At 42.4% G+C, this 576,716-nt stretch overlaps 3 protein-coding genes and 5 long non-coding RNA genes across 17 annotated transcripts; 4 read left to right on the top strand and 4 right to left on the bottom strand.

Moving 5' to 3' along the window:
- Positions 1–100,444: 100,444 nt before the first annotated feature.
- LOC116441030 lies at positions 100,445–106,100 on the bottom strand. Its single transcript, XR_004238847.1, has 2 exons — positions 106,012–106,100; positions 100,445–101,918 (listed from the first exon to the last, which is right to left on the bottom strand). It is a non-coding gene; the product is annotated as an uncharacterized LOC116441030 (long non-coding RNA).
- Positions 106,101–106,312: 212 nt separating this feature from the next.
- Positions 106,313–124,078, top strand: PPP1R17 (protein phosphatase 1 regulatory subunit 17). The gene is given in 6 exon segments (XM_032102490.1): positions 106,313–106,396; positions 112,982–113,094; positions 115,995–116,032; positions 116,034–116,148; positions 117,569–117,730; positions 122,642–124,078. Coding segments are annotated over 5 exon segments (477 nt in total). The 5' UTR covers positions 106,313–106,396; positions 112,982–113,012; the 3' UTR covers positions 122,722–124,078.
- LOC116441024 lies at positions 122,921–131,685 on the bottom strand. The gene is made up of 3 exons (XR_004238844.1): positions 131,553–131,685; positions 131,043–131,326; positions 122,921–125,537 (listed from the first exon to the last, which is right to left on the bottom strand). It is a non-coding gene; the product is annotated as an uncharacterized LOC116441024 (long non-coding RNA).
- Positions 131,686–133,316: 1,631 nt separating this feature from the next.
- On the top strand, positions 133,317–139,079 carry LOC116441034. Its single transcript, XR_004238850.1, has 2 exons — positions 133,317–136,328; positions 137,358–139,079. It is a non-coding gene; the product is annotated as an uncharacterized LOC116441034 (long non-coding RNA).
- A 22,328-nt stretch (positions 139,080–161,407) lies between these two features.
- On the bottom strand, positions 161,408–529,166 carry PDE1C (phosphodiesterase 1C). 8 transcript variants are annotated; one of them, XM_032102389.1, is made up of 19 exons: positions 480,056–480,279; positions 479,626–479,663; positions 475,736–475,786; positions 465,351–465,522; positions 259,475–259,588; positions 258,570–258,752; positions 256,298–256,364; positions 252,990–253,106; positions 250,953–251,093; positions 221,675–221,775; positions 219,875–220,003; positions 206,444–206,545; positions 205,016–205,136; positions 192,582–192,663; positions 186,323–186,443; positions 184,954–185,129; positions 181,797–181,955; positions 178,283–178,357; positions 161,408–163,595 (listed from the first exon to the last, which is right to left on the bottom strand). In XM_032102389.1, exons 2-19 carry the CDS (start codon positions 479,660–479,662, stop codon positions 163,582–163,584), a joined length of 1,962 nt encoding a protein of 653 aa, XP_031958280.1. In that variant the 5' UTR covers position 479,663; positions 480,056–480,279; the 3' UTR covers positions 161,408–163,581. The 8 variants fall into 8 exon arrangements, with proteins under 8 accessions (XP_031958280.1, XP_031958324.1, XP_031958270.1 ...); XM_032102433.1 differs by lacking the exons at positions 479,626–479,663; positions 480,056–480,279 and adding an exon at positions 529,148–529,166; XM_032102379.1 differs by lacking the exons at positions 479,626–479,663; positions 480,056–480,279 and adding an exon at positions 510,164–510,484.
- LOC116441014 lies at positions 347,817–349,804 on the top strand. Its single transcript, XR_004238842.1, has 2 exons — positions 347,817–347,902; positions 348,673–349,804. It is a non-coding gene; the product is annotated as an uncharacterized LOC116441014 (long non-coding RNA).
- LOC116440999 lies at positions 350,467–356,042 on the top strand. Of its 3 annotated transcripts, none has more exons than XM_032102460.1 (2): positions 350,467–353,287; positions 355,193–356,042. In XM_032102460.1, exon 1 carries the CDS (start codon positions 350,662–350,664, stop codon positions 351,622–351,624), a length of 963 nt encoding a protein of 320 aa, XP_031958351.1. In that variant the 5' UTR covers positions 350,467–350,661; the 3' UTR covers positions 351,625–353,287; positions 355,193–356,042. The 3 variants fall into 3 exon arrangements, with proteins under 3 accessions (XP_031958351.1, XP_031958345.1, XP_031958362.1); XM_032102454.1 differs by having other exon boundaries at positions 355,190–356,042; XM_032102471.1 differs by lacking the exon at positions 355,193–356,042 and adding an exon at positions 354,091–354,176.
- Positions 529,167–547,442: 18,276 nt separating the features above from the next.
- LOC116440969 lies at positions 547,443–555,247 on the bottom strand. Its single transcript, XR_004238821.1, has 5 exons — positions 554,969–555,247; positions 554,078–554,235; positions 551,754–551,843; positions 551,096–551,190; positions 547,443–550,445 (listed from the first exon to the last, which is right to left on the bottom strand). It is a non-coding gene; the product is annotated as an uncharacterized LOC116440969 (long non-coding RNA).
- Between the last annotated feature and the right edge of the window lie 21,469 nt (positions 555,248–576,716).

The following is a 576,716-nucleotide window of genomic DNA, read 5'->3' as shown; positions in this document are numbered from 1 at the left end:
TCCAGGGTTGCACGATTCTTTGGGCTGACCGCGGGTAGACTGATTAAGGGAACAGCAGTGGGAGTTCCTGGACTCGGCGGGGAAGGAAGTTACCCCTCCGAAGTCTGAGGGAGAAATGGCTGCAAAGGCGGAACTGCAGGCTCCCGACCCTGGGAGCAGGGCACAGGCGAGCAGAGGAGAAATGAGTGGTCCTAGCTCCCGGCCGAAAGCAGCGGTGCACCACCCCCCTCTTCCGGACAGCAGATCATCATCCGACAGCGAAGCAGCCTCTATGGTTTTGTCACCCACAGAAACAGAGCCGGCCAGGGCTGCCGGGAGTCAGCTCCAAGAGGAAGAGAACCACCGAGAGATGATGCATGAAGTAATGAACTTGCTGAATTGTCTACGTCAGGACGTGCTGGTATCTAAGGCTTGTGAAACCACACCATCAGCACTGTGGCATCCCGTGGACCACCGGTCAAGATAGCCACCAGGACTCCTATGTTCCCATCAGGAGAACCGGGCACAGTGCCTACGGCCCCTCCCTTCCCGCGAGAGGAGGTGCAGCCATCGCCTCCATCAGCCCCGACGGGGAGGACTGATCCATTGCCAGATGTCCTGTGTCCTAATGATTGCATCAGCATCACACAGTTGTTGTTAACCCCTTCGAAGTTCCTGTTCTGGGAGCTAACGTTAGAAAGCGGGTGGTATACATGCCCGCCTTGTGCGGACCGTGATCAAAGGCAGAACCAAGAAGGGGAGTTGCGTAAATTCTTGTGTATAGCACCAGACACAGAGGTAGAGTGGGGAATTGTTTTGACTGTCTTGAGACAAGGGCATTGGCGGACATCTTCGATCTGCTGTCCGCCCATTTAGATCGAGTGAAGGCAGTACAGAGTGTGGCAATGTTAGGGTGAGAGAGTAGCACACAGGTTCATGTCCCACGGCAGCATGTGGTGGCCCCCGAGAGCTGGAAAGTGACCAAGCAGCACTGGGCCTGCAAACATTCTGAGAGGTTTGCTTCTCGTAAGCAGCCTAACAGGGTCCCACGCAATGTTGACAGCAATCCAAAAGAGACAAAACATGTGGGTCACCCTAGCTGAACTAATGGGGCAAGACTCCATGTGTCTGAGCCTAGCCACACCAGGGGACCCATTTCGTACCTGTTTAATCGGGGTCCCATATTTTAACCCACAAGACTTCCGAGGGATGATAGACAACAGCTATAGGGAACAGCTAATAGGGAACGCCACAAACAATGGCAATTGTTCAGGGCTGATCTGACTCAAGCCTGCACAGCAGTACGCCTGCTGGCAAGGTGCATTCTTGAAAAGCATCAATGTCGCCATGGGAACACCAGAAGAGTTAGATCTACTGGGTTCCACAAACCAAACTGGGAATGGTTACATAACATTCGAACCGCCGACTACGAGTCAATTAAGTGTTAATAAGCACCTTTGGGCCACTGTTGACCCTCTTTCAGACCAGTTTCTGAGAAATTACAAGTCCGAAGCAATGTACCACCGAATCAACCTCACAGATCAAGCCCCAAAACACCTCCCCAGTGGTACGTTCTTAATATGTGGGGACTGCGTGTGGAATGGGGTTCTTGCCAGCCCACATGGGGGACCGTGCTACTTAGGGAAACTCACCCTGTTCCATCCAAGCCTGCATCAACTCTTAAATATCACCCACCGCACTAAAACCAGGGTGCGGCATTCAATCCATGAGCTCAAATGTAAAAGAAATGAGGAGCCCGTCTTTTGGAGTCGTGGTATAATTTGGCTAGCATCTATGTTTGTACCTGGTGCTTCAGCAGCCAGGGCTCACGCGATTTTGCATAAACTTGCTTGCTGGGCGAGGGATGAGCTAAATGTAACTTTGCAGATGCTTGACGAGCTAAGCGCAGATGTTACTAGTGTTAGACATGCAGTATTACAAAATCGGGCAGCCATTGATTTTCTACTACTAGCCCACGGCCACGGCTGTGAAGATTTCCAGGGCATGTGCTGTATGAATCTTTCTGACCACTCTGTCTCAATTCACAAGCACCTCTCTGACCTCCAGAGGGGTCTGCACAACCTTCGGGAGACAGATGACCCTATTGGAGATCAGCTTAAGGGTCTGGGTATCATCGGATGGGTGCGTACCTTGGTAGTAGAAGGCTGCCGATTGCTATTTGTAGTTATATTAGGCTTAATAGTATTTGGGTGTATTTTTTCTTGCCTTAAAGCAGGGCTGCGAAAGATCATTGACCAGGCCTGGGTTGCCCAAAAAGAAAATGGGGGATGTGTAGAGGGATTCCTTGTGGAACAGGGACATATGATACCCCAGGACAGTCTGGGCAGTCTGAGCACCCCAGGCCTGCTAGGGAAGAGCCCCTGAAGGGGCCTCAGGCTGCAGACAGGCTTGAAAAGACACCTGGCAGCAGGCAGCCTTGAAAATCCTTGACAAAGTTACACACTGGTCGGCTCCCCCGCTGTTTAGAGGTTGTCCCATGGGAATAGGGCGTGAATCTTTGTAAAGTAGATATAAGTTGGTGTAAGGAAACAATAAAGCGGAGCATGATGCTCAAATCGTATCGGTGTCCGTGTCGTGACCCTGGCTGGTTTCCCTGCACTCGGAACCACCCCCACTGCTAAACTGGAGCATGTTCAAAGAAGGGCAATGTCTCAGTTTTGAGACATATTTAAGAGGGGACGCTCTGTAATGAGTAGTCTCCTCTAAAGGGCTTCAACAATCCCCCTCCACAAATCGAAAATGAATACTAACAGAGGAAAGTGAAAAACTCCCAAACCAACAGTTAATTAACAACAGAATGCCCACAAGGCAAGGAAGAAAAGTAAATAACTACTAAACACCAAATTAACTGAATGCACACCCCCCCAAACACACAGAGGAACAAAGACCCAAAAATGCCTGGAAAATGGGGCAAATGTTGGAGAAATGGTGCAAGGTGGCCCCAGGTTTCACTCTGAGGAAAGTGGAACTTCCACAAGGGAGGTCCAGCAGTAGGTGAAAACCTGGTGTCTCTCTGGCATCCACCTCCTCTCCACAGCAGTCACAGCGAGTGAAGCGTCTGGGCTGGAGCCTCTTGGTGTGCTTTGTCTCCGTGGCTTGTCTCCCCAAGGCTTGGGGTTGGAATGGGGTGGCCCACTCCGGCCAGTCCCACTTCCCTGTTCTTGGACCAGCAGCTGTTCAGTTCACCCCAAGGCAACTGAAAGACTGCTCCTGCATGTCCTCCAAGAGACAGAAGGGAAAAACTTTTTGCCTGGGCCGAGAAACCCAAGCTAGCCAAGCAAAACCTAACTGCACAGTGCCACAGAACACGCGGGCAGGGAGGCTTCAAAAATGCCCACCAAAGAGCCCAAAGCTCCCCTCTTCCCTGACCCTGCACATATCCAGTCCTAGGCCTTAAAGATAGCGCAACCTTTTTTGGGCATAAAGCAGAGGATCATGGAAAAGACTATCATCATAAATCACTCCAAGACAGGCAACAAAGCTGGTGAACAGTCTGGAAAATATGTCCTATGAAAAGCAGCTGAGGTAACTGGGGTTGTTTATCCTGGAGAAGAAGCAGCTCCGGGGGACTTCATTTCTCCTTACAATTACCTGAAAGATAAGTTGTAGTGAGGTACGGGTCAGTCTCCTCTGCCATGGCTCAAGTGAAAGTATGAGAGGAAATGGCCTTAAGTTGCACTAGGGGAGGTTCTTATTAGATATTAGGAAAAAAAATTTACTGAAAGAGTGATTAGGCATTGAAATAAGCTGCCCATGGGGGTGGCATAGTTACCATCTCTGGAAGTGTTCTTGGGGGTATGGTTTAGGGGTGATTATGGTGGTTCTACACTGTTGGTTGCACTGGGTGATGTTGAAGGTTTCTTCCAACCTTGGTATTCTGTGATTCTGTAACAGGAAAGCATTTTTTTCCACCTCAAAAAATGGTAGCATCTTTGCAACATATTTTGTCTCTGGTGTTACATCTGAGCTGTTGTACATGACTATGGCAGACCTAGACACTGATTTTTTGTGTTTCACACCAGGAAAAGTCATAAAATCACTTCTCTTAGATGCAGTTCATGTCATGGATGGGATTTCCTCAAGAAGTGGTGGCATTGTCCCAGGTGATGCAGATCAAGCGTCTCAGCAAAGAGACATTTCTCCTGTGGCAGCTGAACTGTGCCTTGAACCAAAACCCCCAAAGTCAGACAAGAAGCTTCCCAAGTTCATAGAATAAACTAGCATTTTATAAGTCTTCCCTTTCAACACTATGTCCACTGATACCAAACCATTTAAAATGTGCTTTTGCAATGCTTAATCCATTTTTCTCTCTGAATGTCTTTAACACAAGCTGGTTTCTATCTCTTGTTGTATAGAACCCTTTCTCCCTACCCTTCTCACCATCTCAGGAACCTTGATGTGATTAATAATTGCATTGAAGGAACACTGCTTTTGTGGTTTGATGGAGCAGTTTGCGTGGTCTGCGGGCTAGCAGCTGGAGAGCTATGTCAGTGCCATCACCCTAAACTCACATTTGGTTGCAAAGGCATCTGAGCATTTGGGAAAGGGTTGATTTCTGAAAGATGTGAGAACTGATAAAAAACAAGGTGCCCCAGCACTTGCTGTTTCAGAGGGCTTCAAAATTTCTGTTACAGTGATATTAAAAAGTAAAAAAAGAGCACTGATTAGAGTACAAGAACAGAAACCTTACAATTTAAAAGGATATTATTGGCAAGAAAAAGTATCATTATATTTGCATCGCACACAGGAAACTGATGTGCAACAGAAAGAGGAGATTTGTCCGTTTGGAGCATATGTTTCCAGAGTACCATCCCAAAGATTCATCCTCAAAAAATAACTTCCCACAATATCATCAGCAACAGAGCTCTCTGTTGACTGATAGGCTCTAAAAACACTGCTGATGTTTCACAATAAATAAGTGCAGGGAATTTTTTCTTTAGTTTCCAGACTTGCTTTTTGAGATGGCATCAGATCAAGGCCAATGGATTGTACTGATGACAAGCATTTGTGCTTTGCTCTTAGTCACTAACTCCATCTTCATTTCTGTTATCAATGTTTTTTCCTTGTCACAGAGGTTCTGGTGGAATCTTTGCACCTGTTTGTATTTCCTATTGAAATGCTTAAAAAGCACAACTTTCTTGTTTCCCAAGTGAGTTTTAAGTACCAGATACTTACATTGATACTTGGTGTCACAGTAGTGATTGTGGTTTGCCTCCTTTTTTCTTCATTGGATAGGGAAAACATCACCAGTGTTGCAAAATCAAATCTTTATTTCACCAAAACTTCACCAGTGTTCTACTGTTTTCATTTCTGTCTGGGTGAATGTGCCACTTGCCAGGGAATATCATCTCACAGTTCTGTGTTTAGCCCAAAGCTAGGCTGCCTCTTTGATCAATAGAGAAAACAACCTCTTTGTGTCTTCCTCTTAACATGGGTGAACTCAACTGAAAAGATTGGTTGGGAGAAAACATGCTGGCTTACAGGAAGATTCTAATCTTCAGTGAACCAGTAATGAGCTTTCAGGGTTACAGCTAGGCAGACATTGACAGTCTTAAAGCAACTCTGTTGCTCTGTAGTTTAACAAAAAGAATAGAGTAACTTTGTAAATTCATATTCCACATGTCAAAATTAGGTGTCTAGAGACTTCAATGTAAAGACTTCTGATTGTTGCAATCTTTCCATGTCTCTTCCCCGTGCTAATGAGAGTTGCAGCATTGAATCCAGGAGGCAATAATGCAATGAAGCCACCTCCCACTTTATCTTATGTCTAACTCAGCCGTGTTGCAGATCAGTCTTTCCCTCCCTCCTCTGTAATGGAAAGCAAGGCAGCTCCTTAAACTAATAGTCTCAGTGGCTTTGGTTGAACCTGCAGGGAAAGAAGCCTGCCTTTGGCATTTTTCAGCAACGACTTAAATATCTGTGAGCCATGTTTGTTTATCTTTGGGTTAAACAAACAGAAAGGTAGGAGAGCTGGGATCAATTTCTGGCTGTGCTGGAGGCTTCCTTTGTGCTTGGTAAAAAGGAGATAATCCTCCCTTTACACAAGAGTGGACAGTCTCCCCAGTTCAAGGTATGCAGGAACCGTGTATTGGGATGCATTAATGCAAAATCAGAAAAGATAGTTTTCAATTTTCATTAGGACTGCTAGATACTTTCAGAATAAAGGAATGCTTTGCAATTTTATTTTGCTTTCCAAATTTAGTTATAAAAAGCCCTAAGACCACTAAAGGAAATTACTAGACACTTCTCCTAGTATTTCCTATCCATTCTAAGATTCACCAAAAATTAAGTCATACAATAGGGTGGTTAATTGTTACAAGCTGATTTGGCAATGGTCTTCCAGAGAGCTCTACTTTTATTTTTAGAAGACTATATAGAAGAAAATATCCATCACTGGTTGCATTCTTGTGTTCTATAAGGTTTTTTTACTTCATTATGTAATTATTTGTTATCTGTTTTCTCCAGTAAGAAATAGAATATCTTCAGTACTGAAGATTCTGGTAGGAAAGTTGTGACCCCTGAAAATTCAGAACAAAATGTTCTACTTCGGTTGATTTGAACCAAAGATTGAGGTTTTTATTTTGTTGAACTACATCAAAATGCTTTTTTCACAACTATTTGTTCTGAAACAACCTGTCTTGCTTATGACACAGTGCGTCATGAGAAATGTATCTCAATGCTCTATTAATTTCCAGGCTATTCTTTGAAGGATAGAGTTTCCCATCACGTGTCTTGATCTCTTTCTGATCAAATAATCTGCTTTGTCATGGGAATTTCACAAGACTGTGTGCCCCAGAGTAGATGTAGCATGCTGTACAAGGATGATTTATAGCACAAACTGTGGTTACGCATACAACCCCATAGGCAAAGTACCACTATAGAGAAATACAGTTTAACATTAAACTTACTTAAAATTAATTGTATTTTGATCACCAAAATTGAGATTTTTTTTAAACTTTTGTCCAACTTCGGGGTAAAAACAAAGCCTGAAAGACTTTAGTTCCCATGAATTCTTCAGTAGGACTTCATGCATTCATTGTTTTTAAAGTGTAAAAAAAAGAATATATGCAGACTTAGGAATGATATTTGGAAGTGAGATGAGGAGCAAAAAAAATGCAGTAGCCTTATGTTACAGTCTAGCAACATTTTTCAATATTAGGGTAAAGCCAAGTCAGCCACATTCTAGAGAGGAGAGCTAGCTATTACTGCAGGTGCCATTACTAATTACCATGTCACTATGCAGACATGGAACAGTTGAGAGCTATCATACAGCTTCCTCTTACATGATACACTGAAAAGGCTTTTGCTTCCCTTCTATTCACTTCTGGCCCAGATAAGCTGATTTAATTAGATTCTTTGTAATATTTAAGTTCAGAAATGACAGACTTTATTCATGCAGAATGATAAAATTTCATGAGTTTTGCCTTAAGTATAAACTCAATATTTGAATCTCAACACTTAACAGAGATCAATATATATTGAGGGGAAAGTTGGTGATACATACAGGAAAGATGAGCCTATGGCTCTGTTTTTCTACAAGCTATCGCCATCCATGTCCTGAATGACCTGTGTTGTGCCTGCCCATTGGACTGCCTCCCTGACCTTGTCTCTTCTTACGACAGAGCAGATGTTCTTTTGGGGAATTTAATTAATTTTTTTGTCTTTCTCCAGTGGTTTTTATCTTACAGTCTGCCAACAAGGAGGAATAAGCTGCAAGGCCAAAAGCAGGCAGGTAAGACAGAAGAACATTGTAACATCATTCATCATGTCTAATAAGGACTGCTTAACTATAAAATATCAAGAACCACAGATCTTGGTCTGGGCTGAGGGGAGCTATTGGGAGAATGTGATATCCATGGTGTATATTTTATTATATAAGGTGTATATTTTTTTCTCTCATGAGGCCTTCATTTGAAAAGTCCTAGGCTCACCTTCTTCACTGGCATGATTTAATTTTCTTTTGCTGAAGGAGTAGAGGTTTCTAGGATGGGTTTGCAGTGTACTCTGGAAGTTATGGTATAAGATTATTGTATTAGGTGACTGTAATTCTGCTTGACCTAAATGCAAAACTTCTCCCTTGTTCTCACCTACTTTCCTGATCTGTTGAACGCAGGGAATCCAGAGAAAAAAAAATTTTAATAGGAAAGGAACCAGAAGCCCAAGTCACCTCACAGCTCTTCATGTCCACAGAAGAATATTTTGGAAGCCCAAAATATTATTTAGCAGTGTTTCCATATCTACACTTTCTATTTATTGGGTCCACAAGCAGAAGATGCAGTTCAACAATTTGTGATTTCATCTTGTCTCCTGTTAGTAAGAGATTGCTAAGGCTAAAATGTCCTATCTTCCCTCAAGTATATGAGGCCACATTTTGCTTAGCAAAGGTACACTTAGATGTTTAGTGAAGAGTCCCAATTAGCACCATAGTTGGTTTACAAAGCATTTTTTATTTGTTTGTTTATATTCATTAGGTTTTCTGACAGATTTCTAAAGGACATTATTTCCCCCACTGTTTGGTAATGAGATTCAGTGTTTCTAATGTTGGGAACAAAATAATTGCACAGATCAGGAAACATAAATACCATGCCCCCCTGTTACTATTTCTGTGAGGTCTTGAATATGGAGGAAAAAAACTCAAATAAATGTCAACCTCTCTAATGAGAAACTTGTCATGTGGGTCTTATAATTAGAAAAAAAAGTGGAGACCGTAACTGTGAGTGAAATGACCTGTGTTGCACTACCCAGAGATGTAAAATTTGTCCAAGTCATGAGGTGGACATGGGGTCCTGAGCAGTTTATTACCACTTAACAGGTTAGATGGCTTAGTCTTGGTAGCAGTTCATTGGCATGCTCTTGCCCCACAGAAATACAGGACAATTCAACTTTCTTTGGCCTACAACAAAAGCTAGTTAAGGTGTCACAGCCTGTGTTTGCCTGGTTTTAGAGTACAGCCACACCAGCTACTGCCTCTTACCCAACTTGCAATAACCTACCATGTTCTGCCCATTCAATTTTTTGGTGACCTGCTCCTGCCTATATCGCCTATAAACACAGCACCATTAAATTCATAGTTAAGTTCTTTACTTAACACCCTAGCCACTGCTTCACAGTGCTAAGTTTTTGTTTTGCAGCATTTGTATTCACCGAGTCCTGGAAATCACATCAGCAGCCAGTTTGTGGTATAACGTTCTATTACGTATGTGCTGCTAGGGGAAATACTGTATTAAGTCTCACTTTCTAATCTTATTTTTTACATTTTTAAGGATTTTATAGAGAATCTACAACTTCTGTTGGCTCATGAGTAGGAAATAGTATACAACTAGTAGCTGATTCTAATTCAAATTATGCTCAGTTTGCTACTAGGAAGTCTGTTTTATGTTACTACACAAATTACAGGATGTCAGTAACCTCTATGTTCTCAATTTGGATGGATATCCTTTTACTGAATAAGCCAGAAGAAACTCATGTTAGAATTTAAGAGCAGAAGAATAATCTTCTGAAAGAATGTTTTCTCCTTCTTTACTGACACAATTTTAAGTAGAACAGAAAACAGTAAAAGTTTTTCTTCTCTATTTATTTTTATAGATAAAAAAGCCCCTAGCATTTATCTTACGGAATTCAGGCATCTTCTGCTGCTTGTAGGCATATGTTGCCCTAGCTTTCAGAAGATCAGCAAATGTGTTATTTCAGTGTTAGAAGAGGAAGTGACAACTACAGGCGCTGTGTATTTTCATCTGATTTATTCCTATCTCATCCTCATGAAATGATCAAATAGATACCTTACAGCTCACAGGTATAGCACACTTGGAGTCCAGTAAACAGTGTCATAAGTTCTTGGACATATATTTCCTCCTGCAGAAACTCTTGCAAGTATTCAGCATCTGTCACTACTCTCAAACGCATTTAGTGTATGATGCCAAGCCCAGAGAAATCAATATTCACAAATATTCACAAAATTTTGAATACGCTTGAAAAACTATTATGTACCCAAAATTCATACCTGTATATGTTGGAATGAGAATATAAAGTAATATATTAAAATTGTGGCTTTTTTAATTAAAAAAACAGGGATTAAAATTTATTTTAATCAGATTTGCTCTATCTGTATCTTCGGTGGTTCTGCAGCAGATGGTGGAACCCAATTCATAGTGCCTACTTTTTAATACAGGGGCTTAGAGGGTACTGCTATTGATTTATGAAATGTAAAGGCACTTATTTTCCATTTCCTGTTGACATGTATTGCCTTATTCTATGACTACACTACACTTTGAGCTTCCCACAGTGACATGGTTTGGCAACTTTCTCACTCAGGCTAAAGTTTTTCCTTATTTAATGAAATCAATCTTTTGGTCTTTTCTCTAGTTTGACAGATTTCTCTTTTGAGGGGGGAAAATATAAGAAAAATAAATTATTTTTAGTTCTTCTTTGCAATTTCCGTCTGTCAAACTGATATCAACAGTTTAGTTCAAAAATCTGCATATCCCTATAGGCCTGTTTAATATGTGAGCGGATGGATAACCTGCAATGATAAAACAAAATTATCAATGCAATGCTTTCACTCTATATAAACATTTGCTACTGATCTTGATAGGTGTGTGTGTAAGGTAAAGTTCATTTTGGGCATAACAAAACCTGTTGACAAAGACTACCATGGTGTGTGATATTCCTTTTACAGTGTGAGGGCTCTGAAAAGCAGTCATTTCTCTACAGATTAGCAAATACAGACACAATAAAGTGAAGAACAGAATCATTCTCAGGTGCCACTCCTGGTGCTGCAATTCATTGTGCCTTGTGTCTCCAAAACTTTGTTATGAGCAATTATATCTTTTGAAGTAGGTGGCTAGAGAAACCATACTTCCTAAAGGTTCCCCAAAGATTCGCCATCTGTCCAAAGTGATCCACTCTGCCACCTTTATAATTAGCTGGTACCTTACACCTACATTCTCACACCTACTGTAACGTACTGTTCTTGAGAATAAGTGTATTGCCACACTCATATCAACTCCTCTTCTAAGACATTGCTATTATGTACCTTTATAAACCAAGACAAAACACAAATGTTTACTCTAGGAAAAAATGATAATGACATCCCAGAGGAGAACCTAAGTAAACACCTTTCATGGTTGCTTTTTTACCAACCAGGTCTCTGCTAGAGTTTTCAGAAAGTCCAGTAATGTCAAGCTGCAAGAATCTCAGCTTTTCCCACATGCTCACGCTCACTGGTCCACCCCAAAGGTTAGTTACATCCATGTATTACCAGCAAGGAATACAAGTTATTAGTCTGTCAAGAGATCAACAAATGTGAGTACAATTTTAAATAAGCAGTCAGGCTCTTAATTTGTAAAAGCCATGTACTGATTTATTTGAACAAGATCAAAATAATCTTCTCAATAATAGTTATCTGATCTCAAACAAATTTCTACAAAATCAAAACTTACCTGAAGCTGCAGTGGGCTTTAGATCCCCTGGAACGTAAAATGCTCTGAGTCCTTATGGCAGCTGCAGCATGCCTTGTCTGTGTTGTGTCTAGAGCGAAGGGAGCCTGCAGAACTGTGAACCTACACCTTTTATTAATGTTCTACCTGCTAAGCTATCTAGATGTAATGCCACCAGATTATTCTGAGGAGAGGAACATATATTAATCTTTTAGCAACATGACCCAAAATGCAATGTGACTACTTCCACTTCAGTAATAGTCCCCACAAGAGGGGAAAAGAAGGGAAGATAATTATTAAAAACAAGATCATATGATAGCTACTACAAGATAAAAGTGGTAACAAGACAGTGATGTAAATAATTTTGATGTTTCCACCACAGCATCACTGAATGGCTGGTGTTCTGGGAAAAGGATCCAGTGGAGATTCTGCTTAATTTGGGGTTTGGTACAGAAGAACCTGATGTCTGCACAAAAATCCCTCCTCGGTTCCTCAGTGGTGTTTCTATAGCAAAAGGATTTGATGTCCAAGCCTTTTTGAAAGCTCAGAAGAAGCAGATGGACATTGGGAAGCCAAACCTATATGGTAAGGAGAAACATTTTGGCAAAAGGGGAAATTTTAGCCATAAATAGTGTGGGAACTGAGATGGTAGAGAAGAAGAGGCTTATAAAAGAAAATTCATGAAAAAGATATGTATTTAGGAGACATTGTAGAACCTTACGTAGCCCTTTGTGGCAATGATACTTCCTGATGTGACTGAAGTACTGTTTAGTTCTACTCAGCTGTGGACTCTGATTTATATGCTGAAGCTACCAACTTGTGGCATTTAAAAACAAAGCTTCACGTCCTCGGTAAGACCTACCCCACAACCAGAGATAGTCCTTGGTGTTGCAGAGGCTGCAGAATTAAACGCATCCATTGACTCAGCCACTTCACTGGCAGTACATTAATATGTACCAACCACCACTGGTGATATAAGTCAATAGAGAAGATACGGAATTCAGCCAGGCCAGACATGGGCCTACATTCCTTTTTACCCTTGGTGGATCCCTCTCGTAGGGCAATGTGCAGAGCAGATAACACAATATTAACTTCCCACGACTAGAGGTGCCAGAGCTTGTGCATTAGACCCTAACTAGACGCTAACAGTTTTGAGGTTCAAATATGCACTAAGGGTAGATGAGGATCATATTTTAAGTACAAAAAATTGCACCATTTAAAGCACACAGTCTTGAATTTTATTCATTTAGATGGTTTAGTTATTGTTTCATGTATTTTGCTCTTGAGAAATGAATACAAGGTCTTCACCCTAAAGATATTTCTGTATTAAAATAGAATTGTTAATCCGCTGGTATATCATCCATCTAAAAAGTCCCTTTTCGACATCATATTCCCATAAGCTGCAGCACAGGATAGCCAGATGGCTCTTGAAATCTTCTGTTTACCGAAGATGCTGAGTGAAACAGGATCTCTCACATAGCCCATGTATTGTTGTTTAGAAATGCACCAAGCAAGAAGTAAGGATGGAATGAGAATTGAAAGGGAAATCTCAAAGCATTGTGGAAAATGTGTTCCCCCCTGCTCCCCCACCCAGCCCTTCTCTTTCTATAGCAAGTCCCGTGTGCACATTTCAATATTCATAGCAAACTGATATACTCTTTCCTTAGAGAGAGGGAAGACAGCGATCAGACCTAACAGGTACGAGTGGATGGAGATGTATTTGATGAGAGGACTCTTAAATAGATAAGAAATTGGTTGGATGGATGCCTCCAGAGGGTAGTAGCCAATGGCTCAGTCCCGATAGACTCTGGGATCCAGTGCACCTTCAGCAAATTTGCAGATGACACCAAGCTAGGTGGTGCAGTTGACACACCTGAAGAACAGGATGTCATCCAGGGGGACCCGGACAAATTCAAGAAGTGGTCCTATGGGAATCTCATGAAGTTTAATAAAACCAAGTGCAAGATGCTGGCCCTGGGTCAGGCTGGGGGATGAACAGATCGAGAGGAGCCCTGCCAGGAAAGAATAGGGGGTGTTGATGGATGAGAGGCTGGACAGGACCCAGGAATGTGTGCGTTCAGCCCAGAGAGCCAAAGGTGTCTTCGACTGCATCAAATGAAGTGTGGCCAGCAGGGTGAGGGAGGTGATTCTGCTCCTCTGCTTTGCTCTAGTGAGATCTCATCTGGAGTGCTGCATCCAGCTCTGGGGTCCCCAAGCCAGAAAGGACCTGTTAGCCCAGAGAAGGGCTACCAAGATGATGAGAGGGATGGAGCTTTTAGGAAGAAAAGAGAAAATGCTATGATGAAAAGCTAAGAGAGTTGGGATTGTTCAGCCTGAAGAAGAGAAGGCTTCAGAATGACCTAATTGCTGTCTTCCCTTCAGTACCTCAAGGTAGTGACAAAAAGGATGGAGAGGGACTTTTTATAAGAGCATGTAGTGACGAGATAAGGGAGAATTGCTTCAAACTAAAAGAGAGCAGATTTAGATTAGATGTTAGGAAGAAACCCCTTACTGTGGCATTGGTGGGGCACTGGAACAGGTTGCCTAGGGAACTTGTGGATGCCCCATCCCTGGAAGTGTTCCAGGCCAGGTTATATGGAGCTCTGAGAAACCTGCTGTGCTGCACTGAAAGATGTCCCTGCCCAGGGCAGGAGGGTTGGAATTAGAGAGTCTTTAAGGCTTCTTCCAACCCAAGGCATTCTATGATCCTCTGATGGTGAATGGAGACTTAGAAGGTAGAGAACTAGAAGGGAATGAGAGCAGAGAAAAAGCCTTTGAGGGAAGGAGTTTGCATAGTGTAGGTAGACACTCAGTTACCAAGGTGTAATTTAGTGACTTGTCCTGTAGTCATCCTCAATGTACGGAATTTTACAATCGTAAATCTTCTGTACAGTCTTCTACAGTCCCTGCAATGTCAATGAAAAGAATCGGTGCTTTTGAAGGTCTCCAGAAAAATACTGTTCTGTGTCAATTAAGTAGAAGTTTCAGGTCCAGAGATGTTCCACAGCATTTACTTCTCCATGAACAATTTAGGGAATTCCAGACTCCTTACTGTTGGAGAAATGCTTCACCAAAGCATTAGAAAGAAAGTAACAGAATAAGGCAGACCATGTGCCACTTCTGGAGATTTAAGACTGTATTGAAACACTGATTCCAGAGATGGTGGTGTTGGATGAATTCAGTTATTGTCATCTTGTTTGGTTTACTATCACAGAACTATTTCAATGCTAATGCACTCTGAATCCTTCTCATTTGCCTCTAGGAAGAAAAAGAAGAAATTTCTTAATTTGATTTAGTGAATGCTTGAGAGGTTTTCTCATTGTCAGTTTACTTCTTCATATTCTCTGAGTCAGCAGAGAAAGTTAGTTGATTTATTATATGTGTTACCCTGAAAAGGGAAGAGAAAGGTTAAAAGTAAAAGATGGAATTCAAGAAACCTGGAGGAAAAAGGGAGAGGGAGGTGAGAGAGACTAAGGACTTCCATAGTGAAGTGATGCCTCTCCATTTTTATATTTAATTCATTTCCTATTGCAGTCCTTTTCCGTTTCTGTCTGGCTCTTCCAGGAATATAGTTTTCTAGGCCTCCTTCACGTCTGATTAGATGTTTTAAAAAACGAAGCATGGATTGCTGTAGAGTTATTAATTTTAGCCTCACTTGGTGCTGTTTCCTCAGCATTGTCAGTTTTCAAGAGATTCGGTTCACAAAAAAAAAGGGTGTATTTTCAGAAACATCAGTCACCCTTTTAATTTCTCAGCCAGATCCAAAAGAAAAGTTTATCCCCATCATTTGACATTGGTGAAAATTTTACTGACCTCATTAGAAGTGATACTGGTGACTTCCTAATTGAAGAAATAGTCACTTAGCAATCAGACATTTTACGTGAAAAGCAGTTATATTTCTAAATATGTTTATCCCCAAATTATTTGAAAACATCAAGTTTCTGAACATCTCAGTTCAGAAATGTTGAAATGTTTCAATCTGATGCTTAATAATAAAAAACCCCCGACCCACCATATTTCAGTATCACCTTTCTATAATGCTGTATATAAATTTACTTGAGGTGTGGTGTCTTGTTTCTGTGGATTTTTCACACTCATTTCTGTTTGTCTTGGCTGCTGCAAGCCCCTCACTGGAACTGTAGTTCAAGTCTCACCACTGTCTGTGACATGAGTATATTAGGTATTGTGTTGGTTTAACGCAGCCTGGTTTTTTGGTGGGGGGGCAGGGGGAAGCCACAGAGGTGGCTTCTGTGAGAAGCTGCTAGAAACTTCTGCTAGGTCTGGCAGAGCCAATCTCTGATGGCTCTGAAGATGGACATGCTGCTAGCCCAGTTAGGCTGGTAACACCTCTGTGATGACATATTTAAGAAGGAAATTGAAACAGCACACGCGCAGGTGTTTTCCCAGGGGTGACGAGGCACTGCGGCTGGGACCATCCCAGTACCGGGCCCAGCCATGCAGCCACTGCAGCTGTGTGGCCACCGTGATCTCGGCACGGCCAGCAGCGAACTTTGCCTGCCTGGCTGCTTCTAGCCAGCCACGCTGTGGGCAGAAAGGCAAGGGTGGTGGCAGCGACTTCTCCTTTTCAGAGCCCCACATGAAGAGAAGTGTTGAATGATGCTGACACAGCACCGCCCGTGGTGGTGGTGGCAGGGGCCACGTGGCCGGTGGCAAAAACATGGCGAGCAATTCCCCGACACAGAATCTAGACAAGATCAACCCCTCAGCACTGCGGGATCTTACAAAATTTTTGAACTGGGGGAATTTGTTGGCAATGGTACTTACAAGCAGCAATTTTTTCCTCTTAGTCAGAGGAAGAGGAGGAAATGAGAACATTTGACAGAAGACAACACGGCGACACCAAGATCAGTGGGAAGGAAGAAGAGGAGGAGTGCTCCAAGCATCAGAGTCAAGATCTCTCTGCAAACTGTGGTGAGGACTATAATACAACAGTCTCCCTATAATCCATGAAGTCCATGGGGGAATGCAGAGATCCACTTGCAGTCCGTGAATAAAGGAGCTCACGCCGGAGCGGGTGAATGCTAAAAAGCTGTAATCTAGTGAGGAACTCAAACAGAGAGAGAGGGTCCTTGCTTCCAAACTAGAACAGCTTATCCTTAAAAGATTACACCCCATGAACTAATGACCCACACAAAACAGTTTTGGGAAAACTGTTTTGCCCATGGGACGGACTCATGTTACAGCAGGTTGGGCAGGATTGTTACGTGTGAAATTAAAACCATGTTGGAGAAATTAATGGAGAACTGTCTCCCATAAGAAAGACCCCATGGCACAACAGAAGACAGTCCTCTCCCTAAGCAAACTGAAGAAAGATTTTGAGTGAAGAATTGACCAGAACTCCCCCACCCTGTCTCCCTGCGCTGTCGGTGGGAAGGAGGGAGTGACTGGGGTGGAAAAAAGTGTTTTAAAGGCTTATTTTGTTTCTCATTATCCTCCTTGGACTCTGTTAATAATAAATTTACTTTATACCTTTAAATTAAGCCTGTTTTGCCCTTAGAGTGTTTTTTCCTAATCCTTAACTCATAAGCCCTTCGTTTTTTTTCCCCTCCTCTGCTCAGCAATAGCAGAGGAAAATGAGTGGATGTTTTTTTGCATGTGCCTGGAGTTTGGCCAGGGTCAAACCACATTCCCCATGATACGTTGTTGCCCTGTGACTACCACAGGTCAGTTAGAACAGAGCAAATACATGTCATCTACTCCTAAAAGAGGAAGGAATTGTAAACTGCTAAACGCAGTCTCTGAAGCACAGCTTTTATACAAGCAAAGGCAGTATTGCCAAGACTTGAGTTGAAACAATCTAGGAAATATATTTTAATTTATGACAAAGTAGAGAATGCTGAAATTTCATTTTTACTTCTCCTGAGAAAAACTGAGCAATTTCAGACATCTTGATTTTCCCACTGAAAAGTTAGATTTTTCAAAATTATTTTTTTCAAATTCTGCCATTTGCTGTGAAAAAAGCTAGTTGATTGAAAATTTTTTGCTTGCTCTGGAAGTGTTCTTTGTTTCTTCAACTCATTGTGGGCCTACTGAAGACTTTCCAAATCTTTCACATAGATAACTACATTGGCCTGTGTAATACCAGATCTAAGGAAGGAGGAAAAACACTGTAAGTTTCCCTCCTGAATTATAAAATAATTGATCATAAAGTCATTAGAAATCCTGTAAAAGATACAGATGTTATTGAAGATTGATTGATCCTGTTTACAGCATGACCATTTGCTGTTTTGGCTGAAATTTCTAGTGAAAATGAATCCATGTTTATGTCGTTTAATATGGTATCTGTGTTACCATTTTAGACTATTTTTCAGGGATTAAAGAGACTTTTTCAGCCTCTTGCTCATTTGAGATGCAATACTTGGGGAACATACCTAGAAACGGAAAGGACTGCTTGCTTGGAGAGAAATAGGCATGAAACGAGGCTATCCTGACATAATTTCTTCATGAACTGAGTATTTATTACATTGCACATGAGTGAGATGTTTATGTTGTTTATTTATAATTTATCTTCTCCAGTTTCCTCTTTAGGTGTCTCAAGCTCTTTGAAAAAATTTATAAAATCTAAGCAGTGGGTAAAAAGAATTTAAATCACAGCAAGTTTTGTTCTAGTTCAAATCAAATAATAACTGGACTGCTGTGCCACTGTCAGTCAAAGGAGATTAGTACTTGTCATGTTTATGGTGTGATGTAGTGGGACCCAGATGTAATACTGAGGATAAAATATTATTTATATGGAGAGCATGTGGTAGTACAATGGATGTACAAACCAAAAAATTTACTCTTGAGACTGTAACACAAATGGAAAGTATACAATACTGTGTAACATGTAGTGATAGATCAGATAACTCTGTTAAACAGTATCAAGTGAAACCTTTTTTTAAAAAGTGGCCAAGTTTTCCTCCAGCGTTAAAATATAGGCAAGGGCAAAGACAGAAAGGAGTGTTCTTGAAATATAGTAACTATCAGGAAAGACATTTCTTGGTATTTGTCCTCGATGCTAAGGACCAACCCATATCCATGTTAAATATCCCCTTCTTCTATAATTGTCAGTGAAGCAGCTTTATCAACAGCCTGCATGCCAACTGCATAGAGAAAATGTGGCTGCTCTCTAAGTGAAACAACAGCCGAGAAAGTTAGCATTTTGCCATCTACTGTTCTCAGGAGGAGCTCTGGTGACATATTCATTGCCTCAGGAGATAGGTACTGACACAACGTGCAAGCAAATGTGTTGTGTTCTTTTGTATAAATAGCTTCATAGAACTGTAGTTCTATAGTAGGAAATCTCCAAGATGCCTTAGATAAAACATTATTGGTTCATCTATATTATATATTGTATCATGGAAAAAAATGCCCCAGAAATGACAGGAGGTTAGTACAACGTAAAAATATTGGGAACTTCTATAGAATATCAGCTATGAGTTTCTGGGGGAAAAGTGGTTTCTTTGAACTCCTATGAAAATGAGAACATAGTTATAGTCATCAATTTTTATCAGTTAATGACTATATGCATTTTACAGCTATCCTAGACAGCTGGCAGCTGTAAACTTTTGAGGTCAGACTTAAACAACTTTATTCACATGATTTTTAATATGTCCTGAAATATGGCATCCAAGCCTGGCCACGCCAACTGGAGAATTTCAGGCTGGATTCTGTAACCTTTTTTTACAGAGCAGTATTTAGCTGCACTTGACTGGATGAATTCAACATTGTGTGACTTTCTAATATAAAGAACTACACACTGACATGTCTATGTAATCTGAACCTGTCCTTTGGAAGCAAATGGAAAAATGTAGCCATTTTTTAATGAAGTAAGTAGTATGTTTCTTGGCAATGACAAGTTTGAAAAATCATTGTACCTGGTTATTTAAAATTATGAGTTTTAATAACCATGTTGCCTCCCATTCTGCCAAACTTATGAAGTACTTGACTGTGTAGCCACTGGCCTCTCGTCTTTGCTGACCCATGTCAATACCAAACAGACCAAAGCACAGGACACATGCTCAAAAAAGTGGCTGACCTAAACTGCAAGCTGCCAGATTCATTTGAAATCTAAAAGGTAAGGTGGATTTTGTACTGTATCTCCATTCTATTTACAGTAGAAGTTTGGATTCCCTTTTTTAGGATGGAAGCTAGAGTAAATATTTTCAACAAACACCATGCAGCAGCATTATGGAGAAAACCAGTAGAATTCACACTACTCACTGGGGGTATTTTAAATTGTCTTTGTGTTAAAATATTGTCGAAGTTACCACTGAAGTTACTGAGATAGGATTCATTCAACCAGTATAATAGTGTAAGATACCCATGTTTTTATGCAGCACTAGGTGTTGTGGTTTTTAATAGAAGGAAGTTGCAGGAACACTGATGCATATGGTAAAGAATATTTTTATGCCTCTGCGTCCCCTTGGAGCGAATCCCACTCAGCCCGGTCAGCTCAGGACGCAGTCGGCTGCGGGGGCCAGCCTCCGGACTCCGGGAGACCAGAGGTCTGGCTCGTGGGTCCTTCCACAGGACCGCGGTGATGGAGGCAGGTGGTGGAAGGAGGAAGCAGGCTCAGATCTGGGTTAAATCTGGGAAGTTTATTGTGCCCTTGAGGACAACGTCCTACCCCCCAGGGGTGCCCAGCTCAGAGCGAGCTTGGAAAGCTCTTACAGGAGGTTTTATGGGAGGGCGGTAACAAGGGAGGGACCATAGGAACAACCAATCGGAAGAGGGGAGGGTGTGGTGAACAGGATAAAGGGCGCATAAGGGAACCAATCATGGGAGAAGAAGGGAGGGACCCTTTTCCCCTGGCCAATCACCCGACGCTCCGGCCAGAACCTTCTAGAAGCCTGGGAGGGGTGCCAGAGTGATTGGCAGGGGCCAGGGAGGAGACAAAGAGGGAAGGTAAGACAATTAACATAAAACTGGGAGGGTACAAAACTGGACAGTCACAACAATTCAAAACCCAAAGGGGAGACCTGGACCGAACCAAACAAACACACTCCCACATTTTTACAGATCCAGTCATTAACCAGGGTTGATCCTTTTTTCCTTCTTTTTTTTTTCCCCTCAAGCTCATTTCTAGTGTTCCCCTAGTTCCCCTTTTTCAGAAGGTTGCATGGCAAAATTAGCCTTACTTTATAGCAGTGTTTGAAATAATCTATCACTCTGTAAACTGAGCATACTAAAACACAAATAAAGCATTGGGAAAGTTTAGGCTAAGGTGGTAGCATTCTTCTCATGGAAAAGATATTTATCTTTTCAAGTCCTTCCAAATGTGTACTTGTCCTGGGTTGCAGTGTATTCTATTACCATCCCCATGAGCTGTTGAAAGCAGGTGGGGCAGTGTTTCCTTGCCTCCTCCCCCCAGACTATCTTGCTGTTAATGGCCCATCATTGTCCTGCCGCATGACTCACAGATAACTCCCTCCGAACTATCTTCTGTTAATGAGCCTAATCAACACTTGGCCTCATGACTCATTACCCCATTGTGAGATGCTCCACCCAGAGGGAGGAACCAAGCATCCCATCGTGGATATAAGCTGAGGCTGAACACCAGAGACACCGGCTTCCCACTGGATTTCCAGAGGACAGGAGCTACACAGCCACCACTGGACTTCCAGAGGAAGAGCAGACTGTTTCACTACAGGATCACTGCTTCAGAGGACTGCAGCCACCATTCTACCAGACTGCTACCACCACCCTGCCTAACAGGGTGTCAGGTTGTACCTTGACTCTGTCAGTTTGATAGTGTTTTCTTTTACCTTTTTTTTTCTCCTTTTCTTTAATTTCCATTAAATTGTTATTCTGACTTGGTGCCTCCCACTGGTTTGTTTTCAAACTAGCACATAATTTGGCGCCCAACGTGGGGCAGCTCTGAGAGAAAGTCAGAATTACAATTTTGTGTTAACGGAAACCTATTCACCATGGTGCTCAGCTTGTCTACGTGGGTACTGTATCTTGCTCTCTATATTTTTCCTCACATGGGGAACTACCTGCCTGTAGTATTACTCCTGTTAAAACCAGGGAATGGTATGAGAATTGCTTTAATGGTTTATTATGTCTACAGCATAATAACCTGTGAGGCGATGAATACCATTCGGAGTATATACTCAGTTTTGTTTGGCTGTCCTAGTCTGGGCTCCTATGTCTGGGATCTCCTCAACAATCGCACCCAGCCCCTGGTGGGAGGAGTAGAGAGTGGTTTCTTCCAGCCTTTCAGGCCAGGCACAGCAGTTTTTGAAAATATTGAATTCCCTCTGGATGTCAAAGACGGCATAAACTTGCTGTCAGTTCTGCTTTGTCTTCTCTGTACAGCCTGCACCATGTACACCATGCTTAGAATCAGAGCTATGGCACAGCATCCTCAGGATGAGGGAGGGAAAAAGAGCAGAGCAACAAACACCATGCCTACGCAGACTGACACAGAGGAGAAAGAAACCAAATGCAAAACAACAGCGTCCATGTCCACGCAGACTGACACAGAGGAGAAAGAACCCAGACACAAGACAACAGCGTCCATGTCCACGCAGACTGACACAGAGGAGAAGGGAACCAAAAGCACTGTCAGCGTCCCCATGCAAACCATCACTGAACCAGAACAGCCTAAACCGATTGCAGTTGCCCCCGTGCAGAAGAAGAAATCAAAAAGCAAATCAGTCCGCATAGTGACTGACGAGGATGCAGCAGGACCTTCGCACCCAGCAGAAGAGGCAGAGCCAGAGATCATCACTCGGTCGCTATCCCTGGGTGAGCTGCGAGACCTGCGGAGGGAATTCACCCGCCAGACGAACGAGTCTATCCTGACCTGGCTGCTCCGCATCTGGGACGCTGCAGCCAATGACACCATTCTGGACGGAAGTGAGGCCAGGCAACTGGGATCTCTGTCCCGGGATGTGGTCATTGACCAGGGGATCGGGAGAACCCAAGAAACCCTCAGCCTCTGGCGGCGACTGCTTACAAGTGTAAGGGACAGGTACCTTTGTAAAGAAGACCTCCAGGTGCACCAAGGAAAATGGAGCACAATGGAACAAGGTATCCGGTGCCTGAGGGAATTGGCTGTGCTGGAGATCATTTTCTCAGAAGATGAGAGATTTCCTAAGAGCCCAGATGGTGTCCAGTGCACGTCACAGATGTGGCTGAGGTTCGCACGCCTTGGACCAGAGATATACTCCCGTTACCTGGCAACACTGCAATGGAGGGAAGGCGAGGACAGGGTGGGCGTCTTGGTGAACAAACTGAGGATTTACGAGGACACCGTCACAGCCCCGTTTCGCACCCATGTCTCATCCGTGGAAACAAGTCTTTTGGCTGAGCAAGTCCGGAGCTTGATTGAAGAAGGCCATCAGAAACTGAAAAAGGAACTTAAGGAAGAGATTTACCACATCCCACCAGAACCAACAAGAGTCTCTGCCATTAGGAGCCGGCGACCCCCAACCAGGGAGAGAGGATACACCCCACGAGGTAATCTCTGGTTTTTCCTTCGGGAACATGGAGAAGACATGAGTAAGTGGGATGGAAAACCCACCTCCTCCTTAGCAGCTCGGGTACGTGAACTAAAAAGAGGGACAACTACCACAAGAAGCGCATCTAGAGTCAACATTGCTCCGGTCTCCCGCACACAGAACTCCAGACGGTACCAGAATGATACTATGACCGATCCTCTTGAAGGGACCTCAGGAACGTATTCACCGGAAGGGAGCAACATGCAACATGACCAGGAATAGAGGGGCCCTGCCTCTAGCCAGGTAGAGGAAAGGGAGAATCGGGTCTTTTGGACTGTGTGGGTCCGATGGCCTGGCACATCTGACCCACAAAGATACACGGCTTTGGTTGACACCGGTGCTCAATGTACTCTGATGCCATCAAGGTATGTGGGAGCAGAACCCATTTCTATTTCTGGGGTGACAGGAGGATCCCAGCAGCTGACTGTACTGGAAGCTGAAGTGAGTTTAACTGGGAACGAGTGGCAGAAACACCCCATCGTGACTGGCCCGGAGGCCCCGTGCATTCTCGGCATAGACTATCTCAGAAATGGATATTTCAAGGACCCAAAAGGACATCGTTGGGCTTTTGGGATAGCTGCTGTGGAGACAGAAGATATCAGACAACTGAGTACATTGCCTGGCCTCTCTGATGACCCCTCTGCCGTGGGACTGCTAAGAGTTGCAGAACAACAGGTGCCAATCGCCACAGCAACAGTGCACCGTCGGCAATACCGCACCGACAGAGACTCTATGGTTCCCATCCATGAGATGATTCGCAAACTGGAGAGCCAAGGGGTGGTCAGCAAGGCCCATTCACCTTTCAACAGCCCTATATGGCCAGTGCGTAAGTCCAGTGGAGAATGGAGGCTGACGGTGGACTACCGTGGCCTGAATGAGGTCACGCCACCACTGAGCGCCGCTGTGCCAGACATGTTGGAACTTCAGTACGAGCTGGAGTCCAAAGCAGCGAAGTGGTACGCCACTATTGACATTGCCAATGCCTTCTTCTCCATTCCTTTGGCAGCAGAATGCAGGCCCCAGTTTGCTTTTACCTGGAAGGGTGTGCAATACACCTGGAACCGACTGCCCCAGGGGTGGAAGCACAGTCCCACCATTTGCCACGGACTGATCCAGACTGCATTGGAAAAGGGTGAGGCTCCAGAACATCTGCAATACATCGATGACATCATCGTGTGGGGAAACACAGCAAAGGAAGTGTTTGAGAAAGGAGAGAAAATCATCCAGATTCTCCTGGAAGCTGGCTTTGCCATCAAAAGGAGCAAAGTCAAGGGACCTGCCCAAGAGATCCAGTTCCTGGGAGTAAAGTGGCAAGATGGACGACGTCAGATTCCCACCGAGGTCATCAATAAGATCACTACGATGTCTCCACCGACCAGCAAGAAGGAAACACAAGCCTTCCTAGGCGCCATAGGTTTCTGGAGGATGCACATTCCCGAGTACAGCCAGATCGTGAGCCCTCTCTACCTGGTTACCCGCAAGAAGAATGATTTCCACTGGGGCCCTGAACAGCAGCAAGCCTTCGCCCAGATCAAACAGGAAATCGCTCATGCGGTAGCCCTTGGCCCAGTCAGGACAGGACCAGAGGTGAAGAACGTGCTCTACTCTGCAGCCGGGAACAATGGTCTGTCCTGGAGCCTCTGGCAGAAGGTGCCTGGTGAGACTCGGGGCCGACCACTGGGATTCTGGAGCCGAAGCTACAGAGGGTCTGAAGCCAACTACACTCCCACAGAGAAGGAAATCTTGGCAGCTTATGAAGGAGTCCAGGCTGCCTCAGAGGTAATCGGCACTGAAGCACAGTTGCTTCTGGCACCCCGACTACCGGTGCTGGGTTGGATGTTCAAGGGAAAGGTTCCTTCCACGCATCATGCCACCGACACCACATGGAGCAAGTGGATCGCCCTCATCACACAGCGTGCCCGTATTGGAAACCCGAATCGCCCTGGGATTCTAGAAATTATAACAAACTGGCCTGAAGGTGAGACTTTTGGATTATCTTCTGAAGAAGAGGAAGAGCAAGTGACTCGTGCTGAGGAAGCCCCACCATATAATGAGCTACCAGAGACTGAAAGACGTTATGCCCTCTTCACTGATGGTTCCTGCCGAATTGTAGGCGCTAACCGGAAGTGGAAAGCTGCAGTATGGAGCCCCACACGACGAGTTGCACAAGCTACCGAGGGACAAGGTGGATCGAGTCAGGTTGCAGAGCTTAAAGCCGTCCAGCTGGCTTTGGATATTGCTGAACGAGAGAAGTGGCCGAGGCTCTATCTCTACACCGACTCATGGATGGTAGCTAATGCTCTGTGGGGATGGCTGGATCGCTGGAGAAAGGCCAACTGGCAGCGCAGAGGGAAGCCCATCTGGGCCGCTGAGATTTGGCAGGACATCGCCGCCCGAGTAGAGAAGCTGACCGTGAAGGTTCGACACGTGGATGCGCACGTGCCCAAGAGTCGGGCTAATGAAGAACATCGCAACAACGAGCAGGTGGACCGAGCTGCCAAGGTGAAAGTATCACAGGTGGATCTGGACTGGCAGCACAAGGGAGAATTATTCCTAGCTCGTTGGGCCCATGATGCCTCTGGTCATCAGGGGAGAGATGCAACATACCGATGGGCCCGTGACCGAGGGGTGGACCTTTCCATGGACAGCATCTCACAGGTCATCCACAGTTGTGAGACCTGTGCTGCAATCAAACAGGCCAAGCGGGTGAAGCCTCTGTGGTATGGTGGACGATGGTCAAAGTACAGGTATGGTGAAGCCTGGCAAGTTGACTACATCACCCTTCCCCAAACCCGCCAAGGCAAGCACTACGTGTTGACCATGGTTGAAGCAACCACTGGATGGCTGGAGACCTACCCTGTGCCTCATGCTACAGCCCGGAACACCATCCTGGGCCTGGAAAAGCAAGTCCTGTGGAGACATGGCACCCCTGATAGGATCGAGTCAGACAACGGGACTCATTTCAAGAACAGCCTCATCAACACCTGGGCCAGAGAACACGGTATCGAATGGATATATCATATTCCTTATCATGCACCAGCTGCTGGAAAAGTTGAACGCTGCAATGGACTACTTAAAACTACCCTAAAGGCACTTGGTGGGGGGACCTTCAAAAATTGGGAAGTGAACTTAGCAAAGGCCACCTGGATAGTCAATACCCGAGGGTCCATCAATCGAGCTGGTCCGGCCGAGTCTGAACCCTTGCACACAGTGGATGGAGATAGAGTCCCTGTGGTACACCTGAGAGGTATTTTAGGAAAGACTGTTTGGATTAATCCCACCTCAGGCAAAGGCAAACCCATCCGTGGGATTGTCTTTGCTCAAGGACCTGGTTGCACTTGGTGGGTAATGCAGAAAGATGGGGAAACCCGTTGTGTACCACAAGGAGACCTAATCTTAGGTGAGAACAGTGTGTAGGTTTCACTGTGTATATATATATATATATATATATGTATGTGTGTTTTAGAGTTTAAGAAGGTATTGATTTGGGATAATGTAGATGGTAATAGAATAAGGGGTGGATAATGTCCTGGGTTGCAGTGTATTCTATTACCATCCCCATGAGCTGTTGAAAGCAGGTGGGGCAGTGTTTCCTTGCCTCCTCCCCCCAGACTATCTTGCTGTTAATGGCCCATCATTGTCCTGCCGCATGACTCACAGATAACTCCCTCCGAACTATCTTCTGTTAATGAGCCTAATCAACACTTGGCCTCATGACTCATTACCCCATTGTGAGATGCTCCACCCAGAGGGAGGAACCAAGCATCCCATCGTGGATATAAGCTGAGGCTGAACACCAGAGACACCGGCTTCCCACTGGATTTCCAGAGGACAGGAGCTACACAGCCACCACTGGACTTCCAGAGGAAGAGCAGACTGTTTCACTACAGGATCACTGCTTCAGAGGACTGCAGCCACCATTCTACCAGACTGCTACCACCACCCTGCCTAACAGGGTGTCAGGTTGTACCTTGACTCTGTCAGTTTGATAGTGTTTTCTTTTACCTTTTTTTTTTCTCCTTTTCTTTAATTTCCATTAAATTGTTATTCTGACTTGGTGCCTCCCACTGGTTTGTTTTCAAACTAGCACAGTACTTTTCTGTGATTGGGTTCGTGCAGCTTTTCTCTCAGTAGCGCTGATTCAAGAGCTGGAGGACAGACCTAATTATCAGGCTAGGTGGGAAATAAAAGTGTCTTTTACAGATCTGCAGCACTGCAAATTTATAGCCCTGAAGTAACCTGTATGTCTTTCTAAAGCACTTAGCATGTTGAACTTGCAGCTCTGTGACTAGAAGTTCACACAAAAGTGAGGGCACTGACCAAGCAGTAAACACATGCAATCATAAACTCCCCAGTTTGATCTCTAAGACAATTTGGCAAATGCTGTATTCTCAAATTGGATAGGGTATATATTGTTTAACTTCAGAGTATTCTCTACCACATGATTAAATTAAGACCATATACTTGATTTTGGATTGAAATTGTGAGGCCACCTAAATTTTTAGTCTGGCAATGGCCACTAGCAAATGCGTGGGGAACAGAATAACAGGCACATATAGAGTGATCCTTCTCTTTTATTCTAGCCTTTAAAAATGAGAATTAGAGACTCCCTTTGTTAAAAACGGGAGTGCGCTCCTGGTTCTAAAGTGATTATGTGGCCTAAAGCATAGGAGTCCCTGGGTAGAGTGCACGCCAATGGTCCGGGGAAGTAGAGCAGGAGGGCTTCCAGTCAGAGATGAGCATGGATGCTGCAGAGCTGGCGCTGGATCTTCTTCTTCAGAGCAGAGATGTTCCCAATGTTCACAGTTGAGCAGCACACCTCACTGACCTGGCTGCCCCCTTTTTATACTGTTTTTTGTCCCTTTGGATTGGTCTCTGTTTGGATCCTTCTTTTGCATGAAGGTTAAGGCGCTGATTGGTTTCGTCCAGGCTGGCTTGTTGCCTTAGGGGGGTGCACTTTACTTACGTGTAACACAGTACCCCTTTTATAATGTGATAACCAAACCTTTTAACAGTACATGCATTATTAACATAACAATTATTAACTATTTAACAATATTACTATTAACAGTATAACAGTTTCTAACCTATTTTTGACACCTTCAGCTACAGACTGCATGGAGAACACACCCAACATCAATGGTCATGTGTTACTTGTATCTAACAGATCCCCTCCTCTCTGAAGTTTTTTTCTGAAAGAGTTTATGCAGCACCATGACATGATGTACTCATTTATATTATGAAAAAGTCAAATGGGTCTAGAGTAAAAAAATTCTGACCTTATATATACTCTTTGTCAAGAATATTTTCTTGGATTTCTTCTGCTAAGTAATTTTTTTTTTTCTTAGAGACATTTCTCTGAGGTTGTTCAAACAAGATTATTATTGTATTATAACCTTTATGAATTGATTAGTTTGACCAAGGCTTGGAAAGGTTCTGAGATTATTTTAAAGATAAAATTACCAAAAGGGAACAATCTGAAAGATGTTATGTTTTCACCTTGAAACATCCAGAATTTTTTTTTGCTTGTTTTTTGCTTCTGCTCCTAACTTTCCCAACATTAAAAATCATTACCATCAGTAAGAAATCTTCCTCCTCTCTTTTCAGGTTCAGAGTTTTGAGGATGAAACTCTATGTGGAAATGCTCCTGACACCACTTCAGCTGAGTGTTAAGAAATAATTTGGCTATTTTAATTTTTAAAACACTTCCCAAGTAGGTGCTTTTAAAGTTTAGCCAAACAATACATTGTCCCTCTCTGCCCCCATCATCTCTGGCATTTGAATGCATCATTCTAGACATGATAGTTTAGATGATATGACTTGATAAATCATACAGCTGTAAAACATACTTAGCTTGTCAAGGAGACTCAAGGAGTGCACATGAAACTGGTATATCTCACATGCACAGCTTTGAGTGTGTAGGGTCCCAGTCTGATGCTTTAAGCAGACCTCTCTACTTTTCCAAGCAACATGAAAGCTGTACTTCTGCTTAGTGAATTTTTTGTCAGACTTTGATGATGCTTTATACACCAACTCTCAGATCCTTGTAAGTATAGGAGACTGAAGATAGTAGCTCTGCAGCTATTCTGTACCCAACTCAAACAGGACCATTCAACCAGAACTCTCTGGTGGCAGCATGGCCTCTACCCAGTCATCTGCATCTACTATATCACATAGACTATCACCACATGAACTGACATAGCATGAATCATATGTTAAAAAAATAAGTTTTTTGAGGAGCCTATTAAAGGATTAAAGGCAATGCTGTTGGACCAGATGTTACATGATCATTTGGGGTAATCTGAGTTCAGATTCTGAGAAGCGTTTGCTGTCGGGGGTGGTGGTACTGGGGAAATGGCTGTTCAGTCTCCAAATCTGGAAGTACCTGTCATTACTTTCTGGACACCCTTCCTATTCAGTGTTTAGAGAAGGACTGATAGGTCTTAGGTTTTTTAAATGGGATATAAATTTCATGTGAAAGAACTAATAAGTAGCAAGGGACAAAGGTGGGCTACATAATATTACTTTTGTGGAGCCTGCACAATTAATATAGCAACCCAAGTTCCTACACAGGTATCTGTCCTAGTTTAAAAGACAGGTGTCTGCCAAGGAAGGCAGGAACCTTCCTGGAACAGAAAAGATGATCCCCTCCCACCAAATTATTATAACTTTGAAATTATGGTGCTTTCAGGCAAAGATTTGAGAAAATGAGTTCTTTACTAGTTCTTTATTAGGAGATATATATATACAAGTACGTATATATATACATATATATATAAATATAAAAAATATATATATACACAAGACAGGCAAACAACAACAGCAACGACAAAAAAAAAAACCCCAGAGAAACCCAGTAACAGCATTTTCCTGCCTGTCAAGCAATTTCCTCTTTGATATAGTTATGACCATAACCACCTCCCCTCCAAGTCAGGCAAAGACTGAACCACAGCCAGCTAAGAAACTGCCAAAAACACACCGCTTCCCCCCTCAGCAAGCCAGTGCCCAACCCACACCCTCCCTCCTTGGAAACTTTTCAGTGGAATGCAAGGGTCATTGGACTGTTCTTTGGTATTTTAATTGCCCATCATTCATTCCCCCCCCCTGCCCCCATTCCCCAGCTTCAGCTCACCTTTCTTTGCAGAGTCCTCTTTTTTCAGGTAAAAAATGGGAGAAGATTCACTGGAAAAACCAAACCCACAACAGTATCTAAAAAAATTTCAGGTATCCACTGGCGCTCAGGCATTCACAGGTGCCATTAGCTAGAGTGGCAGCTGTGTTTGCAGGAGTGAAATCATGAGCCTGTTGAAGGCAGTGTCCTACTGACTTCAGTGGGGCGAGAGTTTTTATCAAAATGTGTGGGGTTTTCTTGATTAATGCTACAGCTAAGTAAGGGTGATGGAATAGAATAATGAATTATTCAGTTCTGAAGTATTTATTTGCGCTTTCAAATCATCTGTAAACATACTTGCTGTTTTCCTGACGAGTTGGTGGTGCTGGTTCGATGTTTATCTGTATACGAGATTGCATATCTATGACATTCCACTGCTCTTGCCACGTCTTTTATCTTTTAGTAGGTGTCCAGTTTGTCAACATGTGGTTTCAGCAACCTTTGGGGCTTAATGTCAAGTCCTTGTTGCTATTCAGATTTGTCACCTGAGTTACATGAGGTTAGTTTGGTTTTGTTTTCTGATTAATGTCTTGATGGTCATGAACAAAGATGTGAACCCGTACCAGTAGTCTTGCTCATAGAAGTATCTACAGAAATAATAGCAATTCCCTGGACTGGTGCAATGAAAAACACCATTTGGATAAACCTTCAGTGATAAATTAAAAAAAGAGAACATGGACATAGCCCAATGGGTAAAAAAAAATCAAAATGTAACATTACCCACACAAATCCTTTTACGCGTTCTTCATCAATCTCTACAAGATGACTGTGTGTCATAGGTTAGCAAGCATAGTCCTGGAAAGGATGTCCTTGCTAAGGGGTGCTTACAGCTTCCTCTGGGACCTGATAGAACCTATCAGCTGGCCAGTCCGAATATGGACAATTCTTTAAGCCACTTAGAGTTGTGACCGCCTCTGTTATCCACACGTAAGAATAGACAAACTTCCCCCCAGGCTCTCTGTCGTTTCCTGCGCTGGGACAGGTGGCTGCGGGGCCTGAGCGGGGCCCAGTGGGCCCGGCCCCTGCTCGGGCCAGGCTGGGCCGGGCCACGGCTCCAGGATGACCCCCCCAGCAGCGCTGTAGGCAGCCAGAGCGGCTCGGAACCGCCCCTCCTCTCCACTGCGGCCAAGATTTCAGCTAAAGTGGCACCTCTGTCTGGCAGAGGTCGGGTGACCAGCACCAATAAGCCACAAAGCTGCAAGGCCGAGGTGAGATTAATCCTTTTAGTGCTGTGAAGAGCTGAAAACCTGAGGGAAGAGAAAGAGGAGATGCTTAAAGCTGAAAGTCTGTTGTGAAGCTATGATATATCAGAGTATCCTGTTGTAATTTCATGAAGATATGGGGGGTGGAGTGTTCAACTCGTAAGCAAAAGCACCTGCGCTGAGATAGGCAGATGCTGACGCAGCTGTAATTTCATGAGAAGTTTGGACAGGGAGAGATGGAAGCAATGAAGACTTTGGCTCCAAATGGGAAAGGAGAAAACCTCAGTTCCTAGAGATGCTCCCAGAGATAGTCCTAAAGATGAAGATGATGAAGACCCTTTGCTCCCAGGGAAGGAGAAGGGCCTCTGTTTTTTGTTTCTGAACGGCTCAACCTTAAAATTGTACCCCAAAAAACTTCAAGAGTGGACCCTCGAAAGCAGTTGTGGGAAAAGCTGCAAGTCGGGGGAAGGGACTCGCATGCAAGCAGAGAGACCTCTTCCTAAATGGACTGGACAATATTTGGAAGTGGGCGGCTGTCTCATTGTGATAATGTTTTCATAGCACGAGCAAGAAGAGACTTCTCTTTCTAAATGGACTGAACAAGGTTATTATGGAAGTGGTAAACAGACTGAACATCTCAAGGGTTGTCTTTTTACATTGTCAGTGGGAGAAGGGAAGAAGGTGGGGGGAGGAGGAGAGTTCTGAAGGTATGGTACAATTTTTTTCTCCTCTTTTAGGTCTGTTAATAAACTTCTTTATATTCTTTCAAGTTTGGTGCCTGCTTTGCATTTCTCCTAATTCTTATCTCACAGAAGATAAACAGTAATGAGTATTTTGGACCAAATTGCTACACTAAATTAGTGTTTCCTCCCAGTTTCCAACCCAACCCGCTACACTGTGCTATTTAATGAAAGGATTTAACAGGTAGTATAGGTATAGTAATCACAAGATAAGGGGGGAAAAAATAACAGTATATCTGGAATACTCTTTCAAGACATATGAATAAGCACGTGTTTAATAGTAATTTCATGGCAGAAAACACAGACAGCAATTATTTCTTTTTAATTCAGGTAAGACTGTCATCCAATTAAGTGATCAACCAAAGTTATACAAGTAAACTGAACTTAGGTAAGATTTATGCTTTGGTAAAGCCGTATTACTATTTAGACTTTTTTAAAAACAGCATTATTTTTCTCTCTCTCTTTCTCTGTTGTTTTAGAGTTTTTGATGTTTGGCCTAAATTTAAAGTGGAGATTTCCAGCTTTTTTTAACAGGTTTTTTTCATATTCTTTGTCTTTTTCTCACTGCTACTAAATGGCATATTCTTCCATACTCAAGGAAGTCTTTCTGTGACTCCAACTTGCTGTGCATCATGGAAATAGTCTAAAAATTTTCAGTTGTGAATGTAATATTGTTAGTGAATAATAGCTAGCTTTTAAGAAGGTTCCTACTAAATTCAGCAGGATGTGGCTCACACCCATAAGAGGGATCCTCAAAATAGGAACAAGTGGGAAATAGAGTCCATAAGGAGCCTACTGAAAGAAAATCTCGGCTCCTGCAAGCCTGAATTTATATTTGGCCTCCAAATCCCCTAGGGCACAGGCTGCCTATTTTTCAAGTCTCGTGCAGTGCCTGATACCATAAGGGTCCACTCTCATTTGGCTGTGGGCTCTCTTGGAAAGGGTGTGAGTAATGAGGAAGATGTGAGAGCCTGACATGACCCTGCTGAAATGAGAGCTTACCTGAGTGAAAGTGTGAAGTGCCCAACATGAGAAGAAATAGACAGGAACAGACTGCTTTGCCTAGATGAAGCATGTTAGAGATGGGTGACTTTTAGAAGTACTTCTCCCAGTGGTATTATTCCTTGGCTTTGTAGCCTGGCTTCAATTTTAGTCCAATTGCTTAATTTTCTACATTCCCCATGAAAGCCAATTCCCTGACTGCTGTGTGTCTTCTTTATATTTCTCCATAATGTAGATTCTGGCTCTTTAACTGCAGTAGACTTTATGATAAGGCTTTTTTCCCCTCTCTCTTGGCAGAATACCGAAACTTAATTTTAAAAGACACTCAAACCTTCAAACACCCCTGAATGACTTACAGGAAAAGCAGAATGTTTACTGGTCTGTTTTTAAAAATATGACAGTTTTTTTTATTAGGCAATTTTATCATTGTTATAAATAAGTAATTGTACTGGGGAGAAGGGATAATCCTTATTTAATTAAATTCATCTATACTCCCAGGTTGGCAGCAACCAGACATATGTGAGACTAATACCCACAGCCTGCCAGTATGCATGTGCAATTAAAAATTCACTCTACAGTAGCACTGGCAGTTTAGTGTTGCTTTTGGCATTTACAAATTCTTTTATTTTGTGGCGCTTTTTTTTACCATACACATATGCTGGAGCAGATGTTGCTTATTTGTTGTTTATTCAAATCTGTAGGCTCTGGCAGCTAACTCCATTGTTCTGTAATGAAGCTTTATTCACTGTCCTGTATTAGGACCCAGCAAATGCATGATGGGCAGAGTTAGCTCTCAGCATGAGCTACAGTTATTGTCCTTATTTATTGGCTGTTTATGCGCTAAAGCTCACAGTTGAGAAAGCTGGCTGGGCAAGGTATGGGGCTAGATGCTATGTGCAGGGGAGAAATACTTGACTCCACTCACTGTATCTTTACCCTGATGAGGTGTGGGCTTGCATGTAAACTCAGCTGTTGCAGAGGTTTTGTATTCAGCACCTGACAAATAGAGCTGTTCTCCCCATCCACACCCTCTCCCGACTTGTTCTCCCCCTCCCACAACTGCTGCTTCTTCCTTTTTTCAATTAGCCTTTGCAAAGTACTGAGTGTAACTAAACAATGTTTCAATGTTGCTCACCCCATTACCTCAGTGTGTGCCTGAAAATTCATTAACAGCAGCACTTATCAGGGAGGCATGGGAAGTTACTGTTACTTGGGTGCGTGTTGTAGTCGCCCAATCCCTCTTACTCCTTGCTTACTTGCCATTTGCTCTGCAGGGTAGCCATGCACTGGAAAGGCAGCAATTCCTGTACAGTGCTGACCCAAGCGGACATATTGCTCCCAGGCACTCCAGTGCCAGTAGAAACTCATTCGCTTGCTGGAAGAGCCCTTGGTAGCCCAAGAGGTTATCAATCAGGCAAGTAACCGCCTACGTCTGGTTTACTGTGACTTGGTATCTTGGGATTCATCTTGTCCCAACTAGTGGTGCTGGGGATCACATACATAGGGTTTTTGCAGCAGCTGGGAATGTCCCAGCTTCCCCACATTCTGAGCTAACACGTTAGCTCCTGTGACTTATCAAGTAGCAATTTTTTCAATTATCACACCTTCACTCTTCCTACTCGCCAGGTCCTCTGATGGTTTGGTACCATGTCAATATTCACAGAAGTCAATTGGTATTTCTTTTAATTGACTGAGTACCAAGAATGTGAATTCTATTTCTTATCCACTATCAATTGTAAATTCTGCCTGTAGTTGAAGGAGCAATGTCTTCAAAAGTACAAGAAGAAAAGGTATGTATGTATATTTCCTATACTTTAAAGAGTACAGGATTTTCCATGTGCCTTTCTCTGGTTTCAATACTAAGAAGTGAACAGCTGTTTCATATTTCATATTTGCTGTAGTGCCAACATAACACTGTTTTTCTTCATGTATAACACAGTGACGTTTAGTGTTGAGTATATATTAAAGAAAAGGGAAAGGCAAAGAGACAGACAAAGGGAAGACTTGCTAAATCCGCAGTCAAAATTTGGGAGCCTTAATTTTAAAATGTTTTACAGCTATTCTTGTGTTGATACCACCGACATTTACATTAAAATTTGTCATTGGTTAATAAAAACAGTCTCCAAATATAAATTCTCCCTTCATAAAACATGATGAATAATAGATTCATGATAGATAAATCCCTCTTTGCAACACTTTTATCTCCTGTAGGTGACCTAGCACAAAGGAGACATACACCTTCTTTAGCTGCTTTTTGTTGCCTCCGCTTGTTTTATGATGCCACAGCCTGTATTTTTGCCCTCTTATACACATGAAGCATGTAAAAGCCTTCTTATTCTTTCCTGTTTCTTACATAAGGGATCTGTAAATGAGATTAAGAGGAAGCTGCTGCATTTCAATGCATTTAATGTACTGAATAAGTCTGGGTGGGAAATCTTGTGGTCCCAGAAAGAAGCAGAGAGAAAAGGGCAAAGTGAAAAGCAAAGTTGTGTAATGATGAGTCTTCAAAGTTTCCTGTACTTTTTTCCCCTCCAGAAACATCTTGAGTTGCTGGTTTTCCTCACGGTAGTCCTGCTGGAAAAACAATTTACTTTTGCAGCTCTTAGTAATACCTTGCCTGCTTCACTTTACCATGGTCCTCCTTGATGTATCTCACACACTTGTATATGTCTAAGTCCAGCAATGGATATAAAGATGGAAACTCAGGATGTGGTGATGTCACCTTCACCAGTACAGAAACTAGATGGGCAGCAAAGAAAGGAAGATTACTAGATTCTTGAAATGGTTACTGTAAGGCCATGCCACCCAGCAGTGGTGCGAGGACACCCTGTCTGCAGTCTTTGAGTCTAGTAGCATCGCAAGGCCTTTAGAAGGTTGTACAATTCTTAGTGAGAACATTCCTAAAAGTCATTGCACATTTATGTCATTTTGTTGCATATGTGTGTCATATTTTAGGTTCTACTTCAGCAGGCTGATTCATCCTAGTGGAAAAGGATATGCACACACTGCATGCTTAAGGCAGATGGCCCAGAGAAGCTTATAGAACCTGCTGTTGTTTAAATCATAGGGGGAAAAAATCATAAAATATCTTAGGTATCCAAGAGGACGACCAAATACTTAAAAAATCAGAGATTGGTCTAGATCAAATGGTAGCCTTTAACACAAGAAAACTTTTGAAATGAAATCTAGTTGTTTTGGAGTTGTACTGAGTCCTTGAAAGGCCTTTTCTATTATTTCCGTCTCTGGCTTTTCTTCTCATACCCTCAAGAGAGCACAGGAGTACCAAAGACTGTGCAGTCACAGACCTCTGTGTTGCTATACCAGTTGTTCCAGTTGACATCCGATCTTTTGAACCTTGCTGCGACATTCAAAATCCAAACCCCACGTGCAGCTCAAGCTTTGAGGCAGCTTTTTGAGAACATACATACTTTTTCTGATGGTACCACATTGCTTTGAGAGAATTGGTTCACCTCACTGTTGGTGACACCTCTGAGAAGAGGACCTTTAGTGTTACGCTGAATGTATTTTTATGCTCTGGAAAACTCTACATGATTCCTGTTACATAGATCTTCTACATACTTGTTTTAGTGTTCAACTACTTGTTAAAACTTAGCATTTCTCCTTGTGAAAATATCACTGGCAAGAAAGAGGCAAACTTACTAAGCCAAACAACCTTAGACCCCCTGAACAGAGTTCAATGGCTATTATCATTGAAATAGAGCTATTGTAATTGATTTTTGATCTCTAGAAAGTAGCACCCAAAAGTCAGTACCTGTTCTAGCCTTTCAACAGCTTTGGGCACTGATGACCAGGTAGAAGTAGCTGGTTCTAGCAAAAATACACAGATTTGTTCTGGTTCCGGCCAGGACAGGGTTAATTTTTTCAGCAGCCAGGAGGGACACAGCCAGGACCCTGGGGTTGTTTGGATACCACCTCAAGACACACACAGAGGGCATGGAGAGGGGTAGGGTTTTTCCAGTGTTGTTAGGGTGTGCAGGGTGTTCCGTTGGGTGGCATCAAGGTCCACAGTTCTGCATGGTGAGCAATCGCATATCAATCTTTTGCCCATTTTGTACACTCTGTGTGCTGGTTTGTAGGTAAACCAATGGGAGGAATTAACCCCACACAAATGCCTTGCGAGAGATTTCAAGTCAGAGTTACAATTTAATAGGAAAGTTACAATGAAGGCAATAGTACAGAAACACTGGCTTAAACTGACAAAGTCGGGGTACAACCTGTTGGCCAGGGTGGTGGTAGCAGTCCAACTGAATGGTGGTAACAGTCCTGTTGAAGTGATGGATGTGGTCTTGTCAAAAATGGTGGTCCTATGAAAAGGCCTGGTCCTTCTCTGGAGGTCCAGTGGTGGTGGTCGAGAGCTCCTCTGGTGTTTCCAGTGGTGGTCGTGGTATCCCAAGCCCCAGATTATACACAAGCAGGAATGTGTGGTACCTCCCAAAATTGGGAATAGGATGATGTAATTCCATGAGTTATTCTGGGGAGCTCTTGATGGCCCATTAGCAGATACGACCCACTCAGGGTGGGTGGTGCTGCTACCTCCCCGGAGGGAGGAGGGAGTTATCATGGTTGAGTCATGGTGAAGATACACAAACACTGCTCCACCCATCTTAACAGTTCATTAGAAGGTAATGTAGATGGTGGTAGAACACATACTTTGGTTACACCCCATATTGTAACCCAGGACACTCTGCTATTAGTATTGCTGTTGTCATTGATGGTTTTCTTATTTCATTGCTGTTTCTAGTAAGTTATGCTTTATCGCAACCCATGATCTTTACCTTTTTGTGCCTCCAATTCTCCTCTCCATCCAGCTCCAAGAGGTCTGGGGGTAAATGAGTGAGCAGCACATGGTCAGGGATGTTTCAGTTGGGAACATTAAATTGGGGAATATTATTCATAAACCATGGCAGGATCTTTTACTCGTTTTTGTCAAAAGTCTCTGTAAAGGTTGCTGGAAGCCATCCTCCCTTTTTTGAGGTGGTTTCAGTTGCAGAGAGACCTATGAGGCTCCCTGTGATCACTTATTTTTTATTCATTATCTCTGTGCAGGTGCTACTGGAAGAAGTTGTGTGTAAAGTGCTTACAGTGTAGGATGATGACATTTCAGCTCTACCTCTCATTTTCATCAGAAGCAGGTACAACCATCACACAACTCTCAACATTTGGCAGTGGTACAAATCTGAATTAAAAACTGCTGGCTGAAGCTCAGTGGAAATAAGACAGAAGTGATACTGACTCTCAAGGAAAAGTAGGAGGAGGACCTGGCAAAGTTTGAAGCTGCTTCATTAGCTGAGGGAAGATAAAAGGCTACTGTCAAAGTGACCGCAGTTTGAAGTTTTGACTAGATTCCTCACTACTCCCAACCTCCCAGACTGCAGAAACATTATTTATCACAGAGAACTGACTACAGTGTTCTCTCTTTTCCTGTCAAATTCAGATCATAGATTACTCAGTGTCTTGGTTTGAAAGACAGGTGCCTGCCAAGGAAGGAGGGAACCTCCCTTGGAATGGAAAATATGACCCCCTACCCTCCAAATTATTATAACTTGGAATTATGGGGCTTTCAGGCAAAGATATGGGAAAAGGAATAACAGTTCTTTACTAGGAAAAAAAAAATATATATATATAAAACAAGGCAAACAACAACAGCAGCAGCAACAAAAAACCCAGAAATGTAATAACAACCTTCTCTCAGCCAACAAGCCTTCCCCTTTTGCTGTAGTTCCGGCCACAGCCGGCAGGGGCGCTGGTGGCTCCCGGCCGGGCAGGGCAGGTGCGATGATTCCCCCGCGGCTGCAGGGGGCGCTGTGGCGCGAGCTCAGCCACCTCTCCACACGGGTAATGGCGGCGCAGCCGGCACGAGAGATTGAAAATGGGTTTCCTTTGCAAACTCATGGGGGGCAGCCGGTCCAGTTCCCCTCTGGGTCATGAAATGGACCGTAGCAGGAACCTTGGAGCAGCAGGCTGGTATAGCAGAGGCGAGCACACCTGGGGTGGCAAACAAAGTGTAGCAAAACTCCAAAGCCATGCCAGGAGCTGCCGGGTGTCCTGGTGGACATGGGGTGTTGGGTTAAAGTGCAGCAAAAAGCTCAAGGCAGCAACAGAAAACAGCGGGGCTGGGCAGTAGCAGCCAGGCTCCCACAAGCAGCGGGGGAGACATGCCTTCCAGAGCACAGGGGGCCAGGGTCCCGGGGGGCCAGGGTCCCAGGTTTTTCCCTGAGGCACCCAAGTAGATGGTGAAGGTCCTTTCCAGTGAGATCGGGTGTTGGAGAAGTCCCAGTTCAACAGCCAGTCTTAAGAGCAAGGGCTCACCCACAGTAAGGGGAAACAGTGCAGAACAGTGCTGCTGTGTGGTGGCAGCAAATTCTCCCTGGAGCAGCAGCCCAGCAACATGGCCATGGCCATCTCCCCTCCGCTCCTGAGAGCAGGAGAGCAAGTGAGGGCTGAGCCCAGCCCCTCACCCTCCAGCCAAAATCTCATGGTATCTCTGCGCTTCCCAAGAGAAAGACCCCAGCTAAGAGACAGTAGCGTACATATCCCTCTACATATCCTCCCAACCACATCTTGTGTCTCTTAAGTGTTGTAGTTATCATTTCTTAAGCAACAAATGGGAGAAAATTTCCTTAGGGAAAGGGAAAAAAAAGGAAAAATCCTAACCTCCAACACTCATTTACACTTTTACCATTTCGAGGGCAATGTTTTCCTGTGTAGGACAGGCAGAAGATTATGGGAAACTGATTTGCAGAATAGGCTGACACCTTGCTCCTGAGCTTAGCAGTTTGAAGCCGCAGTGTAGGAGATTCACAGTGTCAGTTTGTATTGCCAAATCTGACATGACCTCTTTCTGTAGCTCCAGCCAACCTGCTAATAAATTTTTCAATTATGGACCAAACTGTAGTGGGGATATACTTGAAAGAGGCAAAGGACGAATCTTCTGAATGGTGAACCTTTTCCACCAATGCCCATAGACAGGAGATCTTACCCTCTCTAGAGAGGCACAGGATGGTTCACTAGTGGTGGAAATTACATCCTTTTTGGTGATGTACATGGCAGAGAACATGCTTCCCTTCCCCATACTCATCTATGATTTGGGTAGGGAGGAAGGCAAACAAACATGATTTTTTTTTTTAATTTTTCTTTACTGAGTAGCCTTACAGCTTGTTATCAGCTAGTTCAGTTCTTCTCCAAGGCTTACTTCTACACACTAGCTCGGGACAACCTTTAATGCAGAAGAAATGAAATGAAAGAGAGCAAACCAATCCATCCACCAGTCCCAGGCACTTCATGAAGAAGTATATTTATACCTGCTGTTGAGACACTGACTGAAGTGCGCAGCTGGTTTTTAACCTGTAAACATGTTCACCAGCTTTAAATATGCTAGCACACAATGCAGGTGCCAGTGGCAGACTAGCCACTGCATTGGGGAGCTCTTATGCTGCTTTTCACACACAGTTTTTGCAACCTGGGCAGCACTCCACACTGCTATGCTATGGCTGCTGGCTGTGCTGTGGCATGAGCATGCTAGACATAACTGTAATATAAACTGAATCTTAAGCCAAAAGTTTGCCTGGAATTTGGTGCAAAACTTGTTCAGGAGGAAGAGTCAAGCTGAATTCTCTGGTGATAGACATAGACTTGCTACACAGTTATTTCTGTTATGGGCTGAGCTAGTGCAATTTTTTTCTTTAATGTTCCATGACCTGGTTCTCTGAACAGCTTATGGCTAATATCTGGAAACCATCTAGACAAATTACTTTCTTGGGGTATGTGGGCACCTAGAGCTCTTAAGGCAGATGGGCACTGGATGAGGAACCTAAAGCTGCACAGGAGGACATGAAGCACAGTGTGTGCACTCCTAGTGCCCTTGGAAGTATGCATGTGTCTCCTGCTAGTGATGATTGTGACAAGTAGACCCCAATGATAATCCCATAAAGAACTGCAGTCTGAACAAGGAGATGAAGCAAAATATCAGTGGCAGTCACATGACATATGTGCCTTCTGGCCCTTTCTCACATCCTTGGGGTGCAGCATATGTTCCCTTGTGTCCCACCTGGGGTGGTTACAGTCATGGGAACTGCAGGGCTTTCCCCTCTTTTTCACAATGAGTCTGGCATCACAAAAAGAAAAGTATACCTGAAGTCCTGCATAGGTCAGTGGTACCCAAAGAGAGGGGAGAAGAACATTGCAGACTATGTGAGAGCTGTAGTTCTTACAAGCAGAAGAAAATACTTCAGAGGAACCAGATTTTATTCACTTTGTAATCTTGTATTCTGGGCATAGACCATTCTTTTGTTGAATTCATACTGCATCCACCAGCACAGTGGGGCACAATTAATAATAGAAATTACATTTACTAGAGACTTTTGGCATATATTTTAACCCAGTCACACTGTGTAAGATGATTGACATAAAATTCCTCTTCAATTCAAAGGGAACAGGGGATTGACAAATATCATAGCTCATTGAATAAGAGTAGGAGCTTTTGCTGCATCTGGTGCATTTTGGAGTGTATTATTTCCCTTAAAATAATATAACTATTCTAATAAGATGGTTTATTTAGCTATTGTCTGCTAAAATATAATTGAAAAATGGAATTTACAGAAGGACATGGATAAAAACTTGACTGTGCCAGCCTTTGGAAGTAGTGGTTTGTGTGCTGCTGCCATCTGATGGTTATTCTCTTGAAATGCTGCACAACGCCAGCATTTCAAGAGATGCACAGGAATGGGTCAGTACTGCAGCCCTGAGCTAGGGACGAGCATTCTGGACTGGGCTCTCCTACAAGCAAGTTGTGGAAATGTGTATTGCATTTGGCTAGAAAACAAGTATAAACGAGATCTTTCTCACCTCAGTTTTCTTGTTCATTGCCATTTCTACAATGCGTAAAGTGAATAAGTGCTGCAGGAGTTTAGAGGTGTATTTAAAAAATACTTTTCCTTTGAAATTTAAATGGCGCTAGTTGAAATGTTTACATTTATAGTCAATGATCAGTAATCTAAGCAGATGCCAATGGGGCAGCTATGTCTTAGAGAAAGGAAAGACAATGCATTATGCTGGGAACAATTAGATTTTATGGAACATTTACATAGGATCAAGGCTTTTCACACACATGGGAACACATATTCACATATGAATAATAAGATTTATTTTCCCCAAATGTTGAAAGTTGCACAGAATAATTACTTCTGGTGTACCAAGGTTGAGTGAGCTTCAGAAATTCCCCTGTTCTGGATAACATCAATAAAAAACAGATGTGTTTTGTGGCTGTCTCGGTTTTGAAAGACAGGTGTCTGCTAAGGAAGGCAGAGGCCCCCCTTGAAGTGGCAGATATAACCCCTTTTCCCTCCAAGTTATTATATTTTGAAATCAAGGGCCTTTAGGCAAAGATGTGGGAAATAGGAATAACGGTTCTTTACTCTATATATATATATGTATATAACCAGTCAAACAAAACAACAATAACTATGGCAGTAACAGCAAACAATCACAAACCCAGTCCCAGCCTTCTCGGCTGTCGGGCCCTTTCCCCTCGGGTGCAGTTCCGCTCGCAGCCGGCAGGGGCGCTGGCGGCTCCCGGTGAGCAGGGCAGGTGCGATGGTTCCCCCGCGGCTGCAGGGGGCGCTCCGGAGCGAGCTCGGGAAACACGCGGCACCGGTGCCCTGGGATCCCGGGAAGGGATGGGACAAAGGCTTCACAAACCCCTGGGCAGCCGATCCCGGACTCTCAGGAACAGCAGGGACGAACGGCAGGGACGAACGCAAATCCCGGGTGGCAGACGAGATGTATCCAGATGGGAAAAACCCACGGAGGCCCAGGCAGGCAGGGCGAGCAGGGCTACAGCGTAGCGAGAGCTCGAAGCAGCAGCAGAGCAGGGCAGCCACAGCTCGGTCTCCAGCAGGGCAGGGAAAGCGGCTTTTGGGGTCCCGGCATTGTTTCCAGCAGGAAGAAAGAACGGCCAAAAAGAAAGAAGCAGCAGCTCCTTTCTCTGCAGCTTCTCTCTCCGGACGCTCAGAGCGAACTGCCCCCATACCCAGGTGTAGACAAAGGAGTAGCCAGGCCCGCCCCACTCCCCTTTTTGTCTTTCTTAAGTACAGCTATTTGTCCCCTAGCAACATGCATATGGGAGAAAATTCCTTTAACAGGAAAAAAAAACTAAGACTAAACTAAAACCCCAACAGTGGCTTATGCAGAACGCATATTTTCAGTGAAGTTTTGCTAGCTCTTAAACATAGAATTGTAGAATGGTTTGGGTTGGAAGAAACCTTAAAGACCATCTAGTTCCAACCCCTCTTCCATGGACAGGGACACCTTTCAGTACAGTAGGCTGCTCAGAGCTCTGTCCAGCCTGGTCTGGAACACTTCAAGGATGGGGCATCCACAACTTCCCTAGGCAACCTGTTCCAGTGCCTCACCAACCTCACAGTTAAAGAATAATATCTAATCTAACCTACTCTCTTTCAGTTTGAAGCCATTCTCCCTTATCCTGTCACTACATGCTCTTATAAAAAGGTCCCTCTCCATCTTTCTTGTAGGCTCCCTTCAAGTACTGGAAGCCACAATTAAGTCACTTTGAAGCCTTCTTTTCTTCAGACTGAACAAACCAAATTCTCTCAGCTTTTCCTCATAGGAGAGGTGCTCCATCCCTCTAATGATCTTAATGTCTCTGGACTTACTCCAGCAGATTGATGTCCTTCCTGTACTGGGGACCCAGAGCTGGATGCAGCACTACAGATAGGGTCTCACCAGAGCAGAGCAGAGGGGCAGAATCACCTCCCTCACTCTGTTGGCCACATTTCATTTGATGCAGCCCAAGACACATTTGGCTTTCTAGGCTGCAAGCGCACTTTGCTGGATCATGTCCAGCCTCTCATCCACCAGCACCCCCTTCTTGGCAGGGCTGCTCTCAATCTGTTTATCCCCTGGCCCACATTGATACCAGGGGTTGCCTCAACCCAGATGCAGGACCTTGCATTTGGTCTTGTTAAACCTTATGAGATTCCTATTGGCCAAATTCTTGAGCTTGTCCAGGTCCCTCTGGATGGCATCCCATCCTTCAGGTATGGCAACCGCACCACTCAGCTTGGTGTCATTGGTAAATTTGTTGAGGGTGCGCTTGATCCCTTTGTCTGTGTCATTAATGAAGATATCAAATAACACAGGTCCCAATACCTACTAAAGGACACCACTTGTCACTGATGTCCATTGGGACTCTGAGCCATTGACCACTACCCTCTGGATGTGATCATCCAAGCAATTTCTTATTCATATAATAGTCCATTCATCAAACCACCTTTCTCCAGTTTAGAGAAAAGGATGTTGTGGCAGTGTCAGAGGCTTTACACAAGTCCAGATAGATGACATCTGTAACCCTTCCCTTGTCCACTGATGCAGTCACTCCATCATAGAAGGTCACTAAGTTGGTGAGGCAGAACTTTGCCTTGGTGAAGCCCTATTGGTTGTCTCAAATCACCTCCCTGTCTTCCATGTGCCTTAGCATGGCTTCTACAAGGATCTGTTCCACGATCTTCCCAGGCACAGAGGTGAGGCTGACAGGTCAGTAGTTACCAGTGTTACCCTTTCTATGCTTTTTAAAGATGGGTGCAATGTTTCCCTTTTTCTAGTCACCTGGGATTTCACCTGACTGACATGACTTTTCAAATATCATGAAGAGTGCCTTGGCAACTACATCAACCAATTTTCTCAGGCGTCTGGGATGCATCTCTTCATGAATGAGTGTTTCAAATCTCTTAAAGAGTCACTGGCAAAGGTATCAGTAAAAACAGGTTTAATACAAAAGTGACAGCATGGGAAAGTTTGTTGGCAAGGTTCACTGTACTGCTTAATAGATGGTTAAGGCATACAAAGGAAAAGCAAACAAAAATCCAAAGTCAATTAATCTACACCAAAATAATCCCAAAATAATCTATGTGGAGACATGGGCGGGGAGGGAGGGGAGGGCGGGGCAGAAGAGACAAAACAATAGAAAGGGTAAGGATAAAAAGGAATACAGCCTAAAGGCCCAACAGCACTTAATTCAACTTAACAGTACTTAAACCTAACAGCATTTAACTTAAGCTTAACAGCACTTTAAGAGCATTTAACTTGTCAGGAAAATTAATCCACAAACACCAGAGGTTTACCAAAAAGGAGACAGAGTAGTCGTGGTGCTTTATTCGAATAAAGGGAGAGGCCATTGGGCATTCTGCTGAGGTCTCTCTTATTTTTGGAGGACGCAGCCTCCTATCAATCCAAATTTCCCAACCTCATTTCCCTCTCTCTTTCCCCATTGGCTGAGGTACTCAAGAGGTACAGACTTCCCAAAGTGCCTAATATCTAAGACTCCCTTCTAATGTATAACCACCCCCCTTTTTTTAAATTCGTATGGAATTTATACTTCTTCCCATTGTTCCTTTCATTTCTCAATACCCAGTTTCATTTATCAGCAGACCTACAGTTTGTTTGTAAAGACAAATCTTTCTCTTTCCATTCATCAATCAGTGGAATCCTTCCCATTGTTTCTTTTATCTCAGTGTCAGTTTTATCTACCAGCAGGCCCATAGCTTGTTTGTAAAGGTAAGCCCCCTGTTACTGTGAAGATACTGCAACACGCGTATCAGACGAGGAGGCCTGTGGAAAATAAATATATATGGACTGATTCTTGAGAGGTGTTTCAGAGAGATGTTTATTTCTCCAGCTGCATGGCCAGAGCTCTGCCGAGGAACTGTTGCAATCATGGGACCTGAGGGTCCTTGTGCGCACAGGGGAACACAAAACAACCAATGAGGAATGAGGCTGACCAGGGGCTAGGGAAACCCCGTGTCTCCCCCCCCAGGGCCCCTCTCCCAGGACTACATGGCAGGGGGAGGGCCCCAACATTTCACCCATTTGTTTTTAACAAAAAGAGATTTAAAACTTAACATTGAAAACAACTGGATAAACGTAACAAGGACAGTTTCAAAACAATACAAGCCACCCTCCTGAGTCTTTAAATGTCCAAACAGATTCTCTGGAACATCTTAAGGCTGACAGAAGGGAGACAGGACTCTCGGGGCATGCTTTGTGGGGAAACTGAGGCAGGAGAGGGTTTAAGTTCTTCCCTCCCCCTTTTCATCCCCCCCTCGGCATCGGAGAGGAGTTGTAGGGAAAGGGAATTGTATAGGGAAGCCATGGGGTGAAAAACGGATTAGGAATAAACTGGGGATGGGGTAAATTTAGGAAAGGGTTCATATTGGGTATAGTGTAAAAGGGGAAAGTAGGTTGTGGGTAGGGAAGTTGCTGGGATGGATATTGTTTATAATTTTGTGCATAACAGCTGCCTTTGACTGGAATACCTCCGCTTTATCAAATTGTACAACTTCCCCATCTCCTACACTTTGCAGGTAATTTTTAGGGTTATTCCTTTTAATAGCAGTTCTATGAACGAATATGTCTTCTTGGTTGTCACATCTCGTTATAAAACTGTTGGGGAAGATGAAACAGGAAAGCCTTATAAATATGATTGCCTGACAAAAGATTTTGGGAATATGAAAACTACAGGCAACATTGAAATGAAAGCCACTTTTGAAATACCAAGTCTTAGTTACTGAACAACTGGAAAACAATGGTATGGCCGACTGAAGGTAATCCCCTCTTGATGGAACAATACCCTCTGCTTGCAGGCAGGTCCAAGGGTCAGAGCAGACCCTACTAGCTCAGCAGAAGGGGTCCAAAGAGTAGTTTTTAGAAGTTAAGATGTAACACTCTATGGTAATATAAGAACTCTTATAGGCTGTATGTAAATGCTATAGGATTTGTATCTTGTATTAGATTGGTTAGTGACAATTAGAATATTCAGTACAGAAGATGATTTATTGTATTGTAACCAGAACTTCAGTCACTCTCACTCTCTCTCTTACTCTTACACACTCTTACTCTCTCTTCACACACACTTCTTCACTCTCATTCCTCTCGCTCTCTCTCTCTCTTACCCGCTTACTCTCTTGCTCTCTTGGGCCTGCTCAGAGCTGCCAGCTGCAGCTCTAAGCAGTGCCCCTATACCCACGCCCTTTGCAATAAACCGCATGTTCCAAGATCTGACTATAGAGATCTCTCGTCTCCATCTGTCACCGTCTCGTCTACGCCCGGTCCAGACCGAGCCCACACCCAGAACCCACATAAAACCATAATTTTGTTTAACATTATACCATTTTACTATTCCTAAAACCTTAGTTATGGTGATTTTTTCCTTTTTCCAAGTGGCTGCTGTTTTCTGTGTCACTGCATTCCTGGTTTCACTTTCATTTTCGCTCGCTCCCGCATTGGAGCCGTTGGGGCTGCTTGTGCCTGCGCGCTCTTCCCGGGGTCGCATTTGGGGCCGCACGGGCCAGGCCAGGCCACGCCGCTCAGCTCCCCGTGCCCCGCTGCCGCCTCTGCTCTCAGCTGTGCTGCCACTGCCTGGGGCCACACCCACGTCTCAGCCAGGCCCCCGAACAGCTGCCCCCCCACACCCTGGTCCAGCGCGCGTTTCAGCTAGGCACGGCTCCGCCCCACCGCCACTGCCACCAGCCGCTGCCCGCGCCACCCCTCTCGGTTGGGCATTCACGGGGCTCGCTCCACCATGCACTGCACGGGGCCGGGCTGGCACCACCGGCTAGTCCCGCTCCTGCCACACCTCTCTCCGCTGCCGACACTGCAGCTCGTGTTGCTCCGCCCATATGCGGGAACTGCCTCACTGCTGCTCGGAGAGGGCTCGCTCCACGTGGCCTGGGTCACATGGACTCTGAGGCAGGCTCCCCTTCACCAAGACACAGCTGACATTGCTCAACAGTCTCGGTAATTAAATAATATTCATGAAAATATTCTTCCATCGGCATATATTTTGACTCAGAAATTAACTGTCTCCAAACGGGGCTCCAAAAGTCTTTGGTAAGAATCAGATCCCAAGAAACATAGAAAAAATTCTTAAACAACTGTGCCAGGAAGTGTTTCAGTTCCTTTTGAGCTTGAATTAAGCTAAAATTTACAATTCATTGTTCAAGAATCTTTTCAGATTTAAGATAAATGTCCATATGTGGCTCTGAGAGCCAAGAGTCTTCCATAATTTAGAGAGACTATCCAAACCAGGGCGAAAAGAGGGAGATCTAGAGTGGTTTTTACTCACGAATTTTCTGTCTTTAGGGATCGGTGTCTTGCCCACATTATCCACCATTTGTTACAGTGAAGATACTGCAACACGATGTATCAGACAATGAGGCCCGTGGAAAAGAAATATATATGGACTGATTCTTGAGAGATGTTTCAGAGAGATGTTTATTTTCCCAGCTGCATGGCCGGAGCTCTGCTGAGGAACTGAGGCAATCATGGGACCCGAGGGTCCTTGCCCGCGCAGGGGAACACAAAACAACCAATGAGGAATGAGGCTGACCAGGGGCTAGGGAAACCCCGTGTCTCTCCCCCACGGCCCCTCTCCCAGGACTACATGGCAGGGGGAGGGCCCCAACAGTCCCTCATTCCTTTCAAACTTAACTTATAACTTCAGTTAAACCATTTAGCAAAGGATTCATATAGGGTTTATTGTATCACAACAGAAACTGACTTAAGGCCTAATTTATAAACCTGAAGTACTTAAGAATCTTGGAAAGCAGCATTTCTCCCACATTTGATATAGCATATGCACACTTTTGTGCACACAGACATGAAGAGTTTGTACAAGGTACCTGTTAAAAATTTCCCTTTAGGGTAGTGAAATACTTAAGATGTCTTTTCATCTTCTCAACAGGCAAAAGGTTGAGCCTCAAGGAGTGGGAGTATCAGCCCAGGATCAGCCATCATTTGGCGATCCTCCAAGTACAGCAAACTTGAGAGTTTGCTGGCTCTGAGAGGCTTTCAGAGGGACTTTGCTGGTCACAGCTGCTGCAGTCCAGGAGAGCTCAAAGGGTCTCATTTTGGACCACTGTTTATAGGGCTGGAAGAGATTGGGCTTTAGTCATAACAATGTTTCACCCTGGCCACATTCAGGTCAGAAACTTTCTTTGAAAGACTGAGAACAAAAATATTATTCCACTTAGGTTGTTATTCAGGCAAAAAGTTTCCAAGGCTGTTGATTAAAACAAAAGCAGGAGCTCATTAGATGGCACAAGTTCCTGAGAGCAGACAGTGCTTCTATTAAGCTCAAGAAGAGCTCAGCCCATGTACTGTTCAAAGCCAAGGCCTAGCAAGCATTTTTCAAAACATAGTGAGGCCTAGGGGGAAACAGATACACCACCACATTCCCATAGACTTATGTACGTTCAGGTCCCTTGGGTGGTCATGAAGACGATCTTTATTTATAGTGAGAGGGACTTTGCTCCCCCAGATCCCAACCTACTGTCCGTCCACTTGGGAGGTGTGGGAAGAGAGGTTGCCATTAAAGACTGAGGCAAAAATGTTGATTATCTCAGCCTTCTAATCTATTGTTACCAGTTTTCCAGCATTGTTTATCAGGGAGGAGGGACTGGGGTGTATACCTTCACTGTTCTTCCTTTTCTAATTAACATTCCTGTAGAAGCTCGTCCTGTTACTCATTGCATCCCTTGACAGATTCAGTTACAGCTTAGCCTTGGCCTTCTTCACCTCATCATTACTCAGTTGTGCTTCATCTCTATACTCTTCCCAGGTCATCTGTCCTAGCTTCAGTTGTATGCATTTGCTTCTTTCCCTTTATTTCGGACTCTGGATGAGCAGTACAGATTTTAATTTGTGAATTTAAAGTTCAAATTTGTTCTTGCATTTGTAGTGTTTGTTCCTATTCTTCCCCATATACTCAAATGATGTAGAAAACAAATATCGTTATTGATATACATTCATCGGTGTTAATGTGATTCAAGAGACATGCAAAAAATGTGCTAATATTTAGAAACAGTGTAGCAGCTCTCATGGCATCTTTTGCAGTTTGCAAGTATTTTCCAGACTGGAGACTGGAAAGAGGTTGTGTTGTTTGCATCCAGCTCCCCAGAAAACCAGCTGTGGAGTCTTCAGGAGAAAGCAGAAATTAACTTCAACACTTAGTACTAATTAGGAAATATTCTTTCATTAATGGTGAACCTAGAAGCCCTATAATTTCATAAAGTTACTGAAGGCTTGTGAAAATAGGAGCCACTGTAACTGCATGCGAATATGGAGAGAGGAAAAGTTTCTTAAGGAATTTGGATTGTTCAAGTAAAGGGCTATAAAGTTGGGGCACCTTTGATTTGGAAGGTATGTACTTACTCATATGATATTATCTGAAGCAGAAACCTGATTAGCAAGTCCCTTTAAACTATTTTTATTTAAAATTCAGGCAGAAGAGAAATGGGATGCAGGAGCTAAATTATCCCAGTTCAATTAGCACTGAAAGGTGAAGAGCCAAGGTTGACCTCACCAAGATCTTCAGGGGCAATTCTCAGGTTTCCCCTTTCCAACATAGCCATATGTATTCTCCACACAAGACCCAAAGTTACAGTTTTTAATTCACAGTTGAATATTGGACTGTGTATCTACTTCTTCTCCAAACATACTTAGTCTTTCCTTGGTGCAATGCTCTACATGTGTTTGCAGAATCTCTACAGATTTGGGTGTCTCCACACATTATTAGGAGAACTCAGTAGAACTACACTAATAATGGATGTTTTGGTTTGGTGGCTGAACCAAATGTTCAGGGAAAAAGTGCGGTTTGGGCAGACTAGAAACGAAAACACATTTTTCTTAATGTTAGTGATTTAACCCCCTCCCTTTTCTTTTTCGTACTGTTCCCAAAATGATTTTTGCTTTTATATTTCCTTCATCTATTCGTAGCTCTGTAGACTATAGTTGTATAGTTATATAGTTCCTAGCTAACTCCAATACTTTTCCTACCCTCATAGGCAGAAAGACAAAACACATTGCAAAGGCTCCAAGCCCCAGGGGGTCCAAGGCCCCTATCCTATCTTGGTTCTTCCTGGAAGCCAAGATTGAAACCAGCTCTTTGAGACACATTTTCATAAACCAAGTTTAGTTCCTATCTAAAGGAGGGTTACAGAAGAGCAATTCCCCCAAAAGGGGGGAACGACTTCATCACCTGTGCTTCTAATTGGGGATTCTTGTCAATTATGCTAATTTGATAAACTTATAAAACTGTATTTACCCTGTGTGGGTTGGGTATTTTTCCATATCTGCCCCTTGGAGGCCTCCAATAAAGACCAGCCTTTATATTACCTCCTATACTAATATTGTCTTGAAAGTGTGCTGTTTCATTTCTAGGTCTTTAAGGCATCAACATCAGTCTTCAAATTTAAAAATGGTTTAAAAAAAAAAAAAATTTAAAAAACCTCATTTAAAAGAGAAAGGTGAGATAATTTAAAAATGTCAAAATAAATTATGCTGATTTGGCTGACTTCCCCCTCCCCCCCCCCTTTTTTTCTTTGCCCAACTTACATCCCTTCTAAAGACAGTATTTCAATTGCTAGAAGGTTTTAATTCATTTAAACATGAGTAATGGTTGCTGTGAATAAGTGGTGTCCCTAAAGGTGGCCTTGGCCTTGCTGAAAGGGCTTTAGATACTAGTCCATTCAAGGAAAAACCACTACCAGCATCCATTCTGGACATTTTCAGAAACTTGTGAGACCTAGCAAAACACCTCTTTGGGCCCCTGAAGAGTCAATCTCCTAGTAGAAACCTGGGCTATAGGTATGCTTGTTGGTTATTAGAAACTGCCAAGAAAAACTGGACTATTACTATTGGTGAGCTATTAACATTACTGAAAATTTCACAAGGAGGGAAACTTTATTCCTCCTCAGGACAGCATCAGGCATGGTCTAATCGACAATCTCATTTAATTGAAGTTTGGGACATGTGAGAAACAAAGCCCACTCCTCTTTTGAGGTTTTAAAATTTTATTAGGGGACAAAGTCAATAAAGCAAAAACAACAGCACTGGGCACGTGACTGTAGTCAGAGGCGCACCATCACATGCAAAACTCCAAGTATTGCATCAGCCACACACATAAGTCAGGATATATATTCAGAACTTTTCAGAAACTATTTAACATTTTCTTAGAACTGATTAACATGTTCCCTTCTCCATCCCGCCTTTTTAGAGCATGCATAGTTTAACTTGAGGGTCTTTGAGGGTCATTTCAGGGGTGAAGTCAGAAGTTCTCCTCACAGTAACCTCTTGACTTGTGGTTTCAGGTGGTGGTTTCCCCTTACACTTGCTCATTAGATGTCATCCAATCAGGCTAGCAGGTTCCTTTTGTTCCTGTTATTGCAAGCTAAACACAGCTCTATCCTCACAGCAACATCAACTTTTAATATTTACGAAAGCCAACATGTTAAAGCACATTTATCACAGGATACTAAGAGGCAATGAAGTGATAGCTCAGTCCACTGCTCAACTAAAGCACAGTTTCCAGGTATGCAAATGCTGCCGGCCATTATGAAAACTTTACTTGGCTCTGGTATACAGACATTAAACCAAACTACATTTACATAGGTTTAGAGTTAACTGCGTCGAGTTGAGAAGGCTGTCATGTTTAATCTAGTTTCATCACAGCCCCAGCCTGCCTTCACAATGCAGCCCTCAACCTTGTTTTTCCTGGAAACATGTTGTTAAGTTTGAAGTCCTTGCGAAAGCACTTTAGATATGTCTCTGTAACTTTTTACCTCACCTTGATTTGGAGGCACATATTAATTTTGACTATGTATTTTTTTTAATTCAGACTTCACTGAAATCAAGGCAATACTGCTTGGCTTTTGTTGGGGCCCTCCTCCCTGCCATGTAGTCCTGGGAGAGGGGCCCTGGGGGGGAGACATGGGGTTCCCCTAGCCCCTGGTCAGCCTCATTCCCCATTGGTTGTTTTGTGTTCCCCTGCGCAGGCAAGGACCCTCGGGTCCCATGATTGCCTCAGTTCCTCAGCAGTTCCTCAGCAATGCGGCTGGAGAAATAAACATCTCTCTGAAACATCTATCAAGAATCGGTCCATATATATTTATTTTCCACAGGCCTCATTGTTTAATACGCGTGTTGCAGTATCCGCATTGTAACAAATAGTAGATAATGTAGGCAGAACGATCCCCGATCCCTATAGCGACTGATTTGTGAGTAAACACTGGATTTCTCTTCTTGTTTTCGTTTTGCTGTTCCATCTCTAAATTATGGAGGAACCGTGGAAAGACTCTTAGCTCTCAGAGCCACATATGGACACTTGTCTTAAAGTTGAAAAGATTCTTGAACAACGATTCGTAAATTTTAGCTTAATTCAAGCTCAAAAGGAACTGAAACACTTCCTGGCATGGTTGTTTAAGAACTTTTTCTATGTTTCTTGGGATTTAATTCTTACCAAAGACTTTTGGAGCACCGTTTGGAGACAGTTAATTTCTGAGTCAAAATATATGCCGATGGAAGAATATTTTCATGAATATTATTTAATTACCGAGACTGTTGAGCAATGTCAGCTGTGTCTTGGTGAAGGGGAGCCTGGCTCAGGGACTGTGCGGCCCCGCCCATGTGGACCAAGCGCTCTCCGAGTAGCAGCGAGGCAGTTTCCATGCATGCATGGAGCGGCACGAGCTGCAGTGTCAGCAGCGGAGCGAGGTGTGGCGGGAGCGGGACGAGCCGGTGGTGCCAGCCCGGCCCCGTGCAGTGCATGGTGGAGCGAGCCCCGTGAATGCCCGACTGAGAGCGGTGGCTGGCGGCAGTGGCGGTGGAGCAGAGCTGCGCCTAGCTGAAATGTGCGCTGGAGCAGGGCATGGGGAGATCGTCGCTCGGGGGCCCGGCCGAGATGTGGGCGCGGCCCCAGGCAGTGGCAGCGCAGCTGAGAGCAGAAGTGGCGGCACGCAGGGAGCTGAGCGGCGTGGCCCAGCCCGGCCCACATGGCCCCAAATGCGACCCCGGGAACAGCACGCAGGCATGAGCAGCCCCGACAGCCCCGGCAGCACTAGCAGCCCCGACAATTCCAACACGGGAGAGAGCGAAAGAGAAAGCAAAAATGCAGCGAGACACAAAATAGCAGCCACTCGGAAAAAGGAAAAAATCATTGTAGCCAAGGATTTAGGAATAGTAAAATGGTATAATGTTAAACAAAATTATGGGTTTATAACAAGATGTGATAACCAAGAAGACATATTTGTTCATAGAACTGCTATTAAAAAGAATAACCCTGAAAAATGCATCCCAAGCTTGGGAGATTGAGAAGTGGTGGAGTTCAAAATTGTGCAAGGTAGAAAAGAGTTACAAGCAGCAGAGGTCACTGGGCCTGATGGTGTTTCTGTAAGTATATATGATAAAAACTGTAGTCATGTTAGACAATATCTCCATTATAAGCCCCTTCTACAGTCTCCCTTTCCTAATCCCACCTTTCCCTTTTACCCTATATCCTATTACTGCCAGTGTATTCCCAATCCGTTTTTTCACCCATGGTTTCCCTCACAAAACCATGCCTTTGCCAATTGTTTCCCCAAAAATCCCTTTCCAATGCCGAGTGGGGGATGAAGAGGGGGAGGGAAGAAATTAATTATTGTTGTTTAGAGTTCCAACAGATACAAATGGAAGAAACCCTCTCCTGCCTCAGTTTCCCCACAAAGCATGCCCCGAGAGTCCTGTCTCCCTTCTGTCAGCCTTAAGATGTTCCAGAGAATCTGTTTGGACATTTAAAGACTCAGGAGGGTGGCTTGTATTGTTTTGAAACTGTCCTTGTTACGTTTATCCAGTTGTTTTCAATGTTAAGTTTTAAATCTCTTTTTTGTTAAAAATAAACGGGTGAAATGTTGGGGCCCTCCCCCTGCCATGTAGTCCTGGGAGAGGGGCCCTGGGGGGGGAGACACGGGGTTTCCCTAGCCCCTGGTCAGCCTCATTCCCATTGGTTGTTTTGTGTTCCCCTGCGCAGGCAAGGACCCTCAGGTCCTGTGATTGCAACAGTTCCTCGGCAGATCCTCAGCAATGCGGCTGAAGAAATAAACATCTCTCTGAAACATCTATCAAGAATCAGTCCATATATATTTCTTTTCCACAGGCCTCGTTGTTTGATACGCGTGTTGCAATATCTGCATTGTAACAGGCTTTGAATAAAATGTTACAGAGTCAGAGCAACGCATAACTTTTTAAAGAGCCCTTACTTTCATGGAATCACAGAATCAGTGAGATTGGAAGGGACCATCAGTGCAGTCATCTGGTCCAACCTCCCTGCTCAAGCAGGGTCATCCTAGAGCACATTACACAGAATTGCATCTAGACAGTTCCTGAATATCTCCAAAGAGGGAGACTCCACATCCTCTCTGGGCAATCTGGTGACCAGGGTTTGGTCACCTGCACAGTAAAGAAGTTCTTCCTCATATTCAGGTGGAACTTCTCGTGCATCAGTTTTTGACTGTTGCCTTTGGTCTTACTGTTTGGCACTACTGAGAAGAGCCTAGCTTCCTCCTCTTGACACCCTCCCTTCCAATACTTATATACATTGATGAAGTCCCTCCTCAGTCATCTTCTCAAGGCTGAAGAGTCCCAACTCTTTGTTGCCCTCTGCTGAACCTGCTCCAGGAACTCCATGTCACTCTTTTGCAGAGAAGCTCAGAACCAGACACAGCACTCCAGATGTGGCCTCATCAGGGCTGAGTAGAGGGGCAGGATCATCTCTCTCCACGTGTGGGCAATGCTCTTCCTAAAGCACCTAAGGATACCATTGGCCTTTTTGGCCACAAGGGCTCACCACTGGCTCATGGACAGCTTGTTGTCTGCCAAGACCCACAGGTCCTTCTCCACAGAGCTGCCTTCCAGCAGTTTGACCCCCAGCCTGTACTGGTGCAGGACTCCGCATTTGTCTTTGTTGAACTTCAGACAGTTCTTTCTGCCCGTCTCTCCAACCTGCTGAGGTCCTTCTGAAGGGCTGCACAGCCCTCTGTGGTATCAGCCACTCCTCCCAGCTTTGTGCCGTCAGTGAACTTGCTGAGGAGGCATCTGCCCCTCCCCACAAGTCACTGGTGAACGAGTTAAACAATACTGGATCCAATATTGACCCTTGGCAGGCACCACTAGTGACAGGCCTCCAGCTAGACCCTGATCTACTGGATGACATCCCTCTGGGATGTGCCATTCAGCCAGGTCTCAGTCCACCTTGCTGTCCACTTATCCAGTCCACGCTTCCTGACTTTGCCTATGAGGCTATTGTGAGAGGCAGTGTCAAAAGTCTTGTTGAAGTTGAGGTAGGCAAAACACACTGCTCTCCCCTCATCCATCCAGGTAGTTGTCTCATCATGGAAGGCCATCAGGTTGGTCAAGCATGATTTGCAATTTGTGAATCCATGCTGACTACTCCTGATCCCCTTCTTGTCATCCATGTCATCCATGTGGATAGAGATGGCCTCCAGAATGAGGCACTCCATCACCTTTCCGGGGATTTTGTTGTCATCAGTGCTTTCCAGGAACGTTTGTGCCTTCACTCTGTTTCTTCTCCAGAAAACATCAGACTAATTAAAGTCCCCCAGAAGGATCGGTGCTTGTGACTTTGAGGCTGATTCAAGCTGTCTGTAGATGACCTCATACACTTTGTTCTCCTGATCAGGCAGCCTGTAGCAAACACCTGCAACAGTGTCACCCTTGCTAGTCTGCAACTTCACCACCATGCCTTTCTGGTCTGTCTTTCCTAAGCACTGTGTAGCCCTTCATGACAACGGCCCCTCATTCTAGTCATTTGAGGTATGTACCGAACAGAGGAGTAGAAACTTCTGCAATTAAGGGAGGTTTTGATTTAGAACCCTGGTAGAGATTAGGTCTGGCATAATTGACAGAGATTTATAGACCTTAAGCAAGAGAACTACAAACCTATGTTTTTATAGTTTATAAGTAAAAATATGCATTGGGTGTTATGGTGAAGGGTTTTAAGTATAAAAATGTGATTTTATAGTTTAAGTTAAGAATTTAAATGTTACAATAGAAGTATCTGTGTGTATGTGACATAACAAGTTATTGGTCAAGACAGCTGCATTGCAGTGACAAAGTATTACAAATGATAGGTTATAAAGTCAAAACAAAGTTCGTTTTAAGTGCCTATTGGATTAGAAAGTTATAAATTACGATGTAACCTCGGATCTTGTGACTATTCCTTGTTATGATGACTTATTACTAAATCTCATGCCTCTGGGACTGATGCTTGTTTGTTACTTTAAGTAATAAGTCATGTATAACTGCGATAGTCCCACCTCTCTTTAATAAGAACTCTGACAACGATGAAGCGGCACCAAATTAGGCACTAATAGAGGTATCCCACCACATTTCCAGAATCACAGTGAGATCAAAGCCCTGTGACTTCACACAGATCTCTAGTTTTTCCTATGTGTTCTCTACACTGCATGCATTGGTGTGCAGGCACTTGGTAGTATTTCATTGTGTCAATATCCCAGTAGGGGTGCACAGGGATGCAACAGAGTTCTGTCTTGTGGTTATGTCTTTGGCTGCTTGTTCTTAATTGAGGTATTCCCCCTTAGGCCTGCTTTTGCTACTAGCGTCCTTACTATTTTTCTCCCCGTACCACACCTTATTTCTGTCAAGCCTGTCCCTGTCTCCCTTCCCTCTTCAAATCCAGTTTAAAGCTCTCTCAATGAGCCCTGATAACTCCTGAGCTAAGACCCCTTATCCCCTTTGAGACAGGTAGACCCTGTTAGTTGCCAGCAGGCTCAGTGTTGTATAAATTGACTCATGATCAAAAAACCCCAAAATTCTGTTCATAACACCTGTCTCAAAGACAGGTGTTCATCTTCATGATTTTCCTGTTTCTTGCCCCATCATTCCCTGTAACTTGTTGTCCCTGATCAGTTGACCCAAGGCCCTGGACGTCCACCTTGATTCTCCACAGCCTTCTTGTTGGGACCTCGTCGGTACCTACCTGAAAAACCAGTAGGGGGTAGAATGGGCTGTGCTAGGCTGGGAAGTTTCTTGATGGTTTCCCTTACCCAGGCACCAGGGAGGCCACATACCCCCCTATGGATTGGGTCTGGTTGGCATAGCGGGCCCTCTCAAGAAGGTTTCACCAATGACTATTACTCTCTTTTTTTCTTAATTGCGGAGGTCATAATGCAGAAGGTAGGCTGCTCTGCTTTGGTCAATGTCTCCATCCCAAAAGAACCTTCAACCACATTCTCATTTCCCTGGTCCTGAGATTCCAGGGCCTTGTACCTGGGGTGAGGTACATCTCAAGGGGATTCACCTGCCACCCCAAGCAGAAACCTTTTTCCACTCCTCTCTGTCTCCAAGATCACTTCCTTCTACCTGGTGGTGAGAGGGTAGGGGATCCATTGCTTCTTGTGAAGTGAATAGTGGTTATTATTTGTCTAAGGCATGGTAGAGTGCAGCTCCATCAGTCAATCTCTTCCTCAGTCTCTAATACCTCTTAGATTTTCTCCTTCATCTCTGTAGCTCAGGTTGTTTTGTACTGACCATATGGGAAATTCAAGGCTTTACTCTAGGACGTGTAATTATTTCATTATACATCTAATAAGTATGTAGGTGCAAATTAGATGTCTAACTCAGATGAAGGTGACTACTTGGTCTGAGGACAGAAAGTCACAGTAACAAGCAGAGGTGAACTGTGCTTAACATGGTTCTCCTACTATACTTTTCTGTTTTATAAGTTTCTATTCTCTTACTATAAAAATCATAGAATCTGGATTTATGCTCAAAAGGGTTATTTGGTCCTGTAGTATTAGCATTTTTAAATACATATGCAGATGGTCTTTCAGAGCTCATTCAGCCTTTACCTACCCACCTTGCATGTTTAATCAATGAAAGCCATTATAGCAGAGCACACATCACACCTCCTTCCAGGGCAAATCCAGGGAGATACATGGAAGACTTTCTGTAGCCTAGTAACTGATATTAACTTGGTCTGCAGACATTTCATCCAGTTTTTGATGTCTCAGCTTGTGCCTAAAGTTCAGCCCAGATTACACTGTTACATATTTTGTGTTGTTCTCTAGCTAGTGCATTAATGTAAAACTGGATGGGACATAACTGACTGTTGTTGGAACAGATGCTTCACATTTACCTTACCAAATAGGTGAAACTTGCCTACATCCACCTGGTTTTGACCAGTTCAGCAGATTAATTCTGACTTCCCTTATGCTTGCATTAGAAGTTAGAGGGGTTTTCCCTATAGTTAATTTGTAATAACATTTGTTGACAGCTGCTTTGGTATCCTGCATGTCTCAGGACAGAAAGAGGCACCTTAGAACACTGCATAAGCAGATAGTGTAGTCTTTCAACTCTGCAAACTTTAAAACCTGGAAGTCAGTTGTTATGATTGTAGGATACAGCTGAGTATTTGAGAACTACAGCAGCTGAAACGTTTCAGCTTTTTGAAAATTTTCTTAGGTTTTTTTTGTTCATTTTCATATATGAAAAACTGTAAACCAGACTAACACACTGGAAGAAACATCTGGGAAAAGTACAAAGGGTAATTAAATATCTTTTAAAAAAGTTTAGAGAATCTGTAAAGCAGTCTCCATAGGGAAGAAGCTGAACCATGATGCTATTTGTGGGAAGCTGCAAGCATGAGTTTTGAGACAACCTAAAAGACAGGCAATCTTCAGCCATACCAACTTGTGGATACAATATTGCTGCCAGCAAGAATTTTCTTGCTTCTTTCTAAGCCCGTGGGATACTTTTCTCTCTCACTAAGAGATTAGCAGAAGTTCTATAAACTATGAACACCTGTGACCTTGTAGAACTATGTTTATGGTACAGTAGAAAAATATTTTGACAATGGATGTTTTGGATTTCTAGCCAATCCACCCAGGGGATGGCTGATCCTTTGTCCAATTAGACTATGAAGAAAAAAGTCTATAAAAGAGTTTGTAAAATAATTAAATAAATCAATCTTGCTGCACAATTCCTGCCTGTTGGATCTTCTCTCCTACGGCTGCAGGATACAGTAATACCAACTCACAGTTGCTGTCTACAAATGGATTGTGTGATTTTCCCTGATTGACATCCAAAATACATTTTAAAAGCTTGTTAATGTATTGTCCTAGTTTTGGCTGGGACAAATTTTCTCATATTTGCCATGAGGGAGGTGAAGCCTAGATAGTGCGGGCATGTCTAGGTTGTTTATTCTACACCATTTCACATCATGTCTGGGAGGCATGGCTTCATGTGGAAGGAAAGGCCAACATGCAGTGGAAGTGTGACCATTTATTTGTTCCCTTTTTATCCTGAGGGAGAAAAGTGACAGAGTAGTGCAGTCAGTGTGGTCCAGGTGTGGTCAGTGTAGTCCAGGCAAAGCAGAGCAGTCAGTGCAACACAGAAAGTCCAGCCTGAAGGTTTGTTCGTCATTATTTTTCATTGTCTTGGGCTCAGGGGAAAGGAGGCAGTGGCTGCAGTGGTGTCTGCCATTTTCTCCTTTATTTCAGAAGGCTGCATGTTGCCACTGAGCTGCGGCAATGTCTGCCATTTTCTCTCTTGTCTCAGGGAAAGCCACATGACCATTGGGCGGCAGGTGACTGTCAGGACTACAGTAACAACCTACCATCTTCTCCTTTGTCTCAGCAGATGGTAGTGGAACCAAGTAACTGAGATCCCTGTTCTGGGATGTGGGCACTGGCAAGAGGTTTGGGAAGAGGACAGGAACTCTCAGCCTCTAGAGATGACTCCTGTCAAGCATGAAGGAAAGGTATTCTCTTAAAGATGATCTAATAGTACACCCAAGCAGGTGGAAGGCCATGGAGAGAGGTGTCTAGTACCTGAGAGAATTAGCTGTGCTGGAGGAAATCTGTAGGGATTCAAATAATGAGCAGTCCACTGTAGATTCAGATCAGGTCCAGCTTACACAATCCATGTGGTGGAAGTTTGTATGGAGTGCACCACTGTCATACATTGATGTCACTGAAATAAGGAGAAGAAACATTGCTTTGCGTGATTACCCAACTTTGACAGTATGAAGATCATCTCTTTTGCTCCCTACGAACCTGCATCTTGGCTGTGAAAAGACTGTCCAAGACTGTGGACAGATTTGAAAGACTCAAAAAAACTAGAGAGGAAATGTCCCGTGCCTCTGCCGGTATGGACCAGAATTTCTGCTACTGGAAGCATGTATCTCCCTGCTTGAGAGAGGGGTACACACCATGAGGTAACCTTCAGTTTTACCTGCGTCACCACAGAGAAGACATAAGGAAGTGGGATGGAATACCCACTTCTGCCCTAGGTATGTGAGTTTAAAGGATAGCCACCACAGGAAATTCTTCAAGGATAAATGCCACTCAGTTTTCCGGTGGGCAAGTTCTCAGACAGAATGGAAGAACTGAATGTTATTTCTGATCCTCTTAAAGGGATCTCCAGTTCATATTTACAAGAAATGAGCAATGAGTACTATGACAAGAACTACAGGGGCCCTGCCTCCAGCCAGCTAGGTGAAAGGGACAATTGGATCTATTGGACTGTGTGCATCCAATGGCCTGGCACATGAGACCCACAAGAGTATGAGGCTTTAGTTAACACTGGTACACAATGTACCCTAATGCCATCAAGATCTGTAGGGACAGAATCTATTTCTGGGAGATCCCAACAGCTGACAGTACTGGAAGCTGTAATGAGCCTGACTGGGAGTGAATGGCAAAATCACCCCTTTCTGATCAGCCCAGAGGCCCTGTGTGTCCTTGGCACAGATTACCTCAGGAGAGGGTACTTCATGGACCCAAGAGGGTATCGCTGAGCTTTTGGGATAGCTGCTGTGGAGACAGAGGAAATTAGACACCTCAACACCTTGCCTGGTCTCTCAGAGGACCCTTCTGCTGTGGGACTGATGAAGGCTGAAGAACAACAGGTACCAATCACTACCACAACGGCACATTGTCAATAATACCGCACCAACCAGGACTCTGTGACCCCCGTTCATGAGATGATTTGTGAACTGGAGAGCCAGGGAGTGGTCAGTAAGACTTCCTCACCCTTTAATAGCCCCATATCCAGTGTGTAAGTCCAATGGAGAGTGGAGACTGACAATGCACTATCATGTCCTGAATGAAGTCATACCACCACTGAGTGCTGCTGTGACGGACATGCTGGAACTGCAGTATGAACTGGAGTCCAAGGCAGCAAAGGGGTGCCACCATGGACATTGCTTATGCATTTTTCTCGATTCCTTTAGCAGCACAGTGCAGGCCACTGTTTGCTTTCACAATGAAAAGGCATCCCATACACCAGGAGCTGACTACCTCAGGGGTAGAAACAGTCCCCCCTATTTGCCATGGACTGATCCAGACTGTACTGGAAAAGGGTGAAGCTCCAGAACACTTGCAATACATTGATGACATCATCCATCATTGTGTGGGGCAGTTTTTGCTGAGGAAGTTTTAGAGAAAGGGGAGAAGATAATCCAGATCCTTCTGCAGGCTGATTTTGCCATAAAGCAAAGTAAGGCCAAGGAACTTGCCCAGGAAATTCTGCTTTTAGCAGTAAAATGCAAAATGAACGTTGTCAGATTATAATGCATGTGGTCAGCAAAATAGCAGTTTTGTTCCCCACCAACTTTCCAAGAAGGAAACATAAACTTTCCTTGGCCCTTGGCACTGTGGATTTTTGAAGGATGCATACTCCAGATTACAGTCAGATTGTAAACCATCTCTATTAAGTGACCTGGAAGAAGAGTTTCAAGTGCAGTTTTGAACAACAACAAAGTTTTTAACAAATTAAACAGGAGATTGTTCATGCAGTAGCCCTTGGGCCAGTCAGGACAGGACAAAATGTGAAAGATGTGCTCTACACTGTAGCTGGGGAGAATGGTCCTTCCTGCCATCTCTGGCAAAAAGGTATCCTGGGAGACTTGAGGACGAGCCCTGGGGTTCTAGAGTCAGGAATAAAAAGGATCCAAGGGCTGTAACAACCCAATTGAAAAAGAGATACTGGTGGCTTATGAAAGGGTTTGAGCTGCCTCAGAAGCGATTGGCATTGAAGCTCAGCTTCTTCTGGCACCCCAACTGCCAGTGCTGGGCTGGCGGTTCAAAGGCAAAGTCCCTTCCACACATCATGCCTACTGATGCTACATAGACTAACTGGATCACACTGATCACACAGCGAGCTTGCATAGGAAACTCTAGTTGTCCAGGGATCTTGGAATTCATCATGAACTGGCCCCAAAGTGAAAATGTCAGACTATCATCATCATTAGAGGAGGAAAAGGTGACATATACTGAGGAGGCCCCACCATATAATCAGCTACCAGAAGGTGAAAAGCAATACGCACTCTTTATTGATGGCTCTTGCCATACTGTAGAGATACATCAAAAATTGAAAGCTGCAGTATGGAGTCCTACACAACAAAGCACAGGAGATATTGAGGGACAAGACGGATCAAGTAGGGTTGCAGAGCTGAAAGCCATCAGGTTGGCTTTAAGTACCACTGAACGAGAGAAATGGCCAGCTCTACCTCTGCACTGACTCATGAATGCTCCTTGAATATGGCTAAACCAATGGAAAAAAGACCAATTGCCAGCACAGAGGTAAACCCACCTGGGCTGCTGAATTGTGGCAAGACATCACTGCCTGGGTAGAAACCTTGACTGTCAAAGTATGTCATGTAGATGCACACGTACCCAAGAGCCGGGCTACCAAAGACCACAACAACAGACACATGGATTGAGCTGCCAAGATGAAAGTGTCTCAGTTCGATCTGGACTGCCAACATAAGGGTGAATTATTTCTGACTTGGTGAGCCCATGACATCTCTGGTCATCAGGGAAGAGATGCAACTTACAAATGGGCTTGTGATTGAGAGATGGACTTAACCATGAATACTATCTCTAAGGTTATCCATAACTGTGAAATATGTGCTGCATTCAAGCAGGCCAAGTGGTGGTATGGTGGACAGTGGTTGAAATATAAATATGGGGAGGCCGGGCAGACTGATTACATTACACTCCTGCAAACCCACCAAGTGCTATGTACTTAAAATGATGAAAGCAACAACCAGCTGGCTGGAGATGTACCCTCTGCCTCATGCCACTGCCCAGACCACCATCTTTGGCCTTGAAAAGCAAGTCCTGTGGCAACATGGCATCCCAGAAAGAACTGAGTTAGACAACAGGACTCATTTCAAAAATCAACTCACAGACACCTGGCCCAGAGAGCACAGTATCGAGTGGGTGTATCATATTCCCTCACATGCACTAGCCTGTGGGAAAATTGAATGGTACAGTGGACTGTTCAAAAATCACATTCAAAGCAGTAGGTGGTGGGACCTTCATATATTGGGATCTCCATTTAACAAGAACCACCTCGTTAGTCAACACTAGGGGCTTCAATAATCAAGCTGGCCTTTGCCAATTAAAACTTCCATGTAGAACACAAGGGGATAAAGTCCCCATGGTGCATATGAGAAATAAGTGTTAGGGAACACGGTTTAGATTAGTTCTTCCACAGGCAAAGGCAAATCCATATCTGGCATTGCTTTTGCTCAAGGATCTGGGTGCACTTGGTGGGTAATGCAGAGGGACAGGGAAACATGATGCGTACTTCAAGGGGATTTGCTTTTTGGGTAAGAACAGTCTATAATGTTGTATTGTATAATATTGGTTGCTTGTTGTGGTGACCCATGGCTCTTGCCAGGGTGTCCCAGGCCCCACTGGACAAAAGGTCCAGTGGTTTAATTCTCATCAGGTCCAGGTATCCTAAGATAGCTGCCCGCCACAACATAGACACCCTCAGGCTGTCTGGCAAGAAAGTTCGTTGGCCAAGGCGGGAAAGATGTGACACCCTGCACGTTTGCAATGACCACGCTCTCCCCTTCCTTGGTTTCCACATCACTCTGTCATTGGCCCGTGCTCACCCTCTCCGCCTACCTCTCTCCCCATTGGTATGTATCCCCGCCTATGTAACTCCCCTTGTCTGTTCTGTTATTGGATGTTTTATGATTGCTCTGCCCTGAACAGTGGGGTAGAAAACCCCCTGTCAGAGACTTTTCTTTGCGCTTCTCGACCCTTCTCTCCCGGGCTTCAATAAACCCGTTCCTGTTCCCCTGAGAAGAGTCCCTCATTGCTTCATCTCTCCTTGCGCCTTTTTCATCAGTGGCTCAAGCGAGCCTTGCTTGGACCTCGCTTAACCTCCCACTCTCCCTTGGCACCTGTCCTCTGCTACTGTAGCAGGCAAGGCTATTGCCCAGTGCTCGGCCTCTGAGCTGGCCACCCAGTGGGCATTGCAGCAGTTGCTGAATGACACTGCCACTGTATGGCATAACCACCACAGACCATGGATATGGACTGCTCCAGATACACCAGGTGTGAGGTCCTGATAGAACTTGCAACCACACAACAGCAAACCAGCCCTCCTGCCCTGGAAGATACCTAGGATGGATAGAACCCACAGTCATGGACTAAATGAACTCAAGAGACATCTTGGAGGGACATCCACTGACTTCAGAAATTATACTTGTGCATGTGTAAATATATAAATGTATATAGATGTATATATGTATGTATGTATGTAAAAACATATATAGTTGGAAGGTGTAGGATCTGGGCATGATGCAGACGGTATAGAATAAGGGGTGGATAATGTCCTGGCTCTGGCCAGGATAAGATTAATTTTTGCAGTAGCCAGGAGCGTTGAGCTTTTGATGGGATACCCTTCCTTTTCGGATGAGGGTGAAAGAGCAGAGGAGGCTGCTGTCCTGCTAAGTTCTTTATTTCATAGTCTCATAGTTTTCTGAAGGTAGAGTTCCAAGGGGTTACATGATAAGGCCAAGCAGTAGCAGCAGCAGCAGGCAAGCAGCAAGTAGAAAACAGCTTCTTCTTCTTCTCTAAATTTACAGAAGTGTTGATTATATTTAATTAATTAATTAATTTAATTAATTGACCAATAAAATTGACACACAATTCTAGTTTTTCTTTTCTTAACCTATCCTGGTCTAATTCTAATAGTCATAAATCTTACACAAGTATTACATAGGTATCACACAGGTTTGTGTATATAGTTTCTATCAGCTCTTTTTGTTTATATGAACACTCTACCTAAAAAATGTGAACAGTCAAGTTCCATCTGTGTTTTGTCTAAAGTAAAGAAATTCTGTGAAAGGTAACACTGCTGCAGTAAGAACTGTGTTTAAGATTTCTTTGCTGCAGCTTTTCGATATTTAAAGTACTTAGCACATATTTCTACTAAAAGTTAAAAATCTATATTTTTATTTCACTTTGGTGTGACTTCATGTATCTCAGCTAATCCAAAGGTTTGAATTCAACCCCTGTGCTTTGGCTTTCCTCTGGGCCTGGGTCCAGAGGAGCTTTCACTCCAACACAGAAGGAAGCATGGCTGGGACCTCGAGGTTATTTTATACTACCTCACATAATTGCCTGAGGGCAGGGAAAGGGAGTCTCTTCCAAGGAGAAGGGCTTCCTTCTAGTAGAGCAAATGTGGTGGACTGAGTGACGGGGTACTGCCAATTCTTAGCCAGAGGGATTGCTTTGGGTAATTGTACTAGTTTGAAAACAAACCAGTGGGAAATTGCAAGTCAAAATCATAATTTAATAGGAAAATTAAAATAAATGCAATAGTACGAGAACACTGACAAAGTCAGGATACAACCTGGTACCTTGTTAGTCAGGGTGGTGGTAGCAGTCCAGATGAAGTGGTTTTGTTGAAGTGGTGATCCTGTAGAAGGGTCTGGTCATCTCCTGAAGGTTCAGTGGTAGCTCTTCCTCTGGGAATCCGGTAGGTAGGGTTGCTTGTGCTGTTCCAAACCCCAGATTATATCCAGGGGGGAATGCTTGGCTCCTCCCTGTTGCTACCTGCCCGAGGTGCAGCCTGGCCTTGGGACTGCCCAGGCGTGTCCAGACTTGTCTCTGCCATGTGCTCTGAATCCCCTTTGTTCCAAGCGCGGGTAGAACTTGAAAGTAGCACAGACTCCCCCGAAACAGAGTCCAATTGGCTGGTTACCATGGGTCCACCCCCTGCTCTCCCTGTTCCCCTCCCCCAAATAAAGGCGGCTGATCACAGCTGCCCCATCCCATCTGCTCCTGCTTCCCCTTCCGTAGACTGGTTCTCTCGTCCCTCTCGGGACAGGAAGAATAAAGAAAACAGGAATACAGGCACAGTCAGGGCTATATTTCTACCTCTTTGCTTCTGCTTGTTATGATAGCCAAACAACTATCACTTGCCGCATATCGGAGCCGCTGAGCTGCTGGATTGCCCGTGCTGTCTCTCCGGGCAGCTCGAGGCATTCCTGAGCATAGAACAGTGAGTCTGCCGACTGAGTGAACAGTGAACTTCGTCACCTCCCCCTGGGCGGAGCATCTCAGAGTGGGATGATGTAATTCTATGAGTCATGCAGTGGGTCCTTGATGGCCCATTAACAGAGATAGCGCCCAGAGGGAGTTATTAGGGATGAAACATGTTAGGAAATAATGACCACTGCCCCCCATGCTTTAACAGCTTGTGAAGATGATAACAGAATATATGCTTTTGGTTACATCTTAACCTAGGACAGTAACGCTAGTTCCAAGCCAGAAGGAGCAGTGGGGATAGTGTGGCAGAGGGGGCAGTTGGGTATTTTCTATTGTTTGGGGTTTTGAAGGTGGGCAATAGTGTTTCTTTTCTTTGTACCCTCTCTCATTAGTATTTGTACTCTTACTGTTTGTTTTCTTATCTTACTGCTGTTTCCAGTAAATTGTTAGTATGTCAACCAGCAATCTTTACTATTTCTGCCTCCAATTGTTTCCAGCCCACCACAGGAGGGAGCAGGGGGAAAGATGGGGAGCAAGCGAGCGGCAGTATGGCTTGAGAGTGTCAGTGGAAGCACTAAACTTGGGACTACCATTCCACGACAACAGGCGTGAAGAGCCACTTTAGTTTTGATTTGTCTCAATACTGGTTGTCAGAGGTATGTGGAGGAGGGGTGAACATGTGCCACGTGCAGGAGGCAACTAGAAGAAGCCTTGTCTCTGGGGTGACTGGCAACACTTCACATTGGACAGGCAGTCAGCAGGACCCTCCAGAGAGGCTTCTCCAATCACAGTGAAAGGTCTCCACCAATGGACTGCAGTGGGACATTGGACTGGGCCAATGGTCTCATGCCAGCAGGCAGACTTTGGGAGGAGCCAGAGGGCATAAAAGATAACTCCACCACAAGCTGTGAGGGCTTTTGGGTCTTATGCTTTTTGTTTTTTGGGGCTAGGTGAGTTGGGGTTTTTGAGACTTGCTTTTTTTGGGGCTCACTGCTGCTTGCTTGCTGGCTCACTTGCTGGCTCACCTGCTCACTGGCTCGCTCGGTCCTTTGCCCTGGCCTCAGGCTGCCTTTTGGCTCTCCCGCCCTTGCTGGCTCTTGCTCGCCCTCGCGCCTGTCCCGCCTCCCTGTGTCCCTGACCGCCGCCCTGCCGCTTCGCCCCACATCCCCACCTGAGCTACTTGTGTTCAACCTTGCTTCTCCAATCCAGCCCACCCTGCCGCCTCAATCCAGCCTGTTGCTGTGGTCTTCGCTGCTATCCTGTCCAGGGTCCTGGACCTCTGGTCTGAGCGCCCACTCACTGTGTGTCTGGCCGCCCGTCGGCATGGGAACTGCACCTGTGAAGCCATGCCTCTTTGAGAGCTGCGCAGGCTTGTTAGTAGGCAGCCTGTCCACCCCACCCTGTTGCATGGATGTCAATGGCACTCCCTAATCCGCTGGTGGTAATGCTCTCCTATTTTTCTCTCTGTCTCCACTCTCTGTCTCTCTCTCTCCCCCATTTCCCCCATTCTTTTTTCATTTTCCTTCCTTCTTTCTTATTTTTTCTAGCCCTCTTTCATTTGGGCAACTCCTTTTTTTGTTTTTCGTTACCAGTAAACAGTTCTCAGATGCAAAGTTTGCCTCGTTTGGCTTAATTTCATTCCTGACCATCTAATTCTAAAAGAACTCCTTGCAGTTTCCCTCAGTGGAACATGAAAACAGGAAATGTTAAAGAACAGTGCTGTGATATGGAAATGGGAAGCAAAAATTACTCACAAACAGGCAGAGGTTCTGCCAAATGGATGGCGATACAAAAAATACAAGATTCTCCTCCAGAATGGAGTGGGGCTCAGCACAAAATAGGAGGAATTATGCTTCAAGCTCCCTCTGTGCAAGCATCTTGGAGGTCTCCCTCCTGCCCAGTGGAAAGGCCTGGATTAAGTTCATCTGAAGATCAAGAGGCTGGTATCATAGGGGAGATGTTAGGTGCAAAAATATCCAATCACGAAGACACTGTCCAAGATGACAAAATGGCTTCTTGTCCTCTGAAATGTGTTACTGTTTGGCTGTCTTTAGGGCTGGAGTTTATATCTAGAGTAAAGAGCAGAGGACAAAGAACTCCTCTCAGTGGAACTTTTTCTAGAGATTATCCTGTGGTCTTCTCCAACATTTTAGCAGAATGTTCTGAGTGTGGTCTTCTCATACAGTCAGATCCAGGGGTTTCAAAGGATGGTGTGAAGCAGACCACTAAAGCTTTCAACCAAATTGATATCCCTGCCAGGAAACTCAGGTGGCCTCTATTGCTTTGTCCACCCCATAAACACCTGACAAAATCAGCCTCTGTTGGCAAAATGCTTGGGGGAAAATACAGGTCACACTACTAGGGTGAGGCATCTGGCACCAAGGCTATCCCTGCTGTCGCTGCTGCTGCTGCTGCCATGACTGCTGCCTGTGGAACTTCCCCATGGCAGTCTCTCCTCAATGCCCTGTGGACTGCTGCTCCAGCCATACCACCACTGTGCTGTAGCTGTTGAAAATGCTGGTGCTCCTAAAGGATACCACAATGCATAATCTTACATCCATGAGGTTTCTTCATATATGTGGACAGTTGACACACGTATGAGCTGCCTTTTCCTTTCTTCTCTCCCAGTGCTTGCTTCCTTAGTGATACATATCTTCAGAAAGTAACCAAGAAAACGGATAGAGAAAGAAGCATTCCCTTCTGGGAAAAAACAGCAAACATAACTGTGTACCTGCAGTTTTGTTAGGCTGCTTCTTTTAGTAATTTATATACATCAGTTCAGTGTTAAAATGGTTAACTGCCAACTGGGAGGTAAAGTTTACAGTCAAATGAAGAGCTGAGAAATGAGAATGAGTTTCAGTGAATCAGCTGAGCTAATAAGCAACTTACTGGCTTGCAGAAAATGCAAGGTTACATGATCTAGTGTAATCCTTTTAATAAAATTCATTTAGATTATATTACTTACTGCTTATTCAAGACTAACTGTGAACATTCAAATACATACCATAAGCCAAACTGCTATAAATCAAAATTAATTGTGATTTCTCAGAGCTTCAAGCTATTTTACTGTGGTAGAATAAGAAGCTTGCATAAAATCTAAAGTCCCAGTAAGATTAATTATTCCAATAAAAATACCAATAGTAAAAAGCCATCAGATATTTTATGTTGGGGTGACCCAGCCCACTGAGGGGCTGGGGCTGCGTAATGCCAATCAATCCCAGCCCCTCCCCTGGATCGAATTCCCCGAAGAGGCAGACTCAGAGGTCGATGGGAGGCTCAGAAGCCTAAGCCGCACGCCCGGGTACAAGCTGCCTCCCCCAGTTCGGGAAAATTCTTGGTTACTCGGTTGTTCATTGGTTTTCTGTTATAACTCCCGCCTCTCTGTTTCCCTCCCTCAGTGGTTCTTGTTACATTGTATCCTCCCCCTGGCTTGTAACTCATTGGTTGTTTTTCTCTTTCACCGGGGTTTTCAAATTCCCTGTAAAACTGAGGACAAGGCTCCAAGGAGCCATCCCATCGCATTCCATCCCACACATCGGATTCCAGCCTTCTGAGCTTGTTCGGGTTGCAAAACTTCTAACAATAAACCTGTTACAAGCCAGACCCGAACAGCCTCTCTCTTCGTCTCCGAGCTAACGTGAGCTGACGTTATCGGTTCCTGCCATGTTCCCTCTGCCGAGAAGCCAGCTAGCTAGTCCAGCAAGCAGCTCTTTTCCTGATGCCGAAGTCGTTTCAGCAACCCGCAGAAGTAGCGCAGCTGGACTCCCTCTGACCTGGGGCACTCCAGAGTTGGTGCCTCGAACATCTAAACGCTGCGTTAATTTTATTTCTTTGTTCAGAAATGCTGAGTGTGGGAACCCAGAACACAGAGAATATTCCCCAAAGTTGTGAAAGACTCAGGGTGTGATGGAGAAGAAAGCAAGGGAGTCAGGAGTGACTTTTAATCCTGAGAAGAGTGGAAGGAGCAGCATTACCACCTGCTAGTTTTCAGGCATTTCCATTTTTCCTCTTCTATTTTCTCTTCATAAGAAACTGAAACTTCAACTGTTGTAGAAGAAAATTATTAGATAAAAGTTCCAGAAAGTGAAACTGGTGAATTTTAAGCTGCTATGTCACTGAATATATAAATCTGCAATGTCTTTTCTTTGAACAGTATATTAGAAAATATGCTTTTTGTTGACTATGTTGCAGTTTCCAGAAGATGGTGAAGTCCGTCCTTAAGCAGGACTGAGAAGACCTTTCTCACTGATTCATACTATTTTATCACCCTTCTAATGGGGGGTGATGAGATATTTCTTCTCTAGTCTGTGGACAGGAAATGTGAGAGGAACAGACTTTGCAGTGTTCCATTATCCAAAATCTGTTCTTAGGGATATAGCTTCACACCCAAGTCACTGTGAAAGAAGTGAGTGAATTTACTGAGTATTAGTCATTGTACAGAGATTACAGCCGTGCCTACTTTGTATTGCAGGTGATGTAGTGTCTGTAACTTTTACTGTGAGAATTTTGCTCAGGTTACATCCCATTTACCAAGGGCATGCATGGAGCATGCAACCACCATGAAGCAACTGTAAGTCAGGAAATTTATCCTGTTTACCAGCACCTTACCTTGAACAAGGTCTTGGATGAGAGTAGTCCTGGGACAGTTAGTCCCTGTCTCCATCTCTGCTGAGCATGAGCACTGAATTAATCTGTGGGAAGTTGTGCTATGTGATATGCTCAAAGAGCCAGTGCCAGGGGAGCTGCCTGTACCTCAGCCATTAGGACTGGTACAACTTTTTACCAAACCTACTGTACTAGTTTGAAAACAAACCAGTGGGAGGCACCAAGTCAGAATAGCAATTTAATGGAAATTAAAGAAAAGGAAAAAAAAAAAGTAAAAGAAAACACTGGTTCAAACTGACAGAGTCAAAATACAGCCTGAGTCCCTGTTAGGCAGGGTGGTGGTAGCAGTCTGGTAGAATGGTGGCTGCAGTCCTCTGAAGCGGTGATCCTGTAGTAAAGGTGTCTGCTCTTCCTCAGAAAGTCCAGTGGTGGCTGTGTAGCTCCTGCCCTCTGGAAATCCAGTGGGAAGGGCTGTCTCTGGTGTTCAGCATCCCAGATTATATCCACGATGGGATGCTTGGTTCCTCCCTCTGGGTGGAGCATCTCACAATGGGGTAATGAGTCATGAGGCCAAGTGTTGATTAGGCTCATTAACAGAAGATGGTCTGGAGGGAGTTATCTCTGAGTCATGCGGCAGGACAATGATGGGCAATTAACAAAAAGATAGTCTGGGGGGAGGAGGCAAGGAAACACTGCCCCACCTGATTTCAACAGCTCATGAGTACCGTGGAAAGGAAATATCTTTGGACAGACAGATTCTTGCTAGATGTTTCAGAGATGTTTATTTCTCCAGCCGCATGGCCGGGGCTCTGCTGAGGAACTGTTCCAGTCACGGGACCAAGGGTCCTTCTGCCCGCGCAGGGAACACAAACCAACCAATGGGAACGAGGCTGAGCAGGGGCAGGGAAACCCCGTGTCTGTCCCCTCAGGGCCCCTCTCCCAGGGCTCCATGGCAGGGGAGGGACCCCAACAGGGAAGCTCTGCAGGAGTGGCGAGGGGCAAAGGCCAATGGGGGGAACCTGGAGTGGAGAACTTTCCATGGCATGAAACATATAAGGTAGCAAGACGGTGGGGCAGCCAGCAGCCAACCAGGAACGAAAAACTGGGATACATTACCATAACAGAACAAAGCATTCTGGGAGAGGCTTCTCTTCTCACCCTAACTGGACAGAAGTCTCTGGTACTAGGGACTGTCTTACCCGAGAACTCTGTTTGTCCCTTGTACCACAGGCTAACCAGCCACCACACAAGTAGATGACAAGTTATATTAGATACCTTCTTGCAATGAAGAGTAGTTGTGACATTTATGGCATGGATCCTCTCACCTATCACAAATGTCTACTTCTGGATCAAAGCACCTGCTGTGTTGCAACACTTGCATGTGTATCTGTTGTGGTAAGTGTCTGTCCTTGGCTAGATAAATCCAATTCTAGGCTTCTAACTGGTGATAGATGAGAAATTATCAATCTAACACTTAGCAGAACTCATCACGAAAGATACTTTTCCTTTCCATAGTTCTTATTTATCTTTCCTCTCTTCCCTCTCTCCCTCTTTCTCATTTTAAAAACAGTTTTCAACTTCCAGTGGACAGAAATTTAACCTATCTTTAATCTGTAGCAACTCATCCTGCTCAAGTATGTCTGACAATAGCACAGTAATGTCAGAATTCAGTATGTTGTGTCAGATCTTTGATCAAAACCTTTTTCCCCTTCAAGTGCAAAAATTACATTCTCATTGGCCCAAATAGTGCCAGGATTTAAACCTACATGCTTTAGGGTGACTGGGATGTGAGTGATGCAACCCAGAGCAAACTCCCTTGAGGTGTCATCTAAATTTTCACAGCAGCTGCTCACAGAGATTTTCTCGTAAGAGGACACATTCCATTCAGGCTGTCAGCTTTAAATGCATTCAGCATGGAAGTGCTCAAACAAACATGGTAAAGCGGGGTGTCTTCTTGGTTTTCTGTGTAGTATATCCTTCATGAAATAGAAGTGATGAAGAGCTCCTGCCAGCACTTCCAGGAGAAACTGAATGAGATTGAACAGCACCTGACCTAACAGCAGGCACTGTTTTCTGCTGTTTTGTCAGATGAAGAAAGATAATGACATCCAAACACACTTATCTAAATCCAAAGATACCATTCTGTTACTGCGTGAGTTCTGGTCAGTGAGGTACAGCTGAGGATGTCCCACAAGCGGAGGAGAAATGAATTGTGATGTGATTTTTTTGTCCAGCTTCTCTCCACGTTGTTAAAGGCTCTTGAACACGAGCATTTTGAAGGGGAAGATTGCTACATAGATTTGGGCTAGATTTTTAGCATGTAAATGCTATATTCTATTAGCATTAAGAATGCAGCAACAGATATCTGTCAGCTGGACCTTTGTGTCCCAGGTCAGTGCTGGGTTCAGGCCATGTAATCAGTGTTCATGATCAATGCAGTAACAAGGCAGGAAAATTTAAACTAGCTCTTCACGGATTCAGCAAAAGTTCACAGCGATTACCAAGAAGTCTCAGGTTCATAAAAAGTTACTAGGTGTTTCCAGCCTGGAGTTGTCTGAAAGTAGGGCATTTGTGCAGTCTTTGTGTTTGTGATAAATCAGAACTGATAAACCTACCCATAATCAGAATCACAGAATCACAGAATGAAATAGGTTGGAAAAGACCTTTGAGGTCATCAAGTCCAACCTATGACCTAACACCTCCTCATCAACTAAACTAATGCCACGTCCAGGGACGGTGACTCCACCACCTCCCTGGGCAGAAAATTCCAGTGCCCAATCTCTCTTTCAGCGAATTATTTTTTCTTGATGTCTAACCTAAACTTCCCCTGGTGCAGATTAAGACTCTGTCCTCTCGTTCTCTCAGTGGCTGCCTGGGAGAAGAGACTGACCCCCACCTGGCTACAACCATCTTTCAGGTAGTTGTAGAGAGTGAAAAGGTCTCCCCTGAGCCTCCTTTTCTCCAGGCTAAACAACCCCAGCTCCCTCAGACATTCTTCATAGGGCTTGGGTTCCAGACCCTTCACCAGCCTTGTTGCCCTTCTCTGGACATGCTCCAGCATCCCAACATCCTTCCTAAATTGAGGGGCCCAGAACTGGACACAGTACTCAAGGTGTGGCGTCACCAGTGCTGAGTACAGGGGAAGAATCACTTCCCTGGTCCTGCTGGCCACGCTATTCCTGATCCAAGCCAGGATGCCATTGGCCTTCTTGGCCATGTGGGCACACTGCTGGCTTGTGGTCAATTTGCCATCAGTCAGCATCCCCAGGTCCCTTTCTGCCTGGCCACTGTCCAGCCATACTGTCCCCAGCTTGTAGTGCTGCAGGGGGTTGTTGTGGTGGAAGTGCAGGACCCGGCACTTGGACTTGTTAAACTTCATATCATTGGACTTGGCCCATGGATCCAGCCTGTCCAGGTCCCTTTGCAGAGCCCTCCTACCTCCAACAGATCGACGCATGCTCCCAGCTTGGTGCCATCTGCAAATTTACTGATTGTGGACTCAATCCCCTTGTCCAGATCATCAGTGAAGATATTAAATAGGACTGGCCCCAGCACTGAGCCCTGGGGAATACCACTGGTGACTGGCCACCAACTGGAGGCAGCACCATTCACCATCACTCTCTGGGCCCGGCCATCCAGCCAGTTCTTAACCCAGTGAAGGGTGCACCTGTCCAAGCCATGGACTGCCAGTTTTTCCAGGATTATTCTATGGGAGATGGTGTCAAAGGCTTTGCTGAAGTCCAGGTAGACAACATCCACAGCCTTCCCCTCATCCAGCAGGCAGGTCACCTGGTCATAAAAGGAGATCAGGTTGGTCAGGCACAACCTGCCCCTCCTAAATCCATGCTGGCTGGATCTGATCCCCTGGCCATCTTGTAGGTGCCATGTGATGGCACTCAAGATGATCTGTTCCATAATCTTGCTGGGCACTGAGGTCAGGCTGACAGGCCTGTAGTTTCCTGGATACATAAAGATTTTAGTTATAGGCTAGCTGTGTTGAAATTAGTTATAATAGGAAGGAATTTGGGCCCAGCTAGAGTTAATTAGTTAAGAGAGCTGGACCTGAAATGGGTTTTAAGATGTTAGTAACTGATTACCAAATAACTGATGATCTGTCATTTGTATGTTTGCTTAGCTGTGCTTAGAATGAGGAGTAGAAACATTGGTAAGTTGGTGTAGGGAACAAGGACAATTACCAATTTCCTCCCTTGGTGGGAACCCGTTCAAAAGACACAGAAGAGGAAACTTAGAGGTCACTAAAGTAATTCGGATTGTTAAAGTTCGAAAGGCAAAAAGCTCAAAATGAGGAAGATTGAGTTACTTCATCTTTTTGGGACCACTGACCCAATTCAAGACCACCGACTCAATTCAGGACACACACTACGCATGCTTAATGACATTTAAGCTCATTTCCATACGAAGTGGAGAATGGGAGGTGTTAATGTCATGAATATGCATTTGTATTTTGGATATTCATGATATTTGGAAATAAAAAGCTTTGTGTTTGCTTGTATCGGGGCCCTGCGTCTTAGGGAGCTATCCCATGCAGTGCCTGGCACCAAATAAAACATACACTTTCTAACTCTAAACTTTGTCCGTCTCAGTTGGATATCGATATTAGATCGATATTCATATTTTGGTAAATCACCTCCTTCCGGCTGTTCTTGTGGATGGCCATCACACTGGGCAGCTTCCAGTCACCTGGGACCTCCCCGCTGAGCCAGGACTGATGGTAAATGATGGAGAGCAGCTTCTGAAGCTCATCTGCCATCTCCCTCATCACTCTAGGATGGATCCCAACTGGTCCCATAGATTTGTGAGCATCTAAGTGGCTCAGCAAGTCTCTGACTGCTTCCTCCTGAATAACAGGGGGGCTATTCTGCTCCCTGACACCATCTACCAGCCCAGGACAGTTGTCCCGAAGACAACCTGTCTTTCTGTTGAAAATTGAGGCAAAGAAGGTGTTAAACACCTCTGCCTTTTCCTCATCTTTAGTTACTAAACTCCCTCCCACATCTAATAGAGAATAGAGGTTGTCCTTGCCCCTCCTTTTGCCATTAATGTATTTATAAAAATATTTTTATTGTCCTTTACAGAAGTGGCCAGATTGAGTTCTAACTGGGCTTTTGACTCTCTAATTTTTTTCCTACATGACCTAGAAACTACCTTGAGTATTTCCTGAGATACCTGACCCTCCTTCCAAAAGTGATACACCCTCTTTTTTTCCCTTAGTTCCTTCAAAAGCTTGTTGCCCATCCAGGCCAGTCGTTTTCCTCATTGGCTCATCTTTCAGCACATAGAGATAGTCTGTTCCTGTGCCTTCAAGATTTCAGTTTTGAAGCACACCCATCCTTCCCAGACTCCTGTGTTTTTAAGGGCTGCTTCCCAAGGCACTCTCCGAATAAATCTCTTGAATAGGCCAAAGTCTGCCCTCTGGAAGTCTAGTGTGGAAATTTTATTGATGTCCCTCCTTGTTTCACCAAATATTGAAAACGCTGTAATTTCATGATCACTGTGCCCCAGACAGGCTCCAACCGCCATGTCTCCCACCAGCCCTTCTCTGTTTGCAAGCAGTAGGTCTAGCATACTCAATATGTCTCTGCAACTATATTTTTAATTTTTCAACTGGGATAATCAAACACATAAGAATCCATCAGACAAGGACTCTTATCCCTTATTTTGTAAGGTATCCTGTCATCGTTAATAAAAACAAGACTGCAACAGAGGGAGACACTGGCATTATGCTGGGGCTGAGAAAAAGGAGGGTGTTCGCCGCTTACTCTAATGTGCTTTCACTGCTGTCCCTACAGGAAGGAAAGCAGACATCTACAACTCTTACAGCAAGCCATTGGTCAGGAGGTTGCAGAGCTGGAATTCTGGCTGAACGATTGAGCTTTTCAGGTCAGAGAGAGCACCCCTATGGTATGTTGCACAACCACTGCTTTCGGCCATATGGAAAGAATTGAATGTCCTGTTATTTGGTGTTCGAATTGCTAATTCTGGAGGTACATCTGAAAACCCTTTCAGAGCCAAGAAAAGGATTTTCAAATATGAGTTACAGTTTACATAGTTGACCTTTCTCCTGGGCTATGCTACTTGAAATCAACTACCCAGGAAGAGTGACAATATTAATAAAAGGATCTGTATCCTACCCGGTTCTTGATTTCCAGAAGAAGGTGACATGCAGCCTACATAATTATTGGGAAATGGTTCTTTTCTGGTTCTTTTCTGGATCACCTCTCAATTTGGTAAGGAAGGGTAAAGAAATGATGACTAGGGGACTTGTCTTTTGATTCTTTCCAGACAAGCTTGGGTTAGAGGGTCTCAGAATTGCAGAATAGCTAGGGTTTCCTCATATTGAGGTGGAATTCCTTGTGTTTTACTCTATGGCCTTTCCTCCTTGTCCTGTTGCTGAGCTCCACTGAAGAGTCTGGCACCATCCTCTTGACACCCTCCTACGAGATACCTGTATGTATTGTTTAGATCCCCTCTCAGTCTTGTCTAGGCTAAACAGGTCCAGCTCCCACAGTCTCTCATTGTAAGAGACATACTCCAGACAAGATTGCATTGGCCACAGATTTAAGTCTGTTTGCAGATGATCCCTTAGGCAATTAGATCTGTTGGAATAAAATGTCGTTAGGGTTTTCTCCTCCTTTTTATGACAGCATCTCAGTAGCCAAATATTGCATGTCTTCTTCAGACTAAGCAGAAGCAGGCATGCTTCATGTAGTCTTGTGTATCTTGTTTGATTCCTTTTATTATATTTTTTATTATTGCAATATGATTTTCCTTCAGTTTTCTTTTCAGCAGCTGGACCAATTACTGGCAGAACAATCCCATCTGTTTTCTGAGCTCAAACTCTTTGACTGGAAAAAAGAAAAGCCCAGAATAAACAAGTGTTTCCAGATGCTGCTGACACTGTGCATCCTTGAATTGGGTGCTCAAAAATGATGCACAAAAGAGCTCCTAGCAAAAACATGACAGCAACAGGCTTTCTCTCTGCCCAACAGCCAGTGACATCCTCAATGCAGTTTCCCACTAGGACAGTAGTTGAGCCAAATTCAGCTGAGCCTGCCCACTAGAAGCTCTCCACCAGTAATAAGGAAATAAAGGGACATCCACAAAGCAAAAATGAAGTTTAAGACATTCATATACAATGTAAGGAGAAGTTTCAGTCTCAGCCTCAAGGTTTTAAGTGGAAGAGATTGTTGACCTGCAATACAATTTTACTATTCTCTGTCTCATTGCCACAGTCTACCTCAGGACCATTTCCTTCTAAGCCATGCACTTATCTGAAGGGATGAAGTCTGTGTTTCAGTGCACTTTCAGTCTTCATAGACAACACAGGCAGAACTGAGACCGGACCCACCTTGATATTTCTCAGTAAGCTCTGGCAATGATCTAGATGTTCCAGACAGAAGAACATAATACATGGATTTTATTTGGCTTGATTGAACTTTGAATGCAACTGTTTGACTAATTAGTATATTCAATGCTCTCTCTCCTGATGAAATTAGTAATTTATGACTTCAAATTTTAGACTTACTAACCAATTTTACAAGGGCAGTAAAAGCAGTAAAATGAAAGGTTTGTTGTTTTTCTGAAGCAATTCCAAGTAAGCATATATCTCACAATGTAACCATAAAAAACTTGCCTGCTTTTTAAAATATAATTTAAACCTAGAAAATATCTTAAATAGCTGCCTTATGAATTAGTGGCGTCTTCCATCTAAACAAGTGTCCCAATTTTTAAAGGATTTATCATTTTCTTAAATGAAAAATTAGGGTTAAATTATGCCCTTTATTGTAGTCTTATACTAATATACTGATTTATGTTGATATTACCACTGACGTTATCAAGCAGAATCAAGTTCCTCAGCCATAGACAGTGAGGAACAAGGAACTGAAGTATTTGAGATAATGTTTTGTTATCTTTTGCACCCATTTCTTTCTAAGTCCAGTCTTGGTTGTTCTTTCAACATACAAAGAGGGTAGCATATTTTTCTTTCTTTTTTTCCCAGGTGAAGAAATCTTTCCAGAATTTTTTAGATAATGATTCAGCAGAAGGAAAAGACTGATGGATGTCAGACTTATGGATTTTGTTTTTAATAGCTGTGCCCTTTTTCTTAAAATGCATGATATATGACAGAAGTAAATGAATGAAACTTCGCATTATAGAAAGTTCTGATCACAGCAGTTTCATTTGCCACAAGATGAGTGACTAGAAAAGCAGGCATTTTTAAAGGATGTTTTCAAGAGAGCTGCTGTGTATTTTGCTATTCTGTGATTACTTAATTTATTATGCTCCTATTAGCAATTACATGGGATAGGGCTGTCTTTTGCAAAAACATTTAAAAAGAAGAGGGGAAGGCTTATTTTTTCTGAAGAAACTTAAGAACTTGCAGACAGCCCAGGAAATACTACTAGAAGGTATTCTCCTTATAGTCAGTTATTTTAATAGTCGTTCAACCAATACTGATCTCAGGTCCAAAGTACCTCATATAATCCTAGTCACGCTCTAAATTTTAACTTGCTACTAACTGCCTCTGACTATTTGTTACTGTAAGAATCAGATTAGAAGCTCACTGACAGTGCATAGAAAGTTAAATTGTCCAACTATTACTGTGTTGGGGTTTTAGGAGTTCTCCTAGTTTTTTTCTGTTAAAGGAATTTTCCCCTTATGTGTTGCTAGGGGGACAAATTGCTGGGTACTTAAGAAAAACAAAGAGCTACCCACTAAGGTTGGGATGCATCTGGCTACTCCTTTGTTTCACCTGGGTGTGCAGTTGGTCGGTCCGGAATGCCAGAGAGGGAGGCTGTTTTTCGTAGGCTGCTTTTCCTTCTGCCAGAGAAAAACCCCAGGATCCCAAGCCCACCTTCCCTGCCCCGCTGGAGGCCGGGCCGTGGCCGCCCTGCCCTGCCGTTGCTTTGAGCCTTCGCTACATTGTAGCCGTGCCCACCCTGCCTGCCCAGACCTCCAGGGGTTCCCACCGCAGCTCTGCAGTTTGGATACATTTCGTCTGCCACCCGAGATTTGTGCTTGTCCCTGCCGTTCCAGCCTGCCGTTCCAGCCTGCTGTTCCAGCCTGCTGTTCCCAAGGGTCCAGCCAGACACCAGGATCGGCTGCCCAGGGGTTTGTGAAGCTTCTTTGTTCCATCCCTTCCCGGGATCCCAGGGCACCGGAGCCGTGTGCTCCACGAGCTCACTCTGGAGCGCCCCCTGCAGCCGCGGGGGAACCATCGCACCTGCCCTGCTCACCGGGAGCCGCCAGCGCCCCTGCCGGCTGCGAGCGGAACTGCACCCGAGGGGAAAGGGCCTGACAGCCGAGAAGGCTGGGACTGGGTTTGTGATTGTTTGCTGTTACTGCCATAGTTATTGTTGTTTGTTTGACTGGTTATACACATAGAGATATATGATAGTAAAGAACTGTTATTCCTATTTTCCACATCTTTGCCTAAAAGCCCCTTGATTTCAAAATTATAATAGCTCGGAGGGAAGGGGGGTTGCATCTGCCAATCCAAGGGAGGCTCCTGCCTTCCTTAGCAGACACCTGTCTTTCAAACCAAGACACTGTGCAAAGTCACCTGGCTGTCCTCTGCCTTTTCATGTTTGTTTCGTATAAATCCAACTAAAACCAAAATGAAATAAGACACACAGGATTTTCTACACAATAAGCCTGGAATCAGAATCCTGGTTAAGTTTTCTGGGAAGCAAATAGAGCCTGGATTCATGCAGAAAAGCCTCTCAAGTTTGGATCACAGTAAAGAAATGCAACTGGTTCATTTTCAAAGCAGTACAGTTTTCAATTTAGAGCTTCCCAGACTGTGTGATGTCCTACTGTCTTGTTTGTTTAATGTTCTAAAGGGATCTTAGGTATCATTTAGGCTTCGGTGTTGCAAATCACAGCTTTGCTAAGGTGCAAATAGAAGTAGCATTTGCACATGTTTAAGGAGAAAATGCAATCAAACGTTGAGCAGCCTTGAGGCTCCTTGCACCTCCATGTTTCCACAGATGTTCAGGGTAATAAAGTGATTAGAAGGGAGAGGTACATAACATAGGAACTAACAAGATCCTCCACAGCCTGCTGGGCCATGAATTTTACTGGTTGAAATTTTCCTCTTTCTTGAGCCCCCACACGGGATTTGTACACTACTTTCACACTATTAAGTTTTTAAGAGTTTATACATCAAGGTTTGTGATTATGACAGTATATTTAGTCAGCATGAAAACAGGACCAAAACATCTTCCATGGAAATCCTTTGTGAAATAAACAATAAATATGACATAGTTTTTTCTCTCTCCACTGTCTTAGAAACTGCACTTGCAGATGTTGTGTCTCAGCTTGTGGAGGAAAGCAAATGAAGAGCATGGTGAAGGACAAACAACAATGCCAGTGCTGAAGATCTCCTGGAAGAAAGGATGTCTAAGAAACTTCCTTGCCTCAGTGATACCAGTGATTCCTCCCATGAAACAGGATGATTTTTGCAAGAGTCACTGCAACCCAATGCATAAAAGCATTGTAGGTATGTGATGCTGCAATTACTATATATTATGTCTATGTGTACAGAAGATGGTATTGGCAGGTGGCATCTGTTCTTGACTAAAAAGGTCATGCAAGACCTCTTGTGCCATTTGAATTCTACCATTTATATTGATGATGAAAGGAGTTGATCAATAGTTAACTCATGTACGCAAGAGTTAACTATTAGGAGTCAGCAAATATTGATCACAAGCCTAAGAAGTAGGATGCGCCTTAGCCTTCTCAAGATAAGAGAAATAGAATGCACCTTGTCAGGATAAGAAGAACAGAACCTGTTGAAGCCAGCACAGAAAACACTGAATCAACCAACGAAGGACTGCACATGATTCAGAAAGAAAGGTGAAAAGTGCATTGTGAGGAAGACCAGTAGCCTTCATAAGAACGACTCCTGAGGGACACGTGGAGCCTTCCTCAGTTCGACCACCAGAGTACACTGCGCCTGCGCATCATGTATGCTAATGATATTAATTACTTCCGAGAAGTAATTTGTATAACCACTCCTACCCCAAGGAATGTAATAAATATTCATGAAATGTAACCATGTACTGTGCTGTGTAGAGTGCTGGGTATGTGTGTGAGGAGGAGCGATCCCCCACGCACCCAGCGCTGAATAAAGCAAATACCCGCTTCTCTGACTCTCTTTCTGAAGTGTCTCTAGGCTCAGTTTGGAATGATTCAATGATGACTGAATCTGACTCCTGTTAATAAAACTTTCCTGGTTGAATGATCTTTAGATCAGTATGTGCAGTCCAGCTCCTCCTTTCAATTCAATTATAAAATAATTTCATGCAAGATATGAATGGTATAGGGTTCCCCCATATGCAACACTTAGACACTCACAAATATTGTTAATGTGAATGTGTTTGCATGCATAGCTAGAACATCTTTCAAACCCTCAACACTGTTTTAATTGTTAAGCTGTAATCTTACAGCAATTAAAAAAAAAACATACTAAGCAACGGGAAAGTATTTCTTTCTGAATAATCCTAGAGCACAAGTGTCTCGGTTTTGAAAGACAGGTGTCTGCTAAGGAAGGCAGAGGCCTCCCTTGAAGTGGCAGATATAACCCCTTTCCCTCCAAGTTATTATATTTTGAAATCAAGGGCCTTTAGGCAAAGATGTGGGAAATAGGAATAACAGTTCTTTACTCTATATATATATATGTGTATAACCAGTCAAACAAAACAACAACAACTATGGCAGTAACAGCAAACACAAACCCAGTCCCAGCCTTCTCGGCTGTCAGGCTATTTCCCCTCGGGTGCAGTTCCGCTCGCAGCCGGCAGGGGCGCTGGCGGCTCCCGGTGAGCAGGGCAGGTGCGATGGTTCCCCCGCGGCTGCAGGGGGCGCTCCGGAGCGAGCTCGGGAAACCCGCGGCTCTGGTGCCCCGGGATCCCGGGAAGGGATGGGACAAAGGCTTCACAAACCCCTGGGCAGCTGACCCCGGGCTCTCAGGAACAGCAGGCTGAAACGGCAGGGACGGACGCAAATCCCGGGTGGCAGACGAGATGTATCCAGATGAGAAAACCCCACGGAGGCCCAGGCAGGCAGGGCAAGCAGGGCTACAGCGTAGCGAAAGCTCGAAGCAGCAGTGGGGCAGGGCAGCCACAGCCCGGTCTCCAGCAGGGCAGGGAAAGCGGCTTTTGGGGTCCCGGCGTTGTTCCCAGCAGGAAGAAAGAACGGCCAAAAAGAAAGAAGCAGCAGCTCCTTTCTCTGCAGCTTCTCTCTCCGGACGCTCAGAGCGAACTGACCCCACACCCAGGTGTAGACAAAGGAGTAGCCAGGTCCGCCCCACTCCCCTTTTGTCTTTCTTAAGTACAGCTATTTGTCCCCTAGCAACATGCATATGGGAGAAAATTCCTTTAACAGGGAAAAAAAAAAAAAGACTAAACTAAAACCCCAACAACAAGTGGTGTTTTACTTCATAACTCCTTCAAGCATGTTACAAGGATGACTGGGCTATGCCTCATAATGCTGTTGTTGAAGATTGGAGAGAAAAGAAAACAAGCAGTAATTTTGGGATCAGGAAAGTCCGGGGGTAGCACTGGTGAATGTGACAGCCGGCTGTGTACCTACTTAAACTCACAGTGTTACTAACATTCTAAAATCCATCATTTATTTCCCTTTGGGGTAGTCTTATGCAAATACGGTGACAATCTTAATGACAACTCAACAGAATTGATTAAATAATAATATATCTGATTGAGTATCACAATTGCTCTAGCTAGCTAAAATACAAATTAGCTTGCAGGCTCATACCTTGGAGGGATGGGGAAGCTACATTACTTGTGAAAAGCATTAGCATTAAGCAGTTCGCGAATTTGAAATCTGAAGACAACTGACCTTGTGACACTGTAGGACTTCTGACAGAAAAATAAAACCAAAAAAAAAAAAAAAGGAAAGAAATTGAAGTATTTCAATAAAATTATGCTTTCTTCCCCATTTTACCTCTCCAAAACTAAAGTAGGTAGAACCATTGGCTCTTTCCACAGGACTGATGAGGCTCCACAAAGGTCCATGCGATATATATAGGACCAGGTATGGAAAAGGGTAAGACATCTAGGGTTACAGCAGTGTTCTTCTCCTTGCTCTCTGGTGCTCTTTCAGTATCTTTTGTCTCTACTAGCACCTGAAACAAACACCTAAAATCCTTGTAACTCTCTATTAAAGAGAGAGCTTAGCATTTTCTTTGTTCTGGTTACAGTATCTGGAGTGCAAGGGCAACATGCAGCCTCAGCAAAGCAGGAGGGAGGAAAGGAAAGATGGGAAGGGAGAGGTAAATTCTAAAATTATTCCCTAACAAAGACAGAAAATTCAAAACCTAATGATTGATTTTACCTGCCCTAGTTCAGTAGCAATTTGTGTCACTTGGATTTTACTTCTTTTGTCATCGTCTTTTGCCTTCACTGGTTTTCCCTGATGCCCCCATAAATCTTTAAACCCTGAAGCTAAAAGAGGCTGCTTTGTGCACCAGCTTCAATATTGATTTTGCTAGAGAGTATAATAAAATCTAGTCAGATAACAAGGAAATTAATCTAAGGTACCCTGCCAAGAGCTCCCATTAGTTGCTGTATCAGGCATCAATTCAATCAACCCTTGAGAGCATCACATGAATAAACATCAAAACCTCTCTGGCATGTTAATGCATCAGTTGCCTTATTGTCAATGCTGCTGTGATATTCCAAAAAAAGTACTATCTTGGGAATTCAGCCCCTTCCAACTTCAAGTCCAAAGATAATTTGACATAGGCTTAGGAGAAGTCAGGTTTCAGGAGAGGGGATATGACAGCCAAAAAATGTGGGCACAGCTGCTTTAAACATAGCGTTGACCTCCTGCTAGATGCACAGTCCAGCCCTACCCAATCTGGGCATACTGCCTCTCTCTTGCATCCCAGTGCATGGTGATGCAGTGCCCCAGGTCAGGCCCAGGGCTTCCCCTGTGCAGGACTGGAAATTGTAGTTGAAAAAACCAAAAAGTCTCAAGTCTTGGCCTCAAAGCAATACAAATAAACTGGTTCTGAGTTGCTAGATATGAACCGCTTTCTGCTCTAGGGCTACCAGGGAGCCTGGTGACAAGAACCCCACATCTTATTCCAGGCTATACCATATGTTTTTACAGTGACCAGGGTCATCTTCTTCACCCCAGGGACCCTTATCCCTGGCACAGTTTCTTTCTGTCTTATCTAACAAGGTTTTAAATTCATTGCAGAGAAGTTATTCTCTCCTAATATGTTCATAGAGTGCCTGGCACAATAGGGACCTAGTATCAGTTGGGATCTCTACTTTCTGCTGTGATAATAATTTTATAAGCAGACTTTCATTAAGATCCATTGCTACTTAAGAAACAGCTGCACTGTCACTTTATAAGGCTGTTGACTGTTTTAACTCTCTTCTCCAGAAACAAGGTTTTAGTCTTCCCTGTAGAAATGGATATGGGTAAAAGAGGCTGAAGCATGAACAAAGGCAATTTTGCTATCAGATGGGAAAATTCAGACTCTCCATATCTGAGACTTCCAGGAATTAAAGGATCTCACCTCTCTAGAGAGGTGCATTTGAATTCATACATCTTCATTTCATTGCTTTTCACTGTCTTTCGATGGATGAAGCACTCTCTCAACTAGCCCAGATCACAGCTAGTAAGTGGGACACAGGTGTGGTCCATTGAAGCTATTTAACATTGATATGGGAAACATTTATTACCATGACAAGTAACAAAACACAGGCAGCCTTTTCCTGACTTCCTTCTCCCCCACCCCTTAAAACACAAAAGTCTGTAAGAACAGTCACAGAAATAGTGAGAAGGCAAGATCAAAAGTTGGAAGCTAAGTTGTCTGTTCCATTCCCCCACCCCTTATCCTAAGGTAGTGTGAGGGCTCTCTGGGACCTCACCTGAAGGTTTGCCACAAATATCCCTTGCATGTCACTGTCAGTCTCTGGCCTTGTCACCTGCAAAAGACTTCTGCAAATACAGATAGCTAAAACATTCCAGTTCCTCTGTATTCTCCGATTAACCACCTGCCTCCAGGAATGACTGCAGTCAGTATTTATCAGAGGGATTTTAGATAATGCAAGAATTTGTCAAGGGTGACAGGCTGCTAGAAGTCATGAAAAGGAGCAGAATGATAGTCCCAGGTGGTGAAGAAAACTGCGGTACTCATTCCAGTATTATGGTACACTACCATTTTCGTTATCTTGTGCACATTTTTGGGAAATTACTTTAGGTCAGTTCCCAGTCTGTGAAGATACAGTGACGTGCGCCTTCCCCAACAAATACAGTTTCCTTTACAACAGACAAGTCAAGCTATTGTAAACCTAGGGTGAAACAAGGGGGGTGGGGTGGGGGTGGGTGTGGGTGTGTGTGAAAGTCTGTAGTCAAGTATTGTCTTGCTGGTAAATTAGCTTTTTAAAGGTTGCCTGGACTTTACAGAGCTTTTTTTAAGCTACTGGCAGAGAAGAAATTATGGAGAGTAGTAAATAGTGCTAATCACTTGGGGGATAAAATGAAAAACCTAATTACTTGAAAGCTAGAGTCAATTGTATTAGTGACATGTTAGTAATGTCCTGCATAAGGGCTTCACTGTCCTTAATTTTTCATCTACAAGGAATAGCAATAATGATCTCATTACATCAGGAGAGTTGTTCCAGATCTAGGGTTTCTCTAACCAGAGCAAAGCATGTTGGAAGCACGGTAGCCTGGATTCCTCACATCCTTGTCCCATTTAACAAACAGAGAAGTGGAAGCAAGGGCAACTGAGTCATCCCAAATCAAGCCAGACAGACGTGACAAGCTCCCTTCTCAGAACTGGGTTTCCTGCTGAGCTAATCCACAGAGGAGTGTGTGTGCACATGTCTGTGCAGCTGAGGGTAGCTGGAGTGAGATGTCCAAGGAACCTTGGAGCAGTTAGTGCCAAAGAAATCTCATTCTGGGAGCTGATAGCCTTGTATCCAGCTATTGCCTGGTGAGCCCATCCTGATACTGGTTAGCAATTGCTGCCAAAGCATGCAGCAGCTGGTCTGACTATCATCCAGATGGGAAGTGAAGAAAAGGACTTGTGGGCAGCATAGAGGAAATGTAGCTGTGGATGGGACAGAGGAATCTTAAAAAAAGAGGCAGATACGGGAAGAAAAGCAGAAAGAGAACAACAGTTGAGCAGGTGTAATGGACGTAAGAGGCCTGAAACTTGACAAAGAGGGATGAAGTTGTTCTTCTATGTGTGGATTCGTCAGTTTAAAGGTAGCCTAAAGATATCAGTCCATAGAGTTTCTTCAATGAAATATGTAACCTGATGTAGACCTTGCTCAGAAATCCAGGGAAACAAATTCACTTTTTCATCTTTCCAAGGACAGTTACGATCATGTCAGGATCATAGATGAGCAAAGGGGTTAAGGACCATAGTCAGATTAAGTAAAAGCTCAAGAGAACAGTCAGTTTAAGACTATCCTAAACCTTGATCTAGCATCCAGTGATTAAGACCATAAGAAAGGGATTACAGGGCCAGCCCACCTGTGACAGGACAAGGAGAAATCAGGAGATGTTTGTCCCTGACAAGAGAAACTAGGAAAGGTGGTGGTTTTTTTTAGGGAGAGCCCAACTATTTTTTTGCAGCCTGCTCTCTTCATGTTGTTCCCAGCAGGCACAATGGTTGGATAAGGAAAATTTGAGTGTATGTTTCTGTCTCATTTAGTCTGCCTCATTTAGTATCTCTTAATGTTACAAAATCACAGGAAGACAGGTTGACAAGGAAATCTTGAGTCATTCAGTGAAGTGATCTTCAACAGCAGCGGTGGCTACAGCAAGCCCTGAGGGCTGAGCACCAAAATGGGCTGGGTAGGAGGCTCCCAGAGTCAGAGAAACATGAGCAAAAGCTGAGGTACCCGCAGGAACCCACAGCACTCAAGAGCGAGGCTTGAGCCTTGGGTGGGGGTTGCCAGGAGCAACCGTGACAGATCTAAACAGCTCCTGGGAGCACAAGTGAGAGGGGTGTGTGGTGTGGTAGTTTGTGAGGAAAGGTTCCTCTCCTTAAGAAAGTCAACATCATTGCAGACCCAGAGAGCAATGTATAAGAGCAGCAGTTAATACTGAGGGGAATAAGTAGTCTGAGTTCCAAACATTATGATTATGGCATGCTGTAGTGCTTGTTCCCCAGCGGCTGTTGGAGCTGCTGCACCAGTGATGTTGGAGGCTTCTCCCCACACAGTAGATGTAGCTATGCAGCTCTCTGGTTGTAAAGAGTGCCTGTCTGGGAAGCTGGGACTAAGAGTCTTCTCTGCAGAAAGTGTGTCTGTGTTGAGGAGCTATATCACCAGGTCAAGGAGTTAAATGAGAAAGTGAGTAGGCTGTATAGCTTTCATGAGGATGAGAAAGAGATAGATAGGGTATTTTCAGAGACCCTACAGAATCAGGAACCTCAACCCTTCTTTACATTGGAGATGTGGGTGGTCTCTGCACCATCTCACAAGAAGTCAATAGGAGGGAAGGCTGGCTAGAATGCTGCTGTTCTCCAATCTCCCTGCATACAAGGAGAAATTCATCAATGTATATAAGTATTGGAAGGGAGGGTGTCAAGAGGAGGAAGCCAGGCTCTTCTCAGTAGTGCCAAACAATAAGACCAAAGGCAACAGTCAAAAACTGATGCACGAGAAGTTCCACCTGAATATGAGGAAGAACTTCTTTACTGTGCAGGTGACCAAACCCTGGTCACCAGATTGCCCAGAGAGAATGTGGAGTCTCCCTCTTTAGAGATATTCAGGAACTGTCTAACGTGTAACATGTTCTAGGATGACCCTGCTTGAGCAGGGAGGTTGGACCAGATGACTGCACTGATGGTCCCTCCCAACCTTACCCATTCTGTGATTTTGAGCTAATCCAACATCTCACTCAAGAGAGGGACTAGCTTGCTTTCTCCTAATATGTCAGTACCTTTTTTTATTGTCTTACCATAAACTTCCACTGCTTCCTGTGTAAAGTAAATCCAGAAATTTGCTACTTGGTATGTGAACTCTTTTTTTTATCAGTTGTAAACTGATGTCCTACTTCTAATGTATAGTCTAGTTCTCTAACTCTAGAACTGCAGGATTTCATAAAAAAGTAGTATGCATTCATTTTCTCCATCTCTTTTCTGATTTGGCAAACCTGAGGAGTCTAGCATGTCCAAACTGAAGAGCCTTAGTCTCTTTAGTCTTTCCTCTCCAGGCAGTTCCTCCATCTCTTTAAACTTTTTCACCCAAATGTAGCTGGATGCCAACAAAAGGGGTTTGTCCTGGGTTGCAGTGTATTCTATCACCATCCTCATGAGCTGTTGAAATCAGGTGGGGCAGTGTTTCCTTGCCTCCTCCCCCAGACTATCTTTCTGTTAATTGCCCATCATTGTCCTGCCGCATGACTCAGAGATAACTCCCTCCAGACTATCTTCTGTTAATGAGCCTAATCAACACCTGGCCTCATGACTCATTACCCCATTGTGAGATGCTCCACCCAGAGGGAGGAACCAAGCATCCCATCGTGGATATAATCTGGGATGCTGAACACCAGAGACAGCCCTTCCCACTGGATTTCCAGAGGGCAGGAGCTACACAGCCACCACTGGACTTTCTGAGGAAGAGCAGACACCTTTACTACAGGATCACCGCTTCAGAGGACTGCAGCCACCATTCTACCAGACTGCTACCACCACCCTGCCTAACAGGGACTCAGGCTGTATTTTGACTCTGTCAGTTTGAACCAGTGTTTTCTTTTACTTTTTTTTTTCCTTTTCTTTAATTTCCATTAAATTGTTATTCTGACTTGGTGCCTCCCACTGGTTTGTTTTCAAATTAGTACAGGGTTTTTTTCAGATTTCCAGCTATCTGCATTTCTTTCCAAAGTTATTGGAAATTCCAAGAATTTTTCTCCTCTGGTCTAATTTACAAAGTCACCTTTATTATAGCTACTTCTTTCTGCTGCCATTCTCCAATCTCACCGTAAAGAGCTGAGTCTGAAGTTGTTGCCCTCTTCTATAAGAAATATCCCAGAAGAGAGTCAATGGTCCTTATGAATTTTGAACACAACCACCATAGCCTGCAAACAAATGCTCAGCCTCAAGCTCCTCTCTCTGATTCTTTTCTCAGAGTTCATTTCTCCCCAAATCCAAGTCTTAATTGTAAATATTTCTCTATTGTCACTGGAAATGTTATGCAAAACATACAGTTTCTTCTTATGGAAATAAAAAAAATTACATGGAAGAAGGAGGAGACATAGAGTTGCCAAAAAGTATGGATCTAGAATGAAGGCAGGAGGTAGAGAGAAGCACAGTGAGAAACAGAGAGGACTGAGGAGGAAATAAAAGAAAGGGGAACTCAGACACACAGGTGGCTGCAAACATGAAAAACAGGAAGCCTGGGTCCCTTTGCTTGGGGCCACATTTCTGTGCCAGAATGGCTATTGGGAACAGGAATCCTGTCTGTCTTGGGAATTCACAAAGAAGGCAGAGAGGGTCACACATGGTACTTGCCTACCTGATGCTTCTCCTGGACAGTAGGCACCTATCTGTAGTGAAGAAAATCCAGGGATGGACATCAGCAAAGCATCTAGTTGGAATGAGTTTGCAGATTCCTTTTAGGACTGGCAGATAGATAAATTATTCTCCCCATGTGCTGTATGACTGTGCAGACACTTTTCTGTTACTATTTTCCCCTTGGTTTATAGTTTTACTCCTTCTTTACTTCTCCTATGGGAACTCCACTGCGTTGTTTTTGTAGTTTGGGATTTTTTGTTGGTTGGGTTGTGGTTTTTTATATTATAGACTCTCAGATTCAGTCCTTTTCTGTGTTGTAACGTAGTGAACTTGTCAGGTAAAGCTTCAGACTCAACAAAGAGAAGATCAGGGAATCTTGGTGGGACTATTTAGGCAAGAGGATGTCTTGGTCTTCTGCTAGGCAGAAGTGAGCTAGCACAGTGAGGTAGCAACACATTCAATACAACAGCTCAGAATGAATTAGACATGTCACTGCTAATCCCTAGATAAACAAGATGGAAGGAAATGTGTCAAAACAATAAAATATATATTAAAACATCTGTAAAGATAAACACTCATCCATATTTAGCACTGATAGATGATGGAATGTTGTCAGTGAAGCATGTGCTGTCATATACAGTGCAAAAACCAGATGCGTTGGAGATTTAAGTCAGATTTGCTGGGGATTTCCAGACTTTGAAAGAAATAAATAAGGAAAGCAAATCTAGAAGAAAAATATAATAAAAAAATATTTATTTTTAAATCCTAACCTTAATTTGGGGTTTTTAGTAACTTATACTTTTCTTCTCTGGATCCACAGGGGGAAAGTGACAATTCAGCAGGGTGTTCATTAATTGTGTGAAACTGTTGTCACAGTCACTGAAGACCTTTGGAGGAATAAGCTAATTACTCTCTTAAGAACATACATGGAAAGAAGATAAAGGTCTAAGAGGAAGCGAGGTAGGAACCTAAAACGTCTAAGACAGCTGGAGGTCTCGAAGGCACTGTGAAACACAGGGATTCTCATGCTCTCTAAGCCTATGATGCTGATACTTTATCAGCTAACAAGACATAAGTGAGACTCTGGCTAATAATGTTTTCATTATGTTCTCTAGTATTATGCTTTCCAGAAGGGAAAGAGGAGTCTATAAGCTGTTCTGTAAAGATGTCCTGGGGTAGCCCACCATGTCCTCTGGGATAGTTGTGGGAGAGATGTGCTACAGACCAGGGCAGCTGAAGGCAGATGGTGGTTGGGACAAGAACCCTGGCTTTGCCTGACTTCTGAATGATATGTTTGGCAACAGCAACAGCTCAAAATCACAGAATGGGTGAGGTTAGAAGAGACCATCTGTGTAGTCATCTGGTCCAACCTCCCTGCTCAAGCAGGGTCATCCTAGAGCACATTACACAGAATTGCATCTAGACAGTTCCTGAATATCTCCAAAGAGGGAGACTCCACATCCTCTCTGGGCAATCTGGTGACCAGGGTTTGGTCACCTGCACAGTAAAGAAGTTCTTCCTCATATTCAGGTGGAACTTCTCGTGCATCAGTTTTTGACTGTTGCCTTTGGTCTTATTGTTTGGCACTACTGAGAAGAGCCTGGCTTCCTCCTCTTGACACCCTCCCTTCCAATACTTATATACATTGATGAAGTCCCTCCTCAGTCATCTTCTCAAGGCTGAAGAGTCCCAACTCTTTGTTGCCCTCTGCTGAACCTGCTCCAGGAACTCCATGTCACTCTTTTGCAGAGAAGCTCAGAACCAGACACAGCACTCCAGATGTGGCCTCATCAGGGCTGAGTAGAGGGGCAGGATCATCTCTCTCCACGTGTGGGCAATGCTCTTCCTAAAGCACCCAAGGATACCATTGGCCTTTTTGGCCACAAGGGCTCACCACTGGCTCATGGACAGCTTGTTGTCTGCCAAGACCCACAGGTCCTTCTCCACAGAGCTGCCTTCCAGCAGTTTGACCCCCAGCCTGTACTGGTGCAGGACTCCGCATTTGTCTTTGTTGAACTTCAGACAGTTCTTTCTGCCCGTCTCTCCAAGCTGCTGAGGTCCTTCTGAAGGGCTGCACAGCCCTCTGTGGTATCAGCCACTCCTCCCAGCTTTGTGCCGTCAGTGAACTTGCTGAGGAGGCATCTGCCCCTCCCCACAAGTCACTGGTGAATGAGTTAAACAATACTGGACCCAATATTGACCCTTGGCAGGCACCACTAGTGACAGGCCTCCAGCTAGACCCTGATCTACTGGATGACATCCCTCTGGGATGTGCCATTCAGCCAGGTCTCAGTCCACCTTGCTGTCCACTTATCCAGTCCACGCTTCCTGACTTTGCCTATGAGGCTATTGTGAGAGGCAGTGTCAAAAGTCTTGTTGAAGTTGAGGCAGGCAAAACACACTGCTCTCCCCTCATCCATCCAGGTAGTTGTCTCATCATGGAAGGCCATCAGGTTGGTCAAGCATGATTTGCAATTTGTGAATCCATGCTGACTACTCCTGATCCCCTTCTTGTCATCCATGTCATCCATGTGGATAGAGATGGCCTCCAGAATGAGGCACTCCATCACCTTTCCAGGGATTGAGTTAGGCTGACTGGCTGGTATTTCTCTAGGTCCTCCTTGCCCCTTTTGAAGACTGAGGTGACATTTACTCTCTTCCAGTTCTCAGGCACCTCTCCTGATCTCTGCAACATTTCAAAGATGACCATTAATGGCCCTGCTGTGGTGTCCATCAGCCCTCTCAGCACTCATGGGTGCATCCCATCAGGACCCATGGACCTGCAGACATCAAAGCTGCCTATGTGTTCTCTAAAGCAATCCTTGAGCAGGGGAAGGTCTTCCTTCCAAAGTTCCTTTACCCTTGTCCCCTGGGTCAAAGATTCCTGAGGGTTGGCCACGTCAGTGAAGACTGATGCAATGAAGGCATCCAGTTACTCTGCCTTCTCTGCATCCTTTTTTTAACAGGGTCCCTCTTCCATTTAGTAATGTGCCCACATTTTCCTTAGTTTTCCTTTTGTTATTGATGTACTTGAAGAAGCCCTTCTTGTTGTCCATGACATCCTTGGCCGTATTTAGTTGCAGATGGGCCTTGGCCTTTCTTGTCTCATTTCTAGTTACTCTGGCAACCTCTTTATATTCATTCCATGTGGCCTGTCCCTGCTTCCACCTCCTGTGTATTTCCTCTTTATGCTTGAGTAATGACAGTAATTCTTTATTCATCCACACAGAGCACTTGCTCCCTTTGCTGGTGCATCAGGATGCATCATTCTTGAACCTGGAGGATGGGATCCTCGAATATCAACCAACTCTCTTAGATTCCTCTTCCCTGCAGAGCCTGTTTCTGTGGGATTCTTCCCAGGAGATCCCTGAAGAGTTTAAAGTTAGCTGTCTTGAAGTCCATGTTCATAATCTTGCTTGCTGCCCTGTTTCTTCCTTGCTTGTACTGAACTCCACAGTCTCATGGTCACTATAGCCACGGCTGCCCCCAGCCTTTACATCTGATAGAATCAATTAGGTTGAAAAAGACGTCTGAGATCATCAAGTCAAATCTATGACTGAACACCATGTCGACTAAATCATGTCTTTCCTTAAACACCTCCACCACCTCCCTCATTCCAACTCATTCCAATATTTCATCACTCCTTCTGTGAAAAAATTCTTCCTAATGTTTGACCTAAACCTCCCCTTGCACAGCTTAAGACTATGATCTCTTGTCCTATTGCTAGCTGCCTGGGAGAAGAGGCTGACCACCACATGCCTACAACTTCCAGCAAGGCCTTTCCTGTTTGTTAGTATAAGGTCAAGCAGCACACCATTCCTTCTGGGGTCTTCGGTACGTCTGTCAGGAAGTTGTCATCAGTGCTTGCCAGGAATGTCCTAGACTGTGCTTCTCTGTATTTCTTCTCCAGCAGATGTCAGGGTAGTTAAAGTCCCCCACAAAGTTCAGTAATTGGAAAAAGGGTGGCGGACAGGGGAGTAGGGAATGTATGTCTGGTATTTTTTTAATTGCCTTATGGTTTTGAGCCTTGTTCAAGATCTTCCCAGTAAGTAGGAAGTCTAGGAACTTACTTAGTTGTGTTGCTCTACATCTTATTAGGAATGTAAGTGATATACAGGTTTATATGTTCTTGGGCAAAAGGTCCATCAAAGATGAACATCTCTCTCCTTGTTATAGCTTAAGAAATACCTGTTAGCAATCCTCTGAAGCTGTTTCTTCCCAGCATTCATTAACAGAGCATTCATTAACAGAGCATCAGTTTTCAGGGAAAGAAAAGGTTTTTCTGCAATCTCCTATGAAGTTTTCTAGATGTCTTACTTGTTCTTGTGCCTGTTCAAATCTGCCTGTACTGTTCAAAAGAAGGTTATGCATCTATTGGGGTTTTAAAGTATAAACTTGGTGTCTGATTATTTTTATAGCTTGGGTTCTTAATAATACCATTCCAAAAGAAACATTTCAAGGATAAATATTAATTACTTTCAATGTTACTTCATATTTGATATGCTGCAGATAGTGCTTGTTTTAGATAAGTGGAAACAGGTGTGCAACAATTGATTTAATTAAATTAAACAAGCAAGTAGGGAATGAAATACACATGGCTATTTTCAAGGAGAGATACTGTAAACACTAATTAAGCAGCTGCAATTAAACAACTAACAAAACTATTCCCTCTTCCTAATTTTATGAGATAGAAGAAGTCCTGGTGTTCTCAATCATGAGACTTTGTTATTTATACTTTGCTAAGGCATAAAGAAGAGGTGCCCATAACCAGACCAGCCATGACATAGATGTGGCCAGATGAATTTTCATATCTGGCCCCTTCTGAATCCTGTGAAGATTTAAGAAGAATGATGTAGCATTGCTTTCACACTGCCCGTTAAGTCCCAAAAGAGTCAGTGATTGTATAAGTGAACGATTTTCAGAACTAATTAGCAAAATTAATCCTCCATTCCCCTTCTGGCTAAAATCAAGTCCTTTTACGTAAAATAAGGGATTGCTAGTATCTTTCCAGTGCTGATGCACCATGTAAGACTCCTGTAAATTTTATGTGTAATGAATAAAAAATACTTAGAAAGGAGGGAAATGGATTTGCAAATTTTTACAAATTCTGAGTATTTATTTCTGGTATTAGAGAGTCCTCTTTAGCATTTATCTTAATCAATACATATGCTCCCTGTAGAAGTACAGAAAAGCTCTTAGCTTTTACAACTAAAATAATTTCGTTGGCTTTTTCTACTACTGCTGGCAGAAATCAGCCCAGCTAAGTTAGAGCAAGAAGCTACTTTGAAGTCTGTTTTGTGCATTCCTGTGTGCAGGTTATAGCAACTACCTGTGGGGTATGCCCAGCCCCTGCCCTGGAGGGAAAGCCTGCTGAGAAAAGGAGATTGCTTAACCTCCCAGCAGGACTCCCTGGAAAGGCAACCACTTTTCAGCTACAGCGAGAAAAAGACAGACCCAGAATCCTCTGGGAGACCCTATGCATATCCTTTGTAACCCATTGGCCTTTACCCTCTGACACCCACTCCCTGTATCCCTATAAAAGCTAGCCCTCTACCCCTGTGAGGGCAGAGAGAAGCCCATCAGTGTCCTCCCCTTTGCTGGCTATGGACTAATAAAGCTACCTCGTGCAGAACTGCTATACGGGTCTCTCGTCTCTCTCCCTGGTCTGGCCTGGAGACTGCTCAGCAGAGCAAGAGGTGGAATCACAAGCTGAAAATCACTAAGAGCTGATAGCTTCTCTGCACGGGCACTCTGGCTAGCAGCTGAGGGAAGACACCGGGACCTGGGAAGAAGATCCTCCATGGGACCATCTCTCTGGACCAGTCACAGCTTCCTGGGTCAGAGCTACTGACCCCACACCAGCTGCCTTAACTACCCATGTGCTATCCCACAAGAGGCAATAAATTACTCAAGTCAGATGCACAGAGTCAAATTCACAGCAGACGACTTACCTCATGGGGTTGATTTCCTGTATCTCCCCATGCTGATTAAGGAAATGGATTGCCTGTACCAAATGGAGAAATGCCTGTGCATTGGCTGAAGAGGGGGAACAAATGTTGCTGCTCAGAAAATAGCGGTCAGCCCTGCCTGCTTAGCATTTGTGTTCACAAAGCCTGGCTCTGAAGTAGGTTGTAGATCATTAGAAATAATAAAAATAAAAATTAAAAAAAAAAAAAAAAAGGTGTGAAATGGAGAGAGACATTCTTATTTTTTTTGCTCCTAGGGGCCCCAGGAAATGGAGTTCCATCTCCATTCTATGCATACCATCTCCAGCAAATCCCAAACCAAATCTGTGTATATTTTACAGACAGGATTGTGTAGTGTCACAGGATGAATGCAAGCTGTCTAAATGGATGAAGCTGTTTCACTTTACATAAATAATTTAATATTAAGTGGAACACACACTGGCATATGTCCACCCTTCCCCACTGCATCTTTTTAACAACACCATCCTCTCCTCTTCTTGTGCTGCTGTAATGGAGAAGCCATAGAAGTACTATTCCAGAGGAGGGCAGCAGATGGAGCAAGGAGGACAACAGGCTCTTCTCCTCCCTCCTTGCTTTACAGAAATGCACCTGCAGCATTTATTTGCAGTTTTTAAGTGCATCCAGATCTTTAACTGAACAGCTGGATTTACTTTCACCAGAGCATCTTCAGCAGGGACCCACACTGCTGCTTTCACAATGTCTTTGGTCCCCCTTCTGCATATATAAGAGCATTTGTGACAGTGGCTGTAGAAAGTGGGTACCCCGCTATTACTCTTCTACACGATCCTCACTGAGGTTTGCTTGTGGCTGAAATTCATCATGTTTGGTTTTAACAGGAATCATACTTTTGATGAATAAGACTTTATGTAATGAAGAGAGGGTTCAGTTCCACTTGTTACCAGATGATAAATGGCCTACACCTGGTGAGCTAACCCAACACTTGTTCTCCAAAACCACTGGCCTTTGGAACTGCACAATGCCCATGGTGTAACAAAGAGAACTGGAAGTTCACCAGCCCAACTGCCCTGCCATCTCAGTGAGATGAGTCAACCAGAACACTGGGGCCCCCAACCACCAGAGACCACCAGAGAGACCCCCAGGACAGAAGAATGCATGCGTAAAGGGGAAGGGAAGTAAGTTAATGATTTTGGGGAAATATTATCATATGTATATTTAGTCCAGGACAATCAACAAATATGTATGTAAAATTCAGTGTATAAAGAGAAACTTTCCTGTACCCAGCATGCATCGCTTTTGGGAGGAGCTATCCCGCTGTGCATCTGGCTGAATAAAGAATGCCTGCTTCTTAATGCTACATTAGTGTTTAAGGAGTTTTTAATTTTACCGAATTTTTGGTAACAAACTTGCTTTCAAAACCAACTTGTTGAAAGATATGTCTGCCTTTTCTTTCATGTTTCATATTAATAACTTCCTGGCCTTGGCAAAGAAAAGTAAATCCACTGTGGTCTCACTGGACCATTAGAAAAGAGAGGCAGATCTCATTTGCCTCTTCAAAATTTCCTGATATCAGCAGTTATTGTTCTGCTGTTTCATCATAGATTAGGTATTCAAATAACCTAACCAAAGAACAAGCATTTAATTAAACGACAGTCAAAGAGGCACTTTATGGTTGGGCACCGCTTGAATTGAAGCAGTCTTTATTAATGTAACTGAAATAGATACCAACACCTGCATATCAGCTTCATGAACGTTCCTCTCTATGACATTACCCTGGCCCCGTTCCCTCCACATCACCCAAATAGTCACTTTTGACTATGATACTACTTCAGAGAAGATATTTCCTCAATGCCGTGTGGGTCAGAATAGTACTGCTGAAGTTGAAAATGTATGTGACTGCCTTTAGAGAAAGAAAAGTTACCTGGTTTATCCTGGTGATGTCCAAACTCTATGTGTACAACAGGAAAAGTATCACATTAGCTGGTTAATCAAGCACATTTTCTATGTATCGTGGCAATGTTTCTTATTCTAATGACTGTGTCATTAGATCTGTCTGCTAAGGCACAAGATTTGCCTGTCTGAACCAACTGAGAATTTAAATTCCTGAAGTCCAGACTCCATTGAAGTCACTGTTCTGGGACAGTTTCCGGTTTTTATGCTGTGTTAGGGAATTAACTTTGTGACATCTTGGCCCTATTAAACCAGTAGAAGTTTTGTCTTAAACTGCAGTAGATTTAGTATGTTGTGCACTCTATAATAATTGAAATGAAAATTGTAGAACAATTTTCTGTCTGCTATTTTAATGAGCTTTACAACTTCCTAGGAGCAAGCTTCTGCAGATAAGGAATCTGTGCAAGTATTTACACAAACCCCACATGAAGCAGAGCTTGTATGTCTTGAATGAATGAAGTGTAATGTGCCCATGCTGGGCTCAACAGCTTGCTGTCAAACCTCCAGTGGGCCCAGTTCTATTGAAATTGTAGGAAAAAAAGATAAAATGCTAAAGACTAATACAGCTTTTTGCTATTACAAGTGCAAGCTTGAAATGAAGGCAGTGAAATTAGGGGCATTTTAGACTTGGTTTCAAATTCCACCCAATGGAGGGGTTCTTCTTCCCCTTAGAAATACTTTGCATTATCTACTTTGCACCATCACCTGTAATGGAAGAGATGGTCTGAGACAGAGGACACCATCCTGCTCTGAATAGCAGGCAGTAATCTGCTTAGCAATAGGAACCAAGCAAGGACCACTAGTACTATAGGAGAAAGTTTCACGAAGGATGTCTGGACTTCAGGCGGCTCTCTTGAAAGCTGTTTATTGCATAGGCAAAGTTACAGCATTTCAGGGAGTGGGTATCCAGAGCCAGCCCTACAGCTGCCAGCTCCAGCTGTAGGCATACCTGAAGCCACTTTCTGTTCAAGTTACAAAGCATTAGACACTTTTCTTTGCAGAGTATCTTAACACATAACAACCAATAAGCACCATACACAATACCTTTACATTTGCCTATAGCCTATCATAACTACTACCATCACCATATTATAGTCATTATTATCCAATCACAAGAGTAAGTAAGTTACAATTTAAGCTTACAGTGGAAAATTCTCAGACCTTTCTTCTTCTTGCTACATCAACATTTCTTGTTTGCCTGCCATATCTTTGTTTTTGGTAAAGACACGTTTTCTATTTACTTATGCTCTTCTTGAGGCTTATTTACTTGGTGAAAAACATGTCTTTGTTTGTAATCACATACCTTTGTCCTGCTCCTAAAATCTCCTTCCAACTCATCTCCAACCTTTGCCTTCTCAGTTACTCAGCGATCACTGTTTCAGCAAAACATCTTTTATTCTATATCAAAACTTGCTTTCATTTCTACCTCATCCCCAGCTTCTACATTCACAGACCTTTCTGCCAAGCCTACATACTTTACCAAACTTTCATGCTCCCCAACAAGTACACTTCCTCCTTCTCTCAATTTTGCTGTATGGGCTGGAGCATCAGTCTGAAATCTAGGGATGTAGGATGAAGACAAGGGCAAAAGCCCTGTATGACTGCCACCACTGTTGAATCCACCAGTGCTGTCCTCTGGGCTAGCTAAGATTTCTCAGGATCCAGCACAGGTTGCAATATCCCCTTGTTTTCCCCTCAGTTCTTCACACAGCTTTCTGAGGAGCTACTCTCCTCAGAAATCAGGGCTGCATGATGGCTATCATGGCTCTGATTGGCCAGCCAGTTGACAACAGTAGTCAATGATGATACTCAGAATGAAGTAACAAGGCCATGACATGTAGAAGACTGCTCCCTTGGACTCTCATCCTCTATATTCTCTAGCCAGCAGCAATTAACCTATTACAGTTTTTCATCTACTGAATTTTTCAGACCGTAATTCTTTTTCTCAAGCTGTAAGGAAAAAACCAAACACCTCAGGGGATGGAAAGGTATGCTCTTGTCCCTTCCTACAGAGGGCAAGTGCTGAAAAATGCAAAGCTTACAGCTTGCCACTAACTGAGCAATGCTGAAAAAATCAGCCATATTCTCTTCTCAAGACCCGAGTCACCCACAAACTGGAATTTTGTTAGCACAGCAATGCAGTTTCATTGCATGGCAGGGCAGTAACTGCCAAAATGTTTGTGGTGCTGCTGTAATGTGAAGAACAGAGAGTGAGTAAGGATTTTTCAAGATGCTTGCAGTAAACTGGAAACTCAGGGAAGTTGAGAGGAGCCAGTATTCACCTTCCCTGAGTTTCTTTGAAAACCCTCTTATGTGGATCACTCTGCTCCTTGCTTCTTTGTTTCATGCCCTGTGTCGATAGACTTTTGGTGTGGTTTCAAGCAAGTCTAGTTTATTCCTCTTTTAATAGTTTATTGGATTACACATGCAGAAATATTCTTTGCCAGGGAAGTTCATAGGCTGTGTCAGACATCTACAATTCTCGCCATCCTGCTGCAAGGCACAAAAAGGCTGAGGGACAGCCCAAGCTTACCAATGAGTCTCTGTCTCTAATCTGTGGGATAGGCTTATGTTGTAGGCACTGATGTTTCTCACAGTCATATGTGTAATTTCCAGTCAGAGAAGTTGTTTTCTTTCCAGGTTCTCAGTCTAATAAAATAAAGCAGACATTGTGGAGGGTGTTAAAAAGGGGAGTGAACACAGTAGTGTTTTAGAAGCTGTCTAATAATATAAGCTCCAAGTGCAGGAGGACTGTAATACTATTTTAAAAGATCCTTGAACGTAGAGTTGGAAATTATGTAATCTTGACAAGTCTACAGTGCTTTAGCAGGAAAACTCCTTTGTATCCATACACAGAAAAGACACTGGTTCAGCACATAATTAACCAGAGCAAGAATTTTGAGTGAGAAACTTCAACTCCAGGAAAAGGAGCAATTCTACAGATCTAATGACCCTGGAAAGGGAGGGAGAGAGACTTATCTAGGAGGTAAAGGCCAGCTTTAACCTCATCCCAGTTCCCACCTTGCTCCATGCTGCATAAGAGTGATGGATATAAGGAGAAGCACAAATTACATGGGTCAGAGGTCATCTTCTACTGCTTTGTTCTGAGTCTCCCTGGAATATAATTTTTCACTACCATCTGCCATTTGCTGGATTTTACATCTGTCTTTCCCTAAAATTAACTCTCCCAAAGCCCTCTGACATAAAGAGTAATGAAAATTGTGCACTGGAGTCTTTACAAGCACGAATCTTGAAAATCTTTCTCCCTCATGAAAAGCCACATCTTTTTCCTTCCATGTTTTCTCCTGGGTTGCTTCTACTGAAATAAGAAGGAAGACTTTGTTATAAACTAGATATACCAGAAAATGTTAATTTTTTAATCTAAATTTAAAGCACAAGTTAACCTATAATAATTTTCATGTCAACTGAGTGATAGTTTTTCTCCTTGGCTTTGCACAAGGAATCTGGGCATGACCCTGATTCTTGACATAGAAATTTCCTTTGCCACTCTAAATGGGGCTATTGTCTTCCAGACTTTTAGGTTTCCTTTGTAATGCCCCTAAACCTTTGTAGGGGCAGCAGGAAAGACATTTGCATGGGAGTCATCTTTGAAGGTAGATACAAATCCCAGACTCCTCTGAGCCTTAGAGTGTTCCAGCCTTAAAGGCTTTACTCAACAGTACAATAAACACAAATTATTTCCCTCTTGGACCTGGGACAAATATGCTGTTTTTCAGGATGTGGCACTGATTTTCATCAAGCCTTCTGTTTCAAAAATATGACATATATTTATGTTTGTGTCTGTGATAAACGCAACTTATGTCCCTATATGCATATACAATTTCATATAGGGGGAAATGTAAATGTTTATAATAGTAAGTCTGAAAAGTGAGGTGCATTGAGGGCAGGTTTAGGTCTTCTGCACTTTTAACCTCCACAACTTAAAGGGAAACTACCAAAGACAAATGTTGACTGTACAATCAGGCAATCTGTTTGATTAAAAATCCAGCACAGCCCATTGACCTATTGATCAAACTGTTGTGGCTGCAAAGTATTTAATCAACTGCAGTCTGTTTTATATCTATGACAACATTTATAAAGGGACTAAATTAATAAATTGGTCCTTACAAGGTACAATTCCCTTATTTTCCACATATAAATTTACTCTAGGCATGAACATGCATGCAGCAGCTTAGGAGTTAGAATAAACCTGGAACAAACTTTATTCATGGCACAGTACACTTTCACACACAATAAGAGCACAGGCTGAGGGTGGGCTTAAGCCTATTAGGAGAGTGTGAGCCCTGAGTTTTCTTACCTGAAGTGAGTATTATATTGGATGTAACCACATGCTACTGCAAAGAGAGGTGACTTGAGGCTGAATCATTAAGAGTTTTTGTTTGCCTAAGATCAGTTAAAATAAAATAACACTTCACTTTCACCTTGTCAGCACCTCTTATTTAATTTGAAAGCAGTGCCAGGGTTGAAAGTAAAATCTGAAGAAACCTTAATGTAAACTTAATGTAACAAACCCCCACAGAACCACAGTGGTACGTGTGTTTTGGCTTGTATACAAGGTTACTAGTATACTAGTTTTATAAGATTTTCATAGTCATCTGCAGTAGATATGGAACATACAGAGGTGACAGCTATGTCATCTTTAAGGCAACAGGCCTTCCTGGTACTGATAATCATGCTCACCTTTACCTCTTTAAAGACAGGGCTTTGTATGGGAAGCTACTGTGATATGACTTACCTGGTGATCTCTAGTGTTCTTGGTTCTTTCCTTTCCAGCAGACTCATTCTAGCCTCTGCAGGCAGCATCAGCTGCTCTGTTCCACACCCATGACCAATAACAAATGCACAGTAAGGTAATAGTTATATATACATACATGCATGCATATATGTACATATGTGCATGTGTGTGTGTGTATATATGTGTATGTATTGTATTTACCTGAATTTTTTGTTAGATCTTCTCCTACTTTCCTATCTGTCAAAGCTGCATCACTTGTCTTCTAAAGCACTAGCATGGAAACTTTTAGACTTGTTCTTATCTTTAATCACATGAGTAGTTCTCCAAGAACTGCTTTTCCCAGGATGGGAGTACTTGTGTATGTGTGAAGAGGACTATTTTTCAGCTTGTGTTTGTGAAATAACTGAACAGAAAAGATTAGAAAGCTGGCAGGAGTTCCAACCCTCTCACAAACAGGACAACTGTAAACATTTTAAAGACCACATCTGACAGTAAATCCTCCATCACACTGATAACGTGACAGACATCCTGCAGAGACTGGGATAAATCTGCTCCTGCAGTTAAATGCTTCATGGCATCATGACAGCTAAAAAATCTAAAAGGTGACCAGGGTTGGATGTGTAATCTTGCTGAGATAGCTGATAGGCTGCTTTCCTTTTGAGTAAACCTATCTTTTAATATTCCCAAAGCAACCTTGGGATCTGGTGGCTAGAATAGGAAATTGTTTTCTTGTCCTCAGGGAATTCTTTAGTGCTATAAATGGGTCACTGACTTTTTCAATCAGGACAATAAAAAGGCAATCTTCAGCTGAGTTTCAAAACATATTTCTGATTTGACCACTTCATTTCATTCACCTCATTCTGATTTTCTGACTTCAAAGAAAAATATGAAATAATTGTGTTTCTAAGTAAAAGACATTTCAGTGAAGATTAGAGGGTTTTTAATTGAAAATTCACTGCAACAGAGAGGTCTGGACAATGATGGAGGTGGGCAACTCATAAAAAGTTAGGCTGGGGTTTGTGTGGTTTGAGGAGTTTAGAGGTTTGGGGGGGTTGGGGGTTTTTGGTTTGTTTTGGGGTTTTTTTTAATTGAGAAATATTAGTCTTCAGAAAAAATTCTTAGGAGCCTCTGCTCCATTTTTTCAGGAATAATTTAAGCGTTTATGAACTTGCTTTTAAAGGTGGGCCACTAAGACACATAAGCACAGGTGACTTACACTTTGCGAAGTAATGAATGTACTTGTCTCTCCCAGGCATCAATGAAGAAAGCTCACAGTTCTTTCAGGTGGTGCCTTTAGAGCATTTAACATGCTTGGAATTTTGTAGAACCATATAGGATACATAAAGGATCCAAGGGTGTAGCACAGTTTGCAGGGCTGGCAATTAGCACTTTGCCCCTTTGGGCTTTCTGTCCAATATACCGTTTATGAAAGAAAGTATGCCGTGCACACTGGTGCTTTTGAATTGCAGTCACTGAGTGGGGGAAAAGAAAAGATAACTGCAACTATGAGCCCTCAGAGTTTTAGACAAAGGCATTTTTGTTGCAAATGAGTACTAAGAGAGGGGCAGTTCACAGTCCCACCACTGAGTGGAGTATTTCTTCCTGAGCTTTTCCAATGTCAGACAAGTTTTTATTTCTTTCCCTCAGCTGAAGCAACAGTTCCATCCAAAGGCATGGGCTAAAATAAGAGAGACTGGTCTCTGCTGGCAAACAACTGGAAGACTCCCTGCCTGGCCCCATAAACACCATGCTTGTATAATCGGTTGTGGCTAGATATATACACAAAAAAATGCAGTAATCACTGAACCTCAGTGCTGGAGACAGTGTCCATCAGTTTCTATGCTTATGGTGCTGCTCCTGGATGTGTGCCCTGCCTTCTTGCTTCACTTTTATTCTCAACTCTCCCCTGGGTCCCTGATGGTATCAGCCTTACTCCCTCCCCTTGTGATTTTCTTTGCAGCTCTAAACACAGCAGCTGCAGCTCACCTTTTGGCTCTCTGTGACAAAGCTTTCACATCCTCCCTTGCTCCTTTGAGAGCATCAGCATCTGTGGCTCTTGGTCATCTGGCAGGAATGATGCCTCAGCCTTGAGGTACTTCTGGTCTCCCTTGCATCTTGTTGCCTCTCCTTCGGCCTCCGCAACTTATGGAAGAGGAAGGAAACAGGATTAGAATCTGCTGGTGAGGCAGAGAGTGATGGTGCTGTTCCCTAGCCTCCAGGAGGACGCCTGAGTGCAGCGTTGCCATAGTGACAGCTCCCACTTATCCCTGGGTAAAACAGGCAAGAGCATCAGCTGCAGACCCAGTCCAGAAAGATCCTCCAGTGAGCCCTGACGACAAACTGCACCTTCCCTACTACCTCACATCACTCAGTAAGTACTGCAGCCACACGTTTTCCTCCTGACTGGTGGCTTCTGTATTGGATTTACTTTTTCTTTTTCTTTTTTTTTTTTTATTTATTTTTTTTTATTTGAGGGGGCATGTGGATTTGTTTGTTTGTTTTGGGTTTTTTTTTAGCAGCCACCACCAGCAAGTTGCCTTATCACCTCTGGGGACAAGCAGGAAAGCACAGAGTCCCTGCTGCATAGGGAATGGGCTGGGAATGATTCCATATGGGGAAAGTTGGGGTGTGACCAAACTGAGTCTGGAATTTATGGCTAGGGCAATGGGTAGGAGAGTGTTTTAGAGAAAAGTAAAGCACTAACTTCAACTGCTGGGACAGTTCACCACCAGAAAATGAAAGTCAGCAAAGTGGGAACTGGTATAGAGGCTTCTTATCTCATTACTAAGTCTGGCATGTGCAAGGGGTTAATTTGTACCTCAAGGAAAATTTCGGGAAGACTTTTTATTTTTTATTATCTCCAAAGACAAAAACTTTGTGACCAGAACCTGTGCAAAGGTATCTCACATTTTTTCAATGAAACAAATAAATATTTTTATTTATTTTACAAGTTTATGGCTAGAAGTGGGAATCAGTCCACAAACCAGCCAGGGTTTTTGAAATAGCATCCAGAAGCACACTGTCTGTGAGAAGAAACTGCTCCCAGACAATTCTGTGGTACTTCTCCATCCATGCTATTATTAGTAGCAAAAGTTTTGGGTAGAAGGAGGCACTCAGATCAGGTTTTCAAATATCTAAGTATTTGCTAAGAAGATTTAAATATGCTTTATAAAAGTAAAAATCAGAGTAATCTGAATATATGCCTGTGGAGAGCAGCCTAGTGCCTAAATAACTGAAGAAGAAACTCTGTGCATTAGCATGAAGCTGTCTTCTGTACCCTGGAAGGCATCACTCCAACAGAGTAGTGTTAAACAGATAGTAAAACTTGTAATTAAAGGTTTGGATTGCAGAGCAGTAACAGTGAGAATTTATACTTGCAGGACTTTCTACTCTGACCACTGTAATCTTGCTTTATTCACATGATTTGCCAGGAAGCAGTTGTAATGGGGCTGGGATAGGATGGGGTATGGGTGAAGGTGCATATTTTCTGATAAAGGTACCAAGGCTGCCTGCTGAGTGAAGATAGAAGAAGCCAAATGCAGCCAGATGTTGTACCATTCTCCTTGACTCCTGTTTCACATGATTTCTGTATAGGGCAGGTGTGTGCAAGATGGCTTCATCCAATATCTTATTCCTTCTTTATGCATTTGTAAATGACTTCAAGCAAATAAGGGGCCTACTCACACTACAGAGCCCTCCACAGAGGGCATGCTACAGCAGGAATGACAGGTCTCTCTGCCTCCCTTATAGGTTTAGGGATGCAGGGAAGAAGGAGCAGGTAAGGATGCTGGAAGCCTGCCTGTCCCTGCTTGCTCATGTGCTCATTGCAACAAGACAGGAAGGGGCAAACCAACTGAAAATAATTTAATAATCAAAACCCCCCAGGAAACTGTAAGTGCATGCTTGGTGGGAAAAAAGGCACCAGTCTTAAAGAGCAAACCCTCATGGCCAGAGCAGCTCTTTGGGCAGGGCAGCAAAATGCTGCTTTTTGTCCAGGCTGGACTGTAACTAATGAAGTCCAGACTCTGCCTTGTGTCTGCATTTGGCAGCAGCCTGTAAGATACTCTTACATACTTCCATTTCCAGCTATTGAGCACACTAGCAGCAGCAAGACCAGGCCCTGCCTATGAGAATGCGGACGAACAAGTGTGCACACAGTACTACCCCAGGACCCTAGCTGCCTCTGTTTCTGCCTCTGCTTCTCTCTATGTTCTTAGAAATTACTGTGGCTTCAGAAGATAAGTAGACAGGGCCAAACAGGCTTCTGTGGCAACATTATTGCCAACTATCAAAATGAACTTATTAAATTCAGATTGACTGCTGTCACTCAACAAGGATGCTCTCAAAAGTACTTTTATTTTTGTAGCATCCCTGTCAACATGCCAGTGGTTTTTTTAAATAATTATGCATACTCTGTAAATTAGCATGCTTTTCTTCAGAATTTTGTCAATGGTGGAAACAAAATACTCTCCTGAACAAGGAAAAACATCCACATACAATACCACATGCGCCAGATGGTCTACTGAAGTCTTCAGAAGCACAGATTGTGGATACCTTATAAAGGGCCAGATCAGAAATTCTAAATATTCAATATACAAAGAAATCACAAGCCTTAATGTACAATGGTGAGGAGTATTGACACTGATGCCGACATAACCCCTGTAAACTTCTATAAGAATTGCGTATCAGAACTTCATTTCTCCATCTTATAGGTAAGAATGATCACCTATGGGTGACTCACTTGAGAACTGTATTGCCCCTTCAGACTACATACAACTATCCATAGGTATGTAATTCCATGTAGTTGCATAGCCCCTACAACCCTTCAAACCCTAAGAGAAGACAAGAAATGGAGATTTTCCCCCCAAGCCATTTCCGTGCCTAGTTCAAGATCAAATGAAAAATAAGTCCAGCCCATTAGTTTTGTTCTCAAAGCTTTAGTTTTCTATCTTACAAGGTAGGTTTTTCTCGTGAGATTTCATTTTAAGTTGGTTTAAATGTCACATTATCGGATGGCCTTGAAAGATTTACATCATGTTATGTGAGAGTAGGTGTACTGAGTATTCCCTAAACTCTAGGCTGATTACTTGTGACAAACATCTACATTAAGCCAATTGTGCATTAAAATAGTAAACCAAAACACGTTTCTTTATCTGTCTCTAGTGAAATATTTTTACCTAATTGAAGCCTGGAACTGTCTGCATTGGTGAACTTTGCTATGGAAACCAAAAATTTAAGGAAAGGGAGTAGTCCTATTATTTGCAAGTGTTTGTGTGTTTTAGGACTATGTTAGTGAGTAATAGGATAGCTTTGTTTGGGCACTTCAATCAAGCAGGTACAGCAACTGAGAATTTTGAAAAAATTTTAGTATGTGCTTTAAGCTATATAAAAATCCAAAACTGATACCCAGAAAGTGAAAAGTTCAGATAGTTTTCATCTGAATCACCATGTCTTATAAGTGTGTATGCCCAAAGGAGTCATGCTGTTATATGACAGTGATTCAGCATGAGACCTCATTCACAGGAGGCTGAAGTAGCTTTTAGTAATACCTGCACTTTTCAGTCTGCCTTATCATTCATTGCCCTCCTCTGTCTGTAAGTAGAGCCAATCTGATCTAATGCCAAAAGTTCTAACAAGGAGCAACTCAGAACTATGTAGGCAAAGCTAGAACTTGCCTCAACTTTCAGGAAAGCATTCCAGGCGTCTATCAGCTCTCTCTTTTCCCAGAAATAAGAGACTTGAGGTGACTCATTTAGGCACATATCTCTGCAGAGGGCAGTACAGCCTAGCTGCATTGTACCAAGGTCTCTGGCCAAATGACAACTAAATCCTAAATCATATAGAAAAATCTATATCATCTCAGGAAGTATCTTCTACTGAGTGTGAATTAGACCTCCGATGTAACCATTGCAGATGCACAAAGGATGAATGTGGATCATTATGTCAAGAGACATAACAGAGTGCAAGAAAAAAAACACCTGAATTCATCACATGAGTAGCAAGCATTTGCTACCAAGGTGACTGATGGCAAGCAGAGAGTGCAAACTGTGCTAATGTGAACACTAGGAAAAGTGTTGCACTTAATGCATGAAAATCTGAGAACTTGCTTCAATTTGTAAAGCCATGTTAATGACTTCATACAGTCCCCATAGCAGGCTACCTTCCCACATAAAATGTTACTGGGGAATCTGTTTCCTTAGTGGCAGGAATTGATTTTAGTGGTTTGGGAAAGCACCATTACAATGCTCATACAGCAACTTTCCTTTGAAGGAGAGCTCTGTGTGTAATCCATGGTGACAGGATGTAACAGCACTCACAGATTCATACGTCGTACACAATGTATATACACCCAAGATACCAAAATCCATTATATATTTTGGTAATTTTTATCTTTTTATTCTTTTGTCACACAGACTGTCACAAAGTGCATTGCAGAAACACTTTTGTAAGCAAGACAATGCTGCCTTCAGGGTAGACTTAGAAAAGAAAAGGAAGAGGAGTGTCAGAAGTTAGCCTGTAAAACATTTTAAAGCACCGAAGATGCCAAGGGTTTGGCATGTGTGACTATGAAAATATGAACACAGATCTAAGAGATGTATTTTAGAATAATATTTTTCAAACTACCATATTAAGAAGAAATAATGAAGCAATTCTCTCAATAATCTGCATATACCAATCCTATATTGTCTCTTTACAAAGCTTAATCTCTATTAAGTGAAATAATTCAATGAGCAACTAATTGAAATATAACCAAATTTAACTATATTTTATAAGCCATTTCCAGCAAATATAACTTACTCCCAATTTTACATTTAAATTTTGCTATCTATCCTCAGCCTTTTTTTGCCTCAAACCTGTTAAAAACCAAAATGTCCACAGTGTCTGAAATGATATCCCTGGTTTTACTGAAAACCTTGTAAATAGGGTATTCTTCAGAAAAGAACATTTTACATACAGTCGTAATACTTAGCCAGCATGTCCTAATCAAATCTAATAAAATCAAATGGAATTGAAGAATAAAACTTCCTCAAATCAAAAAATGTAGTGCAGGCCTTCATATGGCCAGATAATAAGTTCTGTATTAAATAAAATTATGTCTGCTTCATTTTAAACCTTAGCTATAGCTTATTTATACAGTGAATAAACAGAACAACCATACCATGTTAAGGTGCCTTCAAAGATTTCTTTCTGTAGGGTCTTCCCAAGTGGAGGATTTTTCTTCCAGTGAAGGCAAATGAGCCTTCAGACAGTATAACACTTCAGCACAGATGTGAGGCTGGACTGGGACAGTTCTACAGTGAACATCTGGAGGTCAAATCCTTTATCTAGGCCTGATTCTGTAAGGTTTTAATAATTTGCAGAATATTACAAATTTTTGTTAATTTTAAATAGTGAAACATAAGGGAATTAATCCCATGTGTACAGTATCAGTCAACGTCAACTTTTGATGTTGACGAGTTGAGTCAAATTTGACGCTGCCAGGCAGTGTTACTCCCTTTATTTTTAAGTCACTGGCATTTAAGACACATGTTTCCATCCTCTGAAGAACTACATCAGTGCAACCTTTCCGACTTTCTTGTACAAATATTTCTGTGACTGGATTTTGCTCAAGGGTTAATTGTTCTATACATAGATGCAAGTTTAGTCATGGAAATGAGACTAACTCTCCTACTGTTCTGTTTCTTGTCAGCAAAAAACCATTGCAATTTACAGAGAAATAATAAGGTAATTTCTTTTCCTGCAGCAAGATAAAACCAAACTCCCATAGTTTAGTCTTCGATTTGCCCATCCTCCTTTTCACTGTTATTCTCCAGCTGCCTTTTTTTTACCTTTCTCTCTTATTTGCCTTTCCTTCTCTCCCTCCCCTTCCTTTATTTTTTCCCAATTACTTGTCTTTCATCTACTAGTCATAATGTCTCCAGTTTTTTTCTTTTCCTCATTGCTTTTCTCCTCCTTACAAGCAAGTCACTGTCTGCTCTTATTCCCTGAAAATGGAGAACAGAGGTTGTGAATAAGAAACTACCACAGCTGTTGCTGGATGAAGGCAGATACTGAGATCACTTGAACTGCACCTTCAGGTTGAAGGTTGTTTCCCTTCAACATTGCTTTTGTCATTCTGATGAGTTTCTGCTAAGCAACCTTAGAAATGATCAGCAGTGAAAAATGGTCTAATTTTCTTCTTTCTGTGGTGGCATCTGTGGCAGCCCCAGGATCAAATCTCAGCTTGCAAGGTGCTGGGGAAGCTCAGGTGTTAAGGATGGATGAGGATGGGCTTCAACACCCACTGCAGCTATAAGTAAAGGGGAACAAAATAGCCCAAACAGAAATCCAGTGAGACTTACAGAGTATGGACACTTAAACAGCTGTGTGAAATGGGTTCCCATGCTCTTACCAAAGTGATGATTAAGTTTATTTCATGAGTAAGTTTATTTCATGATGGCTTTGGGGTCTGTGGGCACTGGCCACCTTTCTGAGGCAGCACTTTACACCTGGTTCTTCTGGGGTATGCGAGGTCTCTTAGTGGAGCTGGACTTATAAGACTAAATCAACAGAATTCATAATTAAAGTTGGTTCATATAATAAACACCAAATATAATCCTTAGTTTACAGTTGAGAAAAAATGGAGAAGAAAACCAGAACAAAACATCCTATTCCCTAGCATTTACTTCGTGTATGAGATAGCACTTTCTGTATGAGATATTACTTTCTGTATGCTCAAAGTCAGTATTCTTCTGTAGCACAAATCCATGCTAGTGTGGGTTGCTTACAGCAAGGTAGGTGGAAAAACAGGTTACTGTGTGTGTAAGCAAGGCAGTGAATAAATGCATCACAGCATGTGTGAGTGAAAAATCAGGTCCGCAGATTGCTGGAAGACAAGAGCTCCTCATCAGTTGTTAGGTAACACCAATATGTCCGTTTTATGTCTTGCTGCTTTCTTTTTTTTTATGTGATGTGGTATCTTTAAAGGAGGAAAAAAGCCTGTTTCAATGATGTCAACAGAATGTGTTCAGCCACTTGATATCCCAGACGACAGACTGGACAAGCAAGATTCTCAGTGTAACCATTTAGGTAAGTGTTATTTGATGATGTCATTGCACTAATGAGGGGTGGTGCCTTCACATCATAAAGTCCTGTCCAGTGTCCATTTTTCCCCTCCAGCAATACAACTAAGCCCCCATGAAAACAGATAGATTACACCTTCTGCTGACACTTCTAGTGCCAGATGGAAAGACAAAGAGCATTTTTCCTGCATATAAATATCAGCTGAAGCACTAGAGTGAAGCTAATTAAAGAGGAGAATGGAAAAAGTCATTGATCTTTTCCCTGGTAGAAAAAGTAGAGCAGTTTCTTATTTATACCACAGTAAATTGAAAGCTAGGATATAGCTGAGCTTTCCCTGACCATATTTTCCATATGCAATTTAAGTAAAAGGTTTCAAGCATTCCATTTGCCATCATTGGGACAGCTTTCTAAAAATGTTTTCTCCTTCATCATCAGTTTCCTTTTGAAGCTACTTCACACAACTTTTACACTTTACAGGGTTGTCTTTGCTCTGCCACACTCCTGAATACCAGACTTCATGCTTGATAGATATGCTTTTTGCATATTCATGGTCTTTACCTGTGCTTCAAGTGCTATGATTTCACTCTTATCTTGCAAAATTATCCTGAAGATTTAGAAACCCAGAAACAAAAATCTGTTTGCTCGTTGTTACTTTTGTGGTGACAATAATGCAACACAAATGCAATTTCACTTCCTTGTAAAAAATTGTCTCACCACAGGTTTTATGAATTTTGTTTATTTGTACTGCAAGGAAGATATCCTAGTTCTGTCTCAGCTACATGGCATTTCTAGCCACAGACACCATTTTTACAACTGCTGGTATGCCAAACATAATTGGTCCATAAAATTGCTTATTTAAGTACATACAGAAGGAGTTTCATTCTCCTGTTGGGAAACTGAAACAGTGGGAGGGCAAATGACCTCATTAGGACTATGAAGAAAGCCTATGAAGGCCAGAAAAAGAACCCACATCTCCAGGGCCTTAACCCAGAGGCCATCCTTCCCACATCTACCTGCAGGCTCACAGACATAACAGCTGCCTTAAATAGTGTGAGAGTCTGGAACAAAGTTGTGCTTGCATCCAAGTCTGCAGTCAGGGGTTGGGTAAGGGTGTGGGGAGCCCAGCTGAAGGCAAACAAGTAGCTTTTAAGAATTTGAAGCATTGGTTTCTGTGATGATACTAATGAGAGGTTCACAAATGAGTGGTTAAAATGCTTAAAGAACCATCATCAAGGTTATTGGCAAAAAGCAGGTTTTAATATGAATTTATGAGAATTCAGCTTTAACAAAGGTAAGTGGCAAGGTTCATTCTATTACTTACTGTGTAGACAAAGCATACATAATTAAATTGGTTTAGAAGCAATTTGGAATTATTTACATGGAGACTGGGGATGCAAGAGGGTAAGGGTGCAGAGCATATGGATATAAGAAAAGGGTGCAAAAGCACTTAATCATTGACTAATTTATTATTTTTTTAAAGTAATTCTATAGGATTTGCTTCAATTATAGCAGTGAGTTAATTATATACTCAAAATAACAACATTCATACCATAATCTGTTCGCTTGCATGAACACATGAAAAAAAATGTATACATCTATATCTATTAGTGTAAAGGTACTCATCAAAAATTCCCCTCAGGCTCAGTGCAATACTCATATCAAATCCCTTAGGTGTTTCTCAACAGGCATGGACTGCACCTCAAGGAGTATGTATGTGTGGCAGTGGTATCTGCCTAGACCTCGTTGTCAGCGACGGTCTTTCAAGAATTGCAAACTTGAGGGTTCACAAGCTCCAAGAGGCATCCCACTCAGAGGCCCCACTGTGTTCCAGGAGAGCTCAAACAGCCTTACTTAGTGCTGCTGTTTGTAGCGTCACAAGATGATTTTTCCCAAAAAGTCCAGTAACAATAGTACTATTACACTCAGGCAACAATTCATTTTTTTCAAAAGGTCTCTTAACAATAGTACCATTTCAGTTGGGCTACAACTGAGGTAAATTACTTACCAAGGCTAATAAGAATGACTGCTTATCCTTTGTTCCTCACCTTGGTCGGACTGCTGATGTTCCTGATATTGTCAGAATAGTTCCTACCTTTACCATACAGGAGCACCCAGTATGGTCATGGATGCTTCACCACCCAACTGGCACAGTTAAGGGGCACTTCACCACTCAGCTGATTCAACTAAGGCTTGTCAGAAGCTGCTCAGAGATTGCAGAGCAGGCCTGAAGAGGAGTGGAGGGAGGGGGATGTACTACCACAACAAGCTATCTTCGGTATTTTTAGCTTGCATAAACACCCAGAAATACAGACCCTTGTAGAAAAAGTCATGTTGACCCTCTGAGTGATCTGAGTAAAGGATTGTTTCAAAGGAAAAACAAAAATCCAGCATAATGTTACATAAATAAAGAGCAAATACCAATTGCTCAGTACCTCTGGAAATAAAGCTAACTCTTGAAGGGAACAATATACTGGCTAACTGGCTCATTTTAGCAGTACCTCAGACTGACCCTATATAAGTAAAACTTTCCTTCACAAAACTGCCCTTGTAACTCTTGAAGACACAATCCACACAGTTGCCACTGGATGAAACAGGGGTGGCCATGGAACCTCTGCACACAATAATGCAGACTTCCCTCTGACATGTAAACACACAAGCTGCCCACAACTCTCTCTTTCAGTTTTATGTCTACTGCCAACAACACAGAAGGCCCACCTAAGTCACCTGACTCCAATGTAGCGTGGCACAGAGGCCCCTTTTGTTGGCTTTCTAAATATTTAAGAGATTTTTCTTCCTGGGCATTTTAATTTACTTGGATTAAAGTACTATTATCAAAGTGTTTATTTTCACCATTTGGTTTATTACTTCCCCTAAGTTTCAATTTCCATTATATTTTTTCCCTTCAGAAGATCTTTCAGAGCAGCTGATTAAGAGCTGTGACCTCAAAAAAAAAACCAAGAAAAGGTAAAACCCTCACAGCTTCCCAGAAGACTGAACAGGAGCAAAAAAAGCCAAAGAGAAAAGATACACCAGCATGGCACACTCCACCACCTCTAACAGGTGAGCAGTAAATCTTTTGACTTTGAAATCCCAATTCATCTTTGGGGACTGAAGCTGGGTGAAAGTCCATAGAATATTCATTCAGTTATGTCCCCTTGGATGCAGACAGGAACACAGCTGCATGCATGTGCACCTGGGAAGGCAGGTGAACAGAGTCTGACTTTCTCAAAGACACTGCGTGTTAGCTGAAGGGTTTGCTTTCACTTCTGGAAATATCAAGGTGGGTAGGTTTATGCTCTGAAAAACATGCTCCTGTGGAGCTCATAGTTTTGCTGCTAAACGATGTTACATTTATGTGTGAAATGATGTGTATTTATTAGCAGCTGCTGAGCCATGCTAGATGTCCCAATTGGATATGGTCCAAATTCCGAAAGGATCAAGTCCAGCCCCTGCACTTTCTCGTGAAACTAACATCCAGTGCACAGCGGGAGGCTGAATGGGAATGAGACTGGGAGTAGACCAGTGAAGCACACAAACCACTGCAGGATGCTTCTCCTGGAAATCACAGGGCTCATGTGATATGGGGACTCTGGCAAAGGGTAGGTGCTTCAGGAAGACAGAAACATCGCAGCAACAAAGGGGCGCCTTGTAGGATGCTGCCTGCTGTGGCACAAATATAGATGTTCGAGAGCCAAATGCCACCAACCTGGAGAAAGGAAGAATAAGCAGGAGACTGCCACTGAAACCTAATGATCCAAGAACAGCAGTGGGAATAAATGTTTGTCACTCTAAGCTAACAAGCACTCCTTTTTATACTCTCCAGGGAGAGAGCTGTGCTCTTGTATTACTGAGTTCTTCTTCCCATGTTGCACATACATGGAGGAGTTAGCTAGTAACTGTTTGTATGCTTCTCTGTATATCTACAACAATTCAAGTCAAAACCAAGCAACTGGGATTTTCCAGTATTTGTAATCCAGATATTGAATTTGACTCTGTTCAGTTTTCACTGTATCTTCCATCAGCAATTCTCTCTTAGAAAGAGCAGCTCAGAGGCTGGAGAGCTGCATTTTCTTCCTGCAATTGTCATATCATAAAGAAAACATTGTTTCACTAGTTAAAATAGCCGCTTCTGTATGGTCACATTGTTCCCAACTAACGTCTTGATCATCTGTGTAATTAAGCTACTGTGGTAAGATGTCTAAGGTTCTGGAATAGGAGATTACACTCATCTGTTCCACAATTTCTGATGGGCTGTAATTTAGTGCATTTTGTACAATCAGAAGCCAGCTGGCCAATGATAGCATCATTTTCTAGAGCCTATGGGATATAATTAATTTGAAAGAAATGGAGGGTAGGTACATCATGCAGCAGATCAGTTGTGCTATTGTACTTTAGAGTAGTCTTTGGGAAAGTTACATAGGCGAAAGTTTCTTCAATGTAAATAGGCTAAAGTAGCATTTTCTTTATTTCTTGCTTGCAGGCATACTTTCAGACTCATCTGATAATCTGCTGAAAAGGTACAGTATCACAGAGAAGTCACAGAGAGAGAGAGTGAGTCCAGTCTCTCAAATCACTGAACTGGAGCAGAAAAAGCCCAGGAGAAAAGATACACCTGCAATACACATTCCACCTTTGATAATAGGTAAGAAACTTAGGTAAAGATCCTCCTAAAGCAAAAAGTGGCTAGTGTCAGAGATATACTTGGAAGGCTGAAAGGAGGTTGCTCTCTGCTCAGTGTACTTAGCAGATCTTGAATTGGACCTATTTGGTCTAAATATATAATAGCAGTGGGGGTTCATGAAAAATCTATTACATAACCCATGTTCAAGCCCTGGAGATAGAAAGGACAGGGAGAAAGAAAAGGCATTTGGTCACTCGATGGTCTTTTGAAAACTGCAATCCTACTTTTTTGAAATCCAGCTACTACCCTGCTTTTCAAACCTAAGCACATAGAAATTTTTAGGCCACCAGCACTAAAATGCCTCAAACAACGTGGAGCAAAGCTGTATTGATTAATACCCTCTTCACTCCACAATCCCTAACATGCACTGAGGAAGGCAAGTGAACTTCTCATTAGCAGCACCTTAAAGATAATTCTGTGCTTCTAGCATAACATGCAATACATACACACTACATACATAACATGCCAATAGGGAAGGGAAGGGGAAGGGGAAGAAGAAGGGGAAGGGGAAAGGGAGGGGGAAGGGGAAGGGGAAGGGGAAAGGGAAGGGAACCCCTACAATGGATCATTTGAATAGAGCTAACCTGTTTTTTGGGTAAACTCAGGAGTAAGAGTTCAGGAATGTACGCTAAATAAAGCTGCACTGTGCTTTATGATCATGCCCGCTCTCTTATTTAAATTAAGAAGTAATGAAGGAAAGTATATTTATGTAATTCTGATTATCTAGTTATAGCCTTTTTAGAGCAGATGCTAGAGACAACAGAAATGTAAGACCCAAACAGAGGTCCCCAGCTCTCAGATGGACCCATGCTAGTCGTGGGTCAGATGCTTACCACAATCAATAGCAAGATCATTACCAAACCGGAACACCAATGAATCACTTTGCTAACTGATGAACTCCAAAGGTTCCCAGTAGAGTTCAGGATTCAAAGCTCAGAGAGGGATGTAACCCAGAGATGCAGGTTATAAACTTTCCGTGGACCACCAGCGATTTCAAGGGCAAATCATCATTTTAATGCAAAACAATGGAAAGGGAATACAAATGGGAAGTCAAAACAGTAGTGATTTGTATAACACTAGGAAAGTATTTTTTTCTTTTATATGATGCCTCTGATCACTTGTGAAGAAAATGTGCTTTACTGAATGCAGTTTGGAAGATCTGGGTTTAAAGGAGTGAGAAGCATGTTTGATTTGGGAAACATTTTTAAGTTAGTCTTTCTCTGTTTGCTGTTTAAATAAATCACTTACCCTCCCTACTTCTGTTTTCCTAGCTGTCTGTAATATGAAATGCAGAATTATATCTGCATCCTGCAGATATATTTTAAGGATTGGTAGTTTGTTCTGTTAATATCTGCCGAGGGATCTGACTAAAGAAAGCAGAGGGTAAATACAATGTAATCATAATTTCCAACAGAACTTTCAAGTACTTGCAATTTTTGGCTAGACTCTAGAACAACGGCTCACAGAAACATGACTGTTTCTGTTAGAAAGCTAGAAACTAGGCAGAAGAAGTTGTCTTAAATCATCTATTTGTCAGGTGCCACCTAGATCTAAGCCACTCCTCCTGGGCTACAAATCAGAAAAACAAGATAGCACGTGTCTACAGACTGCCTACGGACAACTGCTGCAGCTGAGTTGGGAGAGGCAAGAGGTGAATGGTTAAACGTCCATTCTTCTCACCCAGAGGTTTTCAATGGGGGTGTGGTATTTTCCTAAAGGAACCACCTTAACTGGTTTTCTAGGCTATGAGAACGAGGCTTTGAAACTGGTTTTACTAGTTATATCTGATTAGAAAACCTCAGGCAGCCACACTTCAGGAACTGCTTTCCCATATTTACACATGTATTTACATTCTAGCTCAAACCCACAGGCCTGAAGACCATTAATTTAGTTAATGGACTATATATTGCTAAGTGGGGATGACAATAGAGTGTTCCAGAGTTGACTACAGGCTTGGATCAGATTCAAGCCATTTACTGTCAAGTGATATGGAAAAAAAGACCACTAGAATTCTGATTATATTTTGTCTTTGAGTCTAATCCCTTCAGAAGGACAATTTGTTGGCTGACTGAAGGAAAACTTTCCACTGAAGGAGACATCTGCTCGTTACTTATTTGTATGGATATGGCATAATATTAACTGTGCCACTTCAGTAGAAGTTTGAAGGCTGAATACATTTAGAAGCCTGAACCTTGCAGAGGAGATTTCAGATAACTAATTTAGTAGCCCCCTCTCTTTATCTGCATTTCCCAACTGGATTGGGTGTTTGCAAGGTGCAAAATTGATTCTGCTTCTCACTTGGACCACATGTCACCCAGTAGAGAAATTAATTTTCTTCATTTTATATGGTATATTTCACTTGCTTCTATTTGTGACAGAAAATCTCTCTGACCACCCAAAAGGCTAAGGGATTGTCCTAGGAGTGCTGGTCAAAACAAAGAGGGATAACATATATGCTATTTTAGCTGCATTTACAACAAACTATTTGCATGGACAGCTGTTCAAGTGGATACTCAATTAAGCTCTTTTACTAGAATTAAGTGGAGTTTCTTGAATTGGTATCTAAAAGGGGTTTTCAGGGGATCTGAAGGGGATCTATTAGAAATGGTGACAGTCCTCATTAGCAAGTCACAGGAGACACCATGTAGCACTGAGTGCTGCTTACTGCAGCAACACTAATAACAAGGAGACAGGACAGAAAGGTCTGTCTATATTTATTTAGCTCACATAGTCCTGCTGGGTCTTCTCAGGTCTCCAAGACTATAATTCAGGTTCTGTTTCACACAGCAGTTCCACAAGAGCTTAGCTTCTTTGTGCTACCTGATGGAATAAATCTGAAAGTAAGCAAATATTGGACCAGCCTTCAACCAAAACAAGTAACTTTTTCATAGCAAATCATGGAGCCATCACTGGTGAATTTCAACCAGCAGAATGATGTATGTTGGTATGTATCTTGAAAAGTAAATACGCATCCTTAGAATAGGAAGAGAATGGAATTCAGGCATTTAAATACATAGGTTACTTTGCCCGATACAGGCACAAGTCTGCCACAGGCAGTTAATCCCTGGAAAACAGATCCAGAATATAGGATCTGAAAAGCCCTCTACAGAGAGGCAGCATCTTAGCAGGCTGCTTTGATTCCATGCCAAGTGCTCGAAAGTGGCTTCACCAGTAGGCAACCAAGTGTCATTGGAGGTATAATTGAAAAGAACTGAAAATTGCATTCATTTCTGTCATTCTCTCAATAGCAAATGCGCATAGTTTGAATTTTGTCACACATTTGAAGGTACATTTTAACCATATATTAGTTATATTTTCGCTGTTCCTCAAATGGTCCAGGATGTAAAAACCAACAACAAATAACCCCCACTCCCCTTTGGAGAACACATAAGCCAAACCCCAAAGACAACAGGAAAAAACCATATCTGTGTTTGTCTAGGTTGCCTGTAGGGATAGAAGTCTGTGTGGGGAATATTTACATCCATCTCCATAAAATGACATCATTCTTTGATGTTAACAACAATGGTTACTCAATTGCTGCTTGAACAAATGAAGTCCTTTGTGTTTCAAATTAACATTAATTTATGCCTTTCAGTTTATCTTATAGTGCTAGTGAAACCAGCTAGTTCACAAGAACAGCATATAAATGAAGCAGGAGCTAACTTAAATGAATGGCAGTATAGGTCAATATTTCCATTAATTCGTCATCTCTGAAAAGACTCTCAATTTGAAGAAAATCTTCCTCTGCGGTATTATCTTATTTTCGGACCTTGTCAAGACTGAAAGCCTTCTCTGTGAAAGTACTTTTGATGCAGAAAGAAGCAAAACAATTTGGTTTGACAAAACAGCTTGGCTGGCTAGCAAACAGTAGGAGATCAAATTAAAAAGGAGAGATTTCATTGGTCTCAAAGCAATGGTATCCCTCATCCTGTTTGTAGACTGTTAACATCCACACGAAGGCATGTGGGCATAAAATCCATCACAGAGGTCACTTGCTTTTTACTGGAAACAGGCAAACCCAGCACAATATGTTAAAATAAGTTTCAAAAACATATTGTACCTAATGCATTGTTCTCACATCACTCTTACTTATTTTCTAATGAGGAGAGCAGTTACAATATTTGTTATACCTTGGTATCATATAAAAGCCTCCAGATCACCAAAGGGTGGACTTACTGATTTAACAGAGAAAAAGAGAAAGAGAGACACAGAGACACAGAGAAAGGAGAAGAGACAGATTTGTGGGAGGTGTGATCTACAACCCAAGTCTATTTTCACATTGTTCTTAATTCAGAAGCTTTTGCAATTTATTGATACTATATAATTTCAGTGGAGATGGCACTTGTCATGTGGGTATTTTAACATTTGTCTCTTTTGCCACCTGCACTTGAAAAATCTAAGTAGTATGGCTATATACATAGAAGAAACACATACATGTCCACAGAAGCTGTTTCAATCACAAAGATTAATTACGGTATTTGCTTCATCATGCAAGCTCTTTCCCTTATTTAGCTACCCAAACCCTTCTAACAAACAGGTTCCCAAATGAAATTTCAGAGTCTCTTTTTACAGGTAGCAAAAATATGCTGGATTTAAGAGTGCTTAATAATTTTAGCTAAAAATGCAGTGACTCAATTCTAGTTCCCTAAATATTAGGAGACTGAAATTCCAAAAATAAATGAGGAGTAACTCACATGATGCTGGAAAATGACATTAAAATCAAGAAATAAGAGAAAACTGAAAAATTCTCTTTAGCCTGATATTTTCTAAAAAGTAGTATATTAAATCAACTCCTTTTTTCATCTTTATTTTTTGTTTGTTTATTGCTTGTTTGTTTGATTTGGTTGGTTTTTGTGGTCTTCTCTTTTTAAGGCACCAGGCTGTTTACAGAAGAAGAACAAACAGTGATTATGGAAGATGAAGAAAAGGATGGAGACACAATCCACAGTTAGATTACAACAATATTTCTATAATACAGTGTAAATAATCAAGGGTCATTCAAAGTGGCAGCACATACAAAAAAGTTCTTTCATCTTTATAAATAATTTTCTCAATTTAACACTTGAATTTAAACTATCATCAATGTTTATCTGCTTATCTCCGTCTCATAATTCCCAGCAAGCATCAATGGAGATGATGGCAGAAATTTCAGTTACACTTAGGGTTTGAAGGATTCTGTCAGTTTACTACAAGTGGCTTCCTAGCATTTTTGTCAATGAGGAATCCACCTCAGGTCAGATCTAGCTTTGTGCAGTGTGGTACTCATACAGTACCTGGCACTAGATACTAGAGAAGTGGTAGTGCAGAGCAGTAAAACATCAACTAATGATTCAGACTGCTTTTTTTGCCTGACACTTTACCTCATTTGTCAGCTTTCCTTTGCTGGAATAACACTGACCACAGTGAAAATTCCCATATGCAGAGCTGATGGGATAGATGAAGAAGGTGAGAGGGCAGGAGTCAACTCTATAGTCCCTGAAATGTAAAGCAAAAATTTCTTCTGCCTGCTCATGAATTGTGTCTGTAAGGAGGAAAAGGTGAATTTACTGTGGAATGAAAATTTATACCTAAGGGCTCTCAGCATTGACAGACACATCAAACAGGATAGAGGGCAGAGATCTCAGTGGAGAAATGCTAGGGAAGTGCAACGCCTGCCTTTTACCCCTGTGTTACACAATTATCTTCACTGGGTTGATGAAAGATAAAATAATTGGATAGTTGATGCTTTTGCTCCAAATAATTTCTTTTGACATCTTCTTTTTAGATTGAGTCCTAGGTCATAAGTTAGGAGAGGTTGTAAAGATTCAAAATCACAGCAGGAAGGTAAAAATAGAGTAAAAGCAATAATGTTACTCAATGACAAATGCTTACTGCAAGGTAGAACAGCATTATGTGACTTTTTTAATAGTTTACCTCAATGATTCAAACAAGATCTGTTTACACAGCCAGCTACAGCCTTCAGCATTTGTAGAGAGATGGGTATTTGTAGAATATTTTACAAAAAAAAGATAGAACTGGACACTTTGTGCTTGCCTTAATAACTCTGGGCTAGATGGAGTAGCATGGCCAGCTGAAACCTTAGGGAACTGAGCAGAGGTTGAAGATTATCTAGCTTGGTGGACTGAATTTAGTTATCTTTTTAACTCACTTGGGCAGACAGCTGAGGACCATAGTAGCTTGGACTTCATTTGCCACTGTGACTGACCCAGCATCTTTCATGAGAATGCAATCCATTCACAAATATATGTCAATGTATACTCTCAAGATGTAATCAATGAGCTTACAATAAATAATTGCATATTAAATTGTGCAAGAGGTCCACTATATTATTAATGAGATGCCTGTTATTTAGAAAGTGTATTTGTTTTTATCCTATTAATCTATCAGTGAGACAAGATAGTATTTAAAATATAAACAATCAATAGTTAAAATCACAACATTAATGTAAGATCCACAGTAAAGTATGTCACAAGTACATGACAAGAAATACGTATGATTCAGGTCTAGCTTTACCGGTGAAGTTGGTGAATATTTTCAGTACACACGTAGTGAGTTGACCTTGGCTGGATGCCAGGTACCCACCAGGCTGCTCTATCACTCCCCTTTACAGCACCACAGTGGAGAGAAAATAAACAAAAGAAAAACAAAAGCGAAAGCTTACACATACATAAGCAAAGGGGAAAACAATTATTATCTACTTCTTGTCGCTGTTGGGGTGGTCACGACACACACAGACAGTGCCTCTTTCAAGGGCCAAAAAGCCGTTTCTTAAACAAAGCAGCCTCTTTTATACACCTTTTGTATGTTATCATTTGTGTCACAGATTCATTGGCTGCTAAACTACTACAATAGACTCATTGGCTATTATTAACTTCAATATACTACCATTGGCTACCTATAGCATAAGCATTCAAGCATTCAGAAAAATAACAGGTGCAGATATGTTGCTGGTTTTCTCCTTCTACTGTTTAGCTTTCTTGCTTCTCTTGATACTACATTCTCATGGGCAAAAACTAATTCTTTTTCTTCTCACGGACTTTTCTCACAGTCCTTCTTTGTTAAAAGTAGCAGGCCTGAGCCATAATTTTACAAAGGCAACAAGGCCTTCATTTTATAAGGTTTTACTTAAATGCCACATCTCCCCCTTTTTTGTTTTTAAGCAAAGGGCTCATGTATTCTAATGTTAAAACAGTCTGCACCTGTAAAGCCCACCCCACTAAGACCGCCATGGCCACTTGCTGGCCACAGGACAAAACACATGCAATACAGATCACAACCAACAAAACCCACCAAGAACAACCATACCACTGACAAGAAGATTTATAACATAGGAAAACAAAAATAGTATCCCATTTTCCCAGAGAGAGAGAGCTGCTGCTTCTTCTGCACTTGGCAGAAAAAGGCCACAGTTCCAAAGCTCCTACGGCTGGAGCTCAGGGGCCACACTGCCCAGACAGGAGGGAGTCCACCAGCCAGAAACACAGACCCCAACACCACCGAATGTCTCTCTGGAGGCATGGAACAGGGAACAACTGAAGAAGGTCAGCAGGAACACAACAACATGACGGTAGATGCAGTAGGATACAAGGCAGTTGGCAGGCTGCCTCCACAAGCCCTCAGGTCACAGCCATGTTCCTGGCAGTCCTACTCCTGCTCCTGCCTTGGCCACGAGGGCTGGATGGTGGCTGGGTCATTTTTCCTCTCACTAGGCCTCATTTTCTCAGAGGCAATTGATGCTTGTCAGGTCAGGCAGGTATCCATGCTAGACCTGTTGGCAATAAAACACATATGTACCTTCTCCCCTAGGTTAGTGTTGGAACCCAAAGTGCAGGGAATGTTTCTCTGCCTGTCCTGAGGGATCCATCCCCCCAGGGAAACACTGTTTTTAACCTTTGTCCCTGGAGAAACCTGCCAAGGCTTTGGGATGAATTAGAATCTACAAGGGTGTGAGTTAGGTGGTAGCATAATACATAGTTTGTTACAGGGTGAAAAATTTAGAGTTTAGGTTTATTAATATGGTAAGTAGATGAAGGCAAGATGGAGGATGCCTGTCGTTTTTCAGGTCTCTTCCCTCTTCTTCACCTACTCCATTTTCTGCAGTGTTGGTAGTACAGAATGATTGGTTAGAAAATGCCGCAGTACAGGCTACGTGAACAGATAGTTCATTAGGCATTGGTAGAAAAGTAAAAATAATGTACGTACTTAGTAACTATTGGGTAATTTAACTTTAAAAGGGCCTTGAGTTTTCCTGCATTTTGTCTTTTGGTACTTGCTCTGCTTCATGCTATGTTGGCGGCATGTAAATTACTGATAAGATATAATAAACAACCTGAAGACCAAGAAGATCCAAAAGTCTTGTTCGTCTCTTATTCCTGGCAAGGACTTTCTCCCCCATCTGGGGAGGACATGTGGGGATCGAGAACCACCACAGGTTAGTAGATCATCTAAGCCTTGCCATTGCACATACAGTTGTGGATCCTTATGTAAAACCTTTTAGAAATCGGTTCCCCATATGCAAATCTTCAGACTGGTATCGCTCTGCTGGGGATCAACTTTAGTGAAAATATTGCATTATCTAGATATTCCTGAGAGGTCATATTCCCCCTTTTTGTTTTTATGATAACGTGTGTCTGTCACTATGAATGTGAAGACGACATAAAAGCAAGGAAATACATGTAATGAAACAATAAACCTACACCCAGCAAAAAAGCAAAGTAAGACGTATAATCAATATCACACAACAAAAGGATAGCGCCTTAGAACAATACACTTTCAATTGCCTAAACACTGGACCATCACCCAGAGTCTGCTGTAGCTGGTGAACCCTGTTTCACAAAGAGGACCTGGAGGACCTTCCCGGACAAGGCCTCCAAGTGTACCTCAAAAAGGGGTCCAGCTTCTATACATCCAAATGAGCAAGTCAAAGTGACTCAATTGGGTCTGTTGGCATGCTTCCCAACCAGGTAGGGCCAGGGCTTGGCCAGAGCCAAGGCCTTAACTGGAAGGGTTCCCCTAACATATCCTAGAATCAAGCCTGTATTAATAACACTTGGAAAAGTTTCTTAAAATGATACATGTCTTGCAGATAGCTACATAACAGTATGTGAAAGTCTGTATAACAGCCAGCTTTATCATCCATCCTTAGCTAAATAGTCAACGGTACCATAAACAAACTGCAAACAATCAAAGAAATGCATATGCATAACATCAAATAACATCTTATAGATAATGCCCTTTATAAAAGTCAGTGAATTCATGCTATGATATTAAGAATACGTTCAGAATTAATAATACATCTACAGTAACTTATTTTTAAAAATTGAGAGTATACTTCTTCATATATCTATGCATATAAGACAATAAAACAAAATAAAAGCAAGCAAGAAAGGACTGAACAGCTTACAATCAATAATATCCATAACTTAGAACTGTTAGTCATTCTCCTTTGTTACCTGTGAAAGATGGAACAGCAAAAATTGTTATGCATAACCATCCCAATTGGCCAATGCAGAACATTCATACCCATGGAGTTTCCAATGAATTTAAGGATTTAGCATACTGAATCTTCACATATTTTTACAACTTATTTCATGTTCTTAAACAGCTGCTTATCAATTCTTTATCATAATTGTTTCAGTCGGTTCAATCTTATCTCTATAACAAAAGAACTGCATCTTTCAGTTTAAACAAGCATATTACAGCAGAAGCTAAACTTCACTTAAACTTGTTACTTAAACATAGCAGAGAGTAAACCAGACAGAACTTAAAGTTAACGTCACTGAAACTGAACATAAATCAAGCTGACCATGACTTCGACTTAACAGAAGTTAAAATAACAGAACTTAAGACTGAACAGCAGTTAAACTTGTCAGAAATTAACTTCAGCGGAACTTAAGCCTAACAGAACTTAAATGTAACAGAATATCAAATTAACAGAATTTAAATTTGACATCCCATAAATTAACAACAATTAAACTCAACAAAACATAGCCTTAGCCTCATATAAACTTACAACACTTACATTTAGCAGAACTTAAAATTAACATCACTCAAATTTTGACAGAACTAGATTCAGAGTTGAGAGTGTTCTTATAAAATTTCTGATACACCAGAATGTAACTCATCTTGACTTCATCAGTGCAAGAAAGCTACCAAAAATTTCTCATATAGCAGTTAATATCAATGAATGATATACAAGCAAACAACTGATATAAAACTATAACTGAAATAGCAGCAACATGGATTTACTAAGAAATTATAAAGTGTGGCAAATCTGGACATTTACAAGAACCCTGTGTCCCTGGGCTGCAGCCACACCTCTGCAGGGACTGCACCAAGCAGGCACTCCGGTGCCAGCAGAGTCCTGCCTGGTGCCCCCTTTGCCAGTCACCCGTCAGGGAACTGCAGCCCAACTCCTACCTCCACAACATAGTGCAGAAGTTTATGGATGTTCCTGCACACCAAGAGGAGGAAAAGCAGGAAGCACAATGCACGCGGAAGGGGGAAAACTCGGGCCAGCCAGAGAAGGTGATCCTGTGTCATTCCCGCCTCCAGGAGCTGCAGCGCAGCAGTCTTGGGAGGACTGTGTGCCCGTGGGAGGGATCCCACGGCCATGAGATTAAGAGTCCCATGCTATACCAAGTGAGCCAGCTGGGCTGTCCCAAGCACGGCAGACTGCCGGAGTGTCTCTGCAAGAACACCATCAGCCTGGAGGAAGCCTTTCATGAAGTCCAGATATCTTTTCCTGGAACTTTGGAAACACTGAAAAACCACAAAGCTATACTGGATCAAGCCATAGCAAAACTGCTGAAACAGGAAGAAGCACCAAATGCTGAGGAAAGCCTGCAGAGGGAATGGCCAGAGGGCCATACTATTCAGGTGTTGTAGGAACCCAGAGTGCCAAGAATATTTCTCTGCCTGTTTTTAAGGGTTCTTACCCCTCTGAACAACACTGGTTTAACCTCCAACCTTGGAAAAAATTACAAACGATCAGACAGGAACTAGAAAATACAGTGGTGTGAATTAGGTGATAGATTACTATGTAAGATTGTCACAGGGTGAAAAATTTAGAGGTTTTGGGCTTCTCTTTGTAGTAAATAGGTAAGAGTAAAAAATATCAAAATGGAGGATTGTTGTTGTTCTCTAAACCTTCTTCTCCTTCTTCTACTACTCCATGTTCTGCAGTAAAAGTAGTTTGGGATGATTGGATAGAGAATTCCGCAGTTCCTGCCCGTGTTACTGAATAATTGGTAGGAAAGTGAAAATAATACACGTTTTTAGTAACTATTGGTTAAATTATCTTTTAAAGGCCGTGTAAATCTTGATAATGAGACTTCACTCCTGCTTTCTGTGCTCTATGCTGTACCTGGGTCACGCTAGTGGCTCTGTTCCTCTGATAAGACTTAATAAACAACTATCCGGCAGCATTGAAAGTCAAGGAAAAGTCTTGCTTTATCTTTGAAACTCCTTGCAAGGACTTTTAGAAAATTCTCTCCCATCAGGAGGGATTTGATTTATGGCACGGTTCAGTGTCAAGGTGTGATGTTACATAATTCAGTTGTGAGAATAGGTCCTGGTAACTATAAACATGATTGAAAATATTCGTTCACAGTCAGGACTCCTCTGGCACAAGTTCGCATGATTTTCCAAGCAGCAGGCATACTCAAAAAAATGACAATATCATACATACCTCAGTACTTTCCTGGTATAAGCATAATTTTGCTAGAGTTTTTTAAGATACAGCTTTACAAGGCTTATTACAATCATTAAATCTCTGGCAATCTTCAAGATGTGCCGAAGAATACCATTAATGTTTTTAGTCAGAAAAGTAACAACAGTGTATATATCGGCAAATCACACTTAAAACCTGCTCAGTTTGCAGATGGCAAGACAGTCTTTTGTGATTATAGTACAATAGAATTGACCTTGGACTATTAAAGGCAATGATAAATACCAAGGGCCTAGTCACATAATACTGCCCTGAGTTTTGCACATGTAACTCTGGTAGGTCATTGGGTGCATAGAACTGACAAGTGCATATAAACAGCTACAAAGCCATGGTTTCAGATGATTCCAAAGGAGTATACTACTGTTCACTGTTTTCCTGTCTGCATAAGAATAGCAAATATTAGAAACTCAGCCACTGAGCAGATAACACATACTCAGAGAGCAAGTCTGTTTTGTAAGGTGGTGTCACTTTTAGTCACTATTCTGGTCCATCACAGCACTTAAACTTTTTTGATATCAAGTACAATTTTAATTTTGAAGTGGCAAGGAAAAATTTTACACTTGAACCACTAAATAGCTGTACCAATTTGAAAAGCTGTTGCATATTTATTCATGGCAAAATATTCATGGTATAATTACCTAAGTAAATCTGTGGGATAAAAGAGCAAGTAAAATGACAAAGCTGGCACAGGTCCCTCCACTTCTGCAGTGGAGAATCGTGAGCCAATTATATGTAAACCTTGCATAGTTTCCGCAGATAATGTTAATAAGGGAGTAAAGAAAGGAATTCAGTCAGCTAATTGCTCTCAGCAACCCTATAAATCATTCAAGGTTTCAACATCAGACCTTAAAGTTGATTGCTCTTTTCAAGGAAGGATCTGAGGGTACCAATACAGATAATCTTGAACCTCTCTAGTAAACAATCCCATCAGAATCCACAGCTTACTGAAAATACAAGTTACTTTTAAAAGAAGCCACAAATGCTCTTGAGATGCATAGTAAAATGCATTCCTTAACACGAGCAACATGCACCTGCAAGGGCACTACGGTTGGGACAAAGCGAGCATTTCTCAGAAGCTCTTCCAGTGGTAACCTTTCCATATCACGAACACAGGAAGGGAGAGGAAGAGCAGGGCAGAAGCTGGAAGCTGGTCTTTCCCTTTCTTCGAGTTGAACAAATTCCCTGCAACTCCGTTTCATTAATTAAAAAACACCTTGAAAAAACATGCAGGAATGGAGCTGCGCAGCTCTGAATGAGCCCCCCCCGGGCCCCTCCCACAGGTGTCTGGGTCCTCCGAGCAGAGCGTGGGGAGGATGCCAGGGCTCGCCTGCCCGCCCCTCGCTGCCCTCTTCAGCTCGGTGATACACAGCGAAAACGCAGCAGCGGGGGAAGAAGGGGGGGAAAGAAGCTTGCTGCTGTTCCTGGGCGCTCTGCCAGGGCCTCAGACGGAGCCACTGCAGCCGCCACTGGAGCCACCCCGTCTCAAAGAGAGTACCGGAGGATTCCAAAGACGGTACCAAGGGTTGTTCTAATTGCTCCACTCACCTGCAGGCAAGTGTGGATAAAGTGGTTTCACGGGAATGGGGGACGTAGGGCAGTCTGTCCTAGGGCCTGTAGGTGGCACACAGCCAGGTGGTTCAACACAAGGCTCACAAGCAGGCTCGGTCGGCGCTCCGTCATGCGGCTCTTCACCAGTTTTACCCGCCTGCGCCCTCACCCCCCGCATCCACAGAGGTTTGCAGTTCTAAGTCCAGTTCCTTTTTCACCACTTTTAAGGTCTCCAGCACCACCCTTCAGGTAGGCAGCAAAGATTTACCAGTCTCATCACCCTGGGAAGTGAAATCAAGAATTTGCAGCCCAGCTTTTTCCCAGGTTATCACCTTAAAAGCACCCGAACAAGTGGCTTCAAATCCGTGGCTCTTACACCACAGCAATAAACTTTTTAAAGAAGGTTTGTTATACTTAATATCACGCCTTTTTTAGCATAAGCATCCATATTTACTATAGCCTTCTCTTCTTAGGATATGTGATTTCCCATGGTCCCCTGTAACCTACCTTTAATATTTTGTCATCCCACGACTTTTGGCACCTCTCCCGGGTGCTCCTCTGGCTACAGGGCTCTGCCCCCTCCGCTCTCTCCCGGCGGTCAATTATCTTGCAGTTCCTTACACAGGGCACCAGATGTCGCTGTTGGGGCGGTCACGACCTCTTTCAAGGGCCAAAAAGCCGTTTCTTAAACAAAGCAGCCTCTTTTATACACCTTTTGTATGTTATCATTCGTGTTACAGATTCATTGGCTGCTAAACTACTACAATAGACTCATTGGCTATTATTAACTTCAATATACTACCACTGGCTACCTATAGCATAAGCATTCAAGCATTCAGAAAAATAACAGGTGCAGATATGTTGCTGGTTTTCTCCTTCTACTGTTTAGTTTCCTTGCTTCTCTTGATACTGCGTTCTCATGGGTAAAAACTAATTGTTTTTCTCCTCACAGACTTTTCTCACAGTCCTTCTACTGAAAAGAAGCAGGCCTGAGCTATAATTTTACAAAGGCAACAAGGCCTTCATTTTATAAGGTTTTACTTAAATGCCACAATCAGTGAGCAATATTCAGCCACGTGCCAGAAAGCAGGATTTCAGCACACGCTTCTGGAGCAGTCACTCCAGAAGGCAAACATGGTAAAATAAATGAATGTCCCCCATTCCTCCTCTCTCCCTTAGCTTTTATATCTGAGCTGATGTCATGTGGTATGGAATATCCCTTTGGTTTATTTGGGTCAGCCATTCTGGCCTAGTTGTGTCCCCTCCCAGGATCTTGCCCACTCCCAGCCCCTTGATCAGAGGTATGGGAGAGAATGTTAAAGAGACAGTGCTGATGCTGTGCCAGTGCTGCTCAGCAGTAGCAAAAACACTGATGTGTTACCAGTGCCTTTCCAGCTACCAATGCACAAAGCACAGCACTGTGAGGGCTGCTAAGGGAAAATGAACTCTATCTCTGTCACCCCCAATACCCCTTACTCCATACCATTTATGTCCTACTCAGATCCCACATAATTTATATATCTTCCAACTGTTCCATTCTATTTCTCATTACTGGAATCCCTTCTTACCCACACATACAACTTAAACTACATCCTTAAACCATCTCTATACCCAATATACACTTTCATTAACTACTATCCCCCGTCCTTTCACAGACTGATTTTACTTTCCCTTTTCACGGGCTTCCTCCATCCCTCCAGATCCATGACTTGGATTCCATCAGCATGGGTGGTCAAGACAGGAGAATTGGCGTACTTGATCATTGGGCACCAACACCAGCCCAGCTTGAGTCATCCTTGCATCCTCCTTGCCCCTCACAAAATTCATTCTTCATCAGTTCTAGTCATTCCTGCTACTTTACTTCCTGCAACATACAATTTACACCACAGATTATTTTCCCACCAAGGTTAAATTTCCTTGAGTCATACACCAGGTCTCCCCATTCTTCCACACCACCCAACAAATACACCCTGGTCCTTGGGCAAAGACAATCCCATGAATTTGGTCCCACAGAAAGAGAAATCCATACTGACTTCCTCAGCCACTTCTTTACATGTAGTGAGGGGACCTTATCTCCTCCCTTGTGGAGGGGTTTTATTTGGGCAGGACCAGGTGGTTAGCAGACCTGCTCTTGTTAACCAGCTTAGGCTTCTGCTAAATTTGCATCCCAATACTTCCATGCCCTGTTACCTTAACACCATTAACATTGTCTTCAGTAGTCCACTATAACTCTCGATCTTTCCAGAGGCTTGTGGGTGATAAAGGATGTGATATATCCTCTCAGTGGCGTGTTTCATCGCTCAAGAGTTTACAAGCTTATTTTAAAAATGAGTCCCATTGTCTGGTTTGATTGTCTCTGGGGTACCATGTCACCACAAAATGGGTCTCTCAAGGCCTAAGATAGTGTTTCGAGCAGTGGCATGGTTAATAGGGTATGTTTCTAGCCAGCCAGTTGTGGCCTCTACAATGGTGAGTACAGAGCTCTTGCCTTGGCATGTTCATGCCAGTGGTCCAATGTAGTCAATTTGCCAGGCTTCACCATACTGGAAGCCCAGCTACCACCCTCAATTCCAAGGAGATTTTACTCGCATGGCTTGCTTGATTGCAGAATATATTTCATATTCATGAATAACCTATGTGATAGCCTCCATGGTTAGGTCCACCCCTCAATCACAAGCCCACCTACATATTGCATCCCTTCCTAGATATCCTGATGTTTTGCAGGCCCATTGGGCAATAAATAGCTCACTCTTTCTCTCCCAGTCTAGATCCAGCTGAGCTATTCCAATTTTGGAAGCCTTATCTACTCATTCATTATTTTGATGTTCTTCAGCGGCATGACTTTTGGGCATGTGTCTACTTGACATTCTTTCAGAGTCATGTTTTCTACCCATGCAGCAATGTCCTGCCACAATGCAGCAGCCCAGATGGGTTTACCCCTTCATCGTCAATTGGTCTTCTTCCACTGCTGCAGCTACCCCCATAGGGTATGAGGCACCATCCAGGAGTCAGTAAAGAGATAGAGTACAGGCCACTTTTCTCGTTCACCGATCTCAAGGGCTAGTAGAATGGCTTTCACTTCTGCAAATTGGCTCGACTCACCTTCCCCTTCAGCAGCATCAATGACTCACTGTGTGGGACTCCAGACAGCAGCTTTCTACCTCTGATGGTTTCCTAACACACAGCAGGATCCATCAGCAAATAGAACACAGCCTCTTTCATTTTCTGGTAGCTTGTTATATGTGATGTTTCTTGGGCACAAGTCACCACTCAGGCAATGCTCAAAAATCTCTGTCTTCTGGCCAGTCCATAATCTCTTCCAGTATTCCTGGGAAACTGGCTTTTCCCATTCAGGCTCATTGTGCAATCACTGCTACCCACTGACTCCATGTAGTGCTGGTTGCATGATATATTAAAGGGATATTTCCTTTGAACATCCATCATAGCACAGGCAATCACAGTGCCAAAAGGAGACATGTTTCTGTTCCAAAAATTTCTGAGGTGGCTCAAACCTCCTCAGAGGCTGCTAATACCTCTTTTTCAGTTGGAATACAGTCAGCTTCTGATCCTCTATAACCTTGCTCTAAAACCTTGACCTTGGGTTTCTCCTGATGTTCGTTGCCAGAGGCTACAGGTGACCTGATGTTCTTTGCCAGAGGCTCCAGGTGAGACCATGCTTCCCAGCTGCAGTGTAGAGTACATTTTGCATGGCTGGTCCTGTCCAAACAGGCCCAAGAGCTACCACACAAGCTTTTCCCTGTCTGATCTGCTCAAAGGCCTGTTGATGCTTGAGGACCCACTTGAATTGGCTCTTCTTCCAGGTCACTTGATAGAGGGGGCTAACAAGCTGGCTATAACCTGAGAAGTGCATTCTCCATAACCTCACAACGCCTAGAAAAGCTTGTATTTCCTCCTTGTTAGCTGGTGGAGACATTCTTGCTACATTGTTAACCACATCCAGAGGCACACGACAGCGTCCATCCTGCCATTTTATTCCCAAGAACTGGATCTGCTGTGCAGTTTCCTTTACTTTGTTTTATGGCAAGACCAGCTTTCAGAAGGATTTGGATTATTTTCTTTCCTTTTTCAAAAACTTCTGCTGTACTGCCCCACAAAGTGATATCATCAAGACATTGCAGGTGTTCTGGAGCTCAGCCCTGCTCCAGTGCAGTCTGGATCAGTCCATGGAAAATAACTGGGTTGTGTTTCTACCCCTGGGGCAGTTGATTCCAGGTATACTGGCCACCCCTCCAAGTGAAAGCAAACTGTGGTCCGTACTCTGCTGTCAGAGAGATTGAGAAAAATGCTTTAGCAATATCAACTGTGGCATACCACTTGGCTGCCTTTGACTCCAGCTCATATTGAAGTTCCAATATGTCCAGTACGGCAGCACTCAGGTGGTGTAACTTCATTCAGGCCACAATAGTCTACCATCAGCCTCCATTTCTCATTAGACTTCAGCACTGGCCATATGTTAAAGGGTGACTGTATACTGCTGATCACTCCTTGGCTCTCCAGTAGACAAATTAGTCCATGGATGGGAGTTACAGAGTTTCTGTTGGCGCTATATTGCTGCTGGTGCACTGTCCTGATAGCAATTGACACTTGCTGGTCTTTAACTTGCAGCAATCCAACAATGAAGGGATCTTATAGCAGGTCAGGCATTGTGGATAACTCTTTGATCTTCTCTGCATTCACAGTAGCTACACCAAAAGGCCATCAATACCCTTTTGAATCCTTGAAGTACCCTCTCCTCAGGTAGTCGATGCCAAGGATACAAGGGGCCTCTGCGCCAGTCACAATGGAGTGCTTTTCCCACTTGTCCCCATCAATTAAGTAAATAGGAGGTTTTGTAGTGTTCCTTGCAAGCAGTTGTAAGGCCCTGATGCAAAAATAATGCCTCCAAAACTGCTTTGTCATTCTTGTAATCTCTTTGAACATCTTAATACTAAGAGCAGCTTGCCTTGACGTCCATAAAAAGGAAGGCAAAACCTGTGCAAAACTGGGGAGGAGGAAGAGAATGACAGAAACCCGGGCCTTCACCTTCTCCCCCTGCCACTGCTGCCTGCCAAGTTTTTCACAGCTGCGTAAACAACCTAAAGCCTCCAAAAGCTGACATGCCACCAAGCCTTGGATGCCTCCAGCCTGGGGAAAATAGCAACCTACTGTGACATGCATGTGACCTGTGGAAACCCTCCTCTGCTCCTGCATGCTCTGGTGTGAGCAACAAGAGTGGACCTAAGTCAGCTGCAGGGACCACATGCTGCACCTACATTTCAGAAGGTAAGTGACTGCATTCCAGCTAAGCTGCTAACGCTCAAGACTGGAAAAGCAGACAAGCTATTCCAAGTAGCAGAGAAAAAAAAAGGCAAAACTCCTTTGCCCCCAGCCCCCTCAGTGAAAAGGTAGCAAGTGTGGTTGGTAAACTATCCTATGCTTGTAAAGTAATCTTAGCCTTTTTCCAACTTTTCTCTACTTTCCCCTTTCTTTCTCTTTGCGTCTTTTACAGTTAATAAAGTGAAATTTTTTGTTCTCTCTGCAATTCACAGAGATGAATGATCCTCCATAATTAAGTGGATTGCAACATTTAATCACGGGATATTAATCCCTTAAAACTGGAGTGCTGATTCCAAAAAATCAATAAATTGCTAATTCTTATGATCGATCATTTTGTTTTAGAGAAACAAAGCAAGATACCCTTATGACTTTTCTCTTTTTTCCTTTTCTTTTTTTTTTTTTTGGTAAGTAAAGTGCACATTGTAGCTGTTTGCTTTTTGATGAAATTAATGCAAGGCACCCCTCAAAACTGAGGCATATTACTACAGTTAAGTGTTTAAAATAAGATGCTCCTCAGGCATAAGGAGTGGGACATTGGAAAATATTTTAAACAAGGTGCCCCTCAGGAAAGATCCCCTCAGTGTGTGTGTTTTTCATGAAATGTATACAAGGTGCCTTTCTAGGGTGAAGGAATGAAATTTGAAAATCAGCTGTCATTTGTAATTGGAAACAATCACTTCACCCTCATGATGTAACTTTGTAAAATATTTTTCTGGAGGTGAGGGGTTAATTTAGAAATTACACAAGGTACCCTCCAGAAAAATCTACCACATTTTTGTGGTAACATGAAACATAATGCACAAACTCTGGTCAATTTGTTGGATGAATGTGGTGGCAAACAGTCACCTCCAGGAACGGTGTGGGCACGAAATTACTGGTGTAATATCCAAGCAATTGTTTATCTAATCTCTACCCTTCGTGCAGGGGTGAAAGTCAGAAAAGGTAAAGGAAAACCTATTGTTTGTTCTGTCTTAGGTGCGGTTGTGTTAGCTGCAGTTGAACACAAAGAGCACGAACAAAAAGCTGATATGGAAATTATTTCTCCGTTACAAGATTTGGTTAAAGCGTTGCAACTGCAGCTGAGGAAGAAAAGGCTAACACCTACCTCCTCCAGGAAGACATAAGAAATCAGAGGGCCACCACCCATGTGCTCCGAGAGGAGCTGCATGCGAGATTAGCAAACAAAGCAAAAAAAAGGAGTTAGATCTGGAGCTATCTAAAGAAACATATCCCCTCTCTGACTTAAAATCTTTGCATAATCAATCAGAGAAGCTGCCAGTCTTGCTTTGTCCCTTAATTAAAACAGAATACATATATGAGGGCTCAGATGATGACACACCTTACATAACCATGAAAGAAATTCCATATATGGCCAGTGAATTGGTTAAATTAAAAAAGGAATATAGCCAAACCCCTAAAGAATCTGAGACTGTTTGGAAAGTCTCTCTTACTGGGGGTGACCAAATTCTGTTATCAGAAAAAGACACAGAAGGGTTCTGGGGGGCAGAGGACGACCCTGATCTCTTACCCAAAGAGCAGCTTTTTGGGCTGGTGGACTCAACCCCCTGGAGAGAGGAGATCCTCTGGCTATAGTGAGAAACATAAATCAGATTGTAGAAAGTGTGAAAAAGCTGCTTGTTTACAAATGATGCATGATAGGGAGTTAACACCATGATATGAATCTCCTATGATGACGACTGTAGACCCTGAAATAATGATTATGTTTCATCAGATGCTGCCCTGAAGCTATGAAAGCCATAGGCATCCAGCTAAAAGGACAAATAGAAAGCCTCATGAAAGGACAAAAAGCTGTAGCCACCTTGGAGGCAGCTATTACTCCCAACCATAACTGAGAAAAAAGAATATTTGGACCTGGGGCTAGGTGGAAAAAGAATTAATTCATTATGGAAGAAAATATGGCCCAATACCTTCAAGTATAACTGATTTTAAATAAATTCAGCACATAAAGTGCAAAACAACTGCCTCCAGTAAGACTCCGAAAGATAATGTCCTCTCCTGGGCAAGGAGGACAAGCTAACACAGGGGAAGAACACAAGGGAAAAAGAAGTACCCTATGGAATGTGGGCTTACAAAAAGGGATCCCAAAAACCCTAATGGATGGCCAACCCACTAATAAATTAGAAATATTAATTCAAGAATGGCCAGCAAAGGACGGATCATTAAAATCTATCCCTGTGTGGGGAAACATAAGGTGAAAAAGCTCTTAGGTGTGAGAAAAAAGCAGGTTTCAGAAATAAAGCAAAAAGGAATCAGCTTTAGCTGCAAAAATTTGAAGATAAAAGAGGATACAATTATATAGCAAGCAAGGACATTAAAACAATGGTTAGAGTTTCTAGGTTTGGCTGAGATAGGTTTTGAAGTTGCAAAAAATATGCTTAGCAAGATAGGTAAGTTTAAGCTTAATAAGGGAATATTGTGCATTGTTATATAAAGGCATAACAAGCAAGTATTGTATACAACAGATGTATGTGCGCTACTGAGGATTGGTTAAAACAGTTGTCTGTAATTTTTAGAAGCTTGCTAATTGGCTAAGAAGCTTTTAAGAATGCCCTGTAACCAGGAAGTCTCTGGATGCCTGTGATGGCGTGAGCTTTGTACTGTCTCTGTCTCAACTCTGTATGTGAGACTGATAATGGAATAAAGTAATAAAAAGGCTCCTGAAGCATCTGTCCAGGCTCCCTGTCCCATTTGTCGATGAAAACGCCGACATCCCTGCTACAGCCCCTTCCCTCAAGGGGTCACAGAAAGGGGACATGACAGGAAACTCCTATCTTCATCCCCAGTAGGTAGGCTAGGGGACAAAGGGTGGATTTACAATATACGGCTTACCAAAAACTCCAGAGAAGACTTCTTAGTAACCTGTCCTATTGGTCCCCACAAAATCCCTGTAACTTTTCTAGTAGATACTGGTGCTCAAGTGTCCACCCTTAAAATTGAAGACGCCTCTTCATGTGAAATCACTCCCTCATGTAAAGGTATGTTTGTTGTAGATAATTTTGGAAACACACAACCCCAGGCAACAGCAAAGGTAAGATGCCAAGAGAGGAGAAAGCAGATGAAACCCTGATGGTTTTGGGTAAATTTCCTACAGATTTACTGGGGCTAGACCTCCTAAAGGGAAGGTCTTGGACTGATGAAGATGGAAAAATAAGGGCTTTTGGAAAGGAAACCCACCATCTGTGTTTATTACATTCTGCCCCTGCTCTTCCCCCCTCCCTAGTAACCAATGTCAAACCTTATCCCTTACCTTTGGGAGCCAGTGACGGAATCACCCCAGGTATGGGAGATTTGAAAGAAAGAAGCATAATGATTGCAACACATTCTCCTTACAATCCTCCTGTCTGACCAGTTCACAAGCCAAATGGCAATTGGAGACTGATGGTGGACTATTAAAGTCTTAACTCAAATTTGGAGCTTCTCACCACAGCAGTCCCAAATATTTCTTAGCTGATAGCTACTATACAAGAACAGGCTCATCAAATTATGGCCGCTATTGATGTCAAGGATATGTTTTTTACGGTTTCCCTGCAGGAACAGGATCAGGACCATTTTGCTTTCATGTAGGAGGGCCAGCAATACACCTTCACCCGCCTCCCACAAGGATCTAAACACTCACCCACTCTAGCACATCGTGCACTGGCACAAGAATTGTGACTCATTCCTCCTCCACCGGGAGTAAAAGTATACCAATACAATGATGACATTTAGGTAGCAGAAGATGAAATTGCACCTGTACAATCAACGCAAACAGACATTATTAAGCATCTAGAGTCCCTGGACTTAGATATTCCTCCTGAAAAAGTACAACCCCCTTCACAAGAAGTAAAATTCCTGGGAATACGGTGGAAAGGAGGAATTGTCTGTATTCCCCCTGATATCCTCACCCACCTAGACCAAATTAAAATGCCAGAGACTAAGAAAGACCTGCAGCATGCGTTAGGCCTGCTGATTTTTTGGAGGAAACACATTCCTGATTTTTCAATAATTGCAAGGCCCTCATATGATTTGCTATGGAAAAAGGTAAAGTGGGATTGGACCCCTCTCCATGATGAGGCCCTACAACTCCTAATTTTTGAAGCCAATACATACCAATCACTAGCCCCTATACACCTTACTGATCCAGTACAAATTGAGTGGGGATTTGCAAGCTCTGGACTGTACATACACTTATGGCAGGAAGGACCTAATAGTCTTAACCAGACCCATAGGATTTTATTCATGCAGTTCTAAAGATGCAGAAAAACAATATTCTACCTGGGAAAAGGGCTTATTCATGGTTAATACTGCTTTTCAAGAAGCAGAGAAAACTATCCACCAACAATTACTAATTTTAAGAGGACCTTTTAAAGTCATCAAACCAGTTTTGGCAGGATCACCATCCCCTGAGGGGGTGGCCGAACAAGCCTCTGTTCAAAAATGGTACGCTCAAATTGAACATTGAACAACCACTTCAAGCCTTCAGACAGGAATAAAGTGCTTCAATCAGTGAATGAAAGACTGATTGCAGTCAGGATATTGTTAGCGGCTAGTAGTTTTGAAGCAAATTACCAATTAACCTCTACCTAGAATCTAAGATACAGGTCTCCATTTACAATAAAGTTGGGACTAAGGGATTTAATGGCCTTACGCTTTAACAACTTTCAACTAAGGATTACAGAAAGCCCATCACCCATCTTAAGGGGTTGTGAAGAGCATTTTTGTAGGGCTAAATATTAGGTTCATAAGTTATGTGAAACAAATTCAAAGCAGTATTTATGATGTTTGTAAACTCACACTATATTCACAGGTAAAGCAGAATTTGCATGCATTGAGTTTAGCAAAACTTACATTGAATTTTTGTCTGTTTGAAATTTTGTCTTACTGGTTAATAAATTGATAATTATATAATGCTTTGACCACCAAAATTAATTTATATGTTTAGATATTATAACAGATTCTCTTCCTGTATGTTATATGCAATTCCCACCTTTTGAGATTACACTTTTTAGACACAGACTTACAGTATTCTTGTATGCAGAAAGACTGCCGAGCAATAGCATCTACAAGCAAAAATCAAAAATTCAAGTCAGTGAAGCACATTAAAAATTCTGGCTCTCACTTGTATTTAGATAAGTTCCTAAACAGATATTTTTCTGTTCCTTACATCCTCCCACCAAAAAAGTGAGGTGGTGCATTTGCACAGAAATACCAAAATTTTGGTAATATAGATCTATAAATAGAAAGAGTGAATATTTAAAGCCAGTTTCTACTCCATGATATTGGTTTTTGGTCCTACATGAGAGAGGTTGTAGAGTGTCCATCCTTGGAGATTTTCACAACCAAACTGGACACAGAGCTTTATAACCTGCTTCAGTGGACCATATATGAACATGCAAACTCCAGAGCCACAATCCAGCCTTAGTGATTCTGTGACTGTAGCCCAGGATCCATACTAAGGGAGCTGCCCAGTGATGCTCAGCAGGTCTGTGAGGGATAAAGAAAAAAGTTAGTGGTAAAGCGAGTGATGTCATATGAAATTAAAAATTCACAAAAAGTTCACAGTAAATATAAGTTAGTTTTAAAACCATGACAGTAGGGTGCCAGAGCAACGGAGCAATGAGAAGTTCCCAGGAAATACCCAAAATATAAGGAGTGAATACTCAAGAGTCCCTCTATGCCTCATTCACTGTGGATTTTAACATTCAGATTTTAATTCAGGCTTTAGCCCTTTCCTAAAAAAATAAAGGAAGAACTCTTCAAATAACAAAGCACCAAACTTTTTTTCCATAGCAAAGCAACCCAGTGATTACAGCAAAGACTCGGTTCAAGAATGGACTAAAGAAAAAAAAGATTAAACTTTCAAGTGTTGATAGTTGCAATGACTTATTGATAACAAGTTTAAACAGCACCATAAGCTTCTGACAGTAAAATTTGCTAAGAGGGACAGACTTATTTCTGTGCTGGGAGCAAGAGTTAATCTCAGAAATAATAAATACAGAAGAAAGCTGAGTGCACTGCAAAGCTGGTCCTCCTCCAAATAACACAGATTTTATTTGTGGAAAATTTCCCTTTTGTATACACTAGATGTCAGGGTTGGACTGAGTGGATGAGCCCATCCATTTCATCACATATTTCTATACCTCAGTCTGGATGCCATCAACACAACTAGGTGGTAAGCTTAGGAATTATTTTTGTGAAGCATCTGATACTTACTAGGAGCGGTCTGCACCAATATACTCTCTCCTCCACTTGACAGTGTTTTATTTCAGCCAAAAGCCCCAGGCTTTGGAAGAGGGAAGAAACATTCTGAGATATCTTTCCAATACCAGTGAGTGTCTGGCAGCATTATTCACCTCTTCCAGCTCCAGGAAAAAAAAAAAACAAGCCAAAAAACTCCTCTAAAACCCTTGGGTGAACAGCCACCTTCTAGAGGCGACTCGGTTAGACAGCAGTTCAGCACAGCATGGATTTAGCTGGAAGAAAGTGAAAGCAAAGGAACTTGATCAGAACTCCACTAAATTTTAGAAGCCATAGGCACTTCCCATGACACAACAAGCTGAGTGGTGCAGCTGACACTCCTGGAGGATGGAATGCCACCCAGAGGCACCTGGAGAAGCTCGAGAAGTGGACTCACATGAACCTCATGACGTTCAACAAAACCAAGTGTAAGGTGCTGCATCAGTATCAATACAAGCTGGGTGATGAACAGATCACTTCAGTCCTGATGAGAAGGAATAGGGGGTGCTGATGGATGAGAGGCTGGATATGCAGCCCAGAAAGCCAACCATATTGTAGGGCTGCATCAAAAGCTGCGTGGCCAGCAGGTCGACAGAAGGTGATTCTACCCTTCTGTTCTGCTCTGGTAAGATCCCACCTACAGTGCTGAGTCCAGCTCTGGGGTGCCCAGAACAGGAAGAACATGGACCTGTTAGAGCAGGTCCAGAGGATGGCCACAAAGATGTTCAGAGGGCTGGAGAACTTCTCCTATGAAGACAGGCTGAGAGAGCTGTGATTGCTTGTCATGGAGAAGTGAAAGCTCCAGGATGACCTTTTAGCACCTTCCAGTATCTAAAGTAGACCTACAAGAAAGCTGGAGATGGACTTTCTACAAAGGCATGCAGTGATAGGACAAGGGTGAAGAGATTTAAACTGAGAGAGAATAGGTTCAGGTTGGATATTAGGAAGAAATTCTTTACTTTGAGTGGTGAGGCACTGGAACAGTTTGTCCAGAGAGGCTGTGGATGCTCCATCCCTGAAAGTGTTCAAGGCCAGGCTGGATGGAGTCCTGCCCATGCCGAAGATGTCCCTGCTCATGTCAGAGGGGTTGGAATGAGATGATATTTAAGGTCCCTTTCAACCCAAACCATTCTCTGATTCTGTGATGATACCTCAGGCAGGTAATTTCATTACCCTTTGTCTTGACTACATAGCAGTACGTTCAAGATGACACCTTATCTCTGTCTCATGGCAACGGAGAGAGTGTGGACCAGGAGAGAAAAGACAAAAATATCTCCCTTTGTAAGACACTAGTGACAGAAGAACAATAACACAAATAAACTATTAATAATAATGAAAGAAAGAAAAAAAAAAAAGAGGTTTCTCTTTCAACATATACAAGTGACCTAGTGCTGTCCACTTGCTGTTCACAGGCAGAATGCTGCTAGGTAAAGTCTCCTACAGGGAGAAAATGACACAGACAGAAAATGTGTTTGGAAAGACCATGTAATTTTGCACATACATATATATATGGATGCAATATATGCAATATACAGTCAATTTGTGTAACACATTTTACGGTACTCTACAAGCAAAATGCAGCTCTTAGAAAATTCCTAGAGATAAATCACATTTCATAAGCAGGAAGCTTTAAAGTGCATTCCTTTTAGCATTATGTTTAGGCACTGACCCAGCCCTGCTGCTGGAGTCACAAGTTCTGGTGGTGGTGAAGGTCAACATCACAAACCTAAAACACAGAATACAAAGCATGAATATAACTGAAACATGATGACATCAGAGTACTTGGGCAGTGAAGATGTCTAGCAAAATATTGTAAAAACGTGTGGGATCCTGAGGCGAGTGCACCCGGAATTGTACTGGTCCTTTTTTAAGGGTATAAAGGGCATCTCTAGCACTGAAAAAACACCTTGGCTTTTTTCATGTGACAACCAGCCTTGATTTTAATGTGACTGTCACACAGCAGTGCAGTTTTAACACTGGACATGATTACAAGCTTGTAGAGTATACCAATGCTAATTAACAGTGAGCAAACTTCAAGGAATAGAAATAATAGAATTGGTAGGTGGCAGGGATACTTCTAACAAGAATACTTAAAACAATGAGTGTTTCTGTACAAGAAATTTTGCTTCACAAACCTTGACACTCCTTGGAGGAGCAAACAATGGTTTGCAGTTCTCCATTTTTCCAAGGTCCTCATCCAAAGAATGTCAAAGCTACTGAGTTGTCATGGATTAAAAGAGGATTGCAACATATGATCTTAAGATGGGTAAATAACTAGTTAACAATGGGGAGAAAAATAAAAATGCATAAATAAATTAAAGGTGTGATGAAATGATCAGGATTCATAGTAAAGGATTGTTGTTTCTGCTATTCAATGTGCTTCTCCAGAATATGTGATTTCTTAGAAAATTTGTTAGTGGAAGAAGAAAGCAAGTGGGGAACAGAAATGAAGAAAAAGTGAAGAAGAAGTAGAAAAGAAGAAGAAGGAGCAGCTCACTTCAGTGTAGTTGGCAAATCCACCAATTCAGTGTTGGCTAGTGCAGAAAGATGCATACAGAGAGAGGCAACCCTAACTCCACAGCTCCACATACGTATTTGGGCTAAAAATTAATTAGGATTTTTTATAGATAATTCTACAGAAACTACTGTTCAGTCCTCAAGGAGGTTCAAAAATGAACGTACAACTTTAAAATCTGTTTAGAAAAGCCATAGAAGGTAAAACAAAAAGTGTAATTACATTATTGTGAACATTTCTGGTATACCTGCAACTTGAGCAGTATGCAGTGCTTGTTCTCGCCTTTCAAAATGAGATTAAAACCTATTACTGTATCCCGCAGCTGTAGGGAGGAGAGGAGAGAAGATCCAGCAGGCAGGAATTGTGCAGCAAGATTGATTTATTTAATTATTTTACAAACTCTTTTATAGACTTTTTCTTCATAGTCTAATTAGACAAAGGATCAGCCACCCACTGGGTTGATTGGCTAGAAATCCTAAACACTCATTATCAAAATATTTTTCTACTGTACCATAAACAAAGCTCTGCAAGGTTGCAGGTGTTCATAGTTTATAGAACTCTACTACTATCTTCTGTGAGAGAGAAAAGTATCCCACGGCTTAGAAAGAAGCAGGAAAATTCCTTGCTAACAGCATTTTTGTATCCACAAAAACCAAGAAGGATATAGAGAAGAGCAGCAAGGAAAATAAAAAGTAGACTAGGTTTACCTGTGAGTAAAGTAAAAAGAGGACTGCAAAGGGACAGTTGAGGTAGTATGTAAACCACCAGGGGCTCGGGGAAAGAGGACAGAGAGCTATTTGCCACTGTTTCTCAAAGTGCAAAATCTGGGGGCAAGAGGAACTTTTTCACAAGAGACATGTTCAACTGTGAAACTCAGGCCCATGGGACACTGTGTACTGAAATAAAGCATGGGATCAAATTCAACTAAATTAATGCCATAAAAGACAATCAGTGTTATTTAACATTCAACAGAATCTGAGCAAAGAACAATTTTAATGCTGTGCTGTATGTTCTTTTTGCAGTGAGTGAAGTGACAGGACCCTTTGTACTCCAGCCTCCTACCTGCATCCTCCTGGATACCTATCACACTATGACAGGAGGACAGTTATTCTCAGTACTGCTAGGCAAGAAAAAAATTTCCCATGCTGTCTGAAATAGGAGTTGCTGTTTTACCTATGGTAGGCAGAGGTCACATTGAGAACGCCATAAGGAAACCAACAATCTAGGAAAGCATTGGCTTAATTTGACAGGAGGTAAGTCACATACAATTACTTCTTTTTAGATACCAGACCAATATTTTAGTACTAAGTGCAGGTATGCTGCAATTATAAGGCTATAGAAAACATTTCTAACAAAATGTCCATTATATTGTATAGTTGAATCATACACTTGGTTCTAGTTAGAACTGCAACTGCTGCAAATGTAGTGTGGCCTGTGCAATGATTCCACAATGTTCTCTGTCTGCTATTCCAGAAGAAGCCTCTTTATCTCTTTTGCTATTTCCTATTCCAGCTCTGGGAAATATGTTGAATTTTCTTCATTCTTCTCCTCTCGTCAAACACCTTACCTCTCACCGGATGTTCCTCCAATTTCTTGTGTAAGGCAGGGAAATAGTCTCCTGGGTTGTGAGTAGGCCTCCTGAGGTGATGCAGTTGAGGTTTGATGGCTGGTGGTGACAAAGGAAGAACAACGATGGTTACTATGCCTTTCACTCACTTGTGGGGAAGAAATGGATTCCTCAGAAGCTGTATCCATCCCACTTAGCACAGCCTGTCTGTGCAAAGGAGGGTTTCTCAGCCTGCAAGCCAGGATTCTTTTGGGTTAATGGGTAGTTACAGACAGTTAGGAAAAAGTTCACAGAAAAAACATTTTGAAAATATATATCATAAATATAGATGTAAAACTCTAAAATGAAACATAGGCATCTCCAAAATTGAAATTAGGCAATTAAGCACTACAGAATACTGGATCTTGAAATCATGCCCTTATTCCAACATCTCAGCAGACAACATCAACATAGGAAGAAACATTCTCATGGCTAGAAATTAACAGTTTAGACAGTAGATGAAACTGCAAAAACTAAAGGAAGAAGCAACTTTATACTTACCTATCTATATACATACAGCAAAACACCTAATTGTTTTCAAATATTGTTGACCAAGGTAATTTTAAGGTAATAAATCTGAATTTTGGTCATGTTTCCCAGAATTCAGGAATAGGTGGATAGGCATTTGTCTGATTTTCCAATAAACTACAGTCCATTGTGAAAGCTGGAAGTGGCCTACATGTATTAATCTGACCATTCTCAACTTCTTGACTCTGTTTATTTGAACCTACGTCTTGCTTTCTTACCTCTTTACATAGATAGACTAAAAAATTAAACATGACTATGATCAAAATATTTTCATTTTATGCTTAGTTATTATTTGCAAAATAACCAACTGAATAATTAGTATGACAAAGATTTAAAAAGAAAAGTCATTGCTCTTAGCAGGAATCCTAAGAAGCAAAAAAGATTCCACTGCGGGAGCTAGCTAACATCACTGATTCAAATGCTACAACAGTCATGCTCCCAATCTTCCTAAACTCCTCAAGTGATTAATCATACCCTAAAATGTCTTGGGAAACAAAAAGCTATGGATTTTCTAAACTTTTTAAATGCTCATCCAGATTTCTGCATAGTCATAATCCTTCCTGTTCTCAACTAGATTAGTTTCACATTCATTAAAAGGTTGAAAAATAACCAGGAGAATTACTGTTCTTTGAGGCACATTCACTTTTCATATTAATTCAATTTTCTGTACTCAGCATGGATTCAGCCAAACTGTTATTGAATTTTCCATTGCTCAGTGTGGGGAAATATTTATTGTTACCAGCAATTTTATTGGAGATTTTGCCAGAAGAGATGACTTTGTTAATAGATTTAAGGGGATTTATCCAGAACAGTGATAGTGCTCTTTATCATCTTCATAGAGAAGTAGATAAAGGCGATTCATGACATTTAACTTCTTAAGACTTTAGTGCATCAAAGTGATGGGCAGAAGACTCTGTCAGGGCTCTAGAATTCAGTTCCCAGATTTCTCACTGACTTCTTGTGTTAACTGGACTATAACTTTCAGTCCAGTTTCTCTGCATGTAAAATGGGAATAAAAATGACAATACTTACCTCACAGGGTTTTTATAAGGGCCTTCAATAGGTTATGATTCTCAGGACCTTCATACATGGAGTGATGTAAGTATTTTTCTTTTCTTTTCTTTTCTTAATTTAGGAAAAGTAATTTTTTTTTTCAAGACCATGTCTATCATCAAGGCAATGAAAGCAGAGAAAACACATTTGGTAGCACACTGTTGGTAGTGCCACTGTACTACCAACAGTGCCAGTGTAGACTAGATAGTTACACAAGTAGCATCATGCGGATAGACTGCGTGTTGTCCAGACACTAACTCAGCAAGGAGGCTGAGTGCATTAGCCACTCTGTTTGCTTTGACTGGTGGGAAGTGCAACCCACCATCTTATAGATCAAACCTCAGATTTGGCTAGGGTTGCATGCGCACAGTATTTCCTCTTAACCCTTTTTGATACAACTCTGATTCTTGAAGAGATGTCACTGGAGATAAACACCTAGGCCTATGTCTACATCATGCCTTGATTTGTGTAACAGACGAAAGAATGAATGTCAGAGCTGATGCTTAGTAGATAACTGCACATGAAAAATGAGCCTAGACTGCAGGGAAAAATCTTCTTTCTCCCTTTTGCAGCCTTTGTCAAGAAAGGAGGTTTTCTGGTGTAATTATCAGAAAGATCTGCAGGACAAAGGAGCAGGAGAACGAAGCCTGTGTTTCATTAGAGTCATTCAAGAAACGGTCTAAACTTGGAGAGACTCAGTCTCCTAAGAGTGTTAAGAAAATCTGTGGTCATACAAAATTCACTTTCATCCAATGAGACACCTCAAGGAAAGTTCAAAGATAGCTACTTCTTGGTCAGTCACTATGTCACATCATCTCCTGTGGAGCCAGGAGCAGAAGCTTTAAGAAATGGGATGCAGAGGTGTTACCAGGGTTCCAAGTGCTTTGGAGCACCCACTGGTCTGTGGGAAGAGATAAGATAGAATTGGGTTGCAAGCTGTGGGATGTGCCTGCAGAGGCACATGGCAGCACAAAGAAGCACGTGGCAGCACAAAGGAGCACATGGCAGCACAGAGAGGCTTGTCTCCACCAGACCCTGGGGGGAGGAGCTGTCACACGGCAGACCCCTATGGAGAGGAGGCTGCCGGGAGCTGACAGAAGGACGAACAGCAAGTTATCACCCCATAGAAGGACATTTAGAAACATTACATGTTGCTGATGTGGCAACATGGGATAGGTTACATAGTGAGGACTGCCATATAAGGAAATACTGTGTGTTACAGTGCAGATACTGCAACATGCATATCAGACAATGAGGTCTGCGGAAAAGAAATATATATATGGACCGATTCTTGATAGATGTTTCAGAGAGATGTTTATTTCTCCAGCCACATGGCTGGAGCTCTGCCGAGGAACTGAGGCAATCATGGGACCCGAAGGTCCTTGCCCGCGCAAGGGAACACAAAACAACCAATGGGTAATGAGGCTGACCAGGGGCTAGGGAAACCCTGCGTCTCCACCCCAGGGCCCCTCTCCCAGGGCTACATGGCAGGGGGGAAGAGACCCTGACATTTCACCCGTTTATTTTTAACAAAAAGAGATTTAAAACTTAACATTGAAAACAACTGGATAAACATAACAAGGACAGTTTCAAAACAATACAAGCCACCCTCCTGAGTCTTTAAATGTCCAAACAGATTCTCTGGAACATCTTAAGGCTGACAGAAGGGAGACATGACTCTCTGAGCATGCTTTGTGGGGAAACTGAGGCAGGAGAGGGTTTCTTCTATTTGTACCTGTTGGAACGCTAAACAAAAATCGTTAATTTCTTCCCTCCCTCTCTTCATCCCCCACTCGGCATTGGAAAGGGATTTTTGGGGAAACAATTGGCAAAGGCATGGTTTTGTGAGGGAAACCACGGGTGGAAAAACGGATTGGAAATACACTGAGGGGAATAGGATATAGGGTAAAAGGGAAAGGTGGGATTAGGAAAGGGAGACCATAGAGGGGGCTTATAATGGAGTTATTGTCTAACATGACTACAATTTTTAACATATATACTGCCTTTTACAGAAACACCATCAGGCCCAGTGACCTCTGCTGCTTGTAACTCTTTTCTACCTTGCACAATTTTGAACTCCACCACCTCTCTATCTCCCAGGCTTGGGATGCATTTTTCAGGGTTATTCTTTTTAATAGCAGTTCTATGAACTAATCTGTCTTCTTGGTTGTCACATCTTGTTATAAACCCATAATTTTGTTTAACATTATACCATTTTACTCTTCCTAAAACCTTAGCTACGATGATCTTTTCCTTTTTCTGAGTGGCTGCTGTTTTCTGTCTCGCTGCGTTTTTGCTTTCTCTTTCGCTTTTGCTCGCTCCCACGTTGGAATTGCCAGGGCTGTTGGTGCTGCCGGGGCTGCTTGTGCCTGCGCACTTTTACTGGGGTCGCATTTGGGGCCGTGCAGGCCAGGCCGGGCCGTGCCGCTCAGCAACCTGCACACTGCCTCCTCTGCTCTCAGCTGCGCTGCCACTGCCTGGGGCTGTGCCCACGTCTCGGCCAGGCCCCCAAGCGACAACTCCCCCGCGCCCTGCTCCAGCACGTGTTTTGGCAGGGCGCAGCTCCGCTCCACTGCCACCACCGCCAGTGGCCGCCTGCGCACCGCCCCTCTCAGTCGGGTGTTCACAGGGTTCACTCCACCACGCGCTGCGCGGGGCTGGGCGGGCTCCAGCCACGCCTCGCTCCACTGCCGACACTGCAGCTCACATAGCTCCGCCTGCGTGGGGGAACCGCCTCGCTGATGCTCGGAGAGGGCTCGCTCCACGTGGCCTGGGTCACACGGACTCTGAGGCAGGCTTCCTTTCGCCAAGACACAGCTGACATTGCTCAACAGTCTCGGTAATTAAATAATATTCACAAAAATATTCTTCCATCGGCATATATTTTGACTCAGAAATTAACTGTCTCCAAACGGTATTCCAAAGTCTTTGGTAAGGATTAAATCCCAAGAAACATAGAAAAAGTTCTTAAATAACCATGCCAGGAAGCGTTTCAGTTCCTTTTGAGCTTGAATTAAGCTAAAATTTACAAATCGTTGTTCAAGAATCTTTTCAACTTTAAGATAAATGTCCATATGCAGCTCTGAGAGCCAAGAGTCTTTCCACGGTTCCTCCATAGTATAGTGATGGGATAGCAAAACAAAAACAAGAAGAGAAATCCAGCGTTTACTCACAAATCAGTCGCTGTAGGGATTGGGGATCGTTCTGCCCGCATTATCTGCCATTTGTCACAGTGCGGATACTGCAACACGTGTATCAGACAACAAGGTCCGTGGAAAAGAAATATATATATGGACCGATTCTTGATAGATGTTTCAGAGAGATGTTTATTTCTCCAGCCGCATGGCCAGAGCTCTGCCGAGGAACGGAGGCAATCACGGGACCCGAGGGTCCTTGCCTGCACAGGAGAACACAAAACAACCAATGGGGAACAAAGTTGACATGGGGCTAGGGAAACCCCGCGTCTCCCCCCCAGGGCCCCTCTCCCAGGGCTACATGGCAGGGGGGAAGGGACCCCGACAACTGTGCCTTGGAAAAGTGTATAAAACCAGCTCGTTTCTTTGAATAAACGATTCAGATTCGCTGCTGGTCTGGGTCCATGCCTCAATCACTGACACTGGTCTCCTGCCAGGCATGGGAAGAATTCTTCCCCCCAGGGGCATGTGGCCCCTGAGATAGCTCCAGACTGAGGGAGAATAGGGTTTGGACATCTTCTGAGAGGTTTGACCAACCTGTGGGATGATGTGGAAATGGATTTTTCTCACATGCTCAGGGAATACTCAATCCTAATGCTGGGGTCAGGAAGCAATTTTCCCCCAGGGCAGATTTGTACTCATCCCTGGGGTGTTTTTGCCTTCCTCTGCAGTATCAAACATGACCACTGGTCAGGCTCCTCCAGTCCCTTTTGGCCAGGTTGCTGCCTGCTGCTCATGCACCATGAAGATAGCCACACATGCAATCTTCTTTTGTCTTCTTCCTTTGTGTGATTGCTACTGAACCTAATTATTCACATTCTCTTCAGGAAACAGGGTTTGCTTGGCCTGTATTCCTTCTGCTGCTTTCTGTAGCTCTGTTAGACTGACAGACTACAAAAGATGTTTTTTCAAACTAAAATGAGATGCAACACCCAGCTCCTGGCTACACATGGGCATTATGTTAACACTTGTGAGCAGGGACTCTGAAATGGTTTAAGAAAAATAACAATAAGTAAACCCAAAAATAAAATCCTGGTTCCAGTTGTAGCCTTTGTGTTATATGTCCTTGAAAGCATTTTTGGTGCTGAAAAACTCATGGCATTTCAGGCAAATGAAATTGCTATTCATCATGTAAATCACGGTGTTCAGGAAATAGAAATAGAAATAAGCATGTTACTCCCAGAATTCTGTATGACAAGCTAAGATCCCGGTCTGAGGGCTCCATCCTAGAGTACAGCTCTTTGCAGTGCAGGTCCCAATCCCACCCAGAGGACAGGGACACCCACCCAGAGATGGGCACACCTACATCAGGGCTCAGGCAGAGACTGAAAGTCCCAGGCTGAGCTAGGATCAGCCCTGGATCCTTGGCAGGAGATAGTGGGGGTCTTAGGCAAGGCTGGTCCCAGACACTGAGGCCTATGTGCACTCCAATGACCCTGACAGAAGTACACTTCCAAATGTTTCCAAGCCACAGAAATGAAAATATGGTCACTCAGTGACTGCAAATCATAGTAACCTGGGTTATCAATAACTCTACTGTGCTTTCTCATCATACTTAGTCCAGGTACCTTGGAGAAATATTTAGTTCAAGTTCTTTGCACTGAGAAAAAGGAGTCATTCCAAGAGGCAGCAGATGTGCCCATGGCATCTGGGCTCCCTGTGGTGCTGTGATATGCTGTTGGGTTGCCAGTAGACTCTGGTTTCACCAATGCTGAAGTCAAGGCAGGAACACTGTCAGGGCTCTCTCCTGTACACAGCTACCTCACCTCATAAAACTTGACCAGCTGTGTGACCTCTTGGGTGATTTGTCCTCTCTCACACTTAAAATTGACAAGGTACAGATTCAAAAGACAGCAGTGAGGAAGACTGACCAACCTGCTGGCAAAGAGATGGATGGGATCATAAACACACATGCCTTTTTTGGTCAGCCTCGCTCCTTTAGAAGTGATTTTAAACACAATGTGATAAAGCTTCCCCTTTTTATTCAAGATGCTGAGTGCAATTTGCACAAAAACCAACAAGATAATAACATTTACTCAATTAGAAAATTGTGTGTGTGTGTGTGTGTGTGCGTCCGTTTACAGCAGACTGTTTCTTAAGTACATTAGTGGTTGCTTCCAGCAAACCAACCCTCCCAAAACAAGATCTATACAGAGCATAGAGAAACAACACAATAATGGCTGTAAACAAAATATGTCACCAGCTCTGGACTATATGCATGGAAAACATTGAAAACATTGTACTAATACCTACTCCCCTGCACACACTGTAAAGAACTACACAGAAGCGACTGATTTGCAAACCATATCAGAGCAAACAGATTGCTGTATAAGCCACAGTAACAGTGCATGGGTAGGAAGTTACCAGTGTTAAAATAGCCAAATCAAAAAACCTCCGCTCTGTCCCTAATCTGATTGGTGCCAAAACATACACTGAGGTAGTAGGTTTCTAACAAAGAGAGAGATAAAACACAGGCTAGTAATTTCTGGAAGTGCCAGACAGAAGGCATCTTCCTTTAATTTAACATGATATTGTCACAACGAGTGTTGCTATTGGAAGCAAGGCCTGACTGGCAACAAATCCACAGTGTCTTTATGCAAAAAAGGAACACTATTAGGTTGACTGCTCCCCTCTTTTGAAGGTGGATCCTTCCTATTGCTATTTTTCTAATCAAAACAGTTAACAGATCCCTATGTATGTAGGGATTTAAAGGGGATTAAATGTTATCATTCCCAAACAAATGAAGAAACTGGGCACACAATAAGAATTTGAGCAAGGTCATTTAGCAAGTCATAATGACAGGACTGTACTTGGTAGCTGTGAGAGACTGGAAAGGTTAATGTCTCAAGACACTTTGCATGTGTGTGGGGAAAGGGGCAGGTCGAGCCTTGCCCTGGTGAGGCAATACACTACCCTGTACACCCTACCCCCTTAGAGCTGTATCCCAGCCTGGCAGAACCTGCCAATCCCTGGAGGCAATGCTCCACACCCACCTCTGGAGCCCCTAATCAAGGTCCCAACTGGCCAAATGACCAGAAGTCCCACCTGGGGGAATGGCCCAGGAAGGCCAAGGGGTATTTAAGGCCAAACACGAGGCAATCTCATGTCTTCACCCTACCACCTCTTAGAATTTCTATCTAAACACCACTGGAACCCAGAAGTTGGTAGCTATGTGTGTGCTTTTCTATATCTTTTCTATTTTCTCTCTTTCTAATTCCTTCTTCTTGGAACTTTTGGGTAACTTAAAATAGAACGGGATTAGAGTTTGCTAAATTGAAGGGCCAAGTTAATCCTTTGAGAAGTGTTTTATGCTGATTGAATGTTGTACTAAACCTTTTGCCAAATTTCACTGATTTTCCAAAGTTGCCAGTAAAGTCTTTCTTGTTGTTTTGACCTCTTGAGAATATCTTGTCAGTATTTCTCCCATGCATCTAACTTAGAGTACACGAACAACCCTAAGCCCCGTTCAAAACCCCGTTGAGCAAGTTGTCTGGGGCCTTACAGCCCTAGGCCAAAACCTTCTCTTCTGCATTTATACCCTGACCTGCTTATTATAATGGTGGTCTGCAGGCTCAGAAGTATCGCACATAAAGGATGTGCAATTTGTTGTTTGTAGGTTGTCATTAACAGATCAATGGGTTAAAGGTGGGAAAGAGTTGGAGAAATGGATGAGAAGTCCTGTGTAAGCACTGCTTATTAAAAATAAACAAGAGACCAATGCAAATATGGGTATAAAAATGAGTTAGTTTTAAGATTAGATCTCTTACGTTACATGAGAATTATAGGTGTAGTGAGACATGAATGTTTAGTTCCTCAATTTTTCCTTAAAACAATGTTTTTCTTCAAAAAGCAAGACCTCTCCAAGATCTCTCCAAAAAGCAAGACCTCTAAATGCCACTGCAAGAAAATCCTGAGTGAAAACATCCAAAGTAGTAGCCTCTTTAGAAGGATGCTCTGCCTAAGTGGGCAGGTTTATCTTTACCATCAGTGGTGGATGTAGAAGGGGGATCAAGCTGCTTTCGGTGTTGAAGAATGCTGAGACTAGTCTGACTCAACAATCCTGAAGTTAAACACCCAGTGGTTCCTGACAGGAACTGGCACCAGTGAGGACAGACAAAGGTCCTGATAAAGGAACTTTGGATAAACCAACAAGTTATAGTACTGATAACTTGTCTAAAGCTGCTGAGCTAATTGCTGCTGAGCTGTGGCATGCTGTTCTTGGTTTAGATACTCTCACAGATTGTGATTTCAGTCAAGAGAAAAGTAGAAAGGTGAGATTTACCCTGGAGTCCTTAAATAAGCTAGTTGAATTCTCTACCTCAGTTTCCCTGTCTTTAGAAATTACATTAGTAATGACACTAACTTCTCCCAGGGAGTGAAGTCCAAGCAATATTCCCCCTATGCTTAAAAAAACCCCTTGATTATTACTAGGGACTCTCTGGGGAGCCAGATGATGAAAAGTAAACAGCAAGCACCATGCCCGCATCAGATGTAAAAAGCACAAAAAAAGAAAAAAATTAACCCTTCTACGACTTGAATGCAATGCAGAGGAGATCTCATTGTTTATATTTGGTAATAGGATAAACATACACGAACTCAGTTAAAGAAAAACGGAAAACGTTGAAAAATATTTTTGAGACCACAAGCCTCTTTTTTCAAATCAAGAACTAAAAAGAAGTACATATAGTTAGAAATTAGTTTCAGAGCAATTGAGAATATTTGCCACTACTTGGTGTCATTCATTTCGGTTTTCCATTTTTTTTCCTTATTAGTCTTAACAAACCAAATAGGTTTTTTCATTACCCTGCCCACCCAATCCCAGGAGCAAACTTACGCTGAGTTTTGTTTCCAGCATGCATTTTAACTTGTTTTCTATTTCCTGAATATAACATAGCATAACAACCTTTTTTCTTCCTTGAAAAATGTTAGAGAACAGATGCCTGTTGTTCATTTTAATTCAGCTCAAGAAAGACATCTCTATTATCAGTTCTGCTTACATAAACATACTCTAAAGTTTATTATCAACTGTGGAAGGTATCTTTTCAGCTTTATACCGGCTAAGCTAGTACTTTGATGCCTTAGAAAGCCTCGAGCAGCCTAGAGAGGTAGCACGGGTGATCTAGCACTTTAGTAGCTCTAAAATCAGTACCTGTATCAGCTGCAAAGCAAATACCATCAGCAGAAGCAAAGAGGGAGAAATATAGCTCCCTGCTCGCTCAATTCCCTGCAGTTAGAAGCTTTCAAATGAGACAGACAACAAGAGGCATTCACAGGAAGATAGCTGAGCCAAGAGAGGGCGGGGCCTCCCTCGAGGATCTCTTTTATTAGGAGAAGGGGAAAGGGGAGGACTGGGGGCGGACCCGGGGTGACCGGCCAATCAGACACTGCTAAAGAGTTTGAGTTACATTTGGTTTTGCCCGCGCTTGGAACAAAGGAGCTCAGAGCACATGGCAGGAGCAAGTGTCTTTGGGAGGGGGAGGGGAAGTTCAGAACAGCCAGCAACAATCAACCTCATACACATGATTCCCTGCAAAATGCCAGTTGAGAAAAGGTTGTTTTGTAAGACTAAGATCCTTGAATTTGATTGATTTCCTCTCATTGCTCCTACAAAGAGGTTTAATGTTTCTTAACTTTATTTAGAACCTGTCACTGTAGGGTTAACCACAAGAACAGTGAAATCTACTGTCACAGATAAGCCACAGTGTTCACCCTTCAGCCCTGCTGAAGGTAGACAGTGTACTAGGGTATGACTCTGAAGTGTAACATCAGAACAAAGAGAGAGATAGTCTCTCATTTATAAAACTCATGCTGGTGTAATCAGCTCCTACCACAACAAAAGAAGGTGGCCCCACCCTGATGCACTGGCTTTACACAGAATGCCCTGTGTTTCGTGAGCTGTATATGTTTTTGTTGTTTATTCTTTGTCCCCAGATGCTGGCCTGGGACTAGCAGAACTTTGCATGTAATGTCCTTTGATTTCAGTGCAACTAAAAGACTGGTCTGGCTCTAGGTGTTATTCTGCACTAAGCTGATTTGCAAATGCAATGACTTTTGTCTGTCAAGTAAGAATAGGGAGGAGAAAAGGGTAGTGAAATATTACTGTGAGAATCTGGGCCTGTAGAAAACCAGTAGACCTGGTAAAAATCTAACAAGAACACTACAATAAAAACAGTAAATATTTTTTAATTGCATATAAAAATGTATAAAAATATCACCCAAGCAAGAAGAAAAGCCAAATGCTTCACTCTGTCATTCTACTGCTAGATTTTATCTCTAGAAAACCCCAATGGCCATAAGTAATTTAGTCTGATAGGTGCACTCCTACAACCACCAGCAAAGACAACAGAATTATGTATATTGCTCCTGCCACTGGATAGCATCTAAACTCAGGGTGTTATAAGTACCCAACAGCCAATACATATGTGCTTGGAAGAGACCAAAATAATACAAAATGCCAGGAGTGTGCTATGAAGCTAGTGAGTGTGTGCTGTCTTGCACTTAAGTATAAGGGTAAATAAATTCGCTAAAACTGAGTTTCAGGTCTTCAGCCAGCTTGCTTGGAAGTAGTTCTGTTTTATTCTACCTGATGGTCAAGTCCGCAGAGCAGGGTGAGCTGATGCCTCAAAGACAGGCCTGTGTCCTGGTCCTGCTTGGGTGCAGACCAGAATCCTCCGTGCTTACCAGTGATCAAAAGAGCTATTTCAGCAACAGGAAAGCAGTCTCAGCAAGCGGAAATGCACAGAGAGCATTTAATTTTAACAGAAATTAATGGCATGGGCAGTGGTCACCTGTGCTGTTTCCATGCTGATCTTGCTTTTACACAGTAGTCAGACATGAAAAGGGATATCTGGGATCACAAAACTTGTCTACTCATGGGAGCAGGAGAAGCCCCATGTTAGGATGCTCAACTGACACTAAACTGAGACTGAGAAGACCTACTCATGTTGTGGGTAACATAAATGGGAAAACCCTCCCTCCACTTCAGAGGGAGATGAATTATGAAAAGTGAAAGCACAAAGTTTTTTCCTCCTTTCTATCTGGCCAGCATTGATGCCGGGTCCCTGGAGTAATTTGCATGCAGTCAGTGCTAGAGGGCTCTTTCCTCAGACAGCATGTTCCTGCTTTTGAGTGATGATGTTCAGACACCATGCCAGTAAAGCTCTGAGATCAGCACTGGTTCAACACATGAAAGCAAAGTATAATTCATTTTTAATTATTAAGTGAGGTGATGGATTTAAAAAGTTTAAAAGAAAAGGACTTGATTCTGCTCTCATTTTTTAGTATAAATGGCTAACCTGTAGTATAAATCATCAAAGGATGAGAAATTTCATTATTTTAAAACGAAATGTGAGGAAAAAGGAGAAAATAAATATTTAAGACCATCTCACAAGCTCCTGGAAATATACTATTTTATTCTAATTAAAGGAAAATAAGTACTATACTTGTCAGTTTCCATCTTTCCTAATTTGAATGGGTGATTGTGCTTTTCAAGTAAAAGACAGATTTGGGAGCCATTGCAGAAATTGCAAGGACTAACAGCAAAGTCAGGTAACATTTACCTTTAGCTAGGTGAGCTTATGGACCTTCTGATTACAAAGCAGCATAGCACTATCAGCTATCTAATTTGAAATATATTTGCTTCCAGACTGAGCTTGTAGGACTTTGTAAGTAAACATGGAAACATTTTCATACTCAAAGGATAGTTTGCAAAAACACCATCATATACCATTCTTCTCTAGCACAACCAACTACATTTTGGAAATTTTCTGTCCAACCACAGAATTTATGCTTGAAGAAACACCTAGAAAAATGAATTTGCTTCCTTAATTCATCCATCAGGAATGTCAGATTCATTCTGATGCTAAACACTCTACTGTATAAAGAGGAGTGGATGGATACCAGGATTAGGGTTAGGGTTAGGGTTAGGGTTAGGGTTAGGGTTAGGATTTGGTTTTGGGTTAGGGTTAGGGCTACGGTTGGGTTAGTGTTACAGTTAGTGTTAGGGTTAAGGTCAGGATCAGGGTTAGGGTTGAGCTATACAAAAGGCTGCAGTTTTAGATGAGCTTCCATCTACTTAGATTGATTTATCTGAATTTTTTTAATTGTATCTAAAACCTCACAATTTTTTTTTGTTTACTCCCTATTTTATTTCCAGGTAAAAATAAAATTTTGGCTTCCTTCATCAGTTTTTTTTCTCAAACATAGAATATACTCATGACATCCCTAATCTGTTATTCTTTGAGCCATTTCAATAATTAACAGGATACAAAGAAACACTAAGATCCTGATGAGACACTTTTGTAGGTGTCCCACGAGATGCAGTAGATGCCCCATCCCTTGAAGCACTCAAGACCATTTTGGATGAGGGTCTGAGCAACCAGACTTAGTTGGAGATGTCCCTGCACATTGCAGGGGGTGTTGGAATAGATGGCTTTTATATATCCTCTGTGTCCCTTTCAACCCAAACTATTCTAATACTATGATTCTCTGAAAACATGTTGACACTTTTTTTCTTTAGTGTCTACACGAATCCAAGCACTATGTCACCATGAGTCCAAGATCTGCTAGTTCCCTGAACACCAGTCCCAGATAAAGAATAAAACACTGATAGGGATACTTACAATGGTATCCTCTCTATTTTAAGAAGGGAAAGTGCCTGGAAGACACGTGGTGCTCTTTCAACTAGGCAGAGCTTTCTGAGAGCACCAGTAGTCTCTGTGCAGAAGAGGAAGAGTTTAATATTTATCACATAGCTTCCTAGCCTGGGCTGCCCTCTGCAAACAGCACTCTGGCACCAGAAGACTCCTTTGGGCCTACAGATAGGTGCTTCCATATAATTCTGTAAATTTTCAACATAAGGCAAATGGTGTGGACCCAATATTTGCAGAATTTCAGGCTTATTCATTGCTTGTGTAGTCCTACTGAGGATGGAAAAGAAAGGCATGTGAAAACATAATTTCTAGACACCTGGGGAAAGTTAGGTAAAGATGTCAAAACAGAAACCCTTTCTCACACGATAAACACAGCCCATTAGCTGATGAACACCTAATCCTTTTCCAGTTTTTGATTGATTCTTTTTGTGGAATAAAATAAGAGAAAGCAGCTATGTGTTTTTTTATCATTACTTTTTATTTTTTTTTTTACACATTTGCACAGTGGCTGATCTCTAGTTTAACTGGGAGCTGTCTAAACATACCATACTTTGGCTCATGATGCACCAGCACAAGGCTGCAGAGTATTTCAGGAAGGTGAGGAGGCAAAGTAAGGAGGTAACCCCACAATAGATGCTTTCACCTGGCCCAGCCTCTTTTTTGATTTCTAGATTTCACTTTCACTTTATATATTTTCCCAGATAATAGATTCCACTTCTTTTTTAAAAAGACAACCAAAAAAATCTAAAAAATGCTAATAATCCACTGTAGCTTACACAAATAAGTTAAAGGGAGGAGACTGTTAGGTCTATCTCTGACTGACTGTGTATTAAAAAGCATTTTGCCGTACACCTGTGTGATGAGTAACTTTGCCTATAGCATCTCTTCTAGAATGGCAGCTCTGATTTGCAGCCCCCAAGAGGCATCAAATCTACCACTTCCTTTATTAGCTCCTCCCAATAGTGAATAACCCTAATAATTGAGGAAAAACATTTTCCATCCTGGTTTCACACCTTTGTGCCAGTGCATGATAAACCAGGACTGACCAGATATGAATTGAGCAGTTTGGAAAGAATGACAAAGAACAAAAGAAAGAACAAAAGGAAAGAAAAAGAAAGAAAGAAAGAAAGAAAGAAAGAAAGAAAGAAAGAAAGAAAGAAAGAAAGAAAGAAAGAAAGAAAGAAAGAAAGAAAGAAAGAAAGAAAGAAAGAAAGAAAGAAAGAAAGAAAGAAAGAAAGAAAGAAAGAAAGAAAATATATATCATAAACAGGTGAAGAAAAATGTATAGTTTTCTTAAAAAATGTTATTTTTCTATTGTGCATAAACTAAGGCATCTTTAGTCACTGTAAAAGGTAAGAGTAACTTTAAAAATATTGACTAAATCACTGTGCACCTCTGACCAAACACTGTTAGAGTACATTTTCCCTGACTGCAGGAAGAAGTCTAACTAAGCACAGACTGTCACCACAGTGGTACTTAGCTCAGCATTATAGTTATTTTGTCAGTGTGCCTTCAAAGAACCTGCTCAGGGCTGGAATTCATATTCTACTACTCTTATTGGGGCTGAATGCTGATGGAGGAGGGGAAAGAGGAGTCAAAAAATGCTAAGCAGTGACACAGCCTGTCACAACATGGAATGTGCTCAGTGCTGATGGTGGAGCCACTGTCCTCCCAGCACTTCACTTTCCTCAGAAATTTACATCAGAGCTACTATTGAACCACAAACTCACAAATGGGAACACTATGTCCCCTATATTTAATTTAAATGATCTGGTCCAGTGAAGCCTATTGAGAGTTCTGAAAACTTCAAGAATTATTTTTGTACTTCTTCCTAAAAACACGTGATTGAATTGACATCTTTTCACTTCATGAACATAATCTAAATCTCTGGCTTTGAACGAATTCAAACTGGAGGACAAAAACAACCCTTAAAATATCTCTAGCCTCAATAATGAAAATTCCAGATACTAAACACTCTTAATTAAGAATGTGTTCACTTTTAAAATGGATTTAGTCTGAGTTTACTGTTGTAATTTTTGGTAGTGCCACAGGATGCTCCTCCCTATATAGGCAGAGTTTAAGTAGGAATGGAGACCCAAAATCAGTTGTAAAGTTGTGTGCTTTTGAACATGAAAAGGAAATACTAAAGATTTACCTTCCTAAGCCAATATTTTGCATGTTCTCTACATAGAAAAGATCCATGACAGGAGTATGATTCTTTAAAACATATGAGTAACACAGCAAGACCTCATCCTGAACAGCAAGCTGTTCAGCAAAAATAGTTGTATGTATATGCACATATCTTGACTTCCACATAAACAGGCAAAATTGCTTACAATTAGCTGGATTCCTATTAAGATCCCAAGCCAGAAACACATATGTGCTTGATGTTCCTCATACATTCTTATTTTGTTTTTTTCTGTCCATACTTATCGAATATGCTTTTCCTTTTCTTTGGCCTGCCCATTTAGTCAGTGATGAAAGATCAAACTGAGATGAAAGTTAGAATTGATCCATGTGATTCCCTGATGCCCCTCTTCTCCTAAATATTCAGGTCAGACAAACAGTTTTTACTAGTGGCCCATGAAAAAATGTGGGAAACAGATAATTTTCTGCAGTATCAGGTTAAGCAGGCACATCACGCAATACATTAATCCATGTTCTCAGAGCCTGACAACAAAATTTGCCCCAAGATAATATTGCTTTCATTGGTTATTCCTTTCCTAACTGCAAAAAAAAAGAACAAAATCAAGGGTTGAGTGAGTCTGACTGCTGTTTCGAAAGAAAAACATTTTTCTGTCATTGTGTTATCTGTGAAAGATATCAAATCCTAAGAAATAGTCAAATGGCTCTACAATTTCACCATGCTTATTAATAAAATCTTCTATAGCAGGGGTAAAACTGATACCAAAATCTGTCTATTAGTAATTGGAAAATGCTTGCAGTGAAAAGAAAGAAGAAAAGTGAATTATGATCAAAGAATTTTTGTTTTTGTTTTTTTTTTTCTTTTATATCCTTTTCCATCATCCTAGTGTAGGTTTCACAAGCTGAGGCATACCAAAGGGCAAAACCAGCTTTTGAAGAATACTTTCTTCTATTAGCTCGACCTGTCCAGAAAAACGGAACCATTTGCATCATGAAATCACAATTTGACCTTTTAACAAAAAAACTTTCCAAAACACCAACAATAAAAAAACATACGTACATGGACAAACAAACACAATTAACCAAAAACATAAGGCCCCCACCCTTGAACCCAGAGTGGTTAGCTGTGAAGTAGCCAGTGAGAGGAGGAGTGTTTCAGAAGTTGTTTAATGCCTTTCCCAGAAACTGTCTTTGCAGGAGTAGGACAACAGGAATGAAGAAGGTCAGATAAAATGATGAAAGAGATTTGCAGTCCTTTTTAAGTATCTTTTTACTCTTCTGTATCTGGAAAAAAAAAAAAAAAGAAATAGAAAAGTGTCAAATGCTGCCTTTCTCCTCTTTGCCCAAGGGGTAGGTAATCTGGGAAAGTAAAATAAGGGTATCAGTTTAGAGTGCCTCATTTTCTGCAAGCACTGAAGCTTTGCTTAACTGTTGAAAGGGTGCAAGATGAGGCACACCAAGGCAATACCTCTTACAGGCTCAACTGGAAATATCCTTCTGTCCTAAACAAATTGAAATCTATTATGATCAGACTAATCCAGCTGGAATTCAAACTTAGGCATCAAGAAGATTACATAACGGAGTCCTGCATTCTTAGATCAAGAGATTTTAATAGGTTTCTTTGCTGTAGGGCTCTCTGATCATCCTTGATCAACAGCTTTCCCAATACCTTTTTGGTTATGAAGGCAAGAACGTTGTATATGTGGTTTGAAACGAAGAAAAGAAAATGCTCCAAACAGAAAAGAACACTACATTTTAAAAGCTCTTTTCTTCAAACGAGCTTTCAGTGAAAAACACAACCTTAAGAATGGAGAGGAGCCAAAGATACAACAAAATATGTGCATTTTACAATCTGCTTGACTCCTCTGTCAATATTTATAATCCCTTGGCCTCATAATTAGGCTATGTTTGACTAACATTACCCTGAATGTACAAACATAGCTGTTTTCTATGTAGTTATACTACAAGTGCATCTTCACAATAAACAGATGTCCTTGAGAAAGAAGTATAGACAAGAAAACTTTTTTGTTATTTCTAGTGACAATGGACAGCTTCTAATGAAAGAGGACAGTCTATCCAATTTGACTCATAACCATCTCTAGAAATCCTCTGGAAAAGCTTCAAACAGGAACATGAATATTTTACTCTTTATTGGCTGTTCTAACCAGTTACCTGAGTACACCTGGCACCCTGTTTAGTTACTGTTATTCTAACACTGCTTATATCAGCAGAGTTTGAAAGCACATTTGAAAGAGTCTCTCAACAAAGGAGATTCAGCCCAAGGAGAGATTAATTTATCTGTAGGGCTGGGCATGCCTTGGAAGACATTATTGCATCAAAACATCTTTTGGTCCCTTTCAGGAAACCAATTTCTTTTGCATTCAGTAACATATTGCCTTTTCTTTTTCTTTCTTTCTTTTTTTTTTTTTTTAATGGTACTTGGGCAAAAGAGAAAAAGTACTGCCAAAACAAAGATCTTTGCTGCTGGATTGCATTGTCTGTGCTGAATGTATACAGTGGCTGCACAGATCTACTAGTGAGTTGGTATCTTCTACCATACAGATAGCAGGGGAACCTTTCCTTTCAGGATAGTCCCCTGTGAATTGCTACCACAAAATCTTGTTCACTGATGGAATTCTAAGACACTGTTTTAAAGAATTAGGCTTTCAGCATTTTATTGGATTTATTTAGACTGAGTAGTCACATTTCCAGCATAATCTACAATAGGCAATCCTAACAGCCATAACAACAGTACTACATTTCCTTGATGTTTCCCAACTAAAACATTCAGCCTGATTTACTGTCATATCCTGTGACATGTATCATTAGCCACATTTTAAAGAGAAAAGACTGACCCAGAAGGAAGGGTAATCATTTGGGGCAGGTGGACTAAATGACATATTTGAGCAGTAAGTATTTCTGAACTTCTTAAAGGTTTTGCTGAATCACACCAGGGATCTGAAACAGAGCTCAGAGTACCACCTAACACATGCTTCCCTTCCTATGCCATCCACACTCACAAGAACTTTAACCCTTCCCGTCCCTGCTAATGAAGCAAGGGAAAACGCAAAGTTTTCTCTGAACTTCTCTGGAAGTTCCCTGTGGAGAGCTGAGTCAACCCAGAAAGTCTGTGGATGTTCCAATCCTGGCAGTGTTCAAAGCCAGATTGGCTAAGACCTTGAGCAACCTGGTCTAGTGGTAGGTGTCCCTGTCCATGGCAGGGGAGGTTAGGACTAGATGATTTTGAAGTCCATTCCAATCCCTTAACTTTCTATGATTCTGTGATAGCTTTTTACTTTTGTTAGCTACATCATCAGCTCCAGTAAGAACATACCAGCATAGAGTTTGCTTTGAATTGTTTGTCTGCTTGGAGGAGCAGATGTTCTGGTTTCCTAGCCAAATTTCCCATTGGATATAATAGAATTTCCCTACAACTACCCTAGCTTTGGATATGATTCAGCATCTTTCTCATCTAAATACAATAGTTCTAGTGCAAATACTAGCATTTATCAACAGAGGTAATTGAAAGAGGAAAAAGAATGAATATGCAGTGCTCTGAACACCTAAGACTTTAAGTAGTCCACTCAGCATATACTGAATGTCATTTTCTGAAATAGCCTTGCCTGAATACCCATCTCAGTCCTTCAGCATCTCTGATGAACTTACATTGTTTGTCAAGGTTGAGTACTGGCCTTCACTTTGATCACTAATATAAATGCCAGTGACTTCTACAACTTTTCATGCGATACCAGCACCCACTGTGAGTCCATTTCTGCTATCAGTTTCTAGATTATACCAAGGGATTTTTAACTTTTGCCTGCTGGACTATGAAGCTATGTATCTATACAGACTGACATGCTGAAATGGAAATACACTGCAGTTCATCTTTTTCTTCACATAGAATTACTAAGTGTATGAGTATACCCACACAGCAAGGAAGCTGACTGTCAGTTTTGCACAGTAATTAATCTCTTTTAATGATGTTTTGGAGTCCAAAGTCTTAGAAGAGCTATCAATTTTAACAGTTGGCATTTATTATGCCTGTCTAATGCAAACTTTCGAAATCTCCTCCAGATCAAACTTTCAAAATCTGCTCTCTCAACACAGTTGGAGGACACCCAGAAGCATTTAGACTGAGGTGAGAGTTTAGACTAACTCAGAAACATCTGTTCTGTATTTACACATGCTCCTCACCAAGCATAAATCACAGGCATGATGCTGGTTGCACCAACTGGAAGTGGAGAGCTGACCTCTCCCAGCACTGCTTCTGATGGCGGCCAGCTCTACTGCTCCAGATAAATGCCTGCCCTTTACCTCCATCCCTTCCTCTCCAGCTGCCAAAAACACAGTGCTGCTCAGAGAGGGCTTAGGATACTGCTGAAGGTTAGGAATTTTCTTTTTTTTTTTTTTTTTTTCTTTCTCTCCGGGAGTTTTTCTCCCATTTTTTGCCTAAGAGATGGGAATGATGGGTACTTAAGAGACAAAAGATATGGCCCGGATGGGGAGGAGGGGGGAAGGGATGCAGCTTGCTGCAGTCTTGCTGCAGCTGGGGGAGTGAGCTTCGTGGCTGGAGGTGTGAGAAATAAGTTAGTAAAATTGGCTTTTGCTGAATATTACATGAATTGATGTTGAATATTGTAATGTTGATTTTGGAAAATGTTAAGATAATGGTACATGTTGAAAACTGGTTGTTCCAGCAGTATGGTTGTGAGGTTGGTTTTTGCAGGGATGTATGATTTGTGTGTTCTGATGTTAGCCCTGCAAGTTTGCATGGGACGGGCTGTTGCTAGCCAAACTTCGAAGACATAACCATAAAAGGAGTGGGATTCCATCCAGTGAGAACCCGATGACCACAGTGACTGAACGGTGCCTAAAAGAGTGACATGGGGTGAGACTATGCAAAACTGTAAATAAATATGGATAAGGTTGATGCAATCACAGGGGTATAAAAGGCAAGACCACCATTTTGTGATCGAGCCTCTGGCACCTGGCCATGCTCCCAGCACTGTCCCTTTTGCTTTTCTCATTTTTATAGTTCTCAATAAAATTCTCAATAACTCATTTCCACTCGGGATCTGAGTCGTTTATAACAGGAGGGAAGCTCTGCACTCTTGGGAAGCACACAGATATTGTGACCCTTGGCTGGGGGGTCAGGGGCTGGGCTGAGCCCTCTCTCTCTCTCTCTGGGGGATCAGAGGGCCAAGGGCTATGGTTTTGGTGCGGGACTGCTGCTGCATGAAGGATATGCTGCCACTGCAGAGTTTTGTCCTTCACTACTTCTCCTTACCGTGGGTGAGCCTCTGCTAGCAAGAGTGGTTGTTGAACTGGGACCTTTTCAACAGCGGAACACACTGGGAGGGACCCTCACCATCGGCTTGGGTGCCTCAGGGGAAGCTCAGGGCCCCTCCCCCCTCCCTGTCTCTGGAGGGACCACTTCCCAGCTGCTTGTGGGAGCCTGGCTGCCAGGGACATCCCCAGGACATCACAGGGGAGATGTGAGAGTCAGGGGAAAACCCGAAACAACCCCCTCCCTCCGCCTTCTCTCTCTTCCCAGGGCCGCCCAGCCCCCGCTGTTTTCTGCCGCTGCTTCAGTGGTTTTGCTACACTTTAACTCGACACTCTGCATCGACCTGGATCCTCACTGCTCCTGCCATGGCTTCCTGGTCTTTGCTACACTTTGTTTGCCACCTGGGGTGTACTGGTCTCTGCTGTTCCAGCCTGCTGCTCCGAGATTCCTGCTACAGTCCAGATCGCCCCTCAAGAGGCACTCATGGCTGCTCCCCATAAGCTCTGCACGGGGAGCCCCTTTTCCCTCCCTCTCACCACCCGAGCCGCCATTACCCGTGTGGAGAGGTGGCTGAGCTCGTGCCACAGCGCCCCCTGCAGCCGCGGGGGAATCATCGCACCTGCCCTGCCCGGCCGGGAGCCACCAGCGCCCCTGCCGGCTGTGGCCGTGACTGCAGCAAAGGGGAAAGGGCCTGACAGCCGAGAGAAGGCTGGTACTGGGTTTCTGGTTTCGTTTGTTGTTGCTGCCGTTGTTGTTGTTTGTTTATCTTGTTACATATATATATATATGTTAGTAAAGAACTGTTATTCATTTTTCTATATCTTTGCCTGAAAACACCGTAATCTCAAAGTTATAATAATTTGGAGGGAAGGGGGTCATATTTTCCATCTCAGGAAGATTCCCTCCTTCCTTGGCAGACACTTGTCTTTTAAACCAAGACAGACACCTCCCAATGGCACCTAGTACCAGGCCAGGCTATCAGGACAAGACCAAGCCCTATGGTTTTCAAATTGCATTTAAAAGAAAAACCTCTTTTCTCTCCTAAAAAAATAGATGCTGAATGTGGACTGCGGGACAGTGTGATGTGGATTAAGGACTCTGTGGGCAGGGGTTTTGGGGTTTTTTTCGCAAACTATTTAGCCTGCTTGAATCCTGGTGAATGAAAGTGTTAGTCAGGTTCTTGCATGGTCCTTGTTTTCTCTGCTCAAATTTCTGAAGCATTATAACCATACTTAATTCTAAAGGAAGCACAAGATAGCAGCACTATGCAATCCATGCAGCACAACATCCATGACTATACTACTGAAAATACAGGGTGAAAAATGAGAAGTTATCTCATTTTTATTAAAATCAGATTCTCTTGTCACATTGCAATAAACATGTGTGTAACACAGACCATCAGCTTTACATGCTAACATAGCAGATAGCAAAAGGGTTGCACTTGAAGGAAAGTTCAATACACAAACTTCACGTGCTATGACTCTTTAGCCTAGAAACAGAGTTCCAGGGAGAGTCTAATAAAAAGTAAATTAAATTATTAATGGCACCAAGAATGTGAAAGGGAACAATTACTCACTGTTTCTCACAATTCAAGAAGGGAATTAACAAACAAACTTATCAAACAGTAAATTTGAGAAGAATAAAAATATGTGATCTATCACATAATGCCTAAGTAAATTTTTAATTGTGTTGCCTCAGTGCCCTGTACACAAAAGTATCAGGGCTCTAAAGATAATTAGAGAAAATAATGGAAGAAAAATCCATCAGAGTGTATCTAAGTCAGAGATTTGACCTCTACCTTGGCCCTCTGGAACGCAGAAAATTGTAGTGGGGTACACCCATTGCTCTGATTTTGGTTTTTGTTCATTAAGATCTCTGTTGTGAAATGTTGTCACACAGGTGATGGAGAACTAAAGGGACTTTTAGTCTAACCCAGTAAGGTTGTTCAAGTGTTCATAGCAAAGCTGACATGGTGTTTGAAAGTAGCTTCTACCTTTACTAATTAAAAGCATAGGTTTTTCAAAATGAGATTCTTTATTGCAAGCTCTGCTCTTCCCCAGAACCCAGCTCCCTCCAAGCGCTGTGAAATGACAAAACAAATTGCTAATTCTTGCATGGCCTTTGATATCATAAAACAATTACTACTGATGCAGTGCACAATGAGGTGAAATAGTAGTCTCAGAAATTGCATCTCACGTAATCTATAATCCAGTCTTTCCCACTACAAATGACAGAGGTATTTGCAGTTGCTGAGACAGATCACCAAATCTGCCACTTTTAATTCCTTTTTAACTCCTTTGTGGACTCACTCAGCATCTTACAGGATGTAAAGGAGTGATGTTTTAATTTTGTAAGCTTTTTTTCCCAAAACCTGGGTATTTCTTGTCTTCGTAAGTGCTAAAGTGGGCTCAGTCATAATCTGTAGCTTTTCCACCCGGAAAGCACCATTGAAGCTATTCCTAGTGCTCAAAATAAAATGAAGATGTTGAAAATCTAAGTACTCAGTTCTCAGCACTGGATGATCCTGTCTCCTACTTTTTGAAAGCGTTTTCAAACTAACATAACTCTGCATAGTTATGGTATTTTCTTTCTTCCATTGCACCAGAGATGTATGAGGCCTAAGAAGCAAAGTTCAGAAGATCAGTGAAATAAAGAAGAAATATGCATCATAAGTTAATTCATCTCTGTCATCAGTATGTCTAATGGATGAGAAATTTTAGAGTGATTCTTTGTTTCAAAGAAAACAAAATGCTATTTGAAGGTGCTTACATTCTCCTTAAAGTAAGAGAAACCAAGAATAAATGCTCTTGAGAAAAAGTTTTGAATACTTGTTTAGTAAGTGAATTTAAATAACATGACTCCAGTTTAGCACATGACCCAAGTGCATAACATTAATTTTGCTATTAGGAGAAATAGCACTAGCATAGAAGGTATCCTGGTTTTGGCGCTTTGGCACATAATTGTGCCTAAACCACTCATGATGCCAAACAATTTCTAGTCCTTTTCACACTGACGTTGAGTTTTATGTTTGCTTGACAGCTTGCATTCCACTTGCCTAGGATAACATCAGTGATGAAAGAGATTAGTTTTGGTTTAATATATGTTATTTGCCTACCAGCATATTATGGAAATATATAAAAGCAGATAAAAATATAATGAATACACTGGCAAAGGTTTGATTACACTAAGTAATGACTGAGTTTCCTGAATAAAGCATGTGTGAAAGATACTTACTATGTAAAGCCACCTAGAAGATTAGGTGCAAAAGTTTATTCTGTATTTGATAATCAAACATAATTCAAATCTCTGCATATATTTGGGGTAAAAGCTAGATCATTGTTTTCATAAAAAGATGTTCCATTGTGGATGGAAAGGAAAACCCCAGTCCTTTTCAAGGAGCAAGGGGATGAGCTGTGTGCTGGGTTGACCCTCGCTAGACACCACGTGCTACTCTTATCACTCCTAAGCTGGACATAGGGAGAGAATATATAAGGAAAGGATCATGTTTTGAGGTAAGGGCAGGGAGAGATCATTCACCAATTACTGTCACAGGTAAAACATATTTGACTTGGGAAAACTACTTTAATCTATTAATGAAATCAGAGTAGGCTAATGTGAAGTAAAACCAAAACTTAAAACACCTTTCTCACGCCCCTCTCTCCTTTCTGGGCTTAACTCTATTCCTGATTCTCAACCTATTCCTCCACAGGACATGGGAGGACAGAGAATGGGAATTACAGTCAGTTCCTCACATATTGCCTCTGCTGCTCCTTCCTCCTCATGGGGAGGACTTCTCATACACTGCTGATGGGCTTGGCTTTGGTGAGTGGATCCCTTTTGGAGCTGGCTGGGAGTGCCTCTGTCAGACATGAGGGAAGCTTCTAGCAGGTTCTGAGAGAAGCCACCCTTCCAACCCTCCCCACTACCAAAACCTTACCATGCAAATCAAATACAATCTTCCACAGAAAGAAGGATAATCAAAGCCAACAAAGTTTTTAGCCAAATAAGTGAATTAGAATTTTGTAATAAGCACTGGGCTTCTTTGGCTGAGTGACTAAAACAAAAAATTAGGATAATGCTTAGCTCTGGGTCAGACACAAGGACTTGGTGTCTTTCTCGCATGGCAAAATGTCTGTTGGAGATTAGGGTTTTTTGGGGGGAGTGGGGTGGATAGAGAGAAAAAAGATCAACCCAGGCTTTTCATCTAAATAAAACAAAACTTTATGTTTACCATTTACTTAATGCTGGATAAAAATGTGAAACACTGTTTCAAAGCAAAAATTCTCATTTGGATTTTTTCAATATCTCTTCAGTTTTTGACAACCACTTGTATTGAATTAAACTCCTAAACATTTTAGCCTGACTCAAAAAAACACTTTTCAACTAGTAACACTTGTTGATTTTCTTCTATATTAGTTATTTCTTGCAAGTACCAGGTTTTAAAGTTAAGAAAAGGAAAGAAGTGGTTTAGAAGGAGAGAAAAAAATGAATTGCCTAGTGATGGATCAATTAATGATTAGAAGTAATAAAGATTACATTTTTCGATCATGAATATCTGGCTACCCATGTGTTGCTTTGTCTTTTGGGGTGGGATGCTACACCTTATAAGAGTCCTATCTGGTTCCTGTAGCTGGTATGCTCAAATTGGAACCTAGTTGTTCTGTGGGGAAGGAATAAGATACAATCTAAATGTCACCAATGCATTTGAGGAGCCACTTCATATTCTTCCTTCTTCTCATGAGAATACATGATCTTGTTTCTCTTTCAGGACTGAGTGTTGCATCAAGAAAAAGAACACTGATTGTCACTGTATCAAACATAATTCTTGCAACTGGGAGCAAGGAGGACTCTCCTCTTGCTGAAGTGGAAAATTTCTATACATCACCACACAGGCAGATTTTCCTAAATGGGATAAGGACTATAATAGAAGCAAGGTCACAGCTGTAGTCCCTGACTGGTGCAATAAATTAGTTGATGGTGCAAAATCAAGGAAGAATTTCTGCAATGCACTGTGTAAGTCACATTCCTTCATGTCTCTAGGACCATGAATGTTATCCCTGAGGAACAATGCAACCATATGCCATCTCTGAGCAGAACTATATGTAATGGACCAGAGGTAACATGGAAAAATGTTCCTCATAAAGGTAACTACTCAAAAAACATTAGTTAAGTTGCCTTCAGTGATGATTTTTTTTGTACCATGCACCTGAATATTCCAAATATTCACTTAAATCAAGACAAATGGAATTCCCAATTTTTCAGCTTGTCACATATATCTGTGACTTCATGTAAAGGAGAATCAAAAAACAATCTAGCATCCTAAAGACCATGTATCTAGGCTCCTATGGCCTGAACAATAAAAAGCAGGCTAAAAAAGGAGACACATGAAAGTCTCAAAGGAAAACCAGGTGCTTTCCATAAGATTTACAAACACACACAAAACTGACAAGTTGCAAAATCATCTGCATAATTATAAAAGGTACCTTTCTACATATTCCCTATATTCTCACCAAGCATGCATACCATGGTGATGTACCATTTGCCCTGTCTAGATACTAACAATGTATTTTGCACTTAGCTTCAAAGATCATATCACATCATGTTCATCTGCTATTAAAACTGAATAAAACCTTCTTCATAATGCATTCTTCTATGCAAATTCCAGCTTGCCTCAGGTGCCAGTTGCTAAATTAGGCAAAATCATTTTTTCAAAAGAGCACAAAAAGGATTTTTAAAAGCACAGAAGCTATTCCAGCCCCCAGTTATCCTATACTGCAGTACTATGGAACAATTGTTCAGCAGAGATAAATTACAGTGAAATATGTCTTTCCAGCAGGCAAAATGCCTTCATGTTTCAATCAAGTTTTCCCAGAAGCTAACGAGTCTTTCTGATTTGTAACTTGAGGCAATAGCCGTTAATGTAATTCAAGTAACAGGCCGTAAAAAAGAAGTGACAAAACGAAGGAAACTGTCTTTAGTAAGTAGTCTTAGACTACTGTCATTCCAATTTGCCTGTGCTGCTGGATTATGACACATACTATCAAGAGCACTATCAAGCAGCAAGGAGAAATACAATGTGTTTGCCTTACAAACTGAAATGGACTTTTTGCATCTCATAATAATGGAGAGATCAGTTTATCTTTCTAAACAGAATTAGAAATGGCACCATTATTTATATGATCTGAAATTTGCCTTTTTACTTCTCTCTAGGAGACAGAGACAAATGCTGTTCATTTACACACTTAAGTAACCTGTTTTAAAACAACATCAGAATTATGCATATTAAATAAGCAGGATTTCATCAGAAGTCTACTTAGTGTTCATTGCTATGCAGTGGTCTTGGCTAGATTGACACATATAAGAATTGTATCTTGCAGAAGGCTGCAAAGACAGGCAATTCTTAAATGGTTGAGAAGTTTTGACAAATGAAGCTGGGAAGAATCCTGTTAATTCAACTCTCTCTGGATAATTGTGGAGCCCTCATCATGGTGTCTTCTCACCACCATGTTCCTATACCAAAGGCATTGTCAGATAACAACATTCTGTGCCAGCTACTCTGCCACTTGATTTTTGGGACAAATGGGACAGAAAGAAATGAAGGCTTTAACTTAATAATCAGGGAATTTTTCACTTTCTGATCAAGAAATCATTATCAAGAAAAATTAAGACTGAAAGGCAGCTCTACATGTTGGCATGGGCAATGTACAGAACTCAAAGGAAAAGCTTTTAACTACTGATAAGCAACATTATATCTTAACAAAATCAAAATAAAGAAAGCTAACACCTCAATCTCTGGTAAGCCTGAAATATAGTCCGTATATTTAAAAGGCTACATATAGTATTATATTACATTATATTATAGTGACTATATTCTATTCTATTGTGTTGCACTGCATAGAAGAATGTAGTACTGAAACAATGACCCGTCAAAAAACAGGTTTTGATTTGACCATGAGGTGGCAGCACTGCTCATGACATAGCCAGAGCACATTAGGCTTTCGCTGTATGTACTATGTCTTGAAGAAGCAAATACCTTGTGTATTTCTGTACTAAAACATGCATGTTTCCACTAGAGGAATACGTTCCTAGGACAAACACAAAAAAGGAACCTTTTATTTGTCTACAATTGATAGCTAGAGAGTACATTTGATTGAATGAACTGTGCTTGGTCCCCAAAACAAGAAGTTACACTGAAAACTTTGAATTAACATTGCAGAACCTTTTCCCAGTGAGGGGAAAAAAAAAAAAAAAAGAGGATGTGGTAGAAATAACGTGTGAATCATAGGATCATACATTCAGAATAGTTGGGTTGAAAAGGGACCTTTAAAGCTCATCTAGTCCAACTCCACAGCAATGAGCAACTAGATCAGATTGCTCAGAGCCCTGTTCAACCTGACCTTGAATGTTTCCAGCAATGAGGTTTCTACCACCTCAATGGACATAATGTTCCAGTGTTACACCACCATTACTGTAAAAAATTTCTTCTGATATCAAGTCTGTAATGGGGAAGAATAATTTTCTCATTTGCTGTTAGTTTTATTAGAAAAAAAAATGTATTTCAAAAAAAGAAAGGTTGGAATGTAAAGAAAAATTATGTCCATGGGACTGCCTATAATTTTCCATTCAAAGAGTTGCTGAGCAATGATTTCACATGGGAAAATTCGGTTTTCCAAAATGGTTTAACAATGCTCTATCCCACAGGAAGCACTTGATGAACTACTTGTGCTGATGACATCTCTGACAGGACTGTATCTTTATTTGGGAAATGGCATCCCCATATTTATTTTCTGGAAACTGAGGAAAAGGGCAGTACTGAATAACAAGCAGTATCTCCCACAGGAAAAAAAACCCTATAATATGAAGATCAGATTAACATGAGAAGACTAGTCTATATTCAAGAGACTTGCACAGGATTTTAAAGCGGTTAAGTCTGAAATCCAAAGTATGACTGCAACTTACACAGCCATCCTCAAACTAGCTTTACTGCAGTTGGTTTTGGTATGGATAGACTTAGTCATACAAATCTCTGGCTAGATACGTAGTTCCTCACACTCTGAATGAGCTTGATCCTTGTTCCTGGAGGCATGCCCACTTAAGTATTATTTTGTACCTTCAAGGTAACTGACACAGAAACTACATTTCACACCTATGACTACAGGGTATACATGTCGTTTCAACATCTTTGTGTCAACATGACTAGCTATTCTATATCTCTCTAGTCACTAGGTTCCCCATGTAGTAGAAGGACAAACATATTAGAATTATTTTGGCATGTATGTATGTCTGTAAGAAGATACTACAATAGCTTCCTTTGTATATAATTACAAAAACAACTTGGATACATATCCTACAAAGATTTATGCAAAATATACTCTGCAGCTTTCTTTTCTGAGTGCAGGATGCCTGCACAGTAGGACAGACTGTTGTCAGTTGAGTTCAAGACTTCAGCTGATGCAGAAGGGTACTGGTGAGAAAGCTGAAGCTCTTATGTTAAACACACATAAATGGGCCTGTTTAACACAAATATTCCCCAGCTGCACACTGAATAGAGGTTGTAAAACCCAAGAACAGAACAGAGGTTGTAAAACCCAAGTACCCTTGCCCCTGAAAAAAGTCCAGGCTGAGTTTCACCCACCAGCAAATTACATGTGGTGAGCACATTATAGCCATAATCTCAATCTTTCTAATTGTTAAATCTTTTTTCCAGCATGTGACATGTGAAAGACCATGCACTGGCACAAGAGAAAGCATATGTTTGAGTAAACATTTCAGTAGTCTGCAAACAGCTGTGTATTATCCATGGATAATGTTCCTTTCTCCACACCCCTCACGTGGCTGGTAAGGAGATTTGCTCTGGAGTGGGTAATGGACAGAACAGGTTGTGCAGTATTTGGCAAAGCAGAAGCTCCGTTCTAGCATTTTTCTTTTTTCTTTCGAAGGTACATAATTCACAATATTTTTTCTGATTTTTATCAATTAGACAATTAACTATAATCTGCCTCCACACTGAATGAGAAATGGCCTACAAATTGTTTTTGCATGGTTAGAGTTGCTTATTCACTGTAATCAATTGGTCCCATGGTACTGGTCTTTTCCCTAAAGAGATGGACTTAGCTATCTCTTACAAGACAATAAATAACAAATACAAAAACACCAAAGATAAGCGACTTGCAAAGCACCAAATTCACATCCTCAATCTTCAATCTTCAAGTTAGTATGAAACATTCACTTCTTGGTCCTCCAGCCCAAATAAACAGGTGGCTCTAATCTTTCTAAGACCTTGAGAATGAAGGCCTTCAAATGTAACCTTTTCCTCAAAGTTAGAGACTCATGGGTCTACTCTCTTGGCTCAGCTGGTGCTCCTGAGTCATCCTAAAAAAGCCCCAGTGTTTCTGCATTCACCTGGTCCTGCAAGGACTGCAGCCTTCCGGCACAATGGTTGCTCAGCCAGCACCCATCAGAGTAGGGAGAGCAGTCATTCTGCCCATTAATCTTTCTGGAGTCTCGATAGTTACATATAGAACTGCACATACTCATGAAAATCTGAAAAGTCATATGTTATTTGAGTATTTATGCTTAGTTTCTGCATGACTGCAGTAAGAGCTATGATTGGTACTTGTTCAAGACTGTTTTCCTTACAGACATTTAACTGAACTATATAAGTAACATGACCTCTTAACAAAAGAACTGAAGTTTTCTAAACAGTTGTTACTAAGGGGCCTCTTAAGAAAAAGTACATAATAATTTGTCTGAAATTAATACATGCTTCTAGATTGAATTTTCTACATGTTTAGTTGAGGTATAGTATTTTCTTCTTATTTACCACTTTGCTAGAGAAGTAGGAATTTAAATAATTTTGATGGTTTTGACCATCAAAACAAAGCACTATATTGTTTATATTTAGGAATAGTTACATTTCAGTGAATTTCACTGATATATACAGAAAGAAAATGCTAGAAAATTTGGTCCCATTTATTTTGCTACCTAATAATTCAGCAATTGTCTTTGAGGCAACGTGGTTCAGATACTATCTCAGAGGCCTGTGGTACACAGGTGAAGAAGTGCAAAAGTGTAAACACACTGTAGAACTTAGACGTTTTTCCAAACTGCTGAGGCTGCTAAAATGTCTGCGGACCTCTACACTAGGCTCAGACTCATTTGAAATTATTCCCAGGTGCCCTTGAAACCATCCTATGTCTTGGGATTGCTACAGTTAAAAAATGTTTCAGCAGCCTCCCATTTCAATTGCATCCTTAATAGGACCTCTTGTGAGAATTTTTCTTAGGTCTGTTTTTTTCATGTCCAGTGCAGCCTGTCCTTACAGACAGAAGAATACAGCCCAAAGAAAGTCAGAAGGATATCATCTCACAAATCTCCATTTCCTATTAAGCAACTCTAATAATCCAGGATTTTTCTTTCAGACACTGTACAAAAATTGATGGATAAGGCTTACCAGCGGAACTAAGTGGTACTAGGCATTATGTCAAAGGAATGATTTTCCCTCAGAATGCTTCAATGGCTTTTTTCAAATCTAATGACTGTTTCTGGTAAGTTTGTTTCTGGTAAGTCTGTTTCTGGTTACCACACAATTTTTTTTGGATTTAGAATAAACTGGAGATGTTTAGGAAACAATAGATTGCATATAAAAATGGGTGTCAAAAATGCAATAAAATGCTGTCCTTACCATCTGTTTTCTTTGATTCATCCCCCACACTAAATTTATCTTTTCTGTCCAATTTATTGTCTTCCTTTAATTCACCTAGAAATAAGCAATAAGAAGCAATAAGAAACACTATAAGCATTTTAATGCAGAGTGCATTTTAATGCTTGTAGCTCAGCGAAATTGCAACACCCAAAGGAGATGTTCCTTAGGAGGAGAGGTCTGAATTCAAAAGGAACTGAATTAACACATTTTCATAGAACAGCACCAGAAAAAATTCATCCAACTCCTACAGATAAGCAAGCTTTACAATCTACTTATACATTTCTTCTAATTATGAAAACCTTTTAAAGTTCGTATGCAAGCTCACAATTCCTCTGATTGTATGTAGGCCAGTAAAAACCTGATCATAAGCTTCATTTCAGAATCAGGAGTCTGAAACATTTATGCTTTCCAAAGAAATAAGATCCTTCAAGGCTTCATCATAAGTGTCTGTTTTAAAGAACCATCTTAGATACCCTGAACAGGCCTGTGTAATTTTGCCTTACTTTCTCTTACTAGATTCCTTTATCTACAGATTCATTTGTTTTGATATCAGGGAACAATCCTCCTAGCACTGATCATTGCCTTTAGAGTCTCTGTAGCAAACCAGAAAATCAAGGCCTTTGGCAGAGAAATGGTTCATGCAGAATGAAAATAGCAACTTAAGATGGGGTGTATTTTATGAAGCCAGGAACGTCAACCAAGAGTCATTCTTTTTTTGGTCCTCTATTAGTCATACAGCAAAGCACATCAGACCTTACCAGACCATCCCTTCACTGAATGAGAATGCCAAATGCTAGATCAAATAAAAAATAACTTAAAGGGAAAGCTGTAGCAGAACAGAATTATTTCAGCTGCAGTGTCCAAACAGTATGAAAGGTCTTCTTCCTTTTGTGATGCACACCTCAACACAAAAAGCTGTAAAAGTCTCACTTCAGAATTTTGTAAATGTGAGGCTGTATTACAGTGATGCTTTTTCCATCTGTATTACTATTTTTGGTACTATAACTACTTCCCAGCCTTTGGATCAAGATTAAAGGTATTAAGTGTTAAAGAGGATGTGATCTGCCTTCAAAATACTCATGGGCAGTGGATATTTATTTTTGGAACAGCTTAAAAAAAGAAAAATTCTAGAGAAACAAGGTCTCCCTCTTCCACAATGTGCCTTAATCATTAGCATATTTATTGTTCTTGGATGGTAGTGGATCAATCTCTCTCTCCAATTAAGCTTCATCATAGTATAAAAGAGGAATGGTTTTCAAACCCAAAAATATTTAACAAGATAGAACCAAAGCGTGCTCTGTTCAGCTTTTATTCAAAACTTTTCATGTTTATCTTCCTAAACTCACTGTGTGGGTGAAAAAAAAAATGAATGCAAGATGATACAGGACTAGCAGCACCCTCCTCATCTGATCACACTGCCACTGAGTTGGGGTCTTTGTACAGAGAGGTTGTGAGCAGATCCAACAGGGTTTAGGTGTCTGTTTGATGAAGGCGGTCTTAAAAAAAAAAGGGGAACTGAAACAAAAATGCACCTAGCAAAGCACAAAAGTCTTCTTGCATTTCCTCCACTTTCATACAGCTGATGGTAGTGATGAGCTAACAGTGCTTTTTTGACCATTGCATAAACAAGTTGCTTGACCCTAAGTGTGTGCAGGAAAAATGCCAAACATCTACACATGCACTATTTCAGAGTTCAATCTCTCGGAGAAAGCACAGGGCAGTGAATGACAGAGACACTTTAAACTCACCTGATAACACAATTTCTGAACTTACAGGGAATATTATGAAAAGGGGACTTTTGAGTAATGTTGTATCTACCATGTCATACTGCCAGCAGCAGAGCAGAATAATGATCATGTTGATCTTTTTGAAAGGGATTACAGAGGCAGAGAAATAATAAGACAAATACATTAGATGAGATATTAACATGCAGGCATAAAGGAAGCTGTGGCGAATCCACAGATATGAATGTTTTCATCAGTCCCCAGAGACTCTGTAGTGATTGTACCTCATAAAGGCCTTATCCCATAAACAAAGGAGTAGAATTTCTTTTCCTGAGGAAGACACTAGTTTTCAAAAATTATAATTCCTTTCAAAGCACTTTTGACAACTGCAGCAGAGACACATTGCTGAAAAAGGTACAAGCAAAATCACTACAGTAGTATTAATCCCCATATTGTTAGAAGCATGCAACACAAAGGATTTTGGAAGAAAAGTCTGGTGCAGTCTAACTGGGATTTCATGTGCCCCTGACCTTTTTGTCTTCCTGAGGAGCCCATTCCATTCACACATGTAGCACTGTCTGAAGAAAAATCCCATACATTAGAGTGAATGACAGCTTTGATTCCCACAGTCCTTCCAATCTAAAAAACCCCTAAGAATGAAGGAATTACTGGGAAAGGCCAGCAACCCTGAGAATGATATCAGGAATTTTTTAAACACAATTTCTGCATCTCCTGCCATCTAAACTCACTGCTTGAACCTGGACTTTCAAAGCCTAAATGCTCATTCTGTCTTTTTCTAAGAGGAGGCTTCTAAGTGGTTTTTTTGCTACTTTTGGACTGCATGACACTAGCCAAGTTTGTGATAAGTCACATGTGACTGTACTGCCAGTTTTTGATATTGGCTCCAGGGAGCAGGAAGTGTGCTGGGAAGGACAGTGAAATAGCCAAGAGACAAGTGATCTCTTCTATTGGGTTTAATAAGTGTTTTTAATGTTTAATGGAATTTTCAAACTTTTTTTCCACTTTTTTTGGGTGCAGAATGGGATTCTTATTTTAACTCAGTTCTACAGCAAGTTAAAAACACCGGAATAAAATTTCTGTAAAAAAAAAACCCTCAAAAAATAAAGGCTCATGACTGTCCTTGTAAAAAAATAAATGGGGTAAAGGAAGTATAGATGAAATAAATCCTAAAAAATTAGTTGAGAAAAATTCTCTGTTCCAAAACATATTTGGATCTGAGGTTCAAATCAAAGATGTCTTTAATTTGCTTTAAAACGAGTTTGTAAGCCAACTTTGGCTTCTCCTCTGTCGTTTACTCAAGCAATGAAGATGTTCTTTGAAGCAGGAATATTTGTTTCAGCTTTCCATGCTGTGAATCATAAGAGGCAACTTCAGTTCCATGACAAAAATAATTTTTCCTTTTTTTCCAAGCAGGTATGATGAACCCCATCTACAGAAGAACACTACTTTTAATTTAGTTTCTGATTCCCATATGTAGGTGACTATGCCTATGTTCAGGAAGAGATTCTGGGCCCGGGAATGCTTTTTCAGGACATCAGGTTCCCCCATCACTAAGGTGAGATACTGGTTTTAGGGCTGGATTTATGTTTCAGTGGAAGGAGAGAACTCACCATTCCGGACATACTATTTCTCTCCTCCCACAATGTGATGAGGATCCATTTTCTTATCTGTCCTAGGTGCATTTTTCCCTTGATAGGCCTCGTGTTTGCTCATACCACTTTGCCAAGTGCCCTTTACAGGATTCTTACCAGAATCTGCACTTTCGCTTTCCCCAGGATTTGGATCTTTTTTCTTTTCTGTCTTTGCTTCTTTGACATCTTCACCTGGCTTCCCATCCTGTTTGTCTCTTTCCTTTTCATCTGTTCCCTGATAAGCATTTTCCTCTGCTTCTTTCTTAGCTTTATCTTCTGCATCCTCAGCAAAGACAGAAGCCAAACAAGGAAAGAAATCACAACTATCAGTCAATTTGACAAGAACAACTCACGTGTCTAAATCTACTTCAGCTTTTCACACGCAAACAAATTTTCTAAGATAAATGTAGAAACTGATTTGACAATGGAAAAAGAATGTAGGAGGACATTTAACAAAATATTCTGAAAATAACCCCCCTGGTTGTCCTAAATGTATATTATGCACATGTCCTATTTTTACCATAAAAAGTTCACCTTTGAAAAAGTGGTTCCTCATAATTCTTAAAAGGCAAAAAGAGATACTAGCTACTAAATGCTGTAGGGATGTCTCATAGATTTCACAGAACATTCTCAGTTGAAAAGGGACCCATAAAGTGCAACTTTTATATGAATGGGCCATACAGAGGTCAAGGCCATGCTCTAACCATCTGAGCTAATCTCAGGGTCTCATGGCATACAGAATGATTCCTCTCATTTGGGGATCTGAAAAAAAAGCTTTATTTTGCGCCTGGACCACAGGACAGAACTTTGCATCAAGAGAATCAGGCTTGCTACAACACCATTGGATGAGTGTCTCTTGCCAAAAGTAGTGTCAGAAGATACTATATCCAAATGGTGCTTTGTACGTTAGAGTGTTTGTTTAGTCAGTTCTTTTGTTTGTAGCTCTTTAATGACGATCATTTAGGCAAAAAAAAATCAGTAATAAACTCACTTTTCTCATCCAGTATAAGAAATTTTCTATAAATATCATAGGATAAAAATAGCTCACTGAGGCTTCTAGGGACAATGCCATTACCAAAGGGAATACAGTATTGTACAAATAATTTAATAATAATATTAGCTACAAAAATAGCAATAATAGGTTCCTTCCTTTCTGATCCCCAATTTCTATTTGCTGTCAACAAACAGTAAATGCTTCTGTATTCTCTTAATAATAATTGTTTGCACTGGTTATGCATCTTGAGTGCAAGACACCAGTTTGACAAGGATCAGCAGTTTAAGCCCCTGCTATGTGGCAGGCCTTGCTGCAAGACAGGTAAGGAGGGTGCTGAAGAAACTTGCTGCAAGTCAGGAGAAAACAGCAGCCGAACAAAGATACTGATGCAAGTGGGCTGGAGTCCAAAACCAGTTCCTTAGTCCTTAGCCCATACAAAGATATGCTGAGCCATGTGTTTGTATAACTCTTTCAGGATTCAAAAAATATGCATGCTTGTACTGCTAAATGTACCTCGAAACACAGAAATTATGTAAAAGTCCCCCACAGTTCTGTCTTTCGCATAGGATTTTTATATAGTAAATGCTTAGTCAAGAAAATATATATGGTACATGTTGAAATTAAATTCTTAAAACTAGTTACCTGTATTGTAACTTCATTCACTCAACGCTCCTATACTGTGAGACATTGAACATGTTAAATGCTTTGCTTGTTTGGTTAGCTTTAATTTGGTCCATAAGGAACTGATAGATATTAAACAAACAAACAAAAACAAACAAAGAAACCCATAACAAAACAAAAATAAACAAACAAACAAACAAACAAAAACCAACAAAAACCACACCAAAAAAAACCCACCAAAAAATAAAGTCCCTGGAAAATAAATAGATTTTGAATTATGTTTTGTTTTCACTTTCATGGAATGCCTAGGAAATGTTTTTCATTAATGGCAAGTTTTAATCACAAAGGAAAGTTTGGTTTGAATAAAACATGATTTCCTGAACCTTTAGACAGGTCTTTCAGTTGAAGAGGAAAAATCTGCTCTGACACTTTGGAGAACTATGCCAAATCCCTAAAGTCACAGCCACATAATACATTAAAATCAAACTCCTTCCATTTATATGAAATAAAACAACTCCATTAAATAAGGGATTGAGCAACAACTATTCAGATCAGAGAATAAATTGTATCATTATACCTAAATGATTCTCAAAATGTGGGTCTCAGTATTTCCAAAAGAACTCCAATAATAGAGATTTGCTAATGTCTAACTTATTAGACATTATAATAATGTTTATAATAACCTGCCAATTTTTTCTCCTCTTAATGGTCCAGGGTATTTGAATTAAAAATAGTTTCCTTTTTTGCAATAGTCTTCAAAAAACTGCTTTCAGCTATACACTTTCTTATCTATAAACAAGTTACAACTTTCATTGCTGTACTCTGCATTGTCTACAACTGGTTCATATGTTTTATCAACGGCAGTGGCCAAAACTGGACACAGAAACAGCACTGAGGGCTTTTTTACTGCTGAAAAGATGAGAAGAATGCCAGACAGATCTTAGAAGCAAAGTCTTTTGGGGTTTTTTGGTTGGTTTTTTTTTGGGGGGTGGTGGGGGTGGTGGGTTGCTTTGTTTTGTTTTGCTTTGTTGGGTTTTTTCAGTGGTGGTGGGTTGATGGCTGGGATTTTTTTTCAGTTTCATGACAGTATTGAACCCTGGTAAACTTTCAACCAACATATATTCTCATATTCTTCTGAAATGTTTGCAGTCCTTCCCAGACTGATGAACACACACACAATTGCAGCTTCGTTCCTAATTAATTTTCCAAGTTATCACCAGAAATATGAAACCAGCTGTGAATACAGAATATCCTGTCCTCCTCCCCTGAACTATCCCCCAATTACCATCCATCTCTTAAACTACCACCTTGTTTCAAATTGAACAATGAACAATTGTAAACCTGTACCTACAAGTACTGTTCCAACTATTTTTCCACCCACTGTGAGTGTGATTTGTGATTTCAGGGGAACTCCCTTTCAATTTTTTTCCTCCCATTGTTCACATCCTCTTCGTTATGTACACTTACACCACGTAAGAAGAATATAAGGCACAGAGGAGTCACAATGTCCCTATCTTTCTGAATTCAAAGTGAGTTGTTGAACTCAAAAAGCAGATTCTTTCAAACTATCAGTGCTTACTTTGAGAATGGTTAGATTGAAGATGAAGAAGAAGAGGTCAGCAGAATTTTTACTCTTTCACTAAGAAGCCTGGCTGTTACCTTTGGTGGCTTGCACCTTCCATTTCTCCCTGTTCTGCTGCACCACCTCAGTCCAGGTGGTTTTAAAACATTTGAAGTCTACAGTGAGTATGGAGCAGTTGAGTGAGGCACTTCCTTCGGATCCAGTGCTCTTGACACTTGATCTTTTAACTTCAGAGGGACTAATGCTATTCAGACTGGGACACAATATCACAAAACACAGAAGAAATCAGTATTCCATACACTCAAATACAGCTAAGAAAAAATAATGGTTGAAAGTCAGATAACAGAGCCACCCTGTAAAAATAAGCTTGAATACCTTATCCTTACCCTCTCTCCCACCCCAGGCCAACCAATGTTAAAGCAAAGAGTACAAGTAATTAGAAATAAAGGGCTGCTTTTCCCTTTCTATATTTTGGCATTCTTAGTCACTAAGAAATAGAATCAGTCGAAGTGCTGTCACTACTTTTTTTGTGTATCTCCTCTCCCTAAATCTTACTGGAGAGTCAGACAATTCTAGAAATCAAATATATCAAAGGAGGAGGCTCCTAAAATTCACCAATGGGAGGTATTAAGCACAGGTCAATCAATCTCTGTGAAGGGCTTGATGACCTCAGCTGAGGCTCAGGCACTTGTTTCTGTTACAGATCCTACAGCTGACTTTTGAGGATAGATGCTTTTATTGTGAACATTTTAATAAAGGCAACAAGCTTACTGACATAGAAAGATATTAGTGTTTGGTCTTTGCTCAAGAGCAAAGAAGTCAGCTGGGAGAGCGAATCCTGACTTGGTACCCCTACTCTAGGGAGCACCACCCATGTGGCATTTGAATTCCAAGATATGCCTTGTCAATTAAACTATTAAAAGAGTAGTATCTCTAAAACAGCAGTGCAGGTTCAATTGGCCAAGACTTCCTACACCTAAATTCCAGGTAAATTCTGGTGGTTCTTCGTGCATTTGCATAACCCTAAATACTATCTAGCCCTAAAAGTGGGCTTATTCTTTCCAGCCATCATTTGTGTTTCAATCCCATTTATACTTCTAGACACGAAGAAACAAGTGCCTCCCAATTACTCTCATCACCTTCTCTCTGACATTAGTGACTGAGAGAGCATTGAGAGTATATCTGAGAGTGCATCTGATTGCATGGCTGTAACCATTTGTGCTCCTTGTCTTAGAAGGCTGATGCCACCCTGCTCCCTCTTGGACCTCCTCCAGGCTGGACTTCCCTGCACGAAGTCACCTCACAAGGTGAGCTGCAATGTTGACAATGCAGATATGGGTCTTTAAGCCACAAGAAGGACATACACTGTAGGAGGGGGGAAATCAGGGCAGTTGATTGCAATGGCAGCTTGTGCAGAGTGAAGGGAGAGGGTGCAAGGCTATTCACCTGGAACGCCTAAATCCAGACATGCCAGAGTGGGAAGCTTCATCAATTAGCGGAGTCACAATTTTCTCTGTCATGTCGGTCAACACAGTAAAGGTGGGTTCCACAATGAAATCAATGAAACCTGAGAAGAAATACAAGCAGAGTCAAGCAGGCAAGAGAAGGATTTATGTGGAGTCCCTGCTTCAGTGAATACAGATGACCACACTGTAAATAACAGAGTAAAAAATTATACCTTGAAAGAGGGATAGGCAAATACTAGAAAGGGAAAACTGAGTTATACATTAATCCCTGACCCAAGACCCTCAATATAGCATGCAATAAAAGGTACCTACTTAAACACTGGAAAGAAACTGTGTCAAATCAGAACATAAACAGACTCATCAAGACTTGTTTTGTATGAGGAGTAGTGTGATATTGAAATCAAATTCCTAGTAGATTTTGATAAAAATAAAGTTCACCTTGAATGAAGAATTGTCTCAAAGAAGAAAATTAATGTAACAGTAATAATAGCAGTAAGCTTAAACCTCCCTTACTGCATATCAGTATGTTGTTGTGAATTCTCTCTCCTCGGTGTTTGGCCAGATTTTTCTTGTTGATAATAAAACAGATCTAGATGCTTTTCCCACATTTTTTTAATATTAAAAAAGGGGAAAAAATAAATAATTTTTACTTCAGTATACAGTTTGACAGAGATGAATATGGCTCTGATCTGAACGTTGGGAAGTGCAGACTGAAGAGTCCTATGGCCATAAGATCATGAGATGAAGGAAAATCCAAATTGCATGAATACAGTGTGGAAGTGAGTAGCTTACAGTAGCTTATACATTTCCCTAATTCTTTTAGCACTTCACTTATGAAATTTCTTAGTGCCACAGGTAGTTAAGGAAACCACAAAGTCCTTAATCCCTCCTAAGGCACACTGAGATCCAGTTTACAATTACTACTGTTACAAATCCCTGCTATTACAATTTTTAGATATGTGTTAATTATCAACAGTTAATTATTCATTAATAATATTGTAATTTCTCTGACCAGGTGCGTTGGTTTTGTACAGCCTGGTTTTTGGTAACAGGGGGGCCACAGAGGTGGCTTCTGTGAGAAGCTGCTAGAAGCTTCCACCATGGCCAGCAGAGCCAATCCCTGATGGCTCTGAGCATGGACATGCCACTCGCCTAGTCTAGGCCCATTAGAAAGGTTGGTAATGCCTCTGTGATAACATATTAAAGAAAAAATCAAAACAAAGTGGGCACACACATTTTTTTCTTCTAGTCAGAGAAGAGGAGGAGGTGAGAACATGTGAGGGAAAACAACATGGAGACACCAAGGTCAGTGAAGAAGGAGGGGAAGGAGGTGCTCCAGGCACTGGAGCCAAGATTCCTGTGCAGGCCATGGTGATGACCATGGTGAAGCAGGCTGTCCCCCTGCAGCCCATGGAGGTCCACGGGGGATGAAGAGATCTACCCACAGCCTGTGGGGGAGGTGCTCACACAGGAGCAGGTGGATGCCTGGAGGAGGCTGTGATCCAGTGGAAGACCCAGTGGAGAGAGGGGGCCCTGCTTCCAGGCTGGAGCAGCCTGTCCCTGGAGGACTGCACCCCATGGAAGTGCACACCTACACCCATGCCACAGCAGTTTTGGGAGGACTGTCTGCTTGTGGGTGGAACTCACATTGCAGCAGTTTTGGGAGGACTTCCGCTCATGAGGGTGGACACACGCTGGAGAAGTTCATAGAGAACTGTCTCTGTGGGAGGGACCCCATGGTCTCACAGGGGAAGGACTCCTCTCCTGGAGCAGCAGAAGAAAACCTCAGGTGATGAACTGACAAAAACCCCCATGCCCTGTCTTCCTGCACTGTTGTGGGAAGGAGGGAGGGGCTGGGAGAAAAAAGGTGTTTTAAGGACTTCTTTAATTTCTCATTATCGTCCTTTGACTCTGTTAGTAATACATTCACTTTGAAACATGAAGTTGAGTCTGTTTTGCCCTTGGAATGTTTTCTCCCTATCCTTATCTCAACTCATGAACCCTTCGTTAAATTTTTCTCTCCTCTGCCCAGCTGTGGCAAGGGAGGGTGAGCAAGTGGCTTTCATGGGTGCCTGGTGTTGGGCTAGTGTCAAACCACGACTCCAGGTCACGATGTGTTTCTACAGCACTGGTGATTCTGGGTGATAACTGAACAACAAAAGAAGAAGAGACCATGTGGTTCAGGCACTTGAATTCACATATGCTTCAATCCACATCTTGAGTGCAAAGCAGTGGAGCATTCTCCTAGTTCCATTTCCCTCCCCCATATTTTTGCTAAATTTCTAAAAGGATGGATTATTATGTGTATTTTCATGCCAATCAAATTAAAAATGTTACTTTCAAGTAACATTCTGTAAATCTGGAGACACATTCAGTCTTATCTGAACATGTGAGTCATGTGCCTCCATAACACTGAGTCAGTCCTATCTATTAAAATTTAGGAAAAAAAGAATTCTCAGGTAGTTAATCAGAAATGCATGCAGTATACAGCTTGAACAGGAAATTGTACGCTAGATCATAACCCAGATAGTCCCAGTAAACTTCATATAATTTTTTTAAGCACTGGGAATTTTACTGACTGAGAACAGTGGTCAGTGTGCCACAGGAATCCTAAGGATAATGAGAACTTGATTTACATGTTTGTGTGTCTGTCTGTCTATATGTCTCTTCTATTCCCCTTCACTCAAAAACTTATTTGCCTTTTAATGACCGAAGAAACCCAAGTCATAGTACCTTGTCATTCTGCTCAGCAAGTAATACCACTGCCATTTGCTCCATCACCACTAAGAACCCTGAGGCATGCAAGTCTCTGATATCAGACACATGAGTATGTCACAACTTCAGCAGCAAGACAGTGGCATCTGTTTTGTGAGATACTGAACAGTTGCACGTAAACACATTAAACAGTTGTGTTTAATAAACAAGTTTTCCCTGTGAGAGGTCTTGCATCTCATCAACAAGGACAAGCAGAGGTGCCATAGGTAAACAAACTCAAATACATAGGAAAACTTTTCTTTGATAAGTGGTGTTTTTTCCTCTATTCCCTGTAACATGAGTAAGTTACTCAACTATGTTACCTTACAATGGGGATTATAATAAAGTTGGAATTTCTGCTATTGTAGGAAAAAAAATTAGGACTTTATTAAAAATTGTGTAACTTTTGCCATATTCTCACATGCCTCCCCCCCTTGTGTGTTCTCACCCTTTACCTGAAGACATTGAGATTTAAACATGGTGATTTAGTTTGCTAATTAAAACCCTGAATATCAAACAATGAGCCTGAGTTTTAAAACCTATTAATACTAATGACCAGTTTATCATCCTTTTTCTCCTTCAATAGAATGAGCAGGATAAACATTTCTGTATCCTAGACACCAAGATGATTTTACTAGTTAATGCTGCATGCTAGGAGTGAATTCCAGGCATATGCCTACTGTTCATTCATTATACCTGTGAACATCAACACAGGAAAAATTGGGTAGATAGTTTCTCTAAAGTCCACCATAAAAAAAATCAGCAGCATGCACTTATCAGCCTTTATCCAATGTTTTCTGAAAGTGCATTTTTATTTCTTGACAGTAAAAGGACAAAAATAAAAGCCCGCTGTTGCATTTATCAGCTGCAAAAGAGGACAATGACAATAAAGGCTGATCTTCAATAACACAAGCTTCCTAGAGATTGAGCCAGAGAAGTTTTAGCTCTAGATATTCTTGTTGAGAAATAGGAAAGTCTTGGTCTGGTTTTCTTTGTAGTTTTTTTCTCTGACAAGCAGCTTGACTTCCCAACAAAAATTTCTCCCAATTTCTGTACTACACTATGGTACAGAAATATTTGCCATACTCATTCTATTGAATTAGGAAAAGGATAATAAATTGGTCATTATAATTAACATTAATAGGTTTTCAAAATAAAGCTCATTAATTTATATTCATGGGGTTTTTATTTATCTGTTTAAACTGAACAATTTTTTCATAACCTGATGCAACAGGAGAGACACATTCTTTCCTTTGAGGAGATTTTTTTTGTTGGGTTGCTTAATTTCATGCAAAAAGTCCATACTGCCAAAACCTTCAGTCTGCATTTGTGAAAAACTTTCATTAATGAAAATGTGTGCCCACTGTTGTTGCATCTACAGTGACCTTACAGCAGCAAACCAGCAACTACAAACAAGTCGAGCCACCAGAACAGGATTTCTAGGCTGTGTCCTTGATAGAACCAAAAGTACAATTTTATTTCACAAAAAACAAAGGTTTTTTATTTGTGAGGATTGATGGCTTCTTGGTGCAGATAACAATTATAGAATCCCTAAGGTTGGAAAGGATCTTTAAAATCATCAAGTCCAACCATATAATAGTACAATTTGGAATTCAGTAAGAACTTACTTTGGCAAAGAAATGTAATTACTAGTCCAAGAAACAATTTGTTGAGGCTATTAATTAGATAAATGAATGAATGAAAAGACATTATTTGTCTGAGAATCTAGCCTACAACTTTGGAAGTCTTATCTCAGTGACAGCCAGAAAAAATAGGTGGTTTCAATTTAACAAAAGGGACATTAGAAAAAGACACTGTCAAAATGTGCAGCAGACTGAGAAATTAATAATTTTATAATGGTAGAAGGCAAAAATAAAGAGTAGTCTATTAATGTCAATGGATTATTAAAGTGCACAAATGAAATAGTATATGACTAAATAAGCCTGCCTTTGTCTACTGACAAGGGCCTCTAAGGTAAATTTTATTTGTGATGGTTTAATATAGCATTAATTTTGCAGTGGCTTGACACAAGGGGTATTGGAACAGAAGTTTCTTTCCTCTCCTGGTCTTTCTGAGCAAAGGAGCACAATAGGAGAGGACCAGGAAAACTGGTTCCCAAGCACAGACAACCCTATGTAGAGGGACCCCGGGGGAGGTACAACCCCTCTTCCCTGTAAGGAGTGAGGAACATATCTAAAAGCTGATAAAACAGATGTGTAAGAGAAGTATCCATCTGTACTTTCTCTCAAAGCAACCAGAGAGGGAGAGTTTATCTTCTCCCACAGCACAACAATAAACCTATGTCCTGGAGTCATCAGCATGAGTTTTAGCTGAAACTGTAGCACTTCAAGTTTGTTGCTGCTTTCCTCCAGGGAGCTACTGGCGGAACACACAGTTGTATGGTGGGTTATTGTTGCAGAGGAGTAAATGCCACAAGCCTGGTAAACCAAGCCAGGCTTGTATAGGGCCTTCTAACTCAGATTCTGAGGTGAATTGTCTAAACTTACAAAGCCAGAAAAATTTGGGATGCTGTCTCTGAGATAATGGCTTGCCTACCAGGAGCAATGAAATAATTTTAAACAGGAGCAGCTCTTAGCCAAATATATGAATCTCTACTTTCCTAGATTCAGGGAAATTTTTGTTTCATTCTTCGAGAGAAATTTCTTGCTTCAAATATTTTGTTTGGTTTTTATAATGTGTCTTCTGTCTTTCTGCAATTTTAGCGTCCAGGTTATCTTTCCTTCTTTATTCCATTTGGCTACCTATTCTCCAGTTGAGGCTGGAACATGCTCTTCTATATACTTCACTTACTTCCAAGGTATAAAAATCCACCCAGAAATCCACCTTTTCCATGTTCTCTTCATTGCACCAAGTCCCCTAAGCAGTTTCACTTAGCCCTTCTTGTTCTTTCATTAAATGTCAGGCTTGTTGCTTCATCCTTGCCCTAATTTTTCACTCAGTAACTGAAGGAGCGGTAGAGAAAGTCTGTTGGTGAGTCTGTAAAAAGATCTCTTTTTCTGAATGGGTGGCTCAGAAAAAGGTTTGCTAGTTGCTTGGCTTCAGTGAAAAATAATGGTTGGTTTAAAGCATTGGGAGGGAAAGGGTGAAAGGAATAAATTGTTTTGCCCAGGTCATCAAAGGAACTGACATTACATTTTCATATACACCAATGACACTCATTCACATGATATTCCCATGTGTGCCTTGTCTTCACAGCTCACAAAACCATGGAGTAAGTGTCATAACCAGGTACTGTAGTTATTTCTGCAGACACATCAGAGGTAACTTGGTTACTGTATGGAACCATCTCCATAAATTTAATGTCTCCTCTTTGAATTGTCAATCTGGAGGAAATAAAGCCATTGTGCCTTATTTCCTCTCTTTAAGATAGTTCCAAATGATGAGATCACTAGGATCTCAGCACTATTGGGAAGACAAAGTTTTTCTTTTAAGATGTTACTTTGCATGCACCAAAAGGGACATACCTATTTGAGATTGAGCAACCATAGTAGATTTCCGATCACACAGAGGAGAGAAGGGCAGCCCTAGTTCTGCTTCTTTGTCACCCTGGAGAAAAAAATTGACAAGAAATTTTAAAAGGAAAAGACACATTGTACTTTAATATCTTATATCACGACTGTAAAAGCCTCTCATTTTACTTTCTTTAATTAAGTTTGGACTTCATTTAGACAGCTTGTTTTTAACAGAAATTGTGGAGAATTTGAGTCTGGCTGGAAAAGTTGTAGTCCAAGGAGAAGTCGGTGAATTAAGCATCTTGATTCCAGTAACGTTTCATCAGAACTTTCCCTGCTTGCTTTCTACTTCTATGCACCAACTAAAAACCCACTTGAGCACAAGAATGCTTCTCACTGCAGTTCTCCAGAGAACTCAGAGCAAATCTTTCATGACAAAACATCAGTGTCAGGACTGATTTTTCAAGGCTTGCACTTCTTTGCATGTCTTTTTTAGTGCTTCAGATAAGGCTGGCCAGATGCAGATTAGTAATTTTTTCCAAAGAAAACACTAACAGTTTTCTATGAGAAAGTGACCTGCTTGGTTGATGTGGGACAAGCTGTGGACATTGTCTACCTGGATTTCTCCAAGGCTTTTGATATGGTTTCCAATAGCCTCCTCCTAAAGACACTGATGCATTATAGTATAAACAAGTGGTACATGCAGTAGGTGGGGAACTGGCTGACAGGCCCCAGCCTGTCAGCAAGTGGTAGTAAATAGCTTCTTTTCAAATTAGCAACCTGTCACAAGCAGGATACTCCAGACATCAACACTGGACCCAATGCTGTTTAATATCTTTGTAAGTGATCTGGATGTTGGGATCAAGCATACCCTGGTGAAGTTTGCTGGTGATACCAAACCAAGTGGGAAACAGGACACTTCTAAAGGGAGAGTCATCCTGCACGCAGACCTGGATAGGCTGGAAGAGTGGGCTCACAAGAACATTATGAAGTTCAACAAGGACAAATGTTAGGTCTTGAACCTGGGAAAACATAATCCAGGACCACAACACAATCTTGCAACAACCCAGCTGGGGAGCAGCTCTGTGGAAAAGGACCTGAGGGTCCTGTTGGACAACAATCTAATATGAGTAAACACTGTGGTGCTCTGGTGAAGAAAACAACTGGATGGTGGGCTGAGTCAACAAGGGTGTCACCAGCAGAGATAAAGAAATCATTATCCCACTCTAGTCAGTGCCTGCCAGGCCACAGCTGCAATACGGTGTTGGGGTTTTAGTTTAGTCCTAGTTTTTTTCCTGTTAAAGGAATTTTTTCCCATATGCATGTTGCTAGGGGACAAATGGCTGTACTTAAGAAAGACAAAAGAGGGGGATGGGACGGGCCTGGCTACTGCTTTGTTTTCACCTGGATGTGGGGGCAGTTCGCTCTCTGCGTTCTCGGGGGAGAGGAGCCTGGTTCCTTTCGGCCATTTTTCTTTCTGTGGAGAAAGATCCCAGGACCCCCGGCCCACCTTCCTTGCCCCGCTGGAGGCCAGGCTGTGGCCGCCCTGCCCCACCGCTGATTCAAGCCTTCGCTGCATTGTAGCTTCTGCTCGCCCTGCCTGCCTGGACCTCTGGGGGGTTCCCCGCTTGGATACATCGCGTCTGCCACCCGGGATTTGGGCTCATCCCTGCCGCTCCAGCCTGCCATTCCAGCCTGCTGTTCCCGAAGCTCCAGCCGGACACCAGGGCCAGCTGCCCAGGGGTTGGTGAAGCCTTTGTTCCATCCCTTCCCGGGATCCCAGGGCACCGGAGCCGTGTGCTCCCCGAGCTCGCTCCGGAGCGCCCCCTGCAGCCGCGGGGGAACCATCGCACCTGCCCTGCTCACAGGGAGCCGCCAGCGCCCCTGCCGGCTGCGAGCGGAACTGCACCCAAGGGGAAAAGGGCCTGACAGCCGAGAAGGCTGGGACTGGGTTTGTGATTGTTTGCTGTTACTGCCATAGTTATTGTTGTTTTGTTTGACTGGCTAGATAGATATATATATATATAGAGAGAGAGAGAGAGAGAGAGAGAGAGTAAAGAACTGTTATTCCTATTTCCCACATCTTTTCCTAAAGGCCTTTGATTTCAAAATTATAATAACTCAGAGGGAAAGGGGTTACATCTGCCACTTCAAGGGAGGCTTCTGCCTTCCTTAGCAGACACCTGTCTTTCAAAACCAAGACATACGGTGTTCAGTTTTGGTCCCCCCATGAAAAAAAAGAAGTGGATAAGCTGGAGAGGATTAAGAGAAGGGCTGCAGGGATGATAAAAGAACTGGGAAGCCTGCCATGTAAGTAAGGCCTGAGTGAACTGCGTTTGTTAAGCCTTGAGAAGAGAAACCTTAGGAGAGACCTTATCACCATGTTCCAGTATTTAAAGGCTGGAAAAGAAGATGGATTTTACAAGGAGATACATGAAAAGATGAGAGGTAATGGATACAAGTTATTCCTGAAGAGATTCTGATTAGATGCAAAATAAAAAATTTTCACAATGAGATCAGCCATTAAAATAATCTCCCCAGGGGAGTGGTGGATTCCCCAGTGTTGGACACTTTTAAGATTCAGCTGGATAGGGTGCTGGACCATCTTATTTAAATTGTGCTTTTGCCAAGAAAGGTTGGACCAGATGATCCTTCAGCTTCCTTCCAACCTGGTATTCTATGATGCTATGAATACGACATTTCACATTACCTTTAGATTACATTTACATTTTAATTATATAAGTCAAAACATGCCTACTGGCCCTCAGAACAGAAAGTCCTTTTGTAGCATCACAACATGGTAGAAGATCAAGTGCTATAACCTCATATTTCCCAGTTTTCCAGTTTTTCAAGTCACATGTTTCCAAAGGCCCTTTAATATAATTCAGTCACTCTGTAACATTGGTTTATGCTGAGAAGATATGTATAGGATGACACAGCTGCACTATTCCCCATAGAGCATTCAAATTTATATAGCCTGTTAAATATACTGTAAAAACATTCCCTTAAATTAGCAGCTCACTATAATTGTGCTGAACTTCTTGCCAGTGTTCTGACTAATGTCAAATAGAAGCTAAAATATTCAGGAAACTAACTAGAGAAAAGCTTCTATGGGTATAAGAAGAGCTGAATTCTTCTTATTTTTGTTGATAAAACATACATAAAATGGGGGCACAAGTTCTGTTAGGATTTTGTGTGGAACAACAAGCAATAGTTTCCTTCTACTGCAGAACAATTCTGCTTTATGTTAGGAGCCTGATATACAAATATCAGAGTAAAACACAAATTAAACACAGAAATATTTCCAAGTAACATTCCTTTACTGTGTCAGCTGTGTCACCCAGAAAAACCATCTCTCGATGCCTGCTCATTCTTCTCTTACTCCTTAGGCCTCCTAAAGACCCCAGTGGCTAACTGTCTTGGAAAGGAACACCTGCCTGCCTTTGTGACTGCTCAGAGAGACACTTGATTTCTAAGCTGTTTGAGCAGCTCCCTAATAGCTAGCTAAAACACATTAGTAGAACTAATTAATAAAGGGAAGATGTTTGCTTTAAGAGATGCTCATAGATGTTGAGTATAAAAAACCAGTATTGTACTTAGACTCTTTCACCCCTACAGCATGGTCACTTGGTGTATGAAGACCTGTGTCATGTCACATCTCAAAATACTGGGAAACCAACAGGGTTGGGGATCTTTTCCAATATAGGTTAAGTCAGGCTTTATGTCTCTGCAGAGTACTTAACAGAAAGGAGAGGAAAGGGTCTGCAATTAAAGACCATAAGGAAATACATGTCTAATCTTAGGTCAAGAAAATTCAACCATAGTCTCCTTGGCTAGTAGTAGTTCTCAATATTGTGGTTTAGGGATGGTATTCTCCAGTTTAGTGCTCCCACTAAAAACCTCAAAACCATGCATTACTCACTCACTCCCCATTCCCCTCCCCCTGCAGTGGGTTGGAAAGGAAAATTGAAGGCACAAAAAAGTTACAGATCATAACTTAAGAACAATCTCCTGGAAACAGCAATGAGAAAAGAGAACAAACAGTAATAGCAACAATATGAATAGCAAAATTGTACAAGAGAACAGCAAGTGATTCACATGCAGATGCACCCCATGGAGCCCAACCTGACTGCCACCACACTACACTGCCCCAGAAGAAAGCCCTTCCCCCATCCCAGGAAAATGATGTGAAGTGGTATAGAACAACCTCCGGGTCCTAGCCATGCCTCTTCTGCCTGCTGTTAAAATTAATCCTGTCCCATTCGGAACCAGGACAGTACCCACCCCTTATTCTATACCATTTGCATCATGCCCAGATCCTACACTTTCCAACTATATACATATATATAGACAAATATATATATATATATATATATATGCATTTAAAAGCACTGTTATCATTTCTGTAGTCAATGGCCGTCCCTCCAAGATGCCTGTTGAGCTCATTTAGACCATGACTGTGGGTTCTATCCATCCTAGGTGTCTTCCAGGGCAGAAGGGCTGGTGTGCTGTTGGGTGGCTGCAAGCTGCACCAGGAGCTCACAACTGGTGTATCTGGAGCAGTCCATAGTTCTTGTCCATGGTTGGTTATGGCATACAGTGGCAGTGTCATTCAGCAACCAATATTATACAATTCAACATTACAGACTGTTCTCACCCAAAAATCAAATCCCTTTGAGGTATACATAACGTTTTCCCATCACTCTGCATTACACACCAAGTGCACCCAAGTCCTTGAGCAAAACAATCCCACATTTGCTTGTGGCAGGACTAAACCAAACTGTCTTTCCAAACATATTCCTCATATGCACCTGTCTTAGGGCGACTTTATGGTGTGTATCCCATATCTCTGCTGTATGCCCAGAAATTAATTCTTGTGCCTTTCTGTGCCTTTAAACTGAGCCTGAGAGGGGGAAGGAAAAACTAAGCAAAACTTTTTCAAAGCAGTTTGCAGCTTGTTCAAGGTCACACAGAGATAGCGACTTTGTTTTCAGCTGCGGCAGGGGAGCGAGGAAGCACCCGGCTTGCTGTTTTCCAGTCAGCTTTTGGCCAGTTTTTCAGTTTCTTTTCTCTGGAGAGAGACTGAGAGTTGAACTTTTTTTCCTTCTCTGGAATTTCAGGTTTTCTCCCTTTTCTGCTGGACTGCTTCAATATCAGAACACATCGGGAGGACTTTCCACCGAGCACAGAGGGCCTGGCCATGGGCCAAGCCCCAGCTCCGAGGAGACCAAAGGGAGGACTCTGACACTTTCCCAGATTTTTTCTCCACAGCGAGAGATTTCATTATTTAGCATTATCATCTTTTTCCCATGTGTTTGTTAAATAAATAGTTTTTATCTCCTTCACTGACCTTCGAGGAAAATTTATTTTTCCCAAACCTGGTGGGGGGATGGCTGGTTGTGACCTGCCATCTCTCAGAGGATATATTTCTAAATTTGGCCAAACCGGAACAGCACCACAGGGACTTTGTCCCCTTCTATGGTACGAGGAGGTTTTAATTGGGTGGGGGGAGCTTGATTAGCAGAGCCTCTAGTCTGGACTAACCAGATGGCCTCCACAAAATGTAGATCCCAATGCTTGAACATCCCACCACCTATGGCTCTCAATACGGTTTTTTAACAGCCCATTGTACCGTTCAATATTCCCAGAGGTTGGTGCATGATAATGAGTATGATACACCCACTCAATAGCATGTTCTCTTGGCCAGGTGTCTATGAGGTGATTTTTAAAATGAATCCCATTGTCTGATTCGATTCTTTCTGGGGTGCCATGTTGCCACAGGACTTGTTTTTCAAGGCCCAAGATGGCATTACAGGTAGTGGTGTGAGAGCACATCTCCAGTGGTTGTTTCCACCACTGTAAGTACATAGTACATAAGTACACTTTCTTGGTGGGTTTGCCCGAGTGTGATGCAATCAATCTCCCAGGCCTCCCCATATTTATATTTCAACAATTGTCCTCCATACCATAGAGGCTTTATCTGCTTGGCCTGCTTGATTACAGTGCATATTTCACAGTTGTGGATAACCTGAGAGATAGAACCCATGGGTAAGTCCACTTTCAATCAGAAGCCCATCTCCTCCCTGTTGCATCTCTTCCTTGATGACCTGAGGCATCATGGGCCCACCGAGCCAGACATAATTCACCCTTATTCTGCCAATCCAGATCCACCTGAGACACTTTAACCTTGGCAGCTTAATCCATCTATCCATTGTTGTGTTGCTCTTCAGTAGCTTGATTCTTAGGTACACTTGCATCTACATGACTTAGTTTTACAACCCACGCAGCAATGTCTTGCTACATATCAGCAGTCCAGATGGGTTTACTCCACACAGCCAACTGGTCTTTTTCCATTGGTCTGAAGGCCATCCCCACAGAGCATTTGTTACCATCCACAAGTCAGTGTAGAGGTTAAACACTGGCCATTTCTCTCATTCAGCAATATCTAAAGCCAGCTGGATGTCTTACAGCTCTGAAGCCTAGATCTACTTTGTCTGATTTCTGCAACTCGTCACACAGAACTCCATAGAGCAGCTTTTGATTTTTGGTATATTCCTACAGTACAGCAGAACCATCAGTAAAGAGTGCATATCACTTTTCATTTTCTGGTAGCTGATTATATTTGGTGGGACTTCCTCAGCACATGCTATCTTTTCCTCCTCCAATGATGATAGTCCAAAATTTTTGCCTTGAGGCCAAGTCGTGATTTGTGATTTTTGCCTTCAGGCCAATATCCCTGGGCAATTAGGGGTTTCTATCTGAGCTTTCTGAGTGATCAGTGCAAACCACTTACTCCACGTTGCATCTGAAGCATGATGTGTGAAAAGGACTTTCCTTTTAAGCATCCAGTCCATCACTGGCTATCAGGGTGCCAGGAGGAGCTGCGCTTCAGTGACAATCACTTCTGAAGCAGCTAGAACACCTTCATAAACTGCCAGTACCTCTTTTTCAGAGGTGTAACAGCCTTGGATCCTTTGCATTCCAGACTCCAGAATCCCAGGGATTACCTTCAAGTCTCCCAGGGTACCTTTTGCCAGAGACTCCAGGAAGGACCATTCTCCCTGATTGCAGTGTACAGCACATTTTTCACATTTTGTCCTGTCCTAACTGGGCCTACAGCTCCCAAGGAATCTCCTGTTTAATTTGTTACAAAGCTGGTTGATGTTCAGGACCCCACTTAAAATATTTCTTCTTCTGTGTCATTTAATAGAGAGGGTTTACAATATGACTGTAATCTGGAATATACATCCTTCAAAAACCCACAGTACTGAAGAAAGTTAGTGTTTCCTTCTTGCTGGCTGGTGGGGACATAACTGCTATTTTGTTGACCATGTCCATTGGAATCTAATGATATCCATCTTGCTATTTTACTCCTAAAAACTGATATTCCTGGGCAGGTGCCTTGACTTGACTTTGCTTTATGGCAAAATCGACCTTCAGGAGGATGTGGATTACCTTCTTTCTTCAAAAAACCGTCTCTGTTGTGTTGCGCCACACAATAATGTCATCAACATGTTGCAAGTGTTCTGGAGCCTCACCGTCTTCAAGTTCAGTCTGGATCAGTCCATGGCAAATAGTGAGGCTGTGCTTCCACTCCTGGGCCCATCAGTTCCAGGTGTATGGAACGCCCCTCCAGATAAAAGCAAACTGTGGCCTGCACTCTCTTGACAAAGAAATGGAGAAAAATGCATTACCAATGTACATGGTGGCGCCACTTTGCTGCCTTGGACTCCACATTGTCCTCAAGTTCCAACATGTCCATCACAGCAGCTCTCAGTCGTGGTATGACTTTGTCCAGGATACACTAGTCCACTGTCAGTCTCCACTGGATTTATGCACTGGCCATATGGGGCTATTAAAGAGTGAGTGAATCTTGTTGACCACTCCCTGGCTCTCCAGTTCATGAATCATCTCATGGATGGGAGTCACAGAGTCCCGGTTGGTGTGGTATTGTTGATGATGTACTGTTGTGGTAGTGATCGGTACCTGTTGATCTTCAACCCTCAGCAGTCCCACAGCAGAACAGTCCTCTGAGAGACCAGGCAAGGTGTTGAGGTGTCTAATTTCCTCTGTCTCCACAGCAGCTATCCCAAAAGCCCAACAATGCTCTCTTGGGTTCTTGAAATACCCTCTCCAGAGTTAGCCTATGCCAAGGACACACAGGGCCTCTGGGCCAATCAGAATGGGGGATTTTTGCCTTTTGTTCCCAGTCAGGCTCACTGTAACTTCCAGTACAGTCAGCTGTTGGGATCTCCCTGTCACCACAGAAATAGAGTTAGATTCTGCCCCTACAGATCTTGATGGCATCAGGGTACACTGTGTGCCAGTGTCAGCTAAAGCATTATACTCTTGCAGGTCTGATGCACCAGGCCATCAATAGATCCAGTTGTCCCTTTCCTCCTGCTGGAGGCAGGCCCCCTCTAGTTCTAGTCTTAGTAGTCATTGTTCACGTCTTGTAAATATGAAGTGGATATCCTTTCAAGAGGATCAGAAGTAACATCAGCCCTTCCATTCTGTCTGAGGACTTGCCCACTGGAAACCGAAGCGGCATTTATCCCTGAAGAATTTCCTGTGGTGGTTGTCCTTCCTCTCAACTCACACACCTGTGCTGCTAGGGGAGAGGTAGGTTTTCCATCCCACTTTCTCATGTCTTCTCTGTGGTAAAGTAAAACTGCATGTTATCTCATGGTGTGTGCCCTTTATCTCAAGCCAGCGAGTGCATGCTTCCAGTACCAGAGACTGTGGTCCATACTGGAGGGGCATAAGACATTTCCTCTCTAACATGCTTGAATCTTTTGAGTCTGTCTGCAGTCTTGGACAGTCTTTCCACAGGCAAGGCACAGTTTGGTAAGGAGGAAAAAATTATTCCATTGCTGTGTAGTCACTTGAAGCCCTCTCTGTTCTCTTTCTTTCATTGAGATCAGTGCTAATGAGTTGGTGTACAACAACGGTGCACTCCATACAAACTTCTGCCACATGGGTTGTTGTGGATACAAATATTGCTGAAAGCAAGAATTTTTCTTGCTTCTTTCCAGTCCCATGAGATACTTTTCTCTCTCACAGAAGATATTAGCAGAGTTCTATAAATTATGAATACCTGCGACCTTGCAGAGCTTTGTTTATGGTACAGTAGAAAAATACTTTGACAATGGATGTTTTAGGATTTTAGCCAATCATCCCAGGGGTTGGCTGATCCTTTGACCAATTAGACTATGAAGGAAAAAGTCTATAAAAGAGTCTGTAAAATAATTAAATGAATCAATCTTGCTGCACAATTCCTGCCTGCTGGATCTCTCTTCTCCTCTCTACCACTGCGGGACGCTGTAATAGGTTGTGTCAGCTGGACCTGATCTGAACCCATTTTTTGAATCTTTATACGTTACCTCCAGCACGGCTAATTCTCTCAGGTACCGGATACATTTCTCCACAGCTTTCCCTCTGCTTGAGCATGCAACTAGAACATACTTGTGAGAATGAATACTTTTCTCTCACACTTGATGGGAGCTGCTCCAGAGGCTGAGTTTCTGTCCTCTTCCCTATCCCTTTGTCAATGCCCACATCCCGGGACAGGGATCCCAGTTGCATGGCTTCACTACCATCTATCTAGTTTCATAATATGGGCCGCAACATCCCAGCACCGGACCAGGCAAGTCACCAGGGGCTTGCCCAACTGGCAGCTGAAGACTTTTCACATATCTTGCAGCTCACCTGGGAATAGGAATCAGGCAGCTATCTCTGGCTGAGAAAGGGGTTATCAATAGTTAACTCAGGTAAGCATGAGCTAACTATTAAGAGAGAGCAAATGTTAATCACAAAACCTAAGAATCAGGATTCATCTTAATCTTGTCAAGATGAGAGGAAGAGAACCTGTTTGAAACCAGCACAAAAACTGCTGAATCATCCAACAAAGGACTGCACATGCTCCAGAAAGAAAGGTAAAAAGTGCATTGTGATGAAGACTACTAATCTTCATCAGAAAGACCCCCAGGGAAGAAGAGGAGCCTTCCTCAGTGCAACCACCAGGATACACAGTGAATGTGTGGCACGTATGTTAATGATATTAGTGACTTCCAAGAAGTAATTTGTATGACCACTCCTATCCCAAGGAATGTGATGAATATTCATAATTTTTACCCATAATACTGGACTGTATGCAGAGCTGTGTGTGTATGTTAGGAGCAGCGATCCCCCACACATCTGGCACCGAATAAAGCAAATGCCCGCTTCTCTGACTCTGTCTCTGAACTGTCTCTTGGCCCAGTTTGGGGTGATTCATGGTCCTGCCTCGTCCTCCCGTTGGGAGAACCTTCACTATGCAAAGCCGATACCACATAGTACAGGAACAAAGCAATTCTGATCCCTCTCCCTACTCATGGTGGACACTTAGTGTACATATGAAGTATATACAGGGTTAGGTACCACAGCCTTGTGAGAAGATCAAGCAACACTGTGACCAGTGGCTCCATACCTAAATTTATTAGTAAAACTAATGCTTAGATCAAATTTGTTTCCAACACTCTGTGGCCACATCTGTTGTTATCTCAACTCTCTGAGTCCCACATTGGGTGCCAAACTAGGCTGCTTTGGTTTAGGAATGGTATTCTTCAATTTAGTTCTCCCACCAAAAAACTCCAAACCATGTTCTGCTCCCTTACTCCTCTCTTCCCCTTTCCCTCCCCCTCCCCCTGCAGCGGGATGAAGAGGACAACTGGAGGCACAAAAGATAAAGATCTGCAGTTGAGATAACAATAATCTACTGGAAACAGCAATGAGATAAGAAAAGGACAGTAACAGCAACAATGTGAATTAAAAAAGCTTTCAAGAGAGAAGTGGTGATTCACATACAAATGATAACAAAACGCTAACCTAACCCAGAAGACAGCCCTTCCTCCACCCCTGGAAAACGAAGTGAGATGGAGTAGAACAACCTCCACATCCTAGCCATGCCACCTCCTGTCTACTGCAAAAATTAACCCTGTCCTGGCCAGAACTAGGATATCAATTTGTGAGAAGTATGTGTGTTTTTCTTCTAATGTTTAGTAGGAATGTCCTCATTGATCTAGTACTAAATAACTTCAATGAACACAAATCTTTGCTTCATGGTAAGCTTAATGGTTTTCCTGAAGAGGAAATAAACACTGCATCTGAATTTGGAACTAGAATATGAGTTTTATATATATCTTCATCTAAGAGTGTTGTCATCTGTCATACAAAATTAAAGCAGAATTTGTTGGCTGAAATTAAAATATATAAAATGGTAGTTTTGTCTTCACTACGTGTGTAAAATAAATCAAAATGTGGAGGTTTTGTGGTCTCACATCTTAGTGTGAGGCAATCTTAATTGCCTCACAAGTCTTTGGCAGTCACGTATTTTAAAACATTTGGTACAACTTTGACCTAGAAAAGGCTAAATATGCAGATTTTCCCCTAAAATTCATGTTAAAATCATCCTACTTGTCTGAGCCTCCTGTGTGATAAGACAGAATCAGTTACAGCTATGATCTATCTGCATCCACCCAGTAAAACGGTTCTTGGTTTGAAAAACAAACCAAAGGATTAATTTCAAAACAAATTTTTGTAATAAACTTGTAAAAAAAAAAAGGGATTACTGCAGTGCCTTTAAAAACAGATACCATTTTTAGAAATTGTCAGAACTTTTAAAGAATTGTCATATTTTCCCTTTTGCATTTAGATTTACTATAGAACAAGAAGTTATTGGACTTCGGAAGGAAAATAAGCACTTAACTGCTTAGGTTAGTAATTCATATTGGAGAAAAGCATCCTGTACACTCCTTAAGTGATCTGTTTGCTTTTACTTTTTTTTTGTTTGTTTGGTTGGTTTTTTAATTCTTTAATTGCTTTTTATTAATCACTTGGGGACCTTGTAGCCATTACACAGAGCTCAGTGATTTGTCTAGATCTGTGGGTCTGTCAACAGGTGGTCCACTATGAACTATAATTTTGATCAGTTCACTTTTTTAATAAGGGCAAAGTAAGACTTTTTCACATCCATCACAACAATGTAAGTAGAATTCCATAAAGTACAGCTACACAAATCTGGTTTTATGGTTCTAGAGCTAAGGAGAGTGACATATATTCCATGTTTTTCTAACCTGAAAGACATGCTAGCTTCCCAAATTAGGATTTCTACTATGTAGGTAATGTTTATATCTATAGGGAGTGTATCAGACACTACCTTCCTAAGAGGCATAATAGCCAGTGCTAATGGTGCTAGAGGAGAAACCTTCATACCATTTAGGAGGTTCTTACAAATATCAGAGAAAAAGGAAAATACCTGTGTTCGTATTTTCCTACTTCCTTCCTTTCCTATACACTCCCTCTCAGCTGCAGAAAAGAAAAGAAAAGAAAAGAAAAGAAAAGAAAAGAAAAGAAAAGAAAAGAAAAGAAAAGAAAAGAAAAGAAAAGGAGAGCTTCCTTAGCTTTACCTGTCTGAAGAACTCCTCTAGCAGAGACATGGTCCAGCGATGATGGAGATCCCAGGCCTTGGCTGGATGACTGATATCTGCTGTATGTAATAACAGTGATAAGGCTTTCGGCTTGTCAATTCTGAAAACCCAAAGGATCAAAAAAATTAATTGTCTGCTCTTGCAGCGAAGAACAACAAAAATCTTACCTACAGGAAAATAAGGTAATTAGAATCTTTGGCCAGGGTATTGGTCAAGTGGTTTCTCTGATCATAAAATCAGACATCTCTGAAAGACAGTCTTATTTCTCCAACATACACAATTCCTGTTTTAAAAGAGACACTAAGAAATGCAAAAGGAAATGTTGCTCAGCCTTGCTCAGCAACTTTCCAGGCTTGCTTGTCCTCGCTAGCAGTCTTGAAGAGCTGCTCTGTTCCCCATTTCATCTGTGCTGCACTTTATGCAAGCTTAGAAGAGAAGATGGTTCCTGTCATCCCACTGTAATGAATAGTGGGGATGTCTTGGGATATGACAAGTCTACACAGTAACTGATAAATGTTTCACTGATACTCTACACACACTAGTGTGAGAACAGAAGGGAGTTCTGATTTCACAGAAAAAAAGGCTGGTGATTTCTTACGACCATAACCTAGGAGGCTAGCCCAAGAAACCAGTAATGCTTTCTTTGAATGGGTGGTCTCATTTTTTAATTCCACTTTTTGGCTATCCAAAATGGTTGAAATGGTTGAAACACTTGTAGATTCTGAGAGGATCAGGTGGCTAGCCACACCCTGCTCTGATACAGGTGTAATTCTGATATAGGCATAATTCTGATACAGGTATAATTCTGGGAGGCTCTGGATATAACTGTGTCCAGGGTGAAAAACTGACCATCACTCAGACCAATATAGAAGAAATTCTTAGGGGAAGAGCTGTGGGCAAAATATTACAGCTCCCAGTGACATACTGGGAAGAAGAAAAGGCTTCCCCCATACTGCTCCATCTGATATTTTCCAGTTCTTTCCTCAGTGCATCTCAAGTTTTCATCTGTTCTCTGGTTATGAAGCAGGCCCCTTCCAGGGGTGACAACTGATACCATCTGCATAAGGGCAAAGTGCAAGTTGTGTTCCACAGGTGTTAAAATGTTAAGTCATACCCAATTGTAGAGGTCACTCAAATGAATCATGTCCTTGATGTTACCCACCAGGGAAATGCCCAGTGAGGCTGGTCCCAACAATGGTGACATTTGAAAGAGTATAGATGTTCATGTAGGCATGGGCCCATCTCTTCCTAAGTGAATTCATTCAAAATTCAACAGCAGAAGGAAAATTGTGGTGGATATCAAAGAAAAAGAGGGCTTCTGGAGAGATGCTTTTGAAGTTAAACCCATTGGCAAAGCACCAGCTGAAATGCAGCCCCCTCATTGCACTATGTTGTGAAGTGACTCACCCTTCTGGTTGCTGCAAAGCATTCTTCATAGCTTTGATTTGCTGGAAGTGACAGGACATGTCGGTGGCCAACACCATCTCAATCACTAGAGCTCTCAATTCCCTTTTGGATAGCATCACAATGAGAGCAGCAAGGAAAGAGAAGCACAAAAACCAGCATCAGAGACACTCCAGTTTCTTTTCTTGTTTATCTGCAAATTACTGACAGCAATGCCTTTGTATGTAAATCTTTACATTATTCCTCTTTCAGGAATGGGGAAGAGGATGAAGGATTTTCTGCACAAACACAGGAATGGGAGGGATGCAAATGAAGCCAGGTGGCTGATCCCTGGTAAGACAAATATTACATGTTTTCTGAAGAGCACATTGGTATTAGTACTCCTTTTTCAATTAAGCACAAGCTTCTTAAATTTTTTCTTTCATAGGGAATTCTTAGAAGGAAGGGAAAAGACTGTTTGAAGCCTCAGAATTAGGTAAGTTGATTCAACTGGTCAATATGCATGTTTAAAGTTGAGTCATATGGTAGAAAATCACCATGTTAAAAGAAATTGCCTAGTATATATGATGCATATATGAAATAAAGACCTTTGAGAACCTGCACTACTTCCCTGCTATTATTAATTCAAACTATTCCTGTATGAGTTTTTGTTAAGCAAACTTGGTATCCTGTTTTTTGTCTGGAATAGAGTTAATTTTCTTCTTAGCTGGTACAGTGCTGTGTTTTGGGTTTAATTTGAGAATAATGTTGATAACACACTGATTATTTCATTGTTGATAAGTAGTACTTACTACAAATCACAGATTTTTGAGTTTCCCATACTCTGACAGTGAGCAGGTGCACAAGAAGCTGGGAGGAGCATAGCCAGGACAGTTGACCCAAACTGGCATACTCTATACCATAGAACGTAATGCCCAATATATAAACTGGAGCCAGCGATCACTACTTTGTGACAGACTAGGCATCAGTCAGCAGGTGGTGAACAGTGGTATTGTTCATCACTTGATTCTCTTGGGTGTTATTTCTCTCTCTCTCATGTTTTCATTACTCTTATTATAATTATCATCACCATCATCATTAGTAGTAGTATTACAACACTTGCTTAGACTTTCTCTGAAGATGACACGGATGTCCTAAACAGTTTAAAATACCAGAATGTTCTGATCTAGCACACAATACAAATTTCTTTTATCTCAGTTCAGGTCTCTGCAGATTAACAGGGGAAGAACAGCTCAAGGTTAGCATACCAGCTCAGGATTTAGAAGATTCAGAAATGGGTCAGTGTTAGAGACTGAAATATTATCGTTTATGACTTAAACATTTTCTTAAAGGACTTTTAAAACTGTACTACAAAAGCTGCAAAGAAGACTACTGCACCCTGAATGGGGCCCTGACTGAAGCCTTACACGGCTCGCTGATGAAGATAAGATAAAGTAACAACTCCGGGCTGGGGACATTCACAAAGCACAAGCTTAACACCTCCAAGGTGGAGACCACAGCCTCAGGGCTATCAGCTGCCAGGCTTGCACAGACTCCCTGCACCAGAGGGTGGAGGGAGGAGAAGCTTTGGGTGTGTGTTGGAAATGTCTCTGGTCAGAGGCCCAGTCACTGCCCATCCTCCACTGTGCAGAGGAACCCAGCTGAGGGCTCCTCACGGGAGGAAGGGGGGTGAAGGAGGGGGGAGAAGTTTATCCACAGCAGAAGGGGATAACATGGCCCATCACAGGGGCCCCTCTCAAAGGGGTCCCCAGACCCTGCACCAGAAATGATGCAACAGACCCTGAGTGTTGCAAGGGACAGTGTGTCAAGCTAGCCCCTGCAAGAGGAGGCACGTGGGCGTTCCCACGTGGCCCAAAGTGTATATTAATCCATGGGATTCTGTACTCCTCAGCATGGCGTGGCATGGCGTGTGGTGGCGCGTGGCGGCGTGTGGCGGCATGGCCACGGCAGCGACCGGGGACCCTCACCACCAGAAGACCAGATGGAAGGGAGCAACGAGATGCTGTTGGGACCCTCGGATGGGTGATATGCTTCCATCTAACCCTGTCACCTCTCCCTGTTCCCCCACCCCCCACGCACACTTCTTTTTTCTCTTTCTTTCTTTCTTTTTCTTTCTTTCTTTCTTTCTTTCTTTCTTTCTTTCTTTCTTTCTTTCTTTCTTTCTTTCTTTCTTTCTTTCTTTCTTTCTTTCTTTCTTTCTTTCTTTCTTTCTTTCTTTCTTTCTTTCTTTCTTTCTTTCTTTCTTTCTTTCTTTCTTTTCTCTTCCCTTCTCTTTGCCTCTTTTACTATTAAATAAGATACATCCATTTTTTGGCATCAATATTTAATCTCATTTGGTTTTAATCTCGTTTCTGGGAATATTTTGAACCTTCTAAGTTCTTTCCGGTTTATGCACAGAGACTTAGCTTTCTTTGCTTCTCTGGGTTTAAACCGGATCGTAACAGTCAGCATTCATTTAAAAATAAGTTACTATTCTCCTTTTCATGAATGTCTCATTAAGTCTATTTTGATCATTCCTCTCTTGCCTCTAGTAGCTGTGCTCAAATTCCAGTCCCAGGCCATCACTGTGAGACCCAAGACTGCTGTGCTTACCTGGTCCCATGGATGGCACATAATGATGCCTCTCCACCACCGGAGTTCTGCAACACTGATAGTATCAGTTGGCCTTGGTTTTCACCCCCTATAACCACCTCCTCCTCCCAACCCATAAGTACAATCAGTTGCATAGTCAACATTGCAGCATTCCAAATAATTATATGATGGATGAAAAGTAATTAATTTTAAATTATTTCACTTTTTTTTTTTGGCAGTTCTGGTCAGTTCCCAGCAGCACAAATGTCTCTGTCTACACAACCAAGAGACAAGAACCTGAACACACAGAAATTTACTTTTATAAGTAAAGAGTGTGATAATGCTGTGGGAACAGCAGACTTCACTACATCCTCTGGACTAAAACTCCATCATACTGCTCTGCATGGGCTACTTTGTGTGTAGGTTATTGCAGTAGGAATACAAAAGCAAAGGGCTCAGTTCAGGCAAATGAGTCAGTGATTGCAATGCAAGAATGTACATATGCTTACAAATACACAGATACTACTTTCCCTTTTATAGGTGTAAATCTGGAATATGCACATCCTCTGACCTCTGCACATATTTCAGATCATCATTTTCTCTGAAACAGAGATGAGAAATATTTCAGAGATGGTAAAAAATAAAGGATTTCACTGCTGAAAAATTCTTATTTGTCACTTCAAACAACAGGCATCACAACAGCATGTGACTTTGAAAATTCATAGGTAAAAGTTATAGCTAATGCATGAGATTTCAAAATATGTAACATTAGAGGATTATAAGTTTGTGCATTTGTTGCTAGGCTGATATAATGCTGAAATTCATTACAGAGAGAATTGAAGATAGATATTTATGACAGCTGGTTAGGGGTCAGTAGCTCTGACCAAGGAAGCTGTGACTGGTCCAGAGAGATGGTCCCAAAAGGAATTGCCTTCCTGAGGTCCAGTGTCTTCCCTCAGCTGCTAGCTAGGAGGGCCCGTGCAGAAGCGCTCGTGATTTCAGCTCAGCTCTGCAGGGCAGCCTCCAGGCCAGACCAGAGAGAGAGACGAGAGGCTCGTGTAGCTGGTTCCGCATGAAGTAGCTTTATTGTTAGTCCATACTGCGGCGAAGGGGAGGCTAGGGACAAGCGCACTCTCTGTCTCTCTGTCTGTCTCTCTGTCTCTCTCTGTCTGTCTCTCTGTCTCTCTCTGTCTGTCTCTCTGTCTCTCTCTGTCTGTCTCTCTGTCTCTCTCTGTCTCTCTCTGTCTCTGTCTCTGTCTCTGTCTCTGTCTCTGTCTCTCTCTCTCTCTCTCTCTCTCTCTCTCTCTCTCTCTCTCTCTCTCTCTCTCTCTCTCTCTCTCTCTCTCTCTCTCTCTCTCTCTCTCTCTCTCTCTCGCAGGGGCAGAGGACTGACTTTATAGGGATACAGGGGGTGGGTGTCAGAGGCTAAAGGCCAATGGGTTACAAAAGATCTGCATAGGGTCTCCCAGAGGATTCTGGGTCTGTCTTCTTCTCACCATAACTGAGAGTAGCTGCCTTTCCAGGGAGTCCTGCTGGGAGATTGCTCAATCTCCTTATCTCAGCAGACGTCCCTCCAGGGCAGTGGTTGGGCATACCCTACAGATATTTATCCATTTCTTGGTTTTGCATCTGAGTCAGATTAGAGCCTGGGATACACACAGCTGTTATTTTTGCTCTGACCATCTTGAGCACTTTGTTTCTGCATCATCTTCAAAGTCTGCCCTACACATTATCATGCTGCACTCTGCATGCTGCCTAGCAGCTCTGGCTAAATAGAGCTGTCTATATAGTCTTGTAATATTTTACAAGATCTGTTTCCACTGAAGTGTCTCTTGACTATATTTAATTATTCTAATAATACACAAAAGCCTGCTAATATTTTACATTACATACTTTCAGAGTGATCTGGTTTTCATCTTTCTATTAGAGAAGCACAGTATATAAAAGTAGAGGAAAAGCAAGTCAGCTGAAACAGTTTCCAATTCTTTTCTTTTTAGAAAATATATTTGACAATCTCAAAGAAGAAATGAGGTAAGATAAGAGGCTGCACTACTTTTAAATACCAATACATTGCTATGAAACTGTCCAAACCATAGGACTGAATACTTGGGCTTCATAAATATTATTATTGACATATAGTGAACAGGCAGGCAGATTCAGCTCTCTCTTCATGTTACCAGTCAGACTATAAAGTCCGATATCCCCCAAGTATTTGTGCAATATCTTGTTCTCCTTTATTCTATAGTATTCAAACACAGTTTTGTATTCAGGAAGAAGTTCATGAAGAGTAAAAGTTAATTCACTCAAATACTAATTCTTCTGTGTAATTTCTTACATAACTTGACTTCAGAAAAATTGTCCAAGTCTTTAAAACATAGGTAACTTAAAACTGTATCCAAGAAAAGAAGAAATAGTGCAAGCTGATGAAAAAGGAAAGATGATTATACCCCTATAATCTACCCACTATATCAAACTGATAAGTTCAGACACATCCTTCAGTTAATCTCTTTATGAGAGTCACAGATGCACCAGGTTAAGTATTCACAAATGTGGTCATATCAGAACATTTTCCAGTAAAGATATCTTGCCTATCAACTCAGGCATAGGAAATGCCTTGTACACAAGCTTCCATCTGCATATTAAGAGCTAAATCAATCTCCTATTTTACTCCTGGTCATGTGGCATCATGGCAACAAGTATGGTAGGAATAGAGGAGAGATATCCTGAGATCTTCATAACCCACAAAGGGTTTCATTAAATGAAAATAACAGCGGTCTTCAGTACCTCCTCCCCAACTGCCTCTTCTCTCTCTTTCTCTTTCGTAAAAGCTAGTAAAAATCTAACTCAAAGAAAAGTCAATCCTCTAAAGATTCAGTCTGCATAGTGGCCTTAACAAAAAAAGCATGAGCCAAAGGGAGAAAGGAAACTAGGAAACAGCAGAGAGGTGACACCTTCCTCATGTCACCAGTGGACATTTCCGAAGCCTGTATTGCCTTCCGTCTCTTGATATGCCCTGAAAACAAGGGACTGGAGTGATACAGGTTAGATAGGGGCATGCTGGGATCTGCTGTCACCACAGCAGCACAGACACAGCAAACCATCGCCAGAAGCACCTTCATGACCAGCTCCATTTTCCTTTCAACAACAGCATGATTTCTGTTTGCAGACTGTTTGTCGTTTACTTACTGTACTGGAAATAAAAATGCCTCCTTTCCTTCTTCACAGCTCTCAACAACTTTTACACAGCTCCAGTTACATGGGCATCAGCTGACGGGGGAGAAGTACCTACACAACCTTCATCCTAATCACTCCCCTCAAGAGCATGTAGCCAGTATCAAATCAGTCCTGCTTTGACTAGAGTCACAACTGATCTGCAACAATTCTTTGTGCAATGCCAGGGCGGCCCTGTCTTCATCTTCAACCACCCATTTGGTAGCTGACGCAAGAACATGCCAGGGACAGCAATGCCCTAGAGGCCTTCCTGTTTTCAGACTAAAAACCTCCCCTCCAAGCCCCAAGGACCTCCAATCCAATAGACTCCTCTTATCACCCCTGCGCAGGAGCTCAGAGGATGCCAGGCCCTGTCCTTCCCTTTGCCCCTCTTGGCTACTTTTGGGTGTTTTGGCAAGACTAGCCAATAAGCAATTAAAAAACAATAGTAAAAAATAGCACAAATTTTAAAAAAAGATCTAGTAAAAAGCTAACTAAAAAAACCCTATTTAAGAAACCAAAAAACCACTCTCCCTCCTTATTTGGCATTTTTGAGACTGCATGTGGACTCTTGTGTCTCATCCTGGACTCCCCAGAATAAGAAAGACACTGCTATACTTGGTGAGGGACCATTCCAGCACCTTTGAGATGGCGAGTAGCTGGGGCACATGACACATGAGGGCAGGCAGAGGGACCTGCTGCTGCACTGTGCATTTGGGAGAAGAGAAGGCTTACGGTTGGGCCTGACTGGTGAGCTTCCAGTACATTTAAATCATTTCCCTGACCCAATACCACATAGGAAAACCTCACATTTAGCTCCCACATGTACTTCACTATTGTTAATTTTGCTATCTAGAAGAGCAAAGGCCTTGTAAAAAAAATAAATGTAGAGAAAACTTAATTTCCCCTGGTTGCATCCCCACTCTTTGTGGTAGGACACAAGGTATGGGTACAATCTCTCCTTCCTTCTTCCTGAGTCTTAGTGATCAAAGTGTAAGCACATTCGGATGCAAGCATTCTTTGCCAATGTGCAGAGTAGATGCACTGCATCTTTAGTTAATGAGACATGGGAGGAAAAATGCTTCATCTAAAAGGTAGAAATCAAACATAGAAGCAGAGCTTTGCTGTGAACACTGTCTCTATGGAAAAATAGTGCTTCTGTGAACTCCATAGCTCCTCTGGTTTTAAGTTCTTTAACCTCACAGCCAGTAGGTAGCAGGCCATGCTGTCAACTATCTTTTTACACCTTGGTTTCTAATCGACAGATTTATTTGGTTTGTTCCCTAATGGAGCCATGGAGTTGACTGGCAGGTATCCAGCACAGCTTACAGGAACCCACACTTGCAGCAAACCATGGAACACACTAAACTGATAGGCCTGGTGCACCTCAAGGAATTCATTATCAACTTTGCTGAACATAAATAAAAGCATTGGGACTTTTTCATATACTTTGCTTTGGTTTGGTTTATGGGGTTATTTTCGGTTTGGGGTTTCTTTTTTCCTTTTTAGCCTGCTATATTCTCCCTCTCAGAGTAAAAGAAGACCAAATCACTCCAACGCTTACTCATGTATTTTCATGTCCTTCCAGGTGTCTGTTTTTTAACACTTGCCTTGCTTCATTGTGCACTGAGACAGAATAAAAAACCCCATTTATTCCTGGTGCATCACAGGCTAAAATTAAATAGCAGTCACCCATACAGGTGCTCTTTTTCAGATCAGGAATACAAACCAAGATTGCTTTGTTTATACACTCCATTATGTCAGTTTATGGAAAGATAAAATCAGAGGTAATAAAGATCATTTCAGATGTGTATGCATTGTTGTTTGTTTGTCCTGGTCTGGGCTGCTACTTCTGGAGGCTTATTAATAATCTCACCCAACCTGTTGGGGGGACAGGATGGGATGATATTTCCCAGCCTTTCACCTCCTTCTACCTCTTCAGGGCTAGCACATCACTTTTTGAGACTGTTGAATTCCTTCTGGATGTTAAGACATTATATTCTTGTTGCTAATTCTGCTATGTCTCCTGTGTACAGCTCTACAACATGTTTAGAACCAGGGCTGAGATTGCTAGGGAGGTTGCCCAGAGATCTATCCTGGGGGTGAAAAATCCTGAGTGGCATGGAATGTGGAAGGATATAGGCCAGATTTTGAAGAAATTCCCTAGTCCAGTGGTTTGGAAATTTCCCCCTGAACAAATACAGAACTCAGAAAAGGTAGCAGAATATTTAAAGGAAAATTACAGTGGCAGTTTCAAAGAGGGGCAACTGATTGCACTGTGCTGGGCCCTGGATAATGCTTATTCCATGCTGCTCATTACTGCACAGCAGCACCTACAGCTGGAGGGGAAGGGGAACAAATCAGCAGACACTCCTGTCACTCAAGCTACAGTTAAACCAGAAGGGCAACCTAAACCAGTAGTAGTCACCTGTTGGGGTTTTAGTTAATCTTAGTTTTTTCCTGTTAAACGAATTTTCTCCCATATGCATGTTGCTAGGGGACAAATAGCTGTACTTAAGAAAGACAAAAAGGGGGGTGGGGCGGGCCTGGCTACTCCTTTGTTTACACCTGGGTGTGGGGTTCAGTTCGCTCTCAGCGTCTGGAGAGAGAAGCTGCAGAGAAAGGAGCTGCTGGTTCTTCTTTTTTTTTTTTGGCCGTTTTTCTTTCTGCTGGAAACAACGCCGGGATCCCAAAAGCCGCTTTCCCTGCCTTGCTGGAGGCCAGGCTGTGGCCGCCCTGCCCCGCTGCTGCTTCGAGCTTTCGCTGCGTTGTAGCCGTGCTGTCCCTGCCTGCGTGGGCCTCCGGGGGGATCCCCTTTTGGATACATCTCGTCTGCCACCCGGGATTTGTGTTTGTGCCTGCCGCTCCAGCCTGCTGCTCTAGCCTGCCACTCCAGCCTGCTGTCCCAGCCTGCTGTTCCCGAGAGCCCGGGATCGGCTGCCCAGCAGTTTGTGAAGCCTTTGTCCCATCCCTTCCCTGGGATCCCAGGGCACCAGTGCCGCGTGCTCCCCGAGCTCACTCTGGAGCGCCCCCTGCAGCCGCGGGGGAACCATCGCACCTGCCCTGCTCACCGGGAGCCGCCAGCGCCCCTGCCGGCTGCGAGCGGAACTGCACCCGAGGGGAAAGGGCCCGACAGCCGAGAAGGCTGGGACTGGGTTTGTGATTGTTTGCTGTTACTGCCATAGTTATTGTTGTTTTGTTTGACTGGTTATATACATATATATATATATATATATATATAGTAAAGAAGTGTTATTCCTATTTCCCACATCTTTGCCTAAAGGCCCTTGATTTCAAAATATAATAACTCAGAGGGAAAGGGGTTATATCTGCCACTTCAAGGGAGGCTTCTGCCTTCCTTAGCAGACACCTGTCTTTCAAAACCGAGACACCACCCCTGTCCAGAGGAGGAAATACAAGACCAAATGCATTTGCCTGGTAGATGATGACGGGGAGGCAGAACCCTCACAGCTAGCAGAGGAATCAGAACTGGAAGTAATCATCAAATCCCTATCCTTAGAAAGTCTATGCAGTCTGCAGAATAACCTCACCTGATGAACGGGCGAGTGTATATTGAGCTGGGTGATACAAGTCTGGGACACTGCAGGTCATGCTACAATTTTGGACGGCACTTGGGATTTCTGTCGTGTGATGTGGGTATCTGTTGGAGCCCTGGGTTTAGAGAATTTAGGCTTCTGGGATATAATTATATATATGTGTAACAGTATGGAGGATTTGGGGTGTAGATTAGCTCTTTTTCATTTCTCCTTCTTCTTCACAAATCTGAGTGCTCTGTTACTGGGTCAAAAAACCCGCACTGCAGATCATGAATAGATAGTTAAAATAAAGTAAAAACATATACATTATAAGTAAAAACATATTACTTGGTATTTCATAATTGGTCGATTTGGACTTTAAAAGGCCTTGAAAGTTAGAACTCATGGCTGTTTTCTACCCTGTTACCTTGGAGGCACATCCCTGTGCAGCTCTGCTACAGATAAGAAATAATAAACATCAATTAGAAGAAAAGCCTGGCATCTCCTGTGTTTTAATCCAAACTCTGAGTAAAAGAACTCTCAATTTCAGAGAGACAGAAATGGCAAAAAAGAGACAGAAACAAGAAACAGAAAAAATTAATAGGTATCAACCAGGAGATCACAAGAAGGCCCAAACTCTCAGCCTCTGGATGCGACTCTTAGCAATTGTGAAGGAGAGATACCTTTGCCAAGAACACCCCCAGCTGCATCAAGGCCCGTGGAAAACCACCAAGCAAGGAATCCAAAGCTTGAGAGAACTGGCTGTGATAGAGGTAATTTTCTCAAATAATGACCAACACACAAGAATTCCACACCCTGTAGAACATTTACACAGCTTGGAACACAAGTGTACTCGCACTTCCTAGTGATGCTGCAATGGAATGAGGAAAATAAGACAGCAAGTACTATGGCAAGAAGGCTACAAACATATGAAGACACTGTCCACATCCCAACCTGAGCCCAAGTCTCAGCCTTGGAAAGAGACCTGACCGAGTATATGTGGAAATTGGAAGAGAACTGAAGAGAGGTATCAGAGAGCCATCAGAAAGCCATCAGAAACTCAGAAAGGAGCTTAGGGAGGGCCTTTTCCATGTTTCACCAGTACAGACCAGAATCCCTGCTATCTGAAGTAGGTGTTCCCCAGCTAGGGAGAGGGAGTACACCACACGAGGCAACCTTTTGTCCTTTGTGAGCATGGACAAGACATGAGAAGATGGGATGAAAGACCCACTTCCGTCTTAGCAGCACGGGTACATAAACTAAAAGAAGAAAATACTAATAAAGGAAACTTGGCAAGAATGAATTTAGCTCCAGTTTCCTGTGAGTGTCTTCCTAGGCAGAACAGAAGTGAAGATGACATGTCTGATCCCCTTGAAGGGACCTCCAGAATGTATGCCCAGGGAGTAAATGATAGCCAGAGCTAGAGGGGCTCTGCCTCTAGCCTGATAGAGACATGGGAAAATTCTGTCTATTGGATTGTGTGGATCCAATGTCCTGGCACATCAGAACCACAAAAACACAAAGCTTTGGCTGACACTGGCACGCAATGTACTCTGATACCATCATGACATGGTGGGGACAGAACCTGTTTCCATTGCTGGGGTGAGAGGGGGGCTCAGCAGCTGACTGTTGGAAGCTGAGGTGACCTTGACTGGGAAGGAATGGAAAAACTCTCTATTTTGACTGGTCCAGAGGGTCCGTGTATTCTTGGTATAGATTACCTCAGGAGTGGTTATTTCAAAGACCCAAAAGGACTTCGTTGGGCTTTTGGGATAGCTGCTGTGAAGACAGAAGACATTAAACAATTGAATACCTTGCCTGGTCTTTCAGAGGACTCTTCTGCAGTAGGACACCTGAGGGTTGAAGAACAGCAGGTACCAATTGCTGCCACAACAACGTACCATCGACAATACCACACCGACCGAGACTCTATGATTGACATCTATAAGATGATCTATGGAGATCCAGGGAGTGGTCAGCAATACTTGCTCACCATTCAATAGCCCCATCTATCCTGTGCAAAAGTCTAAAGGAGAGTGGAGACTGACAGTATACTAATCATGACCTGAATGAAGCCAGATTGTAAGCCCTCTCTACCTTGTGACATAAGAAAAATTATTTCATGTGGGGCCTTGAACAACAACAAGACTTTTAACAGATCAGACAAGAGATTGCCCATGCAGTAGCCCTTGGGTCAGTCAGGATGGGACAGGATGAGAAGAATGTGCTCTACACTGCAGCCAGGGAGAATGGTCCTTCCTGGATCCTCTGGCAGAAGGTACCTGGAGAAACTCAAGGATGACCTTTGGTTTCAGGGATACAAACGATCTGAGGCCAACTACACCCCAACAGGAAAAGGGATCTTAGCAGCTTATGAAGGGGTTTGAGCCAACTTAGAAGTAATTACTACCAAAGCACAGTTCATTCTCACACCCTGACTACCAGTGCAGGGCTCAATGTTTAAAGGAAAAGTGTCTTCCACATATCTGACGCTACATGGAGTAAGTGGATGGCTCTCATCACACAGCAAGCTTGGATAGGAAATCCTAATCACCCTGGGTTCTTGGAAATCATCCTGAACTGGCCGGAAGGTGAGAATTTTTTACTATCATCTAAAGAGGAACATGAGTAGGTGACACAATGCTGAGGAGGCCCCACCATATAACCAGCTATCAGAGAGTGAGAGGCGATACACTCTTTCCACTAATGATTCTTGCTGTATCACAGGGTCTAATAGGGAATGGAAAGCAGATGTACATTGCTGACCAGATAGAGAAAATGATCATGGAAGTTCATCATGTGCCTAAGAGCCAAGATGATGATGAGAATCACAGCAATTAACACATAGATCGGGCTGCCAAAATTAAAGTGGCTCAGGTAGATAAAGACTGGCAACACAAGGGTGAATTTTTTCTGGTTTAGTGGGCCCATCAAGTCATCAGGGAAAAGGAGATGCAACACACCAATGGGCTCGTGACCAAAGGGTGGATTTGACCACGGACACTATATCCCAGGTAATCCATGACTGTGAGACATGGGCTGCAATCAAGCAGGCCAAGCAGGTAAAGTCCCTGTGGTATGGGGGGCATTGGTCTGAACATAAGTATGAGGAGGCCTGGCAGATTGACTATATTACACTGCCACAAACCCACCAAGGCAAATAGTACGTGCTCACAATGGTAGAAACTACCACGGAATGGCTGGAGATGTACTCCATGCTTCATGTCGCTGCCCAGAACACTATGCTGGGCCTTGAAAAACAAGCCCTACGGCAACATGGCACCCCTGAGAGAATTAAGCAGACAATGGGACTCATTTCAAAAATAGCCTTAAACACCTGGTGCTAGAGATCAATGGTGTTGAGACCATTGAGCGGGTATATCATATTCCATCATGTACCAGCTGCTGGGAAAGTCACATTTAAGAATATGTAGAAGGCACTGTGCATCACATAGGATTTCACAAATTGCTTCCTCTCCCATGAAAAAGACCATGGGGCTGGAGTGTTCTTGTCTAGCACACTAGGCTATTTTTAAATTATCACCCCTTGAAATTCACTAATCCAGTAAAAACAGAAAACTGTCATCCTTTAAACTGTCTGCTATTAGAAAGTTAATCATGGGCTCATTTTGGCAGATAAATCATATATTTCATGAGGCTTATTTTAAATTGCAGCTTCTTAAATCTCCTTGGCATATATAGTAGACTGATCTATGCCCCCTGGACTGAATTATGTTTTGCATTAAGTCCCATTTATAATTTCCAGACAGGAAGTGTTAAAAGTAGATAAAGGTTATATTTATGCTTTAGGATAAAGAAACAGCAGGCTAGCTCTCACTCAACTACATGTATACAAACTGTGTCACTGTGATACTTAGTAACTATATGGGAGTCAATATGTATACTATAACCCAATGTCACAAAGTAGAGTCTCACTATCAGAAGTGAAAACTGAAAACAGGAATAAACAAGACAAACACCTTTTAACATTCTTTATCTTGTAGCATAGAAATACTAATATGTAATATACAATAATGCATATTGCTATTAAAACAATGTAATACCAGTCTGTGGTGATGCTTTAATATTCCTAGGCAGCTGCCATGCTCATTTTTACCTCCAATCATCCTTTGAGAGATTACATAAAATATTCATCTCTTCATCATCTTGCAAAAGACGATACGCCGCACTAACATGGTGATTTTCAAGCACAGACCGGTCATTATATAGAATGGCTGAGTCTGACCTAGCATTTAAAAGAAAACATAGGAAAGGTTGTTTCTTCCCTGTCTAAAGACATTCAGAAGTTTTCCTTTGATCAGCTACAGCAATTAAGTCCATAGAACAGATATGAGCATTTTAAGTGTACTTGTAATACTTTCTTAATTGCTGTTACTCAGTAAAAGAAACCTAAAGATCAAAGCACTGCAAAATCTATTTCACTAGATGAGACTCATGCAACTTCCTTTTTAAATACTTGAAAACAAGTGCTGAAAGCTGTGAGAGATACGTAAACTTGGAGTAGAACCATGAAGCTTTTTCCCAGTTCTTATGTATGTCTCTCTGATATTAAAGTCTGACTGTACCCAAGTAAGCAATTGCAAGATGTGACTAAATACTGTTTCCAGAACTGGCTGTAAGCAAGATATAACTGAACTGATTTCTGACATCTGTGCGCTAGACTATGCTATTTGGAAAGGCAATTGCCAGTGGAACAGAGTAAGACCAAAGGTACTTCATGCCTGATCTTAAGCCCTAGAGAAGAGATTTGTGATTGATGACTGGATAAACTGGTCTGTAGATCAAGAAGTTAACAGCAACAGAGGGTGAATAAGTTTTGTTACAGTCCTCACTAAGAGCTGCTTCCCAGAGAGCACTGTATATTTTCATCCTCTGACACTTTACACCCTCTGATGTCCAATGTTAGAAAAATTGAATTATGACTGTCCTTCCTTGAATATTTTTATAAGTATTTGGAAAATACAGCAGATCCCTAATTCCTGTATGCATGAAGTTGTAAGAAGAGTAGTGTGGCTTCACCCAGAATAGAGATAGAGAGATTCTTTCTCCATTCCCAGTCTTTATTGTGCATATGTGTGCTTTATCCTATAAACCATTGTTGATGCACAGCATGATTCAGCTAACACACTACAGACATCTGTTTTAATTACAGACATAATCTAATTTAGTTACAATGTTAGAAATGCCCAAGTGTGCCGTGTCAGCCGAGGACATTTAGACATTTTGTCATTGCTACCAGTACCTTACTATTGTCAAAATAATACACAGATATTAGATGCCCAATTATCACTGAAACTAGAGACTTCATAATCTTTGCACAGTTCTAAACTTTGATGCCATCTTCATCTTATTTTCCTCTCTTCCACCAACACCAGTCCAGTCTAGTTTGTGATCAGTTAATTACTCTCTAGCAATTTATGATGCTTTAAAAAATATTTCCCCACTCAAGTAAAAATAGTATGTGTAGTGTTTGTATCCACTGATGAATGCAACAAACATGGTTGAATGCCTGATTTATTTTGTTAATGTTTAATTCTTCAAATTCAACAAGGAGAAAAAACTGTAAAATTATAGTATCTCCTTCAAAACTTTATCTTCATCGAAATACATCACTCTATACAGCCATTTGTCTTGAAAACTTTACATGGAAATATTTTTGGACCTTTCTTTTTCCTGGTTATTGATATGAAACAATGCTCAGGAATCTAGAATACATGCATTCTATTATGAATGGTTGAGCAAGAGAAAATTAAATGTAACCTGAGGAATTGAACTTTCCTCCTGTAACACTTGAAAGCATAAGTTCCTGCACTTTTCTAAGGTGGCTATGCTGTTATTCTCCAAAGGTTTCCCTCTCCATTTCCCAACCCTTCATCACGATTTACAGTGGCCTCACCGTGTCTGGATGTGAAAATTGTTGGTGGTTCCAGTGTGCTCATAGTCATGTACTGCAGCTGCAAAAATCATAGCGAAGATCTCCAGCTCTGTCAGCCAGTGCTGAAAAGAGATTACAGTACAATCAGATAAATTGTAATTTTCTCAGGTTTTTGTCTTCTAAGATAAGTCATTTATCCTCTGTTGACAGTCAGTCTTGCATGCATACCTTTCCCCTGCAGCCTGTCAATTGTTTTAAAGCAAACTTCTCTGGTTGATACATAAAAGCCAAACCAGTGTTCATCCTGGACCTTCATCTAAATAAATTGAACTCAGCAAAATTGTTTCAGGAGCTAATTAGGCTTAAGGCATAGCAAGGGGAAACATATGCCCTTCTGAAAGAGCAATGTTTGAAGAAGTCAAACAAGGAAAACTCAAGAAAATCAAGGTTCATCAAGGGGAACTTGATGATATATGTGCAGGTAACCACATACCCCCAGGGTATGTATTTTCAGTTCAGTTTACCTGAGTAGCAGAGACTCAGGTACAGAAGAATGACACTATTTTCCAGTAGACTAAAAGTCTTTGTCACTCACTGAATCATGAGGAGAACAAGGAAGATACCCTCAAAAGATGTACATCTTGTTATTTATTTATTACTTTTAAAAACACTTGAGAAAGCCCTGAAGTTTGTGGGGTTTTTCCTAATTCCCTAGTCAATGCCTTTTTACAATGCTTAAGTCCCTTTTGCCTTAAATTTATAAATTATTCAGATGGTTTTAATAATTTTTATCTGAGTCAATAAATCATTTTATTGTCTGGTTTTCCACTGGTAGGCCACAAGGGAGTGTTGTTAACATCAAGCACTTTGGAGTCAAAGGTTTTAGACACTGTAGAAGCTGTAAATATTTGTATGAAGTGCTTAAATGTACTGCATTTAGAAAAAGCCTTTACCACAGTGATTGTCAAATACTTCTGTAACACCTCACTGTCAACCTGAAAACATTTTGACAGGCATTCATATACAAACTGGCTTTTAAGTCAAAGTCTGGCAAAGGCACTAAGGCTTCCAAAATCTATTCTAGACATCTACTATAGCTCAGGGACCACCACTGGTGTGTCAAGCATGTGCAGGGAAGCACAGGCAATAACAATGGGACTCTGCACACAGAAATCTGTCCAGCTCTTCATCTGCATTTCATAGTCATCTCTGCAAAACCAGTGAAGAATGGAGCAAGTCTGAGTATTAAAGATCCCCTTACATTAAAGATGTAGTTTGAAAATATAGCAGAGAGATATTTTGCACAATGTTACTGACTATAATCAAGGTAGTTCTTGGTTTGGGTTTTTTTCTTTTTATTTGTTTTTTTTTGTTTTAGAGTAAGAGAGCAAGGAGGGTGAAAAGTACAAGAAACTATCAGAAACAGAAACTACACTGTTTTCTCATATCTACACAATTGATCCAGGACATAACTAGAGAGCACTGATGGTAGAGAAGTCTGTCCAATTTTGTGTCCAGGTGTGACTTGTGAATAAGGAATGATTTCCAAATGATTAAGAACATTAATTCAACTTTCAAGCAACAATTTCTGGCAACTGCAATGGGGGGAACAAATGGAACTAGGGTTTCCAGGCTACATGTCTAGATCTGGACTTTCATTGCTAACTGTGGTCTGCCATTTCTATAAAGGAGAGACTGCAAATGATAGAAAAGAATCAGGGCACAAGTGCTCAGTAATAGCCAGAGCAAGCCTGTATTATGCATGCAGAACTCATCCAGGACACATTGAGCTAGTCCAACACATCCATTTCAGACCTCCTGGACAGCATCTGACAAGTCCCACACTAACAAGATCTCATGACCCAAGTCTTAAAATATCACTAAGGCAATGAGTCTTAGTGTTTGAGGTCTCCTACCTTGTTTCTTAAGACACATACAGGAGAAGTGCTGACTTGCATACCTTATCAAAGCATTACTTGTTGAACAATTTTGGGTAATGTAGGTTTTCAAATAGGGTGTATTAGATCTTATTATTAGCAGTATCTTGTATTAGCAGTATTAAGTATCATAACAGCATTTGAGGAAGATCACTCAATAAAACTGGAATTACAGCTGTGAACTGTTGGTAATACATAAAGCAGTGTAAGTAGAAAAAAGTCAAAATAGGCCTGTGAGTAACAGGAGGGAAGTAATTGGAACCTATCATTCTCTTTTTTCCTGCCACCAACCTTGCAAGAGAAAGCAAACAAGACAGCAAAGAGACTACAGAGAATGGATGCAATCTCCATCAAAGTGCTGACTTTACATTTCACTGCTTTGTGGTGGATTTCATCTTGGAAACAGCTAATTTTTAAAGAACAAAACCATCAAGAACATCAGGGAACTGCCACAAAAGATGAAAAGAGCAAGGAAATGTGAATGGTTTTGATTTCTAAAGGGCTGACAAAACCAATCCAGAATAAAACCCTATCAAACTTGATGTGATGGTAGAAGGTCAGAAATGGCCGGGGGTAAAAGGCATGAAATACCAAGTATTGGTTTCCAGACTGAAAAAAAAGAGGGCAAGGAAGCATGACTGTCTTTAAAAAATATACAATAAATGTGAAGCATTAGCTACTAGGGTGGCTCATTCGCATGTAAACAAAAGGATTGATATATATAAAAAGAAGAAGGAAGAGGAAAGAGTAATGTTTCCAAATCTAACAAAAAAAAAGAATGGATTTCCAAATTGCTACAATGTAAGTAATTAACTAGTTTCCTTCCCAAGAGTTTCTGAACTTTTATTCCAAGGTAGATATTATTTTCAAAGCTTATGATAATCTGCTTATTAATAACAATAGAGTAGTGGAGAAGATGATCTCACTTCCCTTTAGTACTAAAAGATGTGACAGAAGTCCTGTACTTTCACAGTTTTCAGGTCTGCTACAGGAAATAGTCTCCTGTAATTCTTGTCAGTATCAGAGAAAAACTTCTTAAGCTTTACAATTTTCCCATCATTGTCCAGGTTAAAAAAGAAATAATGGTATTTAAAAACAGTTATAAAGATTAATCAGAAAACAAACCCAAAGAAAGTAATAATCAGAGCTGAATTACAGAGTTTAATAAAGGAAGAAATGAAATGAGCAAAAAGTGTGTCAGCTCTTGGAAGCTGTTCCTGCACATCATGCTTATATGCCAATCCTCTATGAGATAAACATGAGATTAATTCCAAATCCTCTTTCAACATTTGGTCTATGAAAGAGCCAAAAACATTGTAGTTCATACAGTGAAGTATAACAAACTAACTCCAAAGCATCATTCTGAGGGAAAAAATAACAGGAAAACTAATGAAATTTCAGGAGATGAGAGGGAAGAAAGATTTAATTGAAAATAAAATAAAACAAAAATGAGGGATGAAACAAAACTCTTCAGAGAGTTAATAAATAAAGGGGGCATGACAAAGGCAAATGAACCTTTGTCATGTGTTGTTTCTGAATGTGTAAAGACAAACCAGAAACATGTTTCTTACATTTAGGACCAGAATAAATTTTAACTATATAGACTATTTTTTTAAAAAAAGCATTTTTTCCACATTACAAATAACTAGTTAGCAAGAAAAATGAGGGGTTTTTTTCCTACTTTTGTATATAATTTTTTCACAAGTAGTTTTCATCCCATTAGTGAAGAATTAAACCAATGGCCCTAACACACTTCTCAAAGCAATGTCTTGTGTTCCAGCATGCCCAGGTTGCTTGCATAATTATTGTAGAAGTGATTAACTAAAGAACTATATATACTACAGTAATGATAACATACTGATGTGAGCAAATCCTGGAAAGAGGAAAATGCCCCCTACATTTCTTTACTGTGTATGAACATACTATGCATGTAAGAAGCAAGCCCTGCTGTGAGCAGGACATTAGGACTGATGACTGTATGTAGATACAAAAATGCTGCTAGCAAGGATTTTCTTGCTAGTTTCTAAGTCCGTGAGAGATTTTTCTCTCTCACAGAAGAGGTAGCAGAGTTATGTAAACAACCAAGCCACCTGCAACCTTGAAAAGTCTTGTTTATGGTATAGTAGAAAAATATTTTGACAATGGATGTTTTAGGATTTTAGCCAATCACCCCAGGGGGTGGCTGATCCTTTGTCCAATTAGACTATGAAGAAAAAAGTCTATAAGAGTTTGTAAAATAATTCAATCAATCAATCTCGCTGCACAGCTCCTGCCTGCTGGATCTTCTCTCCTCCTCCTCCCTATGGCTGCGGGACACGGTGATATACCCTAGGGCCCAGGCCTGTGGTAATATTTGGTGCTGCCCGACGTGATCTGCACTCTCTGATGTGTCCTGCTGCTGCGAGCCAAGCCGAATTTCTCTAGAGGTACGCTGTTCCCCTTCCCCCCCAGGACCAGGAAGTCCGACAGGACTGAGAAATGGCGAACAGCAGCTCACAAAACCACGCTGTGGTAATGGCCTGGAAAGGTGTGTTTAGTATAATGCACACCTCCATTCCTGAAACTCAGTTCGGGAATTATTAGACTGGGCTACCTTAAAAGGGATTTCCATGGACAGAGATACTGCCCTGGACTTTGCCTTATGGCAGGAACTTGGCTGCGCTGTCTGACACGAGCTCCCGACAGGGGAGCCGGCAGCGTTAGAATTATACAAAACCTGGCGTTCGTTATTTATCCTGCTGACAGACCTTGACTGTGACAGCAGGGCTGGATCGCCTATCTCGATGATGAGTGACGGAGGAATGTCCGAGGGGGGCCCCGCTGACTGGGCTTCCAGGGTAAATGATGGTGGATTTGGAAAACCCCCCCCGGCTCCACAGGCAGAGCCTGTGCCGCCTCACCCTGCACAGTTGCAGGACTCTGCGGCCCCCAGGGACCCCGCGCCGGCAGAGGCGGGGGGGTCGGGGCAGCAAGAGGGTGCACAGCCTGCCTTACCGCTCAGCTCGGCGGCGGCCACGGCTTATCCAGGGCCGCGAATCAGCGGTTTAGCAACTTGGATGGCCAGAGCGGCTCCTAGCTCAGTTGCGTATGCACCTGGATCTAACTTCTTAGCCGGCCTAGTGCCGGGCAAGACTGCGCCGAGACTGCCTGGGTGTGGTCCGCTGCCCTCCCTGGTGCTGGACTGTTCTGCGCAGTCACAGAACCGAGCCATTGACCTTTTAATACAGCATCTGCCGTTGCTAACAGAGTTACCGAACATATCCTGAAGGATGGAGGACCTGTTCAGCTTGCTGCTGCAGTGGATGCCAGAGCCACCCTGCCATGCGGGGCGCACTGAGCCCGTGCCGCCCGCGCCGCCAGCAACGCCCGCGCCGCCCACGGGAGACGCGGCTCCGAGCCAGGAAACGGTGCAGCCAGCGGCGAACCCGGAAGCAGTGCTGCCGTGGGAGAACCCGGAAGCGGCGGTGGCTGCGGAGACACGGCCAGGGGTGGCGGCGCTGAAAGTGGCTGGGGAGCGCGAAACAGCAGTGGAAGCGGTGACCGCGCTGAACGCAGCCACGGTGCAAGAGACAAGCGCGGCGCCGAGTGTAGCTGTAGCCCCAGAGACAGCGGCAGCAGCTTCAGTACTGGCTCGGTCGGGACTGCCCGAGACGGCACCCTGTAAAGAAGCTGCTGTTCAAACTGCAGCACAGCCAACTGCAGTCTGTACTGTCTGTTCTGCCTCTAGCGAACTTAGCCAAAGTGCCCCTCTCCGTCCATTTCTGTTCACTCCCAGCACCTCAGAGTTGCCTTTGCCTGATGATTCATCGTCAGACAGCGAGGCAGATGAGGCTCTGGCCCCAGGTCGTCAGGCGGCTGTAGCCGCGCAGCGAAGAAAAAGGCTGCACCAGTCTCGCCCCTGGACCTTTCAGGACTGCATGGTAACAGTGCGTCCGACCCATTACAGTCGCTTCTTAGAGTCAGTTAAAATGCGAGCATTGGAGGAGGGTGACTGGAGGTTATTGGAAACACTTGGAATGCCAAATAGATTTGAGGATTCTGGGGGCAACCGGGGAGCTGTTACACTTCATCCACAGGCTGTGCCAGAAGTTCAGGATGGTAGTGGTTCCCCAAAAGAGATCCAAGCTTTCCCGGTGTATAAGGCTCTCCCAGATTCAGGGGAGCGTGATAAGCATGAGGTAATTGCTTGGAAGGTTGCCAAGGACCTCCAATCCAAGGTGGCACAATATGGGCTAGGTTCTGCTGAGGTTATGCAGATAATAAGGGTGATAAATACAGATTTGCTTTCTCCATTTGATATCAGACACTTAGGTCAAATTCTATTTCAACCTGTACAATTTACAGTTTTTGAGAAAACCTGGAGAAAGCTGGCCAACAAGGCTGCATTAGCGAATATGCAGCTCCCTGCTGCTGATCCTAGATGGACAGTGGGAACAGATGCTTTGATGGGGACTGGTCCCTTCTCTGATCCCAGTCTACAGGGTACCTTGTCCTCTAGCATCCTGCAGCAAGCTCAACAGGTCAGCATGGCTGCCCTGTTGAAAACCATAGAGATATCTGCACCCAGAAAGCGATATACTGAAATAGTTCAAGGCAAATCAGAGTCATTCCTTTCTTTTGTAGAGAAAGTCGCTGCTTCTCTTGAGAAGCAGGTTGAGGATGACAGGTTAAGACAGATGTTGTTAAGGCAGTTACTGAGAGATAATGCAAATGAAGAGTGCAGAAAAATCATAGATGCCTTACCAGGGGATCCTGAGGTAACAGACATGGTCGAAGCCTGCGCTAAGGTGGGATCTGGGAACCAGAAAAGGTCTGCTTTGGCTGCGTTCCTGAAGCCTGTTCACACATCTTCTGAACCAAAGCAACCAAAACAGGCGAAAAAACAGAAGCGGCCTAAGCCAAACCAAAAAGAGAACACACCGATCCCCCAGTGCAAGAGGTGTGGCAGATCAGGGCATTGCTCGGACTATTGTAGATCCCAGACTCATGCCGATGGTCGGCCGTTGCTGGGAAACTTCTGCCAGGGTGCAAGGAGGGGGAATTGCTTTCCGATGCAGTCTCTCCCCCAGAGAGTGGCACAGGCCTACCCAGCCACCCTAGAGAGGGCACCCAGGGATCAGACGGATTTGACGGCCACACCAATTTACCAGGTTTTTGAACAGAAGGCAATGCCAGGGCTGACATGCTGGCCAACCCTGCGAGGGTAGGGCCCCAGCCTGACAAAATTGCACAAGCCAAGGCATCGCACGGTTTCTTCCATCAAAGTGCACGTACCCTGCAGAAGCGTTTCATTTAACGCCAACCGAGGCGCGCGACATTGTCAGTGCTTGTGCTGACTGTCACGGACTCGCTGCACCTTTGCCAGCGGGGGTAAACCCCAGAGGGCTAAAAGCCTTGCAGCTTTGGCAAACGGATGTAACTCACATCCCAGAATTTGGTCAGCTGAAATATGTGCACGTGTCTATTGACACTTTCTCCTCAGCTATGTGGGCTACTGCTCACACTGGAGAGAAGGGCCGTGATGTCATTGCCCATTGGAAATTGGCTTTCTCAGTCCCGGGCATGCCAGCTTCTGTGAAAACCGATAATGGTCCTGCCTACGCCTCGGAGAAGACGCGGCAGTTTTTACACCTATGGGGTGTAGACCATACCTTTGGTATCCCACATTCTCCTACTGGCCAAGCCATTATTGAACGTGTTCATGGTACCTCGAAGCGTGTTTTGGACAAACAGAAAAGGGGAATGCATGGAGAAACCCCACAGAGTCGACTAGCAAAAGCTTTGTATACAATTAATCATTTTACAGTACCACAAAATTCAAATAATCCTGTTATTCTGAATCATTTTCTTTCATTGCAGTCTGCAGGTGAGACACAACTGCTCCGGGCAAAAGTCTGGGTACAGCATTTACTCACTAACCAGTGGGAAGGCCCTCATGAGCTTATCGTTTGGGGTCGTGGGTATGCTTGCGTTTCCACAGATACTGGGGTACGGTGGCTACCTTCAAAATGCGTTCGCCCTGACCTACGGCACCAGAGGCAGAACAGGCAACCTCCAAATGATGACCAGAACGCCAACCATCCAAATGGCGACCAGAATGTAGATCATCAGCCTAATGACTCTTCTGATGATGATCAAGATGTCGACCATCAGGCAGATGGTCCTTCTACAAGCAGAGACTGGGACGGTCCTTCCACAAGCAGAGACTGAACTTTAAATTTCTTGTTATGGAGTCAGATAGTTAAAGCCTTAAGGACATATTTAGAATTAATAACTGGTGTAGATTTCTCTTTAGGATTAATAGTAGAGTTGTTATCTTATAAAACAAAAAGGGGGAATTGTAGATACAAAAATGCTGCTAGCAAGGATTTTCTTGCTAGTTTCTAAGTCCGTGAGAGATTTTTCTCTCTCACAGAAGAGGTAGCAGAGTTATGTAAACAACCAAGCCACCTGCAACCTTGAAAAGTCTTGTTTATGGTATAGTAGAAAAATATTTTGACAATGGATGTTTTAGGATTTTAGCCAATCACCCCAAGGGGTGGCTGATCCTTTGTCCAATTAGACTATGAAGAAAAAAGTCTATAAAAGAGTTTGTAAAATAATTCAATCAATCAATCTTGCTGCACAATTCCTGCCTGCTGGATCTTCTCTCCTCCTCCTCCCTATGGCTGCGGGACACGGTGATATACCCTAGGGCCCAGGCCTGCAGTAATAGATGACCTCTAGGGTCATCATTTCTCATTTTCAAACTACATTAATCTTTGCACTTTGAGATTGGCTGTATAGTTCAGGGAAGGTGAAGTGAAAACAGAGAAAAAGAAAAAAAACTAAAACTAAAGTTTAAAAAAATATTAAAATAAGAAAAGCATAGCTGAAATGTCACTGTTGGCATGCTGCGAGTTTGTGGGGTGATTTCCTATTGTGCTATATTAGATCCTAAACCAAATTACAGCTAGAATTTGGGTGTGGGAATGATTAGTCCTTGGCAATATTCCTGGGAAACAGACAACGCTCCTCTGGACTACAACTCCATCATACTGCTCTGCATGGGCTACTATGTGTGTAGCTTATTGCAGTAGGAATACATGGGCACGGGCTCAGTTCAGGCACTGACTGCAGTGCAAGCATGTACATATGCTTACAAGCACACACATTCTAGTTCCTCTTTTCTAGATAGAAGTCTGGTATGTGTACATTCTCTGACCTCTGCACATATTTATACATATTGCACATATTCATTTCTGTAAAGGATAATAAAAAATGTTTTTATAAATATGTTAATGGCAAAAAAAGGAGAGTGGCAAGGAAAACCTCTGTTCTTTATTGGACATGGTGGGCAATATAAGTTACCAAAGGTGAGGAAAGCTGAGGTACTTAACACCTCTTTGCATCAGTTTTCACCAAATAACACACGATCAGGACAACTGGTCTCCTGAGCTAGTTGATGGGGACAGGGGGCAGAACAGATCCCCTGTAACCCAGGAGGAAGCAGTTAGTGACCAGTGGAGCCACTTCCATGCTCACAAATCTTTGACACCAGGTGGGATCCATCCTAGAGTGATGAGGGAGCTGGCAGAAGAGCTCACTAAAGTGCTCTCCATCATTTATCATCAGTCTTGGCTAACCAGGGAAGTCCCAGATGACTGGAAGCTGGCCAGTGTTGACGCCCATCTGTAAGAAGGGCCAAAAGGAGGATCCAGGAAACTACAGGCCTGTCAGCCTGACCTCAGTGCCCAGCAACATTATGAAACAGTTCATCTTGAGTGATCACATGGCACATACAAGGTAGCCTGGGGATCAGACCCAGCCAGCATGGATTTAGGACTAGCCAACCTGACCTCCTTCTATGATCAGGTGACCTGCCTGGTAGATGAGGGGAAGGCTGTGGATGTTGTCTACCTGGACTTCAGCAAAGCCTTTGACACCATCTCACACAGAATAATCCTGGAAAAGCTGGCAGCCCATGGCTTGGACAGGTGCACATTTTTCTGGGTTAAGAACTGGTTGGATGGCTGGGCCCAGACAGTGGTGGTGAATGGTGCTGCCTCCAGTTGGTGGCCAGTCACTAGTGGGGTCCCCCAGGGATCTGTGTCAGGTCCAGTCCTGTTTAAAATCGTTATCACTGATCTGGATGAAGGGATCAAGCCTACCATTAGCAAATTTGCAGATGACACCAAGTTGGGTGTGAATGTCAGTCTGCTGGAGGGTAGGAGAGCTCTGCAGAGAGACCTGGACAGGCTGGATCCATGGGCCAAGTCCAATGATATGAAGTTTAACAAAACCAAGTGCTGGGTCCTGCACTTTGGTCACAACAACCCCCTGCAGCACTACAAGCTGGGGACAGAGTGGCTGGACAGTGGCCAGGCAGAAAGGGGATGCTGACTGATGGCAGACTGACCATGAGCCAGCAGTGTGCCCACGTGGCCAAGAAGGCAAATGGCATCCTGGCCTGGATCAGGAATAGTGTGGCCAGCAGGACCAGGGAAGTGATTCTTCCCCTGTACTCAGCACTGGTGACGCCACACCTTGAGTACTGTGTCCAGTTCTGGGCCCCTCAATTTAGGAAGGATGTTGAGATGCTGGAGCATGTCCAGAGAAGGGCAACAAGGCTGGTGAAGGGTATGGAACACAACTCCTATGAGGAGTGGCTGAGGGAGCTGGGGTTGTATAGCCTGGAGAAAAGGAGGCACAGGGGAGAGGCCTTAGCACTTTCTACAACTACCTGAAAGGCAGGTGGGGGTGTGTCTCTTCTCCCAGGCAACCAGTGACAGGACAAGAACAGTCTTAAGCTGCACCAGCAGAGGTGTAGGCTGGATATTAAGAAGTTCTTTACAGAAGGAGTGACCTGGTACTAGAATGGGCTGCCAAGGGAGGTGTTGGAGTCACCATCCCTGGAAGTGTTTAAGAAAAGACTGGATGTAGCACTTAGTGCCATGGTCTATTTGATAAGGTGGTGTTAGGTCATAGGTTGGACTCGATCATCTCAAAGGTCTTTTCCAATCTAGTTGATTCTGTGATTTCAGAACACAATTTCCTCTGAAACAGAGGTTTGGTTTAGTTTGTTTTTGGTGGGGTTATTTTGGGTTTGTTTTTTACTTTCTTTCTAGTTCGCTGCATTCTCTCAGAGGAAAAAAAGTCCAAATTTCTCCATCATACTCATGTATTTTCATGTCCTTCCAGTTCTCTCTTTTTTAACACTTTCCTTGCTTTATTGCACTCAGACACAGGACAGGAAACCCCATTCAGCACTGGGGCATCACAGGCTAGAATGAAATAGTAGTCATTCACTCATATCTGAGTTGCTGCTAAATGACTACCAGATCAAAAAGCAGCAAGATGGAAAAAAAAGAGTTCCGAACATACATAGAGTGAAAGTCAGTGTCCTGGGTTGCAGTGTATTCTATTACCATCCTCATGAGCTGTTGAAATCAGGTGGGGCAGTGTTTCCTTGCCTCCTCCCTCCAGACTATCTTTCTGTTAATGGCCCATCATTGTCCTGCTGCATGACTCAGAGATAACTCCCTCCAGACCATCTTCTGTTAATGAGCCTAATCAACACTTGGCCTCATGACTCATTACCCCATTGTGAGATGCTCCACCCAGAGGGAGGAACCAAGCATTCCATCCTGGATATAATCTGAGATTCTGAACATCACAGACAACCTTTCCACTGGATTTCCAGAGGACAGGAGCTACATAGCCACCACTGGACCTTCTGAGGAAGAGCAGACCCTCTTTCTACAGGATCACCATGTCAGGAGGACTGCAGCCACCATTCTACCGCATTGCTACCACCACCCTGACTAACAGGGTGCCAGGTTGTATCCTGACTGTCAGTTTAGCCCAGTGTTATCCGCCTTTTTTTTTTTTTTTTCCCCTCCTTTTATTTCCGTATTAAATTGTTATTCTGACTTGGTGTCTCCCACTAGTTTGTTTTCAAACTAGCACAGTTGGCTATACTTGGGTAGCTGTTTTGATCCAGTAACCTTTTGGAGCAGAGTGGCCCCAAGTGAAAACTGTCCTTCTTCCATGGTTTGAGGAGAAAAAGGGAATCCATTTCCTCACCACTGGAGTACAATTCACATTACTCAACATTGCACCTGTTCCTACCGAATACAACTTGCAGTGCATTTTCATTAACAAATGGTCCTAAAAACAACAGTGACCAATTAGTATCTCACAGGAGGTTTTGAGTAGGTAACTGCACTGAGTGTATTAGCTGCAATTCTGATCTAAATCCTTTTTACTTCAGGTGCAATCAGAAGCAAGTGACACAACTTCCATCAGGATCAGGCTGTCTGAATCAGCTGTTGAGACAGACAGCACCTGACTCCTTCCAAATCTGCTTCTCATAAACAGCAGTGTTTACTGCTCTAGTTGCAGTATGACTGCAATTCACATGTGCAATCTACATTCAACAGAGGAGACTCTGGATGTTTACAGGAGGCAGGGGAGCATGTGATTCCTCAGGGAAGAGTATCCAGTTCTGTTTTCAGAACTGAAAACAATAACTGTGTGGCAATCAAGGAACTGCAGAAAGGCAGATCATGTGCACAAAACATAGTTCCCAAGTGTGAGCAGCTCTACAGTTGTTGAAACTGGTCTAAAAGACATAGCAAGCGGTGCACGATGCCTTGTTAGCTTGTACCTACCTCTCTGTCCTATACTCCATCACCCAATATACACTGGTGGCAGCATTTTTTCAGGTTTCTTACTGAGCTGCACAAAAAAAGGTAGCATCAGCATACAATGATCACCACAAGTGACAGACAATTTGTATCGTGGTTTTCTATAGCCTACCAAAGGCGCTCATTGCATGAAAAAGAGTGTTGGAATTTTGTTGGGCTGAGACACATGATTTTTCCTTATCTCTTTTTCCAATGTCTCCAAATACAGAGTTTGCAGCAACTGGGGAGTGTTTAAGAAGGCCTGAGCTGCAGTAAGAGCCTCAACATCTGCTGACCTTGGTTCATGTGTCTGCTCTGCACTACAAAGACTCCATGACCTTGGAACTGCACACTGGTTAGTGAAAGGACTTCAGCAAAATGAAGTGCAGTAGAACAGAATTACATGTATTCAAGTACCAGCCACAAACTGAGCAATCACTGAATGGCCATGGTATAACAGGAGACAACTGCAAAACATTGACTAGATGAACCTCCCTTTCACTGTCACCTTTGCCTCTACACTTCTACCAATGCAAGGGCAAATTAGATGCATGGAAAAAGTGAGGCAAATAATGTGTGGAAAAGATCTGCTCCACGGAATCTGACTAAAAGTAATTTAATTCCTTTTTCTGGCTGCAGCAGTAACCAGGAGAAAGAAGAGAATGAACACATATGTATCGGGTACACTTTGAGCATTCCCTGCTATTTATTCTCCCCAGCTGTGTGGGCCAGCAACTTTCTGAGCCTCCAGCTGAATCCAAACTGCAATGGTTGATCACCACTCTGGAATCTATCTTCCTTCAATTTCTCTGGCCGATTTTCAAATGTATTTCTTTTGTTTGTCTTGAGAACCACAGTGGTTCTCAAGACATAGTGCACATATTGTGCACTAAGTATTGTTTTAAGCCCTCTATCCATTCCTGGTATTGTTGTCAGACTTCAGCTGTCTGTAGGTTTCTGTCCAAGCCAGTTCAGATGTTTTTGCTGTAGAGAACTGGATAGACATCAGCATTTCCAGATCCCAGCACTTGTTATGCTCAGATAAGGGGAATGAATTATCCTTTGAATGTACTATCTCCCTACCTTAAGATAAGAAGAAAGCTTAGACAATACAATTCTTCATATTAGGTGAAATGAATTCCAGCAAATATGTGTTGGCAGATTGTGTATGCTGAAAAGCTTGATGCAGAGAAATTTTCCAGCTTTCTGCCAGCATCGTGTGAAAGTCTTATTTTCACACACACGCTAGCTGAGAGGTTTTTGTAAACCAATCCTTTATCTCGCAGGTGCAAGATTGTTTTCAGTACTGTTATGATACTGACTGGATAAATATTTTGAAATGGATGCTGTAGGGTTTAGCGAATCATTCTAAGAGGTGGATGGTCAAAGGACCAATAACCTTATGCCATTCAAGTGAACCAGGTTATATAAATGAGTTTGGAAATGAATAAATAATTCAATTTCCTCCTGGATCGAGGTCTGTGTCGTTTTCTTGCCATCTCTGGTACAACAGCGACATCTGGTGACCTGCGATGTATACTACAACCGCACCCGAACTTAGAACCCCAAAGACGAATCGAATCGACACGCGTCTTTCTAGGAGGTACGTGCCCTGCCCGGGGATACGGGGAAGGGACCAGCCAAGGCGATAGCGCTGGCTGCAAAGACCAACCCTAGTCAAGGCACCAGGGTATTAGACAAAATCTGAAAAGATGGGAATCAAATCCAGTAAAGAAAGCACAGTACTTTCTGCTTGGAAAACTGTATTAACGCTCACAGGAGCTACCATATCTGAGGACGCTCTGTGTGATTTGTTACACTGGGCAGCAGACCACGAGTTTTCAGCAGACCCTGACACTGTGTTCAGCCTAGAAGCTTGGCAACGGTTGGGGGATAGGTTAATTTACAAGATCGTGTACAGAGACAAGAACGTAGTCGATTTGGTCCGTACCTGGCGTTCCTCATTTGACATACTACAGCAGAGGACAGCAGGAGGAGAAGGAAAAGACTTACCCGGCTCTGAGGGTAGGGGTTCTGAGGGGGACGAAGGGAACTGAGCTATCAGAAAGTGGAGAGACTCAGGGCAGCATAGCTGCCGCATCTCCAGCACCGCCAGAACTAGCAGGAATTGTAGAGACGGTTCAGAGATCCTATCTCTCGCCACGTGCCTATGTGCCCTCTATCTACCCCTCTCCCCGTGATTTCCTCATGCCAAAATATCCCTCACCTGCGGAACAACTTGCAAAAATACCCGAACAACAGAAAGGACTTGCCGAGCGCCCCCCACCCTTTGCTCCTGCGGCCTCTCCCTCCTCCGCGTTGCAGATGTCCGCGCTGCCTTCAGCTAGCGCTTGCAGGAACTGTCATCCCTACAGCCCCTCCAGCTGAGATCCTACCACATACAGCTGCGTCGCTTCTCTCGCAGGGGCCAGTGGTGGCACCGCCGCTTGAAACGCCCGCGCCCCTCACCGTTCTCGCCGCCACTCGCCCCCTGCAACCATCCCTGGCAGCGCCACTCAAAACCCCCGTGCTGCTTCCGCCGCAGCCATCTCTGACAGCCGCTATAGCAGCGCGGCCAGCCCCGCCGGCACATGTCTTTTTCCAGTATCAGCGCACCTGGTGCATGGTTTTATTCTGCGCGGGTGCCCGCAGTGCCCAGTTGTTCTGGGCATGTGCCCGCAGTGCCCAGCTGTTCTGCACACGCGCCCGCACCCGCATGGCCTCCTGCGCATGCACTCGCATCCAGGTATCTTTCTGCACATGCATCTGCATCCGGGTGGCCTCCTGCACAGAGGCAGACAGCACAGCTGCCACAAATGACGGAGCCATTCCTTTTGGCGCGGCAACTGAGAGTGCTGCAGGAGGCAGCAATGCTGCTGTTACAGGTGACGGCTGCTGTGCCCGCACCCCCGGCACGACCCGGGAAGGCTATGCCAACTGGCGCACCGCCGCCCGGGTTGCACCGGCGTCGTCCACAGCGCCAGCTATGATGCTCATGCCAACGGCGGTGCCTGCACGGACAGCAGTGCTGCCACAAGCGACAACACCCCAAATAGCACTGCTGCAAGTAGCTACATCACGACCCCCCACACAACCGTCTACAGCCTCCGCCTTTACGTCTCCTCTGGCCCGGCACCCATACCCTGCCCACCTCCCTCATCTGCATTGGAGCCATCAGAAGTCCCCCTGCCTGACGAAGCAAGCAGTGATACAGAGCAAACACCTGCTCCACAGTGGAAGACTGAGGCATTAACTGGACGCCGGCAGCCAGTAAGATGACTGCTCCAGAACCACCCTTGGACACTTCCAACATGTCAGGTGACCGTGCGTCCAAGAAACTCAAGGCATTTTTGGGAGTCAGTTAGACTGTGAGCTCTGGAGGTGGGAGACTGGGATTTAATAGAGAAAGTAGGGATGCCTGAAGATGCAGGACGAGCTGTGCAGGATCAGATGGTTGTTACAGCACCTCAAGAAGGTGTACCAGTAGATCACGGTGATAGTGAACCCTCGCAGGGGGTTATCCAAGCCTAACCTGTGTCTAAGGCTATTCTAAATATGGGTCAACCGGACAGGCATGACGTTATTGCCTGGAGATTAGTGCAGGATTTGCAATCCAAGGTAGCACAATATGGGCTCGGTTCTCCTGAAGTCATGCAAGTTATTAGAGTGTTGAATACTGATCTGTGGGAGTGTGTCTTGTTTGGTTCAGTCCAGGTCTCCCCTTTGGGTTTCGTATTACTGTACCATCCCAGTTTATACCCTCCTGGTTTCGTGTTCACAACCCTGTTTTCTCTATTTGTCTCCTCCCAGACCCCTGCCAATCGCCCCGGCACCCCTCCCAAGCTTCTAGAAAGTTCTGGCAGGGGCGTCGAGTGATTGGTCTTGGGGGGAGGATCCCTCCCTTCCTTTCCCGAGATAGGTTCCCTTGTGTGTCCCTCATCCCACAGACCCGTCCTTCTCCTTCCCTGATTCAATGCCGTTGTCATCCCTCCCCTGTCACCACCCCCCATAAAACCCCTGGCAGGCACGTTCAGGGTTGCTCATTGCTGGACACCCCCGGGGGGCGAGGTCCCCTGTTCGGAGACACAACAAACCTTCCAGATTTCATCCACAACTGAGCCTGCCTCCTTCTTCCACCACCTGCCTCTATTGCCGCGGTCCTGTGGAAGGACCCACGAGCCAGACCTCTGGTCTCCCGGATTCCGGAGGCTGGTCCCCGCAGCCTCCTGCGTCCAGAGCTGACCGGGCAAAGTGGGAACTGCTCCAAAAAGGACACAGAGGCACTGATCTGCTTGCTCCATTCAATATTAAGCATCTAGGTCAGGTGTTATTTCAACCTGTGCAATTTACAGTTTTTGAGAGCAACTGGAGAAGGATGGCTGAAGAGACTGCAGTAGGGAATATGCAACTGCCTCCCAATGATCCCAGACATGCAGTTGGAGTAGATGCCCTTATGGGAACTAATTACTTTGCTTGCTTGGGCCAGGCTGGGCCGGGCCACGGCTCCAGGATGACCCCCCCCAGCAGGGCTGTAGGCAGCCAGAGTGGCTCAGACCCCCCCCCCCCTCCCCCCCCCCTCCACTGCGGCCAAGATTTCAGCGAAATCGGCACCTCTGTCTGGCAGAGGTCAGGTGACCAACACCAATAAGCCACACAGCTGCAAGGCCGAGGTGAGATTAACTCTTTTATTGCTGTGAAGAGCTGAAAACCCTAAGGAAGAGAGAGAGGAGATGCTTAAAGCTGAAAGTCTGTTGTGAAGCTATGATATATCAGAGTATCCCGTTGTAATTTCATGAAGATATGGGGGGTGGAGTGTTCAACTCGTAAGCAAAAGCACCTGCGCTGAGATAGGCAGATGCTGACGCAGCTGTAACATGAGAAGTTTGGACAGGGAGAGATGGACCAGATGAGGACTTTGGCTCCAAATGGGAAAGGAGAAAACCTCAGTTCCTAGAGATGGACCAGATGAGGACTTTTGCTCCAAATGGGAAAGGAGAAAACCTCAGTTCCTAGAGATGCTCCCAGAGATAGTCCTAACGATGAAGATGAGGAAGACCCTTTGCTCCCAGGGAAGGAGAAGGGCCTCTGTTTTTGTTTCTGAACGGCTCAACCTTAAAATTGTACCCCAAAAAACCTTCAAGAGTGGACCCTCGAAAGCAGTTGCGGGAAAAGCTGCAAGTCAGGGGAAGGGACTCACATGCGAGCAGAGAGACTCCTCTTCCTAAATGGATTGAACAATATTTGGAAGTGGGCAGCTGTCTCGTTGTGATAATGTTTTCATAGCATGAGCAAGAAGAGACTTCTCTTTCTAAATGGACTGAACAAGGTTATTATGGAAGTGGTAAACAGACTGAACATCTCAAGGGCTGTCTTTTTACATTGTCAGTGGGAGAAGGGAAGAAGGTGGGGGGAGGAGGAGAGTTCTGAAGGTGGTATAATTTTTTTTCCCTTCTTTTAGGTCTGTTAATAAACTTCTTTATATTTCTTTCAAGTTTGGTGCCTGCTTTGCGTTTCTCCTAATTCTTATCTCACAGAAGATAAACAGTAATGAGTATTTTGGACCAAACCACTACACTAAATTGGTGTTTCCGCCCGGTTACGAACTCAACCTGCTACAGCCTCCTACATGGCCTTTAGCCCCTGTGAGGTCGACCATCGCAGTGTTGGGAGGAACCACACAGAGCTGTGTGTTTAAGCAAACGACCTGTAGTGGTAAAAAACGCAGAGGGACAAAGAGCTACAGTTCAGCCCTATGTCACTGCAGCTCTGCTTAACCTCTGGGGGTGGGTTGCGTTGGCAGCTTGGGGGGTACGGATTGGAACAAATTTTTGATGGGGGTCACTGTGCTAAAGGGAGCACAGTATCCTACACTGCCTTTGCAGTGGCTAGTAAGCAAACCCATCTGGGAATCACAGTGGCCCCTACTAAAAGAGTATTAGTTGCCCTTTGTAAGTTGGTTCAAGAACAATTACAACAGGGACATCTTGAACCTTCTACTAGTCCCTGGAATACCCCTGTTTTCATAATTAAGAAAAAATCAGGGAAATGGAGACTGTTGCAGGATCTCCAAAAAACCAAGGCAGTGATGGAAAGTATGGGGTCATTGCAGCCTGGTATGCCCTCACCCACCATGATCCCAACATTGATTTGAAGGACTGCTTTTTCACAATTCCTTTGCACCCTAATGACAAACCAAAATTTGCTTTTACTGTGCCTGCAGTTAACAAGGCTGAACCTGTGAAGAGATATCAATGGAAGGTTCTACCTCAGGGCATGAAGAACAGCCCGACTATCTGCCAATGGTATGTCGCTCAGGCTTTGTCCAGAGTCCGTGAGCAGTTTCCTGAGGCATACTGCTACCATTACATGGATGATATCCTGGTGGCAGCATCCACCCAGGACGAGCGGCTGAGGATACAGCCTCAGCTGCTCGCTGCTCTGCATTCTTATGGATTTCAAGTGGCTCCGGAGAAAGTTCAGCAGCATCTTCCTTGGAAATACTTAGGAGTCAAAATTTTGGATCAAACTATACAACAGTGCAATTCTCAGATTGTATTAAGACCCAGAATGATGCTCAGAAATTGCTGGGTATCATCACCTTACTTAGGGCTAACCACGACACAACTTTCCCCGCTTTTTAATATTTTAAAGGGGGACACCAAGTCGAATTCACCTCAGAAACTGACTCCTGAAGCACAACGAGTGCTGGAGGAGGTTCAACAGGCTGTTTCTGCTCGTCAGGTTTATCGACTGGATCCCTCCATTGATATCACTGTTTTCATTACCACTCCAGATTTTCATCCTACAGGTATCATTGGCCAGTGGAATAAACAGTGCCCCGACCCTTTCCATATCCTGGAATGGGTCTTCTTGCCTCATCAGATGAAAAAGACAGAACCCATGTTGTTTGAATTGATCACTTGTTTGATAATCAAATGCCGCCGACTTTGTTTGCAATTAATGGCAGCAGATCCTGCAACAATTGTTCTTCCAGTACAGCAGGAACACTTTGAGTGGAGCCTTACTAACAGTGCTCCTTTGCAAAGTGCACTGCAGATCTTTTTGGGGCAGATTGCTTATCATCTGCCCAGCCACAAATTACTGCAGTTGGCAAAATCGACCAGCTTCACCTTACAACCAAAAAATAGTTGGGTGCCAGTGCAAGGGCCCACCATCTTCACTGATGGCTCCAGAAAACAGGGAAAGCCACTGTTACCTGGAAGGAGGATTCTGACTGGCAGGTGCTGGGAGGCTACGAGTCAGGCTCTGCCCAGATGGTTGAATTGAGGGCTGTTGCCATGGCTTTTCAGCGGTTCTCTCAGTTACCTTTGAATCTGGTCACTGATTCTGCTTACATAGCAGATATAACCCAACACTTAGATTGTTCACTTTTGAAAGAAGTCAATAATGCAGCTCTGTTTTCACTATTGAAAACTTTGTGGAGTGCAATTCAAGCTCAAGTTCACCCATATTACATTCTGCATATTGCAAGTCACACCAATTTGCTAGGTTTCATAATAGAAGGTAATGCCAGGGCTGACATGCTGGCCAACCCTGTGTAGGTAGCGCCTCAGCCTGACAAAATTGCACAAGCCAAGGAATCGCATGGTTTTTCCCACCAAAGCGCGCATACCCTGCAGAAGCAGTTTCACTTAATGCCAACTGAGGCTCGTGACATCGTCAGCGCTTGTGCTGACTGTCACGGACTCGCTGCACCTTTACCACAGGGGATAAACCCCAGAGGCCTCAAAGCCTTGCAGCTTTGGCAAATGGATGTAACGCATATTCCTGATTTTGGCAGATTTAAGTATGTGCATATGTCTATTGACACTTTCTTCTCAGCTATGTGGGCATCTGCTCATACTGGAGAGACAGGCTGCGATATTGTTGCCCATTGGAAACTGACTTTCGCGATCTTGGGCGTGCCTTCTTCTGTGAAAACCGATAACGGCCCTGCCTACGCCTCACAGAAGATGTGGCAGTTTTTATGCCTATGGGGTGTGAACCATACTTCTGGTATTCCGCATTCTCCAACTGGCCAAGCCATTGTTGAATGCACTCATGGCACCTTGAAGCGTGTTTTGGAGAAACAAAAAGGGGAATACATGGAGAAACCCATAGAGTCGACTAGAAAAAGCTCTATATACAATTAATCATCTTACAGTGTCACCAAATTCTGTTACAATCCTGTTACTTTGAATCATTTTCTTTCATTGCAGTCTTCAGGCGAGACGCACCTGCCTCAAGCGAAAGTCTGGGTATGGGATCTACTTACTAACAAGTGGGAAGGCTGGTGTGAGCTCATTGCTTGGGGTTGTGGGTATGCTTGTGTTTCCACAGATACTGGGGTACGGTGGCTACCTGCAAGATGCGTTCGCCCTGACCTGCGGCACCAGAAGCAGAATGGGACCAACAGACAACCTCCAAATGATGACCAGACAAATGCAGATCATCAGCCGAATGATCCTTCGAATGATGACCAAGATGTCGACCATCAGTGTTCCAGTTTGGGCAAATTTAGAAATATATCCTCTGAGAGAAGGCACAACCACCCCTCCCCCACCAGGTTCGGGAAAAAATAAATTTTCCTCGAAGGAAAGTGAAGAAGATAAAACTATTTATTTAACAAACACATGGGAAGGAAAACAATGTTAGATGGTAAAATCTTTCGCGGTAGAGGAAAAAACCTGGGAAAGTGTTCGAGTCCTCCCTTTGGTCTCCTCGGAGCTGGGGCTTGGGCCAGGGCCAGGCCCTCTGTGCCCGGTGGAAAGTCCTCCCGATGTGCTCTGATGTTACAGCAATCAAGCAGTCCAGTAGAAAAGGGGAAAAATCCGGAATTCCAGAGAAGGAAATCCAAAGTCCAACTCTCAGTCTCTCTCCAGAGAACAAGAAGAAGAAAAAACTGGCCAAAAACTGACTGGAAAAAAAACAAGCCGGGTGCTTCCTCCCTCCCCTGCCCCAGCTAGGGAAAAAAAAAAAAAACCTGCTATCTTTTTGTAACCTTGAACGAGCTGCAAACTGCTTTGAGAAAGTTTTGCTCAGTTTTTTCCTTCCCCCTTTCAGGCTCAGTTTAGAGGCATAGAAAGGCACAAAAATTAATTTCTGGGCATAGGCAGCGATATGGGATACACATCATAAGGTCACCCCAAGACATTCCACCCCTTATCCCATATTGTTGGCTCAATGCCCAAACTAAGATATTCCAATTTTACACACACATTAATACATATATATATATATATATATACACAGCTATATATGAACAGTGACAGTGATAATCAGCAAGCAGGGGTATACTGGCATTTCACACTACAGGTGGTTTTCACATAACAATCAGATCTCCCTGTGGTACACAACGTGTTGTTCCATCTTTCTGCATTACCCACCATGTGCAACCAGGTCCCTGAGCAAAGACAACCCCACGGATGGGTTTGTCTGTACTCGAGGCAGAATTTATCCACACAGTCTTTCCTAATAGACCTCTGACATGCACTACTGGGACCTTATCTCCATCTGTTGTATGCAGGGATTCAGATTGGGCTGGACCAGCTCTATTGGTGGAACCTCGGGTGTTAACTAACCAGGTGGCTTTTGCTACATTCTGTTCCCAATTTTTGAAAGTTCCCCCACCCAGTGCCTTCAAAGTGGTTTTCAACAATCCATTGCACCGTTCCACTTTGCCTGCAGCTGGTGCATGGTAAGGGATGTGGTACACCCACTCAATGCCATGTTCTCTAGCCCAGGTGTTAATAAGGCTATTCTTAAAATGAGTCCCATTGTCAGACTCGATTCTCTCAGGGGTGCCATGCCTCCAAAGGACTTGCTTTTCCAGGCCCAGGATGGTGTTCCGGGCAGTAGCATGAGGCACAGGGTAGGTCTCCAGCCATCCAGTGGTGGCTTCTACCATTGTGAGCACATAGCGCTTGCCTTGGCGGGTTTGAGGCAGTGTGATGTAATCAATCTGCCAGGCCTCCCCGTACTTGTATTTGGACCATCGCCCACCGTACCACAGGGGCTTCACCCGCTTGGCCTGCTTGATCGCAGCGCATGTCTCACAATCATGGATAACCTGGGAGATACTGTCCATGGTTAGATCCACCCCTCGGTCTCGTGCCCACTTATAGGTGGCATCTCTGCCCTGATGGCCTGAGGCATCATGGGCCCATCGAGCTAGAAACAACTCTCCCTTGTGTTTCCAGTCCAAGTCTACCTGTGACACTTCTATCTTTGCAGCCTGATCTACCTGCTTGTTGTTTTGGTGTTCTTCATTAGCCCTACTCTTGGGGACATGGGCATCTACGTGGCGGACTTTCACAACCAGCTTTCTTACTCGGGCAGCGATGTCTTTCCACTCTTCAGCAGCCCAGATTGGTTTTCCCCTACGCTGCCAATTAGCTTTTTCCCACTTTTCTAACCATCCCCACAGAGCATTGGCTACCATCCATGAATCAGTGTAGAGGTAGAGCTTTGGCCACTTCTCCCTTTCAGCAATGTCCAGGGCTAGTTGAACAGCTTTGAGTTCAGCGAGTTGGCTTGATCCCCCTTCTCCTTCAGTAGCTTCTGCAACCCGTCGTGTGGGACTCCATACGGCTGCTTTCCACTTTCGTTTCATCCCTACGATGCGACAAGAACCATCGGTGAAAAGAGCGTAGCGTGTGTCTTCTGATGGCAGTTGGTTGTACGGTGGAGCTTCTTCAGCACGTGTCACTTGTTCTTCTTCATCAGTGAGACCAAAGTTTTCACCTTCAGGCCAGTTTGTAATTATTTCCAAAATCCCAGGGCGATTCAGTTTTCCGATACGGGCGCGCTGTGTGATGAGAGCAATCCATTTGCTCCATGTGGCATTGGTGGCATGGTGGGTAGAGGGAACCTCTGCTTTGAACATCCACCCTAGCACTGGTAGTCGGGGTGCCAGGAGGAGTTGTGCCTCAGTGCCAATTACCTCTGAGACGGCTTGGATTCCTTCATAGGCTGCCAAGATTTCCTTCTCTGTTGGGGTGTAGTTGGCCTCAGACCCTCTGTAGCTTCGGCTCCAAAATCCCAGTGGTCGACCTCGAGTCTCACCAGGCACCTTCTGCCAGAGGCTCCAGGACAGACCATTGTTCCCGGCTGCAGAGTAGAGCAGGTTCTTCACTTCGGGTCCTGTCCTAACGGGGCCAAGGGCTACCGCATGAGCGATTTCCTGCTTGATCTGGGCAAAAGCTTGTTGCTGTTCAGGGCCCCAATGGAAATCGTTCTTCTTGCGGGTAACCAGGTAAAGAGGACTCACAATCTGGCTGTACTCAGGAATGTGCATCCTCCAGAAACCTATAGCGCCTAGGAAAGCTTGTGTTTCCTTCTTGTTGGTTGGTGGAGACATTGCTGTGATCTTATTGATGACCTCAGTGGGAATCTGACGCCGTCCATCTTGCCATTTCACTCCCAGGAACTGGATCTCTCGGGCAGGTCCCTTGACTTTGCTCTTCTTGATGGCGAAACCAGCTTCCAGGAGAATCCTGATAACTTTCTCTCCTTTCTCAAACACTTCTGTTGCGGTGTTCCCCCACACAATGATGTCATCAATGTACTGCAAATGTTCTGGAGCCTCACCTTTTTCTAGTGCAGTCTGGATCAGTCCATGACAGATGGTGGGACTGTGCTTCCACCCCTGGGGCAGTCGGTTCCAGGTGTACTGCACGCCCCTCCAGGTGAAGGCAAACTGAGGCCTGCACTCTGCTGCCAGAGGAATGGAGAAAAATGCATTAGCAATGTCAATAGTGGCATACCACTTCGCTGCTTTGGACTCCAGCTCGTACTGGAGCTCCAACATGTCTGGCACGGCAGCGCTCAGCGGTGGAGTCACTTCATTCAGGGCACGATAGTCCACAGTCAATCTCCATTCCCCGTCAGACTTGCGCACAGGCCAAATGGGGCTGTTGAAGGGTGAGTGGGTCTTGCTGACCACCCCTTGACTCTCCAGCTCACGGATCATCTTGTGGATGGGAATCACAGCATCTCGAGTTGTCCGGTACTGTCGGCGATGCACTGTCGAGGTAGCAATTGGTACTCTTTGTTCTTCCACTTTCAGAAGGCCGACTGCAGACGGGTTCTCTGATAGCCCAGGCAAAGCGTTCAATTGCTTAATGCCCTCTGTCTCCACAGCAGCTATTCCAAAAGCCCACCTGAGTCCCTTTGGGTCTCTAAAATACCCGTTCCGGAGGAAGTCTATGCCCAAAATGCACGGGGCCTCTGGGCCAGTCACAATGAGATGTCTCTTCCACTCATTTCCAGTCAGGCTCACCTCGGCTTCCACCAAGGTCAAATCTTGTGATCCACCTGTTACACCAGAGATAGAAACAGATTCTACCCCCACATGCTGCGATGGAATTATTGTACACTGCGCACCAGTGTCAACCAAGGCATCATATTTTTGTGGTTCTGATGTACCAGGCCAACGAATCCACACAGTCCAAAAAACACGGTTTTCCCTGGCCTCTACCTGGCTAGAGGCAGGGCCCCTCTATGCCTGGTTATCCTTCTTTCCCTGGGCCTGCACCTTAGAGGTTCCTTCATGGGAATTGGACATGCCATCGTCTTTTCCATCATTTCCAGCAGTTTGGCTACAGGCAACTGGAGCTACTTCCTTTTTGGTAGATCCTCCTTTCTGAGACTTGCGCTCCTTCAATTCACTCACTCGTGCTGCCAGAGCAGACGTGGGTTGTCCACCCCACTTCCTCATGTTTTCCCCACTGTCACACAGGAAATTCCACAGCTCACTTCGTGGGATGTACCTTCTCTCTGGGGAACGTCCGCGGAGAAGGCACTCTTTAATCTCCTGGTGATTCTTCTTCATTTCATCTTCAATTTTCTGCATACGTGTTTCCACAGCTGCAATTCTTGCATGTGTTGGGCCATGCACAGAGTCTGCATATGCTCTGAGCTTCACTGCCATATCCCGCACGGTCTCATTCGCACCGTAGTCCGGTTTCATTATTGCTAAAGCAGAAGCATATTCTGGTGGCCCAAGATGTATGAGTTTTCGCCACATGTATGGAATAACTCTGGCCCGGTCTGGACTTCTCAATCCTGGGTCATTTGTGAAGACAACCTCTACCACCCCTAGTTCTCTCAGGCGCTGGATCCCTTGTTCTATGGTCTTCCACTGGGTTTGCTGCATGTAGAGATCATCTCCGCACATATATCTTTCAGCCACGCCTGTCAAAATCCGTCTCCAGAGACTGGTAGAGTTAGCCTCCCTTTTCATCTCTTGGTCGATCACTGGATCATGTGACAGGGATCCCAAATGCCTCGCTTCAGCACCGTCCAGCATCACATCATCACCTGCAGCATCCCAAATACGGACCATCCAACTTATTATGGATTCATCGGACCGTCGGGTGTAATCCTTTCTTAGGCTGTGAAGGTCCTTTATGGACATGGACTCAGTAATGGTTTCTGTGCCTGAGTCCGTTGGTGGTTTTGAGGTTCCTTCCCCTGCATCATCATCATCTTTCACTGGGCGATCAGTTTTGGTTGTGTGCTTTTTCCTCGTGACAGGAGCCACTGTCAGTGGCTTAGACTCTCCATCTGGTTTGGGCTTGCTGTCTGGTTTATCTGCAGCCTGAGTGACTGGGGTATCTGCAGGCTTTGCTGATTTATCTTCCTGCCTCTCTACCTTTACTTGCTGCTGCAGTGTGCGATAGGCATATGCCAAAGCCCAACATATTGCAAGGAGCTTGTTCTCATTAGAATTGTCATTGTATTTCTCTTTCAGATATTTTCCCACCTCAGCTGGTTTCTGAATTTGTTCAGATGGGAAATCCCAAACTATCGGGTCAGAGAATTTCTTTAGGGTTTGGCCGATGTCCTCCCATTCCCCACACCACTCAAGATGTTCCACCTCTGGGTCAGGTGTCTCAGCAGTCACCCTGGAAATCTGAGCTCTCATTCTAGACAAGCTATGAATTACATGGAGGAAGATTACCAGATTAAATACCAGGAGGGTGGTCTCTTTAACATCAAGGGGATACTGAACATTCTCAAAAGATAACCTATCAAATTTAAAGGGAAGGGAAACCCCATCTCCTCCTCCTCTAACAATCTGGGTACAATTACTAATAAATTCCCAAAACAGGCTACTGAAGCTAGGACTGGGGTTAGGACGGAGAAACCACTTATCATACACACCTCGAACAGCTGCTTGTACCTCTATCAACTTCTTATAAATCATTATCACCGAGCACAGCAAAATAGAAATCCTGGTTCGTCTCCCTTCTCTGTAAAATTTACATACCAGGGACAAGATTGGAGCAAGTTGTGGATAGGTAAACAACCCTAGGGACCAAAAAAGCACTAGTACCTCAATGAAGCCTAAGGACCAGAAAGACATGAGTACATCGAGCCAGAGAGACATTATGAACTCAACCAGCATGGTGACTACTTTACTCCAACACAGAATAAGTAAATTCAACCCAAAATGTAATTAGCACAAGTTTTTTCACTTTCCTTCGAGCCCCACGTTGGGCGCCACTAAATTTGTTCCAGTTTGGGCAAATTTAGAAATATATCCTCTGAGAGAAGGCACAACCACCCCTCCCCCACCAGGTTCGGGAAAAAATAAATTTTCCTCGAAGGAAAGTGAAGAAGATAAAACTATTTATTTAACAAACACATGGGAAGGAAAACAATGTTAGATGGTAAAATCTTTCGCGGTAGAGGAAAAAACCTGGGAAAGTGTTCGAGTCCTCCCTTTGGTCTCCTCGGAGCTGGGGCTTGGGCCAGGGCCAGGCCCTCTGTGCCCGGTGGAAAGTCCTCCCGATGTGCTCTGATGTTACAGCAATCAAGCAGTCCAGTAGAAAAGGGGAAAAATCCGGAATTCCAGAGAAGGAAATCCAAAGTCCAACTCTCAGTCTCTCTCCAGAGAACAAGAAGAAGAAAAAACTGGCCAAAAACTGACTGGAAAAAAAACAAGCCGGGTGCTTCCTCCCTCCCCTGCCCCAGCTAGGGAAAAAAAAAAAAAACCTGCTATCTTTTTGTAACCTTGAACGAGCTGCAAACTGCTTTGAGAAAGTTTTGCTCAGTTTTTTCCTTCCCCCTTTCAGGCTCAGTTTAGAGGCATAGAAAGGCACAAAAATTAATTTCTGGGCATAGGCAGCGATATGGGATACACATCATAAGGTCACCCCAAGACAATCAGTCAGATGATCCTTCTACAAGCAAAGAATTAACTTTAAGTTTTCTTTTGCTACGGAGTCAGAATGTTAAAGCCCTTAAGGCTATCTAGAATTAGCAACTGATGTAAAGCCCTTAAGGCTATTTAGAATTAATAACTGATGTAGAATTGGGTTCACTAGATGTATCTCCCATGGCACTGCTGGAGAATCTCTCTGCCCACTTTAAATCAGTGTCTGATTTGGATTCAGTTTGGTAACAGCCATTACCAAACTGATCCCTTATGCTGTGTTTGTTCTCCTTTCTGCAAGGGACCCTGCAGAGGATTATAAATGCTACCTTTTTGGTCTTAAAACAAAAAGGGGGAATTGTGTATGCTGAAAAGCTTGATGCAGAGAAATTTTCCAGCTTTCTGCCAGCATCGTGTGAAAGTCTTACTTTCACACACACGCTAGCTGAGAGGTTTTTGTAAACCAATCCTTTATCTCGCAGGTGCAAGATTGTTTTGCAGTATTGTTATGATACTGACTGGAGAAATATTTTGAAATGGATGTTGTAGGGTTTAACGAATCATTCTAAGAGGTGGAAGGTCAAAGGACCAATAACCTGAACCAGGTTATATAAACGAGTTTGGAAATTAATAAATAATTCAATTTCCTCCTGGATCGAGGTCTGTGTCGTTTTCTTGCCATCCCACAGCGATAGCAGATTCACACAAAATATCTGTGGCAGAGAGAAAACCAAGGTTGGGTTTCTCATTCACCCTCTTTCGACCACTGTTAAAAGAGTTATCAACAACTTCACTTACATTCTCTTTCTAAATAACCCGAAGTCTTTACCTTTATTAGCCCAGCCATATCAGATTAAGTGTGTCTACAGTGTAAACAGGTTCTACTGTGTGTCCTGGGTTGCAGTGTGTTCTATTACCATCCTCATGAGCTGTTGAAATCAGGTGGGGCAGTGTTTCCTTGCCTCCTCCCTCCAGACTATCTTTCTGTTAATGGCCCATCATTGTCCTGCTGCATGACTCAGAGATAACTCCCTCCAGACCATCTTCTGTTAATGAGCCTAATCAACACCTGGCCTCATGACTCATTACCCCATTGTGAGATGCTCCACCCAGAGGGAGGAACCAAGCATTCCATCCTGGATATAATCTGAGATTCTGAACACCACAGACAACCTTTCCACTGGATTTCCAGAGGACAGGAACTACATAGCCACCACTGGACCTTCTGAGGAAGAGCAGACCCTTTCTACAGGATTACCGCCTCAGGAGGACTGCAGCCACCATTCTACCAGACTGCTACCACCACCCTGACTAACAGGGTGCCAGGTTGTATCCTGACTCTGTCAGTTTAACCCAGTGTTTCCTGCCTTTTTGGTTTTTTTTCCTTTTATTTCCCTATTAAATTGTTATTCTGACTTGGTGTCTCCCACTAGCTTGTTTTCAAACCAATACACTGTGGATAATCATAATCTCACTATTAAGCAAAAACTGTAGTAAACTCACTATATATTCAGGATGCCAAGTCTTTTACTTACCACCATGCCTGTCTTGAAAAGGAGGTGATGGACTGTCTGTGTGACATCTGCAGCATGCATTAGGTTGTGATACGGATTTTTGTGTTTACTGTAGCCAACCTCCAGAGCTTCCACAAAAGACACCAAGGCAGAAATGGGAATCTAAGTAAAGCAGAACAGAATTGAAGAGAAAAAAAACCAAAACCCAAAAAACCCCAGCTTTGATGGATAGTATTCAGATGGGAGTATTTTGATAAGAGGTTCTCAAAGAGCCATGTGTACTTCACAAATAAACAAAATGCTAGAACATCTGAAACAGTCACTCAAGAGAGTGAATTCAGGTTACTACTTCAAACTATTTTTTTCATCCATAATTACATTACAGGTGAATCATTTCCACAGATAAATACACAGAAATAAGTATACTATGAAATGTTGTCTGAAACACACATAGAGTACGAAAAGTAAGAGCAACCACTTGATAGATTGCCCATGGAGAAATACTTCTAAATAGATTGCAGGCAACTGCCTGTTAGCTTCACAATCTAGCTGAATAGATCCCTGTTTACTATTCACATTCAAGATTTTCTAATGAAACATATCATATAGCAAATCTTAGATACTCTAAGAGGACTATCGTTTATCAGACCTCTGGGTTTTCACAGCAAAATTCAGCTTGCCTGTCCTGTGGGATTGCCATGTTTTTCTAACTCCAAGAGTAACTGAAATTACCTAAGAAAATGCAATTCAGGGGATTTGTAGAAAGGAGACTATGCAGGTGGTAACATATGCAACTGGCAAGATGGGTTCTTGAGTTTCATCTGCTCAGACAGGAAATACATTAAATGCTAAGGTTTCCACCGAAAAGATCACTGCTTTTCTCCTCTTAGGTACAAATAAGCAGAGGATGCAGTTATGACCAGACATCTTGATATCTCATCAGGCATAGGCAGTTCCTGAAGAACTATGGGATCTAGACATCTGTAAACTCTTTCCAGTAAAAGTGAGTGGGAACCCCTGGGAAATGGAAATGTCAACAGTAGAAGGGATGACAGAGTATCTGCGTGGGGAGAGTGGTCAAGAACTGGATGGCAGTGTTTCCTGTTCAAAGTTGGAGGACACCTCTGTAACAGTTACAAAATTATAGAATAGTTTTGGCTGGAAGGGACTTTTAAAAGTCACCTAGTCAACCTGGCCCTGCAATGAACAGGGACATGTTCAACTAGACCAGGTTTCTCAGAGTCCAATCTGATCTTGAATGCTTCCAGGGATGGGGCACCTACCACCTCTCTGGGCATCCTCTTCCAGTGTTTCACCACTCTCACCATAAGAAAATCTTCCATATATCTAGTCTAAATCTATCCTCTTTTAGTTTAAAATCATTAGCCCTTGTCCTACTGCAACAAGCCCTGCTAGAAGGTTTTTCCCCACCTTTCTTATAGATCCCCTTCAAGTACCAGAAGGCTGCAATAAACAATCCCCACAACTTTCTCTTCTGCAGGCTTAACAACACTAACTCTCTTGGCCTTTCCTCACAGGAAAGGTGCTCCAGTCCTCTGATAATTTTTGTGACTCTCCTCTAAACCGGCTCTAACAGGTCCATGTCTTTCCCATGCTGAGAACTCCAGACATGGATGACCTGGATGCAATATTCCAAATGGGGTCTCATGAGAGCAGAGTTGGGAGCAGAATCACCTCCTTTGACCTGCTGGCCAATCTAATTGGAATGAATTTGAATTTGCTTTCATATTCTCTTGTTCTCTTTTGGGCCTGCATGCTTGAGGGTCCTATAAAGCTCATGATGATACCATCATTCTCAGAGAATTAAATGCAGTATTTCCCATGGATTTCATTTGGAACCCCACCTAGTTTATGGTGCCCCATTGCAACTGAAAGTACTACTTAAATCATATCTGGTCTTTCTTATTAGGGAAAGTGCAATGTTCACAAATTCTTCAAAGATGACTAAAATTGCATTTTTAATTGGAAAAACCAGGATGAGAGAGAAGTTGAACAAAATTCAAGATGAATGAAGATAGCCATCTTCTAACTACTGACCTTGAAACGGTTGATCAGATCGTAGCGTGTGAGAAGTTCATAGAAAATGAATTTCAGTGCATGATCCCCACTGGCATCATTTAGTGCAAATACATCAAAGGACCACTTGTCTACATTCTGCAAGAGCAGATAGAAAAGACAGTTAATATGGTCATCCCTTTTACCATGATAATTCAATTTCCTCACTTTCTCTTACAATTTGAGAATTACAGTAGTAATATAAGTGTATAGTTTCTTTTTTAATAAATTCTTCAAATCCATTTAACCAATGCAGAATCATCTGTGTTCTTACAGTATCAGTATTGTGTGATTTGTGTTTAAGAAGCTTCCATTAAGAAAAAATATGCTGTTTGTTTATTCTAAATATGGCAATTCTCTACACCAGAATTTAATCACCAAAGGATGAATCCTAAAAGACAAAAATCCTGTTTTGCTTTAGTACCTGAGACCCCTATTTGGGCTGACATGCTACATTAAGTGCTAACAATTATATAAAAATCCAACAGAATTTATAACAGAAGAAAAAATATCTAATTCCAGTTGGGAAAGTTACAGTCAGTTGTAAATGACATACTAGTGCTGCAGGCTGGTCAGTCAAGAGATCAAGGAGACGAGGTTCACTTCTCAGCTCATACAGTTAGAGTTTAAGGTCTAACCTTCTTGCAGAAGTTTGAGTTCAAAACTCAAATTTTAGGGAAGTCTGTGGGAGGTGACAGCACTTGTTATCTAGCAAGAGATGAAGAGAAACACTAATTCTTTCTAAATGCTCAGTTTCCTAGCTTTCTGTCTCTTCTTAACCTTGCGGACTTCTTAGAGAAGTCAACAAGCAAATTCAGGGAGAGATGTTATCCTGCTCAACATTAGTGGAAGGCATGACATTTCTGTAGACACGGGTAAGCAGAAGTCTATACTGCAGGCACTGTAAGTGACTACCGGTTCTATGTTCATTACCTGTGTATTAGCAGGCCTAGAAAATATTCCTGTGACGGCATGGGCATCAGAAAAGGCTGAAAAATTAAATTCTAAAGCATGTAACTCCTTTGGCATTAATGTGAAGTTCTGTCTCTAGCACTAGACTGATGAATGGCAGATCACCACAGCATACTCTGTAAATTAACATACTTCCTTATTCAAACATGTCTGTATGAATGGTTTGTTTAGCCACTATTCAAATGAAAGACAAGGCTGATTGTCCCTTTTGTGGCAGTCAGTCTTATATCGTCACACCCATGTCATACAGAAAGGCAACAGACTACTGCAGTAGAAAAATTAATATAAAATATATATAAAAAGAGACACTCTACGCAACCAATTTAAAAAAATGCCAAACTTCTCATTCACTGAAAAAGTGAGACAGATCTAGGATTTGCACTAAAGTCTGCATTTTTTTGCAGAAGCTGCAGTATTTCATTGTTTTATTAAAACCTACCTCTGTCACAAAGCTGTGATTCCACAGCTTTGGTTTATTAAGTGAAGATGTCCTCTTGACCACAGCAGCAAAAATGAGAATGTGTAGTTAAAAAATAAGCTTTTTTTGACTTCATTTCATCTCAATCCTTGTCCTTATTAGCATGACTCTGAGGGGAATATTGATTATGGCAATCCAGAACAGCTGAAGATGTGTGTATGGTACACTCTCACACCCTTTTGCATGCTTAAATCATCAGGTCATTTTACAGAGCACACTAAGCAGTCAGGTAGCTGTAAGGGATTTTTACTTGACCTTACTGGACTGAAGCAAGCAACAAAATACATCATTTTCAATGGAGGAGATGGGACTGAGAAATTTAAGATGAAATACTCTTTTTAAGACAGAAGACTTGACAGAATCATACAACTTCCTGTGTTGGAAAGGACCCACAAGGATCATCAAGTCCACCTCCTAGTCCTTTACACGACATCCCCAAGAGTAACACCATGTGCCCAAGAGCATCGTCCAAATGCTTCTTGAACTCCGTCAGGCTTGGTGCTGTGACCACTTTGCTAGGGACCCTGTTTTGACTTCTTCAAAGTAACTCCCATTTCAACCAAATCCATTACCAAACCCAAAAACATCCCAGCAAAGACATGTTCTCAAAAGAGGTTTGGAAAAAAAATATATTCTAGAGCGTAGAGTGACCAGGTAGGTGCTATTTCACTCTAAGCAAAATTAGTCAGTTACTTTGTTGTTATTGGTTTGTTTTAACTTAATCTAACATGATCGCTTCTTTTTACAACTTAATCATTTGAAAACATAGAAAGAAGGGAGGAATTCTATAAGGCTTAAGTCAACTGAGAGTAGGTGATGAGCCTTCAACTGTCTTGTTACTGCAGAGGAACTCAGGAGAAGAGGTACCATTATAGATGCGTTCCCTCATAAGCTGGCTATGGAGTGTAGTTGCAAAAGAACACATAATTTAGAATTTTCAGGAGTGAAGCTAGCACTTGTCAATATGCAGTTGGAAAAAGGTGTGGGTGGACACTTCGATCCTGTATATGAAAGGCATGTTTGATCATTCTTCTTGCAATTCCTCCATATCTTTTGATGAGTTCTACTATCCAAAATGAAAAGGATACCCTAACTGTAAATCTTTCCAATGTGGAGAAATGCTGCAAGATGTCTTAATGAATTTTACACTTAATATCCCTGTATATTGCCCTACGGTATCACCTTTTTTCACCATTGCATGGCATGGTTGAACCACATGCAACATGTAGTCTGCAAAGCTGCTGTATAGGCAGCTGGTTGCTAACTTCTGTTTGTAGGCTTGATAATTCCTGCCTAAGTCAAGAATCTTGCAATTGTCCTGCCTAAGTCAAGAATTGTCTTGCAAGGATCAAAGCTTTGTTTATTTTTCAGACTACTTCTGACTAATTGTTTTCACTCTGAAACCTCAAAACTCACAGAAGGGTCCACATTCATAAACTGATTGTCACTTTGAAGACCTGAAGCTGAAAAATGCAAGAAATTCCCTTCTCTCACAGCAACGGATCCTTTTCCTTCTCCATCTCTCTCAATCTGTGTTTTCTTTCTTCCCTGTGGGATGTTGTGATTGATTCCTAAATCCTCCTTTTAATCACTGTAATCTAGAACAGAATTGAAACCTTCACACCTGAAAATTGCCACAGTCTTGAACTCTATTATTTCTTTTATTGCAAGGATAATCCCTTAGGCCAGTTAAATGATTAATGTATGTGAACTAACTAAATGTCAGAGAGAAGGAAAGGCCAAGTACTAAGATCCCCCTTATCATGTCAAATATCACAGTATTATTTTGATGCTTTGTACAGACACCCTCCTCCCTTCAATACCTTTTTATTGGGATTACCTTTAGCACTCCAATTACAGCTGGTGGGTAGCTCAAGCCGACCATATTTGAAGTACGCCTGTACATTCTACCAAGATGAAATAAAGCAACACATAAATAGAATTAAATGAAACAAAACAGACAATCAACAAAACTCATAAAGTAACAGACCATTACAGGAGACCTTATTTAGCCCAGAAAACTCTTAATGGAATATGGACCTTCTTTCCTTCCATTTTGTTGCTAACTTGCCCAATATTCTCTGTACTATTCTTATTGTATAGCCTAATTTGAGACTATACACTCCCCAGTATCTCATAGCTTGGTTACCCAGCCAAACATGACAAAGAATTTGCCAATATCAGGTCTTCATCAGATGGAAAGGCTACACTCAACTAAATAAAATGTTCTCCATTTTCCACTGCACATAACTGTACTGACTTTTCAGTTCCCCATGTCCTTGCTGGCCCACATGCAAGCTAATTCTGAGCGTAACAGAAACCATTTGTATGCAGTGAATCAACTTCAGTGTGATACAGCTGTTACTTTTGTCTGCATGTTTTCAAGATTAGTATAAAACCTTTTGGGTGCTTGCCATATGTGTGTTTCAGGAAGTGAGAGAGAAAGAACAAGGCAATAATCAACATCTGTAACCATATTAATCAAAGTATGTCTGTACCAGATTTTAAACTTGATTAGAAAGTATATTTTAAACAGATTATAAAGTATGTACAAGTTTTTAAACTTGTTTTCAGGACACGCTGTGTTTGGATTTGGTGAATGCAGAAACACTGTCATAGCCAGAATGTCTTTCCACAGGTCACCCTTTTTTGCCCTAAAGCAAAAGGAGATGATGGAAAGCCCTCTTCTCCCATCTGAAATGATCCTGTGCAAAGTCTTCCTTCACTGCCATTTTAATTTGTCATCTTCTGCACTCAGACCTGAAAAAAATCATTCCCCTGTGGAGACTTTACATTAATCCATTCCCCAAATCACAGAATTTCTTATCCCTTTCTTTCTCCAGTCAGAAGCTCCACAGCATTCTCTTAAGAGACAATTGAAGCAGAACCCCTTTCCCCTAGCTCAGGAGAGTCACAACCTTCTTCCGATGTTACATTATATCTGAACACTTCCTTCCACTTCCTTCTTTGGGTCACAGTGATCCAGGTCAGCTGGAAAACAGCCTACTGAGCCAGCTTTCTGCATTTACTTCCTTGTTGAGCAAGTCCCCCACTGAGAGTGAGGGTTAATTCAAAAGTAGCCTGTCAAGAAGAGAAACCAGTCCCAAGGAGAAATGAGAAGTTTAGTCTTATTACAGTTTGCTGCCACTCTTAACACATGTACAGTAACTTTGGTGCACAGATAAAAATATTGGCTATAGTCATGATGAAGGAGACTTCTGTGTGGCTTGTGGTCCACTGTCTGATACGCACAACCTCCTGCACGGAGGGTTGTTAGGCTGTGAGTGCAATTCTGATGAACAGTGAAAGGTGCTCTGCTCTTCCATTCCTGACTTGAATTTTGCTGTTACAAAATTACCCCAGAGATCTGAGAGCTGGTGTCCAATGACTGCTGACAGTTTCATATGCGCCAGCCCTCCTTCAGGCTTGAACAAAGGTCAGTGAAGAGTGGTTACTTGATAAGAAAAGGTAAGATTGGAAGTGAGTCCAAATTGAAATGAATAAATGTTTTAAAGAGTTCAAAAAGTAAAATCAGTTTTAGCAACAGGTTGTGATGAAAATCACAAGAGGGAAGGCTGAGAGGACTCAATGGCTTTTTGGAAATCCTCACTGAGCTCCAAAATGTTCACATCACTTTTGATCTAGAATTCATTCCAATAATGCTATGGTAAAGGGTTTTCTGTATCTTAGCACTTCTTCATAAGAAAGACTAGATCACAGAGATAAACAGAAGCAAGGGAGAGTTTGATCTGTCCAAATTTTAAATGCTGTCACTCCTGACCTAGGACTATGCAGAAGCGCATATTGTCTGTCAAAATTATGCCAACTGTGCCACTAGATCTGTACTATAGTAAGAACAGAGGACTAGGTATTGTTTCAGTTTGCAATCTTTTAATGAATCCCGGGTTTTGAGGTGTCACCCAGATCTGTGTAGAAACATTAACAGAAGCACATTGAAGTGCTCTTCATTCAGTAGTCTTCTACTAGTGCTCTGAGGTCTTCTGACCTAAGGTACTGCCCTCCACCTCCTGTCATTGTGCCATCACACACTACAGATGCAATCTGCAGTACCTGGGCAGTTACTAGAACAAAGTAATTACATGATACTTTACCTTTCCACAAATATCCCAGCTTGCACTGCATGGACGATACTCCTGAACCGGGGTTTTTCCTCAGTCCTTCTGAGCATCATCCCCATTTGCCGTGTGAAGGTAGAAGCCAACCAGTCACGGACCTCTGAGGGCACAGAGTCAGACTGGATATCACTGAGCTCATCTTCCGTGTCCAGTAAGCGCCTAGAAGGATGAGGAAACAGAAGGGTAAATAGACTTCCTTTGAGAGCACTACAACATTATTAACAAAAAAGAAACTCACATATATTCTAATTAAAGCAGCTGTTAAAAGTCTGATTCATCAGCCCTAATAAAACACAATAGTACAAATCTTCAACTGTTTGTTTATTCTTTTACATGCTTACATTTCACATTGTAAAACTCACTACTAGGCTGAGAAACAAGAAGTGTCAGCCTTCTGAAGCACAACTATATAATCATCTACTGACATCACATCTTCAGCTCATCAATATTTCTGAACCTTCTGCTTTCAAAGGTAATTTATGGTCATTTCTAGGAATTTCTGTTTTCTGGGTTAGTAGCATACAGTCATCTACATTATCTACTATCTAACATTATTCAGAAGAAATAGATGAGTAGAACTTTAGAAACTGTCAGAAGAAGTGGAACACAATTACTATGAATACATTTATCTGAGAAAAAGTATATTACATTTATGATTGGTCTTGATCTCCTTCCTTGTCCCAGGAAACTTAAAGAATCTTTTAAATGAAGGATTGAAGAATACAATACATACATACATACACAAGAATACAATACAATATTCTAATGATTTAAACCATATTGCCTCTCAGTAATAAATCTTGGCTCAAACAACTTTAACAGTTGACATGTAAATTACAACTGGTGCTAGATATGAGTGCTGATGTCTGTAGTTAGCTCACCTAGTTTCATCAATGTATACTGACTCAAGAACAGTCGCTGCATATTCCAAATTCTTCTTTAGATCCACAACTGAAGCTTCGCCTCTCTCTAATTGCTTTACCAAAGACCGCAATCTAAAGAAAAGGAAAACAAAAATCTGATTAGTATAAATCAAAATAGGTTGAGAGTGAGCGTCAGTTCCCAGCATGAGACCTAGTACACACCTTGACAGGTGAAAACTTTTGGAAGTCTACAAGTTTTTTGAAGCTACATACGTGAAATCAACAAAAATTACTTTTCAAAGATCAGTTACAATGATGGCAGGCAAATATGTGTAAGTCCATGAGTTATCACAGAATCATACAATCACAGAATGATAGAATATGCTGAGTTGGAAGGGACCCATCAGTATCATTGAGTCCAGCTCCTGACTCCACCCAAGATACTCCAAGAATCACACCATATGCCTGAGAGCATTCCCCAAAGGCTTCTGAACTCAGACTCGAGTCCTGTCACTAATCATGAGAGTGAAGACATCAGTATTTGCCCCTCCATTTCCCCTCATGAGATTGTTGAAGACTGCAATGAGGTCTCCTCTTAGTTTCCTCTTCTCCAATTTGAACAGATCACATGGTCTCAATCACTCCTTATAAGGCTTCCCCTCCAGACCTTTCACTGTACTTGTGGCCCTCCTATGGACACTTTCTAATAATTTAATATTTTTCTTATATAGTGGTGCGCAAAAATGCACATGGTACTCAAGGTGAGGCCATACCAATGCAAAGCAGAGCAGGACAATCACTTCCATTAAACAGCTGTCCCTCCCCTACTCACAACTGAAATAAGTGGAAATAGAAATCACTTGAAATTTAACACAGGAGCTAAGAGAGGACAATTTCAATCCAGACATAAGAAGGAATTTGTTGAATAGTATCTGTTAACAAATGACTGTTATTCCTAATGATTGATGTACACATATGCAAAATTGTATTGGAGTATATTTAGAAACTCTGCTGTAGAAATACTATACAAGGGTAGGAAATGCTATGATTTTCATTAGATCAAGCAGCCACCCTTAGACTATCCCATCTATATTAAACAGAATTCACTACTTTTGCATCCAAACAGTAAGTATTACTTCATATGCCTCCTCGTTTATTCTCCTCATTTCTTTCATATGCCTCCTCTACAGACTATGGGGAGTCTGCAGATATGACCCTGTAATTAGCTACCAGAAACACTGTACACAAGCCACAGGAGTCAATATTACAGAAAGAACATGACCTTTGGCTCTTCCTGACTTTTATTTAATTGATATAAATATCTGGTAGCTTCATGTTGCAACTCATTCAAAATTCATGTTCAATAACAGCACAGTGAGTAATGGTTGCTTCATGGCACCAACATTCTTCATCAAGAAGATTATGCAATGTACCACGTGCATCAATCGTTTAGAAACAGAAGTACAGCTGCTTCTCACACCATCAGCCATTCTCATGTGAAAAAAAATTACACTATCCATTATCTCTAACTATGCTGATTTATTGAGTCACAGCAGCTGCTCCCAATTAACTGTACTCTAAGAGCCTGGTGATCATTTGCCTTTAATGTATTCCAAGTATATGGGTTTTTTTAATAATCCTAAATGGATTGAAGGGAATCCAGGCAAATTTATTAGTTGAATAATTCTGTTTCAAGGTGGCTGAAATAATCTTGAAATTCAGTCAATTTCACCTCTAGCACTCAGGAACATGATTTAGCAAGAGCTTGGCAGTGCTGGGTTAATGGTTGGACTTCATGATCTTAGTGGTCATCTCTAAGATCAACTCATTTGTGATAACATTCCTTTGATAGCCAGCTCAAATAGCTTTAAAAAAATATTAAAAAACAACCACAAACTTTAGAAATTAACAAAATAGTAATCAGAAGTAGGTCTGACTGCATAAAAACTGGCTTCAGTATACACACACAAAAACATCAAGAGTTGCTCCCAAAGTTTGGAAGATAAACATCTGCTGAACTGAAAGACAAAACCCTGCCTTCTAATCTTCCGCATGTTCCTCACTCTTCTCTGGAAAACCACCATAATTATGGGTAAGAAATTCTTACTAAGTTTGAGAAATAGATGTTCATTGTGCAGTGAACTGTATCAAAGAATTCCTACACAGAAATAGATGTGCATCTGTCATCTCACTATAATGTACAAATTTGATAAATCTGATATTCTGGAGTCATATCAGAGTTAGACAGCATGTGCAGACTATCTAAGCATGAGCACATAGAAGGTCTGACAGACACCCCACAACAGTATCTGCCTGCCTGTTGGGGTGTAAAAAAACTGTAAAGTAAATACACAGGCTACTTAACACTGTCCAAAAGCATCAGAGCAGACTACATGTGGTTATATGTGTAATGGATATATGCAGTAGTTTCAGTCATCTGGGTGGACAGATGTGTCCACAGTTTGCATAGCAAGTCCCTGAGACCCATTCAAACAGAGGATTGGTGGGAGAGGTACAGCATACACAGGAAGTAACCCAGAAGCTCACCATCTCTTTTTACAAGAGTCAGCAGGTATTATTCATTCCACAGTCTGCAACATCTTAATCTAAGGCTCTGCATATATATAGAATGTATGTACCACTGAGGAAAAGACCCAGCCTAGAAAGCCGGTTTAAATAGTAATCCTCAAAATGAAACTAAAAATAGAGCAACTGGTAGCCTGTGACTCAATGGATTTGTATTAGGCTGGATAGCCATCTTCTGTCACTTCTTTTGTATACAAAAAATGCAAGTCACAACATTCAGAAGAAATAAAAACATGTTTGCAAAGAGCAAACACACAGTACTGCTACACCGGCATTTTTCATCCAAAAAATTTATATGCAATTTCCCAAGTAATTGCTTTGCCTTGTTCATGTTTCCTGAAATATCCTTCTTCATTTGAATAAAAACACAAACATTAAAAATTTTGAGTAATCAATTATTTTTTTATTATTAGAAGCATGAAAATGCAACAATAAGTTCAGTGGCCTTGGCAGGATGGTAAAAAGCTTGTTTCAACTCACCTTGAGTCAGATAAACTTTTGACAACATTAGTCAACTATAAGTGAAACCTTAAATAGTTTAGGTTTTCACTTCACATTTATAAATTTCTTCATGCCTATGAAGTCCTGCACCGGAAACTTTAGCAAACTTTGGCTTACTGAATGATTTTCAATAAAACAACAGCCTAGGCACTTCCTCAGCACCAATTCCTGTAAATTACCCTTGTCTCCCTCTCCTGCTACCTAAAACTCTAAAGAATGTGTACTCTTCCAATATGCAAACACCTCCCCCATTCTCAGGTTTTGAACTTTGGGAACTGAATCAGAAAATATAAGCAGTTAAAATGATTGGTCATGTTTTAGGGTTTTTTTTATTCAAGTCAACTGCTTCACCTAGCACTAGCCTTTTATAGAAATCACGTACACAGATGTTCATGGAAGTCACTGGAGATGGATACCTATGATAAACCAACTGCCTGTCATACAGCCTCAGGAAAGGGTGCACTGCCTCTTTGATGTGCCTGCCTTCCCCCACTAGTGAGAGAAATGAGCCAGAAGATTATCTTAGGTGATCATTGTGGTTTCAGACAGCTAAGATGAGGTGAGATGACTCATTCCACTGATTAAATGTGAGAGCTGAACAAGGATAAATTTCAGATGTGGGAGAGAAAGAAAGGCTGCTATATTCTTTTTTCACAACCAGCAATCTGCTAATTGGTATTTCCCAAAGCAAGCCTTCCTTTTGGCAGACTACTTCTTTTTGAGATGTTAGTGTGAATTAGTTTTTTGGGGAAACTGTTCAAACACAATGCAATCACTGAATTTGTAGACAACGACATCCAAAGACAACAAATGAAGTCTTCCAAAATTAAGCATTTTCAAACCACTGTTGCCTTTTATAAAAAACCAACCTCCAATATAACACATCAGACACAAATCTAACAATTTTTAATTTGCATCTTTAAAAATAGGTACCTGAAATAAATTTTCTATAAATATATTTAATATATAATAAATAGATAACATATGATACATATAATAAAACCATACGCAACAAGATCACCTGCCCTGGACTTCAGAGGAGCAGACTTTGGCCTCTTTGGGGACCTATGTGGTAGAGTCCCATGTGCTAGAGCCCTGGAGAGAAGAGGGGCTCAAGAACACTGGCTAATATTCAAGGATCACTTCCTCTAAGATCAGGAACAATGTATCTCAACAAGAGTACACGGGGCAAAAATGCCAGGAGGCATCCATAGATGGATAAAGAGTTGCCGAGCACCTCAGAAATAAAAAAGAAATTTACAGAAGGTAGAAGCAAAGACAAGCTAAGGCCCAGTTAGAACTGAGTCTGGCCAGAGATGTCAAAGACAATAGAAAGAGCTTCTATAGGTATGTTGCTAACAAAAAAAAAAAAGACTAGGGATAATGTGGGCCCTCTCCAGAAGGAAGTGGGAAACCTGGCTACCTGGATAAACCTGGAATATTGAGAAGACTGAGGTTCTCAATGAATTCTATGCCTCAGTCTTCCACAGGAAGTGCTCCAGCCCAAGTCATGAAAGGCAAATGCAAGGACTGGGAGAACGAAGACCCTAAGACCACTGTAGGAGAGAATCAAGTTCGAGACCATCTAAGGAACCAGAATGTGCACAAGTCTATGGGATCTGATGAGATTCATCTGTGGGTCCTAAGGGAACTGGTAGACAAAGTTGCTGAGCTACTATCCACCATATTTGAAAAATTGTGGCAGTCAGGTGAAGTTCTTGATGACTGAAAAAAGGGAAATATAACCTCCATTTTTTAAAAAGGGGAAGTGGAAGACCCAAGGAACTACAGACAATTCAGTCTCACCTCTGTGCTAGGCAAGATCAAGGAGCATTCTCCTGGTAACTATGTTGGTAAACAAAGAGATGACAGGTGATAACCAACATGGCTTCACTAAGGGGAAATCATGCCTGACAAGTTTGATGGCTTTTTGACAGGACTACAGAGTTGGTGGATGGGGGCAAAGCAACTGACATTATCTACCTGGACTTGTGCATAGCATTCAACACTGTCCCACATGACTTCCTTTTCTCTAAACTGGAGAGACATGGATTTGATGGATGGACCACTCGGTGGATAAAGATTTAGCTGGATGGCTGCACCCAAACAGTGGTGCTGTAATGGCTCATTGTCCACATGGAAACTCATGACAAGTGGTGTCCCTCAGGAATTGGTGTTGGGGCTGACACTGTTCAACATCCTTGCTGGCAACATGAACAGTGGGTTTGGTGTACCCTCAGCAAGTTCATGGATGACACCAAGCTCTGTGGCAGTGCAGTCAATATGATGGAGGGAAAGGATAATGCCATCCAGAGGGACCTCAACAGGCTTGAGAGGTGGGCCGATGCAAACCTCATGAGGTTCAACAAAGCAAAGTGTAAGGTCCTCCACCTGGGCTGGGGCAATCCCAGGAACACCTACAGGTTGGGCAGAAAAGTGATTGAGAGCAGTCCTGTGAAGAAGGATTTGGGGGTGACAGGTGAGGAAGAACTCAACACGAGCCAGCAGCGTGTGCTCACAGCCCAGAAAGCCAATCCTGGGCTGCATCAAAAGGAGCACAGCCAGCAGGTCAAGGGAAGTGATTCCCCCTGTACTCTGCTTTTGTGAAACACCACCTGGAATACTGCATACAGTTCTAGTGCCCCCAACATAAGAAGGACACGGAACTGTTGGAACGAGTCCAGAGGGCCACAAAGTTGATAAGGGGACTAGAGCCCTTCCCCTGTGAAGACAGGCTGAGAAAGTCAGGGCTATTCAGCCTGGAGAAGAGAAGCTTGCATAGAGACCTCATAGCAACCTTCCATTATCTGAAGGGAACCTACAGAAAAGCCAGAGAGGGACTCTTCATCAGGAATTCTAGACATAGAACAAATAGTAATGGGTTCAAAGGAGGGAAATTTGGGTTAGATATACAGAAGAAATTCTTTTTTTTTGAGGGTGGTCAGGTACTGGAACAGGTTGCCCAGAGAAGTTGTGGATGCTCCATCCTTGAAAGCATTAAAAGTGCAGCTGGAGGGGGCTCTGAGCAACCTCATCTAGGGGAAGAAGTCCATGCTCATGGAAGGGGAGTTGAAACCTGTCCTAGTTCCAGCAAGGACAGGGATGATTTTTTCAGTAACCAAGAGGGAACATGTCTAGAACCTGGAGGTTATTCTGTACCACCTCACATCATTGCTGGGGGAAAAGGGAGTCTTACAGGGTTAAGAGGTCTTTTCTGGTCTGGGTGTGTGGCTGCAGTTGGGTCTGGCTCTGCATTGAGCATTTTGCCTGTGAATCATTCTCTCTCTTTTGTAGGCTTTTGTTTTTAGTATTGTTGCTGTTATGGTTTGTTTTCTTATCTAACTGCAGTTTCCAGTAAATTGTTCTTATTTTAACCCATGACCTTTACCTTTTGTACCTCCAATTCTCCTGTCCAGCCTGCCACAGAGGGCAGAGGGAGGGCGAGGCGGGAAAGAAAATGAGCAACAGCATGGTCTGGAGAGTCTCAGTAGACACTTAATTGGGAAGTACCATTCCACCTGCTCTCAAGAGACAGTACATACCACAATGTATGTGCTTTTACCTGCATGACCACAGAAAGGACATGAGGAAGTGAGATGGAAAACCCACCTCTCCCCTAGCAGCACAGGTGTGTGAGTGGAGAGAAAGGACAACCACCACAGGAAATTCTTCAAGGATAAATGCTGCTCCAGTTTCCAGTGGGCAAGTCCTCAGACAGAATGGAAGGGCCGAATGGTATTTCTGATCCTCTTGAAGGGACCTCAAGTTCATATTTACAAGACATGAACAACAACTACTATGACTAGAACTAGAGGGGCCTTGCCTCCAGCAGGAGGAAAGGGACAACTGGATCTATTGGACTGTGTGGATCTGATGGCCTGGTGCATCAGACCTGCAAGAGCATGAGGCTTTAGTTTAGCACACAGTGTACCCTGATGCCATCAAGATCTGTAGGGGCAGAATCTAACTCTGTTTCTGAGGTGACAGCTGACAGGATGGGAGCTAAAGTGAGCCTGACAGGGATGAATGGCAAAAACACCCCATTCTGCTTGACCCAAGAGGCCCTGTGTGTCCTTGGCATGGATTAACTCAGGAGAGGGTATTTCAAGGACCCAAGAGGGCATTGTTGGGCTTTTGGGATAGCTGCTGTAGAGACAGAGGAAATTAGACAGCTGAATACTTCATCTGGTCTCTTAGAGGACCCTTCTCATTAGTCACGCAGGCTCAGGGCGGGGTTTCTTCTCTGGTCAGCAGCAGAGTGATTAAAAAGGATTCTAGGGAGTGCGGCGAACAGGAGCAGGCAAACAGGAGCGGGGCACATCTCTGAGGGCGTGGCGCGGCAGTTTGCACCACAGTTTGCACAGGCAGGGTGAGCAGGCAGCATTGCAGGTTTCCTCCTGCTAGTGGGGTTTTTAGTTGTTTGTTGCGATTTTGTTGGTTGGTTGGTTGGTTTGGGGTTTTGTTGTTAGTAATGGTTTTTACACAATCAAGGGCTGCAGTTAGTAAAAGTGTATGTAGCCAAACAGAACCCTCCAAGAAGGATGCGTCTGTCCAGACCCCTTCCTGTGAGGAGTGTTTGAGCTTGTCAATGGCACCAGTGCGATGCAAAAGAAGCCTACCTGCAGTGTGAACAGGTGAATGATCTCCTTTCGCTGGTGGCTGAGCTTAAGGAGGAAGTAGGAAGACTAAGGAGTATTAGGGAAAGTGAGAGGGTAAGGCAGTTCTGTGCTCATGGCACAAGCTCTGGCGTGCCCTAGATCAGAGAGAGTCCAGCTACATTACTTCTGTGCGTCGCAGAAGCGACTTTGGCATCAGGAAAGGTGCTGCTGGCTGAGCTAGCTGGCTTCTTTGCAGAGGAGACACAGCAGGAGCCAATAATTTAGGCTCACGTTAGTTCGGAGATAAAGGAAGAGAGAGGTGGTTCTGGTCTGGCTCCTAACAGGTTTATTGTCAGAAGTTTAGCAACCAGAACATGGCAATGATCTTAATCTGGGATCCCGCCAAGAGGCTTTTCCCTCAGTTTTATAGGGGGTTTGAAAACCCCAGGAAAAGGGGAAAACAACCAATGAGTTACAAGCCAGGGGGAGGATACAATTCAACAAGAACCAATGGGGGAAACAGAGAGGCAGGAGTTATAACAAAGAACCAGTGAACAACCGAGTAACCGAGAAATTTCCCGAACATGGGGAGGCGGCTTGGACCCAGGCGCAGCCCCAGGGGGATGTGGCTTAAGCTTCTGAGCCACCCCTCGACCTACCCTCTGAGTCTGTGTCTTGGGGAAACTCAATCCAGGGGAGGGCTTGGGATTGATTGGCATCTCGCTGCCCCCGCCCCACAGTAGGCTGGGTCATAGCAACAAGAGGGAAATAGATTGGTGGAGTTCTGCCCTTCCATCCTTGAGGGAAGCCTGCCAGGAGTCTGAGGACTCCCATGCCTCCCACCGTCAGGCAATAGGAGGACACCTGGTGGATGAAGGGGAATGAAAATGGGTTCCTGTTTGGGGAGGTAATAAAAATTCCTCCCAACCCCCATCACCTATCCAGGTGCCACTTCAGAATAGGTATGAGGCCCTGGATCTAGAGGGTCAGCCAGATGACGCAGAAGGAAATGATATGCCCAGTGGGCCTCCCAATTACACTTCATTTGTCAGACGGATCACCACCTCTAACATTAAAAAGAAAAGGGTAGTTGTAGTAGGTGACTCCCTTCTGAGGTGAACAGAGGGCCCCATATGTCAACCGGACCCATCCCACAGAGAAGTCTGCTGCTACCCTGGGGCTCAGGTACAGGATATTACTGAGAGACTCCCTGGGCTCATTCAGCCCACTGATTATTACCCACTGTTGATACTCCAGGTTGGCAGTGATGAGATTGAAAAGAGAAGTGTTAGGGCAATTAAAAGGGACTTTAGGGCTCTGGATCAAGTGGTCAATAGGCCAGCAGCACAGATAGTGTTCTGCTCAGTCCCTTTGGTGGCAGGGACAAATGACAAAAGGAATAGGGGAGCCCACATTATCAACAAGTGGCTCAAGGGTTGGTGTCATCAGGCAAAGGGTTGGGTTCTTTGATCATGCAGCAACTTTTATGGCACCTGGCCTGCTGGAACCAGATGGGCTCCATCCCTCTGTTAAAGGCAAAAGTTTTCCAGCCCATGAAATGGTGGAACTCATTGGGAGGGCTTTAAATTAGGTTTGAAGGGGGAAGGGAATGCAGCTGGGCTCTCCGGAAGCAGGCCCAAGGTGGGTAAGCCAGAGTTAGGGGTGAAATCAGCAGCCCAGCTGAAGTGCATGTACACTAATGCACGCAGCATGGGTAACAAGCAAGAAGAGCTGGAAGCCATGGTACAACAGCAAAGCTATGATGAAGTCACCATCACGGAAACGTGGTGGGAGGACTCACATAGCTGAAGCAGAAGGAAATGCAAGAGCTGATGAATTGACAGTAGCTGTTGTTAATATCCCGCCTAACATTTTTGAACAAGCACAATAGAGTCATGCTTTTTTTCATCAAAATGCACAAGCACTCATGCAAATGTTTCATCTTTCTAGGGATCAGGCAAAAGCAATCATAAGTGCCTGTCCTGGCTGCCAACTTGTACAGCCTCCTGTTTCAATAGGAGCAGTCAATCTGCGAGGATTGCAAAGCTTGCAATTGTGGCAGACAGATATCACCAAATACCCGTCTTTCAGGAAATTTAAAAATATCCATGTATCAGTGGATACTTTTTCAGGTGCAGTCTTTGCTTCAGTGCATGAAGGGTTCCTCAGCTTCCCAAAGCATCTTCTGAACCTCAGGAATTAGAAATCCTTGGTTCTACATATATGACCTTTTGTGTGAAATTTAATTATACAAACAAGAGTCAAATCTTTAAAGTGTTGGAGAATGATTAGAGGATCAGGGACATGGACCATTGATAAAGGGTAAAAATCAATAACAGAACTGTACAAGCAAAAGCCTGCACAAGAAAATGCCTCTGTGAGAAAATGCCTGTGTGAGAAACAGGCCTGAGAACCAAAAGGGAGTTTTAAGGAGGTACAGTGCTGTGCTGATAAGATATACTGACCATGAGAAGGCAGGAAGATCTTTGATCTCTCAAGTCAAAACATAAATAATAGAAGCTTGCCAAATGTAGTCTTTTATCTAACCCAATTATGTAGAAGTAAGAATGCGCTTTTGTAAGCTTAAACCAATCAAGAACTGACAAGCATATATACCGACACTATATAAGTGCCTCTGTATTGCCAATAAACAAAGCTTGCTTTATCAATCACATTGATTGTCTGCATGGTTTCCCCCGCCAAAAGTCAGCATAAAAGCACACGTCCATGTGCTAATGATAGGAAATCAATTGCAGCCCTGTTCTGCAAAGTTGCACGTCTGACATCTTTGGTATCTGTTAACATATCACTTAATGCAAGGGAAGTAGCATTGAATTCCTTACTCAGCCAACACCGTAGTTGGTCTAATTGTTTCAGTGCTACTCCTGAAGCAAGTTGTGGTAAAAGAAGAGCTGCTGAGAGCCTTTTTACAGAACCCCAGGGTACAAAATTATCATTACAATCTGGCTTATACAGAAGAATAGACCTTTTACTTTTATGTCTCATAAAAGCAAGCATTTTTGCACTGGGTGTTAGCAAAGTAAGTTTTCCCATGCTACACGGTCCACCAGTGATGTATGCTGGGACAGCAGGCCAAACTCTATCTCCACAAATGAAAAATACTCCACATGGTAATTGAAAAGGAGTATCATATACAGAATGAACTAAAGAAGTATAATTTCACCATAAGGTTTGATTTTTATATAAATTGGGATAAGGAGTAACATCATTAATTAAAGAAGAGACAGGAAAGGGAGAAGAGGTGGAGGGGTGGCTCTTTATATTAGGGAGGCTTTTGATGCCATGGGTATTGAAATCAATGATGATGAAGTTGAATGCCTATGGGTAAGGATTAAGGGGAAGGCCAACAAGGCTGACGTCCTGCTGGGAGTCTGTCATCAACCACCCAACCAGGAAGAAGAGGTGGACAACTTATTCTACAAGCAGCTGGAGAATGTTTCAGGATCACCAGCCCTTGTTCTTGTAGGTTACTTTAACCTAACAGACATCTTTGGGAACTTAATGCAGCAGAAAGGAGGCAGTCCAGGAAGTTCTTAGAATGTGTGGAGGACAACTGTTGGAGTTTTAAGAGTTCTCCTAGTTTTTTTCTGTTAAAGGAATTTTCCCCCATACCGTTGCTAGGGAAACAAATGGCCAGGTGCTTAAGAAGAACAAAAGACCTGGCTGCTCTTTTTGTTTCACCTGGGTGTGTTGTCAGTTCTGTCTCGGTGTCCAGAGAGAGAGGAAGCTGTTTTTTCTACGGCCGCTTTTTCTTTCTGCTGGAGAAACACTGGGATCCCAAGACCGCCTTCCCTGCCCCGCTCGGAGCCGGGCTGTGGCCGCCCTGCCCTGCCGCAGCTTCAAGCCTTCGCTATGTTGTAGCCATGCTCGCCCTGCCTGCCTAGACCTCTGGGGGGGTTCTCCGTTTCGATACACCTGGTCTGCCATCCGGGATTTGTGCTCGTCCCTGCTGCTCCAGCCTGCTGTTCCCGAGGGTCCAGCCGGACACCGGGGCCAGCTGCCCAGGGGTTTGTGAAGCCTTTGTTCCATCCCTCCCTGGGATCCCAGGGCATCAGTGCCGTGTGCTCCCCGAGCTCGCTCCGGAGCGCCCCCTGCAGCCGCGGGGGAACCATCGCACCTGCCCTGCTCACCGGGAGCCGCCAGCGCCCCTGCCGGCTGCGAGCGGAACTGCACCCGAGGGGAAAGGGCCTGACAGCCGAGAAGGCTGGGACTGGGTTTGTGATTGTTTGCTGTTACTGCCATAGTTGTTATTGTTTGTTTGACTGGTTATACACATATATAATAGTAAAGAACTGTTATTCCTATTTCCCACATCTTTGCCTGAAAGCCCCTTGATTTCAAAATTACAATAACTCGGAGGGAAGGGGCTTGCATCTGCCATTCCAAGGGAGGCTTCTGCCTTCCTTAGAAGACACCTGTCTTTCAAACCAAGACAACAACTTTTTGTCACAGCTGGTGAGTGAGCCCATCAGGAAAGGGACTATGCTGGATCTGTTGTTTGCAAATAGAGATGGGCTGGTGGAAGATGTGGTGGTTGGAGGCCGCTTGGAGCATAGTGACCATGAAATTATAGAGTTCTCGATATTTGGTGAAATGAGGAGGAACACCAATAAAACTTTTACATTGGACTTCTGGAGGGCAGACTTTGGCCTATTTAGGAGATTTATTTGGAAAGTTCCTTGGGAAGCAGCCCTTAAAAATAAGGGAGTCCAGGAAAGGTGGGCTTGCTTCAAAACAGAGATCTTGAGGGCACAGGAACAGACTGCCCCTGTGTGCTGAAAGATGAGGCGATGAGGCAAGCGTCCAGCCTGGATGGGCAAGGAGGTTTTGAAGGAACTTAGGAATAAAAAGAGGATGTATCATCTTTGGAGGGAGGGTCAGGTCTTTCAGGAAGTATGTAAGGGGGTTGCTAGGGCATGTAGGAAAAAAATTAGAGAGGACAAAGCTCAGCTAGAATTCAACTTGGCAACTCTTCTGAGGGATACTAAAAAATGTTTTTACAAATATATTAACGGCAAAAGGAAGGGTAAGACCAACCTCTGTTCTCTACTGAATGCAGGAGGGAACTTAATAACTACAGATGGGGAGAAGGCGGAAGTGTTTAACACCTTCTTTGCCTCAATCTTAAGTGGGAAGATGGCTTGTCCTCAGGACAAATGTCCTCCTGGGTTGGCAGATGGTGTTAGGGAGCAGAATGGTCCCCCTGTTATCCAGGAGGAGGCAGTCAGAGAACTGCTGAGCTGCTTGGGTGTTCATAAATCTATGGGAGCAGATGGGATCCATCCCAGGGTGATGAGGGAGCTGGCAGATGTGCTTGCAAAGCCACTCTCCATCATTTACCAACAGTCTTGGCTCACTGGTGAGGTTCCAGACAACTGGAAGATGGCCATGTGACGCCCATTCACAAGAAAGGTAGGAAGGAGGATCCTAGTAATTACAGGCCAGTTAGTTTGACCTCAGTACCCGGCAAGGTAATGGAGCAGTTTATATTGAGTGCCATCACGCAGCACTTACAGGACAGCTGGGGGATCAGACCCAGCCAGTATGGTTTTAGGAGGAGTAGGTTGTGTTTGACCAATTTGATCTCCTTCTATGACCAGGTGACCCACCTGGTGGATGCAGAAAGGGCTGTGGATGTTGCCTATTTGGACTACAGTAAGGCTTTTAACACTGTCTCCCACAGCATAATCCTGGAAAAGCTGGCAGCCCATGGCTTGGACAGGTGCACTCTTTGCTTGGTTAAGAACTGGCTGGATGGCCGGGCCCAGAGAGTGGTGGTGAATGGTGCTGCCTCCAGTTGGTGGCAAGTCACCAGTGGTGGTCCCCAGAGATATGTGTTGGGGCCAGTTCTATTCAATATTTTTACTGACGACATGGATGTGGGTATTGAGTCTACTATTAGTAAATTTGCGGACGACACAAGTTGGGAGTGCGTGTCAATCTGTTGGAAGGTAGGAGAGCTCTGCAGAGAGACCTGGAATGGTTGGATGGATGGGCAGAGTCCAATAGGATGAAGTTAAATAAGTCCGAGTGCAGAGTCCTGCATTTTGGCCACAATAACCCCCTGCAATGTTATAGGCTGGGGGCGATGTGGCTGGACAGTGGCCAGGCAGAAAGGGACCTGGGCAGCTGATTGAACATGAGCCAGCAGTGTGCCCACGTGGCCAAGAAGGCCAATGGCATCCTGGCCTGGATCAGGAATAGTGTGGCCAGCAGGACCAGGGAAGTGATTCTTCCCCTGTACTCAGCACTGGTGACACCACACCTTGAGTACTGTGTCCAGTTCTGGGCCCCTCAGTTCAGGAAGGATGTTGAGATGCTGGAGTATGTCCAGAGAAGGCTATGAGGGGCTTGGAACACAAACCCTATGAGGAACAATTGAGGGAGCTGGGGTTGTTTAGCCTGGAGAAAAGGAGAGTCAGAGGGGACCTTATCACTCTCTACAACTTCCTGAAGGGTTGTTGTAGTCAGGTGGGGGTTGGTCTCTTTCTCCAGGCAGCAACTGACAGAATGAGAGGACACAGTCTTAACCTGTGCCAGGGGAAATATAGGTTGGATATTAGGGAAAAGTTTTTCACAGAAAGAGTGGTGAAGTACTGGAATTGTCTGCCTGGGGAGGTGGTGGAATCACCATCCCTGGATGTGTTTAAAAACAGGTTGGATGTGGCACTCAATGCCATGGTTTAGTTGAGGTGTTAGTTAGGGACTTGATGATCTTAGAGGTCTCTTCCAACCTGGTGATTCTGTGATTCTGCTGTGGGACTGATGAGGGTCGAAGAACAACAGGTACTGATCACTACCACAACAGTGCACCACCGACAGTACCGCACAAACCAGGACTCCAGGACCCCTATCCATGAGATGATTCATGAACTGGTGAGCCACCCTTTTATATCCCTATATGGCCAGAGCGTAAGTCCAGTGGAGATAGGAGGCTGACAGTAGACTAATCATGGCCTGAACAAAGTCATGCCACCTCTGAGTCCCGTGGACATGCTGGAACTTCAGTACGAACTGGAGTCCAAGGCAGCAAAGTGGTGCCACCACCATATTTTGCTAATGCATTTCTCTCCATTCCTTTAGCAAGAGAGTGCAGGCAACAGTTTGCTATATTCTGAAGAGATGTTGAGTACACCTGGATTCTGTTGTCCAAAGGGTGGAAACACAGCCCCACTATTTGCCATGGACTGATCCAGACTGCACTGGAAAAGTGTTAGGCTCCAGAACATTGCAGTACATTGATGACATCATCATGTAGGGCAAAACAGTAGAGGAAGTTTTTGAGAAAGGGGAAAAGATAATTCATATCCTCCTGAAGGCTGGTTTTGCCATAAAGCTAAGTAAAGTCAAGGGACCTGCCCCAAAATACCAGTTTTTAGGGGTAAAATGGCAAGATGAATATCATCAGATTCCAGTGGATGTGCCTCTTTCTATCAAGTGACTGGGAAGAAGAATGATTTCAAATGCAGTCCTTAACAACAAACTTTTTAACAAATTAAACAGGAGACTTCATGCAGTAGCTGGGGGGTTGGAAATACAAAAGAGGCAAAGCCTCCTACACTCCTGCCAAAAAAAGAGATACTGGCAGCTTATGAAGGGGCTCAAGCTGCTTCAGAAATGATTGTCTCCTCTTGGCACCGTGACAGCCACTGCTGTGCTGATGTTTAAAAGGAAAGTCTCTTCCACACATCATGCCACAGTTGCTATGTGGAGTAAGTGGATCACACTGATCACACAGCAAGCTCCAATAGGAAACCCTAGTTACCCAGGGATCTTGGAAATCATCACGAATTGGCCTGAAGGCAAAAATTTCAGATTATCTGCAGCTAGGAGAAGGAAAAGGTGTCATCTGCTATAGGGACTGCACCATATAATCAACCGCCTGAAAAAGAAAAGTGATACATCCTCTTAACTGATGCTTCCTGCTGTATTGTAGGGATACATCAAAAACTAAAAGCTGTATGGAGTCCTGTGCAGTGAGTCACAGAAGCTATTAAGTGACAAGGTGGATCAAATTGGGTTGCAGAGCTGAAAGCCGTCCACCTGGGTTTTGCTGATATGACTGAACGAGAGAAATGGCCTGCACTCTACCCCTACACTGATGTGTTGACGGTAGTATATACTCCGTGGGGATAGCTAGACCTATGGAAAGAAAGACAGATTGGCAGCACAGAGGCATACTCATGTGGATTGCTGAAATGTGGCAGGACATCACTGCAGAGGTAGAGAACTTGGCTGTAAAAGTACATCATGTAGATGCACACATACCCAAGATTAGGGCTACAGAAGAACACCACAACAATGGATAGGTGGATCAAGCTGCCAAGATTAAAGTGTCTCAGGTGGATCTTGATTGACAGCATAAGTGTGAATTATTTCTGGCTAGGTGGGCCCATGACACCTTAGGTCATCAAGGAAGAGATGCAAAATACAGGTGGGCTCATGGTCAAGAGGTGGACATAAACATGAACACTATGTTCCAAGTTATCCTCAACTGTAAAACATACACTGCAATCAAGCAGGCTGTGAGAGACTGGAAAGATTGCTGTCGCAGGACATTTTAGGATTCATGTGGAGGGGGAAGGGGCAGGTCAGGCCTTACATTGGTGTGGTAGTGTACTGCCCTATACACCCCCACCCCTAAAGCCAGTATCCCAGCCTGGCAGGGCCTGCCAATCCCTGGCACAACTGAGTCAATGCTCCACACCCACCCCTGGAGCCCCTATCCCAGTTTCTGAGTGGCCAAACGACCAGAAGTCCCACCTGGGGGAAGGCCCAGGAAGGCCAAGGGGTATTTAAGGCTGAACAAGAGGCCATCTAATCATCTAGACCCTACTTTATTCTTAGAAATTCTGTCTGAAAACTGTCAGAAGCCAGGAGCTGGTAGCTATATGAGTGCTTTTCTATGTCTTTTCTTTCTCTCTTTCTCTTTCTTCTTTGTCTTCTAATTCCCTCTTCTTGGAATATTGTAACTTAACATCAAGTAGGCGTAAAGTTTGCTGAACTAAATAGGCCAAGTTAATGCTTTGAGAAATGTTTTATGTTGACTGCATGCCAAAGTTCCCTGATTTTCTAAAGTTTGCCAGTAAAGTCTTTCGTGCTGTTTTGACCTCTTGAGAATATCGTCAGTATTCCTCCCAAGCATCCAGAGCACATGAACCACTGTAAGCCCTTTCAAAAATCTCGTCAAGCAAGTTGATTGGGCCCTTTTACAGACCAAGTGACAAGGTGAGCCTCTGTGGTATGGGGGACAATGGTCGAAATGTAAGTATGGGGAGGCCTGGCAGATTGATTGCATCACACTCCTACAAACCTACCAAGGTGGGGACTACAAGGCCATTGTGCTGACAATGGTGGAAGCAACCAATGGATGGCTGGAGATGTACCCTGTGCCTCACACCACTGCCCAGACTACCATCTTGAGCCTTGAAAAAGAAGTCCTGTAGAAACATGGTACCGCAGAAAGAACTGAGTCAGATAATGGGACTCATTTTGAAAATCACCTCATAGACACCCAGGCCAGAGAGCATACTATGGAGTGGGTGTACCATATTCCCTATCACAGACCAGCCTCTGTAAAAATTGAATGGTACAATGGATTGTTGAAAACCATGTTGAAAGCAATGGGTGGTGGGATCTTCAAACATAAAGTCAGCTCTGAACACAGAGGAACTATATTGGACAATATGGTAAACAATAACTCCATTGCAGACAAAGCTGCAACAAAACATGAAACTGTGAAATTAAATATATTAAATGGTTTATTTTTTGTATTTTCACAACAGTGTCCCCAGCATGGCAGCAGGGTTGTTTGCTCCTGGATTAGTCAATCATCCTAGCAGGACCTTGTACCTAATACTGATAGTAATACCAAGTATGGCTTCAAATGCCAGAGGGGTAAGTGAGCAAGAAAGAAAAGAAAGTGGTGTTCTTTTTCCTAAAGGACCACTCTAACATCACCCAGATAGAACAAATACTACATTAATAGTTGACTTATGGACTTGAGTCCAAATTTGCAAAATAGGATGTGACAGAATATGTAGATCCATCAAAAACCGTTTTATCTAAAAGGGGAAAGATCTCAAAAGGATGGCTGGCTACTCTAACTCAAGTTTGTCTATATGGTGCTAAGAATCCTCATCACTATTGTTAAACTACTAGATAATTTAAGTAAGTTTTACTGAATAAGCTTTATTAGTGATGGTTGCATTTTTGATGTCTTCTGAATTTCTTTTCACAGACTGTTCTTGTTAGTTTGATTAAAGGTTTAATGAAACTTCCTATGGCAAAGAACACAAAAGAATACCAGGTGGATAGTTCCTTTTGAAGTACATCCAAGTGGGACCAAGTTTTCTCCTTCTAGAAGTGTTCTATGAGAGCATAACATGGTAACAGGACAGATGGGGTTGCTGTTCTTCGCTGCATCAAGTGTTTCCACATTTTTATCTTGATAAGTTCTAAGATATTTGTGTTCATATATGTTTCTGTAAGTTTGTTGCCAGCAATATTTTAAGGTGTTTGTATTTTTTCTTTGTTGCCACAGTGGATGGGAAAGACTCCTCCTTCAATTTAGCTTTGGGAGCTCACAGAGCATTTCATATCATTATGGAATCAAATTTTTGTACCTCCTCCTATATCCTCAGAGCAAAGTACAAAATTACTATACCAAGGGAAGCATGTGTAGTAACAGTAAGAGATGTGTAAAGCCTAATTGTGCAGAAAAAAGGGATGTTGAACAGTTGGTGGCCCCTGTAAGGAGCGAGAAAAGGGGCTGACAGATGATTTGAAGTCGCAGCTGTAAAGTTCCAGCTGTAGGTGAAGAAGACATAAGTGGTTGTGGGAACCCAGAGTGCAGAGAATGTTTCTTTGCCTGTTTTGAGGGGTTTTACCCCCTGAACAACACTGGTTTTGGCCTTTGTCCATGGGAAAATTTGCCTAGCCTCTGGGAAGAATTTGAATCTACAGTGGCCTGAATTAGGTGATAGAATACTGTGGGGTATGCCCAGCCCCTGCCCTGGAGGGATCTCTGCTGAGATAAGAGATTTTGCAATCGTCCAGCAGGACTCCCTGGAAAGGCAACCACTTTGGTCACAGCGAGGAAAGACAGACCCACAATCCTTTGGGAGATACTATGCAGATTTCTTCATAACCCATTGGCCTGTAACCATCCCAGATCCTCTGTAATCCATTGGTCCCTTACTAACCCCCTGTATCCCAATAAAAGCAAGCTCTATGGGCCCCTGTGGCTCAGAGAGAGGGTTCTCATCCCTGGCTCTCCCCTTCGCCGGAGGGGACCCACGATAAAGCTACCTCTGTGTGGAACCAGCCACACGAGCCTTCTCGTCTCTCTCTCTGGTCTGGCTTGGCCTGGAGGCTGCCCTGCAGAGCTGAGCTGGAATCATGAGCTGATAATCACTAAAGAGCTGACAGTCTCTGCAAGGGCCCTCCTGCCAGCAGCTGAGGAAAGACACCAGACTTCGGGAAGGCGATTCCTTTCGGGACCATCTCCCCGGACTGGTCACCTCTTCCTAGGTCAGAGCCGCTGACCCCCGTCACCAGCTGTAATAGAATATGATGTGAGATTATCACAGGGTGAAAAATTTAGAGTTTTTACGTCTATTTGCATAGTAAATAGGTAAAAGTAGAAAACCTCAGAATGGAGGATAAGTTGTAGTTAAAAGCTTCTTTCTCCTTCTTCACTAACTCCATATTTTGCAGCAATAGTGGTCTGGGATGATTGGATGCAAAATTCCGTAGTTCCCGTCTACATGATTTAGGAACTTGTTGGACATTGGTAAAAAAGTGAAAATATCTTGCGTTTTAAGTTTTCATTGGGTAATTTACCTTTAAAAAGGCTGTGAAATCTTGGTAAGTTGTCTTCTTGCTGCATTCTCTGCTCTGTGCTATGTCTAGGCCACGCCAGTGGCTTGTACTCCTTACATAAGAATTAATAAACACCTATCTGGAGACTGAGAAGCATGAAGTCCCATGTCCCTCCTTTTTTCTCCTGGCAAAAACCTGAATGTCTCCCCCATCAGGGAAGACAACAATTAATGATGCGGACAGTGTTAAGTGGTTAAGAGAAGAAAAAAGATTTTGGGGTTGAGAACCACTGAAGGGTTCAATAAAGTTGAATAGGTATTTGGTCCGATCCCAGGACCCTGACTGTATTGATATGCTGAAGAGGTTGGAATTATTCAAGTGCTGTTATATTTTGACTCCTGCCCTTGAGGCTATCCAGACTATTATGTAGTAGAATATTTACAGAATGTAATTTTCCCATGGTGCTCACTGAACTTTTCCTCTTTCCCTGGGTACAGGTTCTGGGATCCCCCTGAAATCTGGTTGGTGGGATGAGTAAGGATGGTAATCTGCACATGTGTATTTGTTTGGGCTGTGGTGATAGCTGGACCTGTAAGATCATGGACACCAAAAGGCAAGGCAGCCTAATTATTGATCCTCAGAGTTTGTACAGGGAGTGCAATGCACTGCACTACCAATAAGCAATAGAGAATCTTAAATTGAATTTGCCATGCTGTTTTGGAGCCCAAGTTACGCGTCCAGTAAGTATCAAAAACAGTTTTATGAAATTGTCTAACATTTAAGAATACTAAACATCACTGAAGAGTAGTGCTGTTTCAAGAAACACGAAAGAAATCACAGACCATGTGATTTAGACCATGATGTGTCCAAATGCTGGACTCTTTGGTCACTGCAGCTGAAAGATTGGTTCATGAACTCTCCCCCTGGATCCTGGTTTACATCGCACCTTGGCTGCAATGTGTAGAGACTCACTGGGTGGGGCAATGACTTGTATAGAGGAATTTTTTTAAAATAAAGATTCATGCTTTGATTATTGGAATAGCAATTGGCCTTTACATGAGTTCCTGTATACTTTTGTCTTCTTTCCTTTTTGTTCTGTCTGCTAGATTAGGCCATGAGAGGAAAGGTACCATTACTGTGGTTCCTGTCAATGTCTCAAGCCACAGGGTGGTTTCACAGACTAGAGGAGATTGTTTGCTCAAAAAATTTCATGTTTGTATGGGGAAAGGGGTAGCTTGGGCCTTGCCCTGGCGAGGCAGTGTACTGCCCTGTACACCCCACTCTTAGAGCCTGTATCCCAGCCTGTCAGTGGCTGCCAATACCTGGCACACTAGAGCCAATGCCCCACACTCCACCTCTGGAGCCCCTAACCCAGCTCCTGAGTGGGCAGATGACCAGAATTCCCCCCTGGGGGAAGAGCCCAGGAAGGCCAAAGTATATTTAAGGCCAAACATGAGGCAATCACTGCAGCAGGGCATCTCCCCCACCACAAGATCTTGCTAACTGACAAATTAGCTCACTAAAGACGAATTGTCTCATGGAAGTGATACTTCTAGCTGACAATAAACATCTTGCTATGGAAGCAAGATTGTGGAGATAAGCTGGAATTTCTGACCGACAATCCACTTTACAAACTATAAACACTACACCAAACTTACACAAAGTAGAAGTTTTCTGCACATTCCCTAGAAATGTGTGGGGCTTTTCCACAAAGTCAGCATGCTGGTTTTGTGGTTACTCTCCTGAGGGTTGAGTGAAAAGACTCTGCGTACACTATTGTCAATTCCATGGTAAGTTACAGTGACTCCTAATCTATACTATTTCTTTGCTAGCTTTAATATCGGTACCTTAATGTTGTGCACAGTTTTATGTAATCTACTAGTAGTTCTTTTGTTTTATAATGTGTAGTAAGTAGCTCTGTTCAAGACCCTTTGTCTGTTATTTCCTGTCTATTCAATACATAATTCATTTTATAATAGACCTGATCTGCCATTCTTAGAACTTGCAAGCCAGAGCGGTTTAGGTGCAGGCCAAAAGCTGCTGCAAAAATCTTAGCCTAAGGGAGGGCTTGTCTGAAGTTCCCACTCTATTCATAAAAGTCATGTTGTCTGGATCCTACCTCTTCTTGGAGTTTCTATCATCCTTGGAACCCAGGAGTTAGTAGCTATATGTGTGCTTTTCTATATCTTTTCTGTCTTTCTCTCTTTCTTCTTATTATAATTCCCTCCTCTTGGAATTCTTGAGTAACTTGAAATCAAATGGGCTTTAAGTTTACTAAGTTGAATGGGCCAAGTTAATGCTTTGAGAAGTGTTTATGTTGATTAAATGTTGCACTCAACCTTTTGCCAAAGTTTCTCTGATTTTCTAAAGTTGCCAGTAAAGTCTTTTTTGTTGTTTTGACCTCTTCAGAATATATGGTCGATATTTCTCCCATGCATCTAACTCAGAGTACATGAACAACCATAAGCCCCGTTAAAAGTTCACGAGTTCTTTGGGGCCTTACACTCCCATAAATGAAGGAGGTGTGAGGCAGTACAGTGGAGTATATCCCTTTTACAGAAAACACTCATCAACCAAAACAGTTCAGTAGATTGAAAAAGTACCGAAAATACTGAAAATCTCCTGCAACGTCTCCCATTTTTGCCTCGCTATACACGTACTATTTTCTTAACTAGAGGAGAATGAAGGTTGAAGAACAAGTCTGCTTACACAAAACCCACAAGGCTTAAATTATTACAGCTGCTCCAAAGGCTTGAGAAGATTTATCAATAATCAACCAATGGAAGTATTTTCAGTGACGCAGTAGAACCATGGTTTAGTAAAGGTAAAAGCATATACTGATAAATATTTCCAAAACCAGTCAGCCATTTCTGATTGTTAAATATGTGTGGAAAAGGTTATTTCTTAGATCCTTTGTATCTATTTATCCAGATCAAAGAATTTAAACTGAATCTTTACAAAATATTCATACACCACTTGGCATAACTAAATAAAAAACTACAAGAAAATACTAGGAATTATTTAAGATGTTTTAAGACAAATATGCTCTCAAAGTTAAGATTGCCTCAATCAAAAAAATCTCACAAAAGTTTAGATTTAAATGAAGGTGTCTTCCCCACATTTAATCCTTCCCCAAATGAAATCCTTCTCATTAAGAACAAAACACGGTCTAAATGCTTGACCCATCTCAGAATTCTGGAACTTACAGAATAAACTGTCCAAATGTCCTAAAGGCAGACAACCACATCTGTAGGTGTGGGATGAGAAGAGGAAGTCTGACAACTAAATGTGTCATCTGTTTGAAGAGAGACTAGTACAATGAGTATATCTAATCATTTAGGTTGGAAAAGATCTTTAAGATTCTAGCTTCAGTGGAAGGTCACAGGCAATACTAGTTCCTTATAAAATATTAACGAAAATTTTAAGTACACCCCATTTTACTTTATCAACATGAATGAGACTACCTCATTTCTTCTGTTTACATGAGCTTTCAGCTTGGGGGTTTTTTAGAATAGAATAGTTCAGTTGGAAGGGACCTGCAACAACTATCTAGTCCATCTGCCTGACCACTTTAGGGCAATCACTTCCCATCTTTAGATTGCAAAGTGTTATTTGTGAAGGAAAAATCATGAAGAGGCGTACCACAGCTTTGATCAGCCAGACTCTGGCAGTGCAGAGGCAAATTTCAACTATTCTTTTCATAGGACAAAAATTATTTCTGCATTATAGAAATAGACAGCATCATTTTTCTCTGATTCCAGAGCCTAAATATAAGCAACAACATGCTTAAAGCACCTACCCTGAAAACTCTTTTTTTTTTTTTTTTGGGAAAAGCTGAGAAAAATCTGACAGATTCTTTGAGAATAGGTATCTTTTTCAGGATTTTCCCTATCCTTCTTTACAGTGCTGTGATGACTGATACTGTGAAATTCAGCTAAGTTCAGAGCAATCCTCCTTACACAAGATCTTTCTGAATAGGATAGGCTCTTACTACACTGAGTCTATCAACAGAGTTGGCACACAGTACCTAGAACTCGCTGTTCTCATGGGCATGGAGTTTGACTTGAAAACTATTATAGTTGAAATGCCTTTTCCCTTTCCCTCTCCTTTCCTGTAACCCTATTTTAAGATGAATAGAGGTTGGAAAAAAGACAGGATTTGATGCTGATCTCCCACATCAAGACAACTTTTAGTACACATTAATTTAAGGGAAATGGCAATATTTTGCAGCATCAGGTACCGCAGGACAATTCACACATTAAATTCAAGTTCTTACTAACACTAATTCTCTTTGATCCCATGTCTCCAAACCTGGAAGCCTAATATTTCCTGAAGGCCTGAACAGTGATGACAGGTTTAAACTCAGTCCCCTGCCAGGCAGGTGGCTTAACTGGAATGCCACAGTCAAGATTTAGCTACTTGCTTTCCATCCTGCTTCTAAGACAGTGAAACATGATACTTCATCTGTGGTGGGTTACTTCATTCTGTAAGAAGATCCAATTAACACTTAGATCTTCAAGTTCCTGCTTTTATGTGTCTCTGAAACTAGACATGATATTTTGACAGCCAACTTTATTATACAGATTAAAAAAATGAAGTGCAGAACTATCTTTTTATTGAAACATCTGCAAAAGTACAGTTTTGCTCAGCCCTGTTGCTAAAGATTACCATTTTCCTAAAGAAGAGCAAAATGTATAAACCAAGTATGAAGCTGGGACTTGGCATCCAGAAATCCTTCTTTCAACACTAACCATTAGGAGATTAGATCAGTTAGAGCATGGTGCTAATAACACCAAAGTTGTGGGTTAAGTCCCTGTATGGGCCATTCACTAAAGAGGTGGATGTTGGGGAGGATGAAAGTTTGGTAAGGAAGTTTCACAGGTATGTAGGCTTGGCAGAAAGGTCTGTGAATGTAGAAGCTGGGGATGAGGTAGAAATGAAAGCAAGTTTTGATATAGAATAAAAGATGTTTTGCTGAAACAGTGATCGATGAGTAACTGAGAAGGCAAAGGTTGGAGATGAGTTGGAAGGAGATTTTTAGGAGTAGGACAAAGGTATGTGATTACAAACAAAGACATGTTTTTCACCAAGTAAATAAGAAGAGCATAAGTAAATAGAAAACATGTCTTTACCAAAAAGAGAGATATGGCAGGCAAACAAGAAATGTTGATGTAGCAAGAAGAAGAAAGGTCTAAGAATTTTCCACTGTAAGCTTAAACTGTAACTTACTCTTGTGATTGGATAATAATGACTATAATATGGTGATGGTAGTAGCTATGATAGGCTATAGGCAAATGTAAAGGTGTTGTGTATGGTGCTTATTGGTTGTTATGTGTTAAGATAGTCTGCAAAGAAAAGTATCTAATGCTTTGTAACTTGAACAGAAAGTGGCTTCAGGTATGCCTACAGCTGGAGCTGGCAGCTGTAGGGCTGGCTCTGGATACCCACTCCCTGAAATGCTGTAACTTCGCCTATGCAATCAACAGCTTTCAAGAGAGCCGCCTGAAGTCCAGACATCCTTCGTGAAACTTTCTCCTATAGGTGGACTTGCAGATCCCTTTCAACTCGGAATATTCTGTGACTTCTTGCTTTCTTTCCATATGGCCTCACAAATCTGACATTTCTTTGTTTGGAGACCTCCCAGCTGTGCCACTTGATGTAAGTTGTCTTTTGAGATGGAGGGCCTTAAGCCAAATTCTTGGCATTGTCAATGACAGTGCCCTAAATACTAGGCCACAAAATAAACAGTAAGCAATTTTTAAAAAAAATGTTATTTAAAAAATAGAATATTGAGTTCTTTGGATGTTATATTACTTTACCCTCTAGAAAGCCCCAAGAATAATGACACACCATGAATTACCTCCATGTGCTGGTGTCCAACTAGGAGCCAGGCTTCCAGAAGCTAGGCACTATGTTGCCTGACTTGTTGGTTCCTACAGCCTTAATAAATATACTGTGTGGTGAAATTTGTTTGCTGCACATAAGAAAACAGAAGAACAGGAGTTTTGAACTAATTTATTTCTAATAATAGGATCATTTCTATTAAACATTCTGTAAAAATGCCTTGAGATTAGTTTTGCAGAGCAGAAGGAGCTATTAAGATTCCTGAAAATAACTTGTCAACATCTAAAAATACCTTTGTATCATATTCCAATAACTCAAGCCCTTTTAGTGTTGGTAATTGACAAAAGCACCAATAAAATTACCACCTCTTCTTTCCAGCGAGTAAAAAAAAAGTCACAGAAGTATGCAGTTTTAGTTCTTTTTTTTCCATGAAGGATACTGTTTATTCTTTCTCTGCTTGGTGACTGCTAACTTTGGGTCAGAAAATCTTAAAAGAGAAACACCAGATGCTTATACAGTGTACCCATCTGTATTCATTGTTCCACTGTGGGATACTGTTCCTTCATTCTCAGCTTTGCGGTTTAAATTCCCATACATTAATCCATTTCTATGAAGTCACTTTTTAAATCTTCTACATACTTGAAACCTAAGAACTTGGGTTCCACACTGTTGAGTTAGAACAGCATGAAATAGTGAATGGCACAATTTACCACACTGACAATAGTTGACTAAGCAATTTTTATGGCTTTTAAGCTCTCCAGTTGTAATTTTCAGCAATGCAAGTAATCTTGACATTAAACATCTCTGTGCCTGATAAACCACTTTTCTATAGCTCAAAGGCACAACAGAACCGAAAAAGACAGCCTCCTACCCCATTTCATACTCAGAAGTGTCCAATTTTACGACATTATTTTAAGGAAATGTATTTTTTTAACAGTAATGTTGTATTTGTTGGCAGCAGATCTCAAAGAAGTGGGTGAATACTATATTGCTACATAGTTTTGAAAAAAATTATGTATTTTAAAAATTAAATTGTTCAGGTGATGCCATGATGATTTTTTGCCTTTTCTTTTATACCCCTTTTATACCATTTTATAACTTCTGGGTTCTTAGTGGGTTTTTTTGCCTACATTCTCGGACTTGTTTGTCAAGCTAGGAGACTAAACATTTTAGAAGCTTCATAGTTAGGAATCAGAAAGCCCCAGACACCAAGGTCCTCTCCAGAACATATTCTGTAAACTAAGAGAGAACCAGGCAGGGGAAGGTTCCTTGGGGAGGGGGGCTCATTCAAGCCTCTCATTGGGGAATCTTTGATAGATATGCTAATTAGTAAGACCTATAATGTTATACCAGATCTTTTGGGGTGGAATTGCAGTGTGCATTGAGGAGCATTCAACCTGGACATAGTGCACCTAAGGATCCTTAAAATAAATACAAAGGTAAAATCCCTTTTTCCCTTCTAACCGTGTTTGACTCTTGATTTTAAGACCAGGAAAAGACATCACAGGTAATACTGGAGTCAACAGAATAAAGAGAAAGACCAAAGGCTATATTTATACACAATTGATAGTAGTAGCATTTCTCTGTATACACAAAAATCTTTCTGGTTACTTTTCATGGAAAGGTAATACAGTCTAATAGCCACCAACAAGACCAATAAGGCTTTGGTGTAAATGTGCTTCATTAAGCTAAAATGATTAACATTACATAAACCCTGTTTATAGATCTTTCAGATAAGAGAGACGGTTTTCATAAATCATGTAGGTAACCCTAGACAATGAGAAATTTTATCTCAAATATGCAGTGTTGTTAAACTTTCGCTGTCTCAAATTCAGTTCTAAGAATTAACAACCCCTGGTAACTAATTTTGTCCGCATTTCACTCAATTTCTTTTATCTTTGAGTTAGTAACTAGTAATCTAACCAATAGCTCATGCTCCTTCTCACTGTAATCTCTGAGATAACAAGATACTTACACGTTTTTCTAAAATATCTATGCTCATCACCACAGCATCCTGTCTTCCCTGGGGTTGCAAAAAAGAAATGAAGGAACGCTAACTATTTTGAGTTTATGAGCAGAGAGTGGGATACTGAAAGCTTCTGGAAACAGACTGAGAGCACAGGAGAACTAATGAACAATTCAGTTATGGAATGATAAAGCAAATGTAATTAGGGGAAACACTAGATGGTTAAGAACCAGAACTCCTCTAAAGTAGTATTTGATAAGTAATAAAAAGTAGATTTGAATTGTTCTTAAAGGTGAGGGAAAGGATAATAATAAAGATTCCTACAGGACTGTTTCAAAAGTTTCTTTGTTTCATTAGTTTTCACTGACCTCAGTATGCATAGGCTCTTTCAGTACGTCCCAGGATCAGTGTATTTCCTTAAAAACATACATAAATATGGACTTATTACCAGGACAATTAAAACACAGATCTGATATCTAGAAGCAAGGGATTTAACCACTTATCCTGGATAAGCAATATGATTCTGGAGCATGTACTATCCCACCTAAACCTAATGCACACCTGGAGGGGCCTCTCTGTATTAAAACATGCTGCATGCACGTCCTGAAGGAACCTGCACTATTTTGATTTGATAGCTTCAGCACATCAGTCTATCAGCAAACAAAAACCCCCCCCTTTCATATGTCTTCAGCAAATCCCCAACCCTGCTTTGTTCACTGAACATTTTTCAACCATTGTCTTGGTTTTGAAAGACAGGTGTCTGCTAAGGAAGGCAGTAGCCTCCCTTGGAATGGCAGATGCAACCCCCTTCCCTCTGAGCTATTATAATTTTGAAATCACAGGGCTTTCAGGCAAAGATGTGGAAAACAGGAATAACAGTTATTTACTATTATATATAGAACCAGTCAAACAAACAACAATAACTATGGCAGTAACAGCAAACAATCACAAACCCAGTCCCAGCCTTCTCGGCTGTCAGGCCCTTTCCCCTCGGGTGCAGTTCCGCTCGCAGCCGGCAGGGGCGCTGGCGGCTCCCGGTGAGCGGGGCAGGTGCGATGGTTCCCCCGCGGCTGCAGGGGGCGCTCCGGAGCGAGCTCGGGGAGCACGCGGCTCCGGTGCCCTGGGATCCCAGGAAAACGATGGAGCAAAGGCTTCACAAACCCCTGGGCAGCTGATCCCGGTGTCCGGCCAGACCCTCGGGAACAGCAGGCTGGAACGGCATGCTGGAATGGTAGGCTGGAACAGCAGGCTGGAGCACAAATCCCGGATGGCAGACGCGATGTATCTAAGTCGAGGTCTGGGCAGGCAGGGCAAGCACAGCTACAATGTAGCGAAGACTCGAAGCAGTGGAAGGGCAGGGCAGCCACAGCCCGGCCTCCAGCGGGGCAGGGAAGGTGGGCTTGGGATCCCGGTGCTGTTTCCAGCAGAAGAAAAAGTGGCCAAAAAAGAACCAGCAGCTTCTCTCTCTGAACACTGAGACCCAACTGCCCACACCCCCAGGTGAAACAAAAAGAGCAGCCAGGTCCTTTGTCTTCCTTAAGCACTCAGCCATTTGTTCCCTTAGCAACATGCATATGGGAAAAATTCCTTTAACAGGAAAAAAAACTAGGACTAAACTAAAACCCTAACAACCATGCTAACAACATTTTATAAGCAGGGCGATATAGGAATATTTATGTGAAAAATCAATCATACAGTACATTAGATAGTGTTATGGTTCACTAAAACATTTGAGATTTCGGCTAAATGGCTAATTGCCTTGTATAGTAAAAATTATTATTTGTTTAAGGAAGGAGAAATAAAATGTTTTGAATTGGCTAAAGATGCAAAAGCACTTTGCCCTCTGGCTCTTGCTCCGCAAACCTGAGTGGCAGAAACTATATGACGGCCTGAATTTCATTTCTGATTTATCCAAAAAAGTAAGAAGTTTTTGCCATGCTCAGAGCTAGTCTAATTTTGCCATCAGGGAAGAGAAAGAATTTTTCTTAATTTAGAAAATCATAATATATTAAAGACCATCCCATCAGCTTAGTGTAAAAGTCATAATATGCCTGACCCCTACTGATTGACTTCAGCTACTAGTGTTGGCACAGGCAGAAACATAGAATCATAAAACATCCTGAGCTGGAAAGGACTCATCAAGACCATCCTGAGCTGGAAAGGACTCATCAAGACCATCAAAGTCCAACTCCTGGCTCTGCACTGCACAGTCACAAGTATCACACCATGTGCCTGAGAAAATTGTCCAAATGCTTCCTGAATTCTGGCAGGCTTTGTGCTGTGACCACTTCCCTGAGGAGCCTCCTCCAGTGCCCAACCACCCTCTGGGTGAAAAACCTTTTCCTGATATCTAAACTAAACTTCACCTGACACAGTTTCATACCAATCCCTTAGGTCCTGTCACTGGTCACCACACAGAATAGATCAGTGCCTGCCCTTCCACTTCTCCTTGTGAGGAAATTGTAAACAGATATGAGGTCTCCCCTCTGTTTCCTCTTCTCCAGACTGAACAAACCAAATTACCTCAGCCACTCCTCATATGCCTTCCCCTCCAGCCCCTTCACCATCTTCATAGCCCTCGTTTGGACACTCTCTAACAGTGTTATATCTTTCTTCTATTGTGGCACCCAAACTGCACACAGGACTCAAGGTGAGGCCTCTGCAGTGCAGAGCAGAGTGGGACAATCCCCTCCCTTGACCAGGGCGCGATGCTGTGCCTGATGCACCCCAGGACACAGTTGGCCCTCCTGGCTGCCATGGCACTGCTAACTCATATTCAACTTGCTGTTGACCAGGACCCCCAGGTCCCTTTCTGTGGGGCTGCTCTCCATCATCTCATACCCATCTGTCTTTACATCCAGGGTTGCCTGGTCCAAGGTGCAGAATCCAGCACTTGTCTTTGTTAAACTTCATTAACAATCATGGGTGATTGTCCAGCCCTCATCCCACCAGGTTTTGCTTATGCCATTCATGTCAAATGGGACTGGGCCAAAGCTTTGAGCTCATCTTGTTTTTTACTCATGCTGTATGCATTGGTATAGAAACATTTCAGATGTGCTTCATTGTAGCTGACACCTCATGGAGCAGACTGAGGGAGACTGCTAGAACTCACTTCCTCAAGTTTTGGAGCACCATCCCATTGCTCATCACTGGCAAGCCCGGTTTTGTCCATTTTCCCCTTCCGAGTTAGTCTGAAGCTCTATCAATGAGCCCCTCTAAGACTGGTGCATCCCACCAGGTGTCAGTAGACCAGGTGTTGTATAGATCATCCTATGGCCAAAAAAACAAGAATTTTTTCAATCATACCAGCCTTGAAACCATGTGTTGAGCTGCTGGATCTGCCTACTCCTTTTGATATTATTCCTTGCCAGTGGAAGGATCAAGGAAAACACTACCTGTGCTCCTGATCTTTCAGTCAATCATCCCAAGGCCCTGAAATGCCTTTTGATTGCCCTTGGACTTCTTTTTGTTATCTTGTTACTGCCAGTTTGAAGAACCAATACAGATAATAATCAGAGGGCCCTATTAAACTGTAGAGTTTTCTAGCAATGTCTCTTACCCAAGCCCCTCAGAGGCAGCAGAATTCCCCGTGGTTTGGGTCTGGTCTGCTTACTGGACCCTCTGTTCCCCTTAAAAGGGAGTCACCTATGACAACTGCTCTTCATTTCCTCTTAACAGAGGAGGTCGTGATGTGGGGGGTAGATCATGTTGGCCTGTGTGGCCCCTCTATCCCAGAAGGACCTTTGTCCATCTCATCAGTTGACAGTCCTGGTTCCGGGGCCTTATACCTGTTGTAAAAGTGCCAATCCTACTTGTCATCATCTAATTTTCAGGAGAAGGAGCCTTCCTCCTAGTATGGGCAGTGATCAGCTTCCAGCCTTCCAGTTCAATAGGTCCTTGACCTTTGAATAACTACTTGACCCAAGTTGGACTTAATTTTGTAAAACAAGTTTAAAAGGGTCAGGTTCAAACTGAGACAGAGCTAGGGCTGGATTGATTCTTGTTTGGCAATATTTCCTTTTCTTCCAAATTGTCCATGAGGATGCAAGAGGATTGGAGAAGCAGAAAGCCCTTGAGCAAAATAAGTGCTTTAGAAACAAAACTATCGTATTTGACAAGGACATTTAACAATGGCTCAATTTGTCAGTAAGATTCCCAATTGCCCTTTATACAGGCAAAGTTTTTGAGCCTTACTAATTAAGCCTACAGCCACAAGATTATACTAAAAGGTGAGCTTTCAAAAGGAGTGAATCTATCCAAACCATTTAAAATGTATCTACACAAATTAGTCCTTCAAATAATAATGAAAGAGGAAAAGAATAAGCATATACTGCATACACTAACAAATTGCTCATTTCTCTGCCTAAAGGAATTATATACACTCTAGATTACTGATGCAAGTGAAGAGACACTGTGGGAGACCGAGGAGTAGAAACTCCTGCAATTAAAGGAGGCTTTGATTTCTGGAAGGCTTCTCTGGAAGAGACTAGATCTGGCTTAATTGACAGAGATTTATAGATCTTAAGCAAAAGGATTACAAGCCTGTGTTCCTATAGTTATAAGTAAAATTGTACATTGGGTGTTCTGGTGGAGGGTTTTAAAATATAATAGTGTGATTTTATATAGTTTAAGTTAAGAATGTAGATGGTATAATAGAGACATCTGTGTGTACATGACATGAGAAGTTATTGGTCAAGACATAGCTGCATTGCAGTGAGAAGTGCCACAGGTGATAGGTCATAAAGTCAAAACAAAGTGTCATTTTAAGTGCCTATTGGATTAGAAAGTTATAAATTACGATGTAACTCTAAATCTTGTGACTAGTCACCATTATTCAGTTATTGCAGAATCTCACACCTTGATTGATGCATTTTGTTATTTTAAACAATAAATTTGTGTAATTGCGTAGTCCCATCCCTGAAAGTTATTTCCTCTGACGAGTGAACACGTGGGAAATTCGACAAGACACCACTGTAACTTTCTGAGCTTCAGTGTAGAACAAACACTAAAGAGAGTTTATAAAATAGCTGTATGATTGAGAACTCAGTCTTTAAATGGTCAGTTTTGGGGAAGAACATCCCTTTGATCCAATTGGCTTTCCATTCCAGCACCACAAGCACGAGCCTCTTCCACTATCAAGATAGGTTATCACATGGTCTAAGAACATAACAGCATTAACATCAGTGAGCAGAAATTACTCTGCTAATGAAACCCAACACAAGCAAATGGCAGGATACTTCTGTGAAGGATAGTGCTAGCAAAACTCTCTGGTCCCCTCTCAAGTCTGACATTTTCCAGTCAGTGGTGCCAATTTCTACTGAAAGTCAACACTGAATTTCCTCTCAGAAGAGTAAGGATTTTTACTAAATACTGTTGATACTTTAGGGCACTATATACTGAAAAAGTTATTGTAAAATAAATCTTACAAAATCTTTAGAAGTCAGTATGGACAAAACATTAAATTACTGCTAGACTAATCAAGAAGGATGAATGCAAGAGACAAAAATAATCAGCTACATGTGTAGAGAGTGTGTCTAACTTCAAACATGTCCCTAACTTTCTAACACACAGCCAAGGAATCTGAAGGTCAGTGTTGACCGAAACTGTCATTATAGAGAGCTATAAGATTTAATCAGCAAAAATTATACAAACTTCGTATAGAAGAATCAGCATGAGAAAGATCAAGGAAGAATGCAAGCAAGCATAATAGCTTGGAGAGGCAGACCAAAGAAATGTACCTATTGTGGGGGTATATATCTTAGCCACACAGGGTATGCTTCACATACGAGTTAGCCAAGCAATTACATGACAAGAAGGCCTCTGTAAGCAGAGGGAAGGATATAGGTTATTAATAATTTTACTCCTTTTTGTCCAGGAAAATGATACTGTGTTAATTATTCATTTTCATACACCATTCTGAGCACAATCACTGCTGCTACAGACATGAGGTTTTAAGGCTGCAAACCACAAAGTTCACTGTGAGAGGAAACATATTTTATTGGATCACCTAAAAGAGCTGAAGGAAAAAAAACTATGCTATTTACTTATAAAACCTCAGTTCTCCAATGTTTTGCCTTTTCTCCAAATGGTCTGTTAAAGATACTATCCTTTTCCTGTTAAAACAAGGTGACATGTGATCACCCTCTCGAATAAATGGTTAGAGACTTGCAAAGTTTTGAGTAGTAGCTGTATATAGAAACAGTACTAGCACAACCTTTACTAAACCTCAGGGCTTCCAAGTAGCAGTGATACTGTGAATGTTTTAAGGACATAAAAAAGCCTGCAATGTTTCTGGATGCTATATATGTCTAATAAGAGGTCACAAAGCCACATGAAACCAGTCTTTCTTGGGTGTAATGTTTATCACCATACCTGTTTACTACTGGAAAGCCAACAGCAGTAACCTGCTGCAATAAATCACACTAGCAAATAGGGATGAAAGCTTCCCAATCTGGTTGTGTTATGTATTCTTTACAAAAGTTCCTTTCTATTGATATTTTTACCCATTTTCCTTCATAGGTTTTAAAAATTATGCTCGCTTCTATACTGTGCTGGTAAGACTAGGTATTCAGTTGTTGTCGTACTCCCAAACATGAGGTCTTTATCATTGCATCTTCCCAGCATCGTTCCCAACACTACACTTGCTCTTTTATCTAATGAACAGATTCCTTTCTTTCAGTTATTTTAATACCCTGTTTTATGATTTGAGACAGCAAACAGTAGAGTTGGTCAAAACAAGGATAAACTCCTCATGAAGAGACAAAACAAAATATCTGAATGACAGATAAAAATCCAAATGTCAAACACTTCTATTGAAGTGAGTCTAAGAGCTATGGAAGTTCTCTTTATGACCCTGTTTCTTCTTAAATCCTTGGGGCTAAGTGTATAGAACAGACGCTGGGACCAACAAAGATGAGAATGACAGGCACTTGTTACCATGCTTTTTATGACTTCCTAACATCTGAAACCCAAGGTTAATGATTGTCACTAAACTGTCATTAAAGAGAAGCAGAGTTAGAGCCATTATTCACTCAACACCCCTTAATATGAGATATTTACAGTTGCAATCTTCTCCAGCCTCCCCTCCTGATGGCAAAACCGGCAAGCTAAAACTATAATACATCCACAGCTAATAATTAACCTTTTCTGTACTAAAATTTGATTTTTTCCAGGGGACATAAATTTTCTTTTATATTACATATAAAAAACCTGATGTCTCTTAGCTGGAAAAGATCCGTTTTGTATAGGTTGAAAAAAACCCATTTCAAGATGTATTTCATTATAACTAATTGAGAAAAAGATTTCTCATTTCCTCAAACAGAAAAGACAAGAGCAAAATAAAAGAGAATTCAAAAAGCATTTTTCACCATAAACTGAACAAGTAATCTTTGCTTTATTTTCTCTATCACACTTCCAGAGTGAAATATTCTGAACAAAGCAATATATTTTCCTAGCCTGTCATGTCAGACTTACTTGTTATGAAACTCTCCTGGTGAACAACTTGGTTGAACACACTTCTGCAGGTTAGTAAGTGCTTTAAATTCCATTTAAAAACCCCACATTATTCCTACCCAAATTTAATCACTGCTGACTATGTTGGTGCATTGTTGTCTTTCCATTATGTAAAACAGAACAGAGGTCATTATTAAGGGCAAAAGCATTTTAGCCTGTGAGTTGGTAGGGCTGATTGAGAGGGTTTTGAACTGGGTTTGAAGAGGGAAGGGGATTAAACCAGGTTCTCCAGAGAGGAGCCTAAGGGTGGTAAGCCACAGTCAGGGCTGAAATCAGCAGCCCAGCTGAAGTGCATGTACACTAATGCATGTAACATGGGTAACAAACGAGGACCTGGAAGCCATTGTAGAGCAGGAAAGCTATGATGTAATTGCCATCACGGAAATGTGGTGGGATGACTCACATGACTGGAGTGCTGCAATGGATGGCTACATGCTCTTCAGAAGAGACTTTGGTCTACTCAGGATGCTGATTCAGAGAGTATCTTGGGAAACAGCCCTCAGAAGCAAGGAGATCCAGGAAGAATGGACATATTTCAAAAAAGAAATCCTCAAGGCACAGGAGCAGACTCTTCCTACTTGCTGAAAGATGAGCCGACAGAGAAAACTACAAGCCTGGATGGGAAGGGGGCGTTTGAAGGAACTCAGAGGAAAAAAGAGGGCATGTCACATTTGGAAAAAGGCACAGGCAACTCAAGAAGTGTTTAAGTGTGTCGTTAGTTATGCAGAAAGAAAATTAAAGGCAAAAGCTAAGAACTTAACACACACTCTTTTTTATTATCTTTCTGTAAAGGATCATAAAAAAGAGTTTTGTAAACTGCTTTCTAAAAAACAGTTTTGTAAACACATTAATAGCAAAAGAAGGGGCAAGGAAAACCTCTATTCTTTATCGGACTCTGCAGGGAATATAGTTATCAAAGATGAGGATAAGGCTGAGGTACTTAAAACCTTTTCCTCAGTTTTCAACAATAAGACAGGTGTTCCTAAGGAAAACTGGCCTCCTGAGCTAGTTGATGGGGACAGGGAGCAGAACAGATCCCCTGTAATCCAGGAGGAAGCAGTTAGCAACCAGTGGAGCCACTTCCATGCTCACAAGTCTGTGGGACCTGATGGGATACATCTTAGAGTGATGAGGGAGCTGGCAGAAGAGCTCACTAAGCTGCTCTCCATCATTTGTCATCAGTCTTGGCTAACCAGGGAAGTCCCAGATGACTGGAAGCTGGCCAGTGTGACGCCCATCTGTAAGAAGGGCCAAAAGGAGGATCCAGGAAACTACAGGCCTGTCAGCCTGACCTCAGTGCCCAGCAACATTATGAAACAGTTCATCTTGAGTGTGATCACACAGCACCTACAGAACAGCCTAGGGATCAGACCCAGCCAGCATGGATTTAGGAGAGGCAGGTCCTGCCTAACCAACCTGATCTCCTTTTATGACCAGGTGACCTGCCTGGTGGATGAGGGGAAGGCTGTGGATGTTGTCTACCTGGACTTCAGCAAAGCCTTTGACACCATCTCACACAGAATAATCCTGGAAAAGCTGGCAGCCCATGGCTTGGACAGGTGCACATTTTTCTGGGTTAAGAACTGGTTGGATGGCTGGGCCCAGACAGTGGTGGTGAATGGTGCTGCCTCCAGTTGGTGGCCAGTCACTAGTGGGGTCCCCCAGGGATCTGTGTCAGGCCCAGTCCTGTTTAAAATCTTTATCATTGATCTGGATGAAGGGATCAAGCCTACCATTAGCAAATTTGCAGATGACACCAAGTTGGGTGTGAATGTCAATCTGATGGAGGGTAGGAGAGCTCTGCAGAGGGACCTGGACAGGCTGGATCCATGGGCTGAATCCAGTGATATGAAGTTTAACAAAACCAAGTGCTGGGTCCTGCACTTTGGTCACAACAACCCCCTGCAGCACTACAAGCTGGGGACAGAGTGGCTGGACAGTGGCCAGGTAGAAAGGGACCTGGGGATGCTGACTGATGGCAGACTGACCATGAGCCAGCAGTGTGCCCACGTGGCCAAGAAGGCCAATGGCATCCTGGCCTGGATCGGGAATAGTGTGGCCAGCAGGACCAGGGAAGTGATTCTTCCCCTGTACTCAGCACTGGTGAGGCCAGACCTTGAGTACTGTGTCCAGTTCTGGGCCCCTCAATTTAGGAAGGATGTTGAGATGCTGGAGCATGTCCAGAGAAGGGCAACAAGGCTGGTGAAGGGTATGGAACACAACTCCTATGAGGAGTGGCTGAGGGAGCTGGGGTTGTTTAGCCTGGAGAAAAGGAAGTTCAGGGGAGACCTTTTCACTCTCTACAACTCTCTCAGAGGAAGTAGTAGGCAGGTAGGGGTGTGTCTCTTCTCCCAGGCAACCAGCGACAGGACAAAAGGACACAGCCTTAAGCTGCACCTGGGGAAGTTGAACTTGGGCATTAGGAAGAAGTTCTTCACAGAAAGTGTGATTGGGCATTAGAATGGGCTGCCCAGGGAGGTGGTGGAGACACCATCCCTGGAGATGTTTAAGACTGGATTTGGTACTTAGTGATGTGGTCTAGTTGATAAGGTGGTGTTAGGTCATAGGTTGGACTTGATGATCTCAAAGGTCTTTTCCAATGCAGTTGATTCTGTGACTCTGAATCGTTTTGATATAACTATTTCTGCAACTTTTAAAAATATCTTAAGTTTATCTTCTAATTTTTAATGGAAATATACATCACTAAAAGTTGCAGAACAGCTCATGAGATGGACTTTTCCATTTCCCACAATATGAGCAAATTATCCTTTCCCTCTAACAACTCTGTTTAAAATGTAATGCATGTATAATCATGATGGAGAGAATACAAATTTCTGCTTCATGCAAGATTAGTATTTCTCCTAACGTCAGTAAGTTGTTATATATTACTCAGGGCTTAGAGTAATAGTTCACCATCTTCCATTAGAAGAATTGGCCTTTGAGTAAAGGGTGATTTCATACTATGTGTGTACATACGTGTAATTGCAAATCCAGACACTCTGAAAAGGGTACAGACTCAAGCAAGGTACCACAGTAGTACAGACTGAAGGCGATGCTGTGAGAGACTGGAAAGATTGATGTCTCAAGGTATTTTGGGATGCATGTGTGGGGGAGGAAGGGGCAAGTCAGGCCTTGCCCTGGTGAGGCAGTGCACTGCCCTGTACACCCCCACCCCTAGAGCCTGTATCCCAGCCCAGCAGTAGCTGCCAATCCCTGGCACAACTGAGGCAATGCTCCACACCCACCTCTGGAGCCTCTAACCCAGTTTCTGAGTGGGCAAATGACAGAAGTCCTTCCTGGGGGAAGGGTTCAGGAAGGCCAAGGGGTATTTAAGGCTGAACATGAGGCAATCACATGCCTTGACTGCACCTCCTCTTGGAATTTCTATCTGAACCCCGCTGGAACCGAGGAATTTGTAGTTTTTTGTGTGCTTTTCTAAATCTTTTCTGTCTTTCTCTCTTTCTCTTTCTTCTTCTTGTTCTAATTCCTCTTCTTGGAATTCTTGAGTAACTTAAAATCAAACAGGCATAAAGTTTGCTAAGTTGAATGAGCCAAGTTAATGCTTTAAGAAGTGTTCCTGTAAGAATGTTGCACTAAACCTTTTGCCAAAGTTCTCTGATCTTCTAAAGTTGCCAGTAAAATCTTTTTGTTGTTTTGACCTCTTGAGAATATCTTCTCGGTATTCGTCCCAAATGTCTAACTCAAGAGTACAAGAACAACCATAAGCCCTTTTAATATCTCATTGAGCAAGGTTGTTTGGAGCCTTTACAGATGCTAACTCAGGGCCTGCTGCTGTTTCCACTCTGCTTCTCTCCCACAGGCGAACATGTCCATAAATTCACTCAATTTCTCAAGTTTCAAATAATGGCCACACGGCTTTTCTGAGATGAAATTTGACATGTTGCTGAAACATTGCTTGAGATATGTTTGCTTCCAATCTTATAACATACAAACTTTGATAGAATCAGATCGAATTTCTGTACAAGCTTATCACAAAGGCTGTTTGACTGATAAGACCAGTCCTGCTCTGCAACAATAAGAAAACAAAGCATTTATACTCCAGGTCAAGATACTGCATGGAGCAAAACATCTCCACTCTCTCCCTTTTCCAGAGCTATTGTTTGTGGCCCACCCTAATTTAACCACAACTTTGGCTGAGCACTTTAGTCTTCAGCTGCAAAATAAACCTGTTGAAACAGTTTATGAGTTTATCTCTGTACGTTTTAGCCTAGCACAAATTATTTTGCTGGATCTTAAGGAAAAGAATCCTGAAGATGCAAAGTAACAGTCAGTCAAACAGTTTTAACAAGGCATAACTAACAAGTAGAACTTCACTGCAATTATTGTATGGGATAAGCACATGTCTCAGCTAGAGCACTTATTAAAGATACACCACCACTGAAGAAAATTTAAAATTATGCTTCAGGGAAAGGATGCATTTAATAATTCAGATCAATAGAATGATTTCAAATACCGTATCTAAAGGCCTAATAGCAACACTTCAAAAATAATCACCATTACTTCCAGAAAGTAAGAGAGTTTTTAAAAAAAGACAACAACCAGTGCAGGATCCATTAGAGTCAGTCTTGATTGTTTAATGTAAATGAGCAGCACATTATGATTATCAAAGTGACCATATTTCTTTTTTCCTGACCCTGACATACTTTTGTAAATGCTCAACCAAAACAATTTGGTGAAAAGAATTTTTACTTAGTATATACTCATTGTTCTTTAGACCAAGAAAGCACTTGAAGTTGTTTGGTTACTAAATTTTTTGAATGGGATTTGTGAAGAATAGTAAATCTGCCTGTCATCAGTAATGACAGTTCAGACCAAGAGTTGATTTTAGGCGAAGAGATGATAAAACAGGTTTTCTCTCAGTCCAGTTTTGGGTAAATAGACCATGAATTGTGAGTTTTCATTTACTGTTTGGGGTGGCCTTCAACATCAGAAATAGGTTTACATAAAAATGTTAGAAACTGGTCCAAGGATGGGAGTGATTATTTTTGTTTCTGGTAGAGCCAAGGTTCAATCACACAACACTCTAGACTCGGTGCCTTGACAGTATTTGTAGAAACTGGGAATAATTCTCAACTTGATCTAACAATGAAAGAATCTTATTTTCCAGAGCACAAGAGAAGATGACTTAGAGAAAGTCTACACATTACTTTTGGCAGACAAAACATCATTACAATTCTAATTAATAATGAGTTACTTTATTTTATAAACACACAGGAAATTTCAAGTGTCTTAGTGTATCTGCAAAACTGCACCTTTCCAGAGAGGTTCCATCAGCCCTATGTACCTGTTCACTATACACAAGGCATTTCCTTTTATTAAGCTTAAAACACTCCTGGATAGATTTAGAATCATCTCACCACTAACAAAGCTAAGGACCAGGTAAACAGAATCATCATAGATTCATTTAAGACTGGAGAAGACCTCTAAGATCATTGAATCCAACCAATAATCCAGCACTGCCAGGTCCACCATTAACCATGTCCCTAAGCAGCACATTACACATCTTTTAAGTAGCTTCTGTGCTATTCCTTGCCACTTTGGAGAAGAGACCAATCCCCACCTCACTACAACTTCCTTTCAGGTAACTGTAGGGAGCTATATGGTCTTCCATGAGACTCCTTTTTTCCAGATTAAACAACCCTCAGCTGCTCCTCATCAAACTTGTGCTCTAAATCCTTAGATTTGATAGCATTATTTTTTGATATACTTTCCAGAGAAAAACTTTTCTGCTTTTCTCAGATCACCTAGCAAATCAATAGCAAAATTGATGTCAAGCTTTTGATATTTTCCCCTCTAGTTTCCTGTTCTAAAAAACTCCATCATCACTATCACATTTCAAGAAACAATCTGACACAAATTGATTTTGAATTTTAAAAATGAAGAAAGGCTCTGTTATAATGAGTGAACAGTCATTAATTTCTGTCCAGATTGAGACTGTTTGGACAAACAAGAACATGAATTCCTACAAATTTTGATTAAATTAGTAATTACAGACAGCTTTTGCTAATAATTAGATTTAACAGAGTACATTATTTAGTATCTTATTAGCATAGCCTAATGAAACAACCATTAAAGTACTTTTGAATCCCACCAACACCACTGCCAGTGTAAAAAAAGATGGAAATATCAGAGTCTCAAAGAAGTAAGGAAAAACTCTCACGCAAAAGTAGAAGATGGAATGAGAGTGGGAAAGAGGAGGTATTTGTAATTATCCAGTGGGCCCTAAGTTAATTAAGCCTACTGCATTTGATGGGCTATATGCCACTTCACTCATTGTAGCAGTGCAAGTAGCTGCAGCCACCCTGACCCCTGAAGATCCAACAGACACCAAACTGTGGTGGTCAGGCACCAAAGCTTAATGCCTCACTCTGTGGTTAGGGTGAGAGACCATAATCCCCTGGTTCCACAGTTTACATATTTTTATGTCATAGGTTCATGTCTTCCCCTCCCTGTTGCATGTATAAGTTTGTTAATATTCATTTCCTCAAAGTTAATATGTATTAATTCTAGAATGTTCTGTTGTACTCGACACCCCATTGGTTCCTTCCCTAAATCCCTCCTTTGTGTTATTTCCATTGGTTCCTTTGCCCTCAATCCTGTCTCCTGTCAAGTATCCCACTTGCTGTATCCCTTATCCCCGCCTTTCCTACCCCCACTATAAAATCCCTGGACCCTGTCAGATATTCAGCTTTCCATCTCTTCCCCGCATTGTTTCACCTCAATAAACCTTCTGCGTAACTTCATATCAGCTCAGGGATGGCTCCCTCGGGTGAGGAGCACACCCTCGTCTGACTGCGCTTTTGTGTGTGTTGGTGCCTGCCGTAGTGCAGTCAGGTTGCAGCTAGACCTCCAGGCACTCTTTGAGCTAGTACGCAAAAACCTGACAACTCATCTCTATGGGACATATTCCTCCTACCTAACTCTAGTGGCTCTGCAGAGTCTACTGAATTGAGTGTCTTATTATTTTAACACTCCCACTGTAAACAATGGTGAAAAATTTTAAGCCTTTGGAGCATTTTGTTTAGCTAAAATAGGACTCAGAAGGCAACTCTACATACATGTGCTCGTCATCTTCATTAGCTGTCAAACCATCCTTGGGATTGTAGGCTAGAATAATTAAACAGCCAGGCAATTTGAAAAGAAGCAAAGAGAAAGCTTGAGTAGAGACTGTAACAGTGAAATCAACATAAGAAAGTTGTCAAAAAGCAGGTTGTGCAATTTTGTTTGCTATCATGATTAATAAAATAGAGAAAAGATAAATTTCGAGAAAGAAGATGGGCTCGTCTTAGCAATATGAAGAGTGAATTAAAAATACTATTTTATATTGTGTTCACCTATGTGTCTGACTTCTGACGTGATGAATATCTGTAAGTCTGGCTGGAGGGTTTGAGAATTATATACTGCTGTTTAATAAAACAAATTTTAGCTTCTTGCTAGAGTAAAAATAAAAAATATCATACTGACCACCTAAGGGGTTTGAATCCACAGATTACCAATATATTGCTGAGAAGACCAAAGTCCTTTTCATTAACCAGGAAAATAATATACATCCAGGGAAAAATCTTTATTGTACATGTTCATATATTCTTGCATTTTCTATTACTGTACTCTTTCAAAGAATGCTTATTTATTCTTACACTCATTGTCATTCTCTGTTTCTAAATATATATTAGATATACTTATGTTAAATGAAGAACATGATAGACAATGCTATAAACATTTTCATCCAGCACCTGGTCTACAATCCTAACAACCCAAATAGCACTCCAGACTAAATATCGCAGGAGTTCACATCTTTAAAGCACTCCATAAGAAAAAGCTCCTTTTCTAGTCTCTGAGCAGCTCACAGGATTAGATGTACTTTAGGTTTTTAACAACTTGCTTTCCAGATGTTAAATGGCTCTACGGATTAGATGCATTTTATTAAAACCAACATGTCCCAGCTTTGAGCTGGAGTTAGCTACAATATGAAACACTGTGTATTCTACAAATCATCAGAGAACAGAAGGGCACAACTGAAATCACCAGATTAAGGCAAGTGTAGGCACAGATTTAACCTAACATTTTTCTTTCTCTAAATTCCATAGATATATCTCCTTTAGAGAGATACCTGTTTTCATATTTCCATTCAGTTTTGCATTGTTGGACAAAAATTAACAACTCATTTAAAAACAAACAAAAAATAAGCAGAGGTGGAAAAAAATGTTCTCTATATACACTGCTATTAGTTGTGTTTTATGTCAATCTTAGTACTTTTGATCATGCAGTAGAGCAGACTTACCACTATCTGGCTCCCAACTGCTTCCTGTTGCAATTCCCTTGGCTGATGAACAAATCCTTCCACCTTCCAGGACTGTTTGGTCCCAGCTGACCCTGAACCAGGCACATCAGCATAGAAACAAGAGGCAGCACTGATCTCAATTAGACAGACCTGGTGAGTAAATCTTCACAGACAGGAAAGTAAGCAAATGGGTCAAGAAGCAGGTCCCAGGATTAAAAACAAATCTCAAAATAAATCTTTAGACCTCTTTTTGAAAAAACTATGAGGTTCCTGTATTTTTTCCTGTACTCCATGCACCTCCCTAAGCATAGAAGATGACAGAAAAAAGCACTACAAAGATGAGTTTTAATTCTCTTAGAAATACAGAATGGGGATCCAGGTCCCCATCTGCTCAGCTGCAGAGAGACCATAATCTATGAGTATTACTAAGGAATTAGCTGTCTCATAGTGACATTATTAATTTCTTGGCATGTTTGAGGTTTGTGTTCAGTTTTTGTGGCTACATTTTTTAATTAAAAAGGTGCCTGAGCAGAAGATGAGTCATAACCTAACCTGTGAAAGCAGCAGAAACTTTTAAGTGTGAACTGTTATTTATACAACTAATGATACCTAACTTTTACTATGCACTCTAGTAACCTATGCTTTCTTGAGAATTACCGGACTTAAATTTCATGTCAAGTAAACAGCAGGATGTGTGGGGGTCAAACTGTAATCCCCAGTGACAAGACAGTTGTAATACAAAAGCAATTACCACTGATGACAAGTTCATTAGCTCTCAGAAGAACAAATTCCCTCCACTGTGACACTGAACACTGATTGCATTTGTTACTCTAGTTTGAAAAATATTTGCTACACAAAGATGACTGCAACAAGATATAAAACACTGGTATTAGTAAACTGAGGGTTTATTGTCTTGAACTTTTTGAGCTGTACAGAATAAAGCTGGTCAGTTACTGAGAGCTGAAACTCCTCCAGTACCTGCTGGTACTACTCGGCATGTATGCTGTTGACAGACACTTTAGAGGATGATACCTAATTGATCAACCCAACAGTGCAGAGGGAACAGACCTGTCTAAAATTTTGAAATAGCAGCCAAAATGAGACCCTTTGAGCTCTCCTGGACTGCAGCAAGCTGTGACGAGCAATCTCCCTCTGAGTGGGACACCTCCCAGAGCTAGTGAACGCTCAAGTTTTTTGTACTCGGAGGATCAACAAACAACGGCAAATCCTGGACCAATATCTTCACTCCTTGATACTCAACCCTTCATCCACTGGGGAGATGCAAAGGCATCTGAGGTAAGTATTTCACTTATGTTCGAGGGGAATTTTTCACAGGTACCTTGATTGCACTCTTTATGTCTGTGTGCATGCACGTGCACATATGATATAGCAAAGCTGGGAGAAATGCTGCTTTCTTAGATGTTTAAGTATCTTAGATGTGTAAGCAAGCTAGACCTGTAAGTAAGGTTAAGCCATAAATTATAAGCTAAATGGAATGCTGCTACATGTTGTTGTTCACTAAGTTGCTAAGTTTAACTTATAAGTTAGGTTAAATGCTGTTAAGTATTATTCCTCTGTTAAATTGTTAAGGTCAAGTTGTAAGTTAAGGTATAAGTTAAGTTAGGTATAACTTAAGGACAACTAAGTGCTGTTCCTTTGTTAAATTGTTAAGGTATAAGTTAAGTACTGTTAAGTTTGAGTACTGTTAAGCTTTTAGGCCGTATTCCTTTTTATCTTTGCCCTCATTGTCCTTTTGTCATTCACACAGACTGGATTTTGTTTGTTGTTGGGTTTTCCTTGGTGTACCACTGTGTAGTAAGTAGTAGACTGAATCTTGCCAACAAACGTTGTCATGCTGTCATTTAATATTTAATCTGGTTTTTACTTATACCCTTATCAGTGATTTTTAAATCAACCTCACTCGTTCGTAACACATACGACTCACTGGCTACTGATGCATAAAATTCCACCCTGCTCACACCTCTCTTCCTCACAGTCAACTAACTCTTCACAAAAAGCCGTCACACTTAGGAATTCAAAGCTCTCACACACCACTAAAGAGTGAAATAGAAAAGAGAAGGGTTAATAGGGTTTTTATTCCAGTTTCAGTCTCTGCCTAATTTTGCCTTTTTCCCTGAAAGCATCAGGAGATGCCTTTGGAATCTCTGGTCCCAAGGACACAAGACTCTCATTCCCAACACCAGTGGGGAGGAAGAGTGAGACATCAGCAGCTGTTTAGACATGTGTTGCTTCCCTCAGCTACTCCTTGTCCTGATTCCCCAGCTAGCTGAGATCCCAGAGACTGAGGAAAAACTTCCCTCTGGTAGCATGAAAGTTGACAAGAGAAAGGTTTCACTTGAGCCTCCCCCTTATGCAAAATAGGAAACATTGTTTTGACATTTACTAGATTAAAGGTGCAGCCAAAACCAGGTTTTGGATTTGCAGTTTGCCCTGTTTGTAAAATAAAGGAAATTTTATAATTTTGACTTCAGCAGCCTCCTTCCAAATCACTTTTTAAATCACTGACATACTAGAGCTTACACTGTGCTGAATCCTCCTAGATGCCTCATCAGTTGGAAACCAAAGACTCAAGTTCAGCTGTTGCCTGCAGAAATAGAAAATAAATTCTCCAGAGTCTGAGAGAAATGAGAGGCATATTTCACTTGCTGGGGAAAATGACTCACTTCTGCTTCTCAGCAGAACTCGTTCCCTATGGGGTCACTGGGAGCCAGGGAAGGAGGGGGGAGATAGAAGCAGGAAGTGCAAAAGTAAAACTGCAAACCCAAAGATTAGCATTTTCAGAAGATCTCCATGTCAACTGCAGCTTGCAGAGACAGGGACTACTTGAAATAAAAGTCAGCTTCATTTTCAAAGCTCAATGATGACTGGCACTTCATGAAACAAACATCTGCTCATGAGTAGTCAGCAATACCATTGCATACTGGTCAGTGCCTTCTGGCTTATAGCAAAGCAATTGCTTATGCTTTTTTATATACATATTCAGTGAAACAAAATTACCAAGTAAAATCTAATTATAATCCCATAGGTCCATCCCTCATGATACTCTTCCAATTGATCTGTTATTGCATACAACCAACCATGAAGGACAGCCTAAAGAGAAATCCCCAGGAATGCTCAAGAAAAGGGCAATCATTAAAATTCCTTAACCAATGGCATAGTGAGAAGTGACGCACTGATAACCTGTGAGTAGTGGCCTAACATAAGTGGATAAGGAGTATAAGCAGACATGAGTATATTTCAATGAGGAACAAAAAGGAGTCCCTTTTCCACAGCTGGTAACTTGTTTCTGATGCACTATTTTCAACGTTAACCCACTATTCCAATGTTAAGTGAAAATGAACTAAGGGGAAGAAGGCAGTATTTCTTATAAAACATTATTTAGAAATTAATGTAACTGTTCTAGACTAGTATTTGTTGTTGCCTTGAAATGAAGGCTACAAGCCATTAAATTAACGGATCAAAATAGCCTCCCATCCTCCATCTCCAGAAGAGCTATTTACTCCTTACATAAAAGACTGTGTGGTAGTAACTTACTAACATGAGGCAAGCACTGAAAAACCAAGTAAGTTTGGGTTTATTTTTTTAAAAATCATGAACCATTGTTGCAAAACGAAACATTTCTGAATTCTTTTCATTACTGATGCATGTCTCTGAGGGAAAAAGTGCATATTCACTAGGAAATTTGGAGAAAAACACAAGGGAATAAAGAGTATGATGGGCACATGAGTACTTAAATATCAGGCGATTAGGAAAGAAGAGCACCATCTGAAAAAATGTAAAAGTCCTCCAGTCCAGGAATAAAGAACTACCTCATACCCTTGGTGAGCCAGAAGAAATAGAAAACTAGCGCTGAACCTCTCTTCAAGAAGTAATTTCAGTGAGTCATTGAGAAGAAAATCCAGAGACTGATATCCTCATACCCATATCCTCATACCCATATCCTCATAATCATTCAACTAATTATTATAAATAATGAAAAAATGGTCACAAATCACATTTCATCCACTAATCATCCAAGAACCAGTAGAAAAAGGGTGAAAGTCATCTAATAAATTATCTCATAAGAACTGTTTTCCTCTGGTTTATTTCCACCTCTCTGTCGCCTCTCTGTTGCATTTAAGGCCTTGACTGACAGACATAAGAGCTCTGAAAAGGGAAGGGAGATGATTCTCCCAAGTCCACACACCTTAGTCCATCTGTTATAGAGCAGTGTAAGGAAGGCCAGAACACTCTGTCCAACAGAGTATTTTTCCCACCTAATCCGATCACTAGAAACATCACTAGAACCTTCCAAAAAAACAGACTAGAGAGGATGACTATATTCAGATGAGTAAGCTGTACATCAGTCCCAAGCCCTACAGCCAGACTTACAGATATTCATCATCTCAGAAGCTAGACATGTAGGTGAACACAATATAAAACAGTATTTTTAATTCACTTTTCACATTGCTAAGATGAGCCCATCTTCTTTCTCAAAATTTATCTTTCCACTATTAATCACAATAGCCAACAAAATTGCACAACATGTTTTTTGACAACTTTCCTCAATTATTCTCACTATTATTGCCTCTACTCAAGCTTTCCGTTTTCTTACTATCAGCTTGCTTGGCCTTTTAGTTATTCTAGGTTATAATCCCAAATTAGCCCCTAAAACCACTCACAAAGTTCTGTAATTCGATAATTTGGAAGATAGTTCCATTCCTATTTTATTTAGGAATCACAATTTCTTGTAAATGCATGTGCCTTTTCACAGGCTAGAGACTGAATGAATACTCATCTTTGACCTTATTCTCAGTTCATTGACACAACTCTTAATCTTTGCATGACCTGGTATTGACAAGCAAGATGCAGCATAAATGTAGTTTAAAACTTCATTTAGCAAAGAAAAGAAAAATTCTCTTACTTGTGTGCATTTTTGAAGTATAGTAGTACTTTGCTTTTTCTGTATTTTTCATTACAACTGTCCAATTTTGTGGAAAACCTAGCTCATTCTTTCAAAAGTAGCTGTGCTGAGTTCAACAGCAGACATGCTCGTACTTGCAGAAGATACCATTGCTGATAGCTCTACAGTAGGCCAGCCCTGAATTTTACTGAAAGGTACAATGAAACCACTCAAAAAATGTAAGCCTGATTCTAGTTTTCTTGTTTTAAATAGAGGAAATATCTCCGAATATATAATCTCTCAAAAGCTAGAGTAAATGTAATTGCACTGACTGTAAAGGAAACTATACAAGGTTAATTACAGTAATAAAATAGGAAAATACAATAGAAGCACAACAGATTTTTACAGGCAGACCCTTTCTCCTGTTGCCCCAGAAGCTGACTCAAGTCAGGAGCACAAGGAGCAAGCAGTTTCTTCTATGGGAATAAGATCAGGACCAGATGAAATACCACTGACACAAAGCAGAGATCAGGTAAACTATATGAACTACTTAAATTTTGATGTATTTTCTGTGCCACTGTAGGCTAGAATTTTAAGGTCATTTAAATATTTTTTGCAGCTTCTGCCACCTAAATTGCTTGATTCTCAGAAACTATATATAAAATAGGAATGAAAACACCTACTTCCTAGTAATAACACCAACTTCTCTGGAATATCACTCAGAATCACAGAATATTCTAAGTTGGAAGGGACCACAAGGATCATCAAGTACAACTCTTACATGAATGGCCTTACAGGGATCAAAAAGAGGCTGCAGGCTGCATGGGTTTGCAGAAATCAAGTAAGTAGAAAGACAGACATGCAATTTTGCAAGTCCTTTGTCAGGTCCTGCATCAACTACATATATTTTTTCAGAGCTTTATGAAAGAGCAAATATTCAAACACATTGGCCAAGACATTGAATTTTTTTAAGCACAAGTGTCTCTATGAATCTCTTGCCTTTTTTTTCATTCTGCTAAACAAGTTTTTTTTTCTTGTACTCCTGAATCTTGCCAGTTTGTATCCCAAATTATCTCCCAGTCACAGTGTCAAGGGAAAGGAAGAAAGCATCAGCTGAAGAAAAGCAGAGGAAGTTCCCTATCCATCCAGTGATCCAGACATGTATCTTAACAAGACTCTAGGTTATAAATCTGTAGTTTAGAAATTAACATATTGTAAGCATCTGTAGAAAGTTGTTAGTAAAAAGAAATAAACAAATAAATTATACTGTTACAGTACAATTTTGAGACTAAGTGATGGGCAGAATGGTAAGTAAAAAAGAATAAAGCAGACTATACAGAAAACTTGAATGAAAAATATCAGAAGTCTTATGTGAAAAATAGTGAAATTAAACCAGAACAGTTGAAGTGAATTTTCCCCAAGAGGAATGTCCCTCTTCCCCTTCTCCCTACTCACCCACCCTTGATATTCTGCAATGCTATTAAAGTATAGAAATGAAGCAGTGGCAGTTACAATGCAAGGAAATAAACACCCCAACACATTCAGTGCAAAACAAAAACAAAACCAAAAAAAAAGGCAAGTGGTAAAGCATGAAGGGAGTAGAACAGAAATTCTTTATTTCTCAAATTTCTTACTTTAAAATACACTTTCATTATCACATATTTCTGAAAATTAGAAGTCCTCTTCACAGCACCCAAACAAAGTGACCTTATACACGACGGAAAATACTGCTGTTTCCATTGAGTACAGCAGGAGGTAAAACACTGCGTGTCTCTCAAAGCCTAATTTCTTTTGCTGTTTACCCAACAGGGACTGCATGGCACAATCCCAATGAAAACCTCACATGGAAACAATTTCCATTATTTATCTCTTTCATCCCTGTAAGAAAGAAATAAATACAAAAGGAATGTGAGTATCCAGATCTGAAGGGATCTGGTTCGAGAAAAGGTTTTCCTAAGCACGTACCTATGGGGCAAGTCAAGACTTCAGGTATTTGTCACATAAATGGGCTATATGGATAAATCTTCAATTCATTTAATTCCAGTACATAAGTGCTCCTTTTTTAGAACTGGGGTAAATTGTAGTCTCCATTGTATAGTCACATCATGGGTATTAGGCCCTGAAAGCATCAAATTCTTTTGTTCTGATGAATAAAGCTGAGCAGAAGCTTGAAATCTCAAGTACTCAATATAATTGTACGAAATAAATATGGTAAAGAGAAGACATCTGTGTTATTAAATATCATAAAAGTGAGCAGTTTTGGCTTATTCATTTTCATTAGATTTGGTGATGCTTTTTCATTAACCTTGATGAATGCTGATGCTTTTTTCTGAGTGACATTGAAATCTCCAGAAACAGAAGCTGATGTGAGAAATACTGTTTTCTATTTAACATTTCACTAATAAAAATATATTAGACAGTACAGCAATGCAGATGAATATCAAGTAAAGTATTCTGACAAACATCGAATGTCAAATTTCCCGCACGTTCACTCATTGGAGGAAATAACTTTCAGGGATGGGACTACACGATTACACAAATTTATTGTTTAAAATAACAAAACGCATCAGTCAAGGCGTGAGGTTCTACAATAACTCCGAATAATGGTGACTAGTCACAAGATTTAGAGTTACATCGTAATTTATAACTTTCTAATCCAATAGGCACTTAAAACAACACTTTGTTTTGACTTTATGACCTATCACCTGTGGCACTTCTCACTGCAATGCAGCTATGTCTTGACCAATAACTTCTCATGTCACGTACACACAGATGTCTCTATTATACCATCTACATTCTTAACTTAAACTATATAAAATCACACTATTATATTTTAAAACCCTCCACCAGAACACCCAGTGTACAATTTTACCTATAACTATGAACACAGGCTTGTAATCCTTTTGCTTAAGATCTATAAATCTCTGTCAATTAAGCCAAACCTAGTCTCTTCCAGGGTTGTAAATCAAAGCCTCCTTTAATTGCAGGAGTTTCTACTCCTCTGTCTGCCACAATCGAAAATATCAGAAACTGCAAAAGTCATCTTGTAATATCACCAACATCAAGGTTATGAGCTAGTATTTCATCAACATTATGTGGATAAGTCATCTTGATTCGATTGCAGAAAATACACTATTTCCCTTTATTATCAGAATCCTTCATTAGTAAGCAGCATCATTTAAAAAAAAATAGGTAATTAAAACCATTTTTAAGATCGATTAACAATAGGAAACACTGGAGAGGAAAAAGTGTGGAGTGGAAAGTTGAGAGGGGCCTGAGAAACAGTAAAAAGGTCCAGATAGGAATACCTGGTAACCACAAATGCTGCTGACTTCTTGTCAAGACAAATGTCCTCATTCTGTATAAATGAACTGAAGAATGGGACTTAGAGGTTTATTTTCCTTAGAATTTTACTTGGTATATTTCCTAAGTATTTTACTTATATGGTCTCACAACATATGAAGATAACATTTACTTCCTGTGCTGGTTTCAGCTGGGGTAGAATTAACGTTCTTCATACTAGCTAGTACAGGGCCATGTTTTGCATTTTTGTGCTGAAAACATTGTTGATGCTACAGAGATGTTTCTGTTATTGCTGACCAGTGCTTGCACAGCATCGAGGCCTTTTTTGCTTCTTGCACTGCCTTACCAGCAAGGCGGCTAGGGGTGCGTAAGAAGCTGGCAGAGGACATAGCCAGGACAGCTGACCCTGGCTGAATATGGAATATTCCATACTACATAGTGTCATGCTCAGCATATAGAGCTGGGGGAAGAAGGAAGAAGACGGGGACGTTTGGAGTGATGACATTTGTCTTCCCATGTAACTAACCATTAGGCATGCTAGAACCCAACGGTCCTGGAGACAGCTGAAGACCTGCCTGCCCACCCATGGGAAGCAATGAACTGATTTCTTATTTTGCTTTGCTTGTGTGTGTGTCTTTTGCTTTGCCTGTTAAACTGTCTTATGTCAACACATGAGTTTTCTCTTTTACTCTTCCAATTCTCTCCACATCCCACTGGTGGGGGGGTAAGCAAGCAGCTGTGTGGGGCTGAGTTGCTAGCTGGGGTTAAACCACAGCACTTCGATAGCTGCTCTCTGCACACAGATGGTGCATTCTGAATTGATTCAAGTATTGATTACACAAAATAGCTGAAATAAGGACCACAAATCTTCTCTCCCACTAGAAAAACGCCCATGTGCATGACCAAAATACATTCAGAAAACTAAAAAAAACCCCAGAAAACAAAATGTGTAATTGATTTCGATTGCCTTTTTTACTCCTGAGTTCCCCAGATAACCAGGTCCTTCTATAAAGACTGAAAATGTCAAATTTTTGTTTCTTTCTTAAAAATAGAAACAAATGGGAAAAATGTGAAAACTGGCAACAGCACATGTTCTTTGGAGAGTAAAAGTCACTTTGCAAAGACAGTACACATGAAGACATTGCAGAAAGTGAGGTCAAAATATTCCTTGGAGAGAACTAAATAGAAAATAATCTCTTTCTGTTATGTCAAGTGTGAATGCGTCCACAGACAAGATCAAATCAATGCACTGAGAAGGTCACATAAAGTTCCACTTGCATATTTTAGGCTGAGGAGTGATCATGGAGGTTACGATTTCCTTTCACACTTAAGGATAAAGGAAAGAGAAGTGTTCATGAAATTGAAGGTTTAGAGAAGATACGTCAAATACAATTTAACTAAACAACATACAACATGAAATTCAACTCTTTCTCATGGTAATTGGCAATTAAAGAAACAACACAGAAAACAATCTTCATTTACTCATGGTAAACAATGAGAGAAAGTGTCTGGCACCTGTATCTGCAGTATGTGCAGACACTGTCACTGGGGTATATCAATCTAGAATGATTATATCCTGGATAACAAAGCTCTGCAAAGTTTCTTCACTAAAGATAGGATATTTCTATAATTTTACAGTGCCTGTCCCACCAGTCCTTACTTATTCCCCTGACATACACAGTCTCTATCTCAGTTCTTGGATATACTCAGTATCCCTCAGGGAAATCCCAGGGCAGAGCAACTTCTTCCAGCAAACACTGGACATTTTCTCCTTCTGGCCTGCCATTTTTTACACTAAGTAACTCTATTTCTCCAATGTAATAGAATTCCACACCCATATAATCTGAGGTACTCTTATCACTAGCTTTTTTTAGCAAGTCTTCCCCTCTTGTTCCAGTATAATGTCCACAGATTTCAGTGGTTTCCCCAGAAAGAAGATGTTCAAAATTATCTGTCCTTTCTTTTTGTCCATCTCCCTTCCCACCACCTCTTCCATCTTTCTTCCCCACCACAAAAGCTGACGATTGACTTCTGCTATCTTCTTCTGCCTTCTCCACTTGCCCAATCCACTGTTGTCCAGTGGCCTTTTTCATCAACAGACTAAGCTCATTCTTCTTGATCTTCCATGGATTTTTATCAAATTATACCGATGGTGGGGGGGAATTACTGGGGGGAAAATTTCCTTTCCACTTTCTCAGAATGAAATTACTAATTGTAACAAAATGTTTATTGAGAAAGCAAACAAACAAATCATTCATTTTTTTCATGGGAACAGAAATTCTGCCTGCACAGCACCAATTCAAATTGCATTTAAACAGAATGATGACTTGTTCTTCTGTTGATATTCTCTGAAATGAGTCAATAACTTCTAACTTTGATGCTTCAGAGATTATTGGAATAGCCCTATTCCATTGTCTTCTGAAGTTTTAAATTTCAAGATAATAGTAACTGTAGCAAAGAATTAGGATCTTACAATATAATGCTCTTGTACAGAAACATTAAGGTTAAACAGAAATGGCACTTCCTCCAGAAGGTGGGAACGTGCTGGAAGCAATACCATCTACTTCAGAGGACAAAAGCCTATATGACACATAAATGGATAAGCTAGACATGATTTCATAATCATCTCTGCCCACACAGATTCCAGCAGGTGTAATGATTCATTTATCTCCAATGACTGAAAATTTTGTGGCCATAATGAAGAATGTCAAATATTTTCTTTCTTGTTGGTAATTACTATTGTATTCCCAGTAAGGTGAGATTAGAGTACACAAAACCACTCTGGCTCTACTTCATCCCTCCACTGGGGAATTACAAATCGTTAGGTTGAGAAAATATTTTTACAGCAGTGAAGTAGCATCAGTGTATGTGACAGTGCTCTTCCAGTTCTTAACTGCTTTCTAAATCAGGTACATCAGCATAAACATAGAGCAAAAAGAAATCACCAACCTGAAATCAGTCGTCCACTGCAGAAACAATCATATGATTGCCCAAATACCTTATCAGATACCAGATTGTCTCTCTCAAACATGTCAAGTCCATCTGACAACTACTACGTCTGGCCCTCCATTACCTTCTGAGAAATCATTTCCTGAATCTACTTGCTGTGATGGTTAACAACATCCTTTTTCTAGTCAAATATTATTCTTGGCGAGGAAAACCCCTTTATTTCAGCCACATTTTTCATCAGCTCAAATGGCTTTTCTCTTTCCCTTGCATTTACTTCTCTGATATACTTAGTGGCATCAATCACATTCACGCTAAGCTTTTATCTTAGAGCCTGCATCTATTAGTCCCCAGTCAACCTACCTGTTTTTCTCTTTGTTCAAAATTTCTTGAATATGAATGGTGCAGTACTCTACACAGGGACTTGAGCAATGGCTTGTTCAAATTCTTGCCTTTAAAATAACTTGCCTGACACTTCCTAGGATGGCAATTGCACTTTTACTCTACTACTCATAACCACGTTAATGAGCAGTAGGCCTAAGACTATCTTTTTCTTTCACTGCCACATTATAAAATTATGAAATATTTTCTTGTTACTAAACATAAAGATGTCTAACTTTACACTTCCATTGCTAAATTTCATCCCTGTGTAGTTACTCCATCTCTCAGTCATTAAGTGTTTTTTCTATTTTATCCTTCAGTCATCTTCACTGATGGGGCTTTTTGAATGTTTGTATTTCTTTGTTCTTCCTATCCTGTCATCCTAATTTGCTAATATTATCAGCCCCCAGGGTCATAACTCACCTTCTCTCACAACCTGTTTTTGCCTCTCCATCAGCCAGTTCCCTATGCCATCTTCCTTTTCTAATTTTGATCCCCATTTCCTTCAGGTGAAAAAACCACATAGCACCGTAATTTCACAACGTCTAACTGGATTGAAACTTCTATTCTCCATTTTTCTAGAATATATACTATGTAACGAAGAAAACCATCACATAGACTGATCTGGATCACCACTGGCATATTGACTGGCAAATGCATACTGAATTCCATCCATTTCTACCACTTACTTCTGTGTCTTCAATTATTCATTCTTTCAAAAGTAATTCTAAAAAATATAAATATAAACCACCCAATCCAAAAATTCTGCCCTAGCACAGAAACCTGATTATAAATCTTTCACTGAATTTGAAATTTCAGATTTCTAAAAACAGAGTCAGAATTTCAGTTCTCTAATTATTTTGGTATGGAAAATACCCAATCTCTTGTAAATCAAGTACATTAAGTTCAAAGTGAGCAAATTAAATTGATTTTGTTATCTTTCTGGTAGTGTTAATTTCCCACTTCCTACCTTCTTTTCTCACAGCAGTTCCACTCCTCTTTTATTTATAGAGATTAAGAACAGTTTAGCATTTGTTTTAACTTCCTTAGTAGAGCCTAACTCTGCTGAGCCTTAGGCTGTGCTGCTGCTTAGGTGAAAGCATTAAAACTCCATTCTGGTGAGCACTAATTCCTTGTTCTTTTGCCACAGCTAAACAAAGGAGTTAATCTTGGTAGCTCAGAGGGTTCAAGAGCAAAAGTCAGTAAGACATCTTTGTAAGATGCAGGCTATCACCACTATAGATCTAGATATAGATAAAGGTATCTCTCTATAGCCTGTGAATGGTATAACATTGTACAAATATCCTTACTCTGACATAATGATAATTTCGCATTACATATCAACAGAGTTCACCTCACTTAACAGAATTAACAGAATCAGGTTAAACTTTTGGAATTAAAACTATGACAAGCTAGATCAGGAAAAACAAGTATAACTGCAAAACTATTTTCTGTGACTTCAGCTTTTGCCAAAAGAGTCAAAAGTTTAGAAGAAAGGGGGCACAGACACTAGAGCAGGCATATATGAATGTACAGCACCAATGTGGAGGGATCAGAAGAGAAGGGTGATGCTCCTACTTCAGCAAACAGCACTAAACTGCCGTTCCTAATAAGCCAACACTGGGTCTTGCAGGTGAGCAAAACTACGGTAACATTTGTGTGTTTGTACCACTGGGGCTCATCAGTGATAGTGCCAACAGTGTGGTGACAAGAAAACCATTAGGATGCAGTTATGATTCCATAAAGAGTCTTGAATGCTTAGGTTCAGATTTATGTAAAACATTTCTAAGTAACGTATTTTACTCATTTGCTTTTCTTTGCATGTTCCCAGGACTGGATAAAAACATTGTCATTCAAAAACACTTTGAGTACTTGGAGGCTCCTCAACACTTAGCTTTCTTTATATACAGTAAACAACAAAAGTCGTTTTTAATTGCAGCACGGACAAAGGTTCTTCCCTCCTTCATCTGATCAGTCATCATTTCAACTCTCCTTCATGCTGTAGATGCAGTTAATATGTTTTCACAAGCACCTACTCTCTGGCAGGAGTGAAAAGTCAACATACAAAATTATGCCATTGTCGAATAATGACAGAATACAAAATGATTGATATTGGTGCCTGGGACTTCAAGGTAACTGTAATGTGTATTCTAATGCCAGACATTTCACATAACAAGTCCTTTCGAGATTATTAATGACTACAGGATTTTTTTAATGATGGCTGCTTAACAACAGATGGCAAAAGGGGCTGAATAATATTTTTTGTTGCAGCCAACAAATTTATTGATGGCTTCACTAACATTGCAGTAAAAATGCAGAAAGAAAACAAAGATATTTAAAAATTCACCCGATTAATCATATGAATTTATACTTTCACAAAATAGTCTTGTAGATTTAACAGCACAACCAACTGCCAGGATTCTTTTTCAGAAAAGTATGTTTTTCTGTTATGTTTTTTACTTCTAAAAAAAATGGAATAACATTCCTAAAGAAAATACATGCTCCTTTTGGGGAAATGCATGTACCCTGAGGAACTCTCAATATTCAGAAAGGGCTGACGGAGTCCTCCTCAGTAAGAGCAGCTGACACATGCAAACTGGGGCAAGAACCCCAAGGACCAACTCAACTCACACCAAGAAGCAGAAGACATCATTCCACAGATTGTAATGGTTTGACAGAGTTATGCCTGACTTGAGCACAGTGTACAGAGAAACGATGCACAAAACAGCCCTACTAGTCAGGAACTATACAGGTGTTTAGCATGCAGCCAAGCCAGAAATAATGGTATAGTCTACCATCAACATGCACCCACAGATAACTGCCCATAGGCTCAGGACTATTTTAAGTTATGCAGTTTCTGTTTCAGAGTTGATTCATGTCATGTTGATCATAAATAGCAAGCATGAAGCTGTGGATATGCCCTGCTGGTTTGCTGTGGTGGATTTTCTTCTCCATGTTGGGTCCTGCAAGCACAAAGACCTTGACTCTGTTCAGCTGCATAGATAGAGATCCTACTCTATTAGACAACCACAAGGCTAAACCATCTATCTGATCAAAATAATGGTTTTAAACTTTCATTGCTGTTTTTTATTTTTTGGTGAGTATTTTAAATGCAGAAACACTTCAGTGAAGACAGAGAATTTAACAAAATAAGGTAACTCCCATTTCCAGCAATACTCCTAATAAAATTACATTTTATTAGAACCTGCAATGACAGAGGGTCACAGTATCATTTTTTTTCTATGTAGTGGATTGACCCTGGCTGGATTCCAGACACCCACCAAAGTCAGTCACTCACTCCCCTCCACAGCTGGACAGAGGAGAGAAAATATAACAAAGGGTTCATGAGTTAAGGACCAGGAGAGATCACTCACCAAATACTACCATGGGCATAACAGGCTTGAATTAGAGGTATTAATTAGATTTACTATTAATGAAATCAGAGCAGGATTATGAGAAATAAAATAAAACCTTAAAAACACCTTCCCCCAACCCTTCCCTCCTTCCTAGCTTTACCTCTTTTTCCAGCAGTGCAAGGAGACAAGGAATGGGGGTTATGGCCAGTTCATCACCTGTGGTTTCACCCACTGCTCAGGGAGATGAATAGTTCCTCTGCTCCACTCCTGCCTCCAGGACAGGCTACTTCAGAGTGGGCTCCTCTGTCCACAGCTCTCCCACAGGGTCACAGCCTCCTCTCAGGCATTCATTTGCTCTGGCATGTGTCTCCTCCACACCAGGTCTGCATCTCTGTGGTCCTTCATGGGCTGCAGGGGGACAGCTGCTTCACCATGGTCATCACCACAGCCTGCAGAGGAATCTCAGCTCCAGTGCCTGGAGCTCCTCCTCCCCCTCCTTTCTCCACTGACCTTGGTGTCTGCATAGTTGTTCCTCTCACATATTCTCACCCTCCTCTTCTCTGGCCACAATTACAACTGCCCAACAACTTTTCTTTTTCTTTCTTCTTAAATCTGTTATCACAGAAGCGTTACCACCATTTCTAATTGGCCCAGCCTTGGCCAGCAGCCCACCCATCTTTGGAGCCTTGAGGGACTGGGTCTACTGGACATGAATGAAGCTTCCAGCAGCCACCCCTGCAGCCCCGCGTTACCAAAAACCAGGCCATGCAGACTCAATACAATATCCCCACATTAAGTTGTTCTGGACAGAACTCACAAACACATAGCATATCTGTACTCGAGACTAGACATCTATTTTTAAGCTTGATGGGTTCTAAATACAGAAAAGCAGAAAAGAGCACTGTTGAGCTCAGAAAAGCAGTAATTCCACACTGATAAAGAAGTGAAATGCAAAAAAAGTCCAGTCCTGGGAAGCTGAAGAAGTACAGACCTCGCCAGCCAGGAGGAAATACACTTAGTATAATATATGTATATATTATACTAAGTATATAGTATTAATAGTATATCTTATATACTAAATATATAGTATATAAATGCCAAAAAGTCTTGGAAAAATAGACAATTGTTGATAAACAACACCAAGCTAGGTGGGAGTGTTGACGTACTTGAGAGTAAGAAGACTCTACAGGCCTGGACAGGCTGGATCCATGTACTGAGGCCAGTTGTAGGATATTCAACAAGGTGAAGTGCCAGGTCCCTGCACCTGGGTCACAACAACCTCATGCAATGCTACAGGCTTGGGATCAGTAGCTGGAAAGCTTCCTGGCAGAAAAAGGACACGGGGGTGCTTGTTGACAGGTGTCTGAATGTGAGCCAGCAGTGTGCCCATGTGGCCAAGAAGACCAATGGCATCCTGGCCTTTATCAGGAATAGTGGAGCCAGCAGGACATGGGAAATGATCATCCCCCTGTATTTGAAACTGATGAGGCTGTGTTCACTTTGTAGTGAGTACTGTGTTCACTTTGGGGCCCCTCACTACAAGACATTGAGGTGCTCAAGCATACCCAGAGAAAGACAACAAAACAGGATGAAGGGACAGGAGCACAACTCTTAGGAAGAGCGGCTAACAGGATGGGGGTTATTCAGACTGGAGCAATGGAGACTACGGGGCGACCTTATCACTTTCTGCAACTACCTGAAAGGAGGCTGTAACCAGATGGGGGTCACACTCTTCTCACAAGTGACAGGATGAGATGAAATGGTCTCAAGTTGAGCCAGGGGAGGTTTCGATTGTATATTAGGAAAAACGTCTTCACTGAAAGCATGGTCAGGCATTGGAACAGGGAAGTAATGGAAAGACCGCCCAGGGAAGTGATGGAAAGACCACTCCGGGAGTGTTCAAAAAACATGTGGCACTTGGGCATGTGGTTTAGTGGTGAACTTGGCAATGCTGGGTTAACAGTTGGTCTTCTTGTTCTTAGGAATCTTTTTCAACCTAAACTATTCAGCGATCTGGAAAAAGGAGAGGAAATATTTACGATAACCCTGAATGTTGCATGCAGACCTTCTCAGCTTCATTCCTCTTCATTCCTTATGTTTCTCTTTTTTCTGATGTTATTCTCTCTGTTATTTATCTCTAGCCTTGTATTCTTTCCTTCACTGAACTTAAAACAGATGAAAAAAATACAGTAAGATCAGTACCTTACTTGATTTTAATAAATCAGTTCTGTTAGTCTGCAAAAAACACACTATTGCTCAAGACATTAACCCTTATGCTGTAAAAAATTCTGAAAATTTTAATACAGTCAAGGGATATAACACATTAATGTCAAGTTATAAACATTAGTTATGTCATAAAAAAAATCATGTGTAGACTCAATATATCTTTACATTTTTAGAATTATGCAGCAAGCTGTAGCTCAAAAGTAATGTGTTTGTCATGTTATTCATATACCATGGATAAGATGAAATACAATGACCTTAAACCTACCTCAGCTTTATCTGTGCTATAAAGAAAAAAAGCAGGAGGGTAACACGTAAGAAAGTTGAGTAGAGATACACTTTTTGACACCAATCAAACAGAGATTCTGCCATCCCCTGGGATCATTATTCAGCTGTCCATCTGGCCCCAGCTCCCGAAGAGCTTTCAGAAGTCCTGCAAGAAGCATATAATTTCAAATCTGCAGTTCACACTTATGGTTCTGCAGCAGAGCGTTTATTACACCAGTAATAAACTCATAGAAACCAGAGAGCTCCTGGTGAAACAAATTAATGTGAACAGCAAGACAGTACTGTCACTTCTTGTAGGCAGTTCAGCAGCAACAACACACTCCTAAATGAAGAAACTGTTCTGCTTACTCATGAGGTACAGACAGTCTGAGGAGCCAAATGTGGTTTTGTGGATTTACAGATTCCTTCAAAGGACAGGGGAGCACCCTCAGACCACGGCAAGTCTTCAGCAGGCACCCTGAACTGGTCCCCATTCCATCACATGTACAGCTAACATCTCTCTGAGCTGTCCCACATTGTTCAACTTCCTAAAGAAAGTCTGTTCCTTTCTATAGCATGATATTTAAGGAAACAGACTTCAACAGAATTATCATGATTCTGCTTCGAATCTTTCCTGAAGAAGAGATACCTTAAACACTTCGTTAAACGTTCAATAATGTAATATTACAAATGATAATCACAAAGGGAGTAGCAGAGCTGAGATAACTTTCCATGTCTCCATAAGGAGGCAACAGGGTTTTTGTGTCAGGAATTCAGTCCACTCAGCCAGAAATACAGGCAATAGTGTTTTTTTCCTTTTATATCTACAGTAGACCTTTACCAAATTAAACATAGTGAGGCTAACTCATCTTCTCTTTTACTCCTAGCCTTCAGATGTCTTTTACTTGAAAATTTAAGGGAAATACTTGAAGCAGTACAACCACTTCATTTCTTCCCTTACTGTCTCCACACATCCATCAGAATGTATAAATATTTGAGAATTTTCCAGCATCAGGATGCGCCATTTTTGCTAACTACATTAAGAAGTGGTAGGTAAAACAAAATTGAAGCAATACTGACCATCTTTCTGGTTTTGGTAAAACCACATACTTATGACAAGGTTGTACTTACATCAAGTAGAGAAGGGCAGAATAACCAGTCACTAAGCATACCTATCATGGAACTGGGGTGGTACTTTCATCAGAACAAGAGCAAGATGTGTAGTCACATGAAACAACTCCAATGAAGGTTTCATGGGTAGGCTAAATGCCCTCAAAAGTCAGACAAATGTTAAAAAGACATGACCTGCACCTGGTCATTTTTCAAATAACCTCATCTGGCCCAACATCATGACTCTCAGGCCCTTGCAGTGGGCACAGCTGTATCCCACCTGCTTTGGGCATCCTGTGAGCAGCCCCACCAGATGAAGGGCCGCTCAAGATCAGAGCTCTGAATGGAAAAAGAGCAGCTTAGAAACAGGGCCTGAAATATTCCAAACTCCCATGTTCAAGGCTCCCAACTGTGCCTATGTTTGGCATCACCTATATCTTGCTGTGATGCTCCTCTTCATTTGTAGGCAGGTGGCTCAAATCCAGATACACATAGGGGTAGTAAAGTCAGTAATTCAGCAAGTTGTTAAAGTCCATGGTTGTCACACTCATTTTTTGGTTTGCATCTCACTAATCTATGCCTAAGTGTTCACTTGAATGTGGATGAATATAAGAACATACTTACTTTTCAAAGCCTGTTATTGTTTGCTGACTTTTAATGCATCCATCCCTTTTCCTTGTGTTCATTTATAAAACTGTAACTCATCCCCAGAGGTACAGGAAAACAGAAAGCATCCAACAAGAATCTATCTTGTATTTTTGTTTGTCTGAAATCTCAACAGCAAAGTCTTTGCACCAGCTTATTGTGGGGATAGCAGGACAGACAGTACAAGGCCAAAAAAATATAGTTTGATTTACAGAAAATCTTTCAATTTACATACAGAATAGATTTGATAGGGGAGACACTGAGAAGTAACAAATAAGGAAAAATTATGATGTAATTTCGGAGAGTCCCTTTCCTGATCATAAGGTATTATTACGAATTTTTCTCACAGACCACTGTATAATATAATGTATAATAATAATTTATTTGGACAAATATGAAAATGGGAGCATGTAATGGAAAATTAGAAAGCAAAGTAATTAAATTAGAAAATGGAATATGTAATTAATAAATGATGAGAAAATATTAGAGACCTAACACAGGATGAGAAAGGAATATATGTTTTTGTTTAGTTCCCAATATTTTTATGGTTAAAATGATGGAAAAAGCTGTATTATGTCTTGGGTAATAAAAAAGAAAGAGGTCACTAAATTGATACCCAAGCTGAAATGACAGACTGCTATAACTTTAGAACGGTCTATAAATTAGCTTTCTCAGTTAAATATACCACTACATTAAAATGTATCTAGCTAGAAAGGATGCCTAGTAACAAAACAAGAAGAAAGCTCAAAAAAGGAAAGAAAAATGTTAAAAGGAAAAAAACACTTTGAAGAATTTCATGCCTCGATGTGGCAAAATATTAGGGCATGACAGCAAACCCAGGTGCAGCAGGTGTAATGACTCCAGTGGGAATTCCCTCATAACAGCTTGCAGAAACAGGTCTTAGTTTGCCAAAGGGACTGGGTACTTCATTAGAGAATGCTCTCCTTAGTCACCTTTAAATCAAACAGACCCAAGAACTGCAGCCCAGGCTCCAGAGGTCAGGACCTCTCCTTAGAGAACATCACCAAATGAACAGTTAGGTGTAGTGAAGTGCAATCTGGTCCAGGGTGGAGCTGAATGCCCTCTCCACTAGGGCCTGCCAACTCCAAATCAGCCCACCTCTGGGAATGGCGCAGTATGGGGAACCTTGTACTGTGGCCACGCATCTCTCCTCATTCTATAGGTGAGAAAGAGGAGATTTTCCACATTTGTCAGGCTTTTCATCTTCATGGCTATAAAAAAAAAAAAAAGAAAGAATGGACCAAGAGTGGTCAGAGTAGCTCCTGAGGAGCTGCATGGAGACATTGTAAAGAAAGTCACTGAGTATGTGAAACGGGTGAAAAGACTCCTATAACCTGTTAGTTGCTTTGTAAGACGTGTGTGGCTTAAGTATTAGCAGAAGAGCAGGGAAATCCCTTTGAAAAGATAATTAATTCATTTAAACATTGCTCCAGATCAAGGAAACTGATGTGAAATTCTGGTCAATTTTAAACATGTAACAATATAAACAAAAATTTCTCATAAGTCAAAGATATGTTATTTCTAAAGCAAAAAGTTTTCATGCCCATTAAAAAGAAAAGTCCACTGTGTTTTTGGAAGAACAACACAGGTCCTAAAGCAAATGCTTCCTTCTGGGAAAGAAAATTTCGTTTTCCCAAAAGACATTTTTATTCAGCTAAAGAATTAAAAAAGCAAAACAAAAAAATAACCTAATTATTCACATAACTTTAACCAGAAAGAAAGGTTTTCAAAGGTGTCAGCAGCAGCAGATGAGAAATCTGAACTCAATAAGTAAGAGTGAGAACATGGAATTAGTGTGTGTCATAGGTTAGCAAGCATAGTCCCGGAAGGGATGTCCTTGCTAAGGGGTGCTTACAGCTTCCTCTGGGAGCAAATAGAACCTATCAGCTGGCCAGTTTGAATATAGACAATTCTTTAAGCCACTTAAAGTTGTGACCACCTCTGTGATGCACACTTAAGAATAGGCAAACTCCCCCTCCAAGCTCTCTCTCGTTCCCGGCGCTGGGACAGGTGGCTGCGGGGCCCCGTGTGGGGGCCAGTGGGCCCGGCCAGGCCCTGCTTGGGCCAGGCCGGGCCGGGCCACGGCCATCCTGGAGCCGATGGACCTGTTCCAGCCGTGGAACCCCCCCCCACTGCCTTGCCGTGGGCAGCCAGAGCGGCTCGGCTCTCCCCCGCTCCACTTCGATAAGAAAAATTCAACATTCCAGCTGCAAAGCTGCAAGGCCGAGGTGAGATTAACCCTTTTAGTGCTGTGAAGAGCTAAAAACCTGAGGGAAGAGAGAGAGGAGGTGCTTAAAGCTGAAAGTCTGTTGTGAAGCTATGATGTATCAGAGTATCCCGTTGTAATTTCATGAAGATCTGGGGGGTGGAGTGTTCAACTCGTAAGCAAAAGCACCTGCGCTGAGATAGGCAGATGCTGATGCAGCTGTAATTTCATGAGAAATTTGGACAGGGAGAGATGAACCAGATGAGGACTTTTGCTCCAAACGGGAAAGGAGAAAACCTCAGTTCCTAGAGATGCTCCCAGAGATAGTCCTAACGATGAAGATGAGGAAGACCCTTTGCTCCCAGGGAAGAAAAGGGCCTCTGTTTTTTGTTTCTGAACGGCTCAACCTTAAAATTGTACCCCAAAAACTTCAAGAGTGGACCCTCAAAAGCAGTTGTGGGAAAAGCTGCAAGTCGGGGGAAGGGACTCACATGCGAGCAGAGACTCCTCTTCCTAAATGGACTGAACAATATTTGGAAGTGGGCAGCTGTCTCGTTGTGATAATGTTTTCATAGCACGAGCAAGAAGAGACTTCTCTTTCTAAATGGACTGAACAAGGTTATTATAGAAGTGGTAACAGACTGAACATCTCAAGGGTTGTCTTTTTCCATTGTCAGTGGGAGAAGGGAGGAAGGTGGGGGGAGGAGGAGAGTTCTGAAGGTGGTATAATTTTTTTTCCCTTCCTTTAGGTCTGTTAATAAACTTCTTTATATTCTTTCAAGTTTGGTGCCTGCTTTGCGTTTCTCCTAATTCTTATCTCACAGAAGATAAACAGTAATGAGTATTTTGGGCCAAACCACTACAGTGTGAAAAGGAGCTAGCTTTGTCACAGATCACATAGTCTCATTAGAAAGTAATATTCACTTACCAAAACTTGGTTTACTTCTGCTTTGTACTTGTCAGGTTAGAGTTTGTGAAATTTGGTGGTCTCCCCAGTACATGTAGCACATAAAGATCAAATCATTTAATAAAGACATGAAAGCCTGTAATTCAGACTTAAATATTATTTAGGCTAAATTAGTCATATTATTATGCTCAGAAAGAAATAATAATTACAATGTCGGTGATGGAACAAGAAATTCAAAAATACTTTTGCAGCATGCATGAACACATGCTGTTTTTTCATGTACAGGACAGATGAGAAATGTTTATATAATTTACATTCCTTTTAGTTTTAAAATCACTCTCACAGCTTTATAAGACCAGTCTTCAAAAGCTTGTTTAACGGTGAGAGAAATACTGGTTTGGCATCTATGTTGAAGTAGAGGACTAATTCTATAACGATAGATTGAGTCCAATCCTTGCAACAAGTGAACAAGTACTAACGAGTATTATTTTCCTAGTAAGGTGCAATTAGAAGACCAGAAAGAAGGATATTAAAATAACGAACATTCACTAGAAATACCTAAATGGAGACAATAAACAATGTAAAGTGGAGGAATAATGCCTTTCATTGTTACAAGGCTGCATCTAACCTGTCAAAAAATCCTACGGGAATACACATGAAAGCTTCAGTTTCTAGGAAATCTGCATTTCGGTTTGCAGTTGTTATAGTAGTATTATCTCCACAGCCCAAAGCTGTCTCAGACAGCTGTATTTATTGACAGCACTGAGCTTACTTGTTTGAGTAAGCCTCTAAAAATCCCAGCTCTCAAACAACTTCTACAATACCACTACTTTCAGAAAAGTAGTACTTACAAACATCACAGAGAGAACACTTGGACTGGCCCTATTAAAAAGCTGCTGTGTCAGATAGCTATCATTGAAAGAGATGGTCAGAAAGGTCAGTAGTTACTTGGTGTTAAAAATTTTCATGGAAACATCTTTACAAATTATGTCTTCAGAACCCCAGAAGACTTAGTCTGAGCACCTTTCCCATGCAAAAAGTGATAGGTGTGCCCAGGGTGCATGTTTCCAAGAACTGACTATAAAACACTATAATGAGCAAAGGAAACAAAAGTGTAACAGGAAATTAAGATGTTCCTCAGGAACGTGGAAATAAACGGGGTTTTACACAATAATACTGATACAACTGCTCTTTTTTACACATCAGCCTTCCATTATTAAACATTAAGTAAGAGGCAAACAGCTCAGAGAAAAGCAAAAATCAACATGGCCTGAAAAAGAGGGGATCCACTGAAGGAACAAGGAGCCTGTGCCTTCTCTTACTGCAACCCAGAAAGTCCAATAACAGAGCTGTGGTAACTGTATATCATGAGGGCTGGGGGTAGATTCACAAAAGCTACCTTTGGCATAATGACCATAAGGATGCATAACCAGTGAGAAACAGAAGGTTCCTCCTGAGGACAAACACGAGCAGGAGGAGAAACTTAATGTACATCTTGGTGGAAAACAACCTGTCAAGGAACCAGCAGTGTGCCCTTGTGGCCAAGAAGGCCAATGGCATCTTGAGGTGCATTAAGAAAAGCATTGCCAGCAGATCGAGTGAGGTGATCCTGCCCCTCTACTCAGCCCTGGTGAGGCCACATCTCAAGTGCTGTGTCCAGTTCTAAACTCCTCAGTACAAGAGATGTGAAGATCCTGACGTGGGTCCAGTGGCAGGCAACAAAGATGATTAAAGGACTGGAACATCTCTCTTACAACAATAGGGTGAGGGAGCTGGGCCTGTTCAGAGTTGAGAAGAGATGACTGAGAGGGGACCTCATTAATGTATATAAGCATCTGAAGGAAGGGTGTCAAGAGAATGGAACTCTTCTTGGTGATGCCAAGCAATAGGACAAAAGGCAATGGGCAGAAACTGATGCACAGGAAGTTCCACTTGCATATGAGGAGTGCTGGTGACCGTGCACTGGAATAGATTGCCCAGAAAGGTTGGGGAGTCTTCCTCACTGAAGATGTTCAAGAACTGGATGTTTGGATGCAATGCTGTGCAATGTGTTCTAGAACAACCATGCTTGAGTAGGGAGGTCGGACCAGATGACCCACTGTGGCCCTTTCCAGCCCTACCCATTCTGTGATTCTGTAGCTCTTCAAAGCGTTCTCTGTAAGAATTCCTCTCTCTCTTCCTGCTGATTTTAGTTGGAGACCTGAAAGGCCTACCTTTCCTTCATAGTTTACCAAACACTTCTTACTGGCTTCAGATTTCTATTTCATCTCAAGCTAAATTTTGCTGCAACTTTTAAGTGAATCACAGAGAACTTTTCTATAACCACACTTGGAACATGGAGGCAAGCAAAGATCAAAACGTGTTCAGCAGCTTTTTTCTGCCAGAAACCCCTTTTAAGTAGAAAACTCCACAAACATGAGGTTGAGTGTAGAACATTCCCTGAGGCAAGACTTAGGATCCACTGACAGAGATTGTATTTCAGAGATTGCATCCCACACTAGTGTTTCCATTTTCCTCTTTCTGCACCTCAGAGTACAGCTACAGTTCAGCTACAACTTCCACAAATTGGAATCCTCTCCTCTAATACTGACAGCAGTATTAAAGGAGGATCCTTTCGACCCTTCCCCCATAAAGCTAGGTGGTATTCAAAGGGAGACAAGGAAAAAAGCAACTCAGAAGGAGAAAAAAAAGTGAGTATTGCTCAGAAAAATACCAGCCGGTCTCAGGAAACCACTATGTTTTTCTAGTTCCTGTGCATCAAACCCTAACTCCCACTGTGTCTGTTTTCATGCTACAGCAGATCTACCTGTACTGCCTTTAAATTTGGGTACTAGCGAAGTCCAGCTGCAAGGATATACTTCTCCCAAAACAGGCTCTAAATTCACTCAAGAGGTAGAAGAAATTAGTCTATTCTGAATGCAGCACAGGCATGGCTACACCCAAGACACCAAGAGCGTGGTGTTGGTGGTAATGCTATTCAAGATTATTATCAGTGATTTGGATTATTAGATGCAGTCATCCTTTCTGAGCTTGTGGATGACATCAGATCTGGGGGAGTAGGAGATATGGCCATGAGTTTGGAATACATGGCTTACAAATGCTCCTTTCAATCAAAATTTTTCTGTGAGTCTGGGACACACAGACCAACACAGTGAGAGGAACTTCCACTTCTAGTTGTGGCAGTCACCATCAGCATAGCTGCTATTTCCTGGCAAAATGAAAGTTGGGTGGACAAGGTACACCTAGCCTCTGACTCGTTCACTATGTTGCAATTCCGTTTCACATAAGCACACTAATTGTATGATCTGGACATGTGGGAAACACTAATTCTCTGCCTAATGACACTGGGATAATTGCCTGGCATATGGCACCATAAAGGCTGATCCCAGCAGCATCAGAGTGCTTATTTGGTACCTCCCAGAATTGGGTGTTGGAAAAAAGTAGAAGTGATTGCTTTCCGACTACTGTTTGTCTAAGTAGCAAGCTTTAGGACTCTTCTGAGTATGAAATGTCCACAGCTGCACAACATTTATTCAGTGGGAACTCTTTAATCTTTCACAGCCTCTGTGAATTATTTGGTATGGACAATTAAAAAGAGGTCAGCAACAGCAACACCAACACAGCCTGTAAAGGTGGAGAAACAGATCTGTAATCATAACACTACTTTTATGAGAAAGGAGGATTTATAAAATGTAACAAATTTAACTCAGCAAATGTATTTTTGATCTTTTGATGTTATAAACTGCAGTGAATCGTCCAAGAGCATATTTGTTGCTGAGAAAATAATAAGAAATAAATTTGAGAAACATTCACTGTAATAAAATACGCTAAGAGACTCGTGTAGAATAATTTAGTCTGAATAAAGCATGGAAGAATATGACATAGTGTTGATAAAACATTATATAAACAACCCATCAAAAGAAATGCATGTCAATTTGCAGGACATACTGTAATGTACCATTTACAAATAATTTTTTTAAAAAAATCTGTCTCTTTTTCTACATCACATTCCAGAAGTTGAGAAAAGAGGAAAAAGCATAGATTAAATCCCACTACAACACACATTTCAATGTGTAATGCAGAGTATATGCTAAGATTACTAAGAGGCTTTTAAATATCCTTTTTTTCCTTAATACAATATAGACAGACAAACAAGTTCATAACAACAGCATATATTGCTTTGCATGATGATTCAGAATACAGAAGGACTAAGCCCATGTTCAGAACTATTATCTTCTTTTCCCAGGGGACATTATTTTCACAATTCCAGTAAGCATATATATATTAAGTTGTATTGTTAACTCACTGCATGGCTAATGAACATGCATTCTTGTCAGAAAGCAAAACTGAGAAAGATATAGAATCAAATTAAGGAAGGAAAATTGTGTACCTAAGGTGACGTGAGCCTGCAACTAATCTGAACCTAGGTCAGCCTTTTCCCTCTTGGGTCTCTAGGGCAAAATCCACACTAGAAAGCACCTAGTAAATTTGCAGTGATACTGTTTATTATAAGTACGGCTGTAATTTTTTCCCCAACTGTAACTACTTCTATTGTTTGTTGTTTGTAAAGCTACCCAAACAACAGCCAACTACCACATGTGCTTTGCAGAATACTAGAGGCTGGAGTTGAAGATGCACAGACACGACAACCTTTTAGGTAAGCAATTAGGCAGGCAACAAAAGGCCATCACAATAATGCAGCTTTTTGTGGATACAAAATTAGCAAGAAATTTTCTTGCTACTTTCTAAGCCCGTGAGATACTTTTCTCTCTCACTGAGATTAGCAGAATTCTATAGACTATGAACACCTGCGACCTTGCAGAGCTTTGTTTATGGTACAGTAGAAAAATATTTTGACAATGGATGTTCAGGATTTCTAGCCAATCAACCCAAGGGCTGGCTGATCCTTTGACCAATTAGACAATGAAGAAAAAAGTCTATAAAAGAGTTTGTAAAATAATCAAATAAATCCATCTTGCTGCACAATTCCTGCCTGCTGGATCTTCTCTCCTCTCCTCCCTACAGCTGCGGGATACAGTAATAGCTTTTCACCAACCTGTTCAGCAGGTCTACTCTTCAACAAACACGACTGATGCCCAGCTAGATTTCCAAGCTGCATGTGTTTACACCCATCTCTCAGAAGAATGAGCTGTGTTCAGGTGTGACTGGAAGATTCTGGGCACAAAAGATTGATGTCAAGGAGAGAATGGTGGGCTGTGGTCCTAACCTTCCCAGTGACATCTGCTCAGCACAACACTCCTGCTCTGTGCCAGCTCTGCAATGCCATGTCTATTCATATTTTACACTATCCACCTATTGGCACATGCACAGACAATAATTTTGACATCCATGACTGAAGATATTTCCTTGCAGAAGAAACTGCAGAGAAATTTTTGGAACTGATGCTTTTCTTTATTTGTAGACATTATTTTATGTCTCTCATCAGATTTTTTGGTCACTGAACTTTAATGATTACATATTTTAAGGGGGTTTAAAGGCAATACTTCTGCCAGCAAGCATGCTTGGCCTTTACCTTAGCTGAAAACATATAGTGATATTACTTTGATAAATATTTATTATATCTGATGATTATTGCACTAGCATCTTTTTTATATCCATGAAATAAATCAGAAACATCTCCCCATGACTCAATATTTGCCAGCTGAAATGGATAACTAGAATAAAAGCACAACAGTAAAATAAGAAATTAATGGAACAAGGTAGAAAAGAGCTAAGCAGCTACACAGGCAACTATGAATTCAAAAGTTAACCACCATAGCCTGTGTAAATCAGTCAAACTGCTACCATTTGACTCAATTAATAGTAATTTTTCAATTTACTTGATTAAAACTAGTAGATGTGAATCATTATTTATTGGGTGAAAAAAAGGCAGTGCTCAGGCCCGGATCTTGGCTTGGTTCATGAGTTAAGAGATGCAGCCAGGAGAGTTCATCATATGTCTAGTCAGAGCATACTAGTTCAGCCACTAAACAAAATCTCCTCTGGGAGAGACAATTCCTTCCAATATTTCAAGTCTCCTGGTGGTATGCAGCTATTCCTGATAGCATCCATTCCCTTTTCCTAGCAATCAGTGATTGAAATCAACAGTGGCAGTTTTATCTGTGATGCTTTTCACTCTCAAAACCAAAAGTTTAAAACCTGTTTCCATCAAAAAGCTGGAATAAGGCAGTACCTAATGCATGATTAGTATAATGTAAAACATCTGCAACTGAATTCTCAGTCAATGTAAAATAGGTAAACTCCACTGAAGTTTACTGAGATACATTGTCGATTTACAGAAGCAAAGGATCTGGAACAACACACTGATTTCTTTTTGACTGACTGAAGCTAGTCACTCTCAGCTCTGTCAGCTACCTTCAAATATTTTAATTAACATTTTTATAAGCATGCATGGGTGAGGGAGCTGTGTAAATTATGGGTTGTCAGTTGGTTTCTGCCAACTTAAACCTGGTTCGGTTCACATGGAACACTTGTTTTGATGTTTCCTAACAGCCCATCTGTCCTGGGGTGATGTTACGAAGCCGCTTTACTCCTTAACCGTCCGCTCAATGCCCAAGGACACTGTGCCTTTAAGATGGACCCAGGGGGCGGGGCCATGGGACCCAGGTGCAGGCCGGTTGAACGTTGAACGGCTTGGCCCAACGGCTCAGGCGGTTCTGGAGGTTTCGGCGGGGCTCGGAAGGGAACGCGCCAGGAGCGCTGCGCTGCTTTTTGGGTTCTTTTGTGTTCCGCTAGCTGGGAAAAGGTTCTGTTGGTTTTCTTGTTCTTTTTCCCTTCCCTCCCCCTTGCCTCACTGCCTCCCTTCCCTCCTCGCCGGTCCGGGGAGCCTGCGGGTGGCCCCGGAGGGCCCGCGGGGTGGCCCCGTCTGGTCCAAGCCCACGTGTCTGTTCCCTCTCCGGGAATTTGTTCTATTTTGAGGTTTTACTTTTATCCTGTTCTACCCTGTTTTGTTTGTGTGCTAATAAACAGTTTGTTTTTTCCACTTTCACTAGCTGTGACCCACTTGTGTTATTGGTGGAGGAAAAGGGGAGGCCCTTTTTCCCTTCAGAGGAGACACTCATTCAGGAGTGTTTTCTCCTGAAGTTTTGTCTCCAAAACCAAGACACCTTCATAAACCTTGGATAATAACCATTCATTTTTTCATTCCTGATTCTTCTTCTTCAAGATATGAACTGTGCTGGATGCTGTACCTCAGGACTAAATACCTAAAATCATGACTGCATGGGAATGCCAAGTGACATACCCTTTTTCTCCTGGTGTTGCCCCGGCAAATGACATCTGCCAAATGGACATAAGAAAAATTATTTCCTATTTAGCTTCTAGCCACTCTGCAATCAAGATCCAGCTTGTTGTGGTTTTAGGAGTTCTCCTTTTGTTTTTCTCTTAAAGAATCTTCCCCATACATGTTGCTAGGAACCAATAATTACTGGATACTTAAGAGAGACAAAAAGACCTGGCCACAGGGAGAGGAGTCCAGCTGGCTACACTCTTTGCCTGGGGTTTTCTCATGTGGGGCAGAGCTACCATGAGATCTGGACTGGGAAAAGGAGGTTGGGTGGAGCCCCAAGCTCTCTTGTTCTTCTGGTGTTCAGAGGGGAGAGAGGCTGCTGTCGTTGTGGAGAGAATTCGTTGCCAGTGCGGGCTTCTGCCTTCTGCTGCCTTCCTTCTACCATGAGCGGAGCTTGCTTGCTGGAGTGGCTGTTGCACTGGGACCCTATTTAACACTCTACCTCACTAAAAGAAGGACCTTTTCACCATCTGCTCGGTGCTTCAGGAAAGCCCGGGATCCCAACCCTGCCTTTCCCTGCCCTGCTGGGAGCCGGGCTGCTGCTGCCCTGTCCCCCGCTGTTCCTTTGCCACTGCTCCGAGTCTTCGCTACACTATAGCTCCACACCCCCTGCCTGCTGAGACATCCCGGGGTTTCTGCTGCAGCTCCGGAGTTTGATATATCTCATCTACCACCCAGGATTTTGTGTTCGTTCCTGCTGTTCCAGCCTGCTGTTCCCAAGGGTCCTGCTGGGGCACCGGGATCAGCTGCCCCTGGGGGTTTGTGAAGCAAGCCTTTCCTCCATCCCTTCCCAGCTCATCCATGCCACCATTGCCACGTGCTCCCCGAGCTCACTCCGGAGCGCCCCCTGCAGCCGCAGGGGAACCATCGCATCTGCCCTGCCCACTAGGAGCCACCAACACCCCTGCTGGCTGCGACCAGAGCTGCACCCAAGGGGAAAGTGCCTGACAGCCAAGAAGGCTGGCACTGGGGTTACTGGTTCTCTTTGTTGTTACTGCCATAGTTATTGTTTGTTTGCCTTGTTTTCACTAATTAAAGCAGCAACATCAGCACTGCTGAGCCAGAGCAGCAGATTCTAGAAACTCTTTGTGTAACAGCCTGCAGCAACAAGGACGATCACAGCCAAAGTTACTATAGCACTCTTTCTGCACGGGGCTCTTAAAAAAACCATGAGGACTATTTGTAGCTGTTCTGACCTATACTTTCCTTTTTGTTCACCTCCAAACCTGCTGGCCAGGGTATGTGGGAGATGGAAATTTGAATTTGTCAGTCACCTGTGTCAAACTCAAAAATGAGGTGTAGTTGTTACACCTGGTCTCTTCACTCCTGTAAGCTTGAAGTGGAACAAGCAGACACTAAGCTCACAATGCACCCTTCAGGAACTGCTCTGCACATGCTGCCAAAGTTGATGAAGGGTAGAAACTCTGTCCTTTTTCCAGAGAGGATGTAATTCTCTGTACAGGTGCAGAGAAGACCAAGAACACCAGCCAGGCAGGTTGAGAGACACAGGAGAGGTAAAGGGACATTGATGAAGAAAGCTGAACCTCTAGCACACATCTAAGACAAAACAGTCACATCAACTAGCAACTCAGAGACCCTACCATGGAAACGTGACATGCAAGGGAGCAGACAGCCTCCCCTTTGCCCCATTCTGACACACAGACTTTTTTAAACCTGCAGTCAGAGACCTCCATTTAACTATGCCTAAAGCCCTTTTCATCCAAAATCACCCTTACGTGGCCAGTATTCAAATGACACCAACTGTCTGGAAGGTTTTCTAATTTTCTGGTCTCAAAAACCATGAGTGTGTTTTATGATACCAGCCACCACTTTTTAGCATTAGAACTCCAAATTATATTTCAACATTTTGCTTTAGGTTTTAAGCTTATTGCTTTTTTTTTTCCCCCCCCTCAAGTAGGTGCTAAAATCTTTGTATTTCTCTGATATTTCTCTCATAACCACACCACTGTAGGTCCTGGGGCTTTCAGATAAACCAAATCAATTATTTTGCTAGTTCCAGTAAGACATGTGAGTTCATAATCAATAATGATATCAAATCTACTTATCACTGTCTACAAACATTTACCTCCAAAGAGTTATGCATATACACTTCAGGAATGATTTCACATAACCCACATCTGAACAAATCATAAACTCTTCATTGGCAGTTATCAATAAGAAGGACTCTGAGCTGCAGCTATATGTTACACTACAAATCTTCAGGATTTACCAATACCAGAAAGGAGAAATTTGCCTATATATACATGTTATGAAACACAAATTAAGTTAAACTAGATGACTAAAAAGTTACAGCAATGTTTCTAAGGCTGAAGACATGCTTTTCTTGTGGTGGATGTGACAGGTAAAATTTGAAGGAGTGAAATGAATGGTGATGCTACTACCAATCTGTTTCAGTACCTTTGTGCTAGTCTTGGTTTTGCTAATGATGACAACATTCCATGCTCCAGAAGTCAAGAGCAGAATGCAGAGAAATAAAACAGACTATATTTCTGCTAAGAAGGAGAAACTCAGACTAGAAGAGCTACAAGTTCTTACATGCTGCCAGACCAATGCACACTATAGGAAATACCATCCAGATGACACCAGAGCCTCCTTTGCATGGAAGTCCAGGACTCAGCTGCTTTCAAAGTTGCAATGTGAATTCACACAGAGTGGACAGTATGAGCCTTTCAGTTCATAAAAATAAGTTCTTCTCTGTTTTTATGGTGGTTCCTATAAAGTCCACAAAGTTGGTCTGACAGCATGTCCTTAACAATTAGAATAGCTGACTGCCTCTTCCAACCAGGACTTGTGCATTCTTGAGTCTCTTATCTCATAACATGAATGAGATAAAGGCATGTGTCTCTTCCATACAGCAGTCTTTCTGACTTCACGATGACGATCTACCACCAGTGTCCCATAAAATAAATACTGGGGCTCAGTCACATGAGGTTTATGGTGTTCTTTAAAACTTCTAGGTGAAAGGTACTACCATTATATTTTTCAGCTGTAGGGCCTTCATACACAGTGCACACATCAGTATGTACTCTATTGCTAAAAGCAATAAAAGTTAATAATTAAAGGAAGTTCATTTATATGCACAAATATTTAGGTTACAGATATTAGGGTTCTCTTAATATTATTTTTAAGGTCTTGCCATGAATCAAGAACAGCTTTTAGGATAGAACAGTGAAACCTAGATGATGTGGCTCAGCTCTATACCTTATTCAACTGACCACTCTACAAAGACACACACCCAAAATGATGTATTTTATTTATGTGAAGAAAACTCTGAAAATAAACTATTTCTTTTACAATGCATCTTGCAACTATGCTTTCTGTTTACATGATCCCTAAAGAGAGTGAGTAGAGACAAGAAGGTATGTTGCAATAATATCAAAAATTAAGAAGCTTATTTAATGTCATTTCATGCGAGACTCATTTTAGAATCTCAAAGTTTGATATTTTCAAGAATGAGCTTTGAGGAGTCTCTGATCTTTTTGTCCTGTGAATATGATACTGGCAAAGATTTATAGCAAGGATACGAAAATGCTATGCAAAGTATGGTCAATTATTTTTAGCCTCTCAGAGGGCTTTTTCATTAAACAGCTTGCACTTAAAGGAAAAATTAAATGCCAATACCTTTCCAGCACTGTCTATTCAATTTTTAATTGTAATTGCCATTCATCACAGAATTAGTTGCTTCCTAACTATGCCTGCAGCAAATTCCAATTCAAGTACATTAAGCAACTGACCTTTTGATAATGCAATGAATTGAAGGCACTGTAACTTTATCACAGCTGGACTGATTATCAAGTAAGACTTGTAGAAGTCTCTATCTTCATATAGGAAGTAAGGTAGAAGTAAAGGGGATTTCCAGAAATTAAGTGTTTTCTACACAAAACTTTTTAAAGTTTGTTCATTTGCAGGCTCTGCTTAGGACAAGTATGTTCGACATTTATGACATACAGGCTTTTAAAAGCCTGAATTTTTAATAATGCTGTAAAAGGAAAGAGGAGGAAAGCTGGCTTTGTGGGAAGAGTCTAAGTTGTCAAAATATCAGGAAATGAATGGTATACATCGGTAGACATTGCCACAGTTTTGGCACTGCACATCCGTGATTTTAATTGGGACCCCCAGGCACTGTTAAGTTCAAAAAACAACAAAGAGCAACTCTAGTAATACTAAAAACTGATTCCAACCTGAAGTATCTTGGCTATCAACTCAAAAGAACATTTGACTTAAATTTTTTTCTTTTGAGGTTTTATGCTTGTTTGGTTTGGATGGTTTGTTTGCTAAGTTTCCCCAGAAAACTGACATTTTTTGTTAAAATATATTTAGCCCAAAATCCGTTTTTTAAACAGAAAAATAGACAAACCCACAAAACTCAGGTAGCCTTGCCCTTACCCTGCTATTAATAACTAAGGATACTAAATGTAGAAGACTGAAATCTCAACAGAAGTTGTAGGATTAAAAGACATGTTTATTAATGACCTTTAAGATAATTTAGAATTCTTACATTGTGCAAACTTCACATGAGATATATAAAATTACGGATATGATGTCATCAATAGCTTTGATCTGTCCTTGCACTTCTGTATATCAGTGAGAGACACCAATCTGATTTTTAACTATGCCTCAACATATGTTATATTCTTATAAAGGCTGTACATGTGCTGGCAGCCCTGTCCCGGGGAGGCTTTGCCTGGCAGCCAATCAGGGCAGAGAAGACCTCCACGATCGGGCTGTGAGCGACTCCTCACTTGCCAGTGATCCACATACCCTGGATGCTCGGAAATCGGGCTCGGGGAGGCGCCGTAACACACAAAAGCAGTTAACTGCAATACAGCGCGAGCCATTTGCTTTTGGCTTTTTTGGAGAGAGCAGGGGCTCGCCTGTAGGGCCAGCTCGGCCCCACTCCCCTCCTTCGTTTTTTTCTTCCCTGTGGTCCTGCTTTCCTGCCTGTGCCTGCTTCGCCGTTTCTGTGAACCAGCTCGTCACCGCGACGACCTCGTGCTCCGCTGCCTCCCCAACGGGGCGAGCAGCGCCGCCGCAGCCAGCCGCTTCCACCGTGTTTGCCGGCCGCAGCCGCCGCCGCTTGTACCCAGCCGTGATCGCTACCTCCGCTGTGTTTCCTGCGCTGCCCACCGCACCAACTTGCTATAGCGCCAGCTTGTAAGGACCAGCCTGTCGTCGCCGCTTGCATCTAGCCGTGACCGCCGCCGCCATGTTCCCCGTGGTGCCCGCAGCAGCGAGCCCAGAGCACAACCCCGCGGCACCCAACCCGCAGCCACCGCCGCTCGCACCTACCGCGCCCCGACGATGAAAGACGCAGCTGCCCCAGGAGCGCTCCTGTAACCACAGCAGTCTGTTCTCCGCCGACGGAAGGGACATGCAGCCTGCTGCTCTTTAAAAGCCGCGCCCAGCCTGCCATGGGAGCTATGCAGCACGCATGCTCCGTCTGCTGAGCTGACGCCGACAAAGCGCTCAGAATTCAGGGGGGAACGCTGTCCCTGTCTTCTGTTTCTTTCCCTCTCTCTCTCTTTCTCCCTTTCCGCTCCTTTTTCTATTCCCCTTTAGTAATACTTACCGTTTTCCTATCAATAAATAGTTATCAGATATAATATTGCCACGTTTGCACTTTATTTTTCACCCGAGAAATCTATCAAAAGAATCCCCCCCTACTCCTTCTATATAGCGGAACGGGACAACCAGCTATAGGCAATAGCTTAAACACTGCCCGTTGATGGGAAGAGGATAATTTTTAAATGCAAACTCTGCCTTTTTATTATTACTCTGTTTCAAATAAAATTCTTAGTGAAGAGTAAACAAAGCTTTTTTTAAAGTAGTTAATCTCTGCAGTATAGAAGGTCTATTTCCAATATAAATAGTTGTTTCCATGTTTAGTTGTTGCTTGCTCAAGCATCTAAAAAGACAAAAAGTCACATGCAAGATAGCAACACTAAGAAGTTCCCTATAAATATGAAAAGAAACGTCGTGTGGATCTGTGATATTAATTCACAGGTATTCTAATTACCAAAGCAATGTTGGCCCTTTTGATATCTATTCTAAGCATCACCTTTTGTCTCCTAATTGATCTTAAGCATATAAGAACTATTTTGTTACATAAGACATGAAATTTCCCTTTACAACTCATTATAAATTATATTTGTTGGTATAAAAGAAGTCCTCACTCACACAGATTGTTTTTGCATTGCACCAGAATTGCCATTCTCCAGTTGTCACAAACTGAAACAAGAACTTCTATATGTCAATGTCTGAATCTATCCAGAAATCTTTCTTCAAAGGTAGTCAGTGGCAAATGTCCACATGTATAAAACTCTCATAACAGATATTCATGCCATAAACCACTCTTACTATGCCTACGGATATCATCTACAGTTAAACTGTAAAACTCTGAAGAAGAATGAGATACGGTGTGTCTCCAAATTTCACCTCACTGAGCATTAACTTGAAACTGCTATGTTTCATGCCTGTCTGTACACATGACAGGCTCACTGAGTGGCCTGAAAACTGTATACATGCAGCCACTTCTGTTACCCCTTCCTCATCCTTGCCCTTTTCCTGAGCCAGCCGTGTCAGTGCTTTGTCCAGCTGTTACAGTGCTAGACAAGCTGGACAGGCTTTAGAAGGTAATTTTTAAACACCTGTAGCACAACAGAACACGAATTGGATGTTGAGCACAGCCACTTCAGGCAACCCTAAAATGAGTCACATACAAATTTTGTAAAACTAACTTGAGAGGAAAGTTTATTTCTCTCCTCAACATGCTCATAATTTCTGCCCACAAAATGCATGAAAGTTAAAAAAAACCTCATCTTGTCCAGTACGTATATGAAAACTTACATTTTAAACTATTTTGTTGTTTGAAACATTTAAGAGTTTTAAAATTTCAGGGTTTGAGAAGAAAACCCCAAACTTAGCTGACAAGTTCTATAGAGCAGATGAGTGAAAATAGCACATACACATCTATGCACTACATGGCTCCCAGTAGGTCATTCTCTGCAAGCAAACACTGAGATTACCTAGCAACAACCCTTCTCCAATTACAAGGAGAAAACAAGAAGAGTGGAAGGAGTTCAGTTCACAGATGACAGATGAGCTTTTCCTGGATGCTGGTCTTCTATCCAATCCTTTCAAACATGCACAGATTTTCCTCTAGACAGCTTAATTTCGATGGGTTCCCTACAATATGTGGGCCATCAAGGAAAAAACAGTGTCCTGAGGTAAAGAACCCATCTCCCTCAGACAGGGCTGAAATGTTTTCAAAGACCACTCCTTCAGCTGTCCAGCTGTTATCAGACACTGTATCTAACTGGATCTCAGAACCATGAGCACAAAAGGACATGACAGATTCAAGCAGGTCCCGAAGAGTGACATTTGCAACATTAAGAATGTGAGCTGAAGAGATTAATCAGCAGCTTCAAGCCCTGCTCCTCTACCTAGTAACTATTTCCATGCCAAAAAGAAGCAGTTTACCCCTCTACTACCCGATTACTCTGGATTGTGGAAGTAATGTTTTTTCAGCTGTAATAGATGGATGAAGAAGTAAGAGTAGAGTAATGTACCTGACAGCCGAGTTGTTTTTTCGAAGGGTTCTTAATTTTCTGTCACCTTTTTGTCCACTGAAATACACTACCTCTCCCTCCAGACTTTACTTGTTACTGCACAGGCAACTAATACTGCAGTTACATATGGTATTTTGTCGAGATCAGTACTGTGGCAGTGCAGGTGGCTCCAGCCACTGTTGTCTCCTGATGAGAATTCAGACAACTAGCTGCGGTGGTCAGCAACCCAAGTTTAGTATATCGCTAGTTGTGGTGAGAACCTATGATTCCTTTGATCTGATATTTGCATGTTTTCCCCTGATAGGTTAATGTTTTCCCCTCCCAGTTTTATGTATGAAGTTATGTATATTCATTTCCCTTGTTTAATATGCATATGTTCTAGAAACTTCTTTGTTCCTCAACGCCCCGCCACTGGATCCTTCCCTAAGTCCCTCCTATGTGCTGTTCCCATTGGTTCCCTTGCTGTCAACCCCGCCTACTTGTCCCTATCTCATTGGATGTAATCCCTTTCCCCACCTATCTTGTACCTAGTATAAGATCCCTGGACCCTCCTACCAATTTGGCTCTTTGTCCCTGTGAGTTCACTGGAATAAATCTCTGCGTGGAGCACATGTGAAGAGTCCCCTCTATTTCACTTCTTCGCCTCTGCTACTGCATGCACTCACAACAGTTCAAGGGGAAGCTCTTTCAGGTGAGGAGCATACCCTGTCTGCCTGCGTATATTTGTAAGTGTGTGCCTGCCGTAGTGTGGACGGGTCCATGGCTAGACCTCTTGGCTCTCTTTGGACTAGCACACAGTGCATCATTACAGTACAACAAATAACACTAAAATACTTGTCTTCTATTTTAACAGTCACCTCTCTCCAATACATTGAGACTGTTAGTCAGATAAATATTTCATTTGATACATCCCAAAGCAGAAAATTACTAGAATATCTGCATACCTATCAGCCTTTCACTGTGCAAAACTCTTCTTCATAATCCTCCTTTCAAAGTTAATGCAATCTGATTACAAGTATATAATGACAGTTCATCCCAAAAATAGGTTGAATAACTATTCCCCTTGTTTTCCCAAAGACCATGCTGTGACAGAATTTGGATTGGAGGCAGTGAGCACCTAAAAAAATCACACATCAAAACCCTAAACAGAAACCGAAGCATGTAAAAGGCAAGGGCCAGGTTCTGCCATTCTACTGTGGATGCAAAATGCCCCACTCTGCATGAAGCCCTTTTACATAGAGGTAGGAAGACACAAGTATTAAGGTGGCAGGGAGCCTGAATGAGACAAACTCAGTCTCATTCAAAGCCACAGCGTATTAGAAACATAAAAAGTGATTTCCATGGTCACTTTCTGGAGTTACTAGCTTTGAAATTTCCAAGCACTTTGTAATACAATCCATCAAGCCCAAATGACTGAACTCATCTAAAACATCCAGAAATCTACTACCCATGAGAAAAATGAGTTAAACATTCAGAAACATCACTTTTCATCTTGCCTAAAAACCTTGTCTTCCCTTGGCCTTAGTTTGCTCTCTTTTAATTTCATCCATCTACCAACCAGCACTGGATAATGAGATACATGAGATACTCGACTCTGAGATGGCTTCTTTCTTTCAAAAGAGTTTTAATGAAAATATTTGCAGGCACTACAATTAAATCAAAATAGTGTAGGATCATTTGTGATTTTCAACAGGGTGCCAACCTTTTTTCTCATCAATTATTTCCCCTTTTTTTAACTGAAAAAAAAAGCACATTTTTAGATCAGTCTGGAGAAATACATTTCCCTTTGGTATTCACTCACATGTTTTTTAAAAATCAGCTGAATCAAATTAATATTTGAATGACAACAAATTATTACATGCACAGTTACCGTAGAGGAGTTCATTTTCTCTAATAATCCAGTATATTGAAAAGGAAAAAAAAAAACCACAAAAAATTAGTCTTACTCTGACAGATTTTTTTTTTTTAAAAAGAAAAGAAATATACTCCATCATTATCTTAAAAGGTTTTAATAAACCCTATGGTTTCAAATCTCACAGTTTGGTTCTGTATGCCTTAATGTAAAATTAATGTCTACTCAATATAATCTTGCTGTTTCACTTCTGTACTAATTCGGCTTTCTTACAGCACTTTCATACACAGAAATATCTACTCTTGATTTCTCTCATCTTGAAATAAAATTTTCTCTGCTTCTTTTTTTTTTTTTTTTTTTAACCACCAGGCAGTAGAATCCTCTTCCAGCTGCTTTACTCTTTGTATTTACAGGGTTACCACAAAATGCTCACAGGACAGGAGGCCCATTATTTCAGTCTTTTAAATATTATGCCACATCATCCATTTTCTTTCTGACTATCTTTGCACATTAAGCAAAGCTTGTCCTTCCACAAATTCTGTTTGCAGTGAGCATCCCCGTGCAAAAAGGGACAAAAGGCAAAAATGAAGAGTTCTTTAACCTATGAACTACTTGCAAGACATATACAGCTCTAATGCCAATCAAAAAAGACGACTTTTCCCTATTTATTGGTATCAGTATGTGGCGAAACCTGACCAGGCACTGTTTCAGTATATCCTTGATAGTGATAGGACAAGGGAGAACAGTTCTAAACTAAAAAAGAAGGTTAGATGTTAGGAGGAAAGTCTTTACTGGGAGAGTGGTGAGATACTGGAACAGGTTACCCAAAGAAGCCGTAGATTCTCCTCTGTGGAAGCGTTCAAGGCCAGGTTGAATGGGGCTTTGAACAACCCATTCTAGTGGAAGGTGTTTCCAACATGGCAGAGGGGCAGATGATCTTTAAGGTCCCTTCAAACCCAAGCCATTCTATGATTCTATTATGTGATTCTGTGTTACTAGGTGTCTGGGAAAGACTAGAGCCAACAACAAAAAGGAATTTGCTAGCTAGTGATTTGAAAAATCCTTACAAAATTTATTCCATTCTTTCTGCCAGCAAAAATGGGTATCTAGGTGGTTTTTATGCTTATTGCATCCATTATATGCCAGTCATTGGCTCTGCACTCTAGAAGAAATTACACTGTGTACACCTGAATAATATTCATAGTCTGTATTTCAGACTGATACATACTTGATGTAACAGTTTTTGTACCAGAACTAGAAAAGCTCAGTGGCAAAATGGCAACTCAGTGAAGATACTTGAACACGAGTTTCTTGTATGTCAACTGAGTAACTTAACCACTCAGCCAGTATCCTCCAACTTATCTTCCCTCTTTCCTTTCACAGGGCTGTCCTAAAAGATTTTTTCCCCCAACAGAAGGTCCATTTAAACCAATATGATAATATCAAGAGAATGTATATTATATTAAGAGAATCTACTCCATTGTCATCAGTAGTAATAAACTAGAAACAGGCTGCAGTTGAAGTGGGAGGAAAAGTTTGAAAACAACATTGTGCCTTGTTTCAGCTGCTGCGAGGTTGTTCTGGATCATGGCAGAGTACTGAAACAGACAAACATGCATGCATCCCTGCCACAGACTTACTGCAAAGGCCAAGGTGTTAATAACAATATTTGCAAGAATTCAGGAGCTGGTAAGGCTCTGTGCTATCATAGAATGGTATGCACTTGAAGCTCAAAAAATACTATAAATATCCTGTACTATAAATATATAAAAGCAATACAGAGATGGTCATTCTAAAGTGCATGGCTAGTCCATCTTCTCTCCTTGATTTGTTAACTTCTGGAGGAAGATCTATAACAATGCAATACATCAGATCCACTCTATCCTGCTAAAAGCAAACAATGAAAAGTCCTGCACACTGCAATATCTATTCACTTTTTTAACAGCACAGGAGCAACCACAGTTAAATAACATCAAAGTAGATAAACTGCAGCAAAATTATAATGGATCAGAGCTGAAAGTCCCAATTGGTCAAGCCAAAGGCTGTAAGAAATTTGACTGCCCAAAGCAGTGGGAGAATCAATGTCACATATATGGAATATGGAACTACCCTGCCATGCACTCTTCCTGTTTGTATTCATTATCTTGAAATACAGTACTCAAAAAATGGTATCGCCTCTTCACTACTTGCCAGCGTGTGGAAGGTAACTTCCTGTCGTGGCTAAGTGAGCCTACCAGAGATGGGACCCCACAGACCTTCTGCTTACAACAGAAAAGGGCTGATGGGAGATGTGTTCAAAGGTTGTCTTGGGCAGCGAGACCATGAAATGATAAGTTTTCAATACTTGGTGATGTAAATCAACAAAACCTGGATTTTCAGAGGGTGGACTTTGACCTATTCAGGACACTGATTCAGAAAGTTCCCTGGGAAGCAGCCATTAAAAACAAGAGGGGCTCAGGAAGGCTGGACATACTTTAAGAAAGAAATCTTCAAGGTGCTAGAGCAGACCTTCCCTAGGTGCCAAAAGGTGAGTCAGCTGGGAATAAGACTTGCCTGGCTGAGCAGGGAGCTTTTACAGAAACTCAGGGTAAGAAAGAGGGTGTATCATCTTTGGAAAAAGGGACAGGCAGCTGTGGTAGGACATCCCCCCTCTCTCATGGCTGGGGCATTTGAAAGAGATAACTCAGGTCAGATTAATAGCCCAATGAGGAGTCAGAGACCCCAGCAGGAGGTCACCTCCAGGCTCCAGAGAGTCTGAGCTCCAGCCCCGAGTACACATCTTGGTATGAGAGCAGATGTGGAAAGAGATAAGGAAAATAAACATCAGTGACCAAAAGACTTGGTTCTTATGTCTGTAAAAGCGCACACAAATTATCACAGAGGCAGAAGTCTCCTACACACTCCTTGGGAACGTGCAAGAAGATTTCTCCCCTTAAGTCTGGATGTGAACTTTTGAGGTTACTTTCCCGGGAATTGAGAGAAAGGAATTTGATGTCTACCCCTTCAAGGATTGGCAGTAAGAAACATTGGATCCTAACTTATACTATTTCTTGGTTAGCTGTAAATTTAATGGTACCTTTAACTCTGTGTGTATTATACTTCTATCCCCTTTTGTCTTATCCCTGTGTAATAGTCTGTTCTAAGTCTTATGTCTGTTATTTTTGTGTCTATAAATAAATAATTCATTTTATTAGATAGAATCAGCCATTATTAAAGAACTTGCAGATAAGAGTGGATCTTTGGAGTGCTGGCCATCTCAATACAGCTATTGCCTGCTGCCAGAGGCCTGGGCAAAGGACAGGAGCTGATTTAAACCTACATCATCCATTCATAACAGTGACTCAGGAAGTGTTTAAGGATGTCGTTAGGTCATGCAAAAAAAAAATTAATTAGATCTTAATCTGGACACTTCTGTAAATGATAATAAAAAGTGTTTTTATAAATATATTAATGGCAAAAGGAGAGGGGCAAGGAAAACCTCTATTCTTTATTGTATGCAGAGGGGAATGTAGTCACCAAAGACAAGGAAAAGGATGAGGTACTTAACACCTTCTTTGCCTCAGTCTTCAACAGTAAGACTGGTTATCCTCAGGACAACTGGCCTCCTAAGCTGGTAGACCCAGACAGGGAACAGAATAGATCCTGTGTATTCCAGGAGGAAGCAGTTAGTAACCTGATGAGCCACTTCCATTCTCACAAGCCTGTGGGACCAGACGGGGTCAATCCTAGGGTAATGAGGGAGCTGGCAGAAGAGCTCATTAAGCTGCTCTTCATCATTTGTCATCAGTCCTGGCTAACCAGGGAAGTCTCAGATGACTGGAATTTTATCAAATATGACACCCATCCACAAGAAGAGCCAAAAGGAAAATCCAGGAAAGTACAGGCCTGTTAGCCTGATCTCAGTGCCTGGCAAGGTTATGGAACAGATTATCTTGAGTGTGATCACACAGCACCTACAGGACAGCGTGAGGATCAGACCCAGCCAGCATGGATTTAGGGGAGGCAGGTCCTGCCTGACCAACCTGATCTGCTTTTATGACCAGGTGACCCACCTGGTGGATGAGGGGAAGGCTGTGGATGTTGTCTACCTGAACTTCAGCAAAGCCTTCAACACTGTCTCCCATAGCCTAATCCTGGAAAAGCTGGCAGTTCATGGCTTGGACAGGTGCACCCTTCTCTGGTGCACTTGGGTAGATGGCTGGGCCCAGAAAGTGGTGGTGGATGGTCACCCTGCATCCAGATGCATGCAACCCCATGCCCTTTGTTAGGCAAAGGGTCAGCACCAGTTCACAGCTCATTGCCGGGGGCTCCTGCCATTTCCCACTACCCAGGGCACAACCTGCCACTTGCACACTGAGCTAATTGCACTAGGTGTGTTCCTCAACAGTGATCTACATTCTCAAAAATGCTAGCCTAACAGCTGGCTGCACACATTTAACATGACCTAGGCATTTAACAATCAGCTCAAAAGCCTAAGTGGGAACTGTTGTTCAAATTGATAGGAGAAATGGGTGTTAATGTCTTCACAAACAAGTCAATCTGAAAGGACCAGCCAGGTTCTGGAAGTATGGTTGTGGGGGGTCTTTATAAACATCAAGCCTCCCAGGTTTTTTGCAGGACTGAGTACACTCTGAATTTCTGAACTTTAGGGGACAATACACAGCTTAATAGATTTATGAATATTTACTTCTCTGCCCAGGGTGGGCTGAAAGCTAATTTTAATGGTCATACAGTGCATGATGAGGGCGGGATACATGTTCCAGGCGGAACATGTAGTAGGCAGTTCATAGTAGGCAGTTCAGGAAGTCTGTACCTTCCTAGTACCTCAGCCAATGGGGAAAGGAGGAGGGCAACATGCAGCTGGGAGTTTAGGATAAACGGAGGCTGCGTCCTCCAAAAACTCAAGGGGTTATAGCCTAGTGGACTCTCTCCCTTTATTCAAATGCAGTTGCAGGACTCTTGTGTCTCCTTTGTGGACACTGGCTTTTTACAGCATGATTTTCTGCACACACAAATCTGCAAACCTAGTGTTCATTATCCCCAAACTAACAAAGAGGAGGACTGCAATGTTAAACATATCAAACAAAGCAAAGGAGAAATATGACTTTAAGTTAAGGTCATGCCACCCAAACTGCAATACCTTTTTACAAACATATTTTTCCAGAAAGGGCAAATGTAACTTCCTTTAGCAGGGTCTGTAGCTTATTATTCTCTGCAGTGATTCAGACATAATTTCAGACATAATGTTTCTCTTTGAAAAACAGAATCACTGTTCAAACAAGTATAAAACAAGCGCATATTTCTATTTAGGGCACTAAGTTTAAGTTGAGAAACTGTTTGAGCCTTTGAAGACCTATAGAGTCAGTGTATTTTAAAATCTACTCAGTTGTCTGGGTTGTTTTTCCCTTTTTATTACAACTGTATCATTTGGACAGGATTCTGGCATAATACTGCCAAATCCTTCCAAGACTCTTCACGTGTACTGTGACACATGTTCAACTGGTATCACCAAGGATAATCTTCATCAATTAGAGGTTTTGAGTAGCCACCAAGATGTATTCACACACTACAAAACCGGCTGTGTGCTGTATACAAAGCATGCTCTTAGCATGGCTTAGAAACAATCAGTGTGAAGGAACACAACTTATTCAAAGGACAAGAGGGAAATCAGCTTCATGGTATCTTCATTCACAACCATTAGTTTCACTGATGATAGTAAATGTGTAATGAAAATATTTCTGAGAACATTATTCCCTAGAAGCTTTCTCACCATGCATATTTGTTGTGAGAGAAAACAGCCATGTGGTCTCTGATACAGTCAGAGAACTGCATTTAGATCTGAACAATTATCAATTGTACAGTTCTCCTCCTAAAAGCTCCACTTTTTAAAAAAATTAATCACTCCTAGCCATAATAGTTACTAATCAATATTCTCCTATGTGGATACAAAAATGCTGCCAGCAAGAAATTTTCTTGCTACTTTCTAAGTCCACGGGATACTTTTCTCTCTCACAGAAGATATTCGCAGAGTTTATAAACCATGAACCCCTGCGACCTTGATGAGCTTTGTTTATAGTACAGTAGGAAAATATTTTGACAATGGATGTTTTAGGATATTAGCCAATCACCCCCAAGGGGTGGCTGATCCTTTGTCCAATTAGACTATCAAGAAAAAAGTCTATAAAAGACTTTGTAAAATAATTAAATAAATCAATCTTGCTGCACAATTCCTGCCTGCTGGATATCTCTCCTCCTCCATACGGCTGCAGGATGAGGTAATACACCTATTTACTTTGTCATTCTTTCACTTTGGAGAAGGTAGTGGTCATTATGCTTGTGCAACAGGTATTCCTGAGATAGAAGTTTCTGGCCTTTCCCAGAAAAATGTGTGCCAGTGTCTCCTTAATATCCTGTGTTGAAATCCATGTCCCACACAGACTGAAAAGATCTGGTAATGCTACAGATATAATTTGAAATAAAATGGTTTTCAAAAACAGAATGAAAATACATACATATTAACTTACAAGTTTTAAACAATAGGAGCAGACGGAGCACATTAAGTCTTTATGGATTAGACAGCCAAGAGTTCTGTATTTCTCCTTGCACTGGAGAGTACTCTTAAAGACTTTCAAAAATACAGTACAAAAACATGTAAGATGCACTGAACCCATCGCTTCCTCATCTAGGAAAAGCATCACAGCTTGGTACTCGTCATGTGATATAATTTGGGAAACTGCTTAAGTCATCGAGGTGATTTTCTATAAACCACTCAGCAGTCTTAACTGCAACCTGGACTGTTTTTCATATTATAAAACAAAGCTGAACAGCCCTTGATATAGGGGGCTTAGGCTTTAAGGGTTAATTGCTGACTGTAGGTACTGCTAGTATTGCTTAATTTTGCAGCTGCTTGCTAGACAATGTATATTGCTTGTTCAATACTAATTATGCTTCCAAACAGAAAGAGAAGGATGTAGGGGAGGATAAGGGTAAGATGCAAGACCATTGATAAGAGGAAGAAACTGTGACCAAAGATACCTGCTTTCAGACCCTGAAACCAGCTGAAACCAGCCTTGAGGTTTGGACTTGGACCAGGAACTCAGAGAGCATGCACAAGAGGGCAAGGTGAAAAGTTCAGTCCTGAGGAAGACTCATTTACTTCATCTTAAGACCCCTGCCCACGACCACCAGGAGGCACTGTGCAGGCGCAAGGCATATGGAAATGACTTTTGAGCTCATTATAATATGAAGCGGGGCTAGATAACGAATATGTATAGGCGTATTGTGTAACCTAATGCATATGTAACTTGTAAGCTGATATATACCAAGCTGAATACCGTGAACAGCATGTATGTTTTTGGAGGACTACCTCTCATGCGTCCAGTGCTGTAATAACCATACCTACTTTATAACGTTATGAGTTGTAGAGTCTTGCCACAAATCACCCTATAATCCACCTTTGTTTTCCTAGTACTGCCCACTTATTTCTTCCTTCCTTTCTTTGACTACAAACCTGTATTCACACACAGATTTTCTACTCCCTATTAGTTTTATAATATTATGTATTATTTCAATACTACAATAACATGAAAACATTTAAATAATATCTTTGTCCTGATAATTTATATTGTCTCTATAGCATCTATAAGAAGTTTGCTTGTTCAGTAAAACCCAATTTGTAAATATATTTCAGCTACACACAGTGACAAATGATTCAGTTGTAGGCACCGCAATATAAGAAAAATATAATGCTATTAGAAATGGTCCAAAGGAGGATTACCAAGATGGTGAAAGGCCTAGCGGGCCTGTTTCTTAAACATCTTTTTTACAGAAGTTTAATGCCTAAGAGTATAGTTAAATTAACTTCCTTTGGTGTCTTTCTGTTTACCCTTGATACAAATCTGTGGTGGCCAGTTGGCCTGTGGTACAGGGACAGAGAGAATTCTCGATAAGACAGTCCTTAATACCAGATAGTTCTGTCACGGTCATGGTGAGGAAAAGAAGCCTCTCCCAGAATGCTATGTTTGGTTATGGTAATCTACCCCAGTTCTGCTTCCCCGGTTGGCTCCTGGTGCTAGCCACATCCCCGTACTTAAGCCTGAGTTCTCACGTGTTCTGGGTCATTTGCCTCAAGAAACCTTCACAGGCAGTAGCAATAAACTGCTTTCTGTGGAAATCTATGCAAGGACCCTTCCTATCACCTTGCCATTGACTTTATTACTGAAGCTATCCGTGCGTTTGTGCATGCGCGCGTGAGTGTATTCAGCAGATCCTGCCGAGCGGCTTAGCTGTGGAGACGCTGTTTGGAGATTGCGACACCCCGCGCTCTGACATGGAACCCCGCAGAGCCGGGGGGCTTACTAATATCTGGTGCCTGATATTAGGACTTCCTTGGACTGTCCCCGGCAGCATCTCCAGCAGCTTCTTGCAGCTGGACCTAAGTCACTTTTCAGAACAGCCATTTCCCCGGAAGAAACCTCTGAGTTCTATCACGGGTCTCAGAGAGGGAGACTGATAATCTCCTTAGGAGAAGAGGAGACCTGTAGATACAAAAATGCTGCTAGCAAGGATTTTCTTGCTATTTTCTAAGTCCGTGAGAGACTTTTCTCTCATGCAGAAGAGGTAGCAGGGAATGTAAACAACCAAGCCACCTGCAACCTTGAAAAGTCTTGTTTATGGTATAGTAGAAAAATATTTTGACAATGGATGTTTTAGGATTTTAGCCAATCACCCCAAGGGGTGGCTGGTCCTTTGTCCAATTAGACTATGAAGAAAAAAGTCTATAAAAGAGTTTGTAAAATAATTCAATCAATCAATCTCGCTGCACAGTTCCTGCCTGCTGGATCATCTCTCCTCCTCCTCCCTATGGCTGCGGGACATGGTGATATACCATAGGAACCAGGCCTGTGGTAATAGAGACCGGTCTGCGGTCAACCGGACCACCCCCAAGATGTTCATTTGACCCTCTGGTGAGATACAGGTCACTTTTTATCCTTTTCATTTTTCTCTTTTGTCTCAGGGCTGAGAGGAGAGGGAGATGGAGGCTGAGATAGACCGTCTCCTATGGGATGCCTTTCCCCAAGTTCTAAAAGCCCTTATTTGCAGGAACTTTCATTTTTCAAGGGAAGATTTAATGCATTTTCTTACTTGGTTGCTTAACCACTTTAGAGGGAATTTAAAATGGCTTGTTCCTTGGCTGTTTGCATTGGGAAAAATTTATTTGTTCTACCAGCTAGTTAGAAAGCTGTTAAAAATGTTGGGAACTGTTTGGAAAAACACCCCTTGCCCACGTCCCTATCCCTGCATCCCTGTTCCCTCTGCCCTGCCTCAAGAGAAACAGGGAGATGGATTCTGCCTGACGGCCCAGGGCTGCTACCGACTCCCTGCCACCTCCAGGTCTCTTTTGTTCCCTGCCCAGGATAGCGCTGGCCAAGCTACCTTTGGGGAAGATTCTTCTCCAAACCTTCTCCCTGTACTCACTTTCCTGGTTTTTTCCACTTCAAACTTGCTCCAAGATGGTGGCAGCATGGCCAGTACCACAATCCCAGCTGCTTCTTCTATTTTTAATTTCCCCCCTCCCCTCCAGTTACACAAGATGGAGAACACCATGTGGCAGCCGTGGCTGTGGGGGCAGCCATTTTGCAATTGCACAGCCCCCCCTCCGCCTACTCCCGCTTACGTCACCGTGCCTGGCCCCCTCTCTGTCCCTGGCCCCTCCCATGTGTCGATGAGCATGTTTGTGTTGGGCCCCAACCCTTCACCAGGAGTCCCCTCCCAGCTGCCGACCCTGCCTCTCCCTCCAGTGTCCTCACCCCTTCCATCGGTGACCCCGCCCATGGGACCCAACCCACGGCAGGTTCCTACACTGCCAAAGCTGGGGTGGGGGGGGATGCTGGAAAGCTGCCATCTCGGCCACACCGCACCAGGGGGCCCCGGCTTGCCAGAAGCCCCGCACCCCTGCCAGGCACAGTCTCGCCAATTCAGAAGAGGAGAGCAGTGACTTCTCAGATTCCGATGCTGAGTCTGAGGATTACTGGGCTAGGGTGAGAAAGCAGGCAGCCAAAGATGGTAACTGGGACCTGGAAAATAAGGTTGTGCCCCCAGATGGCCCAAGAGACATTTTAATTACAGGAAGTGGACTTCTTTATGGGCCAGACGTACTTTATGTTACTCCAGAAGTCCAAATCGTCGGCCCTCAAGATGAAGTTTTTGTGACTGTTTCATGTAGTAAGCCCCCTTGGTTTTTATACAAAGGGATGGCTATTGCCCAATTCTTTCTACTACCACATCATAGAGACTGGATCCCGGAGAACCCGATAGCATGCTGGGTTGAGGTTGTGGGACCAGATAAACCTATGATAGAGTGTGGTCTGCTTAACAGAGGTTCTGAGTTGTATCTTCCAGGAATGGCAGACACCAGAGCTGATGTCACCATTATACCTCGCTCTGAGTGGCCACGGGACTGGAAACTGACTCCGGCTAATGGAGTCATCTTGGGGATTGGAGGTGCTGCACTCTCCATGCACAGCAAAGATAGTATCATCGTGGAGGGACCCAAAGGTCAGGTAGCCACCATCAGGCCCTTCGTGGTCAGGTCAGGCATTACCTTGTGGGGCAGGGATCTGTTGTCTCAGTGGGGAGATAGACTAGAAATCCCCAAGCCACCTCGGGATTTTTAGTTGGGGCCACTGAAGAGCACGCCACCCCACCGCTGACATTGAAGACCGATAGTCCAGTGTGGACAGACAAGTGGTCCCTTTCAGCTGAAAAGCTGCACGCTTTAGAGTTCCTCATGGAAGAGCAGCTTTCCAAGGGTCATATAATACCCATCAACAGCCCTTGGAACTCTCCTGTCTTTGTTATTAAGAAACTTGGCAAAGACAGGTGGAGACTTCTCCACGACCTTCACAAGATAAACGAGGTCATCGAAGACCTAGGTCCCCTGCAGCCCGGCCTGCCCTCACTCTCCATGCTGCCATGCAAAGGGAGACTTGCAGTCATAGATATCAAAGACTGCTTTTTTAACATCCCCCTCCATCCTCAAGATGCACCCCGGTTTGCCTTCTCAGTCCCATCCCTAAACATGCAGGCCCCTCTGAAAAGGTACCACTAGCGAGTCCTCCCTCAGGGGATGAAAAACTCACCTTCCATCTGCCAGTGGTACATGGCCCACATCCTCTCACCTATCAGAAAGACTTTTCCAGATGCCATCGTCCTGCGTTATGTGGATGATATACTAGTTTGTTCCCGAGATCAGTCCTATTTGGACACTGTTTTAACTAAGACAATAAAGGCTATTGAAGACGCTGGATTTGAAATCCACGAAGACAAGATTCAGTGAACCTGCCCTTGGACCTACCTGGGACTCCGAATCAGTGAGTGGACCGTTGTACCCCAGCATCTCACCATCAAAGATAACCCAAAGACCCTCCACGACCTCTACCAGCTCTGCGGGTCCATCAACTGGGTGCGTCCATTGCTGGAGATCACGACAGAGAACCTCACACTGCTCTTCAATCTTCTCTGAGGCAATGATGACCTTGATTCATCCTGTGCCATCATTCCTGAGGCCCAGGAATCCATCACAAAAGTCCAGGAAGCATTGTCTTCCCACCAGACACACAGGAGTGACCCCACTCTCCCGTTCCAGCTCATCATCCTGGGTAAGTCGCCCAGGTTCAATGCATTAATTTTTTAGTGGGACGCTGCGCAGAAAGATCCACTCGTTATCATCGAGTGGGTCTTCTTACACCGTGAGCTTATTAAGACCATTACAACACCTCAAGAGCTGATGGCTCAGCTCATTATTAAAGCCAGGGGATGCCTCCACACCCTGTGGGGTGTGATTTCACATGCATTTGCCTCCCATTGATGACTGGGATTCTGGACCATTTGCTCCAGAACAATGAGCACCTCCAGTTCGCCCTTGACAGCTACACAGGCCAAAGTTCCATTCACCAACCCAGTCATAAGCTGTTTAATTTGGCTTTCCATTTGGCTCCAAAATCACTCCAAAGTCAAACATCTGTAAAGGCCCTGACCATTTTTACAGATGGCTCGGGGGGATCACAGAAGTCGGTGATGACTTGGAAAGATTCAAAGATGCAGAAGTGGGAGTCTGACATCCAGACTGTTAAAGGATCCCTGCAGATTGCAGAGCTAGCAGCCGTTGTCAGGGCTTTTGAGAGATTCAAAGAGCCGATTAATCTGGTTACTGATTTGGCATATGTGGCCAGTGTAGTTGCTAGAGCTGAACATTCCTTGCTAAAAGTAGTGTCAAACCCAAATTTACACAGGTTGCTTTTGAAGTTAATCTACCTCATCTCCCACCGAAAGCAACCATTTCATATAATGCATGTGAGGTCACACACCAACCTCCCAGGGCCCATTGCAGAGGACAACAGAAGAGCAGATGCCCTAGCCATCCCTGTGCAGACTGCTAACATTACCTGACATCTTTGCACAGGCCAAGATGAGCCACAGCTTTTACCATCAGAATGTGCCAGCCCTCATGTGTATGTTCCACCTACCGTGCGACCAGGCAAGGGCGATAGTGGCCACGTGCCCCAACTGTCAGCAGCACCAAGTTCCATCACTGGGCTCCGGGGTTAAACCCCAAGGATTCAACAGTTGCCAGTTGTGGCAGACAGATGTGATCCACTATCCGGCAGGCAAAAATACATACACGTGTCCATTGAAATGTTTTCAGGAGCAGTGTTTGCTTCGGCTCACGCAGGAGAGAAAACCAAAGATGTCACCAGGCACTTTCTCCTGGCGTTTGCCATCTTGGGCATCCCAGAACAAATTAAAACTGACAGTGGCCCTGCCTACACCTCCCACAAACTCAGGGATTTCTTCAGTCAGTGGGGGGTGAAGCACAGCACAGGCATACCACACTCCCCTACAGGACAGTCAATTGTTGAAAGGGCCCATGGCACCATTAAGTGGGTCCTCGATCAGCAGTGAGGAGGGACAGAGACCAGTTCTCCTATTGAGAGGCTCTGTAAAGCCCTTTTCACGATAAATTTTCTAAACTGCTCATCCACAGAGCCAAACGCTCCTGTATTCTGGCACTTCTCCAATTCGGCCCAAGCTAAGCTCAATGAGAAGCCACCGGTGCTGATCAAAGATCCTGAAAGCCAACAAATACTGGGCCCTTTTCCTTTAATAACCTGGGGGAGGGGGTATGCCTGTGTATCAACACTGTCAGGCCCAAGGTGGCTTCCAGGCAAGAACATAAAGCCTTACACTGGCCCAGCAAACACTGCTCCCAAAGACACAGCTGTGCCTGGAGTTGATGCAGAACAACCCAAAGACCAAAGAAGCACAGCCTAGAGATAGAGATGATGCAAATCTCCACCGCAGACACTGACCTGCCATCTCACAACCAGAGCTGCGACTAGGTCGGTTTTACACCGCTAATGTGCTCCCATACCCCTGTTACCATTCCCTTTTTTTTTTTTTCAGCTTAGTTAATAAAGAAAGGGGAATGTAAAGAGGGAGGGAATGGAAGGCCTCCCCCCCCTCTGAAAATTGCAAATTTTTAACTCTGTTTAAAACTCTAGCAGAAACACCTGCCAACCAACAGTGCATCAGGAAACCCGGCATTTGTCCCGCCACCATCCTCTGGATGTTCCCAATACCACTGGCAGCCGAGGCTTGAACTCTACTGCAGCCAAAACAGACCCTGGCAAAGACTACCCCCCTCCGTGAGAGCATCCATACCAGGGTCCAGAGAAAAAATCCCCTGAAGGATTTGAAGACTTGTTGGGACAATGGGTTGTGGGTGTTTCTGATTGGTTTTGTTACTTTATGTATGTTTGGTTGTTTGGGGCGTTTGGTTCTGGGATCTCTGGGAAAGGCTTTTTAATTAATACAGAAAAGAGGAGTTGTGGTGGCCAGCTGGACTGTGGTACAGGGACAGAAAGAGTTCTCGATAAGACAGTCCCTAATACCAGATAGTTCTGTCACGGTCATGGTGAGGAAAAGAAGCCTCTCCCAGAATGCTATGTTTGGTTATGGTAATCTACCCCAGTTCTACTTCCCCAGTTGGCTCCTGGTACACCCCCGTACTTAAGCCTGAGTTCTCACGTGTTTTGGGTCATTTGCCTCTAGAAACCTTCACAGGCAGCAGCAATAAACTGCTTTCTGTGGAAATCTATGCAAGGACCCTTCCTATCTCCTTGCCATTGACTTTATTACGGAAGCTATCCGTGCGTTTGTGCATATGCACGTGTGTGAGTGTATTCAGCAGATCCTGCCGAGCAGCTTAGCTGTGGAGACGCTGTTTGGAGATTGCGACACCCCGCGCTCTGGCATGGAACTCCGCAGAGCTGGGCAGCTTAGCAATACAAATCTAGCAGCATTTGGAAGAAGTCTCTGTATATTCATGACCAAAACATGGGTTTCATTTCTTAATCTGCTGAAAATGCTTGTCATTTATAAACATTAATAATAGTAGTTCAAAGCAAATTTTAGTTCAAAGCAGAAATACTACGTATTTTTGTGTTTTCTATTGAGTTCATGCTTTCCTTAATGTTACTACATTCATTCCTGAAGTTGAAATTCTTCCACAGAGACAAACCTGCCATATGCTCATAAAACCTGATGCCTGGCTAGCATATTCCTATTTCAGAATGTAAGCTTCTATTGAATCAGTGTGCATAAGATGGTTTGAAGAACCATGCTCTCATAATTACATCTTTTCAACAAACAGCTGGAAGAAGAGACAGGTGAATGCTGTAAGGTCCGCTCTTACTATAACAAAATAGTTTTCCAAATTATGAATGGGCAGTTACATATATGTATCACAAAGTCTGCATGTGAAAAAGCAAGCCATGTCTTTGTTTACCTCATTTTCCTCATTTCTTTAGCAAATAGAACTTTACCATTTGTATCACCAAGCAAGTCCCACATTCACTCTCAAACTATGTCAATCCAGATGATAACCGCAGCCCTATTGAAGTGTTATCCTAGAAGACAAAACAGTTTAATATTATTTAAGCTTATATTATTCCTGCTTTTGCTTCTCTCTCAACTTTTAACACCTCCTTTCAGATGAAAAGATTGGAGAAATTTGTCATCTTTTTCACCTAGACCTTTTGCAGTCAGAATTTCTTTATGTGCAGCTCTGTACACAGTGTGCAGGTTTTCACAGAGCCACCCATGTTTCCAACACTAGATTAACAGAAGCAGTTCACAACTTTATAGCTGCACATAGCAGAGGAAACTGCCTTTGCTAATGATGTGACAAACCCTGGAGGATTCAAACATCTGTAAGATTCTGTACTGCCTTCTGTAATTTTTTTTACCTGTCCTGAAGAGGTTCCAAACCACCTGAGAGAGGAGTCTAGTCTCCAAGTCTAACCACTGTGCAACTCTTACTAACATACTTAAATTTAAGCATTAAACATAATAAAGATGCAGTTCAGAAATACCTTAAATTTATTCTTTCAATTCACCCCAAATTAAAGTTACTGGAAAAATTATAAGGAAAATCTAGCTTTACTTATGTTTTCTGTTGAAGATATTTCAGTTCTGAATTCAGATAAGAGCAGAGTATCAAGGGCCATTGTCTTGGGGTGACTTTATGATGTGTATCCCATATCGCTGCCCTATGCCCAGAAATTAATTCTTGTGCCTTTCTATGCCTTTAAACTGAGCCTGAGAGGGGGAAGGAAAAAAACCCGAGCAGAACTTTTTCAAAGCAGTTTGCAGCTTGTTCAAGGTCACACAGAGATAGCGACTTCTTTTTCCCAGCCAGCTTTCAGCCAGTTTTTTTCTTTCGGTTTCTTCTTCTTCTTCTCCAGAGAGAGACTGAGAGTTGAACTTTTTTTCCCTTCCCTGGAATTTCGGATTTTTCCCTTTTTCCGTGGATTGCTTCAGTATCAGAACACATTGGGAGGACTTTCCACCAAGCACAGAGGGCCTGGCCCTGGGCCAAGCCCCAGCTCCAAGGAGACCAAAGGGAGGACTCTAACACTTTCCCAGGTTTTTTCTTCACAGCAAAAGATTTTATTGTTTAGCATTATTATCCTTTTCCCATGTTTTTGTTAAATAAATAGTTTTTATCTCTTTCCTTTGAGGAAATTCCCCCCCCCTCCAACCTGGTGGGGGGAGGGGTGGTTGTTCCTTCTCTCAGAGGATATATCTCTAAATTTGACCAAACTGGAACAGCCATGTTGATAAGTAAAGGCTGACCATCGCTTTTTAGAGAATAAAAATGTGAGAGATGATGTTGATGACCACTTATGGCTTCTCAAGGACCTTGACAAAAAGCATAATGTTGGCCTGCCAATAGGCTCCCACAGACAGAATAACTGGGACACTGTACTCCCAGTGTTCAGACTATCCAGCTGAGAAATAGGGTGAAATGAAACTGAAATAAACTGAAATGAACTGCACTGGAATTGGTCATTCAAAAATTCCTGAGAGATTTAGGAGAGACTGTTTCTGCAATCACTAAACTTCTCTTTGGGTTTGGTCCCAAATGAGTCAAAACCTTCAGGTGTTCGGGATTTTCTTCACATGAATACTCTCCACTGGAAACTGTTGGGGCCTCCAGATAATTTACATTTTGCTTTAAAAACAGGACAGACTCATCTGTTCCAGGTATCCTTGTACCTGCACACTGATATTCACAGCTTACAGGTGTGAATGTGAGGTAGCCATGACAATCCTTCCACACCCCAACACTGAATGATCTCCAGCACTGCCCTCCTCTAGGTGACTGCTGTGCATGCTGACAGCAGAGTCATTCAGCCTCTGTGGATAAAGCTCTCATCTCTGGAAAGTGCCGTGCTTGTCAGCCTTCTAGCCCCCAAACCTCTACAAGCTTTAGAATCGGACTGAAGATTAATTAATCTTGTTCAACTTGACAGCTTTTTTATAAAACAGCCATCAAAAGGCAGCACTGCTTGAGATAGCAACAAGGTGGCTGATTATTGATACTTACTGTCACTTCAATCCTTGGTGTCTTTAAGCTCTGTCAATAAATAGATAGGTGCTCGAGTTTTTTACACATCATCAGTCATTAAAATTGAAGTTATAACATGAAATAGAGCAAATTGTTGGTGTCGTTGCCTCATACCAAGGCAAGACCTTGTTACTAAAGCAGAAAGAGATGCAGCTCTGACTCAGTGTGGGCAGGGCCAGCAGAGAGAGCATCCACTCCTACGCATAGATAAGCCACCCCCAGGAGCTCAAGCGACCAGGAGTGTGGCAAACAGAGCATGGTGTATCAGCCAGGGCACAGCATGGCAGTTTGCACAGGTAGGGTGAACAGGAAGGATGCTGAGGCACTGCCAGCTCAAGCAGTTATCTCGGTGGTCGTCACCCTTGCCAACAGAGCTCAGGTACGCTGTCCAGTCAGATAAAAGTTTCTTCCACCGCACACACCAGAAGGGATGTGGCAATCCAGAGGGAGCACCCACAAAAGCATGCAGGGTCCAGGTCTTACTCTGCAGGGTGTTCCAGAGCCTGGTGCTGCTCTCAGAGGGCAGCAGAGACAACAGCTGTGTGAAGTGCGATCAGGTCAATGATCTGCTCAACCTAGTGGCGAGCTGAGAGATGAAATAGAAATACTAAGTATTAGTGACTGAGGATGAAATTGATGGTGAAGCTGCACTATACCATGCTTTGGACAAATGCGCCCAACCATTCACTTCACAAGAAGCAACAGATCCCCTACCCTCTCACCATCAAGGAGAAGGAAGGGAGCTTAGAGACGGAGGGGAGTAGAAAAGGGTTTCTGGTTGGGGTTGCAGGCAAATCCCTTCTCGACCTACCTCACCTTCCTATGTGCCCTTATACAATACGTATAAGGACCTAGAATCTGAGCAGGGAAATGAGAATGTGGATTAAGGTTCTTCTGGAATGGAGGGGTTGCCTAGGGCATGGCAGCCTACCACCCACATAACAACCTTCCCAAGTAAGACTTAAAAAAGGGTAGTAGTCATTGGTGACTCCCTTTTAAGAGGAATGGAGGGCCCAATATGCTAACCAGATCCAACACATAGGGAGGTGTGTTGAGCCTCTGTGACCCAGCTAAGGGACACAACAAAGAAACTTCCCAGCTTGGTACTGCCCACTGATTATTACCTTCTACTGGTTTTCCTGGTAGGCACTGCTGAGGTCTGAACAAGAAGGCTGCAGTCAATCAAGAGAGGCCTCAGGGCCTTGGGACAACTGGTCAAGGAATCTGAAACCCAAGTTGTTCCTTTCTGTCCTGCCAATTGAGAGAATGATGGGGCAAGAAACAGAAAAATCATGCAGATGAACATCTGGCTTCAGGACTGGACTTAGCAGCAGAATTTTGGGATTTTTGATAATGAGTTAGTTTATATGACAGAACCTGGCAACAAACAGAGTCCACATGTCTCAAAAGGGATAAAGGATCTTAGCTCAGGACTTACCAGGGCTAGTTGAGAGAGCTTTAATGTAGAGTTGAAGGGGGAACAGGAACATAGCCAGGCTCAACAGAGATAAAGTGTTGGAAGGGCAGAACCATAGCAACCATGCTATTAGCAAAAGGAAGTTTAAGAGTGAATATCTTAATTGAGCACAAGCAGCCGAAGACATAACCAACATTGGGCATGGGGACTATGGGGCATGTCTTTGCACACCTACTGGGATACTGACACAATCAAATACTTCTATAAAATGCCTGTATACCAACACATGCAGTATGGGGAACAAACAGGAGGAGCTAGAGATCCGTGTTCAGTTAGAGAGCTTTGATCTCATTTCAATTACGGAGATGTAGTGGGATAGCTCAAACGATTGGAATGTTCTCATGAAGGGCTACACACTGTTTAGGAGAGACAGACCAGGGAGGCACAGTGGTGGAATTGCCTTCTTAGGGCAACAACACTTGGAATGTATTGAGCTCTGTCTTGGGGTGGACGATGAGCAAGCAGAGAGCTTACGGATTAGGAAAAAACACCAGACTAGTAAGGGTGACATTGCTGTGGGTGTTTGCTACAGGCCACCTGAGCAGGAGGACAAAGTGGATAAGGCCTTCTACAGACAGCTAGAAGCAGCTTTAAAGAAACAGGCATTGGTTCTTGTGGGAGTCTCTTAACTACCCCCTGGAGAAGCAACACAGCAAAACACAAACAGTCTAGGTGGTTCCTGGAAAGCATTGATGACAACTTTCTGACACAGGTAGTGGATAATCCAAGAAGGAATGACGTGCTGCTTGACTTTATACAAACAAACAGGGAAGGAGTTGCTGGAGATGTGAAGGCTGGGAGCAGCCTTGGCTGTAGTGGCCATGAGACTGTGGAGCTCAGTAATGGGCAAGGAGGAAGCAAGTAATTGTCACCTCAGAGTTCAGGACAGCAAACTTTAGTCTCTTCAGGGATCTCCCAGGAAGAATCATATGGGAACAGACTCTGCAGGAAAGAGTAAGAGAGCTGGTTGATATTCCAGGATCACTTCCTCTAGGCTCAAGAACAATGCATCCCAGTGAGCAAGAAATCAGGTAAAGGGAGCAAGAGAATCACATAAATGAATAAAGTACTCCTGTGATTACTCAAGTATAAACAGGAAATACACAGGAGGTGGAAGCATGGTCAGACCATTTTGAAGGAATATAGAGGGATTGCCAGAATAAGTAGAAATAAGACAAGAAAGACCAAGGCCCATCTGGAATTAAATCTGGCCAAGGATGCCAAGGGCAACAAGAAAGACTTCTTCAAATACATCAATAAAAAAAGGAAAAGAAAAGATAATGTGGGCCTGTTACTAAATGGAGGCGGAACCTTGGTAACAGGGAATGCAGAGTGGCAGATCCACCTCACTGACAAGACCAGCCCTCAGGGATCTCTGACCCAGAAGAATCAGGGTAACAAACTTTGGAAGGAAGACCTTCCCTTGCTCAAGGAGGATTGAGTTACAGAACACCAAGGCAAACTTGATAACCACAAGTACAAGGCAACAATGATGATAAGGGACTGGAGCATCTCTTACAAGGCTGAGGGAGATGGGCCTCTTCAGCCTCAAGAACAGACAGCTCAGAGCGGACATTATCAATGTCTATAAGTATCTGAAAGGAAGGTGTCAAAAGAGTGGAACCAGGCTCTTCTCAGTGGTGACAAGAAGTAAGAGTAGAGGCAACGGGCAGAAACTGATGCCGAGGAAGTTCCACCGGCATATGAGGAAGAACTTCTTTACTGTGTGGGTAACTGTCATAGGTTAGCAAGCTGAGTCTTGGAAGTGATGTTCTTCTTACAGCTTCCTCTATGACGTGATAGAACCTATCAGATGGCCAGTTTGAATATGGACAATTCTCTAAGCCACTTAAAGTTGTGACCGCCTCCGTGATCCGCACTTAAGAATAGACAACCCCCCCCCAGCTCTCTCTCTCTCGTTTCCAGTGCTGGGACAGGTGGCTGCGGGGCCCGAGCAGGGGCCAGTGGGCCCGGCCCCTGCTCGGGCCAGGCTGGGCCAGGCCACGGCTCCAGGATGACCCCCCCAGCAGGGCTGTGGGCAGCCAGAGCAGCTCGGAACCACCCCCCCCCCCCCCGCCCTTCTCCACTGCGGCCAAGATTTCAGCTAAAGTGGCACCTCTGTCTGGCAGAGGTCAGGTGACCATCACCAATAAGCCACACAGCTGCAAGGCTGAGGTGAGATTAACCCTTTTAGTGCTGTGAAGAGCTGAAACCCTGAGGGAAGAGAAAGAGGAGATGCTTAAAGCTGAAGGTCTGTTGTGAAGCTATGATATATCAGAGTATCCCATTGTAATTTCATGAAGATATGGGGGGTGGAGTGTTCAACTCGTAAGCAAAAGCACCTGCGCTGAGATAGGCAGATGCTGACGCAGCTGTAATTTCATGAGAAATTTGGACAGGGAGAGATGGACCAAATGAGGACTTTTGCTCCAAATGGGAAAGGAGAAACCTCAGTTCCTAGAGATGCTCCCAGAGATAGTTCTAAAGATGAAGATGAGGAAGACCCTTTGCTCCCAGGGAAGGAGAAGGGCCTCTGTTCTTGTTTCTGAACGGCTCAACCTTAAAATTGTACCCCAAAAAACTTCAAGAGTAGACCCTCAAAAGCAGTTGCAGGAAAAGCTGCAAGTCGGGGGAAGGGACTCACATGCGAGCAGAGACTCCTCTTCCTAAATGGACTGAACAATATTTGGAAGTGGGCAGCTGTCTCGTTGTGATAATGTGTTCATAGCACGAGCAAGAAGAGACTTCTCTTTCTAAATGGACTGAACAAGGTTATTATGGAAGTGGTAGACAGACTGAACATCTTAAGGGTTGTCTATAGGAGAAAGTTTCATGAAGGATGTCTGGACTTCAGGCGGCTCTCTTGAAAGCTGTTGATTGCATAGGCGAAGTTACAGCATTTCAGGGAGTGGGTATCCAGAGCCAGCCCTACAGCTGCCAGCTCCAGCTATAGGCATACCTGAAGCCACTTTCTGTTCAAGTTACAAAGCATTAGATACTTTTCTTTGCAGAGTATCTTAACACATAACAACCAATAAGCACCATACACAATACCTTTACATTTGCCTATAGCCTATCATAACTACTACCATCACCATATTACAGTCATTATTATCCAATCACAAGAGTAAGTTACAATTTAAGCTTACAGTGGAAAATTCTTAGACCTTTCTTCTTCTTGCTACATCAACATTTCTTGTTTGCCTGCCATATCTTTCTTTTTGGTAAAGACACGTTTTCTATTTAGTTATGCTCTTCTTGAGACTTATTTACTTGGTGAAAAACATGTCTTTGTTTGTAATCACATACCTTTGTCCTACTCCTAAAAATCTCCTTCCAACTCATCTCCAACCTTTGCCTTCTCAGTTACTCATCGATCACTGTTTCAGCAAAACATCTTTTATTCTATATCAAAACTTGCTTTCATTTCTACCTCATCCCCAGCTTCTACATTCACAGACCTTTCTGCCAAGCCTACATACCTTACCAAACTTTCATCCTCCCCAACAGTTGACTTTTTACATTGTCAGTGGGAGAAGGGAGGAAGGTGGGGGGAGGAGGAGAGTTCTGAAGGTATGGTATAATTTTTTTTTTCCCCCTCTTTTAGGTCTGTTAATAAACTTCTTTATATTTTTTCAAGTTTGGTGCCTGCTTTGCATTTCTCCTAATTCTTATTTCACAGAAGATAAACAGTAATGAGTATTTTGGACCAAACCGCTACACTAAATTGGTGTTTCCGCCCGGTTACAAACCCAACCCGCTACAGTAACCACACACTGTATTAGATTGACCAGAGAAGGCGTGGAGTCTCCCTTGCAGAAGATATTGAAGAACCATCTGGACACAATCCTGTGTCATGTACTCTAGGATGATCCTGCTTGAGCAGGGAGGTTGGACCAGATCATCCAATGTGGTGGTCCCTTTCAACTTCACATATTCTGCATTTCTGTGATGCTGTGACTGTTTATTAGTGCAGAAACTTACAGGAGAGTTTGTCACCACAATCCAAAAACATTCACAATATTGCCAGGTGAAAGAAAAACAATAATTACAACTGCAATCTGAAAGCTGAAGTGCTACCATTCCTGTGGCTTAGCCAGACTAACAAAAAAGCAGCAACAAGCTAATTGCTTTTCAGAACACGAAGAGCTCTTACCAAAACATGTTGGACTGGCCACCCAGGAAATCAAACTCCTTTCTTCATCCATACATAACACAGCATTTGTAGTCCAATTTTTTTTTTTTCATCACTATGCTTAATCGTGACCTACAAAGAGTTTGGTTAGGCAGCCATTGGAATATAGCTTAGTCTCTGCACCTGCACATTCCTTGAGTATTCCCATGAAAATCAACATGCTGTTGAACTTTGTAGGGCTTAACCAGATGCTCCAAAGCCAATGACTCCTTTCACAAAACTACAAGATGTAAATTACAGGACCATCTCTATTCTGGTGTGTGGATCACACAGTTCTTGCAGTCAGTACCGGATAAGCATTTCTGTCTTCATTAAAAGACAGAAGTGAAGAAGAAGTCTTTATTCAGCACCACTGGAATTTGTATAAATGTTATTAGGTAGCTGAAAAACCTCCAGGGAAATTACCAGCTCATGTGGAACTCAGTTATAGTAGTATCTGTTTTGATAGAGCAAGGGAAAAAAAAGCCTAGAATTTTAAACCACCCTTTAGCAGACAAAAGAATCAGAATAGATAGATTCCATGTACAGAACTGTTGAAATGTTGTCAGTTTCTTTCACTTCTTAAAATTGTACTTCATTTTTCATTAAAAACCAAAGTAAGTGCTATCTGCTGTGAATTTTCCCAGAAAGAACAAGTAAGAATCCAAGAAAGAACCACTTCCATCCTATCCACTCATTACTACTAACATCCCAGAGTCTGAAAATCAGCTTCATAAGACAATGGTCTACAAGCCTAGAATGTATCACTGATCAACAAGCCCAAAGAGCACTGTCTCCACTGCATGAAGCATTGTTTCTGACACCAAACTTAAGAGAACAGAAATATTTTTTCCTCTTTTAAAAATAGCTTGTATTAAACAAGACAGGAATTAAAATAAGCTGAAAACTTGGTTTATGTAAGTATTTGTCCAGTCAGGTTCCAAAGGTTTGAACCTTAATTAATTTAATGCACCACAAAATCTGTATGTGCTGCACAGCAGCTCAGAAATAAGTTATTTGTATATATTAAGAGCAATAACCTCAGAAACACGTAATGATTTAACTATAGCATTTCTATTATATTCAGACAATTGTTATATATCCTCTCCGAAGATATGGTTGTAGCTAGGTGAGGGGGAACATGGGTTTAAGTATTCTCTGAATCAGAATGAAGATTAGGAATAAGTAGTTGCTGATAGTAGTACTGATAAAAGCACTAATATAAAAAAGGTTTTCTGACCAGGCATTGGAGGCTCAGATGTTCAAAGTCCTGCTCTTGTGAGAAAACAAAGCACTTCTGTACCATAATTATTCCCAAAATCTGCCTGAGGGAAAAAAAAGTAAAACCACAACACAAAAAATCCACACCACCTCTTTGGAAATGAATGTACTAAATCTTACTCCTGAGATCGTAGGGTCAGTTTTAATAAGCTAGATGTATCTAATAATGTACCTTTTGTGAAGGTATCTAATAATGTACCCACTTACACATCCACACAGGCACATCTTTGAGTATGGTCAAAAGTATAATCCACAATTAATTTATATCCACCTGAGATATTTTACAAAACCCGTGTGAAGCATAACATGTGCAGGTAAGTACATAAAAACTGGAAAATTCTACTTGAGAACCTTCTCTTTAGCAGAACAATTATTATTCTGCATGATGAAAATCTAACATCATCACCCACTGAAGCATAATATGAATTCAAACCCTGGAAATGTGCACATGAAATTCTGTAATAAGATCTGCATCTCTTCTAATAAATCAGTAGATGGATCAATTGAGGAAAGAAGATACACCAGCCAAAAACTACAGTAAATTGCTTCTTACTCTTCTCTGTGGGGGTGCTCACTGAAACATGTATCAAATATTCTAATGTGTGATTCCTTTCTAAACTAACATACACACAAAGGAAGCCCAAATATTTGCTTCTAATTAAGGCTTATTTTCCATTTTTGGTGTTAACACTTGGAAGTGAGCCTATCAAAATACAGCATTAGCCATGCTACCCTGTGCATGGCATTCAGCATGGATCTGACAATGTTTTCAGAAGAGACTCTCATAGATGTTTTCATCTTAATGTGAAAACAGTGATAAATCCTTTAGCTCAGAGTGCAGTATCTATGTAGATAGTGCATAAAGAACTTCACCTGTCATCTAATTAAAGTAAATTCCATCCCTAAGTTATCATCCCAAAAAAGGCAAGACATCAGGGCAGGAAAAAATACTTGGATAGTCTATTGCCAATGTTCTAAAGAAAACACATGGTTAAATCAGTAGAAATCAAACAGATAGACTTTCTGATGTGGAAATGAGGGAAGAGGGTTTATAGTTTTCCCTGATTTGATATGGCTTATTAGTGGCTGGTTGTGGTTTAACCCCAGCTGACAACTTAAGTACTACACAGATGCTCACTCACTCTCCTCACTCTTGACTCCTTCAGTGGGATGGGGAGGAGAATTATAATAAAGGTAAAACTTGTGGATTGAGATAAGAACACTTTAATAATTGAAGCAAGATGTAATAATAATAAAAATGAAAAGGAGAGAGCGCAAGAAATAAAGAAATAACACCCTAGAGAAATAAGGAATGCACAACACCAATGGACTGATGTCAAGCCCATCACCAAGCAGTCATCAGCAGCTCCTGGCTAACTTGTTCCAGTTTATATATTGAGCATGATGTTCTATGGTATGGAATATCCATTTGGCCAGTTTGCATCAGCTGTCCTGGCTCTGCTCCTTCACAGGTTTTTATGGACCTCCTCACTGTCAGAGCATGGGAAACTGAAAAGTCCTTGTTCTAAAGGAAGCACTATTTAGCAACAATTAAAACATCAATGTGTTATCAATGTTGTTCTCATACTAAATCCAAAACACAGCACTGTACCAACTACTAGTAAGAAAATTGATTCTATCCCAGCCAAAACCAGTCCAAGTGCAATTTACACTAAAAGTGAGAAATTTCTCTTGAGAAAAAGTCCTGTTGCCAGGAGATAGCTGATTCTCTCCTAGGGCAAATTTCCTCAGCAAAGATGCCTTATCCCTTGCATTTGATAGATTTTTAACAAAATGCCTTAGGATTCACCCTTCATCATTTGCAAGGGAGACACACATTTAATAATGAGAGATTTTGAAGGCTGGAAGCTTATCCAGGACTTCGGTTACATCACCCGCCCTCTGAGGAGGTCCCCAACTAAAAGCTTGTTCCCATATTAACTGCCAAGATAACATCAGTCACTAATAATTCTGTTCTTTCTACCTCTTTCCTCCTTACCTCCCACTCCTCCCCAATGTCTGACTGCTAAATCAAAGAGAAGGATTAAAACAACTCATCAATTCAAAGAAAATCTGAGACACAGTTAAGACATAAGAGTTCTGAATCAGTCATTGTCTTGGTTTGAAAGACAGGTGTCTGCTAAGGAAGGCAGAATGCAACCCCCTTCCCTCTGAGCTATTATAATTTTGAAATCAAGGGGCTTTTAGGCAAAGATGTGGGAAATAGGAATAACAGTTCTTTACTCTTATATATATAACCAGTCAAACAAACAACAATAACTATGGCAGTAACAGCAAACACAAACCCAGTCCCAGCCTTCTCAGCTGTCAGGCCCTTTCCCCTCGGGTGCAGTTCCGCTCGCAGCCGGCAGGGGCGCTGGCGGCTCCCGGTGAGCAGGGCAGGTGCGATGGTTCCCCCGCAGCTGCAGGGGGCGCTCCGGAGCGAGCTCAGGGAGCACGCGGCACCGGTGCCCTGGGATCCCGGGAAGGGATGGAACAAAGGCTTCACAAACCCCTGGGCAGCTGATCCCGATGTCCGGCTGGACCCTCGGGAACAGCAGGCTGGAACGGCAGGGACGAGCACAAATCCCAGGTGGCAGACGAGATGTATCCAAACGGGGAACCCCCCCTGGAGGTCTGGGCAGGCAGGACGAGCACGGCTACAACGCAGCGAAGGCTCAAAGCAACGGCAGGGCAGGGCGGCCACGGCCCGGCTCCCAGCGGGGCAGGGAAGGCGGGCCTTGGGATCCCGGGGCTTCTCCAACAGAAGGAAAAGCAGCTGAAGAAAACAGACTCCCTCTCTGTCCAAATGCCAGAGACCAACTGCCCACACACCCAAGTGAAACAAAAGAGTAGCCAGCTCTTTTGTTTTTCTGAAGTACCCAGCCATTTGTCCCCCTGGCAACATGTATGGGGGACAATTCCTTTAACAGAAAAAAAAAACAAAAAACAAAAACAAACAAAAAAAAAAAAACAAACCAGGAGAGCTCCTAAAACCCCAACAGCCATGGAAATGCTTCATCTTAGGGTAATTTAAATGACCAGATTTTTGTAATTACCCAGCACTTTAAATTGGCTAGAAGTTGCTATAGTTCATACTCTATAAATGCTTCATGGAAAAAATCAATGGACTACCTGTCCACTTGCTTATGAGGAAGGATTTCTTTACTGTGTGGGTGACCACACACTACAATAGATTGACCAGAGAGAGTGTGGAGTCTCCCTTGCAAAAGATATTGAAGAACCATCTGGACACAATCCTTTCACGTGTACTCTAGGATGACCCTGCTTGAGCAGGGAGGTTCGACCAGATGACCCACTGTGGTCCCTTCCAACTTTATTCATTCTGTGATAATGTCCTTACTCAGACAATAAGCTTTAAGAGAGCACTGATGCTTCATTCCAATAAAGATCTCTTCAGTGTGCCTAAGAGCACTAAAGGAGGAGATTAATCCCAGCACAGAGTTTTCCTCACAGGAAGTAAACCCCAAAACTTAAAGACTACTTAGAATGAGACTTGCAAGGCAATATTTCAGAAGTGACAGTGGATTGTTTTAATCTACAAAGGTGTCAGCATAAGTAACCCTGATGATTACCAACTAAATTTTGGGGGGAAATATACTTTTCCACTTATTTTGTAAGTAACACCATTACATTTATGGTTTCACCTCTTGTATCCCAGACTAGCATAAATACATTTCTCCAAGAACATATTAACTAAAGGCAGAAGCAAACTGGAACCAAGAAGCACATACACAGATGAGAAAGAGTAAGAAAGTGGGAAAGGGATGGAAAAGATTTCTGCTTATGAGTTTCCTGCCTGATTATCTGAAGTAGAAAAAACAAAATCCTTCTGAAGATTAGGGAAGTCTTGATATTCTGGCCATGTGGTTTGTATCAGATGTCAACCTTTCTTAATCAGAGTACAATCTTTTTGAAGAAACTACATTAGTATTTTGCAGGGCCCATTAGGATGCTTTTTTCAAGGCCATTAGGATGCTTTTTTCAAGGCCGAAGTCATATTTCAAAGACCCTTTGGTTACATTTCCTGCTGAGATATACTACTTCTTTAGCATAAATAAGTACATTTAAAGTAGAATGAGTTACACAGAGTTATAATACTGTGTGGTTTAGTCTTCTTAGCTTCATTTGCTTAGCCTGAGTAGCTGAATTTGGTGAAGCCTTAGGCCACAAGCTATGAAGTTACATCTAGATATGCTTTCGGCTGGAGCAGTTAATACTCTGTGTAATTTTTCTAGTAGCTGCTATAGTGCTGTGTCTTGGCTTTAGTATGAGAAGAATATTGATAACACAATGATGTTTTAGTTGTTGCTAAGTAATGTTTATCCTAAGTCTAGGGCTTTTTTAGTTTCCTAGGCTCTGCCAGCAACCAGGTGTGCCAGAATCACAAATTGGAAGATAAGGAGACTAGAGCCACCAGGAGAAGATGCAACTTGACAAATTATGAAGAGTTAATGGCCTGCCTGTATGGACACTTGAGAAATAACTCAATAAGATGTTAGAAGACCCCAAAACAAAAATCACCATTGGACCAAAAAGTGCACTCAAGGCACATGAAGAGCATGTGAGGGGCAGGTGGGTAAGTCATAAGGGTATAATTTTCCATGGATTTCTATGTTCTGAGTCCCTCTCTGGAGGCACCCACCTTGAGCTGACCTGCTGCAGGAAACCTGCTGTCAAGTCTGAAGAAGGAGGAAGCACACCTCAGAGTGTGTGTGTGAGCAAGGAGTCAAAAGAGGCACTCGCAGCTCTCTGGAGGTGCCTGCTGGGAAGACACTCTGGGCCTTGCAGTTGAAGTCCAGGGTGGCATGTGCATGTAACTCCCTGAAGAGTGTGAGAATGTTTAAGCAGTGGCTTCTCCTTTAACATTTCCTTTTCTACTTTATACTTTAGGTAAAGCATTAACAGATACTTAGGGGAAAAAAGGAATTCATTCATCCATGATGGACACATGAAATATCATGACTCCTTTTTCTTGACTTTTATCTAAAATGAGATCACTGTAAAAGAAGCATTTGCATCATAATAGAAAAATAATTGTACAATTAACCAACATACAGTTAAAGAGCAACACATGCAATTCTGTGTTATTAATGGAGTAAAAATGCCTGACTATGGACTAATGGAGGAAAATTTATGCCACGTAAACTAATGCAGATTATTTATCTGACAAATTTTGTGATGATATGTTGGACTTTAGTGAGTTTTCAGAAGTGCAAAATTGCCTGCATTAGCTGAATTCACCCAAGAGGATAAACCTAACCTAGGAGGAGATTGCCAAGGGCTCCTTGAAATGCTCCTTTCCTTTTAACGTTCCAGGGAGCTGAAGGTGCTGAGTATCTCCTAGGAATATACAGCAGGCCACAGTGTGCAATCTTCAGGACAACTGGGAGTCTCAACAGTCAAATCAAACATGACTGAGGTCTCAGGTGCTCAAAAAAAAAAAAAAAAAAAAAAAGCAAAACCAACTCAGGACCTGGAAGTTCAGAGCTTTGGCTTCCTGTCTAGTTCTTCCTCTTGCTGACTACCTCCCCAGTCACTATATAGCAAGCTATCTACTGTTTACTTACCGAAGGGAACTAGACATCAGAATGGTAAAATGACTTGAGTTCAGCTTAAATATCCCACTTCTCTGGTATTGCTGTGATTAATCTACATCACATTCAGTAGTTCAGATGCAATTCAGGTTGGGTATAATGAAGTTAGGGTTGTCTAGACAGCTGTGAAACTTCCAGGTTTATAAGGAAAATCATACCAATATATTATTGTTACAATGACGCTATGAAGATTTTTTGCCTTTTCTTTTACACCTCTGTTATACCTTTTTACAACTTTTGTATTCTTAGTGCTTTTTGCCTACATTCTTGGACTTGTTTGTTCAGTTAGAAGACGAAACATTTTAGAAGCTTCGTAGGTAGAGGTTAGTGTGCCCCAGACCCCAAGGTCCTCTCCAGAACACATTCTGTAAACTAAGATAGAACCATCCAGGGGAAGGTTCCTTGGGGAGGGGGTGGCTCATTCAAGCCTCTCATTGGGGAATTTTTGATAGTTATGATAATTAGCAAGACCTGTAATGTTATATCAGATCTTTTGGGGGTGTGCATTTCAATGCATTTGACCTGGACGTAGTGCACCTAAGGATCCTTAAAATAAATACCAAGGTAAAATCCCTTTTTTCCCTCCTAACTGTGTTTGACTCTTGGGAAATGGCATCAGTTGCTGGTGACCACGAAGGGACTCTAAAAACCTTGAGACTCGCAGTCTTGGGTTGGAACACATCTTGCTTTGCCCCTCTCTCTGCCAGCAAATTACAGAGGGGCCGGAGCGACAATCCAGGACTGTGACGAGGACTTTAGGACCCAGCACGGAAAGGCAGAAGCATGGAAAGGAAGGTGAGTTAAAAGGGGACCGATATTGTGCTAGCACTAGGGAAGGAGATCTCCAAGGGAGGTGGAAAGGTTGGAGGCAGAGAAGTCCACGAAAGGGGAAAGCTTAAACCTTTCCACTGCAAACTGTGGAAAGGAGGGGGCACCCTCCGTAGAATGCACATGAGCCCAGAGGCTGCACTCCCCACAGCTGCAGGAGTGGCTCAGGCATTTGAGAGGTTGGTTGGTTGGTTAGTTGGTTGGGATGCTGGGAGGCTGTGGGTTCAAATCCTGTTGAGATCGAATTTTTGCACGCACACATTTATTGTTTGCTAAAACTAGTGGCTTTTTAGTATTTTAAAGTGCTGTAGTTTGTCTAGTAAGCTAAATAAACTGCCTGGGAAGTCAGAATTCCGAGGCCAGATTGCAGGCTGAATTTTGGAGTTAAAAGCTTCCCTCTTGCAGAGTTTTCCTGTCTGTGAGCAAATATGGGTGGTGTTTTTTTCAGATGAAAACAAGAAAATCCCTCCTAACAGCCTGCTAGAGTTGATAATAAAACACTGGAAATTGCTGACAGGACAGAAAACTACTCTAGATACACGAGATTTAATCAGACTGACCACATGAGTTTGGCCAACTTTAAAGTTAAGTCAGGGAAATTGGCCTTGCTTTGTTAGCTTGGAAAATGACATCATTACTGACCCTGATGGTAGAACTGAGATCATTACGTAGGTTTGATGAGCTAAAATATGCAGAACTTTTTACTATGTATCTGACCAGACAAGAAGCATATGTAGTAGAGAGAAGTACCATGGAAATGACTTTAAGAAAGAGGAGGGGAGGGAAAAAGCTGCAGCAAGCTAGTTCGCATACAAATACGAACAGAGAAATCTATATGACAGATCTAGATATGGTGGCACCAGCTTTGTGCAACAGGGGGGGTGTCCCCCCCACCCCGTTCAACCACCGGGGCAGCCCGCAAAGGTGAGGATGGGGGACAGAGGAGCGGGACAGCTGGTGGGGGTGGGGGCAGGGGGTGGAGAGGCAGCGGTTCCTCCGCCGCCATCTGAGCAGGGGCGGGGGAGGGAACGAGCAGCCAGTCTTGTCAGGAGCGGAGGGCAGGCACAGAGCCGGGAGAGAGGCAGGCATGCCACCACCCCCTGACTGCCCCAGAGGCTGAGAAGGGGCGGACTGGTCACTGCCCCCTGACTTTTCCAGAGGCGGGGACGGGGGAGGGGAAGGGGCGGGCTGGCCGCTTTTTTCCGAGTTCCCCGAACACAGAAGTGAAGGCAGAAATGGGCACGGGCAGTTCCAAGGACCTTCCCCAGTGCAGTGAACTGCAAGTTTCCGAGCTAGAGACAGAAGGAGCCGGTCGCTCTCCCCACCCTGTGGCGCAGCCAATGTTACAGCTGAGGGCAGATGGGATGGCCCCGGCCCAGGCAGCTCTTGTGGAGCTAGGGACGGAAGAAGCTGCTTGCAGCCCCAGCCTCCCTACCCCTCCACTGCCGTAAAAAATGAGACAGTCCCTGATCAACATTCGGGTGGAACAATCTTTAATACCAATGAAGCAGTTTCAATTAAAAGTGAATGGGATGATTCCAATACAGATGGTTCCCACGGAGAGGGTGGTAGAAAAGGAGAAAGATAGCCCAAGAAGCTACGAAAACAGTCAGTCCCATCGCTAAACACACAAGGTCCAAAGCAGATAAAGGGGGGGAGGAAGAACCTGCATTAGAAGCACCTCTGAGACAGGCTGTGGGAAATCAGGGAGTGATTTATATAAAGACACCATTTTCCCTCGGAGAATTACAGCAGTGGAAGAACTCAGCTGGGAAGTACAAGGACAACGCAGAGAGGGTAGCTATGCATGTGGAAATGGCCGTAAAATCCCAAAACCCAGATTGGGGTGATCAAATTTTATGATAGATGAATTATTGGATAAAAGAGAGAGAGAGAAATGGTCAACAAAGCTGTTATATCTGCTATAGAAACTCAAATTGTAACTGGGAATCTTCAAGGGTCAGTTAATAACATTTATCCTCTAGCAAACCCTGGCTGGGATCCCAATGTCCCAGAACAGATGGAAAAGCTGAAGCGATACCAGAGATGGGTGGTTGTTGGATTAACAACATATTCTGTGTTAAATACTTTAAAAAGTAAACTGAGTCAAGACACTGTGAATGTGATTGGAGCTACAGGGGTAAGTGAAACAAGGCCTTTTTTCCAACCTTTAAAATTTAAATTGGGAAAACACTAGGTCCCTCACCAGTTCCTGTATATGCCAAATTCCCCAATGCCAATATTGGGCAGAGATTTATTGGAAAAATTGGAAGGAGAAATTAAGTTTTCCAAGGAGGGGGGAGTGAAAGTTACAATCCCAGAATCTAAAATTATCGAAGCAGCTGCTCTACTTGTACAGGAATGCCATGGAAAAATTCCCAAAGAAGTTGAAGAGGCTGTTATTCAAATAGTATGGGCCAGTGATTCTCCTGGGAGATCCAAAAAAGATGAACCTGTGAGTATCACACTTAAAGCAAGAGCTACACCAGTAAGGCAAAGACAATATCCTCTGAAATTAGAAGCTCGCAAGGGATTAGTACCTGTGATTGAAAAGTTTCTCAAATTTGGGTTGTTAGTGGAATGCAAATCCAGATACAACACACCAATCTTCCCAGTAAAGAAAGTTGGAAGCTACAGGTTGGTACAGGATTTGAGGGAAATTAACAAGATAACACAGGACGTACATCCAGTGGTAGCGAATCCCTACACACTCTTGACAACACTAACAAATGAATTAGGGTGGTTCACTGTTTTAGATCTCAAGGATGCCTTTTTCTGCATTCCTGTGCATAAGAATAGCCAAGAACTCTTTGCTTTTGAGTGTGAGAATCCTGAAACGGGGAGAAAGACCCAGCTCACCTGGACAGTTTTACCACAAGGATTCAAAAATAGCCCAACCATATTCAGAAAACAGCTGGCAAAGGAGCTTGAGGACTGGAGGAAAGAAGAACCAGGAGGAGCCGTTCTCCAGTATGTTGATGACCTCTTGATAGCAGCCAAAACACAAGATGACTGCATCCAGGTCACTGTAAGTCTGTTAAACTTTTTAGGCCAAAGTGGGTATCGGGTCTCGAAGGAGAAGGCACAGATTGCCAGGGAAACAGTAGTATACCTGGGCCTGGAAATTTTCTGTGGACATTGACAACTCAGCACAGAATGGAAGAAAGCCATCTGTCAACTTCCAGAGCCCTATACCGTAAGGGAGATGCAGGCCTTCCTGGGAATGGTAGGTTGGTATCGCCTATGGATATCAAACTATGGTCTACTGGTAAGACCTTTGTATGAGGTCCTTAAAGCAGCTGAAAAAGGGACAATCATGTGGACAGAGAATGCCAGGGCTGCATTTAAACAGCTGAAACATTCCTTGATGTCAGCCCCAGCTCTGGGGCTGCTGGACTTGACTAAACCTTTTGAACTCTTTACACATGAGCGACTGAATGTTGCTCTGGGGGTACTGGCCCAGCACCTTGGAGACCAGCGAAGAGCTGTGGCCTGTTTTTCAAAACAACAAGGCAATGTAGCCCAGGGTTGGCCAGGATGCTTGAAAGCTCTGTGGCAGCAACAGTCCTTCTGATACGGGAGGCCTGTAAATTCACCCTTGGGGCAACACAATGTCGTGTATGTACCCCATGCAGTGATAAATGTGCTGGAGCAAAAGGCGGGATACTGGCTATCTCCTAGCAATCTGTGTTATTAGAACAGGATGGTGTTACTCTAAAGACAACTTCTGTGGTAAACCCTGCGATGTTTTTATCATCCACGTTACTTGACAGTGTTCCTGAGCATGATTGTTTGCAGACAATAGAGGAAACTTATTCCAGCAGACCAGACCTTAAAGATGTTCCTTTGAAGAATCCAGACTGGGATTGTACACTGATGGGAGCAGCTTCATGAGAAACGGTATGAGGATGACCGGTTATGCTGTAACCACCTCAGATAAAATCATTGAGTCAAAAGCCTTGCCTCCAGATGTATCATCACAGAAAGCTGAACTCATTGCACTAACGAGAGCTCTAGAACTGAGCGAGGGGAAGAAGGTGAACATATGGACTGATTCCAAATATGCCTTCAGTGTTGTTCATGCTATCACATGAGCTATCTGGAAGGAATGTGGCCTGCTGACTGCTCAAGGTAATGAGGTTAAGCATGCTAAACAGATTCTTGCACTTCTACAGAGCATTTGGAAACCTATGGAAGTGGCTATCATGCATTGCAAGGGTCATCAAAAAGGCTATAAACAGCCCCTGAAGTGGGAAATCGTTTTGCTGACAAAACAGCCAGGGGGATTGCAGAAAAAGGCATTTTTGCAGTGGTACCACAGAAAAAGATAGATTTGTCATCATTTACCCCAAAATATGATCAGAGGAATGTCAAATTAATTAAGTTCCTTAAGGCTGAAATCAAAGAAGGTGGGTGGGCTGTTACCCCAGTAGGACAAGTCGTAGTTCCACCCCTGATCCTTCGGGAAATAGCCCAACGAGAGCATGAAAGTACCCACTGGGGAACAGAAAATCTTTTAAAACATCTGAGGAAAGTAGAAATAGGGAGAGGGATGACTGATATTGTACAATCTGTAACAAGCAAGTGTGAAACATGCTGTAAAAACAACCCTGACACAAGCAAGAGAGTTGTGTTAGGAGTGACAAAACCAGGAGATCTCCCGGGAGATTACTGGCATATAGATTTTGCTGAGATGCCACACAAAGAGGGATGCAGCTATATACTGGTACTGGTTGACACCTTCAGTGGACGGCCTGAGGCATTCCCCTGTCGCACCAACACAGCAAAAGAAGTAGTGAAAGCTTTGCTCAATCATATCATACCAAGATTTGGGGTTCCTTTGGGAATGTCATCAGATGGGGACCACATTTTGTTGCAACGGTGGTTGGGGAAGTTAGCAGGATTTTGGGACTTACCTGGGACCTGCACACACCATACAGGCCCCAAGCAAGTGGTAAAGTTGAGCGCATGAATGGGACCCTCAAAACCCAGATTTGCAAGATTTGTCAAGAGACATCCATGACATGGGTTCAAGCCCAAGCCTTGTTGAGAGTCTGCATACAGCCAAGGCGGAGGGACAGCGTAAGTCCCTGTGAAATATTATATGGCAGGCTGTACCAGGTTCCACATATCCCAGGGGAAATTCATATGAGAGGTAAAAATGATTTGCAGAAGTATTTAATGGCTCTGAGTTCCACTTTGCAGAAGCTCCAGAGATTCATCGTGCTATCCAAACCAACAGGATTGGACACACCTGCTCATCCGTTCCAGCCTGGAGATTGGGTCTACATCAAGTGGTGGGACAGTGACCCCTTGCAAGCCAAGTGGAAGGGACCATTCCAAGTTTTGCTGACCACTTTTACTGCGGTCAAGGTTGCTGGCAAAGGATCATGGATTCACTGCTCCAGAGTGAAGAAAGCTTCTGCTCCCGAAATCACTAAGAAGACAGAGACTGATACAAACCAGAAAGATGCAGTTTAAACTGTTTTTTTCGTGTTTGCTGTCTGCCTAACTGGTAACCATAGTTCAGGGTTCACCCCATGATTTGCATAAGACTGTGGTCCAAAATGTGTCCAGAATTCTTAATAAGAGCGATTGCAGGATCTGTACTCAGTTACCACCCCTAGATGGGAGGGGTCACTGGCCACTGATTGGCATTTTAATGAAAGAGAACCGCACTGAAATGTGGGAACCAATTAATAGCACCCTTCTGCCCCCATACCCCTGAGTGGCCTGATAGAGCATACAAACTGTAAGGTTCCTTGTGCAATTGTAAACACCACAGGAAAGGCCATTCTTACTTCATATTGTCATAAGACTCATTTCAGGGAAATAATAGACCCAAGAATTCTGGCAAAGATTAAATTGATAGGGTGGAGACTGGCTCAGCCATTTGGGACAGGGTTATATTGGATATGTGGCGATAAGGCCTGGAAAGTTATGCCTGTGAACAAAGACCAGGCTTGTGCCATTGGGGCTGTGGTCCCGAATATAACAGTATTTGACCATCTTGAAAAACCAAATGAGAGGAGAAAAAGATCTCTGAATCCCCTCATTGAACGTCCCACACTTTTCCATAGCATAATCAGAGCCCTCATACCCTCTTATGGAGTGGTTGAACTGGAGAGAGCAATTGTAAACATCTCAGCTGTCAATGAACATATTGAGCAACATACTGCAGATGCAATTTCAGCCTTACAGGAGGAAGTTGACAGTCTGTCCCGTACAGTTATGCAAAACAGGATAGCTCTCAATTTCATACTTGCCGCACAAGGAGGTGTATGTGCTATTGTCAACACCACCTGTTGTTCTTATGTGGACCAAAGTGGGAGAATTAAGAAAGATTTGGATGAAGTTTGGAAGGGAACTTAAATTCTACATGAAGTAGCTTCTAGAAATAACACCTTAAAATTTGATCATATTTTTGATACCCTCACCTCATGGTTACCAAACTGGGCCTGGGTAAAAGAAACATTTATAATAGCTGTAATTGTAGTTATTATCTGTGTAATAGCCTGTGGAGCAGCCGGTTGTGTAAACCGGTTCTGCGGGTAATGTAGAGTAGAGACTAGACAAGGTAGAGTTTTGTTAGTCTCTAAAAGGGAGGAAATGATGCCATGAAGATTTTTTGCCTTTTCTTTTATACCCCTGTTATACCTTTTTACAACTTCTGTATTCTTAGTGCTTTTTGCCTACATTCTTGGACTTGTTTGTTCAGTTAGAAGACGAAACATTTTAGAAGCTTCGTAGGTAGAGGTTAGTGTGCCCCAGACCCCAAGGTCCTCTCCAGAACACATTCTGTAAACTAAGATAGAACCATCCAGGGGAAGGTTCCTTGGGGGAGGGGGTGGCTCATTCAAGCCTCTCATTGGGGAATTTTTGATAGTTATGATAATTAGCAAGACCTGTAATGTTATATCAGATCTTTTGGGGGTGTGCATTTCAATGCATTTGACCTGGACGTAGTGCACCTAAGGATCCTTAAAATAAATACCAAGGTAAAATCCCTTTTTTTCCTTCTAACCATGTTTGACTCTTGATTTTAAGACTAGGAAAAGGCATCAACAAAAGCATTCAAGTCAAGTCAATTAACAGCATGATCAATGTAAGAGTCACTGTCTGTCATTTCTAATTACACTTTTAGGATGGCTCAGATTTTATCCCAGCTCTTTCTCATCACATTTTCTTACGTACCTCATTTATTTTCTTTCACGTACTTCATTTTCCTTCCCAACAGGTCTGCCTTCAGAGGAAGCTGTTTCTTTACACTCACTACAAGGTACAAAGGACAGCAGTGTTTCTCCTACATAGCTGCTGCCTGCTATCATGTAGGCATTCTTATGTGATAACACTCCCCAAACAGAAACAAAAGGAAGAAGATGTAAAAGCAAGCAATAGATAATTTCATTTCAGCTGTCAGACACCCTCAGAGCACAGTGATGTAGGAAGTACAAAGACTGTTTTGAAAAAGCATATCAAAGGCAAAAAGAAAACCTACAACAGATGAATGTGAGAAATGAAGGTGGAGGCATGAGCCAAGTCATCAGTTTATGCACATTGCTGGAATTACCAACTCAACAGGAGATGTTACTTAAAACCAGACTTTTAAGTGAACTGCTGTCCACCACTTCTTTTTGCTGGATGTTACAGTTTTGCATTAGGTGGCAGTACGTGCAATTTTCCATTTAGCATCATACTTAATCATTCAGCAGGTGGAAAATTCAAGGCAGAACCTTACTAGCCATCTAGGTTTCCTTAGGTGCTGCCAATGTATGGTTCCTAGGCATAAATAGCAGTAAGCCCATTGTGCTGCCCTCTGGGCCAGCAGTCAGCACCCATTGAGCAAGGTTATCAGGAGTAGTTGCTCAGCAATTGCCATGTGCCAGTCCCTGGAGTGGCCTCTTGGCCTCTGCAGAGCTCACAAAATTTCTTAAACGTGAGAAGGCCATGAAAGGCCATTTGCAAAATTGCTGCAAGAATGTACACCATCAGGCAGGCAGCTGACAAGTGTAACAGTAAGAGAAAAAACCAGAAAGTTCAGAATCCCACAGGGCACAAAACTTAGTCCTGTAATGCTGTTTAAACAAACTGGCATATTGTATTTTTTGTATGTCATCGATACAAGAATGTGTTGGACTTTTAGAAAATACTTACATCTCTCTTCTGAGACTTACAGAAAGTCTCCTGTAGAAAAGAGATGCTGAATACAAACCTTGCTAATGTCACAGTTATGCACACAGAAAAGATACCTAAACAAGACACAGTACTGTCATGGGTTAGCATAGCTACAGAAGTGATTTTCTTGCAAAGAGGTGCTTACAGTTTCCTCTATGACCTGACAGAACCTATCAACTGGCTAGATTGAATACTGACCATTTTTTAAGCCACTTAAAAGAAGCTTGACACGCCTCTGTGGCCCACATTTAAGAATGGACAAACCCTGGGAAAGCTCTCTCTTGCTTCCGGCCTTGGGACAGGTAACTGGGCAGGGGCTGTGCGGCCCAGCAGGGCTGGGCCAGGCCCTGCTCGGCCCGGGCCGGGCCGGGACACAGCCATCCTGGAGCCATGAGACCCTGTTCCACCCGCAGCCCCCACACAGCCCTGTTACGTGCAGATGGCGCGGCCTGGCTCCCCCCTCTCCCCTCCAGTGCGGCCGAAGATTCAGCTGAAGCTGCCTGGCAAAGATCATGTGATCAACAGCGATAAGCAAATTCCAGCTGTGGGGCCTGGGTGAGATTAACCCTTTTTAAATGCTGTAAGTTTTCTCCAGAACAGATGAAGCCTGCAGACATCAATTCTCTCCCGAGAAAACACCATAGAGATACCAAAGTTAGTAAAGAAGGAAGAGCTGAAACCCTGAGGGAGGAGAAAGAGGAGATGCTTAGAAGCTGAAATTCTGTTGTAAAGTTATGGTGGTGATAGACTATGATGTATCAGAGTACCCATTGTAATTTCATGAAAGCATGGGGGGTTGGAGCGTTCAAACTGTACTTGTGAGCAAAAGTACCTATGCTGAAACAAGCAAATGATTGTAATTGTGAGCAAGAGTTCCTGTGCTGAAATAAGCAAATGATTGTAATTGTGAGCAAAAGTACCTGTGCTGAAATAAGCAAATGCTGAAGCAGCTGTAATTTGATGAGAAGTTTGAAAAGGGAGAGATGGAAGTGATGAGGACTCTTGCTCCAAATCGGAAGGAGAAGACCTCTGTTCCTAGAGATGCTCCCAGGGAAGGGGGAGGGCCTCTATTCCTAGAGATGAAGATGCTCCCAGAGAGAGCCTTTGTTTCTGAACAGCTCAACCTTAAAATGGTACCCCAGTAGCTCAAGATTGGACCCTCGAAAGCAGTTGTGGGGAAAGCTGTAAGTTGGGGGAAGGGACTCTCACATGCAAGCAGAGAACCAACCCGGGCAGCTGTCTTGTTCTGATACTGAAGCCATGAGAGAACTTCTTGTGGAGATGTCTCCATAGCATGAGCAAGAGAGACTCCTCTCCCTAGGTGAACTGAAACTGACTGAAAATCTCAAGGGTTGTCCTTTTACATTGTCAGTGGGAGAAGAGAGAAAGGTGGGGGGAGGAGAAGTGTTCTGATTTTTTTTCCTCTTCCTTTTAGTTCTGTTAATAAACTTCTTTATATTCTTTTAAGTTTTGTGCCTGCTTCGCTTTCTCCTAATTCTTATCTCACAGAAAGTAAATTAGTAAGTAATGAGTATTTTGGACCAAACCACTACACCCTAATTGGTGTTTCTGCCCGGTTTACAAACTGAACCCACTACAGTACTCAATGCAATGCATTGACAATGCAAGCAGTCCAAGGGACTCACAAATACACACAAACACAGTGCAACCATTCATGCTGGAAACAATCTTCTTGCAGCAGCTGAAGACCTGAGGCCAGAGAAATGTTCATAATTAATTAAAAATCATGGCAGCAGCAAGGGAAGTGGGGAGAAAAGTAGAGCTGCAAACAAACCTACAGTGTCAGCCCCACATTTAGAAAAAAAACCTGGGAGCATATTTACCTTCTACTTGTTCTTGTGTCTCACATTATCCAATGCCATTTCACACAGATCAGCACAGAAATCTCCAAATCAGTATTTTTCACTAAACTCTCATAGCTTAAACCCACCCTGTCTGTGACTCAAGCCACCACACTTCAGTTTCTTGTGGCTGTGACACACAAGCACACACATAATCTGTCCTGTCATTGCTGCACTAGAGCCATAATCTTCAGCAAAGGGTGATAGCAAACAGGAATGGTGCCTATGATGCCTTAGCCAATCGAATCATCACACTGGCTTATCTGCCAGCATGCTCAAGGGTTCCAAAGCAAGAAAATTAATCTGTCAAAGACCTCCATTGAGCCTGCCTCCTGCAAGGAAGAGGTAAGATAACTACATCTGGAGGCTGTAATATGGACTCTTAATCAACAGAATTCACATCTTCCTTCAGTCTACTGCAATGGCACAGATTATTAGTAACTCTACAAGCCCACAATTCATTTTGTTATTACAGTATAAGCAAGCAATACAAGTTAGAACCAGCAGATCATGCAGAAGAAACAGTGTGATGTTTATTAGGATTTCACCTTCAATGAAAAATATTTCTGTCCTTACTCAGAAAGAACTACCACTAACATCATAGGGGAGGACTACCATTAGCAGCAAAGGAGATTGGGAGCCGCAGCAGATGGTCCTTCAAAGGGGGAAACAATCAGTAGAACAGCATTTCCCTGGGAAAAAAAGAAAAAAAACTACCAACCTGGTAACAGGAAAATCCACTTTCAAACCCCCTAACAAAAAGAGAGAGATGACTCACAAATACCTTCCAGTCCTCCGCGATTTACTCTTACCTCTGTGATGTTTTCTTATATTTTCTCCTGCAGGAAAAGAACAAAATACAACTGAGATGAGAAGGCTTCACAGGCGAGGAGGAAAAAAGGAGAGGATCAGAAATCAGGAGCAATTCAGTGAAGTCACTTCTGTCATAAGATTGTCCCAAACTTGGTGTAGCCTTTCCCTTCTACTAACCTCAGTGGTGGTTGCCACTAAATTCAGGAGAAAAAATCGTGTTTGTTTCTATGCACGTACTGCCCTTTCTTGTGAGAAAGGGTTGCTGCAACTAGGAAAAAAAAAAAATTTATTCTAAATGAATAAGTGTCAGAAAACTACTTGTACTTATTAGTTGCAATTTTCATGCCTCTCATCCAACAGATCAGTAAGATAAGATCTGTGAAGATCCCACTCACATGGAGTGATGAAATGTGTCCAACCATATTGTCTGTGGTCACTCAGTAGAAAACCCCAGTGGTTTTAGAACAGTCTCTCTCTAAAAAGAAACTCTAGATCCTAGCAAGTTCTCTACTCCAACAAATTCCACATACCACACCACAGAGCTTCACTTAGTTGCACCTGTCTTGAGACCTTACAAACCTTACCCCAGGACTAGGAACGGTGAGTCAAGATTATGAAGAGTTAAACTTCAGCTAGAAGTTAGAAGCAACTTGTACTGATTGAACCAAAAGATAAGTTAACGGAAAGTTAAAAATTTAGTTAAGAAGTATAGTGCTATTCACTGTTATGTACCTATCTGAAACTTGGCTTATAGTAAATAAACTGTCATAAGGACAAAAAAAGCTAATAGAATGATAACTAGCACCTAGATTGCATAATTAAATACAGGCAGGGGGTATGGACCGTCTCCAGAAGGCTTGCCAAGGCTTGCCCACAATAAAAAGTAGAAAGTTCATGGTAATGAAAAAATCCCTGACTTCATCTTTCAAGACCACTGACTCAAATCAAGACCACCGACCCAAATCAAGAAAAAACCTGTGCATGCACAAAGGACTAGTAACCTCATTTTAATAGAAAGCAGAAATGGAAGGTGCTAAAATATGTATATAATTAATATGTAACACTTTGTAAAATAAATAAAAGGCAAATAACCGTGTAAGCGGCTGGCACGTCTCTAGGAGGCAACTCCCGTGCCACCCGCTGGCATAATAAACATACCACTTTCTAACTTGAATTAGTTAAAAAGTTTTTGTCTGTAAATACCGGGTTTTTTAACAATTCAATGGCAAGGGTAGATAAGCATACAGGACCTCTTCTCCACCCTAATACTTACACCACATTAATTACAGCAAAGGCTGTAAACCTCTTACTCTTCTTACCATGGTGCATTTTGTCTTCAACAGCAGGCAATGACACAGGCTGCCAATGCACAGAGTAAGGCAATACACAAAAAGGCAATACATGCCTTTCTGCATAGCTATCTATGTGGCTATACAGTTACCTGCAGGGGTGTATCAGCATTGTATGTTGTTTGTGAGCTGCTGTTTCTGCAGCTGTTTCCAAAGGCTTGCACAGAGGCTGGCAAAACAGGGCATTGATTTACTTTAACTCAGCTCTGCTTTTATGTTTTAAAGTAAAATTAATGATCTTTAAACTTCACAAGCCGTGACTGAAACAAGTTTCAATGTGGACTGTGATGAGGTATGCCCTGTTACTTAGCAATACACTAACAAACATTCCCAACATTTTCAATGTGTAGGTAATAGTGTTAAAATAGGTGTACAGCTATTAGCATCAAGTTTGCTTTTCCTTCTCTGATACTACTGTACATGGAAAATTGTGGCTAGGGTGGGCCTAGAAAACCCAAACAAGGAATAATTTTCCTTATAAATAAGAAACACGGCGTAAAGGAATGTAGTGCCATTTTCTAGTTAAAAAGAGCCATGAATAATGTCCCCTGACTGTAAAATGTTTCATCCAACAAATATCTTTACAAATTGTACTCGTGGTTGTACCCACTTCTATATTCTGACCATGTTGGAATCATAAAAATACTAAATAGCTGTAAATGAAAAAATATTTCATTTACAATTTACTGTGTGAAGAATTACTTATTTAAACTTGAAATGATGCAAAGGAATAAAAGAGCAAATATTCATAGCATTATGAAGTTTATAGCTTACTGACATTAAGAATGTTGACACATAAAAGCAGAAACAACTGGACAAATCTTACTCTATGAAAATCTTTCATTTTCATTTCAGAAGGGTGAAAAGTAGAACTTTTGTTTTGAAGACTGTGCATTAGGAAGTTTATATTCTGACAAATACAGAACTTCATTATGTTTTCTGGCAAAAAACCTGCTGAAAATACCCTACCTGACTGGCCATTCCGATCCACACTAATTAAAAGACTATATTCCCAAGAAATCCAAATTTGTTTAAGTTTTCAAATGAAATTATTTGCAAGTTAATTCTTTCCCCTGAGAGGCTCTTATGGTTTATTCCAACACTGCCAGAACTATTTTTCCCTTCATTGGGTAGTGACTTTCATGTAATATTATAAAATGTTTCTCTTTCAGCCATTTGAGCAAAGATACAATTCATTAACTCCAGTCTTAGGGTGTTCTTTACATTTGATTAATCACATGACTTTTCTGATGAGTTATGCCTTTAATGTTCCTTTCATTCAAGAATATTTTTAATACATTAGAAAGCTGTACTATCACTGATGACAGTACTAGGTAAAAAAGAATTTGCCTAAGTCATAGAGATTTTAAAAAACATATATACAGTTTTTTATTGTTGTTGTTTCCACACCTGCAGTCCAGTCAGTTAAGGTTTACATGTACCAAGTTAGTGACTGCATTTCCAAGGACTGAATTTGCATTTTACACTTGAAGACAATATAACTAGAGGAATCCTTGTTTATAGATTCAATATCACTACTGTATGCACATACTTTAAAAGGAACACCATTAGCAAATTCTGATATCCAGGAAAAAAGTTCTGTATGCTTGAACTTTCAGCATTTCAAAAACAAGGTCTAACACTGCTACTCACCAACATTACAAAATGATGGTGTTGATAACATATAACTGTTTGTAAATATAGTATTCAGTTTGCTTTTGGAAACACAGTGTCAACATCTATCTTACTTATGGTTACAAACCACCACTTAGACATGACTACTATTAAATGAGACCATTGGAAACAAAGGAATTAGAAAGTACTTCTTTAACAGCACAGCCATCATCAGAGACTGGCTTAAATCAGCAACCATGTGTGCATTAACAAGAGGAAACTAGAGGGGGATGGATTTAGGTTTGCTTGGGTTTGTGGGGTTTTTGTTTGTATTTTTTTGGGGTTATTTTGTTATTTTTGAGGGGTTTTGTATTAAAAAAAAATATGTGGGACAAGATATCTTGATTTATGTCCCCAGGATGAACCTATGAAGAGAGGAACTAGCTACAAAATTGCTTTTAGCAGATGCTCTAGGATAAACCTGGAAACAAGCACCCTTCCAGTCAAGCTCAAGGGACTTCTGATTTTTTGAAGAAACCCAAGCTATACCTCCTTCCCAGGAGAGAAAGAATGAGAGATTTAAAGGAGGTAATGTTACAGCTTCCCACATCTGTGGGCTATCCTGTGCTCATGCCTGAAAAGAGGTTTGTTGGTATTACCAAATCTGTGTAAGTTTCTTTTCTCACTGCACACATCATGCTCGGACTGCCACATCCACTCAGTTCCTGCTACCTGCTGTGGAATGTATTATTCAGAGGTTTGTATTTAGCTTACACTAAAAATAATTAATGAGAACAAAGTAGATTTCTTTTCATGCTGAAGAGAATTAGCAGGTGACTCACACTAGGTAGGCCCTATACAACCAGTGTAAACTAAAAATAACTTCACTGAACTTAATGCAGTTACACGTGCACAAGTATAATACGAAGTAAGTGAATCCTAGTACAAGATAGCTGCTAGAGCCTAATTTAAAAAAAAAAAAAAATTAAGACATTTAAAAATAGATATTTTGTAATTGAAGTGGTGGGTAAGATGAAATTTTTTAACTCAAAAACCATAAAGTTAACAAGAATGTTGAGCCAACTATTTCAGTATCTCCTCTTCTGAGGATGAATCCTTCTTGTAGCCAGAGAAATAAGACAGTATACTGGCCCAAAATAAAAATTAGGACAGATTTTTGGAGGTAATTAATCATCAAGAAGATGTAGCTAACTACAGCTGTATGGCCACTCAATTCCCATTGAAATAAATAGACATATAAAATTTTTCTTTGTGCTTTGATGCCCTTCAACTTCTTCAAGGTTGTCTGTTCTCAGGGTTATGTTTCTACTTTTGCCATTTAATTCCAGTGCACCCTCAGCCAAATTGCTTTTTCCTGTACTTTCTCTTCAGAACTTTCCCATTTGTTAGCTCTTCAGGGTTGTGGTTTTAGCTATACAGGGTTTTGCACAACAATTCATGACTTGAGCCCAAGTAACAATACATTTGAGTTTTTGCAAAAAAGCTCCTGGCCTTCCTCTGCACTTAGGAACCTGGAAATGAAGAGAATACAATAGGAACACACAAAATCTGTGCCTGCATTTGGTAGTAATGTTCTCAGACCTTAGTCTTCTGAGAGAGTTGAGTGAGTTAATACAACTGAGTAGGTACAGAGAAGTGAGGACAGAAGGGTTGGGGGAATTTAGTAACTCTATCAGCTGACCTGGTTTTGCCCCATAATCATACAACTCATAATATCAACTACCTATGTGAATTGCTATTTCACTCCTACACAGCCTCTGAAAAATTACCTAAACACTTAATATTTTTTTTACTCATAATAGTGGTTTGGTTAATATGGTGTTATTCCACATTCATTTCACAGGGTTTAGTCTTAATGGCATCTTTTCAAAAGATGGATAAAACTGTGGGTGCTGCAGAAGTAATAGGAGGATCTTTGCCTAGTTTCATCCTTGAAAATCTATACTAAAATTTGAAAGTTAATGAGAATCTCATGGTCTGCTCACACTCTGCTAGAGATTGGGGGCTATATCTGCCCTTGGCAAAATCTCTGCAGGCTTCTATGTTCAGTGCAGTGATCAGAGGTAGGCCACCAGCTGGTGGATGTGTGATTGATGGCCTAAGGTACCCACATTAGAATGCAGATGACCCTTTTCAATAGCTTGATACTTCCCAGCTCAGGAATGACAAGTGCCAGAAGAATGTCCTTAGCCTGCTGAGATGGTGGAATAGCTCAGTTTTAAGGCTGAAGCTCACAATCAGCCCTCAGAGTGGCTTCATCTAATGTGTTTTGTTTTGCTTGGCCATTGCAACGGGTTCAAAGTGTACACAGAGTTGGTCAAAGCAGTTTAACAAGCCAGGTAGATCTTCTGAAGTCCCTAAAACTCAGTGGCCTGTGCTCTCTTTGTACCAACAGCTGAGAGTGCGTAAGCCTGGATCTAGCACAACATGTATTTTCAGGCTGGATCTGTGCTTCTTAGTGAAAAAGAGGGCAACAACTTTTTAGGGCACCAAGAGACTAGCAAAAAATGAATCTGCTGCAGTGGTTTAAAAAGTTATTGCCGGCAGCTGCCTTGTATGCGATGCCCTGCCAACAGGTCTGCACCCTCACAGCCCGGCTGGCAGACACGAGGACGCCTCTGGGCATCAGTTGCTTCAGTGCAAAGTTCAACCTTTTGGCTTCAACTGCCAACAATGGTGACTTTTAGCAAAGATGCCAGGTTTTGTACTGCCGAATCTGAGGTATACTCCTTAGTGCTCACTCTGCAGTGGAACCAGAGAGGAAAAAAAACCAGTACATTAACTTCTTCAGCTGATGCAGCAAGCTTCATCAGAGCTTGCCTGCCATACCCTTAGTGTTGTCACTGACACCGATTAGAGAAAAGGGAGTGTTCCTCCTGTCTGAAAAGGATCATTTTGCAAAAGCTACTTCTTCAGAGGAACCACAATTGTTTAGGAAAACATTTATGTCTCAGTTTTGGAGACAAAACTTCAGGAGGAAATGCTCCGGAATGAGTGTCTCCTCCGAAGGGAAAAGGGCCTCCCCTTTTCCTCCACCAATAAGACAAGTGGGTCACAGCTAGTAAAAGTGGAAAAAACAAACTGTTTATTAGCACACAAACAAAACAGGGTAGAACGGGGGGGGGGGACAAAACACAACTTCAAAATACAACAAATTCCCGGAGAGGGAACAGACACGTGGGCTCAGACCAGACGGGGCCACCCGCAGGCTCCCCGGACCGGCGAGGAGGGAAGGGAGGCATTGAGGCAAGGAGAAGGAAAGGGGAAAAAAGCACAAGAAAAACCAACAGAATCTTTGTCCGGAACACAAAAGAAACCCAAAAAGCAGCACAGCACTCCCGGCGCACTCCCTCCCGAGCCCTGCCAAGCCCCAGAGCCCCGAGCAGTTGGGCTGAGCCATCGAACCGACCCGCACCCCGCGTCCCACGGCCCCACCCCCCGGGTCCATCTTAAAGGCACAGCATCCTTGGGCATTGAGCGGACGGTTAAGGAATAAAGCGGCTTCATAACATCACCCCAGGACAAGTTGCCACAAGCGAATACTTGAAATTAGTTGTTCATAGGCTCAAGGAGAAAGAAGGACTTTTCCTCCTATATTTAAAAAGCTTTATAATTAGCATGTGTAAGATATGAGGGGGGAGCTTAGTCATCTGTTAACAAAAGCACACAATAATGTCCTTTAATATTGGAGTCCTACTACATCCATAGCTCACACAAGCTAGGGCTATTAATCTCTGCTTCCCTGCAGGGCTCCTATGACGAGCTCATTTGGAAACAGAGAAAAAAGCCACCTTACTGGAGTGAAATATCCATCTCATAACATGCACATTCTCTCAGATTCTTTTCCTTTCTTTCCTGTCAGAGCTGGGCTTCTGATACTAAAACTGGTTTTAACACTACTGAAATCCTATTTTGTACTTTAGCAAACAAACAGTGATGTAAACAATGAAATCTGGCAAAAGTGAAAAATGTCTGTCTACAAGTCAAATCTGGAAGATTTTTTCTGCTCCTTTTTTACCCACTGGTATGATTTTTCTGACTGATATCCCTCCACTACCTTTTTCTGTAAGAGCCAACCACAATCCATATTTACTGCTTTTGTCTCCAAGCCCTTCCAACTCATGGGTCAAGATATCCCATGATTTTCTCTTGGTGACCATGTCTAGACAGAAGGATTTAAGAGCATTTCCCAGCTTGCAAGCTCAGGTGCCATCTCTGGTCATATTGCAGAGGGGCGTAACAGTTTGTACTGGGGGTAGGCACCATCCCTCTGTGCATCACTCCAAAGGAGATGTGGCTGTAGGCTCAGATCGAGTTGACTGACAGGATCACTTATATTGAAAATCTTCTCTCCCAGCAGCTCAATATTCTCAATCACGTAGTGATGATTATTACCAAATAATCATAATCACCACAGGATTAGTGATGCATTTATGTTACATTACCAAAGTCTATATTAATAACCAAATATAAATCAACTCACAGAACCCCAATCTCACAGCACAGTCTACAGCATCTGCCAAAGCACAAGATCCCATGGCAGCCCTGACCAGAACTCAGAAATATGCTGAGATGACTAGACTATACTGATGGTATAATGCCATCAGTTCCTGACGGGTTTTTAATTCTTTAATTTAAACAGAATGACCCCCTTTCTTGCTTTACTCACATTCCAGTCAATAATAACCAAAAAAAAGTAACTTGTTTTTTCTTTCACGTGGGCTTTTTACCAGAATACCGTGCTAAGTTAAAAACAATACAATCTCAGAGACTATTTACAGCAGAGGAGAAGAAATAGTAAGAAGTGGGTGAGGAAAGAAGGCAAGATTGCAGCTGATACTTGAAGTTTGATGGAGGGTTTATGTGGAATTTTTAACAAACAAGGGAAATCATTTTAAATTGGGCCCTGAACTACATGGGGACATCCTGAAATCATGACAGGATGAGGCAGTCACTTGTGTCATTTGAAGCAGATTAGAAAAGCCTGTGTGCTCTGAAGTATGGGTATGCATGGTGGAGGTACACAAAGAAAAGAAGCATTCACAACCTGAAACTGGTAGAATAATTTCAGTAGAAATGGAAACAAGACAGTTGAGAAACACAACAGGTCACAATTAGTAAACAATGTATTTAAATAATTCAAAGCCAGAAAATATACTCCGATTTTGACCAAGAAAAATACTATTTTAATAAACTTTAGTTCATCTGGCTGACCATTGGATTTCACCAGTCTTAACTACTGAGTTTTCTTAAGAACAACAAAAAAGAAACTTACAGCTGCATCTCCAAAAATTATTTCAGTCATTAGGACATGATCAATTGACATCTCTTGTGATTCCTCTGCTTAGCTGTGACCTTTTGCCATTGTAGGGCTCTTACCTGTGGCATAGAAACCAGTTTCCTACTTGCTCATTTCATGTCTAATACATGTACTGAGTAGATGTTAATCTGTGGAGATGCAGCTAGAAAGCAGAAGTGAGAGCACTGCTAAACTCATGTCAGCAGTAGACGCGCTAACGCTGCTAGGCTGCAAACCGTGGCAGGCAGTAAGGCTTGTAATGAAACAGTCAGCATAAAAGGCATGCTTGGTATGTACCTGTGATAGTTAGTGCTAGCTTCTAGTTTTGCAATGTTATTAAGAAACATAGATATGGTTGTTATAGTGATTGCTGCTTATATAACTGCTTATATAACTGAAAGGTATAAAAACTCAACCCTGTATCAATAAAATCAGCTTATTGCATCCAAGCAATCTGCCCCGTCTCTTTCATCACCGACTGTCTCGTGACCGTATCGCGACATTAATCATAGCTGGAAAGGCAAAGAATTAAATTTTTCTTACAAAATAGCCTCTGTGATCACAGTCAGTAAGGAATTTCTTCTGCAGTACAAGCTCAAGATAGCTGAAATCCCTTTTTTACCCATTTAGTACAGAGAGAACCTAGAGGTATTACAAATAGGTGTTATGGATATGATCTGACTGAGGTTAATGATGTTATTATACTATATGCTCTCTTGAGAGCTGATGACCTTTAATTGCACTCAAGTCCAAATTCCTTCATTTTTCACACAGAGTGCTGGACACCAATTCCCTAGTAAAGCAGGATTCAAGAATGGAGATGGGGAAAGAAGAAGGGGGAAAGGAGACTGGTAAGAAGGGAGTTGCTCTTGAGATCTGATCCTGCAGATAATAAGGATATAACTGACTTGAACTATTTGGCACTACAAACTCAACCCATGGATTGATCTTATCTCCCAAGGCTAGTGTAAAAGCAACCCCCTACTGACCTTGGGCAGGACCATATACAATTATAATATTTTTATTGAAGCAGTAGTGTGAGAGCTGTATTAGTTAAAGGTACTTTATTTTCTGCTGACATAAAAATGATTTATAATCAACTGACATAATTTTGTTTAGCTTCATTTCAACAAAGGACAGTCATGGCTTGCTGAAACTTTAATAAATACCACCAGCTATCAGAAGAAGAAACTTAACTTCAGTGTATTTTGCCATGGCACAGTATGTATATGTTGGGGCTTTAGGAGCTCTCCTGGCTTTTTTTTTCCTGTTAAAGGAATTTTGCCCATACATGTTGCCAGGGGGACAAATGGCCGGGTACTTCAGAAAAACAAAAGAGCTGGCTGCTTTTTTTGTTTCACCTGGGTGTGTGGGCAGTTTGGTCTCCTGTCTCCTGCGTTCGGACAGAGAGGGAGTTTGTTTTCTTCGGCTGCTTTTCCTTTCTGCTGGAGAAGCCCCGGGATCCCAAGCCCGCCTTCCCTGCCCTGCTGGGAGCCAGGCTGTGGCCGCCCTGCCCCGCCGTTGCTTTGAGCCTTCACTGCGTTGTGGCCGTGCTCGTCCTGCCTGCCCGCCCAGACCTCCAGGGGGGGTTCCCCGTTTGGATACATCTCGTCTGCCACCTGGGATTTGTGCTCGTCCCTGCCGTTCCAGCCTGCTGTTCCCAAGGGTCCGGCCGGACACCGGGATCAGCTGCCCAGGGGTTTGTGAAACCTTTGTTCCATCCCTTCCCGGGATCCCAGGGCACCGGAGCCGCGTGCTCCCCGAGCTCGCTCCGGAGCGCCCCCTGCAGCCGCGGGGGAACCATCGCACCTGCCCTGCTCACCGGGAGCCGCCAGCGCCCCTGCCGGCTGCGAGCGGAACTGCACCTGAGGGGAAATAGCCTGACAGCCGAGAAGGCTGGCACTGGGTTTGTGATTGTTTGCTGTTACTGCCATAGTTATTGCTGTTTGTTTGACTGGTTATACACATACAGATATGTCATAGTAAAGAACTGTTATTCCTATTTCCCACATCTTTGCCTGAAAGCCCCTTGATTTCAAAATTATAATAGCTCGGAGAGAAGGGGGTTGCATCTGCCATTCCAGGGGAGGCTTCTGCCTTCCTTAGCAGACACCTGCCTTTCAAACCAAGACAGTATACTGAAAGAGGAGAAAAAGCAACATAGGAAAGGTTTACTTAATTGATCTGTATTGAATACTGTATGCTTAGGATGGTTTTGAGCAAGACAGTCTGAGATACAAGGATCTGCAAGGAGCAGAGGAAAACTGCAGGGACAACTTAATGCGTCAGGTGTATTACCAAAGTTTTCAGTACCCCCAACTCAGAAGGGTGAATTCAAATTCACTAGTGAAATGGCCTTGTATTGGAAAACAGACTTGACTGGGCTTTTAATAAATTGGCTTTTTAACTACAAAAGAAGTCAGCAAATCTTGTTCTAAAAACGTCTAAAAATATGATTTCACTCATGTAGATTTTGTACATAGCCCATACAACTACTGAAATCTTGAAGTTCTTCTTCTATATTTACTCAGTTTTCCATCACTTCTCATGCAAAAGACCAAACAAAACAACCAAAACCACAAGCAAAGAAAACCAACCACAACAACAGCAAAAAGCTCCTGCTATTGTACTTGCTCTGGATTCAGCTGAAGAAAAATATGAAGTAAAAAGGAAAATTAGTTTGCTTCTGAAAATCTAACACTTTGAAAGAATGTGTTCTACTGCTCATTCTGCTTTTTCACAGTACACAACAAGCTAATTCTCTTGTACTTTGTACAAATCACATTCTCAAGAGAAGCATGGGCTCATAAAAATCCAGTTACAGGAAAGTACATTTCAGGAAAATAAAGTCCTAAGGTATAAAAAGAATATAGAGCAGTTCTCAGTATTCATCCTTAAAAAAAGACAAAAGTAAAACCATTATAGTATATGGCTTTCACATACTTATTATTTGAAAAATAGATACATTTTTAGCCTGAGTTCTGCTATCTAGCTGGCCACTACAAATGACTTATGGAACATTTAGCTCTGACATTAGTAAAGGTGATGACCTGCAAAGTACAGGATAGTTGGTACTTCATCATGCTTCTTCTGTAGTCTCTCCCACTGGAAGACAATGTGGCACTTAGTGTACCATGGGATCAGAGGGGCCAATAGGGAAGAATTCCTCCTGTCGCTGTTTGGAGCATAAATGTGCTTCACAGTGTGTTTACACAGCAACAACTGACGTCAACAAGTGGGATGCCCCTTCCTTGCTAGTACAATGTCTCAGAAAAAGGAGATACACAGTCTTTACTAGGCATTCTTTAGCTATATCCTGTTCATTTCACTAAGAACAAAGCAATGAAAATGAATCAACAACGAGTGTACTGGGAGTAAGACAAAGTAGAACTTTGCAGAGCACATATATGGGCAATATTGATGTATCATGATGGATCATGAAGTACGTAATACTGTTTAGCAGGAATTCCACTCTCCCAGTGGCAAAAAGCTGTTAGACCCTGAAAGAAACAAGCATGTACAGGTTAAAAACTTATTTTAATCATTGCTACCAGGTAAAAGTAACGTATTCAGATTCTGTAGGAGCCAAACAGACAGCTGTCCAGCTTTTTTCATGCAGGATGGGTCTGTGATGTTATAGCATGCACGAAAATTGGTCAGGGAGAATCATTCTTCTGACTCTGGGTGAAATATGAAGACAGGAAACATGGGCTGGAATTATATCAGGCTAGACGAGCTGTGTGCGTGAAGTCACTAAACAAATTTGCATTTAGCCCTAAGCTCAAGTAAATCTAGTTGTTGCTATTTTTAGATCTAAATGTTGCTTGTTACTGTTTCCCCCTCCAATCATCCTCCCCCCGAATACAACCTACCCCTCTGTCTGCTAACAGACAGCTGGTGTGACGCAGAATTTTAAATCTCATGGGTGTGTGCCAGATCCTTTCCTGACTCTGGGTTACAATCTGATATACTTGGATTACTGTTGAGCAAGCCTAAACACTGGGAGAAAAAATTTCTACACAAAGATACAGTATTCCCTTTCCAAAAGAAGGTTCACTTCCCCATCCTCACCTCCAAACTTTCCCCTCCTTCAGCACCATGGTAGATTTTGAAAATTATTCAAGCCTTTTAGCCACACTACTTTGTGTAGCAACTCAGGACTGCTGTTGTCCTGATAGTGCTTCCTCACTAGCAGGGCAGATATTAAATGTCACTCTTAGGAAAATGCAACTTTTAAACTTCTCATGGAGAGCCAATGCTCTTTTTCTAAGCTTCCTAGAACTCTGCATGTCTTCAGGAGCAGAGACATTACAGAGGAAACTAATGTGAATGATGATGGGTTTCTAGGATAGCTAGTGAAAACGTGTTTGCAGAGGAGAAGTGGCTACTACCTTCACAGAGGCTCCTACCTTCAAGACTGCTGGTTGCAGCAGGGTTCATCATTTTTGTAGGATGCCTGCTGCCCTGTTCACACCACTTCCATATCACTACAACATTATTTTCTGCAGAAAGTAAAGAAGGTTGCCCATCTTTTTTCCTCCCCTCCGTAGGCATGAATGACACAGATGTGATAGTACATGGCTGGCTCCACTGAATTAGACATGAGGGTAAAGGGAAGGAAGTGAGGAAAGCGAGAGAGAGAGGTGGCAGTACTGCTACCTGCAAGCTCAAAAACACTGTCCTGTGGTCTCAGCATGGGAATATTTTGCCACACAGGAGGAAATTTTGGGAGAGAGAACTGGGTTGGGCAGGTGAATAGATGGGAACAGGTGCTGAGCATGTACACAGAGAATGAAAGAGGAAGTGCAAGATTTTTATTTCTTAAGACCCTGCTCCATCCTGATATCAGCTGTGTCACAAGTATCTAGATGGCACAGAAACCCTGGGGGAAGGAGTGGGATATGTCTTCAGAAGCCTCAGATATAAAGATGTGTTTAAATAAGTAAGTCCTGTCCTTTCTGTATACCAGCTGCTATGGCTGAGACAGTAAATCTAGCTCTTAGAAGTTTGGCTGCTTTAAGGGAGGAGTCAAGTTCCCTGCCTCTGGCTCAGAAGAGGAGCAGATCTGACTTCATAAAGTAAATAGGTTATTCAAACTGAAATTTGACATTTCATAGAATGTGAGGCTACGTGGGACCATTATGATAATCTACTCCAAGTTATTCAGCAAATTTACTTAACTCAGGAATTTCACTCTTCTCCATTTGCAGAATATTTTCACTGCAATAGAGCTAATTAGAAACAAGTCTTTTAGAGATCACTGAGCATTTATGCAAAACCCTTTCTCAGAAAAGCACTTTAAAGACACTCTTTGTACAGTATGAGTTACTTCTACACATCCAGTCAAACTGAATCCAAATCTGTAGGCTCTCTGCACATGTAACACCAGTGCAATGAGAGAAAGGAAAAATAACTGCCCCGACAGTGTTAATGGGAACACATGGGAGGAAGAATTTTGACAGGTAGTACAACAAAAATGTGGCCAAGGTACCAAATAAGTTCCCCCTTACTCTAACAAAACAAAGCACTGACCTCCTAAAGAAGAGATCCTCATTCCTCTGAAAAAAGACATGCTTAGAAGGTAACACAGAAGCATTATTTTTGGACAGCAGTTGCAACCAGCGGAGTTCTTGCAGAAACCAGGCTTTCCTTCAAGGCCTTCACTAGAATCTAAGAGATGCAAAAAATGCTACAGATGGGTCACATTTTCAAATGCCCTTAAAAGCAGCCCTGTGATTTTCAGCAGAACTCAAACTCCTAAATGACTTGCTTATATGTTACGCTGTGAACTATTCCAATCTCAACGTAAAGAAATCTATCAAGTGTTTACATGTAGGAATCTGAAGAACTCACAGGACTATCTCTTTTCCCACCATCACTTTTTAAAAAAAAATTTATTTTAAAATGCTCTATCTGGTTGTCCTCTCCAACCTTTTTATAAGTCAGTATGGTCTTTTGTAGGTGATCTCCCAATTCTCCCTTCCCAGTCTCAATTCCCACAGGTTCCTCTCCTTTTACTTTTCAAGCAAGTCTGAAAAAGGAGAGTTCTTCCATCTGGCTGTAGCTGTCCCTGTTGCATCAATATGTGTAGAGAAGCATATCTAAATTGTGTATTCAGACTCATTGCTTAACAGACGCTAGTAAATCCCTGAAAACCAGCTGCTCCACAAGAGGCATGGGAGGAAGTGTGATCTGAGCATCATTTACAGCAATCATCCGAACTGCTCAGCCTTGTAAGGAGGTAAATGCTCTGCTTCTGTTCTTTGGCCTTGCCTGCCACAGTTGTAGCTCAAGGGCACTGTATAGCCTTAGCTGTTAAAAATTGCACAGATCTTATGTCCAACTTGTGTTAATCTTGGTGTTGAAATGAGCATTGTACCAAGCCAGGATTCATGCTACAGATGGATGTTGTGGAACTTTCTGTCTTGGCTAGGAGTTTTGTGCATGAACAATATCTATCTCTATTAGTGTAAAAAAACACTCCTAAAGTGATGACACAGATAGTGCCATATGACACAAATGACACAAATAGCCATTCAGGATGTTTGTACATACGTTGTTGTCATACACTTCTATATGCATCTTAATAATTAAAATTTCTCCTATAATCTCTCTTGACAAGAAAGATCATGACAATCTTCTGCTGCATGCCTAAGCTTACGTGAATTTCTGCATCCCACAGAACTAAGTGGCAGGCATAGAAGTCTTCCCAAAGAAGGCAAGTCAGACTGCTGTGACCTGAATTGGAATTCTTGGCAGAGACTCAGCCTTTCAAACCTCTCCTTGACAACCATATAGATCCATGTCTCTCCAAGAACTCTGCACCCATCTTCTTTGCCAGAAAAATGCAAAAAGTCCCCAATTATGACCTTACCAATTGTTTTGAGGAATCCTGACTTCACTGAAGTCAATTGGTTGAGTTAATTAGAATGAGTTTCACCAGAGTTTGAGTTGGATTCTTGATCTATTGCAAAATTTTAGTACTGGTTTCTTTGTATTTATAATCAACTTCAAATTTAATCTGCTTTTCAAATATCCAAGACAGTTCCAAACAAATTTGGGCAAAGGCTTGGGTCTGCTGGAGAAAGGATTATTGTTTATCTACAATTCAGATTAAGCACAACTCTGGGTTGAAGACTGTCAGAGGAAATTTTTGCACCATCGTAGGGCTGAACTTTTCTTAAGCTACCAATTACTTGGAAAACCTAGTTTAATCAAAGAAAACAAAGGAAAAACAAATTTTAAATAAATAAATAACCAACACCACACCAAAGGCCAGGAACTGCATTCTAATTTTACCCCTTAAAACACACCGGTATCAATGCTTTCTAGTACAGCACAATTCACATCAGAAAAAGCCTTATGAATCCTTACAAACCCTATGAAACAAGCCCTTCTAGAAAAGCTCTGCTTTATCCAAATTCCCAGTATTTTGAGAGCAGTTTGCACTTGTAGAGGTTTCACTGTTTCTGGCGAATTTACCAGGTCAGCCCTAATATGTGAACCTCAAGCTTCCCTCGCCTGCCAGTCAGGATCAGAGTCAGACCTTTTCTAGGATTCTGAAGAGGCTGAAGTGATTTTTGAGGAAACAAGACAATAATGACTGGAACTGGAAAATTTCACATGAATTGCAGGAAGAAACAGAAACAAATTAAATAAAAATCCTTTCATGGTCTGAGTTGGATTTAATGTAGTGTTTGAATCCACCAAAAATTGGCAGTTTAGGAGATGACCTCTCCACACAGCTTTTAAAACACACACGCAGAGGATTTTTCAGTGATGTCTTCCATCAGGTTTGCTTCCTTCTGTATGGACTCCTACCCCACCAAGACAGTTTCAAAAAAGAATTCCAGATATAGACTCTTAATTTCACTTTGACTTAAGGTTTAAATTCATCTTCATAAACATAACTTTTTTCATTTCTTGCAGGACTGCAAACTTTATAGAAGTGATATTTGAAAAGCACTGAATTTAATATTACAGAGAGAGACCCCTTCTTCTATGACAGATTGTGGTGTTTTTATGACTGCTGAAGTAAGCTTTTTGGGCTGAATGTACTTCATTCGTACTATCCTCAGAAGAATAAAAGCTCTTTTACAATTATGGAAAAAAACAAAGTGTATATTATTTCTTGGTCAACATTTTACTAACACAAAATCTTCCCTCTTTTGTTACCTACAGGACTCATATATTGACTTAAGATTCAAAAGAAAGTCAGTCTGTGAAACAAACACAGCAGGACTGTGGCAAAATGTATCAGTTTACTGAATAAATACAATTACAAACATCATTGGTTTTTATTACCTTTTCCTGAAGGTTCTGTTCTTCTACTTATTTGAATATATTCTCTCCTCTGTCCATTTTTCAGGCATGAGACTAGGAGCTGGTAACACATCGCCTATTCCCATTGCTCCTTCACGGACTATACCACAGGCAGTATAAAACAAGCTGTTACAAGTTAGTTTACTGGTGAAATTGAGCCCTTCTTCACTCTACATGAAGAACAATATTATAGATCAACCAGACCCTGGCAAACTTCAAAACTAATCAAGACATCCATATCTACAGTTCACCCAAACCAGGAATCTCTAGGCTGCACTGCTACCTCCAGCACCTATCCAGCATCCACTTGCTGACAAATGAGACTTTTCTAATCCTTCTATGAACTCTGACAACCATGAGAAAAGTGAAATTTGGACCTAAGATGTCTACAGAGAGGTTTTCCGACATGGTTCTTTGACATATAATCCCTGTCTATGTCCATCAAGAAAGCCAAATGAGAAAAAGGGTGGTAGCAGCTGCATTTAAATATGACTGAAGGTACCTCTGTTCTTCTCTCAGGGCAAACAGGGCTTCAGTTTAAACCTAGAAACTCAGGACCTTCAGGAGGACTACAACCAAGACCAAAGAAAGCCTTTGTGCCTCTTTCACCTCCAGAAACTAATTAGCATACCTTATTTTCCACTTGAAAACCAACATAACTTACACACTTACTAAGAAAGTGGTGTTTTCTGATGGACTTTTCTATACCCTACTGTCTTCTGTGAGGTAAAATATTAATGGACAAAGTCATTTTAAAAGCCACTAAATTTGTTCCAGTTTGGCCAAATTTAGAAATATATCCTCTGAGAGAAGGCACAACCACCCCTCCCCCACCAGGTTCAGGAAAAATAAATTTTCCTCGAAGGAAAGTGAAGGAGATAAAACTATTTATTTAACAAACACACGGGAAAGGAAAATAATGCTAAATAATAAAATCTTTCGCTGTGGAGGAAAAATCTGGGAAAATGTTAGAGTCCTCCCTTTGGTCTCCTCGGAGCTGGGGCTTGGGCCGGGGCCAGGCCCTCTGTGCCCAGTGGAAAGTCCTCCCGATGTGCTCTGATGTTACAGCAATCAGGCAGTCCAGTAGAAAAGGGAGAAAATCCGAAATTCCAGTGAAGGAAAAATTCAACTCTCAGTCTCTCTCCGGAGAAAAAGCAGCTGAACCACTGGCCAAAAAAACCTGTCCCAGGAGCAGCCAGCCAGGTGCTTCCTCCCTCCCCTGCCGCAGCTGGAAAAAAATTGCTATCTGTGTGTGACCTTGAACAAGCTGCAAACTGCTTTGAAAAAGTTTTGCTCAGTTTTTTCCTTCCCCCTCTCAGGCTCAGTTTAGAGGCATAGAAAGGCACAGAAATTAATTTCTGGGCATAGGGCAGCGATATGGGATACACATCATAAGATCACCCCAATGTAGAGTGTGCTTCTGGAATTGAAGAGTTCTCTGTTTTCCTGTTTATGATGGCCACATAAATAAAATTTAATCAGATCAGTGTACTGTCATAGGCAGAACCAGCTGTTCCCTAAGTGACATTTTTCAACTAAGGAATTCTAAAGATATTGTAAAGTACATTCATATAAGACAGGGAAACAGGTAACTCAACAATGGCACTCTAACACTTGCCTGATCATCTTCAGCCACCAAAGGTCATCTTTTCCCAATGAAATCAGCTGCTTCTTTACCATTTACTTCAAGAAAATGTTGGTCTTACACAAGATCCATGACTGGGACCTCTTCACTGTTGATAGGATGCATGCTGGTTTGCAGAGGAAGCTGAGGATATGCCATAAATGCTGAATATTGTTCCAGATTTTCAGCAAAACCATGAAGTTTTCAAAGGCACTGCTTTACATATGTTTATACCTTATCTGCCCATCAAATTTCTTAGTGAGTTCAATTTCAAGCATCCTATTCGTGTCACAGGTCAGAGATTGCTGTTTGTAATCACAGAATGGTTTGGGTTAAAAGGGACCTTAAGGATCATCTAGTCCCACCCCATAGCAGGGAGACCTTTCAGACCAGATATTCTAAGACCTGTCCATCCTGGCCTTGAGCACTTCCATGTATAGTATATCCACAACTTCTCTGTGCAACATGTTCCAGTGCTTCACCACTCTCATAGTGAAGAATTTGTTCCTTGCAACTAAACATTCTCTCTAAAAGTTTAAAGCCATTACCCCTTGTCCCATCATTACATGCCCTTGCAAAAAGTCCCTCTCCAGCTTTCCTGCAGACCCCTTTTAAGTACTGGAAGGCTGCTATAAGGTCCCCCTGGAGCCTTCTCTTTTCCAGGCTGAACAACCCCCAATTCTCTCAGCCTGTCTTCACAGAAGACATTATCCAAGCCTCTGATCATCTTCATGGCTTCCTCTGGTGCTCTGCAGTCTATGTCCTTCTGATATTGGGGGCCCTAGAACTGGATGCTCACCAGGTGAGGTGTCATGAGACTGTGAGTCCTGAAGGGCAAAGGAGTCCAGGAAGGCTGTATGTGCTTTAAAATGGATTGTTAAATATTCAGGAGCAGGCTGTCCCCATATATATAAAGACAAGTTGTCAGGGGAAAAAGACCAGCCTGGTTAAACAAAGAACTTGAACTTAGGGGAAAGAATAGAATATATTACCTCTGGAAGGAGAGTGAGGTATTTTGGGAGAACTATATGGATGTTGCAAGGTCATGTAGAAAGAAGACTAGAAGGGCCAAAGCCCAACTAGAACTTGATTTGGCCACTACAGTTAAAAACAACAAATACATTGGCAGCAAAAGGGGGATCAAGGAGTGTCTCCATTTGTTGAATGCAGAGGGTAGTGTAGTGACAGGAAAGGCAGAGATACATAATGGCTTCTTTACCTCAGTCTTCAGTATCAAGACCAGTGGTCCTCAGGATACCCAGCTCCCTGAGCTGGAAGTTGATGATTGGGCAATGAGTGAAGCCCCCATAATCCAGGAGGAGATGGTTAGTGATTTGCTATGCCAATTACACACTCACAAGTCTGTGAGCCCACCCCAGAATAATGAGGGAACTGCAAGCGGTTGCTAGCTGTGTTCCCCAGGGCTCAGTTTTGGGCTGGTCCTGTTAAACATCTCTATTGATGATCTGGACATGGGGATTAAGGGCACCCTCAGTAAATTTGCAGAAAACACTAAGTTGGGTGGGAGTGTTGATCTGCTTGAGGGTAGGAAAGCTCTGCAGAGAGGCCTGGACAGACTCAATCAATGGGCTGAGGACAGCAGCATGAGGTTTAGTAAGGTGAAGTTATGTGATGAGACTGACAGCGGGACTGACAGCCTCACAGAGTCAGACCTAAAGACAGTCAGAATTTACCCATGAGATTTTGTACCGTGAAATTTTGCAGCTTCAGTGAAACCCACAGAGAAAGCCAAGAAGATAATAAGTGAAAGATGATGTTCTAGACGTAAGGAGAAGATGTTCTTGTTATGGGACATAAAGTGTGTACAAGGAAGAATTTGCAGATAATATATAACAACTATACTTTTGCTTGTATAGCTAATTGTTTTACTGCTTGAATGGTCATTGTTTGCTAAGCAGCCAATCTCAGTAACCCACAGCAATTGTGAAGAGATATAAGAGCAGCAGTAGAGAAAATAAAAAACTTTTACAGCTTTGGATTACAGTAAGTGTTGTGCTGCTATGTCTGTCTCAACAAAGCAACAGTTATGGGTCCTGCACTTGGTTCACAGCAATCCCATGCAGCCCTACAAGCCTGGGGAGGAGGAGCAGCTTAAGAGCTGTTCAGCAGAAAGGGACGTGGGAGTGCTGTTCGACAGCTGGCTCAATATGAGCCAGCAGTGTGCCCAGGTGGCCAAGAAGGTAAATGGCATGTAAATGATAGATGACTTGTTTCAAGAATAGTGTAGCCAGCAGGACTAGGGAAGTGATCATCCCCCAGTACTCAGCATTGGTTCTCAAGTACTGTATTCACTTCTGAGTGACTCGCTTTAAAAAGGACATTGAGTCACTGAAGCCTGTCCAGCAAAAGGCAAGGTCCTGAAAAGTCTAGAAGACATGTCTAATGAGGAACAGCTGAGGGATCTGGATTTTTTTAGTCTCGAGCAGAGGAAGTTCAGAGGGAACCTCAGCACTCTCTATACCTACGTGAAAGGAGGTTGTAATGAGGTGGGGGCAAGTCCCTACCATGCCTACAGTTGAGAGGACCAGACCTTCAAATGAGATACTGGAGATTCAGATTAAATATTAGAAAAAAATTTTCACTGTTAGGGTGGTCAGGCATTGAAAAAGGTTGCTCAGGGAGGTGGTGGAATCACCATTCCTGGAGGTGTTTAAGAGGTGTCAGGATCTGACACTGGGTGAGATGGTTTAGTAGTTTAGGGCTACAGTGGTAGTGCTGGGTTGATAACTGGACTTGGTGATCTTAAAGGTCTCTTCCAACCTTGATGATTCTATGAAAGTAACAGCATGAGGAAAGACTACACTGAGAATGAAGGGATTTATTATGTATTTAGCAATTCAACATTATAATCCCAGCAAGTGTGAAGGAGGTTAAGGTCCATTTTCCTGCCTTTCCTCCTTCAGTGTGTAAATCCCAGCAGAGGAACCAGTGATGATGTACTACTACTGTAACAGCTAGAAAAAGAAGGTTTTCTTTTTTGGCATAAAAGCAACCAAAATCAAACCAAAAATACCTGCAAGCTGCATCTTCAGCTGCCACAAACTAGCACATCTCTACTGAAACTCAAAAAGCCTCTGCAATCTTCTTTGTTCTCAGACGCAACATCTAATCCTAGTGTTGAAAACGGCTTCAGTGCTTTCTCTGTTCTTGAGAAATCAGAAGGCAACTGAAGCCACTTCATGAAGCTTTAAGAGTTGTAAGTAGCAGATGGATGTTTAAGTCTCACAGCTAGGGTTCCAAGTGCAAAAACAAGAGCACCCCAACACAGCCACCACTGCTCATACCTCCACAGAGAAACCATCAGCTTGAAAAGCAACCATGCAATTTTGAAACCACTTATTTTGAAATAAGCTCTCCAAGCTCCACTGCTAACACTGACCTGTAAGGGCTCCCACTGAATTCTAACGTATAAGTTTTCCAGAGCAGAAGGTCTCGATCTCAGCAGTTATTAGCAACCACTGGAGAGTGGAAGGAAGACTCACATGTAACTCCTGTGCATAGTGTCCAAGTCCAGAGCTGAATAAGGCAAGTCTGAATAAAAGACTGTCTTCTGGACAGGATCCATGGAGCAAGGAGGATAGAACAGAGCAAAAGACTCAAGATCTTTTTCTGGCAGCAGCAGCTATTAAGAGCATTAAGCAAACAATCAACACATCCCTAAGAAACATAGATTCTTGCAGGGTGAGCACTACTTAGGTAGAGGGGGAAACTGATCAAAGGCAGGCCCTGCCTGATGAAACAAAGTGCAGAGGCAGCTGGCAGCCCATCAGGAGCCAGGGAGTGAGAGCACCTGTGTCCTTGTGGGGACTGGAAGGCACAGGGTGGTGGAGAAGCACTACTTGCAATACTCAGCAGTATTCCCGAGAGACAGGCAGCCCTCTGGCAGGCAAGAGCAAAAGTCCTCAGATATCCTGAAGGGATGTGAAGCTGTTCCAGTCTAATTCATTTGTGATGTCATTAAAACTCAGAAGCAGGTTTGTTCCTGGGAGGCCTCTGATGCAACGAAATCTGCTGTATTCCTTCCCATGGAAGAAAGGACACTGATGGCTGCATTTCTGGTTTACACAGCCTATTGCTGGGTGAGGTCCTACAATGAGAAATCTGAATTAAATTTCTCCCTGATATTCTGGTGCAACATAGGAAAAAAGGCAAAATTGTCAGTACTCAACTTTCAGTATTTTCCTCAGAGAGTTTCATATACTTCTAATGGTACCTTTGCCCAGCAACAGTTTATTCACAAATCTTTCCTCAAAGTTTATTAAAAGTAAATAAATGAAAGGTTTTTTCTAATATGTGATTAAATCTAAATTGATATCTAATAGGTCATGTGTAAAAGACAACATTTATTTCTAGATCTCTGGTTTGAGACACGCAAAGATTTTGCCACAGATGATTTACTGCCCAATAAGACAACTTACCATGCTCTCTTAAACCTGAGAAAACACTATAGGTCCTCTGACTAGATTATCTTATAAAGTACAGCACAGAATTATTACATCATGAATATGTATATATCAAATAAAAACATTTCAGTACTCTTACTGTATTAGTATTTTAGCTGGTTCTTAAACAGTAAAAGCAAAAGAAACTTGTACATGGCTTAACAACCACTACCTCACACTGCTCTGCTTATAAAGCAACTATGTTGTCCTGACTAAACTACATTTTGGAGAGATACAAAACAGAAAGGAGAAGCAAACCCTCCCACTCCACTCCAGAGACAAATTCAAAACCTTGTCTGCCTTTTACAGCAACATATGACTCCTGTTGCAAGAGACACTTAGCTTCAGCCTCACAAAAGTCTGTCCTTCTCCACTGTCCAAAAGACCTCCATGTGAAAATGCACATTCCATGCCCAAACTCCCAGAGGCCAGCCATCCTGCAAGACAGAATACCAGGCACATGGCAAAAAAAGCCCTCACCAGACTTGCTTCAGCAGAAAATTAAGGGCATCCAAAAAGGGCCTCAACTCTACCGCAGCTTTGCAGCCTTTGGGATTCCATTCCCTTCAAACCAAGCAGGCTGAGAAGGGGTGAAAATTTAAAGAGCCCCCTTCCCTGCCCCCTAGAAAAGCCAGGTGACGAATAGTCTTTATGAATAGACACATCAGCAGGCACTGAGGGTGGGAAGAGGGAGAGGAAAGTACCAGAGCTGCCACAGGTGAAGTCCTACCAAGGAGATGTCCAACACAATGCTGAGACTTCAGACTGTTTAAATCATCACAGCCCTTCCCATTTAAGAAGAGATGTCAGGATCAAATTATCTATCTGGGTGCCTGCCTGCTGCAGACTACAACTCCCCAGGCAGCTTCAGCCAGCAGCATGCTCTCAGTACCTGTGTAAAACTGCACTGGTAGCACTGTTGTGCCTTGTAACTAATTCCAGTGAGATATGGCTGTCAGTTTACCAGTGGCAGAGGAGAGAGGTATTTTTTCAAGCAGTATTTGTTCTCTCCAGGATGAAGCCTCTTATTTAAGATTCAACTAAGAGGGCTGCGCACATCTGATTGTTTTTCTTATGCATATAGGCATGCATAAAAACAGACAAGAAAAATCATGAAACATTATGCCAAACCTCAGTTTGGTGTGTATGGATGCACTAGGCCCCCATAAAATAACTGGGAATGGAAAATCTTCTTTTCAGTTTTCATCTAGTGATTAAGAATTCTACAGAAAAAAAAATCTCTCTCCTCTTTAGGCAATCTTGAAACTCAGAAGAAGAGACATGTTCGTTACACTCATACATACTGATGACAAAGAGGGTTATACTGAAAAATGGCCTGAGGTTTACTTATTACTCATCTAAAATAAGTCTTACAGTTTTTCTAACTTTCTAAAAGGTAGAAGAGACCCAAGCTTGATGTATAATATACAGACACTGCCTTGTACTAACTGCAGGAGAGGTCCTGAACAAAAATGCTGCTTACCTATGAACTCCAGGTAGAACTCAAATCAGCATGCTTCTAAACTCTATATTAAACAGGAATTCAAGAAGCCCTAGTAGAGGGTTTGTTTTGTGTGGCTTCTCTATTAGGAAGGTTTGGAAGACAGCTGTCATCTACTTTGATTAATTTCCTTCACAAAACAGGCTTCCTGGCATGATGCTTTGAGAAAAACACATGTTAATGCATATGTCTTATATTGCTTGGAGTCCTACAGAAGTTTTGCCTATGCTTTGCAAAACATACCATAGTTGTTCACACAAAGTAGCATCCAAAAAGCAACTCAAGTTTAACTTGGACCCATTTGTTTTCAACTACTGGCCTACTCTTTCTTCATTTTTTTGCATCTGCTGTTTCCAAGCCTCCTTGGTCCCTTCCTCCCTCCCTTTCCCTTGAGGGCTGAAATGTTAATAACTTAACATGTGAAGCTGAAGAAAAAAATACAAACATGTTCTGAACACAGGAAGGGTTGTAGCTTAACATGGTCAATGCTCATTTTTGCCATGGCCAAGAACTGATGGACAAATGGCTGACAGCATTTTACATACTAAGAATATGAAAAAGACACCAGACATTGCTTCTAAATAAGCTAGGCAGACACTACCTCTTCTTTTCTGCAATGCCAAGTTCTTTAAGCACAAATACTTTTTTCTACTCAGGAGACAGTGTACAGTCATCTCATGGCAAGTCAGGCTTAAGGTATAAAAGAATAAGTACAGTCCAATCAGTGGAAGATGAATTTGCTGCTATTACAAATGCTATTGGAAATGTTTTCCAGTTGTGCCTTCTCTGCCTATTTTGTCCTTATTCATCATGTCAGTGCTAGAAATGGTGTACATTGCAGTGGGGAAAAAGTCTTCTCTATGTTGTAGCTAAGGGTAAGATTACTGAAAATGGAGAATTCAGCTAAGTACCATTCAGGCTATAACAAAACTTTTCCAGTATAACACCTGAAGTAATTATCATCCCAGTAACTGCTTATATCTTAAAATGCTTTTATTAATGGCATTTCTACATTTCCACTTGAAAATGTTCAATGTAAGAAGAAGTTCAATTTAAGGAAGTAAATAGATCTTTTGCTAAGATTAAGTCACTGTATTTATGGAGAACAGGTGTGGAAACTCCTGGGAGATTTTGAAGGTACAGCAAGAAAGAAAATATAAAGTCTACAATAATTTTGACAGTGGGAGGAAATTGAAGGAGATGAAAAGAAAAGTACTACTTACAAGCCTCGGAGACGAAGCCAGATTTTCTCTATTTGCTCTGGCTGTAGGTATTTCAGAGAGTTGCTCTCAAATTCTTCAATTTCCTTAGTCGGTGACTCCATAGCTGCAGGTTACTGCTTTAGTTAAAGCTCTGGGAGGACGGCTGCTGCCTCCACACATGCACACTCTCCACCTTTAACGCTGGTGGGGAGCAGTTAACATTTCTGGCACACACTTCTCCCCCCTCCCTGCAAACGGAACTGTGTGGGCATCCCTGGACCGCTCAGGTACACACAGGGGGCAGCTGTACCAGCTTGTCACCATCCTCAGGCTGAGCGGGAGGATCAAAAGCTCATCTCCAGATTGCAAAACCACACGGATTTTTTTCCCTTTGTTTTTTGTTTCGTTTTGCTTTTACAATAAGCCAAGGATACAATCCATAATACCAGCTGAGGGATCTTTATCAAGGGAGGAGGGGAGGGAAATCCCTTGCTGACAAGGGAGCTGTCTGCAGGAGCAGCAGTGGGGAGTCCGATGACTGCAGGGGTCCCCAAGGCTGCAGCTCTGCCTTACCACACTGCCTGTTGCTGTGTGAGTGGCAGTACACAGGCCCCTTCGGTCTAGCCCCCACCAGGTCAGCCTCGCCCTCCCCTTCCTAGCAGTATTTTTTCCCACTTACCAGCAGCACTGCCAACAGGCTTGAAACCTGACAACTGAGGAAGAATTCATCTGTCAACAAAGCCCAAGAACTGTTTCACTCTCTGCCTCCCTCTTTGCTTCCCTCTCTCCCATGTGCACACACATCCACAGACGCACAAGGGAGAACAGGCTATTGGAGAAAATCTGGCTTTGATTAAAAACCCAACCAAGACAAATCATTAACTAAAAAAAAGAAAAAGGGGAAATAACAGAAAGTGAGCCACTCACTTCTGGCAAACAGCCATCTACTTCTTTGCAGTCAGTCTGCTCTCCTGAGAGAGTGATGCACAGCAGAGGCTGTAAGGCTTCAACAGGGACAAAATCCACTTTTAAAATAAATCAGTTAAGTGCCAATGCTTGAAAATGCTTAGCAGGGAAGTCAGTACACTGAAGAAAGATCAAGTGCAACACATTAGTCACAGATGTATCAGTGTCTTTCAATAAGAGGTTTGCACAGTGGAGGTTAAGATTCAGTTTTGCAATATGATGCCTGCCTCTAGCTCTCCTGAAGCAGTCCTGTACTGACCCCCCGGAACATGCCTCTCTACACCTGCAGGATTCATGCTCTGAGCAGGAGGAAGAACAGGGATTTCTTTCATTGCACCAGCCCCGTCAGTCATCTCTCAAACTCTGCCAAGATCTCTGCACTCTTCTGTTTAGTGTTATTGATGTGGTGCTTTCAGCCAAAGCCATCAGAGCAGAAGGAAAATAACTGTCAAAACATTGTCTTAGCCTTAACACATTTTGTTGCATATTGCAAAAGCTGTCTTTCAAGAAGCAGAGCCTGCAGAATTAGCACCTCAGACAGTCGCGTAACCTTTGACCTGGAGAAGATCACCTCTTCTTTGCAATAACATTCAACAATGTGCCTGTGATGCTAGGTCCAAGGCACGTCTCTAAAGTACTTGATGTTGCTTTTCAGAAAGCTCTTTGTGTAATGAATGTTATCCTTCCCATTGCTAGGTGCCAAATTGTATTAGCCATCACTTCAAGGAGTTTCAATCCTTTCCTAGGAGTAGTTCTTAAGGAATTACCCAGTTAAGAGTGCTGCTGCAATTGTTAACCATCTCCAGCTCTCTGCAGTTGAATGAGATTCTCAAATATAACCAGAAAGCAGCTGAGTCAAGTTGGTACACATTCAAAAAGTTATGGGAGGTAAAAACATGAATAATTCTCCAGATGGTCCTCTTTCCCCTCGTGGATTACAAAGGATAAGCCAGTATGTTTGCTTAGGAACCGCTTTTGAATTATACAAAGAACTGCACAAGCAGTCATAGCAAGCTGTTTTCTGACAAAAGCTTGGGGCATATTATCTTCTTATGTTCCTGCTGTAGTGATAACGGAACACAGTGCTAGTCTTCACTGCTTGTGCTACTTTCCATTACACTGATGCCCACCACTAAACAGTTAGTATGTTGCACCCATCACTGCCTTTTGGTGGTGAGTAAAGTAGCTACAAAATATGTTGTCTTTTTTTCACACATTTGATTTTAAGGTACAGAGGAAGTAACAGGGAAATGGGAATGCAGAGTATTGGTAGCACCAGGTTTGAGCTCAAGTTTGGGATCCCCTTTCTTGTTTAAGTCCTGTTGGTCTGATTTTGTGATAGATGCCATCAAGATAGCAAACACCAAGACAGTGACTGTAAAATGTTATGAACTTGTGCCATAAGTATCTGACATAAATACATATCATCTTGCTTGCCTTGTCCTTAAACTTATGGCTCACCTCATGGTGAAAGAGTAGCTTCCAAGAAGACAAAGTTTACAGTCCAAGTAAGCAGCGCTCTTTCAGTTCTCATGTTCATTGCTGCATTGAGGCAACAAGTTGTAGGCAACCAAATGGCACCATTTAAAGAGCTTGACTATCATGACTGTCATTTGATGGATACAAGAAGCAAGCCACATCCTGGTGGATTAGCCATTTCTTTTAAAGCAGAGGGGAGCTCAGATGAGCAAAAGTCCACCTGCCTGTCAGAAACATCTGTTGTTCAGCCTTCCACAGGTGATGACCAAACCGGTAAGGCAGATAGCACTATGTATGTGGCACTGTAAGCCTCCATGGCTGAAACAACACTGCACAAACTTTATCCCTTAAATCACAAAATCACAGAATATTCTGAATTGGAAGGGGCCCACAAGGATCATTCAGTTGAACTCTGAAGTGAATGGCCCATACAGGGATCAAACCCACAACCTTGGCATCAGAAGCCCTATGCTCTAACCAGCTGAACTAATGCTAGTAACTTTCTGTATCCAAACACTTTCCCAGCCTATCCCTTAGGGGGTGCAGGAGGGGTCCAGGACCACTGTTGCCTTCAAACAGGGTCTAGCTCAAGTCAAGAGACTGGATTTCCCTCTGCTGCTCTTTTACCTGGCATGAGGTCTAGCATAGGATGACTCCTTCCTGAGCCCTTGAAGCAGCCTTCTTGCCTCCTCTGCTTGCCTGTAGGAGAGGAGCCAGGACACCCATCTCAGCCAGCTCAGATATTCCCTTCCTAGGTCACTAGGTCAGCACTGTCAGTGACATGAAGAGCAATGGGATGGAGAGACAGAGGTCCCAGGCAGGCCAAATATACCATACACTGACTGTCTCCTTTATCACAGCACACAGATTTGGGCAAATGGGGCTTTGCCTTCTTTTCCTCCACTTCCTCAGTTGAGGACAGTAGTGGCAGCCATGTTAAAAGCCTTTAGATTGAGCCCTGTGCAGGAAGGGTCCTAATTACAAGTATTGCTTTCCGTTCTGAAGAACTGATGATGTAGGAGGATGCTGACACACAGCAGAGAGGTGTTAAAAGGCAGCTAAGAAGAGTAGAATCCACACTGTGTCTCCATGAGGGCAGGCATCACTGTAAAACAGTCAAAATACCAGGCGGTGCAGGAGTAGCTCTGCCTTTCTCAGGATGGTGGTACAAGTATTTCATGCAGAGTCCAAGGAGAAGTCAGAGCCACCTCTGACATATGTGGCTGCAAATCAGACTCTGTCCTCATGTTAAACTTCTCAGCAGCAAACTTGCTTAAAGGCACCTATAGTTCCTTCTTTTATATTTATTAAACAAAGACTAGAAAAACAGTGAGAAAGTTCGGAGACCTCCTTATTTTCATCAGAGCTAAGTAGGCATAGCAGTAACATTCAAAAGGCCCACTGAAATGCATCCAAAAATGCTTCCAAAGACAGAAACAGCACTTCAGTGAGCATGAACAAACTGAAGCAATAATTTCAGACAGCAAGTTATCTAAAGTCTTTGCTGGGCTGCAACAAAAACAGAGAAGCTACCCCATGCTGCAGGGGTAGCATGAGATACTGGATCTGTAATGACATGCTGCCTATTGCTATTCCAACATATTGCCTGTGTGAACATGCATTTTCTCCCTTCAATTAATCTCATTTGACAGAATCAAAGCTTCAAGCATTGAAACAAGTTCTATAATTAATACAACTACAATATATTAATGTCTGTTCATGCATAAATAATCCAGAATATATTTTATTCTCTTACCACCAATGCCTCCAACCAAAATTGCAGCAGAGTATTTGTCTTTTTTCTTTATTGTAAATCTGAGTTGGATCCCTGAACTTCAATTATGTCAGTGTGATGAGTCAGCCAGTAACATATTCCAAAATGTTTTGCTAATTCTATATTCAAACAGTTGTAAAACACTGACATGTCTTCTAATTCTGCTAATGCCAAAATAAACTAGGCAGATTTTGCTCAGTCTTTATCCTAACAGGAAATAGCTTCTTGCTCCTTTTCAGTTAAAAGCAACTTTTTTGTTTGTTTTGTTTGGAAGGCAGTTAGGAGGAGGGAGAGACATTCAGCTATGTCACTGAACTGCATTGGTCGTATTTATTCTTCATGTTGATGTATAAGAGAGTGATGGGAGATATTTAGACAGTTCCACTTTTTAGTTTTATTAAACTAGATCTAGTACTTCTTAAACAGTAGTTTCTAGGTGAAATTTTATCTTTTTTCTACCCAAGGTTAGACTTTAGGATTTGATGGCAACCAACTCACACTCTAGCCACACAGTCATTATTACCACCATAAGTGAGAGCTGGAAGAAAAGGCTGCAAGGGCTAAAGATAGACGAGGAGTAGCAGCTGAAAAGACTACTAACTACCTTTAATTATAAGCACTCACCCAGTTTCCTCAGGGCTGGGGAACTGTGATTTCTGTTGCTCTCAGTAATTAAGGATAGTTTTAGCTTCTCTGTCCAGAAGTAGCACAGACACAGCTGACCCAGAGAAAGCCACACTTTCAAACAGTTTCAAAAACACTGAACTAGGTATATATAGATACATAAGTATTGCTAACACCAGAAGACATTAAGAATACTGCAGCATTCCCTGCATCCTAATAATGTGTTGGTCTCACATGCCAGGACTAGACATACTGTGGAGATTTTCAAGCAGTAGTATTAGAAGAAGACAAATTTTAGCTTTCAATCTAAGAAATTAAACAAAAAAAAATACAAAATTAACGGTAAAATAATCAGCACCCAAAAAAAAGGGCACTGGTTAATTTGGTGGAAAGGTGCTGTTCATTTAAACTTCTATTGAGTCAATCAAGCTGACAGTGTTGATTAAAAGCTCTGTTGACTGGCAAGAAGTTTTCTGTCAAATGCTATAAAAGTATAGTCAGCAAGACAAATGCATACCTCTTTTGTGGTCTGTCCCTTTTGACTCAGAGTTGCTGCTTTCTGTGAAGGCAGATTTAAGAAAACATGCAGAAACCTTCTTCAACTAAGGAAGCTTACCAAAATGAGAAAATTTCCATGCTGATGGCATCTGCAGTTATTACTTAAGCCATGGCATTGTAACAGCAACAAAAAATTCCTGTTGTACTCACTCAGAGTACTGCAACTTTGACAAACAGAGCACCACTCTTGAAGGGCAATTTTGAAAATCTGTTTTCCTTTAATGACCTCCACAGCACTAGAATTACTATACATGGCAGTTTAGGGAAAAGGCATGAGGGAGGAGTGATGTTTAAGGGAAGAAAAGCTTTATAAAATGCTTTGCAAAAAAAGAAAGAGGAGAGCTTGAAAACTCATCTAGGAAAGGTTTGTGCAAAAGAGGTTAGATGTGAGTAGTAGTCCAAGAGACTAATTATATAAAATAAATATCTAATTAGAGGATTAAACAAGACTAGTTTTCTAGTTTTTCCCTTTTTCACCAACATCCAATGAGGTCAAAATAGACAATTTTGAGGACCTGAAAACTCTCACAGCTTCTCACAGAGTTTCCTGCCCCAAGTCATCCTTCACATCTTCAAATGGATTGAACAAATACTGAAGTTTATTCAAAACAAGCATGAAGCTGCCTCAAAGGGTTTTTTAATTGCTACTTATATGTTTGAGAGATGGAAGTGGGAGGGTTTTCACTTGTCTGTCTCTCATACACAAACCACATTATATTACACAGGGCAATACTGCCCCCTGTACCATGAAAATGTTACATTTCATATATACATTTAGCTCTTGTTAGAGTTAAGACAGAAATTATTATACATCATGTATTATCCTTTGTGGAGTTAGGAAACAAATGTATTATGGAATATCTGTGTGTATATATACAACTGAATTTTATCAACTTAAAAGTGTATGGGAGTAATTTATAAACCCGACCTCAAATTTTTTCCCTGTTACTTTCTTTTTAAAATCTGTCTAGTTGCTGTACAAAGAGAAGATTCCCCAGTTGCCATTTTGCACTACCATTACTCTTTGAGGCTAGGGAGCCCAAGTGCTATTCTTTCCTTTCTCCTAATCTGCTGTCTTCTAGGGGAGATCGGTAACCACCTCTGATTGCTCCACTTGCCTTTGCTGGCAGAGGTAGCCAAGTCAGGGTTATTTAAATAACCATGGCTGGCAGACTGCAGACCAAGTGACAAATGTTAGTTTCAAGACCTTATGTAGATTCTCTTCAACTCCAAAATCCCTGAGTAAATTAACATTTCCTTTGTTTTTCTATGAATAACAGGCATTGGACAGGAGTGGAAGTGGAAGCAGAAAGTAGAAGCAAAATACAAAACCACATTGCAAAATGCAAGACCATACTGCTCTGAAACCAGAGAGCCCAAAACATCATCATCAGAGAAATGCAGGTATCTACAATGTACAGGGACCTTTTACTGCAGTGATACACAAAACAGAAGATTATTATCTACTCTCAGCAGTTTGCCAGACTGGGTCCCAGCAGTGTGTCAGAGCTCAGAGGAAAGTATAAGGGAAAGTGAACAAAAAGCAACAGCTATTTATAACATTGGATCATGGCTGAATAACCTGGTCTCTTTCTTCCTGAATCCACTTCATGTGATCACACATATGTGGTAGATCTAGCACGTGGAGTTCATGAAGGCCTCAATTTCAATTTTTTGGAAAAACAGGCAGTGAAACAGAGAGTTGCAATGCGAGCAGGGACATGATACCAAGTAAAATGAGGATGTAGGGTAAACTAGCTTTCACAGTACTCTTCACTGCCACAGCAGTGCTTGTGCTTGTTCATGAAAACCCTACGGAATCAGCTGCTTCAACAGAGCAAAAGGAAGGCTAAAAAGGATTGCAACACTGTTAGTTATCAGAGGTAAGCACCCGGAAAAAAACTAACAGCAAATGTTACATTTAAAGGAACAATTTGCCACAAGAGCAAAAGGAAATAAACAGGCCCTGAGTACATCTTGAAAGATGGAAGATTTCTACCACAGCACTGAGTTTCTGGAAAAGTCTCCCAACTGGTACAGCACAAAAGAAAATTCCCATCTCACTTATTCAGAGATGAAGGCTTCCCAAGCTAGACAGGGGTTATATGCAACACAGCAGGCTAGACCCAGCAACCTGTGCCAAGACTTGTGCTCTGAATATGTTAATGCCTGTGGCAGTGTAGGTGGCTCTAGCCGCTCTATCTCCTGAGAACTCAGACAACCAGCTATTGTAGTCAGCAACCCAAGTTTAGCATGTAACTTTACAGTCATGGTGAGAACCCACTCCTTTGTTCTGCTGTTTGCATGTTTTCCCCTGATTAGTTAATGTTTTTCCCTCCTTGCTTTATGTATGAGATTGTGTATATTCATTTCCCAAGTTTAATATGTATCAGTTCTAGAAAGTTCCTTGTTCCTCAATGCCCCATTGGTTCCTTCCCTAAATCTCTCCTTTGTGTTATTTCCATTGGTTCCCTTGCATTCAACCCTGCCTCCTGCAAAGTATCCCATTTGCTGTATCCCTTATTCCCGCCTTTCCTATCCCCACTATAAAATCCCTGGACCCTTATCAAATCTTCGGCTCTCCATCTCCTCCCCCCCCCTCCCCTATTGTCTCACCTCAATAAACTTTCTGCATAGAAATTACATGGAGAGTCCCCTCTCTTTCCCTTCTTTGCCTCTGCCTGTGTGCCTTCACACCCTGTTTAGGGACGGCCCCCTTGGGTGAGGAGCGCACCCTCATCTGCCTGCAATTTTGTGTGTGTCTGTGCCTGCCATAGTGCAGCTGGATTGCAGCTAGACCTCCAGGCTCTCTTTGAGCTAGCACACGAAAATCTGACAAATGCCTCTGCAGAGAGAGGTCTTGGATGGACTCCCACAGAGGAGGACAATCAGCTTAGGGCAACACACTCTTCAGAGAGGGAAGAAAATGTAACAGGAGTTTCTCCTCTGGGAGGAGAGGAAATAAATCAGTATATATAGTTACTCAGTACAAATGACTTCACAGAAGGTGTTCCTCAGAGACCACTCTTCTCAGCTCCAGTGGCTGAGCTGCCTTGAATACTTTAAGGGCTTTTGAACTTCCTCCCCTCTCATAAATTCTCTTCTGCTGGAAAGAGGAAAGGCCTGCCCTCAAAACCTGAATTACCTTTTCCCTTTGATGAAAATAAGATTTTTGTGAGCCTGCAGGTAGTTTAAGCACTTTACTGTAGTGGCATGTTCCCCATCCTCTTTTGCTGCAACTACTCTTTCTGCAATTATTGATTCTTACATTGCTTAAAGCCAGTAACATTTATAATAAATATAAAAATTACAGAAAAATGTCATAGCAAGAAAACACATGTATGGATGTAACTGAGCAGACTCCATACACTTTCCAAATCAAGAGGTTGGTCACACCAGGGAAACAGTATTGCAGAACAGTTTGAGGAAGGTTTGAAGTTGTTCTCTTCCATAGGCAAGTAACTGGCATTCACACATGAGGATGCACAGGACATAAGATCCAAAGGCAGCTCATACCCTCCATCCTGCTGCTGTGAAACTAAATCCTCCTTGTCTTCTGGAAGAGTGGATGGTGTCTTCCTTGACCAGAATGTTTCACAGGCATGTGCCCATTCAGATATAACGGGCTAGGGGGTTTGATTGCCTCTGTACTTCAGAGAAATTACATGGGCTTTGTACTGCTCTTCCCTCTTTTCATTATCATATTAGACAGAAAAATATCCTAAAACAGACCAACTAACATATTGCAAAGAACATGAATACCTATGAAACTCTGGACACTGCATATTACAACTACAGGAAAGATAAACAGCTTTGTTAATAGCAAGAGATTTACAGTCTCCCTTTTGCCTTTTGTTTACCCCCCTCTCAATGCTACAGGTCCACATTCTGAAAGGAAACCCACTGTGCCAGTTTGGCCAAACTTAGAAATATATCCTCTGAGAGAAGCAGGCCACAAACCACCCCTCCCCCACCAGGTTAGGGAAAAATTGAATTTTCCTTGAAGGAAAGTAAAAGAGATAAAAACTATTTATTTAACAAACAGGAAAAGGACAATGATGCTAAATAATATAGTCTCTTGCTGTGGAGAGAAAAACCTGGGAAAATTTCAGAGTCCTTCCGTAGTCTCTCCCTCCCCCTCCTTGGAGCTGGGACAGGGTGGTGGGCCCACCTCCAGGGCCAAGGCCTTTGTGGAAATTCCTCCCAATGTATTCTGATGTTCAAACAGTCCAGCAGAGAAAAAGGGAAGAAAAAACAAAGTCCCAGCAAAACAAAAGTTTAACTCTCCAGAGGAAAAGGAGCTGAAAAACTGGCTGAAAGCTGGCTGGAAAACAAGCAGGCTGCTTCCCCACCCTCGCTCTGCAGAAGCAGACAGGTTTTATCTCTGTGTCCTTGGAACATGAAGACAAACTGCTTTGAAAAAGTACACTTTTCTCTCTCTCCTCTCAGGCTCAGTTTAAAGGCATAAAAAGGCATATATACACATTTCTGGGCATGGTGCAGTGATAGGGAATACAACATCAAGTCATCTCAAGACACCCACTGACTTAAATAAAATCCTTACACTTCCAACAGATGTTTAAAGTAAATTGTGCATCATATTATCTAAAAATCATAGTGTTCATTCTGCATCTATAAGGACTGGGTTTTAAATTGACTTTTTGAAACACTGCCAGAAGATCACAAATTATTTACAACCTCCACTTCACCCATAATATTCACCACTGCCTTATGGCATTTCACTGGCAACATCAAAAGTTATCAATAACTAAAAATCTGCTAAGTCATACTTCATTATTAATCCTGCACTGGAAGAACAAGTGATATTCCTGAAACCCTCATGTAAGATAATTCCTGCAATTTTCATTTAAATTTTCATTTAAATTAGATCCATGAAGTCAGACTTCAGCAACATTTTGTCCACACACTCATCTAACCCGTTTCCCCGTTTCCGCTGCATATTAGTGCAAATTTGGTCACCAGTGAATGGATTTAAGACTTTAAGAATTGAAGCAACAGATACCAATAGTGCAGGAGAGGTCAGGAAAAAATTATTACCGTAACATTTCCTATATACAGTATAAGGGAATCACCATCACTAATCTCCCTCTCACAGCTTATTGGTAAAGTTTTGATTTGGCAAAGGGTACTGCCCACACCCCTTCCGCACAGACCTGGACTCCACCATTTTTGCTCACTTTCATTGTCAGTGTTACTGTTCACCTGCATGTCCAAAGCAGCAGAAAATATGTAGAAAGGTCTCAGCAAAATCCTGTGCAAGAATATCCAGAACAGCAACTATGAATGTCCTCTTCAGATTCCTCAGCTTCACCACATGGGTCCAATACAAAAAAATCTGTGTACTTTCACAGACACAAAAAAATTGTGTCTGCAACATAGTAGGAAGGGGCAAACATATAAAAGGGCAAAAATGGCAGACTATGTTTTGAAGAGATCTCAAGTACAATCACTACATCTCCGACATGAAAAGATTTTGGAACTCTGTGTAAGTGGTTTGTGAAATTATTTAACTAGGTTATACCTGAGAAAAATTTAAGTATTTTATTGTATATGCCACAGCATTTTTAAAAAATCAGTCTGGAGAGGTATACTAGTTTGAAAACAAACCAGTGGGAGGCACCAAGTCAGAATAACAATTTAATAGGGAAATTTAAAAAAAAAATAAAAGCAGAAAACACTGGTTTAAACTGACAGAGTCAGGATACAACCTGTATTAACAGTTGTATTAACAACTGTTAATAAAGTTGGCAGTAGCAGTCTGATAAAATGGTGGCTGCAGTCCTCCTGAAGCTATGGATGTGGTTCTGTTGAAGCGGTGATCCTGTAGAAGGGTCTGCTCTTCCTTGGAAGGTCCAGTGGTGGCTATGTAGCTCTTGTCCTCTGGGAATCCAGTGGAAAGGGTTGTCTGTGGTGTTCAGAATCTCAGATTATATCCAGGATGGAATGCTTGGTTCCTCCCTCTGAGTGGAGCATCTCACAATGGGATGATGAGTCATGAGGCAAGGCATTGATGGGCCAATTAACAGCAAGATAGTCCGGAGAGAGGAGGCAAGGAAACACTGCCCCACCTGGTTTCAACAGCCCATGAGGATGGTAATAGAATACACTGCAACCCAGGACAAGAGGTATTTTAATAAGAAAGAAGACTACAATTAAATCACTTTGGAATCAAGAAGCTATTACACTATTGTCCTTAAGGAACAGACCTATCTTTGAGAGAGAAGTCGGTTTTATGTCTTTCCTTCAGATAAATGTAATTCAGTGTCATAAATCTGTATGAACTGTGTAGTCCAAAGAAGTAACTACTAGCTTCATTCATGGCTTAATGTGTTTCATTCTCCCCTGCTGCCTTGACTATTAAAAGATACATTTAGCAGCAATTGGTTTACCAGTCAGCAAATATTTGATTTATATGCATGCAGCATCTGCCACCATCATAACTCAGCCCTGAGTATGCCCTTAAAGCATTACTATTGTTTATGGATTCCCATGGTGTCGCGGGTTCGGTTTGTAACCGGGCGGAAACACCAATTTAGTGTAGTGGTTTGGTCCAAAATACTCATTGCTGTTTATCTGCTGTGAGATAAGAATTAGGAGAAACGCAAAGCAGGCACCAAACTTGAAAGAATATAAAGAAGTTTATTAACAGACCTAAAAGAAGAAAAAAAAATTATACCACCTTCAGAACTCTCCTCCTCCCCCCACCTTCCTCCCTTCTCCCACTGACAATGGAAAAAGACAACCCTTAAGATGTTCAGTCTGTCTACCACTTCCATAATAACCTTGTTTAGTCCATTTAGAAAGAGAAGTCTCTTCTTGCTCATGCTATGAAAACATTATCACAACGAGACAGCCGCCCACTTCCAAATATTGTTCAGTCCATTTAGGAAGAGGAGTCTCTCTGCCTGCGTGTGAGTCCTTTTCCCCGACTTGCAGCTTTTCCCACAACTGCTTTCGAGGGTCCACTCTTGAAGGTTTTTTGGGGTACAATTTTAAGGTTGAGCCGTTCAGAAACAAAAACAGAGGCCCTTCTCCTTCCCTGGGAGCAAAGGGTCTTCCTCATCTTCATCGTTAGGACTATCTCTGGGAGCATCTCTAGGAACTGAGGTTTTCTCCTTTCCCATTTGGAGCAAAAGTCCTCATCTGGTTCATCTCTCCCTGTTCAAACTTCTCATGAAATTACAGCTGCGTCAGCATCTGCCTATCTCAGCACAGGTGCTTTTGCTTACGAGTTGAACACTCCACCCCCCATATCTTCATGAAATTACAATGGGATACTCTGATATATCATAGCTTCACAACAGAATTTCAGCTTTAAGCATCTCCTCTCTCTCTTCCCTCAGGGTTTCAGCTCTTCACAGCAATAAAAGGGTTAATCTCACCTCGGCCTTGCAGCTTTGCAGCTGGAATGTTGAATTTTTCTTATCGCAGTGGAGAGGGGGGAGAGCCGAGCCGCTCCGGCTGCCCACAGCAAGGCAGTGGGGGGGTGTTCCATGGCTGGAACAGGTCCATGGCTTCAGGATGGCCGTGGCCCGGCCCGGCCTGGCCCAAGCAGGGCCTGGCCGGGCCCGCTGGCCCCCACACGGGGCCCGCAGCCACCTGTCCCAGCACCGGGAACAAGAGAGAGAGCTTGGAGGGGGAGTTTGCCTATTCTTAAATGTGGATAACAGAGGTGATCACAACTTTAAGTGGCTTAGAGAATTGTCCATATTCAAACTGGCCAGCTGATAGGTCCTATCAGTTCCCAGAGGAAGCTGTAAGCCCCCCTTAGCAAGGACATCCCTTCCGGGACTATGCTTGCTAACCTATGACACATGGTTTTAAATCTTTATCAAGTCTCAAATTGTGGTTTTTCTGTATGTCAGTTGTGACCAACTGCACAGAAGCTAAAATTCTATCTGTGTACATGAATATGTGTGTGTTTTTGAGTAAAAGCATGAGACTGGACGCAAGAATGTTAAGGTTAAAAAGGCAAGCCCCAGAAGTTTAAAAAGAGACACTATAGAAGTACACAAACAGCCCTAAGCAACTCTGATACATGCCAACAATTTGAGAAAACTTGTAGATATATGACCATACCTATTTCCATACTGCATCATATAGACCATATTGCACACCGAAGTCTTTCATGAGGACTCTTCAGCAATATTAATCTCTTTTCATATTAGACTACTCAGCTTAGCAACTAGAGCAGATGAGGTGCATACTGGTACAAAGCCTGGAAATAAGAGTCTGACATTAACGATTTGGTTTAATTGCCACACATTCATTCAAACACACATGAAACTGATATTAGGAAGGAAAGAAGTTGGAAATGGCATTTCCTTTTCATGCAGCATCCCATTTTAATTATTGCTTCTGCTATCATGAGACATTTCCATCTCCAGCACGAAGCAGTTTTATTCTCTTGTCTTTTGCTCAAATAATTCTTGTGTTGGTATTTTTTAGCTAAATATATTACCCATGGACTCTGTAAATATTGCATTTTAATGATAAGTGATAAATATGCACTGGCCCCCCTGAGTAAATAGGCATGATTTGAGGCCTGTTGTGCCAATAAAACAGTGCTTAGATTTGGCCTGTCTGTAATGCATCCACTGTAAAACCAACGAATATTAATAAAACTTGTGAATCTTGGCAGAACCTGGATTCAGCATAAATTCATGCTGCATGAAATCTCAGCCTAGATGTAAATGTTAAACAAATTCCATGCAGTATTTAAATCTTTATTCACAATTAAATTGTCTTAATCTTCCCAAAGGCCAGTGAATTAATTGCATACCCATTCAATGGCTCTGACATGCAGCTGGTTATCAGCTGTCGCTTATTTCAAATTGGTACCTTCTCCAGAGACATTGACATATAACTATCCAAAGACTCCTAGAAGTCATTTCTTGTCTATATGTTTGGCCAGAAAGATTAAATTCCCTCTTTTCACCAGCTCTGCCTTCATTCTAGCAATTCCATAGTCCTTTATGAAGTGTACTGAAACAGATGCAGCAGAAGAGCCTAAGCAATTCTAACTCACACGATCTGACAAATTGCGACTCATGCTTTTAATCAGAGCCAAGAAAAAACATTTTGCTCCAACAATTCATGTTGTAAGTGTGCTGTAAGGAAGGGGAAGACTTTTTCTGCTGCATGTACAAATAATTATTAGAATGGATGCTATCTGCTGTTCTGATTTATCCTCAGTTTAGTGCAAGTCTATTGCAGAGATATAATAAATGGTAGGACATGCCCCACCTCACCTCAAAATAACCTCCCAGTTTCTGCAGAAACATGAGATAATGGAATTTATTTGTTTATTTGTTCACAAATAATTCAGTGAGTAGCTTAACAAATTTAATGTACTACATTTCAGTTACGTCTTAAACAATAAAATTTGCATGTCTAATTTGCTAATATATATACGAATGCATTTGCACTTGCCAGTATAAAATTGCCATCAAAGCAAGCATTTGTGGTAGGATTGTGCTGGTTACTTCTTCTTCTTGGGTCAAACAAATAGGTGTTTTGTTTGTGTATTAACTCAAAAGGCTCAAAATTGTAACAAGGAGCCCAGCCTTTAAAGCTGTAAAGTCCCCCTGATTTTAATTACATAATTATGTTAACACAAAAGAAGGAAACAAAATTATGTAACTTAATCTTTGGTTTGCCCTTTGCTTTTTTTTGTATATTAGTTTTAGTCCTGCTTTTCAGCTAAGATTGATCATTTTAGGACACAGACAGCTCTTGGAGGGACTCCACTCTTCTTATTTGTATTGGAGTGCAATAAAGGAATCCCATTTAAACATTAATTCAAAAGGCCTATTGACTTTCATCTACTGAAGAAGCAGTTGGCCAGGAAAAGTCACAGCTGCTTGCTCAAATCACAGCTCCTGCTCTTCTGCTGGATCAATTCCATCAATATTATGACAGAAAATTTTGCTTACAACATGGACTGAAAAGTATGTCTCCATCTTTCTTATAAGCCCCCTTTAAGTACTGAAAGGCCACAATAAGGTCTCTGTAGAGCCTTCTCTTATCCAGGCTGAACAACTCCAGCTCTTTCAGCCTTTCCTCATAAGAGAAGTGCTCCATCCCTCTGATCATTTTTGTGACCCTTCTCTGGGCCTGCTCCAACAGGTCAATGTCTTTCCTGTGCTTGAGAACTCCACGGCTCAACAGAGTACTCCAGGTGAAGTCTCATGGAAGCGGAGCAGCAGGATGGAGCAGGCCCAGCTCCCTCGACCTGCTGGCCATCCTTCTTTTGATACAGCCCAGCACACAGTTGGCTTTCTGGGCTACAAATCATTTGACCTACCTTGTGTAGTGGAAGGTGCCCATGCACAGGATAGGGGGGTTAGAATGTGATCATCTTTCAATCCAAACAATCCTATGATTCTAAGTTTTATTTTAACAGGATGATAGTCTCTAATTATATACTGAAATATCTGAAAGTAATACCCAGGAGCTCAAGGTAAAGCAAATCTGCCTGCATGTATCTGTAAACAAGTTTCCAGCTCCCTAAAGTCTATCTGAAGTAAACTACATAGAATTATTTATTGCTCAGGAGCTAGTGCAGTGAGTTAGTTGTTTCATACAAAGACACACAGCCACACTTACCAACAATATTGAAAAGTCATTTTCTGGAAACACTTATTCTTTAAGTACCCTGGAATTATCCTTCGACTGTGAACCTAGGTGAGTGTCCACTGTGTGTGTTTCATTTTCAAATACCATTAGCTGACACAGTTCACAGAAAGATTTCTCCTGATTTCAGGCAACTAAGCACACACTTAGACCTACACACTGCCCAAAAAAGACAAGTCTACTCAAAAACTATCTAACCTTTTTACTCTGAATATTCTTGCAGTATCCCGTAGCAACTTAATCTAGAGTCATTTTCAGCATCAGCAGGGCTAGATAAAACTGGTGTAAATACTGATTGAGTTTTAACCTGAACAGTTTGAGCCCAGTGTTGTAAGATATGGAGTGTCTTCTTAGAAGCATGGAGCATTTATCTTCCAAAAAAGGAAAGACTCCCCACCATGGCAGGAAGACCAGACTCTGGGATTCAACTGGAAGAAGTCACATGACTGCATGTCTAGCAGGATGCCTAGCCTGTACTGCTCTCTTGATGCCAGCTTCTCTTGAGTATTTTCTCCCTAGAAGTACAGTATGGCATCCTTAAGTATTAAATTATTTAACATCACTTTTCCCAGATCCTTAAAAAGGCATAGCAAAAAAAATAATAAAAAGTTCTCATTCTGAAACAAATAAAATAGGTATATTTTTAAAAAACCACCTATGTCACCATAGTACTAAAATAATAATTGCTGTTTCCTGACTCTTATAATCTCCCCATCTAGGAAGACTTGTGAATCAATGATATGTGCAGATTGCTGGCAGAGACATCACTATGCCCAAAGTATATGACATAAAATGAGTTAACATAATAAAGCCTTGGGAATCTGTGATGTACCTGCAACACAAATACATGCCCTAAGTAACTGTTAATAAAAATAACCCACCAACAACAAGGAACAACAGAAAAATGATGCATGCAGACTACAAAGGGATTAATAAATTATTAATAAAGGAAACATAAAATGAGCTGTAAGCTCAGCTCAAGAAGCAAACACTTGGACATATGGATTAGAACTCTTAAAACAAATTTTGTTTCTTTAATTGAAGAAGAAATTAGTTCAAAACCATTTCAGGATGTGGTTTCAACCTCCCCCTAGCAAAGCCACCAGTGCAGAAGCATAGCTGGCAATCATCCCTGTGATACATTGAAAGGGAGCTACAAAACCCTAGCTGAGAGGGCCACAAACTCCTTTCCAAGGGACAGTTCTATATAATCCCCTAAAGGTGTGACTTGCTTGCTACCAGTGTGAATCTGTTAAAAATGCTCATTTAAATCAAATTAACTTTAGAGCTTCCAATAATAACAACAGCTACCCATGGTCTATGAAGCAGTTCCTGACATGAGCTTTTTTCTAACTTTTGCAGTACACAACTACAATCTACATGAGCTTCTACATACATTGACAAATGCACTGCTCCTTGCAAAGACTTCTGGCTGAAAAAACTGTCTGTGTCCATGCACAAATATCCATTACTATTCCAGATGAGAACACATTGTCATTAACAATGCTAAATGACAGCAAGGTTTGAGAGTGAAATTCTGCCTTATAGAATTAGTCAATACAATTATTTCCAATATAGCCTCTGATCCTGATAACAATGTTCACCACTATTTTTAATCATGCCTATGTATATTAATTCCAAAATTTCAAGTATTTGCAGGATCAGGACTATAGGACTCTCAACTCCATTGTTACACTGACAGGTATTGACATACTACATCAGAGGAAGAAGCAGTTCACTCACGGAGTGTAGTGTGGGGAAAGACCAGAGCAATGAAGGAACACAAATCCCTTTGAGGAACTCAGGCAACTGCAGAACAATATCTATTTGTTCAGAAAAAAAAACCCCTGAGATAAAATGGAAATTTTCTTTGAAAATAAATTAACAAGTCCCCACTTTGCAAACTTATAGTTTTTCTTTACTGCATTTTATTTTTCTTTAAGAAAGGAAAAGTTACTATTATATTAAATGATCCCACTTGCTCTGGCAGATGGACAAAGACCTGCAAAGAGCAGTAACACCGGCCTCTCGCACTTTTCTATCTAAAAAAGTGCCACTGTGTGTGCTACTGCCAAAAGCCTGGGTATAGCAGGGCATCTCACCATCCCACAAGACCTTATCTTCTTAACCAGTCAGATAACTCAAACAGGACAAGCTGTCTTGTGAGTTATTTTGGTGCCATGGGGTTAACACTGGTCTGGAATCTCCCAGCTGCCGATAAACATCTCGCTGTTGAAGTGAGATCTGGCCCAGTAAGTTGTCTGACTGACAGACACTCACTTTACAAACTACGAAAACCTCACCAAACTTTAACAAAGCAGAAATCTTCTATACATTTTCCTGAAAATGTATGGGAGCTTTTCCCATGAGTAGGGATGCCTGCTTTGCAGTTACTCTCCAGGGGTTAAGGAATCTGTGTACATTGTCATCATTTCAGTGGTAAGTTACATTCGATTCCTAATCAATACTATTTCTTTTGCTAGCTTAATTATAGGTACACCTTGATATAGTGCAGTGTTATATGCTATTCTGTAATCTACTAGTAGTTCTTTACTTTTATACTTTGTAGTAAGTAATTCTGATTAAGATCTTCATCTGTTATCTCGTCTGTTTAATAAAAAATTCATTTTTATAAATAGATCTGATTTGCCATCATTAGAACTTGTGGACAAGAGTGATTCATTAAACTGTTGTCAAAATCTGAGGCTTGTCTAAGCTTCCACTCATTCCATGACACTGGGAAGGGCTCAATAACAGCTATGAAATCTGTGGGTAGGGACTGGACTGGTCAGGTCTTGCTGTAGAGGAAGGGAGCAGTCCCTTCATGGGGACTGCTGCTCATGAATACAGAGCAGGACCAAGATCCCCTATATTGTCCCTGATTCCCCTAGCACAATCTCACGTGAAGGATCGTAGGTTGTAGCAGCAGCTCTTTCCCCTCCTCAGGAGGAGACAGGGAATAGGGTTGGGTGGGAAGGCAAAGCACAAACTGTCTCCAACTTTTTTCCTCCCTAACTCAGATGAGCACAGGTCTTCAAGGTGGAGATGAAGAAGACACAGAACACAGGGTTCAGAACAAATTGGACCACACCAAACAGTACAGAGAATAGGACATAAAGCTAGCATTGACCCTTGGGAGTTTTGGTATCATGTCAAGCCTTAAGTTTAAAGTCCCAATGTTGAGATTATATTGGTACTTCACCCATCACCAGTGGGGACCTCAAGCAGGAAGATGTAGAAAACACATAGGAAAATTTACACATGATCCTGAAGTGCATAAGATGGAGCAGATTTTTAAAAATGGATGCTACAGTAATGTCCCTGTGAACAACCTGTACATCCCTGAATGTGATCAGCAAGGTCTTGGTATTACAGAGGAAGGAGCGGGAGTGGTCACAGCATGAAATCTTTAAAGGATCTACAGTGCAGAAGGATAGTAAAGGGAAACACTGCACATTTTTTCTCAGATATATATGGATTTCTTTACAGTGGTAATTTCTTTCACACATCACAAGCTATCTTCTAGAACATGTTCACACTGTGTAATATCACTTACAATAAATTAAACTGTTCAGTTCTAGCTTTGCATAGGCAGGACCAAAGCTGCTTCTTTTCACCCCAACATTCCATTGCAGTATATGATCCCCACAGCAGACCTCTGATGACCTCCAAATTAAGTCCCAAGCATGCACCACAGCAAAACCACTCCTACTGTCACCTCACATGCTATATGAGGAACTGAAAACTACTAGTACTCTTGCCTCCCATGCTATTGAGGAACTGAAAGTCATTCCTACCTTCACTCTTCATGAAAATAAAAATTACTCAGGGAGTGATTCTGAGGGACCCCACTACTGAGAAGTCCAGGGCACTGAAGGACCACAGGAAGACTCTGCTGGATCCATGGTGCTGACTATCTTATATTTGCACTATCTCTCCTTCTCCCTCCCTCCTTTCTTCCCTCCCTCTGTTCCCTCTCTCTATTCTCCTCTCTGTCTCTCCTCCCCTCTCTCTCCCCTATACAATTAATTTTGCAAAATAAATTTGGAATTGCTGAACCCACATTTGGTCTCTTTTGCACCTTAATTTGAGCAGAGGACTTTAACATTTATCGAATTGCAACATTTTAATTGGTGTTATGGACAGGATACCATTCTCTGACCCAAAGTGCCATTTAACAAGTGGGACTGAACTTTTAGTGTTCTTCTTCCCACATAGCAGGCATTGTCTTCCTCTGAGGGAGGTTGACCAAACTTTTACTGTTCTTTCTCCTGCCTGGTGGCAACCAATTGTCTCCCTCTGAGAGACACTGAAGGAAAAATGGTTACCCAGGATGACCACTGTAAGGCTAATGTTTCGCTTTTTCTCCTGGAGAAGTTTGATAATTGTCCCTCTGCCCTTGGTTTGGAGTGGACACAAACTAATTGATATAATCAACAGGTGATAGCTTATTGCATTACTAGTATGCGGGCCAAAGGAAAAATGCAAAAAGGGAAAGATAAAATCATTGTCTGTGCTATACTTGGGGCAGCACTTACTGCTGCTATAAAGGAAAAATCACAAAGAACCAGCAAGGAGGCATAGGTTATACATTCTTTGCAGGATTTAGTCCAAGCACTATGAGATCAATTAGAAGAGCATTAGTGCCATTCAGAGAGACTCAGAACAGCTCTAGTGCTCTAGTTGAGAATCTATAAGCAATGAATTCTAAGGCAGTCCATGTTGAGTCTCTTTACCTTCAAAAAGAAATAAAAGAGGCCAAAAAGCTCTTAGAGCAACTGGATATAAAAAAGTTAAGGCCTTAAAACTGAGTATCAGTATGAAGGAGATGATGACGCTTTTCCAACTTTTTCAACTTTGGTCACAAAAGAAGTACCTTTTACAGCTACTGAACTGGCTAAATTGCAGTTCTGGGTAAACCAAAATGGTTTTGTATTTCATATCTATCTGTGCCCAAAATTGTTACAATCTCTTTAAGACCTAGAAGTGCAGCTGGAAACAGAACCATGGGGCTGCAGGTTGCCCAGGCTTTTTAAGGTCAGGACACTCAGGTGGAGCTCTCTCTTGCCTCTTGGCTCTTTCTGTTCCCCTTTTGTTCTTGCAGGGGGACAGAGCTGAGGCAGCATGGGTGGAGGCTCCTCTCTAGTTTTCTTTCATGTTTTTTTCCCAAGGGGGAACAGTAGCAAACCAAGAAGCTGCATTTCATAATTCAAAATGGTTTCAGAGTGAATTTTGCAACACCTCTCCACAGCATGAAGCCAGAGCTGGTCAAGGTTGGGCCACTGTTCTTCAGTGCTTGGGAGTCTGTCTTTCATTGGAACTGTGACCCAAGACAGCAGCACCAACACCAGTGGCTTGGAAGTTGCAGAGCTGACACTGTCTGGAACTGGTGTAGAGCCAGCTGAGCAAGAAGCAGAGAAGGAGAGGGAGGAAGCCTGCCAAGCCGCCACCCGAGAGCCTGTGTCAAGTCTCTGCCGGCATCGACTTTTTTTGGCCAGAAATAGTGTTTCCAGGTTTTGTGTTTCCCAGCTCCCATTGTTCATTTGTGGGGGAAAAGAGAGCTTTGGAAAAACAGAGGCTTGTTTGCTGTGTTGTTTCCTTCATTCTCTCTCTGCTATGTGGTCCAGAGAGGGGACTCTCCACCATTTTTTCTGTGTTCCCCAGGACAATTAGGGGAACCTCCACTGCATTTGTCAGTGGGAGTTGAACCCTTTCCATTTGTCTCTCAGAACACACATCTGTGGAGGGCACCATCCTGGGGGGAGGGTTTGCCTGCCATTTTCCCTTTGTTTCTCAGAATATGCAGTCATCTGTGGAGGGCACTATACTGAGGCAGGGGTTTCTCTGCCTTTTTAGCTTTCCCTTTGTTCCCAGGGACTCTGTGAGATTTAGCAGTTTTGTATTTAGTGATTATTCATGGTTTTTTTTTTTTGCCTGCTGATGTTTCATTTTTTAATGAACTGTTATTTTTTCACTTATATTTAGTTGTATTAGTTCTGCCTTATTGGTGGAAAGGGATTGGTTAAAACTAAAGGGGAGGTGATGCATTTCCAAGTGTCTACCCCATTAAATCGCCTTAAACCAAGACAAATTTGGGATCCAACTGAAGGGACATGAGAGAGAAAGTCAAAAACTAACAGTTTTGACTGAAACATTTTGTATTGCATACAGAACTCACTGGTCATCATGCTTCCTTCTAATGGGGCTGTGGCACCTAGCCTTGTATACTTCTTTGTATATATGGTACAGTTTGCCCAAGATATGGCTCTTTTTTGGATCAAGGACACAAACCAAGATTGCTTTGTGGACATACTCTGTGATACTGGCTTAGGTACAGATAACATCAGAAACAATGATTATTTGGGATATGTATTCATTGCTGTTTGCCTGTCCTAGTCTTGGCTGCTGCTTCTGAGGGTTTATTAATAATCACATTCAGCCTGCTGAAGGAACAGTTGAGAATCACAGAATCACAGAATGAACTAGGTTGGAAAAGACCTTTGAGATGATCAAGTCCAACCTATGACCTAACACCACCTTATCAACTAGATCATGTCACTAAGTGCCACATCCAGTCTTTTCTTAAATACCTTCAGGGACAGTAACTCCACCACCTCCCTGGGCAGCCCATTCTAATGCCCAATCCCTCTTTCTATGAAGAACTTCTTCCTAATGCCCAAGTTCAACTTCCCCAGGTGCAGCTTAAGGCTGTGTCCTCTTGTCCTGTCGCTGGTTGCCTGGGAGAAGAGACACACCCCCACCTGCCTACTACTTCCTCTGAGAGAGTTGTAGAGATCAAAAAGGTTTCACCTGAGCCTCCTCTTCTCCAGGCTAAACAACCCCAGCTCCCTCAGCCACTCCTCATAGGAGTTGTGTTCCATACCCTTCACCAGCCTTGTTGCCCTTCTCTGGACATGCTCCAGCATCTCAACATCCTTCCTAAATTGAGAGGCCCAGAACTGGACACAGTACTCAAGGTGTGGCATCACCAGTGCTGAGTACAGGGGAAGAATCACTTCCCTGGTCCTGCTGGCCACACTATTCCTGATCCAGGCCAGGATGCCATTTGCCTTCTTGGCCACGTGGGCACACTGCTGGCTCATGGTCAGTCTGCCATCAGTCAGCGTCCCCTTTCTGCCTGGCCACTGTCCAGCCACTCTGTCCCCAGCCTGTAGTGCTGCAGGGGGTTGTTGTGGCCAAAGTGCAGGACTCAGCACTTGGTTTTGTTAAACTTCATATCACTGGATTCAGCCCATGGATCCAGCCTGTCCAGATCTCTCTGCAGAGCTCTCCTACCCTCCAGCAGATTGACATTCACACCCAACTTGGTGTCATCTGCAAATTTGCTAATGGTAGGCTTGATCCCTTCATCCAGATCAATGATAAAGATTTTAAACAGGACTGGGCCTGACACAGATCCCTGGGGGACCCCACTAGTGACTGGCCACCAACTGGAGGCAGCACCATTCACCACCACTGTCTGGGCCCAGCCATCCAACCAGTTCTTAACCCAGAAAAATGTGCACCTGTCGAAGCCACGGGCTGCCAGCTTTTCCAGGATTATTCTGTGTGAGATGGTGTCGAAGGCTTTGCTGAAGTCCAGGTAGACAACATCCACAGCCTTCCCCTCATGTACCAGGCAGGTCACCTGGTCATAAAAGGAGATCAGGTTGGTCAGGTAGGACCCTCCCCTCCTAAATTCATGCAGGCTGAGTCTGATCTCCAGGCCATCCTGTAGGTCCTGGGTGATTGCACTCAAGATGAACTGTTCCATAATGCTGCTGGGCACCGAGGTCAGGCTGACAGGCCTGTAGTTTCCTAGATCCTCCTTTTGGTCCTTCTTATGGATGAGCATCACACCGGCCAGCTTCCATTCATCTGGGACCTTCCCAGTTAGGCAGGACTGATGACAAATGATGGAGAGCAGCTTTGCGAGCTCTTCTGCCAGCTCCCTCATCACCCCAGGATGGATCCCATCTGGTCCCACAGACTTGTGAGCATGGAAGTGGCTCAGCAGGTCACTAACTGATTCCTCTTGGATTATAGGGGAGCTATTATGTTTCCTGTCCCCATCTACTGGAACAATTTGTCCCAGCCTTTTGCTTCTTTCTTCCCTTCGGGTCTGACATGTGTTCCAGTTTGGCCAAATTTAGAAATATATCCTCTGACAGAAGGCAGGTTACAACCACCCCTCCCCCACCAGGTTTGGGAAAAATTGAATTTTCCTCGAAGGAAAGTGAAAGAGGTAAAAACTATTTCTTTAACCAACACACAGGAATAGGATAATGATGCTAAATAATAAAACCTCTCACTGTGCTGAGAGAAACCTAGGAAAATTTCAGAGTCCTTCTGTAGATCTCTCTCTCCCCCTCCTTGGAGCTGGGACGGGGCGGTGGGCCCACCTCCAGGGCCAAAGCCTTTGTGGAAATTCCTCCCAATGTATTCTGATGTTCAAACAGTCCAGAAGAGGAAAAAAAAAGGAAAAAAACAAAGTCCCAGGAAAACAAAGTTCAACTCTCTGTCTCTCTCTGGAGAAAGAAAAAGGAGCTGAAAAACTGGCCTAAAGCAAGCAGGGTGCTTTCCTCTCTCTCGCTTCACTGCCGCAGCTGAACACAGAGCTGTTGCTATCTCTGTGTCACTGAAAACATGAAAACAAACTGCTTAGAAAGTTCCCTCAGTTTTGTCTCTTCCACCCTCTCAGACTCAGTTTAAAGGCACAGAAAGGCACAAACTTATTTTCTGGGCATGGGGCAGTGATAGGGGATACACATCACAAAGTCACCCCAAGACAACATGTTGCCTTTTGAAAATGTTGGTTTCCCTCTGGGTGTTAGACACTATATTTTTGTTGTTGATTCTGCTATGTCTCCTCCATACAGTCTGAAACACAGGGCTGAGACTTCCAGGGAAGCTTCCCAGAGATCTGTCCCACTGGTGGAAAATCCTAAATCGCGTGCAATGTGGGAGGATATGGGTCAGATTCTGAAGAAATACTCTGCCCCAATAGTTTAGAAGTTTCCCTCTGAACAAATTCAGAATCCATATAAGAGCAGAATATCCAAAAGAAAATTGCAGTGGCAGCTCCAAAGAGGGGCAACTGATTGCACTGTGCTGGGCCCTGGCGAAAGCTTACTGCATGCTGGTCATTATTACGCACAGCAGCACCTACAGCCAGAAGAGAAGGAGAACAGATCTACAGACACCATAGTCACTCAAGCTGCAGACAAACCAGAAGGGCAACCTAAGCCCGTCACTGTCCAGAGGAGGAAATATAAGAATAAAATGGGGAGGCAGGACCCTCACAGCCAGCAGAGGAATCAAAACCAGAAATAATTATGGAATCTTTATCCTTTCTCCACAATCTAAGGAAAGACCTCAGCAATGAACCAATGAGTCAATATTGAGCTGGTTGATCCAAGCCTGGGACACTACAGGTGATGCTACAGTTTTGGATGGTACTGAAGCAAGGTGCTTGGGATCTGTGTTGCCTGATGTGGCTATCAGCCAGGGGATCATGAGGAGGCCCAAACCTCTCAACCTCTGGATGCGACTCTCAACAAGCCTGAAGGAGAAATACCTTTGCCAAGAAGACCTCCAGCTGCAGCAAGGCCCTTGGAACACCATGGAGCAAGGAATCCAATGCATGCAAGAACTGGCTGTGATGGAGATCCTTTTCTCAAATGACGACCAAACCATCAAGAGTCCAGTCCTGGTAAAATGTACAACACTGATATGGCTCAAACTCGCTCCATACAGGCCAAGCATACTCCCACTTCCTAGAGATGCTGCAATGGAATGACGGAAATGACACAGTGGACATTAATGACAAGAATGTTACAAACATATGAAGATACTGTCCACACCACGAAAGAAGCCCAAATCTCAGCAGTGGAAACAGATTTGACTGAGCATATGCAGAAGTTGGAAGAAAGGATTGAAGAGAGTCAGAAACTCAGGAAGGAGCTTAGAGGACTTTCCTCAAGTTTTGTCAGTACACACCAGAGTCCCTGCTATCAGGAGTTCCCCAGCTAGGGAGAGGGTTGGCAGGTTCCACAAGCCAACCTGAGGTTCCTCCAGCGTGAGCATGGGGAAGACATGAGAAGATAAGATGGAAAACCCACGTTTGTCCTAGCAGCATGGGTCCATAAGCTAAAAGAAGAAACTACTAATGAGGAATTCTGCAAGAATGAATGTAGCTCCAGTTTCTCATGACCAAGCTGCTAGGCTTAACAGAAGAGAGGATGACACATCTGATCCACTTGAAGGGACCAACAGAATGCATGCCAAGTGAGGGTACAACAGCCAGAACTAGATGGGCCCTGCCTCTAGCCAGACAGAGGCCAGGGAAAATCGAGTCTATTGGACTGTGTGGATCAAATGTCCTGGCACATCAGAAGCACAAAAACACAAAGCTTTGGTTGACACTGGTATGCATTGTACTCTGATACCATCAGGACATGTAGGGGCAGAACTTATTTCCATTGCTGGGGTGACAGGGGAGTCTCAGCAGTCTCAAGTAGTGTTACACTACCACTTTAGGGATTAATTTTTCTGTGTAAATAAAAACAACATAAGATGAATAGAAATCATTAAAACAATAGAGTGAGACAACAACATTTTTATTGTTTCAAAATTCAGTTGCTTTTTCTGTGCAGCACAAGGAAAGATTCCTTCTGCTGATATCTGTTCAACACCTTTAAAGTCTGAAGAGACACAGTGGTCGCCAAAACTCTGGAAGAATCAAGCTAAAGTAAATGCTATCACTATATGTTGAGCATCTTTTTTTAAAATTTATACTAAAAATTGCAGTGTTACTATGAAAAAAACCACTCATCTCTGTCATCAGGCCCTTATGGTACAAATTTTGGACAGACATGATAAACATAAATCTAACCCTGGTATGACACAGTGGGTAAATGCTGAGTTTCTATGACTGGTACAGGTAGTTTTCATTGCAGTGCTACATATGTCCAATTTCTGTTCCAGTACAGAAATGTTCCTGGAATTAAATGCCCTCTGCCACTCTCCTGCCACTCTTCAGCTCCCTTAGTTGATTCATAGTTGCTGAAAAATGGTCTTGAGCATGTCAGTGTACTTGACATAGAAGATCTAGATGTTTCAAGTGACAAATAGGAATCTAAATAGCTGTAATACCCAGAAATCAGTGGGTAGTATGAGCTACAGGAATCAGCACAGCTTTTACTGGAATTCCCAGGTCAGCATTAACTTCCGCTTCCCAGGCAGGTGGCTCGTGGAGTCTAATCTTGCCAACAAAAATCTAGGTGGGAGTGTAAATTCACAGTACAAATACCCTGCTTTAGAAATCAGAATGAGGGAGAACAACATGAAAGGTACATCAAACTTGCATTAACCAGTCTTGTTTTAAGAAATAAAACTGACCTCTTAAAAACAACCTGCTGGAGTCCTGATGCCAGGGAGTCCACGTGAGGTGCAGCATGGGAGGAATTGTGTCCATTTACATCCACATTTTGTTTCCAGCAGTTGGACTAATATGCTGTTTTAGTGCCACATGTCAACATAACTCCAAACCATCCTGCTAGCAGTATCAAAGTCATCCCAATGTGTGCACAGCGACCATGGTGGATGGTAAGAGCTCCCAATACCTCCAATACCCCAGATGTCCTTGATTACATTGTTCTTTAACTTTATTTCCATTCCAGTTCAGTGCTCTATATTAATCAAAAGTGACAGATGGAAGCTGTAATACATTCACAGCTCCAGATCATTAAATATGATGACCTATATTTCCTGCAGTAATCAGATATTGCTTCAAGTTACCTCTGCCTCATCTAAACCAAGGCTGGCAAAAGAACCTCTATGATCATGAAGGACATTTTGCTTGTTCCTTTGCAAGTTTCAGTTCATATAATGAGTATTTATATTTCATACTTCTGCTGTGTCGAATTGTTAAAATTTGAGGAAAATATGAGCAGCATATATCCTCTAACGGTAATAATATTTAGAAGGGGAAAAGTGTGGGTGCGTGATACCTGTATTTTTTAAGAGTATATGGAGCACTCTGCATCTACTAGGAAATCCACCTAGTTGATCAAGGGAAGCCAGTTGATGTAATCTTTTTCGATTTCAGTTAGGCTTTTTATACTGTCTCTCACAGGATGCTTCTGGACAAAATGTTCAGCACACAGCTGGATAAACATGTCATATTTAAGCAACTGGCTTATGGGTCAGGCACAAAGCATGAATGAGGCTACATTAGGCTGGTGACCAGTCATAGCGGGGTTCCACAGGGCTCTATCTTAGGCCCAGTTCTTTTCAACATCTTCATAAATTACTTGGATGCAGGACTGGAAGGGATACTGAGTTTGACAATGATAGTGAATTGGGAGGAGCTGTTTACTCCCTCAAAGGCAGAAAGGCCCTGCAGAGAAACCTAGACTAATCAGAGGGCTGAGCAATCATCAACTGTATGAAGTTTTAAAAAGACAAGTGCCAGATTCTGCACCTAGGATAGGGCAACACTGGATTGGAGGGATGGAGAACAGCACTGCTGAAAAGGGTCCTGGCCGACATTAAGTTTAATATGAGTCAGCAGTGTCCTGGCAGCCAGGAGGGCCAATCGTGTCCTAGGGTCTATCAGACTACATCACCACTAGCCAGTTGAGGTGAAGTGCAATGGTAAGCACTGATCTCTTCTCTCTGGTTACAAGTGACAAGACCCATGAGAATGGCACGAAGCTGTGTCAGGAGATTTAGGTAATACAGTAGGAAAAGGTTCTTCGCCCAGAGGGTGGTTGGGCACTGGAACAAGCTCCCCTGGGAAGCAGTCACAGCACCAAGCCTGTCAGAGTTCAAGAAGCTTTTAGACAACGCTCTCAGGCATGTGGGGGCATTTTTGGGCTGTCCTGTCCAGGGCAGGAATTGGATTTTGATTGTGGGTCCCTTCCAACTCAGAACATTCTATGACTGTATGATACTGTCAGGAAGAAGTAAACACAAAGACTTAGAGGAAGAAGATGACTTTCAAGAAGAAAGCATTATTAGCTGATGGTCTTGACATATCAGTGATCTTTTTTTATTTCCACAGAAGACCAAGATGACTTGTCTAAAGTAATAAAGATCTTCTTAGCTGAAAAACAAAGTGGAGGAATTTGTAATTGAAATGAATGTGAAGACTGCAAAACAAGGAAGAAAAAGGTGCAATTACCTCTGTTCTCTCCTTGCTATTCAACCTTGCTGCTATGGGGAATGGGGTGAGCGTTTTGTTCAACATGAAAGACCTCTTTTCCATTTGTACTTCCTCACTCCATGGAGGGATTTGAAGAAAGCCTAGCATCTTGAAAGAGAGCTCATGCCTGCCTTGAAAGTATTTTTTCCTCACTCTCTCCTATTGCAGTTATTCTGCTTTGTGAGAAATACTTGAATAATCCTTGGAGCAAGGCCCTAAAGCCAGGTCACTCTGTCCCAGGCATGTGCTCTGACCACCAGTATAAGAACTCATTCTCCTTTGTCTTACTGCAGACTGTTACTTCTGGCTGGCAGGCCAATTTGGCAAATCTGGACACATAGAAGGAAATTAGGGAGGTGAGAGGATAGAGCTGGGTGAGGAGACATAGAGAAATTTGATACTGACATTTATGAAATGCTTGCTTCCTTTTTGCTTTTCCTCATACATATTTGCCCAAACAATTTTATGAGACTCAAAACCAAAGTTGCCATTAGCTTAAGACTGACAAAGTCTGCATCTAAGGGCAGGTTGTTCACCCCAAAAAACCTGTTCACTATTCATCCTGAACTTTAATCCCAGTTCTGACATGAAGTCCCCATATGGCCTTTTTGATTCATATAGGCATCTTTAAGAAAATAAGCACAGATGGACAGTTTCACAAGAGGTAGTAAAATAACGCCGCATTTATTTCAAAGTATATTTTATCATTTTTCTTCAGTTTCCTTATCTGTCACATAAGCCAAACTGTACTTCCCAGTAATATAAAGCAAAGCACAGATTGGTCTCACCACTTTACCAATAAGTTTATAACTGATACCTTGGTAAGGTTCCATTTCTCTCTTTATCAAAAATGTCGCTTTCCCACAAATGTATTGCACCAGTAGTCATCTTGGATTTGACACACCACTTGAAGCAATCATTTTCCTCATAAATTTTGAGATGCTTTCATTTCTATGTCATTTGATAGCTATATAATAAATGATTCGTCAGCCTTCTGTGTCTTCTAATCTGTTACACAATAAGAAGATGTAAGTGTATTCTGTAACACCAGGAAGATATTATACTGTGTATAATTTAACAGCTATTATATATCAAAAATTAACATTTGGGGAAAAAAAAAAAACTCTTGAGTACTGACTTCAAGCAGCAACAAAAAGGCCCACAGGACAAAGCCAGCACAGTACACAAGAATTTTCAGATTGTAGGTCCCTCCTTCTTCCATTCCTAGAAGCAATAGGTGGAAATAAAATTTAGAGATGACTTACAAGATGACCTAAGATTTTTTCTGCAACAGCATGTTAAATCAGAGTACTCTGGTGTTTACATACTGTGTGAAAGGCAGACCGAACAAAAGCTTGAAATTGAAATATTCACCTCAACATCCTTCCTACCAGTATCTTGAGTATGCGCCTTTTTCTCTCTCTCTTCCCTCCACAATTCCCATCACTGCATATCCCTCCTTGCAAGACTTGTATTACTTTTTGAAGTGAGAGGTGATATTTTCAATGGTACTAGAAATTTCAAACAGATTACATAACTGTTCTCAGCTGAGAATGAAGCTAGTTAACAGAGGTATATAATTGCAGACACAGTTGGTTAATCATTGGGTAGACTCTTTTGAAAAAAAACTCAAATCCCAGCCCAGAATATACTAGGCAGGGTCTGCAAGGTGCCCAACCATTTTCCACTAATTGCCAAGTTAATGACCTTTGAAGTTTTAAATGCAGCCACAAGGCCCCAGGACTCTAATGTGTCACTAAATCTTGGGCAGACAGATGGGGTAGCAGATGATTTGCCATGGGGGCCTCGGTGTTAGTTCTGTACCAGTCTCTTGCCCCACTAACTACAGTGGTTGCTAAATGCATTAAAATTGTGGAAACAAGCCTGTGTCCTTCAAACTGCATCAGTTCTAAATCATACATGGATAGTTGCAAATAAGGAAGCAAAGTAAACTGGTGTAATAAGACCAGTCCATGCTAACCAGTAGCATCTGCCATTGCTTCGGATAAAAAGGAAATGTAAAGTAGGCTGTCTTTGGTTTTTATTCCGTTTCCCTACAGAAAGTTATTATGTTCAACCTTTCTCCAGTATAAAACCTCTTCTTTGTTCTTCATATTTCTTGGATTTTTTCATACTCTTTTCTCCAGCACAGTACTTTGAAGTTGGACTTTTCATAAGCCTACACATGATTATTACCAAGTGAGGGACAAACATCACCTCTACCGCATGCCGATTGTGGCATCTTTAAGATAACCTCATTATATTTTTACCTTAGTAACTATTTATGTAAAACAGACATAACTTAAGTAGATTATGTTTATTCATGTTCTAGATATATGGTCCTTACATTACAGACACTGTAGGGCCTAGTCACTGGAAAGGGACACAAGTATCCCTGCACAGCCTGACAGCCTCATGTAAAGGAATCGGACTGCCTGCGGCTCTGATGAGGTGGAGTAAACACTACAGTCACATGTAACATTCTCATCTAATCTCCTGAGGTGTTTACATGAGGCTCACTACTTGGTAAGTAGGTGCCCTTTTCACAACAGTCCCTCCACAGCCAAAGCTTTGATAACAAGACAGGAAGCAATGAAGAAAGCTGTAATTTCAGTGCAAAAGTTAGAGAAGGTAAGATGCAAAGTGGCTCCTGAGAAGGGACGAAATAACTAGTCTCTGAGGTATGTACTTAACTGAAGAGCCTATGTGGGCGCCTACAATGACTATATGACACAAAAAGGAGGTGGGAGAAGTCTGGACTCACATATGCACCCCCGAACATTGAGAATGGGGAAGAACTCCGAGCAGTTTTTAATCCCCCTCCCCTCGCAGAAATTTCTGCTGGCTTCATGCATCCCGCACCATGGGAGTTCATCTAATGTTGCCAGTGCTGAAACCTTGCAGCAAGTGGAAAGCAGCTGAGGCTTGGGACAAGAGCTAGTAAATAGTCTGCATCTCATACCATGTCCTCAGACCTTTTAAATACATGGGATGAGGTTCAGCAGATCATTTGTTTTCCCAGTCCTTTTATGAAGCTCAAAGCAGCTAAAAAGTAATCAAGAAAGTTCTACCAATGAACTGAAATTTCTGCTCTGCCTTGTGATCAGCCCCTGTATTTTGAAATTGTGCAAACATTCATTTATGCATGGCAGCCTAAAAAGATTTCTTTTCATATTGAATTGCAAATAATGCCAAGGCAAAAATTCAGGGCTAGAAACATCAGCTCATCTTTCAAATGTCCTCTTGGATTCAGTAAGTACTGGAGGAATCTCAAGAAAAAATGTGGTGCTTCAGATCACATTTGTTGTTTATTTGGGTATGTTAGCTTGACTTCATTTGAAAGACAGGTGTCTGCCAAGGAAGGCAGGAGTCTCCCTTGAAATGGAAGGGGAAAAAAATTGCAACCACCTTCTCTCCGAATTATTATAATTTTGAAATTAAGGGGCTTTCAGGCAAAGATATGAGGAACAGGAATACTAGTTCTTTCCTATTATATATTTATATGTGTACAACAAGGCAAACAAACAACAATAACTATGGCAGTAACAGCAAACAATCACAAACCCAGTCCCAGCCTTCTCGGCTGTCGGGCCCTTTCCCCTCGGGTGCAGTTCCGCTCGCAGCCGGCAGGGGCGCTGGCGGCTCCCGGTGAGCAGGGCAGGTGCGATGGTTCCCCCGTGGCTGCAGGGGGCGCTCCGGAGCGAGCTCGGGGAGCACGCGGCACCAGTGCCCTGGGATCCTGGGAAGGGATGGGACAAAGGCTTCACAAACCCCCAGGGGCAGCCAATCCCGGTGTCCGGCTGGACCCTCGGGAACAGCAGGGACAAGCACAAATCCCAGGTGGCAGATGAGATGTATCGAACTCCGGAGTTGCAGTGGGAATCCCTCGGAGGTCTGGGCAGCCAGGATGTGGCGGGGCTATAGAGTAGCGAAGGCTCAAAGCAATAGCGGGGCAGGGCGGCCGCAGCCCAGCTCCCAGCGGGGCAGGGAAGGCAGGCTTGGGAATCCAGGGGTTTCTCCAGTAGAAGGAAGGAAGGCAGCCAAAAAAGCAGAAGTCTTCAGCACTGGCAAATTCCTTCCAGCCTCCCTCTCCATCCAAATGCCAAGAACGAACAGCTCACAAGCCCAGGTGAAAGAGAATAGCCAGATGGACCCCTTCCTCTGTGGCCAGGTCTTTTGTTTTTTTAAAGTACCCAGTAATTTGTCCCCCTGGCAACAGGTACGGGGAAAATTCTTTAAGAGAAAAAGAAAACAGAAGGGAAATTCCTAAAACTCCAACATAGCTAGGGAAGATGCCACTGAGATAAAACAGAATTTGTGTTGTATTATACCATGAACTCACAGAAAGACACAGAAAAGGGGGTACATGTGACTGTGCTATAGTTTCCTTTGAAACTACAGATGGTCAAATTTAAGACATGAGTTCACTTGTTACAAATAATGAAATGTCATTAAAATGTGTCTAAGAGAGTAAAATTTTACTTTTTAATCCCTATTATATTTATCAGATGGTACCATGAGGTATTTTTTAAAACTCAGACTTGTTGGGTTTAAAAGGATAAACTTAAGAAAATGCTTTGTGTACAGTGATCCCAGGAATGGATCCAGAAGCCTTAGGATTCCTCCAGCCATTCTTCTAGCATTGATATCCCAAAGGCAGAAAATACCTATTGCTACCACTCTGTTAGCATACCAAGTGATGCAGAAGTAATAAGAAAGATACTAACCCAGTTATGCAGGAATATTTCTAATTTTACCAAATTCAGTATGCCTATCTGAAAATCAACCCTATGATTTCATTTGGGCATAGTGTTCTTTATCTCCTTATGTTCATTTTGCTCACATGAAAATATTGTATTTCAGACAAGTGCTATTAACTTAGACAAAACTTAGGTTGAAAGCTTACTTAGCTCTATTTAGGAATAAATGAAGTCAGCTACAACCACACAGTTTTTTAAGAAGGTATATCTGATGTTCCTGGGTCAAAACCAGTATATATTAAGACATTCTATGTAAATTTTATTTAATGGATATATCATTTCAGCATTTATTTTAAATATAATAATACCATTTCTTCAGCCAGAGAAAATGACGAATTGTAATACTATGAGGAATGGATTCCCAAGGATGACAGGAAGATAAATATTTTCCACGTTAATCTGTTTTTCACAAAGCATCCCTTGTTTCACTTTTAATAAATAAATTCCACAAAGAAATAGCAAAAGGGAATGAAAGTGCTTCTTTATAAATAAAGCAATAGCTCAAGGAGCCTCAGAAGTGATGGTTCTGCCTCCTCTACTGAACAGAACATCATCCTCCTATGTGAGCAGTACTGCTAGTTTCACAAATAGGCCCTCTAAAATAAGGTGTTCAGTGTAAGGACAAAGAAATCTAGCCCAAAATCAGTTTACTGCTGGGCAAGTTTCTGGCTTTGCAGTTCCCACAACAGGCAAAAGGAAAACGGATTCCTGCACTATAAAGGAAACATGATTTTGAGACAAACATTTTTCTTCTGTACTGTCAAACCCTGGAGCCTGGTGCATGGTTACACATTTTCTGATCTTGACACATGAATGCTAATGCAAAAGCTGCAACAAATTCCTTTTGCTCTCTTGCGCTGTTTTTGGATGGGGTAAAATTATTTGTTTTCATAGTGATGCTGAACACAGTGTTGATAATACAGAGATGGCAAGGAAGTTGTGGGTGCATGGGAGCTTGGGAGAAAATACAGCCAGGACAGGTGGCCCAAACTGACCAAAGGGATATTTAATACCATATGACATCATGCTCAGTATATAAAGTTGGAGGCAAGGAGGAAGGGGGAATGTTTGGAGTGATGGGATTTCTTTCCACGTAACTGTTATACACCATTATGCCTGCTCTCCTGGAAACAGCTGAATTGTCTGCCTGCCCATGGGAAGCAGTGAACTAATTCTTTGGTTTTTTCTTTGCTTGTGTGTATGGCTTTTTGCTATCCCTATTAACCTCTCTTTGTCTCAACCCACATGTTTTCTAGCTTTTACCTTTATGATTATCTCCATGATCCTGCTGGTGGGGGAGTGAGCAAGCAGCTGCATGTTGCTTGATAGTTGACTGGGGTTAAACCATGACATCTCTGTTTAAGGAGAATTACATTAGCCTCCAGGAGAATAAACAGCCCGTTTAAATCTAGACTGCACTTTCTTTGCGCAGATGATATGAAAGAAAAAACAAGAAATCAAGATGTGAAATGTAAGCCGAAGTACCATTGGTTTCCTAGCCCTCTAAAAGCATGAAGACTGGAAGCAAAACACTAAGTGACTCTGTGATAAACACACCATACTCAGATACACCATACAACAGATACTCCTGTGCTCATAATCTTTTCCCTTGGCCCCCTCCAAATGCTGCCTATGCAGGCTCCAGTTGCCTCCTACCTCTGAAGCATCTTCTTCCATAGCAGCAATGTTCCTCTTCAGAGTCTGACACGTCTACCACCACAGTTGTTTTCAAATGAAAAAATAAGGGCCTGAGAAAGTCTACAATGGTCCATTTTTCTCAACCTGATCCTCTCTTTTAAGTTACTGTGGTCTTTTCTGAATGAGTCTTTTTCTAAGTACAGATGCTAGATAAGTATTGGAAATCTGTGCCAGGAGCTGGAGCTGGAAGAGGACAGGATTTTTGAGCTGAGAAGTGTGGGACCCTGGGAGCGGGGACAAAGAAGGGGATGCCAAACAGGGGGAGGTGCAAAGGCATGTGAGATGATGACTCCCTGGGCAAGACTACATTTTGTGACTATCATCTATATTATAACTCCCCTTCTGCTTTCTGGGAGGAGAAGGGTGGGAAGACTCTGTGAAGCAGTCTGGAAGAGGACGTGTGGGAGACGTGAGGTTTACAAAGGGGATCTGAGAGAACAGCAAAGGATGTCAATGTAGCAGCGCATCAGAAACTGAAGGCAACGTGAATTGCAGCCTCCATGCTGCGCACCTACACTTGTATCTGGAGACCTGTGAACAGGGCTACACTTTGGGGTGGAGTATGCAGGCAGAAGGCCCATTGTCATACCACCTCGGCTTACATACCTACCCTACGCACAGCACTGTGCCCTGCACTGCTGCCTGTTTCTCTTTACAAAGGAAGGAAAAGCCATAAGGTACTTCTCTAGCATATGGAAGCACAGCAGTAGACTTTGAAATTTGTTTCCTCTAAAAATGTCTCAGACAAAATAGGTGCCAAGATCAACAGCCCAGTTCTCTGACAAAGAAGGGTGCTGCCAACACTGTCCACTGCACACAGATGTACCAACACATTCCCACCAAATATTGCTTGTAGTTTAAGTATTTGCACTAGCAGACCTTCGCCACAAGTTTCAAAATGTTGGACCATTATACAACTAGGATTCCTCCCATTACGAGGCCACAGAGTCTTTTTTAAGAAAGAAAAACTGCACTGCTAAATGGATACAACTATCTGTTATATTACTAGAGTTACCACAGAACATCTTTACTGTAATTCCGCTCATTCTGGTTCATGTACTCTCTGGCTGATTTTAAACCCTCACATCTTACAGTGGATAAATAAATCATGTGTTTTGTTTCCAACTAATGTTATATAATGCCAGACAGACATTGTTTGGCCCAAGAACTGATCCAAGCTTTGCTCCCAAAATGAGACCAAATTTTTTAATGGACTCAAGACTGAAACATACTTATAAAAATTATAATGTATAGTTCCATGTATATATTTATATAAAATACCTTTTTCTCTAAACAGGACTAGTGAAAAAGTGGAAAAGTGAAAAAGCTTAATTTCACTGATTTACACTAGAGCTGTCTTGTGGCTCAAGGGATTGATTCATAGGTCAAAGAAACTTGCAGTGAAGTAGCAGCAAAGCTATTTTCATTCTGCATTTTCCAAGAAACAATACTACAGTTATGTTTTACCACTTACTGCATTACGTATTCACCACTTATGCAAACTGAATAAACATCCCAATCATTTACATGAGGTTAAGATTGCTTTTACACATGTCGCTCAGAGTAGATCCACTGTATTGAGTTCATATGGCAAAGCTCTCACAGTGGGGGATCTATAGGGGTAGCTTCTCTGAGAAGCTGTTAGAAACTTTCCCCATGTCCTACGGAGCCAATGCCAGTCAGCTCCAAGATGGACCCACCGCTGGCCAAGGCTGAAACAATCAGTGATGATAGTAATGCCTCTGTGATAACACATTTAAGAAGGGGAAAAAAGTTACTGCACAGAAGTAATTACAACCAGAGAAGAGAGGGGTGAGAATAGGTGAGCAAAACAACTATGCAGACACCAAGAAGAAGGGGGAGGAGGCCAGGACAAGGCAGGTCACCACATTGGTGAAGTTTGTGGAGGACTGGAACAGGATAAGGGGAAGGACTTGTCTCCCTAGAAGGAAGCAGGGACAGAACAACATCAAGTGAACTGACCATAATCCACATCCCCATCCTTCTGCACTACTGTGGAGGAGGACATAGAGAACTGCGAATAAAGTTAAGACCAGGAAGGAGGGAGGACTGGGGGAAAGCTGTTTTTAAGATTTGTTTGTCTTCTCATTCTCATGCTCTGATTTTGAATGATAATAAATAAAACTAATTTGTTCAGGTTGGGTCTGTTTTGTTCATGACAGCTATCAATGAGTGATCCCTCCCTATCCCTATCTCAGCTCACTAATCTTTTCTTATATTGTCTCTCTCCTGATCCATTGAGGAGGGGAATGTTAAAGTGGCTTTGATGGGCACCTGGCCTTCAGCCAGAGTCAAACCACCAGAGCCATAGACACTATTTGACGTTGCTCTGAGAGTACAGAACTATTTCCCCTTGGTACACTTAGAAATATCTTTATGAATGGTACTTCACAGCATGGTCTTGCATGTCCCCTTCAGATAGCAAAACATTATTGACATGCTCTAAATATCATCATTGGTATTGCTAAAGTTGTCCTGTTTTTGTAAAACTGTTATTAAGGCAAGATGTTATGCAGCCTCCATCACAGATGTTTCATAATTAAATTGGATGTATTACTAGGTTGCTGAAGGTATATATTTGTAGATTAACCTTGCTCTCTTTAGCTTGAAAACCTATGCAATTTAGAGATCCTACCTTCTAAAACTAATCAAAATCTTGATGAATTAACAAAAACAAGTTTTCATGTTTAAAAAGAAGTGTAAAAATAGACTGTTTTAGCTCATGCTCTGCTAAAATTACCTGATGTGTAGGTGCTAAAAGGCATCATGTGCAAGAAAGTCTATACATATAGGGACCTTTGTTATACACTGTCCTAATTACTTGTATTGCTTATCAATACCCGCTCACTCATTCACAAGTGCATGTCCATATGAAGTAACTTATCTTATTAGAGCAATTTTCATTACAGCTTTCTTTGAATAGTGTCTCACTGTCAACATCAACTAGTCAACCCCTACCTATGCATATGATTCCCATGGTACATGCAGATACGGAGTATGGAATTTGTGAGACAATATCTGTGCTAACGAGGTATAATGACATGAGTCTCATTTTGTGCATCCAAGATGAATGCTGCATTGTCTATCCAGAGACTAAGACTTACATGATACAGTGAATTTACTGTGTGAGAAAAAAGAAAATAGAAGAGGACTTGCCTTCTGAAATTGGAACATTCTCTTCAAAAGCAAGAACTACCACTTATATTAATTGTTTGAAAACATCTGCAGCTTAGAGGACTCTTCTTTTGAGATGAGTACTTAACAGCCCTTTCTCCACTTATACACACCTGACAAAGATGAGTCTATTAGAGGATCCTCTTAGAGGATGTTTTGGCTTAACTGGGTTTTGTTTGTTTTTCCAAAATAAATTACCAGGAAAGTAGTAAATGCCAACAGAGCTCTTCAAGTACACTTGCATGTTCTTGTACGGTTTGTAGCGCTGCCTCCAAAGGAAAAACATTTGTCATAAGTTTGCATTGAAAACACTTCCCTCTGCACTGACAGCTTTTTTTTCTTCTGAATCCCAGACTGTAATTGTTGAAAGGAAGTTTTCTAGTCATAAAGTTAGCTAAATTATTATTGGAAAAATGCACTGTATTTTGTCAGTATACATATATGTTGGGGTTCCTCCCACTGCCATGTGATCCTGGGAGAGGGGCCCCGGGGTAGAGGCAGGGCCTACGGGGTTTCCCTACTCCTTGGTCAGCCTCGTTCCCCATTGGTTGTTTTGTGTTCCCCTGCCCAGGAAGGACCCTCTGGTCCCGTGATTGTTCAGTTCTTGGCCAAGTCGCTGATAAGGCGGCTGGAAAAATAAACATCTCTGAAAATATCTACCAAGAATCGGTCCATATTTGCTTTTCCATGGGCCTCATTGTCTGATACATGTGTTGCAAGAATCCCCACTGCAACACATGGTGGATAATGCAGGCAAGACATCGATCCCTAAAGACAGCGACTGTGATTTGTGAGTAAAATTTTTGGATTTCTCTTCTTGTTTTTGTTTTGCTGTTCCATCTCTAAACTATGGAGGAACCATGGAAAAACGTGTGGCTCTCCGAGCTGCATATGGACATTTATCTTAAACTTGAAAAGATTCTTGAATAACGATTAGTAAATTTTAGTTTAATTCAAGCTCAAAAGGAACTGAAACACTTCCTGGCATGGTTGTTTAAGAACTTTTTCTACGTTTCTTGGGACTTGATTCTTTCCAAAGATTTTTGGAAGACTGTTTGGACACAGTTAATTTCTGAGTCAAAACATATGCCGATGGAAGAATATTTTCATGAATATTACTTAATTACCGAGACTATTGAGCAATGTCAGCTGTGTCCTCACGAAGGGAAGCGTGCCTCAAGGGACCGTGCGACCCAGGCCATGTGCACCGAGCACTCTGCGAGCAGCAGCGAGGCAGTTCCCGCGCGTGGGCAGAGCAACACGAGCTGCAGTATCAGCAGCGGAGCGAGGCGTGGTGGGAGTGGCACGACCCAGTGGTGCCCGCCTGGCCCTGAGCAGCGTGTGGTGGAGCGAGCCCTGTGAATGCCCGACCGAGAGGGGCAGCGCGCGGGCGGCAGCCGGCAGCAATGGCGCCTGAGCAGAGCTGCGTGAAGCCCAGGCACATGCCAGGACGGAGCCGTTTTCAGGGCACGGGGAGGCCATTGCTCGGAGGCCCGGCCAAGACGTGAGTGTGGCACCAGGCAGCAGCAGCGCAGCTGCAACCAGAGGCAGCAGCAGGGGCGGCGCATGGGGAGCTGAGCCGCATGGCCCGGCCCAGCCCGCGTGGCCCCGAATGTGACCCCGAGAAGTCAAAACCCCATGGCGAGAGCGCGCAGGCACGAGCAGCCTTGACGGCACCGGCAGCACTGGCAGCACCTGCAGTTCCAACATGGGAGCGAGCAAAAATGAAAGTGAAACCAGGAACGCAGCGAGACAGAAAACAGCAGCAACTCGGAAAAAAGAAAAAATCATCATAGCTAAGGTTCTAGGAATAGTAAAATGGTATAATGTTAAACAAAATTATGGTTGCATAATGAGATGTGACAATCAGGAAGACGTATTTTTGCATCGTACTGCCGTTATGAAAAATAACCCCAAAAAATATATTTCAAGCTTAGGAGATGGAGAAGTAGTAGAGTTTAAGATTGTCCAAGGAAGGAAAGGTTTACAAGCAGCAGATGTCACTAGGCCCTGTGGTATTTCTGTGAAAGGCAGTATATATGCTAAAAATCGTAGTCATGTTAGACAATATCCCCATTATAAGCAGTCCATATAGCCTCCCTTTCCTAATCCTACCTTTCCCCTTTATCCTATATCCTATTACCCCCCGTGTATTCCAAATCCATTTATCCACCCATGGCTTCCCTCACAAAACCATACCTTTACCAATTGTTTCCCCAAAAATCCCTTTCCAATGCCGAGTGGAGGATGACAAGGGTGGGGAAAGAATCTAACTATTGTTGTTTAGTGTTCCAACAGGTACATATGGAAGAAACCTTCTCCTGCCTCAGTTTCCCCACAAAGCATGCTCAGAGAGTCCTGTCTCCCTTCTGTCAGCCTTAAGCTATTCCAAAAAAAAAAGAATCTGTTTGGATATTTAAAGACTCAGGAGGGTGGCTTTGTATTGTTTTGAAATTGTTCTTGTTATCTCACGTTTATCCAGTTGTTTTCAATGTTAAATTTTAAATCTCTTTTTGTTAAAAATAAATGGGTGAAGTGTTGGGGTTCCTCTCCCCTGCCACGTGGTCCTGGGAGAGGGGCGCCGGGGTAGAGGCAGGGCCTACAGGGTTTCCCTACTCCCTGGTCAACCTCGTTCCCCATTGGTTGTTCTGTGCTCCCCTGCCTGGGAAGGATGGCAGAAAAATAAACATCTCTGAAAATATCTACCAAGAATCAGTCCATATATTCTCTTCCACGGGCCTTGTTGTCTGATACACGTGTTGCAAGAATCCCCACTGCAACACATATATACCCAGCAGCATGGAACTTCCTGTCCTGTAACTGTACATCTCAGATTATAAAACGCATATGCATGTCTTCCTTTTAAATGATCGGTTATTTATTTCATAGCTGAGGAAACATATCTCAGTGTGAGAAAACAAGTATAACACCTACTCACTCAAGCTTCACTGCAACTCACCTTGTATAGTTTATTTCCAGATGAGAAAATGACATGAGAAATATTAGACTCCAATGGTATTTTCACCTATCCAGAATGTTATTTCAAATTATTTCTATGTGCCTAATACAAAGATTATATTGTGATACAGCATGAAAGGCTGACCATCTCGCATGCACTCTGAAGAGTGTGAGGTTCTTTACATGAATAATAAAGAAATGTGAATCAGCACAGGTAGATCAGTGATTTGTCTACTACACAATGAAGTGCTAATAGATTAATTTCCAACTTGTTTTATTTTTTTCCTTACACCTCTGTGTCAGAGACTGAAATGGTTCATGCCTTAAACATTGTCATGAAGGAGTTTTACCCATTATAGCAAAAACTGTATAAAAATCTACAACCAAGAAGCCCACTCCTCCTTGAAGATGCCTGACTGGAACTTTGGACTGTGAGATAGGCCGCCTCGATAAGATAAAGGGGACACTATTCTTCAATCATCTCAGGTCTAGGGAGAAGTGAATAAGGCTGAGAAAAAAGAATGCAACCATAAGAAAGCCAAATGCAGCAGAAAATCATCCCTGGCTGGGTTTGGGGTACGGGACACCACAGCCCACAGAGGCCAGGTTTACACAGACTCCCCCAAAACAAGGGGGGAGAAGGAGGTTTCGGGTGTGTGGTGTAACCTCTGGTCAGAGGCAGTGAACATCCATTCTCCCGTACACAAACCAGCTGAGCTGTGAAACTCCCAACCCTAGAAAAGCCACATCCACGGTACATTCATGTGATAGGCAGCTGAGGGGGTGTCATCATCCATCAAAGACCCTCCGAAGTGCTCCCCAGACTCATTCCTGAGGCCTTGCGTTACAGGACTGCATGTGATGCAAAGTGATGCAACAGGTCCAGAGTCTGCTGCAAGAGACTGTGTAAAACTGCATCCCCCCCCAGGGGACGTACCTGAGCGTTCCCACCTGGTCTGAGCATATATTAATCCATTGGATTCTATCCTTTTTGGGGGACCCTAACCACCAAGAAGACCAGATGGAGAGGATCAATAGAACATCACTGGGATCCATGGAGTGGTGGTATTTTCTTTAATCTGTCATTCTCTTTCAGTCCTCTCACCTCTTTTCTATTTTTCTTTCTTTCTTTTTTTCTCTCTCTCTCCTATTTACTATCAAATAAAATCAATACTATTGACTGTAGCATGTGGTCTCATTTGCACCTTAATTTGGTCAGAGGCATTTCTAATAACTAATTTCTAATTTAAAAACCAGATAGTAACACAATGTCACTGGTCAGCCAGTTGGGTGAGATCCTTCATTTTTGTAATTCCAATTGTTTTACACTGTACTCATTACTTCTATTTTTAAACATGGGCTCTAAATTTTAGAGCAGTCCAGTCCTATATGCAACTCCAACTCATCTGTAAATCTGCCAATCTAATGCTCATTTGCATCACAGGTCTTCCACTCTTGCACCAAGCACTATGTCCCAAGGTGAGCAATATGTGACCAGGTAAACGCCTTTACATTCCCGGGGAAGTTAAAAAGGTGCTTTAGCATGACTGAAATTTCAGGTTGGATGGAAAAACACACAAATAGAAAACCTTAAAAATATTAAGGTACATCCTTTTATTGCCCATAAGGAAAACCCACTGAACATGTATGGTTATGAAGATCTGTTCCTTTGCCCCATTACTACCTGAAAGGGCAATGAGCAGAATACTGCTTGGGACAGATTTGCTACCTGCAAAGATCTATAATTTGGTATTAAGTTTCTGAAATTACAGCATGCAACCTCTGCATCATGCTGCAGGAAAGAAATGCTCCTGCTGCCTTGCAGCCCTACCACTCCACAAATCCCAGGACACCTCAGGGCTCTGCACAGCCACATCAGTTCTCCTTGGGTGGACATTCCCAGAGGAATTACGCTGCTTTGATCATGCAAAGCTGCGTAAACCAAGAAAAAATAACATTAAAAAAATAACAAAAAAAATTCATACACTTTCTCCTTAATAAACAATCTCTCAGGAAACAGAAGACACAGTCTACCCTGCTCTGCAGAATATTGAGATAACCGTGCATCAGTCGCATCCTACCTTTTCTCTGTGTTGTTTTTTCTTTTGCAGCACTTGCGAATATAGTCATTCTAAAACACTGCTGCCTCTATGCTACAGGGTTTTAGCACTCATCATTTTATATTAGAGCATTATAAACTACTGGTTTGTTTGTACAGAAAGTAACAAGAATTAGGAAGTTTGCTATATGAACATTTTATCTGCCCTGGCTTTGACAAACCATCCTGTCCTGTTCAAAAACTATGGTATTGAAATAAACTATACGAAGTTTACACATGCTCATTGCTTCTAGTTGTCTTTCTTTTCCTCACATTCAAATCCCTTTTCAAAAATATGAGATGACAAGCAATGTAGAAAGCATGTTTAAGGTTATCTTTTTGCTCATCTAGCAAATTATGTGGATGTCTGCCTCTGGACAACATTTGAGGAGCTGCATCAACATGCAAAGAACTCAAAACAAGGAGGGAATCTATGGCTGCTCTAATTGTCACACTGTCCTGAAACCAAGACCTCCATCACAACGAAGATCTCTAAGACCAAACAAAATCATCAATGAACAACAATTTAGATGGTTTCCTAAACAAACTTCAGTCCTGCTCATGGCAAACTAGAGATAATTTGTTTAGAGGATAAATTTTCTCAAGCTGTCAATTCAGCAACAGGATTGCCATCAAGTTAAAAATAATGCAACAGCATCTTGATGCAGATGAGAAAAAAGAGCTATATTGTCTCAAGAACCAAAGTATATACTAAGTCCATTTTACCATTCGGTAAAATCAGGTAACAGGACCTGACTTCTTTTTTATCAGTCTGATATACACTTTCTTATTCCTAACTTAGAGTGAACAGAGTAAAATACAGTTTAAGTTTACCTGTTCTCACATTTCATTTATATTCTTGAAAGTGGAGGCTTTTAGGCATGAATCTGCCACTCACGGTATACCTGTTTCCTGTCTGTAATAAATTTTAAAATAGCCTTTCTTGAAATGATCACAAATTACACACTGACATTTGGTAGCCTTAGTTTAAACAGGAACTTACCATAGCTTTACCACATCTCTCTATGGCCATCTCTCCATTTCTGCAGCTAAATATTGCAGCTCATGTGGCAAAACAGCTCGATCATTTACTGTTCACTAAGAGGTAGAAATGACACATCAGGTGGATGTCAGGTTTTGTCCATTACTTTGCACTTACTCGGTCCAATATTTACTCCACTTAATATGCATTTTGGTAAGTGGAATGAGAACCATTTAACTAAATCAGAATGATTCATCTAAGGATTATTTTTCCCTCCTGCATATATTATATATTTTATCTTTTTTCCCAAACCTCAAATAAAATTAAGTTCTCCTGAACTACCTTGTTGATACATTTCTATTAATAACAGATACCAAAAACATTTCACTCCTCTATTAGTATTGCTCAGCTGAGCATCCCATGCTTGAAAGATCTCAGGATGACAATGAAAACTTTCTGCTGCAAAGACTGAAAAACCTTGAAAAAGGCCAAGAAGGTTTCCTGGAATTTGTAAAACAAAAAAACAACAACAACAACAACAACAACAACAAAAAAAAAGGAAGAAATAAAATATAAATTGTGCTAACTGGTCCTAACGTTTGCATGAATTTGGGCCTCTTTCTGTCAAACTTCCCCTTGTTACTATTTGCCTAGGAGTCATTCATACATTTCAACTGAGTTACAGTTGCACACAGATTTTTGTTCAGAATTGTAAATTTTCCTTAAAACAAAGAAAAATCTTGAAAGCCAGAATTATTTCCATTTTCCATTCAGATTTAAACACCTGTAGAAAAGGCTCCATTGTCCAGAAGGCTGGTGACCACAGCCTTCATTTGCAGCTTGAACTACATCCAATTCAAGACCACTGAAGATTGAGCAAAGAGTCTGATTTTGACTTATAATGTCGTAGAAAGTCAGTGTAATAAGTCAACAACATGCCAAATAACTTTTTACATATGTATGAATCAACTCTGCAGAAATCTCATGTCGGTGGCAAAACAGAATAATACATAGCAGTAGGTGCCTTGCAAATGCCACCAAAATGTATGCAGAAAGTTGCCCGTATTTGTGCTTCACAACTGATCACAGATTCTGGCATCCAAATAACAGGATGGTGATCTGGAGGCTGGATGTGTTCCATCACTCACACAATTCTCCCACCAAGAGAACAGCTCTCATGCCTGAGACCAATAAATTTATGTTGTTTGGGCTACAGCAAAACTATTTTTAAGAACTGAAATGAGAAAAGTTTTGGTATTTAATATGGAATTTAAAAAAAATAAATGTCTTCCATTAATATAAATTAACAGGACTTAATTCTTTCTTTCTCTGGTTTGTTCATTGACCGTTTCTTTGCTTTCTTGAACAATATCCATGTCAAAATTTGGGAAAGTTTCAGAGAGGATCACTTAAGGTATAGGAAGGGCTGTATCCTGTGCCAAAGGCTTTTTAAAAAGGAGAACTGGGGAAAATGGGAAGAATGACAACTGTAAATCCGTAAGTATATAACTTATCTACAAATTCTAAATTACAGCCTAATGTGGTAAATAAAGCAATGGTTGATAGCCTAATGTGGTGAGTAAGCCTGCTACTGCAGTGAAAAGGGGCAAGTGAGTAAACAACTGTTTCTCAAATGTCATGAGAATGCCATTATTTCTGTACATATACTTCAAATTAAAGTACTATGGAAACAGTCTTTGGAAACAAAAATACAGAGAATGACAGTATGGAAAGATGCCACTCTACCTTACTTCAGATGCTTGTCTATAGCAACTGAAGCAAGAATACAACGAACATTGTATTTATAATTTGCTGTTGCTGCATGAATGCCTGAACTGATGTGATAACATCTTCATCTGTCATTGAGTCCTCTTGTCCGCAGCTTTTGTAGACACACAGCAAAGTAATTACAGACTGGTACATGAAAAGAGGAGGTGGATGTGTTCTTCAGCCTCAAAATCACCCATCTCCATGCTCAGTGTTGCATTCCCCCTTCCTTGGTATGGACTGAGGCTCTGCAAGCCAACAGAGATATGGGAATGCATTGCCTCCTACAATGGGAATTACACTGACACTGTCAGCAGTGCTAATTGCAATTCTCCGATAGCAGCATGAACTACTTGTATCAAAATGGTAATGACAACAACAAAACACTTGAACTTCCCGTATTTTACATGAGAGGAAAAAATATGTGCTTTCCTCCAAACTGTGTTTCTTGTTCTTTCTTCTTCCCCCTCACCCCACTCCCCTGCCCCTTCAGCTCAATATTCAGTTGTGGGTTTTGCATTTTCTTGGAATTGAGCCCAACATACCTGGTTTGTCACTGGACCTGTTCATGACAAACATCACTGCCAGTTTCTAATGCTTCTTGCAGCAGCTAAATTTTGTCCCTCACTATACTTCCAGGCTTCCCACCTGGCTGAGTTGGTGCAGTGTGTTCATAGGTTTCAACTTACAATACTGCCCTGAAAGGAGCAAAATTTCCACTTGACAACACTAGAGAGAAGAGCAGGCTTAAGTCTGTGACAGCCCACAGTTCCTCATCAGAGTAAAAACAGTGGGTACTTGATGCCACCCACCCTCCCTTCCAAGAATGCTACCTTTTTCCCTTCAAAATATTCCTGAACACTTACTTGCAGGTTTTGTGGTCTCAAAATCAAACTAAAGCTGTTTCTGATTAGATTGGATCTGGAGGATGTTTTACCATATACTTAAGGAAAACATCACAGTATAACATACTACTTAAATTTGTTGCCATCAGACAACCCTTTTAAAGTGGATTAAACTGTACAGGAATTGCCCTTGAGTGCCTTTTTAACATTTCTTGCTTACACAATTGTCATGGGTTAGCTAGCATAGTCTTGGAAGTGATCATCATCCACCCTCTGTGTGTGTCAGGCCCCAATACAGTCTATCCATGTCAAGAACTGCAGTTGATCTGATGCTGACAAAATCGGAACTGGTAATCTTGCATAACTACAAAACAAATGCTCAGAGTTCATTATGGTACAAGATTCAGTTGACATACACCGGGCAGAGAAGTGTGGTCAAGGACAGGCATTGGTCAGTCCTCAAACTAGGACCTTCTGGACTTTGTTTATCCATGGAGCTTCAGCTCAAACTGTTGTTTCCATTTCAGAAGTGGATTTGTTCCCTGCTATTCAGAGGCACAGTTCTGTTATGACACTCACAAGTCACTGTCTTGCCTTATCATCTATCCTATGAAGTACAAGAAGACAGTGATACAAAAAAAAAAAGATACATACATATCTCTTTCAACTGCCTGAAAAAGCACCTTCTTTTTGGACATCATGCAGATACACACAAAGATAAGGAGAAAATGCAGCCTTTGAACAGTCTTTCTCCTCTTATCATTCCCCTTCTGACTTGTAAATCTCAATCTACAACAAAATGGGCACATAGTTCTCACAAGGCGTAACATGAACCTAAAAGGGAGACATGATTAAAAGGAGGAGAGACAAACAATGTTTTAATGATAAATGAGAACTGGATCTGTTGTAGATGAGTTTAAAATACAACAAGAAAGTGTACTTCACATGTTCAGCCTTGTGCAGTGATTTTATTATTTTAACAAGTTAGGAAAAGTGAAATTCATTTCTCTTATTTGTATGTGTGTTGGGTTATTTTTAATCCAAATAAAACAGGCAGTAAACAAATATTAAGACCCAGCAAGGAGGGAATGTGGGCTCAATTCTATCCATCAATTAGCCTTAAACAACTGTTCTTTGCATAGTCAAAGCTGTACTGCACAAGACCTCCCTCTCCAATTTTCAGACCCCACATATTGGTTTAAGTAGCCTCAGACAAGCTTTTATGCTCAGAGATTGTCAAAATGTGAGAGGTGGTAAAGCAGGAGTCCTGCAGGTCCCTTTCTGTCAAGTGACTGGGGATAGGCTCTTGCTATGACTCAGACAAGAAAGTGAAGTAAGGCTCATAGCTGTTATTCCCATATAACATTAAACCATAGAATTATAAAATAGTGTGAGTGGGAAGAGACTTTCTAAAGGTCATCTAGTCCAGCCCCGGGAACATCTTCAACTAAACCAGGTTGCTCAGAACCCAGTCCAACCTGACCTTAAACGTTTCTAGGGATGGGGCATCTACTATCTCTCTAGGCAACCTGTTCCAGTGTTTCACCATTTGTATAGTATAAAAATTTTCTTCTTTCTAGCCAATCTAAGTTGACCCTCCTTCAGTTTAAAACCATTACCCTTTTCCTATAGCAAGAGGCCCTATTGAAAAGTGTGTCCCTATCTTTCTTAAGCCCCTTTTAAGTACTGTAAGGTCATGATGAAGTGTTTCTGGAGCCTTCTTTTCTCCAGGCTGAACAGCTCCAGTTCTTTCACCTTTTTCTCACAGGAGGGGCGTTCCATCCCTCTGATCATTGTTGGGGCCCTCCTCTGGACCTGCTCCAACAGGCCAATTCTTTCCTGTGTTTGAGAACTCTAGAATTGGACACAGTACTCCAGGTGGGATCTCATGAGAGTGGAGATGGGGAGCGGAATCATCCCCCTCAACCATTTGGCTATGGTCTTTTGATTCAGACCAGGACACAGCTTTCTGGGCTGTGAGCACCTTCTGGTGGCTCATGTTTTGCCTCTTATCCACCAGAACTTCCCCAAGTCTTTCTCTGCAAGGCTGCTCTCAATTTCTTCATCCTCCAGCCTGTATGGGAGTTGCCCTGAGCCAGGTGCAGAACCTCGCATTGAGTTTGCTGAACCTCATGAGGTTCCCATAGGCCCATTTCTCACATTTGTCCAGGTGCCTCCGTTACTTTAGATGAACCAACCACTTGATCTGGTGTCACCTGCAAATTTGCTGAGGGTGCACTCAACCCTTTTGTCTATGTCTTTGATAAAGACATTAAGTAGCACTGGTCCCAATATAGACGCCTCAATCAGGGGTCCATATTGGGTCCCCAAGCTGTTGATCACTATCCTGTGGATGTGACTGTCCAACCAATTCCTCCTCCAGTGAACAGTCCCCCATCAAATCCATCTCTCTCCAATTTAGGGAGAGAATGTTGTGGGAAACCATATCAAAGGCCTTAAATAAAACAGATTTTTCCTAAATCCAGATTAGATCCCTTCCCTTGCCCACTGATGTAATCATTCCATCATAGAAGGTCACTAGGTTTCTAGACCAGGCAGGACTTTACTTTGGTGAAACTGTGCTGGTTGACGCAACTGACCTCCTTTTCATGTGCCTTAGCATGGTTTCTAGGAAGATCTGTTCCATGATCTTCCCAACCTCAGAGGTGAGGTTGACAGGTTGGTAGTTCCCAGGATCCTCCTTTCTACCTTTTTAAAAGATGAATACAATGTATCTCTTTTTCCAGTCAGCAGGGTCTTCACCTGACTACCACAACTTCTTGAATATCATGGAGAGTTGGCGTGGCAACTACATCAGCCAACTCTTGCAATGAGTCTCACTAGGTCCCATGGACTTAAGTACAATCAGGTTCCTCAGGTGGTCATGAACTTAGCAATCTTCACTTACAGCGGGAAATGCTTTCCTTCCCCAGTCCCCATCTAATAGTTCATCCACTCAAGAGATCTGGGAACAGACATTGCCATTGCAGACTGAGACAATAAAGTTTTTGAGTGCCCCAGCCTTCACTTTGCCCACTGTTACCAGTTTGCCAACCTTGCTTACCTTCTTTGACTTTTTTTTTCTGGCTCTCATACCTGTAGAAGCTCTTCTTTTTATTCTTCGCCTGGCCAAGTTCAGGTCCAGCTTCACCTTTGGCCTTCCTCACCTCATCCTTACAAAACTGGGCTGTATCCCTGTACTCTTCCCAGGATACCTGTCCTTGCTTTCCCTGCCTGTGCATATACTTCTTGCTGTTTAGTTTGACCAGCAGGTCCTGACTCAGCCATGCTGGTCTCTTGCCTTCCTTGCCCTATCTCTTGCACCTAATGATCAAGAGCTCTTGTGCTCTATGGAAGGCATCCTTAAAACATCTGCCAACTCTGTTCCGCTCCCTTTTCCATGAGGGCAGTTTCCCATGTGATCCTATTGACTAACTCCTTGAAGAGCTGTAAGTTTGCTTTCCTAAATTCCAGGGTCCTGACTTAACTCTTTGCCTGATCCATATCCCTCAGGACTGCAAACTTCACCAGAACACAACCACTGCAGCTGAGTGACTCCAATCTTGACATCCCCAATAACTCACTTGCATTGATGGCCATCAGGTACAGTATCACAATCCCACTGGTAAGACTGTCTATTACCTGACTTAAGAAGTTATGCCCTATGCATTCCAAGAATCTCCTGTGCTACTTTTCCAGCATATGTCAGAGTGGCTGAAGTCCCCCAGAAGGATGAGAGGTTGCGAGTACGATGCCTCCTGTAGCTGGAGCAAAAAGGCACCATCAATAGAATTCCCTTGATCAGGTGGGCTATGGTAGACACCAACCACAAGGTTCCCTTTGTTGACTCAGTCTCTTATTTTTACCCATATGCTTTAGACCAGCTCACGGCTGTTCCTCAGAGAGAGTTCTTTACATTCCATCCATCTCTTGATGTAGATGGTAACACCTTTGCCCCTCCTTCCTCTCCAGTCCCTTCTGAACATCCTGCAGCCATGCTCCAGTCACAGGATTCATCCCATCAAATTTTAGTAATGACAATGAGGTCATGCCTTCTAGCAGCATGGTAACTTCAAGCTCCCTGGTTTTTGTTCATGCTGCATGCATTGGTACATGTTTGAGGCTCATGGGCTGACTCCCAGCACATGGTGTTATGACTAAATTATCTTCACATTTGGAGCACTGCAGTATCACCTCTATGCGGTAGACCAAGTGGCCAGAAGCAAGCGTTTACATCAACCACAACCAAATCAGAAATACGGAAAGATTAGCTGCCAGTGAGATTTAAAACCATAAAGCAGAACGGAAGCTGATAAGAAAAGCAAAACAAACTGGAAAGATAAACTTTGCAGCTGACATAGGAAAAGCAACTGCTAAGGTAATCAGGGGTGTTACAAGCCTCAAGTAAAAAACTGGAACTATTTTGAAAGGCAAAAGAAATTAAGAACATATGCATGCCTTGAGCTGAAAAACAGTCTGACCTTGAAGGAACTGAATCTGCCTTTCTGCCTCCAAGGTCTTATGGCTTTGGTAACAGACAATATGCATCACTTCCTGGTACAGCATAGCTGCATAGGTATCCAATAAGGCTTGTCTGGTGTAAGACAGAGGGTCTTTGCCTCACCCTGCTGCCTGCTACCCTGATTTGTCACTAAAATTACCACCTCAAGGCCCCAAGTGCTAGACATAGCCAACTGAACTGCTCCAAGATTCCAGACCAATTTTACCTGTCAATGCAGGCCCTGGACCAAGGACCGCTCTGAATATTGTTTGGTTTTTTTACAGATCAGCATATTCATTCTGCCCAGGACATCTCAGTCAGCTTGTACCATGGTATCTCCTGTCACAAGATCCAGCACAGTCATCATATCCCATAAGCACCATCACAGTCATATATCTCAATGCAGCGTTCCAGGTCTCCAGACACAAAATAACACTGAATCTCTCCTACACATCAAAACAAGTCTAGGAGAAATCATAACATCTTGGGCATGTGAAATTTTCAGCTAAAGCAGTGCCATCCACTTGTGAACCTTTGAATCATCCAGGCAGTAGTCTGGTGACAAAAGCAGCAGTTTCTCTTGTATCATCTAACACAAAGAGCTTGCATAAACTTATAGATGACGTTTGCAGAACAGCACCCAAAACTGTTTTTTGTTTCTATGCTCCCCCTGGTGGGTGCCAGCCCAGCATTTTCAAAATGCCTGCTTGGGTAGTGCTTCCAAGGGCTAGCACACACCAGTTAAAGCAGCCTATAAATTTGTAATACAGCCTCTTTAACCGCTGTTAATTCTTATCGATACTGCACATTACAGCGATCTAGCAGATCAAAAAGCAGATTTAGGAGGAGAGTTACAGACTTCAGTGCTGGTAACCGCTGATATCTCCAGCCAATATCCATATTACACAGCCCTGAGAAGTCCATATGAATATTTCTGGGCATCAATTCACAACCTTGCACAGCTGTTAAAATACACAATGATCATAGCTCATGTAGCAGTGAACTTGCGTATTTGTGCAAAGAAAATGATGTGCCAGATTGGTTGCATTAAGAGTGGACCTCACGTCAACGTCTCCAATTACATTTTTTCCCTTGTCAAAAGGGATAAACCACCACAATTCCACTGTATTTTCAAATGTAATTCAAATTTAGACCTGTGCTGTTTTAATAGACAAATAGACCAAATGCCAGTGAGAAGGGATTTTAAAATCTGTATTTTAAGCACTGCAGTAGTATAACCAGTCAGGACAAAAAATTACTTGTAACTGCTAACTCAGTGCATTACGGCAAACAAGTATATACTACAATCTCTTTCAGAAAAGAGATAGTAAAATAACTATACAAAAAAAAAAAATCAAGACCATCAGAACACTTCTAATTATTAAAAGATCATGCACCATGTGTATTTGGGATGTAAAGAGAGGGCTGATTCAATTTGGTTTTTGCTTTACATCTGGATTACAATGGATTCTTACTGCAGGAAAAGTATACCTGAAAGCACTGAAATAACCACATTCCTTCTTTTATGTTTAAATGTGCTTCAAGCTCATATCTGGATGTTGACAGAATCAAATACTGACCTCTTCATAATTTTCCAAGCTACAGAAGATAACTGCACAGTAGAAAACAAGATCTAATACAAGATGTGGCAACTGGGATTTCATGCTGCTTATATGTAGTCATTTAAAGCATAGAAAATCACAAGAAAATGTGACTCATTTTAACATTGGAGAGACATTTCCTTAACTGTGCATGAAAGCAGTAGTGTTGCCATATACTGCTTTAACAGCAGTGAATCAGATGCAGTAAGGGAATTGCTACATTTCACAGTTTTTTGCAGTCATATTCAAAAACAAGCTTTGGTTCTTCTTTCTGTGAAAGTAGTTCATCTAAGCTCAACACCACCTCCATCCCTACCCCAAGATTCAGTCATCAGATTCCTAATTAAGACACGCTAGACTGGACAACTTGTAAAACACATTTATTTCCCCAAAAGGCACTAGGGCAGCAAGATCTTCCCCTAATGTCTAGTAAATAAGAAACAAGGAAAGCCCTTGCCTACTAGACAATCACTGGCATTCAGACACAACAGTCAAGGAAGCACTTAAAGATCATGACACACATAAGACCCCAGTGAATCAAACATACAACCCTTCATATCAAAGATGCTACTGCCTCCTAAGCCCCAATTAGCACCATAATATCAAGCTAACAAACCAAATAAAACCAAATAAAAACACTGTAGCATTTTTGGTTTTATTTAGACAGTAATTACAATGTACTCTTGCTGGAGGTTAGGATTTTTCCTTTTTTTTCTTTCTCTCAGGGAATTTTGTCCCATTTTTTGTTAAGAGACAATAATGATGGATACCTAAGAGACAAAAGGCACAGCCAAGGTGGGGGGAGGGGTGCAGTTGGCTGCACTCTCATAGCTGAGAGGCATTCTCTTGGGAAGGAATCTCTGCAAGATTTTGGCAGGGGGGTGAGGGGCTGGGCTCAGCTCCTCTCTCTCTAGCTTTTGGGATCAAAGGGTAACAGGCTGCAGTTGCTGTGGAAAGAATTCACTACTACTGCGGGGTTCCACCTCCTGCTGTCTTCTACTACCATGAGTGAAGCTCTGCTCACAAGAGCCACTATTGGACTGGGACCTTATTAACACCCTATCTCACTGCAAAGGACCCTCAGCATCTGCTCGGGTGCCTCAGGGAAAAACGGGGACCCCAAGCCCCCCTCCGAGGGAGCCTCTCCCAGCTGTGTTTGGGAACCCAGCTGCTGCAAGCCAACCCCACCACTTCTCTGCCACTGCTCCACGTTTTTTGCTACACTGTAACCCCACACCTCCTCCCTGCTGGGACACCCTTGAATCTCGTGCTACAGCTGCAGAGTTTCTGCTGCATCTACTTTTACTACCCCAGGTGTACCCACCTCTGCTGTTCCAGCTGCTGCTCTGAGGTTCCTGCTACAGTCCATTTCGCCATCCGGAGGGACACCAGGATTGGCTGTCCCTATGGGTTTGTAAAGGAAGCCCATTTTCAATCTCTTCCACTGGCACACCTGCCATTAACTGCATGGAGAAGGTGGCTGAGCTCGCGCCACAGCGCCCCCTGCAGCCGCGGGGGAATCATCGCACCTGCCCTGCCCGGCCGGGAGCCACCAGCGCCCCTGCCGGCTGTGGCCGTGACTGCAGCAAAGGGGAAAGGGCCTGACAGCCGAGAGAAGGCTGGTACTGGGTTTCTGGTTTCGTTTGTTGTTGCTGCCATTGTTTGTTTGCCTTGTTATACAGATATATAGATTAGTAAATAACTGTTATTCCTTTTTCCATATCTTTGCCTGAAAGCCCCTTAATTTCAAACTTACAATTATTTGGAGAGAAGGGAGTCATGTCTTCCATTCCAAGGGAGGCCCCTGCCTTCCTTGGTAGACACCTTTCAAACCAAGACAACTCTCTTATCTTCCACTCCTCTGCAAAGCTATTAAGCAAACACAGGGCTTCATTTCTTTAGAAAACTAGGCATTTACTATTTATTTTGTAACAACAATTTGTTTGGATTTCCATCTATAAAGCCCCCCAAAATGCCACATTATACAGTAATATCCATATTGATATAATACAAAGCTTCTGTGATGTTTAAAAAGCCTTTTAAACTGTATTAGCAAAACTGTTTTCCTAAATTACATTTTCCAATTCTTCAGTCCTTATTATGCCATAGCATTTGAAAAGCTGTGACACTATTTTGCTGCATTAAATGTTTAAAATTATATTGACAATGGCAAGGTAAGGAATGCTGCTACCCAGATCTTGTTATGAGAAGTAAAACTGACAAATACATCTCTTGAAATTATAGATTTTAAGTATCAGAGATACAAAGTTTTTAAAGTCAGTAAATACCATAGGCCATCATAAATGGAGGATCCAGGTTCTGAACCCCTTGTCCTGAATCATTTAAATGTGAATATTAAAGAATGAAAATCCACTATGAAATTACAGGGTTATTTATATAGACTGGTATAAACTCAATTTATGGTATTATGCTTTTAAACATCAAGCAGTATGAACAAATATCTGAAATTGCTACCTAATATAATGACTCAATCAAGGACTTCAAAATAATAATTATATGAAGAGTGAAGTAAGTTTCACAGACCAGGTATAATCAAAATCACTATAGTCATAGCAATTTATCCAAATCAAGGAATATTTTTTTTAAAAATAGGTACGCTTAATACAAAAGAAAAGTAGATCACAGTTTTTCAACAACCAAAAAATATTCTCAAAAACGTTTTGAAAAATCAATTCTGCCACTCTCTTTGCTTTTTCTGGGCGCACCAATTTTCACATCTCAGTCAAAAATCCATTGTATGCCCTATGGGTTCTCTATTTTACCTCACTTTGAGAGAAACATTTTCAGAAAACATTTCCAAGAAACATATGGCAACTGTACATAGACAGCATTAAATAAAAGAGTGGGAAACACAGATAGATATATATATAGATATATAGATATATACACACACATATATATATCACACTTGAAAAACATAGATATATCACTCCACAATAGCAGAAATCACTTTTTTGCAAGCCCCTGGTCAGAGTTCTTCCCCTTCATATATTAATGCTAGACAGTTCTCAAGACATTACATCAATAGGGAAAGCTCTAACTCACCCTTGCATCAATGAAGCACATCATCTGACCTAAAGTGCAATTATTCATCATTAAATCACTTTCAAATCAAACAATACCAACCATCAAATGAAACAATACCAACCTTCAAAGACATCTTCATATAATGAGCTGGTTTTGGTGATTATTTTGACCAGCTACAGACTTTCTGCCTAGTAAATAATCTTCTAGGGAGGGTAATGAGGAGTGAGAAATTAAAGGCAAATGCAGTCAATATTACTTATGGATTTCTTTTTACATTCTTTTTCAGTACAAATATATGCAGCATTACAGAATCTTTCAGTATCAATTTCTGCCACCAAACCCACACTGCAGATTTAATCTTAAAAAGACATACTCTCAAATATAAACTAAGTAAACCCATATTGGTCAGACCTGAAAGATGTTTTCACCAGTGCCTCAGGACTGTCCACTGGTGGTAGTTCATCTGCTAAAATTTCTTCAGGAGGTCTAGGGTCATTGATAATGGCCAGCTTTCGCCTTTCCTTGAGGTTGCCAGTCAGCCCACCGATAATGGTGCTCCACAAGCAGTTTTGTGATTTAGACCCTGAAAAATCAAGAGTGACAAGGAAAATAAATTCATAGGCTTATTGCCCAGTGTGTCAGAATTCTGAAAAAAAAAGGTGGTCCTCTATCATTTTACCTTTGCATGACCACAGTTTGGGAATAAGCCTGAAAACCTGAAAAAAAGTTTGAAGTGGAAAGAAGCACAAACATTCGGGTCATTCCAAATGCAAAACAGTAATGCTTCCCATAAAAATATTTTATTACAGAACATGAAGCTTTCACACCTCAATAAAAAACATCCTCTCCGTATCACATTTAGGTTGTAGCTTAGTATGTGTTGGTGTGGCTCTTTAGCCAAAGAACTGGCTCAAAAACAAAGTACCAAATCAATACAATACTCATCATTGACATTCTTTAGACTATAATTAATAGTGGTTAAACTATAGATAAAAGAGATCACTGCAGGATTAGTACCTGAAAATACAATTCTTTTCTGTCAAACCTTCAGCTTCTCACAGGCACGAGTAGCATCCTTCAGTCAGATGTCCTCCCTGCCTCACGAGAATTACGTAACTTAAATTTTGTAAAGAGTCTGTTTCACATTTTCAAATATTTCTAAAGAGTTTCTGAATAAATCAGACACTTCTGAAAATCCCAGCAGTACTACCATAATGAACACCTCTGTCATAGTCTAATTTTCAAGTATCATAGAATGATACATGACTGAGCTAGCAGACCCAAATAAGAACAGCTAAGTAATGAAATTCTGATTATTATTTCAGACTTCCCACAACAGAGGTGCAGCACATATTAATCTTACCATGTTCCAAAATAGGAATACAAACCAACTCTGCTAGTAGTCTTTCTCCAAGGACTTTGTAGCAATACACAAAATCTTTTAAAAATCTGAGAAATGGGTATCTCTGAAATTAGCAACTGATTTTAATTAGGGACTATACAGGTAAAATTTTCTAGTATTTTCCCAGCTTTCAGATCATTTATCCAGTGGACCTAATACATGGATTAAGGATTACTTTTTGAGGCAACACACACTAAATACACAAGACAAAACCAACCAGAAGACCTGTTATCCCATGCCTCATGAGAATAAAACACAAAAAACCTATCCTGTCAGAAGCAGCAATATCTGCTGCTATGTACAGGAGCCAGCAGTATTTTTTTGCTGATTGTCTTAAATATCTTATTTTCACATGGTCTAAATGGTACAAAGACAGAAGATCAGCAATAATCCTCATTTACTTTCTCCATTCCATAATTATTTTCAGACCGCAAGGATGTTTCCCAGGTAATCAGGAAAACTCCATACTCTTCTTTCCTGTTAAATGTCAGCAGCTACCTAATGTGCAAGAACTATATTTATCCAGAGTTACAGGTAGCCTTGAGATTCTGTGCCGAGCCCTGTGCTACAACAGCTAGAAATAAAACTTTTCACACCAGGTAGTCCAAAGCCAAGTAATGACTACACAACAACAGCAGAAATAAATGCAACATCAATACAATTTTATTATTCAAGGGCCTGTAATGTTATGGCTGTTTCTGTTCTTTAGACAACTGTTTAGGAAACTTTTCTGCCTAACCATCCAGGAGCCACTCACACTCCAACCATCCAAGACTTTCATTGTTGGGACTGAAGCCCCTTTGCAGAGGACAGCTCCTGTGAATTGACAGCACCCCACTTGATTCACTACATACATCACAATCAGTCAGAAACGATTTCCCTCACCAGCTTGTCCCAAGGTTTCCCATAGCACATCTGGCTCCCATGGTGCTCAACATTATGACAGCTGAAGCTGGGTGCCTCCAAGGAAGTATCCCAAGAAAGAAATCTGTGGGCTTTTATACCCTTACAGTCCATCCACTTCAACGCTGATATTTATTCTGAGGTTCTCATCCTTCATTGGCTTCTGCAAGAGTCTCTGGGTGACCAGCCACTCTGACCCTCCTCCCCTCACTGGACTATGGCCCAGGTCCCCATGCCCATTTTTATGCAAATGGTCTGCACCAGGTCACTTCTTGATGCCTGGGGCTCTCTTTTTCCCCACACCCATGGCACAAGCTGTAAATTGCATGCCCCACTACCTGCACTAGGTATAATCCTCAACAGTCTTCACTTCCTTTTAATTAAGCATACCTGCTAATTCATTAAAAGGAAAAAGAAAAACCTTTCAAGACATTTAACCACTACCCTTACATACCACATTATCACAAGTAACAAACACAGCAGAATTAAGGCTAAGATGATTGTCATAGGGGAGAGTACAAGATTATTGATTCTTGTGCACAAATGCTTAAATAATTACCAGTACAGAAAAGGATTCTCAGAAGTCAATTATTGCCCAGCTGGTTGGTTATTCACTACTCATTTGATGTGAGAATGGTGTATCCAATTCTCCTAAACTAAAATTTTAACAGCAAAATAGGAACACCCTAAAACAGAAGGGCCATTTAGAATCATAGAATATCCTGAGTTGTCAGGCACCCATCAGGATTATTGAGTCCAATTCCTGGCCCTGTACAGGACAGTCCCAAGGATCATATCATGTGCCTTAGAGTATTGTTCAAATGCTTCTTGAACTCAGACAGGCTTGGGGCTGTGACCACTTTCCGAGGGAGCCTATCCCAGTGCCCAACCATCCTCTGGGTCAAAAACCTTTACCTGATATCTAACCTAAATCTCCCCGGACTCAGCTTCATGCCATTTCCTGAAGTCCTGTCACTGGTCATGAGGGTGAAGAGATCACTACCTGCCCCTCCACTTCCTTCGCAAGGATGTTGAAGACTACAATGAGGTCTCTCCTCTGTTTCCTCTTCTCTAGGGTGAACAAACCAAGTGATCTCAGTTGCTTCCCATAAGGCTTTCTCTCCAGACTTTTCACCATTCTTGTGGACCTCTCTGATACCTTAGTGTCTTTTTTATATTGTGGTTCCCAAAACTGCACACAGTACTGAGGCCTCACCAGAGCACAGTAGAGCAGGACAACCACTTCCTTTGAATGGCTGGCAATTCTGCGCTTAATGCACCCCAGGACACTGTTGGCCCTCCTGCCCTCTAAAGCACAGTGTTGACTCATAGTCAACTCGCCATCTTCCAAGGTCCCTTTCCGCAGCACTGCTCTCCAGACTGTCATTCCCCAGTGTATACACACAACCACTGTTGCCATGTGTGAGAGGCTGGAAGGACTGCTGTCACCGTTATCCCCAGAGAATGGCGAATCGTGACATAGGTCCAGGTTAAAAGATATGGCCAAAGCAGAGCTAAGATCTCATTTAATGAATTTCTCCTCTTTTATGGTGTAGTTCGCAATAAAGAAATTACATGATTGGCTTATTCACTCACCACCTCTCAAGGTGACAAGCTGAGCAGTAAGACACCCATTTCCAAATATTATTCTCACAAGACTGAAAACAATTCTACAGTTTCCACAACAACTTGCAAGTGCAAATGGTTTACATTCTTACAAATGTTATCCATCCAGTTCTCATGAGAATGAAAGCTCTCACAGAGAAGCTGTGAGAAGCTAGATTTCTCTGTTTCTCAGCTAAAGCATGAGAAAGGAAAAACTTCACAAACTACAGAGCTGGAAAATTTCTCTGCTCCTGCCTTTTAGCATCCACAGACTATGGGCTCAAAACATTTCAGGCGTGTGTCGAGGAAGGGGAAGGTTGGGCGTTGCTTTGATGAGGTGATGCCCTGTGGAGCTCTGCTCCACACACCTGACTCCTCTGGACCTGTGTTCCAGACCCACAGTGGTTGCCAATACCTAGAACTCTGGAGGCAATGTGCTGCAACCTGCCCCTGGAGCCCCAGTCTAGACCCAGAGTTGCCAGATGACCAGAAGCCCCACCTCGGGGAAGGGCCCAGGAAAGCCAAGGGGTACTTAACCCAGGACTTCAGGCAAGCACATGACTTGATCCTACCTCCTCTTGGAATTTCTCTCAGTGGAACACTGCTGGAACGAGTACTGGTAGCTATATTTGTTCTTTTCTATATCTTTTCTCTCTCTCTCTTTCTTCTTCTAATTCCCTGTTCTCAGAGATTTTAGTACATTAAAATCAGATAGGCTTGTAGTTTGCTAAGTTGAATGGGCTAAGTTACTGCTTGGTAAAATGTTTTATGTAGATTGAATGCTGCTCTAGACTTTTGCCAAAGTTCTCTCATTTTCTGAAGTTGCCAGTGAAGTTTTTGTGTTGTTTTGACCTCTTAAGAATACCTTGTTGGTACATCTCCCACACATCTAACTCTGAGTACTCAAAAAAAAGTAAGCCCTTTTAAGTGGCTCATCAAGCCACTTTTGGGGGCCTTACACCATGTCCCAGGTGCAGAATCCAGCACTTGACTGGTTAAACTTCATATGGTTGCTGATTACTCAGCTCTTTAATTTGTCGAGGTCTCTCTGCAGGGCCTCTCTGCCCACAAGGCAGTCAATAGCTCCTCCCAGTTCAGGGTCATCAGCAAATTTACTTAATATTCCCTTAAGTCCTGCATCCAAGTCCTTAATGAAGAGAACTGGGCTGGGGATTGAGCCCTGCAAAACCCCACTAGAGAGAGGCCATTAGTCTGATGCTACCCCCTTCCCTATAACTCTTTGTGTCTGACCTGTGAGTCAGTTTCTCATCCATTGTGTAACATGATTATCCAGCTATATGGTGGACATTTTGTCGAGAAGGCTCCTATGAGAGACAGTACCAAAAGCTATGCCAGAAACTGATATACCAGATAAGACCAACTTATTGGGTAGAGATGATCACTTGATTCAGTATGTTTTATGTATGAAGAAAGGGTTTGAAGAGCAGAGAAAGTATGCACAATGATATAATAGAATTTCCTGAGTTGGAAAGGACCCACTTGGATCATCAAAGTCCAACTCCTGGCCCTGCACAGGACAGTCCCAAGGATCACACCAAGTGTCTGAGAGCATTCTTGAACTCTGGCAGGCTTGGTGCTATGACCACTTCCCTGGGGAGCTTGTTCCAGTGCCCAACCACCCTCTGGGTGAAAAACCTTTTCCTGACAGCTAACCTAAACCTCCACCTCATACCATTCCCTCAGGTCCTGTCACTGGTAACCAGAGAGAAGAGATCAGTGCTTGCCCCTCTGCTTTGTGTTGTGAGAAAGCTGTAGACAACTATGAGATCTCCCCTCCTTCTTCTAGGCTGAACAAGCCAAGGTACCTTAGCTGCTCCTCCTATGGCTTCCCCTCTGGACTCTTCACCATCTTAGTAGTGGTGTGGTATCAGCCCACACCACCTGAAAACCAGATACATAATGTACAGCCCAGAATGGAAGTTTTAAATAAGGTATTATCTAGAAAATCCAAATTAGAACCCAAATAAGAGGAAAAGAAGGGTAGTTGTAACAGAAGACTCCTTTCTAAGGAGAACAGAGGGCCTGGTATGCAGACTGGATCCAACTCACAGGGATGTCTGCTGTCTCTCAGCAGGCAAGGATAAGGGACATTACTGGAAAACTTCCCAGTGTAGTAAGATCCTCTGATTACTATCCATTATTGGTTGTTCAAGCCAGCAGCAATGAAATAACAAAGACAAGCCTAAGGGCAATGAAAAGAGACTTCAATACCTTGGGATGATTAGTTGAGGAATTAAGAGCACAGGTAGTGATTTCCTTGATCCTTCTGGTAAGGAATAACATTGATAAGAATGCATCAGGTCAATGTGTGGTTCTGAGCCTAGTGTAACTGGAAAAATTTGGGGTTTTTTGACTGTGGGATGATCTATTCAACACCTGGTCTACTGCCACCTGATGGGATGCACCTTTCTCAGAAGGGAAGAAGAGTTCTAGCACAGGAGCTAGTAGGTCTCGTTGACAGAGCTTTAAACAAGCTTGGAAGGGTGAAAGGGAAAATACCAGGCTTGCCAGTGATGAGCAATGGGATGGTATGCCAAAAACCTGAAGCAACTGAGAACTAATAGGATCCCTCAATCAGCTTACCTGGGACATGGACTATCATAGAATAATTCAGGATATGGGGGCAGCTCTTCTCCAATACTGTTGCTGTTTCTGCCACTGATTTGGTATAAGCTGGTGATCCCACTGCAACTGGATCTAGCTGAACTAAATAATATACAACTGGCTTATGGTGAGGTCCACTGGCTATACCTCACATTCATGTACTTATAGATTAAAGGGGTTTGATACAATCTGGGAGCCCAAGAGCTGAAGCAGATGCCAAAGTTCCAAAGCTCTTTTCATTGCTTTAGAAGTTCTCACTGGGCCCCATGCAATAGGCTCTAACTCTTCACTGTTGGTTGTCTCAGAGACTTAATCAATTCTCCTAATGCAGGAATTCACAGCCAACAAAGTCCTACAGCTCCAAGAAATTCTCATGCCTGCTTTTTCACAACCAGACATGGGAGTTTAATTATGGCCTCTATTCTTTCTGGGTCTGTGTGAGGAGGCAATTTAGTTTTGATTTAGCCAATTTAGTTTGTCTGAACCCTGGTTTTTCCATTTTGTCAGAGGTATGTGGGGGAAGGGAATGTACACCTGCCACTTGCAGGAAGCAGCCAGGAGTGAGGGAAGCCTCGTCTGTGTGAAGACTTCTCCTGGGAATACCTCAGATTAGGCAGTCAGTGGGAGACACTACAAAGGGGCTTCTCCAATCAGGTCGCGGAAGGTCTCCACCAATGGACAGCAAAGAAAGGTTGGATTGGACCAGTGGTCTCCTGTCAACGGGCGGACTGGGGCGCAGGGGCAGTGGATATAAAAACTAACTGCGTGAGGGGCTCGCTGCTGTTCATTGGCGTTTGTTGCTTCGCTTGCTCCTTCCCTCCCTCTCTGCCCCTGGCCCCAGCCTGCCTTTTGGCTCTCCTGCCCTCGCTGGCTCTTGCTCGCCCTCGCGCCTGTCCTGCCTCCCTTTGTCCCTGACCGCCGCCCTGCCGCTTCCCCCCCCGCGTCCTTGCCTGGGCTGCCTGCATCCAACCCTGCCGCGCTGATCCAGCCCACCCTGCCGCCCTGATCCAGCCGGTCGCGGCGATCCTGACTGTGACCCTGTCCAGGGTCCTGGACCACCGATAAGAGAGCCTACTCACAGCACGTCAGGCGCCGTCACCGCAGGAGCCGCGCCTGTGAAGCCGCGCCTCTTCGAGAGCCGCGCAGCCTCATGAAGACTCAGCCCGTCGATGGGCAGGCAGCGTGCACACTCCCCAAAGGCACTTCCCTGACTTGCCGGTAGTAACACCCTCTTTTCCTCTCTGTGTCCTCTCTCTCTCTCCGCTCTCCCCACCCCCCCCCCCCCCCCCCCCTTTTCCATTTTCCTTCCTTCTTTTCTGTCCTTTCCAGCCCTCTTTCGTTTGGGCAACTCGTTTTTCCTTTTCTTTTTCGTTACCAATAACGGTTCTCAGATAAAATGTTTGTCTCATTTGACTTAATTTCGTTCTTGACCATCTATTTTTAAAAGAACTCCTCGCAGTTCCCCACAGTTCAACGCGACAGTCTCTTATTCATTGTCCCTTTACAAAATAAAGATGCAATACTGTAACTTTATTTTGAGAGCTGAAGTTAGAGGTGCAGGCTGTCCCTTTGCTAGGGCAATATATAAAGGTATAGCATCTAGTATACAAACATTCTCACCCCTATTTGCTACTAAGAAGTCATCTGCATATTGTCCAACAACCAATAATGTTACATCTTAATTGCACTGCAGTAAGTGCCAAAATTCACTGCAGATCCAATAGCTTTACCTCTTGAAAACCACAACAGAAATTTAAAGCATTTTCTTATAGAATTTTTTCCCATTTTTTCTTGTAATTCTAATTCTTTCCTTAAATTCTTCTAAGAGCAAGAGTATTTTCCTTTCCTTTTCATGGAAGGAGCAATACAAAGCATTAGGCAATAGAACCACAGTGTCCTGGCCGTACTCTTGGCATATTATTTGCTCCTCCCTCTAGAAGAAAATAAAACAGTGTCTCCCAAGTTAATATACGTAACACTATTTTGAAAAGTGAAAAGGTTTCCTGCTGCTGTGACCATGCTATTAAATTGGGTCACAGGTGATACCCTGCATTTAGGAATAGAACTAATCAAATCTCCCTGAGAGCAACTACAATGATTCTCCTTTTTCTGGAGGAAGTCTTCAAATATTATTTGCATGTTTATTATTCTCTTACCTAATATAAATGTACATGTAGAAAAATGTGCTTTTATAAATATTTTCTAAAAGGATACATAAGATATTGTTATAAACAAGTACTAGCTCACAGAAAATCTCATACAAAAAATATGTTGTTTCAGCTGATGTGCACCTTCTGAAAAACCTGGTCTTGACATAGTGTTTTAAGTTTACATCCCAACAATCAATTCACAGATAATTAGATCTAAATCTGAATCCACACAAAAAGTTAAGACACAAATACCACATATTTTGAAGATGAGTGTGCCTCTACAAGCAGGTTTCCCTGAATCCTCCATTTTGAAGAGGCTCCATGTGCACAGAGTAGCAACAGAACAAAGTGAAAAAACACTTTAACTAGTGTTTTGTGGGCTCTCCAGAAATGTTTCATCTGCATACCAATTGTTTATTTGTTAGTTGTGAAAGAAGAAAATCCTTTAAGAACCCAAAAGAAAAGTCAAATAAACTCTTAGACTAGACTCTTGAAGGAATCACTGTATATTAAAACACTGTCTACAGCTCACTATTTTGAAAAGTTTTGCACATAATCTTGTAAAATGTTTATGAGATCTTACTGGCACAAAGCATTCCTAGAAGAAGTTGGGTTGTTTTGTTGATGGTATTTGGTTTTGCCAGTTTTTCTTAAGTATAAACAACTCAGACTTTTCTCTCTGAACCAAGTTCAGCCAAACCCACAAAACATCCCGGAGTGTTTGCAAGGAAATTTTCCTGTCTGACCATCCAGGATTCACTCTGGCAGTCATACTCCCACCACCCGAAACTTTCACTGCTGGGATCAAAGGCCCCTCACAGCAGCCAGCTCCAATAAACTGACAGCTGCCCTGCTTGACTCCCTACACATACCATTTTCGTGCAGTTAGACAAGATTTCTTTATCTGGTTGGACACAGGTTTCCCATAGCAGTGTCAGACATGTGGACCTTTAAAAGAATTTGGTTTGGTACAGACACACAAAACCAGCTTGAGCTGGGTGATGAGGAGGAGGGATCCTGAACCAAGCAATCTCTGGGCTTTTATACCTTTACAGTCTATGTGCTCGATCCTCTGGAGACTTTCTGCTGAGCTCCCGCACATCTCTTTGTGGCCAATCACCTGGCTAGTGCCAAGTCCCCATGCCCTTTGTTGTGCAAATGTTTTGTGCCAGGTCATGGCTTATTGTCTGGGGCTCCTGCTATTTCCTGCCATCCAGAGCACAACCAGCAGCTTGCACTACAGCTGCCCACCAAGCTACCTGCACTAGGTGTAGACCTCAACAACTTTAATTTCAAATCCTTGTGAATAACTTTAAACATTTGCAAAAATGCTTCCCCCTCATTTTATTGTATCCTGTGAAAGATGATTATAGCCGAGCTGGAGGCTCAGAATGGCATCCTCTGGCTGTGCAAAATACTGCACCATAGACGTAAATTATTTTAATGTTTTCAGCTGCACTGCCCATGATGATGACAAATCCTCCTTTCAATAATGAAAAAAGGGGTTTTCCCTGCTAAGTGATCACAAGTCACCATGAAACTGCATATATTATGATTGGAATGTCCTATCTTTATTCTCATTTCTACATATTCTATCATATGTTTCTAATAATTCATATGGTCACAGTCACGGTCAGTTGGTGTTACATTACCAAATACATCCCTCGTTTTTATTCAAATTTGGGTCAGTTATTCCAAATCCCAAGCCATACCTTCAGTTTTTAATCTTTTTGTGTGAAGTAAAGTGATAAAGGAGATACTAGTAAGGTTTAATAACATTTTTCATAGGTTATTTCTAAGATTTGACACAAAGCTCTTTGTAAGCACTGTAGTGAACTTCAATGGCTTTGAGACGTTTATAACTTTTTATGCTTGAAATAATAGTAAGGCCACAAAGCCTTCCATTCATTTAAATTTGGATCAACTCTGTTCAGTAAAATTGAATTTCTGTAGGTGACTTTTTCAATCAAGTATTATGTATCCTCAGTTTAGTACTGTAAATGACACATAATATAGGACAGACACAATATGAGATTAAAATAATTACTAAATGTTTTTATTTTTACAGTAGGTATAGAAATCAACTGGTTAAAATTAAAAAGACTACTTACGGGCAAATTGTAAAAGTGGTCGTGGATGTTTGTCACCTGTCTCATTTGCAACTGAAAGAAGAAAATACAGAGGAAAAAAAGCTTCAAATATTAATGTTACATTAAGATTAATGATAATATGAATTTTTATGCATATATAGGTGTCTTGGTTTAAGACAATTTAAAGAGGTGAACACTCTAAAATTACTCCCTTTAGTTTCAACCAATCTGTTTCTACCATTAAGAAATTAATATGAGTAGATACAAGTGAAAAAATAAGTTTACTAACAAGCAAAACAGAAATAGCCAGAAAATAACAGTAAATAATCACTAGATACAAAACCATTAAATTTCACAAACCCACAGAAATGAATGGTGGGGTAACCCCTCCTTCCAAGACTCCTGTGTGGCTTGAAAGACAAAGGGAAAACAGCACCCTGATCAACTGTACAGTCTGGGAGACAAAGGGGAAAAAAAGATGACGGACAAAAAGACCCCTCCAATGAAGGTAGAGTTTACAAAGCAGTTCTAGTGTCAGATGGGAATTGCCAGCGTGTGTGGGGTCAGCTCTGCTGCCCGGCACTTCCTGCTGCCACCCACTGGACTCCACCAGTGTTGGTGCTACTGTCCTCCATGCTGTGCGTGTGTCAGGGGGAAGAACCAGTCTCCAGGCGCCGACGTGGGTAGGTCCAGCCCCAGGTACCGGCTCAAGCTTCATGCTGCTCATAGATATTGCAAAGTTCACTCTGAAACAGTTTTTGATTGTGAAATGCAGTTTTTCCAGGTGGCTACTGATGCCTAGGTTTTAACTTTTATATTTTCCTGATTCTGTACTGCTTAGAGTGTAACTCTGAGGTTTCTTGTAACTTGCTAGTTTCTGCTCACTTATGCTAGGTAGACATAACAAAGCCTCTCCAGGCCTGCTCTAAAAGGTCACCCAGACCGTCCTAGGCACAAAAAGTATAATCCAAAGAGCTTCTAAGGGGGGAAAGTGGAGGGGAAATTACATCATTGAGCTGCAGCTTTAATTGGAGAATTAACCCTGATATGCAAATGAACCAAACCTATAAAGGTGTGAAGAACTCATGACCTGTCATCCATCTTGGGGTCCATTTTTGGCAATAGCCTGTGGCTCCCAGGGTGTACCTTTGAAGGCCTTTCAAATAAATACCTATTTTATTCTTTTACTCCTGTCCAGTCTCTGTGTCTAGGAGGCCTCTTAAGGCATCACTACTATTGCCAGCCCAAAGCAACCTGTTCCAAAGCAGAACCTCTGCCATCAGCAAACACTGCTGGGAGACAGAGGTGGCTCTGTGCTTCCACGCTCAGTCTTGAAAAGTGACCATGGCAACACCCTCACCCCCCCATCCTTGTTCCATTTTCTGGCTGCAGGCTCTTAAAGAGACTAACAATTTTTGGGCACAGATAGATATGGAATACAGTAACATTTTGCATTTCCCATGAGAATAGGAGAAAAGACTGTTCACAGTAACATCAGTTGCATTAACGAGTATGGTAAGAAAAAAGTAAGACTATTGCACCTATATAAATTAAATGTTCCGGTAATTTTGGAAGCCCAGAGGTTGATTTAATAGCAAATTAAATTAAATTCCTGTGCAAAGGAATCCTCTGACCTTTGAAACCACATATAGGTGTCACCCAGGATAAAAACAATTCTGTACAAATACTGCTTTTTTTCTGCCTCAGATTGATATTGGCATAGATCAACATTGCTGTGACCCCACAGGTACACAGTTAGTCAAGAGCATAAACAACTCTGTGGAATTCTCCCAATATTAAACTACAGCTGAAAAAGAGAGTTTTCAAGGACAGTAATTACTATCCATGGCGGGTTTTTTTGTAGCTAAAGTAATAATGAGGAACAACACTAATAGGCATATAGGGAAGAGAGCATAAGTGCACACAGAAACCTTGCAAATTCTTTGCTTTCTTTAAAAATGCTGCTCTCTAGAGACAAGACCAACCAAGCTAAGAAAATCCATACAAGGATGGAAAAGATCAGAACTGAGACTCACAGGTTCCTAGCAAGATAATGGCAACTAAATTGTAATGGACCTTTTGAAGTCAGAAAAGACTTTGATGAAATTTAATTCTTCTGTCAAGGCCTAAAGTGGTCAGCTTAAATTTGGCATTATTTAAGACCCATATCCACTGTCACTGCAGCTTTCTTACTTGCTCTTCAATCTCTACCTACTGATTAAAGTGAGTACCTAGTACTCACTTTAGTGAACAGAGGGACTTTTAAAAAATCTCTGGCTCATTTTGCTCCCATCAGCCAGCAGATGGCAGCCCTAAGACACTGGATGCCTGTATCAGTCTAGGGAACTTGCCAGGCTGGCCAGACCAAGGGCACTGAGGTCTCTCAAGTCCTACAAGACACCCTTCTTTGGATTAAGTCCATCTCTGTAACCTGAAGCACAATCCCAAACCAAATAAGCTCTGCAGGGACATTATATGCAGGCGTTGGACTGACTGTACAGAGTTACGCTGCTCCAGAGTAGTTCATAGTTCCAGCATCAAATCCATCTCTGCTTCAGGTGATGGCACGGTGAAGGAGATGCAGTACCATCCTCCATGGGGGTGGTATCAACACAGTTGGATCCAGTGACATCAAGAACCATGCCAGAAAATATTGCTGTAGCAAATATGTAAAGCTCAAGCAGATAGGTTTTCTTTTTAACTCAGAGACTACAGTTTGCAGTGGTTAGGCTGAGATATCACCAGCCAGACCAGTCTCTTCTGGGGTCCTAGGTATCTCTATCGCAGCAGAGAATGGGCAAATTAATAATATGTATTGATGTCTTAATTGGAGTATCAAGTGAACTATTAGATGGGCCTCCTAAGGGTCTTTAAACTGTGCTATTATTTGCTTTAGAATAGTTCCTCCACTTCCGAGGCAGATGGCACTCCCTGATCACCAGGGCCTTCAGGTGCACAGGTCTTAACTTTGTGCCATCCTCCAGCTTGTTGCAACAAGAGCGCTTCACCTAGGATCTGTGTTTGGCAGCTCAGCTCCCAGATTCACAGAACCTAGCTCAACAGGTGTCATTAACCCCTAAAAAAATTAACGTTTTCCAGTTCCAGGATGCATAGTTTTGTTTTCAGTTTGCACTACTTTCCAATGACATCAGATGGTGTCCTATATAGAGTAAAGCTCTTCCATCCAGAACACAGCCATGCAGAGCAAAGATGCGATTAGAACAGCAAAGGAACAATCAGGACAGAAATACAGGGGATGCTAAACCTGCATTACTAGCAACATTCCTGGTACATTTGAGATAACCTTTGCCTGGGAATTGTCCAGAGCCAATACTGTGTAAGCAAGGGAAAGGATTTAGAAGCAAAGAGCATTTCTGCATTTGCTCATTGTGAAAATCTTAGAAGATTTTACTTGATGCAGTTTTTACTGTGGAAATTCTGCATATTTATCCTACATATATGTAAGTAAGAATTTTTCTCCAGATGGCCTGAAATCTTCTCAACACTTCATTTATTCAAGTTTATTAACAGTAATATAACAAAGCTGGAGATAGAAGATTAATTTCTGAGAGAAAAGTCATAACCCACACCAAAGATGATTTCTAGTATTTTTCAAGATTTCTTGTACCACTGTCCCTTTAGATATGCTTATTCTCCAGCCACGCTCTACCCGTGTAGACTGAAGTCTAGGCTGATTTTCATCTGATTAGATGAGACTATCAGCATAAAAATGTGGATATTTACTTTATTCTCCTAAATCAGTGACACCTTCCAACTTCCATTGCACCATTTTCTAATTTCCTTTTTACTACCATGCACATTTTGAAGTTATTTTCCCTTCCAGCCTGGAAGCAAATAAATCTCAGCGAATGTTATAGCAAAGTGCAAGTATTTTGTAAGTAACTGCTTACCTTCAGAAAGACATCCATTACAGGCAGGAGATATCATCCTGTAATCAATCCATTATGGGAAAACAGTCACATGCTCTCTGTACTTTCTTGTCCAAGTAGACAAGAAAATACTAGGCCTAGCCAAATTTCTTGCTTTTCAAAAGTTGTATCTTGTATCATAACTGCTTGGAAAGTTCAAAACCCTCAAAATGCAATTATTAAAATATCTTCATCAGTTCTTTGATTAACATAGATTACTCATATTCAAGTTCACTATATACCCAGCTTACAGGCAAGTTCCTTTTTTTAATGATTGCCCTATTAAACTGTTTCCTACAGTTTGCCACCTTTTTCTGCAGAAGGTATCCATTTCACCAGTATGCCACCTTAGTCTATTTAGCTTTCAAATATCCTTTACCTAACTCCTAGTACAATGCAAAGGGAAACATACCTGTGGTGATGCGAAGTTTTTATCGTATTTTCATATGTTTTCTGTACCCCAGTGGTTTGCCCCAGTTAATTTGCCCCAGACCCAAGCCACTCCCCCGGTGCTCCCTACATGGTTGTTCTCCTCCCTTTGTTCTGGCTCTTTCCCTATCAATCACTCAAACCCCTCCTGTTGCTCCCGAAGGTTCGGTGTCCATCACCTGAGCCCTCCCTAATTACCCTTATATGGCCCCCGTCAGTCCCCCGAGATCCTGCCCCCTCGGATACCTCCCCTCTTGGAAATCCCCTAAACCTCCGCGCCCCATTGGGGCATGTGACCCCTCTCCCTCCACCCACCAAGACCATTGGACCAGATGTGAGTCCTTCCCTTCAGCGTCCCTCCCTCCTCATCCGCTTATTGGTCCCTGGTTGGTGTACTCCCCTTGTTCACCCCCCCTTTGTAAGGCATGGGCGTGTTGCAGGCGGGGCTTGTCCTCTGTGCGTTTCCTTGAATAAAGTTGGATTACCTCCCGCGGCAAGCCCCTCGCTACTTTTTATCTCTCCTCTCATCGGGGCCTGCTGGCTGCTACAGTGTCTGGAGCCGGTGCTCTGCAGCGTAGAGCTGAGGCTTCAGAGGAGCAGCTTTAAAGCTCCGTGCCTCCGGCTGCTCCCCACTCCTGCCGCACACCGCTGGAGCTAGCCCGGGCTGTAGACAGCAGTGGTCAATGTGACACATACCACTTCATAACATGGATTCATCAACACTAGCAGACAATAACAAATCATCTATGTTTTGCCATTAAGCAGCTGAGAGTCTGTGACAAGAATGTCAGGTATTTTTCACCCACCAGTAAAGACATTCTTTCAAGGAGACTTCTTTTTTTTAATCAGTCAAAGGGCAGACAAACTTAACTATATATTTCATGCTTTTAGTAAATTGTGTGTTAAGAAGAGGAAAAATACATTAGATAAGGTGAGAACACAGATGCATAGATGAATTTACATTGAATACACAATCTGAATAAACACTTCAGTAATATAATCTCTGAAAACTCCAGCAGCTTTTTCTTTAAAAGACTATGACATTAGATGTTTTATAAGCTTACCAAACACAATCATAAAAGTACATTTCTTTTCATGCTTACCCATCTTACATGATGAGACCTTGCCAAAATCTGATTGTAGTGTCAGTTATGGCCTATCATTTAATTTGTGTCACTTTTTATAAACCTGTTCTTGCATAAGAAATCTCTTTAAATTGAAGTTTTTTGGAAGTTTCTGCTGGTGATTAATCCTCCTCTAATTTGGTCATGGAAAAACTGAATTTTCTCCTTCCACCATCTTTCTGTGGACTGAGCACACCATGACCTTTCAGTCTTGCCTCAGAGAATAGGTATCTTCATATCCCCTTCCCATCTTTATTGAACCTCTTCTCTGTCAATTCATTTTCTCACAGATACCATATGCAAACATCCAAGGTAACTTATTCTTGCCTGGACACATATTAGTGGATGGCTGGGACACATCCCTTGTATAAATAATGGACTCTCATATCACAGCAAGTCCTTATCTACATGATCTTTCACTCCATATATTCCATAAACTGACTATGTCCCAGCTCTCCAAGTTCACAGAACAAATGGCTCTGGTCACACAAGCTTTAGGCTGCTCTCATTTCCAACCTCTGCCATGCCAGTCTTCAGAGGGCGAACAGGACAACTGCTTTGTTTCTCTGGCCCTACACACACACACACACACATAAACCTCTTGGAACACCCAGTGGCCAGCAGCCTGTGATTGATCTATAATTGCTTGCTAAAATCCTGAGAATGGCCAGCAGAAAAGTTGTGAATCAGAAGATGACAGAAGAATAACTATATAAATACATAGACATTCTCCACAGCAAGAGAAGTGGAAAAGTTCTTTTGGCTTCTGGAATATGACTTTTTTTCTTTCTATTTTTTTAACCTCGAAGTGTCCAGGCTGATTTTCTACACTTATAGCTGTCCTGGTTGCAGCCAGGACAGAGAAAAAATTTTGCAGTAGGTAGGAGGGTATATGGCTAGGACATGAAGGTTATTCTGTACCACCTCACATCATTGCCAGGAGTGGGGGGAAGGAACTTTCTTCTGGGAAGAAGGGGTTCCTTCTAGTCAAGCAGGTGTGGCAGCTGGAGCAGTGGGATAATGTTGTTTCTCAGCTGGAGGGACTGGTTTGGATTGCGCCAGTCTGGAGCTGAAGGGAGTGGTCAGGGTGGCATGGTGTGGCTGTGGTAAGGTCATAAGCCCCATGGTAAGCAGTTTTGTATGTGAACCACTCTCTCTTTTGTACCCTTTTCTTATTGATATTGTTGCTGTTACTGTTTGTTTTCTTGTGTCATTGCTGTTTCCAGTAAGTTGTTCTCATCTCAACCCACGGACTTTGCCTTTTGGGCCTCCAATTCCCATCTCCAGCCACCAGAGGGGGGAAGAGGGGGGGGGGGGGGGGGGGAAGAGGGAGGGAGGGAGGAGCAAGTGAGTGGCGCATGGTTTGGATAACCTCGGTGGGGGCACTGAATTGGAGGCTGTCATTCCTTAACCATGACAAAAGCAAACCCACTCACACATTTCTCCTGAGGATAAATATACATCTGGAAAAACAGGTCTAGGTCATATTTCTGTGCAGTGAATCTAAGCCACATGGATGGAAATAATAAACTATGAGATTTTTAGAACAGGAATCTTCCCATGTAGGCTACCATGGCTTCCAGCTCACTTCTATTAGAAAACACATCTTATAAACAATAGTATGGTGATTAGACACTTGAAAGTTTTATCAAACTGTGGTAGCCTGCGTATCTTCTGACTGGCATACCCTTGAAAACCACCTTTGTGAGCTTCTTCACCCACTCCTCCATTTCTCATCATGTTCCCCTCAACTTGTAGCATTTGAGTGGAAGTACAGTCATTAAGTGTTTATATCTCTCTCACATTGCACCCCTTGCCCTTTTTTAGTTATACTTCCCCTGTACAAAGACCCAGGTACATTCCTGCATAGCTGAGATGTTAAAGAAGCTTTCCTGTCTGACCCCACCAGTCATGCTCCCACCATCCCAGACTACTGAGACTCAAGCCCCTTTGCAGCAGATGGCTCCAGTGAACTGACTTGACTCCCTACATACATCACACTCATACTGTCAGACAAGTTTTCCTTACCCTCTCAATGCTAGGTTTCCCATAGCAAAGTCCCAGATGTCTACTAATTTAGTAAAATAAGTAATTTAATCATGGTGCAGCAACACAATAAAAGCCTAAGGTAGGTATCTCCAGGAAGGGATCTTGAACAAAGAAATCCTTGAGCTTTTATACTGTCAGAGGCTGGAAAAGGTAATCTGTTTCAAGACATCTTGGGAGCTTGGTATGTGTGGTAGGGGGTGGCTCAGACCTTGCCCTGGTGAGGTAGTGCCCTGCCCCCCATACCCCTCAGCCCCACAGTGTCTATCAATCATGCACACTGGAGACAGTCCCAGTTTTGCCTAACCTAGTCCCTGAGTGGCTGAGAGACCATAAGTGCCACCTGGGAAGAAGGTCCAGGATGGGCCAAGGCTTTAAGAAGCCTGACCACAAGGCAAGCACATTGTCCTTTAACCCTGCCTTCATCCTGGAGCTTTACATCACTGGAACCCAGGAGCTGATAGCTATGTCTGTTTTTCTATATCTTTCCTGTCTTTCTGTTTTTCTCCCTTTCTTCTTCTTCTAACACTCTTCTCATGGAACATAACATGAAATAGGTTACAAATATGTTCAATGGGCTGTCTATGCTGTGATAAGTGATGTTATGTAGTATTTACTCTTTTGCCAATGTTCCTTAATTTTCTATAGTTTGCCAGTAAATTTCTGTGTATTTTTATCTCTTGAGAATATTTGGTTGTAATTTTCTCCTTTGTGTCTACCCAGAGCAAAAGAACCTTGGTTTAGCCCTAGGTTTGAGTGACTGGGATGTAACATTATAGTCTGTGAACCCATTCCAATGTTGATATTTATTCTGCAGTCTTCTCATCCTTCATTGGCTCTTGCAGAGTCTCTGGGTGACTGGACACCCCTCTGCATGGCCAGCACCATAGGTTGTTAGGCAAAGGGTTAGCACCAGTCACAGCCTGTTGCCTGGGGCTCCTACCCTTTTCTCGCTCCCAGGGCACAACCTGAATCTTGCATCACAGCTGCACTTTGAGCTACCGCACTGAATATAGTCCTCAACAGAGAGACTATTTTGCCCATCCAGAAGAAAGGATGCGGAACAAAAATCAAGTGTTTGTGCCATTTCCTATATTGCTCCATAAACAATTGCTGTGATAGGATGCCCAGATATCCCAGTCTGATTGAGGCAGACTGGAATAAAGTGCATGAGGAAATCTGAGTGAAAATCTGTAGAAGCACCTTACTTCAGTACTTTCCTTGAGACTTCCCTTCCCTTCCCTTCCCTTCCCTTCCCTTCCCTTCCCTTCCCTTCCCTTCCCTTCCCTTCCTTTCCCTCTCAAGGCTCTTAAAAATAAGCTCATCATCCTGTACTTCTTGGCCACCATCTGAGGCAGACCACTTGTCATGGGTTAGCAAAGCATAGTCCCAGAAGTGATGTTCTTGCAAAGGGGCGCTTACAGCTCCTCTATTACCTGACAGAACCTATCAGCTGGCCAGTTTGAATATGGGCAATTTTTTAAGCCACCTAAATTCTGACTGCCTCTGTGATCCACGCTTAAGAATAGACAAACCCCGGGCAGAGCTCTGTCTTTCTGGCGCTGGGACAGGTAGCTGCAGGGCCCCATACGGGGGCCCGGCGGGCCTGGCCCAGGCCCTGCTTGGGCCAGGCCAGGCCGGGGCCACAGCCATCCTGGAGCCGATGGGCCCTGTTCTACCTGCACGCCTCCCCCCTCCTCCTCCCCCCAGCCCTGCTACGTTCAGACGGAGCGGCCCAGCTCCCCCTCTCCAGTGCACCCAAGATTCAGCTGAAGCTGCCCTGCTCTCTGGCACAGATCATGTGAGCAACATCGATGAGGGAAATTCCAGCTGCAAGGCCTAGGTGAGATTAACCCTTTTAGTGCTGTGAAGAGCTGAAAACCTGAGGGAAGAGGAGATGCTTAAAGCTGAAATTCTGTTGTAAAGCTATGATGCATCAGAGTACCCACTGTAATTTCATGAAGGCATGGGGGGTGGAGCGTTCAACTTGTACTTGTGAGCAAAAGCACCTGTGCTGAGATAAGCAGATGCTGACGCAGCTGTAATTTCATGAGAAGTTTGAACAGGGAGAGATGAAAGTGATGAGGACTTTTGCTCCAAATGGAAGGGAGAAAACCTCACTTCCTAGAGATGCTCCCAGAGATAGTCCTAGAGATGAAGATGAGGAAGACCCTTTTCTCCCAGGGAAGGAGAAGGGCCTCTGTTCTTAGACATGAAATGCTCCCAGAGATGGGTGAAGAGAAAAGTGAAGTGAAGTGAAACTTTTGTTTCTGAACAGCTCAACCTTAAAATGGTACCCCAGTAACTCAAGATTGGACCCTCGAAAGCAGTTGTGGGAAAAGCTGCAAGTCATAGGAAGGGACTCTCACATGATGCGAGCAGAGAACCAACCCAGGCGGCTGTTGCGTTGTGATAATTTCTCCATAGCATGGGCAAGAGAGACTCCTCTTCCTAAATGAACTGAACAAGGCTATTACAGAAGTGGTAAACAGACTGAGAATCTCAAGGGTTGTCTTTTTACATTGTCAGTGGGAGAAGGGAGAAAAGTGGGGGGAGAAGAAGAGTTCTGAAGGTGTGGTATGATTTTATTTTTTCTTTTTCCCTCTTTTAGGTCTGTTAATAAACTTCTTTATATTCTTTTAAGTTTGGTGCCTGCTTTGCTTTTCTCCTAATTCTTATCTCACAGAAGGTAAATAGTAATGAGTATTTTGGACCAAACCACTACACTAAATTGGCGTTTCTGCCCGGTTACAAACCGAACCCGCTACACCACTGAACCGCCTTAGTCTGGTTCAGATCAGCAACACATCTGTTTCTTAAATACTGGCTTGTCTATCACATATAGCCCTTATATATAGTCACCAGTTATGATGTAGTCATATGTATGTAGACATCAAGTCATATGACTCCAAACTAGCCCCCCTGTGCAGGGGTGTCTTGGGGTGGCTTTGTGATGCGTATCCCCTATCGCTGCCCCATGCCCAGAAATTAATTTTGTGCCTTTCTGTGCTTTTAAACTGAGCCTGAGAGGGGGGAGGAGAACCTGAGCAAAACTTCTTCAAAGCAGTTTGCAGCTTGTTCAAGGTCACACAGAGATAGAGACTTTTTTTTCCAGCTGCGGCAACAGAGCAAGAGTGGGGAAAGCACCCTGTTTGCTTTTGGCCAATTTTTCAGCTCCTTTTTCTTTCTCCAGAGAGAGATGGAGAGTTGAACTTTTGTTTTCCTGGGACTTTGGTTTTTTCTTTTTTTCCTCTGCTGGAGTGTTTCAACATCAGAATACATCAGGAGGAATTCCCACTGAGGCCTTGGCCCTGGAGGTGGGCCCACCACCCTGTCCCAGCTCCAAGGAGGGGGAGAGAGAGAGATCTACAGAAGGACTCTGAAATTTTCCCAGGTTTCTCTCAGCAGAGCGAGAGGTTTTTTTATTTAGCATTATTATCCTTTTCCTGTGTGTTTGTTAAAGAAATAGTTTTTATCTGTTTCACTTTCCTTTGAGGAAATTTTTTTTTTCCCCAAACCTGGTGGGGGAGGGGTGGTTGTGGCCTGCCTTCTCTCAGAGGATATATTTCTGAGTTTGGCCAAACCAGAACAAGGGGTATGAGAGCCACCTCCATGAAGCATGAGCTGCTGGCACCTGGTCAAAATGGCCCAAAGGAGCCCTGGCAAGTGGCTGTGCTCAGTGCTACGGAGGAAGGCAAAAAAACCTGAAAACACTTGCTAGCTCACCTTGAGGGGATAAAAAATGTTCCTCCCCAAAGCTCCAGGTCACAACAGACCATCTTCCTGGTGCATGAGCAGCAGGCAGCAACCTAGCCAAAAGGGATTGGAGAAGGCCTTACCAGTAGTCATTCTCAGTGCTGCAGAGGAGGGCAAAAACCCCTGAGGACCAGTGCCAATCTGCCCAGAGGGAAAATTCCTTTCTAATCTCAGCTCTAGTGACCAGCTGTTTCCTCAGCATGTGAGCAAGACCTGCCTCATCATCATCCCACAGACTGGCCACACCTCCCTGGAGATGCCCAAGCTCTATTCTATGTCAACCTAGGGCCATCTCAAGGACTTCTGAGAGTGGCCAAATGCCCTCAGTCTGATCACCTTTGGGAGCAAGAACCCTTTCCTCGCCTGGCAGGGTGTTCCAAAGCATTGGGAACCCTGGCAACATCTCTGCATCCCATTTCTTATGACTGCTGCACCAGATTCCAGAGGGGATGAGGATGGAGAGCTCTGTAACGTTCCTTGGGAAGGCATTCCCTTGGTTTCACCAGTGTTCTCTGGATGAAAAAGCTTTGGACACCTCCAGGGACTGGTGATTCTTCTCATCTCCAGCAGCCTCATCCAGCCTTCTCCAGTCTTCCTCCCTCAGGCCCTCCAAGTAATTCCACCAGCTCCTCAAGGACTTCCTTTCAGACTGGCTCGCCCCAGTCCAGCTTTGACACTGGGACAGGGGAGGATGCTCCCTTTTGTCCTGCCCCAGGCAAGCCAGTGACTGCTGTATTGCAGGGTGATGGCACTGAGATATGGGGGTGGTGGGGCCCCCCATGCCCAGCCCAATCTGCAGCAGCCTCACCCACTGTCTCTCTACCCAGTGTCCTTTAGAGCCTTTGGGGAGGCTCAGGGAGGCCCAGGATGCTGTCCCTGCCCTTGGTTGCCATGCACTGGGCACAGCTGCGGGGCAGCCCTGATGCATCCTCTGCCACTTGGTTCTCAAGCACCAACCCATGCTGTTACTCATCTCTCACAGCACAGCAGAACCCAACCCTGCAGTCTAGAAACCACCCATAATAGCAGACCCCTCTCTGCATCAGAGCTAACCTCCCCAAGACCATGCCACAAATGACTTGATCTGTCTGGGCACAAACCCTTTTCCTGGAGCACAAGGGGACTGATTTTGCCAACTGCAGTTTGGTGGAAAGTCAAAGTCTAACCAGAGCCATAGGTGTGGATGTATGGTGACAATGGAGGACCACCAATGGAAATTGCACAGGTTTGAAAAACAAGTGAGAGGAGATAACACTGGTGAGGTGAAAATGTCAGTCATTTTTCGGACGTTGAACACCAGTTCACAAGGAACTTTTTCACTTGATTACAAAATCTAAACATGCATGTAAAACTCAGTTTGAATTTCATCCCAACCTTAAAAACACTTGTTTTACCCATGCTCTTATGCTTCATGAAATAAGCTTGCGTAAGTCTTACCAACTCTAAATCAGCACCAATTCCTTTTATAAAAATGACCTGCTGTGATGGCTGAGCAATCACAGTTAAACTATACCACCACTTACATACAGTAAGTGCCATTGTAAGTGCCATTTGCAAAAGCTGCAGGATGCTTTGCTGTCCATGTGCAAGGAAACAGCTTAGATGCAGAGGGGGTGCAAACTCACCACCCGATGCTACAAGCTGCGTTTTGAGACAGATAAGGAAGAAGGACAATAAGAAGCAGATCCTGCAGAGGTGGGGTGGTGCTTTTTATCATGCCAATTTCCTCGCTTACACAACTTGCTCAGGTGTAAAATTTCCCCCCTGCCCCCACAGAAGTATCAGGATATTCAAATTCACACATAGGCCTGAAGATATTAATCCCTTCCAATAGGGCATAACTGGTTCAAGTACCCTGATGTGAGAGGCAGCTGTCATGTCTTAGAAGGTGTAATAAACGATCAAAGACCCCAAAGTGCCCCCAGACTAATTTCTGGGTCCTTCCACCAGAGGACTGCACATGATCCAGAGTTTTACTTCAGACAGTGTAAAACTTCCCCCTCTAGGTGAGATACCTGGGCATTCCAACCTGAACCTGAGTGTATATTAACCCATTAAACTTCGTGTTTTCCAGGCTTCCCCCAACCCTGACAAATCAAGACTGCAACCTTCACTTTGACCAACAGACATCAAAATTCCAAAAATTAAGTCTCATCACTGGATCCACATGTGATGATATTTTTCTACTCTTGCCTTTTCTTTCTCTTTCCTTCTTTTCCTTTGTCCTGGTTTCAAGGCAAAATGTCAGCCAAGGAAGGCATGAACCTTCCTGGAATGGAAGGAAAATCCATCCATCTAACTTATTGTAACTTTGAAATTATGGAGCTTCCAAGAAAAAATGTAGGAAAAAGAATAACAGCTCTTTATTATTTATGTATATATAACAGAACAGAACAAACACAGTAACAGAAGCGCCCCCACTCATCAAGCACTGTTTCACCATTGGTGTAATTATGATCACGGCTGGCAGGAGGCGCTGTTGACTCAGGAAAGGCAGAAGGCTTTACTGACTGCCCCAGGACCAGCAGGGGGTGCTCCGACGCGAGCTCGGCAACCTCCTTAGGTGTCTTGGGCAAAGGGAAAGAGGGAAAATTGCTCCTTGTGTAAGCTTACGAGCAGCAATTGGTCTTGGGATCACCACCAGCAGCTGGCAGAAGCGGTGAAAGCAGGCAGATCTGATTCTAGTGCCAAGTCACAACGTAACAATATCCCAGGCCATGTACACACCCTCCACAACACATGCAACTACTCCCCCTGATCCCAAATGGAAGGAAACCAGCCTCGGCCCCACCCCTGCAGCACCCCCAGCTGAGCTTACATCTCTTGCAATATTCCCCAAACTGCAAGAATTGGGGGGAACAGTGACAATTCCCAGCACAAATGATCATGGGATACCCCATTGCCATGAGTCACCCCCCACGACATCCTTATACATTTTCCTAAGTGTTATTTTTATGATTTTATACTGCTATATTTCTACAGATAATAACCAGAAGGGTACATCCCTCCTTTCCATTGCAACCAAATTTTTCTAAAATAAGCCCTATGGATATAGTTACAGATATAGATAGATATAAACAATAGTCATTCAGTGTCGCTTCACTCTAATTTGCCCCAAGGGATCTATTAATAAGAACCTCAGTTACCCTGCCTTCAGGGATGAGTTGTAACAGGCTCAACACACATAAATCTATGGGCCTGGCAGAGTGGTAAGAGAAGTGGCCAACCTTGTTGCAAGGCCACCATCTAGAATATTTGAAAAATCATGGAGATCATGGGATATCCCTGAAGACTGGAAGACAGCAAATGATATACCTCCTTTAAGAAGGGCCCCGAAGAGGAAACTACAGGCCCATTATTATTAATTTGCTCCTGGGAAGGTAACGGAACAAGTCCTGCTAGAAACTACTACAAAACAAATGAAGCAGTGAATTGGGAAAAGCACAGGCTGGCCGAAGGCAAATTATACCAGACTAACCTAACCTGATCACCTGCTACAACAAAATGACCTTTTTCACCATGACACTACATGGTGGAAGCAGTGGCTGTTGTTTACCTGGACTTCAGCAAGATGTTCAGTGCTGTTTCCCGTCCCACAGCCTTCTGGTAGAACTGGCAAGATACAGACTACATGGGTGGTCTGCAAGATGGATAAGAAATTTGCTCACAGGCCGTACTCAGCTGGTGGTGATCAATAGTTTTTACTCAGGCTGGCAGCCTGTCACCAGGGAGGTCCTCCAGGTATCAATACCAGGCCGCATGCTGTTCTGCATCATAATAAATTATCCATATGATAGGACTGAAAGCACACGCGCCAAGTTTGCTGATGACACTAAACTAGGTAATGATGTGGACGTGTTAGAAGAAGGAGCCATTTTACAGAGACATGTGGACTGGCTGGAAATTGGGCTAGGAAGACCAAGTTTAACAAAGACAAGTGCAAAATTGTTCATCTGGGACATCATAACCAGAGCCCAATATGGGCTAGGATCTGTGTGGCTGGGAAGTAGTCTTGCTAAAAGCGACCTGGGCATCCTTGTGGACAAGCTGAACATGGGTCAGCAGTGTGCCACTGCAGCAATAAAAGCACATCTGATCCTGGGCTGCATCTGTAGAGACATTACTAGTAGAGATAGGGATACTATCATCCCATTCACTGCTCCACCTGTAGTATTGTGTCCAGCTGTGTCTCCACAATTCAAAAATGCAGACATACTGGAGAGATTCCAAAGGAGGGCCGTGAAGATGATCAAAAGGCTGGTGAGACTACTGTAGGAGGAAAAGTGAGGAGTTAGGTCTTTTCTCCTTGAAGAAGAGAAGGCTCAGGGGACACCTCATCACAGTATTCCAGTACTTAAATGGCAGCTATTAAGAGGATGGAGGCTCTCTCTTCACAAGGAGCCTCATGAGGGACAAGAGGGACAACAGGTACGGGTTGAACAGGAGATGTTTCATCTTGGTATAAGAAATTTTTTACAGTAAGCAAGATCAAATCACAACCTTCCCATGGACACTGTAGAGTCCCCATCACTGGAAGTTTTCAAGATGCAACAGCACAAGGTGCTAGATAATGCTGTCTAGGCTTACTTTCCCACAAAATATTGGATGAGATTATCCAGCCTGGGCTGAAAAAAACCCATAAATCACTACGCCTGCAGAAACAGCCTTACTGTACCCACAGCACAGCCAAGGAAATGTCAAGCCTTTCCCATGGTCCTCGTTTCAGCCAAGGGCAGGATTAATTTTTTGTGGTAGCTGTGAAGGGGCAGAGCCTGGGGCTGTGTGGTCATGGCCAAGACCGTAAGGTTAATTGATACCATCTCATATCATTTGCAGGGGCAGGGGGGGTGGGGAGAAAAGGACTCTCTCTCTCCCCCCCTCTCTCTTCTAAAAAGAAAGGCATTCCTTTCCAGGGGAACAAGAAGTTTCCAGTAAATCGCTCTTCTCTCAACCCTCAACCCATGATTTTCACCTTTTGTGCCCCCAGTTCTCAACTCCATCTCCAGAGCAAGAAGGGGAAGTGAAGAGGGGGAGCAAGCAAGCAGTATCTGTTTTGGGAGAGTCTCGGTGGCGGCACTGAATTGGGCAGTACCACTCCTAAACCATGACGGCCACCCACCTAACTCTTTCTATTTTCTAAAGTCACATTCTTCACAAGAAAACAGTGAGAGGGATGATAATATTAATAATAATAATAGTAATAATTTTTCAAGACTGTAAAAGAAGGATTTTAATCTCTTGAGGATTTTCTAAAGAATACTATTTGTGGAATAAGCAGTATCCCTGGATTCAGGCCAGAAAGTAAGCACAATATATTCAGAAAGAAAACTAAAATCTTAAAACTTGACACAATTATAAAATTTCAAAGAACAGTTCCAAACTGTCTATATCAAGATATCTTGAACTATCATCAGTTTCAGCTGCAGCTATAACCAGCCACAGTAGGATTTGGTCTCTCAGAATAGAATTGCAGATATAACTGATTATTACCTGAATACACGCAGTGTCCTTTCAGTGTCAAATAAGAAGGTTTTAATGTACTCAGCTTTAATATATAGATTTTTGAAATGCACCTTAAGATGCAGAAATTTCATCAAGAGCTGAATAAGAAAAGCTGAAAAAATTAAATATGCACAACTGAAGCAAATAATTTTTTATTTCTTTAGATTTCTTATTAAAGAATCAAGGGATACAACCTTATTGGGTAATCACTGAGTAGTTTGTAGATTCTTTTTAAAAGGAAATCTAAGTCCCCCATTATTGAAATTTGATGTGATGGCATAATGTAGTATCACAAGAAAATACAGTCTCATATTCCTAAATATAATCAGCCTGTTCATTCAATATAGAGAGTCACATGAGCTAGTTTCTGATGGTGAGGTTTTAAAAGCAAAGTCATTAGAAATCGTCAATCTCAGTGAAGTATACTGCAACCTGGATTTACATTGATCTGTGCATATATATGGATACTAATGTACACATTGAACAGATTTAGTGTACAATGAAAACAACTCAAGATCCAGTAGTCTTTACAGTGCTTTTGTCTCTTTCAAAACAGCACAATTTAATAAAAATTTAAAAAGTCCTGCTTTAAGAAATATATTTGTAAATCTAGTAAGCATTCAGAAAGTGTTATTAGTTTGAGTACAATAGGGTGATAATATAATGAGAAGATAACTTCCAAGCTGAAGCCAGCTGGGGTCCATCCACTTCACAGCTAGCTTGAGTAAGTTGTGTATGCAACGTTTTAGACATTCACTAAGGTAAATCCATGTCATGGTTTGACACTGGCCAAATGCCAGGCACCCACAAAAACTGCTCACTCACCCTCCCCTGCTACAGCTGAGCAGGCGAGAGAAAAAATTTAAACAAAGGGTTCATGAGTTAAGGACAGGGAGAAAATACTCCAAGGGCAAAACAGCCTCATCTTAGAGATACAAAGTGAGTCTATTACTGACAAAAGCAGAGGATAATTAGAAGTAAAATAAGCCCTTAAAATACTTTTTTCTCCCTCCTTCCCACCGACAGCACAAGGAGACAGGGCATGGGGGTTTTGGTCAGTTTGTCACCCAAGGTTTTCTTCCACTGCTCCGGAAGAGAAGTCCTTCCCTTGCTACACCATGGGGTCCCTTCCCACAGGAGACAGTTCTCTGTGAACTTCTCCAACGTGGTTCCACTCTCACAAGCAACAGTTCTCCTAAAAGTGCTGCAACGTGGGTCCCTCCCATGGGGAACAGTCCTCCCAAAACTGTTGTGGCATGGGTCACTCTTCCACGGGTGCAGTCCTCTAAGGACAGGCTGGTCCAGCTTGGAAGCAGGGGCCCCCTGGGTCTTCCACTGAATCACAGCCTCCTCCAGGCATCCACCCACTCTGGCATGAGCACCTCCCTCATGGGCTGTGGGTGGATCTCTGCATTCCCTGTGGATCCTTGTGGGCTGCAGGAGGACAGCCTGCCTCACTATGGTCATCACCACGTCCTGCAGAGGAATCTCGGCTCCAGCACCTGGAGCATCTCCTGCCCCTCCTTCTCCACTGACCTAGGTGTCTCCATGTTGTTTTCCCTCACATGTTCTCATCTCTTCTCTAGCGGGAATTCAAACGTCCCCCCACTTTGTTTTGATTTTCTTCTTAAATATGTTATCACAGAGGCATTACCATAATTTCTAATTGGCCCAGACTTGGCCAGTGGCATGTCCATCTTCAGAGCCATCAGGGATGGCCCCCTCCCACTTCCTTTCCTCTGCAAGGAGGATCCAGATTGTAAAGCTTTGCTCCATCTGATGTTCTAAATGCTGATGCATAATAGCTGTGAATTTTAGAGGATATAAAACTGTTGAGGCAAGAAAAGTACTCAGAAAGGATAAAGGTCAGAAAGTTTCAAATTACATAGTATAACTTTCAAAGTATTTCAGAATATATGCTATTGGATTTTGCACTCACCCCCTTTTGCTCTCAGACTCAGGCTCTGAATTGAAAAAGGAGTTTGAAAGCTTAAACATTTTAAGAAAATGAAATTATATCACATTGACTAAGGCTTGCACCAACTCACAGTAAATTTTGGGCTAGCAATCCAGAAATCAGAGGTTAACCTCTGAGGAAACTTTAGTACTGCAGCAATGAGGATGTCCTCATCACGACCAGGTTGTGCAACTGATCTCTGGGTCAAACAGAAAAATAATAGAGGACAATGACCAAATTGGAATTACATTTTCACGGCTTTGAACATATCCGCTTTGTTTCGAAAAAGCACGCTGGAAAATAAAGCTTAAGAGAAACAATGTCAGAACTTGGCTGTCAAAAACAAAATCACAGTGTTTATGACCTACACTTTTGTAAGCAAGGTAATATTTTTTTCTTTCAAGAAGAAATTCAGCTGTATTTGTAATGCTAAAAACTACAGTCTGAAGTAGCTCTGTACACAACAGAGTAGTTGCTCCATGTTTGTCATCCCAGTTGCTAAATTTCCTTTAAGTGAGTCAACTAGCTAATGGCTTGCTCTCCAAATAACAGGAGGTCATTTCAATGAATCTAAATACTACTTCATCTGTAAGCACATGGAAGACAAGAGATGGCAAGCGTACATCTATTAGTTAGACTCATTTAGCAATTTCACAGGAGCAGGTCTAGACTGCCACCACCACTCTAAAATCATTTAAAGAATGTCAAGTGTCCTTGGTTTTCAGATGATGCCTTGATGAAAACAAAGGAAGATCAAAATGTACTTTCTTTTTATCGTATCCTTTGCTCCCTAAATTATACTTTGTAATTAGAAGAATGATATTTAAACTACACCCTTGGCAAAGTTAATAAAATATGTCAACTACTGCCCAAGGCAGCAACTACTGACCACAGAGTAGTCAAAATAAACAAGTATCATTCAACTGAATTCCTGCTTTCACCAACATTTGACGTTAGTGACCAAAAGAGGCAGTCCTGTCCTTTCATCTCGCATTTATTACCTAATCTGCACCAAGATGACACTGTGTCCTGGGTTGCAGTGTATTCTATCACCATCCCCATCAGCCGTTGAAATCAGGTGGGGCAGTGTTTCCTTGCCTCCTCCCCCAGACTATCTTTCTGTTATTGGCCCATCATTGTCCTGCCGCATGACTCAGAGATAACTCCCTCCGGACTATCTTCTGTTAATGAGCCTCATCAACACTTTGCCTCATGACTCATTACCCCATTGTGAGATGCTCCACCCAGAGGGAGGAACCAAGCATCCCGTCGTGGATATAATCTGAGGCTGAACACCAGAGACATGGGCTTCCCACTGGATTTCCAGAGGACAAGAGCTACACAGCCACCACTGGACCTTCTGAGGAGGAGCAGACCCTTTTTTCTACAGGATCGCCACTTCAGGAGGACTGCAGCCACCATTCTACCAGACTGCCACCACCACCCTGACTAACAGGGTGCCAGGTTGTATCCTAACTCTGTCAGTTTAACCCAGTGTTATCCGCTTTTATTGTTTTTTTTCTTTCCCCCTCCTTTTATTTCCCTATTAAATTGTTATTCTGACTTGGTGTCTCCCACTAGTTTGTTTTCAAACTAGTACACACTGAAAGAAAAGCAAAGACACTGATTTTATCCAGGATCAATTCCTAGTTTTGGTGCTTTTCCCAGACACAGTACTATCTACAGTGCCTGAAGGTGATGAGAAAGCAGAAACATATTAAAGGGAAATGGCAAAATTACTTCTTTCAATGAATGAAACCAGTGGTTTGAAATACCTTGAACTGCTCAAAAAATTTTTGTCTGACTGACTCGCTTCTACCAGTAAAAAAGGACAAAAAGAGCAATACACAGAGTAAGAACATCCACTATCACATTTCTAATTAATATTCCTATTACTACAACTGGTAAACCAGAGGAATGAGAAAGACATTTAAAACTTATTTTTAATAGCACTATTGCTGATTGCTTTGAACCATCTGAAATCTCCCCTGTGGAAAGCTGGCTGGGGGTAGAATTAGAGGAAACTGAGAAGTTATATTTACATCCTAACAGAAGTTTAAAAGTTATGGAAATTATAGGGTAAAATATAGTTGCTGCTCCCAGGATGGAATGCAGTTGGCATGCTCAAAACCTATTCCATGATGATTTCCTATACACATGATCTGCAACTCTAAGCTCCTGCTAAGCAGGATGGAATGGAGGGTGGAGTGGAGACACCAGTCTCTGTTGAAATCCTTGCCGGGGAAAGGAACTCAATGGTACTTTGTAGTTAATAAACCACGTAACACCTGTCAGCCAGGGGAGATAGGGGAAGAGGTCCTGCTGCTGAGCCAATAGCTGTGGGGAAATCACTCTGGTTAGATGAACATGGTTCATTAAAGCCTAATTGTAATGTTAACAATCCCAAAGTTTCTCACCTCCAAGGTACAACTACACCTCACTGGGCACATGCTCTATGTTCTTTTTGACTGTATCTTTAAAAGCAAAGCAAGACAGTTTTACACCAATCAGTAACAAAAGTATGCATGACTAGAGTCACTCAAGCTCAACCTGAACACAAAGAAATAGTATAAAAGTAAGTCAAGAATGAGGGGAAAATACAAAAAATAGTATAAAAATAGGTTGAGAATGGAGGGAAAGTTAGGGAAGACTCCATCATAACTGCTAGGATCAGTTGCCGGGCTGAACCTGTCTTCTCCCCTATAGGGTAAGAATCATACTCTATGCATGCTGAATACTTTTGTTGGGGATTAGAGCTTGTCTGTGTATTGCTTTGAATATATTTTTGCAGTCAGATACTATCACTGACAATCCTCGAACCTTTACCTGTCACAATTTTGTATTAATAAAGAGTGTTATTCCACAAACTGTTAGTGTGAGTCCTTCATGGGCACTAGCATTTGCCTGCAGTGAATAACAGATAAAGAGGATGACCCACTGAGGAGTCTCCCATATGCTATTGGTGTATTTCTCTGACTAAGTCAGTTAAACCACCCTCCAATCCAGCTGGACTGCTCACTGAAGGGTCGCCCTAACAGGATGCTGACAGACTGGTCAGGCACAAGGTTCTCAACTTCCCTGGGGCACTGACAGCCAAATTAAACACTAAGGGTCAAGTACATCTCCCCATTAAAGGTCAAGGAAACATTCCTTTTTCATGTGACATCCCCCTAATGTCCAATGAGGCAGTTAAGTTTGTAGATACTAAATACATATTTTTTATTGCTTTTCTGATATTTTAACTATTTTCTTCAGATTATATTTCCATTCAAATACTGTATTACACTTCTTGTATTCTAGGTGGACAAAAATCTTTGGCAGCCACTTCCTCAGAAAACCCCAACACAAAAGCCCTTGCTTAAAAAATCCCTTTACGATGGGGGGGGGGGGGGGGGGGGGGGACAAAAAGAAAGAAAAAAGGTAAAAGAACAAGAAAAAAAACCTATTTGTTTGGGGTTTTTTACATTCTCGAGAAACAAAGTGAGGGCACACAATCATGTGTGGTCATGGCAACAGAAAAAAACCAGTAACTTTCTGTTAAAGAAGAAGGCTGGAACTTGCAGAGTTCTGGAAAATGAAACAAACTGTGGAATGTTTCAAAATAAAAATTAGATAGTAACTCTCAGTGAAACATCAGTGTCTCACTATCGTTATGATTAGAAGTGTTCAACCCACTTCTTTCGTCCACTTTGATCATTTTTCCCTTCTTCTCAAACAACTTATGTATTTGAAAACTGTTGCATGCATGTCCCTCATTTTATCTTTGACAGACTATTTAATTACTCATTCTACCTTCTTTTTTCTAAAAGCATTTTTTCTAGACCTCTAGATTACAAAAGCATATGGGGAGTGAGAGGAGCATTTATCCAGATACAGATATTGACAAGTGCGATACAGTTATCCAGGCTCCCTTTATAGACAATAGAAAGAAAATGTCACTTCTAGGGCATGATTCAGCTCAGCCTAAGATTGATGTCTAAAATAAGTCAGATGAACAACACCTTAAAAGAATCTATTTCTCTTCACTGATTATAAAGGAAGCCAACATGATTACCTCAGTCAACGATGCCTTAAATTAAGTGTAATCCTGCCCTGACCGGGTACTGTGTGCTGCTTGTACAGACCATGCTTGAGATTCTCTCCTTGCAAATAGTTGGGCTGTGTAGAAACTACCAGTAATACCACATGCAGTGGTAGCTACAGCATAGGAGCTTGACCTCACAAATGTCTAATCTGATGGGGATTGGAAAGGTTCTCAAGCAGATTCATTGGAAAGTTACTGTGGAAATTTTTTTCTCCGTTGGTAGAGCACAGTTTGACAATAAGCTCTTGTGGCCGTGACCCTTTGGATCTGAATTTTGTAATAGCAGCTAATTTCTCACAGGCACCTTTATCCCCTTGCTGAACATACACAAAAAAAGGAAACAATGTGTGCTGCAGGGATTAAATAGGGTGATCCTTAAAAAAAGAAAATGAAAACGAAACTCACTGACCTAGGCACAGCTAAAAGAATGCTAGACCAGAAGTTCAGCTTCTGATATGGGTGAGGTTTGGAGTTTCCTGTTCGTCAAAGGAACTGGCTTTCAAAATAAAGGATCCCTTAACCATCACAGAGCAACAAACCTTCTTAACCTCAAGTACCTGCCAGCTGTAATACAACATCAAATCAAATTATTCTCTAGTATGGGGAAAATGCATTAGCTCCAGAGCAGTTTATTAATCGGTACTTAAATTGACAGTGATACAATTGCATCCTCACTCAGCCGAACAAACACTTCTGTTACCTGGAAATACAAGACTGATTCAGGCATTACTCTACATCAGTACTAAGATACTAAGATGCAAAAGTAGGTGGTGCTTTGGGAGGGCAAGTCTTAAGGGTCACAGAGACATAAGATAAGTGCTTGTATTCACACATGACAGCAGAGCCTTGGCTGCAACTTCATTACAGAAAGGTTCTGATAACTATCAACAACAGCATACCTCTTTATGATCTTAGTGCAGCCAGGTGTAAACAAGTTGTTTCTGCAGAATTAAGAGAGCTAGAGCCTTTGTATCCATAGTAAAATTATCTTTGGCTACGTTGTCAGTGACAGGAACATTCAGAGGATAAAAAACCTAACCACAGTACTTTGCATTTACCTTTTACCCTCATTGCCCTGGATTGTTTTCAACTGCCCTGATTCTGCCCAATATGTGCCACAAAACAGAACATAAGAGGTCATGCAGTACTAGACTGATTCCCTCAACAACAGTTATAGCACAGACGTGCACACCTTCTGTCCAGCAGCCCTGTTTCCACTGCATAAACCAATGTCATGATAAGTTTCAAGCCTGGAGAGGATCTACAGGAGTGCAGCCTGAAAATACATTTTCCAGCTGGGACACCTGAAGGGAACTGGTACACTGTGCGGTCCCACAATTACTCTCTTCCCTGGCCTAGGGGTTCATAAAGGAGAGGAGATATCACAGTAGTGTCATGCCGAAGGGCAAAGCCAGGCTACGCTGATGGGTAGGTCGGCTAACTAGGCTTGAACATGACCAGCAACTTTTCTTAGCATCAAAGGCAGTTAACAGTGTCCTGGGCTTCATTAAGTGTTGCCAGCAGGTCAGTGGAGGTGATACTTCCCTACTGTGCAGCATTGATCAGGTCACACTTGGAGTGCTGGGTCTAGTTCTGCTCTTCCCAGTGCAGGAGAGAGATGCAGACACCAAAGAGAGTCCAGAAAAAGCCAACAAAGATAATTAAAGCACCTCATGGATAAGCAAAGTCAAAGAGCTGAGACTGTTCAGCATGGAGAAGAGAAAGCTTAGGGGGATCTCTCAGTGTAGATATATCTGTAGGATGGGGGTGCAGAGAGGACAGAGACGGGCTCTTTCCAGTGGTGCCCAGTGACAGGACCAAAGGCATATGCACACACTGAAAAACAGGAGGTTCCCTCTGAACATAAAAAACACCTTTTTTTTCTTACTGTGACATTGTCCAAGTACTGGCACAAGTTGCTCAGGAGCTTTTGGAGCCTCCATCCTTGAAGATATTAAAAAGCCATCTGGACATGGTCTTAGGGAATCCTGGTATAGGTGAGTATGCTTGAGCAGGGGGATTGAACAGGATGGCCTCCGGAGGTCTTTTCCACCCTTACCCACTCTGTGATTCTGTATGCTTTCACCTTTTGCCACAGCTACAAGATGCACTGAGCAGAGAGATCTTGCTGAGAGTTTGGAGGCTCTAAAAAAGACTATCAGCTCTTATGATCTTCCTCTAAATTGTCTCTTCTATATATATTAGGTGAATAGGACATACTTTTGGGACACACATCATCTTTCATGTTCCCCCTATGCAAAGACTGCAATAATCAACAGCCTGGACTGATTTCTGTGGCAGCTCATAAAGACAAGCATTTCAGGCTTGTTGATTTACTAAAAAAGAAACATGGCTAACCTGACAGAAAATTTTTTATTCCTTTAGTTAGGTATAATTCTGTACTACAATGAACAGATTGTGTAAATGCTGAGCTACTATTTGTATTAACTATTGCTATTTTCCTGTAATAAAGTGAGCTTTGAACACACTTTCAGGTACCGGGAAGCATGGCTGAGATAGTTAACAGTAAGTCAAATCCACATTTCTGGTAGCAGGCTCTGTCTACATTTTCTCTCACTGGGTCTATAGCAAAAGCAAAAAAGAAAAGAAGACCCACTGTCTCTGATTTCAGTTGTTTGTATCAGACAAAGAGATGACTGGGAAAGGAAATAGGCACTTCTGAGTTTTCTTTCTCAAGAGATAAACTCACTATTTTCATATTTACATAATTTGCATATGATTTGCATTTTTTTTTCCCAGCATCCTATTTTAATTTTTATTCTGTATGCACCCCTGGGATCATCACTTTGTCCACTCAGGTTTTCATCAGATATCTTCTTATATGTGGACAGGTCCTACTCTGCAGAACAGAAGCATGCTGCAAGCTCTGTCTCTCAGCTCCTAGGAGAGTTCACTTTAAAGGAACTTCAAAACATGCAGTCTCTGGAAGTTTTATTTACAAAATACTTGTGTTTACAAGGCAATAATCCCATTGTTTTCAATAGGGACTAATTATACACCATTTCCTTTGCCCTTCTATTTCATTCTGCAGTCCCAGGGGATCCAGATTTAGCCTTATGGCTGTGAGTGGGACTTCTCAGGAAGTTCTTCTGATGCCTGCTCTCCCTCCTTTCCTGGACAGGAAGGGGCCTCAGGCATTATCCAAGCCCAGAGGTGACCCAGAGCACACCTAGATAACACTTGAGGAAGCATCTGCCAGGAAGCCCACACCTTGTTCTGTGTTTCCCTTGGAGGAAACATACCTATTTCTGAACACATAATTTTTCCCATTCCTTTTTTCCTACGTATCACTTCTGATGTTTTCCCATGACATTCAAAAAGCAAAGGGGACAAACAAATTAAACAAGGAAGGCAATTAAGTGTGAATATGCCTTTACAAATCCTCTATTTGGATCTTCTATAAATACCAGGTCTTTTCTGAATTTTACCCTTGGGCATTTGTAATTCTCCTAAATTTTTGTACAATTACTGCATAGTTTCTTTATCCTTCTATTCCCATAAAGTCCAACACATATACACATGCCATATAGGAGAACTGCAAGGACCTTACCCACATACATGTGGAAGAAACAAGTAAAATTTGATTTTTGAATGCTTTGACTCCTAATAATGATTGACTCTCAATACTAAAAGAGAAAGGATATGCAACATGAATCCAGTGTCCTTATCCTCATCTTCAATGGCTATAAATCTACTTTAAGTCCTTGAATTAAGAACTGAGTTAAGTGGTACTGAGTGAGCAAGTTGTCTACCCTCTCTCCTTTCCCAATACACTTGGCAGGTTTCATCACTCTGCACAACAGTGAGGAGGAGTGGGGTGATTGAAAAGGGTGCTAAATCAACAGACATAAAACATATCATCATGCAGCAGTAGCAGCAAGATACCAACCATGCACTGCCATTTAATGGAAAGAGATGATGTTTGCACCTAAGGAAAATTTTCAGGGGACTGATTGCAGCTGCTATGACAACAAGAGGGAGGATGTGACATAATGACCTAATGACTGTTTCATGTTGTTCCAGTGAACCACTCTACTCAGCAGCTGGGAAGCCAGTAGAGACTTCATTAAGTGCATCTGTTCAGTAATTACTGCAACCTTCCCTGCACCACGACTCTAACGTTCCACGCAGTCATAGCACAGAGCTGTTGGATGTAATCATAAGGGTTCGTTTCTCAGTCCTAAAAATTTCAAAGCCTGTAGCTATTAGAAATCTGGCATTGAGTTTCAGCAGGTTTGTTAGACACAAGCTCTGTCACCTGGCAAGGAGAAATAAGGAGCAAAATCATATCAGCATAACCTTGATGAAGTCTTCCAAGGAAGCCATGGAAAACCTGCATGATTTGCCTGCCTTATATGTAGGGCAGTTCCTTTTCTAACATACAGCAACTTTCACTTTAACTGGAAAAGACCAGGACAGATCCTTTGCTCATTTAAATCACTGCAGTTCTCCTGACTGCAGTAGAATGATGAATATTTACTGCTGGTCAGGATTCTGCCTCTTGATTTGATTTGCACTAGTACACAAATAAGTGAATGTTACGTCAAGGAGCCTTTTGCTTTCTTAATCATACAAAGCTACAGAACTAGGAAAAATGAGCTTGTATTTACACTACGTCAAGACAATGGACCAATTACTAGAGCACAAGGGTGTAAAACAGAAAATTTGCAGCAAAAACACAAATCCCAAAAGACAATTTGACAGCTCCTAGACTTTGATCCTCAGCAGGAGGAGGAGGAGGAGGCAGACCTCTGGCTTTTGACATGGGAGAAGGAACTGTCTTGAGAGAAGGTTCTCCCTGTCAGAGCCTGCCTGCTCAGTAACAGGCCTGGCTGCCTGCCTGCCTGCAACTGAGCTCAAAAGGCGCAGAAGAAGTCATGCCTCTATTTCTTTTGAAATTTAGGGATTCTAGAAAATCTGAATTTTGAAATTAATATCTTTGCATCAATTCAGAAGGCACTGGAAGCAGGAATAATTGGCCAAAGACCAGAAAGAAAAAAAAACCAGAGGCAATGTTATTTCTCACCACGGTAAAAATGGGCCCCTCCTTGTAGGGAGTAACCATCATTTGTCGTCTGTGAAAGGCCTGACTGCATTTCCTTTCCTTTCTTTCCGGCACAAAGAGAATAAGTGTCCTCGTCTCCAGCCAGGTGTCTCCACCTTCTGCCCTATTTGCACCTTCTGTTTGAGGTTCTGCTGCCTCACAAGCCCAGTTTTCATAGCCACTTCACATTAGTGAATCTAATTCCCAACACATTGAGGAATTCAGACCATTCAGTGACAAAGTCCTGCAGATAGATTCAGAGGTGACAAAGCACCAAAACCTGGACACATGTAATTTGCCAATCTTACAAAAAAAAAAAACCCCACAAGTAATTAATTAAAGGAACACTTCCTTACAGTAATGATAGTGAGTTTATCCATTAACATCTCTTCTTACCCAGAACTCCCATGTATGGAGCTTAATTTCAGAGAATGGGGATGCCCATTCACTCAAATCAAAACATGCAGCAAAGGTTTTACTTTAGCAGCTTCCCTGAAATATAAAATCAAGGGGAGGAAGGGAAATAGCACTTTTGATGTGACCCTGTCACAGGGCCCTGCAATCTTTTGGGAGCTGCTTCTGAGCCTGTTGTGTAACTCTGCCTGGTAACCTCTTGAAACAACTGACAGTTAAGGGAATAACCCCAAATGCCATGTTTCTGGATGCCAAGATACAGGCAGCAGAGCACGGATGTGAACAGCAGGTAGCAGTGATAAGGCAGAACATTCACAGAGGCAAATGGGCAGAGGTCCAAAACACATTGCCAGACTTTTAGCCACACTACAGTAGACTGCAAGAACTATTACTAGGTTACAGCAGTAACCTGTGGCAGTCTTTACTTAGGTTACAGCAATATACCCCAGCAAAATCAAAGACGTAAATTTAGTATCAAGACCCTGTAGATGCCATAGTATCACCATAGAATCAAAAAAGCATAGGAGCTGGAATGGGCCTTAAAAATCATGTAGTCCCAAAATCCCCTGCCATGGGCAGGGACACCTGTCACTAGACCAGGCCGCTCAAGGCCCTATCCAACCTGGCTTTGAACAATGCCAAGGTTGGGGCATCCACAACCTCCCTGGGCAACCTGTTTCAGTGTGTGACCATTCTCACCTTTTATAAAATCTGCTACAGTTTAAGTACCAACAGCCAGAATTAATATTGCCCATCACTGTGGCAGTGACCATCCACCCCAGACAAAGGGCCAGCTAGCTAACTCACCCATAGGCATGCCAACCTATGCAGATACCTTTCAGGTGTCTTTTCAGACAAAGCAGACAGAGACAAAACTGGTTAAAACTAAAATACCAATCGGAAGTGAAGGGACCAGGAAAATACTCATACAACTTTAGAGCTTTAGTCCACAAACTATTTGCTGCCAGCTTCAGGGATAGGGCTGTGTTGGAAGTTAATTTTAATTCCTTATAGTCTTACAACTACATCAGAATTCCTTAAACCACATCAAAAAACGCACATCCTATTGCAAGCTTAGTATTTGTATTATAATAATAAACCCAGATTTTCCCATTACAAGCTTTCAGACTACACTGTTTACACTGAAATCATCAGTGCTTCCTATCAGATCTTACTGAGAAAAAATGCTCTCACTAAGGTTTATCAGGAGAAGAGTAAAAGAAAATTTTAAAACACCAATGTTTTTGGAGTTTCATTGTTTTTTGAACCTTTTGATTTATGTTAACAAAAAAAAATGACAAGGAGAGGCTACAGCCCACAAGACAAGTGGTGGCTAGGCACTCTCCCTTCACCTTTTTGGCCAAGGACACTGTTTGTGTGCAGGCAGAGATAACTCCCCTTCTCCCTGAAAGTGGACAGACCACACAGACAGGTATTTCTCCCAGCCTTCCTTTGAAGTCTGAAAGCTATGACACATATGCAGAATAAGAGATTTGTCAGCACCTTCTAATTACACTATGATTTCATTCAAAACGACATTTTTATTATAAGCAACTGAGGGCAGAATTGAAGTATATCTCCATGAAAATGCAGTGTGTGTGCCTGCAGGTGTCTTCTCCTGATACCTGCCTCATTTGTGGGTTTGCAAAGGTGTCCTTGACAAAAAGGTGCTTCTAAAGTTATCTGTCAGGGCTGTTCTACATGTGACATTGAAATGGATGTTGAAATGGGTTCCAAGTAGGGAACTGCAACATGAGAAAATTCCAGACACATTAAGAAAACTACATTTTTAAAGAATTATTTCAAAATAGGGCCCAAAATCACCACAAAACAAAACTCAGGGCTTCCATAGTAACTGGAGGGAAAGCTTTTACATGCAAAATGTGTAACAGAGTGTTTTCATGAAGAAAGTTACCTACAAGATTAATAAAGAACTGCTGTGAGCCAGACTAAGTGTTTCAGTGCCACTTCGTTCCTCTCCAACAACACCTAAGTTACAGAACTCTGTAACTCCTCACCACTTCATTCCATAAATCTATTTTTAAAAAATTATTTTATACATTGGAAAGGACAAACAGTGTTGCCAGCTGTTTCTGGATATAAAAAGCAGAAAGTTGAAGTTTTACTGAACTTAAGCTCTTAGTCATAGAAATTTAATAAATGCAGAAGGAAGACATCTTCTTGTTAATACTTGTATTTATCGTTTTCGCAGGTTTAAAGACAGTGGACCAGCCCCTAGTAAGTCAATTACAACAGCAAGTAACACTTACTGGCGTTCTGAGTTAATAGTCTCTCATTTGCACATCAATGATGAGACAATCCACAGGGGAAAAAAGGCCTTAACTTCATCTCTGCTATGTTTTAGTGGAGGAAAACTTCGCCAAAGTCAAACAAGAGCTCAAATACAGTATCTTGTTTATATAAAACTTCATGTACTCTGAAATTTGGTGACATAAACCACGTCAAATAAAGATCTTGAAGTCTTCATCTGGGATAGATTGAACTTTCTAGAGCAAACTAAATTGTATGATTCCTGTTCTTGAATAGTCCCACTAAATGGCTCACACTGTGGCTCCAATATAGACCCTTTACATCAACTACCAGTGCAAGAAGACTGTAAAAGTGGAATACTCAAAATCTTTAGTGGGCCAGTGCACCTCAATCCTCCTCAGAGTCTCTGTTGAAACAGTTGTATCTAGAGGAAAAGGATTTGCAACTACCTTGTTTCTTCATACAGAAGAAAGCTATGTGGTGTTGTCATACATTTGCCCTTCTGGTATGGTACAACCCTCTCTTCTGCATGGACCTATAAAGCCCTTGGGAAGTGTGGAGTTCCTACAGCCCTCGTGTCCCAACACCAATGTGGTAAGCAGCTAAGGTGAAATTTAGAGCAGCTGAGAAGCTGCTCTAGGTTGCTCTGCTCTGTAAGCAGATGCTGGCCAACTCCAGAGACACAAGGGTATCTAACTACAGGCCTTCAGTAAGCTGCTCTTCTTGCACCAAGCTTCTTCTTTGCCCTTATACTTTCATGATCGATGTCAGGCCCAGGTCTTTCATTAATTTTCATTAAAATTTTCATTAAGTCTCATTGTCAGTAATCAGTTTTCAAAACATTGTGAAGATCATAATTTCTTAGCAGTTAGTATAAATGTGAATCAATGCAAAATATTTTCTCTTCATAGTGCCATTTAGGTTGGAAAAGACCTTTAAGATCATTGAGACCAATTGCAAAGTGCACAATGCCAAGTACACCAAAAGAAGCAGTGGAATGACCAAACATCCTTTTTTGGTGCTCTCAACCATGCAGTTGGAGGTGATGGTAGTGAAGATGAAAGTTACAGTTATTACCATGCTTCCCTTCTAATAGTACAGATATTTCATCATGGATCTAACCAAACTCCCAGTCTGTTGTTCCCACTCTGTCTAGAACAGAGTTGGACAACAATTTGAAAATGTCGCATGATAACTGGTATGATTCATTTTGCACCCAAAGGGAAGATATTTTCTCTCAAACTAATATTTCTTTGTTCCTCAAGGGTATCAGCCTTCTGTCTCAGATAGTACTACAGTAGCAGATGCAACAGCTCAACATTTCCCAAGAACTTTTTAAAAATTGTCAGAATACAAAAAACAGAATTCTCTTCTGATGGGGAAAAAGACATTTAAGCCCATACCTGACACACTAATGTCGCTGTAGGATTTCTTGGATAGATTTATCTTCTTCAGTATAATAATCAATAAATACATGAATCATTTAGGTCTGTCCACCATACAGTGCTGGTAATACTACATAGCATGTTTACAAAGTTTTTACAGTTATGTGATTCAGTACAATGCACACTTGCCCAGATATAAAAATAAATGTTATATAATACCCAGATCATAGATCAATACACCATGTGCATCAAATACAGATGCACATCAAAGAAGATAGCACAGGAGCTGCAATGCAACAACTGTCCTAAGAAGCAGAAAAAACCTGAGTCTTGCTTTAAGACAATTTAAAATTAAAGGACACTCTAAAATGAGTTCTCCTCCTTTGTTTTAACCAATCCCTTTCCACCAATAAGGAGAAACGAAATACAAGTAGATATAAGTGAAAAAATAACAGTTTACTAACAAGCAAAACTCGGAGCCACTGGTGTGTTGTGGGTGGAGAGAAACAGTCTCCCGGAATCCACACGGAGTGGCCCAGTGAGGGACCAGCTCAAGTTTGCACTGCCAATAAAGTTTGCCAAGTTCACTCTGAAACAGTTTGATTGCAGAAATGCAGTTTTTCTGGGTGGCTACTGTTGCAAGCCCAGAACTACTTCCTCCTCCCCCTGAAACAACTTCTGCCTTAAGCGACATGCCACCACACAAAAGAGAATCCAAAAGGGAAGCCTCTGCCCACGCTATCTCAGCTTTAAGGCAAAAGCCAAGAAGTGAGGCAAGAGACAAGAAAACAAGCCAAAAGGTGAAAAAAGCGGACTCTGCCTGTGTGCTCCAATCTTTTTAAGTGTACCACACCTGCCTGCCCTGTGATTCCAGTTCCAGACGTGCCACTGAACCTTAAAGAGATAGTAACAATTTTTGGGCATGGATAGATATGAAATACAGTACCATTTTTGATTACCCAAGACAACCTTCAGTTCTAAACCCTGAGTCATTTGATCCTAAAATTGGTCCAGTTGTCTTGTGAGCATGAGCAGCATAAAAACAGCAGAGCAACAAACTCAGAAATCCTGTTGGTTTGTTCCTGAATAAAAATAAAAATTTTAAAAAAAAATTTTAAAAAAATAATTTAAAAAAAACACCAAAGAAAATGTTCATCCACCAGGCTGACACAAACTGATAAAAACCCACTACTAGTAATTATGGCGAGAGAGGAAGAGATTAAGATGGGGGTGCAAAAGAGAGCATATTGCAAGAACCTGTGGAGGGCTTCCCCATTAAATTTCAAAAGTAGCACTTGCCCAGCAGTTTTGCCTTTAAAGTGCTACATGAACATTAACAGATAGTTAAGATACCTTAACTATGTAAATATATTTTAATGAAACATATATTTCCATCTCCAATTTTTTTCAGCAAGCTTAATGTTTGCATAATGTTAATGATTGCAAAACAAATTCTCCATGAATCAGAGGACTAAACAGGTATGTCCTTCCACACCAATAAAAGCTTGTATCCCTCATTATTAGATGAGACTCTGGCCCAATTATGTTAGTATCGTCTAGGAAAAACTTTCCTGATTTCACAATGGCAAGGAAGTGGAATCTCTGTCTTCTTAAAGGTATTCAACAAGATTTTGTATTGATTATTACAAGTAAGTTATCCATATATTTTTACTTGGATTGAATCTAAAATGGGATGTAAGCTTGCTTTGCTTCTAAGTTCTATATGGATTTGTATAGGGGTACATATATTTACACATACCCTAGTAAGATAAGCAATTGTAACAAACCAGTCTACTCAGAGAATCCTCAAATTTTGTGTACCAAGTCTATTGGAAAAAGCCCTTTCACTTTCAGAAGCCTCACTTTTCCCTAAGACAGCAAACATAAACATGAAACAGCACTCTCCAAACAACTACAGCAATCCATCCTAAAATTCCTAACCTTTCCTCACATTTCTCATTGCCTCAGCAATTTACTTCTTGTGTTTGAGAGCTGTTACATATATATCTTTGTGCAAAGCAAGAAATTACAAAAGATTATAGAATTTGAAAACACTGGCTAAGTAAACAATATAATATTGCAAAGAAAGCCAAGGCTCCCAAGGATGACATTCTGGGCTCACAGGAAGGAAATGCAGCTGGCAAGCTGGAAACCTGCAATCCTGGAGCCCAGGTTTTACTGAGGTAAGGCTCCAAAACAAAAGTACTGCAAACATCTTGGTGAACTTGTGCCAAAACCCAGCAAAAGGATGTAGAGTGGTTGTGTATCAAAGGCAAGTTTCTTAGGCAGAAGAAAATACAGAAGATGGACTGCAAAACCAATGCAGGCAAAAATTGCAGGGCATCTGTACATTTTAGAGGCATATATTGACAAACAGCAGTTGACAACAGCTGTCTTTTACCTGTACTTACTGGAACTACTAAGAAAGACAGGAAAGAAAGAGAAGAAAGAAAATAAATGAAAGAAGACAAATTAAATCAGGCTTACCAATTGTAAAGCTATAGCCATCAATACTGAATGTAGCACTCCGGCATTTTTTTAATGCTTCCTTTCTGCTACGTGGGTCTGTCATGATCCTGCCAGCTTGTACTTTCAGCAGCTGCCCTTCTCTCCCTCGTGGAAACAGAGCACTCGAGCTCACCCTTAGCTGCCTGTGACAGCACACACACCAAACCTCACATCTTCTTACAGGGAGCCAGATCTGAGCGGCACGCACCCAAGAATTTTCTCCTCCCCCCTCTTCTCAACTCTCATTGGTAAGTTACCTACCTGCCTGCTCAGAGTTTAACTGGTTAGAGGCTCCCCTATCAAAACCGGCAGTCAATTAGTGCGAGACTACCAAGTCAATAAGCCAGCTGTAGCTGTCAAATCTCTGTGTAGGAGGTAGCATACAAAAAAAAAGGTAAAGGGTTAGATTTTGCTGTTATCTACCCACTGACGCTCCCTGTATTCCCTGCTATGCTGTAACCAGTTTCTGTGGCTCCTCTTACTCATGGGAATTTGACTTGCAGCAAATTGTGCTCAGATTTCAGCTCTTCAAATAGAAGCAGCCTGTTTTAATAATTCAAAATATAATGAATCAACCCAAATACAGTACACCATCAGTCATCTGCTACTTATGTAAAGAGCAAGTCTCCAGAAACCCAACTGAGAGCAAAGAACTAGAGATTATCAGTAAAGAAGAATATGGGAAAACAACATGTAATTTAGCAGTAATGTTGATAAATTGAGCAAAATGTTCACGCATGAGCACACACACAAAACCGTCTTCCAAACTCTTTCTCCTCCTTTTTGTTTATCACATGGTTTGCAAACTCATCTCTGTAGTTTTTTTACCTAGTAATGTTTGGAAATGTTGACTCAGAGCACGTGCAAGCAATCCACTGAAAAAGGCAGACAAATCCTAAGAACAGACAAAATTTAGAGTCAAGGCTGGCAAAGTTTTCACAAAAGGCCAGCAGCAAGCTCAAATTTTATGAGTACGCATCTAAGAAAACACTGTCAACATCTTAATGATTCCAGTACACATAAATCTGTGCAATTCTCTCTTCTCTTGTAATATGTATTAAAACTATAACTGTGCTATTGAAATGTTCGAATTTTTTATGTTCCCAAGAATAAACATAAATTCCACATAAATGCATCAAGTTTTGCATTGGTCTGGATAGAAACCCCTTGGAAACACTAAGTTTCAAGAAAACTACCACCAAAATAATAGCCAGGACACAGTTTACTAAAAGCTTGCTCAATGCACACCTAAAGGTTTACAAAATATCAGCAAATGTGGTCATGTTTAAAGTACAAACCTCCACCCTACCTTGGTTTCTCAACAAAAGCTGAAGTCAGCTGGAAATGCTGCACTTTTAAAATCCCCTCTCTTCAAAGGATGGAAGAGAATCACTACTGAAGTCCAGCTGTTAATTTAAATTCCACTTAGTTCTACCATAGTGGAGAGCCTAAGCCAAACAGAGCTTTTTTTTGTTAACTTTTATTATTTATTTGGATGTTCAATAATATAAGACAAGTTCATTAAGAAAACAGCTTCTAGCAACGAGGGTTTGTTGGGCTTTTTTAATACGTCATTGTTTTGAAACAAAACCAACTACTTACATATAACATTTCCAACACCTGCACCTGCAATTATTTTTGACATCAAAAGTGTAGGCAATAGTTCCAGAATTTAAAAGAGTTGCTGCTCTTTATGGACACTCTATAGCTACTGCAGTGAAGATTGTTCATGCAGTTTACTGAAATCCATCATGTAGGTGCCTCCCCAAAATAATGTAGGAAAATAATCCAAGTATAAAATATTTCTAAGGAATTATTTTAGCTGGCACTGGTCTTATAGATCATATAAGACAGCAAAAGCATAGAGAATGATTCATACTATATTTAGAAAGCAGAAAGTTAAACGTTACCTAAATGAAAGGGAAGGAACCTTAACAGTTTCAATATTTTGGAGCTATCAGGTTTGGGTTTCTTTTAAATTTAATTATTTGCTGACACCATTTTTCTTCTTATACCATAGAACATTTATTCATAAAGAAAAATTGTGGGAAGATACCAGCAATGATTTGATGAAGTTTCAGTCAAGTTTCTAAGCTGGAGGAGAAATGTTCTTCCAAAAAATAGGCAGGTGGAGACAGTCCTGCTTCCTCCTTGGCTTTGGACCATGTACTCACGCAGGAAGCAGGAGAATTATATTAGCATTTCTCTTCTCAGGAGAGTATCCAGACCACCAAGCTACTGCTGCGCTCCTCATTTCTGAGCTCCATCACTGGTGTTTCAGCCACTTTGTACAGATTGCCGGAGAAAAAATGACCTGGCCATTCAGTGGCTGAGCACTCTGGAGCTACCTTACAATACTTGTTCAAGGCCCAACTAATACTAATTCCAACAATTGGAGTAGTTTGATAAGCTCATTTAGGTCAAAGTGAATATTTACACCACAAAGAATAAAGACAATCACTCAGGAGGGTAAAGTGATCAAACAAGCTTAGAAGCCAGATTTTCCATACTGCTGGAGAGGGCCCTTAACTGGCTGGTTGCAGAGGGATGCTCTCTCCATTCAAAACTCCAGAGGTAATCACATTGGGGTGAAAAGATAAAGGTTTTGACCTGCAAGTTTTCCAATAAGAAAACAGTTTCTTCCCAACTCTAGTTAAAATTTAATCCAGCTGCTCAAAGAATTACCAAGTTGTATCAGAAACTTGATACCTGATCCTATCTGATTCTTTGCATTTTGCTGTTCAGGTCTTGGCTAGATTTCAAGTCTGCATTTACATCCTGCTATGCCAAACAATTCCTACAGATTCATTCAGCGTATAGTACATTTTTTTACCTTCCCCTGCCAGGAAGTACCAATATAGATCACCAGACTAGTCTTGTGGCTGCAGTTCACTGCCGTGTAGACCAATAGATGTGTCATTTGTAAACCACCTGGACATCCTTTGAGGTAGAAAGCACAGTGTAAATTACTATTATTGCTGAAAAAGACCACAGTATATGCGATAACTTTTGATTTGGCAGCCCATAAAACAGCAGTTACTTTGATATTTTGCCTTTATTTTCCTATGTGTAGAAGAGTTTGCATGTTTTCAGGAAGTCTATTTTAACCAAAGATCATCTTAAACCAAATACCTATCCAAATCTCCAAAATACATCCTGGAGAAAGTAGTGAAAAAACAGCCACCTATAACAAATAGGAAACACTTCCTATTTCTAAGCAGTCCTTTTCTGCCCTTCAGTATGAAAAGGCATACTATTTATGTAAAATTGCCTCAGCAAGACTAAAAGATTTTTAATTGCAGTTTACACTTTCCAAATATAATCTAAAATAAGCAGTTCCATGGATAAATACTTCTTTGTATTAACTAAAGGCATAATTTTTTCTTTCAGTCTTGTATCCCCTGGCTCACAGAGTGTGAGAAATGGAAAATGAGAGCATTAAATAAAATTCTAGCTCCATAAATGTCAAGGAAAAAATTCCCCACTCACTTCAACAGGGCTGAAACTCTATCCTCCTGGTTTTTCATACCTGTGCTCCTCTTTACTTAGTTCCTAACACAAGCAAATTTCACAGGAACAGTGATAAATTTCAGTCCCAGGTACCCATATGACTTTTATAGTGACTTTTATAGCCACTGAAGTTTTCAGAACTAGGAAGTCTGAATTTTCACCTTTTCAGAAATGTGTCTGGTATCCTAAATCAATGGACAACTCAATTTTGAATACTAAGAAAAAACAAATACAGCCATCCTGGATAAGACCAAAGGTCCATTGAAAACAGTGCCCTATATCCAGCTCTGTATCATATCTCCATCAGTGCCCAGAAGTAAATGCTTAAAAAATTATAAAGATGTTAAAAATTATCAAGAACAAGGCAGACTTTGGTGATACTCGGTATCCAATCACCACCGGTTTGGGTACCTCATGGACTATCTGTGTATTCTGTGTGTTCATAAACAGTCCAAAGTTTTCTCTTTAATCAGCTTAAACTTTAGCACCCTCAGCATCCTACATCAGAGAGGTCTACAGCTTAACTAAATATTGCATGAACACTTACTGCTATTGTTTGTTTTGAACCTTTCTCCTTCTCACTACCTGGTTGCTCTTTAGCCTAATACTCAATATCAATTCTGAAGCCTTCTGGCTATGAATCCAAAGGTGAGGAGTGATCACATGGGTGGCAGAGGCATCCCCCTCACACAGGATTTCTAGTGATAAGGAACCCCTGAGACAGTGGATTCCAGTGAGAGAGACCACAGAAGCACAAGGAAGCTCCTGCCTTTGAAAATATTGATTCCACCACCGAATTTCCACAAACTTCAATTTAATAATTTTTACAAGCACATATTTTTCAGAGAAGTTTTAGAGGGCTGTCTCACCACTAGTATCAATGTCACCTGAAAACATTTAATATCCCAAAGAAGAGTTATGCGACTGGGCATGATGCACTAAAAATTGATAACTTTTTAAGAAAATTTCAAATTTCAGAAAAGAAATTCAGCTGAAATCCCCTGAGGTGTTTGGTGTATTTCTCACAATCAACAATGAACTTAGGTATTACAGGTTGTTTATGCAACCTGTAATACCTAAGATGCTATTCTTCCCTGAAAGTTTTTACCGTTTCCTAGAAGCACTCCATCTGCATGTTGTGAAGATATTATCAGAGGTCGTCATTGTCGGGACTATTCACTACATATAAGTTATTTTTAGGGGAGGCAGGGGAGGCAGCCAGAAGGCAATATGACTTTTTAATAAAAGCTGTTTAGCATCAGCTGTTCAGATGTTTTCTGCTTGCTTCGGGCTTTACCATTTTCTCCCTTGTCACAAGCTGAAAAATGGAATAGTCTTCAGTTTGCTGGAATATTTTCTTGGTTTATGCCAATTTATATTTCCCAATAAACACACATTTTGTCCTATTTAAAGTGATTTCACACCATGGGTGAAAATCCAAGTGTATCCAGTAAATACCAGGCACAGGAAAGGAAAAAAAAACATTGTAGTATTATTTTGAGCTTGGCCTTCACCTTAACTATTTCAAGCAGATCTGCAACTCAGAGAAAATTCATTATTCTCTTTAGAAGCACAGGAGGAATCTACATCATCTAATTTCAGGCACTTGGCTGAGTTACCTAAATGAGGAACACTGAGGCTCCCACTGCAGTGAGCAGGGAGCCACAAAGATGAGTTTGAGTTCCTAAAATCTGAATCACTCTCTGGAGAAGCTCTTTCTTAGGTACCCAGAGAGAGTGAGGCATCTGAGAGCTGGAAGAGGTAGTTCAGTGAAGAGGCTTAAGCTGAGCATCGGGATCATTTGCAATAACTTAAGCTTTCTTCAGATTGCTTGCCAACAGTAATATGGTAAGTCTGATCCTCTTCCAACTAGATGCAATTTGCTAGCAGCAGTAATGCCCATCTTCTGTACTGTGTCCAGTAAAAATGCAATATTCGCAGCTACTATAATCATATAGCTTTCCAGTGCACTTGCAATCAGGAAAAACAAAGTGGTGAAGGAGCATCTGGTCTGGATATTTGCAAAGGTAAACAATGGGAAAGAAGCTCTAGCAGGAAAAGAGAACATGAAGGCTTTAAAGATCCCCATAAATACATTTATCCCTATGTATTTTCTTCATACACTAACTTGTAGTCCATAGTACCACGAAGGCCAAAAGCAGCCCTGCCTCCAAGTGTAGTTTCACTTTTTAAATGAAAATTTTCTCCTTGTTTGGGATGGGGGGTAGGGGGGGAGAGGGTTTTAAAAAATAATAGCGTTTCAACAGCAAAAAAATTTAAGTGCTCTAATTCCAGTCTTGTCTAAACAGTGCTGCTTGATCAGATTTCATCTGTCTTTATGTTTTCATTTTATTTCTTTGGTCTTGTTCAGCACACTACTTAAGTATGATTCTCCAGTGTAACGTGATTCTCTATATTACAGCAAGCAGCTGTTCAAAGCAAGTCAACCAAAATCAGAACCAATAAAACTTATACCATTACTCAGCAAAAAAAACTTGAGGTAACAGTGTTAAAAACAGGTTGCAAAAGAATTAACGCTACATGATTTTGTCATATACATGTGGTAAAGATAGGCTTCTGCTTCTAAAAATATTCATGGGAACATGCAATTAAAGCGATACTGAAAGATTTCATTTCTATCTTGCCAGAGAGATTTCTGATCCTCATGGTACTTGCACCATGTTTACTTTGTTCATGTTTTGCCTTCATTCCTTCCAGCTAGCCCTCCTGAAAAGTCACCACACAGGGGGACAGCAGTGACCAGTTAGTCATCGAATCCCATTTGATTCCCCAGTAGGTATCATTCTCCCTGATGTTTTGAATGGTAGCCAGTTGTGCTGATTTTGACTGGTGTAGAGTTAATTTTCTTCACAGTAGCCAGTATGAGGCTGTGTTTCGAATTTATGCTGGTAATATACAGATGTTTTAATCATTGCTAAGGAGTGCTGACACGGCCTTTTCTGCTTCAGATGTTGCCATGCTGGCAAAGGGACTGGGGATGCGTGGGAAGTTGACAAAAGACACAGCCAGGACAGCTGACCCCAACTGACCAAAATGATAGTCCATATCATATGACATCATGCTCAGTATATAAAGTGGCAGGGAAGAAGGAAGAGGCAGGGGACATCTGGCATTATGACATTTGTCTTCCCAACTAACCATTATGTGTGATGGAGCCCTGCTTTCCTGGGAAAAGCTGAACACTTGTCTCCCCAATAGAAGTGGTAAATGAATTCCTTGTTTTGCTTTGCTTGTGTGCATGGCTTTTTCTTTACCTATTAAACTTTGTCACAACCCAGGAGTTTTCTCATCTTCTTCCAATTGTCTCACCCATCCCACTGGTGGAGGAGTGAGTGAGCAGCTGCATGCTGGGGCTAAACCACAACAGCAGCCAAATTCTGAAAAATAAGTTGCTTTCCAATTCACACATTATACCACTACTGTGTGTCCTCTCATTCAACCCTGAATTGTTCTCTTCTTCTGTCCTCTCTATTCTACAAATCTAGTTTTAAATGTATTTCATTTTACTAAAGGAATTCACTGACATGATTTATCTATGATGTGAAAATCTTGAGTGCATACTACAATAGACAGAGTAAGAAAGCAGATCTTTTGACAGTACAAATCAGTGCAACTTCACCAGATTCAGAAAAGCTTCCTTAGCTCTTAGAATCACAAACTGCTCCTTTTCTTCCAGCCTGGAGGAAAAACTGAACTGTGGTGCTTCTTAGCCACTGTCCTGAATGCAGGCCTACTCATGTCAGTATTTGGCTTTTAACATACCGTTGTTCCACATGGTAAATTAATTACATATCCTTCCTCCCAAAGGAGTTGAGAGCATTGCTTTTCTCTATTTTCATATACACTGAGCATATACTTGTTTTTACCTGAACTGCAGATGTTACTTTTGACTAGATTTTTACACTTGATCCATTCCAAAACACAATTTGAATAAACGTGTTTGAGTTACCATGAAAACCATGCCCTTCAAGTTATCTAGAAAAATTAAGAAGTATCCAGGTAACATGAACAACCTAATTCCCTACATGTGCTCCAAGCCATTCCCTCCCTAAGCCAGCTGCTCCTTCTTCAATCATACAAACACAAGTAAGTGAAACAAGACACAACTCCAACTTTTAAAAGGTATTAAAAACTAGACTGCCTGCTACAGCTACCCAGTTCCTAGACCTAAGGGTTTTGACCAGATCTTCATGCTACATGAATGTAGCCTATATCCTATTTGCAGAGCTATCTGTCTTCTGTGTTGATACAGATCTACTTGATTAAATGGAAATTAAGCCTCAGAAAGATGATTTTAAATATACACATAGCACAACCCCACACACCATAGTAGCACACACACAAACACTTTTGTATAGCACGTGCAATACACTGGTCATTGTTCTACCCCATCTCTTGAGAGAAGGTCAGTGCAAAGCTGCCTTGTCCACAGAAGAATTAAATCAGCAAATACTACTCTGAAAGGAAAGAGAAGAGAAGGTTTCCACACTATGTAATAGTAAGTGCTGAATTTAAGGGCAGTCACTCTGGGTTCCCTGTATAGTTAGTAGCAGTTTGGAGGCCATGCTACAGGAAATGAGCAACAGGTATCAGACCTACTATCAACATGTACATAGCAGATTTACTTCCATTTCAATATTAACTAATTTTATTGCTCTGATCAAACCACTGAATCATTAAAAACTAGGTTCTCATAATGAAAGATTTAATCATTAGCATACTCAAACTACTGAAGCTTCCCTTGAATTATATACAGTGTAAGCTAATATCTTACTGTTACCAAAAAGTCAGAGATTCAACAAGCATATTTTTCATAAAGAGAATTCCATTGTTGTCAAAGCCTGTAATGAGATTTCCATTTATCTTGTTCCTTTAATCTGATTTTTAAAAGTTATTTGAAAAGCAAGTGTATCAAGAATTTCCAGATAGATATTTTTTATATATCTATAAAACCCCACATCTTCCTAAAACATCTGATGCAACAAAACTAGTTTAGATATGTTGTATACTATTTCAAGTATAAGAGACCCTGTACGAAATATAATTCCATTTGGCTGCCATCTACTTCTTTCTAACCTATTCTGGGCTAAGCAACTGAAAGCTGTCATCCCAGGACTTTGAACTACCTTTGCAGAAAGTTGGAAGCCTAGAAAGCAATTAATTTCATTTAAATACCAGCCATCTGAAAAGCCATCTGAAAATTCAGCCTAAGTTAATCAGGTAGACACCCTCTGTAATCAAGGAAGAAGCATAGGTACCTCCAGAGATGGGATCATACTACACTGTTTTTCTTCGCATGCAGGAAGGGCCTATCTAACTAATTCATCTGTTTGCCTAAAAATTCAGTCTATGGCTGTACAGGAACTGAATCCTGCCCTGCATTGTTAAGTACCAGGAGAAATCAGAGTAATTTCTTCACTAGAAGGTTGGAAATAGTAGGCATTGGCTCTTCAGAACTGCTGTATCTGTGACCAGGTAGGGGTTTGGAGTTGTCCATACCCATACAGCAAGGACTCTTCCATGGCACCTTGCCTGTCCAAAGTCTGGCAATGTCAAGGGGACAGCCGGTCCCCATAAACCTACCTTTGATGGACATCATGTTCTAAGCCTACTCAGAAGGGCCAGGAGCAGAAGAGGCATTGCCTGAAAACCACCTAAATCACCAAATACTTTCAGCCATGCAAATTTTTCTCTTATACCAATGGCAGAAAAAACAGAAGAGGTCCCCAGTTGTTCACAGTAAAGCACAGATACTAAGTTGTGGTAAAACAGAACAACTATCCATGAGACTGCCACTACAGTATGCTATGTGCAAACAAGCTATCAGACAACCTCATCCTGATAACCTGAATGATTTCAGGAGAGACAAGGGAATATACAGAAGAATGGATGGGCAGAGAAACATCTTGGACTGCAGAGAGAGAAATGTGTCAGGAGAACTCTTTATTCATTGTACCTACACACACTAACACAAAGTGGTATTGCTAGAGTTGGGGGAAGGGGAGCAAGGAAGTAGGTGATTTTTAAAAATCCATTTGGTTTCATTCTCTTTATGGACATAATAGGACAGTCTGGCTCCTTCATGCAACTCCAACACAATTTGTTCTTTACTAAAATTATTTAGCTTTACCATTTTTCTTCTCACAAGATGTCCTGGTTTTGGCAAGGACAGAATTAATTTTTTCCCATTAGCTGTGAAGCAGCAGAGTCTGGAGCCATGTGGATGTGTCTAGGTTTTTATTCTATACCACCTCACGTCATCATCAGCAGGTAGAACTAAGGGACTCTTCCTCCCAAGAAGAAGGTGGGCACAGTTTGAGGTCAGGGGAAAGCATGGCAGGTGGAGGGTCTGTCCACCACTGGTTTTCATTGACTCAGTCTTGGTGAGCATTTTTCATGTAAATCACCCTCTCTCTTTGTACGTTTTTGTAATTGTTGCTGCTACTGTTTGTTTTCTTATCTTATTGCTGCTTCCACTAACTTGTCCTTATCTCAACCTTTAATCTTTGTCTTTTGTGCTTCCAACTGGAAGCAAGAGGGACGCAAGTGCCAGTGGAATTTTGGTAAGTGCACTAAATTAGGGGATATCATTCCTAAACCACTACACAAGATCAATTTTAGTGTTCTGAGTACCCCAACCACATAGTAGCACAGTAATATGACAACTGGTAAGGATCATGGGATCCACAAATTCACAATCATAGGCAGCAAAAATAAAGCTATTTAGCTCAAGACATTTCTGCCTCTATAACTCTGCATTCCTCAGGTCACTAGACAATCTCACATGCCAAACTGAGCTGCAGGCCTTGAATGTACAATGGTCCAGAGAACAGTGACAGAGACCAAGGGCAGTACACCCAAGGCAGCAGTGATACTTTAGGTCCCTGCATTGGTAGGAGCCTTGATACATGAAAATTCTCAGAACTTTCAAGAAAGCAGGTCCCAGTCCCCTTTTCAAGGGATAGCAAAAAAATCAAGAGTCAAGCAAGAAAACACACATAGTAGTCACTAATCCCACCCAAGCGAAAAATTCTTCCTGACCCCTGACTCTGGATACAGGTTTAAAACAGAACTTAAAGCAGCAGAGAAATTTTTCCATTATTGTTAAACAGTTATTTTCATTTAATTATATATTTACGGCAAGTATTCACAAATTCATGACTTAAGTAGAATACATAGTAACTAAATACACATTTCAGGGAGGTGATACATGAGGCAATTAGCTTTAGTGATAAGCTAAATATATTTTTGTGTTGTTATGCTGATATAAATACTTTGCACATATTATTTCTGATTAGAAGACAAACTCTTGAGCAATCTCTTTCAATACTCTCTATCTGATAACCAATACCAATACCAAGTGCTCACACAGAGCCAGCAGACTACGAAAAGTAATGCAGGAAGAAATTAGTTTCCTTTAGATTCATGCAGCCTTTGTACACCTTTGTTAAAACAGGCACCTTGGACCAAGAAAATAGTTACAGGTGGTGCATGGAAAAAACAACAAAATTCTCAGGAGGTTCAATAACAAATGATTTTACTTGCAAACTCTAAAACCTTCAGATAGAACAAGGCACTTAACAAAGCATTGACTGGATTTTTTGGTCTGGCTTAAAATATATTTTGAGAAGAAGAAGCTAGGAGAAGGAAAAGAAAGAGAAATAAATAAAATGGAGAAAGAAAGGTAGATGGTTACCACCCTAGGATCTAGCATGGTCTCAGCAGCTTTTAAATCCAGGGTAGTGGAGTGTGCCACTCAACATGTCTCACTATCTTTTTATCTGTTCTGGTCCACTGAGGCCCTCCTCCAGGTGAGCTTATGCTAATTTCAGCTCTTAAGTATCGCATCTGTGCTTTACACAAAGCCAGAATGTTCCCAGAAGTCCCATGAGGTTGATTGCTCCCATTACAGTGCAGACCACCAGCCGACATTTCAAACGTTCATGCAGGCAGGCTCAAGGGGATAGGAGTGCTGTGTACCACCCCACCTATGGAGACCCTCTCCATGTTCCCCAATCACTTCCCACCTGGTTGTTTTGAGCCTGTTGAATGTTCCTCCAGTTTTCTACAAGAGTAAAATCCTGAAAGTTAGGGGAATCTAGTCTGATATTTCTGTATCTGCACTTTAAATGTAGCCTGCCAAAACTTTGCAGTGATTCAAGAAAAATATCTTTATTTAAGAGACATCCTGGTCTTTTTGATGATTTTCATATTAAGTAATTACTCTGTGAAACTCCGCTCCAAACAGAAAGCAAAATCTCCCAGAAAGAACAATATATATCCTTCAACTAGTCATAAATAAAATAGAATACAATTTTCAGTGTTTACCAAGTCAAGACTCCTAACAAAATTTCTTTCTAGACCAATAGTTCAGAATACTTTGAAACAAGCAGTAAATTAATTTCTTTCAAGTTTCTTCCCAACATCCTCCTGTTGGGTTTCATGGACTCCCTAGTGCATCAGGTCATGTGTGGAGAGAGAATATGTGGGATGCAGCTTCCAGTGACAAGTGCCTGCCAGCACCATCATTTTATGTTCTGGGCCCTGCTAAGCAAGGAGGCCCTGGGACAGTCACTCCTCCTGTACAACTCCAGGCAACAGCTGCAGCTGGTCACAGATCCTCCTTCTTTCTGATGCATGAGTAAAGAGTAAGGAGCAAAGAAAGGCTGAGGTGTTGGGCTGCAGGTACAAGAGGAGTAGTCCCTCCTTGCAAGGAACATGATGCAAGAAATTTGACAGATTTTTAGTTCACAACATCAGAATATTTTTTTCTTTTTTTTTTTTTTTTTGCAATAGTACACTAATAACCCTTAACACATACAGGTCAATGAATATGCTTCATTAAATGTAAAAATTGTATCTGCTCACCTGTATGTCACAAAGCTATGTGAACAATGGTGAAGTAATTTTTTTTATAGTTTAAACAGTAGTTAATAATCTTCAGGGCTTGTGCTGTGGATTTACTGCATTTTCTTCATTAATTCTACTGCAAGTCTTTTAACCAGGTCTGTACAGCTGAAAAATCATAGTTCCCTCTCTTGCCACCCAGCAACTCCTCAGGAAAAAGAAGTACGTGGTAAAGTGAGCTGACAAAGTTATTTATCTGACAAGTGTCACAATCTTTGCCTTAGTTTCACCAAACTTGAAGAACCAGGAGAACATTCGTGGACTTCTGAATTTCAGAGGTGGTGTCCATTATGCAAAAAGTAGAAGGCAGACATCATTTGCCACAGATTGATAGCAGTATGAACATTTCTTATTACTAATACCCTGTCAGCCAGAACTTTGCACTCGTCTCCTGAAGGTCTCCCTGATTGTCAAGTCAGCTTGTTCATCTCTGAGATCTCCAGAACAGAGAATATTGAATGATTGCTACTTCAAGGAGTCAAAATTTAAGACCAGTAGGACCAGCATACAGTGTTTAAGGAACAGAATCAGCAATCATAGGCTCAACAGTGTATGTCTGCTGCAAAAGGCTGCATTTGGTATCTCAGGTACATATTCTCCATATCTCAGGTAGATATTCTCCAAGCAAAATTCAACACTCAAAGTGATTCTTAGACCATCCGACACGCAGATGTCTGACCTGGACCAGATTTAAAAAAAAAAATTACACTGCGAGCACATATTTCCAGGACAGCATGGAAGCGTGAAACTAAAGGAAAAGGAAAGAACGACCTGTTGCAGGGCAGGCAACAATGGCCACTGCAACAGAGCATTCAGAGAACTTCTGAACAGGCCTCCAGAACACAGAGGTCTGATTCTCACCCACTGGTTACAGCGAGTTCCCATGTTCCTAGTGGTTCTTAGCTTACATGTTTTAAGTTTATTGATTCAGGAATTCTCCACCCAGTTTCATGTATAACTTCATGTTTATGCATTTCCACTAGTTGCTTATGTATTAGTTCTGGAAAGTTCATCCTTCTTCGATGCCCCATTGGTCTACTCATGTAATTCCCTCCCCTAAGTTATCCCCGTTGGTTATTCCCCTGTCATGTCCTACTCCTCACTCGATCCCCATTGGTTGTTTCCCTTTGTTGCACCCCCGTATGAAATGCTGTGCTTTCCCCCCTTTTTCCGGTCTTTGTCCCTGAATTTTCCACCGGCTAGAGAGCAGCTGGAACCTGCGTAGAGACCTCTTTCTCATCCTTTGGCTCTGCCAACGCTTTTACACCACCTTTGTTTGGGGCTTGCTCCTTGCGAAGGAGTCAGCTTTCCCTCCTTGCTGCAGCTGACAGCTTTCCCTGCAGGCTGCAGCTGATCCTTGCCTGCAGCAGCAGAAGCCAAGGACGTCTGCAGCTGGACGCTGTGCTGCCTCGGGCAGCTCCAACATTGTCAGTGAGCTTTAGATCAGTTTCATGCAGGTGCATATACACAGGTGGGCCACCCACGTGAAACTATCACAGCACCAGAGAAAGGCCACCATCTCCAGTACAAGGCAGGAGCTAGAGGTCAGGCTTTGGAATGGTATTGTGGTGGACATGCTATGTGGGCTGCTCTGAGACACAGACTTCACTAGTAGTGGAAGAGATGGGCAAAATACAGTTTGAAAAATGTTGTTAATCAAAAGAGGATTAATTGCTTGGAGTGGTGTTCTGGGTTTGGGTTTTTCGGGGAGTTTTCTCCCATTTCTTACCTGAAAGGAAGAGGCTGTAAGGGGAGGGGTTGTCCAGGAGATGTATAGGAGGTAATTAAGAAGTAAAAGAAATGGCCAAGCACTCTCACATACCACTGTAATGGGTCGGCCAGGGGAACAAGAGTTTGGAAATTTTGGCTGGGGAGTGAGCTCTCTGGCTGGGGGGATTTTTTCTCGGGAATTGCAGTATAATGCCAGGAGAGGTTTTGGGGCTAACCGAGACTTAGCTGGGTGATGGGGGCTGGCCTCTCCCTATTTCGGCTCGGTGGTGGAGGAGAATGGTCATGTGTGTTACAGAGGGAGTTTGGCTGCTCTGGGGACATTGCTACAGTTTAGCTCACTACCCTGGGTCTGCCCATCTCCCTGTTCCAGACCATTTCCACTGTTCCAGCCCACTGTTCCTGGGTCATTGCTACAGTTCAGCTTGCCGCCTGGAGTGGTACCGAGACCAGCTGCTCCCTGTGAGTTTTGCACAGGGAGCCTCTTCTATCTTTATCCGCGCCCGAGCTCCCACCACCACCTCAGGAGGCTCCCGAGCCCACGTCTGAGTGCCCCTGAGGCCATGGGGGAATTATCGCAGCTCCTCTGCCTCACTGGGAGCCAACAGCAGCCCCTGAAGCTGTGGGGGAGTCACTGCAGCCTCTCTGCCTCGCCAGGAGCCAGCAGCGCACCCTGCCTGCCAGTTGTAACTACATCAAAAGGGAAAAAATTCACTTAACGGGTTGGAGGAATCCTGTTACTGTTTCTCTGTTTTGTTGTTGTTTGCGGTTTGCTCTGTTTCTATATATATGTATGTGTGTATATATATATATATATATATATACACACACAAATATATTTTCTAGTAAATAACTGTTACTCCTTTTGGAAGGATTAATTTTGTTATTCCTTTCAGGCAAATATCTTTGCCTGAAAGCCCCATAATTTCAAAGTTATAATAATTTGGAGGGAGGGGTAATCTTTTCCATTCCAGGAAGGTTCCTGCCTTTCTTGGAAGACACCTGTCTTTTAAACTAGGACAGGTGCCCACCAGTACCCTCAAGCAAGAGCTGGCTGAATAGACTGCACAGCAGGAGGTGGCAGATGGGCATGAGGCAGTGCCTGATCCAGGCAGCTCACTGCAATGATGCTAGAGAGCTACTCAGCTTACCAGTCTCACATAATTTTGGGCAGATGGCAGTGTTCAGGAAGAAAACACAGCCTTCAAATGTCTTGCAAGTGTTCTGGATTTGAAGATAAAAGTTAAATCACCTTATCTCAAGTGAGTTCACTGTTACCAAACAGCCCTCCTCATCTCTGCAGAGACCAGCTGGGAAGTTCCTAACCTGCCCAAGGTATCAGTCATTAATTACACTTGGACAATATACAGGCACAGCCCTGACAAAATTGTAATTTTAGTAGAAGCTTGAATTTCATCCTGATATCAAAATTATAATGTAAAGAGCACTGATTTTGCCACACTAGGAATGCTAGGCTTCTTATAGAATGGTGACAAGTCATAGAAGAAGACACTCACTCAAACTTTGGTAGAGAAAAGTTTGCTACATGCACTAACCTCTTCACATACTGATGATAAAACCAGAATAGCCAATAGAAAAATATATATTTAGGACAAGATTCCAAATAGACCTCATTAATTCATTACCTACAGGCAAGAAGAGGAATAAATATTTTAAGGTGATAGTAGATCTTTCATAAAGGCATTTGCTGTTAAAAACAGTTCTACAGAGATGAAAACTTGTCCAGAGTTCAGTAGTGCATCCTTCTGGTGTAAAAACCTTATATTAAAGAGGTCTCCTACTATGAGAAGTATATTTAAGAAATAATTTTAGTAACTAAAAAATTATTTTACACATCTGGACACTCCATAAGCTCACAGCAACTACAGAGGGTTAATCAGATATAAGAGTTAATAAAACACAAGGAGAATGGGATGAAAAATTCTCCATCATTGTAATGATTCAGTGCTTTCTTCGTGCTCCACCTGGATAGTTTTTTCATGTAGCAATGACAACCTCAACAGTGGTGGGTTGACACTGAAATACCAATTAATGACCAGTTGGAATATAAACAAGGCTGGTGTTTGCATACATGATAGTACTGTGTTTAGATTTGAGTGTTGCCATTAAGACTCCAAATCCTGCTGCAGCCCACTAGACAAAGATGTAAGTGAAGACTCAACTTGATGCCTGACCCTAATGGAGTCAATGGCGTTAATGATCTAAAGAAATTAAATCGTCAAAGAGGAGAACTGTAGCTCATAGCCCAGACTTTTGAGATTCATTTAACTGTGGCCTGAGACTTGTCTTGACCTTGTCAAGACCTTGGAAGGACCTTAGCAAATCCAAGAGACCTTGACTTGACTTTGGTAAAAAAAAATTCTTGTAAATGGAGGATAAAATAAGGTCAGCAAAATAAGCAAATGGGGGAGAAAATCAAGGAATTGTATAATCAGAAATAGTCACTCAAGGACTCAAAAATAACAAGGAAAGTTATAAAACCTTCAGAGAAAAGAAGAGGGTCAGAAGTGGGACACCTAGTAAGATCAAGAATTGTCCCTGTCTGAGACAACGGTGAGCTGCACCTCCCTGCCAGACTAACAACTGCCTGGCCAACATGGACTCACCTCATACCTGCATGGAGCTGGTGAGCACATTAATGTTTAGTCCAATAGCATGTTACTCTCAGCTATCCACTCTGCATCTTATCCAGTACAAAGTCAATAACCACATGATCATATACTGTGTACAATCATACTGTAGGGTGTCTACACACTATTAAAGATGTCCATTAAAATTACCTGAAGAGCTGAGGTTTCCTGTTGTGGATAAGCAAAACCATACAAAATGAGGGCCTTGTTACCCTTGTACAATCATGGCTCACTCCTGTTACTTCGGCTAAGTAGAAAAGGATTCTGGGAATGACTCAGCTGAATTAGAGGTAGAAAACAAGTTACATAACCATGGAAAAAAAGTTATATGGCCATCCCGTGTTCACATCATGGTTTATGGTGGTTGGTTGAATTATGTTTGTTGTGCTTTACAAGAATGTAACTGATAAAGGGCTAATTGGTTAAAAAGGGCTGAGTTTTGCAATAAAGCGATTCCTCTTTGTACCTGCTGGGAGGGTCCTTGTCTTTTTACATTGCTGCAGTTTCCAACGACAAAGTATTCCCACTTTCACTGGTCTTTCCTACCTCTGTCAGGGTCATGGTTCTTATCTATTTTTCCAGTAGGACCAGCATACAGAATAGGGAAGCAAACCAACAGCAGTAACCACTGGTTAAACTTTAGAATATGGTCACTTCTATCAGTCTATAAGATGTGACCACAAAGGTCTATCTATTCTGGGCTCCTGCTCCTATAGGCAGTAGTGGAAGAAGAATACTACATTGAAATCACAATTCAGTTTGTGAGTAGAAGTTTATAACCTTTCCTATAATGCTTTCCTTAATTTCTCCTTCAATCCCTACATTCTGCTGAAGGCATTCTAAAGTCAGTCAGCAAAATTTTGTATTTTAGAGAGGGTGATCATGAAATATTTAAGGGTAGAGTTTCAAATTTCAAATTAGTTTGCTATTTGCTTTGTTGTTTCTTCCACCAGAAGGGCATAGTATTTTAAAGCTGGCAAAGAATTTTTTATACTTCAGCTGCAGGCTGTAACAGTCTACAGCACACTAAGAAAGGGTGAGTGGCAGGGTTGTGTGTGGCACTGAAGGGAAAAAAAATTTTCAAGACTGCTTCAGGGACTTCTGGAACCTACTCATTCAAATGCAACTCATTTTGATGGACAATAGGTTTGCAAAAATTAATTATTAGATGTAAAAGAAGTGAAACATCCAGTTCCCATTAACTTTTCCAGGACTTGAACACTTACCTGTTCTGCCCATCATTGAACAAATACCTAACAGCTGGAGGAGGTTTTGTTTGTTGTTTGGTGATGGGTTTTGGTTTTGATTTGGGGAAGAGGGTTGTGGGGGTTTTTTATAAGTGCCTCAGCTTCTCTACTCCCTAAAAACTCAAACTAATTTTCCATGGTGTCCAAACAAGGAACATGCATTTAAACTTTTTTATGCAAGTAGTTCTAAGCTTTAAGCTTACCTACCAAGGTTTGTAAGACAAAATGTCCACAGCAGCATTTCTTTCCTTCTCTATAAACTGCTCTCATTATAAGAAAATGAACATTGAGCTTGACAAAATCTGTTACTTAAGTTGTCTTATATAATAAATATAAATACCCAGTATTACTTTAATAATATTTTAAGTAAATACACAGTTTAATTTAAGTAAATACCCAATACTACTTTAACATATGCAACTCTAAAGAGGTTCTGGTGTCCTAAACATTCACTGTCAGTATTAATTTGCATCCTCAGAGTTTAAACACTTCGCAGTTCCACTTCCCCTCCATTCTTCAAGCTCTATCTCTAGAATCACATTAGCAGATGAAAAACATATCTCACTGCAACATGAGCTAGCCTTTTTGTCCTACAAGTGTGTAACATAACAACAGGATCCAAAAGCACTTGCACAATGCAGATATTGTTAAGGTATAAGAGCCTTGGGAAACCACAACAAGCAAATAAGATAATGTTGAATAAAAGGTTAAAAGTGATTTTTTTTTTCAAACACAGAAGAGGAAGAGACACTGGCATTTTACTTTACCTTCACACACAAAGAAAGGATTATCTGAAGTCATCAAAACTAAGTTACTTTATTTTCTTTGTTTGGCATGTGGTTTTCACCCTGCAGGTGAAATGGTAAATTAAAAAGGAAAAGAAACTATGCATTACTCACCTCTCTTTGAAACATCGATTTCATAATTTCTTCCAGTTCCATTTAAAAGCCCACACTACATCCCAACATTCTTCCAAAGATGGATCTATGTCCAGCTTTTATCACACTGAAATATGTCAAAGTATTTTCTAAAGGAGAAGAAGGAAAAAAGAGGGAGGAATTAAGGGGGAAACAAAAAAAAGACAAAAACCAAATGATGTCACTCTTCTTAAAATTTGTCTCTCGAAAAAAAAATACCATGAGCAACTATATCTGCTTCAACTAGTTTTTTCCATCTTAAATTCTGGGGGTTTTTTTAAGATTGTGCAGGAGCTGCCTACATCTACCAAATATTTGTGCTGGATTTTGCTGTGGAATAAAGATATAAAAAAGATTTGTAGCTACTTACAACAGGGCAAATGGCTGGACTGTTTTGGCAGCTATGGAGTCCAGAGCTTGTCTGGCAAACAGACTGTGCAAGGGATGTAGGGAATGACCTTGAAGTCATATTAGTAAATAAGTACCGTAAGTAAGTAGTGGCCACTGTTTTATTACAGAACAGGTATGGTGGCCACTTAATTTTAAAACCCACTGTTCTCAAAAGAGAAAAAAACAGATGTTAGGGGAATAAACTGGAGGAATACAACCAACTAGATGCAGGGAATAAGAGGCAATAATATGCAAGATTTAAAATGCTTTCATTGTTTAAACTGCTTCTAGGACAAAGGTTCAGCCTTGGACATACTTCAGTCCAAACTCTTTACATTGTCAATGCTGGACTTAAGACCCAATTCTTTGTCCAGGGTTCTCCTCATCAAACTAATATCCCAGCTTTAAGTAGTGCTAATGTTTCTGTATCACTGCCAAAGCATTACCATCAACCTCCATCAACGTGTATGGCCACCACTTTAGCATAGACCAATGCATAGACTTCCTCATTGTTTATTTTGCTCATGACAAAGTAGCTTTCAAGAGATCTGTCAAGACTTCACCTCCCTCTAAAGAGAACATCCCTGCACAGCCTGTTTCCCAGTGTGAATCAGCACACAGGAAAAATAACCTCTTGTGCAGTAGCAAAGCATTAGCAGCTGTCAGTGGTTTGGTATATTTTACATAATGTATGTTCATCTAGCAGAGTTTTCTGGTGTCCTTTCTTCTGCCCTCAATAGTCATCTTAATCCCATAAAGCAGTAACTATTATAGAAGTATTATTCAGTCCTCAGTGCACAAAAGAGCAATCATACTTGTGTATATTGTGGACAACAAAATTCTTATCTATGATAACTACCTGGAATGAGGCAGCTTGGGATAACTTCTGAGTCCATCACTGGTTTTAGTGCCTGCAGAGTTGTAGCTACTAACCAGTGGCTTGCCATTCCTCATTTCTACCACACTGGGGAGGATCACAATGCCTCCTTTCTTCCTACAATTCCTCATTTTTCTGTTTTCCATGGCAAGAGCACTGTTGTGTGCTATCCTCTTATTAGCTTCTTTCATGCGTTCATCCTACACAATCTTGTCCTGACATTTCTTTCTACTTGGGATAGAAATCACTGGGGTACCAAAATCAGGGCTCTAGGAAGAGTTTATTTTCAGCCATTTTGTCCCATGTCTCCCCCTGACAAATTTTTTTCCTTCGATAAACAGTACCGGTCTCTGGGCTGCAAGAATTCAGCTGCTTATCAAACAACAAAAGAAAAGAGAAAAGCAAGAAAATTACCTGGGTTTTATTTCAGGTCATTTCACAGACAGAAATCCCTAACATCCAAATTTCAAGTTTTCAGTACCTTTCTGCCCCCTGGTCAAAGTACTTACTGGTAGAGAAATGTTAATATCTAGTTACATGCTTCCTCCATATCACAGGCCTTCAGCAGAAAGTACCATTATATACCTGGTTTTTACACAGTAACCTCCAGTTCTGACAATTTTTGTATATATGCTACTATTGCTCCCCACCTCTGAAAAATTGATCCTTCATTGTAGTAATTTAAGATTAAAGTCTCTTTGCAGCTAATCTTTAGCATCTGCAAGAGATAATGCACTTTTTTTTTCTAAATTCCCTTTCTTTTTACCAATCTGCATTTTTGGAGATTTGCAGTGGTGCAGAATGGAAACAGGTCCACTGTCTGAGTATCTTACACTGGGCCTCAAACTCCATCAGCAACAGCCAGTCTGGAGAAAAGCTTGAAAAATAAACTCTGAAAGCTAAGATACAAATCAGACAAGAGGAGCCACTGGGTTTTGAATCTCATCTCTAAACCAGCCTTGTTATTTTGGGTACTGTTTTCTAGCTATTGCTTAGATGAAGTTGATGTGAAGTGGTAGCAGCAGGAACCAGCAGCACCGCCACTGTGCAGTGCTTCAGGAGACAATCCTGATGCTGTGCAACATCAACAGCACATCAGACAGATCTATGGTGCAAGACATACAATTACGGACAGAACAATCCTAAAATGGCTAGCTTGCAAAACACTAGGTAAAGATCACATGCTGTTTTCCATTACATAGTAAGTAACTGTGGAAGAGCCTACACTGACAAACATCTGAGCTTTATCAGTCAAGTCTACTGGACCCTAGGCCATTGACATGAACTATGTTTTAGCTGTTGAGCATTTGGAGGAAATTACTGAAGAACTGGTTAAGTTTTCTGTTTCTTCTGAACTATGGTGCTAGTGATATGAAAAACAGAACAAAACAAAAACCCAGCCCAAAGAAAAACATGAGAAAGTCTCCAAAATCCAGAACTTCTTTAAACATAAAGAAGTCCTTTTTTTCTTTTTCACTATCGTAGTTGCTGTAGTTTGAGTCCCTGTCTCAGCTATAGTATCCTCAAATGCAGTTTGGGTTCCTGCCTCAACTATAATCCTCTGAGAGTGCTGAATTGTGGCCCAAAAGGCACTGTGGCAAAGCCCCAGTACAGAGTGAGAAGCTGCGGATTTTCATTGCAGTTGGCAAGGCACCTTTCTATCTGTTTGCCAGGGTTGATCACCTGTTCAGGTGTAAAGTCTCAGATAAAAGGAGGGCCTTTCACTTTTTGTCCAATATTTCAACAGTTTGGGATTACTTAATAGTTTAGCGTAATACAGGTAAATTAAATCTTAGAGAATAAGAACGAGAAAGTATTCTCCATTTAAATAAAATCCAGAAAGGAGAGACAAAAGAAATATGCATTTAAAAGTCTATCAAATAGTACAGGAGGTTCAGCAACATCCTTCTAATGAAAAATACCTTCTGATCAAATAGACAAATTACCTAATCATTGAAGAAAGAAGTAGTAATATAAAGACTTAAGTTAGTAAGCAAACAGTAAAACTCCATAAACATTTATATATATAATCCATAGTGTGATACATTTATTTCATTTGTATTCATCAACACACAACCATCAAGCCAGATTTTGCCTTTATAAGAAAAATAGACTACAGCAAACCATACCTAGACATACTTAACCATCATTTAACAAAATACATTGTCCTTAGATGCCCTGGTAGAGTTCAGTACTCAACCATCTCATTGCTATTGTTGCCTTGCATACAAGAACTGCTTTGAATCAATTTGTTAATTAAGGATTTGAACTTGGAAGGCTCTTTGTGTTCTGGCTTCAATCCAGCAAAGCACTTAATGCACCTGCGCTCTTTAAGCACTAAAACGGTTTCAATAAAGTAGGACAACTTATGATTTTAGAGCTCAATTGCATGCCTAAGTCTTGCTGGATTACAGCCAGAGCATTCAATACCTTGCAATAACAGACTCCAAGCAAAAATTATCATTATGAAAGTAAGTAGGATAAATGTGATACCATTTTTTGCTAAGTTTTTGTAACAGAAAAAAAAGCATAAAGTGTTTGTTTCTTAATTTACAGAATATTTTACCTGATTAGAAACTTTAATACATGACTGTTCATCTAATGCATAAAATCAGCTTTATGGGGTCCAACAGCATATGATGTAAATAAACTAAGCTAACTATATATGTTATTGCCCCATGACCCACATAAAAACATACAGCATTAACAGGAACACACACTGTCTGGGTTCTGCACAGTAACTTTGCAGTCTCCAGATTCACAGTATGTTGAAGGACTACTGAGTTTAACAACCAACATTATAAATTAAAAGATTAATTGCAAATTAATTGCAGATTTTAATGTGAAACAGAACCTTTCTCCAATACCCTTGTCTTCAGATTGTTGAAGCTGAACAACAATGATCCATTGTTACCAACGTAGAAGAGCAAGTGTAATTATGGGGCTTTTTTGCTAAACAGAATTACAGTGTAACCATGGCAATGAGGTGTTGCTGTGGGGTCTCCTGCAACATGCATTAGACAGAGAGGCCCGTGGAAAGACATAGGGACCAATTCTTGATAGATGTTTCAGAGACCTTTATTTTACAGCTACATGGCCGGGGGACTGCTGAAGAACTGAGCAATCACGGAGCAACCACGGTCCTTCCCGGGCAGGGGAACACAAAATAACCAACGGGGAACAGGATTAGGGTACATGTTACCAGGGAGCAGGGAGATCCCATGCCTCTACCCCAGGGTCCCCTCTCCCAGGACCCCATGGCAGGGGGGAGGAACCCCAACACCTCACCCTTTTGTTTTAACTAAAAGAGATTTAAAACTTAACATTGGAAACAACTGGATAAACATAAAATAACAAGAACAGTTTCAAAAGAAAACAAGCCACCCTCCTGAGTCTCTAAATGTCCAAACAGATTTTTTCCCTGGAGCATCTTAGGGCTGGAAGAAGGGAGACAGGACTCTCTGAGCATGCTTTATGGGGAAACTGAGGCAGGAGAGCGTTTCCTTCATCTGTACCTGTTGGGGCTCCAAACAATGACAGTTAATTTCTTCCCTCCCCCTTTTCATCCTCCCCTCGGCATCGGAGAGGAATTGTGGGGAAAGGGAATTGCATAGGGAAGCCATGGGGAGAAAAACAGATTAAGAATAAATTGGGGATCGGGTAAACTTAGGAAAGTGTTCATATTGTGTAGAGGGATTCCTTGTGGAACAGGGGCATATGATACCCCAGGAAAGTCTGGCCAATCCAGGGTTGCTGAGGAAGAACCCCTGAACTGGCCTCTGGCTGCAGGCAGGCCTGGAAGACACCTGGCAGCAGGCAGCCTTGAAAATCCTTGGCAAAGTTATACACTGGTCGGCTCCCCCGCTACTTAGAGGCTGTCTTGTGGGAATAGGGCGTGAATCTTTGCAAAGTAGATATAAGTTGGTGTAAGTAAACAATAAAGCGGAGCACGATGCTCAAATCGTATCGGTGTTCATGTCGTGACTCTGGCTGGCTCCCCTGCACTCAGATCCCCCCCCCGCCAAAATATTTGGTATGGGGTAAAAGAAAGTAGGCTGCGGGTACGGAGGTTGCTGGTATGGATATTGTTTACAATTTTGTGTATAACGGCTGCCTTTGACTGGAATACCCCCAGGCCCTCTCGCATGGCCCGCGTGCGGGCCTTTTCTTCCTTGTACGATGTCAAATTGTACAACTTCTCCATCTTCTACACTTTGGAGGTATTTTTCAGGGTTATTCTTCTTAATGGAAGTTCTATGGATGAATACATCTTCCCCTGTGTCATCTCATGTTATAAAACCATAGCTGTTTTTGATGTTTTACCATTTCACAATTCCTGTGACTTTCATTGCTAGTACTTCTCCTATTACATGCTTGCATCTGTGTCGTGGCTGCTGGTCCTGCGCAGCCACTGCTTTGCAGACTCCAACATCTCAGTTGGGCCCCCACATTGCTGCTGCTCCGTGCCGTCTGAGCAGTTCTGCTTCGGCGCCTGTTTGGGCTCTGCACACCCCCACGTTGCCATTGCCGCCGGCCCCGTGCCCTGCGAGCGGTTCTGCTCCACCAACTCACTCCATACTGCTTTGTGAGCGGCCCCGTTTCGGCTCAGTGCTGCACTGCGCGGTTTCTCGTGTCACTGTGGAAACCGCCACTTCTTACTCTACAAAGCTCTCCAATCCATGTGCTCAGAGCGGGTTTCCACGCTGCCCCCTCCCCTCCCCCCCCATCTCCGCAAACAGCCAGGGAACGAGCAAGAGCAGTCCCGTGCACTGGTTCCTGGTTCCTGGCTGCTTGCAGGGGTCACCTCTCTGCTGCTAGTGACCCACGGCACCCGCGGCGCCTGCGGCGTAGCTCCCCCACTACCAGTCGCATGGCAGGGAACCCCTAGACAGGGATGGGGTCCATGATAAGGTGCAGGCTCCTGAGGGGGCTGGGCGCATCCAGCGCAGGCACCTCTCCTGGCACAGGCAGGGGAGACCCTGTGGCTGCAGTCATGCGCCCCTGGGATGGCCGCTGCACGATCCCAGCCATGCGATGACGGTCATCTTCTGCCATAGAGGCAATAGGACCATGCACATGCTTCTCAAGAGATTCACCAATCACAGGAAATGCACAGAGAAGTTCTATCATTAGTACATGTTTTGATTGAGCCATTATCTCATCCAAGACCTCGAGCCAAAAATCGCAGAGACCAGTTTTAAGAGGACTAAAGTCAAAAAGTAAGTCTCGAGAAACATAAAAGAAACTTTTGAAAAGCCAGTCAAAAAAATGTTCTAGATATCCCGGAGCAAGTTTCATGTTTTGCTGTGCCAGGATTTTTTTAACTTCCAGATAAATTTCTTTCTGTGGCTTCGACAGCCACATTTCCCACAATTCCTCCATAGTCCAGAGAGAACAGCCAAACAAAAGCAAGAATAGAGATCTAGAGAGTGTCTTTACTCACGAATTTTTGGGGATCTTCAAAACCTTGATTGTTTCACAGTCGCTGTCTCCAGGGCACTGTTATGTTGCCCACATTCTCTACCATCTGTTGCTGTGGGGTCTCCTGCAACATGCATTAGACAGCGAGACCCGTGGAAAGAAATAGGGACTGATTTTTGATAGATGTTTCAGAGACCTTTATTTTACAGCTACATGGCCAGGGGACTGCTGAAGAACTGAGCAATCATGGGGCAACCACGGTCCTTCCCAGGCAGGGGAACACAAATTAACCAACGGGGAACAGGATTAGGGTACATGTTACCAGGAAGCAGGGAGACCCCATGCCTCTACCCCAGGGTCCCCTCTCCCAGGATCCCATGGCAGGGGGGAGGAACCCCAACAATGAGGGAAGAAAAAACTCACAGTAGTAGAGAACTATAATTAGAAGCTCTTAGACCGCTCTGCAGAAGAGCAACTAGGTTGGGTTTTAGACTGCTCACACTCCCCATTTCTTTGAATCCAGGGCTGATGTTGCCTTCCCAGCAGACATGGCCTCACTCTGCCCAGGGGCTTTCACTGGTACAAAAGATAATGAGTAACCAGCTGGAGGAGCTTGGGGCAGTACTGGGAATGAAGCTCAGGTATGTCACCTGCTGAATTTTCCACTATGAACACACTCAATCCACCCTTCATGGGCAATAGGCCTTGCTTCCCACCTAGGGTGGACCATTATGATATAGAGTGTTCAGGCCCCTGGGGTTTCTCCTCAGCTGAGCTGGACACACAGTCTAAAAGCAGAGTCAGTGGAAGAAGGAATTAGGATTTCATCACATTTGTCACACCAACATAGCAAATCCCCCTACTACACTCCATGCTTACGGCCAAATGAAGAATATCCTCTGCCCAGCCTCTTTCTTCCTCACTCCTTTAAATAATGATTGAATTAGCCAGACAAGCTTTTTGAGTTCAATTATACTCTGCCTTGAACCATATAGTTGACTTTCTGAAAGTGTTGCTGTTCTGCATGAAAGCATTCCAAATGAAGTAGCACAAGTGAAAGTGCTCTGTAGCCCTCAGGAGAGCAAAAATTCAAGCCTGGATAGCAGAGACTTGGAGAGTCTATTCTGACATCTAGCCTTTACCTATACAACGGAGATAGCAATGCTTTCCTAGTGAGGAGGGATGCCATGGGTATTTGGAATACAATCCAAGATCCCAGCAGGTAAGAGAAATTTTTTTAAAACGGTATTTATAGAAGAAGAAAGGATCATTTTTCATTTCTCTCTTAATCTCTGCAAAACCAGATTTCAAACACAGATCCCTTACTCTGTCCTTGCATTTTTTTAAGTTCAATGTTCTCTGAAGAGCATAGGAAACCCTGATATATGGGAAAAATCAAGAACATAATAGGAAGTATCCCATCTAACTTCTCCCTCTCTCTTCCCTAAAACTAAATAAAACCAGGAGAATAACATCTACAGACCAATTAAATTCAATAGGTTGAAGCTACTCACAAGGGAACAGTCATATTTTAAGCAAACAAATCCTGTTTAACACTCTGGAGGACCATCGGCAAAAGGCTGCATTCAAGTTTTACCGTTCTCTTTTCAGCTGCTTAATTGCCACACACTGAAATACTCTTAAAAAAGGAATTCAGACAGATCAAACTGGAGTATACTAATTAATTTACAGATGGGGGTTATGGGGGTGTACAAAGTTGTTGTCTGAAGCCAGATAAGGAATCTCCTGCCTTTGCTCGGTCTCACAGAGAATATGGCCTGAGCACTCAGCTCTGCTGGCCCCTTACTTCTCCTCAGGATCTCTTGGGGTTCATTCAGGAAGCCCGAATTATTCCTGGGATGTGTCCAAACATCTTTTAAATGCTCAGCCTCACTCACCTACACAAAATAACTTCAGCTGTTTTCTCTGCTCACACATTGGCCATATCTCTCCTCCTTAGACTCTGCCCAGTGTCTTGCCAGTCCTCACATCCCAAAGATGGGGAGACTTGGGCCCTACTGGCGCGCAGACACAGCCCCAGTTTGTGGCCACTGACTTGCTATGTGCCAGCATTGCTCCCTTCACTGGCTTCACCCCCAAGAACTGGCCAAACCACATGCTGCCCCTTCTCTGTTAAGCAGGCACAACACACTCTAGAGCACCAGGAGTCTGCCCACAAGCTTCTTGTACGTAGCTACCACAAAAAAGGTACATAACAATGGAAGAGGATAGAGGAGGTAAGACATAGACAAGGCTGCATAGAGAAACTTTAGAAGTTCTATCCTGTTCTATTTTCTGCAATGTTTATTGCTTCTCAGTGCTGAAGAATCTTCCTGTAACCTTTTTACTACTTCATTCTGTACTGGAGAAAAAGAGAGAAAAACTGCTAGCAAATAGTACTATTCAGAGCACTAGATGTTCAGCAAGTTCTGATTTCTTCATTAATGACTAGTGTATTCAGGTAGTAACAAACTAACAACATTTTTGCTTTCTGAGAAAAAAGATAGTTAAAGGATATTTAATACATCAGAAAATCTTTCCTGGTTATGTGTACCAATAGGAAGAAAAACAGTAGAACACCAGGTGTTGGGGGAAGAATTCATTATTTACTTGCTTTATTAATTCAATTATCAGTATTTTCAAAGAGAGGAGCTGACTACAGTGAATGACTGGGGGCCAGGGAAAAAACAGCAAAATGGTAGTTTAAATCATTCTTATGATATCTTCTGTTGAAGACACTTGCATGTGAGACATGAGTGACAAACTGATCAGAGATCTCTACCAGTTCCTACCTGGTCTGTGAGCTGCTTTGAAACAAAATCCATGCTCTGAAGATTAATGCACTGGGACGAGAAAAGAATTGTAATTGACCTGGGTTTTATTTAAAAGATTAATGATCACTGTTTCACAAGACTGTCAATAAAGACAGTACAGTTGCTGAAATTGCTTGAGGGAAAGCCTCAAGAAAATGTAGTTTCAGTAGAATAAAAAATCATGTATTAAATCAGACGATATTTTTGAACAGACAACTACTTTCTGTTTAATAAAAGTCTATGTCTATCATTCCTGTGCATTTCAAACAGAAAGCTTGTGTGAAGCTATGTACTTCCCAAATAATCCTTTCCTAAACCAAAAAAAGAACCATTGTGTACTAAAAGAAGGCACAGCTTCTACATATAGAAGTTAACAGGTGGAAAAGACATGGAAAGTTTCATGCATTTTCACCTGCCACAACATCCCTTGGTATATAGGCATCTCTCCCTGACAGTGAAACCAAAGCAAAGAAGGGTTTAAAACTTCAGCCCAGTGTGTTTAAACAGAGAAGTATTACCTAACATAGTAATTAGTATTACCATACCTAAATAGTTCTCAGTAACTACTGTGAGACTAGTACTGATTCTCTTATTGGTAGTTTTAAATCCTAGGCAATTGCCCAAAAATCAAAATTAATTTCCCCACTGTTTAAAGAAGTGTACAAGAATCACATAATTAGGTCTCACCTGCTCAGAAAAGTAGTGTTTGAAGACAGTAGATTGTAGCAGTGAATAAGCCAAGCCATTAAGAATAATCCTCTTTAAGTATATGAAGTGTAAAGCTCTGTTAATATGAGAGGATGATCACATACTTCAGATCTTGTAAGAATCCGTAAGCCTACATTTATTTTTTAATTTGTGTTTAAAAAATTAGATGTTTAAGGCAATACAAGAAGCAGCAATGGGTCATATATGGCAGAATGCTGTGATGCCACAATATGAAACATTCACAACTCCACACTGGCCTTCTTTATATGTGAATCACATGATTGTACAGCTTGCATTAATGACCATATTGCTAAGGAGACCTGAGGCTTCTTGGTTATAGCCATCTATAATAACGAAGACAACCAACTTATACAAGACGAAGTTGCTGGGGAGAGAGAAGTAACAACAAAAAGTGTGCCAAACATGAACTTATTGCAAAGAAACATGACAGAAAGAACATGATGCTGTCCATGATGATTCATAGAGGAAACTCTAGCAGATGCTTTGCTAATAAAAATGGTCCCCAAGGACCATTTGTATTAACCTAATCTATTTTGTAAGCCTTAAGAATAATTTTATATTCTCTATATATGTATGTAGTGGTAAATATAAGAAATTAGCAAAACAAGAATGCTAAAGAACACTGAAAAAAGAAAGAAAGGCTGGCCAGGGGGTAATACAGGCAAGATCATTTTATGCTGGCACCTTCTGTCTTGAGAGAAAAACTTGGAGGTGTTGAATTTTGAAAGAGGAATGAAAATTTTGATGGTGGACTCCTGGAAGAGAAAGACTAAGTTCTTTTTCCTAGGAAGGAAAGAACACAGACCCAGTATTAAAGGTACTGTTGAGAAGCTGCTCAATAACAACTGGAGCTCTCTGGGAGCAATCCTTGTATGTACAGAATTTTGGAGGTGGAATTGAAATTTCAGAGGAAACCCTGGCTCCTGACTCTCTGAGACTTGAGGATTATGTACTTCATAGATCTCAGGAGGAAAGTGAAGATAAAAGGGTGTGTGCTGCAGTTCAGTAGATGCAGTTGAAGGTGGAGCCAGCAAGAGCTTTCTCACCAAGCACTTGAGTGAGCTATATTTTTGTCAGATACTTGCATTTTGGTTGCTGGTCTCTCCGAAAGCTAAAAAACTTCCTTAGCACATATAACTGGCCAGTTTGAGTGTGTGCACTTAAGACCTCTGCACATGGAACAGGAAGGTCAGAAAAACATATATGGATTTCATTTGAGTGACTGGACGTTTTCACATTTCGGCTGTCCATTTGGGGATTATGTGTTTACACAGCGCCATCTAGTGCCGATGTTGAACACAACATAGGAAAACTTGACGATGTACTTAATAAACAAAATATACCCTGCTTAGCGGCAAACAACTAGATGTAAAGCTCTTAAGGTCCAGGTCTTTCAAAAAACTGTGGCCCGAATACAAGAGATCTCACTAACCTTCAATTTCCAAATTTGTATCTGCAAAAAAAGGGTGGCACTTATGTTTCAATAAAGCCTCTACTATCTAAAACCAGCATGATGCACTGAAAATTAAATCTCACCTAAAAGTAGGATCAGGAACTTTGTATTCTCTGGAGTCCAAAACATCCATCAGTTTAAAAGAGGTATCCTGGAAAGCTTGGAGAGAGAAAGTCTGGGACATTTTTCTGTGCAAGAAGTGCATTGGACTCTCTTCAAGCTCGCGTAGAGTATCACGGGGCCAGGGGGGCTGGGGGAGGGGTGTGGGGTGTGGGGCGCGGGGGGGGAAGGGGGGTGATGGGCAGTATGAGTGAAGTTTGCAGGATGCAAAGGGAAGGAAGCTGTGCTTTGATTGTGGAGCGAATGGATGTTTCTGAACATAAGGGGGAAAGTCCGAGCCAACTTTTTCCCCGGCACAGTTATCCATGTGAGACATAGCCAGAAACTTTTCGGTGCCAATTGTTGCCAGCACAACAGAGAATGGTATGATATGAAGAGCTGAGAAGGAAAGCGCAGAGCATCAGCATGTTTTGACAGAAGCAGTTTGTCCATCCTGACACATTTTCTGTGCAAGAAGGAGATGGCCATATCGGACTCTGAGAATACGACAAGGCACTCAGCTGAGAAGGCAAGTGCATAGCTTCAGTGCTTGCTCTGAAGATGAAAGGCTGTGAGAAAAATGCAAGGGGGCAGGTTAGCGAAAGCTTTCTGTCCTGGCACATTTAGCTTTTCCAAGTGGAAAAGCCGTGAGGTTTTGCTGTGGACTCGGTGACATTGAGAGGGCAGAAGGAAAGTGCAGTAGTGCAGAAGGAGTGCACTCAGTGCATCTGAGTGGTGCAGAAGGAAAGGGAGAATCACCTGCGTGCCTGGCAGAGTCCATAGAATTTGTTGTGTGGAAGCAGTTGCTGGATGTTTTAAGCTTTTGGGGATCTGCGAGAGTGAGAAACTCCGCTGGTACCTAAAGCTTGAGGGAAGGCACACTTTTCCAGGTTGTATGAAGGAGTCCAGTGGGTGCCAGGTAGGGCTTGAGCAAGAAAGATCATTCTCCGCTGACACTGCCACCAGTCCTACAAGAGACTGGTGCTATGCGCTTTCCATCACAGCTCTATCTACTATGGCCTTCGGGCACTCTGGCAGCCTGAATCTAAACCAAAGGGTCTCCAGCCATGGCTCACACAGAGAAATGTGCTGAGAGAGAGAGGGAGAGAGACTGCATTCGCTTACCTTGCTGTCTTCCTGACATTTGAAAACTTCTATTGGCACCACAAAGAGGTTCCACTCACTGTCCTCTTAACAACCTTGAAACCGCACACGTAGCTTGATGGTCTGCACTTTAAAGCACCTCAGTCTTTTGTGGAGGGCTGGGAGCCCTTGGCAAAAGAGCCCTCTGCTCTCCCTTGGAGAAGAGAGGCCTGAGAGCAAAAAGACTATGCCCAGAGATAAGCAACCTTCCTCAGGTCATGGCGAGAAAGTGAACCACCCCCCAGCATGCCTTGTTTCTATATGGTAATGGCCTGTACCCAGTTGACTAGTTGGTTTTTACCTCAGCCCCTGCCTTCCCCATATAACCTCTGCCCCCTAGCCCTGATGGGAGGGAGCCTTGTCCCTGGCTTCCCTTCACAGGGACTGCTGGACAATAAAAGCTACCCTTGTGGAATCGCCATATGAGGCTCCTGTCTCGCTGTCCCGGAGTTCACCTTGGGTGATTTCACAAAGAGCTGATTCACAAGAGCTGGAATCACTTGTAGCTGAGAAATCACTACACTTGCTAAAATCACTCACTTCCCAGGAGAGGCCTGCCACCACCCCTGGAAGAGTCATTCCTTGCAGGACATTCTCTCTAGGAAGGTTGTGGCACACTGGGTTGTCCACCCCCGGCTTCCAAAGGGAAGCAAACAGTCTTTAACCTCAGTCTAGCAGAGGTCCAGCTCGTGGCGCTTTGCTGGAAAGTTTGGAGACAAAAGCACTAGCGCAGTGACCATTTCTGTGCTGGCACGTTTCTCTAAGTGAGAGCCAGACGGCCACTTCGGACTGCATGAGACTGAAAGGGTATTGGGGTCTCATACATAGCCGAGGGAAAAAGTGAAGTGCAGAACTCACCCGGGGTGAGTGCAGAATACAGGCTACGAAGGGCAAGGTGAATGCTGTCGGTGGGCTTCTGTTCTTAGCCCTGTTGCATGGGAGCAGCTGCCAGCGGTTCTAAGGTTTGGAACTGGTCTCTGCAAGAGTGAAACAAGGGGACGGTCCATACCGCTTGGAGGGAACGTGCCTTCAAACAAAAGGCTGCCACAGGAAGGGGTAACAGAGGAAGTTCTTCTCTCCTGGAGCCTTTCTCTGTGACACAGGGACACTGTAACCACTGCTGGACTGAAAGTGCAGGAACGGTACAGAGAGCTGACAGACGACGAACATGCAGAGCACCATGGAATGATCGCAGGTCACAGGCTGCAAGAGGAGCGTGACTGCCACCTGAACGCAGTCCGAACGCAAGGTATTGGTTGTAAAGGGGAAGGCCAGCAAAAGCTTTCTGTGGTGGATCATTTTCCCAGCAGAGCTGTACACTGGAATCAGTTCGGTTTCGCTTCAGACTCCACATGCTTAATCATGGTGTGATGGCTGAGAGGAAGTGTAGCAGCAGCTTGTTCGGTGTGGTTTATAGGCTGCAAAGGTGAATGTGCCGGCCAGTGATGGGATTTTGTTCTTAGACCATTGGCATGGGAGCAGCAGCTGAGTGTGTTTTAACGTTAGAAGCTAGGCTCTGCGAGTGTGAAGAATTGGGACAGTCCATATAGCTGAGAATGAAGGGGCATAGCCCCGGTGCATGGTGTATTTCATTGCTGCCATGAGAAGGAAGGATCCAGCAAGTGCTTCTGTCCTGGCACGTGGTTGTCGTGTTCAGAGTTACGGGAACGTGTTGGTCTCTGCCAAAGTGAAAATTCGTGACAGGTGCTTCCTTTGCATTCCTATGATCCTTTATGTAGTCACAAACAGTTAGAACTGGCTGAAATGCAATTTAAAAAATTAAAATTTATTTTGAGAAATTTAGAAGTGAAAGGAAACTCTGCTCCCATCAGGAACCTAACAGCCAGGAAAATGTTCTGCTGAGCCTGGTGAGAGACAGGAACGTTGCTTCTCCTCACACAGGCATGGGACATGCTGACAGGCAGCAAAAGGATTCTACACGTGCATGGTGCTATGCAGGTGTCTTCAGCTCTGTCTTGTGAATTACAAATCATATTCTAAAAAGTGTATTGCTGCAGTAGGGCTGCTGTTCTTTTTTAATGTTTAGAATCTCAGCAGAAATTTTTGCACTTTTAATTAAAAAGATATTATAGGGTTATGGGTTTATATACCACAAGAGTACTCCTGGATGTAGTTTTGAAATGGTTCTCAAATACTAAGTTGTGTGTTAATTCTTAATTACAACAATTCACAAATTGTTATAATGCTCTTTATCATTCAAGCTATCTCAGTCTCTTTTACTGCTTCTCTGGATTAATATGAAGTCGCATTAGTCATCTTTTGTCAGTAATCCCTCACAGGTATTTGTCTTATTTATTGTGATATCTCATGTCTATAAGGTACTAATGTTCTAAGGGGTAGCTGCGTTGCTCAATGAAACAAGCAAAAGTAATAAGGAATTTAAGCCCAAAATTTGTAAACCCGCAACATGCAAAAAGCTCATACCATATCTCATTAAAATATAGCACTAATACCTAAGAATAACAAATTTTTGTGTCAGTTCAACAGAAAGAATGCTGGTAACATTTTTAATCTCATAGACACAATCTCACTTTTAATTAAAATTTATTTGTGTGGTTATTAATTTCTAGACTATCTCATTAACTGTCAAAATACTTTATAGCTGTTTGTTAGGAATCCGGGATTAAATTCCATTTAGTCTCAGTTCTGGGTGACTGTGGATACTGCAGATCTCAATTTATTCTCTGTAAAATAGAAAAATACGCTTTTTTGAGGCAGCTAAAGGTAAAATTCAGTCTATAAAAGTAATTCAACATAACAAAATGTTCACATTTTCATCTTAACTCTAGAAACAGCATTTTCTGCTGAAAACCAGCTTTTGCTCCAGTGGCAGTCATTCTTGTATTCTTACTGACTTGTTCTGCCAGAACAGGGAGGAGGGTCAGGGTACATAGGGGAAGGAAAAGGCCAGGTGGGGGTAGCAGGAGGGTGGACAGGAGGGGTAGAAGAGGAATAGAGGGTTTGGGTAGCAGAGTAGGGACAGGGGAGGAAGAAGGGTTAGGGGGGTCAGCTCGTGTGGGGAGAGAAGGCGGCTTCTGCTTTAAATTAAAAACACATTGGGGAAAATAAATCTGTGTAGGAATGTCTCATTTCCTCTCCTGGATGTGTTTTTGTGTGATCAGTTCCGATTCCAACTGCTCCCAGGGGATTTTCATCTCATGGGGTTATAAAGAGCTTCCGGGGTCTGAGCACATCAGAAAAAAATGGGAAAACTACCTGGATCAGGCATTGGAGCCTCTCTGGGGCATCCCAAAGGTCTGGCAGCACCCAGCATTCCTGCCTGGAATTTGGGGGGTCCCAGCACAGCCCCTCCATAATGTCCCTGTGAAGCTGGCACTGCCCAGCATCCCTGAAAGGGATTTGGGATACCCAGCACAGGCCCCCCAGCACATTCTACTGCTTCCCCAAGTCCCCTTTAACCAGGATCATTTTTTGAGGTGGGGGCACACAAACCCAGCAGAATCGGTTTTAAACACTGTACTAGTTTGAAAACAAACCTGTGGGAGACTCCAAGTCAGAACTACAATTTAATAGGAAAATTAAAAATAAAGGCAGAAAACACTGGCTTAAACTGACAGTCAGGATACAGCCTGACGCCTTGTTGGTCCGCATGGTGGCAGCAGTCTGATTAAATGATGGCTGCAGACCTCCTGAAGAGACAGATGTGGTTCTGTTGAAGCGGTGATCCTGTAGAAGGGTCTGGTCGTCCGGTGGTGTTCATGTTGCTCTCGTCCTCTGGGAATCCAGTAGGAAAGACTGGCTGTGGTGTTCCAAACCTCAGATTATATCCAGGTAGGGATGCTTGGTTCCTCCCCCTGGGCAGAGCATCTCACAATGGGATGATGTGATTTATGAGCCATGCAGTAAAGTGTTAATGGCCTATTAGCAGAAGGTATCTCCTGGAGGGAGTTATCAGGGATGAGTCATGAAGGAGATAAGGAACACTGCCCCACCCGCTTTAACAGTTTATGAAGATGGTGACAGAATACATACTTTTGGTTACACCTTACACTGTAACCTAAAACAAACACCTCTTCAGAGGGAAATCTCCCCTCTCCCCTCCTCACTGAATTCTCACTGCCAAAACCCAGCCTGAGTCCCAGCTCCCCTTCCCCTGTCTCAATCTCTTCAAGGAACTGGGCTTGAATTTTCCAATCCGGCAGGGTAATAATGCTGTTCTCCTTACTGTATATTAATTACAGTAATTGCTTTAGAAATAATTAAAAGGAATTAAAAGAATGAAGAGATGATAAAGAGCTGCCAGCTTGAACCAAGGGATACAATTTGCTTCAAGGGACCAACTTTAAAATGCACCAAATAAAACCACAATGATACTGCATTATTCTTTTAGATCAAGTTAGAGATAAATATTGAAGAATACAAAAGAATCTTTTGAACCCCAAAAACTCTTTTAAGATATATACAGGGCAGGGCTGTACTGCACCCCCAAACTAAGAAGAATTGGGAGAAAAGACAAACCCAGACTGAGATTCCTAGGAGATTGGTGCAGCTTTAGCCAGAAAAAACAATCCTTGGTCTGAACACACACCTGTGAATCCCAGGAACCTGTGACATCATAAATACCGTCATGGTCCTTTTTATTAAAAGCAGATTTCCATGGAGAATTAATGAAATACAGAGAATTCACCTGAAATGTAAAAGAACAGTTCCCCCAACACAGCAGGTTGCAGCATCCAAAAGAAAATGAACAGAAAGATTATGGACTGGGATCATCACCAATCCCAAATTACTCATGTGAAATACCATTCTGCTTTATTTTATAAATCACCACTTCTCTAAAAACCTTTCAATTTTACTTCAAATTCCTCAAGTTCCAAACTGCAGCCACCAAGATTTTACTACACCACGTCCATGGAGGGATACAGGAAAACACAAAGGGTATGGTTCTCTGGGAATGTGTCTTGGTTTTGGAGACAAAATTTTAGGAGGAAGCGCTCCAGAATGAGCGCCTCCTCCAAAGGGAAAAGGGCCTCCTGTAGATACAAAAATGCTGCTAGCAAGGATTTTCTTGCTATTTTCTAAGTCCATGAGAGACTTTTCTCTCTCACAGAAGAGGTAGCAGAGTAGGTAAACAACCAAGCCACCTGCAACCTTGAAAAGTCTTGTTTATGGTATAGTAGAGAAATATTTTGACAATGGATGTTTTGGGATTTCGGCCAATCACCCCCAAGGGGTGGCTGATCCTTTGTCCAATTAGACTATGAAGAAAAAAGTCTATAAAAGAGTTTGTAAAATACTTAAATAAATCAATCTTGCTGCACAATTCCTGCCTGCTGGATCTTCTCTCCTCCTCCTCCCTATGGCTGCGGGACATGGTGATATACTGTAGGAACCAGGCCTGCGGTAATAGCCTCCCCTTCTCCTCCACCAATGGGACAAATTGGTAACAACAAGTGAAAGTGGGAAAAAACTCAAACTGTTTATTAACACAAAACAAAACAGGGTAGAACAGAATAAAACAAAACTCAAAATACAACAAATTCCCAGAGAGGGAACAGCCACTCGGGCTTGGACCAGCCGGGGCCACCCTGTGGGCCCACTGGGGCCACCCGGCAGGCTCCCATGACCAGAGGGAAGGGAAGGGAGGCACGAGGCAAGGGGAGGGAAGGGAAAAAGAACAAAAAAAAACCAACACAACCTTTTTCCAGCTAGCCGGAACAAAAAAAAATGAAGAGCAGCACAGCGCTCCCAGCGCAATCCCTCCCGAGCCCCCACTGAGCCCCAGAGCCCCAGAGCCCGTTGGGCTGAGCCATTGAACCAAACCACATGCGGGTGCCATGGTTCCAGCCTCGCCCCCTGGATCCATCTTAAAGACAGAGTGTCCTTGGGCATTAAGCAGACAGTTAAGGAATAAAGCGGCCTCATAACATCACCCCAGGACAGAATACTCCTGAGGAAGCACACTGACCTAATCTGTGTCTACTGCCCAAAGAGAGATCTCTTCCAAACGGCTCCGGCTGCACTCAGTGCGTCCTGACGGTTCCCATGTTGACACACCACATCTTCTTCTGCCTGATGCCTTGAGAAGTATCCCTAAGGTGCCACCAAGAAAGGAGCCTCTTATGGACACAGAGTCTTGGGACTCAGGGGAGAAAAAAAGGAGTTTTCGGTATTTAGGATCTCCCACTCCATCAGCACTGATAGCAAACACAGCGGCCTCAGCAAGACACGGTGAGTCAGATCCTGTCTCACCTCGGCCTTTCCGCAGGTACAGTCTGATAGGGGGAGGAAAGACAATGGGCTAGAATGGACAGCCTACTTCCAGAAAATCATCATAATCCACAAACCATTAAGTAGAGCTGTAAGAACTGCCTGAGATGTTAATTTCTCTGCAGACTGAGAGCCCAGAGCGGCACTAAGGTGAAGTGCCATGAACAGACTATGGAAATCCCAGAAGTACAAGCTACTCGGCCAGTTCTATAAAACTGGGATATGACCATCTTCTGTCTCACCTGGTGGAGGAAGCAGGATCGATGATATTCCTTCCGATGGGTTTTTTGGGATCTGCAGCAAATGTGGCAGCTCCGTCTATCTGTGCCACCACCCAGTTTGTGGAAATGATTGCCATACAGGAGAAACAACCAAAACCCAGTTATTTTTCACAATCAGAACAGAAAAGCAGGGAAAAAGGACACAGGGACACTCCAGGTGTCCATTACTGTGGGAGCAAGCCTCTCCAAACCAATGGGAGCAGAGACTGAGCAACAAAGCCATTGGGACCAAATCGCTGGGCTTTGTAAGAAAAACAGTGAGTTTTACCTTGGCAATAAAACCCAGTTGATGTTCACCTCATCAGCCAGGTGCAGCACCATCCACAGGAAGCTGGCCAGGTGCACCTGCCTGGCAGAGAGCTCCCCCCCTTTCCTAGGAATCCATGCAGTACAGGGCCACGGCACTAGCCATGATCAGCAGTGTCTACCTGGTAAAGAGCAGGCAGGGCTCTAAGTCTTGGTTCCAATCCCAAGTTGCCTCCACAGGTCTCCTGGGAGCTTGGAAATCATCAGCACTGTTTCTACAGTTATAAATTGAGCTTCAAAGTTGCTCCTCAGGCTGGCACTGAGGAACCATTAATTCCCTGTGTTTGTACAGCCACATCAGCTGGAGCCAGTCACTGGCACCCAGAATTCCAGCAGGAAGACGTGCTGCTGACACCTGACTGTCCATGGAACAAGCTACTTCCCTGGAGAAGCCAAAGGCTAATCCTATGTGGGAACAAAGTCCATGAAATCAGTGTAATTACTGTGACTCAGCCATCATGGCCAAGGCCTGATCCAGCACCTGGGTCTGGTGATCAGTGTTAAAGTCCTGGCAGAGGCTGCATTGTCTAGGACATCACTGCCAGACAGGCCATACCTGCAAAATCAGGGAAAATAAAGGAATGAAACTTGAGTGACAACTTCATCCACATGAGTTAGCCAGGAGCTTTGCCAAAAGACTGGAATAAAAACTCACATCCCTGGGAGAGATAAAAACCGATGGAAAAAATGCAACATGTGGTGATGAAGAGAAAATGGAATGACTGGAACCATTTTAAATGGATAAGAAGAAACAGCCTCATGTGATACTAGGGGAGGTTTAGATTAGATACTAGGAAGTCTCTTAGTGGAAAGGCTGTCCATCCCTGGCAAGCTGCCCAGGGCAATGAGGGAGGTCCCATCCCTGGAGGGATTTAAAGCAGTGTTGATGTGGCACTTGGGGACACGGGACAGAGGCGGCCTTGGCAGCTCTGGGGGAGTGGCTGGGCACTGTGATCTCAGAGGGTTTCTCCAACCTGAACAATTCCATTATTCCAAGGACACTGTATGTGGCCAGCACAGACACACCTGTGCCTGCTGCAAACATCATTTCACTTCCTCTCCTTTGCTTGCTTGCCAAATATTCCCTGGTGACAGGGAACATGGGAGCACTCCTTGCTGCAGGAGAAGCCAGCAGGATTAGATGAAATTCCTTTCAGAAAGAGCTAACAGGATCCAGCCAGTACTGTCCCCAACTGCTTGGGAACCTCCCATTCCCTTCCAGTAGCAAAAGAGAGGGAAATCACCTCGTGCTGAGGAGCAATGACATGAGAGCTATGGGGACAGACTGGCAGAGATGGGAGAAAAAGATCAACACCAGTGGTATGCAAAGGGAGCACCTGCCAAATCAACCTCCAGGAACTGTGGAAAACATCTTCCAACTGAGTAGTGAGTCAATATATTCCTGTCCTCCAATCACAGACCTTTCAGCCACAGCCAGGAGCTGCTCTGGATGGAAGGTCCCCTCCAAGTCCATGGATGTGGCTTTTCCCTCGCCACCCTCGCGGTCCATGGGGAGCTAAAGGAGAAGAAAAGGAATGAAAAGGGAATAAAGTATCCATAAATACAGCAGATATTGCCACATGCCCTTACAAAAAATAATATCCCAAGTTATTATGATTAAAGTCCCATTTAGCAGGCAAAAGCAAGAGGAGAGATTCCTGGTTCCCATCTCCAACACCTTCTTTGTAGTACCTGTCACCCCAGAGTGCCAGGACAAGGGGAAATGACTTCACACTGACAGAGGGCAGGGATAGATGGGGTATTGGGAAGAAATTATTCCCTATGAAGGTGCTGAAGCCCTGGCAAAAGCTGCCCAGAGAAGCTGTGGCTGTTCCATCCCTGGCAGTGCTCAAGGCCAGGTTGGATGGGGCTCGGAGCAACCAGGTCTAGTGGAAGGTGCCCCTGCCCATGGAACTGTATGGTCCCTTCTAACCCAAACTATCCCAGGATTCCATGATTCCACACAAGAGAACAGGTGCTCAGCTTTGAGCTAGGAAGTTTAGGGAGTCAACAAAATTATCAAATTAAGTCCAAGCCTCTAATATTTTATGGAATAGCAACCTCTAGAGAGTAAACACTTTGAAAGTCAAGGAAAGTGCCCAAATTAGCAAATATCCCAAAGCCGTGGTTTCTGAATACTGGATTGTAATTAAGTGAACCACCCACCTGACAGGCAACTGCCTGGCTGTGACACAGCTGAGTCTTCCCAGTATAGAATTCCCTGCATAATAACTTTGTTATGGACCCCATTTCTGTTTTTCCTGAGGAGAAAATAACAATAATGACGAATAATAAAAATTAAAAGGTCGCATGCTAAAGGTATAGATAGATACATACATACATACATAGATGTATATATACACCACATATAAAATATTACATTTATAGTGAAACACTTAATTTGGCTGAAAGTTTCAAAACTGATTGGGAAAAGTGGTTGTCATCCTGAGGGTTGTTCAAGCTGTAGATAAGAAGTTCAGGTATGTTTCTGAAGATGCTGAAGAGCTGAAATTACTTGTTTTAATTTTTGGATTACCACAGCACTGGGGAGATGATGATACCTGGTTTTGTTTTCCCTAAATATGTCAGGGACTTAAATAAACCAGAAACATCCAAAAATGGACAGCTCTTATGCATCATAACTAAAAGGGTTAAAAATATTTCTGCAGCTTTTAAAATAAAAGCAGTTATTCAAGAGAGTCCTAGAGGTCTTTCATCGAACAACAACTTGTCTTACGTTGTTCCATGCAAGGATCATGTTCATGGGAAAACCCCACCCAAATAACTGAGCTTCAGCAGGAAAGAGAAATAATAAAATGCTGACCTTCAAGCAGTTTATCGAGCTCTTTGGAGCCAGTGGTGATCTGGATGATCTCTGACCATTGCTAGTGGAATTCTGTGGCTGTGGTGAAACCTGTGGGAATTAGTTTGGCTGCCTCAGCCTGAGGGAAAACCAAACTCATCATTGCCAGGAGAGTTCATGCCATTCATTAACCCCCCCGTAATTATTATTTCCTGCCTTGTGGAGAGGCACCTGTATCATTCCATGCAGATTTTACTTTATAGACCTTCCTTGAGTTAGTACCTCTGAACATAACTGAAATTCTGCTCTGAGAAAAAGCTCCAATATCCCTTTTGTCTGTTTTATGGAAATACTCTCCCCTTGAACTCATCTCTTCTCTTCCCTGAGCTTCAGGGACTTGCTGGTCCTGGGATTTCATCAGGAGAGCACTGAGTAGGTGGGATACCCAGCCTGAATAACTGTAGAAAGGCACGTCCAACCCTGGAGCAGACAGGCTGGAATGTTGTCTGAGTACACCACAGCCCCAAGCATCAGCTGTCTGGAGATGCTCTGGATTGCACTTCACAGCCTCAGTCAATCCCCACATGGGAAAGCCAAGTGTTTTTTCCTCCTCTGAGAGAGGAAAACACACGATAGCAAGGGGTCTCCCAGCTGACCTGGTACTCATGGGCAGCTGTATCACTGAACAGGATCTTCCATTGTGTCTCTCGGTGCTTCTGGAAAATACTGCAAGCCTTGTGGGTCTGGGGTTTAAAAGCTACTTTTGGGTCAGCAAAAAGATCTTTGGCTGGGATAATTCACTGAATTCACTGATAGATCCTGAAATCTGTTTCAAAGTGCATAAAAACCCAAAGGAAAAGATGCTGAGCACACAGGAGTTCAAGGTGCTTCGGGCACAGGTTCCCTGAACCACATGGAAATGATCCCAAGCCTGGCTTTGGGCTGCCCCCCCTGCACATTGCATTCTCAGAGCAGCCCCAGAAGGCCAGGGAGAAAGGAATGGGTGTTGGAGGCCCTCTGGGAACCCCCAGCCCTACTTCCAGTGAGAAATGACACTGTCGGTGCCTGCAGCCCTGTGCTGGTTTGGCCAAATTTAGAAATATATCCTCTGAGAGAAGGCAGGTTACAAACCACCCCTCCCTCACCAGGTTTGGGGAAAAAAGAAACTTCTTCCTTGAAGGAAAGAGAAAGAGATAAAAACTATTTATTTAACAAACACACGGGAGAAGGATAATACTGCTAAATAATAAAATCTTTCACTGTGGAGAAAAACCTGGAAAAATGTTTGAGTCTTCCCTTTGGTCTCCCTCCTCCTCAGAGCTGGGACTTGGCCCAGGGCCAGGCCCTCAGTGCTCGGTGGAAAGTCCTCCCGATGTGTTCTGATATTGAAGCAGTCCAGCAGAGAAGACGGGGAAAAAAATTGGAGTCCCAGGAAAACAAAGTTCAGCTCTCTGGAGGAAAAGGAGCTGAAAAACTGGCTGAAAGCTGGCTGGAGAGAAAGCAAGCCAGGTGCTTCCCTCCGCTCTGGCTCTCCTGCCACCACTGAATGCAGAGAGCCATCTCTATCTCTGTGTCCTCGAAAAACATGAAAACAAACTGCAAAACTGCTTTGAAAGTTTGTTGGGTTTTTTCTCTCCCCCCTCTCAGGCTCAGTTTAGAGGCATAGAAAGGCATAAAACTAATTTCTGGGCATAGAGCAGTGATAGGGAATACAACATCAAGTCACCCCAAGACAAGCCCTCACCCCATTTCATGTCGCTCAGTGGGTGGTTCTTGATGTGGCACCTGGGGACATGAGTTGGGGGTGGCCCAGCAGTCCTGGGGCAGCAGTTGGACCTGATGGTCTCATAGAGCTTCCCCAGCCTCAGGGATTCCATGGGACGCCCAGGGACTGTCCCAGCTGCACAGGCAGGCACAGGAAGCTCTTACACAGAATAAATTGCCATGAGCCAGAGCACTCCAGGCCATTCTTGAGAGTGTGCAGAGAGCAGGAAAAGACACGGTTACAGCACTGATCCTGCTCCACACTTTGCTGGCGGGGCATGAACACCATTTCATCCTGATCCTGAGAGCTCCAAGGAAAAGAATTATTGAGGCAGCACTGAAGATGCCGCTTTCCTGACACTCCTGTCCCAGAACCACGGCCCAGCAGGTTTCTGTGGGAATCTTTATTATTTGTGTAGTTCAGAAGCTGCACATCCCTAAAGCATTCCCTTGGGAACATGACGCTTCCCACAGGCATTTTATACTTCAGTGTGCACTTTCAGCACATTGAGACAGTTTAAATCAGAATGAGGTCACTTGGTGACAGCACAGCATTAGATCAGGAACATCAGGAGACTCACCAGACAACATTCACTCTCCATGGGCTCTCCATTCCCATCGCTCCAGCTGCAGCATCTTCATTTCTCACAGTTCTGTTTCAAGGACTCCTCTCAGGAAATGGATCTCACTGCTCGCTGCTCAATACCCTTGAGCAAATCCTCAAGGGAATTTTAACTCCCTACAAACAGCAGGAATGACCAGGGACAGCTGCTGTCATAGGAAAAGCGGAGGATTGTGATGATCAGACACCTTTCCCTGTGAAGGCTTCAGTTCCCACCTCCATCCCTGATCAGCTCTGCCTCAGTCCCACCCACTCACTCCAAAATGGCTCCATGGGGTTTAACTCCAGTTCTTTGGATCTGCCCATCCCCACCGCTCTGGCAGGCAGCACTGACAGCACAGCAGGGGAACACATGAACAGGTACAGGCAAGGGCACACCAACGCCACCAGGTCCTGCAGCACAGCTTCTTCTGCTTCAGGGCCTCCCTTTTTTGGTACAGATTCACTGGAATTTAACCTCTGTGAGAGCCTAATAATAAGAGAAAGGCTGCAAAAAGTGCTTCGATGTTACGACTGCTCAACACCTGAAAGGGTTCAAAAGTGCTTTTTCATTATGACTGCTCTAAACCTGAAAAACTCCAAAAATGCCTCGTCATTTTGTCTGCTTATCATTATACGGGCGGTTTGGACTGTGGGTAGCCCGCCTTGAGGCCCATAAAAAGGAAGGCAAAACTGGTGTAAGTCAGAGGGAAAAGCGAGGGGCGGAGTCCCTGACCTTTGTCTTTCCCCCCCACCACCACCATCGCCTGCTTCGAGACACTCTGAGACCTCCTGGAGCTGACACTGCCCCCCTGAGGAGAACCCCCCTGGACCAAAGTCACGAGTCGCAAGTGAGTTGTGGAACCCCTACCCTGCTCCTGCGTCCCGTGGTGAGAGCACTGCGAGTGGACCAAAGCTCGGCTGCAATGACCAGGCACCACGCCTGCAACTCGGTAGGACAGGCGGCCGCATTCATGCCAAACTACTCCCGAGATCAGAGAAGGCAGATAAGATGCTTCAAACGACAGAAGAAAAAAAAGGGCAAAAACTGCTTCACTCCCCCCACTCCATCTTGGCAGCACTAAAGGTAGCACAGTGTGGTGGTGACCTATCCTATGCTTTTCTTTTTAAGTAACCTTGGCTTTTTCTAACTTTTCTCTACTTTTCTCTTTCCTTCTCTTTGCCCCCTTTACTATTAAATAAAATACATCAATTTTTTGGCATCAACATTTAATCTTGCTTGGTTTTAATCTCGTTTCTGGGAATATTTTGAACCTTCTAAGTTCTTTCCAGTTTATGCAGAGAGAGTGAGCTTTCTTTGCTTTTCTGGATTTAAACTGGATCATAACAACCTCGTAAAAAGCATCTGGCAAGACTTAAAATTAACCCAGAAGTTCCAGTGCATCACTGCATCACTGGGATTCCAGCTACTGAATGAGCTATGAGAAGCAGTGAAGAAACTGGGACCTCACAGGTGTTACGAATGGGAGGGGCTGCAAAGGTTGGCTTTTGTATGGTTAAAAGTGAGTTAGTTTTTAATGGATTATTATACTGTTGATCAATGTTAATGAAGTTGTAAATCAGTTTAAATAGTTATTAGGTGTCATGAGTTGGGGTGGGAATTTTCTAGAATATGGGTGTAAACCTCATTATCATAAAGGAATAAGTCCAGGAACACCATTGGGCAATTGACGATCCAGTAAGAAGACCCCTGGATGACATCGAGCCAACCAGTGAGCCAGTGAGAAGGCCCTAGAAACCAGCGAGCCAACCATGATAGCTCCAGAAGGCGGGGCCATGGGAGGGAATTCTCCGAACTTTGGGGTATAAAACATAACCTCCCCAGCTGTGGGGTGTGCCTCTGACCGAACTGATCTCTGATCAAGCGCCCAGCGCTGTTACCCTTTACTTTGTGTTTGGGGCAGACCGCCCATTTGAGGTCTCTAATTGTCATTCTTTTGTTCAATAAATTTTCAGAAAGTTTCATCTGTGAGCAGCGTTTCTCACACAGGTAAATCAGGAGCCGCTGTTCAGCCAACAGCAGTGGCAATAAAGGTACTGAGTCAGGACCTCACCAAAACTACATTAAAAGAAATGCCAACACCTTGAAAATCATCTTGCTCAGCCCAGAGTCCATCCAGCACTCACAGAGAGCTGCTGGGAGGCAAAATTCTCCCTGCTCCTTCTGCCTGGGAAACCCTGCTTGCAGCTCCTGCCCCCGCACCTCTCACCTGCATCATTATCCTTTTCCTGTGTCTTTGTTAAATAAATAGTTTTTATCTCTTTCACTTTCCTTTGAGGAAAATTTTTTTTTCCTGAACCTGGTGGGGGAGGGATGGTTGTAACCTGCCTTCTCTCAGAGGATATATTTCTAAATTTGGCCAAACCGGAACAGAGGGTTAAAAAAACTTTCTGTAAAGAGGCCATCTTTGATGTGGCATCATGAGACTTCCACCCTTTTTTGCCATCTTGGATTCTGGCAGAAACCACTTCTGCCTAAGCCACCATCTCTTGAATGGTACTATAAAATACACCCACTCCTCAGAAGGGCGTCTATTCCACTGCTTGAACCAAAGTCCGACTCCAAAAATAACCATGCCTTTGCACCATCCATGTCTCCAAACTGTAAATCGCCCCTTGAAATCATGCTGAATTCAGGGTTACAGTTGCAGTTATGGTTATGGTTAGATTACGGTTAGATTAGGGTTTGGGTTGGGTTAGGGTTAAGGTTAGGATTAGGGTTAGGGTTAGAGTTAAGTTTAGGGTTTGGGTTAGGGTTGGGGTTATGGGTTAGGGTTAGGGTTTGTTGGCTGTTAGTTAGTTTGTTAGTTAGTTGTCACATAAACAAAAACAGGACTTTGGTTAAAGTCTACACTCGAGTTTCTGAAGAGGGTTTTCTCAGTGTACTAATTTATCTCTTCAAGTCGTGTTTTCATGCCTGTGAATCATGTGCCTGAATTAGTAATCTTTTATTTTGAAGGTTCCTGCCCATATTCTTGAAACTACATGATGATAACTGATGCCCACAATTTTCATGTCAGATTTAATTTTTTTTTTTTTTCCCTTTATGCATGTCACAAATTCCATCCACCCTTCTTTTACAGCCTCCGAGGGGGTTCTTCGTACAAATGTGGGTTCCTGCAAGCAGCTGCATGTTCCTGCATGACTGTGCCTTGGGCAGAGACCTACTGATAATTGAGAGTTTATTCCATGTGTAGTATTTATAAAGTAGGGTAAATAATTTGCATGGCTTGTGCATGCCAGCCACATGCTTAAATAAGCTACTCTATTGCTACTTATAGCAAAAGCAGAATTGATCTACGTTGCAATTACAGTGAGTGGTTAAGAAAATCACACAGGGTGTTGCTGAGTTATTTGATTTCTGTTGTCCACGTCAGGCAGGAGACCGGAATTTTAACCCTTTGTTTTTCCTTTTCAAGATGACTGCCCTTAGTGTTGGACCATTTTTGTTTGGATGTCCAAATCCCTCTCTGTCTCTTACTCTTCTTCATTTTTCCTTCCTTGAATAATTTTTGGTTAAAAAAAGCTTAGTAACCGTACATTTTGCCTGATACAGGAAGGTGGAAAGTACTTTGAGATTTTGGAAGCAGGAAGACAATTTCTTGCCCTTTGTTGTTATGATAAAGTGTAGAGCAAAAAAAAACCTGTTAGGAACATTCAGTTCTATTAATTTAACAACTGCACGGGTCACAACACATATTAAAGGGCCAGACTTATACACAGCTTTAAAATTTTGAAGCCATTTTAAATAAACAGTTGAAAATATAATCATATAATTTTATTATATTGAAAGCCTAGATGGATTTGAGGGATCAGGAAGACGAGAATATGGGTCACTATATATTATATATTGCAGTGGAAGTATGGTTTTAATTTCACTCACAGCCTTACATCTGTTCCTTTTGGAGGTGCTTTCATTTAGTTAGAGTGGAATGTGTTGAAATTCTGAAAAGTCATGATTGAAAAGTCATTCAGTCCTTTTACGGACTAATCGGATTTATTGATGTATTCAGCAACCTGATCCTGTGGTCGGGAGTCCAGACCAATAGGACCAGGCTGTTTTCACTCAACCAAATAAATGGTCAAGCTTCTGCTGATGGCAGTAGGAAGACAACCAGATCCAAAAATTGGATTAGTTATTTTTTCTGTATAAATGTGGAAAATTGATTTTATTTTTTTATCTATGGAAAAAGGCAGGGATTAAACAATTCCTTAAATGCTCAATAATGTTTGAGTACCCATCTGACCTACACAATATTATTTCCAAACTTTCTGGTACATGCTCATATAAGACCCCTTGCTTGCTTGCTTGCTTGGGGTTTTTTACTTATTTTACACTTTTTTAAAGTTCTTTGTCAGGTTTCAGTATGGAAATCTTAGAAAAATTATTAGACCATTTCAGCTCAGTATAAATATGTAAATAGAACTGCTAGCTAAAAAAAAAAGGGTTGGTATTACCGCAGGCCTGAGCCCTAGGGTATATCACCGTGTCCCGCAGCCATAGGGAGAGGAGGAGAGAAGATCCAGCAGGCAGGAATTGTGCAGCAAGATTGATTTATTTAATTATTTTACAAACTCTTTTATAGACTTTTTTCTTCATAGTCTAATTGGACAAAGGACCAGCCACCCCTTGGGGTGATTGGCTAAAATCCTAAAACATCCATTGTCAAAATATTTTTCTACTATACATAAACAAGATTTTTCAAGGTTGCAGGTGGCTTGGTTGTTTACATTCCCTGCTACGTCTTCTGCGTGAGAGAAAAGCCTCTCACGGACTTAGAAAATAGCAAGAAAATCCTTGCTAGCAGCATTTTTGTATCTACAGGTTGGTCTACATTTGTGTGGGTGAAGGGAAAAAATGTGATGCTTACTCCTCTCCTTTGTTTGTATTTGATCTTGGATGTTATTATTTGTTGAAATCTTTGCTTAAATGTGATGTTTTAATTTTCTCTTAACTCCTGTTTTTACTTGTAGTAAAATGTGTTTTAGCTTGACTTTATAAAGCTCAGTCACATACTTCTGCTATAGAAGTAAGCAAGCATCTGTGGTCTGCAAATACTGATTTTGTTAGCAAGTGGAGCACTTAATGGTTCTTTGAGCTTCTCTCTTTACTTCTATTTCAATATGATAAAACCAAAATATATGCTTCAAGGTTTCCATTTGTGGAGGTACTTTTTATGTACTTGCAGTTAATATACCTGAAGACCCAGTTTGTGATATTCACCCTATCTTATATGACCTCTGTAGAAGCACCTGCTTCTGGTGGACCTTAACAAGCACCTTTTTCCCATGAGAAAGTGCATACCAAAAATCATCTGCAGCCATAAATACCTACATGAGAATGTTTCAATTAAGTGTCCCAGAACACTGTGCCGCTAAGGTTCTGTGGGATGTGTGAGAGTGTCTGAGATAGAAGTGCAAGAAACATCTGCTCTACCATTTATTTGCATGGCTGGTTAGTCTCCTAATCACTGGCTGCATAGTTTGATCCTAAAGCTGTACACCGAAAAACATATAAATATTGGTGTATGCTTAATAAAGCAATTCTGTCGACTTAGAACAGGGTCCGTGTTTCTTCCAATCGCTACAAGTGGCACCCGCACAGGAACACAAACAATGAAGGGACACAAACAGTGAATCTCTGGTAGCGATGCCGAATTCAAACCAAGCTGTGTGGCAGGGGATCCCTGACCCTCGTCTCTACCCACTGGACAGGTGAGACTGCGAACACGGAACTATGGGATAGTCTACATCCCACGAGCATAAGCTTTATTTAGAAATTTTACGTAGAATTTTAAGAGAACAGGGATTTAACACCCCGACAGTTAAGTTAGCTGCTTTATTTGTATGGTTGAATAGCAATTCGAATGTATTCCCTGCACATGGTTCCTACAACACTGAAGTGTGGGAAAAGGTAGGAGCTGCATTAGAAGCACAGAAAAGACAAGGATGACCGACCACTGACAATATGTTAGTTACATGGAAAACTGTATATATTGCTTTAAAAACTTTGCAGCCCGCTGAGCAGGTTTGTGAACGCCCTGTAACAGACATTTTTTATTTGGAGACTGCTTCACATGTCACCCATGCCTACACAGAAGTGCCTCCTGAACTGGCAGATGATTACTCTCAGGGCCTGGCGATCTTTTTGATCCTGGCCCTACCAATCCTGAGAAAAAGCCTGATCTTTAATCCTTCCTGAAAAAAAAAGCGAAGTATTTCTGGATTAGATAGCCTGAAGCTCCTTTTCCCCCTCTTCTCACTATTACTGCTTAGACTAAGACGTTCCACAGGCTTTCCGTTTTTGCTGGATTTCACTAGGGCAGAATATTTCACCTGGAGATCCCATATTTTGTATACTTTATCTCTTTTCTGATGTTACAGGCTACAACCATTTTCAATCCAAATCTCTGAAAGGAAAACTCACTAGCTTGAAGTTGGAGGACTATCTTTTACAGGAACCACATTGTTTTCTGAGGCTGTTCCAGAATTAAAATTTTTTCTTCTGTGTGCTGACTGCTAACATCATTGGAGTCACAGGCCTACAAATAAACTGTGAACTTGATAACATCAACATTGAAACCATAGGGTAAAATTTATATTTTCTGTATGTAGCCCCATTGTTCAAAGAGCTGAGGATGTTGGAGCCAGTCCAGCAAAGTATTTCGAGGATGCCCACAGTTGTTTAGGTAGCCTAGTGGCCTTGAAAGGGATAAGGTAATTAAGGCAAACCAGCTAATGCAAAAATAATTACAGACCAACACACATAGTTCTTTCTATTAGTCCCTGGAATATACCTGTTTTTGTAGATTCCCATAGAAGTCAGGAAAGTAGCATTTATTGCATGATTTCCAGGCCATCACTGCAGTCATAAAATGCAGGGTGCCCTCTAGCCAGGCACCCTGGATCTTCCTTTGTTGCCTGAGATTGGAACTTGTTATTGATTTAAAAGACTGCTTTTCTACTATCCTTTTACATCCTGATGATCAGGAGTATTTTGACTTTTCTGACCCATGCGTCAATATCATTGGACAGTGCTCCCTCAGAGGATAATAAATAACCATACTATTTATCTGCTTTTTGTGGCCAATGCCCTGGCCCCTGTGGGGGCTCAGTATCCTCAGAGCATCATATATCATTATGTGGACGATATTTTAGTTTGTGGACAGGATGGTTCATATTTGCAAGATACTATTCAGCATCTTAATACTCAGCATGGGTTGCAGGTGGCCCCTGAAAAATTCAATAGATCCCTCCTTGGAAATATTTAGGATACTAACAAAATGCGAAACTACAGCAATTAACTTTGAAGCCTGATGTCAAAACATTGAATGATTTACAAGTTACTAGGAGCAATTAAGTGGGTAAGACTCATACTAGATTTAGCCACTTGTCAATTAAAGCATTTGTTTGCTCACTTGAAAGAAGACCCTGACTTTCCCACCAACATTATCTGTAGAAGATAGTCAAGAATTAGATATAATTACCTCATGAATCTCCACTTGAACAGCAGACAGAATTTTGCCACCTTTACAAGTTTGCTTCTTTTTATTCCCTACTGCACTATACCCCACAGCCTTAATAAGATAATTTAATAGGGACATGGAATGATCTACTTAGAATGGATTGGGGTTTTTTTACCAAATACACCTAAGAAAACTGTCACTACTGTGACAGAGTTCTGTGCATGTTTAATTAAGAGGTGCAGAACTCACATCATGCAACTGATGGGATATGATCTAGAGGTTATTCATTTACCACTGTCTCTTGACAAGTTATGAGTATTTGTTACAAAATTCAGATATTTTTCATACAGCATTAGCAGATTTTGTGGGACAGACTTTCTTTCTCTTTGCCTTCAGACAAACTGTTGCAGAAATGTTGTTCACTTGCCTTTAACACTACAAACTGTGTGCCACAGCCCTATTCCTGATGCATATAATGTTTTTTATTGACAGAGCAGGTGTCTCGGTTTGAGACAAATTTAGGAGGAAACGTCCTGAAATGAACGTCTTTCCTAAAGGAAAGGCAGGTTTTGGCACTCCCTCCCCCACCGATATGAAAGGAATTTTCTTGGATGAAAGTGAAAAAAACTATTTATTTAACAAACAAAGTGCCCACAGGGCATGGGGAAAGAAGTTAATAACTGTTCAGGTATTAAACCTCCTTGATGTGGAGAAAGCTGGTGGATTTAGAGTTCCTTCTGTAGCTGGCTTGTCCCCTCCCGAGGTCCGAGGCCAGGATGCGGCGTCCCCACAGCCTCCATGCCGGTCCACAGGGTCCGGTGATCTGGTTCTCAGATCACAACCAGGCTGAACAACTCCAGAAGAAGAAGAAGTTATCGGAGGATTCCGGTATGTCAGTATGCAATCTTGGGAAAAAACTTCTTGCCTCAGCTAACAAGCCAGATAAAAGCAGGAATGAAACTCTCTCCCACTGTGAGCAGAGCCAAGCAACACGAGGGAGTGTGTGTGAGTCCTAGAACACAAACCGCGCTGAAGAATTCGCCCAGCTTCTTTCCCTGCTTTCCTTGGACCCAGCTTACAGCTGCGGGACCCATTTCTGGGCATAAAGCAGATGATGGGGAATACAGTATTATCATAAAATCACCCCAAGGTAGCAGGACACACAGCAAAGGCAGTCATTACATGGCAAGAAGATCATGAATGGAAATGGAAATATCAAACAGGTGGTTCCACTTAACAGGTTGAACTTCGTGCAGCAGTACTAGCTTTAACGGTTTTTACACAAGAAGCAGTCAATATGATTGGTGATTCTGAATATGTTGTTTATGTCATAATGTGAATACACAGGGCCTTTATAAAGTCAATTAGCTGAAAGATACTGTTTAATGTTAACTCATATGCCTTCCTATGGTTGTTTGCAGTTTGTTCATGTTACAATTGATTATTTAGTTAAAAATAAATTACAAAGCCAAACTGGCTGCTTTAGAAACTTTCACATAACCTTTTGTAGTTATCTGCAAGAAATGTATCATTTTAAGAAACTTTCCCACCTGATATTGATAGAGGCTTGTTTGTAGGATATTTTAGGGAAAACCCTCCCAGTCAAGACCCTCCTAGGCTCTGGCCAAGCCCTGTCCCCAGCTGGTCAGGAAGTATGCCATCAGACCCAGGTATTTCTGCCCTAAAAATGTAATCAAGTCACTTTTTCTTTCTGATTTTGACTTCTAAAGGCTGGACCCCCTCTCAGGATGAATTCAGAAACCTTACCCGGGAAAGGTTCTCCAGGTGCTTGCTGTAAAATGGGGCTCCCCAGCAATTGCAGACCGTGGGTTATAGTAAAGTATTTAGGCAATAGATTATATATCTTTCTAAATCACTGTCCTTTCTCTTGTGCACTAATGATTACATGTACTACCTTGCTTATTTTTGCTTGGTGCTAAAGCTGAGCATTTAGTAAGCTTATTGTTTTATTACAGGTATTGTTTTACTTTTGTGTTGCCTTAATGTTCATAGTAAGAGAAACGCATGTTATTAAAACAAAAAGGGGGAATATGACCCCTCAAGAACAATTACATAATGCAAGATTTGCACTAAGTTTTTTGAATGCAGATCATCAATCTTGATCCCCAGTAGAGCAGTACAGCTCTTAAGGTTTGTGTGTGCGGAACCAATTTCCAAAATTTTTGTGCAAAGGCAAGGCCCAGCTGATTTGCTAACCTGGGGGAGAGGATATGCTTGTGTTCTATCCCCTGCAGGTCCATTGTGAGTACCAGCTAAAGCTGTCAAACTGTACCGTGAGCTGAAAAGATGCCAGGCAGAATCCTGCATAGGAGATGATCAAGTTGAAGCTGACCAACCCCTCAACAGGGAAGAAGATGGAGAGAAGATGGAGTGATCTCAAGGCTCTGGATGCTGACGCACTAGAATGATGCAATGTGTGGGGGCAGAACCCACTGCCGCAAATACCTTCTTGGCCTACATGGCCATTGTATCGGCTAACTCGAAAGTAAGACCTTTGCTTTATGTTTCGCTGTTTAGCTCTTGTGTTATGGGTGTCAACATACAAATCTACTGGGCTCCTGTTTATGACCCTCTGGTGTTTCGTCCAGTAACCTGGTGGGACCTGGAAATTCCCATTTCTAATAACAACTCTAAAATACTAGGAGGGGAATAGCTCCCTCCGAGTCATTAACTAATGGGACAGATTGGCTGTTAGTTGAAGGAAATCAAACTTTTGGAGCAGATTCCTACCCTCTATGCTTAACTTCTCGTAATGACAGTACCTGCACCCCTTTCACATTGCACATGTGTTTGGTAAAAATTCATACTGGCAAGAGAACAACCTTACAAGCAATCAAAATTCCAGGGTTTAACACATCACATAACCCTGTAAACACCACCACAGCGCCAAATAATATTCCCATACGTTAGCTTAGAGCCCTCTCACCTTCAGTGCATATTAAATGGTCTCCATGTAGGATGGAAAACCCGGAGCAACATCGGACACGCTCCCTTAATATATCAGTATCAGAATGGGGCCTGCAAGCTCATTTTATCTGTAACAATGCCAGACTTGATATAAATGGCTCCTGCTCAGCAAATATTAGCTGGAGGAATGCAGGACTCTCAGGGTCTGTCACACAGATCCATGATGCCAATGGTGAATCTCCTCCTCACATAGTTCAATGGTGATTAATGCTCCCCTTCCTTCCTCCATGGATATGGGCTTTGAGTTATTCTCATGTGTCATGTACATGTTGGATGAATGCCACTTATATCAAAACTCTTGACACAATGATCTGCACCACACATCCTTATGCAATTTTATTAATAACAAATATGGCAGTTGAATCTTGTAACCAATCATATTGCATCACAGCTATCAACCCTATGTACACCTCCTGCATCGCCCCTGAAAATACAACTGAAAGGAATTTTACATATCCCTTACTCCTATGTCGGCATGCAGAACTATGGATTCCTGTGACTCTTACATGGAATGGGAAGGACAATCAGGATTTGTGTATCTAAAATGCTTGTTTTTCAAGGAATCCAAATGAACTAAGAGATTTGTTGCTTGGCTTATTGCTTTTATAGTATCTGCTATTATTATTTTAGCTTCATCTACTATTGCTATTGCTGCTTTAATGGAATCAGTAAAAACAGCCCATGAAGTTAGTCCTGCAAAGAGTAATTTACAGAGCAGTTACAAATGTAGGAAGTGATTGATCAACAAATACTGGCGCACTTAGATGCCCTTGAGGCTGCTCTGCTATAGGTAGGAGAAAAACAAGATGCCGTAAATACTCAATTACTCCTTCATTGTGATTGGCAGCACACCAATGCTAACGTGTGTTACCCCTGTAGAATGGAGCAGTTCTGAAATTTCTTGGTATAAGGTGAAGGCTCATTTACAGGGCGCATTTTCTACAAATATGGATAAAAACATAAATGCATTAAGTGATAGCCTTAGAAAACAATCTCAAAAACTGCAAACCATGTCTGCACAGTTTCTATGATACACTTGCTAGTGACTTTACCTGGCTTAATCAAAAAACTTGGTTTAAGGGTCTAGATTTACACATATGGCTGTTTGGCACTTTGGGGATAGGTCTCTTTCTTATTCTCCTTACAGGATTTCTCCGTCTCTGGCAACTGTTTCAAGTCAGCAAAAAGGCAGATGCAAACATGATGGCTGCTCTCGTGATCGATTCCTCCTTAAAAAAATAAGGGGGAGAGGTAGAAACACCTGCTTCTGGTGGACCTTAACAAGCACCTTTTTCCCATGAGAAAGTGCATACCAAAAATCATCTGCAGCCATAAATACCTACATGAGAATGTTTCAATTAAGCATCCCAGACCACTGTGCCACTAAGGTTCTGTGGGATGTGTGAGAGGGTCCGAGATAAAAGTGCAAGAAACATCTGCTCTACCATTTATTTGCATGGCTGGTTAGTCTCCTAATCACTGGCTGCATAGTTTGATCCTAAAGTTGTACACCAAAAAACCATACAAATACTGGTGTATGCTTAATAAAGCAATTCTGTCGACTTAGAACAGGGTCCATGTTTTTTCCAATCGCTACAGCCTCAAGGGGCAGCTCCAGAAAATGGGAGTGTCCTTGGAGTTCTGTGGTACATGCGGCAGCCTGTGAAGGTCCTTCAGATACTTCAGTGTCTGAAACGGTGCTTGGAACATGGACTTTGTAACATCAATAATTTCCTGAGTTTCATGAGAAAAGAACAAGTTTGTAAACACCCAAATGCCTTTTAGGAACTCTAACATTTTTTTAAGTACTGTTGCAATTAATTTTTTTTTGTAGTGGACAACACGGATCATATTAAGTTATGACTTAGACATTCCAAATAAATACAGGTTCAAGGATGGTATGTGCCTGTTCCAACATATTGAAGAACCTGCAACATTACTACATCTAATTTTGTTCTTCTGGGGATTGAAAAAAAAAAAATTACTCACTTGGTGATTTTTGTTTGCCTTTCTGCATGGAAGTGTCTCTGGCTTCCTTTTGAACATTTGAAAATAGTGGTACTCTCAGTGTTGTGACTCCTAGCATTACGTTCCATTTCCTGGTACACAGAATCATGATTTCCTGTGCCAGTGTTTCTGGTTTCATCTTGCATTCCAGGAACTTGCAGTGTTCAATGTTTGCAGTATTTCATTGTTACGTGACATCTTGAGATGCGTATGTTGCAATACATAGAAGCCGTTTTATAAACTAATTATCACCTGCCTTAAAAAACAAAGGTGTTAGGAAAAATGTTCTCTTGGCTTGTTCCTCTCTTCATATTGGTGATAAATCTCAACAATGCAGATAGATTTAATCCTGAAGGTTCTTTATGTCTTCTTTTGGTTTTTGATGGGGTTTTTCCCCTCTTCTGTCCTCATAGTGCTTAAAACAATTCTCCAAAATTAGTGTTGCTACTACTGGATTATTAAAAAGACTATGCAAAGAATTGTGCTAATTATTTAACTGTGACACATTGGTGGTTTTAAGCAAGAAATTTGTGCCTTTAAAATTGTCTTGTTTACTAAATATTCTTTGAAACTCCTGGTCCTATGGTTAACCTAGCCATATCACTACAGATTGCTTAGCAACTTTTGTTTTGTGCGCTGCAATTGAACTGTATTTGCCTTTGATCTAAATTTTTTTCCTCTTCAAGAAAAATTCTGGCCTTTTTTCTGTAGGGCTTTTTTCCCTCCTTTCATTTCTGCCAACCAGCTAAATGTACCAGAAGTAGCTGTTTCAGGAACCTTAGTCCATCTCAGTAGGGTTGTCTTCTGATTTTGAGGTTTAAGAACTCCTTGCTCAGTGACTGATTCTACTTAGGATATAGATCCATTGGATGATAGATGTAAAGTGGGCTTTTTGTTTGCTTGTTTGGTTGGTGTTCTGAATGCTTAAAGTACTAGAACTCAACACATATCATCTTGTTACAAAGCAGTTTCTTAACTGTGTATGACAGACCAAAGGAGAGACTGTGTAATTTGATGAACTGGCAAAAGGTATGCCTCACTGTTGATATGTTGGAGGAGAGTTTTGAAAAAAAAAAAATCTCATACATTTCAGATTTGTCCTACACATCCTTCCTAACTTTGAAGCCGGGTCAGATTTGCACATTTCAATTTTCAATTTATGTTGCTTCTAGTGTTTTTGGGAATTTCTCATTCTGTAGTCCTTGGTGGCTTTATATACTTTTGATGAGTCCTTCCTAGCTGTGGTGAGTCTCCAATTCTCTTCCATACAGTAGGCCAGGACTGACCCGTTCCCCGAGTGGTTTGGAAACTTCAGTGTGTAACATGTTACATATATCAAACTAGGAACATTCTTCAGGAGTCCAGGTGTAGGTCGAAGATGGAAGCATCTGTGTTACCCAGACTCAGGGGTCAGAATGAAGTGCTGTTGGGGTTTTAGTTTAGTCCTAGGTTTTTTTTCTGATAAAGGAATTTCCCCCTCCCCCTCCCCGCCCCATATATATTGCTAAGGGAACAAATCGCTGAGTGTTTGAGAAATAACAAAGGACCTGGCTGCTCTTTTTGTTTCACCTGGGGGTGTGGGAAGTTCAATCTCGGCGTTCGGAGAGAGAAGTTGCTGGTTCTTTTTCGGCCGTTTTTTCTTTCTGCGGAGAAAGATCCCAGGATCCCCGACCCACCTTCCCTGCCCCGCTGGAGGCCGGGCTGTGGCCGCCCTGCCCCGCCATTGCTTCGAGTCTTCGCTACATTGTAGCCGTGCTCGCCCTGCCTGCCCAGACCTCCGGGGGATTCTCCGTTTCGATACATTGCATCTGCCACCCGGGATTTGTGCTCATCCCTGCCGCTCCAGCCTGCCGTTCCAGCCTGCCGTTCCCAAGGGTCCGGCCAGACACCGGGGCCAGCTGCCCAGGAGTTTGTGAAGCCTTAGTTCTATCCTTCCCCAGGACCCCAGGCCACCAGTGCCACGTGCTCCCTGAGCTCGCTCCGGAGCACTCCCTGCAGCCACGGGGAAACCATCGCACCTGCCCTGTTCAACAGGAGTCGCCAGCGCCCCTGCCGGCTGCGAGCGGAACTGCACCCGAGGGGAAAGGGCCTGACAGCCAAGAAGGCTGGGACTGGGTTTGTGATTGTTTGCTGTTACTGCCATAGTTATTGTTGTTTGTTTGACTGGTTCTATATATAATAGTAAAGAACTGGTATTCCTATTTCCCACATCTTTGCCTGAAAGCCCCCTTGATTTCAAAATTATAATAACTCAGAGGGAAGGGGGTTGCATCTGCCATTCCAAGGGAGGCTTCTGCCTTCCTTAGCAGACACCTGTCTTTCAAACCAAGACAAATCTTGGCGCCCAACCGTGGGGCCTGAGGGCACTAAGAGAGAGAGGTGAAAAAGGAACAAAAGTTCCTGGATAACTTAATTTCGCGTGCTGGATATAGGAACCTTGCTAGGCAGCACTATGTGGTCTATTTTACCCTGGTTTGGGTGGCACGTGGTCGTGGCTATATTCTTCCCCTTTGCAGCTCCTTACCTAAAAGTGAGTCCTCTGACTAAGGCTACCATTGCTGTTATCCAGTTTGCACTATGGGTCGAGATGGTGTGGAATTCATGGGTTTTTAACTTCCTTTGGAATGTGGGCACGTGGATAAACGGCTATCACACACTGAGTGCATGTTTTTGGGGTTGTGTTAAAAATGGTACCTTCTGTGAGGAAATGACACCGGGGAAGTTTTCTCCCAACACCTCAACCAGTTCTTTGGGCCCACCCCACCAATTTTCAAAGGGTTTAGATTCCCTCTGAGTACTAACCAACTGGTGCTGTTAGGCCTACTCTATTTAGCACTCAGGGGTAAGTTGAGATTGGCTTGGATAACTACCCAGACACTGGCCCCAGAGACTAGAGATCCTACCCCAGAGCCTGATCCTGCCCCAGAACCCGACACGGCCCCAGACACTAGAGATCCTGCCCCACAGCCTGACCCTGCCCCACAGCCTGATACCGCCCAGCAGCCCACCTCAGAAATGGACTACCCGAACTGGGTGGGGGTACTGGTGAAGGGGATGCAGGAGATGCACCAGGAGATATGCCAGGAGATGGGCCAGGTGCGCCAGGGGATATGCCAGGAGATGGGTCAGGTGCACCAGGGGATATGTCAATTGCTAAGGGAATACACCTCCTCAGCTAGTGAAAAACCCTCTCCCTGCCCCAAAGAGGGTGAGTCCGATGGTGCAGCAGTGGAACCCACGGATGTTACAACCGTCCAGGTTTCAGCTGAACCACAAGGACAACCACAGCCAGCAGCAGTCGCCCTTGTGCAAAGGAGGAAGTGTAAGACCAAATCAGTACGACCAGTTAATGATGATGAGGAACCAGGGCCCTCGCAACCAGCAGGAGAGCCAGAGCCAGAAATCATCACTGAGTCCCTGTCGTACAACAGTCTCTGTGATATGCGAAAAGACATTGTGTGAAGGGGGTGTGAGCCTTATACAACTTGGCTGCTTCAGGTTTGGGACCTTATGGGCATAGGTGTGCAACTGGATAGTGGTGAGGCAAGGTATCTGGGATCGTTGACCCAGGACCCAGGTGTGGACCAGACATTCGTGAGGGAGCCAGGACCCCTTTCTCTCTGGGAGCGGCTCTTAGTGAGTGTGAGAGAAAGGTTCATTCACAAAGACAGAATGCAGGAGTACCATCATAGAATGCAGTGGAAGACACTCTAAGAAGGGATCCAGCAGCTAAGAGAAGTGGCAGTATTAGAGGTATTCTTTGGGAGGGATGGACAGCATGATAATGACCCTGATAAGGTCAAGTGCACAGGACAGATGATGTGGAACCTGGCAAGGCTAGGGCCATCACAATACACCACCTTCATTGCAACGATTGATGCTGACAATACCTGAGAAACAGTGGGCTCTGTTGCCAACAGGCTCAGGAATTATGACAGCATGGTCAATGGCCCGCTGAAAGCTCATGTCTCTGCTGTGGTCCAGGACCTCAAAGAGGAGATGAAGGAGATGAAGGAGGAGATGAGGGAGGAGATGAGGAACGTCAGTGCAAGTCACAGGCCCCCAAGTCAGAGCCTGTCGTCCCCCTGCTAGAGAGAGTGGGTACACCCCACGAGCTGAGCTGTGGTTTTTTCTGTGCGAGCATGGGGAAGACATGAGAAGGTGGGATGGGAAACCCACCTCTGTCCTGGCAGCGCGGGTGCGTGAACTCAAGGAGGGAGGCACTAACCGAGGGGGTTCTGCTAAGGTGAAAGTAGCCTCAGCCTCCTGTGACTGAGCTGCCAGGTATTACAGAAGGGAGGATGATATGTCAGATCCCCTTGAAGGTCCATCAAGCATGTACGCCCAGGGAAAGAATGATAACCAAGGCTAGAGGGGCCCTGCCTCTAGCCAGGAGGAGGCACAGGAGAACCGGGTTTTCTGGACGGTGTGGATCCGATGGCCTGGCACATCAGAGCCACAAAAATATGATGCATTGGTTGATACTGGGGCACAGTGTACTTTAATGCCATCGGGACATGTGGGGGCAGAACCTGTATCCATTGCTGGGGTGACTGGGGGATCACAGCAGTTGACCCTTTTGGAAGCTAAGTGAGCCTGACTGGGAAGGAGTGGCAAAAGCATCCGATTGTGACTGGCCCAGAGGCCCCGTACATTCTGGGCATAGATTTCCTCTGGAATGGCTACTACAAAGACCTGAAAGGACTCAGGTGGGCATTTGGGATTGCTGCTGTAGAGGCAGAGGGCATTAGGCAATTAACACCCTGCCTGGACTATCAGAGAATCCTTCTGCAGTTGGGCTCCTGAAAGTGGAAGAGCAATGAGTGCCAATTACCACCTCGACAGTGCACCGCCGGCAGTATCGAACAAATCGAGATGCTGTGATCCCCATCCACAAGATGATCCGTGAGCTGGAAAGCCAAGGTGGCAGTATTAGAGGTACTCTTTGGGAGGAATGGACAGCATGATAATGACCCCGATAAGGTCAAGTGCACAGGATAGATGATGTGGAACCTGGCAAAGCTAGGGCCACCGCAATACACCACCTTCATTGCAACAATTGATGCTGACAATAACCGAGAAACAGCAAGACCCACTCACCCTTCAACAGCCCCATCTGGCCTGTGCACAAGTCTGATGGGGAATGGAGATTGACTGTGGACTATCGTGCCTTGAATGAAGTGACTCCACTGCTGAGCGCTGCTGTGCCGGACACGTTGGAGCTCCAGTATGAGCTGGAGTCCAAAGCAGAGAAGTCGTACGCCACTATTGACATTGCTAATGCATTTTTCTCCATTCCTGTGGCAGCAGACTGCAGGCCTCAGTTTGCCTTCACCTGGAGGGGCGTGCAGTACACCTGGAACCGACTGCCCCAGGGGTGGAAGCACAGTCCCACCACCTGCCATGGACTGATCCAGGCTGCACTGGAAAAGGGTGAAGCTCCAGAACATCTGCAGTACATTGATGACATCATTGTGTGGGGGAACACAGCAACAGAAGTGTTTGAGAAAGGAGAGAGAATAATCCAAATTCTCCTGGAAGCTGGTTTCGCCATCAAGAAGAGCATAGTTGTTGGGGTTTTAGTTTAGTTTTAGTTTTTTTTCCTGTTAAAGGAATTTTCTCCCATATGCGTGTTGCTAGGAGACAAATAGCTGTACTTCAGAAAGACAAAAAGGGGGGTGGGGCGGGCCTGGCTACTCCTTTGTCTACACCTGGGTGTGGGGTCAGTTCGCTCTGAGCATCCGGAGAGAGTAGCTGCAGAGAAAGGAGCTGCGGGTTCCTCGTCTCGGCCATTTTTTTTTTTTTTTTTTTCTGCTGGAAACAACGCCGGGGTCCCAAAGCCATTTTCCCTGCCCTGCTGGAGGCCGGGCTGTGGCTGCCCTGCCCCGCTGTTGCTTTGAGCCTTCACTACATTGTAGCCCTGCTCGCCCTGCCTGTCTGGGCCTCCGTGGGGTTTTCCCATCTGGATACATCTCGTCTGCCACCCGGGATTTGTGCTCGTCCCTGCTGCTCCAGCCTGCCGTTCTAGCCTGCCGTTCCAGCCTGCCGTTCCTGAGAGTCCGGGATCGGCTGCCCAGCGGTTTGTGAAGCCTTTGTTTCATCCTTCCCCGGGATCCCAGGCCACCAGTGCTGCGTGCTCCCTGAGCTCGCTCCGGAGCGCCCCCTGCAGCCGCGGGGGAACCATCGCACCTGCCCTGCTCACCGGGAGCCGCCAGCGCCCCTGCCGGCTGCGAGCGGAACTGCACCTGAGGGGAAAGGGCCCGACAGCCGAGAAGGCTGGGACTGGGTTTGTGATTGTTTGCTGTTACTGCCATAGTTATTGTTGTTTGTTTGACTGGTTCTATATATAATAGTAAAGAACTGGTATTCCTATTTCTCACATCTTTGCCTAAAGGCCCTTGATTTTTCAAAATTATAATAACTCAGAGGGAAAGGGGTTATATCTGCCACTTCAAGGGAGGCTCCTGCCTTCCTTAGCAGACACCTGTCTTTCGAAACCAAGACAATAGTCAAGGGACCTGCTCGAGAGATCCAGTTCCTGGGAGTAAAGCGGCAAGATGGATGACATCAGATTCCCACTGAGGTCATTAATAAGATCACAGCAATGTCTCCGCCGACCAACAAGAAGGAAACACAAGCTTTCCTAGGCACCACAGGTTTCTGGAGAATGCACATTCACGAGTACAGCCAGATCGTGAGCCCTCTCTACCTGGTTACCCACAAGAAGAATGATTTCCACTGGGGCCCAGAACAGCAGCAAGCCTTCGCCCAGATCAAGCAGGAAATTGCTCACGCCGTAGCCCTTGGCCCAGTCAGGACAGGACCAGAGGTGAAGAATGTGCTCTACTCTGCAGCTGGTAACAATGGTCTGTCCTGGAGCCTCTGGCAGAAGGTGCCTGGTGAGACTCAGGGCCGACCACTGGGATTCTGGAGCTGAAGCTACAGAGGATATGAAGCCAAGTACACTCCCACAGAGAAAGAAATCTTGGCAGCTTATGAAGGAGTCCAAGCTGCCTCAGAAGTAATTGGCACAGAGGCACAACTCCTCCTGGCATCCCGACTACTGGTGGGGGTGGATGTTCAGAGGAAAGGTTCCTTCCACGCATCACACCACTGCTGCTACTTGGAGCAAATGGATTGCCCTCATCACGCAGCGCGCCCGAATTGGAAACCCAAGTCGCCCTGGGATCTTGGATATAATTACGAACTGGCCAGAAGGTGAGACTTTTGGGTTATCTTCTGAAGAAGAAGAGGAGCAAGTGACGCACGCCAAAGAAGCCCCACCATATAACGAGCTACCAGAGAGTGAAAGACAATATGCCCTCTTCACTGATGGTTCCTGCCAAATTGTAGGTGCTAGCCGGAAATGGAAAGCCGCTGTATGGAGCCCCACACGACAAGTTGCACAGGCTACTGAAGGAGAAGGTGGATCGAGCCAATTTGCTGAACTCAAAGCTGTTCAATTAGCTCTGGACATAGCTGAAAGAGAGAAGTGACCAAAGCTCTACCTCTACACTGATTCATGGATGGTAGCCAATGCTCCGTGGGGTTGGCTGGAAAGGTGGAAGAAGGCAAACTGGCAGCACAGAGGAAAACCAATCTGGGCTGCTGAGGAGTGGAATGGCATTGCCACTCAGGTAGAGAAGCTATCGGTGAAGGTCCGTCATGTAGATGCTCACATCCCCAAGAGCTGGGCTAATGAAGAACATCGTAACAACAAACAGGTAGATCAGGCTGCGAAAATAGAGGTGTCCCACAGAGACTTGGATTGGCAACATAAAAGAGAGTTGTTCCTAGCTCAATGGGCCCATGATGCCTCAGGCCATCAGGGCAGAGATGCCACCTACAGGTGGGCACGAGATCGAGGGGTGGATCTAACCATGGACAGTATCTCCCAGGTGATCCATGATTGTGAGACATGCGCTGCGATCAAGCAGGCCAAGCGGGTGAAGCCCCTGTGGTACGGTGGGCGATGGTCCAAATACAAGTATGGGGAGGCCTGGCAGATTGATTACATCACACTGCCTCAAACCCACCAAGGCAAGTGCTATGTGCTCACAATGGTAGAAGCCACCACTCACGCTACTGCCCGGAACACCATCCTGGGCCTTGAAAAGCAAGTCCTTTGGAGGCATGGTACCCCTGAGACAATTGAATCTGACAATGGGACTCATTTCAAGAACAGCCTTATCAACACCTGGGCTAGAGAACATGGCATTGAGTGGATGTACCACATCCCTTACCATGCACCAGCAGCTGGGAAGGTTGAGCAGTGTAATGGACTGCTTAAAACCACCTTGAAGGCACTGGGTGGGGGGACTTTAAAAACTGGGAGGTGCATTTAGCAAGAGCCACCTGGTCAGTTAACACCCGAGGCTCCACCAGCCGCGCAGGCCCTGCCCAATCCAAACCCCTACAAACAACAGACGGGGATAAGGTTCCAGTGGTGCACATGAGAGGTATGCTAGGGAAAACTGTTTGGGTTAAGTCTGCCTTGAGCAAAGACAAACCAATCCGTGGGGTTGTTTTTGCTCAGGGACCAGGTTGCACCTGGTGGGTGATGCAAAGGGATGGAGAGACCCAATGCATACCTCAAGGGGACCTTGTTTTAGGGTGAACTACCCATGGCTCTGTACTTGTATCAGTATCAGCATGTATATATGTATATAATTCAGGTGATGCATGTATTTATATGGTTCAAAAGGTTAAGTTTCATGTAACATGTTAGTATGGGAAAAATTCGGAGTGGATAATGTTGGGGTTTTAGTTTAGTCCTAGGTTTTTTTTCTGATAAAGGAATTTTCCCTCCCCCATACATGTTGCTAAGGGAACAAATCGCTGAGTTCTTGAGAAAAAACAAAGGACCTGGCTGCTCTTTTTGTTTCACCTGGGGTGTGGGAAGTTCAATCTCGGCGTTCGGAGAGAGAAGTTGCTGGTTCTTTTTCGGCCGTTTTTTCTTTCTGCGGAGAAAGATCCCAGGATCCCCGACCCACCTTCCCTGCCCCGCTGGAGGCCAGGCTGTGGCCGCCCTGCCCCGCCATTGCTTCGAGTCTTCGCTGCGTTGTAGCCGTGCTCGCCCTGCCTGCCTAGACCTCCGGGGGATTCTCCGTTTCGATACATTGCATCTGCCACCCGGGATTTGTGCTCGTCCCTGCCGCTCCAGCCTACCGCTCCAGCCTGCCGTTCCAGCCTGCTGTTCCCGAGGGTCCAGCCAGACACTGGGGCCAGCTGTCCAGGGTTTGCGAAGCCTTTGTTCCATCCTTCCCTGGGATCCCAGGCCACCAGTGCTGCGTGCTCCCTGAGCTCGCTCCGGAGCGCCCCCTGCAGCCGCGGGGGAACCATCGCACCTGCCCTGCTCACCGGGAGCCGCCAGCGCCCCTGCCGGCTGCGAGCGGAACTGCACCTGAGGGGAAATAGCCTGACAGCCGAGAGGGCTGGGACTGGGTTTGTGATTTTTTGCTGTAATTGCCATAGTTATTGTTGTTTGTTTGACTGGTTCTATATATAATAGTAAAGAACTGGTATTCCTATTTCTCACATCTTTGCCTAAAAGGCCCCTTGATTTCAAAATTATAATAACTCAGAGGGAAAGGGGTTGCATCTGCCATTCCAAGGGAGGCTTCTGCCTTCCTTAGCAGACCCCTGTCTTTCAAACCAAGACAGGTGCCTCCCAATGAAATTGGCAACAGCACCTAACAGAAGAGACATCAGCCTAAGTGACGAAAAGCTGCTGTTTAGAAGCTTCCAACTGATACAGTCAAACAAAAACTGCTCCTCTTCCCTTTTGGGTGCCTGACTGCAGCTCTGAGGCAAAAGAAGTGGGATTACTGGCCAGAAGCTACTTTCTGAGCTCTAATGGGTTAAAGCACTGTGGTTGTAATGGTGCTTTGCATGCTATGCTGATCTGCCACCTTTCAGCTGGAGCAGTCTAGAAACAAATGAGAGAGTCTAGAAACAAGTGAGAGACTCTGGGAGCTCAGAGCATGATAGAGAAGAGGAGCCGACTTTCTGCCTTATCTTTGGAACAAGTTTGGGACAGGGTGAGAAGGGCATTTTTAAACATGTGAGAAGAGAAGCAGTTATACAGTCAGGTCTCCTTTTCTCTGGGATGTACTAACCTTAGAGTTTCTCATTACA

This window comes from Corvus moneduloides, chromosome 1 (genome assembly GCF_009650955.1).
Source record: "Corvus moneduloides isolate bCorMon1 chromosome 1, bCorMon1.pri, whole genome shotgun sequence".
Classification (NCBI taxonomy): domain Eukaryota; kingdom Metazoa; phylum Chordata; class Aves; order Passeriformes; family Corvidae; genus Corvus; species Corvus moneduloides.
Note: the sequence above shows the minus strand (reverse complement) of the source record. Positions and strands in the feature narration are given on the sequence as shown.

Excerpts from the sequence above, each read along its gene's own strand:
- LOC116440999 (XM_032102460.1), top strand. The coding sequence starts at position 350,662 with ATGGAGGCTGAGATAGACCGTCTCCTATGGGATGCCTTTCCCCAAGTT.
- PDE1C (XM_032102379.1), bottom strand. The coding sequence starts at position 510,248 with ATGACAGACCCACGTAGCAGAAAGGAAGCATTAAAAAAATGCCGGAGT. Across the intron at positions 259,589-465,350 it reads CTGGTGAAAACATCTTTCAG|ATTGCGGTCTTTGGTAAAGC; the intron begins GTCTGACCAATA and ends CCTTTTCTTTAG. Across the intron at positions 181,956-184,953 it reads GAAGGTGCAAGCCACCAAAG|AAGATAAAGCTAAGAAAGAA; the intron begins GTAACAGCCAGG and ends CTGAGGATGCAG.